Source organism: Cavia porcellus, unplaced genomic scaffold (genome assembly GCF_034190915.1).
Source record: "Cavia porcellus strain 051 isolate PalLab524CR breed Dunkin Hartley unplaced genomic scaffold, mCavPor4.1 scaffold_5, whole genome shotgun sequence".
Lineage (NCBI taxonomy): Eukaryota > Metazoa > Chordata > Mammalia > Rodentia > Caviidae > Cavia > Cavia porcellus.
The window spans coordinates 60021611-60598326 of record NW_026947488.1 but is presented as its reverse complement, the minus strand read 5'-3'; the positions used below and the strand labels follow the sequence as shown (position 1 = coordinate 60598326).

The window sequence follows — 576716 nt, the reverse complement described above, 5'->3', positions numbered from 1 at the left end:
CCTTGTATTAGTAAGACTTTTACCTAACCTGCGTGTGTGTGTATGATCATACTCTTTTAAACAACTGGTCATATAATTGCCATAGCCTTAGGCAAGGCCAGAACATGTGGAGCTTTGTGGGTCAAAGTAAGGAATCCGCATAGTCCAAGTGTGACTGGAAGTTATTGGTGGATTGTAAGACAGGATACGGCCAGGGTTGTAAGAATCATCCTGGATGCCTGCAGTTCTTAATTGGAGATGCAGGCAGGCCACTACAGATGCTCTTGCAGGGCCCTAGATTGGAATGACAAGCTGGCTGGAGATGTGGCATAGGAGTTGGTGAGAAGTGTCTGAATTTAAGATACAGCTTGAAGGTATTTCCATAGGGCTTTCTAAACAGTAAAAGAGCTCAAAAATGTCTCCATGGGACTATTTTGAATTTTAAATCAACTTTCTTCAATAAAATGTAAACATTATACATATTTAAGGGATACCATATGATGTTTTGACACATGTATACATTGTATAATGTTTAGATCAAGTGAAATATACCCATCTTCTCAAACATTTATCATTTAATTATGGAAAAAATCTTCAAAATTCTTTGTGCTGGTTTTTTGGAATATATATTACCTTATCAACATCTGTGGTTATCCTACAGGACAATAGCATGCCAGGACTTTTGCTCCTATCTATCCATAAGTCAGTACTCACTGTGCAATCTCTTGCCGTTCCTTTGTCATCTTACTCTCCCAGCCTCTGCAATCCTACTTTATACTTGTATGAGATCCCTCTTTTAGATTCCACATATGAATAAGATCATGTGGTACTTGTCTTTCTGCTGTTGGTTTACTTCATTCAACACAATGATTTTTTAGTTCCACATTGCCACAAATGGCAAGGTTCCATTCATTTTTATGGCTGATCAGTATTCCGCTGAGTTTATGCACCACGTTTTGTTTACCCATGCTGCACTCCCATGTTTACTGCATCATGATTCACAATAAAAATAAATGGAAACAACTCAGATATCCTGCCTGGTGTCCTGCCTAGTGACCACCACCTGTAGGGCTTTTGATTAGAGCAATGATGAGGATGCAGGTATCTGTTTTTGAGATTGGAAGCCTTCCAGGAAAGATTTGGTGGGGGAAATTATAGGCTTGCTTTTGGGTGTCTGACACTCATGATGTATCAGAGTCATCCTGGGAGGAGGGACCAAATAGGAAAATAGGCACAGTGAGCTGGAGTGCCAGGAGCAATATGTGCTGGAAGGAAATGGTTATGCATTACTTCAAAGTACAGAAAAGGTACTGTACTTGTAACCACAGAGTCAAAGGAATCATCCCAGTATGGAGTAACAGACAGGACCAAGCGTCAGGGCAGAGCCTCAGCAGGAGCCATGGTATGCCTCAGCTCCTAGACATCACAAGCCTCAAGAGGACACAGGAAAGAAACACAGAGAATGCATGTGAGTTTTCATTCTCTTATGTGAATTGTCTCTGGTGCGTGCTTTTTCCAACTATTTTCTTGCACCATCAGTAAATCATTTTAACTGCTAGAGTTTCATGATAGGTTTTAATATGAGGCAGAGTAAGCCTCTGCCACCAGTCCCCGTAATTTTCTTAGATAGTCTTCTGTGTTTATTTCCCCATATATATGTCTAGACAGTGGTGTTTGTGTTAAACCAATTTGATGGCTACATTTTAAGTCACTTATGATTTAATTGATACTTTTATAATATTAAGTCATACATTCTAAGGAAATATTTTTCACTATTTTTTAAAACATACTTTACATGCTTTTGTACAGTTTTAAGATGTTCTTTATAAAGATCTCATATAATTTTTTGTTACATTTATTACTACATATCTATTTTTTTCCATTGTAAATCGAATACTTTCTAGCCATTGCTTTTCTAGCTAATTATTGTTAGAATATAGAGAAGTTATTCATTTTTGTATGTCCAATTTTTATCCAGCCAACTTAGCTAATACTCCTATTCATAATGGAAGATCTTTAGTACATTGGAGCTCACCAGATGATCATCATGGTAATCATTCAAATAACAATACTAGATCTTATTTTCCAATATTTGTATCATTTATTTTCAGTGTACATAATTGACTGGGCTAAACACAGACCTCTTTTATCTTCTGTGAATTTCATGAAGAAACAGTCTTTTTTAAAAAAAATTATTTATTTTTGGTTGATTTTTTCTGAGTCAGGGTCTCACTATGTAATTCAGCCTGATCTTGAACTCATGGCAACCCTCCTGCCACAGCCTGCTGGGTGCTGAGTTTACAGGCATGATTTACCACACCAGGCAGGAAACAGACTCTTATGTCAGTGTTAACTATACTATTGCTGATAGATAATTTTGGTGAGATTAGTTGTTCTCAAACTTCAGTGTTCAAAAGAAGTAGTTGTAGTTTTTTTTAAATATAGAATCTGGAATTTTTTTTTCAGAGCCTAGAGATCTAAGATAAGGCTCATGATTGCACATTTTTGGCAAACAATTTAGTTCATTGCATGATATCTATCAGCTCTAAGGGTTACAAGCACTATATTAAAATAATGTGCTTCTATGACAATCAAATTTTATCAGAAAAACCCTCCATCAAATGTGAATGTTATCCATTAGTTAAATAGCACTGTAGTCTAATTTTGAAATAGATTCAATAAATTGTTAAAATAATCCTTTTAATTGGGCCTAAAATACTTCCTAACATCTATACAGAAAAGGAGGTTTGGTTTAGATTTTATTTTGGAGGTTACTTTTGTCAGAAGTTTTTTGTAAGCAGGCTTATTCTGGCTTCTTAAAATGAATCAGAAATCTTTTATCTTTCTAGCCATGATTTAATATACACTATATATTATTTATATGTATATTTGATGTATACACATGTACACACATGCACACACAGAACTTTGAAGTTTTGTGTCTCAAAGTTTGAAATTCTTTTGCCTATAAAACTCTCTGAACTTGATGTCATTGTTGTAGATAATCAACTGAACTTTATTGTGCCTCCTAGGTTATTTACCTCGCTAGGTTTTGAGTCAATTTTGATTTATATTTTCTAGAAAATTATTGTTTTATGCCAGCCCTTCCAAAACTTGAGTCTAGAATTTTACATAGGATTTTTTAACAATCCCATGCTGTTTGGCTATGCATATTTACTATTCTTAATTTTTTGTGTTCCCTGATTGCTTTATTTGCAAGGTGCATAAACAGTTTTTAGAGGTTCAATCAGTTCTACAGGTTTGTTTTATAACTTACTAACTTCTATTTAGCTTGAGAATTTATTTTTCTTATTAAAGATGTGCCTTTTTAATTCTTTAGCTAAAAGTAGGGGTTCAGTTATTTTCACTCATTTTTGTTTAAGGCTGAAAGCATTAAAAATTCATTAGATTTTCTTTGAGATTAGTTTTGTACTCATCCAATTCATATTAACCCAGAAACCTATTATTATTGTTTTCTAAGTCATATTCAAGTAAAAGTTTTATTTCTCCTTTGATCCAAGATTTATTTGAGTGAATTTTTAGTGGCTGGGAAATTTCAATATGTATTATGGAATTAATTTTTCATGTAAACACTGGCATACACAATTTTTTTATCCAGTTTGTTTTCTGAACTTGCACAAGGTGTGATAGAAAAAAAGGAGAATGATTAAACTTAAAAAATTATTACAGTAAAAAACACATTGCTATTAATCCCCATCAAAATACCCCCTCTCATTTTGAACACTCTTATCCCTTCATTCTCGCCACTCTCTGAAGTTGTGAGTGTCTTTAGTAGCTCTGTCATGGTTGCCTTGATGTCCTGGATTGATTCAAAACGTTTGTCTTTCAGGGCCAGTTTGACTTTAGGAACAAAACCAGAAGTCCAGTGGTGCCAGACCCGTGCAACAAGGCATATGAGGACGTCGCAATGGCTTTACAAGTCTGCTTCTCCTTTGGATATCACCTGGCAGCAGAATTCACTGCAGTATTTATCACACCTTGTAAAAATACTCACCAAAGAGGACTGAAGAGTGCTTCAGGAGGCAAGAATGATAAGTATGTTTGAAGCAAAGTGGAGTATTTTGAAGGGGATTGATAACAACATGCTTTTTACTGTAACAAATGTTTTTTAAAAAGAAGCAAAGGGAAAAAAGATAAAAGTAGATCTTTTGCAAATGAGAAGGGAAACAAGGTTTGGAAGGACGGGAGTAGGGGATGAAAAAAGAAGAAGAATTAAGATAGATGCATTATGCACATGTATCAATTCCCAACAACAAATGTCATTGTTTTGAACTGCAAATATGTGCTAATAAAGAAATATTTAAAAGTCCCTAAAAAACAAATAAAATACTAAGTAATTTAAAAAATGTTTTAATTTAAATATTCACTGTATATTTTGATAACTCCTTGTACACATATCAGAATTTTGTAAGTGTTGTATGAGTCACAGAAAAAATTGCATAATCTTTTCTTCTTAGAGAACAGAGTTCAAACTCTATGGATGCGTGCACATATGTATAGGTGCCTATGCATGACTATATGTACCATTAATGGTCCCTTATAATATGTTATTTACATCATAAACATTCTTTTCTTGTTATTTATTCGATGTACTCACTATGTATAAATGTGTTCAAATTACCCACTGGAATTGTATTTTTGTAAATTTATTCCATTAAAATTGCATTTTAGTAGGCTTTACTCGATGTATTTTAATTCAGCATTTTTCAGTACACAAAGCCCACTTACAATTCTTGAATTCTTAATTTGTTTTTTTTTTCTCATTTGTTAAAAGTACAGTTTTTCCAGTAAATCCTTCAGGGTATTTGCAGAACTATGATATCTTTTTTTAAATTTTTTCAGTGGAAAGATAAATTGACTATGCATACCATTATGGAATTAGAAATATTTTTCCATTAAATTTTAGATATTAATGACTTTTAAAATTTTTTCATGCCTCCAGAAAATGCCAGTTACAAGTGGGCTATTTCTTACCAGACTGGCTTCCTTCTATTGAAGCTGACTTTTCACTTGTGGAGATGATTTTACGTGAAAGTTACAAGTGCAGAGTTTGGAGTAAGTTTCCTGTGTTTAAATCCTGGTTAAGTCACTTGACATTTGAGCAACTGCAAGAAGCCACCTGTTTAATTTTGTGCCTCTGATTTTTTCCCTCCAAATGGGGATAACATGAACTTCTTTAATGGATTGATGTATGTGTGTACATGTGAATTTATACCCGTGCACCTGTGTACTGATGTATGTGTGTGGATCGTGTGATGTGCTGAATACGTTTATCCATGCTCAAGAGCACAGTTACACATTCACATGGATCGTGTATATGGATATACCTCTGTGGGGTGTGTGTGTGTGTGTGTGTGTGTGTGTGTGTGTGTGTGTGTGAGCAGGTTTTATGTTGCCAGGAATTGCTTGTTGGAAAGCAGGAGACCACATGAAGATAGTTGCTGAAAGGTCGCTAGAGAGATACATTTTTTGATACCAGTGAACAGTATGGACTGGACTGTTTAGCTAAAGCTTTCTCTTCCTTGTGTGTGCTTCTCTTTAGCGATTTTATTTGTCTGCTTTTTAAATTTTACTAATTGAAAAGGAAGTTATCTCCCCTGCCTCTACTATCTCTTCCCTCACTCTCTCTTGCCTCAATTAACACAAAGCCTTACTGACTTGCTGCTGGGCCTCTATGTGTGCTCAGCCCCAGGCAGACACAGGGCGTCTCTGCTCCAGACATTGCCCTGACTTTGCCTTCTGCAGCTCAGTGCTCCCCCTCCTCGGCAGGCATCACACGCCAGTTCCACCCTTGTGCGCCTTCTCTTGCTGTCCGTTCACACTCTGGAGACATATCTTGCTCCTCTCCAAAAATTCCAAGTTATCTTTTAAACTTTAAGTCTGACATCATCCCTCCAGAAGCGGGTGCAGTCCTCTCTTCCTATCTCCTCGTCTGTGCCCAGTGTGTTCCACTGACCTCACTGACCACCTCTGATTCCTCATTCTGGTCATCCCGCTCATCCTAGATGAAGTCTCCAAGTGATGAAATAGTGTTTTATTTAACTTAAACTTCCTTTTACCTACCACACTACTTGGCACATGGTTGGCACACAGTGAAGATGAATGGGTAATTTAAGGAAGGGATGTTGTTCATATGATTGAAGTCGGAATGGCCTCAAACCTTACCGTTTCTCATCTTCTTCATCTCCCAGCCTGCTATATGAGTTCCTCATTGCTCCAGACTGGGTTAAAAATTTGGTAATAAAACAGTGTATATGGTTTGCTAAATTCCACAATATGAGTAGATAGAAAAGGGCAAATACTTTGCACTTCTAATCTGGAGTCCAAGGACAGTTCATGAAAATGCTCAGCTCCACTCCTGAGCAGATTAGTGTTAAAAGCTCAGTTTGAGGCCCTGGTGCTCAGGTGCTGGTGGCAGTATCTGCTGCTTTCCCTCCCCATTCAGGAAAAGTTCTGCCAGGATCTGGCAGGGAGAGATACTCCTGAGCATTTTAAAGAGGAATTGGGTGGAGGTGATGGGAGTCTTTGCTTTAATGAGCAGAAGGTCGCTCTGGGGATGGTTAAAGGTTATTTCCCGGATGTTTCTACTGAAAATTTGAACTCACTCACTTAATTTGGAGTAGCTCGACTAGCAAAGTCAGACTAGAGCAATTACAGCCCATCAATGTCCCTTAGGAGAACTTTAACAGGGCAACTCAGTGAGGATTACTCCAGAAGCTCTTTAGCATGCCACCTCTGAATCCTGGCAGGGATGGGATTTGTGTTCTGGGCTCAAGAAATACTTTTCTCCCTCTATCTCTGAGCCAAAAACAATTCTTGACTCTTGATTAATAATAATAATGATAATGATGATGATGAATTGGAACACATTAACTTCATTAGAAATTGTATTTGACTCCAAGCCTGTGCTAAATTCAGATTCTCTTTAACAGTTACCTTTAAAATTCTAAAGATTTTCAAATGATTAGCTTTTGTCAGGGGTAGAAGGTAGTGACTTACGATATAGTGAGAAATCACATTTGAGGAGTACTTTTCTGTGATACATATTGTTTTCATTATCGGAACAGCACATGAAGTAGATTAGAACATTTAAGACACAGGACATAGTGGGATTGTCCTAAACATTGTCTCTGGATACTAGCTTAGATTTGAACTCCAGCTTTTCTCCATTTTATCTGTGATTTGTGATTATTCAACTACATAGAGCTGTGATTTCGTCTTCCATGAAATAAGAATGGTAACAAAGTTACAGCAGAAATTAGGCCATGCTTAATTTGTGATAAACATTCAGTGAACAAAAACAGATCAAGCATCTCTAAACTAAAATCTGAAATTTGAAATGCTCCCAAGTCTATGGCCATCCTACCCTGAACGCACCTGATCTCGTCTGAAATGCTCCCAAATCCCAAACTTTGCTTCATATTTTAGAGCATTTCAGGTTTTGAGTTTTCTGATTAGGGATAATCAAGTGATATAGTCTATGTAAATATTCCAAAATTCAAAACCCTACCATTTCTTGCAGCAATTATTTTGGGTAGGGACTACTCAACCTGTATTACTATCGGTGACATCTCCCTAGGTCACATAATAGTAAGTGGCGGAAATGGTATTTGACCTGGATTTTTTTTTTTTTTTTACTCACAGTTCATTATCTCACATACGTAAGACGAATCCTTTAGTGTCAGCATTTTAACTCATCCTCCTTTCCTAAATTTTCATTCATTCATCAAACATTTATTGATTATTTCTACATTGGGAAGGTACAATACCATTCTCAGAAAAGGTGTGTTGTCATCTCACAGGCTCTGTGACTGAGGCTTGCATGGGATACTTGGAGTGTGACATGACCACATCGATGAAATGTAGCTATATTGGTCCAGACAGAGAGTGAAACCAGAACTGGGTTTTGAAGTCTGAGTAAGTGTTCCAGTTGGAAGAGATGAGGGATAAGAATGGTAGGTAGGGTTTGCAGGAGTGGTGATACGGTGTTAAGTGTGTGGTTGACTGTGATATGGTACAGCTGTCTGCGTCGCAGGAAGAGGAGGAGCATGAAAAGCCAAGGGTAGAAGAATAGATGCTGACCAGGTGATGAAGGGTGTTCAGTGACAGGGCTTGCATTTTCCTCCATGGGGACTGGAGAGCCACCAAATGGATTTTAATAGAGCAGCTCTGTAGTCAAACTAATGTTTCAGCACATTTTAAAGGTAACAATGTGAATGTTAAATCAAAGGGTGGATATGTCAGCCTAGGGAAAGGGACAAGAGATCAGGTCCCACGTAAAGCATGTTGACCCACAGGGCTGGTACTGTCAGGCCCCAGTATGATATGCACCCTCACAGGGAAGGAGAATAAGGGAAGAAGAGGCTGGAGGCGACAGATGGTGAATGAAGGACAAGAAATTTAGGCATTCGTAAGTGGGAGAGTTCTTAGTCATCATAAAACCCAGATGGGTTCAGGAGTATCTTGTCGCTGGAGTGTGGGTAAATGATGTTGTATCCAATGAGGAGAAGAAGGGACTTTGAAATTAGAGTTTTCATTGACAGGGACACTGAAATCATCTAGCCAATGGTGAACTTGAAGTGAAAGTCAGGTGCCAATATTTAAGTAACTTAATGATGGTCAGGCTAGTACAAAGAGAGGGAAGTTTCCACTACCATCCCTGGATCCAAGGAGGGTTGGTAGGAGGATGACGAGCCCCTGACCTTGGGAAAACTTCTAGGACTGTATCCTTTGAAGGAGCTGGAGATATAAGCAAAGACTCAGATTTAGCTGAAGCAGAAAATGAGAGAATGACTATGAAGATTTTAAAGCATAGCATAGTTTTAATAATATGCTTGAGACTGCAGGAACCTACAGAAAAGCCAGCAGTTAGGCCAGGAAAGGGAGATGCCCCTATTTATTTTTTGCTGTGGCCTCTGCCCTACTTTACTGCTGTTGCATTTCATCGACTTTGCCTACCTTTCTGAAACTGTTCCCTCTTGTTTTCTCCCTCATGCTACTTTCTGGGTTTGTTGTCTGCTCTGAGGCTGAGTCTCATTTATTTTCTTTCAGTGGGAGCACCTCGTTCTCTATCACATAAAGTATTATTCTACTTAAAAATCTCATCCAACTTTGGATTCCTTTGGTTGGACTTTATTGGCATTTCTGCCAATAAAGACCTTTTGAGGTCTTTGCAGACTCAAAACTCCTGGAAGCACTTGGGAAGACGTTTCCATGACCAGATGAGCTGGAAAAATGAAATACCTTATCCCTGTCTTGAGGAATAGTTTACACTCTAGAGCATTAAAGGAGCCAACAATTCCTAAAGTGAAAACTTAAAATGCTTAGTTTTGTTTAATTCAGCATTTTGCCCCAATTTTTGAAAAAGAGAAGTTCTTTTTCTAGATCATTTCAACGAAGAGCCAAGAGAATTAACATTCTGTGAGAAATTATTTAAACGATGGAAAACAACATTGCTTTAAAGTGGGTCTTGCATTTATCAAAAATGCATAAGACGTTTTTAGAAATCACACTTTGGAAGAATAAAAGTCGTAAACATAAACCCAATTATCAAATATCATATGAAGATGAGGTTGGCAGTCTGCACGAGGCTATTGATGTTCAGTGACAGCTGGGAACGTAAGCTTCTAAGTTCTTCTAGTGATCTGTGACTGAGCGGTACAGCATGCTCCAAAGTTTCAAGAAATGTGATGAGAAGAATTTTGCCTTTTGAAAAAAAAATGCACCCATTAACTTGATCTCTTAAGAAGGAAGAAACAGAAGATCATTTTTTGATGTCAGTGGTAGATTTCTTGATCCTGCTGGAAAACAACAAATTCAGCAGATATTTCATTGAGAAAGCAAGTATGTACACTCAAATGCAGGCTGGCCCACACCCCTGATATTCCCTAAGCATTCACTGTGATCTTGCCCTTTGGTTGTCTCTATTTCAGAGGACTCAGATATGTGAGTCTGTTGCTATGAATCTGTGAATGGCTTCTGATGGCTCTTGCTGGCAGCTTTACTAACTCAGCAGGTCTGCATCTCTCCATCCCCTTGATGCTGTTATTCACCCAGTACTGAAAGTAAATGAAGCTCTCCTGTTAGATGCTAATGACTTGAGAGTTTCAGCATCTCAAGTGAGATCTTTCTGTGTTCCATGTTCCACGTAGTTGGCAGTTACACTGTGTATTCAATTTATGCTCAAATTAATATATTCTTTTCTGGCTATGGACAAAGTATTTTGGAAAGGGCTATTCCACACTTCTCAAATTGTAAAAGGCGTGCCAGTGGCTCCAAACCTGGTGGCTCTACATGCTTTGAGTCAGTGAGGTAAAGTTAAAGATCCACTGCTTATTTCTAAGTTTGAAGGTCGAATGATCAATCAAACGTTATCTAGTTAAAGAAGCACCATCTGGGTCTTTCGTCAAGACTACCACCAAGTTCACATTTTTATCTGATATCTCCAAAGCTGCAAATGATTAACAATTGTCATATTACAAAGAAAGAGAAAGGACAACAGGATCAAGTACAAGATAGACCTCCATGTGGACCACACATGAAACAAAAAGGAAGTGAAATGAGCAAAGCTAAAGAAAGGCATGTGCCTGCTCAAAGTAGGGAAATTCCGGTGCTGAAGCTAATGACAGATCTCACAGGTAGAGAGCACAGAACAGCTTCACCAGAGGCTGAGAAGCACAGGGGCAGGGGAGATAGAGGGCAGTTTGATAATAGGTACCATGTATACTTAGAAAAGAGGAATAAATCTAGTGTTCCATAGCACAGAAAGATGACTGTAGTTTATAACTATTTCATATATTCCAAAAAAGCAAGCAAGAATTTGAATACTCCCAACATAAATAAATGATAAGTATTTGAGGTGATAGCTGTGTCAGTTACCCTGATTTGATTATTACACATTGAGTACATGCATTAAAATATTATATTTGGTATCATAAATATGCAGAATAAATATATATCAATTAAAATAAATGGACAGCAAGTGAGTGCTTCTAGGAAAGTAAGTAGTCTGTTGGGCAATAAAGCTAAGGGTCCCCAGGTGAGAGGAGAGCCAGAAGAAAACCTAATCACTAGAAGATAGGGGCTGGGAAAGAAGATCCCAGTTCACAAAAAGTCCTGAAGAAAAATCGTTCAGAATTCACTGTCTGAAGTGATGCCTTCACTAGCATGTGATCCTGACCAGCAAGGGTTTATCTAGACTCAGGACTGTGTGACAAAATAGCCCATTCACTACCCTTTCATGGGACTCTGAGCTGTCAGTGTAAGACAAGTGTGGCTGACTTGCTTCTCCTCCTCCTGTGATGTCAGTCAGAAAACTTCAGGATAGGGTGAAAAGGCAGAGAAATGAGAGAGAAACAAAAGAAGCAAAACAACCGAAAGGTGCCCTCTTTATGCAAGCCTAAAACCCAAACTCCTGAGCCTCCTGAGGGAATCTGAAGCCAAAAAAGGCTACTAACAATATCTATCATAATAAAAATTTACTCAGTGAAATCCATTTCAGAGTATGAGAAAAAGATTTGTAAGGAGATCTAAAGTCTGAGATAATTAAATAAAGGACTGCCATTAAACATAAGACATAATGGATCAAAGCCAGTAAAATAAAACAAGAACAGACACCTGCAATAAAAATCAAGTACAAATATTAAAAATAAAGATTATATTTGTGTCACTAAACTCAACATTCTTTGGGTAAGATCTCTCTCTCTCTCTCTCTCTCTCTCTCTCTATATATATATATATATGGATTATTATTGTAAATTAGGAAATAGTACTGAGGAATGCATTCAGAATCCAAAACATGGGGTAAAGAAGGATATAAAAGCGAAAAGAGAAATTAAAAGACATGGAAGATGGTTTAGGTCCACCCAACAAACATCTCATAGAGATTCCAAGAGAAAACAGAAGTCATAGCAGAGAAACAATAAACAGAAAATTAAAGTTTCTTCAGAATCAGAGAAAGATACATTTTAAGAGCTAAACTATCTTTTGAATTATTAAAAATAAATAAATTGAATCCACTGAGATATATCACATTAAATTGTGGATTATACTGGGGTCCTGGTCCGGATCTCCAATCTCTCAAATAAGTGTATGGTGAAGGCTTAAATAAATGAGCCAACTGGTGTGATTTTTAGGGCTCCAGGAGGGTCAAAACCATCTGCAGAGTTCAAGATTCTCTGAACTAAGACAGAGAATGTCTTTGGGTGGCCCGCAATTATTTAGTATTCAAACAAGGAATGAGTTAGAGTAGAAAATGCAGGAAACTGAGCAGGACCTTGGGAGGGGTTCAAGGTCCCCTTCAAGCAACAGACTATGCTAATGGCAGCTATCCTAGGAAAAAGTCTCCAGGTGAATCCCACTACAGGAGTGAAATGCCTGCAGCCACAGTTTCCATCCTATTAATTGGGGTTGGAGCCAGGTGTCCTCAGCTGTGGCCTATCTTGCCCCTTGTTCTCCTTGTTCTCAGTTCAGCCATACCCCGGCAATGCCACAGCCCTGCATGTGTATTCAGCTTCAACAGCTCCAACAGGGTTAGTAACAGTGTTAAGTAAACTTAGAGTTATTAGAGAGGAAAGACAGAAATAAATAATCACTGGCCAAATATTTGTTCTCAGCAATAGTAATGGTAGAGTAAATTGATAGAAGGCATTTAAAGAGTTAAGTGACAAACTGTTGTCTCCTTAAGCAGAACTTCATGTTAAACAAAGATATTTTAAGAGGGGGACAGTTTCACTACCAGAGAGATATTGTTGTACTAATGAAAACCCAGCAAAGATGCACCACCAAACATTTGAAGAAAGGTCCTACATAGAAATAGACTGTGGACCAAGAACTGAAGCAAAGAACAGCAGAAACAAGGAAAGTACAGAATCACGTAAGCTGTTGAGATAAACTAGACCAATTAATTACAGAAAACAGAGGAAGCTAACTCTAAAAAGCTCTCCTTAAGGGAGAGTAGCCAGCCACAGTGGGAAACTTTAATTGGGTTATTTAGTTATAAATTATGAATACTAAAAAATTTTTATGTTTCCATTTTAATTTTGTTGGCCTAATAGGTTTTTTTTCTTTTAGTGGTTATTTCAAGGTTTAAGTATATAGCTGTAACTTACCAGAATCTATCTTCATATAAGGTTATCATCTCATGTACAAAATAAAACTTTTCCACAGTATTCCTCTATTCCCCTCTCGTGGTCTATCATTGTCATACATTGTACTTATACATATATTATAAACTCTACAGTTCATTGTTACTTCTTTTGCTTTAAAAAATCAATTACCCTTTAAAAATAAATGTTAAATTAAGAAAAAGTCTTTAGTCCTTGTTTATTGTTCTAACTTCAATAACAAATAACTACCCAGTTATTCTTTCACATACCTATAGGACATGTCTGAAGTCAAGACGTTAGCAGGCCACACTCTGTCTGGAGGCTCTGGGATGATCCACTCCCTGCCTCTTTCTTAGCTTCTGATACCTGCTGACACCCCTTGGCCCTGCTTCCTTGTTTGGAGAAACCACATCTAATCTCTGCCTTGGTCATTACGTACTTTTCTATGTGTCTATTTCACCGTATTACTTTGTGTAATGTATGTATATATTCATAACTTCACGTATATGTATTCTACATCATGGAATGCGATTCTTAATTTTTAAAATTTTCCTTTTGGTTTTGCATAATATTTTTTAAATTTAATTCTACTTAGTTGGTACCATGATAACAGTTCCTATTATTGCATGTAAATGTTTGTGAATTATTTGTCTATGCATTAATTGCTTATCCTTTTGTTAATCTCTGTGTTTCTGAGTATCTTTTCTGCAGAGTTTGATTTTACTCAGTGAGTCAGTTTGAAAAGAAAATAATTTTTAAACAGGTAAGTTAAATCCATTCACATTTGTTGATATGAATATTATATTTGATCTCAATTCAGTCATATTATTTTATATTAGAAAAACTTTGTATATCAGTCAGTGTTTTTACTAAAGAAACAAGTACAACACAAGACATACAAATGTATAAGAATTTACAGGATTGCCTTTCAGTGATCACCCACTGAGTGCGACAAGGAAGAGTGTAGAAGGTATCTGTACAATGAAGCTTGAAGGATTCAATCCAAGGTTTTAAACTCACTGCAGTGTCTTGTGCAGATTTGTATCAGGAGGTTAATGGGTCTGCGAGGGAAGGCTGAAGACTCTGTGATGTAAGCTGGAGCCTGTGATAGTAGCCAGGAGATGACATCCAAGACAAAGGCAAAGACTAGAGTGTCACCGAAGAAAGAGAAGGCCATCCATTCCCCATTTTCTCTTCTTACCAATGGGATAAATCACCCTATAGTGGGTCTTCTACACCCAAGGTTGTGAAATTGATGAGCCAATTGAGATAAGCTTCTATTAAGTAAACTTCTCAAGTTGACACAATAACTCAACCATCACACTATATCTACTTTTATTTTTATTTGCTACATTTACTATGTTCTTGTTTTCCTACATTTCTTTTTGGTAATTAGGAAGATTCATATTTTTCTCAGTAATTGTCTTTATGCTAATGATCTGTATGGTACCTTTAATCCTCCCTCTTTAATATAAATTTAACTGTCTAGAATATCAATTACAACAGTATTCTTTTTTCTCACTTATTAAATTTACAATGGTGTCTAAAACTCTACCATAGAAATAAACTTATTCAATAAGTAATACAGTTTTTTCTAACCATTTAAAAACGTATATTCTTTCCTCACTTAATGATCCAAATGCTAAAGCAAAATTCTTCCAACCTTAGATAAAAATTATAATTTTGTGACCTTGAGTTGAGAAGGCTAATTTTAAACTATTCATAAAAAGTGCAAGTAAATAGTATATTGTTAAACATTGCCGTGTTAAATTAATAATTAAGTTTATGTTAGTGAAAAGCAAATACAGAGAACATAAAGATGCTTCCAAATTTAGGAGACTAAAGCCAACTAATGGGTCAGATTCTTTCTCCAAATCATAGTAAAAAGTCAAGTTACAGACTGGTAAAACAATAAATATAACTGGGGAAGAAGCAGCATTGAAATCTTATAGAGTAAATAAAGTCAATAATAAAAAAGAAGAGAAAAAGAAACTTGGTAATTGTATTATTGGGCAAATTATAGAAAAGATACTCAACTATTCAACAGACAAAATGACAACTTCATTAAAAATCTTGAATATTCAGAATAAAATTCATTAAAATGTGACACCATTCATAATTTTTAGATGAATAATCTTAAATCTAACAGTCAATATTATGAAATATATATCTCTTAGTTCCTTTCTTATAACAGAGAACATACAGAAGAGTAATTCTAGCATCATTTTTATAATAGAGAAAAATGGAAACAAATTTCAAGTTAATCAACAGGAAAATGGAGAAATAATTTATGATGTTATTATAAATGACAAACTTTATAATAGTTGATTGATATAAATCTATTTATCTACATGAGTAAATCTCAAAAAATAATTCTGAGTGACAAGGTCAACTGACAATATAATGTATATGGTATAAAACCATTCATAGATATGTAAAAGGACTACAAAATGCAGCTTATTTGTATTTATGGTACACAAATATACTTGCAGTATGAGTCAAATTCCAAATTCTAAATTCATTTTGTTTGTCAGCTCTCAGTGAGAGCTGCACCCACAATTTAAAGGAGGGGAGATTTAATTTGTCTTGTGGTTTCAGAGGATTCAGTCCATTGTTGGATGGCTCCAAGGTAGAAACATCACAGCAGAAAGACCTAGATGAACAAAGATGTCTTTTTCACAGCAACTGGGAAAAAGGGACGGGGGACTGCTGAAAACAGGAAGACATCAGGAACCAAATGTAACACCTAAGGTCACACCCTCATGACCCATCCGGACACATTCAGAAATGTGCTAGGCATTTCTTAATCCAGTGAAGTGGACAGATTATTAACATTCATACTCATTCTGAGGTTAACTCTGGAAAAGTGAGAAAGTAGAATTGTGGAGGAGTCTAATTTAAGATGCTGTATTTCATTTAGAAGTGATCTGAAGCATATACTTTAAAATGCTAATATTTGATACAGTTGGTTGGTGGATAATAGGTATTCATCATGTTGTGATCTGTGCTTTACTTTATATATAAAATATTTTATAATTATAAGACACAAACCTTGTGGTTTGTGTCTGGGCTTAAAATCAAAGCAATTAACAAGAGGAAAGGCTCCAAGTTCCCATAGGCTAACTAGGAGGCCATTTAAAGTCATTGTTCTGGGGCTGGGGATTTAACTCAGCAGCATAAGCAGGCGGTCATGAGTTTGATCCCCCAGTACTGATTAAAAAAATAAATAAATAAAGTCATTGTTCCTGTTATGGTGACTTGGCCTGCACAATCATCTGTCTCTCAGCTATATGATAACCTTTCTCCCTCTTCCACCTACAGCAGCCCCAGGTCATACACTGTCTGTTATGGTTCCCCATCCCCTTCCCAGCTCCTCACAACCAGTCTTTGCAGCTCCCCCTCTGCAAATGTATGGTGTCCTGTAGGCACCTTGCTTGGCTCAGTTGGGTGTGTTTCCTTCTCACTTCAGGCACACTGCAGGACTTCAGTGTTAGCAGGACAGCACAGATAAACTTCTCCAACTCCTGAGGAGAAACAATCGTGAGAACAATTTGAATATACAGTGGTACCTTGTTTCATGAACTTATTCTTTCTACAGCTCTGGTTGTACACTGAGTTGGATGAGAACCAAATCAAATTCAATAATTAGGGCCAATGCTGACCTTATGGGGAAATTTGATTGAGTTCTCATCCTGTTCAGTTTGCGATCAGAATCATGGGGAGGATTGAGTATGTGAACTGGAATATGTATACTTCATTAATTTCCTTCTCTCATCAGAAAACATGTGTACAGAAGACAGATGTGTTCCAAAGTCAGGAAACAGAAGCCACGTGATAGGTCAAGACAGACCCTTTCTCTGGCACGCTTCCTGCTTTCTACCCATGTGCTATTTCTCTAACTTTCACCTTCAGTCCATCATACAGTATACAGTGCTGCAGAAATGCCCTGGGGCAGGCTATGGAGAGTTACAGGGATCTTTGGGCAGTAGCTTATAAAAATTGGTTAGTCTGGCTTATTTAAGGAGGTGTCTGACACCCAAACATTAGTACCTAGAGTAAAAACATCAGATGCATCAAATCATTGTTTCAGAACACTGAACTGGATGGATGAAGTGGGTGTAACGGTCTACAGTGGGGCAGGGAGGCCTTTCATCCTCCCTCAGCCTACCTTCCCATCTTGGCTGGCTTGGGAGGTGCTGGCAGTGTTCACAAGGGAGCTCAGCCCAAACAAGAGAGCTTCTGGAAGAGATCTGAAGCCCTTTAAAGATCCAGCATCTAAAGAAAGAGGATTTACACTAACAGGCAGGAGACATGTGCATGGCAGGCTTGGAGACAGACATCAGAGAAGAGGGCTGTTCCCTGTGTTGAGGGCATTCAAGGATGGAGCAAGGGGAAAGCAGGCCTGGCAGCACTGTGGCAGACTGTGTCACCCAGGTTCTGTAAGGTACCTGAGGAAACTGCCTGCTCAACACTTTGCCTCAAAGAAAGAAGTGGACATAGGCTGAGTTTCTATGTAGGATGTTTCCCTCTTGTTCTTAGACTCCCACTTTAGCATCCAGTCTTCCACAACTCTATATCTTTGATAACCCACAGTCAGGACAGAAAGCTGATGTCATCTTTCCTAGTGGGAAATTTCCTGCTCTTTTCCTTCAACCAAACTTCCTTACTCCAGACTCAGCTTGACCAGAGCCATGCTCTATTCCAGGGTCCTGTTGTTTTATCAGGGTCACTTTGCCTCTCAACATGATGCCGAGGCAGTGATTAGAGGCTGAAAGACACCTGAGAAAAGATACTGATGACCAGCTGTGCAACTATGCTGCTCCTAGATGCCTTATGACTTCTCTGACAGTCATATCTTCCACCAGCCTCTGGACAGGTCCTGTCCTCTGGGCCTGCTCAGCAGCTTTCAGTACAGGTAGAGACATTTTCTAGCCATGCACATCTGACAGCCCTCACAGCTGCTCACACAGACTTACTATTCACACATACAGTGACTTCTATTGCACTGAGGACAGAGCAGGTAGGGGAGGCTTACAAAGCCCTTCTGCACCCAGGACTGTTGGTCTCTTCTGCTTCCTCAAACTGAACACTCAGCTTGTTAGACTCCAAATAAACCTGGTCTCAATAATGCAAAAACTTTGCAACCTGTTTCCTGACTGTTCCCTATACCTGGGCTTCTCTTCCCTACACTTTGCCTTTCCTACGTCCTTACACTTCCCCTGGGTTCAGCTACAGCACAGCCAGGAGGTCATCTTATTTAAATTCTCACTCCAGAGATGAGAAAGCCAAGCTCCAAATTCCAGGTCATTTCTTTAGCATCAGGAGCAGGCTCTCAGAAGCTACTTCTCATCTGCAGGAAAATGCTTGCCGTCCATCTCTAGTCTGTCTTTTAGACCCTCACACTGACCATGAAAGTTTTGAGGCTGCTTGCACTGCCCTGAGGGGTGTTCTCTCCCTGTCCAGAGCACTTGGTGGGAAAGGTTGTCTATGCTTATCAGCAATTTTTTTCTTCTCAAAAAACTTTTCTTCTATCAATATTTGATGAGGGTAATTTCAAAGACTTGTTTAGTATGATCTGCACATAAGAAGCCCTTCTGAGTATTTATCACGCTCGGGGTATAATTACATTCAAATCCTGAGACACTGTTGCTAGGTTACTGCTGCTCGAGGTTCCTCTGACTTCCATGGTTGAGGTGCCCTGCCTCCCCGTTGTGGCATTAGGGGCAGGGGACCAGCAGGTTAAGGCTTACGATTCCTTTTATTAAAGGGGACACTCCAGAGTCTCCTGTGTTTTACAGTGTGCGAGAGCAGGGACATTTTTCACATCTCCCCGGGTGGGGCTGGAGCTGTGTCACATCACGTGGTTCCTGAAAGCAAGATTAAAGAGGTGGGGAGAGGATGAAAAGAGGGCAGTTGCTGCTGTGAGAGACTCCCCAGGAGGAATCATCTGGGAGCCCTCTTTTCCATTCTGCATTCTCACTGAGGATGGCACATGCATCGCACAGCCTCCAAGGGCCCCTACGAGGAGTTCTGTTCTTCTAGCAGGAGGACGCCCTTGTGCAAGGGCACAGGCAGTGTCTGAGGGGGAAGCAGCTGCCTTCTGGGCTGAACAGCACTGAGCCTCTAACCTAGGTGAAAAATTAGGATGAAGGGCTGAAGACCAGCCCACCCAGTGTGAGCCTCCCTCACAGTAAATACGGTAAAGTCATTTCTGTTAACAGGGATGTCTGAGGCTCTTACGTGTACCATTTCTACATGCTGAGCTGGATTGGAGATGGATTGGAGGTGAGCTGTTTATCCCAGTGCCTCTGGAGCGTAGAAGCAAGGACAGGAGGCCCTTCACTCAGCTTTCACATTCACCCAAAAGTCTCAAATGCAGACTCTTGATATTATTTCCAAATGAGGCTGAATGAACAGTCACTGTTTTTCTCTTCCGTCCCTCTCTTTCTTTCACCACTGTTATATAAATTGACTTTCCAAAGGTACAGTTTTAAAATATACCACATATTTATAATTCTGTTTCAGCATTAAGTTTTTTCTATTGCCTAGGACCTTTAAACGTAAGGACCCTGGGCCCCTTCTCTACCTCGAAAAGCCTGGTTTAATTTCTCCCTGCGTGAGCCTGCTGCTTTGCAGTAGATTGCTAATCCGTGGATGCTGCCTTTGTGGCTGCACATTGATTAATGGCTGGTCAGGGCTGAACCCCACACATTTGTATTTAATGCACTACTGAGTCAGCACCACTGGCCTTGGGGAAGAAAAAAAAAGGAAATAAAATCCAGGCAGATGAATTCAAGATGGAGTTTAGCATTGGATTTGCATTTTCTTACTCTGCAGCCCAATCTATTTCTCATTGGCCTTTAGAAACATGCTGGATTGAATTGTATTTCCTATTGCAAATTTTAAATAAGGTGGATGATACAGTAGGCATTACCATCCACAATTCCCTGAGCATCGCTACAAATATGTTTTCAAACCTTAGAGCAATTTTCCAAGTCATCACAGAGCAATAATTGCTATTAAAAAGAATATATACCCATGTGTACACACAAATGTTTGTAACTCATCTTTGGGAAATACTGATTGTTGTCAATTTTTAATGCAAAAAATAATTAAAGACTTAGCATCTGCTCAAAATATTTACCAAACAGCTTTACTATTCATGTTTATCACAGGCAAGATTTGGAGATAGTTTTTTGAGGTATCAGCTTGGTAAAACACATTTTGTTTCAGCACTGAAAGTTTGTAAGGTTTCATATTAGGAGAGTGGTGGAGAGTAGATTTTCTCAATTATCAAAAACATTAGCTAATCGGGGAACAGCTGATTCTGCACAAAGTGATAAATAATTCTTGGATTCTATTGGAAAGCAAGAAGGTGAGGTAACCTCAGTTTATTGTGGATGCCTTTGTTTTTTAAAAAAGAATTCACATTTGATCTTTATGCTCACCTATTAGCTTGTTACCAGAAAGGAAAAGAGCCACTTTTTATTGTGCTATTACTCAGTTCCTGCCAGATAGTATAATAGGAAAAGTTTGCTACTGCAGGAGAATAATTAGGGCAAGATTGTGAGAACTGACTTTAGATATTAATAGGAAAAACCAAGACTGGTCAGGAGGTAAATGGAGGTAAAACAGAGTGACAAGAGCCCAGAACTAGAGCTTCCTTGGAGGAGTGGAGCCTCCTGGGCACATTTGTGGCCAGGGATTGCTTTTCTTGGAGTAGAGAGAAGAAGAAACTCCCTAGATTCTTTTATCCTGCCTTTAGAGCTCTCATTCCTATTTCCCACTAGCTGACTTGACCAGCAGTCCATAGGTACAGTTCCTTGGTAAATGTAGTTTGCAGTTCCAGACCAGCGAGCTACAAAACAGAGGAGTAAGAGACCAGGAGTCGATCTGTTGTCAGTGTGACAGCTGGCAGGCATGTCAACTCAGGAGATGCATGTGGTGCCTGCTCAGAAGATGGGACAAAATCACTGAGGAAAGAATGGGTACTTTCCATGGGAGAAAGCAAGAACATTTTTATAGAGAAAGTACTACCTGAAATGGACCTGAAGGTGAGAAAGGCCCCCATAATAGGCAATGCTTAGGAGATGGAAAGACACTCACCTGTAGTTGAAGACAACAACCAGCATCTCAGGAGAGGTCACTTTGGGAAACAGTATCGGATGACATGGGGTCTGTCTTATTCTGAAGACAAGACAGGACAAAGGGCTGTGCTGGACCTAGTTTCTCAGGAAGTAGAGTCTCAGGTGGAAATTGGCATGCCTGCTGTCCATAAGCAAGTTTCTCAGGATCAGTGTACACAAGAAAAGCAAAAGAAATCTAGAGTGGGCAGAGGAGGAGTTAGATTATACCATTATCCTAGCAACAGTCTTGCCGGGTCCTGTACCTTTCCTGTCCAGGAGCTCTGTGGTTGGCTCTTCAGAATTTCTCTGAGTCGAGGGAAACGAACCATTATACCTTTGCACTGCTGTGTCACTGAATGCAGGCTGCTCCAGGAGGAGTCATGACTGGATGAAGCATCACTCAAGGACAATGCCCATGTGTAGGCCAAAGATGGCGAATGAGGTCCTTCAGTGCCATCTTGGGGACTGTTCCACTGTGTCTGTTGTTAAAGGGCCACGTTAGAGAAGGGATGTTACCAGAGTTCCCACTATGCCCCAGTCAGGCACTGCACTTTATATATATCCATCTACTTCCAGACAGCACCCTGCCAGGTACTGACTCATTTTATAGAGGAAGAAATTGAGGTTCAGAAAAAGTAAACACTTCGTGCTGTGCTCTCAGTTGTAAACAATGGAGTCAGGAGTTGAACCCATGTTTAACCATAAGCCCATCAGAGAAGTCTGTCTCCTCCCAGGGGGAAAATGTGAGCCTCCAGTCTGTGTAATAAAGTGCGGACATTATCCAGAATGAGGAGTCAAGGTAAGATGAAAGATGGTTTGTAGAAAGCTAAAAAAAAAAAAAAAAAAAAAAAGAATTAACAGATGTGCTGAATGTGATGCAATAAACAATTTGATTTCCAAGCAACAGAGAGGGTTCAAGTAAGGTTAAATTGTACAGATGTTTTCTGGCACATGCTGGACTTTTAAAACCCTTTTTGGCTCTTTTGTAAACTGAATCCTCCTACTTATATTGAAGACTTCCTATCCCATGAGTCCAAGTGGGAGATATAAGCGGTCTCTTCCAGCTGTTTTGCAACCTGGTGGGTTCATTACATGGGCTTCACTGCTCATTCACCCACTTCTTTTGATGCCACAGGCCCTATGGTAGCCACTCTGGTTGATACAGAGGTAGTGGCTTTGTTTAGCTCCCACCACTGGAGGGGGAAGGATGTTGGCAGCATGTAGGGTTTGTAGGTGGTACTGAGATCTTAGCATCTGCTTGATAGTACAGTTTCAAGCACATTTTGCTCATTGTTCTTAGCTGGACAGATCTAAGTGTACGTATTTAGCCCCTTCTGCAAATTTGGTGGGCTGTTTGATATTTTTTAAAATCATTCTCTTGAAACAATTTCATACTTCTAAAATGTTGCAATAAAGTACAAAAAATTATTATATACTCTTCTCCAATATTCTCAAAATGTTAACATTCCTAAGATGTTAAAGTGTTACCACTTTTTTTTAGCATTCTCTGTCTCTGTCTGTCAGTATGTCTGTCATTTATCTAGCTATCTACTAACCTACTACAGTAACACTGATTCAGCTTCATTCTTAGATGCTAAATCAGTTGCTGAAAGAATGGGAAAACAAGATACTTCCATAGTCTCAAAATATACACATTCAACTCTACAATGGAAAGAAGAGTTTTACAAGGAAGAGATTTGTCACTGGCAGACAGCCAGTGATCAAACTTAACATTCTGCCTAATGGTACAAACAAACACCAGGTACCTCTTGATGAGGTGTACCCACCATCACTTACTGCAATTCCTATAAAAACATTCATTGAGGAAACATCCGAGAAATGATGAACTTAATTCTACAAAATAACTGGCCTATCTTCCCTAACATAACTGTACTGTTTTTACTGTTGGAGACAGTAATCTATTTAAGAGTTTTGTAAGCCACATAACAAAAAAAAAATCATTGTTAAGTGCATTCTTGACATTTTGGCTATGGTGAGTCCTGTGCTGGTGGGAAAAATGCCTGAATGGGGCACCATTCCAGGAACTGGACTGTCATATTTTCAGAGATTGGCAGGAGCAGCAGGTTGTCCTGAGGGAACAGAGCAGATAAATAATGTTGGGAACGTGTGCACCAAATACAGCATTCAGCACTGAGCCGCAGTGGATACCTTTGGATCTTAGTTCTCCATACTCACTTTGGTTGTTTAGTGTAATTGTGTCAACTTGACTGACTTTGGAGTCACGAAGGCACACTTCTGGGTGTGTCTGGGTGGGTCATAAATATGTTAGATCCTACAGCTGGTGTCTTGCCCTTCTTCTCTGGTATTATTCTCCTGCTCTACTTCTTGGCCACCATGAACTAAGCATTTTTGTTCCATCGTGCCCTTGTACCATGATGCTTCTGCCTTGGAGCCAGCTAACTATGGACTGAACCTCTGAAATTGTGAGTCAAATTAAACTCCTCCTCCTTTAAGTGGTGGGTGTTGAGTATTTTACTCCAGATACTAGAAAGCTGATTAATACACTAACTTGAGTTCTTGCAGCTATAAAATTATGAAGTATTTGTTTTTATTGTTGTAAAGCAGTGCTGGTGATATATAATAATGACAAGACTTGGAGATAGCACTTGCTGTGTGTCCAGCACTGAGTGCTCAGATTTTTATGAACCATATGTTCTAATAGTTAAGTGTTCAGACTCTGGAATTAATTTTTGCATTTATAAAATTGGGATAATGATAATGCATAGTTCATAGGTAAAGTGTAAGGATAATGATAAAGTACAAGTGGTTTAGCACCATGAATGGCCCACCACGAATTTAAATATCTCCTGACCTTCAGTGTGCCTAGAAAGGCTTTGGTTAATTGAAACACTGGAGATCACCTTGGCCCTGAGAAACGCAACAGTGATCAAACCTATGCCATGTTTTATATACCAACTTTCTCCTCCAATGTAAAGCACAGAGAAGTGAGGAGTAGCAGAGGGTTTGGGGTTCATTTCACAAACAAGGAATTCAAGGGCTATGGAAGAGGGTTGGTGTCCCCCAGGTTAGTGCTGAACTCTGGTCTAACACTGATCCTCCTCCTTGCCAAATTTCTCTGTCACCTCCACTTCTGTTAATCTCGGCACCCTGGGGATGTGGGCAGGGAGCTCATAACTCAATAATTGCCTTGTGGATTTTATGTGGCCATATAACTGTGTGCTGTGCCCTTTTATGAGTATTTATTTTACAATGTCTATTGGAACCATTAACACTTTCATTAGCCAAATTCAAGGGCTGTGAGTCTTGGGTTTCCTTCTAAGATCAATTTTGTCTGTAGATTTTAAATAAAAGCTTATGGTGACATTTCATGTTCATCCCAAGGCAAGCAATTGTTCTCAGTGTCTTGAAAACCCAGATGGAACCAGGAATTCACAATCAACTATATCCTTTTCAATTCTGTGCAGGCTGGAAGAAAACAAGTGGGGATTACTAGACCAGTCAGCCTACAATATTTATTACTTCTCCTTGAAACCTGCTTTGCCTCAGAAAAGCTGATCTTCAAGTGACCTCATGGCTTCTGGGACTGCACTTGCATTTTTGATTCCATAATTCCAGGAAGGTGGGAGCTTAGGCATGGGTCCCCATAAAAGATAACAATGTAATTTCTAGTTCATTTGAAACGTGGCTGTACAGTATAGGTAATTATACTTGATACAATTAGGGTACTTCCTTTAATGTACTTCAAATGTATGGCAAAAGCTCAAACTTATTTATCAGACTTCTTGACAGCACTGTTGTGAGCTCAAATTGTTAAAAATAATTATTGTGCTTGATTGAAGTGAAGATTCACAAGAAATGATTAGGTAGAGAAACCAGGACCTTAGAGCTTGTCTCTGGCTGGGTAAGATGAGGACACGTCTGGTTCATTTTCTCAGTGATGAGGCAGGAGCTTGCCTGATTCAAATGAATGTACTGTTGGCACTTCTATTGATGTCCCAGTGATGTGCAAAGGAATGTCATAAACACTATGAAAAGAGATGCAAAACTGAATTGAATCTCACTTGTATAAGATATAAGTCATTTTATTTTTCTTAGTTCTTTGTGGATCTTGCTGTCGTGGATGGAATCTGTCCTCCTCCTCAACTCATGGCCCATTTATCATCATGAGCACATGCCAAACATTTCCCTTCTTTATTTATTTTTTTCCCTTTTATTCCTGCACCACTTTCTCATTCCCTCCTCCCTGTAGGCAACTGTATTATTGCATTTGATATCTATCTTTTCACTGATCTATGTTTTTACAAAATGTTTACTGTTTTGCCAAACATATTTTAATGTATGTAAATGGTATTATGTTATATAATTTCATCCCATTTCTTAGTCTCCTCACTAAACAATATGTTGTTAAAACTTACTTGTGTTACTATGTTTAAATCTGTTTCTCTTAATTGCTGCATAATGTTTCATTCAGATTTCATTTGTGTGAGACAGTAGGCTATTTTGAGGAAGAGTTCTATCTGAACTCCAGGAGTATAATTCTGTTGATTGTGAGGCAAACAGATTGGCATCAGTGTGGGAAGGAAGCACTAGGAGGCAATTTTAATAATGCAAATGAAAGGTAACTTGGGCATGGTACTGGGGATGGAAAATAGGGAATATGTGTTTCACTAAATTTAGAGAAAAATGGTACGTTTTGACTGCTACAGTATATGGTCTTGATCTTCTTAACAAGGCATGCAGAAACACCAAGAAGAGTCAAAGAATCAAAGGTAATGTTAAAACCTGAAGCCTGAGAGATGGGGGAAGTTTGAATTCCAATGACTGAGGAAAGTGCAGCAGGATGTGTGAGTTGGATGCTGGAGAAGAAGGGAAAGAAGATGCTGTCAAACTTAGACAGTCCTTATTTATCAACCAACATTTGCTTTAGGTAGTATTATCTACCTAAAATTGAACTAACCTGCCAGGGAAAAGGGTTGGGTGATGTTATGGTTGACACACTGTGTTAACTTAAGCAGTTTAGAAGTTTAACAGAGGCTCAGCAGGGATCCAGGATTCTTACTTTGTAAATATCCTCATCCTGTGCAAGAGGAGGGCAGAGATTTTGTGAGTGCTACACCCACCCTACAGGGGGATGGTGGTGGCCTGTATACAATATAAGGGAGAGGGGCTGGGCATTTAGCTCAGTGGCAAGATGACTGCCTGGCAAGTGCAGGGTTGTGAGTTCAATCCCTGGTTCAAACAAAACAACTAAAAAGCAAAACAATTATCTTCCTCCCTTGTTCTCTGGGTGCTGCTTTGAAGTGTTGCCCTAGTGCCATGTTACCCTGCTTTGGAGCAAGTGATTAAGGACTGAAAAGTCTAAAAATTTGTAAGCTAAATAAACTTTATTTTCTTCATTTTGAGTGTTGCGTGTTTTGTTCCAGCAATGACAGAAAAGTAACTGAGACAGAATTTGGTGCCAGTGAAGTGGGATTGTTGCTGTGACTGTACCTGAACATGTGGTTCAAGAGCCTCTTGTGGGATGGCTTGGGGAAAGAGTTTGGAAAGGTTTGGAGAGGTCTCCTGAATGTATACAGCTGGAACGCCTTAGGCTATTCCTCATGGAGATTCTGCTCAGAGCTCAGGAGACCAGAAGGCTGATAGGAAGCTGCCGGTAAAGACCAGGCTCAGGAGGTTTCTGCTGGGAAGGACTACATGGGTTGTTGGACTCTAGATAATGTATGTTATGGTTTAGCAGAAAGCTTGTCTGCAGGTTTGTTCATGTCCAGAGACTTTGCCTGAGACTAAGATTAAGTACAGTGGACTGATTAATCTGGCAGAAGAAATTTTAAGGCAGTCAAATGTTCAGGCTGTGGCATAGCTATTGTTGGGGACTTTCAGCCAGATTTATGTTGTGACTCAAGAGCAAAGAGCCCCAGCAGGATGATGTGAGTTTGGCCAGAAAGCTATGCACTGTAAAGATAGAGAGTAACTGAGATCTCAGTTGCTCAGAAGGAACAAAAAATTAAAAAGGATGGCATCATGGAAGAGGCAGCTGGTCCCCATAATTTGTAGCCTCAAAACTGCAAAAGTGAAAAACTTCACTTGGAGGAGAAAGCCTCAGAGCACCATGCTCCAGAATAGTGGAGGTGGCCACACCAGGTTCCAGAGTGAGGACAGCATAGAGAATCTGTTCCTCAGAATCAGGTTCAGAGTGCCCCGTGATCCAGGCACTCAACCCCTACAGTCAAGAGGAAAATCTGGCTACTGCTTCAACTTGCAGCAGAACTTGGCATCGTCCACATGGTGCTGGGTTTAGGTGCATACAGAATGCGATGAGATTAAAAAAGGCTTCCACCTAATTTCAGAAGGCCTGGAAGGCCAAGTAGTGTGCCTCTGAGAGAGCAGTGTGTGAAGGTGTGAATGTGAAGCCAAAGTCGCAGTGGAGACTCAGAAGTTTGGAAAAGCCAAAAATGTGAATCATCTAAGGAAACCTGCAATGAGGGGGCAAAGCCAGCCCAAGAGAAAAGCCATGGGATCAGTAAAAACCAGCAGTGCCATAGGACTGACGTCACACAAGCCCATTGGAGCTACAATTTCCCATATATTGCCTCAAACGGTACACATAGAACTACAGGACTTAATGTTTGCCCTGCTAGATTTTGGACTTGCTTCTGTCCCAACCCTTTGTATCCTCCTGTTTGCCACTTTTTGGAATGGGAATGTTTATCTTGTGCTTTTGCATATTGGAAGTATTTAACTTTGTTTTCATTTGTACAGGGGTGTGCAGCTAAGAGTTTGCTTTCCATCTTGGAGAAGACTTGGGAGTTGAACTTTTCAGCAATGCTGAAACTGTTAGGACTTTGACAACTTTTGCAGATGGACAAATGCCTTTTACATAAAGGGATGGGCATAAGTCTTTGGGGATCCAAGGACAAAATGTTATGTTTCTAATGTAATATAATGTTGATAGACTTAATGCTGGTTCTTAAGGATTGTTAAGCTGTGTTTTAATTTTTAAGTTGCAAAATTTAACAATGAGCATGCCTTTGTATCTGGAGGCTGACTTAAAGAAATGTATCTGGTTGCCAAGTTGACAAGGGGTGGAATGTTATGGATGACACATTGTGTCAGTTTGAGCAGTTTAGAAGTTTAACAGACAGACTCATCAGGGATCCAGGATTCTTAAATTGTAAATATTCTCAGTCTGTGCAAGAGGAGGGCAGAGATTTTGTGCGTGCTACACCTGCCCTGGAGGTGGGGGTGTGGCTTGTATACAGTATGAAGCAGGAAAAGAGGCTTGCTCTTCCTCCCTTTTGCTCTCACTGATGCCTTGAAGTGTTACCCTAGTACCATGCCACCCTGCCTTGGAGCCAGCTGATTATGGACTGAAACCTCTCAAAACTGTAAGCTAAATAAAATTTTCCTTCCTTCATTTTGGGTGTCAGGTGTTTTGTACCAGCAATGAGAGAAAAGTACCTGAGACAGGTGAAATGTTTAGATTTCTCTGTCTTTATTGAGTGAAGACAGGTGGTGATAAATGACTATGAAAGTCATCTTCAAAAATTATGATAAGGGCTCCAGGAAGATGAAAACTCAAGATTTAGGTGGAAATTCAGAAGCATGTTCTCTAGGACAGTGCACTGCAGGGCAACCTTGGATGAATAGGCAGGGAAATAATTCCACACACAGAAGCAGCATTGTTGAACTCAGCACATTAGAGATGCCCAGGCTGCAAAGATAGACCCTGCAGGGTCTTGTGGGTCACCTTTAGGCTTGGAACCTCATTTTTTGAGGAATAAGAAATGTTAGAAAGTGCTAATCAACGACCTGCCTTGCTCTACTGAGCAGTGCAAAGTTCTACTGTACAGAAGCAGCATAAAAGAAGGGAAAGATTGGAGAGTATACAAGGAAACATTTTGGATGAGTCATTTTTTTCTAGATGGGGTGGAAGGAGAGATGAGGCAAGGGAGACTGGAGAAATTTAAGTTTGCATTAACTGGACTTGATAGATTGGAGGGTTGCATGCAGGGAAATTTGTGTTGGGGTGGCAGCTCCAATTGCATATCAGGTGTGCAAATACAGGCATCCAAGATTACTCTTATGTGACATTACAACATATAGGAAGTGGTTTAGAGGCAGTAAGATCAATTTCAAAATCCTTGTGCTGTGCAGAAAGGGAGACTATGAAAACGGGTGAATCATTGTTATAAGCTAAAAAATCCAAAATGTGTTGTACTTATTATAACTTACTCTCTTCCTGTAAAACTTGTATAATTGCCAGTTAAGTTGCAACCTTGTAACATACCCACCATGTGACCCCCTCCCTGCCTCCCTGGTTCCTGTAACTGCTTGTTCCGCCTCTGTGGTTCCTTTTATGGGGACAAGCTGACCCTAAGCCCCTGACCCCTCCCCTTGCGGCTTACTTATTTATAACACCCTGCAGCCCCTGGCTCGTGCACACACTTTCCTGACTGCCGTTAGGAACAGTGCTGCCACTGAGCTCAGCTAATAAAGCGCTTTTTAAAATTTTTTGGAATCCATCATTTTTCTGCCCAAATCATTTGGGGCTTGTCCAGGATTCCACTTTTTACAGGCTTTACCCCCCGCCTCCCCAGGCTCCTACTCTTCAGATGACATCAGGATCTTTTTTAACGTGGCTTCCATCTATCAGCAAGTACTTATTACTTTCGTTTTGCTCTGCGATCTTTCTCCTTACTATGACTTGGGGAATCAAGTTTTCAGGCTTACTCTTATTTGAAGTGAGACGTTGCCAAAATTTTATCTTAACTCTCCTATACCTTCGTCTTCTTGTTCTGTCCCTGATTCATCCATTACTGAGAATCTTTGCAATTTAAGCCAGACTTAATATGTAAGCTGTTTTTTAGAGATTTTTTAAAAAATAACAGCTCAAGTTAACTCGAGTTTAATATTAACTCAAGTTAATTAAATTTGATGATTTTTTGTGGGGCTATTTGGGTTACTCAATTGAAAAGCATGCTCTTCCCTAGGCTAGACTGCAGCTAGCAAAAATTGGTTATTTTAAAATCCCTGGGACAGATCTGTGATCAACAAACTGGAGAGTGGCCACCTGGTAATTTTAACCAGTTCCTGATTGCAAAATTGAGGACCTGCTTCAGTCTCCATAGCCCTGTGGGTGATTCTTTGTCTGTGAGGGAGGCCTCTGCCACCTTGTCTTTGTCTGTGTGGCAGGCCTCCACCATCTTGTGAGGATGCAGGCACTGACCTTGGCCCTGCTGACTGCCAAGGATGCAAGCATGCCATGGGCTACAGGCCAGAGAAGGAGACTTTCCTTGAGGCTGTCTGGCTTCTGTTCCTAGAGCTGCTTGAGTTTTCCACATGCATCACATGCAGTTGGTTACTGCAATGGAAGACACTATCTAGGTCAAGAATTGACACATAGCATCTTCCTGGAAGTGTTCAGTGAGTGTTACTCCTAGGGCCTAGCAGCATTCAGGTGTCCTTCATGGCACAATCTTGAGGCCCAGAATGCCTCATCCAGGTTCCTCTAGTCATCCAAGTGATCTCTTCTTGCTCTCCTTCCCCATGCATGAAGCAGCACACTGCCCTCCTTGAGCTCAATCATGGCTGTGGAATCTGGCCCAGTGGCCTAGATAGACACCTCTCAGAAAGTCACTGTGCATACAGCACAGCAACTCTGTGCTGTTGTGGCCACTGTCACACAGGCTTGTCAGAGGAAACACTGTTCCTGAGCCGCTAGGGAATAGGGACACAGGAGCATTGCTGCTGTCAGGAAACCAGGTTGGCTTTTCCAAGTTTGTTGCTGTCTCCTTCCAGAGTACAGTGTGGAAGGGCCTGTGCAGGCCTTGCAGGCTCTCGACACAGCTCAGCTCCTGTGACCCACTTCTCTTGGCAAAGAAGTTACAATGCAGGGCATTGCAGGTGGTGAGCATCATTTGTCTCATGACTTACCCATTCAGGGTTTGGGCCTGTGAATTCTGCCACAGTCTAAAAGCTGTGAGCTAGAGGATTACTCTGTGCTGAGCACTCTGCATTGGCTTGGTTATCCAGGATACAACACTGTGGGCCGGCTTTGCACACATGTGCCCTGGTCTCCCTGGCGTTGCCTTCCTGGGGAGCACATCCTCTGCGACCTGCGCTTTCTGCTCTTTTCAGCTGTGGTCTGGATGGAGACTCATGGGTATTTCTGGCTCCTTAGGCTATTCTTATTTTAGAGTTATGGGTTCACCTTTGTGGAGCTTTGCTCCTTGCCACATTGAGTATGCTTGTCTCCAAATGCAGCCTCAGGGGCAAAGGATAGAGCTCAGTGTCCTACCTGGCAAGGGCAAGGTTCTGAGTTCAATTTTTGGTTTCCACTCCAAAAAAAAAAAAAAAAAAAATCCTCAATGTTCATTCAGTACTATTCTCTTACTTTTCCACTGCAGAGAGGAATGGTGGGCCTGGAACCCTGATTCCTTTCCCTTAGCCTAACTGGGGCGTGGTCTGTCAACTTTTCAGTTGGCCCTTATTGCAGGCCTGTCTGCTATGAGCACGCTAGTCTCTCAAATCATACTTCCTGCTGGATAGGGACTGAGGTCATCCTGTAAAGAGGGTGGTGTGAGCCACAAGGACTGGCATCTTTCCTGACTTCCTTTGATATGTGCTGTGCCTGCCCATATTTGGGAGCATCTTCTTTTGTCCTTCAGTCGCTGTTGTGCTGGCTTCTGGGTTTGGCTTCTTGTTGCTGGCGGGAGCCCTAAAGCCACGTGCTGGCCCTGCCCTCATCCCCTCCACTTCATTCCTTGAGACTGAGTGGGGTGCACTCTGCCTGTGAACAAGAGCTTTGTCCCGCACCTTTCCTGAAGTCAGGACACACACCCAGCAAAAGAGCTGTATTTCCATCATGAGCAGGTGTCCATGTTGCAAGGAAAGACACTATTTTCTGAGTGCCCCGCTTTCCATACTTCTCTGTCTGCTGAATACAACCCCTCCACGCTGCAACTGGAAAACCCCTTCTGATCCACCTGTTTGGGTCTATGAGAAAAAGCCAAGCATTTCAAAAACTAAAATTGACCCTTGCCTAAGCTTCAGCATTGGCTCTACCAGATGTGACCAAATCCTTTCTTCTGTTCATTGCAGAACAGCACAGGATAGCAAAGTGGGTACTGACTCAGATGTTGGGACTGTGGTGCTGCCCAGTTGCTTAACTCTCAAAAAGGCTGGACACAGTCTGTTTGAGCTGGCCAACTTGCCTTCAAGCCATCGCAGCTGCTGCCTTGATAATAAAAGAGGCAAATAAATTAACTTTTGGACAGAAACTCCAAGTTGTGGCTCACCATGCAATTGAAACCCTCCTCAGGGCCCCACCCAATACATGGCTCTCAAATGTGAGGATTGTACAATACCAGGCCCTCTTGCTTAACTCTGACCTTATTGAATTCAAGGAGACTACTGTCTTAAACCCAGAAATCCTGCTGCCAGATGATGACCCAAAGGTACCCATCTATGATCGATGGATTTGCTCTCTACCACTGCCAGTCTTCATCAAGACCTTACTGATCTTCCATTAGAGAATCCAGATGCTGAATATTTCACTGACAGTAGCAGCTTCCTCTTCTAAGGTAAACAGGTGGCAGGGGCAGCTATAACCCCTCAAACACAAGTAATTTGGGCCCAATCCCTGGATCAAGTCACCTCTGCTCAAAGGGCTGAGTGCTCATTGCCCTCATGGAGGCCCTAAAGTTGGCTAAGGATATAAGGGCAACTGTCCACACAGATAGCTCTTACGCTTTTGCTACCCTTGACGTACATGGGGCAATCTACCTCTTTACTGGTTCAAAGATTAAGAACGCTCCTTTTATCCTGGACTTGTTAGCCGATATCTGGCTCCCCAAATCTATGACAGTGGTGCATTACAGGGGCCACCAAAGGGGAAAAGCTCCAATCTCCATAGGAAACGCACTCACTGACAGGAGTGCTCAAGAGGCAGCTCTAAAGTCGTCTGTACAGCCTGTGGCCCATTGTTGCCAGTTCTGCCACCCCCTTGTTTGCCCCAATTGGTGTATTCCAAGTCAAATCAAGAGCCAGCTAGACACCTGAGAGCAAAACAAAAGTCTCCTGGAAACTGGTTTCAATTGCCAGATAGATGAATTTTAATACCAGCTGCCTTAGGAAGAGACTTGTTCCTTCAAATTCACCAGGCCTCACACAGAGAAGGCTTAAAACTGGCTGAATTGCTTTAGAACAGGTACTTCATTCCTAAGCTGACTCAGTTGGCAAAGGAAGTCAGTCAAAATGCCCACAACATCTGCAAGTAAATGCCAAAGTCACCACTATCTCAGAGGAAATTCGATACTGGGAAACTTTTCCAGGGGAACACTAAAATATTGACTTCACAAACCTGGGAAAACCAGGACTACATGGACACAAATATTTGCTGGTCTTGGTGAATACTTTCACTGATTGGACTGAAGGATATCCAACAAAGACCGAATTGGCCTCAATTATTGTCAAAAGCTTTTATATGAAATAATTCCTAGATTTGGCCTTGCCTTATCTATGGGTTGTGACAATGGCCCAGCCTTCATAGCTTCTATCACTAATAAAGTTGCTCAGTTATCACAGATTGATTGGAAATTTCACTGCCTAACATCCCCAAAGTTCGGATCAAGTTAAAAGGATAAACCAAACTCTAAAAGAGATGCTTAGCAGATTGATTTTAGAGTCTGGACAAAATGGTGAGTCTCCTTCCTTTTGCCCTCTTGTGCAAGCAGGTACTCCCTATATAAATGTAATAACCCCTTTTGAGTCAGTCTATGAGAGACCACCATCCCTTGTCCCCCACCTTGATAGTACTCATTTGGCAGAGACTGCTAACCACGGTTTAATTAAGTCCCTACAGGTTCTTCAACCTGTGCTGACCTCCATTCACCAACTCTTCTGAAACCACCAAGCCAAATATCTGCCCACACAGAAACTCTGCTTGTTGCTAATCTGGGAGATCAGGTGCTACCTAAGCATCATTCCTGCAACTCTTCTCTTGAACCTCGCTGGACCAGACCATATACCAGCATCCTCAGCACCCCTATGACTGTCAAAGTAGCAGGAAAATCTACCTGGGCACATCACTCACATATCAAGGTCCTCCCTCCAGATACCCAGGATACAGATAAGTGGACTGTTACTTGGACTGAGAACCCTCTTAAACCTAAATTGTCAAAATGCTCTCGATAATCTTCTTTGCTTGTCATACACAGCTTGCTTGTTAACTAGCCAGAATCCAACCCATCTTTACCTTAAAAAATATTCAGGGTAATAGAACTTGTGTCAGATCTGCTGCCCATAACCTCAACTCTAGCCCTTATGCAAACTTATGTTCTGATTCTATTGTAATAACTAATGTCACTTATGCACCAAGTCAACACCGGAAGCCCCTACCAAATCTTGGTTAGCTTGTACTTCATGTTTTAACTCCTTGTGTCATGCCTGATATATTTACTAGGCATACTAAACTATAGATTCTTACGCGTGTATTTCCCCAAGTTTACCAGTATTCTGGCACTAATGAAAAAAAAGACACTTAAATTTAGAATTTAAGCTCTTTAGGACAGCTTAAGCAGTCCCTATGTTAATACCAATTTTGATGTTAATACCAATTTTGATGGGACTAGATCTCTCTGGAGCCACAACATTGGGAGCCACAAGCTTAATAATTGGTGACCAAAACTATCAAGAACTAAGTGCCCTAATAGACAAAGATTTGGCAACACTAAAACATTGTGTATCCAAATTGGAAGAATCCTTAGGATCTCTGACAGAAATGGTTCTCCAAAGCCGTGGTTTGGAGAAAAAGATGGTTTATGTGTAGTCTTAGGAGAGGCTTGCTGTCTATGCCAATCACTCTGGAGTCATACGAGAAAACAGAAACAAGCTTAAAAAGGAGACTCCATGAGTGAGAGCAACAACGACAAATTAACCAGAATTGGTTTCAAAATCTGTTCTCACTCTCTGACTACCCTGCTCTCTGATCTAATAGGACCAATAGCTCTCTTTTTACTTGCCGTAACCATCACGCCATACATTTTAAAGTGCCTTCTAAACCACATCCAGGACCAACTTCAAGCTGTTAAAATGTTTATATTTAGGCAAAAAGGATAAAACCAGTTACCTACCTATATGATTATGCAACAGAGTCAAAGATTTGACTCAACGACCAAAAGCAGTGGGGAATGCTATAAGCTAAAAAACCTAAAATGTGCTGTACTTATTATAACTTGTTCTCTTCCTGTAAAACTTGTGTAATTGCCAGTTAAGTTGCAACCTTATAACATACCCACCATGCAACCCCTCCCCTACCTCTCTGGTTCCTGTAACTGCTTGTTCCACCTCCCTGGTTCCTTTTATGGGGACAAGCTGATCCTAAGCCCTGACCCCTGCCCTTGTGGCTTGCTACTTTATAACTCCCTGCACCCCTGGCTGGGGCGCACACTTCCCTGGCTGCTTTTCTGGGGCAGTGCTACCACTAAGCTCAGCTACTAAAGCGTTTTTTAAAAAAACTTTTAGAGTCTGTCATTTTTTGCCCATATCAATCATCAAGGAAGATTGTGTAGGGACATAAATTGGAAAATGTCTCTTTGGAAAGTAAATTTTTATTGGAGATTTTAAATGTTGTTATTCATATTGAGACTTTAGAAATACAGCAACAAGCAAAGAAAATATAACATAATTCTATATTCCCATCATCACAACTACATTGGTCATGTTTACTATGCTGAAAAAAAGAAATAAAATATTACAACACTATGCCCTCTCAACTGCCAACAGTCTCATGAATTCAGGATGGCAGGATACTTTCTCAATTCATTTTTTTCTGATACTTTGCAAATCTTTTTCTTTACTCTGTGTTTTCCTTCCCTGATCCAGGCAGTTACAGACCCCATGCTTACATGTTTCTGGAAACAGAACTCTGATCTTTATGAGGTCAAAGCTAGATAAAGATGTGCAGGGTGGGGATAAAAGGGGCTTTTCATTAGTGGAAGAGAATTGGTTCCCTTTGCAAGGTAGTGGCCCTGTGGTATGAAACAGTCCGATTCTCCCCATCCTGGAAGCACTCTGAGTACTGGAGGACCTCCAACTGAGCAGCCTATGGAACCCGTGCTTCCAAATTTGTAGAATTTCACCTTGGGGAAATTCTCAGAAGCTTGGAGAGGAAGGAGTAGGACCATTCAATTCCACAAGGCAAGAAGCAGTGGGATTCCCAGTGGTAATCCAGACTACATCAATGTCCTGTTAGCAGAATGAAGAGAGGTAGAGAAATCCCTGGGAATGGTTTGAGGTTGGATATCTCAGCAACCTAGCAGAATGGAAACTCACAGTTAAAGTTAAATTGATTAATAGAAAATTTAAAAATGAAATATTTCTTGAATACTTGAATCTATGGACAAAAAATTCAGACCCAGTAAAGCTCTATGTAATGAGAGGAAATCATGAGGAAGACTGAATTGAAGAAATTGAATATGAAAGACGAGAACCAGAACCTCCTAGGAAGAAATAGCTGAAATGGAGAGAGTAATCAGCTGGTAGGGACCACAAATTCACAATGGATAATTTTATATATGTCCCTAAGGGGTGAAGAGAAGCTTGGGGCTACTTCTATGTCCCTTTTGAAATTTCCCATTTTCTCATTAGGAGTGGGCCATCCTCTCCTATCTACTACGACTAAGACCACTAAGACTAAAATTAAGACTAATAAGACAAAAGATATTCCAGGGCAAGATTCTCTTTAGTTTAAAATCATCATCTGAGTCATCCAATGATACCGTCCTTAATGAATAAATGCCAAGGTTCTGTCTGCCTCCTGGCCTTTTGTTCCCTGTGCAAAACTGGTCATCCCAGGTCCCTGCTTCACTGCCATCTTGTCTCTTACTCTTTCTTTCTTGCCATACACTGGCACCTGGAAGGAGACTGGAGGCTCATTGCAGGGGTGCTAGTCAGTGGTGCTCTAGGTGGCATAAAGACTTGGGTTGAGGAAGGCAGTAGGCCCACAAGAATGGAAAATCGTTGAGAGGACAGAGAGTGATTAGTACGGGGCTGAGAAAAGAATGAGAAGTGAAACTGGTGTAGATGTCACCCTAACAGCTTAGTGAAGAGAAAATAACAAGGTTTTTAAAAATGTTTTGTTCAGGGCTAGGAGCAATTAGAGGACATGCCTGTCTTGAAGTAAAGGGAGAAGATGGAGAGCACGAATAAGAGACAGGATGGGTAATAGACAAAAGGATGCACCTGAGCTACTGTAGCCAGAATGCACTGAAGCCTTCTAAGGAAACAGAGGGCTCCTCTGCTCCCACAGGAGGGTCAGCTGCGTGGATGCTGACTAGAAGTACAGGGGAGGATATTAGGGAACTTTACAGTGGATAAGCCTTACGCGTCTTAGCAAGGCAAGTAGAAAGGTCTATGTCTGCCCTTAAAGGGCTTGAGAATAATACAAATATTTTAGAATCAGCAAAGAGAAGAATACAATAAGGAACCTTTAAATTGAATAAAATATAATAATAATGAAGTCACCATTATGATTGCATCCCATATGATAGATGTTATTCTCTACCTCCTATTTAATGTGTATAATTCATATAGTTCTCAGACATCAACATCACATTATTGATGAGGAATTTGAGGCTCTGAGAAGTTAAATAACATTACCTCATTAAAAGTACAGCTTTCATGGTCATATAACAAGTAAATAAGAGAGTCAAGTTTTTAACCAGTGACCGCTGAACATGAGAAAGTCAGTCCATTCCTACTAGACATTCCATGCTAGAGAAATGGTGCAGTGCAGGCTTCAAGCTGAGGAGCAGGGGCCATGTTATAGGAGTTGGGGTAAAATGGCTTTGGAATTTTCAGCTACGCTGATCTCAGTGCACCTGAATGAAGGTTTGAGTGTGATGGATGTGGGCTGTCTGATCAGTGTATTCATAGCGGACCCGTAGTATGTCTGAATAAGCAATGTGAAGATGTGAGAGAACTGGAAACCCAGGGAAAAGAGGCCATTGACAGTTCCTCTGTGTAGAGTTGGAACCTGAAGCCTTGAGGCTGATGAGCTTGCTGAGGGAGAAGAGAGTTAAGAGAGCGAGGTCAAAGTGAGTCAAGTTTGGAGAAAATCCACTGCTGAGTAGTCAATAAAAGGAAAAGAGACTTGCCAAGAATACAGAGAAGAGGGTTCTGGGAAAGCTAGGAGTGGAGCAGTCATATGCCACTCACACAAAAGGAGAGGTGAGAGTATCAGGAAGTAAGGTGTGGGCAACAGAGCCAGGGCAGGGGACCCAAGCAATGAGTAGGGCTGAAACGTGCCCACTGGACTTGGAATGTGTAAGGTTTTGGTGACCCAAGAAAGAACTATTTCAGGCGAGTGCTGGGGCCTAAAGGCAGCCTGTAGTGAGAAGAATGAGGAATTGTAAACAAAAGAAGGAAGAAACTTTTTCAGAGAATTTGGCTTAAAGGACAATAGCTGGAGGGTCTTCAAGTTTTAGTAAGGTGTATTTTTAAGTGGAAAAGACATGTACTTAAATTTCATTGGGAGAAATTCATTTGAGAAGAAACTAGATAATGGATAATAATTTCTGAGAAAAGGAGACGATGGTTCGTAAGCCATGAGGCAAGGCAGTCTTGGTTGGTGGGAGGCAGAAAAGGCCAGGGAACAGGAGGGAGGTGGGTGTGCTGGTGTACTTGGTGGTAGGAGGGCAAGAGAGTTCTGTGTAATGGACTCAGTGTTCCCTGTGAAGTAGGAGGCAGGGTTGCGAGCCAAGAGTGAGCAAAGAGGTGGGAGACTCAGAGGATTAAGGGAGGCAGATTATGACCAAAATGTGTCACGGAGTTGATGAGAGAAATGAGCATATTTACTGAGCAATGCTGACAGTCCATCTGAGAATTATGAACACATGGTGAAATCGATGTGCCCCATGGCTGCACAGTCTCAATAAAACTCCACGGCATGAGCCCGGCCTCAGAGCAAAAGGAAGGTTCAGTCCATTCAAAGTTGTCTTTTCCAGATGGATGTGATAACAGGACAGATTGACAGGAGTTTAAGGTTTGGAAGAAAATGGTATGGACTGATGAGCGTGAGATCTAGATTTGACAGGGAGTGACTGAAGAGAGGACATAGTTGGTGGATTAGTAGAGAACAAATGGAGTTAATTCGCTGGAGGCACCAATGAGGTTTGAAATCCATTTGTAGAGAAAATTGGAAAGGATGCGAGATCTATGCATAAAATGAATGATGATGACAAAATTTGGTGGATTTAGGATTAAATGACCAATGGAGACTGGAGAAAAACATCACAGGGAGGAGGGGGCCAGAGTTTGGAAAGGTTATCCATGTGAACTCCAGAGTTACATGATCGATGCCCAAGGTTGTCTGTGATTGAGAATGGGAGGAAGAGAGCCCCACTGTGGAGGGGAAGAGGCATACACCGGCCAGGGCTCTATGTCCAGCTGGCAAGAATCAAGGATATTCCTTGCTTGAAATGCCACAGCTCGAGATTCTTTTATCTCAAGATTTCGTCCCCTTTAAATTGTAAAGGTTCTGAGGAGGAGTAATACACCAAGCTCTGTGAATCATTTACTCCTTGGTATAAACGAGTTTCTCAGTCATTTACAGAGAAAAAAAAATTGGCTAGGAGAAGTAAAAAGGCATATGGAGTGAGAGGAAAAGGGTAAGCCTAGAAAATGTCATCACAGTCAATCCTAGGAACCAAGACAGGGCAGTTGGCTCAGTGAGCCCAGAAAGTTAAAATCAGGCAGGTGGAATCCCACTGGATCACAATAGGCCTTTGAGCAAGCAGAGAGCCCCAGGAAACTATCTTCAAGGATTTCCAGAACCTTGGGCTGGACTTGTGTGAAGAGATCTGGACAGACATCTGGGTCCAGGACAGCTCAAAGACTATAGTCTTCCCCCAGAAGACTGTTTCTCGGCTGCCGGCTACTGATCTCACATTTATAGACATTTTAGTTGGTAGGGTCTCTGTTCTAATAGGATTGCTCTCATGAGAAGCACATCACATCTGTATGTTTTGCAAAGCTGGTCATGTCATACTTTTCATGCCCACGTATCCATGTATCCAGCCAGCCAGCCAGTCAGTCATTGCCAGACACCAATTTCTATATGCAAGTTTTTTAAGAGTAAAAAGAGATGACTGTGTCATCATCCCATTTTTTATAGGGATTATCAAGTCAGTAAAGGAGGAAGAGATGAATTAAACAATAATTAAAATGCCCTTTGATAAGTTCCATAGTATAAGTCCTCAACTTATGAATGAGTTCCGTACAGGGAGAACATTCATAAGTTGCATTCGTTAGTATATTTGACAAAGTGAGTCTTATACAGTAATTGTTTGTACAAAATAGCTGAAGAACATAGCAGAGAAACTAAAAGTAACTAACGTTGCACATAATTTTTGTTCTAAATTAGAATATGGGAAAACAAAAGCATTGGTTATGAATATCCTAATGCAACCTATGACTAATAGAGTGGGAATGGGGTGTGGTATTTTTTTCTCAGAATTACAAAACTTTAAAAAGGTTTCAAAAGATCCTTGCATCTGAACCGTTGTCTTGATAAAGGTATGAAGAGGAGAGGTTCTGCTGTGGCCCTGAGATGAAGAATAGTCTAAACTAGTAGCCAACAAATTTTGTCAGTGGGAAAACCTATACAATGGAGAGGATCCCAGCAAAATAATGTAACTGAAACTTCTTTGCTACTTGGAATCTTGTCAAAGTATCAGGCTGATAGGTAAAGGATCCAAGAAATAACTGGTACTCTCTGTCTTTAGGATTTTGAACCTGAAATCTTAAGGAGGGCCTGGAGTGCTGGAAGTTTCTCTACCTGCAACATTTGTATTTTGTTTATAAGATTATAGTTTTCAACTTGATATGAGTCAAAGGACATGTGGTTTATACTTGTATAAAGTTCCATCCATTCCCTCCAACAATACTATCAGAGTTACTATTTCTAATACAATGCATCTCTCCATTGTTCATAAATAAATATTTTTCCAATGTTGGACATATTTATAATTTCGAAGCAAAATTCTACAAGGCTGGTCCTATGGTTTTATTTCAACACGTCTTCCCTACCATAAGCAATCAATACTGTTGAGTTGGCAACTGTCGCAGTGTTATGGTTAATACACTATGTCAACTTGAGAAGTTCAGAATTCAAACTGAGAGACTCAGCAGGGAGCCAGGGTTTCTTCTTTGTAAATAGCCTCATCCTGTGCAAAGAAGGGCAAGGAGATTTGGTGGGTGCTACACCAGTCCTGAAGGGTGGGATGTGGCCTGTGTACAACATAAAGGAGGAGAAGAAGCTTGTTTTCTCCTCTTTTTGCTCTGGTTGCTGCCTTGATATGTTGCCCCAGTCCCATGCCACCCCGCCTTGCAGCCAGCGATTATGGACTGAAACCTCCAAAAACTGTAAGCTAAATAAACCTTTCCTTCCTTCATTTTGGATGTCAGATAATTTTTTCTCAGCAAAGAGAGATAAGAAACCAAGACACAAAGATTACACAGGAGAGCTTCATTTGGAACCACATAGGTGCTGTGACGTCTCCTCTCCAGGTGTAAGTAGCTGATATCTCAGTGATATCATGACCCAGTCTATAAAAAGAAATCTTTTTAAAGAATAATGATATGCATTAATTAACTTTACCCCTTAGGAGTTGAACAAGGCAACTTTTCATAAGGCTTGGAAGGAAACAGAACAGGAAAGTCTGAGTTGCTACCTTTGAATGTAAGTCCCTATTAATTGCTGCTTGACCTCAGGTTTTCCTCTCACCTCCAAGAACCATTTAAAAAGTCCTTCTAGCTTCTGCTGTCCATGAACCCCTCTGGCCCATGTTCCTTCTAGCGCTGCTTTTGCTTGGGAACTTTGCTTCTTTGTCCTCCCCGAGCCCCTTGAAGAGCCCATTGACTTTTTGTTTCCTTTCTTTTTGTGGTCAGAGCACAAAGAAAATGAAAAGCTCCTGCAGCTCACAGTCTGGTTCCCTTCCAATCAGGTTGTGGTTACCTGAGGACTGAGTCCCTGACACAGAAAGTTTCAGCTCTCTGCCCCCTGCCCGGCTCCCTCCACCCTTCTGCCCTGTCTTTTCTGATGAATAGACCCTTTAGACACACTAAAGACTCAGCTTCAGAGCCTGTGGTGAGCAGTGTTGTACAGCCTTCTTCTCACAGCCTTTTTCTTAGAGAAGCCAAACTCGTTTGGCTTTTCCAAAATTTAAAATACAGCTCAAATATGCCAGAGCATGTGTTAAGTAGAGCTACATAGTAGTTTTCCTATATCCAAGTTACTAATTTTCTGGGTCCTGCCAACATTTCCATTTTAGGCTTGTAAGGTTAGAAAGAATAATTTGACAATATGTCAAAATTTTACATTTTCTACCCAGATCCATGGGTACAGGTTGCTGAGGAATGAATTTTGTAGTTCCCAAAGTATGTATTTTTCCCCTAGAGGTTGTAACCTTTTATTGTTTGCTACAGAGTAAAAAGTGGAGAAGACAAATGTCACAGCAATCTGTATTATTTTAGTAAAATGCTAAAGTGCGAGAGAACAGGAAATGCAAAGAATATGAAACTGTGTATAAAAATGAGATTTTACTTCTGGTTATAATTGCATGAAAACTGCTTTGATGGAGGACAAAAGATATTGAGGAAGAAGAGGCAGGCAATGCCTTTGTAGTAACATCCACAGAGGAGGATGTGGGCCCTCTGGAAAGGGTGCAACCCCATGCCTTGAGCTTAGTGTTCCCTCAGTCCCTGTGTTATCCATGCTTTTCCTGTAACACTCATGCGTACATGCTGCACATGCTCACACATTGTCACACACAGACCCACGTTCACTCCGTACGCACAGGTACAGATGCACAGATGCACACACATTTACACCCTCTCACTTCCACTCATAAACACGCACAGTTACATACACAGGTGCACACATACACAGTCTCTGTCTCATACACACACAAAACACACACACACACACACACACACACACACACACACACACACACACATTTCTTATACATACTGTCGTTGTATGCCTTTGAAATAAGACCCAAAGCTAGGGTATTTTTATTAGCAGAATAAGTCATTCAGTTCACTTGATTAGGAATAATAAGATTTTGTTAGCTGGATGACCTTCACACCACTGAGTTCTGAGGCTTCCTACATAGAAAGTTAGAGTTGTAGATTATATGATGCTTACATTTACTCCTAGTTCCAGGAGCAGGAAGGTACCCTCCCACCACTCCTGTACTGAGAGGTTCTTCAAATCCAGAGAAATGCCAAAGTGGTTAGAAAGGGAATACAAATATGAGACTGTTTCAGTCTAGTTTGATGGTTTTGTAACCTGCTGAGATGGTCTGGTTACCTTCACACCTATTATTCAGGATGGTGTTTGTGGTTCTTTTTCTGCCATCCTCTGGACATGGTACTCATCCTGCCTGCTTTGCTCCCTGATCAGCTGGAAGCCATCCTAGGGGTCAGGCTATATACTCAGGGCTGTCTGGTGATGTTGGTAAGGCTACTGCTTTGGCTGCTAACACAACAAAAGTGAGTCACCTTGGGGCGTGACCTTGAGGGGAGCATCACCAGTGATTGCTTCTCAGCCTTCTGAAAGACGAAGATGTACACAGTTTCTCCCCTTTTTTGCTGCACTTTGCCACAGGCAATGCACATTCATGCCTATTAATTACTTCATTTGGTTCTTACCAGAGCTCTGAAAGAAGGGAATTCAAATATTTTTATTACAATTTTTGATAAAAGGTTAAGTGTCTTGCCTTAGGGTTACAGCTAATGAGGAACAGAGGTGAGGCTGACTCGGATGTTTTGACTGACACATCAATCTTGCCAGGAGTTTTTCATTACCTCTTAAAGCTGTGGATGCCCAGGACTCACCCCTAGTGGGAAAGGGCTTCAGATTATGGATTGGGGATGAGAGGTGGGAATCTAGCTTGTTAGATGGATCTCTAAGGAATCTAGAACACAGGTAGGAAACTTAGGTAAGAAGAAATTTTGGTTTAATAATGCTGAAGCTGGATTGAATTGTATGTGATACTGGACTTACCCTCTAAAACTACCAATCTAAGGCTCTGTACTTGATGGTGAAGAAAACAAATATTTCCTGCTATAACCCTTCCTTTTATACACATACACACATGCACATATATGCATGCATATATATATATATATATATATATATATATATGCACACATATGCACGTGCATACACGCACTTGTACCAACACACATGCTTAAGAATTAGTGCAAGAAAGTAATGTTTTGGAAAATTTTTCATTATGTACACAAAGAATTGTATTTGTGTATATGTAAGAGTCAACCACTATTCCTTGCATTACATTAAATCTATGGGTGAGGAAACCTTTTCTGGGTTCTTCTGGGCAAAAATGAACTTTTCCCTATACCTTGAATGAAGTAGTAGCTTTCTCTGTGACGTGTGGTTCTCAATGGTCTAGAGAGCAGGAAGAAATAAGGCAGAGCCAGATTTCACACTTTGTCCAGCTATGACTTATATCCAGCTATGTCCGGCTATGACTTATATCACATCCACACTGAGACCTTCCCAAAGCAAATGTCACGGTCAAACTTAAAATCAGTGGGATGAGACAGGTTATACTTCATCTGGAGGGAAATGTGACCTGAATGGAGAGAGAAGTTAACTATTAGGACACAGTACGGTTTACTACAGGTGTTGTTACTCCATTCAGAGCTCATGAACTTCAACTCCAGAGGGTGAATCATCTCTCTGTTGGCTACTAAGGTGATTTGTTTTCTAGACAGAGTACTCTAATCACACCCTGATACTTTTGCAACTGTCTATGTCTGAGACAATTCCTCAGAGCTTTCCTTGCCTCTGTCTTCTGTCCCAGAAACACACATGTCTCACAAGAAAGAATCTGTTCTTCAGGAACCATGCAATATAAATGCAAACAAGGAGAGGTGGCCATAAATCTCAGTAGCCTTTGTGAGTGCTTGGCATGCCTATCATTCAGCATGGCCAGATGCCCTCAACAAGAAGGACACCTGCAAGGTAAGAAGCCAGAGATAGAAGAAAAGGGACCAGCTTTATAAACCCCTGTTGAGGAACTGAGTGTAGTTCAAGGAAGCTTAAAAGTCACAAGGATTTCAGTGAGAGAAAGAATATTGTCAGAATGAATAAACATGCACACTTTTTCAGGACTGTCGCCCCCAAGAAAGAGCAGGAGGACCCATGCTTTGACCTCCCAGAACCATGGTCACTCAAGGAGGCTTGAGCTGCCCCATATTGAGACCCCGGTGAGAGATCATGTGTACAGGCTCAGCATTCTGTAAACAGTCCTACCCTTGTGATCCTTCAGAGCCTCCATCATCACTGTGTATGCCAACATTGAACATCCATTTATCCCATACCTACACCATTCCATGAGCATCAGCTGCACCTGAGGACTGCACTCATTCTGAGGATACTCAGATGAACAAGCCCTAGACCCTGAGGTGTTCACAGTCTGCATCATAAAGTAGATGCATGATCCCCACCTAAATCCCAGTAGAGCTCCAAACAGAGGTGCATGTGCTTCATCGTGGAATATCATAGACAAGAACTTCTCTTCTCTTTTTGTCTTGTATCTGTTTCGATAATGATAACAACAGCTAGCTATCTGGATAACCTTAGTTTTTGTATTTTGTTTTCTCCTTACAAGCAACACTTACTTTAAGATACTGGGCAGAAGCACAGCAGAAGAGATAAACAGTTCTGGAATTTTAAACCTGACTCTTCCACTTATTAACCAGGTGACCTTCTGCGAGTTATTTAACTTCTCTGAACCTCATTTTATCAACTGTAAAATCAGAAGTGCAATGTCTTTTTTCAGGGCTCTTGTGAAAAGTAGAGCCAAAATGTATCATTTCCTAGCATAGTCTCTGGCAGTCTTTGAACAGCACTTACCTTCAAAATGCTGTATATCCTAAATTTGATCATGTCTCCCCAATCTCTCTGCATCATCCTTCTCTAGTTAGATGAATGCTAGTTGCTGCAAAACAATCGTTTCGATTACAGTGGCTTAGCACAATAAACACTTTGATTTCCCCTCACTCTGGAGTATAACAATATAGGTGTTCAGGATTGGCAAGAAGCTTTTCTCCATGGGGTCTTCAGGGACTCAGAACATTTCCATGCCTTAATTCTTTCAGTATTCACTCTTTGTAGCAGATGAGGAAAGAGAAGAAACAAAGACATGATCCTTCCAGTCCATTTTGTCCAGGAGGTGAAACTCGTCATTTTTTATCAGTATTTCCCTGGGGAGAAGTCAATGGCCATATCAGATGGTAACAGAGACTAGGGAATCTATCTTCTTGTGATGCAAGGAAGAATAAGATCTGGGCAATCTCTGCTACCTATCATTCTATCTTATATAGACGACTGCAAATTCCTCCCTGGACCCACACTCATCCCAGTACAGGCATCTTTACACAGTAGCCAGAGGATCTCTTAAAAGTATGGGTCATGTTCTATCATTTCCCTTTGATGAAATTTTAGATCTGGTCTTATCTACTCTTACTCTACCTTCACTCCGATACTCCAGATCTTCTTTCTGTTTCTGGAACATGATGAACTCATTAATAACTCGGGAGTCTTGCACTTGCTGTCCCCTGGCCCTTTGACAAGCTTTGTCCCTCTAATTTCTTCGGTGTTTTGCTGAAGAATTCCCTATCTGGAGAGACCTTGTTTGATCTCTTAATCAAACCTCATTTTTAGAAAGATTTGTATTAGGCATATTGACCACAGGAAAAACGTTATAAAAAGTAATCAAGTGATCATCTATACCATCGTCCAGCTCTAACAATGTTCAATAAAAGTTTATTAAAATGAAGATCTTTGACTATAGCCCCAAAGCAAAAAAGCGATATTCAAACAGCTCAGAGTCCAAAGCAAGGCGATTGTGTTGACTGGTTAGCCAACTCCAGTTCACGCTAGGGGCGAGGGATAGAAGTCTGAGGGGAGAATTTCTGTGGAGAGAATGACGGAGAGCTGGATGGGCCTCACCCAAGGAGGCTGCTATAGAAGTTCATGCTTCTGGCAACACTGAAATGGCCTTCTCAGTTAACTCACTTTACAGTCAACACATAGATGACTCAGAACATGGAACATGATTGTTTACTAGTCACAGATGAGGCTATTGTCTGTTACACATATCAAAAGGAAGAAAGCAGCCTAACATCTATCCACAGCTGGTCCTCACAGTCATCTCTGCAAGGTATTGAGTGAACGAGCCATCCTTGTACACACTTGTCTTTTTGTACAGGTGTTCCAAATCTGTGACCTAATGTATTAATATTTAGTATGTCATATCTACTTCTTTTTCCCACCTCCACTGCAACGTCACTGTCAATAAAGATACTGGGCCCACTGACTCTGGGCTTGGTCAGTAACTAACTTGGGCCAACAAAACGTGAGCAGACATTTCGGTAATAAGCAGAAGTCTTCAGAAGAATTGCCAACTGGTTTTCTTCCCTTTAGAATATCGTATTCTGACTAGGGAGGTGCTTCTTCAGCCTGGGTTCTGGAGTGAAAAATATTAGACTGCCATGCTTCGTGTCCACAGTGGCTAATGTGGAGGAACACATGATAGCTGTTGTAAGCCACTGAGATGATATGGTTGTGCTTCATAATTTTATTGTAGCAAAAGACGACTGATACCAGCCTACCTCAGGGGGCACTTGCTCATTCTCATGTCAGCCTTTTCAGCAGCCTGTGGTGACCAGAAGAAGGATGTGGGGAACTGGGTAACATAACCTATGGATCAGCACGAAGGGTCACATATTAGAAATGGATTTTTGGTGAAAATCTTTTATCAGACTAAAGAAGTTTCCTTGTTTCTGGAGTATGCAGAATCTTTATCATGAATAGGAAAATTAATAAATAAACATGGAGCCACACCTAAGCCTCGTTCTCTGAGTCAACACTTTCTTGGACTGCATGGGGAGAAAATCAGGCCTTGCAAGGAGGTGGTCCCCGCCTGGAAACTATATCATTTTCATTGTTTTCCTGGTTTGGGTTTTATTCTCTTTTGTTCTGTTTGATTATGTTAAATCTGATGCCATGAGCAGCTATTTAAAAGATAGCAAGGCCTATTATGGTAGCCATTTTGGATTTGCTACTAGTTTATTTTGAAGCCCTTTATTGCATTCATTGTTTTGTTTTTATTGTTTCTAGTCTATTTTGTTCTGTTCAGTTTGTACTATGTCTGAAAGTATCTGCAGCTATTTTGAAGACAACAAAATGCATTATGGTAACTATTGCTGATTTTTTAAGATTTTGAAGCCCTGTGTCACTTAATCTAGTGTAGTTTTATTGGTTTTATTCTGTTTTATTTTCCTTGGTATTATCCTCTTTAAAACGAATAAATAAACAAACAAACCATGGCATAAACAGTAGAATACTACTAAGCAGTAAAAATGTGAACTACAAGAACATATAAATACATGACGAATCCCAGAAACACTGAGGAAAAGACAACAAACACCAAAGACTACTTACAGTACAATATCACTTTAAAGTACAGATTAAGTATCACTTATCCAGAATGCCTGAGACTAAAAGTGTTTCAGATACTGGATTTTAAAAAAATTTTAGAATACGTGCATGTGCATCATGAGATATCTTAGTGAAGGGATCCACATATGCAAAGAAAATGCACTTATGTTTCATACATATATTGTATACATCTCTTGAAGATAATTTTATACAATTTTTTTAATGCATCAGCATTTTTGATTGTGACCTGTTGTGGGAAGTTAGGTATGGGGTTCTTTCCTTACTGGCACTCAAAAAGTTCCACATTTTATGGCACTGTTTATGTTAGATTTTGGAGTTAGGGATGCTTCATCTGTAGTTTAAGAATAGGCAAAACTAATCTAAAAGCACTAGCTATTGAACAATGGCTGCCTCTGGGAGGGAAATTAACTAACAAGGGGCTGGAAGGAATGGTAGAAGTGCCACCCATCTTTTTATAGGTGCTGGCCACATAAATGTATACATGTGTCAAACTTCATTAGGGCTGGAGGTTTAGCTCAGCGGCATAAGCGCCTGCCTTGCAAGCAGGCAGTCGTGAGTTCGATCCCCGGTACCGATAAAAAGGAAAAAGACGAAAAAAAAAAAAAAAACTTCATTAATAAATTATGATTTTCAGGCTTATTTGTGATTTTATTATTATGTACTTAGGTCTGGTTTTCTTTGTAGTTTATACTACTTATAATTCATAGAACTTCCTGTACCTGAAACTACATTTAAAAACTTTCTGCTATTATGCCCTTAAACAATTTATTTGGTCCAATTTTGTTTCTCTTCTACTTCCAAAACCACCAATTGTACACATTTTAGTGGAGGACAGCACAGGGTACTTCCTTAGGTTGAACTGTCAACTGTCTTGGAGTTCTCTTGGCCCAATTCCTCATGTGCTGTTGGAGAGCTTTCTACTTTCATGCTGCCTTCTTAACACTAAAGGACCCTGTTTCCAGAACAAAGAAATATTCCTCAAAATGTTTCTGGCTAAAGACTCAAATGTGATCATTCATCCTCCTTCTTGTCCTTGGGGAAGATGTTTATAAAAGAAGTCATTATGTCTTCAAGGTGTCATGGCTCAGGGAGATGCAAGGAACTATAGACTTTCAAGTACCCTTATCAGGCAGGGGAATCTCTAGGCAAGTACTCTGCCTTTTTCCTTTGAAACTGGTCTCATTTCAGTTAATAAAAATAGCATTTGAACATAATTTTATAATTCTAAAAGTATTTTTCCACATCATTGATATAATTCCATGGATAAACAGCATAAAATTAAGTATTTTTTTAACAGATGTACCAAGCAAAGTTCAGAGTGTCACCCTTGTCCTGGACAACTTGGAGATGCTACCTCCAGGCCACAAAGAGACTCGTGGGCCCTTCCCAACCTCTTCCCAGTTACTCAGAATGTGGAGGACAGTTGGGCTTTCTCTTGGTCTAACACAAAACCCATGGGTTTTTGCCCCATCACAGTCCTTTGAATCATAGGGTGGTAAGGAATTCTAAGCAAGACTTAGAGGAAAGTTTGTCTGACTTAAATATTCCTTCTCTCCCCCCACATTATTTGCCTTGTTTTTTATTTATTGAAAAAAAAATAACAATATAACAACGATGAAAAGAGAAAAGGGAAGAAAGAAAGAAAAAAGGCAAGGAGGAGAAAAAGACAGAAAAGTAAATTTTATGTATATCTAATTACCTGAGATTAACTGTATCAATTTTCCTTTTTTTTCCTAGTCCTCATCCACATGACTACATAATTTTATGTTATTTTGATCATATTTCAAGAATCACCCTAGATTTCTTCTCCTGATCTCATATCATAAGCAATTCCTTGTTCTGTTGTGAGGTCCTCCACGAACCATGCTTAGTTACTGGGGATAGTTCTGGTAGGAACCACAGGCTTCCCCTCCTCTCACTCATCTTGTTTAGCATCTGATAGCTGATGTCTTAGTTACTTTTCTCATTGCTGATACAAAATACTCAACATCCACAAGTTAAGGGAGGAAGTTTATTTAGCTCACAGTTTGTAGAGGTTTCAGTCCATAATCAGCTGACCTTCAAGGTAGGGTGGCATGGCACTCAGGCATTGCAGAGGAGAAACAGTTCATGGTGAGCAGAAGGTAGCAAAGCTAGCAAGGGATAAGAAAAGTTTCTTTCTGTCCTTTATCTTGTATATAGGCTACAAGGATTAGGGAAGCACCAAACCAGTAAGTGAGCTGATTTATTTAATTACCTACCCTTAACCTTAGCATTCTTAATCCTAGCATTGCACCATGAATCAGACACATGCTCTAGGTTCAACCATCTCTGAAAAAGTCCCACCTATGACTGCATGAGGCTTTGTGGGGGCATCTAGACACAAACCATAATAAGTGGACACCAGACTTCAAGATGAAGGCCTCTGTGTTCCCACATGTGTTTAGAAGGGAATGCACTGCTGATAAGTCTCTTTTCTTAAAATATCACATTTAAGCAAAAAACAGGAACAAATATACAAACTGTGAAGCAATGATTTTTGCAAAGTCTGCTCACCAACAGGTGAATCTATGCAAATATCTGCTTAAAACTGTGATATTGAAGTCCAGGAGGAAATGGAAGATAACGACTCTTTAATGCCTTCATTTGCCAAGACATTCACCAGGAATGGCAATTTCACTTAAGGGAAAATTTCAGCAGGAATCAATTTTTCTAAATCAAATTCAAGGGTCACTGATTGTTAAGGCAACCGTGGGTATGCTAATGAGGCTATTTATAGTTTGTTTAATACATATACATAATAAGAAAAAATTATTTACAGAGATGATGAATTTAATATTGGGAGTGAAGCAGATTTACAGCCTGGAAAATGTAATTGCTTTTTGATATCAATTAAAGGACTGTTACAAAAATCAATAAGAATTTTAAAGGATAGCGTGAGCCTGAATGAATGATAGTAAGTTGGAAGCAATTTTAAAATCCTAGAGTGAACAATTCTCTTGAGCCCCATGAAGGGGTTTATGGACCTTTGAGGAATAAGGTAAGATTTTTTAAAACTTTCATTGATTCAAAATGAAATCAAAGCTTGCACACACCACTGAACTGCCACTTGTGCTGCTACATAAAGCCATGTTGGACAAGGAGCTCTGGGAGTGATGAATCAGAGGAAACAAGAAACCTCAGGAGTGGATGCCTTGCAGGCCTGAGCAGATGATGAAACGCCTGCGGAGGCTGGTGTAGGGGGGTGATGTAGGGTGATGTAGGGTGGAAGGAGGGAAGTGAACACACCCTCATCCGGGTTCCAGAGCTGACCACTGGACAAAAGTGAATCCAAGAGATACTGAAGAATAAAAGCATAACGTTTAGTCATTGTAGCAACATTTATTGTGCATCTGTCAGGGGAAGGCACCTTGATAAGCTCTGCCGAGACAGAGATGAATAAGACAGTGTCTTATTGTTGGGGCGTTACAGACTGGAGAAAAGGACAGATGAGCAGACAGCAAATGTTCTCACAATATTATAGAATTTTAAAACTAAGGCCAAAAGAAATTTAACTAGCTTGTCCAAAGTCACCTAGCTACTAAATACAACGTTTGGATATCAAACCCAAGAATTCTGTTGTGATGAAAGAAAATAACAGTTTTCATCAGGATATAAATCATGAGCCATTGCTGTGTGGTACAGAGGAAACAAACCCAATAATGAGAGCCCAGTGTTGTAGGGCTGCCCAGTGAGGGAAGCTCACTTTTTCTGGGAGAGGTAGGAGAAGGCTCAGTTAACTGGACTTCCCAGATGCCGTGACATTTGGTCAACTCTTCCAGGTCTTGGCAAAGGGTATAGGGAAGTGTGTTTTAGAGAAGAATAGAATTACAGCACATGCGAAGAGGCAAATGACAGTCCCACTATCTGCATGTAAAGCTTCATATAGACCTTTTCCAACCACAGGTGCTGTTTTTAATGATTCCTTGTGGCATCTACTCATGGCAAAGTTCATTAGATAGTCTTTACTGTGCATTTGAAGGGTGCTTGATTCTCAAGGGGCACTAGCTCAGGAAGCTGAAGGCTAAAGTAGGCATTATGTCACTTCCTAGCTTTGTGACAATGGGCAAGTCACTCAATCTTGCTGAATCTTAGCTTCTTTGTTTGTAAAATAAAAATGCAGAACCTATTTCTAATTTTATATGAGGTTTAATATGTAATATGAATCTAAAGTGTCTGGAATGGAACTTGGTCCATAATAAACATAAATAATTTAAATATAAATAAATAAAAATAAATAAATAAATATATTTATACTTATGTTCATTTAAAAATTTATGTTAACCCTTATCCTGAATAAGCCTGTTTGCCATGACAAAATCACATGACATGTTGTTAACTGAAGCAGAGAACCAAAGAATCACACAGACTTGGAATAGGGGAACCCCTGAGTGCTGGGCTGGTTGGTACCTGGTTTTCAGTTGACTGTGCCTTTACCACTTCACTTTCCCATAGTAGTAACATACTTAATTCCAGTGAAAACTATTAAATAACTAGAAAAAGATAGACATTTGTCCTGGTAAATACCTGGGCATGAACTAAATCTGTCAAGGCTTGGATCTTGGGTCTGCTACCAGCCAACTCTGAAAGCATTTGCTACTCAGCTGTGTTCTTTGTTTCTTCAGTTTTAAAATGGAGAAATAATTGTACACACCTCATTAGATTGTTTGGAAGATTCAATGAAAAATGTATGTAACTTTTTAGGACTATACATGTTCCATAGTAAATATTTAAAAATGTCCATAAATATTGATATAAAAAAACACTAAGTTGCCCTGATTTATTCTTCCACTAGGTTGTGAATACAACCAGAATGGTCTTATCAGTACAGTGAAAAATTATGCAGGCAATAGTCTGGAATTTTCAGATAGAAGGCTTGATCTATATTTCATTTTCCTCATGGGTTTGCAGAACAGGACTTTCATTGATCCTAAACAAATTTAGATAAATTGTATTGCTTCACAAATTGATCTTATGTGAGTGCTGGCTTCTCACCCACTGTGATGTTTCCAAGAAGAAATCAACATCATTTTGAGTTGGGGGAGGAATGAAAGGATCAATCCTAAAATGGCTGTAAAGAAAACCAAAGAAGAAAGCTATACTGCAGGCAGACTCATTCGTCTGGGAGAGTTAACATTGCGAAGGGCTGTGCTACTACATTCTGGAGGCATTGTGAGCAAGTTACTTTACTTTGTGTGCTAATCTGTTTTTCCTTGCTGTGACCAAATATCTGAGAAAAAAAATTTAAAGAAAGAAAAGTTTACTTTGGGTTAGTGTTTCAGAGGTTTCAATCAATGGTCAGCTGGGTCTTCTGCTTTAGGTCCATAAGAGAAGTGGAAAATGAGGGCATAAGAAAGTGGTGGAGGAAATCTGCTTACTTCATGGCACCCAGGAAGCAGAGAGGGAGAGATGGAGAGAAGAAGAGAAGAAAGAGGATGGGAATAGAAATCCTCCATAAGTTCACACCTACATGTCCCACTCTCTTTAACTAAGCCTTATCTTGTATTTCCATTACCTCCCTATACTGCCATCAAATTATGATCTCACCAGAGGACTGATACACTGACGAAGTTAGAGTCCTCATGATCCAATCATTTCCCCAAAGCCCAGTAGCAACAAAGTCTTTGACACAATGGGCCCTTGGGGCAAAATTTTGGTTATTAACTGTAACACTTGTTTCTACCTCAAGTCCTTCATGCCTGAAATAAGGGTGCTAGTACTATCTCAATCACAAGTTCATTGCAAAGGTTAAATACAGGTACAAATAGAGTATTTTCTAATTAGTTAATGCTGAACACTCATAAGATATTAATAATATATAAGTCTGTTAATTTGCACAATTCTTATGTGTTAATAGCAATAATAATAAAATTTGAAATAAAAACAATTACATGGGTTAAGTGTTGTGAGCCTAAAAGGATTTTTCTAGTTGGGCGTGTGTAAGAAGAGCAAATTCTATTCTGAAAATAACACTAGTTATTTCAGTTCCTTGCAAAAAGTGTTTACTGAGAGTCAACTGCGGGCCTAGCAATATGCAAGATTCTTGTGGAGCTCCACAAGGAAAGCAAGAAATGTCAAGCATCATTTCCATCTGCAAAGAGATTTCTATTGCAAGTAGGAGAATCCTCAGCCATGTGCACTTACCTGGTGTAGACACTTGGTGTTGCACTAGCTCAGGCAAGGTGAAAGCAGATCCTGCATAGTACTTTGCTTTAAGCAAGGATCCATGGTAAGGTAAGGGCATTCCAGGTAAGGGAACATCAGAAGTGGAGTATGTATGTTGATGATCATGGGCAAACCAATCTGATTGGGAACAGTTCATCCCGAAAAAATACTGCAGATAACATTGTCAGCTGAGCAACAAGTTAGTACTATGCTACTTACTAAAGTACTGAAATCTGTCCCACATACTGAACCTAGGACACACCTTCATCCAAATTCCCAAAACCAAGAGCTGAAGATGAATGCTTAGCAATGCAGGAGGCCTCCTGGCCATCCTGCTCCAGCACTATAGCCCATTGTCCATTTGATTGGTCAGTGGAAGATCATCCACCTTTTCAATACAAAGGAGTTATAAAACCAGATCTTAAAGACAACTTTATTCTAGAGACCACAGAGATTTACTGGTGCTTTGCTGTCCTTAAACATTTCCTTTGTTGTGCAAAGACACAGCTGGGCAATGCCTCCTGCTCTAACTATATTTTCCTGTCCAACTTCAGTAATGAGCGTGTGCTCTTACTCAAAGGTCTTTCCATGGGCTTTTCAGTCCTGATCCGCTGTGCTAATGCTACTGATACCAGGCTCCAAACCAACAAAGAACAACAGAGCTGCTCAACTGTCCTCACTCTGACCCAATTTTGTCACTGTGGTGATTGAGAAATCGCTTTTCCATCTTTTAGGGAGGATATTGATGATTATTTTGTATCGGCCTCTGCTTCTTTTCTTTCCCTGTGCAAATAATTTTCTTGTCCTACTAATTATGTTATCACAACTTCACTTGTGAGTCTTGCCCCTCCCTGACCTCAGACCTGCTCTTCTACCTAGGTAGTCTACACAGAAGCTCTGGCTCAGTTAGCGCAGCCCTTGTGACTGAATCTGCCACTGTGGATCTGTCTCCTAACTCTCCTCTTGAGGCAAAGAGGGGAGAAGAGAGAGGCCAGTAGGATGAAAGTGCAGATGCTCATTAATTCTAAATTGACACACCTGTTGATTAGATAGACAGCCCCGAGGAAGTGCTGATGCATTAAAGAACGGTTTGGACCAATAAGGAAAGCTTCCTTGAGGACAAATTGGACATTGATTTCTGATACTTTTAAATTGAAAAAAGAAAACTGTCCCTGTTTTCTTTAAATAATTGCTAAGTCTGGGTAATTTTATCAAGGAGGTTGATTATATTGGAAATTTTGATTGATTCAGAAACATAATTATTTTAATTCAGAAATCTACAAAATTATTTTGATTAAAACAATCATTTTCTTATCTTACATTTAAACAGATTATAGGATTCATTGTTCTGTTCTCTATAAATTGTTATTTACCAAAATCTGGATCATTCAGCTGCTTGATTTACTTCCTTTTAAGACTCAAAGCACACAGACAAAATGGCACTATTTATTTTCTTTCCAGAACCTCCAGGCCAAAGAATTTGAAGTCCAAGTAATAATTCTCTGGCAAATCCTTTGGTGAACCATAGAAGCATAAGTGAAAACCATTTCCCACACATAGAGAGTACCCAAGATGAAATGGAGAACGGGCCATGAGATTATCTTTTTATTCATCAAGCCTGAAGTTTTATGACTTTATCATTTCTACCAGGGACCTGTGTCACTTCCCTGACCAAGAGCCCACCAATAGGGCTTATACTGAGCCTTTACCAGTGTGCACATTGACCCTCCCCGTGATGACTCCTAAATTTTATTATATGCTAATCATGTTGCCCCAAACCTGTAATTCCTTGAAGCCTTGAAAGTTCTATCTTACCAAGGATTTAAAGGAGTGCTCCACAGGTCCTTGATGACAACTTTGCTGAAACTTACAAGATTAGAGATGACCCATATTGAAAGAACCCAATACAAGGAGATTGGTGCTATAATACCATTGAATCACTGTGGCCAAAGAACCAGATGACTGCAATTCGTGTATAAGCAGATCACTGAGGATAATAATTCACATACTTAATCCCTCAGAAGGCCAGCTTTGGTAATCTGGAAAGATGCTGAGGAGACAGAACTAGGAACTCAAAGAAAATCTGATCAGGGCAAAAAACAAACAAAAAACAAAACGAGGAGAGTAGCACTCTAGTTACACATTCAAGTCCAAAGATCATTTGAATCTTGCATTCATATCCTGACTCTTCACTGCTATTCTGAACAAGATTGTTTTTAAATTTCCTTCATTTGGTAGGTGATCTAAAAATGGTGTGGAGAACAGATAAAATATATTACTAGGAGGTGCTTACAAGGGTATATGTGACCCAATCTGCTAGTATCTAGAATCTGGTTTTCTTCTTACTTTGTGAAAACACTTAAGATAACTTTAGTAAACCACATAAAGATCTGTTTCAATGCGTTTATGTGTCTTAAGGATTACCTTACACATGGATTTTAGCAGAAGCTCCCGTTAGAGGTATCACTGTGTGGGAAAGAGGCTGTAGGTGAGGACTCAGGACAGATCCATGTATCTTAGACCTGCCTCTAGAGCCCTTGGGTCTTCTAGTCCTTTGAGATCCAGCGGCCTTCATCAGCTAAGTCACCACAATAATTAAAACAATAAACTTCATATCACCCTAAAACAATAGCTTTTGCCCCTTTGTTATCTTCTTGTCTTTTCACCCTCATGCCCAAGCAAGCACTGACCTATTTTATGCCACTATAGGTTATTTTGCATTTTCTAGACTTTTGTATGTGTTATGTACTCCTTTGTCTGGCTTCTTTAACTCAGTATAATAATATTGAAATGTATTCATGTTGTCATGTGCACCAACAGTTTGTTAATTTTTACTCTTCAGTACCATTTCTTTGGGTGCAAATACCATATTTATCTAGCCATGCGTCTTTGGATAGACATTTGTGTTGTTTTCATGTTATCTTCTTTCTCCTCTTTCTCCTGGCTGCTTCTCCTCCTCCTCCTTCTTTCAAATACAGATGCTGTGAACACTTATATAAATATCTTTGTGTATTTTCACTTCTTCTGAATGTGTTTTACTTTGTAAGAAACTGCCACACACTTTGGTTTTCTACTAAGAGTGTTGAGAGTTCCCATTTCATTACACCTTCCCCAAAATGAGTTGGTTTGCCTTTAAATTTCAGACCTTGTATGTAGTGATACTTCACTGTAATTTTAATCCACATTTCCATGATGATTAATGATACTGAACATCTTTCCATGTGCTTATTGGCCATTTGGATATTTTATATTTTACTGAATTTTTATTCTTGCAATAAGAGAATTCTTTGTCTCATTTGGATTCAAATTTTTGTCTCATGTATATGTTGCAAATATTTTTTCTCAATATGTGGTTTGCCTTTTTGTTTTCCCAATGATATTTTTCAGAGAGCAGAATATTGTAACTTTGATTAAATCTGATTTTAACATTTTTTTCTTTCATGGCTTATGATTCTCAAGGTCATAAATATTTTCTATGGTTTCTTCAAGAAATTTCATGTATTTTGATTTCACATTTAGGTATATGATCCGTTTTAAGTTTTGTATGGTGTGAAGGGAAAGATCAATACTCACTGCCTTTTATCTAGCTGGACATCATTTTTGAAAAGACGTTCTTTTCCCAAGTGAATTGATTTAGTATCTTTGTCAAAAATCAAAGAACAAAATATGCAATGTATATTTTTGTATTTTTTGTTTCTTTGTTCTATATGTATTTTCAACAATGTCAAATTGTCTTGCCTACTAAATGGGAACAAGTCACGCCACTTTGTTCTCATTAGAAGTTTGCTCTGCTCTTTCTAGGTTTCTTTAATTTTCATATAAGATTCAGAATTGATATGAATTCATATATAGTACTTAGAATTTCCATATAAATCTTACCGTGTCAGTTTCTACAAAATTGGTTGAAATTACAATGAATATGGGGAGAACTATCATCTAATAATATTAAACCACCTAATACACAAGAATAAAATAATGTATTTTCCCATAATTAGACCTCTCCTAGTTTCTCTTAGCAATGTTTTGTCATGTCAAGGTCCAAAATCTACAGTGGCTATTGAGAAAATGAAACGGGAAGAAAGTGTTCAAAACGAAAGAACTGGAAAAAATAAAAAGGTCTTTGACATCTTTGTTCAATCTATTTCTGCATGTTATATATTTTTTATTGTTGCTTTAAATGGATTTTTAAAAATTTCACTTTCCACTTGGTTTCTGAGATAGACAAGAATAAACTTGATTTTTGCATATTAACTTTGTGACCTATCATGTTAACGAATTCATTCATTAATTCTAGGGATCATTTTTGTTGTTTCCTTGGGGCTTCTTATATAAGCAATTATCTGCAAATAAGAAGGGCTTTACATCCTTTGGTCTAGTCTTTTTAAAAATTCTTGCCTTAATACAATGGCTTAACCCTCCAGAAAAATGTAGAGTAGTTGTGATAAAAGTGGGCATTCGTGATATGCTCTCGCCCTTGAAGGGTAAAGCATTTAGTCTCTTACTATTAAATATGACGTTAGCTATGTTTGATTTTTCTCTCTTCTTAGACATTGATGTCCAAGTTGAAACGGTTGTCCCTACTATTAACATATCAAATGGGTATTCAGTATTGCTGAGTACTCTTACTATATGCATCAAGATAACTATATAATAATATACATTTGTTTTATTATTATGGTAAACTATGTTGATTGATTTTTCACATATTAAGCCAACTATGCATCATTATGATAAGCCCTATAGAATTATGTTTTATTATATATATCATATTATATATAATAAATGATATGCATTATATTATATATAATATATTATACATATACATAGGTAAACATATATATTATCCTTTTATATCTCTCAGAGGAATAATTGTTTAGATATACTGGCTACAATTTTGTTGAAGATTTGAATCTGTATTCATGAGGCATATGACCTCAAAAAAGTAACTTGTATTTTTTATGGTCTTACAGTTTTCTTATTTTTTCATGGCTTTGTTAGGTATGGTATGAAAAATATAAAATGAGTTCGGTGCTCATACTTCTCATAATATTGATATTATTTTACTTGTTTGATATAATTATTCAGGGAAATGATCTAGATTAATTTCTTATGATTGCTAAACCAATTCATCAAAAGTTAGTGGCTCAAAGCAACAGAATTTGTTATAATTCTTGAGGTCAGAATCCTGAAATATTCTCAGTGGGCAAAAAACAAGCCACCAGGATGGCTGTATTTCTTTTTGGAGAATGATTCTAAGGGAACCTCCACTGTCTGCCATTGCAAAGGCTTTTAGAGGCGTCCTCCATTCTTAGGCCAGTGACCCTTCCCATTTCCGAAGTCAGGATGCACAGTTGAGTCTTAGCATCGTTTCTCAGACATTAGGGGTGTACCAGGAATCCAACTCAGGCCCTTGCACTTGCCAGGCAGACACTTATGCCACTGAGCTGTAGCCCCAGCTCCCTGCTCCCATCTTTAACATTAAAGACCATTGCGATTGCACTGCACCCATCTGACTAATTCACAATACTATCTTTTTTAAAAAGCAAAACAATAAAAAGAATAGAAATAATACAGAATTTCAAAACAAAGTAGTAAAAAATCATAGTACTATCTTATAGTCAGCTGATTAGCAACATTAATTCCATTCCTTATGTTGATCTCTTTTACCATAACATATTCACACGTTCTAAGGATAAGTTTTCAGTCATCTATGAAAAGTTAACAGCCTACCACCCCATCTCAGCCTAAGGTTTTCTTTGTTGAACTGGTTCAGTTTTTGAAAAAAATAAAATTCCTCAACATATGTAGTACTATCCAGTTTTTCTGTATCTTCTTCTGTTATTTCTGATAGGTGGTATTTTTTAAATCTCCCATTTCACCTAAATTGTCAAATGTGTTAGCCTGTTATTCCTTCACAGTGCACAAAGGATTTGTGGTGATAAACCCTTTTCATTTCTAATATTGGTGGTATGTGGTCTTTCTCTTTTTTGCTTAATCTATTTAGCTAGTGTTGATCAATTTTGTTGAGCTAATTTGCTCCACTTTCTGTCTATATTTTATTTAATTTCTGCCTTGATCCTTATTATTCCTGCCTTTATACTTCTCTGATTTATTTTGCTGGTCTTTTTCTCAAGTGGAAACTCTAGGTAAATGATTTTAGGCTATTCTGGCCAAGTACTACCTTATCTGCACCTGACAAATTTTGATACATTATATTTGTTGATATTGTGTGTCTCCAGCTTCCTTGAGATAATTATTAAAAAGTAAATCTGAAAACATAAGTATTTTTCAGCACAAAGTGGTCTTGGAGTGGGACTATTCCTTTGACTTTAAAAAACTGATTCTCGACCTGATGCCGGTTATTTCCTGGCCCCTGGCACTTATCATCCTTATTTTTGAGAGAGAATTCTGTAATTTTTTCAAGTATGTTCCTGTTACTGGTTGTCCAAGCCTAAATTGACTGGGCACTCATGCTTTGAGTAGTTGTTACCATTCTTCTAGATAGTGAGCATGGTGAGCATTGTTTTATTAATGTCTCTTGCATGCATTCCTTTCCAGCTCAGTTGGGCCTGGCTGTTTTTTCCTGGTACCTATGTACTCTCTTGTTGGGATAAGTAGGATATATATGACCTCTTAGAGTAAGAACATGGTGGGAGAGAATGATGCAAAGAGCAGAGCTTCTAAGGGCAGAATGCTCTGCACAGATATGATATAAAGTAGGGGAAATACATGGAGCTAGGAGTTTAAGCACAGCTTTGTCACAATAAGGAGAGGTAAGAGCAAGTTCTGTCTTCCTTTCTAAGAGCATTGCCATGGGGTACTAAATGCAGTGTGTATGAGAAAATCCCTTACAAACTAAAATATGCTGATGTGGCTGTTATCTGGCATGACTCTACTTTAACCTTCACAACTTTGGTCCCCATTTTCCCATCACACTTTGGTTCCTTTTATCTGCAGGGCTGGCCTCAGGAGCATGTGACATATGCAACTGTACATGGATCCACACTCAGAAAGGCCTTCAGGTTGTTTAATGTTCTACTGTCACCATCTTGCAATTCTTGAAAACTATTAAGCAGGTAGCCTTATCTGTTACTTTCTCGGTGCTCTGACAAAATACCTGAGACTCACAAGTTAAAGAAGGAAAGGTTTATTTTGGCTCACAGTTTGTAGAGATTTCAGTCTATAGTCAGTTGACTCCAAGGTAAGGTGGCATGGCAGAGGAGAAAGTGGTCATGTAATGGGAGGGAGGATCAGGAAGCAATCAAAGGAAGAGGAGGGATATATATTGCTCCATCTCACACCCAGTGACTCTCCTCTTCCCACCAGATTTCACCTCCTAAAGTCACACCCAGCTATAAACTCATCAGTTGACTAATCTGGTCATGAGTATCACACACGTATGACCCAGTGGCCTCCCAGAAGCCACACCTACAAGCCCATGATGCTTTGAGGGGACATTTAGGTACTATAAACTGTAACAAGCCCCTGCGTTTTCATTGTGCACATTTCCTCACAATTTCTATAAAAACACCTCAGAGACAAGACAGTGCCTTGGCAAGTGACGGGGTGTAGCCTGGCTCTAGGGACAATACTCAGAGCAAACAAAGCCTCGGTAAGTGCAGTCTGGGACAACGTGTCATATTTCTGCACCTCATGAAAATTATTTCCAACAGCACCTTCCCCACCCTCATACCTCCCTGGCAGGGGAATTTTTGGAAGACTAAATTATATTTTCTCAGATATTCCTCACCATACACCTGCCCCAACAACTCCCCCAGTATTCATTCACATCCAACAACCCAATAATCAACAGTATCCATATGGTGCATCCTCTATAAATGAAAGCTCTTTTAATTAGTGATGGGACACCTCAAATAATTTCAGCAGATGCTTTCATTTCAGGAAAACATGCACAAGTCTTCGGAATTGGGCAATATTGTTCTAATTATATTATAGCCTGCAGCCTGACTGGGTATGTCTCTCAGGCAGCCTTTCTGAGGGAGGGTTCGTGGGTTGAGAGAGATCTATTTTTCTCACTCTCCCACGCACACACTAGATCTCTTTTCACCATTTACTGTTTGTTAACTATTTTTGTTTTGGGTATTTTTAAATTTTTTTTCCAAGTGCTTTCCACCATCAGGAAAGCAAGAATAGAAAGGATATAAGTGTTTAGCAGTGGAATGAATAAGAGAAGGTCTGGGATTTTCTTTCTTTTTATAATTTCCTTAAACAGAATGGAGCTACTTCAAGGAGGCTGCAGAGCAGACTGGGTGACACAGAGATTCCCTTCTCTTTGTCCAATATCCTGAGGTTCTGCAAGAGATGACAGGGCTGTTTGCTATAATTAAAGCTTCCTCGGGAGGATGAGGAGTGTGGTCTCTGAACAGACCGGTTTTATATCTGGAGGCATCAGCATGACTCTGAAAAACACTTGACATAAGTGTGAGACAAGCTTCTAGGCAGGCCATGCTTGGGATAGTGCCTTGCCTGGGTCCCTGAAATACTGGCTGTGGTTGTTGACTGAGTATCTCCAGCCCCTCCCCCACTTTCTTACCACATCACTGGCCCATGATTCCATGCTTCTTTGAGCTCCTATGAGTTTGTGATTTACTTTAATGCATTAAACATGAGCAGGCACAAACTGTGTCCTTTGTAGACAGCAGACTTTGAGAACCGGACACCTCTCCTTCCACCTGCTATGGTGTTTATGGCTGCCTATGTCATGAAGAAGCTTTTGTTACTAGGGTCCTTATGTCTAGTCTCAGAAGAAACTAATGGACTAAGACTTTTTTTGTATTATGCAGTTGCAGAAAACAGACCAAATACACGAAAAACAGCACCAAGAAAGTTTAGGAGGCAGTGTATTACACCAGTGGGCTCCTGATTAGGATTCTTCAAAAGAATCAGAGTCTTGCCGGGGGCTTCAAGGCTGTTAAAGGGAAAATAAGTAGGGAGGTCAAAGACAAATTCTGCATGTAGAATTAGTGAGTTGGGTGACATCGTTGGGGTGCTGAAGGAGTTTACACATCTCAAGTTGCACTACAAGACCGTAAGTTAAACAGGCAGAGTTACACAAAGGAAGAAGTGTCCTGGTACATTTGAAGTTACACTGTAAGGTCATCTGTTACAAAGGCAGCAATGACAGGGAGAAATGTTACACAAAGGGAGAATGTTCTGTTATCAGGCATGTCGGACATGTCTGTTTGATCTTGGCAAGCATTTGTATAGGATTTTATTTAAAAATTTGATTCCCTATCAATATCATAGAAATTTTGCATTTCTTGTTGATGCAGAAAAGTCTAGCCCATCTTGACTAATTCCCAGTGACTAGCACCTGCCTAGTTTTACTCTCCATGAGGTATGATGGGGCCACTCTGGGTTAGGGTAGAGAGAGATTCCTGAGGAGGAAGCTGAGGATGGATAAAGTTAAAAAAAACAGGAACTGTAATGTTCACACATCTTAGGAATCAGTCTCTCAATTCTGAAAGTAGGACTTGGTAGTCATGAGGGACTCAGGACAGTTAAGCGAGAACAATTGGACTAAGGGGCAGGGATTGCAAAGAACAGGGCTCATGGCAAGGTGAGGAACAGGTGGAAGAAAGGAAGCTGTGACGGGTGCAACATGGGAGCCTCCATAGTTTCCAGGTATCCCCAAGAGTCTTGTCATCCCTGGGGACCAAAGGCAGCTCTTGTTCTTTATAGTTTGGCACAGTACTCAGGCCAGGCTATGGAGAGGTGCCTGTGGACAGCCGGGGGATTCATTCACATGTCCCTGACTGGCAGAAGGTTATCAAGAATGTCCTTGCATTTCCTCCCACTTGGTTGTATAGCTCTATGGTGTCCTAGTGACTAGTCATCAATCTGATCAATTCACCCACTTATACTCATTTTTTTGTGATCTCTAAGGCCAAAGTCGAGTTCGTGCTCACCTTACTTTAGGTTGCTCTGGAAACCACTGCCAGCAAAGCCTCTACATAGAGCAAATATGATCCAGCCTCAACTAACCAATGAATCATCCTTCTGTCTATAAGACAGGGAGATTTTGAGGGCTTATAATATTTCTTAAGTGACTCAGTTTTTAAACAAGACAGGCAAAATGAGAGCAAATAAGATAGAAAGTGAATTTCTTATTTCAAACCTCTTCTAACACACACTTTACTTTGCTTTATTACTAAGCCAGTAAAAGTAATAGGGTTAAATTTAGATAAAAGCAAGGAGACATGGTAACTTTTATTTTAAGTGGCACACAACATATTTAAATTGGTTTTCATATGTAAACACCCTAAGTAAGTCTTGATACAGCTCAGAAAACCTCCCATTCTCCCACTGACCATGGCATGCTGAGCTGATGGGTCTTCAGCACACACTGTCCATAAGTGGACCACTTATGGACAGAAGGATGATTAGTTGGTCGTTTGAGGACAGGTCATATTTGCCCTAGGTAGAGCTTTGCTGGTGCTGGTTTCCATTCTGATTTGATGTCCTCCATATGCACCCTTAGCTATACTTGATATAAAAGGGAACCACAAGGTCGAAGGAGTTCTCCTTCAGTCTTGCTCAGGACAACAGGCTGTATGAGATGACCTCCAAATGAATTTTCCATCCTGAGTAAATAATGTGTTATGACCAAAACCAGAGAACTATGGGAATTTTAACTTCCATGAATTTCCTATCTAAAGTGGTACCAAGAAGGTAAGTTATGATAATACTCAAGTGATTAAAGTTATTTGGAATATGTACCATTCAAGCACATAAAAAATGCTTCTGGGGCTTCAAGACATCACCAGTAGTGCATTTATTTGGCACTTGGCCCTTGTCTTTGGAAGCTTGCTGTCTGGTAGAGGTGTGGATGAGTATATTCCAATACTATGGTTAAAGCTGTGTTCGGGATGTATAACTGTTTCTGAGAGTACTGGTGAGGAGAGGTGCCCTGACTCTTCCTTAGCTTCCAGTCCAGATTTGGAAAGGAATGGAAATTAAATGACAAGAGTATATGAAAGCATTACCCCTGGTACAGCAAGTGCTTGTGCTGGTGGGATAGGAATGAGAAAGTGATGTGGCTGAAGGAGAAAAGAGAATGGTCAGATCCAGAAACTGAGTCAATGGAGGAGTATAGATTTTGTCACTGAGGACAGATATAAACAAACATGATCAGATCAATGGTTTCTTTACAGTTTTGGATGAAAGATGGTTGGAGAACAGTGATACTAGGGAAGACAATACTTAGGAAGCTCCTGAACTAGACAGGAGAGAGATAAGCAGTTCAGAACAGAGCAGGATAAAAGGAACAGAATTTGGAGGACCCAGGGGTAGGGTTGGGGGAGGATGTGCACGTTCTTTCGCCTTTGCCCTTTCTTAGGGAAGAGGTGCACCTCAGTGGCAAGCCTTCTAATATCTGGCCCAGATGTGCTTTACTATAACAGATGTGTGTTTGTTAGAAATCAGCTCCAGTCTGCCTGGTCAGAGTGTCCCAGAGAAAGTAGCAAATGGGGTTACCAAATGATCAAGCAGTGACACTAGGAAACTGGATTCCCATTCTGGGCTGCCACAGCTCTCAGTTTCTCTTAACCTTGGTTTATATTTCTGTGAAATGGGGAGATTTGTTCAGTAATCTCTCCAAGTTCTTTTATTATAGCGGTTGTCAAACTAGCAGATGCATCAGGGTCTTTCTGGCCTCGTTAGAAGACAGATGGTTGGATCCCACCCACTGGTCCCAAATTCTAATTCAGTATGTGTGGGCCAGGGGCCGATAATTTATACTTCTGACAAGTTCCCTGGTGACGTGGATCAGTTTTTAGTTATGCAGTCTAAGTAACTTAGCCTTGAAAACAGAGAAACCTAAAGAACAGATATATTTCAGCTAGTGAAATCAGGGTCCAGGCTTCACATGGAGGCTAAGCAGTGTTCTCCGGACTCCTGGGCCTGACTCCTCTGAGCAGGAGTGAACACAGCTGGGATAGCGGGGGGTGGGGTGGGGGTGGGGGGGGGATCCTCATGATCAGGGCAGTCAGGAAACCTGAGTCTTGAGATTTCCTGAACTGACCTGCAGAGCTATAGGATCACTGATCACTTTGCTTTTGCATACTCCTCCATTCTCTATTTTTGTGTCCTCTCTCTGGGTATGAGGAAAAATCAATGTCTGCAAGGTATTAGAAAAGCCATTGAATTGCCCTTACCTGCCACCAGGTGACATCTGATATTGATTTAGCTTATGAAAGTGATTCACAGGTTTGCTGAAGCCTGGAAAAGATCAGATGTTATGAGCCTCATGATCCCGTCTTCCTTCTTTTCTCCCAGCTAACACCAGAGGAGGTAATTGGGAAATAATAGACTCAAGACACTTTTTTTGGTGTGCTCACCAGTAGAACAAAATATAGGAGAATCATTTCATTGGGAGAGAGGGATTTTAGTATCATTCATTTTTATTAAGGGCAATTTTCTGTTTAAGTGCAACATTCTCTAGACGTGACCATTATAGAACAACAATTTTAACACAACCAGTAACTCAAAGAAAAAATTACTGTAGAGGGAAGCTCTTTACAGATGTGCCAATGATTACATACCAGGCAGGCAGCTGAGAGGCGGGAAAGGAAGTGGCTGCCAGGAAGATCTTGCTGGAGTTTCCTGGCCCCTTGCAAGAAAACTCTCTCCTTTCTAAGCAGGGCAAGTACTGGAGTAAGACAAACATTTACTCACTCGTGACTTTGATCTATCTCAGCCTCCTCGGACCTTGCCTCATGACAATATATAATAAACTTACTTAGAACAGTAACTATGCAAATGGAGATTAGGAAAAGTGGCCAAGGTCTCACATGTAGCTAAACAAGAATTAGCTTGCTGTCATTGTGGTAATATAAACAATAGCATCGGAAACAGAAGCTATAGCGAGAGGAGAATTTCCATTTCTTGACTGTTTTGGCACCCCAGTGATATATGCCCTCCGCATTGCTTCAATTTCCTGAAGACACACGGAAACCACATCTCTCATGTTCCTTTGCGACTAGGTTGGAACTGTGGCAAGATTCTGGTGGGTAGGTGGAAGTGATGGATGTTATGAGCTGGTTCCAGGCTGGTACTTAGGAACAGTTTATAACATCCTCCGAAACTTTCTTTCCATAATTTCTGTATTGTATTTAAGAACCGCTACTTTTAGCATTTTGTGCAAGCACTCTTGGTTCATATAAATTATTTTGCCATATTTTGAAGAAATTAATAGTATGAAATTGTCATTCCTTTGTTTAAAATTGGATTACATGCTGTTCTCAGATAGGCTTTTACCAATTTCCTCTGTAAGACTGCATTTCCGATCATTGCATAATCCCAGATCTTGGTGCAACATTTTATATGTGAGTGTGTTCATCATTTATCATTGAAGTACCCTTACTGGTAGAATGTATGCTTCATACAAGCAAAATATCACTGAGCTAGAATGTAGTTCAATAATAGAAGCCTTGCATAGATCCAAGGTCCTGGATTGGATCACCAGCAGTGTGCAAAACTTTTAATATCTCTATTTTGTTTGTTTGTTTGTGGATGTAGTGCCATATCCAAACTGTGCCATGCACATAATAGACACTCAAAATACATGTGCTTATTGTCATTGGTAAGCCATTTTTATCTTTATGCCTTATTTTAATTGTGGCTGTTACTAATTTTACCGATTAAAAATTTCTTTTAATTAATTTATGTTAATCATGATTATTGATATACTTGGACGAATTACTACCATAATTTTGAGTGAAATAATTGTATATATATAAATATATATATATATATATATATAGTTTTTTATATATAGTTTTTTAAAGAAATAATATAAAGAGCTTTACGACCAAGTAACATTTTCCAAAACTATATGATGTGCTGTCACTGCCAAGATACTGATACTGATACAAACACCAACTTCACTCACATTCCTCTGGTTTTACTTGCACCAACATGTGTTTGTGTGAATGTGCACAAGCCTGAATTAAGCTTTGTACAGTGTTATCACCAGTGTAGGTTTGTGTCCATTATCACACTCACAATACTAACAATTCCAGTGCTATCTGGATTCCTTCTTGAAGATCTTTTATAACCACACCCATTCCCATCCCTTTAGAAAGCTGTCCCCTTTAGAAATGGACAGCTTCCATTACTAAAGTTTTATAATTTCAGAAATATTGTATAAATGGAATTATACATTCCATTTATCCACCTGTGAAATTCCATTTATACAACATTTACATTTGTGATTGTAAATTGTATAGATTGTACCACTATATCATTGATATCAATTTGAGTGTTTGGCTTTTTTAAAGTAGTTTTTACATAATATAAAGATGAGTATTTTAAAGCACACAATTATATGATCCAGTTTGCAACCATCACTTCTACTAGATCTAAAATACTTGCATCACTTAAAAGGAAAGCTATTCCTATTAAGCAGTCTTTCTCTCATTGCTCTTCCCCACAATCTCTGACAATCACTACTGTGCTGTTTGTCTCTGTGCAGGTACATTTTCTGGATAATTCATATAAATGGAATTATACAATATGTGACTTTTCACATCTGACTTCTATTATTTGCTATGTTTTTAAGATTTACCCATGTTGTAACATTTATCAGTACTTAATTTCTTTTTATTTTGGCTGAATGATATTTTTATTATAATACCACATTTCATGCATTCATTTTTAATTGATTAACATTTGAGTTGTTTCTACATTTTGGCTATTGTGATAGTGTTACTATGAACACTCACATGTAAGGTTTTACTTGACATATGTTTTTAATCTTTTTGGGTATAAATCTAGGAATGGAATATTTGGGTCATACAGTAATTTTCATGTTTTTTAGGGAAGTTTCAAACTGTTATCCACAACTGTTGCATCATTTTACATTTCTACCAGCAATTACAGCTATTACAAATTCTCTGTATTTTTTGCCAACACTTTTTACTTTCTATCTTTTGATTATGGCCATTTTGGGAGGTATGAACTGATATTTTATTGTGATTTTAACTTGCATTTCCTTAATAACAATGATATTTAAGAGTTTCATGTGCTCTTTGATCATTTGTCCATCATCATAGGAGAAATACCTATTCCTTTGCCCATTTTTAAGTTGAATTATTTATCTTTTCTTTGTGGTAAGAATTCTGTCTATATGCTGGGTACCAGACATTTATTAGATAAATGACTTGGAGATATTTTTTCCCATTCTGTAAGTTGTGATTTCATTTTCTTTTTAGTTTTTTAAAAACAAACTTTAAATTTTGGTGAACTCCAATTTGTGTATTTTTTTTTCTTTACTTATGTTTTTGGTGTCACATCTAAGATTCCATTGTCAAATCCAAACTTAGGAATGTTTCTCCTATGACATTTCATGTTTAATATTTTTACCTTTTAAATTTAGGTCTACATCCTATATTAACTTAGTTTTATAATAGTGAGGCTAAGGTTGCTATTTCATTTTATTGTTTTGCACGTGAATAGTCACTTGTTCTAGACTGTTGAAAAGACTATCACTCTTCCATTCAATAGCTTTGGCACAAATATTAAAAATGAACTGGTCATAGATGCCTGGTTTACTTCCAGACTTTCAGTTCGATTCTATTAATCTATATATTTACATTTATGCCAGCATCATTTTGTTTTGGTTACTGTTTGCTTCATAATAAATTTTTAAATTAGAAAATGCAAGTCCTCCAACTTTGTTCTTTTTTCAAGATTGTTTCTGTTCTTCAGATCATCAGGCAACTCTGTATGAATATTAGAATCAGCTATCCCATCTTTAAAAGTTATACTGTTTTGGATTTTGATACAGTTTACATGGAGTATGTAGATTGCATTGAGGATTTTTGTGATGCTAACATCATTTCGTCTCTTGTCCTGTGAACACAGATCTATCTTCACTTACTAGATCTGATTTTTTTCTTTCATCAGTGTTTTGTAGTTTTCAGAATTCAAATGTTGTTCTTTGGGTAAATTTATTCTGAAGTGTTTATTTTTGATGCTAGTATAAGTTCAGTTGTTTTCTTAATTTTTTTAGACCACACATTTCTAGTACACAGAAATGTAATTGATCTTTGTGTGTTCACCTTATGTCCTACAATTCTGCTGAATTTATGGCTTTTTTTTTTAATTCGTATATGAGATTATATTATCTCCAGTAGGGATAATTTTACTTCTTTCTTTCCTATTTGGATTTTTTTATTTCTTTTCCTTATTAATTGCCCTAGCTACACATTCCAGCACAGTATCAATAGGATTGATAAAGGTAAGTATTTTGCCTTGTTCTTCTTCCTACAGAGAAGTTCTCAGTCTTCCACTTTTAAGTACTATGTTAGCTGTGGGTTTTTCCATACGTGCCCTTTATCATGTTGAGGATATTCTCTCCTATTCCTCATTTGTTAATTGTTCTTATCATGAAAGGGTATTGAACTTTTGTCTTTCCTTGTATCAATTAAGATGATCAAGTGCTTTATTTCCTTAATTTTATTAATGCGGTGTATTACATTGACTTATTTGCCATGCTTTAGGTATGTCTTTGTATTGTCTTTTACTGGTTATTCTGGCATTACACTACTCACCTGTGACTTACAGGATTTACTATATATTAGTTTTCTATTGTTGCTGTAACAATTTACCACAAATTTGGCAGCTTAAATTCACATAAACTTACGTCTAAAACCAAGTTGTTATAGGGTTGCTTCTCTTACGGGGACTTCAGGGAAGAACCTTTTCCTTTGCCAGCTTCCAAAGTGTCCTATACTTTCTGGCTCATGAGACTCTTTCTCCATCTTACTATCCAGCAGAATGGCATCTTCTCTTTCATCTCTTTCACTTTCTCTGAGTTGGGCTCTCTACCTTTCCTCTTCCAATGACCATCATGATTGCACTGAGTACCTCAGGATAATTGCGGCTAGTCTTTCCAGGTCAAGATTCTAACCTAATCGCATTTAGCAAAGTCTGTTATATCATGTAATATAACACATGTTCTGGGCAAACGGACATAGCTTCTTTGGTGGTCACTCTTCTGGCTCCACAGTTGGTATTAATATTTTGTCATTTTCACAGAAGTGTGGAAATCTTACTTCCACTTACGTCTCTTTCCATCCTCTACTTTGAAGTATCATTGTCTTTATTACCATATAGTGTAACAATGTTTGTTTCAGTCATCAAATAGGGTTCATAAAACACGAGAAGAAAGGGGTAGTCCGTGAAAGGTACTCTTACATCTACTTTTTCTGCTGTTCTCTTTTTCCTTCCCAAACTGCAAGATTCCTTATTTTTCCACGGTCTTTTGTTTGAGGCACATTCTTTAGTCAATCTTTAAAAGTACATCTTCTAATGATGCATATTTTGGTTTTTTTGTCCCCGCGAATGTTTTTATTTTCTTTTTATTCCTGAAAGACCATGTCACAGAATATATAATTTGCTGTTTAAAATTCTTTTCTTTCATTACTTAAAAAACAGTGCCGCTTCTTTCTGACCTCCATAGCTTAAAATGAGAAAATTGGCATTTCTCAATGGATGCTTCCATGCATTTTTGGACTCTTTTCAAGATTTTTTTTTATCTCTAGTTTTGAGAAGTAATTATGATGTATCTTGACACTGATTTCCTTGGGCTTATTTTTGGGGGGTTCTTTTAGTTACTAGGGCCTGCAAATCAGTTCTTCTTTTCCCTTTTTTTGCATCAGCTTTGGGAAGTTTTGACAATTCTTTCTTCAAATATATTTTTAGTGCACTCTTTCTCTTCTGCATCTGGACCAGCAGTCACTTGGTCAGGGTTACCTTGCAAGACTCAGCCTGTGCTTGTGGGTTGTGATTCTGAAGGCAGATTAAGCAACTGTGGGTTTTTTGGTTGGTTTTCTTTTCACTAATTCTTGCCAGTGTTGCCTTGGGGAAGCAGTAAGGGTTCCCTCAGGTGCGGCTTCCAGCTGTGCCCTAGTGAAGAGGGAGTTAGAAAGATGCCCTGACAGTGCCCTCGCTGTCTCTTCACACGTGTTCTTGGGTGGGGAGTGAGATTCTAGAGCCAAGGGACACAACTGAGCTTCTGGAATAAGCTGTTAGCTATAGCTGCATCATGACCTCTTGATCCAGTGATTCCAGGCAGGAAGGGAAAGTCCTAAGCATTAACTGTGTTTGGTTTCTCAAAGACAAAGAAGCTTCCCGGGTCAGGCTGTCATCCCTCCTGCTGGCTCCATCTGCCTGCCTCTGTCTTTCTTGATGGGAAGGGAGCATTTCAAGTCCGGGATAGAGTATCTTTGTGTGTCCTGATTGGTTTACCTTGCCAATTGTACTGGGTTCACCCCATGTTACCGGAAGGAGTTCCACTAGATCCAGGAGAACCAGCCTACCTGGTTTGCCTTCTTTTGCCATGTTGGTAGCTGCAGATGCCAGCATGGGTAGCCTTCCTCTAACAGGAGTGGACATACAAGACACCTGCCTCTGTGTAACTGGGCTAGTCCTGAAACTCCAAACCAGCTCACCTTTCTCTCACCACCTCAGAGTTCTGTGGTTGCTTCTTGCTCTAATTTCAGGGCTTATATCTGTGCTTGCAGCAGTATGAAAAGAAAGTTTTTCTTATATCATCTTGTCTACTAGATGACGACTTTTTTTTTTTTTTTTTTTTTTTTTTTACCATTTCCTCATCTTCATTGACTTTGAAAAAGAGTTTGTATTCTGGACTCTGTTTTATTCCTCTTAAAATTTTTTGCTCTCTTATTTTTATTTCTTTTTTGCTTTTTGCTATTGAATATTCCCTTATATTTCTATTCACTACTTTAATTTTCACATTTATTCAGTTTTCTTGCCCTGATATTTATTATTTTAATTTCCAGATTTCAAATTTGAATCACTCCCACTCCCCAATTGTTCCTTTTTACTTTTTGTCCTCAAATGACTCTAAGATTCCAAATAAGACGTACAATTTTTAAATTGCTTTCTTTTCCTTACTTCCATTCTTTGATTTCCTTAACTTATCGTTGACATTGTTTCAATTGACTTTGTGCTTTCACTTTCGTGCTATTGATTTCCCGTAAAGGTCAGATGATCCTGACTGACTTTCCACATTTATAAATGAAGGGCAAGGCTTTTTGGTAGGGATGGTAGAAAAGTACTTTGCCATTGTGTGTGAGGGCTGGGGATGAGGTACGGTGGGGGTTGATACTGAGCACAAATAAGCAGATTCACAATTCTCATCGCTGCGGGGGAATGAACCTTTGTTACCATCACTTTATTTTACCTTTAGTTTTTGTCTGTGTTCTACCAGGAGGTTAGGAGATGCCTCTGTCTTCTCTTTTCAGTTTTCTTAACACCTGCACTGTGGGCCTCTGGTTCCAGCTCGATGTGGATATTTCAGCCACTTACTTTGGCTCATGAAATACATGATCAGAGGATAACACCCCCGGAGAAAGCCAGCGAAGGTGTGCTCCCTGAGGACAACACAAACTGCTCCAAAAGTATCTTGGAGCTTTTAGTTACATAAATTTCCTCTAAAATATGAGACATTGAGCCCAGCTAGCTTTAATATATGAATTGTCATACCTGAGATAATCATATGGGGTTTGTAATCCACTTGTTTGCTTATTTGCTTGTGATGAACCGCTGTTTATATTTTTTGGTTAAGGGGATTTATAGATAATACATTCCATTAAAAAATTCTAATCCTTACAAAATGGTTAAATGATTAAAAATTCTTGCATATAAAATGTAAATCAAAGATAATATAAAAATACAAATGCTGGTGAACAACTGAAGCATAGGAAAGCTAAAGCCTTTAACCTTTACTTGCCATATTATGTGATGCAAATAATGATGATTTCTTAAGACATGATGAAAACTTGCTGCTATAGTTCACAACTATCATGAGACAACTTGAAAGCTAAATGTTCTCTCACTATCATAATGATTAATCTCACTCAAATATAAATTGTATTGAAATATTTGCTAACAAGTACAGTATATTTATATGATTTATCAATAAATAAATGTATGCAAGTTGTAAATGTGATTTTTTTTTTATCGATTCCGGGGATAGAACTCATGACCGCCTGCTTGCAAGGCAGGTGCTTATGCCACTGAGCTAAATCCTCAGCCCCTGTAAATGTGATTTCTTTTAAAAGTGTTTTTTTTTTAACAACTAGAAACCACTGCTTTAGATATTCCAGTCCTTCAATAATTGTCCTCACTGTCACTTCTAGAAAAGCCCAAGCTGGGGGTGCTCTCGGGTTCTTTGGAAATGCTGCACTGAATGCTATGAGGCTCTTCTTTCTGGTCGGTTTTGAGTTGTGACAATCTACTCATAGCTGTATTCTGTTGTCCATACATTTTACATCATTTCTCTGTCTTCGATGACACTTTGTCTTATTTTTAAATGCTGCCATGGTTTATTCATTTTGCATAACATTACAAACACTTCTGTGAGAAAGGGTACAGTGTACATGTGTAGGGAAAAATTCCAAATCTGAAACCAAATCGTTGCCATTGAATGGGAAGCAGGAACATCTCTACTTAGATAACTTTGTAAGCAATGTTTTCTTTAAAAATTTCTGTTGGTATTTAGTAAAGCAAAACTATTAAAAGAAAACTGAATCAGAAATCAAGGATATAGCAGGGAAGCTTAGATTTAGTGAGACAGCAGAAAACTTTTAACACAAAGACTTGACTATGGCCTGTTGTCCAAGGGTATGGAAAGACTGGTGGAGGGAAGGAAAAGTCGTTATTATCACTGCGTGGTGGTATTTGAAAAAAATAGTCAGATACACCTGTTTTCACCTAGAAATGTCTCTCCTACCAATGTGTGGATAATTCGAGAGTCAGAATCAAGCATCCTCTACCCATACCAACCCTGACGCTAATAAGAATTATTAACCTTCCAAGTCCCCTTTCCTAATATGGTCCTTGAGGGCTCCTGTATTTGCTTTTAATGAGCAAAGCTGTTTCTTTGCAAGAAGGCCTTTCTACTTCCTATTGCTTGGCTTTATGATGCATACATTTTCTCTTAAATGTGACATGTAGCATATTCAGGGTGAAATGAATTTAAATTAATTGAGTTTGCAATTCCTTTTTGGAGAATTTCACGAGACCCTTTGAAATACCAGAAGTGTCACAAACATGGATTGGAATGCAAATGTCATGTACAAAGACTATACTAGAGGATGATACAGTTGTCAAAAAGGTGGTTTTTTTTCTCCTGCAGTGACAGGTGGCTCTGACAGCTCTGGTTTGTCAGCAGGCATTCATATAAAAATGAGGGGATCAGAAATAAAAGATGCCAGTAGAAATAATTCCTTCTGTGGCTGCGAAGTGATCATGACATTACTGTACCATAATGCAGCACTGAAGACAGGATCAAAATGAAATCTCTCAACCTGCAGAAGAAATCTCTACCTGATGATTTCTACCTAACAATAAGTTTGTGTTGGCCCTGCCTAAATTTGTTGGTGTTCCATGAAGGTGAAGAGGAAGCAGAGAGACCAAGAGATGATCTGCCCATGTTTGTGGATTTCTGGATGCCAAAGGCTGCTTCAGATAGGATGTGATTTTTGGGTTTTGTTCCTGAGACAATGGTCCCAGGAAGGCTGGAGCACTCAGGACAGGCATGAAAGATTTTAGTGTCCAGAGCTCAGTGCCAAGGGATAAAAGCCTTGGAAGGGAGTTTATTTCCTTAGGGAAAAAAGTCTTAGAGAAATACTTCCTCCTCAAGCCTTATGAAAATGGTTCCTAGTCTAATTACTTTTCCAAATGAATGGAAATTGTGAGTTCTAGCTGAATAAACAGAGCCTTTAACAAAGTTACTTGGGCATTGGAATGCTCCTTTCATCAGTCAGTCAGAATGATGAGGAAGTAACTGTGTGATGAGCATTAGTTGAGGCAATCTTGGCCAAGAGCTGGAGAGGGACCTTTGGAGGACCAAGCTTAGAATATTTCAGCAGACAAAGGACTGCACTGGAGAAAGATGGGCTCCTGGATGAGGTCCACATGTCTGTTCTCTTAAGTGACCAACTATGGCTCTGCTTTCCACGGTTTTCCTGAACCTTTGGGCAAACAATTTTTTGGTGGTTAAAACATGATTTTATCAACATAACTAGTTTTAGAACTGCTCAGGGGATTGGTGGCATGCCAGGGTTTGGTGGAGTACCCTTATGGGTGTGTCTGGGTAGGCAATGGATATATAACCTTGAGTACTGTGTATGATTCCTGGTCCCTGTTTCTCTGTCACTATTCCCCTGCTTTGTCTCCTGGTGACCATGAAATAAGCAGTATGATTCTGCCATGATGTTCCTGCACTGGAGCCAATCAATCATGGACTAGTGAGTCAAAATCAACCTTGCTGGCAGGCAGACAGCACCAGCAGGAGACCCAGCCAGATCCACCTCTCTTTGCTGGCCACCCCCATCAGAAGCACCCAGCATGGACAAGGAGATGCAGCCAGGTAAGCTTTGTGCACCCACAGGCCATCATTGGAGACCCTTGCTTCCTTTGGCCAGACATTGCCCACTGGGAGAATCACACAAAAATACTCCTGTGTGCCTGCCATCATTGTGGGTCCCGGTATAGACCTGCTGGCTGAGAAAGAAAGTAGCTCCACCACCACACACCTCTGGACACTGGGGATGCCCCAGTGTAACGGCAAGGTCTGGAGAAGCCCGGCTCATGCCCTAATACCTCCCTAAGCACCTGGGGTCTGAGAAACCCAAGTGCCTGTCCCATTCTCCTAAACCATGGAGGGGCAGCCAATGTAGGAAATGCCTGGGACCCCACAACTGGTTTGATGGGAGGAACCCAGGCGAATGTCAAGACAAAGGAGTAAAAAGCAGTTTCAGATCTCCAGCCCTCACAGAACAAGTCTGGGAGATATAGTCATGGAAAAAAATGCAATTTACAGACTTGAATCTCTGAGGGGATAGCAGCTGAATTAAAGACATAACTTCAAGAGATTGTAAAAAATAATCAGATCAGAAATAATGTCTCAAGTAAAAGAAGAAATCACAAACATAATGAAAGAATTGCTGATCATATCTAAAGAACACATATATTAAAAAGAGGAGCATAGGAAAATGAGGGAAACTTTGAATGAACAATATAGGAAGGAATTTTAATGCATGAAGCAGATTCAAAGAGATATCAAAGAAATTAAAAAGTTGATTAAAAGCTGCAAAAACACTTGAAAGAGACTGAAGGTAGACTTTCAGACCTTGAAGGATTGCAGGTAGTGATCATGAAAGGAAAGATCTCTTAAAAATAACAAGGAACCAGGAAATAACTCAATGGCTGTAATAAGATGCAAAGAAAAATGATTTAAGCATGATAGGTATCAGCAAGGAAGCAGGGTTCAACACAAAAGAAATGAAAAGACTATTTACAGAAGTAATAGCAGAAAACTTCCCAAACATGGGAGAAGGACCTGGCATACAGATAAGTGAAGCATATAGAACTTCAACTAGCAATAACCAAATCTACATTCAGACACATAATAATAAAGATCCTAGAAATTCAGCACAATAATGGAATATTAAAAACTAACAGAGAAAAGAAACAGATCATCTACAAAGGAAAACCAATCAGTATCACAGTAGACTTGTCAACACTAACATTAAATAAAGAAGAGTTTGGAGTGAAGTGTTTCAAATCTTGAAAGAAAACAACTTCCCACCCAGATTGATGTACCCTGCAAAAGTATCTTTCAAAATTGTTGGAAAAATAAGATACATTCATGGTAAAGAACAACTGAAGGAATTCATGACCACAAAACCAACCCTACAGAGAATGCTGAAGTATATTCTAGAGAGAGATAAAGATGACAGTAGTTCCAGGAACAACAGAAGAGGAGGATCGCCAAACAGGGCAGGCAATTGAATGAAGGGGAAAAATGGAGGGCCGACAACAGGAGGATAGCATGGCAGAGAAAACCAATGTATGCTGGTTGTAACTATTAACATAGATAGCCTCAATTCAGCAATGAAAAGAAATACAGGGAGAGAAGATCAAGTAACGAGATGCATCAACATACTAGAAATAATAAAAGAAATACATTTAACTTGCAAGGAAATTCATAGATTGAAAATCAAAGAAGAAAAACAACTGTTCCACATGACAGGAGACAGGAAAAGAAACAAAGATAACTTGTCCATCAATTGCAAAATGAATACATAAGACATGATAAGCTACTCAGTTTTAAAGGAGGATAATCTCAAGACTCTTATAGGTAAATGGATGCAACTGGAGATCATGTTCATGGGTGAAATGCTTTGAACTCATACAGGTAAACACTGGCATAAAAAACAAAAGGAGTTAGTGAGATCCGAAAAGAACAAAAGATATTATGGAAGTGATAAGGGAGGAAACACCTAGGAAGAAAAGGTGGCAATTAATTTCTTACTGTCTTGTCTTGAACTCTTGTATTGTTTTCATGATTCTGTTACATTTGGTTTTGTTCTGTTTTGTGTCATTACATTAATACTGTGTCTGGTGATATGGGCAGCTATTTTGAAGATAACAGGAGGTATTATAGCAACCATTTTTGCTTTCTTATTGTCTTGTTTTAAAGTTCTATGATGTTTTAATTCTTTTGTTTTGAGTTGTTTCAGTCTGGTTTTTTTGTTTGATTTTATTATGTGTGATGGTATAGACAGCTATTTTGAAGAAAATGAGACATTATGATAGTCATTGTTGATTTACCATCTATGTTTTGAAGTTCTGTAATGCTTTCATTTTTTATTTGGATTGGTTTTAGTCTGTTTTATATTGTTTGATTTTGTTGTGTGTGAAGGTGTGGGAAGTTATTTTAAAGAAACCAAGAGACATAATGGTAACTAATGTTGATTTTCTATTGTCTTGTTTTGAAGTCCTATAATGCTTTTGTTCTTTTGATTGATTGTATTCTATTTTATTTTGTTTGATTTTATTGTGTGTGAAGGTATAGACAACTGTTTTGAAGAAAACAAGAGACATTGTGATAGCCACTATTGATTTCTTGTTATCTTGTTTTGAAGTCTTGTGCTGCTTGCATTGTTCTGTTCTGATTTTTTGTTCTATTTCTTTGTTTTTTTTTTTGTTTTGTTTTAATCTCTTTAAAATTAAAATGATCAACTTCCCCTTCTTTAAGTAGTGGGTGTAGAGTACTGTGGAACAGCAAGGGAAAAGCTAACAAATACAAACTGTATTTCAAGCAATATCTGATATCCAGTTCTCATAACAATGAGTTTTTTAAAGTTTACTATCTACAGAAGCAGAAGAGTTTTCTTTTACATTTTCAAGCTTACGGCCTGTCTTCTTAGCCTATTTCTGCAGAGTCTGGAAAAACAGTTTTATATTAATCATAGCTCATATAGTTTTGCAAAACCTAGGTAGTCTTCAGGTTTGATTCTTATTGGTGATTTTAGGCTACTAGCTCTAGCATTAAATATCATAGACTATTTTGGGAACATCTTGAAGAGCTAAGCTCTAAATAATGGAAACCCCCACAATAGAGAACAGAAAAGGTGGAAACATGGTACTTATCAATAAAGAAATTAAGGAAATTTCCCTTGAATTGAAGGACATCTTTCCAGATTAAAATGACTGAGTGCTCTGAGGAAAAAATAGGGCCACATCATCGTCAAAATTTATTATCATCATTTAGTTTATTAACATCAGTATTAAACAATGCAACTCTTGGAAAAATAATAATAGAACCACAGTCCTTGAGAAAATAACCCATCATGGGATGCTCCCATGTTCACCTGAGTATCCATCTCAGGATACTTCCCCTACTGTGGCGCAGAAAATGAATTCTAGGTGGAGCATTTTCTCTATGAGCTGAGGAAGTAGATACAGAGTTTGAAGCTGCTGAATGTCTTGGAGGAATGGCTTTGTATGCATAAGAAAAGAACCTATGCTGTGCAGCAGAGCAGATGGTGCAAGATAAAAGCTGAACACACAGCAGAGGTCTCACAGGGCCCACAGTTTTGGGAGATGTTAAGGACATACTTGTCTTCAAATTCATTAAACACACCCTGTTTTTTAGAGGGAACGTGGGTAATAAAGACAAAATGTGATTAGTTCAAAAGATACAGAAAAGTTTTTGATAAAATTCAATAACTCATTTAAAAAACTTATCTGATACAAAGGAAAAATAAATACATGAAAAACTATTTAACACATTGGTCATTCAAAAGATGTAAATGGAAACAACACTGACATTCTAGGTCACCCTGGAAAGAATGGTTATCATCAAGAAATCAACCAATAACAAATGCTGGAAAGGCTGTGGGGAAAATGGAACACTTCTCCACTGCTGGTGGGAGTTTAGGATGCTGTAACAACTGTGGAAATTCCTCAAAAAGTTAAGATTAGAGGTCCCATTAGACCCAGATATTCCCCTTCTGGGTATCTTCCTGGAAGAATTAAAAACATCATACCACAAGTGATACATGTACACCTGTGTTTCTAGCAGTATGGTTTGTAATTGCTAAATCTTGGAAACAACCCAACTAATGAATGGATTTTAAAAGTTGTGTTTTTAAATACAATGGAATACTACTCAGTAATAAAGAAGGATAAACTTGAGACATTTATAGCTAAATAGATGCATGTTGAGACGCACCTTTACTTAAGAGATATTTTACTCTTAAGTAAAATAAGTTGGACATATATATGTAAATATCATAGTGTCCCTCCGATGTAAGAAACTGAAAATGTAAACAAGAACCAAAATACATGATAGATATTGTGAAATAAGAAGTATTTTTTTTTTGTCTTTTTCCTTTTTATCGGTACCGGGGATTGAACTCACGACTGCCTGCTTGCAAGGTAGGCACTTATGCCGCTGAGCTAAATCCCCAGCCCAAGGAAGTAAGTTTTTAAAAGAAAAAGGAAACAAGGGGATGGAAGGAAAAAGAAAAAATGAGAACAAATCTTGGGAACTAAGTAGAGGAAGAAGAGCTGAAGAGAGAGGAGGGGAATGGGAAAAAAGCGGAACTAAGATATACCACACACAGGTACAAATTCCCTATGATGAATGTGATCATTATGTATATATAAACTGCACCCACAAATATAATTGTTACATTTTTAAAAGCCTCTCTGAAACTAATAAGTGAAAATAGTTCCCATCCAATGAAAAGTACCTGCAAAAAATACATCATACAATTAACAGCACACTTGATGAGGAGGCACTGAATGGTCATCCTGGTATTAGGATAAGGATGTTCTTTCTTACCACCTCCACTTCACATTGCATTACATCATCTAGGCATTGTAATAAGGTAAGTTCAAGCAGTAAAGCCACACAGATTGCAAATAAAGAAATAAAGCTGTCATTATTCACAGATAGTGTAATTGTTTGCATAAGAAATCTTAAGAAATCCACACACCAAATAAACAAGCAGCAATAGAAACCCTTCCAGAATCAAACTTATGAACTAAGCAAAACACAGAATATAGGTTAATATACAAAATGTAAGTGAATACTGTCTATATCATGGCTATAAAAATTGGCAAATAAAACCACAACAAGTACACACAGTATAATCTAATCAAGATAGATATATATGCAGTAGATAATAATTAGATAAAATATGTTGTAAGATTTGGAAAGAACCACAAAAATGCAAATCAACTTTTTCCTTGTGAGTAGAACAGTATCTTTTTCATCCCGATAATAAATGACATCTGTCTACTAGTTACTCAATCCAGAAACCCCTGATCTCATTTCCTTTCTCAAGCATCTCATCCAAATCATCACCAAATTCTGTTAATCCTTCCTTCAAAGACAGCTCTGATCCACCAGCTTCTCTCCCTCAGAGTTGCAGTCCTTCCAGTCCATGCCATTACCATTTCTCACTGGGACTGACTCCTAAGAACTTTCCCTAAATCCAGTTCATTTTGCACAGAGCAATCACAGTGATCTTGTAAGACAATAAAATGGACAATGCCTCCTCATGCTTAAGCTTCTCTTCAAAAGCTTCCAATTACCTCAAAAGCCACTGGAGATACTGAGGTAAAAGGAAAGGAAAAGAATTGCTCCATTGTTTTCCTCCTCCATCTCCAAAACCCTAGAAATTCCTTATACTTCCTCACAACTGCAGAGACCAATGGACATGGGCCCAGGGGAAACAGCCTGCAACCATCAGCCTCCTGGCCCCTACGCTGCAAGATATAAAGTATCAGGGCAGGTAAGAAATGAGTATGAAGGTAAATGAGCCCAGGTATACCTCAGCTTCAGAAGTCAGTAAGTCCTTTCTTAGGGGGACACTTCAGATGGAGCCCTGAAGGATGAGAAAAAAGAAAGGTCTACAGGCAGTGGACAGTGAGGGCTGGAGGAGGAAGGAAAGAGGAGCAGAGGAAAGATCAATGTGTTTAGGGCTCAGTGAGTGAAGCCAGAGAGTTGGGCATGATCTGAAAAACACCTATTGAGAGAAGATTCTGGATGCTGCATGGAGAGTGGATTGGTTCCACGACAAGTAAAGAAATTGGGAGCCCCAGGGAAGCTGCAGGTATCCAGCCCTGAAGGTGCAGTGGAGTTGAGGAGAGCAGAGAAGAGCCCAAATATACTTGCTTCACCCCGGTGCCCAGTATTAGCTGGGAAGAGGACCTAACACTCCCACTGCATTCTCTTTGTTTAAGAAGAACCTCTGTCCTGAGCCTTGATCCTGATTGCAGCGGCCTCTTTTCTCTTTCTCCTGAGAGCTTCTGGGCTGGAGCTGGAGCAACTCCTGGCTCTAAAATCATCACTGAATCATTGCTCCTTGCTCTGAGTTTCCTGGTTTTCTGAGTCTCCTTTTCCAGGAATTGGAGAAAATACTCATCAAAGGTCAGAGACCACTTACACTGATTGCATATAAAGTCCATGGACTTAAAGAAGTAGGAAGAGCTCCCAAAGAAGATGAGGCCTTTCCCACACTGGCCCCTTGAGCCATTCATTTACTTGATTTTCCCCACAAACTGACATTTTTCAGTCCATTTTGCTTTGTCTCTGAGGAAGTGGGTAAAATTCACTTCAGGCTGACTCATATACCAAGGTCCAGGTCCTTGGTAACAATACCTCTGTGTCTGTGCCTGCACCATGATCCTGACTACTCTGCTTTGGGTCAGAAATTTTCATCCATGCAAACTCACATTCTTCTGAGGGCCACGAGCAACCTGCTTGCCAGGCCTCCACTTCATTTCTTGGGTGGATCCCATATCCCTCTGGTCTTGTCTCTGGTTCTGAAGAGCATCCTTGGGTTTTGAGGGCAGTGAGTTACAGAGTCAGGAACATATTGTAAGCTCATCATGGAGGATATTAGACAGAGCTTGTTTATTACAGCTGAGAAATAAAACAATTTGGAGCTCACAGATGGCTCACTGATAGCCATGCTGACTCAGTTGCATACTCTAGATATATACAGGCATTTTTTAAATCACATCCTTGTTCAAAGTACTACTGAAAATAGAACTTAACTTTAAAGAAGGTTTCCACTTTTTTCATACTTTAGGTAGGAGTACAAGCACTTTATCCTTTCAGTAAACAGCAGGATCTTTTCTACTTAGAAAGGCATCTGCTCTTTTCCCCAGTGAAATTGTACCTTGTGGCTCTCACAGTACTAAGAATCAGAGGCACCCAAGAAATTGCCAAGTATCTAAGACAGGTGTGTAGGGAGGCAAATTTTATCAGCCCTAAATTAGAAGCCTATCCTAATCTAATACAATTCTCCCATATGATTCACCCCACAGCATTCCCAAGAACTGGCCGACCATGGTCCTCATCTTTTTCTTCTGCAGCATGAGTTTTGCTTTCTGTTGTGGTTTTTCATTCTGTAGCTAGAAAGTTCTAGTCAGAATATTCCATCTTATACTGTCTGTGAATCTGCTTCACTGAATGTGATTGTCTTCTTTGCTGATTCAGAGAAAACCATGCCCTCTGTGGCATCAGTCCGCAAGGGGAGTTTTGAGCATGCTGTGTGTGTTTTGGGCTTAGTTATGTTTGTTTCTTCCCATTTTTCTTCCAACACTTGTTTTGCATCTCCTTATCACTCCAGGGCTTCTTTAGATATGTTCCCTGTGCTAGAATCACAGCCTAGAAGCAAACACAGCTACAGGTTGGGGACAAGTTCTCATCTCCATTCACTGAGGTCATCTGTCCTTTTTTACTCACCCTGTCTGTACTTCAGTCTCCCAATCATCGAAAGAGGATAAAAATAGTACCTACCTCTTATGATTTCTTGAGAGCTAAACAAACAATTATCTTCGAACATTAACACACTGACTAAATATGGTTAACCCAATTTCCTTCCTGGAAATTGAAACAATGACTTATAAGCAGGAAATATTATTTGGGAAAAAAAGACAGAAAATAAGAATGGGGTTTGAAGGCTCACATACTCTTTCTAGGATGAATTAAGCAGGAAGGAGAACAGCTCGATACATAGGATGTTCTTGAGTTGGTCACCACAGTTGCCAACTAGGGCTCAGTCCTGCTGGGATCCTCTGCAAAAAGTATATCTTGGAATTATCAAGGGATGTCAGAGTGGCCACCATTTATCATTGTCTTTTGTATTAATTTTCTCACACTTTCTGGTTGTATCTGCAAGTGCTTGCAGATTATCTCACACTGAGCAATCAAAGAATTCCTCAAAAGTAAGACAGACAAGGTACAGCTGAAGCAAGGTGCTATTAGGCTACACTTGCATAAAGATTTTCACCTCACTAAAAGCTCAGGAAAGGGTAGGCTACAAAGTTGTGAAACAGTACAAGAAGTGTCCAACACACAGTGTCCCTTTTCCTTTTATTATTATCGTTATCATCACCATCATGGAAGCAAGAGGCATTATGATAACCATTGTTGATAACCTTGTACTCTGTTTTTACATCATGTGCTATGTCTATACTTGGTTTTGACTGACAGCTTTGTTTTATCACAGTTGGTTTTATTCTCTTCCAAAAACAAGTAATAAGAACTATAGGGGTAATAAAACCCAAAATGTGTAAAGTTTGTGGTAAAAAAGAGAGGGAAAAAAGTGCTCTAAAGGATACAACTCCAAGTGTGTTTAGGTGTGTTAGGATAGATGACCGTATTACTGAGTTTTGGTTGGATCATTGAACACAACTGTTTGCAGTCTCACTGTTTGAATGTCCACTTTGTATGCTTTGATCCTGTGACTTGAGCAACTATTTCTAAGATGACAATGTGTAATCTATTTTTAAAAATCTATGTAAAACCAACATCTTTTCCAGTCACATCCTGGCCCTGGTCATTCTCTTGGCCTGGGGTCATATTGCTCCAATAACCTCAGAGCTGCACACAATCACCACACCTGTCTATCAGTACCAATCTCATATAAATGGCACACTCAGAAGCACGCTGATCCATGTCTCCTGTAGACTTTCTTTATGACACTAAGCGTCCTATGCCTCTTGATTGAATAAATTTCCTGACCTGTGACATGAGTTGCTGGGGTGGGAAAAGGGCGATATCATAGAACCTCTGTCTAAGTCAGAGGAAAACACTTTTCAAGGGCCCCTGCATGGAGGCTCTGAGGAGTCATCTGCCCCAGAGAAGACAGGGCACTCTCTACTTACTGATGCTCCCCAGATGACATAGAAGTGGCCTTCATTTTCTCTTTGGAGCTTGGAGAGATTGAATAACTACATAGGTGGACACCAAGGGAAAGGTGATGAACACACTGACCTCTACCAGACATACCCCAGAAGAAGGCCACCCTTCTCCTCAATGCTGGTCTGAAATATGGGGATAAGTGAGAAGACAGATCACACCTTCTCCTCTCCACTTTAGGCCTCCGTGGCCAAAGCTTTGTCCATAATGAGGAAGTGGAAATTTAAAGCTGCACTCTAGACCGGAAATGAACAGATAGGCCAACATTGCCCAAGATACACTTGAAAGATGGAAAGTTAAGAATGATTAAGCACAATTAAAGGCAGAAATTGGTTAAACCTCTTCATTCGTGTGCCCTGCAGGGTTCAGACAGTTTGACCATTTAGTTGCATTCATGAAGCAGTGGGCCATAAGGTCACCACTGCAAGGCCAGTTCACAGCATATCTATCTCAGGCTTGCTCTCCTACAAAGCAGTCCCTGGAGGGGCAGGCTCAGGACAGCCTTTCTCCCCAAATCAGAAGGCAATGTGCTTGCATCCTCATTCCTTGCATAAAAATGCCACTGAACAAGAGTCAGAATGAGCTACCATCTCCTACTTTTCTGTAATTTCACCCAGAAAGGCGCCTGGCCAGGGCAAGGTAATTACCCCTGGCCTTCCCATCTGTGCTGGAGCTGAAGTCTGGCTCTCAGCCACGGGCACTCTGATCTGTGCTGCAGGCAAAGAGCTCCTGACAAGCACACTGACAGTTCCATTGCTCTCATACCAGCAAGAAGCACAACTTTAATTAAATGGGGTTGCTTAAGACTATGGCAGAAGAGCTGGGGCTCAGACAGCCTCTTTTCCCCTTATGACATCATCCTGTTTTCTCCTTCCTCTTGGACTAATCTTACTTTGGCAGCTGCCTTTCTCCGACTTCAGACCACAGAGATTTCTTTAACTTCTGCCTTCAAAACCTTTTGCAAAAATAAATTCTGAGGCAAGAGCTGGTGGGGGTTGTAGGCAGAAAATAGTTTCCTCCCTGTGGGACACCTCTTTGGATTCCTTCTGCCCAACTCCTACACCTGGCTCTGCATTTGTGTTCAATGAGTAGAAAGTTGAACACACTATTAAGCACTGAACATTGCTGAGTGATATCCAATTTGACCTCATTCTATGGAGAGAGATATGATCTAGGGGGGAAATAAGACCTATCTCTCCACAACCACACTGCCAGGATGATCACAAGGGTCTGACTTCAGGATCTTAGGGACTTCAGTTACAGGTTGCATTCTTAGCATCCTACTAGGAGCTGAAAGGGTAGAGGAACTGGAGTAGAGGGCACAGTGACATTTCCACGTAGGGTTGGCCAAGTTCAGGGGGCTGACCTCTCCAGTATCATGACCAGGTATTTCTACAATGCTATTCACTGTCCACTGGAACCAAGGTCCAGGCTTTGCTTATTTCTGAATTTAGTTGTTTCATTTTGCATTGTTTTTGAGACAGAGGCTCAATATGTAGTCTAAGCTGGCCTTGAATGCAGTATGTAGCTCAGGGTGACCTTGCACTTGTGGCAAACCTCCTGCCTCTGCCTCCCAAGAACTGGGATAACAGGTGTGCACCACCACACCGAGTTGAATTTAATTCTTTTGAAAGAGTCTCTTTTTGCTTGGAAAGGAGGTGTCTGTTCCCTTTAAGTAGGATATTGTGATTCTGCTCTGGCTTCTTGAAGCTGAACTTTTGTAAGCCACCATGTTTAAAAGAAGGAGAAAGGAAAACTGGATAAATAACTTCACTGTGCTTAATAGCTAGGTGTCAGAGATGGATGGGAGAAGACAAGGGCCTATGCCCAGTGACTTATTCTTGGTATGAAATTTATTGGGCCAGGGAGAATGTTTAATCAGGGGAAGCGGTGGACTAAGGCAGGCTCATTATGTCCACCTTCTTCAGTGTATTCCTAAGGAAAAAAGAACATCGTGCCTTTCTCCTCCTGTTAATGGTTTTTAATTTTTAAATGCATTAAAACTCTTAAAATACGTGAAGAGTTCTGAAGATTTTTTAATAACTATGACTTGACTAAAAGTTAGATTGAGTGCATCTCGGGTTTTTTTTTTTTTTTTTCTGGAAATCTTCCCCAGCCTTTGAAGTACTCCCTACCATATTCTCCCTTCAGAGAGAAAATGGTTGTTTTGAAAGTTGCCTTTTAAGCAGCAGCGTTGTTTTTTCTCTGCTGAGAGCTGCTCTTGTGCACTTCAAAAGCAGAGCATGTCAGCCTTCTCCACCCTGTTTCTCCCCTTTGAAGTAAGTGTGGGGGCAGCTTCTGTCTCTTAATCACACTTGCTCACATTTCCATGGCACTTTGCAGTCTTCAAAGTTTTTTCACAGTCATTATCTTGTTTGACCCTCACAACAACCCCTGCTGTGGTCAGGGCAGGTTATCTTTCTCCCCATTTTACAGATTGGAAACCTTGGGCTCAGAGAGGTAGAGTTTGCCCCAACATGACAGGACCCTCAAACCAGGGAACACTTGAACAGTACTGAGCCTCCTGTGTCCACCTGAGGACTCTCCCTACTGAATTGCACCTCCTGGCTCCATTGGCAGAGTCTGAGAAGTTGGGGATAATTACATACTTAAGATTGTCTTTCTCTGGTGTGCAAGATGTGAGTGCCCTCGAAGCCACTCTGGATGTAGTTACGGAGTCTGAGCCAAGAATGGATCCACAAGATGACTGTATCCACTGGAGCAAATACATTCCAAACTAGAGCTAAGCATTGACAGATCGTGTCCTCTGTCGCCATGCTCCATAAATGCCAGCAGCTGTGCTCTTCCCTATCTCTAGACTCAACCAAAGTGGGGCTCTAAGAGTACAAAGGTAGGATGCTATCTTCTAGCGCCTGGATTAATACTTGCTGATACTATCTTTACATGACTGAACATTAGCCTATTTCAGTCTACACCAGTACATTATACTTTTTGTCCATGGTTCATTCCGAGTCTACAGCAGAATTTAATTCAGGATTCAAGCTGCTATAACAAACCATTGTCTTTTCTAGTTGCATATGCAGTGACTGGAACTTATGGAAATTTCTTTCAGTAAAAACACTTCATGCACAAGACACTTTGTTTATGCTCTTCATCATCTGATTCATCTTAGCTGCTTGGAGACCTTGGTAGAGAAAAGATTGAGTTTAATACAGGAAGAGAGGGACAGAAGTGCCAGCACAGGACTGGCTAGAAGCTGGGGTCACCTCAGTCCAGACCTAGGATTAAAGAGGCTTTCAAGGGAAGGAAAGGCATGATTTAGCTCCTGAGCTCTAGGTAGGTGCCAGCCAGGCAGAGATGGCATGAGAGGGCATAGACAAAAGGGACACACTTGGAGCAGCAGTGACAGATGGTGAAGGAAGACTCATCGTGGGGCTAAAAGTAGTTCAGTGTGACTAGAACATAGAGTTTGGGGAAGAAAAAGAGAGGGGTAATAGATCAGGCCAGAGTGTGAGGGCTTAGTCATAAAGGAATGAATTAAAAATCTTGGACTTCTTCCCAAAGGCAATGTGCAGACTTTAATGAGGGTTTTTAAGTAGGAGAATGTCATTCTCAAATTTGCATTTCAGAAATATCATCCTAGAGAAATAGGCAAAGACTTAGCCCTTCCTACAAGCCTCTCCAAGACATGGGCAATTCTGAGAAAAACAGTTGGAATGATGTGTTTATTCCACATTTTCGTGGATGCCCTCAGATCTGTCCTCTTATTTAGCAAAGTCAACAGAATCCAAAATGGTTGGCTTGATCTGTTTTAGTTCCCCACAGACATGCTATTGAAGAGCTAGGATTTAATGATATTTCATTTATATTAGGATCATTCATCTGGAAAAATGCTCTGTTTTTGTCAAATTGAAATTAAAGACATTGGCCATCAAGTAGCCAATATCTTTGATTTGAGATGCCTATCAGCATGGAGCTCTCTTTTATTCAGCATGAAGAAAAATAAATAAAGTGGGGAGTATGTGACTCTCTAAGCCATTGGGAAGGTTATTTATTACCACACATATGAGAATCCTTGTATTCTCTTGGGCACTAAATAAATATTTGTTCACTTCTTCTGACCTATTGCATAGTTTCTAATTACAAGAGTGCTGCAGTTTGGATGTTGAATGTCCTTCCAACTCCCATATGTTAAAGGCAGACCTGGTCTGAAGGCTGGCTCTGTCTGAAGATGGGGGGCGGCTCAGAGTAGTAGCTAAGCAGGAGTCTGTAGGTCATTGAAAATATGACCCCGGGATTGTCTATTGGGCTGCACTGGTCCTCTTTCTCTATTTCCAAGATCAGGATATAAGTAGTCTGTTCTGTATCATGTTCCTGCCATGAGGTGCCAGCTTCATCAGAGCCCCAAGCAATGGGGCTGCCTGATCTTTGACTGAAACTTCCAGAACTGTGAGCTAAAATAAGTTTCCTCATTTTATAGGCTAATTACCTGGGGTATTTTTTGTAAGAATGGGAATCTGGCTAATACAAGAAGGTAGTGAGCTTAGAATGAGGTAGATCTGACCTCAAATCCTAGCTGCACCAATTTTTGAGATCTAAGATTATGTAGAAGATACTTGAATTTTAATGAATTCTGCTTTCTGATCCCTAAAGTCTGAAAACTAGTACTTTCCTCACAAAGATACTCAGAGGAGTGAATGGAATAATACAGGGAACGTGCTTGCCACATAGTAGACACTAAATGGCTATTCATGTTTCTTCCTTCTGCAAACAAGCCTCTGGGCTCCTTTTCCTCAGAGCATGAGCACTATATAAATTTGTTTATTTCTCTTTCTACTTTTAAATTTTTTTGTGGCAATGGGGATTAAACCCAAGACCTTGTGTATGTCAGGCAAATAGTCCACCACTGAACCACATGCTCCACAATTTTTATTTTATTTTGAAGTAAGGTCTCATTAAATTGCCCAGTCTGGCCTCGAACTTACAGTCTTCATGTCTCAACCTCCCAAGTAGCCAGAAGGATTGCAGGGATGCACCACCACACCCTGCTACCCTACTCAGAGTTCAACTATAGCCTACTGTTAACATCTGTTCCTGTGCTTTTTTTTAAAAAAAAAAAATCTGTCTTTTGTGTCATTCATCTTCATATGTATTTATACTTTATGAGCAGCTTAAATAGTTTTTTGAAGCATATAAGTCCATAATAGGTTTACTAAGTAAGCTTATTTGGTTAGTAGTGTCATGTCAGTGAGATCTGCTTTCAGAATTTGAGCCTTTTTTGGAAAATTAATATTTGAACAGCTTGATCATAAACTTAAAACTCAGCCTTGGCTGTAAATGTCTTCATGGGGCTTGGAGAAATAGTGGAAATCTTAGCCATCCATTTCTTAACTTAACTAATCCTGTTGGTGATAGTTCTCTGAAGCAATGCATGGAGATACCAAAAGCAGTAATGCACACTAGCTCTGCAACAGAAGCATATGACTGGTAAAATGCAAATATTTTAAGATAAGATAGGTTCTAGCTTGACTTTATCTCATCATGTCCCCCGGACCTGGAAGCTGTCTTTGAGTTCTGTTCTTTGTTGTATTAACTTAATGCTTAGGCTCATGTTCCAGCAGTGTATTGGCTCAAGCTTAAAATTTTTCAGGACTAGCTGAACTTATTTTAGTCCTTTTCTCAGAAGTTATAGAAAATTTTTTGTGCATGTCATTCACTCTGACTGAATTTTATTGCACTGCCTCTTTTTTCCTTCCTCACTGTGACCAGTGGAGCATGATGTTCTGATTAGTCTAAGCCACCCTAAACCCACCTCTGGAGCCAGGGCTGGGTTATTTTGTCTCGATTTTATGTATTAAGGATAAAAAGTCATTGTGTTTACCAGAGAATACGGAGTATGCTATGGGCCAAAATAAATAAATGCAATAGCGCTTGGGGCATAATGGATAAGTTATCTATTTACTGTATCTCAGCTCTAAGAGCGTTCACTCTTCATACTTTGCTCTATGATGCTGGGGCTGAGACTTAGCAAACGCGGCTTTCCAGGCTCCTAGTGAGTTGACTTTCCGTTAAGTTCTACCAGTGAGATAGTATTGAGGAAGATTAGAAAAGAGAAAAGAAAAAGGGAAATTCTTTTGGTTTTCCAGTTTCTGTCATCTTCCTTTCAATAATGGCAGATATTTACCTCCAGCCTCTTCCTTTTGAGGTCTCCAGCACCATCTACAACTGCAGTCAGACTGCTCCCACACCAGAGGACAGAGCAGAGGCTGTTCTAAGGGGAAATAATAACTTAGATTCCAAAATAATGGCAAGACTTTGCAAATTTGTATAATCAGACACCTGGAAAATAGTCAAAGTGTGATTTCTAAGGTGATAGACCAAGGAAGGTTGTCTACAATAGTGGATCAGAATAAATTTATCAATACAGGTGCTTGGTTAGTTTGACTGAAACCTGAGAAAAGTGAAATTGATGTGTTCAGACTTCACTGGAATAGGAGAGAGAGAGAGAGAGAGAGAGAGAGAGAGAGAGAGAGAGAGAGAGAGGCATGAATAAAATTCTTTTTTTTTTTTACTTTTTTTTTGTCTTTTTCGTTTTTATCGGTACCAGGGATTGAACTCATGACTGCCTGCTTGCAAGGCAGGCGCTTATGCCGCTGAGCTAAACCCTCAGCCCATGAATAAAATTCTTAAATAAAAATGTTGAGGCAGATTTTCCTTATGCAACTTTCATATTCAGCCTCACTAAATATACTGAGGAGGTACTGAGACAAGGGCTGGTAAGGGGTCACCAGGAATCTCACATAGGTCTTACATGGCCATCTGAAGATTTGCTACTACTTAGAAGGCTTCTGATTGCACTAGAGTTGATAGAATTTTGAAGTAGTGTAATGCACGTGGCTGTATCAAACTGGTAGAGACAAGTAAGGCATAATTACTTTAATGAGAAAAAAGTATAAAGTGCTCACCAAAAGATTTCATCCTGCAGAAATCTTCGACAGTGGTTAGTTTGATCCCAGTGTTCCTAAGAATGAAACAGACAATTTATTAAAATATTACTTAATTAATGCAGGAGAAACTGGAGTCTTACAGTCAGAAACCTGGGAATAAGATGCTGAAATGGACACTACTGCTCTCCCGCCAATCAGAAGGTCAGTTCACAAGCTCACAACCCATGATCGAAAGGAAGACTGGGTTCTATGGAGACAAATTCCTCAGTGCTGCCTCCATGTATTCCTTTGCAACTTTTCCAAAGAGACTGAGGCTATTGATTAAAACAGTCACATACAGAGAATGAATAAAATCCAGAATGTTTAGGAATTACAAAATACTGGCTCTGATTTAACATCAATCTGTAAGGATCTAAAGGCCACAGTAATTCATTGGCAGAGTGCAGGCTTATGCAAGTCTGAAGATAAATTAAATCCTGTGCTATTTCATAATAATTCCAGTGGGTTTGTTGATACTCATTGTGCTTATTTTCCAGGTTCTTGAATACATAATTAGGATAGCCTAATATTCAGCCCAAACTGGAACACTGACATCTGCTCTTTGATCCAAGAATTTTTTTTTACACTAGAAAGTCTTACCAGTAGTATAAGTTTCTAGAAATTACCCTCCTTTTTAGGATAGTAAAACAAAAGCAAAATCCTAACTTAAAGAAAGCTGCAGAGCTGGAAGTTTTAGAAGATGCAAGAGTTGTGATTTTTCCCACATCCTATTTATTTTAGTCAAGTTGGTTTGTACAGAAGGAGGATTGGCATTGGAAAATGATGGTGCAATGTTATAAAATTAATCAGGTGGTAACACCAGTTACAGCTATTGCTCCAGATGTGAAATCTCTCCTAGAATCATTGACATAAACCCTGGAGAAGGCTGCACAGATATTTGTTTTATAAATGCCTTTAGTACTTATCAAGGACTAAAAGAAGCAGTTCTCCTTCACCTGGGGTAGGTCACACCATGCCTTCATTATTGCTCTTGGGCTCTGCCAACCTTCCTATCTTTGCAGGTTGATCAATCATGACCTTCCACAGAACATTGCACTGGTTACTGCTGATCCTGGAAGTAACAAGAGCCTTAGAAGCATTAATAAGGTACACTAGTACCAGAGGATTGTAAATAAACATAAAATTCAGAAGTTTATTACCTTAGTGACATGTTCAGGGTTGTGAGCTGATCATATGGCATATGAAATATGAGGCCACATGGAATATGCCTTCTCATGTGACACACAAGTTGCTTCACTTTGTGGCACCTACTGCTAAGAAGGTGAAAAATTTCTGGAGCTGCTATAAATTTGGGAAATAACTCATGAAGTGTGATACATAATACTGTAAATGTATAATTAAAAATTTTAAAATTATTCAGTAAAAGACACTTAACCACTAATATCCCTCAGGATACTGCCGGAGGATACTCCTGTCCCATCATTCTTACCACTTTCTGAAGCGGATTTGAAAGTTCTCTTTCATGAGTGTTTTTTCATGGCTGACTGGATGTCCTGAATCAGTTCAAACTGTTTATGGCAATTTCCGCTAAATAAAAACATGATGGCATACCATATCCATTTTATTTACTGGATCTGGCACCAAGTGAATTTTGGCTGTTCCCTCAAAGTCAAAGTGGCCATAAAAGGTAAACATTCTGAGTCAATTCAGGGCATTTAGACAGCCATGCCAGTGTAACTAAAGACATTCACGAGAGAATTTACAGAACTGCTTCAGAAAACAGAAAGTGCAAGAATGATGGGATGACTGTGTTCATATGAAGTAAGAATATTTTGAGGGGGATTAATGGCAATATGTCTTTTTCTGAAATAAAGCTTTAAAATTTAAATATTCTCCATAGCTTTTATCATAACTTGTATGACACAACTGAGTATGATGCTCAGATCCATTTATCAAGCAAAATATATATTTTGAGTGAATCTTAAAGAAAGAAATGGCTGTGTCAGAAATTCAGCTTACAGAGCAAGATTTCTTGACCCTTGATTCCTATGAGTGAGTCAGGTCTAACATCCACAAAGAATCTTTAGTTTTCTGTATCTTCTAGCAAGAATCAACGGAGAGCCTTAGAGTTGTGGAGAAGAACTCATTTCTCTTTCAGACGGCTATTCTCTTTTGAGAAGTAGGTTTTTACTTTGTATTTGTCCCTAGAAGTGCCTAAATATCTGACTACTGGACTCCAAGTGATACGCGATTTAAGCGGCTCACCAAAAATACCAAGAGTACTGTGGGACCCTCCAAGTTATAAGGAGAATTATCAATAGAAAACATAAAGGACATAAATGATTGAGCTCAAGCAAGTCCTGCAGGCTCTACAGGTTGCATTTTGGGTGATTCAGCTGCATTGCCTTCTATCCCTCCACCTATAGAGATGGCATTATGGGAAATTCCTTACAAATAACTGATCTCCTCATTTCTCAAGAAACAAAAACAACCCCAGGACCTGCTTATTCACAGTTTTGCAGGATGTGTTGGCAAATGCCAGAAGTAGATGACTACAGTTTTACTGCCCAGATAGTTTATACTACTGTTCTATCAAATATTCCAGGTCTTGTTGTCACCATAGTTCTTGCTGTTTGAGATCTTGCTTCTTTGGTTTTTGTCCATCCCTGTTCTCATCAGAAGATGCCTATTGCACTTTTATACATTATTCATAGTTAATGCAGGAAAAAATGATAAAGAAATGACAGGTGGCTTTTCCATCAATCAACAAAATAGTCTTTCTGCTTAAACCTTATTGGTCATAACTGGATAGTACGACCACCTATTGCTGTAACAGAGGATGAGAACATATTTAACTCCTCATCTTCTGTAAAGTGGCAAAAACAAAGGGTGTTAAAATAGCTATTGAGTCTATCAACTAGTAATGTCTGTAACAGGCATAGCTAATGGTTAGTTAACTGATCTTAGTGCCTGGAATTATGGGGCCTTTCCTAAGAATGCTATACCATTTTCAGATCATAATTTCTGGCCATTTTGGTTTTTGTTGCAGTCAACATATTCATTTTTGAATTATCTAAAGCTATATTGAGAGGCCTGTGGCACAGAGTTTTGTGTGTGTTGTTGATAATTTTGTGAAAAAAACAAACTAACATAGTCTAATTCGTGCACTTAAAGTCTTTGAAGGAAAGTTAAACAGGCTTGTATCAATAATGAGGTTGTACAACTTGGACCAGGTTTGATTTCTGTCTTTGGTATAAACAGTTGATGACAAGATCAATGCATCCTTTCACATTTTAGGTTATCTTTGCTTGCATTTCCAATTAGGAGAAATGGATCTCTTAAAATATAGACATTTTTTAGATTAAGGTGTCCAAGCCTGCATCTTATCTAAAGCAATGTTGGTATCAACTCTGAGGGCACATTCAATGAGCTGATTGATTGAAAATTCTTGGGAGACAGGGGATTACCATCTTCAAGTTCATGAGATAGAACTAGGGAACCAGACCTGCTCAATTATCTGAGATTAGTGTTTTGCAAGAGCCAGAGACTATAACCTGGAGCAGGTTTAAGGGAATCCTAGAGTTTGAATTCATTTCAAAGGCCTTCTTTAGCTTCAGGCAGTTAATTAGATATTGTTTCACCACTGGGAGAATTCTCATTCAATTTGGCAAAAAGTGTGTATTATATTACTAAATATCTAGACACCTCATAACACCTAACATCCTATTGAGCACTCTTTTAGAGGCCTTGCCATAAGAAAAGTTTCTCATATTTTAGACTTTAAAGATCAAAGTACAAAATACACATAACAGAGAAAAATTATGAATGTCTAGTTTGATGATTTTTGATGACTTGAAATATGCATGTAACCTACACCGAGATCAAAAACTAGCATGTCACAAGCAACTCAGAAGCCACCTTCTTTGTGCTCCCCTCTTCCTGTCAATAGTACTCCCTCCAAGGGTGACTGCTGTCTTGACTTTTGACAGTGTGGAGGTAATTCACTTGCTTTCAAAATGTGTATGAATGGAACCACAGAGCATGTAGTCCTTTGTGCCTGACTTCCTCCATTCAATAGTATGGTGATGGGATTCATCCATGTCACTGCATGTAGTCACAGTTCATTCATTATCATTGATATGCAGCGTTCCATTATATTAATACACCATTGTTACTTTAACCATTCTTCTGTTGATGGTCATTGGGCAGTGTCAAGAGTTAGGATCTCACGCACAATGTTGTAATGAATGTCCTTGTATTTGATATTCAGTGACCGATGCATGCATTTCTGTTGGATGAAATTTCTCTGTCATGGGGAATGCTTTAGTAAGCCACTGCTTGCCCAAAATCAAGTCAGTTAGCCCCGAGGGCTCCTGGGAGGCCTTCCCCTGAATGTATCTCTGGGTTTTGTGGGATTGATATAAAGTATAATGAAGTCATGGCAGATATTCACAGGCCTCTTTTAAGAAGTTACTGTTTTTCCTAGATTTTTTTGTTTTTAGTTGTTTCCTGGACATTCTAACTTAACTCTCTCCCTTCAATTATTTGAGATAGTCACATCTATGATGTGATAGGTAGGCACCACTAAGTCTTTAACTTATTTTACTCTTTTAAACCTCATGCAAGTGCCAGGAAACTTGCTTCTTTCACAGATGGAAAACCCATGGCCAGAAAGGTGAGTTTTGAAGCAAGGGCTGAGACCAGGAGACCGTCTGCTTATTCCTTTCCATCATCCAGTGCTGTTTCCAAATTTATTCTGATACCTGGTTTTGATAAATTATGAAGATACATTTCAGAAATGTTCTACCTGCTTGTTATTTTCTGCCACCAGAAACAGTGTAGAAGACCTGGTGAAACTGTTAGTAGAGAGTTAAAGCTTCATGACTATTTGAAAATTTACAAAGAGAAGTTAAAGAAATAAATAGGAGGAGGCTCTATAAACTTAGTGATATGGATAAATTTTTGCTGAAAAATTGAAATTGCATTTGTGCCAGGGCCTGGATCAAGGTGCTGTTCTGAGCATACAGATCATCTATTTGTTTAATGAGTGCTTTGAATGATTTTCATGTCAAGTTGATAGGCCCTCGGGATGCAGAGATGTGAACAACATAGCGTCTTCCCTGGAGAAGTTCATAGCATATCAGTGAAGGTAGGTGATTAAGCAAGTAATTGTACAAAAATATTAAGGTGCTTAATATAAATAAAGGACAGATGGAACACAACGGATAGGTAATTCTCTTAGGGAGAAAGACTGAGGATTGGTAAAACAGATCTAAAAGGAATGATTTTGAAAATAAACAGTGACTGGCACAGGATTCCTGTGTGAAGAGAAAATGAAACTAGTGAAGGACAAAGCCTAGGAATGGGGGAGTCACTGAGGATACCCATCAGATTCCTGGAAAAGGACCTCGCTGTTTCCAGTGAGTACTGTCTGTGGAAAGTACTGGTGTCCTGGTAAATGGCTTGGTTAGCTAAGGAGCAGCCTCTGCCTTGTATTAAGATGGACATTTGATCATCAGGAGGTGGAGCTGCCACCTGCATGGGAATCTCTGGAAATTTACAAGGCTGTTGGCCACAAACAGTTATCTGGGACAGCCCGGATGGCTTTTCTAAACCTCTTAAAGCTGATGTACACAATCTGATGCATGTTTGCCTTCCAAAGCATAGTGTTCCCTGGGGACCAGTTTTTCCTGAGCTGTGTCTGAAGGGATGTTTATTGTTAGTGAAGAGAGTATTCACACTTCCAGAGGAGAAATCCAATCCTATCAATAAACTCCGAGGGGTTCAGTCTTCTCAAGACAGGCTGTGGTAGGTTAAGTGTGGTAGGTTAAGAAACAGTTTTCTGAGTGAAGTCACCTTTTCTCCACATGTTCATCCAGAGATATGTTAATTCCATCCAGTGGGAATAGAGAAAGGTATCTTTCTTAAGATCCCTTGGCATGGAAGGAGAAGAGAATCTGAGGTACTTCTTTGCACCCAGGAACATCTGTTCTCTCTCGAGCTCCCACAATGCCCAAGAACCTGCTCTGTGAGACAGAAGAATCTAGGGGACAGATGAATACATCTCAGGGGACTTCTCTGAAGAGATCAGGACTCAGGAGTCCCTGTGTCCAGCATCACAGAGATGGAAACTATCCCTACAGATGAAGGACTTACTTGTTATCAGGCAGCTTGTGCCCCACTCTGCCTGTCACAGGCTTGGTGAGAAGAGGTGTGATCAGGTGAAAAGGGAACTGTGTGGACTTGGGCCAAATGAAATGATCCAAGGTTTCCTATGTAGATACTCCTCTTTTTCTCTTCTGCTGGTAAAAGACCCTGAATCCTCTCAGCACTGCATATTTGGTCCAAACTGGACCAATCACATATCCAGTCCTGGGAACTGTAAGATGTGTGGAAAGGAAGTGAAAAGGTTTGCCTGTCATTTGAGAAGATCTCATTGTTCTTGCTGTGACTGAGATACATAGAGCTCCAACACCACTTTCTCATCCTTCAATCCTATAGCTACTCAGAAGTCTTTTGATTAATTTCACTCAAGACACCTCCCAAAATCCTGGGTTTTATTTCTTCTCCTGCCAATAGTCAATCAGATATGATTTCTGTTGTTGCAGCAAAATCTTAGTCGATGTAGAAATTGGTTCCAGAAATTAGCTGTGGGAAGCAGGCCCTCACGGTATATGGGATTGGTCCTGGTCCAAATGAAATGTGTAAGTATAGAGAAGGAAGAGTGAATCCAGTTACCGACTGTGCTCACCTGAGATGGCACAAAATCAATGAGGGTATAGTGTTGGGAACCAGCAGCTGCCGCCATAGACCACAAAAGTCTATGTGGTGCACACAGAGATGGCAAATCCTTCCAAAAGCATCTTGTAGCCAGGTCATACAAGCAACGACAACAATATTTCCTGAAAGAAAACAGTTCCTTGTGACTAGTGGGGTGATATTATCTAAGGAATTTCAAGGACAGAGTCTCCCTGTTTCAGAAAGGTCAACACTAATAATATAGTACCTAACTAACCTAGGACATGCATGGTGAGACTTGTGACACTGGGATGGGAACATCTGTGTGTGCTGGCAGGTACCAGTATACTTTTCTCTCCAGTCCCTCTGAATCTTGGCCGCTGCCCCTCCATTGCCTACGGAGGTGATGCTGACTCTGCCCCATCTCATTGCTGCTCTCAAGTGAATAAATTGGACTCATTGTGGCCTGGAGGGTAAATGAATAGTTGGAGTGTGAAAGTGAAAGTTATGCTTGGAAACCAGGTCCATTGTCTGAGAGAACATGGGGAACATAAATTTGAAGTTGTTTACAAAATGAGGGTGGGCTATAACCTTAAGTGAACCAGAATCTACTGTCATGGGCAAATCCATCAGGCACTCTACCTGCTTGGACCCTCACTTGGATTCCAACAATGTAATATTTGCCATAATAAAAATTTTGCTGACAACTGGACCACATTGGGTGACACCAAAAGGCCAGAAAGCTTTTCAGAAATGTGGAGAATGGAATTTAAAGGCCCTTCCTCTAGCTATTTTTTTCTGAAAGGACCTAAAAGTCTCTTCTATCTCTCTTGCCTTGAGGAATAGATGCTAAGGGAAATGTCAAATCTTTAAAAAATGCTCTATACATAGTCTTTGCTGGAGCCAGAATATTATCACTGGGACTCAGTTGTCCTGGGGGACAAAAGAATCCTAAGACAACATGGTCCAAGGGATAGTTAAAAGCCAAGCAGCTTTGATTCTCCTAGTAGGCAGTTAGTTTTGCAAGTCTGTAGTCAGTACATGGTGAGTGCAAGGTCTTGATGTGATTAATCAATCATGTGTCACCCTGAGGCCTTGGCAACCTCAGCTTCTGTGTTGCCCAGGTTAGGTTATGCTGCAGTGTCAAACAGCTCCAGGAATCTCAGTAGCTTAAAATAACAAAGATTTACCCGGGGCATGGTGGTGCACCGCTGTAATCCCAGCACTCAGTAGGCTGAGGCTGGAGGTTTGTTGCAAGTTCAAGATCAACCTGGGCTATAAAGTGAGTTCAAGGCCAGCCTGAACTGCATAGTGAAATCTTGTCTCAAAGAAAAATAAGATTTAAATCTTATTCTCTCAACATTATATTTTACTGAGAGTTAACTGGGGATGGACTGACAGTAGGTTAAAGGATCAGCATATTTTCCTGGGGAGCCAGGCTGATGAAGCAACCACAATCTAAATAAAATGATGATAGTCACAGTTAAATGTCAGATAAGCCATATCAATATCAGATAGATCATAGTCAAGTGGAAGATACACCATAGAGAAAAGATATGTGTGTAGTGTCTCATGCACCGAAATATTCTGCCTCAAAGAAGAGACCCCTGTGATTTCTCTTGGTTACTTTTGTACAACCAATAGGAAGTCAGGAAAGGCAGTCCTATTCCATACTTACAGGGGAAAACTGAAAATATTTTTAGGAAACAAAAATGCAATGACTGCCACATTATTTTAGTGACCTATGACTCCACGAGGAAATTCCTCATGGCAATTTTTTTAAAAAGCAAAAATCGAGAGCTCTCAGGTGGTGCCAGCAGATGTTAGTACCACCAAGAAGGGAATAGTAGGAGTTAATCCTATTTAGGGATGTCTGAAATGCCACTGGGAAGGAAAATCCTTCCCGCAGGCCAACTGCTGCTGGAACGATAGATAAATTGAGGTGAAGATCTGCATAATTCCTGAGCAGTGACGGCTGGTTTGGGAGAGTGGTCAGAATCTTAGAAGGAACAGGACCATAATATTGAAGACATGAGGAGGAACACACTGTTAAAATGAGTGCAGAGCCTGAACATGCCCTCTCCCCAGGAAAATTCATCAGAAGCCCCTAAATTGTGCCCTCCACAACCCAGAAGCAGAATAGAGAGCAAGAATGGTTTGTTAAAGACTTCATTTTGATGCTAGCTGGAAGCAGATACTCTGAAAGAAGTGGGCACCATCCTGCAATATGCCATCCATATGTTATTGCTCTTAGAATCCAAATACATGCATCTAGGAATCAAAAAGATGGCACTGATTTATTCTCTTAGTTCGGCTTCTCATCTACACAATTCAAAGCATGTTTTCTTTCTCTCTGTCTCTGTCTCTTTCTCTCTGTCTCTCTGTCTCTGTCTCTCCCGTCTGTCCGTGTGTGTGTGTGTGTGTGTGTGTGTGTGTGTGTGTGTGTGTGTGTGCCTGCATGTCTATTGTCTCCTTATGTCTCTGTCTCTCAGCCTGTCTCTCCCCACATGTTTGTAGCCCCTCTTCAGGTGCACTAGTCTATGAGTTTTAACAAATGCATACTCATTTTTCCATTAGTATGGTCATGATATAAAATAACTCCATCATTTCAGATTTCTCTCATGATATCCCTCTTTTCTGGTAGATGTTTTATGTCCAAAGGATTATTGCTTTCCACTAGAGAACATGATAATGATCCCATGGGTGGCCTAGGTATCTCACAGAGATCCTCTTTGCCATCATGCTGTATGACTCTAAAAAAGCACTACAATGAACAAGTTTGCCATCCACCAAGAAACCAAGGACCTGTGAATGATGAATACAAATTATCTACAATTCTCTTCTGTTAGGAACTTGCGGGAAGGCTTGGGGAAAGAAAGAAATAGGAGAATGAGTGCCATGTATCTGTAGTAAGCATGGAGAAAGGACATGGGAACTGACCATGTCTCCAGAGCTGGCTAAGGGCAGAGCAAGCTGGAACTCAGAACCATTATTACCTTTCTTTGAGAGGTGGTCACAACCTTAGCAGGAATGGCAGCCTCCTGGTTACTGGGCCCAGGGTTCACTGTATGCACTATTCTGTGGTAAAGAGCCTGGCCTCATTCTCAGGCTGTTGAACCTACCCTGTAGGTTCCACCAGTTTTTGAAGGGCACAATTTTTCCAGGGCTAAACCTAGAAATGGAGCTACCGGAACCTATAGAGCATCCCTACACTCTGCCCTAAAAAGGCACCATCACCTGACACTGTCATAGTCCATTATGCTATCCGTGGTCTGCAAGTGTACAGGAACAAAAGTACCAATGTGAATGGTCTGAAGACGAACAATCAACCTCGTTTGCCAGTAACTGGCCACTAGTGGATCTGGCCCAAGTAATGAATGAAGGGCTTCATTTTAGTGATATCTGAAAATAGAGCAATGGCAGATGAAAGATGCTTAATATTTAGATGGATGGAACTAAACTTACTGTGGGCAGTTTGTTCTGTGTGTGTGTTGGGGTGGAGGTTTAGTGATGGGTTGGAGACAGGGAAAGGAGGAACAGGAGTTGAGATGAAGGTTCAGAAGCAGCAGGAATGGAGTTTCAGAGACAGATCTTGCTGGGTGGTTTTCAGAGATTAGGACATAAATATCTGATTAATGATTTGGTAATGATGGCTTATAGATATCTGCCTTTATGTCATCAGGAAACATCTATATTATACACAGTCTGAATAATGGCAGGAAAGAATAAAAATTGTTCTAGGCACAGTCCCTATGATAAAGGTAATTTGTTTCCTGTGCTTCTTCTATCCGTTACTCATTCATTTGTTCATTTCCCATATTCCAAGCCCCTCCACAGTGCCAGGTCCTCACCATGCTTATATATCCACTGACAGGCCTTGCCTTTCAGAACCAGTCTCCATTAAGCAATCTTGCAACAGCAAGATCCAGAGCTGGGGAAGGAACTGATGGAAACAGGAGCCTATGGCCAGACCAGGGCCCATGGGTCATGGGTATATAACATGGAGGGATTTCTTGGCTGGCTATGTTGGGACTAGATCAGGGCAGGAAGCTGGGAAAGGCAGCCTCAGGACCAGTTCTGGGGGTTCAGATCTCTGGTTTCCTGCCAAAGGGATAAAGAACCATTAAAGATCTTTGAGGAAGGGTCAGAGACATCCAGATCTGTGATTGGATCTCTGAGAAGTGAGTGCTGGAGTGTTCTCTGTCAATGGTGAGGTAAGTGTCCTTGAGCCTGGTGAGGACATCAGCATGCTTAGCAGGGATTCTCGTCTGAAGGTTTCCTTGGTGAGGCCCAAGAATACTGTGGGCAGCTACATCCACATCCTAAAGCTGCTCCAGCTGCAAGAAGAGCCCAGTAGCATGGAGCCCATTGAACAGGCTGCTGGAAGGCCATGATATTGTGCTATGGGCTGTCAGCCAGCTCCTGAGTTGCACCTGCTTAGGCCAAAAAGCAGAGATGGCTGGTCTGAGTCAATTGCAGATTGATTTACTTGACATGTCCGTGTTATATGTCTATTGGATTTCCATGGCTGATCTTCAGCTGATATCACACTAGGCAGAAAGAGAGTGATGAGCTGGGCTGTCTACTCAGATGCTGGTTTCTGCAGCCTTTCCCCAGAGCTGTGCTCTATAGCCCTCACAGACAAGCCCAGTCCATTAGCCTCAGGGACCATGTCCTGCTCCAGGGAGGAATCTGGGCTCTGTGACTTGTTAGCTCAGAGCTCATTGGTTGGTTGTGACTCTATCCTAAGTGTCCTGTATAGGAGAACAGAAACACTTCCCACTTCCCAGGATTAGTCATCTCATTCAACTTCATTTGGACTGGAGATGCCTTTTTCATCCTCAGTGTTAAAATATCATTTTGGATGCTACCTCCTAAACTGTGGAAGGTTCTGGTTGACTTCAAGTCCTGCCTCTGAATCTGTCTTTGTAGTCCTGACATTACTAAACTGATTTTATCTTGTTCTCAGTCTTTGTCCTCTCCCCCTATGTCGACCTCACCTACGGGTTCTGTCCCATCTTTGGCTCCAGCCACTGACATTTCTCAATGCTGTGCACATGTGTCAGAGGGCTTGCTGCTCCAGACATAAAACCCTGGGCTCAACCTCATGGTAAATATCTTCACAATCTGCATTTTAGGATGCTGTAAACACGTGCTTATTTTCCCTGCCTTGGCTTAAGATCTCCGCTGCTGGTGGCAGGATTTGATGCTACCTCTGTACTTCTTCTTGCTGTCTGCCCTTACAGAAGAAACTGCTGAGAACTCTTCTCATTTCCTGTTGTCTTCAATGCCCCATGATCTACTGGGCCAGGACTGTGTCTTGTTTCTGTGTTTTGAGCCTGTCTTGTCACCCGAAAACCAACTTCATAGAGGCCATCTGGGAAGGAACACCACTTACCTCTCGAGAGGTGTCAGAAGGGAATTTTATGTTCAGACATGTAAGCACATGCTTCTGGTTTTAAGAGAGTGCTTTGAAGCTGTCCAGAGGAAGGATGCAGACCAGTCAGTAGGAAAGACTGGAAGAAGGAGCTCTAGAAAGTTGACCTGAGTTTGTACTTGATCACCAGATGCCATGGTTATAGACATTTGCAGAGCACCTAATGTTAACAAGCAAAACAATCCTAATGTTAGGAAGGGGTGCGATGTTGTCCTGAGGATCAAGTACAATCTGTTCTAGGCTACAGCCTGGTTGTAAGCAAATAAACTGTGTTCAAGGATTCTGTTTGGGCTCAAATGTGAAAGAGGTCACTGGCTCATCTAAAGCAATGTAGTAGAGGTGGCAGGAAGATTAGTGACCCCCTAGGACAGTAGAGTTTTGGAGTGACAATCGCACTGAACCCATTCTATTATTCTTCACTGCTTGGAAATCCATCCTCCCCAGGAGGCTGGCAGTGGTGGAGTGCTTTACATGAGAGGGTTTTGTATGCAGACAGATGTGGATTACAGAATTTACTTTATCTTTCTATTTCTTAGTTTCCTCATTTGCAAAATGAAAGTTTTATACTTGCATCAGGGGATCCTTACAGAGATAATGTATGTGAAACACTTAGCACAGTACCTGAAACATGGTAAATTCTCAAATAACACTAGCCATTAAATTTAATATATTTCCAGACTTGAGTGACCGGATTTTGTTTTAATTCGGGAAGAAGGTTGGTTTATTTTATTTTTTTTTATTTTGTTGCTATTGTTGTTTATTACCCTTCATATCCATCTTCAGTTGTCAGATTCTTAGATCTGACTTCTTCCTAGGGCCATAAGATGGGTCAGTCTCATTAGCTAACCCATTGTTTGGCCATTCTCTTCATCAGTGCTACCCCCGCTTTGGAAGATGCCACAAACAAATTATGCATAGAGTGAGTGAATCCTTTTCTTTTATACTTTGTTCCTTGATGATACATTGATACAGGCCATGGCAGCAATGTGTACTAAAGGATTTTGTCAACTTTTTGTTAAGGAAAACAAAAAATACAAATGAGCATGCATGGTAGAGGGATGGAGAGACACAGAAAAACCCTGTCCCAGGAAGCAAATAGGCAGCTCTCACCCACTTCCCTCCCAGTCTCATCTGGAAGTGGACTTTGCACCTTCAGCTTCATTCTCTTTGTACCTCCGTGTCAGACCTATGCAACTCAGCACACTCAATGCTAATTAGACCTGCGTGTGAACTGTGATTTTCTTTTTCTTTTTTTTTTTTTTATAATTTTTATTTAAGGAGAAAAGAAAAGAAAGAAAAAAAAAACAGTGAAGGGGTACAAGTTATACAGATTTACAGAATAAAAAAAATGCGCAGTAGGAAATCACTAGTTAATGGATTACATATTGCCATCTTAGAAATAATTGTTCAAGTCACAAAATTAAAGCTTGTAGAGTGGACATTCCACCAATGATACTGCAAACAGTTCTGTTCAATGATCCAATAAAACTCTGTGATATCATTTTCTATCTTATACTTTTAAATATACATGCAGTTATATAGTTTAGAGCACTTTCTTTTCCTCTCTTTTGTACAGTGACTATTACACATTTTGGGTTTCATTGCTCCCACGGTTCTTGTTGCTTTTTTGGAAGAGAGTAAAACCAAATGTGACATAACAGAACAGAATCGGTCAAGTCAAAAGGGTGGACATAATAGATAATATAAAAACATAATACAAGGTGATCAACAATGGTTACCCTAATGCCTCCCGCTATTTCTAATAGAATTGCCTATATCATTAGTTGTAATACAATTGAACAAAACCGTAAAGAATAAAACCGACAAAACCAAAACATTGGAGACATTGTAGGTCTTCAAAAGTAGATAAAAGTCAACGAGAATGGGCGTTATAATGAATCTCATTATCTTCTCAGCTGATGCCTAAACTTTCGAACCTGATACTATCCAGCAAAACAGAATATAGGAACCTCAGTCAAAAACAAGATGGTGAGAGTAATACAGGGCTTCAAATCGAGATAATAGAAAGTCAAAGTGGGTTACTATATTATATCCTGCTATATTTTTCCCTGTAATTAAATGGGTAAAAATAAAAAAGTAAATAATGGAGTGGAGATTGAGAAAAAAAGAGGGCATAACAGCGAAACAGGGCAGATCAAAACATAACCATTTAAGCAGAATAGTGTTTCACCACCAGCTAATCATGACCCAAAAATAGTTACCATATTGACTCCCTCCCTGAAGTCCTTGAGTACAACTTCATATACTGTAGCATTAAGTATATCAAAACAATGTAAATCCATTTAAGAGAATAACAGCATTATAGAGTATTTAGAATCGACTAACAGAAAATGAACAATGGTCTCTGTATAATCTCCTTGTCTTTAAAAGGTTTTTTCTTATACTATCGTACATAGTAAAATCCAATAAGATACAACCTGTTTAGACCATTGGAGACAGAAGAACAAAAGCTAGATGAGACTTCAAAACAAGATGGTACTAAATCAGCATTACCTATTAAGATGTCATTTTCTCCAAAAAAAGCTGTTCCTATCATCCAATCTTCTCTGTCTCATTTCTGTTGAGCTCTTTTTCTGTCAGTAGCTGTCAGTTTGTCTTCTTCGTTTTGGTCTCTGCTCTATTCGTTGTGGCCTCCCCGCCCCTATTTCTGGGTTCTTTGTATTTTTCTTTTTTTAGAATATCCTGCAATACTTTCTGTAGGGTTGGATTGGTGGTTGCAAATTCCCCCAGTTCCTCTTTATCTTGGAAGTACCTCGTTTTTCCATCAATTTCCAGGGACAGTTGTGCAGGATATCTCAATCTTGGCTGTAGATTATTATCTTTCAAAGCTTGAATTATTTCTCCCCATGCTCTTCGTGATTTGATGGTTTGTGAAGAGAAATCTGCTGTAATTTTGATGGGTCTTCCCTTGTAAGTGATCTGTTTCTTGTCTCTTACAGCTTTTAATATTCTGTTCTTGTATTGAATTTCTGGAATTTTTATTATTATATGCCTGGGTGTTTCTCTGTTAGGGTTGTAGGTAGCTGGGGTCCTGTATGCCTCATACATTTGAGTATCTTTACCTTTTGCTAAATTAGGAAAATTCTCCTGGATTATTTCTGTGAGTAGCTTTTGTAGTTCACTTGTTTGTGTCCCTACTTCTTCTTTTATGTTCTTAATCCTTAAGTTATGGCTCCTCTTATCATCTTCTTGTCTTTGTATTATTGCTGTGTGTTTCTTTGTTATTTTTAAGAAGTTTTTCATTTCATTCTCCCATGTTTCAAGTCTGCCCTCCAATTCAGATAGTCTGTCCTTAGTTTCTTTCAAGCTGTTATGCCAGTCTTGGGTATACTTCTTGATTTCTTGATAGTCCCTTTGCACCTGCTTCACATACTCAATGCTTTCTCTGTTTTCTCCATCAAGCAATTCTCCCCTCTTTTTCTGTTCTTCCACTCCACCATCTGCTTTTTCCTGGGTGGTGCTTAGCATTTCTCTAACTATTCTGCATACTTCTAGCTTCAGGTCATTGATAACTTCATTCCTGAATTGGTCTATGAGGCTCTCTAAATGGCGCTTAATGTATATTGGTACAGTGTCCACTATTGCCTGATTCTCAGGATTGGGGGTCGAGGAGCCTTTTTTGTTGCTTCCCTTCCCCATATTTTCTGTTCCTTATAAAATGTAATCTTACACAGGAGGCCCGGCTTCCCTGCCTGTCAGCTACAGCTTGATCGAATTGCGCTGGCTAGTTGTTCCAGCTCACCGCTGCGCCCCAGGGAGTTGCGGAGGAGGCAGCCTACGCGGAAGTCGGTCGCTCCTCCGGGCCACCGTCAGGCTCTGGGATCTGGGCTAGGCCAGCCTAGGGAGTCCGCGAGCAGCGTCCCTCCGGCCAGGTACCTTTCACCAATCCCGTCCGAGAGGGAAATGCGCGGCTGCAGTTGCCACCGCGCCCTGCTCTTACAGGACTGCCCGCGCCCAGAAAATCCTCCGCTGGAGTCAGACTGCGGTAGGGAGTCAGTTCCTCGCTCACCTCGCCACCAGTCAGCCTTCCTTCCTGCCTGTCGCGTTTCCGAGACCGTTCCCAGACGCCCGTTCCCAGAGCTCGGGGGTCGCGTCTCTCCTTGCTGAGCCGCTGTGGAGGTAGCCGGCCGCCGCGCGGCGGGAAATCCAAGCCGCGGTTTCCAATGGCGCGGAGTCGAGCCTCCACACCGAGATTTTTCTGTTCCTATTTTAGCGCCAGGACTGTATTCCAAGTTGGATTCTCTCAGCCCAGTTCGTTCCTGAGTCAGCAGAGCATATCTCTACTGGTTCGTATCTCCTTAGTCCGCATCATTCCTGGCCTCTGAGCCGAGCCTTTAGAGAGCGTTCAGTAGTTGCTGTTGTCTGTCCGCCATGTTCTCCAGAGTCGTGAACTGTGATTTTCACACCCTCTCTTTTATCCAAATTAAGTATTTGTCTAATGAAAGTGTTTATTAGATAATCAAAGGAGGGGATCCATGCAAGGCCACAGAGGGCTGGAGAGGGGCTCAGCATCTAACTAGATGATACTTAGGCCAGGTGTCTTGATTCCAAATTCCATAAAACATTTCACTAATCTTTGTGATATCATCAAATCTACAGATCTTGTCTTTGTCCATTTCCTAGCACATAGCTCTTAAAATTCTTGGGACCTCTGGAGTAATAAGAATGTTTTTGCATGCTGAGATAACTGGTGGTTGGAAAGCCCTAGGTAGTTCCAAGATAGGTTTTGGCTAGAAGATTGGAAATTTCAGCCTCGACTCCATGACCTCAAGAGATCTGAGAGTTGTGGGAAGTTGACTTAATCACAGACAGCCAATAATTTAATCCATTATGCCTACATAGCGCAATCTCCTTTAATACACCTAAAAATGGAATTTGGTGTGCTTCCAGGTGGATAAACACATCCAGATATTGGGCGGGAGGGTAGTATGCCTGGAGAAAGCACAAAAGCTTTGCACCTTCTCCCATGACTTCCCTGTATATTGTTCCCCTTTGTTCCCAAGTTGTAGTACTTACAGTAAGTCATAATTGTAATAAAATCCATTCCTAAATTCTGTGAACTATTCTAAAATTTTGAAACTCATAATTTACAGCCAGAAGCACAGGTGGTAGTCTGGAACCAGCGACTGGCATCTGAAGTGGGGAAGTGGGAGCAGACATGTGGGACTGAGCCCTTACCCTGAGGGCCTGTGTTAACTCCAGGTAGCAGGTGTCAGAACCAGGTGAATTGCTGAATTCTCAGTCTGTGCCCTCTGAGCTGGAGAACTGAATGATGTGGGAATCTCTCCTCCACCATTTAGGATCAGGAAGCAGTAAGAACAGTTCAATCTTGTACTGTTTCTCACATATGAAAAAAGGACCAATAGAAGAAAAGGCTCTGCCTGGTAGGTTTTATGTTGGGTTGAGAAAGAAGGAGCTAAGTCTGGAATTGGACAGAGTGGTCCTGCTACAGGAAGTCAGTGGTAAGAAGTTCTCTCTTTTCATCCTCCTTATTCCAGTCCAGACACACTAAAGTTCTAAAGTGGCACGTCTCCTGCTGGGCCCTTGAGCCCTGCTTCACAGAGAGCCTATGCTGCCTTGGAATCTCACTGTGTATCCAAGGGGTGCTTTTGGTTTCCTTTGCCCTTCAGAAGCAGCCTAAGGACCCTGGTAGTACTCAGTTTCCAAGCAGAACTGGGACAGGGAATCTGGTCCTCTTCCTTTCCCACAGATCTACAGCTGTTCCTACTCAGTGGGTGGAGAGCCAGGCCCACCACTTGAGAAAAGGAGAGAACTTAGGTGCCGCTGATTTGTGCCAGCAGGAGGATGGGATGTCTACAACCCATTGAAGGACATGCCCAGATCCTTCCTGGACACATGGTGAGCAAAAATCTGTCACTGAAGTCTGCTGTCTTGGCAGTCGGGCTGCAAGTTCATAGAGAGACCAAGAGCCAAGAAACCCAAGTTAGAAAGCAGTGTGATTTCAGGCAGCCTGCAAATGTCTGGTGCTGCAAAGAACTTTCAGGCAGAATGGTCCAGCTACAAGATAGGATCTCATCATACACTCTCAGGACAGGAAAGCAAGTGCCCAACAAGACCCCAGTGGGGCATGGAGGATATTGTGGGAGCTCAGGCTCCTCTTGGACACCATTCAGAAGATTGTGTCTTGTTGATGTACTTTCTTTAAAAATTCCGTTCAAGCTGCCATTGTATGTTGGAGACATTTCACATTTCCTTGCTTTGCTGAAAGGTATTAGCCCTGCCACTATGATAACTACCCAAACCACTGTTGCCAGTTCATAAACTCAGAGCCATCGTGAAAAACAAGATCTGTAAGTAAGTTCTTTTCATCCACAGAAAGTCCACCTCCTAGCGTTTCTACCCATTAATCTAAATTCTGAAGTTTTTGAGAGAACCAGACTTTTCATTAACGTGGCAGTTTTCCAAATATTTGAAGGCATTTAAGAGATCCAACCTATCATTTTATCTGGGAAAATTACCAAATGTTTTTTTGTAACTGTAGCTAAACCCTCCTTAATCTTCCTGTTTTCACTGTCTAGTTTGTAACTGGTTTCTTAGCCTTGAGTGTGTGGCCTGTATTAGTATCACTGGGAACTTGTTAGAAATGCAGGCTCTTAGGCCCTCTCAAATTTGCTAAACTAGAATCTGTACTGTAAAAAGATTCATGGGTGATTTACAAACATATCAAAGCTTGAGACATACTGTTTGTAGCATCTTCGTAGCAATTATCTCCTCTGCTCTCCAACATTTATATGTAGCCTCTGCATCAAAAAATAGAATATTAATGAAATTATGACATGTCTAGGAAATATTATGCATAGAAATAAGAAACTACATAGATACCTGGGGAAGTGCTAATAATGGCTCAAATGTTAGCCAATGACTAACATTTACAGAGAGAACTAACTATAACCTGGACTCTATTCAGTGCATATTAGTGATTCCTTCCTTGAGTCATCTCAGTAATCCCATAAAACAAATGGTCTTGTCATTCCCATTACAAAAGTATTGAGTAAGATTCAAAGAGAGTGAATAACTTGCTTAAAATCACAGCTAGTGCATAGGCAGCTTAATTTCAAAACCTGTGCACCTAATTACTGCTTAAGTCAAATTATAAAACCATAGCTACAAAGTTGGGCATATGCTGTGACTGCAGCTATGAGGTGTATATTGAACATTCTCCTATGCTGTCATATTATGTTATTGTAATAAAAATAATAAAAAACAGCATGGCCCCAAATCATTACAGCTTTATCCAGCTCCCACTGTATTTCTATCACCTCCAATACATTTTCTTTCAACTTAAGCAATATATACAACACAACAGTAATATACACTCTTGGTAAAAAAAAATTCATATACATGAAAAGACATAAAATGTAAAGTAAACTATCCTCTAATATATTTCTTTCACATTAAGATAACCACTGTTAGCACTTTCTTATATTTTTAAAAAAATTTTTCTGTATTTAATTTAATTAACACACACATACACACACAGAGGTGCAGATAGAATATAATACATACACATTCCACTCAGCTTGGATACATCTGAGAAAGCAGCCCTGTGATTGGCTCCTGTTTTATTTATAATAAACTGAAGCATCCAGATTCTTCTCACATGAAGTGTTATTAAGTTTTCATCTCTCTATCGTACAGTTTTTTTTTCTCACCTAAATGTGGGACATTTTATGTCTTCTTATTGAGTTTCATGTAGCTGGTTTTGTTCTAGCACTGCAGAGAATTGAATCTTGCTTTTGCTTTTCATTCTAAAGCATAGATGCTTTTCCTCAAGTCTAATAATTTTCCAAATATTAATGCTATGATTTTCCATGTCTGAAGGGAATAACTGCAGGATGGGGGACAAGGTTCTTTTTGAGGGTCACTACAACAGTGAATAAAAGAATGTAGTAGAATATTAGCTCTGGATAATGGAAGAGTTTACTGCAATGTTTCGCTTTTATCTAATTACTGGATATTTTAAAAATAGCATGTTTTTATCATATAGGGAAAGAAACTAGAGTTAGCATGACCTGCCCCTGCATGCCCACCACTGCCATCTAAAGCATGGTTCCTGTGGGCAGTCAGCACAGGGAGGGAAATGCAGCCAGATATGCCAGGTCACCCGCAGGCTGCCATTGGAGAACCTTGTTTCCTTTGGATAGCCAGAGTTGACCAGGAGACTCAGACAAAAACACCCTTCTGTGTGAACCACCTTTGGGTGGGTCCTGGTATAGACCTGCAGGTTGAGAGAAGAAGAAGCCCCTCCACCATGCAAACCTGGTCATGGAGGATGCCTCAGAGTAGCTGCATGGGTCTGGAGGAGCCCCCCCTCCCATACACTTACTACCTTCCTAGGCATCTAGGATATGAAATGCAGGTGACTGCCCCATTCTCCTATATCATGGAGAGGCAGCCAATGTGGTAAGTGCCTGGGATCCCTACAAAATGTTTGTTGGGAGAAACCCACAGGAATGTCCAGTCACAGGAGTAAAAGACAATCTTAGACCTCCAGACCCTACAGAACAAGTATGAGAGATACAGTCATGGAAGAAAATGGAAGTCACAGTCCTAAAATCTCTGAGAAGAAAGTAAAGAAACAATGCCATGAGACTGTAAAACTAATCAGATCAGAAATAATGTCTCAAGTAAGAGAAGAAATCAGAAACATAATGAAAGAATTGCTGATCATATCTAAGAACACATAGATTAAAAAGAGGAGCATAGGAAAATGAGTGAAACTGAATTAACAAAATAGGAAGGAATTTCAATGCATGAAACAGATTCAAAGAGATGCAGGAAATTAAAAAGTTGATCAAAAGCTGGCAAAACCACTTGAAAGAAACTGAAGGTAGACTTTCAGACCTTGAAGACAGGATTACAGCTAGCAATTATGAAAGGAATGATCTCTTAAATTAACAAGGAATAAGGAAATGACAATTCAATGGCTGTAATAAGATGCAAAGAAAAATGATTTAAGCATGGCGGTATCAGCAAAGAAACAGAGGTCAACACAAATGAAATAAAAAGACTATGTACAGAAGCAATAGCAGAAAACTTCCCAAACATGGGAAAAGGACCTAGCATACAGACAAGTGAAGCATGCAGAGTGCCAACTACCAATAACCAAAGTAAATCTATATCCAGACATATAATAATCAAAATCCCAAAAATTCAGCACAAGAACAGAATATTAAAAACTGGTAAGAAACAATCACCTATAAAGAAAAACCAATCAGAATCACAGCAGACTTGTCAACACAAACCATCAAGTCAAGAAGAGTTTGGAGTGAAGTGTTTCAAATCCTGAAAGAAAACAACTTTCAGCCCAGATTGATGTACCCCACAAATCTCTTTCAAAATTGATGAATAAATAAGATACTTTCATGGTAAAGAACAGTTAAAGGCATTCATGACCACCAAACCACCCTACGGAGAATGCTAAAGTATATTCTGAGAGAGAGAAAGATGACCATGGTTCCAGGAACAACAGCAGAGGAGGATCGCCAAACAGGATAGGCAATCAAATCAAGGAAATAAGAGGAGGGCCAAAAGCAGAAGGATAGCATTGCAGAGACAACAAATGTATGTCAATTCTAACCGTTAATGTAAATGGCCTCAATTCACCAATAAAAAGAAACCCAGGGAGAGTAGATCAAAAAACAAGATCCATCAATATACTGTATATAAGATACACATTTAACTCAAAATGAAGTTCATAGACTGAAAATCAAAGAAGAGAAGAGTTGTTCCACATGACAGCAGACCAGAAAAAAGCAAGGATAACTTGTCCATTAATTTCAAAATGGACACAAAAGACAATGGAGAGCTACCCAGCTTATAGGAGGATAATCTTAAGCCTCTTCTAGGTAAACGGGTACAACTGGAGATCATGTTCATGAATGAAATGGTTTGAACTCTACAAGTGAACACTAGCATAAAAAAACAGAAGGAGTTAGTTGGATCTGAAAAGCACAATAGATATTATAAAAGTGATAGGGGAGGAAATACCTATGAAGGAAAGGTGGTAACCACTGTCAGTTTCTTATTGGCTTGTCTTGAACTCTTGTATTGTTTTCATAATTTTGTTAGGTTTTGTTTTGTTCTGTCTTGTTTCATTAGATTATACTGTGTCTGATGGTATAGGCGGCTATTTTGAAAATAATGGATACATTATGCAAATCATTGTTGATTTCCTATTATCTTGTTTTGAAGTCCTATAACACTTTTATTCTTTTGTTTTGAGTTGTTTTATTCTGTTTTGTTTTGCTTGATTTTATTATGTGTGATGGTATAGACAGCTATTTTGAGGAAAATGAAATTGTGGTAACCATTGTTGATTTCCTGTCATCTTGTTTTGAAGTTCTGTAATGTTTTCATTCTTTTCTTTTGATTGGTTTTATTCTGTTTTGTTTTGATTTTATTAGGTATTATAGCATGGATAGCTATTTTGAAGAAAACAAGAGACATTATAGTAGCCATTGTTCATTTCTTACCATCTTGTTTTAAGTCCTGCAGTGCTTTCATTCTTTTGTTTTGATTGGTTTTAGTCTGTTTTGTATTGTTTGATTTTATTGTGTCTGAAGGTATGGACAGCTGTTTTGAAGAAAAGGAGAGACATGGTAGCCATCATTGATATCCTGTTGTCTTGGTTTGAAGTCTTGTGTCACTTGCACTGTTTTGTTCTAATTTGCTTTATTCTATTTTATTTTGTTTTATTATCTTTAAAAGAAAAAAATAAAAAAGAAACCAAGGATGGAGCTTTATAGATCAGAGATGGTTTCCACTCCTTATTTAACTTCCCTTTGCTTCAGTACTATGGCACCTGACATCCTAGGACGCTAGGCTTAGACCAGGGCACCTTCTCTGGCCACTGAAGTATCAGCCCATGTGAAATAAGCAGAGCAGAAGCATCAACTTGGTGGTATAATTTGTCCTGGCCTCTTGTCCTTCTGTTGCTCACTGTCCACCAAAGGAAAGGCAGCTCACTGTTGCTCACTGTCTACCACTGGAAGGGCATGCCTTAGGCAGCTGCTGGTTCCTACCTAAGACACACTCTTTTCCATCAACCTACAGAACCCTAAATGAGAAAATAAATGTAACTTGGAAAGTTTTTTTTAATATAGCGCTATTAAGAGTAAAAACTGACAAGAAGGGAGGATCAGCACTCCCACATTACTGGTATGTCCTGTCAGCTTTTACATCTTAGCAGTTCAAAATCTCTCTTTGTTTTGGGTCTCCATCACTACCATCTCCATCTCCAGCTATGCATACCTATTTCTATCCATAAGTCACCCACTTCCTACCATTACCTACATGATATGTCACAAGTGGGTGCCATGTTTCCTGGCTGATCTTAACATTCTTTTCCCCAGCGGTTCTTGTGCTGGGATTAGGAAGAATTCTGGCCTTAGTCTACTTTTGAATTGTTATGTATTGAACTGTGATTTCCTTCAAATTCATATACTGAAATACTCCCAGGACTTTATCTGGAAGCAAGGTCATTGCAGATGTAGCTAGTTAAGAGGAAGTCATAGTGGAGTAGGGTAGACCTCTAACCCAATATGACGGATACCATTATACAAAGGGATAGGTTTCAGTATAGATACAGATATTATGGGGGAAAGCCATAGGAATATGAAAGATAATGCTTCTGCAAGTTGGGGAGCGCCAGAAACCACCAGAGTCCAGGAGAGAGGCTTGAATTATATTTCCTCATAGCCTCTGAGGGAAGCAAACCTGCAACACCTTGATCTCTGGGTTCAAGCCTCTTAAGCTCTGAGAGACTAAATTTCTGGTGCTTAATTCACCCAGTGTATGATGCATTGTTATAGCAACCCTAGACAGTAAGACACAAGACAACAGATTGGCAGGGGTGAGCCTCTCTTCTCCCCACAGTGCCCTGTAGGTGCAATTCTATAGTGTTGCTTCTTTCCACCAGAGACGAGGCCTTGTTTCTCTTGAAGGATAAGTAAACACTTCTGCTTTTCTTCTCCTTGACTCAATGTCCTTTCACCAGACAAAATGCTGTACCCACCCCATTCCATACCTGTCGTACTTGGAACTCAATCCTGAGGCTTGTGGTCTATGTCACAAACACCTTCTTTGTGCTGTAGTTAACTGAGTCTGAAATACAATCCTAAAGGCCTGAAGTCAGTACTAAAAAAGCTGGGTCCTCCACTGCCTTCCACGTTGCCCTAAGCCTGTGACCCTACCTGAGCCATGTCTTACCCTATGGATTATCATGAAAGGCTAATCATGTGTAGATACCTGATAGTATAAAAGCATAGGTAGTTGCAGGGTACCTTTACTCTGTCAGGAAGAACTTTATCAAAACATGAAATAAATGAAATTGAAATTAGAATATTAGAAAGTTAGAGCCAAAGACCTAGACTGTCTAGTACAAATCTCCATCTTACTGATGAGGACCCTGAAGCTCAAGACAGGAAATGACTTGGTCAAAGTGAGTTCTTGGCCAAGCCAAGACTAGAATGCATATTTTCCACTTCAGTTTTTATAAAATCATATTGACAAGAATGGGGGCAGGGAACCTTCTATGGTGGCGCTAATTTATCACAAGTTCATTTTCTAATTTTCCCTGATCATTTTTTGTAACATATTTAGCTTTATTAGAAAAGCAAACAAGCACAATGCTGGCAGTTTCACATCTTACAACAGAGTCCGCTAAGGAAAGTGCTACCCGAGTTACCCTGTCATGGTTTATGTCTGTGTCCCCCAGGCCTCATGAGTTTGCATTGTGTATTTGTGACTGGTTCATTGTCTAGTGCTTGGAATTATGCTGTCAGTTCTACACCCACCTAGGGGTGGAGCCAGGATGTGATGTAATGGCAGGAAGAAGGTGTGTCTTGCTCTTTGCTGGTTCCTGCTTGCTGTCGGCGGCTGCCATGAACTGCAGCCCAGCCATGCCCACCTGCCTTGGAGCCAACTGAGTGTGGACTGAAACCTCCAAAAACTGTAAGAAATAAACCTTTCCTTTCCCAACTTTGGGCTTCAGGTATTTTGTCTCAGCGATGAGTAAAAAGTGACTAAGACACCCTCCTTCACCTCAAACATAGACATTCCTCAGGCTAAGCATGCATAACCTCTCCTGTGTTTAGAATTTCCAGCAGGCATCAAAATGTAACACATTTATTACCCTCCTTAATGTCACAATATCTCACAGCATTAATTTTAGTTTGTAAAATTATCTTTTGTTTTGATACAATCAAACTTCTGGGGATTTTTAGTTTTCAACTATGCTATGAAGAATTAAACATTCATTTCCCTTCTCCATCTTATGTAGTCAAAGTTTGTAACATTTATCTTTATTCTGTAATTGTAATTTAGTTGTTAGTAATCACCCATAGATTAGTTCTAAAAAGAATGAATAGCATGAAAATCATTGGGAATATGTAAACATTATTCATTGCAGATCTCAGTACTGTGCTTTTTGCTTCAAAAACATCTTCTCCTTTGTCACTGAGAAAGATAGCTCAGAAAGTAGAAGCCAAATGCTTTACCTTTCCTTAAACACCTTCTAGCCCTTCTCTTGCAGTTCCTAACTATGCCTCATTTCCAATCTGCTTTTGATGACAGGATCATATTTTTCTTGGGCAACTTCCCACTTTTCCTAAATACGCTAAATTCCTTTTCACATATGACTAATAGAAGATAGCTCTGTGTCCCACTTGTGCTGTTGATGGAATGAATTCCTCCTTTTCTTATCAAAGTCTTTTTCTTAGAGATGCCCCATGCTCCTGTTTTTGTGTGAATTTGCTCTGGGACAATTATCTCATTTTAAGAGTCAGGGTTTTCTTCTTTATTCTGTTTCTTTTTGGAGTACATGGAATATAATCTTGCATATTTCTGTTCCAGAATATATTTGTGAATGAAATACACATGTTCTCAGTCCTCTTTATTTTGCCCTCTCACTTCACTGACCATTTAACCTGCACACAATTTCCATTTTAAACTGTCTCTCAGAGTTATGAAAGCCTTTCTCCCTTGCCTTCTAGAACCTGCTGTTACCTATAAGAATTGTGGGTCCATTTGACTTTTCTTCTTTTCAGGTAATCTCTTTTCTTCTGTTTAGGAAGTTGTAGGAATTTTACTTATTCTTTAGAGTTTAGAAATTTCACATAGATTTTGCTCAGCAAAAGTTTTTATACATTAACTCTTGAGGGCATTTTGAGGAGGCTTTCAGTCAGGAGAATTTCTTCTTTCTTTAGATATAGCACATTTTCTTCTAATATTTTATCAATAATTTGCTGTTATTCTTTTTTCAGTTTTTTCTTTAAATTTCTTCTGTATGGATGTTGGACCTACTGTATCTCTTCAGCTCAACTTTCAATTTGTTTTCACTTTTCTCTAAATTATGAGCTATAAACATAATTTCATGAGTCTTCAAGCTTAGTTTTCAAATGGGCCCTTATTATTCAGAATAGAATTTAATTTTGTAGTTTTGCAATCACGTTTGATTACTATGAACACTTTTTGTTTTCTGATTATGCATTTTAAGTTATCAAGGTTTTCTAGGGTTATAATTTTCCATTAATTTGTTGTTGTATATACTGAAAAGAATTATTATTAGGCACACAGTATTCTGAACCTGCTCTTTTTGCCTGACATTATTTCTTGGCAATTGTTAGTTTTTTCTAATAGCTATATTGTATTTTATTTTCTATTTTACATACATGTAATTTTTAAACAAGCCCTCTAAAAATGGATGAATACCTTTTTCAAATATACTATACAAATGATCCTGCTGTGATTCTCTTCATATAAACATTTTTATACATACAAATTATCATTTCATCAAAATATACTTATAGATGTAAAAAATGCTGATGCAAGTATATATATACTGCTCATTTGAATATGTATTTTCAAGATGCCATCCACTGAATTTGTATCTATTTATGTTTCCAAGAGTGAAAAGAATTCTGTATCTTTCCTGCTTTCCAACAAAATATCCTATCAATTTCACGCACCTCATCTGTGGAAAATGGTTTCTCAGAAGAGTCTAATTTGCATTTTTCTTATTGTGAATAATTGGTTGGATTTTATGCATTTAAAATTCTTTGCAATTTTATTCTCTTAACTGGTTAAATCTAGTCTATTTTTATTAGGTTATTGATATTACAAGATTTTACAAAAATTCTTTATGTGTTAAAGAATTATTCTTTACTATTATGTCTAGAAAATGTATTTATTTTGATATATTTACAGAGTTTCTGCTATCCTAAATTTCTGAAACTCTTTTACAGTTTAGAATTATTTCAAATTTTAAGAAAAAATACAGATAGTACAGAATTCCTATATATCCCATACCAGTGTCCCTTAATATTAACTTCTTACTAATGTGTCTCAGTTGTAACAATTCATGAACCAGTTTTGATACATTAGTATTAACTAAAACTCACACTTTATTCAGGTACTCTTAGTGTTTGCCTACTCAATTTCTCTGCTCCAATCTATCTCATTAATTTTAGTCATTATTTCTCTACAAGCTAGCTGTGACTTTCCTTGTTTCCTTCTCGAACTTTCCTTGTTTTCAATCATGTTGACACTACGAAGAATAGTCGTCAGATTTACTCTATGATGTCTTTCAGTGGGATGTTCTGATGTCTTTCTCATGATCAGACTGGGCAGAAGATCACAGAGATTAAGTGACATTTCCATCCCATATAGGGTGTGAAATGAACACCCTATAACATGCCTTGTCACTGCTGATGTTTACCCTGATTACTTGTCAGAAGTAATTGGGTTGTTACTTTCTTTTTCCATTTTTTCACACTTTCTCTTTGTAAGGAGGTACTTTGCACATTCCGCCCATAGGAGTGGGGACTTCAGCTCCACTATTTCGGAGCAGTCTTCAAATTGGTTCCTTCCCTGGACAAATTTGCCTTACCTTTCTCCAACTTATGTATTTGTTTGTTTATGTCAGTGTGGACTCTGAAATATGTATTTCATATTTTCTTTATAATGTAATATTATTTTATTTCTTTTGCTGCTCTACTGAGCAAAACTCGCCATTAGACTTGGATTTTAGCATGTAGATATATATTGGACCACTGACAACTCTTTCAGTCGGTGTCTATGTCTGTTTGGAAGATTCCTGTCATAAGGGTGTGTTAGTCAGCTTTCCATCACTGTGGAAAATATACTTGAGAAAAATATTTATAAGAGAAAATGTTTGCTTTGACCCATGGTTTAATCCACTGTTGGCCAGCTCTATTAGTTTAGGCTGATAGACAGGCAGAGACATCACAACAGAAGAGTACAGCAGAGGAACACTGCTCACCTCACAGCAGCTGGGAAACAGAGAGGAAGTGAGAGCCAGGGAGGAAGGGGCTGGGGATCAGATATAGGCCCCAAAACACACCTCCTTGATCCACTTCCTTCAACTTGACTCCACCCCATGTTTCCACCATCTCCCAATTGTGTCGTCAAATTGTATTTCATCAATGGACACCTCTGCTTGAAGACATTAGAGACCTCATGAGCCAGTCACCTTGCAACATCCCATCATCTGACCTGTGAGCTTTAAGGAGGCAATCTAAGATGACTTCATTTAAGCACTTTATTTTCTGGACCAGACAATGCTCTAGGATCACCTTGTATATATTTTGACCTAGTCCCCAAATCAAAAAATTTCTTCAAGGATTCTTATTCTTTTCATTGGAGAATGGTATCAAAGTTCAGGTGTGATTTGCCGGTATGCTCATTGCTATGGGAGCATGATTGCTCCTAGATCTCAGCTTAAAGAACTAAATGTATGTGTGCATGCTAACCCATGCATATATGAGTACCTACAAGTATGTTTGCATGTAATCATCTGAGTTTATATTAACTGAAAGCTGAGTTTGTGCTGTTTTTATTCATGAACCTCATAGAATATTTTATCGGCCTGCCTTGCTTATTAAAAACCACACTTTCGATGTGAGAAACCTGATTCCCAGCACCTGCTGTCATTTGCTTGTTTGCTTATAGTATAACCATGCAATATTTTCACAGTTGTTGACTGTACCACCTATGGGAAATAATTTTACTAACTAAGGTACAATACAGTTACGTCATTTTGCTCATGGGTTTACTCATTTTATTCTTTTCCAGAGTTATTTAGGTCAGCACCATTTACCCCTCTCCTTTGGTGAGGTTCTTCCATGCATCAGTAGTACAATTAGATTCTTTCATCATATTCTAATTTTTATCCTAGCCTCTCTGAATCCTTAAGTGATTTTTAAAAATTTGGTATGTCAAGGTTTACTCTTTAGGTTGTAAAGTATTGTGGGCTTTCGGAAATGTATGGTTACCATGTGGTTACCATCACAGTAGCATACAAAATAGTTTTCTCATCCTAAAAATCACTACTTTATCCATTTAACCCTCTCTTCTTGACTCAAACCCTCACTAGTAACTGACATTTTTACCATCTTTCTGTTTATTGTAGGATGTAATATAAATAAAATAACAGTCTATAACCTTTCAGACTGGCTCCTTTTGCCTAGCAATATGCATGTAAGATTCCTGTATGCCTTTGTGTGCCTTGATATCTCATTTCTTTTAATCATTGAATAATATGCCACTCTATGGATATACCACAATTTTTCTATTCACTTATCAAAGGAAATTTTGACCATCTCCAGCTTGAGGTAAATGTGAATGAAACCAATCTAAGCAGTCATGTGTAGATTTCTAGGTACCCATTAGTAAGTTTTCAAATCACATGAGCAAAGACAGAGGTGTTTGATTGTTGGATCCTATAATAAGAATACATCTGGCTTTATAAGAAGTTGGCCAATTGACTTCCAAAGTGTTTGTGTCATTTTATATTGCCATTAGCAATAGATAAAGGTTCCTGTTGGTCTACATCCTTACTAGGAATGGGTAATGTCTGTTCTTTTAGATTTCAGTCATTCTAATGGGTATTTTACCATAGCCTATTTATTTAATTTGAATTTCTCTAATGATACATGATATTAGACATTTTCTCAATTAATATTTTTGCCTTGTATGTATTTTTGGTAAAGAATTTATACTAATATTTGACCTATTTTTAAATTTGGATGGATAGTTTCCTATTGTTGAATTTTAAGGGTTTTCATATATTTTGGATAGCTTTCCTTCATCAAATATCTTTTTATAAATATTTGTCTGGATATGTGACTTTTTTCATCATCTTAATAGTGTATTTAACAGAGATATTTTCAATTTTTTTTTTTTTTTGTCTTTTTCCTTTGTATCGGTACCGGGGATCGAACTCACGACTGCCTGCTTGCAAAGTAGGCGCTTATGCCGTTGAGCTAAATCCCCAGCCCCGATGTTTTCAATTTTAATGAAGTCCAATATATTCATAATTTCTTTTTGGATCATGTTTTTGATGTTAAATTTAAAAACTTATTATAAAAATCTTTTTAATGTAGAATTTTACTATATTTTCTTTTTATAATGATACACATTTTCAATTCACATTTAACTCTATGGCCCATTTTGAGTAAATTTTTCTTAACATTGTAAGATTTGTGTCTATTTTCTTTTTTGTATAAAAGTCGAATTCATCCAGCTCCAGTTTGTGGCGAATGCTACTTTTTCCCATTAAATGCCTTTCTACCATTGTCAAACATTAGTTGACTATATGTACATCTTATAGTTTTGTGTTTTCAGAAGTATAAATTCTTTTCTAAAAATTTTATTTTAAAGAGAATAAAATGAATAAAACCAAACAAAATAAAACAATAAAGTCAATCAAAACAAAACAGTGAAAGTAGTTCAGGACTTAAAAAACAGGATCATAAGAAATCAGCAATGGCTACCATAATGCCTCTTGTTATCTTCAAAATTGCAGCCCATACCATGAGACATAATAAAATCAAGCAAAACAGAACAAAGTAAAAAACAATCAAAACAGATCACTGAATAAACAAAACAATGAAATAGAACAAAACAGTGAGAATAATATTGAATTTCAAAAACAAGACAGAAGGAAATCCCCCATAGTTACTATATTGCATATTGTTATCCTCCAAACAGATGCTCATAGTACTGGCTTCAGGCCTGCAAAGTCAATCAAACGATATGTTGCTATCAAGTCAGCCTATGTTCCTCCAAATGTTTAAAATTTGTGCTTTTGTGCTCTCTACAAAAGTCTTAACTTTTAAGATTATTTAAAAGTTACCATCATATATTTGCTTGAAATGCTTAAGTCTTTGTTTAGTATTTTTAAAATTTATTTATTTTTACTGGTCCATATTTCAGTATATAATGATTACATTCCTTGAAGGGAGCTGGTAGACTTATATAGCACATCTATATTCTTTTTCTACACCCTTTCTCTCCCCTCTTTTTCCATATGATCAAAAAAGATCTACTTCCCTCTTTTCTATTATCTATTTTTATTTTGCTTTTTATTTATATTTTGAGGTTCTCATAGTATTATATGTTTAATGCTTGATCTAAATATTATTTATTTAAATACAAAATGTGGAAAAAAGACTCAAGTGAATATTTTTCTGAGCATTTCATCATACTTGGAACACTAGGTATTAAAAACTTCCTCCTTTCTTTAATGTATTAAAATGCATCTCTTCTCATATATTAAATTCTGAGTGATCACTGGGGCTATGTCTCCATTTGCTTTTTGGCTTTACTTGATAAGTTTTCCACTCATGTCAGTAGTATGTTATTTACTTACTGAATTGATTGTTGTTCCCTTAGTGGGACAAAATATCTGACACCAGTTTAAGGGAAAGGTTTGTTTTGACTTGGATGTTTCAGCCCATCGTTGACTGGCTCTATAGCAGAGACTTCACAGGAGAAGAGGATGGCAAAGGTGAATTACTCATCTTATGCCATCCAAGAAGCAAAGAACAGGGGAAGATTCCAAAAAGAATGAGCCAGTAACCAGATATAGTCCTCAAATATCTCCAGCTAGATCTTACCTCCTAATAGCCCACTCAGCTTGAGCTCATTAATAGGTTAACCTGTTATTAAATGACATTGTTATAAAAATAAATTAGGAAATAGACAGTAAAGAAGACAATGAATTAACTCTTAGATGAGGTCAATGCCCTCACAAGTCAATAAGCTTTCAAAGAATCTCTTATTCCACTCAATAATCAACATCAGCCAGCACAATTACTATAAATTTATGATATGTTCTAATATTCTCTCAATATTGATTTTTTCAATTTCCTTTCATATTCTTACATGGTTATTTTTCCATATCAGTTGAAATGGGCACATCCAGAATATATGACCACAAACTACTATTGCATATCAACATACCTATTTGAGCAAATATTTAAAAATGAGAAAAATCTATTTTATCTACTTAAAGAAATTATTGAATTTAGATATCCAATTAGCAAAAATTGCCTTGCTTATGTTACTGATTTTTCCCCTCCAATAATACATTGGCCTATTATTTTTTGTTTCCTGACAGTATTTTGAAGGTAGTTTTATAGCATTATTATTTAATAGACTAAATGCAAATTACCTAACTGTTATATAACTATCACAAAAATAATTCAATCAAAGCTAAGGCTTGACTACTTGCTGAAATGCCCTTTGAATATAAGGAGACACATAAAATAAAAATAAAAGGATATAACAAGGAATGATGGTGTCTGCCTGTACTCCCAGCACTCCAGCAGCCTGGGGCAAGAGAACTGAAAGTTTGAGTTGCCTGAACAACTTGGTAACTTAGTGAGATTCTGCCTCAAAATCGAAAACAAAAAAGAGCTAGAAATGTAGCTCATTGTGAATGCTCTAGGTTCATTTCTTAGTATTACCAAACACACAAAAAATAGACATAAAGATAATAAATAAATAAATAATAAAAGAATGACCTGGTGTGATGGCTCAAGCCTGTAATCCCAGCACTCAAGAGGTAGAGGCAGGAAGCTTGTCATGCGTTCAAGGCAACCTGGGCTACGCAATGAGTTCAAGTTCTGTCTGAATCCAGAGTGAGACCCCCATCTCAAAATTAAAAGAAATAAAAATAAAAAATAAAAAATAAAAAGATGGAACATGGTACCACACACTAATATGAATCAAAGCAAATAATATTACCTAAAGTAAAGGTCATTTTTAAAGGTATTAACACATCAAGAAAACAAAACAATCCAAAATGTTTATGACTCAAATAACACCTTCCCAATGGCCAAACAAAAAATGACAGAAATGGAAAAAGATAGAGATAAATCAATGAGTAGCATTGAAATGTTCAACATTCTCCTCTTAATAATTGTCAGAACAAACAGAAAATTGACTTGAACAACATTGTAAGTCAACTTGGTCTATGTAACACTTACAGAATACTCATTCAATAGCAGAATAATAGTTTCTCAAGAGTACATGTGATAGTTACGAAGATATATAATGAACCATAAAACAAGCATGAATAAATCTTGAATTATGGAAATCAACAAATTTTTTTATTTGACCAAAATGGAATTATATAGCAAATCATTAAAAAGAATATCTAGAATATCTCAGCGTATATGAAAAGTAAATAACAATTTCTTTATATTTTATTAGAAGTTCCACCCAAAATATTAAAAAAAAAAATGAAAGACACACAGGGAGAGAATAGAGAGATAGAGAGACAGCATTCAGATTGAAAAATAATAAAACTGTTTTAATTACATATAACATGAGTGTTTATGTAGAAAATTCCAAAAGAAGTTCAGATAGGCTACTAGAATTAATAACTGGATTTAGTAAGGTTAACATAAAAATTATATTTCTGTATACAATATACTAACACTAGGAAATATAAACTAAAAAATTTCCACTTATAATAACACTGTAAACATGGCATATTAACAAAACATGACCCAAAATTTGTATGCTGGAACTGTAAAACTGATTCAGCAACTGCAGATTGTGCAAAGAAAATTAATCTAGGATTGATTGGATTGAACAAAAGGTCAGAACACAACAAAAATGACAAAAATGATCACAAAAATAATGGTATAAAACTTCTCCAAAATAAGGAAAGGAGTAAATGTAGAGGTAAGGAAGGCATATAAAACCCCAAATAGTCATGACCAAAAGAGATATTCTCTGTGTCACATCATACTCAAAGCATAAAAAAAATCTATCAAAGGGGTAACTGAGAGAAGAAGGCATGTCTTTCTCTTGCTGGTTTGCACCTTGCTATTCCTGGCATCCATGAAGGGAGCCCCACTATGCCACCTTGCCACTTGGAGCCAACTGAGCATGGACTGAAACCTCCAAAATTGCAGCTGGGGATCTTGGCCAAGTCCCTGACGCACATGCTCTCAGCTTCCTTGGCTCTACATCTGCCTCCCCGTCCCGGCTGCACTTGAAGAGCTGCTGAGCTTCCGACAGGTGGGCGGGCCCACACTATCCCTGGAGCCCAGCCTGTTTCGCTGCCATGCCTAGCCATCAGTGTGCAGAGGAGGGGCTGGGTGGATCTGGGGTGCCTGCATCAGCCTCTCCGTGTGTCTGGAGGACTGTGGATATATATGCAAGCAGGGAGGGATTGCAGGTTCCTCAGGCACCACAGCCTGTGGTGAGTACCCTAACCCGGCTGCGATTGGAAAGCTGTGGAGCTTCCAAGGGGCAGGTGGGCGCACAGTGTCCCTGAGGCCCAGCTTGTCTGGAACTGCGGAGTTCTGAGCAGGCAGAGGAGGGCCATTGGTTCTGCAGGACCAGTGGCTTGGGGTAGCGTGGTGCCAGAGTCTCAGTAGCTGCAAACATAGAAGGGGATTTTCAACAGATCCTGAGGAAGCTTTCAAATAACACTTGAAACACAGAAATATAGGAAAATGACAAAACGAAAGACCAAATTACAACCTCAAACCTCCAGCCCATCTCAAGAAACCCTAGGAGCAATGTATATAGAAGAAAATATATGCCATCCACCTCAAATATCGGACACAATAGCTACCGAAATTGATAAGCAACTCCAGGAAGCTTTAAAGAAATTCAAACTCGAAATAATTTCCCAGGTAAAAGAAGAAATGATAAAAGAAATGAAAGAGATTCTGAATATATCTAAAGAAAACACAGATAAAAAATTGGAGGAACTAAACAAAAAGATAGAATCCCTAGACGAGCAATATAAGAAACAAACAGAATACATAATGCAGATGCACAGAGATATACAGGAAATAAAAAACTCCACTGAAAGTTGTAAAAACCGCCTTAATGAAAGTGAAGATAGAATTTCAGACCTTGAAGACAGGATTGCAGCTAGTGAACAGGAAAGGAAAGATCTTTTAAAAATAACAAGGAATCAGGAAACAACAATTCAACAACTGCAAGACGATGCAAAGAAGAATGACATAAGAATGATAGGGATTAATGAAAAAGAAGGAGACAATATAAAGGATGTCAAGAGGATATTTAGAGAAGTAATAGCTGAAAATTTCCTAAGCATGAGATCAGAAACTGACATCAGGATCAGTGAAGCATATAGAACTCCAAATAGTCATAACCAAAATAAAACTACACCCAGACATATAATAATCACCATCCCAGAAATCCAACACAAGAATAGATTATTAAAAGCTGTCAGAGAGAAAAGTCAGATCACTTATAAAGGAAAACCAACCAGAATCACAGCAGACTTCTCAGCACAAACAATAAAGTCAAGAAGAGCATGGAGTGAAGTATTCCAGATCCTAAAGCAAAATGATTTCCAACCAAGACTGATATATCCTGCAAAACTATCATTCAAAATTGATGGTGAAATACGATACTTCCACGACAAAGAACAGCTGAAGAACTTCATGAACACCAAACCAACCCTGCAAAAAATATTGAAAGACAGTTTAGATACACAAAGGAAAAAACCACTAAGCAAAGCAAATAATTAAACAGAACAGAAAGATAAAGATACAATAGCAGAGAGATAACATTCCTACAATAAACCAGCATTTAACAGTAATAACCATTAATGTAAATGGTCTCAATGCACCAATCAAAAGAAACAGACTAGCAGAATGGATCAAGAAACAAAATCCAACCATATGCTGTTTACAGGAAACCCATCTAACCCAGAAGGATACTCACAGACTGAAAGTCAAAGGACGGAAAACAATTCTTCATGCAGCAGGAATCCAAAAAAAGGCAGGAGTAGCCATTCTGTTTGCAGACAATGTGAACTTTAAACCAACAATGACCATAAAGGACAAAGAAGGTCATTACATACTCGTAAGGGGAAAACTCCAAGAGGAAGAGATAACTATCTTAAATATCTTAACTATCTTAAGATAAATATCTTAAATATATACGCACCAAACTCCAGAGCACACAGTTATATAAAACAATTATTAACAGAAATGAAAACTCAAATTATCAGTAACACAATTGTAACAGGAGACCTTAATACGCCATTGACACCAAGGGACAGATCAACCAGACAGAAAATGAGCAAAGAAATAACAGAACTGAATCACACCTGTGAACAAATGGGTTTGATAGACATATACAGGATGTTCCACCCAACAACATCAGAATACACATTCTTCTCAGCAGTACATGGATAATTCTCTAAAATAGACCATATATTAGCTCACAGAACATATTTAAACAAATGCAAATGAGTTGAAATCATCCCTTGCATGTTATCGGATCATAGCGCTCTGAAATTAGAAATTAATGATAAAAGATACTACAAAAATCCCGCAAACACATGGAAACTGAATAACACACTCTTGAGTAATCAGTGGGTCACAGAAGAAATTAAACAATACCTAAAAGAAAATGAAAATGCAGCTACAACTTACCGGAATCTGTGGGATGCAATGAAAGCTGTCCTGAGAGGAAAATTTATTGCACTGAGTTCCCACATCAGGAAAACAGAACGAATACAAATAAATAACTTGATGCTACACCTCAAACAGCTAGAAAAAGAAGAGCAAGTCAAGCCCAAAGCCAAAAGAAGAGAGGAAATTATAAAAATCAGAGCAGAAATCAATGCAATAGAGACTAAGAAAACAATCCAAAGAATCAATGAATCAAAGAGTTGGTTCTTTGAAAGAATAAATAAAATCGATAAGCCCCTAGCCAACCTTATTAAAAAAAAAGGGAAGAAAAAGCTCAAATTCATGCAATAAGAAATGAAAAAGGAGAAATCACCACAGACCCAATAGAAATACAGAAGATCATCAACACCTATTTCGAAAACCTCTACTCTCAAAAGTTTGATAACACAGAAGAAATAGACAGATTCTTAGAAACATATGAAGTACCAAAGCTAGATCAAGAGGATGTAAAACTGTTGAATAACCCAATCTCTGTTAATGAAATTGAAAATGTAATTAAGTCCTTACCCACCAAGAAGAGCCCAGGCCCAGATGGATTCACTGCAGAATTCTACAAGAAATACAAAGAAGACCTAAGGCCGACACTCCTCAAACTATTCAATGAAATTGAAAGGGAAGCAATCCTTCCTAAGTCATTCCTGGAAGCAAATATTACTCTAGTACCAAAACCTGAGAAAGACCCAACTAAAAAAGAGAACTATAGACCGATCTCCCTAATGAACACAGATGCAAAAATCGTCAATAAAATATTGGCAAATAGGATGCAGCAAATCATCAAGAAGATTATTCACCGTGACCAAGTGGGATTCATCCCAGGAATGCAAGGATGGTTCAACATATGCAAATCAATAAATGTAATCCACCATATCAATAAAGCCAAAAATAAGAATCACATGATCATTTCTATAGATGCAGAAAAAGCCTTCGATAAGATCCAACATTTATTCATGATAAGAACTTTACAGAAAATTGGAATAGATGGTCTTTACTTCAATATAATAAAGTCCATTTATGACAAACCAACAGCCAGCATCATACTAAATGGCTAAAAACTGAAAACCTTTACTTTAAAATCAGGCACAAGACAAGGATGTCCTTTATCACCACTCCTATTTAACTCCTATTTAATATAGTACTGGAAGTACTAGCCAGAGAAATTAGGCAAGAAAGAGAAATAAAAGGGGTAAAGATAGGAAAAGAAGTAGTTAAATTATCATTGTTTGCAGATGACATGATACTCTACATAGAAGACCCCCTAAACTCCATTGAAACTCCTAAACTCCATTGAAACCCTAAACTCCATTGAAAGACTCTTAGATACAATAAATAAATTCAGTAATGTGGCTGGATACAAAATTAATACTCAGAAATCAATAGCATTCCTATACACGAACAACAAAATCACAGAGAGGGAAATAAGAGAAACTGGACTGTTCACATTAGCAAGCAAAAAAAATGAAATATTTAGGAATTACTCTTATGAAAGAAGTGAAAGACTTATACAGTGAAAATTATAATACACTGAAAAAGGAAATTGAGGATGATCTCAGTAAATGGAGAGACATCCCTTGCTCATGGATAGGAAGAACAAACATTGTGAAGATGGCCATTCTCCAAAACTGTTATACAGATTCAATGCAATCCCAATAGAAATACCATCAACATACCTTATAGATCTAGAGAAATCACTCCTAAATTTCATCTGGAACCAGAAGAGACCTAGAATTGCAAAGGCAATTCTAAGCAGGAAAGACAAAGCAGGAGGCATCACAATCCCTGACTTGAAGTTATACTACAAAGCAACAGTAGTAAAATCAACATGGTATTGGAATCAAAACAGAGCCGAAGATCAATGGAATAAATTAGAAGATACAACCACAACTACAAACACACTCAACCACCTTATCTTTGATAAAGGAGCCAAGCAGGTTCATTGGAAGAACGACAGTCTCTTTAATAAATGGTGCTGGAAAAACTGGCTCTCCATTTGCCGAAAACTAAAGCTAGACCCATGTCTATCACCATGTACTAAATTAAAATCTAAATGGGTCAAAGATCTGAATATTAAAACAGAAACACTAAATCTATTGGAAGACAAATTGGGTAGAAACCTTGGAGACATAGGAGTAGGTAGAGAATTCATGAACAGGACTCAAACCGCACAGGAAATACTTCCCAGAATCAATAACTGGGACCACTTCTTATTAAAAAGTTTCTGCATGTCAAAAGAAATCTCCAGCGTAGTGAAAAGAAAACCCACAAACTGGGAAAAGATTTTAGTGAACTCTCTCTCAGACAAGGGACTCTTGTCTAAAACATATAAAGAATTAAAAAAAAACTCAGACCTCCAAAATTCAAAGATCCAATCCAAAAATGGGCATCTGAGATGAATACGCAATTCTCAGATGAAGAAATGCAAATGGCAAATAAATACATGAAAAAATGCTCATCATCATTGGTCATTAGAGAAATGCAAATTAAAACCACACTGAGATACCATCTCACTCCTGAAAGAATGTCCAGGATCAAGAAAACCAACAACAAATGCTGGAGAGGCTGTGGGGAAAAAGGAACTCTCCTGCACTGTTGGTGGGAATGTAGACTGGTACAGCCTTTGTGGAGGTCTGTCTGGAGATTTCTCAAAAAGTTGGGATTGGAAGTCCCATTTATTCCAGCTATTCCACTTCTAGGCATATTCCCAGAAGAACTGAAAGCATCATACCACAGTGATATATGTGCACCTATGTTTATAGCAGCACAATTTGTAATCACCAGATCTTGGAAACAACCCAAGTGTCCATCAACTGAGGAATGGATAAAAAAGTTGTGGTATTTCTATACAATGGAGTATTATTCAGCTATAAAGAAGGATCACATTGAGATATTTATCAACAAATGGGCGCAGCTTGAGACCATACTCATAAGTGAAATAAATCAATCTCGCATGTGTGAATACCAAATAGTTTCCCTAATGTAAGTAATGATTCAAATATATAAAAATATGTGGTAATCATGATTCCCCATTATGTGGCCTTGAAGCCTTATAAAGTTTTCACTTATTAATTGGAAAGGCTTTATTCTGGGCTTCTTGATATGGAAATATTTGAAGCTATAGTATATGAAGTTTTATCCAAATATTTCAAGGAAAAAGACAGACACTATGGTAACTACTATTAAGTTGGGTTATTTGGTGGTGAAGCACTAGGTTGCTGAAACAGTCATGCTTTGACCTGTATTGTTATATTGTTATGTCCTGTTTTATCTCAATCTCTCCCTTATTCTTTAAAAAAATTATTTAGTTATTTCTTATGTTTGTTTTAGTTAAGGGGAAAAATTTAAAAATTTAGCAGGATATATAATAGTAACTCTTTTTGATTTCCTATTAACTTGTTTTGAAGTCCTGTAATACTCCCATGATCTTGTTTTGACTGATTAGACTCTGTTCCATTCTGTATGATAGTATCAAGTTTGAGGGTATATGCAACTACTTTGAAGGCAATAAGATTCACTAAGATGCCCATTCTGGTTTGACTATTGTCTCCTTTGGAAGTCCTGTAATGTTTACAATGCCTAAGTTTTATTGGTCTTGTTCTCTACTGTTTTGTTCAACTTTATAATATCTAATGAGATAGACAATTCCTTTTAAGGAAACAAGAGACATCGTTGATAACCATTGTTGATAACCTTGTACTCTGTTTTATTGTGACCTTCCACAATAGCATCAAGAAAAATGAAATACTTAAGAATTAACTTAACCAAGGAAGTGAAAGAACTTTACATTGAAAACTACATTTATTCTGAAAAAGAAGAGTGAAGAGGGTATCAGAAAATGCAAAGATGCACTCCTCTCCTGTACCTGAAAGATCTCAGCAGCCAAGGGGAGCCTTGGTCATCCCTCCCCCACACTCAAAAGATGTGAGCAGCCAAAGGGAGCCTTGGCCACCCACACACACACCAGAAAGAACTTAGCAGCTGACAAGAACATAGGCTGCTACTCCATCATACTCAAAAGAAATTGGCACCCCATGGGAGCATCAGCAATCCCTTCCAATACCTACAGTACTTTGATGGGCATGTGGAAGCCTTAGCAACCATTTCTCCCCATCCAGAGGACCGCAGCAAGGTTGTGAGAGCACAGCAAGTCCTCCCCCAAGCAAATGACCTCAGTGGGTAAACAGGAGCCTCAGCAAGTTTTCCCTCTACCAAGAGGATCTTGGTAGGCTGGCAAAAGTGCAGGCAAGCCCTTCTTCCATACAGAGAACCCTAGGTGGGTTGGCAAGGAATCTGGCTGGGCCAGCGAGGTCCCCAGTGACACAGTAGGGTCCTGACTGGGGATAGGTGGGCCTGGAAACCTGGAACAGTCTGAAGCTGTGCTAACCGTATGAGCTAAAGGTTGGTTCGCATCAATACCTCTAGGCTAGTCAGCCAAGGAATAATATACAAGTCACCCAATTGACCCCACAAGAGGAATTTAGGTGATTGGCTTCTCCCCTACACTGCAGGATCCAGCAACTGGGAGAATGTGAGCCACAGTAGAACCCTAAGACACACACCTGATGGGCATTTGAGATTAGCAGGAACTAAATATTAATCAAGAGGTGAAAATGACAAAACCAAAAAGCAAAATGCAATCACAAACCCCAACCCATCTGGAAAAAGTATAAGAAATATCAAAATGGAGGACACTGGAAGTCACACACCTGGAATTTCTGAAAGGATAGCAAGTGAAGAAAAGAAACAAATTTATGAGGCTATTGAGGAAATGAGATAAGAAGCAATCTATCAAGTTAAAGAAAAGAAATGCCCACATAAATGAAGGAGTTGTTCAGCATAGGTAGAGAAGACATAGATTTTAAAAAGTCCAGAAGAATGGAAAATGATGGAAACCTAGAATGAACAGCATAGAAAAGAAATAATATGCATGAAACACATTCAAAGAGATATGCAGGAATTTAAAAATTGCATTGAAAACTATGCTTCAGCGAAACTGAATATAGACTTTCAAACCTTGAAGATAAGATTGCAGCTCAGGATCACAAAAGGAAAGATTCTTAAAAGTAACAAAGGACCATGAAATAAGAATTCAACAGTTCTAAGACAATGCATAGAAAACAATGTAAGACTGATAGGTGTCAATGAAATTGCAGAAGTCAAAGCAAATGACATTAAAAAAAACTATCTTCAGAAGTAATATTAGAAAATTTTGCATGCATGGGAGAAGAATCTGATACACAGAAGTGAGTCATACAGAACTCCAAATAGCCATAACCAAAATAAATGTACACTCATACATATAATAATCAAGATCCCAGAAACTGAAAACTAAAAACAGAATACTAAAATTTATTAAAGAAAAGAAACAGATTACCTGGCAATGAAACCCACTGAATCAGGGCCAACTACTCAACGCAAGCCTACAAGACAATCTTGGAGTGAAGTATTTCAAGCCCTGAAAGAAAACACCTTTCATCCCAGATTGATGTAACCTGCAAGACTATCTCTTAAAATTAATGTAGAAATAAGACACTTCCATGACAAAGAACAATTGAAGAAATTCATACCCACCAAACCAACCTTAGAAAGAATACTGAAAGATATTGTAGATAGAGACAAAAATGACCACAATTCCCACAACAAGAACAGAAAAAAACCACCAGACAGGGCAAGAAATTAAACAAAGGGGAAAAGTAGGGAACCAAGAAAAAGAAAACAATATGACAAAGATAAGCTAACATATATTAGGTAGAACTATCAATGTAAATGGCCTAAATTCACCAATTAAAAGAAATAGATTGGTAGATTGCATCAAGAAATAAGATCCAACAATATGCTGTATAGAAGAAACACATCCAATTCAAAAAGAAACTCATAGACTAAAAGTCAAAGGATGGAATAACAATGTTTCATGTAGCAGGAACTCAGAAAATAAAAACGAGGTAACTATTCTCTTTGCAGACAACCTGAATTTCAACCAAAAATGATCAAAAGAGATAAAGAATGTCACTACCTACTCATTAGAGGAAAAATTCAAGAGGAAGAGATAACAATCACAAATTTATATGTATTAATATGGGAGTACTCAACTTTATAAGAGAAATACTAATAGACATGAAAATCAAATATGCAATAACACAATTTTAACAGGAGACTTTAATACCCCATTGTTACAAAGAGATAGGTCAACTAGACAAAAAGTCAGGAAAGAAATAGTAGAACTGAATCAAACCTTTGAACAAATGGACTTACTAGATGTTTACAGAGTGCTCCACACAAATACATCAGAATACACATTCTTCAGAGCCACACATGGGATGTTCTCTAAAATAGACCATATATTAGCCCATAGAACATGCTTAAGTAAATGCAAAGGAATTGAAATTATCTCCTGCATGTTGTCTGACCATAGTGCACTGAAATTGGAAAATAATGGCAAAAGAAACTGCAAAATCTACATAAAAACATGGAAATTAAGTAACAGCCTCCTAAACAAACATAGGTTACAGATGAAATTAAAGAAGAAATTGAATAGTATCTACAATTAAGTGAACATGCAAATACAACATTTGGGAACCTGTTGGAGGCAATGAAAGTGTTCCTAAAAGGGAAATATATAGCACTTAATTGTCATATCAGGAAAACAGAATGATCACAGATAAAAAATCTTGTATTTCACCTCAAACTTTTAGAAAAACAGGAGCAAGTCAAGACCAAAGCACACAGAATGGAGGAAATTATAAAGATCACAGCAGAAATTAATGTAAGACTAATAAAGTAACATTATTGGAGAGTTGATTCTTTGAAAGAATAAATAAAATTGATAAAGACCTAGGCAACCTTATCAGGAAAAGGAAAAAAAAACCTCAAATTCATGCAACAAGGAATGAAAAGGATGAAATTACTACAGATCCTATAGGAATTCAGAAGATCATCAGTATCTACTTCAAAAATCTTCACCCAAATAGACTGGAAAACACAGAAAAAATGGACAGACTCCTAGAAACATATGAGTTACAAAAGTTGAATGAAGGAGATATAAATATTTTGAATAACCCAATATCAGGTACTGAAATTGAAAATGTAATTAAAATCTTATCTATGAAGAAAAGCTCAGGTCTTGATGGATTCACAGTTGAATTTTACAAAACACTTAGGGAAGATTTAACACCAATACTTCTCAAACTCTTTAAAGAAATTAAAAGGAAAACAATTCTCCCTAACTCATTCTTGTTGGCAAGTATTACTCTGATATCAAAACCAGCAAAAGACACAACCAAAAAAGAACAACAGATTGATCTCCTTAATGAATGTAGATTCAAAAATTCCTAATAAAATATTAGCAAACAGACTTCAGCAAATTTTCAAGAAGATTATATATCGTGACCAAGTGGGGATCAATCCAGGAATGCAGGGATAACTCAATTTATGCAAATCAGTAAATTCACCAAATCAACAGAGCCCAAAATCACATGATCATCACAATAGATGCAGAAGAAAAGCTTTTGATAAGGTTCAACATTCATTCATGACTAAACATCTTATCTTAAAAGTACAGGACATCTTTACCTCCATCTGATAAAAGCAATATACAATAAACTAACAGCCAACATTTTATTGAAAGGACAAAATCCAAAAGCCTTCACTCTAAATTCAGGAACAAGACAAGGATGTCCATTATCACCACTCCTATTCAATGTAGTTCTGGAAACATTAGCCAGAGGAATTAGACAAGTGAGAGTAAAAATAAATAAAGATAAGAAAGAAAGAAGTTAAACTATCACTATTTGCAGATGACATGATACTCTACATAAAAGACTCCAAAAACTCCATCCAAAGACTACTACAGTTAATAAACAAATTCAGCTGCAAAGATAGATCCACCATGCCACAGCAATATGTGTGTACCCATGTTTATCACAGCACAATTTGTAATAGCTAAATCTTGGAAACAAGTCAAATGGCCATTACCTGTGGAATGGATATAAAAGATGTGGTATTCTTACACAATTGAACATTACTCAGGTGTAAAGAAAGATAAACTTGGAGGTATAAGGCAAAAGGATGTAACGAGAGACCATACTCATAAGTTAAATAAATCAGACTCATGTGGAAGTATTGTATTTTCTCCCTAGTGTAAATTTAAAAAAGAGTAATATCCAAATGTACATTAGATACCATGAAATCAAAAGGGAAACAGAGTGCTCAAAAGGAAAGAAGAACTGGAATGTGGAAAGGAAAACAGAAAGATGGGAAAAGATTGCATATATATACATATGAGTGTATGCTTGTGTGTTTGTGTATCTGCATATATATGTGTGTACATAAATCTATACAAGATAGGTGACTATATTGCTAATCTCTGTTAGTTTATCAAAAAGAATAGCTTGTGTTATCATTGTCTGATTGTTTGATCATTTTTTCATGCCTAAATCTTGTAAACTGAGCAACTACTTTCAAGGTAAGAATATTCAGTATATTAACTAGAGTTATTTCAATTTTTAAAAATTCTGTATTGTTTTTATCCTTTTTGTTTTGTTTTTGAAATAAAATAAAATGGAAAGATATCCTTTGTTCCTTGGTAGAAGAATAAATTGGGTCAAAATATTTATAGTTCTAAAATTGTTTTACAGATTTAATGCAATACCAATCATAGCACCAGTACTATTCCTCACAGAACTAGAGAAAGTAATCTTAAAATTCATATGAAACTAGAAAAGAGCTAAAATAGCAAAAGACATTCCGGGCAACAAAGTCAAGGCAGTCAGTGGTCAATCCTGTACTTCAACTTATACTACAAAGCTGCAGTGATACATACAGCATGGTATTGGTAAAAAAACAAACAAACAACAACAACAGTATAAATATAAACAAAAGCAACAAAGAGACTCATAGGTCAATGAAACAGAACAGAGGATGCAAAAGCAATTCTAGGACACTCAACTACCTTACCTTTGACAAAGGGTCCAAATCCTTTTGGTGAAGGAAAGATAAGCTCTTTTAACAAATAGCGTTGAGAAAACTGGTTATACACATGATAAAGATTAAACTCATATCTCTTACTCAACTAAAGTAAGAGTTTAGTACTCAACTAAAGTCCAAAGAAATCAAAGACCTAAACATTAAGACAGAAACAAATAATTGGTTGGAAGAGAAAATAAATAATATACTTGAAGACATCGTTGAAAGCAAATAGTTTCAGAACAAAAACCTGGGTGCACAAGAAATAATGCTAAGAATCAATAGATAGAAGAACATTAAATTAAAGTACTTCTTAATAGCAAATAAATCACTAACAGGATAAACAGACTACCTACAGAACGAGAAAAATATTTTTTTTCAGCTACAGTACATCGAAGGATTAATATCTAGGTAAGGATTAATATGAAGAACTCAAAAAATTGGATACTCAAATTTAAATGCCCAATCAAAAATTGGCATCTGAAACAAATGTACACTTCCCAGGTGAGGAAATTCAATTGACCTATAAATACATGAAAAATGTCTAACATCACTGATCAGTAAATACATCCAAATTAGAAAAAACTGTGATTTTTATCTCACTCCAGAAAGAATGACTATCTTCAAGAAATCAATGAATAAAAACATGCTGGTAAGACAGAGGGGAAAAGGGAACACTTGTTCACTATTGGTGGGAGCATTTAGTGGTATAAAACCTATGGAAATCAGTATGGTGATTCCTCAAGTACTAAAAAATAGAAATCACACCTGACTCAGTTTTCCTTTCTTAGGTATTTTCCCAAAAGAGTTAAAAACATAATACCACAGTGGCATACACATACCAATGTTTATAGCAGCACAATTCATAATAGCTAAATCTTGGAAACACCATATCCAAATCCATCATCAGATGAGTGGATAAAGAAAATGTAGTATTTATACACAAAGGAGCAGTACTCTACTACGAAGAAGGATAAACTTAAATCATTTGTAGGAAAATGGATGCACCTTGAAATCATATTATTAAGTGAAGTAAATTAGACACGCAAACTTAAATATCATGTGGTTTCAGTTGTTTGAGAAATTCATGTACAAATAAAGTCTGAAATAATGAGAGAAAAATAATGCACTTTGATTTAGTATAAATGTCATGTGTTTTATATGTGTTTTAGCCTATTAATCTGATAATTGACTTTATAAGCATTTATGACATAAATAAATGAATCTGATGCTGGCAAAAAGGGGTTGGAGAAAAGAAGAAAAAGAACTAGCATATGCTATATATATGTACTAATTCCCTACTATGAATTTAATCATTATGTACTGAAAATATGTAGTAATAAGCATTAAAAATTTTTTAAAATAAATAAAAATATATGGAAATTTTAAAAATTATCACAGCCAAAATAATTCTTAAAGGTGCATAAAAGACTAGTACTTTCTCATGTTAACACTTACTAAAGCAATATTAATTAAGACTGTAATGTTTGTTAAAATTTAGACATACTGATGATAAACAGTGTAGAGGAAATTTTAAAACCTATAACCTGACAGTATATAAAGAGCAGGAAAGGCAGGCTCAGCCCATTTACACTCAGCTAGCCTTGAGATTCCAATGCCAGCTGCAGCATGTAAGGTAAGTATTACTTAGCCAGTATTACTTAGTATCTTGTGCTAACTTGCTTCAAGGAAAGTTTGACTCAGTTAAAAACAATGATTATTTTTCCTACTCACCCAAGCATTCGACCTTAAGAAACCCCCAACCACTTGCACAAAATAAATCTGCCTAATAGCATATGACCCAGCCTACTTAACCAATTATAAAATAACCTGCTATCAGCCATTTGTACTTCCTGCTCAAAACATATAAGGGTCTCTTTAAGCCCAGTATGGTGCTGATGATTTGGAACTGTCTCCCCCAGCCTGCTAGCATAATAAAGATCTGCCTTCTAACTCCTCAGTGACTCTGTTTCTTCTATACAATTTGGCCCTGATTTTTTCACAACAATATGACGAAATAGAGACAGCAGAAATAGAACCAAATATTTATGTACAACTGTTTTCAGTGAAGTCCTAGTGTAATTCAAATGATAAAGGAGAGTCTTTGCAGCACATGCTGATGAAACAGCTATCTCCATTCAAAAATATGTAATTAACATTAACTAATAAAGCAGCACAAAATGAATGATAAGGTTAAGTATAACATATAAAACTGTAAAACTTGTTAAAGAAAAATTTTTTAAAAAATTTACCTTTAGTTAAGTGGAAATTTATTAGATAAAAAACGCAAATGACTTTAATAAAAAATAAATTTGATTTAACCAAAATTTAAACTTTTATGAAAAAATACAAAAGCTTTTATAACAAAATAATTAGAGAATAATAATCATTAATACAGTGTGTGTCATAATCATGAGTGTCCATAGAAGAGCAAGCTTTAATATTCCCTTTGTTAATTTCTGCTTGTATTATATTAAAATAAAAATCAAGAAAATTTAAGAAGTTTTGCTCTTTGAATGTTAAGGAAGACACACAGAGAGAGAGAGAGAGAGAGAGAGAGAGAGAGAGAGAGAGAGAGAGAAAACCTATCAACTGGATAAAATGTCGGCAAAAAAGTTGATAAAAGACATCTATTCAGAATGTATATAGAACTCTCTTTGCTGTCAGAATCTTGTTGGTTCTAACAAGTCCCACATATTTATTTTTGCATATACTGCCTATGCTTTCAGTGAGATATATAAAAATTCTTGCCAGTGCCAACATCAAAGATCTTTTCCAATGTGTTTTCTTTAAGGAGTTTTATAATTTAAGGTCTTATATCTCAGTCTTGAATACATTTCAATTTGATGTTTGTATAGTTTTATTCTTTTGAATGTTGATATTTGATTTTGCAAGCATTATTTATTGAAACGAATACCTTTTCTCTACTGAGTCTTCATGGTGTGCTTCTCAAAAATCAATTGACTGTGTATATTTAGGTTTATTTCTGGACTATCTATTCTGTTTTATTGTCTGGTTTTATGTTAGTATCGTACTGTCTTAATTAGTACTTCTTCATAATTTGAATTATAATTAAATTATATTAATTTAAAGTATAATTTGAAGTTATGGAGCACTTGCATTGAGGTTCATTTATCCATCTTAAGATAATTTTGGTTAATGAGGTTCTTTTTTGGTTTCATACAAAATTCAGAATTGTTTTCACATTTCTGTAAAAAAATCAGAATTTTGATAGGGATTGTGTTAAATTTTTATGTTGCTTTATGTTGTGTAGATATTTTAACAATATTAGTTTTTTCAACTCATAAACATGTGATATTTTTTTCCATTTATTTGAATTTTCCACAATGTTTCTTATCTGTGTTTTATGACTTCACTGTTTAACGCTTTCACTTGACTAAACTTATTCCTATTGATTTTACTTTTTTTGATACTGTTGTAACTGAATTATTTTTTATTTCTTTCAGATATATTACTAACTGCATAAAATGACTGATATTTACATGTTGAGATTCATATCCTTAAAACTTTGCTGAATCTGCTTATTAGATTTTTGCTGGGGACTGACCAGACTCCTGGATAGTTACTGTGGGAACAGCAGGGGAATAAAGAAAGACAAAAGACAAAAGATAATATTCAAAGTGTAAGAAGATAAGGAGGAAATTGACTCTCGTGGATAGGCACAATAATCTCTGAAGTTGACCCATATTAGCAAGCAGGAAGCACAGGAGAAGGCGTGGTGTACTTTTCCTGAAAAAGCAACTCAAATTGTAACAAATGGGGGACAATTTAATGCAGAACAAATTCTCCATATCCATATCCCTCCATTTTTTTTTTTTTTTTTTGTCTTTTTCGTTTTTATCGGTACCAGGGATCAAACTCACGACTGCCTGCTTGCAAGGCAGGCACTTATGCCACTGAGCTAAATCCCCAGCCCCAATCCCTCCATTCTTTAGATTGTCCTCAGTAGTTATTACCTTACCTTAGGAGCACGGTGGTTGCAAACTTTCTCTGGATATCCAAGAAGCACGACAGCCTTCCCTATATACCTCTGCTCCTAAACCAGATCACACTGGCCTTGAGACCACAGGACTCCAGTCCCATAGCCTCCAGTCCCAGCATAAATACTATTTCATATCCCCTGGTCCCCAGCAAATATTCAGTAAAAGATTTAGGGTTTTCTCCAGATAGGATCATGTCATCTTCAAGTCAGTATGATTTCATGTCTTTGATATAAACTCCGGTGTTTCTTAATTTCTTTTTCTTGTCTGATTGTTCTTACTACCACTTCCAATACTAAGTTAAAACAGAAATGGTAAGAGTGAACATCCCTGCCTTGTAGTGGATCCTAAGAAAAAGCTCTCAGTATTTCCAGATAAAGGATTGATAAACACAAGGAACTCACATAACAGTAGTAAATAAATAATCCAATATAATCTGATCAAAAATTGGGCAAAAGCTTGAACACACATTTCTTCAAAGAAGAACTAAAGATAGCCAATTGGTAAATGAAAAGGTGGCCAACAACTCTCATCACAATACAGTGTCACCTCATACCGATCACAAAAGCTACTGTAGGAAAGAAAAGAGCTAAAAATTACTGGTGAAGATGTGGAAGAGAGGAAACAGCATATTAATTTTGGGAATGTAGATTGATGTATCCACTATGAAAAAAGTTGTTTTTTCTTTTAAAAAGTTAAAAATAGAGCTACCCTGTGACTTAGCAATCTCTCTTGTGAGTATATACTGAAAGGAAAGGAAATAATCTTTTCCTAAAGATATTTGTACTCCCACGTTCATTGCTGCACTATTCTCAATAGCTAACATAGGAACAACCCAAGTTTCTGTTGATATATGATAAATATGGAAATTGAGGCTGTATACACACACGCACTTCCACACCTACAGCCCTTGAAGAAAAGATCTTGTCCTTTTCTGCAAAAATTTTGGTGAATTTAGAGAATGTCGTATTAAAGAAAATAAGTCAGACCCAGCATGATCTCACTTACATGCTGAATTTAAAACAAAAATACATTGAAAAAGAGGATAAAAATGGATACCAGGGGCAAGAAAGGGGAGGAAGTGAGATGAAGACAAAGGGTAAAAAGTTTCAGTAACAAAAGATGAATACTTGTAAATTTAACAATCTAATGTAAAGGGTATGTATAATAAATCATATTGTATTTTGGAAATCTAAGAGAGTAGATTTTATCTATTTTTACCTACAATAACAAAACAAACAGAACTAGATTAGATGATGGATATGGTAATTCGCCTAGGTAACTATCATTTCACTATGTATGTTTATATCAAAGCATAATGTTCTGTACTTTAACTGTGTACAAAAAGAGGGCAAGAGGCTGACCAGTTTCAGGAGGCTATTGACCTAGACCTGCATCATTTCTTTGTCATAATCACAAAACATACAGGATTTTCCAAGCTAAAAGGAAAAATTCTCAAAAATTCAATAATAAGAAAAAAATTAACTCTCAAAAATAGAAGACTTGAACAGATGTTTACAAAAAGATGTGCAACATGATAAACACTAAAAAAGATGCATGGCATTATTAATCATTATAGAAATGCAAAATTAAAGGACAATGGGATAAAATTGCATACCTATTAGGATGACTGAAGTTTAGCAGAAAAAAAATTAATATTAAGTGCAGGGATGTGAGGTAATATAAATGTTTACATAATGCTTCCAGGAAAGGAAAATGGCATAACCATTTATGAAAAGAGTTTGATATTTTAAAAAAATGTTACCAATTTGTAAACTGTAGTATTGAATATGTATTAAATAAAATACACCAGGTGTTAAAAAATAATAAAAACTTAAACAGGAACTTGCCTAACAATATATTCCAAACTAATTACTCATAAGAAACAAAAACTTATACTGTATTCATACAAAGACCTATTTACATTTAATTATCAGAGTAAAACCCTGGAAAAGATCCAAATATCCATTAACTGGAAAATGGATAAAGAAATTTTTCTGTGTGCCTACAGCAGACTTCCACTCAGGAATAAAAGGAAATGAATTACTGATATATGCAGTGAGATGGATTATTCTCAAAAGCATTCTGAGGTGAAGAAGCATGCAAATTATCACTCCATCTATATGGCACTCTGGAAAGGACAAAACTCTAGAGGACATAGTCTGATTAACTGTTACCATGGGCTTAGAGAGAAGGAAAAAAATAGACAAAAAATGAGCATCCAAGAACTTTTAGAGGTAACAAATATTATTCTTTGTGGACTATGATAATGGTTATATGACCATGAATGAACTTACATAAATTACACATGTTGAAAGACAATTCTTTGTAGATTTCTTGTTTCTGCTTGACTTGTAGGCCAGGCAACGATTTCCCTTCATTTTGTAATGTTTTTTTAAGAATGTTTACATAGTGCCGCCTTGGTAAAGATAGTGTCAACTTCTGGAGCAACGTCCAGGATTGCCTAATAAAGTTAATACCTCTTTCTGGAGAAGAGTCCAAGCTGACAGTTGGGAATTTGAAGCGTTCTCCTCCTGTAATGCACCATGCTGTATACTCCAGTGTCGTCCTGCCTTTATCATGTCACTTTGTGGGAACTGGAGCTTACAAAACTGGTCTCAAAATGACAATACTCTGATTACTGTTATTGCTGTGATTAATAAACAGTCCTTCATCCCTAACCAGGAGTCTGGTGTCACCACCAGCATCCACAAAACAGTGGCAGGTGACTTGTTAGCTTTGAAGTACAGAAATACATCTAACCCTCCTCATGTTGACACCTTTAGCATGAAGACAGATGCTATAGAAGTGATTTTCTAGAAGAGAATGATGAGAACCTGGTGAACTGATTAATGGAATTTAAGGAAAGCAAGCACATGACCAAAGTGTATGTTCAATCAGGCAATAAATTGTCCTCCACTTTGTTGCTCATTAACAAGAAGAAACTGGGGAAGTGTTTGCAGGCCAGGCACTAGGAAATAGGTTCTATGACAGCTGGCTAGTTCTGGACATTGGGTGTTCCAAAGATCTTCTAGTGTGGAAAATTCTTCATCAGCCAGGTGGACAGCTTCAAGTTCATCTGATTGTGATAAATAATATTAAGACTTTTCCCAGACTTTCCCCTGAAAGATCTATCCTCATCAAATAACTAGTAACAAAAATTCACACTCACACCTAGAATGAGAGGAGGAAAGTTTGTGAAAATTTGTGATACTAAGCTGGGAGGATTGATAGACCTTTAAGTGACTTGTGAGATTCAAGGGAACTGGGATATATGATACTTATTAAAGAGGAACTGGAATGGTTGGGTCATCTAATGGCTCAGTCCCTCCTGCAATCTATCACGCTACTACAAATCAGTGGAGAAGATAGTAATAGCTTGGTTTCTTTGCAGTGGATACTGGCTGCTAATAGAAATGTTTCCCTAACACAGAAAAATTTCCTTAGAAAACTGTAAATAAGTCACTGACTAGTAGTCAGGCTCTAGACTGGATTTACAATGATGAAAGTAGCCCACAGAAATCTCAAACATTTGCTGTCAATCATACCACAATGGAAAATTCCTTTGGTCTGTATGTGGAAATTGAATGAGAAATTAGGTGGTATTATCTTAGCAATAGGTGATGAATCTTTACATTAATGTGGACACCTTAGGGTTACTACTGTGCGAGCCAAGCCCAAGTCATCCAGGGCCCACAATTGCCATAGTCTTTGCAGGAAATCAGTGAAATTGTGGCTGCTGGTGCCTCCAGCATGTCATGACCTAGGATGAAATAGCTGGTGCCAGGCATGAGAATGTTGCCATTCAATGAAATATTGAGTTGGTTGAAAACAATGCAAGTTCATTTGATTGAGTCTAGAATAGTCGCCGCACTGCTCCCAATGGGAAATAAATGTGTCTCTTTACTTTATGGAACAGCTCACTTGTCAGTATCCTTGATTCCTCTACTCCCTCTTGTCCTGAACTCAGCTTCTTTAATAAGAAAAACAACAGGGAGGGGCCTATGGTCTGCTTGTATCCCTAAGAAATACTGAAGGCAGTGCGTACCTGTCAGTACGCTCGGGAACGTGGAGGGAGAAAGGAATTAAATTTGATAGCTGGGTTGAACACAGATGCCCAACTCAGCATCAACTCAGTAACTAGATATAACTAATGAGGAATAGACAGGGTTCAGTGTGTGGTAAGGGAGCTAGCACATTCTTGTAGATGGACATTTTTAGTTAATTAAATGTGCTTTTGTGGCTTTCACTGATGAATGAATGTTGATAGAGAAGTCCTCCCTTATATGCAGGAGATATTTTCCAAATGCCTGAAAGTACAAATAATATTGAAGCCTATATGTAAAGGTATATATTTTCTATAGGCACATATTGGTGATAAAGTTTAAATTATAAATTAGGCACAAGAGACTAATAAAAAGCTGATAATAGATCATAATATGCTGCAATAAAATGACATGAATGCAGTCTCTGCATGTCTCTTAAAGTATCTTTTTATACTACACTCCCCTCTTTTGTGTGATGATGTGAAGAGATAGTTACAGGAAACCCTCAAAGGCTTCTCTTTGATGAATCTGAATAAGCAGCATAGAGCAGGAGGGAGTGAAAATCCATCCTGATACTCCAAACAGTGCACAATTTAAAACTCATAAATTGCTTATTTCTGAAATGTTCCAGTTAATATTTTCAGACTGTAGAAGACAAAATTCAGACAAGGAGGAGTACTCTACTGATGCTTTGTATGCAGATACTGTGAATGCTTTTAAAATGCAGAGATTCTTCTGGTCAGAAGACCTACCAGAAGAGAAGTGCTTGATGAACAGTTAGTACACTCCCAGGGTTACCTAAACCCCTCTGTGATTTGCCATTAGTGAATGAGTGAAGTTTTGGGGTGTATGACACCTTTTAAAATTATAATCTTAATTTGACATATTTATGGGGCACAGTGTGATAACTCAGCACATGTATAAGATATATTAGTAAGCAAATCATCAAAGTTAGCATTTTCTTCTTTTTATCATTATTTTAAAGTCTTTGAGCTCCTCTCTTCTAGTTATTTACAAAATACATCATAGGTTATTATGAACTTCCAGAATGGCGACAGAGGCCATGTGAGGTTCCAGAATGGCGACAGAGGCCACATGAGTTTCCAGAATGGCAGCAACACAGAGAAGCTTTTCATCACAATCAAGAAAACAGAGCCCTGCAATCCAGGCAACTGACCCCTACAGTCAAGAGAGAGAAAAGCTTGGCTACTGCTTCAGCTAGCAGCAAACCTTGGCGGCATCCACAAGGTGCTGATTTTAGGTGCAAGGAAAATGCGCAAATTCTGAGGGCAAGACGGCTTCCACCTCGATTGCAAAGGGCCTGGCTGGTCAAGCAGTGTGCCCCCGAGAGGGCAATTTGTGAAGATGTAAGGGTGAAGCCGAAGGTGCAGTGGAGACCCCAGAAGTTTGGAAAAGCCAGGAATGGATGATCCAAGGGAAGCTGCAAAAAGCAAGCAGAGAAGATTTAAAAGAAAAGCTGCAAGAGTTGAAATCACTGGAAGTGCCGTGGGGGTGGAATCACCCAAGCCTTTTGGAGCTTGCAACCAGATTGCTTCAGATGCTGAGCATGGAACTCTAGGACCTAATGTTCATCCTGCTGGATGTTGGACTTGCTTTGTTTCCAATGCTTTATATTCCCCTATTTGTAACTTTTGGAATGGTGCTGTTTATCTTGTGCCTTTGCATTTCAGAAATGTTTTACCTTGTTTTGTTTGTACAGGGGCTTACAGTTAAGAGTTTGCCATAGATCTTGGAGGAGACTTGGGACTTGGACTGTTCAGCAATGCTGAAACTTAGGACTTTGGCAACTCTTGGAGGTGAACTAAATGTCTTTTGTATAAAGGATGAACATGAGTCCTGGGGGCCAGGGGTGGAATGTCATGGTTTATGTCTGTGCTCCCCAGGCCTCATGAGTTTGCATTGTTCATTTGTGATGGTTCATTGTATAGTGCTTGGATTGATGGTGTCAGTGCTCCACCCACATAGGGGTGGAGCCAGGATGTGATGTAATGGCAGGAAGAAGATGTGTCTTGCTCTTTGCTGGTTCCTGTTTGTTGCTGGCATCCGCCATGAAGTGCGACCCAGCCATGCCCACCTGCCTTGGAGCCAACTGAGTGTGGACTGAAACCTCCAAAAACTGTAAGAAATAAACCTTTCCTTTCCCAGCTTTGGGCTTCAGGTATTTTGTCTCAGCGACGAGTAAAAAATAACTAAGACAGACACTAAAATCAATTCCTTGATCTAACTGTAATTTGGTACCTTTTCTTCTGTATAGACTCCTCTCCACCTGTCCTAGTCTCTAGTAATCACCATTTTATGTTCAAATTAATGTTTTCTTAACATCTGCATGTGAAAGAATATGCATTAATTTGTCTTTCTGTGTCTTAATTCACTTAACATGTTTAGTTTCATCTGTTTTGCTTCAAGAAATTTAATTATTTTTGTGATTGAGTTGTATTTTATTCTATGTAGAAATATCACATTTTCTTCATTCATCCTTTGATGAATACTAGATTGTTTCTATATCTTAGCTCTTGTGAATAATGTTGCTATGAACATGGAAGTGCAGGTATCTTTTTGATATGCTGACTTCATTTCATTTGGGTTTACACCCAGAAATAGGACAGCTGGACATGGTAGATCTAGTTTCAGCTTTTTGAGGAATCTCTATACTATTCTTCATAATGACTTTACTAACTTACATTCCCAATAATGTATAAGTTTCCATTTTTCTATTATCACCAGTATATGTTGTTTTGATAATAACCATTTGAGCTAATGTGAGATGATATATCAATGTGGTGTTGATTTGTATTTCCCCGATGGTGCATGATATTGAACATTTTTCTTATATTTTTTTTTGCCATTTGAATTTCTTTTTTTGAGAAATATCTATTCATATCATTTCCTCATTTTAATTGTGTTATTTGGTTTTTGTTGTTGAGTTTTTGAATTCTTTACATGTTCTGAATAGTAATCGTTTTTCAGGTGAAAATTTTGTAATTATGTTCTTCCATCTTGTGAGTTATATCTATTATTATCTTTGCTGTGCAGAACTTATTAATTTAATATAACCTGATTTGCCTATTTTTGCTTTTAGAGTTTTATCCAAAAATCACTTCCTATATCAATGTGTTTCAGTATATTGTCAATTTTTTAAAAACAGTACTTTCATAGTTTTAGACCCTGCATTTAAATCTTTCATCAATTTTGAGTTGAATTTGTACAGGAGTCAAGTTTCAATCTTCTGCATAAGAATATCCAGTTTTCTCCACACCATTTACTGAAAAATCTTTTCTTAATGTATGTTTTTAGTACCTTTGGCAAGAATCAGTTGAAGTAAGTATGCAGATTTATTACAGAGGTCTCTATTTCATCCTCTAGGCTTAGGTGTTGATTTTTTTTTTTTTTTTTTTTTTTTTTTTTTTTTTTTGCTACTACTGGTCTGTTTGGTTACTACAGCCCTGAAGTATATCTTGGAGCTGTCAAGTTTTAGCAAAGTGACTCTATTCCTTAATGTCCAAAATCTTATATAAAAGATGATACCCTGCTGTTTGGCAAGCCAGAAGCCTGGGTGTTAATGACTCAGACAGTAGTGTAATTATACCTGTCATTAAGGATAGTTAATAAACCCTGACAAAATTTATATCCTGCCCTCTAACTAAGGTTTGGAAATATGTGACTTGATTCATAGTGCTTGGAAATATCCCCTCTAAAAAGCATGTGTTAGCTTTTACTTATTGAAAGTGAGTGTCTGATCCATGAATTTCTTGTTACATTCTGGGCTGATAAAGTTTTCTTTCATGGTGAGTCAACTCAGACTCAATGGTTAACAGGTTAGGATGTGTTCAAAAATTCTCACTTGTCAAATGGGAATAGTGTATTTGAGGTTTGAGGCAGGTTGGCCCTCACAGTATCTTGTATTTAGATGTAAGCCTCACAGTTGTCTCTTTGAGAGAAATTTTATCTCCTATTATGTTGCTTTAGAAAATTATTTGAAAGATAATTATTTGAAAGCAGTACATTCATCTGTCTTATGATCTGTTTCATTTACAGGTGTGTACTAATAAAAATTCATAATGTGTATACCACAAGATATATGTACCAAAAGATATATGTGACAATATTCATATCTCAATTATTCACAGTAATGAAAATAAACAAAAATCTAGAGGTAGCACAAATGTATACCCAATAATGAAAATAAACATGTTGTGGTATAAGTGCATAAAAATATTGTCATCAAAATGACAAATTACAATTATAAGAACATAGTTTCAAGAATATGATATGAATAAAATGAATCAAGGACTGGATAATACTGCATTTTTCCATTTATATGAAGTTCAATGGAATGCAAAATAATCTGGTGCATAATGAATATGACAGAGCTTGATGCCAGTGGTTTCCTCCTTTCCTGGCCTTCTGTGGTAATTACCTGAATGAGTTAGTTTTGTGAAAATTCAAGCTGTTGATGCATAATTTGGACAAGTTTTCTTCTATTATGCTTAAATTAAAATTACTACTAAAACAATCAACAGTATGATACCAGCAAGGTATACACATTGCAACTTCCCTACACATAAAAAGAGAATGAAGGGGGAGAGGGCGTAAGGGGGGTAATAGAGGGTAAAAATGAGAAAGTATGCCATGTTCACATACAAATCTTCCCAAATTAAACTCATTAATAAAAACAAATCAGGGTCATTCATAAGTAAATGCTGAAAAACCTAGCATACACAAATGAGAAAACTACATACAAATTGTAGTTCCTAGTATAGAGGCAAGAATTGTATGTAAATCTGTAATATCCAATCCACCAGATAATGAAAAGGAAAACACAGCACTAAGACTAAGTGCTTATTTCAGGAGTTTAAATTTGTTTATATTATGCTCTCTATAAATGTTAAAATGCATTTGAAAAATAAATTATCCCTATATCTCTGACTTATTTCACTTAACAGTATGTTCTCAAATTTGTTACCTTCAAATGTCTTGTTTATTTTGCTTTATTATAGTGTAGTACTCCACTGTGTATAAAGCATATATGTACTGATGAGCATATATGCTGTTTCTAAGACCTAGCTGTTATAAATTGTGTTCTATAAATATGCTGTATTCCTATAATATGATGATTTTAATTTTTTATGGGAAGATATCTGAGAAAGGATAAAAGAGTCAAATGAGATTTTTATTTTTATTTTTTTTGAGGAACCTCCACAGATTTCAGTAGTGGTTGTACCAGTTTACATTCCCACCAACAATACAGAAATGTTCCTCTTGCCTTATGTTTTCATTAGCATTTGTTATTACTAATTTTGCTTAGCTCACTGAAGGTTTTGTACTATTATCTGTTTTTTACTCTTTGTAGATTGTCTCTGAGTAGCTACTTTTTTAGATTATGGTACATAATGTGTTAACTATTACTTTATTTTATTTTGTTATGCGATTTTGTTTTATACACTCATAAAAAAGAAAAAAGCATCAATTCTAAATAATTCTTAAACAAGGACAGAAATTCATTTACTTAAATATACAACAGCAGACAATAATCACATTTCACTGTGAAACACTTAAAGCACTTTTATATGAATGAAAAAGTATGCCAATATTATCATTGAATTTCTTTTAGACTTTAGAGACAATGCAATAGAGTAGGACAATTAAATAGAAAACATTGACAAATTGGAAATAGCATTCTATTAATATTTTAATATTCTTTTAAGCTATATTATCATGTACCTAAAGAAAACATTTAATAAAAGGACTATTTAATAATAATAATAATACTCCTGAATATGATGGACAACTACAAAAGACATTTAAAAGTACAACAATTTTTAGCAAGAAAATTGGACAATTTTTCTTCCATTATACTTTAATTAAAAGTACAGAATTTTTCTGAACACTGTAACAGACTATTTAATAAAATAAAAGAGAAATGCTATACTTGTAGATTACAAGATGTATGTGGTATAGATATCTATCCATTCTCTCTCGTATTTAATATATTTAATAGTTATAGCTATATCAATAAGCATACTAAAGTTGGGGGAATTTCAATTATTTCATAATTCAGCTGGAAAAATATACCAGGTGAAAATAGATAAGAAAATTACACAAGTGAATAAAGATGAATGTTTTGTATTATTTCATATTAAAATGTGCAACAAAGTTGCAATAATTAAGATAGTTCTGTTTTAGAATAAGAGTTGGCAGACTAATGAAGCATCTCAAGATATTCACAAATATATATGTATATATATGTTTGTCACGCACAATGCACGTGTTGTATTTATATATATGGTTTGTCACGCACAATGCACGTGTTGTGCATTCTCATAGTAGGGAGTTGGGGCTAAAATTCAACTAATTATTACATTCATTGCTTTCTAGAGCACATCTTATCTCTAAGAGTACAAAGGTCAGTGTGGGGATGCTGATCACAAATGGGATGAAGAGTCCAGACTTGAACACAAGGGAGGCATCAAATCCAGTAGGCACAGACCACACAGTAAGGCTTGTGCCACTTACTGTGGCTATATATATATATATTTTTTTTTTAAAGCAGCAAATGAAGTGGTAAATGGGTAGATTATCCCTATCCTTCCTAACCATAGGTTATCTTCACAATACCATTTTATTTTGTTCAAAGCAACTACTTTGATTATATACATTCTTGTAAAAATGTCATTGTCATATTATGTGCTCATCCATTTCTTGCTTTGTTCACTGAACCCTCTCATCTTAAAATCCATGCAGGTTGTTTAATAAAATCTAATAGTACATTATCTGGAACATGCAGCACTCCATGGTGTGTATCCATCAAATTTTGGATATCAACTTCCCCAGAAATAGGAACCCAGATTGGCTCAATTCCTTGCCATCATATAACTTATGATATAATCTTGTAACATCTTTACTTGGGCCAGGAGTTTTTAAATTACTTACAATGACTGCCTTTTCCCTGGTTCTTCTATTTAGGACTTGCATCTTCTTTTTGCCATGAGTTTTACACTCATCGATGTGAATTCCTCCCGTTTGGGGGAGCAGTGCCTTCCAACCTGGGGGGGCAAGCCATAGTAAGTGACACAAGCCTTACTGTGTGGTCTGTGCCTACTGGATTTGATGCCTCCCTTGTGTTCAAGTCTGGATTCTTCATCCCATTTGTGATCAGCATCCCCACACTGACCTTTGTACTCTTAGAGGTAAGATGGGCCCTAGAAAGCAATGAATGTTTTATAATTATTTGAATTTTAGCCCCAACTCCCTACTATGAGAATGCACAACACGTGCATTGTGCGTGACAAACCAGACATACATTTTTCTTAAACCTCAGTTTTTATACTTATGAAACAGTAATAGTGATACTAAGTGCATCAGGGCATGGTATGGCTTAAATGAAAGGATGAATAGAAAGTCTACTTCCATTCTTTGAATACACCAGACTGTCTTTAGAATATGCTAACTCACAGTTAGAGTATATTTTGCCTGAGAGATTCTTCCATCATGGCTCACTCCACTGTCCTCTTTGAACACTTGTTGAAATAATACCTTTTTAATGAGTTACGTCCTCATCACTTTAAATAAAATCCCAAGCTTGTTATGGTTTGTGCCTAGAAGTTCCCTCCAAAGCCTCATGCTACCTTATGCTGTTTTTGGAGGTGAGTGAATCTGGAGTTTGTGATTGATTCATAGTCCAATGCTGAGATTAAGTGTGTGAGTGCCACACCTGCCCTATGGTGGGTATCCTGCATACGATATAAGATACAGGAAGAGTTTTGCTTTCCCTCTCCTTCCTCTCTGCCATGCCACCATGCCTGCCTTGGAGCCAGCTGATGATGGACTGAAACCTCCACAAACTGTGAGCTAAATAAATATTTCTTCCCTTAACTTGGGGTGTCAGGGATTTTATCTCAGCAATGGGAGGAAAGTAACTAAGACAAAAGCCATCTTCTTCCTACTTACAACTTTCTCCCCACAGCATTTTCTTTTACCTTCAAGGACACTAGGTAATGTATGCTTTATATTTATTGTTAGTTTTCTGTCTCCTCTTGATGGATCCTGTTGAGGACACAGATCACTGGTGTGTTTAATGATGTGCATTTCCTATTGTACTGTGTTGTAGTTTTTGCCTGGATTTCCCCCCAAAGCTTCATGTGGTCATGGGGCACAGACTTTTTGGAGGTGGCTGAATCTAGAGTTTGTGATTGGTTCATTGTCTAGTGCTGAAATTGGGAGTGTGAGTCCTACACACATCCTAGGTAGATAGCCTACATACAAATAAGGGAGGAAAAGAGGTTTGATCCTCTCCTTTTTGCTCTTGTTGCGTTTGCTGTCTCCGGCTGCCATAAAGTTGTCTCTTTCTCTCTCTCTCTCTCTCTCTCTCTCTCTCTCTCTCTCTCTCTCAGTCACCCTAATCTGGCTTGAAGCCAACTGATTATGGGCTGAAACTTCCACAAACTGTGAGCTAAATAAACCTTTTCTTCTTTAATTTTGGGCGTAGTATCAGGTATTTTGTTTCAGCAATGAGTGAAAAGTAACTAAAACATGATGGCTCATAGTTTTTCTTAGTAAATATTTGTTGGATGAATGAATGCTATACTTAAGAGTATATATCTTGAGAAACAACAATAGTCTTAAAAGTCAACCTAAGAGGCTTCCATGCTGCCATTTGAGAAAGTCAGAGTATTTGGACAAGGCCACTTTGAGGTCTGAATGGCACTGGTGTCTCCCAGCAGACTATCCCCAGTCTTTAACTGAAAGGTGGCAGTCAGGCCAGAGTTAACTCTTCCTGGAGTAGACACTTCTAATGGTCTTTTGTCTAGATGTAGTTAAAGATGGCTTGCGTGACTTTGAACACAGGAAGAATAATGCTCTAGATACCAAATAATCTCCATGATCATATGGAAAATACATTTGTTTTTCATCACTTGGCCTAAAAGCTTGGGAAAATCCCAGTTTATCTAAAATTTGGACTGGGAGTTACTTTCTAGTAATGGAAAGTAAAAGCGGAGTTCACTTTGAACACGACTACCCAGGAGTCCATGTGAACAAAAGCAGAGCACATACACTAGTCTTCAGACTAGAGAAATGTTATGATCATCTCTGCTGTTAGAAGAAGCATCGATGGCTGAGGGTCACTGGGGACTTAGGGTTAGATGTTCTCTGAGACCTGTGGGTAAAAGACAGAATCCAGATGATGGGACTGGGCACTGCTGTCGGTGATGTCTGTGGAAGAGATGCCTGAGGACTGATCACTTGAAAACAGCATGATGCATGTTTGGCGGGACAGGAGTGTACCACACAGACTCACTTCCATGTCTCTCTTCTCTCTTGTGCTCTTACTACTCCTTTGCTATTGTCTCTTCCTTTTCCTTCTCACTATCTTCATTGCTCTCCCCCTTCCTTTCCCTTAGTTCCTCTGTTCTATGATATCAGTGGCTCCCACACTTCTGTTAGCATCAGAATCACCAGGAAGGCTTGTTAGAACACAATCAAGTTTCTCTCCCCACCCAGAGTTCCCTATCTGTAGGATCTGGGCTAGGGTCTCATCCCTAACAAGTCCCCAGGTAGTGCAGATGCTGCAGGCCTGGGGCCCAGAAGTGCCGCTCTTTTGCTGATTCTTCTTCCTTGCCCAACTCTTCCTATGTCTCTATATGTCCTTGTCACTCTCTGTCCCCTCTGTATCCTACCATCTCTCTTTGTACTGTTCTAGGGTCACTGATTTCTCTTTTTATAACTGGGAATCAAGAGCAGGCTTCCAAGAAGAAAACCCCACATTCCATTGCCTGGCACTCGGTATTCCAGGCATAAATTCTCTCTCTGATGCTCTTCTGAAGTTTTTTGTGTTGTCTTCCTGCCAGTGATTGTGATGACTTTACAGACAAGGTGGGAACTAGAGCCCCATATCCCTCCACATGACAGGCCTGAGCCTCTGCTCCTCCCTCCCACAGAGAATGCCTGTGAGTCTTCAAAGACCACAGTGATGGGGAAGAGATGATAGAAAGTGAATCCATTAGGAGATGTAAAAGCTGACAGTTTCAAAAATAATGATCTGGGTTTCCTCTTACTTAAAACTATCCAGCTGCCCTGCTGCTTTCATAGTTTCTGCAACTGACACTCAGCTACAGTTGGAATTAAAAATACATAAGTGTTTTTTTAAAAAGCTGCTAATTTGAAGGTCATTAGCAGCCAAAGACATTTTTTCTTTTATTTATAGAAAGGGCATCTAATAAAGCTATTAGTAAATACCCTCCTCCCTAAGCTTTTGTGTACTTACTCCCTCCGGGGTAAAGCTGCCTGCCTCACCTTGGTCCAAGCAATGTGCCCTCCTTTTGGCCTTCATTTCTCTACACTTGCCCTTTCCCTGACACCTGCCTGGCAGTCTGCAGTACTTAGTGGAGCCTCTGACTTGCAGTGGGCTGGGATGATGTAAATGGCCATTAGAGTTGGCAAAATGGCCCTGTCTTCCAGGGAAAAGATGCATCCGGCAGTTAAGTGCTGATGGGTTCAGAGGCACTTGCCTCGATAATGAGAATATTTGGGATAATTTCCCCGTGGGCTGCAGCTTGTGTCCTTGATCCCTTAGGTACTTGTCAGAGCAGCCTGGCACACACACTTTCCCCCGGGGATTGAATGCCCCTTGCTTCTACCTGCTATGTCACTGTGATGGCCTCCAATCAGTTCTCCACTGGGCTCTCTGTTCAGGCTGAGGAAGCTTTCTACATCCCCCTCAGCCCTGCAGGCCCAGGAGCATTTGACTGCAGGGCTACCAACCACACTACCCCAGGACCCTTTCTCCAGGTGTGTACCACATTGCTCCTTCTTGGGTCTCTGTCCCCTGATGGCTTCCCTCAGCTAGCCCCTCTTCACAGACACAAAATAACTTTGTATTCTCAAGCATTTGTTTTACAAGGGACATTACTAGAAGCCCAGCTTGTCAGCAGCTTCTTTGTAAATTTCTTCTTGCAAAAGGAACATGGGCCGGGGGTGGAGCGATAAGTAAGGGGAGAGAAGGAAATGAGGCTGGGGTTTGTGGTTGCCATAGAAATCTAGAAAGAGAACTGACAGCTGAAAGCATTTCATGGAGTAAAGGAGGAGGGGGATGAGAGGGGCATGAGTTGAATAGCTCTCCATAAGAAGCAGCTGACCAATGGGCAGTCACATACATTAGTTTAGAGGAAGGGCTGTGAAGAGATAGGGTCCAGGGCCAGAGTTTTAGATTCTGCCAGTGATCAAGCCTGAGAAAAGAATGCACTCATAAGGCCTGAAATTAAAGAAGTAGCAGCATCTACAGACATGCAGTAATGCACAGGGGAATTCTCTAAATCCCTTTATCACATCTCCAAAAATGGGATCACCAACCACTCTGGGCAAAGTAGAACCCTGAGTTGTGAGGTAACCCTGGGATCCCTTACGAAACCAGGATGTGCAATAAAGATGCATTCTGTCTTCAGTTAGCTTCTTCTCTCTGAGATTTATTCCTTCATTATAAAAAAAGTCATTTGGGCTTGCTTAACCAATTTTCTCTCACTGTTCTTATTTCTTCTAATTACATGTGTATGGCAGCTGATTGTGCTTGCTTCTCTTTGCACGCTGGAAAGGGGGTGACTTCCTTATTATATGTATAATACAACAAATCTACGCTAGCACCTGAGAAAACTCTAGGAGTTCTGATGCTATGGAGCTGTTGATGGCCCTGAGGGCCAATGTGAAAAGTAAGCATGGCCTGGGTCTCCGAGGCATTTCCATCAAGGCCAACAGAGACATCCTGTGAGCAAGGGCTGTTAGTAGCTGAAGCCTTGCCCCCAGCGCACCTGATACCCCCTGCAAGTTGTGGGAGCTATAGGATGTCTCCAAATAGCTATCTTGCCTTCTGCTCTCTCCCTAGTCCAGAAGGCCCAACTGTGATAAACTGGCCACCTGGTCACCTTTAGGATGCTGCTTTTAGTGTAGCCCTTCTTGTATCATTTTAATTTACTCTATTAAGACTATGAGCCCCATTAGAGAAAAGTCTGAACCTGGCACTCACAGGTACCAAATACAGATTTGTGAGCAAGTGAATGAGCAAAGGAGCAAGTATATAAATATTTTGACTGTTGGAAACTGCTCAAGTCTTTCACAGCTGGCAGCAGCCTCTCCTCAACTTTTTCAACTCCCCTTGGTCTTCCAGAGAAAACGTCTCCATTTCCTAGGAAGACAGATTCCGTGATGTCTCACTGCTCCCCTTCCTGGTTCTTTAGTGCAGAGATACCATCATCTTAACACTGGCCATGGGCTGTTTAACTTTCTGCACTCACAGTTATATTTTGGAAGACTTGCTTTGTGTCTATGTTTCTGTGGTAATAACAGCATTATAATAAGATTCTCCTGAACCAACTTTTAAGAATTACTATAATCACTGGTAAGGCTTGCCTGACAAAGCTAATTAGACAACCCCGGGATCTGTATTTTGTTGGTGAGTCTTTTACAAATATTTGTATTGCTGACCTTTGTTACAACTTCCCTGACTTCAGGCATTTCCACTAAAGCAGGTTATTTCCAACTTGACCTTAGTCCAAAGAAAGAGCTCTTATCACCAATTTAGACCAAGATTCAAAAAACTACAGAATAAGTAGCCATCTTCCTGTTTTTTTTAAATAAAGTTTTATTGGAACAGAACCATGTCCATTTATTGAACTATTATTTATGACTGTTTTCATGCTATAATAGCAAGGGTTGAATAGTTTGTAAGACAAATCATATGATCCAAAAGTTTAATATATTTGTTACCTTGTTTTCTACAGAAGAAATAATTGCCATGTCCTGGCTTAGATGTGTTCACTAGAGTCTGGAAAAAATGATCTGTTTTCACGCTTGGTTTCTTGCTGGCCATGGTATTCAGAATGGCAACAGTTAACTAAATCTGAGCACCATAGGACAGTTTGCAAATAAGACCAAAGAAATGATGTTCACTCAAATGAAATCAGCCATACAGTAATGTCCCCTGAGCCAGACAAGTTAATGCTTGGCAAAATGCCCTTTCTATGAAACATCCCAGCAGGAATGGAGCCCCATGGTGAGAAAAACAATAAAAATATTGTTAATTGTTAATTTGGATGTCAGAGAAAATATCTTTCAAAGTTGTTGTAGGCACTTTGCATTTTGAAAATATCAGACTGTGAGTAAGGCTGAAGGTCATCAACAGGCGAAGGAGATCTCTTTTTACTGTGCAAAATGGATAAAAGTTCATGCCAGCTGCACCATGCTCCAGAAAGACCCACTGCCAGGTGCCTTATTCAGCTGCGGCATTTCTGTGTAGTGAGGGCACAGGTGAGTCACATGAGCAAAGGGTGTCCAGGTCCTAAAGGATTGTAGGAAACATGTCTCAGCCCTGAGTTTGGGGTAAAGTAATGATCTGGAAGAATCAGTGGACTTAAGGAGTATGCTTAAGCTTTGGATTTTAGATTTCAGGCGACTCATGACAAAGATATCAGGTCTTAAGGTGATGAATTATAGTTTATTTATTCAAGAGACTTATGTGATGACTACCTCAGTCCTTCAGATTCATGGCTTAGGGAAGCTCTCAAGGGAAACAGGCATGAACTGACCATTAGAAAACAGGGAGCTGAACATCATGATGGTGAGAAGTACAGGGAGCTGAGGACCACAAAAGAGAATATCTGATCCAAGTAGGGAGACTCTGGGATGTCTTCAAGTAGAGCTGCTGACATTCCCCAGACTGCTAGGGTGCAGCCAGGGGAGAGGAGGCAGGAAAGGGTAAGGGTGGAGGAAAGGGTATCAGACAGTGTGCACATTGTGTATGCCAGAGGCGTGCTATTGGGAAATGGGAAGGAAAATAAGGACGGTCCATAGGTTTCCAAATTTCTATTTTTCAGTTCCCTCTGAAATATTTTTTGCCATATTCACATATTCCTTGTACTGTCACTGAGTTACTATTTTCCCCCTAAAACCAAGACAGAATTTTACTTGTATAAACACTTTAAAAGAAAACGTCACAATTTCTATTGAATAATGTGTACATTTTGTGCTAGATATATTTATTTTTGGTGTATTTTAAAATAAATTTAAAATTACTATAATTTTAGAGAATTTGGACAAATCAATGGTATACACTTGCCAATCAATGGTATACTCACTTATTTTTAGAAACCCAGCAGGTCCACCCCTGAGAATGGTCTTGTCATAAAAAAAAATTACTGAAGAAACAGGCTGAGGAAAGCTTTTCATATTGACAAAAAGGCCTAGCAACTGGGCTTTGATGGAAAGCAGAGATTTGATTAAGTACCAGGAAGGAAAGGTGTTTGGCTTTTTCAAATGAGCAAGCAGTGTGTCTATGCAACACACTGAAGAAAACTTTCCAGAATCCAACCATTGGTCCAGTATGACAAGCAGCCTGGGAATTCACACAGGAGCAAGGCAGAGCTGCAGTCCAATCTCTGCAAACATGCAAGGTGAAGGGCAAAAATGATTAAGATGACAGATACATGCAACTGTGAAGTTCACAAAATCCCTAATCCACAGAGGTTAAGGATTGACCTTTATCAGAAGCCAAGAAGACTTTTTTTTTTACAATAAATCCGACGCACTGATTCATTCTCTATTTTTAGGTCATGTTCTCAGGTCCTTTAAAGTGAAATAATCAAACTGATATTAGCCATCATTTACTGAGCCCTTCCCAAGAAGGAGGAAGTAGATTATGTGATTTCTATGTTACGTGGTTCACGTGTGGCTCCTTGTCTCATCCTAGCAAAAATATGTGGGGTAGAAAATATCGCTCTCATTTTACAGACACAGCTTCAGAGTGTAGCAAAGCTGTATTCACTGTTCATTAGAATAGGTGTGGAGAGTAGGAATTCCCATCAGCTCAGTACCATTGTTTGGTGACTCAGGGAGCACATACTATAGACTGGTAACCTGGGTTCAGATCCTGGCTCTTTAGCATGTTCTAAACAAGCTACTTGAAAGTCTCTGAGCCTTGTTAATTCATTTTCAAAATGGGTATAACAATATCAGCTATGTAAGTCCTTGATTTGCAGGTCTTGTAGTAAACACTAAAAAAATTAACAATTGCTGTGATTACTTATAGGGATTCGTGATTATTATTCTTGAGAACTTCTCAAATGTTCGCTCCCAGCCCAGGAGCACCTCCTTTAATTAGCTGACAGAGAGACTTGGTTAAGTTCCCAATGTAGAATGCTTCCAGCTGTCCCCCTTATACTCAAGCCTGGTATGGGAGCCCTAATCAGCTTATCCTCCTCTGCACATCTATTGGCTGTGGTCAGAGATCCATGAGATGTCTGTGATCACACAGGAAAGCCATTGGCATGTCAAACAGCTGGCCTTTGCAGTCTGGTACTTGCTTACTCAGCCTCCTACATTCAGGTCTTTCTTAGTGCATATGTGAAAGCAAGGCAATTTCTCCAGCATGGGCTAAGGGTTCCTCAGAGAGTCAACATAGTCATTCAGGTTTGGAAGCGTCTGTTCCATCGGCACAACTGAGACATGGGACACTGTCTGAGGCCTTCACTTCCTAGCAAAACACCTAATGTGGGGGAGTACGATCCTAAGCACATATCTGCTGATCTGCAAGTTCAACAGATTCCATAGTATCTGAACAGGGACAGGTTGCTTTGCACACTGAGTAATAAAGATCCTTATGAGACCAGCCCTGCCTTCCCATCCCATCCAGTTCAGTTCTTTCCCTATTGTATGAGGATGGGGATGCAAGGTTGAAGGACGTAACCTGTCCTCCCACATGCTACTAGTGCCTGGAAAAGCCGTGTTTTCCTTTATCTGTCTGACTTGTCTTCAGGTTCACCTGTTATTGGTCTGCCCTGCCATTTACCTTGTCTCTGGGGTTTACCATAGTCAGAGACCTGCTCTGTCTTATCCGTGTCTCCTGGTAGCTGAAGCTTTGGCCCCTTAATTGGGATTAGATTACCCTGCCATGCTGGGACTTCACTGGGAGGCTAATGCTGTGTTAAGGTCATGACTTTGTAGCATATACCCAACACCCTGCAAAGCCCCCAGCACCCAGAAACAGCTTCATATGTGTTTGACCAATGAATGAGTGGGGACTTGTTCTGCCATGGCTGACTTCCCCCCCATCCCTAACCTAGTTCTTGGGATGCTTGTATTTTTCCTCTGAGCTTTGCTCTATGGTCAAGACTCTATCCTAACAAATAGATCAACCAATGCCATGGGCTTCCTAAATGGTACTGTTTTTAGGCCCTTCCACTCATTTGGCTGTCCTAATGAACTTCCTCTTGACTGCCTATTGCTGGTCACTATATACTCTTAACTTTGCTGCAGCCATGAATACAACTTTTACTGATATACTAGATATAAATATATACTACTGTATATATTTATATACTACTGTATATATTTATATCTCTCTGATCCAGTCCCAAGAAATTATCTGATTTTTGACTCTAAATTTCCTAGACTGTTCTTTCTTCTAGGCTTAGTCCCTCTTGACCTGGCTCAGTCATCTGTCCCATAGATATTTGTAATGTGTGGGTCGTGTGCCAGGTGCGGGAGACACAAAAGTGATATGGTTCACTTCTTGCCCTCCAGGAACCCACTGACTGGAAGGTAAAGTGAGCAGATTGAATGTGATGGAAATAAGGACCATTGTGTAGGAGGTGACTTACCGCAAATGGGGTCCTCTTCAAAAGACACAAGGCACCTGATTTGGTCTTCTTGGACTCAGGGGATGAGAAGTGGAGGATTCTTAGTAGACAGTGTTGAAGGCAGGCAAACAGGTGAGAAGTGGGTGGGCAGGCAGCAGTATTTCCTGGTGGGAAGCTGGGCTAGAGAGGTGGGCTTTGACCTCAATCCCCAACCAGAAATTGGATGTGATTCCAGTGGTGGCAGGCAGCCCCTGAAGGATTCTGAGCAGGAGAAGAGCCTGGGATGTTTTCTTCCTCCTTCTTTCCTAGCTCCTCTCACTTCCACTCACCCAATTCATCAGAAACCAGCATGTCTACCTCGTCACTACAGCAGTGCTGTGCAAGGCCCATCACTTCTAAACAAGCAGCCTTGGACCCTAAGTGATTTCATAGACTGTGAGCAAGTTAGAACGTGAGCTGAAGATCTGATAGAATTGCAAGTCATTCCTTGTTTCATTCTTCTTACAAACCAAATTTGAATCGCTGTACTTGGAGTTGCATTGGCCCTCTATCTGCTCTCCCTGCCTCTGTGGGGCCTGATCCTCTTAATTACCCTTCTTCTCTTCTCTCTCTACACAGAGCCTCATTAGCTTTTAAACATACTGTCTTTCCTTTTAAGAAGTAATTAAAAAGCAATGACCAAATGATTCTCCTCCAGATGCATTTTAGTTTTTTTCTCTCCTTCAAAGAGTGTTCTTAGAAAGCTATCGTGTTCTCTTCTGCCATCATCTCTCTGCTGAAACTATCTTTTGCCCATTCATTCCTGTGGCTAAACTCACGGTCAATCGCCAATCTTCACCTCACCTTAACCTTCTTTACTAGCACTGGGCCTTGTGACTACTGCTCTGTTCCTGAAATGTTTTCCTTTGGCTGCATGGATGCTAAATGCTCCTGATTTTTTTCCTCACCACTGTGATGGCTCCATTCAGCCTCCTCTACAAGACTTCCTTTGCCTGGACAACCATTGAGTTCAGCTGAGCCTCAAGGTTCCACACAAACTCATTTCTCTCTCCTCACTCACATTACCATGCAGTAAGCTCTTCTACTCCAATGACTTTACTTAGCACTGGTTGAAAACAGGTGGTTCCAAAATCTCTATCATCAGTCCAAATCCTGATGAATTAGAGACCACTGTCCCCAGTGGCTGTGAGCAATTCAGGTTTGTATTGTATAACCCCTCCCATCCACATGCACACTCTGGTTTTCCCTCTACTTATATACCTTATTGAATGGTGTCAAAATAGAAACTTGGTGTATCATTCTTGACCCATTTTCTGGTTACCACTGATAATCAATCTGCCTCCCTCTTCTGCTGATCTTGTCTCCTTTGTATTTCTTAGATTTATCTTTTCTCCAGCCCGACTGATCTTCTATACCTTGACTAAGACCATCATTCGTCATCTTTTGCATAGATTATTGCACCTCAGGCTTCTGACTAGTCTGAGTTCAGTCTAGTTTTTGCCATTCCATTTTTCATTTTGTGATCAGAAGGATTAGTATAAAGTAATTTTGTGATCAGAATGATTAGTATAAAATAATGATTAACACTATTCTTTTATTCAGAATCATACCAAGATTCCTCATTATATCACGTAATATCCTTCATGATCTGGTGCCTGTCTACTCCCCTAGCCCCCAAATCCAGCACTGTGTTCCCAGCCTTGATGAGCAGCCAGTGTCATCTTCTCTTTGGCTTTTGAACCAACATTCTCTCCACAACCAACACCCCCCATCTTGATGACTTCTTCCAATCCCTGGGTTTTAGTTCAGCAGACTCCCTTGGGAATGACTTTTTCAACCTCTTGGGACAATAGCATTTCCCTTTCAGTGCTTCGGTAGCCAGGTTCATTCTCATGGTGAAATTACTCACAATTTTGAATTCCACTGTACAGATCTTAACTAGAACTTACTTGTCATTGTATTTTGTGTCAGAGACCCATTTTTAGAGCTAAAGCGGTTGCTCATATACATGAATATGAATTTAGGTAAGATCAGAAGAGAAAATAGAAGTCATCTTGGGGTGAAGAGAGAGCAGAACAGCATGCGTTTAGTAGCTTAGAAAAAAAGTCTTGTCTATAATGTTTTCTTATTTCAAATTTTCTCTCTTCTGGTAAGTGGCAGGGTACTATTAAATGGTGATTTCTTACTGTTTTTTTTTTTTTTTGTAGTTCTGTATTATTTGTACCTTTAAACTGTTTTGTTTTGTTCTGTTTTTTCTCTTTTTCCTTTTAAATAAAATTTTTAAAAAAGTGGCAGGGTACAGGGATTTTTAGAATAATGGCAGCTTTAGGAAGACTGGGAAAGTCTTGGAAGAAAGTCTAGAGAGAGGGGTTTTAAAGACACTAGTGAAACTTTCCTGGCCACAGTGGGCCTGCTCTCAGGATGAGCCATCCTCTGCTCTGCTCCTCTGTGCCTCTCAGACTTGACCGGGAATGGTATTAAATTAAGTTTTGTCTCTGGGGTATATGTGCAGTGACTGACACTCAGTGGGAGGCTGCTGTACCCCAGGCAGGAGCTCTGGAAAAGATTGAGACACCGAGTTAAAGACTCAGACAAAGCTGAAAGGGAGTGTTTTAAACTTCACAAAACTAAAATTAGGGTAAGCTACGATTGATAGCAGTTAAAAGTAATTGAGAAAGATTCCAACTTAATACCTAGAGACTAATTTATTTTAAAGCATGCTGTCTAAGGTCATGGACTTCTGTAGGTGAAATAATGACTTGTTAAACTTTCCTAATTCAAACTTATTTCAACCACCAAAGATTTCCTGAGCACTTTCCAGGTTAGGCAGTGGGCTGAGTGGAGTGAGCAGAGAGAACTATGTTTCTCCTGCTGGTTCTCCTTGAGGAATGGCCAGGAGGTGCTCATTAGGTTGCTGTGTGCCAAGTCATGACTCTCACCAGCAAAGAAGCATTCCCGTGTGTCACTGGAAGAGATCAAGGGCCTGTGACAAGGCCAGTGCGGAAAGGATGCAGGGTATGAGAGTTCTCCTTGCTTCTACAGTGTGATGGTGCTAAGAATTTGTCTACATCACCGCTTTATTTGGGCTACAGAACACATTGCCCGGTCCACCAGGACCTATGTTTTTCCAGGAGTAAGAGTGAGTTTCCAGGTTTCTGCACCCATTCCCATTTGGAAATTGCTTATTTGTTGAAATTCCCTGGGTGTGAGTCACATTTTGACGTTAGCCAGCTTAAATGACCTTCCAGGGGTCTAGATACTTCCCCCTGTTTATGATGTTCTTTCTGTAACCTCAGGGACTCACCTCTGTCACCACCCTTGCCCTTACCCTCATGTCTTAGACAATACAGAACCTTGTATGGCTTTTGAAACTGACCATATAATTTCACGTTCTCATTGTAAGGTACAATGAGAGAACAACTCACCTTGGCGTTAGTCCCCAAGCTTCTTTTGGTACTGCCTGCTCTTTAAAAATGCTAGTCAGAGTCTATTTGCTGCTGATCTCCAGTCACGAGTGTGCCTTCTCATCATTTCACTTAAAAGGGGCTTATTTGTGGCCTTGGCCACTGCTTCTAGAGCCATTATTATTTTCTAAAATCCTGAAGAATTCTTGAATTAACCACATAGGCTTCTCAGAACAAACCAGAGCCATCAGGCTCTTGCATTTTTAACCAGTTTTTTGCCTTTGATCTCTATCATCCTGCCCCCAACATCTCTGGAGTCCTATTCCTCTACTCCCATTGGTTTCTCTTCAAGCTTTTCCTAAGTCCCTATTTCTTTCTTTGAGCGTTACAGGGGCAAGAAGAGGTATCAGAGAGGTGGCTTAAACCTCAAGATTTCCTCACAAACATCACTGCTATTCTTCTAACATCTGACACATTAGCCAAGTATCCTCTACCTGCCCTTTTTGTGGTCCCTGTCCTTTGATTTTTGGAGGTCCCCTCTCTATAAGCTACACCTTGGCTATACAGCTCAGCTGAAGAATCACTGACTACCATGCAAAATATGTTTTAAATAAATGTCTTCATTAGATTTAACCTTCTGCTGGATAAGAGGGCAGAATGTGTAATAGATGTTTAGGGATCACTGGTGAGTATTCTTCCTATGCCTCTCTAGTGAAAGTGTAAGGGAGTCCAGAGGTATCTGTGGGCACAGACATCTCACATAGGGCCCATCATTCTTTCTCAATCCTTCCTGTCAAAGTGCATTAGGGTTCATTCCCTTCCTTCTGAGTATCTTAAAACCTCAATGACTATCATATCCTAGGTCAGGGGCTTTATGCCTAGTATCACGAATTTTTGGAAAGGTAGGTTAGTGCAGTGCAGTGTTGTCAAAAGTGTTGTCCCCGGACCTGAAGCACTAGCTTTGACCCTTGCTGAGAAGATCAGATTATCAGGTTCTACTGCAGATCAAACAAATCAGAAGTCAGAAGGTAGCCAAATGACCTGCACTGGAACAATCTCCCTTGGATGATGCCCACTCAGTGATGCCTCCATTGTGAAACCCACTTAGGCAGTGGCTAAGAGCAGAGTCACGTCTGAATCAAAATCCTTGCTCCATCATTATATGGTCTAGAAAGGGCCTTTGTCTCTCACTTTGGTCCTCTGAAAATTATGTGCAGTAATGTATCTGCTGCCACTTAATCCAGTCATGGAGGAAGAGAATTCCAACACGTAAAACACTTAAAAATATTGAAGGTAAGTGTTGCAATCTTATTACATCCAGGAGGAAACTGAGGCCAAGAAAGGTTATTGAGAGGTAACATGTGAAGTCTCACTTGCTAGTGATATACCTCCTTCCCTTCCTTGCTTCTCAGTCTATATTCATTCATGGATAGGGGACAGGCAGTTCAGAACCTGACTCTAAGTAGGGTATTGGTGTGGTGCTGAGAGTTCAGTCATGCTCATCCCACTGAGATCTATGCCCAGACACTGGCTTTGACTCTATCATTCACTTGTGCTTTACTCTGTGTACTTGAGGACTCTCTTTCTACTTTGCGAGATCTTATAATGACACCAAACCGAATGGCTTCGCTTTCCCTTGAGCCTGTTTTGTTCACAGCTTAGAGAGTGGGTAGCCATTGGTGGAACTATGGTGATGATTTAGGGTTAAAATTGCTGCTTGAAGAATTTGGTAACAATTTAAAACTTATTCATGTGGAAAACTGAGAGTAGGTTAGTCAAAGTGCCTGGACTTTTAAGACTTGTAAGGGGTCCTTGGGGGTAATTAGTAAATTGAACATGGAAATGGCAAGCAATTAATAAAGGGGGGCCTTGTCTTCTACCCAGCTGGCTAGACTGGAGCATTTTACAAAAACCTGCCTCGGAGCTATGGCCATCTCCTGTCCCTAAAGGGTCAGGTGTAAAGCAGTACTTTAAGATGAGCTGACCTAGGTCAGAGCTGCACCCTTGTCTGTGAGCCTCTCTGAAGGAGCATACTGCTAAGGTGAATTTGCGTAGGTGATTTCAGAAGTTAAGAACTTTTCATCTCACAGTTGCCTAGGACTAGAGGAAAAGATTGATACTGCCTTAAGTAAGACAGTTATAAGGTATTAATAAACCTATGTGAGGACCAGAGTTCTTGTTACTACCTCCAATCTCGCCAGCTACACCTTCACAGACACACAGTGAACAAGCAGTGTAAAATGCCTTTTACAAAACCAATCTGTACGTGCAATTCTCAGATGCAGTGTGCAAACAGAAACCAGAGGGGTCTTGTGTTATGAGTGATGTTGCTGCTTGCCTGCAATGACTTCTTATTTGAGGTTTTCATATTTCTTTGAGTTTTCTCTTGGGTCACATCAGTGCCAGTGAGTATACTGTATTCTACTTTTGGGGATCCATGGGGTCAGGGTCTTCTACATCACAGAGGTCTGTCTTCTACATCACAGAGAAGAAGCATGGCTGTGGAGAATACTCCTTTAATTCAGGGACGACCCAATGGGATGCATCCAGGGACACACACTCGGACACCATTCTACGTAAACCCAGACATGCTTCTGCTGCTTTTAATTAGACAGATAAAATTAGCAAGGAGATTAAGGTAAAAGGAGAAATTAAAAATATTTAAGTGTTAGGTGGAATTTACAAAAGTGAATCGAACAATGAGGTACAAGAAGGAATGTAAAGAGAAACACAGACACATTGAAACATTCCTCGGATGCCACGTGGCTTACGCTAGTCCACAGGTAAGGCAAGGATTTGTCCTTGCCTCCTCTTAAACTGCAGATTCCAGGGATATGGAAGAACATTCTCCAGCAACATTTTCTTTCTCCTTTTCTTCAGATGTTATCAAGAATAACTAATCAGTCAGTATCACTCTAGAATAGCCCACACTGCATCCAATTCAAACCACTCACCTGTTTCCTGTCTGAATTTGCAAACTCTTAAGAGTTTTTTTTTCCCTTTCATGTTTATTTTTTTTCCCATCTCCTCAATTCCCATTAAGCCAAGAGGCCCCTGGGACAACCAGAAAGCCAAACTGACAACATATTCTGGCCCCATTGGACTTCCCAGGTGCACAGATTTCCCAGTTCTTTTTTTCTTATTTGCATCTGGTATGAACAAGCATAGTCATTTTATAACGAAGACATACATATGCGTGCCCTTGCACACGGAAACAGGTTTTTCTATTTTTTTTTTTCCAATTTGTGGTATCTTTTTCCTTTTTGCAGAAAATGCAAACAAAAGAAAAACAAGGTTTTCAATTGAAGGTACATCTCTTCTTCAATATGAAGACATTAATTGAATTGGTTGGATCCCCATGCAGTGGTCAGCAAAGTCCTTTGGCAACTGACAGAACAACATCTGGAGACTCAGGAGCTGGGTTTTGTTTGAAGAAACTTCCCTACCGGAGTCATGAGCAAAGGGAAATGGATGTGGGAGAGCAAGGGGCTCTTGGGGAGGAGCATGAAAGGAGAAAAGAAAAGAACATCATTGGTGAAGAAAATGGAACACAGCTTCTGTTCCTTCCTTCCACCTCCTTTCCTTCTTCCTGTAGATAGCAGTTCCAGCCCAGTGAGGGTGGAAGCCGAGTTCTGTCTTGTTCCCCCGATACACATTGTTTTGTCTCCGCTACTGTTAAGATCACCTTCTGTATCTTAATTGTTACGTTTTTGGTTTCCCACGGTGTCACAGACATGCCTCTGCCACTGAGAGATGAAGGTTGCCTGCAAACAACAGGTCCACTTCATCATCGATGGAAACAGATTTCAAGCTGAAAAGTGGGTCTCTCCAGCACATTCCACTGTGGTCAACCGCTAGGTCCCCCTGGAGCCTGCTCCTCTTCCTTTCTCTCCTCCCCCAAGTAGGCAAGAGTCTCATGCCATGGCCGTTGGTGACTGACTCATCTGGACTCTCATAGAGTGGATGCTGTTCAGGATCTTCTTCTGATGGCCTGCCAGGGTGACCCCTATTCTCAGGAGGTCTCTAGAAGGGAAACAGACACAGAGGAAGTCATGCTGGTGTTAGGGCAACATTTCCCAGGTCCAAATTCATCACCAAAGGCATAGCATGTAAATATGTTTAAAACCCAACTAGTCTAAGTTCACTCACATTTTTGGCACATTTCTAATTAGATATTTTCTTTCTCAATCTTACATTCTCCACACAGTGGTCCTTGTCTCTAATATCTCCCCCAGTTTGAACAGTCTAGGAAGACTTGCCCTTATTCCTCACCTATGGGTTCTGCCACAGACCCTTTGTGTCCATAACCCTTAAATGGACTGGAATTTTCCTCTGCTATGTCTTTGAACACTTCCAAGGCATACTCTATGGGGCTTCAGTTATTCTGTGGAAATTTCTGCCTAAATTAGTGGACACCCACTGAGACTGAAAAGATATGGAGCTGCCTGGTCTTTAGATGTTTTCTCTTGAATTTCAGATTTCTGCTTCTATTTGAATTTTCATTTCATGCATTTTTAAGAAGGGTGATCTCAAAATAACTAAAAATATCTGCTCGAGCAGGAACCTAAAGAATATTTCCAGGGTGGGGTTTGTATTGGATTCATCTTTGATCTGTATTAACATGAACAAGTTCAAGGCTTAAATTTGGTCTTGGATAGGCCCATGCATCTTCTCTTAATTGATAATAACAATATATAACACTGTTTGAGTGTGCCTTATGTACCATATACTATCTCATCTAAACTTATAAGGGTGCATTCATAAAAATTGATAAAGCACTACAAAATCATAAATAATAGCACTTTATTAGCAATCATTTCTTGCATTTGTTCTATGGGCAGGTAATTGGCTTTGTGCTTCTAAATGCTGTTCTTTCTGTCTCCTACCACAGTGAGATGGACACTATTATTGCATGCATGTTTAGAGGTAAATAGTGTTAAGAGAAGTTAAGTAATGTGCTCCAAAGAAAGAGTGGATTCACATACGGGACAGCCAGGTTCTCGGTGCCCATGCAGGGTTTCTCTCAGGACTGTTAAAGTCCTGACTGTGTTTCCCTAAAGCCCTCCCGACACCAGCATGGCAGATCTCTTGGCATAGTGCATACCCTGATGGACACTGGGCTCGATCTCTGTCCACAATTCCTTCCCAGCCTCCTTTCAGCTGAAGTCAGTCAGTCAGGTTGAGATAGTCAAATTGCCTGTGGCTTTTTAGCAAACTCTTTTGGGAAGCGTGCTTGAATTCTGAATTCACAAATTGCCCCACAATCTATTTTATCGAGTCCTTCATTTTCTTTTTTCATCTTTTATCCTTCAAGAAATAAACTGAATTGCTCCAATAGTGTACGGACATGGTGTACTTTGAAGTAAATCCCTTCATTTTCAGTTTGACTTTCCTTTCAGTCTTCTCCTTGTTCATATCTTTGAGGCTGTCCCCGATGGAGGGAACTGCTTCCCTTGGTCCCTTTACATGGTGGGGGAAACAGGACAGCAGCCTCTGCCTACCTCCATGTAGATTGCAGTGGGAAAGCAGGAGTCACCCAGCTTCTTGAATTCCATGTCTCTGCCTGAACTCAGGCCACTATATCTAGGGACATCCGTGTTACCTCAAAGAATGGGGAGGCTGATTTTCTCCTGCTGAGGTATTTTTTAAAATTTTATTTTCTGCTGTTTACTTGGCAATCATTCAAAATGCCAGGAACTGTCCTTTTTTAAGCATTAGGAAATGAATCTTCTGTAAAAATAGATTCTGATGGTTAGTGCATTCAAGGCTGGATATATATTCAAACTATCTCCCTGAAAAAAGTGGAGGCTCCATCATTTCTGACAGGAACAAACCTCAGGGAGGTGGAGCTTGACTCCAGGAAGACTGACACCAAGAAGGTATAGCATTAGGAAGCTGTGTTTCTGGGGCTCAAGTGTGTACCTTTCCATCTCCCTGTCTGGGATTCAGTGGCTGCCCTGACCAGGAGAAAATCTCAGAACTTAGCCCTGTGCCTGATACATAATAGAAGATCAATTAGTGTTTGGCAAATGACTAACTGGTATATCATCTCCCATGAGAAATGTATATTACAGGCCACCAGATCCCACCCTGGAGCTTTCAGTATAAATTTCAGACCAGGAAGCCTATGAAATTTCTTGATGGATGTGTATGTGCATTTTGGAGAAGGAGGCGGTTTCCTGGTTAGCATTATTTGAACTTCTGCAAGTGCAGAAGCAAGAATTGATCCTTGCTAACTTAAATCCAATGGTTCACCTACTCTGCTGCAGAGTGGAATCACTTGAGTGGAATCACTTTGAAAATCCTGATGCCTAGGTCTCGGCGGACACCAACTAGTCACAAGCTGGGAGTGGGAACCAGGTATCAGTGATTTTTAAATATCTCCAGGTGACTCCTGAGTCTGGCACAGTAGGAGAACCACTGCAGCCTTGTGGTTTGGGGAGAATGGTTTTCTGGTATAACAGCAGAAAAGGAGGTTTAAGTCCTGGCTTGGCCATGTGTGAGCACTGATGTACATCATTTCAGAATATGCTGAGTAGGAAGAGTAGAACTAGGCAAATATTTCCTAAACTGCAGTTTCATAAAAACCTGCCCCTCAAAAATATGGTTCCATGGTATTTAATAATTTTAAATAGGTTTCTTTATTTCAGAATTTCTCATGGCCTTTATAATGCTAATATGAGCAGTGAATCTCCAAGAGAGTGATAAAGTGCCCCATATTTCCCAAATTTATTTGACCATGGGACCTTTTTTTCCAAGGAGAACTTATTAACATTTCCCACAAGTGGTGCTGCTCAGAACATTCTTGGGAAATGATGGACTGCATGGATCTTTAAGACCCTTTCTGGCTCTTGTCTTATTTGAATAAGTTTACTTTATGTGTTTCTCCAAATTCCTGTGGGAGCAGCAGACTGGTAAATAATTTGTGGGGGATGGAAATGTGTGCTGATTCACAAGCACTATCGGAGCCTGAGGACAGGCTTCCTGCATGGCCCCTTGTTGCTGAATCAGTGCGACGCCTTTGTGGCTCCGTTGTTTAAAGTGCTGGCTGGCTATGTTCTTTCCATCTGGATGCTCCCTTTGATGGCTTGAGTTTATAAACTTAAATGGAGGAGAGACTCTTGGTGATTAGGAAAATGACATATGGTTATGTCTTTGAAGATCTCTCGTTTGGGACCCAGAATAGATCGCCTCCTTCCTCTCCAGCTTCTGACCGCCTCCCCCTCCATCTTCCAAGGCATACCCCCCCACATGCCTGGTTCAGTGCAGACAAGAGGTAGCCAAGATGGGACTAGAAATAGGACTCGTATCATCAGCAGTAGCAGGGTGGAAGCTACCTGTGTGCTGGACAAAAGGGTCTCACATTACTTACTCTGATGTCATCTGGGTGACCAGCTGTAGTGAGGTGAAGCCAGCAGTGAGGAAGCTGTCTCTGTACTGAACCATTTTGATGGCACCGAGCCATTCATCCACGGTAGTAAATGCTGTGAAATCTGGGATGGAGCGGTCGAGCAGGGGCTGGGAAGGCCTGGGGAGAGAGAAGAGCAGGTGATCCTACAGCAGAAGAGTTGTATGCACAGAAGCGTGGTGCAGATTGCAGGCTGATGGCAGGCCATGTAGGTAGACCAGCAGACCCCATGAGGTGGAGCCTGGGCTGACCCATCCTGCCTTACAGAACCTACATCAGTGCCACTAAGGGTTTAGTCTCCCTGATTCTGTGTACTGTCACAGGTCAGTCAACACAGAAAGGCAGATTGGCACAGCATTCAGTTGAAGGGAAGGAAATCCCTTAACTTCTTTTTCCACTGAAATCTAGGAGCCTTACTGTCTAAAGATACAATCCTTTAAAAGATATGTCCAGTATACCACAACCACTCTAAATTTACTGGTAATATTTTTTCTTCCAGTGTCATCATTGGTTACTTGAAAAAATTGGAACACAGAAATGGAACACCATGACTTTATCTGGAATATTTTTAAGATAGCCATTCAGGTATCCAAGCAAGAAACTAGAGTGTCATCTTGACATTTCTTCAACCTCCAGCCCCAAAGATTTTTACTTCTCCAATCTCTTGAAATTATCTACTGCTTTGCAAAGCCAGTACTGTGACTGAAGGCACTATCTCTCTATCATGACTCTTGAAGTGTTCTCCTTCACAAGATTCACATTGCAGTCAGATGCTTTTTACAAAATACAGACAAGATCGAGCTAAAAACTCTCAGATGCCATGAAGCACATCAAAACCTTTAATAGGTGCTCACTGCTCTGACAATCATGCTACAATCATTCTACCAGGGCCTAAAGTCTCTGAGAAGTCTCTGGCCACCCTCAGCCTCACCTATTCCTCCCACTTGCACTCAGCACCTGGCCTGGGCTTGCTCACCCTGGAACCTTTGCACATTCCTCCCCCTGTCCTATTCCTGTCATCTTATCCACTTAATGCATTGTGCCCTTCAGCCCTGAGCTGAGATGACACTCATCAGGAAAACCTCTTTACAAGCAGATAAAGGTACAAGCTTTCTGTGCCCCATGTACCATTCCTGCCCCAGCAGCTATTAAGGTTTTAATTTTGCATTTCTTTTCATGATCACCTGATTAATGTTTGTTGTCTTTAAATTATTTTAACCTTCTCGAGGGTAAGGAATATCTCTGCATTACTCATTCTATAGTACTAGTATCAGACAGAGTGCTTGGACTATAACCACATAATAAATTTTGGTTGAAAAGATGAATTACTAAGTGAGCAAGCAATGCAAATGCAGCTTTGTAGCACAGAGCTGGAAAAAGCTGATAGTGGTTCTGTGCACTTACAACAATCCCAAACTGTTTTGTATTTCTGTGTTACACAACAATCACAACCTTTCCCTGCCAATATATTGTTTACTAAAGTTCTAAGATGTAGCTCTACCTGCCTGGATGACTTGTGTGGTCAGTCAAAAGATGGCTTCTGGAAAAAGATCTTTCAGAAATAAGGAATCATAATGATCAAATCAGACAGCTCAGTTACTCTGTTATACAGCCTAGCGCTAAGTCCATGAGAAGGCTGCAGCAGGGAATATTTTAAAGATGAAAGGAAGAATCTTGGGACTCTCTGCATTAGTGGATAAGCTCTGCCTCCCCATCTCAACATGTCTCCACCAAGAAGACCATCACGTGTAGGAGTCACCTGGTCCCACTAGACTCACACGGCGGTGATGGTTGCCACAGTCTTGAGACTTGCCGGGTTCCGGATCATCTTGTCCAGGGTGTTGACTATCTCTGCAAAGCGGGGCCGGCTATTCCGGTCCTTCTGCCAACAGTCCAGCATGAGCTGGTGGAGAGCAGCTGGGCAGTCCATGGGAGGGGGCAGCCGGTAGTCCTGCTCAATGGCATTGATGACCTGTAGAGGTGACAGGGTACAGGTGTGACTGGAGGATAAGCCACCAGCTAGCCATTTACAAATTAGCCTCTGTGTCTAAAACCTCCCTGACCAGGTTAGCTCAAGCATGTTGGTCTGTGACCACATGTCTCCTATCATAACAGACTTTCTGTATCTCCCTCACTCCAGGCTGTGGGTTTCTAGAAAGCAAGGACCACATCTGATCGTCCCTTGGTGTCCTGTCCCTACTAACCAGTGCAGATCTGACACACATGAGGTCTTTGTAAATTCCCACTGAAGAATGTTGAGGAACTTCCCTTTGTCTCCTCCCCTTTAGAAGATATAGGGTCCATTTCTGCTTTACTGGTACTGAGGTGAAGAAAGTACAACACATGGGGGACCTGGTGAACCCATCAGTTACACAGGACATCCCCAAACCCTGAAGTGATTTTATGCTCTCTTTCCTGAGGGAGGAGAAAGGCAGGAGAGGGACCAGAACTGATGGGGGCCTGCTCTGTGCCAGGGACCCTCCAGGTCCTTCTACGGATTGTTTGCCTTCATTTTCATGAGGCAGCAACCTGAATGAGGGAAAAGATCATTAGGTTAAACATTGGGTTAAAAAATAGGAAAACAATCAAAATTTTAAGGTGGTCCAACTAATGAATATCTCCAATCAAGTTTTGGTAATTTTCAAGAACTCCTGGGGATAATTTTGTAAGAATTTTGAGATCTTTCAATAGCTTAGTTTTCAGATGTTGGTATTTTTCATTCTGCTTAATTCCTAATTCATTTAAATCAATTGTGCCTGTTCTGTGCTTTTTGTACTAGGAAAAAAAAATAACTTTAAGTGGCCCAAGTGCTAAACATAATAAATTATGGCACACAAGACTTGGGAAAACAAGCTTGGAGTGTAACATAGGCTTTAAAGTGATGTTACAAAAATATATCTATTGAAATGGAAATAAGCTCACATTGTAATATGAGGCAAAAGAACAGGCTGTATGAATGCAGGTATAGTATAATCTTGATTTATAAAGGACAGAAATCAAAACAAAACAAAATCCAACAATTATACACATGCATAGAAAAGACCTTGGAAACTCCATCCACCATGGCATTAATGATGATTGCCTCTGGGCAGGTGGAAATACGAATGCTCTTTAGGTTTTTCTTTTCACTTCAGTGTTATGGCCTTCTTTTCACTGTATTTTTTATTGTCTAATAATTATACATTGATTTTATATTAAAGTACCTTACTCGACAAAGAAACTGATTTGGAGTTCAAAGATTTTCTGGTGTTTTTATAATTTTAAAAAATTAAATGTATTAGAACTGATTATCATTTTAACATGAAAAGTTGCTCAAAATGTATTTCTAATCAGTTTATATTTTTATAATTTCTAAGCTCAGCATATATGACATGAGATGGGGCATGAGATAATACAACCTGACGTTATTCGAGATAATCAAGGTGTATTATTTTTTCATTCAATATGGTAAAAAGAAAAAAAAAAAAAGCATGAAACCATACCAATACTGTCACTGTCGAAAAAGACCAGTAACTGGGGACATACACTTTGGAACAATGAGTCGCACTAACACATTTTTACCTCCTTCAACTGCTGTCAATCAAATTCCCTGCTGCCCTCTTAGGAGAACATTTTAACTCCATGTCCCCCATGAGAAAAACGAAGGCATAAGCAGTGAGACAGTTTGCCCAGAGGTAGACAGCTGGCAAGTGATAGGGCTGAGAATAAAGCACAGGTACCTGGTTTTAATTTTTTTTTCAGGTTTGAATACCCAGAAAGCCACTGTTCCTAGGTTTTGGGGTGATACCTAGAGCCTAGGAAATCAGCCCCTGGAGCTGTCTGATGTCTCAAGGGCATGATGTGAAGCTAAACTAATCCGTGGGAATGAGCAGCTGGCATTATTCCAATCAGCCTGGCTCATTAGTCCGCCCCTTTTCCATCTCCCCTTAGGCAACCAGGTGAGGGGAGCCCATGCTCTCCCCTCATTGTGGAAACAAATGGGATTACCCATCAGAGCCCAGAAGCTCTTTCTGGGTTACTAAGTGCAAACCCACATGGCCATATTGCTGCAAGAACAGCGGGGTGATTAGAGGCATAGGTCCTCACAGTCTAGGTTCAAATCCTAGCTCCATTTCTTATTAGCTACAAAATGTTGGGAGAATTACTTGACTTCCTAAAACTGCACAGATGGGTCATTAAAAAGATCAAATGGCACAATGAAGTGATGCAAGCTGAGCGCTGCACAAATGCATATCAGAAAGAATCCTCATCCCACGGAGGGTGATATTACCGCTGTATGTCCTACAGCAGACGTTTTCTTGGCAAAGAGCAGGCTACTACTAGTTGTTTTGGAGGTCTAGGAAGCAGTGTTCAAAATCACCAAGCATTAGTATATGCGGCAGGATAGAGGGTAGCTGCAGGAACTCCTTCCCATGTTTGTGTTTCTAAAGTGGGGGTTCACTCCATTTGTCATTTCTTCTAAATAGTGCTCATCAGTACCTGAGCTGCTTGTCTGTGAGCAATGATGCCTTTGCACATAGAAAAATCTTTACCCATAATCCAAAGAAAAAAATACCTAAAACATTAATTCATATACAGATAGCACTTATCTACTTATCTTTGAAGTGCTAGGGCCTTGAAAACTTTGAATCTGAATGTTTTGTATGTTTCTTTTTTCCCAATACTGGGTATTGATCTAAGGACCCTGTGCTTGCCAGGCAGGTGTTGTGCTGCTGAGCTATATCTCCGGACTTGTACTTTTTTTCAGTGTCTGTCACTTACAGTCAAATTAAATCATCCCCCTATAAAACATAATTTTGGGGCTCTAGTAAGACTTGGGGATCACTCTTGGTCACACTTCCCTTGCTTGCAGAACAGGGAAAAGATGTGCAGAAACACCTTCAGATGGCCTCCTCATATCCTCGACCCCAGGGGCCATGTTTGAAGTGAAAGAAAGATAAAAGCCTAGGCTTGGGGGCACAGGATGTCTTGCCTAGCACAGGTGGAAACCTGAGTGACAGTTAGGCCCCTTCATTGGTCACTAGGAGGATGGGAGGAGTGGAGATTAGAGAGTGATCAGGTAGCATTCCCAGAGAGAAGAAAGAGCGAAGGTGTATGTGAATAGGATGGGACTATTTTAAGCACCCTCCTGTCTCCCGAGGGTAATCTACAGTAACTCTTTTGGCCACCCTGAAACACTGTAAATAAGCAAACAACCCAGGGCTCACAGATGAGCTAGAGATGGCGAGGTACAGAAAGGAAATGTACCTTTGTCCACCTGGACCCAGAGAGAGAGAGGGTGTCGGGACGGGTTAGGGACCAGAGGCAGGTGACTTATATGCCTCTGGGAAATGAGCAGAGCCCTCCCTTGACCATCATGTCCTCAGGGCCTCCTGGCCACCCCTGAACCTGCGTTTTCCATTAGTGAGTTGGGCAGCAGCTGATGCCAACTCGACCTTGCACTGGAGAGAGTGAAGTGAGGAGCTCAGAGCGGTGGAGGAACCAGGGCAGAGTGGGTTAAGTTGAGCTCTGATGTTTCAATAATACCGCAGCTTCTCTCCACAGACACTGCCACTCTCATTATCTCTGTCAATCAGATCCAAGCAGCAGAACTTCCAAGTTGCTCTCTCTGGCTGACAGACTCTCTGTACATGTTCAAAGACCTTCCTGGGCTCCGGAAACCCAATTACCAGCACTCCGACTTGCCTCTGCAATTCTCTTCCTTAAAGCTTTTCAATTGTCATCTGTAAAATCCTTTACAGCCACTACCTCCATGGTTTCTGATGAGGGAGGCCCCAGCCCAGCACCTGGGAGCCCCCAGGCTCTCTCCCAGGCCATGTTGTAGAAACTTTGAATGGGTACAAAGTAACCTCCTGTCCACCATCAGGAGCAGAGCACCACTTGGAACAGTGTTGTAAGGGCTTTGTTTCAGAGAAATACAAGCAAATTAGAATAAACTGAAACTTTTCAGATATTCTTACCCATTCTAAGACCCAGCTCAAACGTCAAATATCCAGGAAGCTTTCCCCACCCACAGAAGCCCTATAAATTTGCCACAAGACCCTGAACTTCTCAAAAACAAAACCAGCAGGCACAATGTTTGGTCACAATTAGGATGCAGTGACTGTGTGTAGAATGATTTGGAATTCTGAAAATTTAATACCAAAACTCTATTTGTTTTCAGCATAGGTGAACACATTTACTTAGTATATGGTGAATATCAAATCTTGCCTGTCAGTTCTGTAATCCAGTCTATGTGGGTTGAATTATTCTCAAAGGATTAAGGTCTCAGGGAGGGATAAGATGGGCCTGCTTTGTCTGGTAACATTCCTTACTCATCTAACAGGGAGTGTGCAGCTGATTTCATTAAAGCAGGCTCAGCGTCAACTCTGCCACTTATTCATTGGACATGCTGTAGGAGCAAAGGAGAGGTGTGGATAATCACAGATAATAGAGGACCTAGGTGTCACCCATGGGTGACATCACCATGGTTACGGGTACAGTCATTTTACCCACTGGAGGCAGAGCCCATGCCAGCAGAGACCACTGTTCCAAGGACACCCGCTCCTTTCCACACAGTCTCACTGGGAAATTGCTGCCTTTCTCAATCTTCTTTATGGCTTTAACCCCCTTAGTGGACAGGGGGCTGGCTGAGGACAGTTTCCACAAGCTTGTGAGTACCTTAAGCCCATACAGATGTGAAGGTGTTTAAAGTAACAGAAACCAGATCCAGACTGAAAAGAGTCCTACTGCTTCCAGTCTATGAGCTGGGAACTGTCTCCCATGGGGTAGAGCAAGTGGAGAACACAGACTCAAGTTTAATCATCTCCTTTCCAAAGGTAGGGTATATATTTAAAACACAAAAGAGGACTGGGCCTTGAGGAACTGCCTGGGTCAAAGGTAGTGTTTTGAAATCTAGGTAGGACTTTTGATCAGAGCCTGGTCAAGGCAGGCAACGCTAAATATGCTTCTTTGCTCTTTAGTAACTATGGAGCAAAGTTTCCCATTTAGAATACCCCCAAAATGCCTCCTGTTACAGCATCTCTGATGTCCCTTCTCTTTCCTCTCCTTCCCTTGTCCCTTGCAGGTAGCCTGGAGGAACACTGATGACCTTCCACAGACAGGATCCTGTTCTGGGATCCCATCTAAATCTGCCCTTTTTGGAATGTGTTCTTGGCTCCCCCTTCATTGACAGTGATATGGGCTTACAGGAGGACGGCTTCCCCACAGAAGAAAGTCCTTTACAGGTCCTCTCCATAAAGCTGAAGATGCAAGTTCCAGGTACCCAGCCAGTCCAAAGCAGTAGAATTGTCACAGAGGAGTAAGACAGGAACCCAGGCCCTGGGCCTCCGATCACTGTTCATTCATCTCTATCCATCATGCATGTGGAAGGAAACACAGATCCTGGGCTGTGTGACACAGGGTAGAATCTCCTGCTTAGTTTGGGCTTGATCTTTTCATGGTCTATGGCCATGTGAAACCAACCCATGGTCTCTCTAGCTGAGTCTGTACCTGCATATTTATAGACTTTATGGTCACTGGTTAGTCCAAACATTTAAGCCAAGGATAACCCCTTACCCCTGCTCTCACCACTTCAACCTCAGGTTTATGAGAAGACAGCTTATGTCCACTGTGTGTGGGATCGCTTTGAGAGGTGTTTGTGGAGATCAAGTCCTCTGACACTTACATCTTGGTTGGACATATCCCAGTAGGGTCTCTCTCCAAATGACATGACTTCCCACATGACAATCCCGTAGCTCCAGACATCGCTGGCTGATGTGAACTTGCGGTAGGCGATGGCTTCTGGTGCTGTCCATCTCACAGGAATCTTCCCTCCCTGGAAGAAGAAGATCAGTTTAGCCACCGCTCTCCAGCTGATGGAACAGATGTACATGGGACATCTTCCCACTCCCCCGCTCCCATATCTTGTTAATTAAATTGGTCAGGAGAATCCTTGCCCCACAATTTGGCAACACTGCTGTGCCTACTTAGAGGAGTTCAAAAGGATCACTGTGGCCTGTGCTGGTTTCATGACATATGCAGGCACACCAATAGCAGGTGGGTGACAGGTACCAAATCTTCATGACCACCCTGATTCTCAGCAGACTGATTCTAATATTTTGTCAGGGAGTGTACAATTGTCTTAAACACACTAGGACTACCTGAGATTGGCTACCCGAGTAAAATTGTGACTCTTTGAAATGGCAATGTAAAAGTTACAGTATTCAAGCCAGGAGGAAACTTGAAAGCAAAGAGAGAATGGAAGAGGCACTTCGCTTGCAGATCCCTCCCACTGCGAGATCACACTGGGCTTCCCTTGGCCCTATTTCCACTGTTGCATTCCTGGGAGAAAGGTTTTCTAACTGTGCAACCTGCAGACAGCTCCTAGGCTGAAGGGGCCTTGGATGGACTTGGGGTTGTAGCCTGTCCATATGCTAGTTGTCTCCCTTGCCCTTCTATGGAGGTCGGGGAGACTGCAGATCTGTGCTCTTAACGAGTTATCTTTGGGTTTGTTTCTCCTCCTTCTTACCCTGTAGCCCCACACCAGAGTTCCTAACCTGTCTCTCTGTGACTTTAGTTTGACTGCCAGACCTTGGAGCAGCCAAGTGTTGTTTACCTAAGGAGCTGATGTACAGCTTTCATTCATCCACCCCATCAACAAGTAAGCAATAAGCACTGTTTTGGGTGAGGAGGAGCTGGAGCTCCAGGGATGAGCCACCATATTCCCTGCCCTCATGCTACATAGGACATTGGGGACACAGACTACAAAAAGAAACTTAAAATGTAGTTACAATAATTTCAAAGAGGAAAGATGAGGATGTGGCTGAGCCCAGGGGGTCTGGAACTGGGATAGACTCCCTAACATAGGCAGAGTCAGAGGAGATGTGTCCTGTAGTGGGCAAATGTTCCCAGAGCCTTAGGCTGGGTTGGGACACCAGTATGTCCCCTCCTGTGTGACCAGGTCAAGTTACCTAACCTGTCCTGTGCCTGTTTCTTACCAGGATCTGGACAGGCAGTGATCCTGAGGATAAGTGGTTATATCCATGTGGAACAGGGCATAGTAAGGGCTGTGTTCACTATTACTGGCTCAGTCCTACAGGACAAGCAGAAGTTCACCAGGCAAAGTGAGAAGTGGAAAGAATTTCAGGAAGTGCAATGGCTAGATGAAGAAAAATGAGAGGCATCATGAACCACCCAGGCTGGCTGGATGGGCAATGGCCAAGGGGCAAGGAAAAGGAGGTGAAGATACAGCTCAAATGAGGGTGCTGTGAGGTATGTCCCACCTCAGTGCTGCTTCTAGCTGTAGAGTGGCCCCTCGCCAAGGTCACCTCTATGATCACCACTCTCAACAAACATGCTCCACATTTTCAGTTCTTCACACCAAACACTAGGACTTCACCACTACAGCACTTTTTCTAGGCTGAACCCTGTACCAATTCATAATCCAAGAACCTAGTGATGGCTGCACTGAGCAGGGACAGCAGCTCCTACCTTCCTCTCTTCCCTGGCCTCATGCCTCAGCTGCAGGAAGCTATTTTTGCATTGACCATTCTTACAATCTGTTCAAATCACTAAATATACACAGTGGACTTTAGCAAAACCACCTTAAAATGTATAAAGAGTTAATGTAAAAAAAAAAAAGAAGAAGAAAAAGGGCAAACCCCAAAGTGTATTTTTATCTGGGTTTCTATCCAGGGTCTGGGAGAAATAAAGGCAACCTGGCCCAAACCTCCCCAGGCACATATCCAACTTTCTGCAGAGAAGACAGCCCTGATTTCCCCTGAGGATGCTGGCAAGCTTTCGTGGTGGAGGAGACCTCAGCTTAAATGCCAGCAACATGACAAATGCCTGCAGGGCCAGCTTGTGCTGCTCAGCCACAATGCTCCATCCTCATCAACTCCCGGGAACATGAGCATATTCACTGGCTTTGCTGACATGGTAGCTATGGCCAGGAAGAGAGGTGGACATGTCACCCAGTGACCCAGGAGTCCTCTAACACTTTAAGGTCACTGTCTGATGATAGCTCAGGGATCTTTGTTGAATGTGAATGTGGCTAATAGAGGAAAGGTGCACCTCGAGATGGCCTGGGCTCCCCCACATCAGGAGAGGGATTTTTGCTTTCTCAAAATACCTGGCTCAAGTGAGGTAGGAGAGAGAAGGAATTCAATTCGTTTTCTGTCTCTGTCTCTGTCTCTCCACCTCTCCGCCCTGTCCTAGCACGCATATGAAAGAGAATGAAATTTTGTGCAACAACAAATCAGAGTGTGTGTGTGTGTGTGCGTGTATGTGCAAGACAGAGACAGAGATAAAACTTGGCAGCCTAGGACTGTGAGTAACACTGAGTTAGGGCTTGCTCATGTTTTGTGTGTGTTTGTGTGTGAGAAGGGGATAGGAGATGAAAGTCTAGCTCTGAATTTCAAAGAGGCGATTTGGGAGTCTGGAAATGTCCTCCTCTGCCAAGTCTGGAGCAGACCCCAGGGGCTGTCAGTGACAGCTGTTGAGCTGCTCCCTCTTGCATGTAAAGTGGCAGTGCCAGGCCCACTGGCGAGGAGCTGCGAGCCCTCCTGCCACCTTGCACTGTTGGGCCTCACTGAACACAGAGCCTGGCCTGTCTCCACCACTCCCTCCATCCCTGCAGGTGGGCAGGCCTCTGAGAACCACCGAGGACAGGCAGGTGACAGCTTATCATGAGCAGCTCTCCTACTCAGCTGAGGAGTAGGGGACACTGATCCCTGAGGCAGAAGAAAGGGTGACACAATGGCAGGGGACCATGATGGTAGGTACTTTTCTTTCTGGGGATTTTAAATATTTCTTCTACCTTTTCAAACATCCTGTCAGTAGAACTACCTTCTGAAGCTTAGAACTACCTTCTGAAGATGATGAGTATGATTACTTAACTTGTCTTCAGTTATGTGATAGGAAATCTATTCATTTAGAGGGTGACGACCAGCCCTCTGGAGGAGGGGATGGAGTAAAGAGGTGGAATAATGCTCCAGCAGGCAGTTAGCCAGGAAGTCCTTCAAGAAATCTGGACCAGAAGCTAAGGACGGTGTGTCCACATGTCCGTGAAGTGGTCAAAGTAGGCATGAGGAAGGGCCACAGGAGGAGGAGTGGCACATCCTTGGGTTAATAATTCTTTGTGGTTCTCATGAGAGCAGAATTCTAGGGTAGTGAAGAAGAGGTGGGGCTAGCAGGAAAGGGCCTGCATCCAAGTGGTTACAAAGGGCTGAAGAGAGGCTGATCCTGGCATGGATTTGCCAAAGCACCTAATGGCTCACTTCCCCCAAGGAAGGCTGAGGCACAAGTCTGATTTTTGCAGGGAACAAGTTTTCCTAGAGTCACCAAAAGGGTTACTATTAAGACCTCAGGGATAGAGAAAATGAGAGAGAAGACACTGTCAGCAGGACTCAGTTCCCTGTAGGACTTCATATACTGACCCTCTACATACGGCTTTGGGTTGAATGGTTGAACTGCCAAGAAAAGTCTTCAAATTCATGAAAATACACCACTTCAAAACCATATCTTTATTGAGACTTAAGGCAAATTTAAGAGAAGGAAGAATTTTATGAACTGAAGCAGACACCTGACAGGAGGTTACTCCTAACCCAGCCATCTTCAGGTTTGATCCCAGTAGGAGACACAAGGCCAATAGGTAGAGGGTGTCAGTGCAGAGGTACCTTATTCCCTTAGTCTCAGTCAACATGCGACAAACACCCCATGTCAGCAGTCTGCTAGTGCCATAGTACTGTTGAGACTCAGCTCTATCATCACTAATGCCACATGGCCAGTTCACCGTCCTGCCACAGGAAGATTAGAATGGTACAACACATAACTTTGGTTTTAGAGTTCACTCAACTGTGAAGGTTTTTGGCCAAGGTCCTAGCACAGGATTGATTTCTCTTTCTCATTACTTATCTTGGAGAAGCCCACTGAGTAGAACTTCTGTGTGTCTGGCCATTGCTACAGGACTTCTTTTATTCAGCATTTGTGTAAAACAGAGTCATGGTGGGATTATGGTAGAAGTCTAGGCACTCACTGTATTGTGTATGGTGATCATACAGTCATTCATCAAATATTAGAATTGTGGTGCGTAAGTTGCTTGAAGCTAGGAAGTGACAAACTTATGACCTAAAAACATTATGTGAGGGCTCTGAATTTCAAGCCCACTATTCCAAATTGTTTGTAATGTGTGAAACATATTGGGATTGTGACAATCCAACAGGATACACAAAACACACAATATACTGTTATTACCATTAGGCACAAAAATTTTGAATATTTTGGGTCGAATTACTCCCACTCAAAAATCTGTTGAAGTCCTAACCCATGATAGTGGTGAATACGGCCTTATTTGGAAATAGGGCCTTCGCTGATGTGATCAAGTTACGCTAAGGTCACACTGGATTAACACAGTCCCTAAGGGTAATGCTGGTTTCCTGATGAAAAGGCTATAGGAAGACACAGAGACTTGAAGGGAGGGTACCACATAAAGATGAGGGCAGATTTGGAGTGATGTAACTACAAAGTAAATATGTCAAGGACTGATCACATCTAGTCCTAAACAGATGCTCTCCTAGAGCTGTCAGAGGAGAAAGGTTCTGCCAACACCTTGATCTCAGGCTTCTCCAACCTCCAAACTGTGAGGTAATACCTTTCTATTATCTAAAGTCACCCAGGTCATGCTACTTTGTTACAGTAACTGTAGGAAACTCATGCATTAAAAATATACATGGTTTCTTTGGGCACTAGCATAAAAGTACTGTTTTTTTTTTTTTTTTTTTTTTTTTTAAAGCCAAACTCTCATGGATTACTACCAGAGAGCAGTAGGTTTGGGAGAAAAGGATACCTTCAACCTTTTATGTTAAAGCCTCTGAGTAGCCACAGGGCCCCTATATGACTTCTAACACTTTTTCAGCGCTATTGCTCAGACATCTGCCACATTTCACACCTTGGAGGACTACCTTTTGCCAGCATGCCTAGCAGGAGAATTCCTTTCTCCCTCTACCAGCAGCGTGCCCAGCCTGGGCAGTTCCTCCAGCCTAGGTGGCTGCATCAGAGGAGTGCAACAGTGACTGAAGGCAAGGCCAAGGCAACTCACTGCACAGACAGAAATCCTAACCCAATGGTTTCCAAGCTTGCTCGCCTATCAGAATCACTTGAGGAGTATTCTTTCTTTCCTTTCTTTCTTTAATTTTATATAATTTTATTTTATTTTGAAAGGCCATGGGTTTTCTAACTCATTTAGAATTTCTTGGCATTGTGCTCAAATATTGGTAGGTTTTTACACAAATCACGGCATCTTATTAGAGTCATGGGTTGGTGATTCTAATGTGCAGCCATTCATCACACCCAGTGGCTGGAGCACTGATTTTAGATTAGCCTGTGCACCAGCATCTTCTGGAGGGCCTACAAAACTGGCTCAGACTCACACCTCCAAGTTTCCTAATTCTTAAAACAGGATTGAGAATTTGCATTTCTAACAGATTCCCAGTAGGATGGCCATACTTTGAGAACTACTGACGTAGATCAACAAGCATAAATCATAAAATGTATTACATTTAATTCGATCAGGCTTCACTCAATCACTGTTAGTCCATGAGCTGAGAAGGAGTCTGAGGCTTCACCTGATCAGAGCTCGGGGTATTACTAATAGATACACATTAGAATCACCTAAAACTTGTTGAAATATACTATGTGCTTGGCTACCACTTAGAGAGGTCCTATTTATAAAATTAATGTTGTGAATATTTTACTTAGAGACCTCTCTAAGTAAAATATTCACAACATTAATTTAAAAAAAAACATAGGTGATTCCAATGGGCAGCCAACTTGAGAATCTCTTGGGTAGGCCTTCTGAGTATGCAGGGAAGAAGGGTATTAATCCTGGTAAGCAATGTCTCTGGATGAGAGCACGGTAAGATACTGATCCTCAAAAGATCTTAAAATGATACAAAAACAAGCAAAGGGCAAGCTGAAATGAAGTTCAAATTGTATATTAAAAGTTACTCTGGAGTTGGCAGATTGATCACTTCCCCTGGGGGCAGTGACCAGCCTGGCTGTGCAGTTGACCAGCCTGGGTGAAGCACTGGCCTGTGAGAAGCTCCTGAGAGCCCTTTGTTGGCTAGTTGGGACACAGATGGCCTTGCCTGCGGGGGTGCATCCATGTGACATCCACATGTACCCCAGACACTGTCCCCTGACTAGACCAAGAGGTCTACAGTGGATCCCAAGTGCTAAATGCAAATGGTGTTTCAGTATGAATGTCTCAACTGAGAAACATCCTGCAAGCGCACTAACCCACTTTCCTTAACTTAATCAGTAAAGTCATTTTTCTTTAAAACCTGGTAAAATCTATATCAGCCAAGAAGGAAAAGCAGCTTCTATCTGAAAGGTTATCCATCTCTGGATGTTACCGGCTTCTAACAGCCAGTGGAAATGGCTTCTGGCTGTTGAATAGCAACTGAGTCTTTATAATAAAGAGGCTGTACCTGTTCCCCAGAATGCCAGAAATTTGCATGAAAACAGTCTCTCCATTTTCTCAATGAGTTCATCTGGCCCCACTGCTTACACCTTTCCAGAAGCCACAATCTTGATGGTGACACCCTAATTTATTACCATCATAAGGATTATGATGCAACAGACAGAGAACAAGGGCTCTGGGTGGGAGGCAGACTGCAGGGACAGGTGAGCTTCCGGGAGAGGGTGGTCTCATTTGTCATGCAAATGGCACACAAAAAAGGGCTGGGAGAAAAGACAACCCCAAAAAGACACCCAGCAGACAAAATTGTTTCTAAACAGAATGTTTTTCAAAGCTTTTCTTGAAGCATTAGCTGCTCCTTCAAAATGAATGACACAATGTATTTCATACTAGTAATAAAATATGTGATTTGAATAACTACAAATGGGAAGATTTACAGTTGGTGGGCTCCTGGCTGCCTCTCCCCTGAGCGTTGTGCATGCTGAAACCCTTCTGTGAGATGCTGTGAAAGGTAATTGCAGCCCAAACATCATTTTCCAGCAGCTCGAAAAAGACCTATTTGGACATAAATTAACTAAAAATATGCGGATGATAGTGTGTATTTCACGTGTGAAGAACGGAAAGGCCACTTGGTGACGTTTTCCAACTGGGAAAAAAAAATTCTGTTCTTCAACCAAATAGAAGTCATTTCACTGTATTATACAGGCAGGGCTAACAGCTCCCTTTTTACTACGGGACCCAAGACAGCCCCTGATGGCTGGGATGTATGCATTTTGATTTTTTTCTTTTGCCTCATACAGCACTGCATGAGTTCATAATTAAAAAGAAAAGGTGGAAAGACGAATGCTGAATAATTCACTAGCTGCCTTGGTTCATTTGACAAGCAGGCAGGTGGCACCCTCTCTGGGCAAGCCAGGGTCAGTAGAGGGGAAGAGGAAAACGTGGCTTCTGCCCTGAGAAGGGTGCTGTCCAGCGAATCCTAGAGTGAGATCAGTTCAATAATGGCACAGGCTGGTTCTCTCCTGTCCCCAAAGCCTGGGGGCTGCTACCAGTGCTCCTCCAGGCCTGCCCCTGGAAAGTGTGGTTGGATTCACTGGCCCAATTGGTTTTAGATTCTCAGATTTTTGCTTTTTCAATGGTGGACTGTTTACTGATAACTCAGGGAGGGAGCTGGCAGTCCATCAGGGGTCTAGAGAGCTGAAACAAAGATGCTTTCCTCTAAGGGCAGCAGGGCTGGGAACAGTAATCCTCCAGGCCCTTTGGATTACAGAATGGCATGAAAGACCAAGAGGCAGAAGACAGGACAGACTGAGGAAGAGGCTTGAAGGTCACCCTGCTGTCAGCCCTCTCTTCCTAAGCTGTGTCCAGAATAGCATCGCTGCATTACTGAGCATGGCAGGAACTGTGCTTTCTCTTTAGTCCCACAAACCCCATGGTTCACAATTGTCCACCTCAGCCCCAGGGCCATCCTGAGGGATCATGGTTCTTTTCTCCTTTTTCGGCTGGTTGCTGTGCTGGTGACCCCTGGGCTTGTGCATATCTCTGGATAGTTCCTGCCTCTGTCAGTAGGGCCTAATTGAAAGGTTTGGCCCAGACAGGACACTGTAGCCAGGAAAGCCACAACTGGAAGCAGGAAGCCCCATCTTGCCCTGCCCCTAGGAAGTTACCTGTGACGCCATCTTCCCGCCCCTGGGAATTTACATATGGCGCCAAACCTAGAACCAATGGGCTACCTGTGTATCCCTAATGCCCGCCTTAGGTTCCACCCCAAACCGAGGCTATTTACAGGCCCCCACGCCGCGTGTCCGCCGGAGAGATCGCCGGACGCCAGCGGTGGGGTTGCCGGTCATCTCTCTCCGTGTTCTCAGAATAAAGGCCGCTTTTTATTTTATATTTCTCATCTTTTGTTAATATTTTTCATCTTTTGGAAATAACTCTATCATTTGTTGCCGTGACTCGATCGGCAGGCAACTAACTCTTGGGCCGCATACCCAGAGTTTCCTTGCCGATAACCAGATAACATCCTGGATTAATCCTGAACTTTTTCCTCTCCCGAGACGTTCCTGTCGCCAGCCGCCTGCACTCCGCATCGGCCAGACTGATTTCAGGTGAGCACTCCCCGGGGAACTTTTCGCACTGGGCAGCCCCAGTGGAATCTTCTCCCCGTCTGCGTGGGTCTGTGCATTTTCACGTCCTTAGGACCGCCCAGGGCAGGGTTCTTTCTGGGCAAACCTGCGCCCACAAAATCTCTCACGTTCTTTGGGTTCGGATAGCCCAAAGCAGAGATTTTTGGGACCGCCCACACTGAAAGAATGCCTCACTTCCCTTAAAGCCTTGCGCTTTCACGGGCAAAACTGTTACTGACCCCACGTAGACTCCATTCGTAAATCTCTCAGTGACGACTGGAGTTTACGGTTTGGAACCGTAGCCGCCGCGTGGTACCACAAATAAGTGACGACTTTTTTCTGGACCTCCGGTTTTTTTTTCTTGCCTGAATCAGTCATGGGGAACGTATTTTCTAACTCCCAAAAGACGCCTTTACAATGCCTACTTTCCAATTTACGTACTCTAAAAATTAAAGGTACCATAAAAACTAAACAACTAACTTTTTACTGCCAGGAGGTCTGGCCAACCTACCCGCTTATCGGCAAGCCTTGGCCCAAACAAGGAACATTTGACCCCTGCATTCTCAGGAACTTGTACGATTTTTGTCAAGCTGGCAACAAGTTATTAGAACTCCCTTATGTCCAAGCCTTTCTTATTCTGAGAACATGCCCATCTCTCATTAAGTCTTGTGCTCCAGCTGAGATACTTTTAGCTAACTCTACTGCGCCACAAACTTTTCCGTCCTGCCCTCCGTTTTCCCAGCCACCGCCTGCCTACCACCAAATTCGTTCCCTGCCGTTACCTCCCGCCGGACCGCGCTCTCCTTCCCCTATGCCTGATTCTCTCAGCAGCTCTAATCCCTCTCCATTGCAGATACCTCCCACTGTACGATCGTCTCCCTCTCCGCCTTCCAGGACCCATAACTCTCCCAGCAGCTCTAATCCCTCTGTGTCGCAGTTATCTCCCGATGTTCAATCCTCTCCCCCTCAGTCTCCAGGGACCCATAACTCTCCCAGCAGCTTTAATCCCTCTGTTAGCGCTTCCTCGCAGTCTCTGACTTCCTCTCCTGAGAATTCTATATCCCCTGCAGCATTCTCACTGCCCGCCCACCATACTAGGTCTCGCTCGCTATGTCCTTCCAGCAGGTCGAGTGATTGTTCCAGCTTGCGTGGGGAACAGTCGCCATGTTGCAACCCTCTGCCACATGGCATGGCGCCGCCATGTTCCGGAGGGCCACATGGTGACAGGGCGCCGCCATGTTCCCAGGCGCCGCCATGTTTTGGGTCACGTGACAGGGCGCCGCCATGTTTCCAGGACCCTTACTGTCAACAGGCGTCTCCTTGTGGCTCCTCTTGTGAACCACAACAGCCGCCCTGTTGCAGTGCACATGATGCTTCATTGTGCTGCCGACAGCAGTCCTCTCACTGCAAGGCACACAGTGAGACGCCATCTGCTCCTGTTTCCCAGGGTGACCGGCAGCAGCTCTGTAGCTGCTCTACAGATGATTGCTCACATGCGCCTACCGGAAGGATAGCTGCTCAAAAGCCCTCTGCTCCGGAATCTCCTCAGGCTCTGCTACCGCTTCGGGAGCAAGCGGGCCCCGAGAGACTTGTTAACATCCATGTGCCTTTTTCCCTTTCTGATCTATCCCAGATTGTCCATAAATTAGGTAGCTTTTCTGTTGACCCACAGAACGATATCAGGCAATTTAAATTTATTACTAATTGTTATGATTTACATTTTAAGGATGTTTATAATGACTCTGGGCCTATAGCTGTGCCAGAGCAGGACAAGCATACTAACTATAACAAACTTTTAAAACAGGTCCAAGAAGCTAATCAAAACCCAGCTGTGTTCCTAAATTGGCTTTCTAATCCTTGTGCCCTGCAAGCAGTTCCAGCTTTGCGCGCTGTGTCGGGCCGCCTCCCAGCCCCTCCCCCATGTGCTGTCCCAGCCCCTCCCTCCCCTGTGTGTCGCCGTCGCCGCTGCCACCTTACACGTTTCCGGGGGCAGTCTGAGCCCACCCCTGCGTGCTACATCCCAGCGCTTGCCCCACCCACAGGGCGTGCTCTGCCGGAGCGCCGCGAAACAGCAGCTCAGCGGCACTGCTCAGCTATGTTTTTTTTTACAATTTGGCTCCGCTCAAAAGATGCTTTTTTATTACAATTCTCAAACCATTTAATCAAGGTTATTGGCCACCTGATAATTTTACCAGCCTTGTTTATCAATCAAAGCCTTCACCAATCTCCTGTTTAACAACTAAGGTTATAAATTCCTTTTTGCTGGGAACCACTAGCTCTATTTCAAGACAAGGGTTTTCTTCTAAGTTTTAATTTTATTTGTCTTGGTTCATACTACTGCAAATAACAACTTTAAAAGTAAATGTGTTCAGAATTTGACAGTATTAGATCAGTTTTGATAGATTTATTCATAAGATTGCTAAACCTTTACTGAAAAATGTTTCCATGAAAGCCTGCCCTCTAATCCAAAATGCCAATATTAAATTTCTACATACTCACTTAATTCTACTGTAGTCCAAATCCCAAACAAAAAGGCAAAACTTGACCTTCAAACCTTAGAGAGATCTTAATATGGTTTTTTATATTTTTAACACTTGTGACACTTGGAGTTCTGAGACAGGTAAACCTACACAAAGTGGAGCTGCCTGACCCCTCCATGGACCACGCTCAAATGCAGCAGAAGATACTGGCCACAAAATGCCCCATCCTGGCATTCTTTGAGACCTTACTCCAGGGCTACTGGACTGTCCTAGCCACCAGAGAGTGGGTAAGTCATCCTAGCCCTCACAGGAAATGTCGACACTGCGATTCGTCACCGACAGAAAATTGCTGCTCAAGACTGAGGAAGTTCAGGGCAACAACAGCCCCCTTTAAGGTGTCCGTCTCAGATTCCAAGTCGCACTAAAGTCTCAGGTAAGACATTCTCTATATTTGTGGACATAGAGGCCATATATACAGAGGTCTTCCTGAGTATTCAGGCTGCTATATTAAGTCCTCAATCTCTGGGGGTATTGATGGTCAACCTATGCCATTTACAAACAGGGCCTATTTTGTGCAGGTCCCAGTCTTCTCACTTGGTTTATACTTTTTCAGGATACATAAAAGCCTTTCTCATACTTGCTAAAGTTCTGTTACAGCAAATCATTCCAAGGACTACAACCAGGTTACAGTGACCCATGCCTAAATCAAAGTTGCTAGACTGCCATCCTGGTTTCACATCACTCAGGCTAAGAGATGCCCTCCCAGCCCTAAATCTGATCATTCTGAGTGGTCATCTCATCTTCTGTCGCCTACCCGTCTCTGTCTCACAAAGGCCTAGCAGCCACAGTTAACAGGCTAAGTCATGTTTTGTTATCCACTTTGGTTCCTAATTTCTTACATTCTATTAATGATCATTTTTACAGCAGGACTCTTTAACAGTATTGCCTACAGACTCCAACATCATGCATACCAGAGACAAGCCTTACCAACCTACCGTCTTAACTTTTATGCTTTCAGAAGGGGGAGTAAGCACCTCTCATAACTCCACTCCTCCTAACCCCATGTTTAATTTTTAGAATTCTGCCTCACCGTGGAAATGTTTCTACCTCAACATGGTCCTGATAGAATGATATGTCTAAATCAAAGGCACCTTTCCTTCTACCTCACCTGGGTCCTTAAATATGACAGTGCCATGTCTCCTCATAACATCTTGTCTCTTTGTTTTTCCAGTCTGACATACGTGCATTCACCAGTGAAGCTGTCCTGGCCAAAACACCTGGTACCAGCGTCTACCTGGGCATCAACCTTCATCCCGTCGACTCCCCTAGGCTCCAGTACAGAGCCCTTTGCCAGCAGGAAGTAGTTAAAGAGAGAAATCTTCGCCCCTTTTCATAATAACCATAAGACGGGATATGAAAGGTTTGGCCCAGACAGGACACTGTAGCCAGGAAAGCCACAACTGGAAGCAGGAAGCCCCATCTTGCCCTGCCCCTAGGAAGTTACCTGTGACGCCATCTTCCCGCCCCTGGGAATTTACATATGGCGCCAAACCTAGGACCAATGGGCTACCTGTGTATCCCTAATGCCCGCCTTAGGTTCCACCCCAAACCGAGGCTATTTACAGGCCCCCACGCCGCGTGTCCGCCGGAGAGATCGCCGGACGCCAGCGGTGGGGTGCCGGTCATCTCTCTCCGTGTTCTCAGAATAAAGGCCGCTTTTTATTTTATATTTCTCATCTTTTGTTAATATTTTTCATCTTTTGGAAATAACTCTATCACTAATGACCTCCATCTTTGTCCTCATGTCTCCTCTATGAGCCTTGGTCACTCTTGTCCCATTGCATACCTATCCCTATGGATGGAGGACCCTTGGGCTTCTTACAGCCTTGAGATAGTACTGCACCTGGCATGCAGATGGCAGGGACTCCTGACAACAAACAGCAAAGGGTCAGGCTGTCCAGTAAGGGGGCTTCTCTATCTCTGAACCCTGGTGGGGGGCTCTCGATGGAGGCTCAGCCATCTCACAGACCTGCTCAACTCTGTGGGAAGACCGTGGAGTTTATTCTATTGTCTTCACTTGAGTTTACCAAATCCTTCAGTATTGATCCCTCCTTTTCCTGTGCTGTGAGTCTCTGATAGACTGACCCTAGTGACAGATTTTAATCCATAATCTATGTCTATTCATTTTTTTGCACTGTAATTTTTGATGCCTTACTAATGGTCGCTAGGCACTCCTCCAGTCTTCCTTCATGTGCCCAACCACCCTCCAACAGCTATTTTAAAAGCCAGTCAGTCATATTTAACAGTTTAAACTCTTCTGGTCGCCTAAACTGCACTCTCTTCTTGGCATGGCTTCTCCTTCAAACAATCCCAGCAGTTATAACCAAGTAACGTAACCAGTCTGTCTTACTGTCTCCTCCACCTGCCAATAGGGATAATAATGCTTAATTATCTCAGAGGAGTGTGTGAGGAGCTGTTAGCTAATGCTAGAGGAGTGTGTAAGTGTGCTGGGGAGGCTGATCCACCCGTCTCCCACCATGAGCTCTGTTCTCTGGGCCACGTGTCCTCCTCTAGTGGCAGTGGGCAATCAATGGCCAGGCAGAGGCAGAGCCATCCCAAGGACTTGACTAGTCAGGGAGGCCAGCTCCTGCCTGAGTATCTTCCACACTGGTGATGTGAATTAGGTAGTCAGAGCCTCGCTATACAGACACTGAGGAAAAGTGGGGTAAGCACTGAAACTGGGTCCTCCCATTCCACATCCTGTGCTGCCTTTTTGTTTTCACTAGAAAATAGGAAAGCAAAAGAGGAGATAAATGGACAAACATTTCCTAAGTATGGAGAGCAAATGGTATCTCTTCTCTTCCAAAGGAAAAAATGCCATTGGCTTCTGTTCTAGTTGCACAGGTCTTAGAGCCCATAACTCTCTCCAAAAACATTTGTTTCTTTGTCTTTTAAATAAAACACTAACAAGTACAAGGTACAGACTGAGAGTAAACTAAGAGGACTGACCATATTGCATGTGAAGAAAAGGATGTAGAAATGGAAAAATCCTATCAACTATGGCAAAAGTGTAAATTGGAAGATTTTAGAAGGTAAATGTTTACCAAAATTTTAAAATACGCAAATTTGTAGCATCCCTATAAGGTGCACCAGGACATCATATGCTGCCAGGTGTGAGAAGAATACACTGTCATTTAGGATGTTTTAAGGCATTGTTTTAATAAATAAAGCCAAAATAACATTTAAAAAATATAGCATTCTGGGTATTTACTTCTTTGGGTTTCTTTCTTTAGATGGGCTAATCTTCCAAATGGGACTAGTAAGCCTCCTTTTTCTACTCTGGCTGAGTCCTTCCTTGGATGTTAGGAAAAGAGTCTAATATTTTGCTGGCCCAAAGCCTGGTGAATGAGACCATTAACAGTCACAGAGAGAGGATGAAGTTCAGTGTTCGAAGAATAAAAGTCAAGGGGTCTCTTCCTCTCAGTATGAGGAACACAGCTGCTTTGGGATAGCCATACAGTGTTAGGAGTTCAAGGGCTCTGCTACATTCTATACTGACCATTCTAATAGGCCTCAGATCTTCAGGCACATGTTTGCCACCCCGATGTTTCATAGCGCATTGTGCAAACATTTGCTAAGCAGCATCTGAAAGCTCAGGATCACTGTGGTGGAGGAGGGAACCAGGCTGGCTGCAGGGAGAAAAATGGAGTGACCAGGAAAGTACGCAGGAGAATGAAAAAGGTTTTGAAGAGCTCTGAGCTGAACAGAGAAGGGAACTGATGTGGTTAAAAGTACAGGCTGTAAGTGGAGCAGTGCTGAGGCCACAGTGAAGCTGAACTCTAGGCCGAGCTGTACAGCACTATGCTGCTCTTTCCAGGCCTGCACCATAGAACCCTCTCTTGGGAGTGTGTTGGAGCGTTCCAGCTCTACACAGGCTTTAGTCAGCACTCTTTGTATCCTGTCCTTGCCCTACTGATTATTCTTTCATTTTCTGATCTGCCTTAGGCAGTGGTGGCGAACCTATGGCACGTGTGCCGCAGCAGGCACTGAGAGCCCTCTCTGTCTGCACTCAAATCAGGTCACCCCACCCAAGGTTTGAAAAATCATCAGCATGCATACAACTGCAAAGATCATATCAACTGTGCAAAAGCATGCCGATTGCAAACTTTTACCTTTCAATAAAAAGCTGTCTGTATCAGTAAGCTCTCTATGCTTGTGTTTTTTACTTTTAAGACTAAAGATGTTAATGAGTTGAGTTTTTCAAAACTAAAACCTCACTATTCATGTTTCATTTTAGTGTTGGTACTTTGTGAGAAATAATTGGGGTTTGGATTACAGTTTGGGCACTTGGTTTCTAAAAGATTTGCTATCATTGGTCTTAGGATTCACTTTCTATTTCTCATTTCTTAGAAAAATAACCCTGAGATTGCTCCCATCTGCCAAGACCTAACTTTTGCCAAACTTGTGAGATCCATGTCTTCTGTGAGCCACAGAAGCCCAGGAGTGGCTTTAATATATGACCTCCTGAAGGCAACTGGGATCTTTGCAGTGAGAGGAAGAGATGCTTTGGCTCTTGCTCTCCCAACACTAGATGTGTGGCTATTGGTGGCTCACCAGCTTTGGGACTTGTCTAATCCTGCTGCAGTATAAAAGCTCTGCCTAGACACACAGAGTTTAAGACCTAAAAATCATGGCATCTCCCTCTGCTGAAGCTAAAGGCAGTGGGTTTCAGAGCTCACTATGTCTGAAGCTGGTGAACTGTGAGCCCACAAAACAATTTCCATCTCCTCCTACCCAGGATCTCCTAAGGCCTGAGGACCCATTTTGACTCCATTTTAGGGACCCAAACAAGTCAGAAAACATTCCTTAACCACAAGTTTTCTTAACCTAGAGAAGTTTCCAAATTTTTCAACCTTTGCACACAGTAAGCAGAAATCTTCCCATGTGACTTCATTGACTCCTGAGGTTCTTTTATCCCACAGAAACATTTCAGAATTTTCAATGCACAAAGAACTTTCATCTTTCTGAGTTCTTGAGGGATATATTTTACTGCCTGTAGCAAAGAGTAGGTGAGATAAGGACAGATGGGTGGCAGGGATGCAGGACTTCCCAGCTCTGGAGCAGAGTAATCATGAAGATAGAGAAACAGGAATGAAAGAGTCAGCATATATGTGGGGCAGAGAGGAACTTCTCTGCTCACCATCTCATCCTCAACACCCAAATAAATCACAGTGACAGACCGCTTACATGAAAGATACACAGAGTGGAGAGTGATGAAATAAGATCAGATCTGAAAGGTCATAGCCTAGAAAAAGCATCAGAAACCTGAGAAATCACGAGAAACTTGACATTGTTGGTCAAAGATTAGCTCAAGACTGCTCAAACAAAAATAATCAAAAAGAATATGAACTTCAGAAAGTTATTAGGTACAGTTTACAAGGGGAGGAAAAGGTAAATTTAATTGATTTATGGAACGTTCTCCAACTATACCCTTTTCAATGATAAATACTATTATGTGACATCCAGAATATCAAACATAATCATTTTGCAGCCATGATAAATAAAGACTAGTTTAGACAAAACTCATCAATAGATGCTAAAATCTGAGAAGTTATGATGAGGAACCAACATTTTGATGACCTACTAGTACCTTCCTACAGGGAAAAAAATATGCAATGCAAACTTTGTGAAACTAACTATACACTGGAGAAATGGGACAAAAACCTTGACCCAGTGATCAAAATTGACACCAATGAAGGGAACGTGGACATCACATCCTTGAAGAAGCTTAACAAGGACACAACATCATCTACATAGAATCAAGGCCAAAAATCTATGAACTGAACCTAATTACGAGAAATGCCAGAAAAGCCCAAAAGAAAGAATTTTTTATTGATGAAAAAACAAGATGACCAAATGCTTTTAAAAATATCTACATCATAAAACACAAAGAAAAGTGGTAGAAATATTCTAGATTAAAGGACATTAAAGACATGAAAATTAAACTCAATGTTTGCCAGGCAGTAGATACCAGAGGGTATTTATTTCTAGTTTAGCTTAAGCAAAACTAAAAATCTGATGCACAGTGTGAACTTTTCCAACAGTTCGTTTTTTGAAATTTGATCCAAATGAAAAATATTTTAAAATCTCCTGTCAACTGCTCAGATAACTTAAGGGTTCTCTTATCAAATAATGCCATTTCTTTTCAAAGTTGTTTTTATAGAGAAGCCCATGAAGACAGCTCTGAGATAATTTTATCACGGCTTCAAATGTAGGCATTAAATAAAATATGATGTGAATGCCCTTCTAGCTTTGGAGTTCCTAAAATGCAAAGAAATATTCCTGGAGTCTTAGTTATATAGGAATATTAGGTGTGTACTGTAGAACATTCTCGAAGGCAAGAAAAGTGTGAGTGAGGACAGAAGTGTTGACTTCATAAAATGCCTCATTATCATGTCTGATGGCCTGTCCTTTTCAAATACTGACCACATAGTGGCAAAATCCTTATCTGAAAGGAAACCTTGGTGACAGAGCAATGTGCAGGATAGGTAATGGAGGGTCCTGCCGTGGTTAAAGCAGAGCTTAGAAAACTCAGGCTCATGAAATAATAGTAGAGCCAGCATTTAAATTTCAGCCTCATTGACATCTAACTTCATGTTATTTATATCTGTTAGAGTCCATATTAGGATCCCCACTCCTTATGTTACTAACTCACTCATTGCGAATTTGGTATGTTATGTATTGTTGGAACTTTTTCATCAAATCAGGTAAAAGTACTTTACTGAGCTTTAAAATAATTTCTTAATGGTCTTATTTCATCAGCTCATATAGTAACATTCTTTTTACATTTTATAAGGCTTTAGGGACAGATTAAAGCATTTAATAAATACTCCTTTGATTTTCACAATAGTCACATAATATAGACCAGGCATAATATATCACTCCCATTTGGCAGGTAATGGAATAGAACCGCAGAGAGGTGGAGTAATTTACCCCAAACTAACAATTGACAGAGCCAGAGATCAAAATATATTTTTTGACTCAACATTCAGCCATACCCCTAGACCAGTTAAACACTCTCCCTCCCCACATTCACAGTTCTTTACTGCTAAATCTTGTGCTCAAAACTATCTGTTATTAGAGGCATTGAGACTTGCAATGTTACACGATTTGAAATGTGATAAAAACATTGAAAACCTCAAGGAAGAATGAGTTTAGTATGCTAATTATTGAAAGTAATGACTAGCAATAGGGTAATGGGTATCAAAATTCTATACAAATAAACAATACCAGCAAAAACTGAAGTCAGTTTTAAAAGACAGAACCGTATTTACTTACAATGATACTATCTCTAATCTGAGAATTATTATTTTAGAATAATAAAATTGGTGCATGTGGAACAAAAAAAAGTAATTTAGCAAGAACATAGTCTGTCTTAAAGTGATACCAACAGATTCTCTCTCCCTACCCTTTTCTTGATGAAATTGAGCTCTTCTACTCTCTCAGAGTAGAATACCCTACTACCAAGCCATTTTATTAAAGATGTCAATTTAAAATCGGGTGGACTCAAATTGCCTAGCAACTAGGTTTCCTGCCATCTTCTATGATCCTTGGAGTGGGCCAAATTTCTTCCTAAAGGAGAAGTACTCAAAAATGGTGAGATCTAAAGTATGAGCAGCAGGACCCTCCAGGCTAAGGTATGATCAAGCCCTGGAGCTTGTGCCCAAAACATAGATCTTTAATACACAGAAAGTAAGAAAAATTATGAGGACAAAGGCACAAATTCTCATCCCCACCATTATGGAGTACCAAGATGTGGATCTGCTGGGGTCAGCTGCAGGCACATGTGAGTTACGGTGTCGCATTTTAATAGAAAATTCTCAGGCAGATAATGAATAGGAGATCAACCTTACACTTGTCACCTGGGCCCCCTTCTTCCCACCGTTTGGTTAATTGACCAGAATGGAATAAGGTGACCTGACAGATCACTTTGAAAAGACAGTTGTTGCTTACCGAGGGAAAAAGAGAGAGGAAAAAAGCCTGCATCTAGCAAAGGAAAGAGCTAGAGAGGCGAGCAGCTTGCATACACAGGCAGAATCCATGGCTTTGAACTTGTCTTTATGCCTTTTTCCTTTCTATCAAACGCCCAGATGGCGTGTATTCTCTAAGTGAGCAGCATTAGTAGAAGTCTACATGGATCTTTCCACTGAGAACCTTCTTTCCTGTTTCTTATGCTCTCACTTTCTTACAGGAAAGGGTTTACTCCAAAGCTTTTGTGGGAGGATTAAAATGAAATCTTCACCTCTAAAATCCTCCCCACATATTCCCCCTGCAGCTAGAGCATCTGCAGTGAGCTCACAGAGCAGCCTTTGATCAGCTGTCCTGTTCTTTCCTTTCCTAGCCTTGCTCTTTCTCCCTCTAGTTCACACTCTGACTCACTCTACCTTTTACCTTCACATCTGTAAACTGCTGGATGAGCGTATCCTGGCTGCTTTCAGACTTTTGATTTGGTTTTCCCGGAGGAAGAGTAATATGCTGAGCCTTGATAGTGCTGGTTTTGAACAAGAATGGTCTTAGAAAATCCTTGTTTCTATGATGTCAGAGCACTGAATCAAAGGATCTGAGCACCTTTTCCTAGATATACACTCTGCCTTATGAAGATTTGCTAGACCCAGAGTCCTTTCTTGGTGAGCAGACTCTGCTCTGTGAAGGATCCATAGGCCAAGCCGTGTCAGGTGCTGGAAGTCCTCTCAGGCCATGTGCTCTGGACCAGAATCTCTATCTTCTGCATTAGCATCTCTAACAAAGCACAGGATCTCTGCAGATTTGCAAAGACCCCAATCTCCAGACCGAATAGTCCCTGGTATTTAATATGTTGTACTTGGTTACTGCTCCCTGAAGCAATGCTCCCAATATCCTGTTAACTGAAGAATTATGGGTTATAAAGTGTGTTTCTTACTTTTATCTTAAATCTCAAGCTGTGAAGGGAGCTCAGTGGTTCCCTGGACTGCTGGGGAAATTTCATATGTGCATCTAAAGCCCTCTGTGCTGTTTTCTGTCTTTTCATCCTTTATTGTCTGATTGCACAACTGGGGTGGGGAGCCTTATAAAGTTGGTCTCCTGGGATCTGTATTAGTTTAATAAGGTTGCTCTAATGCAGTTCTACAAATTGTGTGACTTAAAACAACAGAAATGCATTGTCTCACAGTTCTGGAGGCTAGAAGTCTGAAATCAAGGTGTTAGCCGAGCCCTGCTAACCCTGAAACCTGCAGGGAAGAATCCTTCCTCACCTCTTCTGCTTCCTGGTGTTTTTGCCAACCTTTGAAGTTCCTGGGCATACAGATGCATCAGTCCGTCTCTACTTCCATCATTACATGGGCATCTTCTCCTTAAATGTCCCCAGCTAAATTTCTTCCTTTTTTAAAGGACAACAGTGGTAGCATTTAGGGCTCACCCTAATCCATTATGACTCACCTTAGCTGATTATAACTGCAAAGACCATATTTCTAAACAAATTCACATCCAGAAGTATGCTGGGCGGTTAGGAGTCAGAGGGTGCACTTCAAAGCATCCATTTAGGAGGGACACAATTCACTGTTAACAAAGTCCCTCGAGGGCTGACCCACTCTTGCCTGCTCTCCCCAGTGCCACCAAACTGGAGCTTCCACATATCTGTGTCTACATGAGCCTCTGATGTTCTGACCGTACTCAGCCTGCTCTCTAAAACCCTCGGCCTCAAGATCCCTCGGGAATTTTGTCCATATGACCATCAATTTATCCATTCATTTCTAAATAGTTACTGAGTGATTTCATGTGTTCAGTTCTATCCTGAGCTCCTCTGGGACTCTACTGTATACTCTCAGCTCAGTGTGATAGCTCTTTAAGTTTATGGCTCCCAACATTTGTTAAGCACCCAATTGGAAAAACAAGCGTATACCTTAATGTATGATATACCCATCAACATACTGCATATGAAGTTTAATTTCCTTCTCTAGAAAGGTCCTTATGTTTGCAATAAATCAGTGACCTTTGATTGATTGTTTCATTGACTTATTGCTTCTGTCTCTGTTTCTCTGTCTCTCTGGGACCTCAGGCAAGAAAGTAAAATTGGGGTCTTTGGATCATACCCTGTTCAAGGAGTGCTAGTGCTCATGGAAGCTACCCCAAAGCCAGATGCAACCCCTTTTGCTCAATAAAAATAGAATGTGGACCAGAAAGGGCTGTTGGAGAACTTTGTCCAAGCACACTGTGAGAAATGGACTCAGAGGTGAGGCAGCACCGAGATGCGGGCTGTGTGTGAGCAGCCCAAAGTGGGCTACATGGATCTGCTCCAACCTGCAGACTCTGGAGTTATGGAAAGGATGAAGGACTGGACGTATGACCCTAAAGGCAAGTCTTTAAGGACTAGGTTGCGGAGATCTGGGAAGTGGAGGATAAGCCATGTAGCACCCTTCTCGAACAGCACTTTCTGATCCACATTCTGTTCTCACTGAGCAAAAGGACTCGCATGAAGCACTTGCACATTCACCACTTAGTTAGCTCCTTTCTCTACTTGGGTCTCAGCCGAAATGCTCCTCTCTCAGGTTCAAAGGTATATTCTTAATATGTACTTCTCCACTATCACATCAGCATTGTAAGTATGTGACCAATTGCATCATTAGTAGTTTATGTTCTATCTTTTCTTCATTTGGAAGGAGACTAATGGTTTTGTTCACTGCTGTACATGTCACATAGTTAATAAATGTGTAGCTGGTTTGTATCTAGAAGTCCCCGCTAATCCTCGTGTGCTTATAGGTAGAGGTTTTGGGAGTTACTGGATTATGGCTGTGTGGTCCTAGAGTAGCCCACTGGTTGGCTCAGCATGGTTCTTGGTGTGGATGGTAGATTTAGTGAAGAGGGAATGGCCGCCTTGGGTGTAGGCGGCACCATCCATTAGGCTTGTAGCCTAGATGAAATAAAAGAGGAAAAAGAAGGAGGCTCGCTGTCTCTGGTTTGCCATGCCATGAACTGTTCCTGCTCTGCCATACCCCTCTGTCATGTTCCCCTGTCTTGGAACAAGCCAACTAGGGACTTAAACTTCTATAAAATAGGAGGTAAACTAATATCCTTCAACTTGTGGGTTTTGGGTATTTTGCCCTAGCAACGAGAAAGTAACCAAGACACGTGGACTACACCCAGGCACTGCCCCTGCCCACAAGGGGACAAGCATAAGAAAGCAGGGTCTTGTCCACCTGACTGCACTCATGACACACTTGATAGTAGCCTTGACTGAGAAATCTGACCTGTTCCCTATCCCAGCCCCTGGGTACAGGCTGGCTCAGGCACTGAAATTCCACACCTACTGAATACAAGCTAATAATACACAGGCCTTCCTAAGAATAATTACGCTGAATCATTCTCAAAAGAGCACTGCGGTCAGGCCTTGGAATCCCTAACTGAGCATCTGCTGAAAAAGTGACCCAGAGAGAGGTCAGAGGAGCGAGGGAGCAGAACCAGCCAGAGAAGAATTGAGTGTCGGGAGTTGAGCACGGGTTAGGCTGACATTTGAGTTATTCTTCCCTCAACCTAATTAACATCAGGAAAATAGATTTTTTTCTAATGGTGATTAAAGGGTCTCTCCATCTCTTCCTTCCCTGTTGTCATTCCTCTCCATTTTCCCACCTACCAGAGAGACTGAACTACCTCCCTAGCCCAGTGATTGAAAGAGCTAGAAATCATGCTTTGAAATGGCCTCATGAGGGAGGCCACAGATGAGAAGGGGAGGAGATGTATGATTTAAAAGTTCAAAGCCTAGAACTGAGGGGAGAAGGAAAACTGGACCCAGGATTGTAGGACAGAGAGCCAGCAAACCTTGCCATTTCTGACAGTCTCAGCTGAGATTTGCAAGCAAAAGGACCACCCCTCCCCTGCAGTAACTTCTTATAGAGATGTTTCAAGCTTAGACTGAGCGGGCTTTTTCCTGAAAAGCCTGCAGGAAGGATTATCTTTGAGATAATTTTCTGCTTTCTTTGTACCTTTTAAGTATTAAGTACATTGTAAGAAAAAAATGTAAAATAGTACGGTGGCAGTCAATCTCACTTCTCAGTGGTAATGAAAGGAAAAGGCCTAGTTATTACCAAGTGCTTACCTGGCATGCTTGTGCGTGTGTATGGATGCTTCTGGGTAGCCTCTGGTACTTGTGTCTATTTCTTTGTTTATTCCTTTGCACTTGTAGCTCTCTGACTATGCTTTGTGGATCTACATGTGCAAACTTGTGCTCTGTCTTTCTCTGTCTCGTGTATGTGTGCATGTGTGTATGCATGTGTGTGTGTGTGTGTGTGTGTGTGTGTGTGTGATACTGGTAGGGAGCCACTTGCTTTCCTTTTCCACGAATTGATAGTTGGGGGTAGAGGTTGAGATTATGGGGACTCCTAAAGATACTTAAGAGTTGAAGAGTCACAGGTGCCCATGGACACAAAACTTAGTCAGATTATCAGCTAGCCCTGAATTCTCTTCAAAATTCTCCTATGGAGAGTCCATACAAGAATAGGATAAGAAGTTCTAAAAAAGATCTTTTTTCTCTTCCCAACCAACACCAATGAACACAAAGCTCAAAGGGCAATACAATATCACACAACGAAGGCCAGATTTATTTGCTTTTTTTTTTTTTTGGTGCGGAAGGAAAGGCTCTGCAGATTTCAGCATGGAATCAATTCTAGTCAAAGTGGATACTGTCCTGGAGACACCATAAGGCTGGAAGCAGCAGCTGGAACCACAATTCAGGGGAATGGCAGTGAATGGGGCAGGGGGAAAGGATGGTGCTGGGATGAGGATGCTGCCCACACTGTGATGTGGGATGACTGAAATTCACCATGGGATAGGAAGGGCCTCTGCAGAACACAGGAGATGTAAGTATGGTACCAGGTGGTCAGAAAGACCACCCTCAGAGACAGTGTGACTCTCGTCCCAAGGACAGTATGGACTCATCATGCCCCATGCTCCAGAGCAGTGCTAGAAGTGGGTATGGTGCAGAGGGAGTGGATTCTAGAGGAAGTGAACAATTGAACTGTCCCCAAGGGGGTCCAGACAATCAGTGCAGGAAATGAGGGGGAGGGATAGGCAGGGCAGCATGTGAGGAAGTGCCGGAGGAAGGACACGGATCAAGGAAGGACAGCAGGAGCTGTCAAGAAGCCTGAGAATACAATGGTTTCTGTCTCCCACCAGAAAGGGCAGGCTCAGAGGAGCAGCTCTGTTTAAGGTTCATAGAAGGGACAGCAGCAGTGCAGAGAACATCAGCCTGCATGGGAAGAAAGAAGGCAAGGAGGAGGAGCAGGAGCAGGAGGAATTGGCAGGCTCAGAGGGAAGTGAGTCTCCTAAATGAGATGAGTTGGAGCTTGAGACAAGAGGAAGGAGCAGCAAGGGGAGGCAAAGGGGAAGGTGCTGAAGGAGATCAGAGGCACCTAACACAATTAATAACAAACACAGAGGCCTGTAAGGAGCAACACTGGAGATGGAGACATCTCTGAGAGACAGCCTGGGGGCTGTGCAAGCCAGCAAGTTGGTACTGTTTTGCAGAAGGAATCTGGCTGAATACTAAGAAGGAAGACTGATCACGATGGGACAGGGTGGGACTTTTCCTACCAATTAGAAATGAAAGCCATGTTGGATGACACAGAACTTTCTATTTAACTAGCATAAAACTGCTATCTAGAAATGAACAGGTTCTTTTTGGAGTTCCACCAATGAATGTCAGCCGATGATGAGTGGTAATCTGGTTTGCAAATGGTATGTGAGTGTTGGGAGCCGCCGACACCGGTCGCCTTACTTGGCGGACGTAGGGCCTGTGGGTGGGAGCGGAGCCTGAGCTAGATTGCCCCTCCCATCGAGTGAGTCAAGTTGGCGCCTGCTTCCTGCCCCCTGATTGCGCTGGCGACTTAAACAACCCGCTCTGTAAGATAGTCTGCCTAGCAACAACTGATGTTAGCCAATCAGCCCGCATCGCGCGCTTTGAACTGATTGGCCACTGTTACCCTATAAAAGTAAATGCCTCTCCCGCCACAAGAGAGAAGCACAGAGGAAGCACAGAGAGAGATAGAGAAAGTCCACCGGCGAGAAAGGGCTGGTGGCAGAGTGGAGGCCTCGCGGGGCCCACGCGGAGATAAATAAAGGCAAGATTGCACACCGCCAGACTTTGTCGTGTGTCTTTCCTGCCGGCCGGGAGCGACCCCGACATGTGAGCCCAAAATGTAAAGAGTTAATCAAAGATGTAGCACATTTCCTGGTATGTATATGCCCTTTTCCCTCTTGGTAACACTAGGCAGGACTTGTATTTATGAGAATATAACCTGAGAGTGTCAAACATGGGGAGGTGATCTGTAACAGAAACATGAGAATATTTACCTGAACACACACAGCAGTACTCAGAAATACATCTGCCAAAAAGGAAGTTGTATAAATCACACTAGGAATTCAGAGCCCAGTCTGTCTCATTTTTCTTTTGCTCTTGGAGGGCGGGAACATTAGCAGCAGTTTAGAACTCTTCCCTAGTTTAGTGGGTTTATTGCAATCATACGAAAGCACAAAGGAGCAAATTTTATCTGTTCATTATTGCAGGAGCCTGTTGGAAGGAAAAGCTCCTAGGGCCAGAAATAGCAATTTCAAACAGAGAAGGAACACCTGGGGGAAAAGCAGGGTGGAGAATTATGTCAGAGGGAGCAATGAAGGATGAGGGCCTAGCAGGAAAAAGTGGAAAACTTTAATAGTTATTAATGAGGTCTTCACTTATAAAGTAGAACCAGATGCACTAGAAGATGATGCTGTTAAAAGGTATTGAAAAAACTGCACAAAGTGAGAGAATTAAGGTGGAGAAGAAAAGACTTTAGGTCTGTCTTAGAGAAGTGCAATTAAAGGTACATCGCTGCATGTTCCACTTTTAGTCTGAAGGAGTATAATTTTGAGAGACTGTCCAGAAAATAGCAAATACAGGGGACAAGAAAGGCAAATGAAGAGTAAAATGAAGAGAAAATGGTAAAGAAAAGAAACTGGAGTTTCTGGACACTGAATAGCATACAGCTTTACCTTTTGCAGTTTTGCTACTGGGTAGTCACAATCTTGCAGTTTTCTCAGTGCTAAAACTCGGAGAAAAACCTATCCTCTCTCTGGCTGAGACAATCAAGGGGGGGAGTCTACAACAACGGCCATCAGGGCTGTGGGGGAAGTAAGGAGTCCAGTTTTCTTGCTGACCCCTGAACCATGCTTATATGAGACAGATCAAGAGCTACAGGCTCTGAGATCTGAGTGTTGCTCACTGCAGACATGACAATTTGCAGGTTGAGTCTAAATCAAGTTAATTTCCTGCTAAGTAAAATGAATCAATACTCTTTGGATCAGTGAAACAAAATCTACAGCTTCCAACATTATAACATTAACGGTATATATAACCCAAAACTACTAGTTGTACAAAGAGCCAGCAAAAAAATTTTTATAAGAAAAGACAATCAAAAATTCCAATTTGAAGACAATTTAGACACTATAACAATCATTCAAGAATCTTAAAGTAGCTATTATAGCTGTGCTCAATGAGGTAAAGAAAAATATGCTTAGGATGAATAAAAAGATAAAGACACCTCAACTGAGAATTACAAAGTATAAAAAAAGATTAATTAGAAACTGTAGAACTAAAAAATATAATATCACAAAAAAGTCCCTGAAGAGGTACAATAGCAGATTGGAGGTGCCAATGAAAGAATCAATGACCTTGAAGAAAAAGTCTGAGGAAGAGAAGAAAAAAGTCAGAGAAAATAATGAACAGAGCTTCAGAAACCCGTGAGCAATTCCAGAAGTACTGCCTCCATGTAATTGTAATCCTAGGAGAAGAGAAAAAGGGACAGAAAACAGTAGTTGAATAAATATGGCTGAAAACTCCCCAAATATAGAAAAAGATATAAATTTACAAATCTAAAAAGCTTAGAAAACCTAATACAGGATAAATTTGGGAGGAAAAGAAAAAGGTGCCCAGACACACCATAGTTAAGCTAAAGAAACCAAAGATAATGAAATATCTGATGAAGCCAGAGAAATATGACTATACAGATATGTGTACACACACACACACACACACACACACACACACACACACACACACATCGTGATTCAAATAATTGTGAGACCTAGTCTGTAACCACTGTCACCAAATACAGTGTGCTGGGAAGGTAATTTTAGGAATGAATGTAAAATATGAATATTTCTCCCTCCCCCATCAGAAAAACTGGGCAAACTTATTGCCAGCCACTTGGGCTTTAAGAAATATTAAAAGCAGTTTTTTGACTGAAAGATAATAATACCAGAGAGTAACTTGAATCTCCAGGGATGAAGGAAGAGCAAAAGAAATGGTAATTATTTTGAGTTTCCATAAAATTTCTACCTCTTAATTTCTCTAAAATGCAAATGGCAGTTTAAAGCAAAAATTCTATCACTGTCATTGGGAATTTTAATGTACGCAGATGTAACACATGAGGTCAGGGTCATAGCAGACCCATATAATTTGATTTACATGATTTAAAAAATTTTAAAGTGGCATGATGAGACTATAACAAGTCTTCATAAGTGTGTATGTATGAATGTGTGTGTCTACTTAATGTGCCTGTTGTATAGTAATTCTATAGTAAACATGAAAAAAAAATGCAAAGAAATGGAGTTGAAAATAAAATTTAACTAAGGTTAATGGCCTGCCCACTTCTTCATGTGGATAGAGAGAGAGGGATGTAATGCAGTCTGACTACTGTAGATCTCATCCAGAGGCCAGCAAAGCCAATTAGCAAAGAAGGTATCTGACTTGGACAACCCTCTTCTTGGCTTTTAGGAAGCTAAGGGGGAAAAAAATCTAAACAGATCAAAGGCAAGATATTTGAAAATGGCCAAAGCATAAATAAAAACAAGAATGAAGATGTGTGTTTTTTTTTTTAATACAGTAGAGTACTACTCACTCACAAAGGATAAATTTGAGACTTTTCTAAGTAAATGGATGCATCTTGAGACAATACGCTTAGGTAAAATAAATCAAGCACACGTGTAATACTACATTCTTTCTCTGGTGTGAGAAGCAGAAAGTCTAAGGACTAAAATGTATATTAGATATTATCAAATAGAAAGAAAATGCTAAAATGGGACGGGAAACTGGAAAAAAGGAGAGAAGGAAACGAAAAGAAAAAATAGAAAAGAAAGAACAATGGAAACAAAACATTCGTAAATAAGGAGGAGAAAGGGGTTGAAGGGAGAGAAGGGGAATGGGAAAAAAAGAAGAATTAAGATATATCACGTACAGTTACAAATTCCCTATGATGAATGTGATCATTACGTATATCTAAAATAGTACCAATAAATTAACTAACAAAAAAGAAGGATAATTTGTTCTGTCCAAACAGTAAGACTGTCACTAAAATTATTATAAATAGAATAACAGACAAAAATTTTTGCTAATTGTTATTATAATGAGAACAATATAAGTAGTCATAGGATAAATAGGTAAATGGAGTAGAATCAAGACTATCATAGTTTCTATACAGATTTTATAAACACGTGACTCAATAAAGAAGAATAGTACCTATAATAAGTGGCATTAGCAAAGCTGATGCCACTTATTACACCTGAACAAAGCAGGGTAGGAATATGCTTTTTCAATATATATTCAACAATAAATTGCAGGCTATCCCTGGTCTCTGTCAACAAGAGAATGGATAAACAATAAGTCAGCAATCAGTAGGAATAAATTTCTGCTGTCCACAATGACACAGGTAATTCAAATATAATGTTAATTAAAAGCAAGCAGACACAGAAAAACATAACCTGTATGATCCACTCATCTGAGGTTCTACAATATAAAGTTTGAAACAAATCTATGGTCAAAAAATTAGGATAGCGTTTACCTTTTGTTGTGTGTGGGGTGAGCTCTAGCTGGGACAGGATGTGAGGGAGTTCCTGGGATGAGGGACATGTATCCTGCCTTGTTGGGAGTGTGACTTAGGAAGCTGTATTCAACTGTGGAAACTCTCACTCTGCCTTTAAGGTTTGTGCATTCTATTGTGTGCCAAACATTCTCAACTAAAAAGTAACCATATCTATTTAACTCTAGTCAAGCGCATGTACTCTTTGCATGCTTAAAAAGCTTTAAAAATAAAATATTAGGAAAAATAAATTTTAGGTGCACCAAACATTTAAAGATCAAACAGCCTCCCCCAAGAAGAAGTACAGAAAACATTAAAAAACATTGTATCACCTTTCAGTAAAGGGAACTTTTATAACAAACCAGGAATCCTAAAAGGAGGTAAAGGAAAATATAGAGGACATGAAAACTACCTTGTAAGCCAAAGGGTAGCATAAACAGTCAAGAAAACAACACACTGGGAGGCTAATTATATGCTATGACATACAAAGGGTTAATATCCCTAGTGAAGATCAATAAACAGACATATAGAAAAATAAGTATAGGGGCTGGGGTTTAGGTCAGCAGCATAAAGCACCTGCCTTCCAAGCAGGTGGTCGTGAGTTCGATCCCTGGTACTGATAAAAAAAAAAAAAATACACACACACACACACACACACACACACACATATAGACATGTATAGACAGAAAACATGAATTTCAGTAATTATGTATGAAGACATCAATATATCCAGCTGTAGTTAAAAATACAAATTAAAACAAAATGAGGCTTCCATTTTTCATCATTTGATTAGCAAATTTTAAAGATGGATCACTTTTAGCACTAGTAAGGATGCTGGAAGATAGGTAAATTCCTGAGAAAGACTGAGTATTTATAAAGTTTTGGAGAATTAATTTGGCAGCAAAAATGCAAGATATATACCAGAATGAAGAGACATGGACACAGTGTGATGCCAGTTTTATAGCAAAAATTGTTTTCGTGTTTTTAACAAAGAGAAAAATATGACAGGAAACATCACTTTTGAAACTGATGCTTTTAACTGTTGAAAATGAGGTTTACCAGGGGTTGATAGATTTTGGGCCAAGCATCAAATCTGGTGATCACATTTTTACAGAGCATGAGCTCAGAATGATGTTTAGGATTTTCTAAAGGCTCACATGGCAGATGGTTATATAATTATCTGAATTATATTTTTTATTTTGCCTTTTGGCCAGGGAAGCCTAAAATATTTACCACACAGTTCTTTAAGAAAAAGTTTATTGACTCTACCACAGGAGGAGTGGTAATTTATTAGTTTTTATTTTGCTTTTATTTTCCTGTATTTAAAAAAATTTTTCACAACACATTTTTGAAGTTTAAAGAAGACAGATTAGCGGGCAGGGAGACAGGTTGACTAACTGCTTTGAATGCCATTGGAAATGGACACAGGCAAACAAGAAGAAACCAGAGATACGAGGTAAGAAGTCTCTGCGACAATCCAGGCCAAAAGAGAAGGTGCCTTGGAACAAATAGTGGAAGAGAGAGGAGGAAGTAGGATAAGTTGTATAGGAACCTATAGGGATTGTGAAGAATTAGTCATGAATGATGGGGTCCAGAGATAAACTCAAGGATGATTCCGTGGTTTCAGGCAGCTCATTGGTGCTAACTGCTGATATGGGAGGCTGGGAAGGGGATGATGGAGAATAAACCGAGTGCTCTCTTGCAGACTTGGTAAGATTCCAAGTGGAATTGGTGAAAGAAGTGATTGAATATAGATGATTAGAACTGCTCAGAATGTGGAGGAGGAGGCTGAAAAGAAAATGCAGATTTAAGGATACTTATGTATGTGGTACTTAAAGCTATCTGGAAGCAATACAAAGGGAAAAGGGAAAGAAATCTGAGTCTATCTCTTGACATGATGCCCCACCAACTGGGGACTAAAAATCTGAAACATGTCTTGAGCCTGCTTCTTGATGACAAATGTCTCTTCTTGCCACCGTCTACCTATTTGGATTATCCAAAATCATTTGTTCTAAAATTCTTGCCTTTTCTCACTGGTCAAGATACACTATGACTTCAGAGTACCCACTGACACTTCCACATAGCTTACGCCCAAATGCTTTTCTAGACAACCAGCTACTATTGTTTTTTCTGAGTGGATGATCTCCTCCCAGTGGGGACATCAGTTCAGGTCCTGGTCCTGTGCGTTATGCTCTACCACAGGTTCCCAGTTATAGGCACCAACCCTTCACTCATGCCATAGTTCCCCTGACAATACCAGTAAAGACTCACCAAGGAGCTGGTGTAGGTGGGGTCTGAGGTATCATCCTGGAGGTAGCGGGACAGGCCAAAGTCAGACACCTTGCACACCAGGTTACTGTTGACCAGAATGTTCCTCGCGGCCAGGTCCCGGTGCACATAATTCATCTCGGACAGATACTTCATGCCAGCAGCGATGCCCCTGAGCATTCCCACCAGCTGGATTACTGTGAATTGCCCGTCATTTTGCTGTGATAAGACATAAAGGGAATCGGGATCAAGACAGGCTCCAGTGGTCCCCCAGAGGCCAAGATGCCAAGACCTGCCACTTGTTAGCCTCGGGTCAGTGCCAGGCATGCAGCTCACTGCAGCCCCTTTCTCCCCTCCCCTGCCCTCACCTTCCCTTGAATGGTCCACCCTCTTCTTGCCAAGCCCTGTCAATTTCCTCTCCAAATTACATCTCAAACCCAACCACTCCTCTCCTTTCCACTGCCATCATTCCAACCAAGTCAACGTCATTCATCACCTGTAATAGCCTCTGGCGCCTGCCCCTCTACAATCCATTCTCTCCACGGCAACCAGAGCCATCTTTTTAAGATATAAATCAGGCCATGTCACTTTGTGGCTTAAATTCTCTAATAGCCTCCCACTGCATTAAGAAAAGCCTCTGAACTGGATAGGAGGCCGAGGGGACCCATGGGACAAGCTGCCATCTCACCTGGCCACTGGACCTCTCACTCCTGTGCTAAATGAAGCCACAGTGACTGACAACCTTTCAGTTTTTCCCATGCCAGGCTCTTCCTGCCATAGGACCCTTATACACTCCACTTATTCCCTGTGTTTTCTCCACTAAAGTCCACACCTACTTGCCCTTCAGATTCCTCTTAAATGTCTCTTCCTCCGAGAGGACATCCTTGTAACTACACCCTCTGGCAAATGTAATATAGCACTCCCTCCTTGCATGCTTTTACTATTCCTTCCGTGCATGCTTTTACTATTCTTAGCACATATGACAAGTTTTATTCTCTGTGTGTCTATGTGTGTGCCTGTCTTTTCTACTTAACTCTAACCTCTCTAAAGACAAGAACTCCATCTCTGTGGTCCTTTAAATACTACCAGTGCCGAAAGTTTAACAAAGAAGAGTAAAAAACCTCAATAATATAACTTCAGTGAATGATTGTTACATCTCTTCTTGTTTCTAAAATTAAAGATTAATGAAAAGGGCAAAAGCCTCAGTAAAATAACTTGAATATCTTAACAACTTGCATAAATGTTTCCAAAAGTAAATGTTGAAGGCATCTTCCTTGGGTGGTTTCAGAGCTGTCACCCTTTCCATCAGGATAACCACACCTACCTCAGGGGGACCAGAGCCGTGGAAACTCACAAGGAAGTCTGGTGCATGGGACTCTGCTAGTGAATGGGAGCTGCTGCTGCTCCTCCTCACATCAGCCTGTGATGCTGCCCACTGTCCAGTCATGGATAGAGTCACAGCTTCTTGTGTGGATACCCTACCCTTGGTTGAACAGACTCTTCAACAAATAAATCCATGCCTTCCTCTTGTCCCCACAAACCTCTTGAGTCCTGGCTCTGCACAAAATATTTAAATGTGCAGCCCCTGGGTCATACTGTCAAGAACATATTTTCCCATCTAGTCCAACTCAGGCTGCTCCCCAAAGTTGCAGCCATGAGTAGTGCTCCATAAGTAGAGCACAGCCCAGATGTTGGAATACACAGACCGAAGGAGGCAGGACTCTGAATTACTGCTGAATGCAGGCACTGGGCAAACCAGCTACACTCTCTGTTGCAGCATCCTCCGACAGGCAGGAAATGTAACAGTGGGAGGCCCTCCCATCCATAGAGCACCTATTGGTATGAGATGTTACACAATACATTCCTATGTGTTATCTCAATATAAATAAGTACAGACATGCCAATTATACATGTGGTTCTGGAAATACGTTTCTATGCAAAAGCTAATGAGGAGTCATAAAAGATCCGCTATAAACATGTCTTATTTATTAGCACAAATACTAACAACCAAGAAGCCTGTTGACTCTGTTCCTCGTTGCAAGATTGCAATCTGGATCCCTCACCTGGAGGAGGTGGTGGTGGGGGGGTTGTCCTGGATCAACTGAAAGAGTGAAGGAAACGAGTACTCCCTCGCCTTCTGGGGTTCCTCCCAGAAAGAGAGCCCTTAAACATGTTAGATTTGACCCACTCCACACCCCAGACTGCTTCTCCCTCAAATCTTAACCACCTCCCAGCCTGCCCAGAATGCTTCTTCTGTAACCAGCTCCCAAAGCAAGTGCAGAACTGTTTTTGGAGACTTTGCCTGGTTTTCAGCATATGTTGTTCATCTGTGAAAGCTGGGTGTGCAGTGAGTGATGTGAATTCTCTTTCTCACTAATGAACTTCAATCAACACCTTCTCAAGAAGTTATCCAGCCTCTTGCTAACACCCTGTGTTTCTCCAAGTCAGTCTCTGGGGATTTGCCCCCTCCGAAAGTTGTCACGGAACTTCTGTAGATTGCAAAAATATATCGCAGCTGCAAGTCTCACGCGTTGTTTTTTCAATTCAGTTTGTTATTTCCTCCTCACAAGCTTCTGTGACAGTGTGGTTAAAAATGAATGCCTATCCTAAAGAAGCTGATATTTTGGGCAGGGCATTGGTGGTGGCTGTAAACAAATTTGTAAGGAGCAATGCTGAAGGCACATGGGGTAATGTTTGTATACTTTTCCACAGTCTTCCTAGACTTGTTTTATTATTTTATTTGTTTTAAAATTCAGTTTCAAGGGCCAACAGAGCTAAGAAGTAGTAAAAAGTCAGGGCCCTGGAGTCAGACAGGCCTAGTTGCAGTCAGGTTTTGCCAGACACTAACTTCTTGAGCTTGGGTGGGTTAGGTAACCTCCAGAGCACAGATTTCCACATCTGTAACATAGAATCTCATGTCCACTCTTTATTGGGTTTTGACCAGATCAACTGGGATAACATGTGAAAAGCTCCACCTCGTGCCCGTGGATAATAAAATGACAATGACTGCTCTATTATCAGCAAGGCCACAGTGTCCTCAAGGCAGCTTTTCCCTGTACCTCAAATGTACATGGTGAGAGGTGCTGAGAATACCTGGCACCAGAGCTCGTGGTTCCAGACCAGAGCTCGTGGTTCTTCAAGGCTTCCATGGTGTGATGGGAAACATCCTAGGGCCATTACCCTTGGAGAATCTAGTTTCCAGTGCATCATGAGCTCAACAGGTAATGTGCAGACATCTATAACAGCCCTCACCCGCTGCCCAACTATAGTAGTGGGTAATGGAGACTTAATGATACAAGCCTAAGTTCGGGTCAGTTGATTAAGAAACACAGATTTCATCCATTACTTGATGTCTGAGTGGCAAGTCATGTTTGATAGAATATATTTTGAGCCTTAAAACTGGTTCTCTGCAGTAGACAAGGCAGGGTATATTATCTATTTCATGACAAGGTCATGGAGACCCAGAAAGTTTAAATGGTTGAAAAAAAAAAGTTTAAATGGTTGATTTGAAATCACTCTGTGTGATTTTGAGTTACAGCATGAATATTAATCCAGAATGGCAAATGGCTCCTTCATCTTGGAACAACTGATAATGGCTGCATCAGATGCTATGTGGACAAGAAGGCTATGTATAAATATGGCTGGAAAAAAGTGCATGACCAACTAGTGATGCTCTTCTTATCTGGTCTTTTAGTTCCCACCCAGTAGCTTGTTCAATGGAAAACATAAACTTTGCCTTGGGACTGTCTGGCATGTTTTCCTTAGGATCTTCAGGGAACCTGTAAATCACCACGGACAGGACCCTGTCTGTTGAAGTCATAATCTTGGTGAAGCATAATGAGAGAAACATTGAGATTTTCTGACATATTCAGCTGCTTTTTATGTTGAGCTCATCAGTATAACTCTTCAAGAAGAACTGCTACAGATACGAACATCCACATACAAAGTAAGGAGGAAAACAGAAAAATACCAACAACAAAGATTCCTCAGTAACTCTGAGAAGAAGCTGACTGCATGCTGAGCACTTGGGAACAACGGCATAGAGGAGAAACATAGGCCTGGGTGAAGTGATTTAAACTTTCTTCCCTTCATGAAGTGCTTTTTGCTGAAATTGCTTTTCTGCAAATGCATTGAAGCCACTTGCTGACCCTTGTATTAGACAGGAAGGATTTAGGTATTTCAACTTTCATTGACAAATCCACTTCAGGAAATGAAACCTTTATTTGATTTGTTTGAAGAGAATGAATCATAGATTTTTTTTTAACTGAAAGAGAACTTTCAAGCTCATCTAGCTCAATGCCTTTAGTTTACAGATTGGAAAATTGAGTGAGAAGACTTGCTTCAGGCCACAGGCAGAAGTCAAGGCAGCACCTTGGTCTTAGGAGTTCTACTCTGGTATTCTCTGCCTGTTGCTATCTTCTAACTTCACCCTATGGGTGAGCTTCCCATCTGACATCATCTGACATCACTCAGTGACTTCAAAGATTCTTCCAGTTATGACCATCTATGAATGAACCAGAAACACCTGGAGGTGTTTCTCCTCCATGAGAAGGCCTCATGGAACACGTTAGCCATTTTAGCTAAGGCACAAGGCATTCATCAGAACCTTGGAAATTGTTCCCAAGATTAGGCAAAATCTACATTGAACCCCTTGGATTTGAGTGACAAGAAGAAAATATTTAATTATGCATATGTATGGTATACACCCATGGCTCCATCATGGAAAATACGTATTTTTGAAAAAGATACCTATGAAATGCCTACTAAATGAATGTTTAAAGATCAACAATATTTTCAATCCTTCTGGAATATGAGGAATTTTACGTCCTACAATGAATAAGGAATCATGAGAATCTACATCTGATGTGCTGACAGTATTTATTCCTGGTACCCTGATGCGGCTAGAGTTGTGGCAAGTCTCCAAAACTCCTCTGTCCAGCAGGAGCTGGAGAAGAGGAAACACATGCACAGATTGAGAACTAACCAGTTTCCTTCTCTTCTGAATGGTGATCCTAAAATTATCCTCCTTCCCAGAAGATGGACCCTGTAGAACTGAACTGATGACCTATTTTTTCAATTTTATCAAGCAGCAGATACATCAATTAATGTTGCTATGCTCCAGGGTTCGGTGGTAAGGCTGAAATTAGATTTATAGATTACCTGCCTCCATGCGGTGTGAGCAGTCAGAAACGCTTCATTTCCCCTCTGCTCCTGGCACTGCCTGCTCTTGCGGGCCCCTTGTTGTTATATCCTCTTCCCTGTTTTCCATGGGTCCTCTCAAGCCCCTCACTTTCCTCCTGCTGCACACCAGACTTCATCACAATGAAAAACACTGCTGCCCCATATGCCTCTGCGTCCTGGGCCATGCGTGGCCCTGGGAAGAGCTACAATATGTGATTCTGACTCCTTGCAGGCTCCAGAGATTGAATCTTCCTGTCCCCTGCATGTCCCAAGGTAGGAGCCTAATCACAATTCCCAAGTCATGCAGTGACTTTCTATAAAGTACAGTCATGTGACAGGCATGAAATAAATAAATCTGGAAAGAGTGTTAAGGCAGGTCCAGAAAGTACAGTTTCTTCTAACATCGCCTTCTATTCGCATTTATTTGATTGTCTTTGTGAGATCTTTGATCTCAAACGGAGGCTCCCAGGAAAGCAAAGATCATGCCTTACTGTGACGTGACTATAAGACTGAGCTATCACGTACACACACAGGAGGACCACTAGATCTCCCCTGTCACTCCCTAATAGTTCGTTTCAGGAATAATTGTGCATGATTTTCACGCTACTAACACTTACCAGGAGCTCATTATGCTAGGTACTCAGCTTTCTAAATAAATGTCTTAGTTAATACTCTCAAGCAGGTTTCACCAGGCACAGTACATGCATTCTCTAATCTGCATCAGTTGTTCCTCATCCCTCTTCCCCCAAACAAAAGCCATTACTGCCTAAATGACCCAGACTCAACAGCAAACATGAGCTTCCGTAATTGCAAATGCAGCTTCTAGCTAAGTTCCCCAGACTTCCTGCCACGCTGCAGCCCCTCAGCTTTGCTTCTGTGCCCTGGAGTCTGCTCGTAGCTGCTGGTAGATTCCCAAATAGGCTGTGCTTTGGTTGCCATACACACTATTCCATGATTCCATCAGTCTGCCTGCTCCCCCACCTGTCTGGAAAATTCCTCATCCTCCAACATCAGAGAAACTTTATCTCTCTTGTTTGACACTTTTCTTGGCTTCCACAGGAAGATTTAAATCCTTCTTTCTGATAGTTCCGTACTCTGCTTATGGAAATAAAAGGCATAACATAGACAGAGGATAGCTAGATGCTTTGGGCACCCAGGTTCTCAGGGCAAGTGCAAGTCCATGGCATGTTATAATCCATGAAAGGAACATATCAAGAACTTCCATCTCTTAAGTACAAGAAGATACAGGGTTGCTGCCTTCCTGTCAAGACATGGAAAGATTTCTTCCCTTGACTTTGGGCATGCTTGTTCCTGTGGTGGGAATTATGCTATGTGACCTCTAAGGTTAGGCCATAAAGGCAAATCAGCTCCTACCTTATCCTCTTGTGATGCTTGTTCTTGTGACCCAGCTTACTCTAAGGAAGCCACAGAACACATGAAATGTGCTACCTAATATCACATTAAATGTCCTATAGATAATTTTGGGCCCCTGCACTTAAGCTCCTCCAGCTAACACTCCACAAAGGACAGAAATGCAATCCTCCTGCTCAAATCCCTGCCTCAGTTGCAGGTTCATGGAAAAGATTAATTGTTGTTGTGTTAAACCACTAAAGTCTTGGAGTGATTATGGTAATGTTTCAGCTTCTAGAGTGGGTTTGCCAAAGCAGTCACCCTATTCATATTTGAGTGACTGAAAAAGAGCGGCCCTCTGATGAGCAGCCACAGTTATTGCTTGGTAGCTTTAGTGATGTGAGGAGCCTGCACCTAGGTATCATCCCTAAATCTGGTCTCAGAAGGTTCCACCATTTCTTGGCACCAGGGCTGCCACCCTTGGACCCTCTGTTGTCAGGCTCCCAGGTAGCCCCTCTGAGCTCCTTGGTCTAAGGCTCATCCTGCAAAGGCTCAGCTTCCACTCCCCAGACAGCAGCACCTTGGCCATTCTCCGTCACTCTTCTGTGTGACTCTGAGGTATCTTAGAGAAATGAGCAGGGGTCCATCATGAGCCTGGCCCCCACGGGAACATGTTCTGATGAGGACTTTGCACAAGTCTTCCAACCAAAAGGCATTTAATTACCTTCCAGCTCTGCTGCAGCTTGGATGAGAGCCAAATGCAGGGGAAAACTTCTGAGAACAGTCTTCCTTTGCTTTGCCCAGAAATGCCTCCTTGGAGCAAAAGTGGCCCAAGATAAAGAAAAGGGCAACTTATTTTATCACTGAACTGCCAATGAAGAGAGCTGGCTGCACAGGCAGCTGTGCTGGAGGAAGCAGAGGCGGGCACTGGCATCTGCATGAATCACACAGAGCTGTGAAGCCATCCAGACTCTCTTCAATCTCTGTGATTCATGCAGATGCCAATGGCCATTGTTTGTCCTGCTCATTTTATTCACCCAACAGCCTTCACTGAGCCTCTTCTATGCCATCCTCTTTGGGAGTTTATAAGTTTGTCTTTGTTTTCTTTTTATACCAACAAATCTCTGCTCCTATTGTTAATGTCTCCAAGTTCCACTCACGTTTGACCGGTGGATTCTTGAATGGCAGGTTACCCTTGCAGGTTACTTCTCCCCATTCACTGATGTTCTGTATCCAACAGTGCCAAGTGTATTATATATGCCCTACAGTTACTCTTACCCTGAGGAAAGAATCCAAAGCACCATTCTCCATGAACTCTGTGATGATCATGACTGGCCGACTTTTGGTGACGACGCCCTCCAGGCGAATAATGTTGGGATGGTCGAACTGGCCCATGATGCTTGCCTCACTCAGAAAGTCCCGACGCTGCTTCTCTGAATACCCGGCCTTCAGGGTTTTAATGGCCACATAGATTTCCCTCTTGCCCGGCAGTTTCAAACGCCCCTTGTATACCTCTCCAAACTCTCCTGCAACCGCAAAGAAATGCAATTAGTATCTTCTTCCTTCTCAATCTGTGGGACCATAAGGGGAAGCATCTTATCAGGAACAATGGTACTTAAGGTGGAATTGTGATTAAACTGACAGAAATTGAAATGGTGTTCTGTTATGGTAACTAGAATTTCTTGACTTAATCAGTTCATGCAAAACACAAAAGGAATACTAAAATACGTTCCTTGCAGCAGTTCTACAAAATAGTTTAGTAACAAAAGAATTTCAGAATACTTACCAGTTTGTTTTCCCCCATACTTAATTTTTCACATGTCCAAGTTGAATAATTGCAATAAAATGGTCAGTTACACTTTAACATAATTCATTTTATCAGAGCCTGGTGGAAGAATTTCCAGGGATGGGCTGTATGTTTAGGTACTTTAGCCCTCTAAACAAGATGTATCCTGTTAATGGTCCTACATTCCTATAAAAGCTTTGTGTTTCAGGTTCTCCAGAGATACAAATAAGAAAAAAGAGGATTATCTGGGAGCTGTGAAAGGAGAAGGATGCAGAGAAAGTCTCCCATCACAATGAAGATGTAGTCCATACAGACTTGGAAGTCTCAGCCAACCTGACTGGGATCTCCAGAGCTCCTGTTCCAGAAGTAACCAGGCCCTGACACCACTGCCAGGTGCTAACATTGCCATAAGGCCCAGCACCTGGCCAGGGGCTGCCTGAAAGAGCTGGAACTCTGTAGCAAAGCTGAAGTAGACCCCATTGGTGCTGAAGCTGGAGACCATTGCTAAGTGCACTGCTGAACAGAAAGTTATTTCTCCAAGAGGATGCAACACGTGTACCTCAGTGGATGATATGGCATTTAAACACTTTTGCATTAAATCACCAAGAGGAAAAAAACCTCTGATGACACTATTTCAGAGCTGCTTTTTTAAAAAAGTCTGTTGCCTCCTGCTTAATGTGCTTTCAAAAGTTATTTCATGACTTCACTTGGTTTTGTAATTTCTAGTTCTTTCATGTGGAGCAGTTAAATAAATATCTATTGTAAATGCCCTGCTGAAATGTGTGTCAAAGGCCTGTCAGGTAGAAGCAGATTTTCTGCGGGGAAAACTTTCTTTTTCACTTTAGGCTTCTGGAAGCAAATGATAGACCAAACTGTGAGCAATCAGAAACATCACTGGTCACATGAGAAAGGCAAGTGAACACTGTCTATGTCAATTAGTTGGGAGTTCCTTTTGTTTTCTGCTGCAGAAAAGACTGGAAGAAAACTGCACAAAAGAATTTTATGCAAAATTGCCTCAGAGTCTACTGAACTTGACGGAACATGGAGTTGGAGGAGAGGTTGGCGTAAGCACCATTAGGAAGATTTCAGAGTAGACCTAATACTAAGATAGATACCATTTTCAGCATTGGTTTTGACACTGAATCATATGCTGGCTTGGCGAATTGCCTGAGGCCAGATAGAAACTTTTACATTCGTAGCTTGCATATCCACCAGAGCACCTGCTATGTGGCAGGTATGCCAAAGAAAGATGGTGCATTTTATGCATTATTATGTACTTGGCTTTTGCCTTGTCCATTCTTGGGTTATAAACCACTGAGGCTTTGTCACTGCTTTATCCAAAAAAAGTTGAATACAGTATTTAAAAGAATACCCAAGGCAGCAGCATCTATTAGAGACAGATACTGAATGACTGTACTAAGGAATGGCTGGAAAAAGAACATCCACTTCTGGAATCCTATGGGCTACTGATGCTAATAGATGGCTGAAAAGTATTGACTCAAATACACGCACATTCTATTTAGAAGTGAAGGAAAGAAGGAAGTTAGAGAATGTAATATGCAGGTTGTGCCCATATGGAATGTGTGTGTGTGTGTGCAAAAGACAAATGATGAAAACTCCAAATTGGATTCATTTTTAACTTCATATTATTTTTAAAAGTAGTCACATTAGAAATATGGAAATGGGAGTGAGAAGTAGAGATTAGTAAACTTAATTTAGTTACTCTTATTTTGTTAAAAAAAAGCATTACTTTGGTGATTAAAAATGCATAGCATTTAAGGAAAAGTAGAGCAAGAGTGACTGATCATATATAGGTATGTACATGTATGTGTATATGTATACATGCATGTATGTATGTATAAATGTGTATGTGTACATATGAGTGCATGTAAATGCACAAATGTATGTGTTCTGTGTGTGTGTGTGTGTGTGTGTGTGTGTGTGTGTCTGCATGGTATATTTACCTAATAGATTTTTGATAACTTTGACTGAGTGAATATAAATTATTTGATAATTATAATTAATATTAGTATCTCTTCCTTGTTGCCATAATGACTTCTATTTTCCTTTAGAAAAAAAATATACTGAAGTTGAGAGATGAGGAAAAGGTACACTAATATTTCTTCTTGGGAGAGTTGATACACAAATATTTACTTACCACCTATTATGTGCTAGGCATTTTGCATGCTTTATCTCATTCAATCCACATGATACTCCTACAACTTCAGTATTATTATACTTATTTTACCAACAAGGACATTAATAAAGAAGCACAAAGAAAATATTCTTCAGACTGGAACAACCAGACTCTAGCTTCTCCTTGTGAGTCAGCACCAATCATGGACAAGGGGCAGAGAAAACAAAGAACACATCAGTGAGCAGACCCAGCCTGGGAACCGGAGTTGTGTGTGGACCCCTCCAGACTGGAACAGCCAGACCCCAGCCCCTTTAGGCACAGGCTGGCAAACAAGAAGTACCATTCCACAGCCACCCTCCCCTCCCCTGCAAATCCGCCCCAAGCAACTGGCTTATCCAGAGAAACACAGGCTGTGATGATAGCTATGGAGGTGGAATTCAGTTGGATGCCTGTGGTGCTTCAGTGTTTCACCAACATTGCAGGTCTAGGGCCAGTGGTCTAATCATGGATTCAGAGAATAGTGGCACGCAGTGTGACATCCAGGGGGAGGGTCTCCTTCTGAGGGTTGCAGCCATTGTTGACTCCCTATGGTCTTGTTCTGGAAGTCCTATATTGTTTCCATTGTTTTGTTGGGTTTGGCTTTATTCTGTTTTGTTTTGTTTGATTATGTCAAATCTGATGATAGGACAGGTCTATGGCCAAAGTTATCTGCAGCTATTTGAAGACATCAAAAGGCATTATGATAACTGTTTTTGATTTTTGTAATGCTTTTAGGCCTGTAACTCTTACACTGGTTTGTTTTGACTGGTTTTATTCTGTCTTATCCTCTTTAAAATTTTAAAAAATTAAAATAAAAAGAAACTATTCACCAAAACACCCATCTAAGAGCCAAATCTGTGGCCCATGCCCATCTTTTTTCCTGTTGTTCTACTCTGGATAGGAAGTTTCAATCCAGAAACTGTCAGGCCCTAATTCTATAGGTCCATGTCATTCCTACATAGTGGCTGTCACAGCAGCTCAAGGGCAAGCAAAGTAGAAGTAAGATAAATGTCACTCATCTGACATAAGTGTCTAAAAGTCAGGAACAATTAGAATATTTAGGCATCAGAATTATTTGTACACAGTAGTGTATATAGAGTTTAGAAAACAATCCAGATGAATCTTTTGTCCCCCACAACATACATACAAACACCCCGGTTGAGAAATGCTGTTCTCTGGCAGTGATTCTCACAGCTGACAGCCCTCTGCTGTCACTGGAGGAATCTTACAGGGTACAGCAGCCTGGGTCTCACCTGGAGATTCCGATGAACTGGCTTGGGTGCCACCTGGGTATTGACATATTCAAAAACTGCCTGTAGAATTGGCTGTATAATATCTAGTGCCTGGTGCAAAACAAAACTGCAGAACACCTTGTTCAGAAATTATGAGGAGCTTCAGTACTGTAATAGCAGAGCATTAAACTAAGCATCTGTCTTTCTGAACATAGGGCCTTACAGTCACAGTGGTCATAGGCTCATGAAGCCAAGACTGGCTGCCTCAGTAATTCTGAGGTACAGTAAGGCTGAGAACTTTACTGTCTATTTCAGCATATTTCAAAAGGATATTTCAAGTGTTTTATACCTACCCCCCTAAGTTTGCAAGTTTCTCTCAATATCTTTGAAAGCAGAGCTTGCACACACACAATACAGGGTCTGGAACAGCATGGGCCCCATCAATATGAGGGGAGAGAAAGAAGAAAACAAAGAGGAAAAAATGAAGAAGTGGTTGCAAAAAGTGGTGTCTAATTGGCAAATGTTATTTCATCATTTGATCTTTGTGGCAGACTGGTTTTCAAATGTCGTTCTTCTAGTACCTTAGCTTTACATATTCTCTGCAGGATATATAAATTATGATCTTTAAAACTTACGCAATAAAAGTATGCTCTCCACGGCTAAAGTGAGATGGCTTTGTAGTTAGTGACTTCAGTGGTTGTGGTGTCACTGCTCTCAGAAATCTGCTCTGCACTGACAGTGCCATAGAGAATGGTGAATGTGTAAAATTAGCTCCTTTCTTGTCCAGCAAAGAAAAGACCCCATGTCCTCCCAGCCAAGAGGCTTTCAAAGTACAAACTGCAAAGGAAGTCACTTAATGCCTATATCTCCTTGGGAGACTGTGTTCACTGGTGTAGTTAGGATCCCCTCAGTGCAGTTGGGAGGGAAACTCAAGAAGCAAATAGAAGGGGAGGCTCTCTGTCTGCCCCAAGCCACATCTCAGTCAGTTGACTTTAGTTGCTCTCTTTATTTCTCCAGGACTCTACTTTCTCATCACTGCACGCACGCACACACACACACACACACACACACACACAGACACACACACACACAGTACGAAGTGAAAATTCTTTTGTCTTCCTAACTGGGTGTTGAGAGAAGTATCTGAGATGATATTGTGTAAATGACAAGCAGACCCAAGACATACATGAGTGATGATTTTAAAAATACAAAACAGAGAGAGAGAGAGAGAGTGAATGTGGAATATGTGCAGTGGAAGAAATAAGAGAAGGAAAGTAGGTATCTGCAGCCTTGAGACACTTAAAAGTGCCTGATCCAAGATACGCCAGAACCTTTTGCCCAGAGCAGTGTGGATGGAAGTTCCTCCAGGTAAATCCAGGATGCTACAGCCTGGGGTCTCTGACACTTACTCCTCCATTACCTCACGGGGAGGTGGGAGTCAATGGACATACTGTCATTACTGATAACAAACAGAACCAACAACTGCTTTTACCCACAATTTTTGACTTTAGTTTCATGTACTATTTTTAGAAAACTATGTCTTCTTTTATGGAAATTTTACTGTTAGAGCCAGAATTTGAGATTTATGGTTCCTTGATTTACTGGGATTTGACCTTTTAAAAATTTTCCTTTTATATGAGTACCATATTGTGGCCATATATTCTTTAATGATTTAAATATAAAGGCATAATATCTAAAAATAATTTCAACAAATCAAGTACTAATGTTATCTTGAAAACAGATGCGTATAAGAAATGACTTTGCTGGTTTTCAGTTGTTGATTGTGTTCATGGGGATTCCTACCAACAGTAAATGCAGCCAGCCTAATTTTGGTCTAGTTGGAGTTTGGTACACAGTTGCACACAGTTGAAACTGATTCTGAGTTCTCTCCCATAGCCCAAAAGCATTTGGTTATGAGCAGCTTCAGTGCCATGTCAAACCAGTGGGGCCAATGACACCCACCAATGGTTCTCAAAGTATGGTTCCTGCCTATTAGCACCAGCTAGGAACTTCTAAGAAAATGTGGGTACCCAAACCCCACTAGACCTGCTGGATCAGAAGCTTAATAAGTAGGTAGAGCCCTGTGATCTGGGTTTTAACACAGTACTTCCAGGTGATTCTGAAGCCTCACTCAAGTTTGAGAACCACTGTCCTCAAATCTGTTGGCTCAGGATAGTGTATGAATGTCCTCCCACACAATTGCAGAATTGTTTCCTACAAGTTTCAGTTCCTTACCAGTACAATACCTCTTTCCCACCTTCCTTAAAAATGAGGTAGAGACTGGTTGAGCAGTGTTAAACGCCTCAACTGTTATATATAAAATCAGAAGGAAGGAATTTTCAATTTTTGAAAATGAAACATCCAACCTGCCAGCAGGTACTTCAGGCAGTAGCTATTGGCTGTGTGCAGCATGACTCTACACATATAATTATGCTCTTTTTTTTTTAAAGCAGCATTTTGAAGTCACAAACTGCTTTGGGGGGGGGGGGAAGGAAAGCACAGCTTCTAGTTACTAATTCCAGCTTCATCAGATATGAAACTTTTAAAGGATAAATTTAAACTAGCTTTTAAAGAATGATTTCAAGCAAGTTTTAACACTCTAGTCTATAAAAGATAAGTAGGTTACGGTTAAGCTAGGGATCTTGCAGGACCATGACACACATTCCACCACATCCTCACCCTGCAGATCATAGGCATTACTAATGGATCATGGCCATCTTCAGCCTTGAAGCTGAATTCTTCAGATGATTATCACCAACTGAAGCCACTGAAGCAGGTACATGAGTTGGAATCTGTTTGATACGCATGGTGCCCACAACACCTAATATCCAGATGGTGAGGACAAAATTAATTTCTCTTTTCTTGTAGCTCTTTGTGGTTGTCAAACAACTGCACACCTATGTATTACAGATGTGAATATATATATATATATATATATATATATATATATATATATTATATTCATAGCATATATTTAAAATGCAACATATTTGGGTTCAGATTGTCCTTCTTTAAGTAAATAATCAGTCACATTTAGGAGAACCAGAAGATAGGATTTGTGTTCTAGATGAATGCGCTCCCTCTAAGGAGTGCTGGATGGTCTTTATAGCACTACCATCTGGGATTATTGAGTTCTAAGACTGTATCATAACTCCCAGAAAAGAGGCTTGGGTATTCCAGACCACTAGGTAAAGTTTACCATCAGAAGGAATGACTGTTTCATTGTTCCTTTCCATAGCATCCAAAGCAGTGAGTGTAGAAGTTACATTCACAAGGTCCAGATCAGCTGCATCCAGATTTAAATTCTAGCTGTGTTATTATCTCAGCTGGTAGCACAGCCTTCAGCAAGCTACCCTATGAAAGTTAAGTTTCTCATCAGGTAAACATGCAAGCATGTGCACACTAACATGCATATGCACATGTGTGTGCACACACATGGAAACAATAGCTCTAACTTGTAGGACTTAGGGAGAATTAAATGAGACAATGCTTGGATAGGATGGTGGGTGGTGCCAGACACAGTGAGTGTCAGTATATGCTAGTCCCTTTAATTATAATTTCTAGAAACCTTCACATGGCTTGTTCTTCTGAACCCTTTCCTACTACCCTCATACTGCCTATGTACACTCTAGGAATTCAGGCCAGCAGACAACCTTTCTGCCAAATCATCCCCAAAGAAACATTCTCTATTCCAAAGAGCATTCTGGGCCTTTGCTAGCCTCATGTGGTGACCCTATTCTCATCTGTACATTGTGCACATTCCTGAATTCCACCTGTATTCACCCAGCTCTGTCTCTTCTCCCTCATGACCAGCCATGGTAGAAATGCTGAGCTGACAGCTGCCAGAATCAGAGGAGAAACATATTCTTATTTAAGCTACTCGGCTGGCATTTCATCTCCTGGGTAGTGCCTTCCTGTGACATCTCTACCTTTCAACATTTTCATGTCCTGGAAAGTCATGCTCATGCTGCACCATACAAGTTATACAGGCTGCGCATTGCACAACGTGAGTACCATTTGTAGTGTAGACACCAAGCACACATAGCTGCCCCAGGCTACTCTCTGGGTAATTCTACTGACCCAGTTGATCAAAACTAAGCAATGCATTGGAACTGACCTCTGAGGTGACTTCTATTAGACCTATGGTAACAACAACTGATAATCTCTGAAGATACAAAGTCATCTATTTCTCTTTCTACAGAGGCCTCAATAGACTCTATTATCTGGAAGACAATGAGGAAAAGTGACCTTCTCTTCACTCTACTGTGCAACTTTCAGTACATCAAATGATTCATGATCTCTCTCCACCTCCTTAGTCTCTGCTCCTTTTTCAAATTTTACCAAGTTCTCCAAATTTTTATCTCTGCTGTATTTTTTCCTAAAGACCTACTTTTATCACATATGCAACAAATATTTAATTGAGCAATTAAGTGCCACACATTAGGCCAGGTCTCAGACTAACAAAACCGTGTGCTCTCTCATTCCCATGGATCTGTACACATCATGAGGAAAGATGGACATTAAATAATTAATAAAGATTAATTATTTAGTTTTCTTGGGTGGTATCATAGTTGGCTCGTAATTACTATATTTCTATTCACTCGCTCAACATCTTCAACAACTTTAAGAGACATTCTGGCAATTAATGCAATTCTCTTATATCAGAGTTTTCTGAGTTTACTTCATTAGCTTTTACACATGCAACTGTCATTCCCCACATTCTGGATGCCAGGATGCCTTTCGTCTGATGTCCTCATTTCTGTTCATAACCTCCATGCCTTCTCTCCCCGCCACCAATCTCCAAGCCCACTACTTTATTCACCACTCAGTTGGGACATGAAGTTACTTCAGTGTCGCCTGCCCTTGCACCCTTAATCCCTCCCAGCATCAGCTATCTCAAAGTCTTTCCTTATATCCAAGGGAAGCCCCGTAACTGTTTTCTAGCTCTCAAGTACATGCCTACCTTCTGTCCTCAACCTCTACCAGCTGCATTCAAACATAGAATTTATCAGATTTGGCTCCCTCCATGCATCCTACTTAGAAATCTATTTTCCATAGGATGAAGTCCATATCAAGCATCTTGCTCTCCAGACTCACCCACAGGAAGGCCTCCCCAGCAACCTTCTCTTCTGCTCATCCCCAGCACATCCAAGATGGCATGTCCCCATGGATCACTCAGCTCCTTCTGCTCACATCCTTCATTGCTGTCAAGCCTCTCCCTCTACTTTCAGGGCTGCATGCCCCCTGTCTTTCTTAACTGCCAATCTCTTTCCTCTGCTCACTGAGTGGCACTGTGTGTCTGTACTGGACCATAATCCCTACACCTAACTTTCCAAAAACAAAAAAGGAAGGAAGGAAAGAAGGAAACAAGAAAAGAAGGAAGGAAAGAAAAAAAGAGAAAGAAAGAAAGAAAGACCAGTGATTTGTAGCATTTGCTAATTCCAATGATGTAAATACTCCTGTCACATTGACAACAAATTACCAACATGTTGCTGAACATGGGCTGGAGAGAGATGCACATATTTGGTGCTTGTGAGCTACCCTATTGTTGGGAGCCGCAGCCCCGAGCCCGGTCGCCTCACTTGGCGGACGTGAGGCCTGTAGTAAAGAGTAAAGCCTGAGGTAGATTACCCCTCCCATCGAGCACGTTAGTTTCCTGCTTACCGCGTAAGCAACCCGCTCAACAATATAGTCTGCCTGGCAACTGATGATGTTAGCCAATCAGCTTGCCTTGCTTACTTTAACATGATTGGACACTGTATCCGTATATATACTGGTGCCACCCCTGGGGGGGAAGAAGAAGCCCGGAAGTAGAAGCCCAGAAGGAGCCGCGGGGAGCGGACCAAAGGAGGCTTCGGCTGGGAGCGATCCCAGGGCAGGCTGTACGGAGAAGGAAAATAAAAGAAAAGGTTGTCCACTGCCAGACTTTGTCGTGTGTCCTTCCTGCCGGCCAGGAGCGACATCGACATTTGGTGGCCCGCACGGGGACTGATCACCCCCGAGACGTGACAGCGGACAACGCTCCAGTACAGAGCTGCGAGACAGGTGAGTTGGGGATAAGCCTGGGCTCTGGGTGGCGCGCACCTACAGGGCTTTTAGACTCCCCTCAGGCTCACGCGTAAGTGGCGGATTCCTTGGGCCTCACGCGGTGAGTAACATATTAAAAGATGGGAAACATGCTAGGTAGCAACACTAAGAGCGAGGGTGGTTGTGGAGAAAGCTCTCAAGAGCTTACAAAAGTACGCAGGGTATTTGAGCAGGCCCAGTCGGGGAGCTCCGGAGAGGGGCCCGTCAAGGGGAACAAAGATGCTAAGGAGAAGGACGGGGCTCTAGCCTCGGAGTCATCTGACTCCGAGGACGAGGGAAAGTTGAATGGCAAGGAGGCCAAAGAGACCAGCTGTCAGGAGCCTAAGTCGCTCGATAAGGAGTCGCAGGGTTCTTTCCCAGCGTTGCGCCGTGAATTGCGCTCCGCTCAACTTGGTCTGCGGAGGAGTAGAGAGCTCCTGAGTGCTCCCCGGCGCGAGAGGGAGGCGAAGCCTTCCGCCCCACCTTGGGGGCTGTTCCCGGAGGCGATCCCTCGCCGCGAGGCGGCCGCCCGGGAGCTCCCTTCCCCTTCGCCAGAACAGGAAGTGATGCACGGGCCCCCATTTTCCGCCCAATCATGGCCGCCGTCTTATGCTCCGCCGCCGGCGGGTCGGTATTTTTACAGGCGGCTTTGGCAGGGGGGACGTTTGTCTCATGAGGTACATCCACCACCTGGGATAGATAGTGGCCCCTACGGGATATTTCCTGTACAAGTAGCTATGGGCCAGGGACGTAATGCATGGGAGCCTTTTGAGATAAAGCAGATTAGAGAACTTAAAAATGCAGTTACAACCTTTGGGCCGACTGCGCCTTACACCATTGCCATGCTGGAGAACCTGTCTTCTGGGCCCCTCACCCCCGCGGACTGGATTCAGCTGGCAAAGGCGTGTCTGCCCTCGGGTAGTTACCTGGATTGGCGAGCCTGGTACGCAGAGTTCTCTGCGGAGCAGGCTGAGAGAAACGCCAGTCGGGGAAACCGGGGGTGGAACAAGGAAATGCTTATGGGAGAAGGTCGGCACGCTGATGATCAGACTCAGTTCCCCGGCGCTGTCTATGAACAAATCAACGCCATAGGACTCCGCGCCTGGAAGCAGGTAAGTGGTGCCGGAACAGCCTCCTTGTGTCTTTCAAAAATAATTCAGGGTACCACAGAGCCATTTGTTGACTTTGTGGCCCGAATGCAAGATGCTGCCGATAAGATATTTTCTGATCCGGGAGTGGCTCGACCGCTGGTAAGGCAGCTGATTTTTGAGCAATGTACAAAGGAGTGCAAGGCAGCGATAGCTCCTCATAAGAACAAGGACCTCAACGCCTGGATTAGGATATGTAGAGAGATAGGGGGGCCGCTCTCCAACTCGGGAGTGGCTGCTCTCCTGGCTGCGGCTGTACAGCAGAGGGGACCTCGCGGGTTAGAAGGGGAATGTAAGGCTAAAGGGTGTTTTGCCTGCGGGGAGCCAGGACACATTAAACGTCATTGCCCAAACAATACAGATGCTAGGCCTCGCCCTAGGAATAAAGAACCATATGTTTGTGGGCGATGCAAGAGGGGATCACACAAAGCTGAGGAGTGTAGGTCGGTCTTTGATGCTCAGGGCAACCGTATTTGTGGACGAGATGCTAGAGGGCCAAAAAACGGCCAGAGGGGGCCCCCTTCACAGGCGGGCCCCCGCTCCAGAGACAGGACAGCTCAGGATGGCAGCCTTCAACAAGGGCCACCCCTGGGTCAGCAGGTGTGGACCTCAGTGTCGCCTCCAGACTTATATTAGTGCCTGATATGGGTGTTCGAGTGGTTGAAACCACCTTTAAGGGACCGTTACCCGAAAATTCCGTGGGTCTGGTGATCGGGAGATCCTCCACGGCCCTTCGGGGTCTCATAGTAGTCCCGGGGGTCATAGACTCAGACTACACAGGACACATTAAAATTATGGTTCAATCTCTTGTGGGTACTATGGTAATCAATAAAGGAGACAAGATAGCGCAGCTCTTGCTGCTCCCCAGTCTCCACAAGAGATTCCCCTCAAAGCAGAAAATTAGAGAAAGTCAAGGTTTCGGTTCCTCAGGGGAAGTCTTCGAGGGACTCCATATAATACTTGATAAAAGGCCCATGCTCTCACTTAAGGTCAATGGCAAGAATATAACAGGGCTCCTAGACACAGGAGCTGACCGTTCCATTATCTCTAGAAAGGATTGGTCCTCCAACTGGCCCACCAACACTGCAGATAACACGCTGCAGGGCCTGGGGATGGTGTCAGCTCCTCAGGTTAGTGCTTCAACCCTGTTCTGGTGCGATGAGGAGGGTCATCAGGGCCATTTCCAACCATTTGTGTTGCAGTTGCCAGTGTCTCTATGGGGAAGGGACATCCTCACTCAGATGGATGTCACGCTTACGTCAAACTGCTCCCCCCAGGCTAAGGATATACTCAGGAACCAGGGATATACCCCCGGCAAAGGCTTGGGCAATGCCCTACAGGGTTGGACATCCCCAATACCAGTAGAGAACAAAAAAGGTAGGCAAGGGCTGGGTTTTTCTTAGGGGCCGCTGAAGAAGCTCTCCTACCCACTTCGATCAAAATCACCTGGAGGTCAAATGATCCGGTTTGGGTACCTCAGTGGCCCCTGCCTAAGGAGAAGCTATTAGCCTTGTCAGAAATAGTCAGTACACAACTTAGATTAGGACACATTAAGCCGTCAACCTCCCCATGGAACACCCCCATTTTTATAATTAAGAAAAAGTCTGGCAAATGGAGGCTGCTCCATGATCTAAGGGCGGTCAACGCGCAGATGCAGTCCCTGGGGGCGGTCCAGAGGGGGCTGCCAGCTCTCTCAGCCATCCCTCAGTCCTGGCCAGTTTATGTTATAGATCTTAGAGACTGTTTCTTCTCAATCCCCCTGCATCCAGAGGACACTCATAGGTTCGCCTTTACTTTACCCACCATTAACCAAGAAAGCCCTGATCTCAGATACGAGTGGATAACGCTGCCCCAAGGTATGGCCAACAGTCCCACTATGTGTCAGATTTACCTTGATTCCCTACTGGCCCCCCTATGGAAATCCTTTCCCAAGATAAGATGTGTGCATTACATGGACGACCTTTTGCTCAGCGGCAGGGACCCAGACATGCTAAATAATATGCTCGGCCAGTTGGTCGAGGCCCTGAGACAAGCTAATCTGCATGTTGCCCCCGACAAGATTCAGGGAGGAGAAATGGTGACCTACTTAGGCGCGAAAATCTCCCCTATGCTAGTCTCTCCACAGAAGGTCACCATTAGGACGGATGGCGTTAGGACCCTAAATGACATGCAAAAGCTATTGGGAGACATTAATTGGATTAGGCCATATTTACATATACCAAATTCAGATCTCAAACCCCTGTTCGACCTTCTAAAGGGAGACCCAGATATAGCCTCCCACAGGAGGCTCACTCCTGAGGCAAGAGCTGCCTTACAGAGAGTGGAAAAAGCCTTAGGTGGGGCTACCTTACACAGAATTGAACCAGGGCGACCCTTTGATGTCTGTTTGCTACAGACTAGTCTACAGCCCACAGCGGTGATTTGGCAGAAAGGACCATTACTGTGGATACACCCTAAGGTCTCACCTGCAAAAGTCATAGAGCATTACCCGGAGGCAGTCGCTTCATTGGCCCTTGAGGCGCATGATAGAGCTGTCCAACATTTTGGCTCAGGACCACAAGCCATCCGAGTACCCTATACCGCCAGCCAGATCAAGACCCTGGCTGCCTGCATAGATACATGGGCCATTCTGAGATGTGTTTTCCATGGGGATATAAACAATCAATACCCTAAAGACCCTATCTTGTCATTTGTCACTCAGCACCCTATAATTTTTCCAAAGGTTACTGCCTCTGAGCCATTAGTCCCAGCAACTACAATATACACAGATGGCTCCAAGACGGGGATAGGCGCCTATGTGATCCTAGGCAAGCCCCCAGTTACCATACAATTTGAACCTGATCAGCCTCAGGTGGTGGAACTGCAGATCGTTAAAATGATTCTTGAACGGTTCTCAGAAGCCATTAATATTGTCTCCGATTCTAGGTATGTGGTCAATGCTATGCAAGTGCTTGAGACTGCCGGTTTAATTAGATCCACTTCCACAGTGGCTGGGCTGTTCCTGTCTATCCAGACATTGCTTCAGAACAGACACCATAAGGTCTTCACCACCCACATAAGAGCACATACATCCCTGCCGGGGCCCATGGCACAGGGGAATGCGGCTGCTGATACTGCCACTCGTCCGTTATGGATTTTTACCTTACTAACACCAATCGAGCGAGCCCGTGCCTTCCATGATAAGTTTCATGTCAATGCCAGGACACTAGCAAACCATTTCCATGTTTCCAGAGCAGATGCACGAGATATCGTACGACTATGTGACTCCTGTGCCACATACAAACCTGCCATACCGATGGGAGTAAACCCTCGAGGTTTGATCCCTGGTGATGTTTGGCAGATGGACATCACACATATACAGGAGTTTGGGACTCTTAAATATGTTCATGTTTCCACAGACACCTGTTCTCACGTCATATTCGCAACAGCAGAAACAGGTGAAAAAGTGTCTAATGTGATCAATCATTGCCTGGCAGCTTGGGCCGCATGGGGCAAACCAAAAATATTAAAAACTGATAATGGACCAGCCTATATAGGCAAAGCCTTCAATGAGTTCTGCAAAATGATGGAGGTTCAATTAAAACATGGTATCCCATACAATCCCCAAGGTCAAGGAATCATTGAGAGGGCTCATAGAAGCCTCAAAGAAATTTTACAAAAACAAAAAGGGGGAGTAGGCCAAGGCCTGGCCCCAAAGGCACGATTATCCATGGCACTATTCACACACAATTTTTTAAATTTAAATAATGATAATTGCTCCCCAGCCGTGGAGCACTGCAACCCTTCCCCCAACCATAAAGGGTGGGTGAAGTGGAAAGATGTCCTGACAGGACAATGGATGGGCCCGGATCCAGTGGTCAGCTGGAACCGAGGCGCGGTTTGTGTTTTCCCACAGGAATCGGGACGAGAACCACTGTGGGTACCGGAGAGACTGACACGGGCGACAAAGCCCTCGACTGAAGATCAGACCTGCCCTACCGGAGATCCATCACAGACCAACCAACAAGATGAATAGAAATAGCGGTAGCCCGAAATGGACAAGAAGATCCTCAGGCATATGCATGGCTCGCTCGCCTAGCCTACGACCGAGTCTAGGGGTGGTGAGCTTCCCACACTCCTCCTCTAAAAAATTATGACATAGCTGGGTAGGAGAGTCAATGACGGGTAAGAGCGTACTCCCCCGGTGCAACTCAACCTAAGCCAGGCCCTACCCCATCCTGCACGTAAGCCGCTGGACTGCTAGATGCTGCCCAGGTCTAAATTTCTCTCCGAGGGGATTTCTTTACGGAGAGGAAATGAGTGCAAGCTTGTGTGCATCCAGGTTCCGTCCAGTTTGTGCCTGGCCCTAGAAAAAGGACGAGGGCCTCAGGGCCTTGGCAGACCATGGGACGGCCGACCAGGGTCTAAGCCAAGGACCTACGGTGGGCCTACGCATAGGGCATAAGCCTCTGCACCCAGTCCAGGAGGGGCTACGATGCGCACATTTATAAAAAAAATAAAAAAGGGGGAGATGTTGGGAGCCGCAGCCCCGAGCCCGGTCGCCTCACTTGGCGGACGTGAGGCCTGTAGTAAAGAGTAAAGCCTGAGGTAGATTACCCCTCCCATCAAGCACGTTAGTTTCCTGCTTACCGCGTAAGCAACCCGCTCAACAATATAGTCTGCCTGGCAACTGATGATGTTAGCCAATCAGCTTGCCTTGCTTACTTTAACATGATTGGACACTGTATCCGTATATATACTGGTGCCACCCCTGGGGGGGAAGAAGAAGCCCGGAAGTAGAAGCCCAGAAGGAGCCGCGGGGAGCGGACCAAAGGAGGCTTCGGCTGGGAGCGATCCCAGGGCAGGCTGTACGGAGAAGAAAAATAAAAGAAAAGGTTGTCCACTGCCAGACTTTGTCGTGTGTCCTTCCTGCCGGCCAGGAGCGACATCGACACCCTATCATAGACTGGCTCCTCCATGCTATGCAGGAAGGTTATGATCATTTTCCTCCTTAATTTATTTATTTTTCTTCTTCCATCAATATGTCCTTCTTTCCAATGTTCATAGAAACTTCCTTTTTTACTAGTTTTCATCCTTGAAAGTTCAGGCCAAAGGTCATCTTTGCAGAGACCTCCTGATCCTCCAGCCTTGGGCAGAACAAGAAGATGAACGCTATGCTGGCCCTGCTCTTTGCATATCTATTTGGTAATTGTGATTCGTTTTTACTGGCCCACCATTTCCTACTAAGACTGTCAGACCTTTAGACAAAGAAAGCCCCACATCAGTATGTGGGAAGGACTCAGCAAAAGCTTGTTGAGGAAACAAAGGAGTGAAAGATTGAAGGAGGAGAGGAAGAAAGGAAGGAAACAAAGAAAAATAACTTCTGATGCTTGTTTTCATTCTTTTTTAACCATAATGCAACTAAGTTTTTGCTCCTTGCTCCAAATCTTCCTTCTCCAAATCTTCTAAGTGGTTAAAAAAGAAATGCTGGCAACCATTTTGCATAAATCTTACCTTGGAAAAAATATTTTTATTTGACCTTCACATGAGCTCTTTCAACACAGTGTGGAGTCAGGGTGAGGGGGCAGGGAGAGTGAGGGTAGAGAGAAAATGAATTGGAAAAGGATTAACTCCAGCTAGGAATGTCCTATGCTACATTTGCATCTGATTATGGGCAGGGAGTTAGAATCCACATGGATTAGTCATGGATGGTTCTGGATCACAAGGAGATGAGATTCTGGTAGAGGGTGTTTGGCAATAACTGGGCAGAGATCTTTACACCATGCTGCTGGGCACCACATAAATTGCTAAGTGCATTTCTCCTCATGACTGCATGAGCCACAGAGGGGACAGCTCCTCCTCCCATCAGAACACACAAATATGGCAGTGCTGACAAATGCTGTATGCAAATGGAAGGTGAAGATGGAGCAGGACCATTAATTGTCCCTTTATGGCCATCCAGCTGTTGGTGAGCTCACCCCAAATTGTAACTGCCTGGTAGGGTCATAAAGTGAGAAGGCTCTTTACTCCTCCCCTGATAAAGGCAGTAGGCGGAATGATGTGTGCTTTCTGGGATGAAATACAGTCCAGAACACATCACTGTAAGCACACAACATAAATAACAACATTAAAATCACGAACACCATTACCACAAGCCATAACAACAATTAATAATGCGGGCAAACAGAGTGCAGGGCTGAAAGCATGCCTTCCCAACACTCCTTTAAGTTTACTGGAGAAACCTGAGCCCCTAAGAGTAATCCAATTTATCTGATACCCAGCCTTCCAAGGCACGGCCCTTAAATATGTCGGCATCTAGGGAGGAGTAGCAAATTATCTACCAGAAGTGGAAGTCATGGTTCTGTAACATATTTAATGACAGTCGGGGAAGTATACATAGGCTCTTGTGGAGAAGAGTCTGGTTGGCTGGCTGGAACTTCTGAGTGGCTGGTGTTGGCAGTGGTGTGTTGTGACAGGGACAGTCCCAGAGCCCACCCCAGTGATGCCAAAAGAGGACAAAGCTCTTTTAGAGGGAATCAGAGTATGAAAATGGTGGGCTTAAGAGGAAAGCTTTCAAATGCAGCTGCCAATTTCACAGATGGCTTTTTGACCCCTCAGTGCATTAAGAGAGGCACTGAGTGGAAGGATGGTGACATTCCCTCTAAAGATAATATATGAAGTGGCTTTCTATAAGTCTTAACTAAACATATTTTATTGAGTTAAAATATTGTGAGATGCCACTCCGTGATTCTCCAAATAGTGACATAAATAAAGTGCTTTAGACCTAGAAGTGAAGAAGAAGATGCCGTCTTTCCAGCATATTGGTGAAGAGACCTTGGACAGAGACTAATAAGAAATGAGGAGAAGGACAAGGCATGTAGAAAACAGACATAGCATTGTAGAAAACAGACATAGCCTATAAAAAGATTCATAAAAGGCAGAAAAGTGAGTGAAAGTAATAATATTGGGCCATATTTTATTTAATTTACAATAATAAGGCTTGAGTCCATTACTAAAATCACTCAAACACCAGTCCAGTAAAGAAAGATGACAGTTCTGGATGAGACTTTAGGTGTCATTTTCTGGGAACATCTCAGCAGCTAGGTTTTGCTGGGCTAAATTTCTGTTCAGTCTCGATTCAAATGCACATACTTAGAAAGAGGAGAACTGAAAATGACAAGAAATCTTGATCCAAAGTCATTGAAGTATCACCATCAGGGAGTGGGATATGAGATCCAGCTTCTATGGTTTGTTTTTTTCAAAATCATCTTGACCAGGAGCCCCATATCTCTCTCTGTATCTTCATTTTATGGCTCCTTTTCAGAGCTACTCCTGAAACTCTGAAAACTACAGCTGACACTTCTGTAACACTAGTCAAGCGTAACAATTATAATCAAGACTAAAGACCCTGATGTCCTCACTCTACTACACATGGATTGTAAATGGTTTAGATTCATCTTCTGAGGAGACAAAAGGTAGAAGCTTTCTTCCCAATGGAGTGATTTTTGATACTGAAAGAGAACACTTAGAAGAATGAAAAGACTTTTGGACCCCAAGAAGACAGACAAGGGGAGAGGAGAGCCTTACCTGCTCCAATGACCTCTTCAATTTTCACAAAAGATACATCAATCTCCTTGGCAAACTCCCGGACAGCTTCGTTGGGATCCTCATAAGTGAAGGGGTCAATGTATATCTTCATCCCTGGGGAGCCTTATTGGAGGAGATAAGCAGGGTTAACATCCCACAGAGAACAGAGGTGCCATTAAGTACTGCTGGCGTCCCTGCACTGGCTGTGTTCCCAGGAGGGACCATCTCACACATCAGGCTGCAGCCATCCTCTGCCCTGCCTCATCTTGCTGAGCACCCCTACTCCCCTTTCCTCTGAGTCACTCCAATCTGATTCTCTGCCCTCTACTTCTCCTCCATATTTTCTTCTCTGTCTGAGTACTTGATGAAATGTAGAGGAGATTACTTATACATGACAGATCGGGACCAATTCCCACATGGGGTGCTCACAGAAGCAAAGAAGCTAATTGATGCCAACCAAATACATTAGCAGAAAAGTGTTGGTGAAATGGAAGGGTAAATATCAATATTTATCAATTTGATCACTTTCCTGAGTGGAGGCCACTGTTAAGATTATACCAACGGCTGTGATCCAGGACCACAAAGGGGATGAGAACAGAGTTTTAGAAAGAAATTGTTGCTAGAAAACTGTCAAAACTGACGTGGCAAGACAGCACCCCAAAAGAGAAAATATGAAGAGAAAAGCTTTAAAAATACTAACAATATTAAAAAAGAAAAAAGAGCAAAGTCTACACTGAAAAAAATGAGGTGAAATGAAAGAAAAATGGTAATTGAACCCCATGCCTTCAGACACACTGAAGTATGAAAAACAAATAAAATGGTAGATGAGGGATACGTGGGAATATGTACCTTGTCAGTGATATACACAGTGGCAAGATAGATAGGTGTGCTTGGGGACAAAATAGAGAATCATCATTACAGAAAAAATGCATTCGGAATGTAGAGGAGAGGGGACAAAAAGGTAAATGGAACCCAAGGAACAAATGGATTCATTCACAATATAATTTTTCAACTCATGTGTTGTGTCATTATGTGAACTGTCAACATTGTTTCCATGGCAGTAGGGGTGGGAGAAAAGTGGGGACTCTGAAAGCAAAGGCTAGTGTCACACCCTTGTGAAGGGCAGATTTCTCGACCAGCTGCTGCTGTGTCACCTATAAAGAAGTCAAGTCAGTAGGGGCAAGAGGGTCAGAAAAAGCCACCCTGCTCCATGCACAGTGGCTGAGAGCCCAGGCTAAGGCTGGACTTCAGGTGCCATCTCAGTGCCACACTCACCCCTGCTCCGTCCTGCAGCTTCTGCTCTGCTGCTCCCCACCCTCCACACATGCTCTTGTTCTGACATTTTTTCACCCCCAAATTTCTGGTGCTCTCCTAAACTGATGTTGCCTCAGTCATCCTGTCAGGCAAGAACTGGAAATGCTGGACTAGAGTATAATTCAGAGGAGAAAGGAAGATACAGCAAAGAATTCAGCGGAGACTGTTCCTTTTAAGCTAGCAAACCAAGTAGCCTACTCAAAAACATGGCTTTCTCTGGAAGACGAGTTACCGAGTTATCCCCAGTAATTAATGAAATCACTCCTGGCATGTTGAGTGTTGGTTTTACAATGGTTAACATCATTTTAGAATGCTCCTGGGAAACTTTTAGATGACATTGACTACAGAATGAAATAATTAAAATTTGATTTGGACACAGCAAATAGAAATATCCTTAACTTTAACTAGAATGTTCCATTAAGAAGTGGACATGGGGAGACATTGGGGAAGAGAGACACACAGAAAGACAGAGACAAGAGAGCCAGAGAGGGAGTCACTGGACAAAGGCCAAAACAGACAGGCATCATTTATTTCTTACTTGTTATGCAGAACAAGCAAAGAGCAAGAAAGAGTGGAGCCAGACTGATAGTGTGTCAGAAACCCAGATGTCATTTCCAGGCTTCCCTGGGCTCACTTTGGGTTCCTAGAGACAACCCATGAAATAGGGCTTCAAAAGCAAGTGGTTTATCTGGGGGGCAATCCTACGAAGTGAATTAAGATAGGGAAAGGAAGGTAGCATGCATGAAGTATGTTCTTAAACCACTGGCCATGGTGGGTCACTGAAACAGGCTGAGAAAGGGAGCCCGTGCAGGTGTCTGCAAGCTTCAGAGCTAGCCCATCGTAGGGTAAAGGAGCTGAGGCATTCCCACACCTGTTCTCATCTGTCATTGTTTAGGGGCTGCTCCACCTGCAGTGCAAGTGGGCTGAAAGCTCTGAGGCCGGAGAAACACTCAGGCAGAGACACACAGATGCTGTAGGTGGAAGCCAGCCAATATGCACTGGAGAAGTGCTGGAGGTGCACGCAGTAACAGACATGCAAAGTGAGGGGGGATAGTGAGTCAGTGTCAATAAGCCATGACCTCTGCAAATTCTGTGCGGCATGAGAGGAGGCGAAGGCCCAGATGTTGGGGCCTACAGGTGAAGTCAGAAGGCCAAAGCTGTCTACTGTCCTGCAAAACTGTCCTCTTAGCAGTTTTTTCCACTGTCAGCAGAGGAAAAAACACCTCCCTCCTATGGTGGCTGTAAAAATAAAGACCCTACTGCAAGTGGCAGGTGCAGCACAGAGCCTGTTGAAGGGGGCAAACTCCTCGACTAATAGACTCATTACCATTATCAGTAAACTGTGCGAGGAAGTGTTTGGGGAGGCAGGAAGGGGAAGCGAGGCTGGGTGGGCAGTGGGGATGTAAGCTGCTTAGGGTTATATTAGTTACTTTAAAAATAACTACCTTGTTATTTTAGATCAAGGGCTTTTAAAGATGTATGCTAAGCTGTCCTACAGGAGCTCTTCCATGGAAACTAATTAAACAATCTAGAATGTGCTATAATGAATGGTTTGCAAGTAAAGACATATACAAGGATGAATGGGAAAGGATTCTGAGTTAATGAGCTTTACAGATATTGGCCCCAGCCAGTTTGGGGAAAGAGTTATTCCCATAAGGGAGAGGCCTCACCTATTGATACCTTTATTCTTTAGGACTATAGCGTGTGACTAAGCGCACCCACATGGGATAAAGTTTGTATTAGAATGACAGAGGCAGTTTACTCCCAAAGAGAGGTCTGCTGCCTTGCTGGCTTGTAGAATTAAGGGGTGCATGCATGTGTGTGTGCATGTGTATGTATATGTGTACACACATATTTGTGTATATGTACACACATATGTGTGCGTGCATGTGTGCACATTTGTGTGTCTGTGTCTATGTGTCTGTGTGATTTCAGTCATGGCTGCTGTTTTCAGGCCATTGGCCATGTTTATCACTAAGAATTCACCAGAATCCAAGGAGGCAGGCTAGAGCTCAGGAGTGGTGATGCAGTAGAGTGTCTGTTTAGACTGAGCATCCTAATTACTGCATCTCTGCAACAGTGGGGGTCAGTGCTTATTTTCTTTGAGCTGAAAAAAGCACTGTCATGTTGAGGAAGGAAAACTGAAAAGTGAAATCAAGGTCTAACATAATTCAACCTATTTCCTCTTACTAAGGTCCGATAGGGTCAGTGGAAGAGATGGCCCTGGCCCAGTTGCTCTGGCTGACAGCAGCAGTGTATGTGTTCTAAATAGAGAGAGCAATTTGGCTGAGCACATGCACATAACAGTTCTCCCTTCACCCACCTCACCTCGGAGTGGCACATCTCCCCAGACTGCTCTCCTGCAGTGCAGCGAGGCTCTCAAGTCCCAGAAGATGATGAGTGGAAAAAAATGCCCGTAGCTAGGCAGAACAGGTCATTTGTCTTTTGGTTCATTTTGTGTTTCTGCATAAATCCTGCATCAGCCTGTTCCTGCTCCCACTTGCCAGTGAGCAGTTTTTAATTATCAGGAAAATGGTATTTAGTGCAATGAATCACCAGACAGTGAACAAGGAATTCGAGTCAGCTGCCGAGTGTAGCACAGCAAAACACTAGGAAATGGAGCTCAGAAGACATTCTCAGATTATGAGTGTGGGGGAAATATTATTAGTGGCAGTAATAACATCAGATACAATATATCCCTATAATGGAAGGCATTTTATATAATAATGTATAGCATGGTTCACACTATTAATATTATTATTAATATTGTTAACATATTTGTAATATTTCAGAGTTTCATTTTTATCATAGATTACATATCTTCCATAAAGAAATGTTACAGTATATATCAAATTAAATGGACTGTTAGTGTCCTGAGAAAGAAAAATGTATTCAATTGTATGATCTAGTTTACTTATATCTGTTAAAGATCTAATTCTTGGACACATTTCTTTTGTGAGCTCAAAACTCACTTATGCTACGGCTGGGTCATAGCCTGAATTGCCTAAACCCTTAAAAGACGAGAGTTCTTGGGGAATTGATAAATCTTAAGCATTAACCAAGGCTTTCAATATTCAGATCTATAGGGAAATGATGTAACCACTATCTACAGCCTTCCTGTATCACATAGAGCAGTTCTGGAAGCAGAAAAATCTCATGGCCATTGTCTCAGGACCTCTGTCAGTAGATCAAGTTGCTCTTAAGCAGAGAAGTGGCTGGGATGAGCTCTGGGATTCCCAAAATTATACATGGAGGATTTCAAAAGTCAGTGATGAGATCATTTACAAGTGCCAGATTCCAGGAAGAGCAGAAGGGCTGAGAAAGGGAGAGTTCTAAACAGTTGGTAATATCTGGGGACTAAAGCTGAAGGGAAAACATTGGTTGCTCCCCTGCAGGCCTCCTATACATTCAGAAAGTAGAAAATCAGTAACATGGATATGTGTGGTCAGTGGAGGTTTCACCCATGAAGGTGTTTAGGGTTTCCAGAAAGAGGTAGGCAGCTTCCAGATGGCAGAAAATTTCTAGAATCCCCCAGTCTGGCTTCAGAGAAGGATTGCCTTATATTAGGTTAAATCATTATATCTTTGTACCCCAGCAGGTTTGGACAGTCATGGGAAAGCAAGGGAAAGTGTACTTCCTTATGCTTCATTCTGGATCCGAGGCAGACTGTCATCTTTGTGACTCAACTATTTTGTTCCAGATAACTAAGCACAAGAAGGTACTGTTTAGGGATCTGAGCACAAAACCCAGTCTTCCCCCAATCCTCTGCCTCAGTGTGTTGAGCAACCTTCCTTCTTCTCATTTCTGACTCGGTGCCTGACCTACACTGTGCTACAAAAAACAAAACTCTTGAAGTTCTTTGGGTGGACAAGATGTGAAATAACCAGAGAATAGTGCTAGATGACCTTGTCAGACACCCACCCAGGGAAGTGGTTGCAAATGCAATGGACACTAGAGAAGGAAGAAGGTTGTGGATTTCAGTCTGCAAGATCAGAATCCTAGGAGCACCAGGATTTGGGTTGAAACTGGAAGTAAGATGCACATGAACTTGCAGGAGGAATACGATTGGAGCATTCTGAGGCCCAAGTCAGAGGTTTGGCATCACATGGACGGGGAGAGTGAGAGCAGAGGCATGGGGTGAAATAATGTCTTCACACTAGTATTCAAGAGCCTGTTTACCAATTACGATTGATGCAAATGAACACACAGAACTGGTAGCTGGTTCATCAATAGGGGAGAACAGAGAATAGGACATTGGGGACCTCATTTTGCTGCAGATTGCAGTATTCACATGTAAGGAATTTCGTAGGGAAGGGATTCTGGAATGGAAAATGGCTATGAGATTGTTGTGTTAGTTAAGTGAGGGTATATGCCAACAGCTTGTAAGAATGCAGCAATGAGAACAGCAGAAGAAGTAGGACAAAATAACCTTCCGCCATGCTGTTTCTAACCAATCAATCATGGAGTAAAAATCTCTAAAACTGGGAGCCAAATGATTTATTTCATTCTTTAAGTTGTGGATATCAAGAATTTGGTCCCAGCAATGGAAAAACTGACTAACACAAATCATGTGTTACTATTAACCAGGTAATAAACTTTAGGAAGGAAACTCTACTGCCAGAGCAATTGACTCTTCCTATTTCTGATGGCCACAAACAGGACAAAAGGGTGGCTCTCTCTTTCCATGAAAGAACTGAGATCAGGTGTGCTCAGACCCTGAGTATAAAAAATAATCCACGATGGGACCACAGTATAGAATACAAGGCAGAGTGCAAAATCAATAAATCTGAGGAAAGATCTCCCTAGCTCTTTCTGATTAGGGGTTTTACCATATTTTTGAGATTTGCCCCTAAAACCACCATTGTATCTGTTTACTAGGAAAGGACAGTAGACTACAAGGGGTCTCGTGTTGAGGAAAGTATTTCAGGAAAAGATGTTTCACATTTCTCTGCTTTGTGAAATTCAATGTCCAGGACAGCAGATCCTTCTGGGCAAAGCTCCTTGGTTCTGGATCACTGAAACCCTGCTAGGAACCCAAAGGCAACAGCTAATGATCTTAGGCCTCAAAAGGGTTAACACTGTTTCTAGACATTCTGGCTCACAGCCAGCAGCAGACACACAGGTGAATCTAGGTCATTAAATTTATTTGACATTTAACAAGCACCCACTATAAACTCATCCACCTTTATGTACCAAGGAGCTTTCCTCATGTGCCCAAAGGTCCTCACTGACTTAAAATCATTTATGAATGCTCCTATTACCTTCCAGAAGAGGCAGCCAAATGGTCACAGTAATCTCCTTCCTCCAAGCAGTACACCCTGCCTTACAAGTTAGGGTCCCTGCACACAGCATGCTGCATTCTCCTAAGTTCTTAAATGTACCCAGAATATAGTAGCTGGGTAAGTAATCTTGGCACTGCCTACAAAGAACACTCTCTGTTGGACAGCTCCAAGCAAGGGCACAGTGTTTTGACAAGGAGTCAAACACAACCCAGGAAGCATAACACCTCTTTCCTTTACCCCAGGGGTCTTTTGCTTGATGATGACATCCATGTGCCTGCTTGGGCATCCTCAGCACCAGACACTGGACTTCCCAGGTCTCTGCAGTAATAGGCCAGGACTTGTCACTTCTCAGACTTTGTAGATTCTCTCCTTCTTGAAATGGTGACTCCAGAACCAAGACCATCACTCTCACCAGCATAGGATGCATTCTTGGCAGCATAGGATATATCTTGTCTGTGTGTCATCTCTTCTGAGTGCAAACTTAATCAGGATCCCAGAGTCAGACAGACCTCCATCCCCAGAACCTTTCCTATCTCCAAGTCTACCTTCCCATTTCCTATCATCTTTTTATTTTGCTCTTTAAATTTATCTATATTTTAGATTTCTAATATCACTGAAACTGTAATGGCACTGATACTAGGCATGTAGTGAACTAAATATTCAAATCTTTCCCCCCACGTAAATAAATAGCAAGTCAGGTTTCTTCCTATTTGTATTGCTGCATGTTTGTTTTAACCTAAACACTAGGTTCCAGATTTATCCTGCTAACATTTTGTCTTGCAGATTTCAAATTAGCATTCAAAGCTGTTGAATAAGTTTTGAATTTTGATTCTGTCTTTTATGGTGTTAGTTATGTTCTCCAACTGTTACCTACAAATTCGATCAGCATCCCTGTGCTTGCATCTGACTCATGAAGTTAAAAAACAAACAAATAAGAGATTGGATAGGACAAGTACCAGAATAACACCAGGGAATTTCTGGCTGATACAGTAACCAACTCACTTTTCTTTGGGTTTGAAGACAAGTTCAGTATTTGATTAACAATATTTTCTCTTAAGAGATCATAAAATATTTTAGACAAAATAAAGATTCATTACATCTTCAGTTTCTCTTGAATTTACTACGTGTGTAACCTTAGTAGATAGGAACAGGTACTTACAATTTTTTTCTTAATGAATCTTCATTGGTTCCCAGTAATCACTGAATTCAAGTTTAAATGCCCAGACCTATCTCCTTCATAGTCTTCAACTGTTGGATTGGAGCTGAGTTCACATTTTTGTATTCTCTGTGCCCTGTCCTCTTGCATTAAGTAAAACAGAGTTTGCCTGTTTCAATCCCTGGGCACATACCCCATTTATTTGTGATTTTCTCCAAGTTTAACCAAACTAGTTGGCCTGTGATTTTATCAACAGTTACCTGTATGGAGGTGATTTCATTAGAGCTTCTTTATGAAAGCCCTTGACCCCTTAATAAGCCCATCCCTCCCTCTCTCCACACCCCTACTCACTCCTCCCAAGTTAGTAGTAGTCAGGGAGTTGTCAGCCATTATTCAACAAGTGGTACCTAAGCTCTCTCAGTACCAGCTTGGATTTCCTAAATGTAACATCAGCCATCTCTTTTCTAGATTCTCAGATCTACTGTAACCTACTCAGATTATTCTGTCCTGGTAATTTTTAGTCAGCTAGCACTTTCTGGAACTGGAGAACACAAAGTCTCCTAACCTCTTCCTAGACTTGGGAAGCCTATACTTCCTCCCACTCACTCTTAAACAAGCGTTCACCTGCTAACAGTTTCTTAATCAGAATATCCAGCATCACATTAGCATGCTCTCTTCCCAGGCCACCTTCTTGCTAGTCTGTTTCTATCCAAATCCAAGAGGCCCTTTACATTCCTGCTCCCCAAGCTCCAAGTTCTAAACAGTGCTTGTGGAGTCCACAGGGTGTTCTCAAATTTTCTAGATCTGCTACACTTTGACTGATGAGGAAAGGGAAACTGCACACATTTTCATTTTGTCTCCCTCAGTCTTTGCATCTATTTGATAGAAGCTTCTGGGAAGATACGGGCCATCAGTTCCTCTGAAGTGCCCTGTGCTCTGCCTGTGGGAGACAGAGATGGGCCTTTCTTGAGGACTGGTGAGTAGAGCTGAGAAGCTGCTATAGATTTTCTGCTACTCTTGGGTCAAGTGATCCTCAGGGTTTCAGGTTTTTGTCCACACACCAAAGAGGTGTGTAAATGTGTTGGTGCAGGTAAAGTTAGATGCACAGATTCAAGATCAGGCATTATTGAGCTTTCTGGGTTTAGGTACAGGATTCAAAGAGCAGACTCACAGACCACCATGCTGTGTATCTGGGATTGGTCTTGGAGCTGCTCCTCAAGACCAAGTGCCTTCAGTCTCTGCAATGTGAAGGGAACATGAGTTTTGCAGTCAGACCAGAAGGTTCTCAGTTTATCTCTTCTATTAGGGAGCTGAGTGGCCTGGGGAAGTAATTTAACCTTCCTCAATTTGCGCCTGTCTCCTAGAGTGGCTGTGAGGGTCAGATGTATTTAAATGAACTATCAGAATAAAGTCTTCAAAGCAGGGTACAGAGGAGGCCTTCTGTAACCCATCACTCATGCTTCTACTTCCTCTTTGGCCAGGCCTTTCTGCCATCAGAGAGTTACTTTTCTCCTTGATTGTTTGTGTGCTGAGCCTTCCCTCAGCTCCATAGTCCCTTGATAGTGATTTTGCAACAGTACTGTAAAAGCTTTCATCAAGAAGACAGATGTTCACAAGCGAAAAATGCATGAATACAATTCAACGCATGAGACTATGTGCTTACGGAACCCAGGCATAAGAAAGAGCCAGGTGTCAGCGATTGGAAAAAACAGAACAGTGATGAGTAGAGGAAAAGGATATTTATACAGCATGCAGACTTTCAAGGTAGTCAAAGAAATGGACTCAGACCTCTGCAGAACTCTGGGTCCATTTGAGACCTAGGAATAGTGACTAAATCATGACCAGGAAACCCTCTTTCTGTTGGGTTTAAAAATAATGTGGCACCCCCAAGGTGGCTGTATTTAGAATCAGCTTTTTACATGTGGTTGCCATGTGGTAGCCCAGCAGAGCTACTCCTCAAGATCAGAAGAGCCAGGATGCAGGTTGCAGTAGCTAAAGGTGTACCATATTCTATCTTGCTGATGCTTGGAGATCTCTGTGACCACCTGAAGGGATGGTATTTGAGCTTAGCTTGAATGTCTTTTGAAAGAGACCTCTTGTCCTACTCACCCTAGGGTACATTTGAGTATCTGTAGACTTCCATGTGAGATTCCTTCTTTGAACCCAATTCTCTATTCCCATAGACTCTTCTTCCAGGTTGACATGACCATTTCTAAATGTTTTGTCCACACAGTTCAGAGGATCCCAGATCTAAAAATGACCTTATAGTGCCTTATACTGGCAAGAAGGAGGCCGAGAGTGGATGGAGAGTCAATGTCAGAAGCTTAAGATAGAGGCAGGGAAGCCAGGAGAAACAGAAACCCCTTGGGATGATTCTGAGGCAGTGCTGCATATCACTGGGAATCAGGTACACAAAGCCCTTGCCTTCCAGCTAGCGAAGCTGAGGACCTGACTAGAAACAGTGAGCATGGATTAACCTGAATGAAGGCACATGCAACTTCTGTAGCAAGGTAGAGTCCAGACCAGCATGTAAGAAATGAGAGGACACAGTAGGGGTCCTCCCGCAGAAATGAGTAGCAAAGGATGCCCAGAGTCTGAGAGAGTAGTAGAGGGACAAACAGGATTCAGTGTACCAAGAGGTACACATGCAGTCTCAGAGGAGGTCCCCTTTGAGCTGCTGAATTACCATGGGCAGGAGCTGCAGCACCCCACAGCTCCTCTCAGTGGTCATTGGTCTCAAAACAGCCCAGTTACCAGGGGCTTGGTCCTCTACGAACGCTTGGCAGTCTTGATCTTGGGCTGAAAGCCACATCTACAGAGTACAGTCAAAACTAGCACTGGAAGCACCACGACACAAGCTCCTCACGGCATAGCTGCTGCTATGAACATCCCAGTGTCACTTTCCAACCCCAGGTGACCTTGGCAAAGGGCAGCAGTGTGGTCTGTCAGAGCTCTGGCCTTAGAGTCCACTTTCCTGTCCTGAAGAATCCCCCAGTGAGGTTATGTTTCATGTGTGCATCTTGAGGTCTGTCTGCAGAGTTCACTGCTAAGTGATCAGAGAGAAAAGTGTTTCCACTGAGGTTGGAGGGTTGGGGGGAGATGCAGTTTGCAGAGGAAGCCTGTGACAGAGCAGAGTGCAAAGTACTGGGGCAGAGTTCAGAGGGCATCTGCAGAATCCTAAAAGAGTTATCTAGAAACAGATTCGAGCTGCAGTAAGGACTTAGGTGTGCTGCTTCTGGAAGCAGGCAGGTGGCCCAGCTGACCTGGTGGGATATATTTTAGATCCTGCAATGTTATAATCACTCAGTGGAAGGAAAAGTTCTGGTAGTGGACTTTATGATGCACATTGGCACAGAGAAATTTTACTTATGAAAATACTTTTTATACATTGACTTAAAAAAGCGAGACGGGAGGACAATGAATAAGAAAAACTTTCAAAGGCACTGTTTAAAAAGAAGACACTCAGGAGATATCCCAGCATTTTGGCCTCTTGGGCTCTGCTATCTTTTTAATTCCCTGCATTCATGTTCTATGGCTTATCTGTGAATTTGGTTAACACATTCCCCAGCCGCTCCATTGGATAAGATAAGGCAGAAGATGTTAATAGAGAACCCTCCGTCTTTTCCCACTGAGTCTGATTTCGGGATTCATTGACTTGCTACACCCAATCTTTTCCTGGTGTCCTATATGAGCTTATCACGGCAAAAGGTAATCTATCCATCAGGCTTCCGTGAGTCCCCCCAAAGAGCAGTTGGAAGATGAATCAGGTAGCCTGTGGTCCCTGAGGACCTGCAAAACGCAGCAACTGCCTGGGTACTGAGTTTGGTAGGTGACTTTCCATTGGATCATCCATTGTGGGCTGAAGGCGCTCTGTCCACACTAGGCTGCTTGATTCAATGGCTTTCCAAGTGTCAGGGGGTGGATGTGTGCTTTCTACTCACCTCGGCCTGTGCTGTAATGCTGAAGTTTGTCACTGTACACAGCCTCTTTGCTATAAGCTCGTTTCCTGTGGATACAGAACAGAGGTTTCCTCTTAGCAGGGATGTACCCAGGCTTCATGTCCAGGTGGGTTTACCCTGGGAACTGGGTAACCCTCAATTTAAGGGTTTGCTCTTTCCCTGCCCAGCATTCTGGTTGACAGCTACTCACCAATGTGGGCAGTTGCATCTGCCTTCAAGTCATAGTCTTACAAAAGTCTGGTCCACTGTGGGCCCAGTAAGAGGACACAGGTAAGGAGGGTTCCTTTCAATGCTCAGGTCACACTACAGAGCTACTTGGCAGCAAGTAAACTACAGGGCTTTGCAAAAAGTACATATCTGGGCTAACCACTCAAGGCTACAGCAAACAGTATTAAAAATTCATAAGGCCTTCAGGGCCAGTTCTTGTGTAGAGCTTGGAGTTCCTCTTTCCTCCTTCTCACCCTTTCTCCTGCCTGCCTGCCTTTTACTTGCCACAGAGGGCCTGAGCTCTCTAACCAGAGGATGTACTGTATGCTGACAGTGATGCTCCAGTGGGTCAAATGCAATTTTGTGACTGTCACTCTGAAAAGCTGCTGAGTGTGAGGGGGGCTAAAAGTCTTGGCTAAAATGAAGTTGCAGGATGGATAATGTTTACTCATAGCCTTTCCCAGCTCCCATAGAGGATTTTATCCCAGGCACAGAGAAAATAAATAATCTGGAGATTTCTAGGTGGTCCATGCATTGTGATGGAGTGAAGATTGTGTTTGTGAGTGGTCAGGTCCTGTCTGTTCTGCATATTCTGGGAGAGGCTTGCATTGGGGACAGGGAAGGGCATATGGAGAAGGGTTTATTGGGCCCAAGGGGACGAGATGAGAGTGGAGGGCCTACCTGCTGCAGACGATGGAGATGGCCACCAAGGACACGACAAACACGACCCCTGCTGCTGCTGAGCCAGCAATCAGGGGCAACTGCTCCCTCAGCTCCGACTTGTAATCATCTAGGTGAGAAAGTGACATTAGAATCCTCTCAAAGGCCCTTTGCATGCAGTTAGCACCCAGTGCATGATACTGAAGAATATATATGCTACAGCTTCCATGATTCAGAGTAATCTTTAAGTCACCAATAAACAAAAACAACCAAAATCAAAGGAGAAAGATAATAATAAAAGCAAAACAACAGTGACAGGGAGAATCTGGGAACTTGGAGCTGACACTTGTCTCTGGAGCAGAGATGACCCCCAATTTCTGTTGTCCCATTCAAAGTTCCCTCAAAGGACAGTCAGCCATGCTAAGGAGAAGTCCAATGGAGAAATGATATAAACTGCTGCTGAGGGATCTCTGAAAACATGAGGCTCTTGAAATGCAGCACTGTCCACAGTCACTGAGCAGATATTTGAAGCTGTCTGTAGTCAACCAGCACCACGCCAGGTGCTGTGGAGGATGAAGAACCAGCCCATCCCCTGACCACCTAGCGAATGTTAAAACAATGCTGCATTTTACAAAGAAGGGGAAGCCCAGGGATCACATAGGCAGACAAAGTTTGTCCAAACCCTGGCATTTCCAAGTGTAATCTTTGGGAGCTTGGGCCAGTTATTTAGCTTCTCTGACCCTCAGACCTCTTCTCTGTTGAAAAGATACAGATCAAATGGTGCGAACATTTTGGTGTCTGACTTATCATGGATGCCCACAATACTAATTTTCTTTTTAATACACATAAACTACTTGGCCCTGCAGGCCATCACTACTATTGTGGTTTTCCATTCACTAGTGTTAGGGAATCATTATCTAATGTTTGACCCCAGGCAATAGGAGACTGAGCTGTTTAAATTCTTTTATAATTAGGGGGTCAGATAATAGCAAATAAAAGTAAAAGGCTATCAGTTCCATTTGAGTTTCAGTCAAACAATGAATGTTATTTAATTATAAATATGCCCCAAATATTGGATGGGAAATATTCATACTAAAGCACTATTTGTTGTTTAGTTTAAATTAAAATTGAACTTGTCATCTTATACATTATCTGGCAATCTTTAGGACAATTCTTATTAAAGTGGGATTCCCCATGACAGGCACCAGGATTCCACGAGCGCAATTGCTTGGCAATTGTTATTTCTGGCCCCTCTTGAGACCTACTGGATTAGAGTCTCTGGTAAATAGCAGGGTATCTGCATGGTTCACCAGCGCTCTCGTAGTTCTATGCTCTGCCATGTTTACAGGTCATCCTCAACTATGTGGTTGGAGAAAGAGACTTATAAAAGCAAAGCTATTGGCTTGTGAAGCTCCTCACTCAATAGAAATCAATTAGAAAGACTGAAAGTAAACGTTCAGTGGCCCTTAATTGAGAGCTTTCTGTAAGATGTGTGTTATAGCTTGCACCTAGAAAGCTTGCATCCCTCCAAAGCTTCATGTGGTCATCAGTGGGGCTTTTTAGAAGTGGCTGGCTTTCCGGTGTGTGAATGTAGATTAAGGGTATGATACTAGGATTAAAAGGGTGGATAATGGACGCTCCACCCAGGGTGTGGGTGGCACCAAATGATAGGCTTGCCTGGATAGAATATAAAGGAACGGAAAGAAGGCAGGCTTACTGCCATTGCTTGCTGTGTCACTTTCTCCTGCCTGCTTTGCCATGGACTGTTTTTTCTCTGTGATGTCACTCTGCCATGCCAACCTGCCTTGGAGCCTGCTGCCTACGGGCTGAAATCTCTACAGACTGTGAGCTGAAATAAACTTTTCCTGCTTTAACTTTGGGTGTTAGGTACTCTGTCTCATAAGAAAAGTAACGATGAGCTATGAGAAAAATAACTAAGACAATGTGTATTTAAAAATAAAAAAATCAGGCCAAAAATAAAGGGCAGGGGATCACCGTGAAGAGTTCTTAACAAAGGCTTATAAATTAAAAACTTCATAAAGTAATATGAAATCTGAATGGTTAAAAAACGTCAGTTTACTATATCAAAGGTCAGCATACTGTAGCCAAGGGCAGCCTGGGCCCCGGAGGCTATGCCCCACGTAGTGGTCACTCACACAAAGTGTGGCCAGTGACTTGGATAGGAACCCCACACGCCCCTACTGGTCGGTCAACCTTCAGACTCACCTTTGCACTGCAGATGGACCTGCAGTCTCAGGGATCATAATCACTACCAATGTGTGAACCTCCATCATTAAGATGAATACTCCTAAATTTGGCCACTTACCAGAACTCTCTTATATCTCGCCCCTCTTGGGTCTACAAAACTTAACTGCCAAATGTAAAAGGAATAGCCTTCTTGGGAGAAATTTGTTACTTTTTGATTTGTCTAGCAGAATTGCCAAGAGACCAGTGCTCAGAGCATTTTGAGTTTTGGGCTTTTAATCTTGTGTACCTTCTGACGCCAAAGTGCCTATAAATCTAGATGGTAAGTGAGGTGCAAAGAGGGGACGAGTCCTTCAGGGAAAAGCAGACAGCCTGCATTCTTTCCATCCCAGCAGCATTATTAATCTCAATGAACTGGCTCACCTTTCTACCCCATCTCTCCATCCTCAAAACATAAGAGAAAATTCACCTAAAATAAACTCAAAACAGGTTGGAAACTTCAATTCCACGGGGGCCAGCCAGTTTACAGTAAAGCATCCAGGTGTGGAACACTGGGAAGCAGGGGGCATCATGTGGGGACCCCAGTTGGGGCAGCTGCTGCTCTCCTTATGGCACAGTCCTCACACCAGAACACTCAGCGGCAGTTTTAAAAATCATTAAAAAGTATAATGTGAACTGATATCAACCTCAAGTCCTACTGACCACTCAGTCTAAGTGTGTGGGCCTTAAAATTAAATGCTATTTAAAAAGAAGACTTTCTTTTTATGTAAGCTAACTAACAAAGGAAAAACAAAAGGCTTTCAATTTGGGGAGTCAGGAATAGCAGACATTTGGAAAATCATCTGGAAGCAGCTCATAAATAAAGTAAACCAGTAGGTAGGCAGATAGATGAATGAATGAACTATGGTAAGCGCAGGTGGCTCTGAAAACAGTGCCAGACAGACCCATGCACAATGCTTAGACTAGACAGAATCAAAGTTTTAGAACTAATGAAGGAAGCAGTCTCAAAGAGCTGGGGAAATGATTATAACGGGGAACTCAAAAGCTCCAAAATAGAAGTTTCCAGAAGACTTCCTGGTCTTCCAAAGACTTAGCCACTGTCTCTGAACAGGACCTACTGCAGGTCATATAGGAAGTTGCCCCAGGTGTGCTAAGATCCTAGCGTTTGAATACTGCCATATCGCAAATGTTGTCTCTGCTTCCTTTTCGGAGATCCAGGCTTATGCATTTAGGCTGGGAGCTCAGCTCCAGACCCCCAAGCACAAAAGCGTAAGAAGGGAATAAAAATAAAACAGCACAGGTGCCTTGGTCTCCCCAGAGAAGCGAAAGAAAGGGCACCATGAGACATGATTGGGTCTCACTATAGTGCTAAGGCAAACCAAAAATGCGTGGCACAGAGCCTATGAAAGGAAGACCCAATCAGAGGTCAGGAGAGAGATGAGCCAGACTGCAGACAACATACAGGCATCAAGCAAGTCTGTGTCACTCTGCTGGGAGGCAAACCCTTCAGGCAGCTTGCATTTGGACTGTGACTGCAGCTGCATCAGGGCTGGTCCCCGCTCCCACTGCCTGCCCTCTGCCCACATCACTATCTCCACCCATCCTCACCCCACCCTGACTTACCATCTGTCAGAGTCTGGAAACACATTTTGCCACTGAACTTGCCATAGCCAGCCACCGTGCGGGCGCGCACCTGAACCACATACACCATACCAGGCCTGAGCCCATCAATTCGGGCCGTGTTGGTCTGGCTCCTGGCCATGGAGGAGTTGAACTCATTGTTCTCCTGCAGAAGAACAAGGGAAAGGGGTCACAAGCCTGCTATGAGCACTGTATCCCAAGTCTGCTCTGCTCTGGAGCACTCAGGTCCCATCAGTTCTCAGTCTTACACATCTGAGAGAAGTTGCCTCCTCCAGAATGAGGACAGTCTGGCCTGGGCCAAGGGTGTGTAAAATGAGACCATGTGAGGGCTGAAAGGACTGAGCTCTCAGGGCCTGGCAAGGAGGCTCATGGTCCTCTCCTACCCATACCATCCTGCTTTGCACAGCCTTGTCAAACTCTGACCTCGGCAGAGGCAGATCTGGCAGCATCCATCTGCTGCTTGCTCGCTTGTTTCTGTCCTGTTTCTGCTGAGCTGCAGGCTCTTCTCTCCCTTCTCAAGATCCCTGTTCATTCTTTAAGTCTCTTCAAGTGCTGAGGCAAATGGCTTTACTGTTTCTCGGCTAAAGTAGTTGAGGTTATTCTGCACTGCCTCTCTCTCTTCCTCTGTCTTCTCCTCGGCCTGTGTCTGGGTACTCAGTCCTTAGCGCTCTGCCACCAGCATCTAAACAGAGCAAGTCTCTTCTCTCTGTGTCCTTACGCCTGCCCTGCTCATGTGGTTAGCCACACCTTGCTGTCTCTTTCTCCTACACTTTCTGCCCTTTTATGATCCTTATTTGCACGTGTGTATCTTCTGCTGCTCACAGACTTGCTTGTATTTTTTTATTCTGCTTCTTTGACCTATCACAGGTGCTTTTAAAGGGGTGCTTTCCGTCTTTGCTGGTGATCTTATATAACATAGGATTGGTGCCTGGACTTTTGTGGCTTCCCATCTTTTCTAATGTTCCCCTCTCACCTTACTTCATCCAATGCCAACTTGTTTTTCTTAAAGATTCCCTTGACTTTCCTTAAAAGTCTCAAGTAAATGAGAAACTGCTAAGTCTAGGTTTACAAGCCCTTCATAAAGAGAAGTCAATTCTACTCTCTCAGTTCCCTTAATTCTGTAGCCTTGATGTCTCCCCAGAGCCCACACCCTGCCCACCAGGCCTTCTTTTAGTTAAAGTTTCTCAAGGCCTCCTTTCTAGGATGGCCTCTGTCCCTATCCTAACCCATTCACTGCTGTATTTCCAGTTTAGATCTCACTCACAGCCTGGTCTCTAATTGTTTTCATCTGAACACATTTTTTCTCTGCAAAGTTGCTGGGCTGTCTCTAAGTGTGAGGAAACAAGAGCCTAGTGTTAGCATCCGTGCCTTCCCTTGTCTACATAATGAGTCCTGGAATGAAATGATGACCTCAGTGAAAATGAAGAGCTTGAGTCACTACAGGGAGACCCCATAGTTCCCCTGTGCAGATCTGCAGTAGTGTTGTAAGTTCTGGTCACAGTGATTCAAAAAGCAAGGCGACAAATGAGAAGCAAGCTGCATGACCAGAGGTCTGTAAATCACATCCTCAGTCAAATAACAGAAAAAACTCAGCTAATTGAACCAAGACAAAACAATAAAGTAAATAAATAAGAAATTCCCACTGTCTTAAAATATGAAAACATCTGTTTTGCGAAAGCAGAGATGACCTGATGTATATTCAGTTATCCATCCAGCCAGACAGCTACATGTATGGCACATTCGCGTATCTCAGTGCATGTGAGAGCTGTGAGTGCAAAGGTGTGGTTACTGCCTTCTGAGGACACAGTGTCTTGTTGGGTAGATTAGAAAATAAACAGAAGATGACAGCAGTATTGACTGACACTCAGGGGGCTGTGGGAGACATCAAGGGCATAAACAAGCTCAGATATCTGAAGAGAACCATTCCAAGGGAGTGAAAGGGTGACATGAGTCCAGTCATGGAAAGATGCAAAAATGACCCACATGGATAACTGTGGAAAGGGAGAACAGAATAAAACATGCAAAAGCAAAGGGTTCAGAGCCTGCAAGTAATTAGCATACCTAGAGTGTGGGTATCATAAAACAGGTAGCTGGACCATGGTTGTGATTCAGAAGCAGTCTCAGGGGGCCACCGATTCCAGGCTAGCTCCAGCTGATGTTCAATGTTACTAAAGGCCTTTCCTCATCTTCACAGAGGGTGCTCCACCAGCTTTGGGAGAGACTGCCTGGAGAGCCACTGCCCATCCATCATTTGGTCTATGCACAGCAGGGGAATCACTCACCAATCAGGGATTCAGCAGTAAAGGGGCTGTTTAACCATAGAAGGGACTTTGGTCATTTCTGTTTTAACATCTGAGACTTGAGGTCTGAAATTATGAAAGCCTCATCACTATGCACATAAGATTAAAATCCCATTGCTATAAAATTCAAACATCTCTGGGAATCCTCTGGAATCAGATAGAGTCTTTTACTTTTTGAAATAAGTGAAACATTGGCTGGATAACTTTTACTGAAAAAAATTTTAATACATTAACCCATAATCACTTTATAGTTAACACATTCTTGAAGAAGTTCAGTGATTAGGATGAGTATCGGTTCTTGTTCCCGACAATATCATTAATCAATTCCAGGCGAATGAGTGAGCCCAATGAGCAAGGTTGCTTATGACTGATTTATGTGTATGCAGAGACAGAGGCTGCAGCTGATGATGGCAGTGGTTACATCGCTCTTCTCCTTTTCTCCCCAGTGCCCCAACATGCAGCACAGTGCTTGCACTGCCTGGGCTCTCAATAACTCTCTGGTAAGGATGTGAATAAGCAGAGGACCATGGCCGAGTTATTTGAACCAACTGATTGAGCAGGAGGTATTACCAAGATCTGAAAGAGTTTCTATGAGAAAATGATCTTACAATTTAAAGGGTAGAAACTTCCCACACTTCAACCACCCTGTCCTAGCCTTGACAGTTATTATTCAGTGCCAGTACGACAGAAGCACTTAATCATTAAGACAGTTGAGAGCAGATGTAGATGCTCCTCCCATGGTTTGCCTACAAGCGCTGATGCTGGGAGTGAAAAGTGCTACAAGACAGTAAACAAGAGAGAATGATGAATGGAAATGCTTTAATATGGGGAAGGAGATGAACATGGGTGAGATGCTGGGAATATCATCAGCTTGATGGCATCTGAGCTCTCTATTAATAAGCTGTTGAAGGAGGCCAAAGCCTCATTGATTCTACTTACAGAGCTGAAATTGAAAAGTGTCCCTCATACAAACTGGAGGATAATGTTGGGCAGGAGGCCTAGGCAGGATATTCAGAAGTTGCAAAACTACAACCATGGTCCTGCTATCTGTTTTATAAGTAAAGCTACACAAGAATACCCATCTATTGATATGCATTGTCTATGGCTACTGTTCTCCTACAATGACTCCTGGGTGAGATAAAGGGGCTGGGACTTCTGTCAGGGAGAGGAAGTGATACATGATGGAGGAATGGTGAGTGTTGCTTATTTGGACAAAATTCAGGACACTACTGGGCTGGATTCTATTTGTATTTGCATCTTCCAAAGACCAGAATTCCATGGCTACATGGAACAGGTAAACAGATGGTTCTGGTTTCAAGTGTTTGCATTTAATACTAAGATATAATTTTCAGGGGCTGAGGTTTAGCTCAGCGGCATAAGCACCTGCCTTGGAAGTAGGCAGTTGTGAGTTCGATTCCTGGTACCGATAAAAAGGAAAAAGACAAAAAAAAAAAAAAAAAAAAGATACAATTCTCTTATTTCCAAGACCACATCAATTTAGAGATGCTCCACATAAGCCGTGACTGTATCCACTCCTATACTGAGTTCCGAAGTTTCTATCACTGAACTATAATCAAAATGTCAGTAGTTCTGTTTCTGTGACTCCCTTTCTGTGACCTATGTGGTCATGGCTAAGTCATTTAACCTTTTTGTGACTTAGTTCCAACATCAATCAATTGCATAAATCTAGTTTCAAATCTCTCTATCTTTTTCTTTTCAGAATCAGATTGAATATATCTATATCTGTCTGGAACATAATAGATACTCAATAAATGATGAATTATTGTGGTTATTATTTCAAGATATCTTCACAGGCTAATGTCTTTTTCTTTCATCATATTGGAAATGGTCAAGGCAACATAATGGATTTCACAATAGAGTACCCTATAAGTAAAGGGGAGGTCTATAGTAATATACTGAATGGGAACTGCTGCTTTGGTAAAGAATCTGTATTCCTAAAGAAAGCATCCTATCCTCTGGAGTAAAGACAATAATATGTGTCTCTAAATGTACAAGCTGCCTCAGGCATTGAGCTGCTATGTCTGTGTGTTTTAATAACCAGAATAAATTAATGAGAAGCAAGGAAGTGGCCCAAAACAGGAAAATAAGCTTTATCATAGTATAAGAAGTTGAGGTTAATTATAGTCTTTCCAAGGCAGAAATCTAAATGTAAAGAAAAAGGGTTAGGCTGCATTGGTGAGCAGGAAGCCAAAACACAAGGGAATGATTCTCAGGGCTTTGGTCCTAGTCATGTCCTTAAATAAGCCTTTTACCCCAGCCCAGTCACTAGTGTGGGTGCCCTGGGCAGAGAAGCTGAGGAGGAGCAGATGGCTTCCAATACATTCTGCCCCTTCTCAACACTGCCACCTGCTGCATGACAAAGACTTTGGCCTCACTTCCTGGCTGCCTAACCGCAGGCAAGTGTTTTTTATTTCATTTTGTTTTTAATTTCTTTATGCATTGATTTCTTTATCCATAGAACTGATACTAATACTTCTTGCATAAGGGTGTAAGAGAAAAAGAAATGTTTATAAAGTTCCTAGTACCAAACTGGTCCCCACAAAGGAGATATTATTAATTTTCTGAGATGAGTTGCTGTTTTAAATAAATTCATGGGCTGGAAATTCATGTGTATGGTGAGAAGACTGGATAAACTCTTGCCAATCACTGTGGCATCACATTGTTTACTGTACTCTATGGAACGCTTAAAGCCAACTTTGGTACCTGATGAGACCAAGTGATCAATTGGTCCAGTTTAGTCCAAAACAGGTTGGAAAGTCAATATTTACTTTATTAACTGCCAAAAATGTCAAACAAATAAGGGATCTGAATTTGATGTGGATTAGATCTAATGGGTCCTTATGAATCCAGATGGTTTAAATTGCCCCCAATTCACTAAATTAGCTTAATCAGCTGTTTATAAATTCCTGCAATCTCTACATAGAATAGAATGCTGGCCAGTCCTCCACTTTGCTGGCAAGTTTGGCTTAGGGCACACCTCTTCTCAGGCTGGATTGATGACCCACTTGGGCCTCACTTTCAGGCTACCATTTTGCAAATGTGAAAACTGTGACCTAGAATGATTAAGTAATTTGACCAGGGCTGCATGCCTGGTGAGCTGCAGAGAGTGCCAGAAACTAGAACTTCAGTTTGCTAATGCAGTCATGTCCCACTGTTCAACATGGTCCCATGATGCAGGGCTGGACGTCCTTGATCCTCTTATCTCCATGACCCACTGGAGGTTCAGGGCTCTTGTATTGTCTACATTCTGGCAGTTTCCAGATTTTCAATCTGATCCCCTCTCCAGAACCCCAGATACACACATCTAGCTACCTAGTTCTCATCTCTATGTGGCTATTACTTGTGAATCTAGACACAGAGATGAAATTCTGTCCTTTCCCTCACCCCAAATATGTTTCCCTTTTCACAGTGATTCCCTTGTCAGTCAATGGTGGCTACATTGTTCTAACGGCTCAGCCCAGACCCTCTACAACTGAGTGTTTGTAGTCTGTTTGGAAACTACCGCACTTCAGCAGCCCCTACCTTCTACTCCAATTGAAATCCTCATTATCCTTCTTGAGTATGGTTAAGTCCCCAACTTACAAACAAGTTTTGTTTTGGGAGAACGTTCATAATTCAGATGCATTCAGAAGTCAAGCAAAGTGAGTCTTGCACACCTTGGACACAAATACAGTACTGACCGCCCTGCTCCTGTCCCTCCTGTGGCACCGGTTTCCTGCCCAGTCACTTAGCATCATGTTGCCTAAGGGTTTGCACAGGTTGTTTCTTCCTCTCTCTGATTACCACCTCACAACAGCCTGGCTTTCTTCAGGCCTTGGCTGAAATGTTACCTTCTCCAGACATTACCTTCATCATTTTGGTTTTTTTTTAAACCACCCCTCTGACAAACCTGACTCTCTTGATTTCACTTACTCTGCTGAGCTTTTTTTTCTTTCATACTATTCACTTTTTACCATCCTGTGTAATATCCTTGTTTAGTTCATTGTTCACTATCCACCTCCTGCTATTGGAAAGTAAGCCCCCTAAAGGCACACAGTTTTATCTACTTGACTGCTAATAAATCACAGATAGTACCTAGGACAGTACTTGTCAAATAGGTGCACAGTAAATATCTGTTGAAAAAAATAGATGAAAGCATCTGGTATTTTTATAAGTGGTGCATTGGGCTAGTATAGAAAACACTGTATTTTCCTGGAATTTCTGCAATTGTGGCTTTTAGCATGGTAGGAGAGAGGCCTTCTTCCTCTGTTGATAGGTCAGGGACCAACTCTTCAGGGCACCATTCCCCTTTTCTTGGCAGCATATGCCCTGCTGTAGCCCCCAGCAGCAGCTGCTAAACGGCAGTAGAGGGAAGTAAGACATAAATTCCTATTTCTACTAATTTTCACCTCATTCTTGTATTTTTCCATTTATAAGTTTTTAACCTCCACAGATACATAATTGAAATTATATATGAAGATAATTTATAAGTAAACAAACTTATGCTGGAGGCAAGTGATCAAAAACTTTGTCTACAAAACACTGAAATCCCTGGAGAGTTCAGGAGCTCTGTTAGTTTTGCAGCAGCAATCTGTATTACTACAGCAAATACATGGCTAAAGAAGACCCTGGGCCTGCCCACTCCAACAGAGTGGACTGTGCAGGCAGGGGGCCCATTTTCTTCTGACTTACTGCAAGAGTGCCTGACTTACGGGGCCTGGGGATTTAGCTCAGCGGCATAAGCGCCTGCCTTGCAAGCAGGCAGTCGTGAGTTCAATCCCCAGTACAGAGGGGACTGAAAAAGGAAAAAGACCAAAAAAAAAAAAAAAAAAAGAGTGCCTGACTTTCAGAGGATTTTGCCAGGGAAGCCCCCACCAACTCTTCAGGGAGCTTCTGGTGTCCATCACCAATCTCTTTCCCCAGCACCTCTACCAGCTTGTCTCCTTCTGCCCTCCGCTGGCCAGGGAACATAGCTGGTCCTGGATCTCACAAGACTACAGCAGAGCTGGCTCACCTTCTCATAGTATCGGATCTCATAGTCCAGGATGATGCCATTGGGCTGCTCCGGCTGTGGCCATGACAAAGTGATGCTCCTCATGGTAGCACTGACCTGGTGCATGATAGGAACAGTGGAAGGAGCTGTGGAGAGAGGAAGAGACAAGGTAGCTGAGTAGATGCCCGACAGTAGAAGTGCCATCTTTCAGAGATAAGTTGGCAGTGAAATGCCCCTGGGTTTGATCCTTCCCCTTTCTCTTTCAACAGCTGAGTTGGATCTGCAGAACTTCCTGTGGGCTTTGCAGAATGAATGGAGTAACAGAGGAGAGAAAAGATGATCATTTAGCAAGAGGAAAGCATGTATGCACAGGAGCAAGAATGGATGTGATACATTCATGGCAGAGAAGAGAAAGGCTTGTTCAAAACAAAAGAGGACTGGATAAAAGGAAAAGATAGAAGGAAAAAAAACAACAGAATATTTTGGAGCAGAAAGTGTTAAAGAAAGAAGGGATCTTGGGGCAAGATATACTGAGTAAATAAAACTGGTCACTGCAAAATTACTATACAACAGAAAGGAACATTCCAGAAAATATTTCTTTCTAGTACTGCATGAAAGATTTTACGTTAGAAGGAAAACAGGTGGTATCCTTTAAGACGAAATGAATGTAGACCAATAACAGAGGTACTGTCAGAATTTTCCAAATGAAGACATTTTCAATAAATATAATATGAATATAAATAAGGAAATGATACACAAGCCAAACATTTGGAAACAGGGTAATAATTCCAAGAATTTTGAAGTTGACTAGGAGATCGCTGTTTGGGAATAATATTTATTTCTTGATATAACATTTTTCACACAATGTAAGTAGAATCAAAACAGTCTGGAAATAATAAATGAGGGCTATCTTTCTAAGGGAAGAGGTGGGTAATGGGATGAGGCTCAGTCTATGCTCTGCTTAGAAGCAGCTCTGCTTAATCCTGGCACTTCTGCAATGACGGAGGTTGTTTTCTCTCTCAAGCTCCACTTTCCAAGGCTTTCTCTGGGGATGCTGCCCGAGTAGTATTTATTATCCTCAATTTAAATTAGCAGGTTTCCTCCAGTATCTGGAATTGCACAGCATAGCTAGCAGGTCACCTGGAGTGGAGATTACCTTCTCCACCACTTGTTGCATGAGCAGTGAGCACCTTTGCTGGGGCAGGGCATGCGGATCAGGTGTCTTAAAGATGCTCCTAGTCATGAGAGCCATACTGAAATGAGTGAGAGGTGTCATCATGATGCCTTGGAATCAGAGTGAACTCTGAGACTTTGAAGGTCAAATTGCAGTTTTTCATTAGAACACCTGTGTTGGCTGTGAAAATGTACCTCTCAGTGTTCCTATTTCTGGGAGTGTTATTCACTAGAGGCCTCTGATGTTGCACTTGGGTTCCCACATACAGCTCTCAGTCAGTGAGTGAGAGTAGCAGACTCACCTCAACTTGACGTGGGCTCTTCTGATGGGTAATTTTGGTTCAAAGGCTCCCTGTTGGCCTTCCCAATGCTCCTTTATAAGAGCACAGCAGTAGAATGTCCTTCTCCTCCAATCCTCCTTCACATCTGCTCTCCTTTGCAGAGATCAGACCTTCATTGTGGTCTGATGGCTCTCCACATACTCCTGGTTCCTGTCTTGTTTCTGAAATGTATCTTTTGGATATAGAACCCCATCTCGGTGTCTGATTTATAGAGGGATTGCATCAATGAAGTCTTCAGTTTCCCTGAAAATTATATCTGTCAAATATGTGCTCCTAATCTCCTGCTGTGCCCCCAGGGATGCAAGATTCACTGCCTTTAGGAACTTACGCTCTACACTTCTGTCCCTCTTGCCAATTTAACAATCTTGTTCCTTATCTGAAATTTGTCTTTTCACATTGGTCTCAGTTCTATCAATCCAGGTAACACAGGATATTCATTCTTCCACAGAATAACTTATCACACATCTGAAGAATCTAGTTAAACCATTTCTAGTTTTTTCCACTGAAAAGAATAGCAGATACTACAAATATTTCTCCCATGAAAATGACTCACTGATATACAAAGTGGCTCTTTTCCAAAAGGGGACCATGTTTTTGAAATCCCATTTTAGCCAAGAGGCCCAGAGACAAACTCAATTCTTTCCCCATTGTTTGGAATACAAAAAAAAAAAAAAAAAAAAAAAAAAAAAAAAAAAAAAAAAAGTAAAACTAGTTATCATAATCTGTGCACTATACATGCATTAATATGACAATTACTTTCAGATCAAAAACATGTCCTTGCTATTCTGAAATCAGAGCCATGTATGACCTTTAGTTTCCCCATAGAATGTTTTCATCCTTTGTCTGTAGATTTGGTTTTCATCTATAGGGATTTACATCTATCTCATTACCTTTATGGTATTAAATTTGGCCTATTAATCCAAATCAAAATCATTTTTGATCCTGATTTAGCCATCAAGTGTGTTTTTTCCTCCCAATTTAGTATTATGGCATGGGTTAATTACTTAATTAACAGATGATTATTGACCAATTGCTGTGTGCCAGTCACCATTCCAGGTTCTAGAGATAACACTGTGAAGAAAAAGAAATTTTTTTGTCCTCCTAGGGCTAACTTTCTGGTGCAGTTCAGAGACTAGACAAAATAATAAGTCATGGTGTGTTTAACGACAGTAAGTATAATGGAAAAAGTGGATCATAGGGAAGAGAGATGGAAGGCCACCATAGGGGAAGGAGGTGACTGGGAGAGACCTTGCTAAGAAGCAGATGCATGCCTATAGGGTTGAGGAAGTGGGGAGAAAGCTATGAACATATCTGGTGCTATGATTTAGATCTAGAATATTACTTAGCTGTTCAGAGATTGGACCTTGAGAAGATGACTGGCTCATGGGGCATTGTACTCATTAGAGCACTGATCTGCTAGTGAATGCATTGCTGAATGTGCTGTTAGGAGATGGACCTAGAAGAAGAGCTAGGTCACTTTGAAGGCATGTTCTGGAAAGGTCTGACTCCCTCCCTGGCTCCTCCATTCTCTCTGTTTCTTGAATGTCATAGGATGAGCAACTGTCTTCTGCCCAGGCCCTTCTGCCATGACATTTGTGCCTCGTCTGCCTACCATGGACTTTAAAACATGAGCAATAAACTTGTCCTCCTTTAAATTATGAGTGTTGAGTATTTTGTCCTAGCAATGAGACACTAAGACACCTGGGGAAAAGTGTTTGACAGAGCATGGCCAGAGCAAAGGATCTGATCTGAGAGCACCAAAGAACTAGAATGACTGGAGCAGAGAAGAGGTCTCAGTGGGCAAGGACTTTGGGAGAATTTTCAACAGGACTGTGACATAATCTGATTTAAACGCCATTGATATCACCTTAGTTTGTGTTGCAGGGAGAATGTGGGGGCCTTATAAACCAAGAAGGATCTTTTATATGGTGGTTGGGAGATGATGGTTATTTGGACCAGGCTCTAGGCAGTGGAGACAGTTTCTGGGTATGCAGATGGTTCCTGACTTATGATGGCTTAACTTGGATTTTTCAACTTCATCATAGCATGAAAGTGATACACATGCAGTAGAAATTGTGCTTCTAATTTTGAATTTTGATATTTTCCCAGGCTAGTGATATGCTACATGAGGCTCTCTCTGAATGCTGGGCAACAGCAGTGAGCCACAGCTTCCAGAAAGTTCTTCAAATATGAGAATAAATAACCCATACCATGTACTGCATTGTTAATGGTTCCTGAACACAGCTGTTCCATACATTATATGAGATATTATACTTTATTATGAAATAGGCTTTGTGTTACTTGATTTTGCCCAACTGTGGGCTAATGTGACTATTCTGTACACATTTAAGAAAGGAGAGGCAACGCTACGATGTTAAGTAGGTTAGATGTATCAAACAGATTTTCAGCTCACGATACTTTCAACTTATGATGGTTCTTTGGGAAGTACCCCATTGTAAATGGAGGAGCCATCTTTATTTAGAGTATCTCCATAGATGTGGGATATGGAAGACACAGAAGAGTCAATATGACTGCAAGGCTTCCGTCCTCTACAAATGGAAGAGTGAGGCTGCCATCAACTGAGATCAGGGAAGACATCCAAAAAGCAACTTGGGAGGAAAGACCAGGTTCTACACTTTGGACTGGTTAAGTGGGAGCTGTCCAGTGTGTCCTCAAGTGAATGCTGGGTAGGCAGATTATAGATATAAATTTGAAGGCATCACCACTTCAAATCTACAAAGAGCAGGAGAACTGACAGATCACCAAGAGAACAAGTAGAACATGTTCAAAAATGAAGGAGATAAGATGAAAACAGAAGGAAATCTGGGAGAGTACAGGTGCCTTGAAACTAAGTGAGAAAGAATAATTCTCAGAAAGACAGAATAGGTCAGGTAAAATGAAACTAGAAACTGAGCCCATGATTTTGCAACAACTTAAATGGTGAACAATATGGGTGGTGTGCAACCATCTTTCCCAAGACTTTGTGTCGAACAGAGCTGTGGGACAGGATGTTCAGGGAATAGGACGCAGTGTTCTGGAGTTGGCCCATACTACTTAGGGATCCCAGAGATACACTGATACAGGGGTGAATGAAGGGCACCTAGTGACACTGCTTCCTCCCCTACATATTGTCACTCAGGCTGCCACTGAAGGTTTATGTTCACATGTTTTTGATTGTGGCAACGTCATTCAGGTTTAGAGATCCCATAAAATTTGTGACTGTTAATTCTGATAGGCTGAGGACTTTCCTAAACATAGTTCTTCTTGCATCTATTTCTCATAAAGCCATCATTCAATGCTCAACATCTTTGCCAAATAACACTTCAGGCTTTCTATAGTTACTGGGGTTAGAAGGAAAAGTAGGAGAGTCATGCCTTGCTCTCTAGGTTCTTGGGTCCAGTGGAGGGCAGACTGTAAAGAGAAAGTCACAGTGGAGGGTGATTCGGAGGCAACTGATAGTCAAAAGTCATTCAGTGGAATGTCTATTACTATAGATGCCATGGGTTGCTCTGGAGGTGATGGTAATCCCTTTCTGCATTTCTGAGATTTACAATGACCTGATTTATGATGACCTTTTGAAACACTTTGCATTATCATACAGGTAACTATCAATGTCTTACATTTTAATTGTGATGGAATTTAGCACATGGAAAAAGTAAGAAAGCATTTTTTTCCTCCCTGAAAATCAGGGGAAACTTACATCCTGTATCAACAATCACCTGCAGTGATGAATTTGGCTTTCCTTTCCCCAAGGGCAATAGTTACCTTTACATATTTTATGTGCTTTGCAACTAGAAAATAATAAAAATGAGCTCAGATATTTATCTAAACACTAACTTTCCCTAGAAAAACTAAAGCATATTAAAGAGGGATGGGAGACTAATTCAAAGAACCAACCTCAGTGACCCCTAGATATTCTGACTTCTATCATCTGTTCTGTCCTGTCCTCTGACTTCTACTATCTGTCCTGCCCTGGAGTCATCTGTATTCTGTAATCCTCAGATGAAGGAATAGTTTCACTGAATATCAAGGAATATATTTTACAAGCACACACAAAGCTTCAGACTAAATTAAACATTCTACTATGAGAAGGAAATGAAAATGGAGAGTTCACAAGATTATTCAAATTTAGCAAGGAAACAAATAACTCTTCTTTAGAAAAGGTAAGAAGAAAGAATTAATTGAGTGGTTATTTGGGAAGAAGGTGTTGAAAGCTCAATAAAGATATTTGACTTTAAAAGGTGGTTCTCAATAAAACCAAATGGAATCAAAATTGCCCTGTGGCCTCTTGCAGAAAAATAGACTCATCTAATAAGAAGTTAGGACCAAAAGAAGAGAGCAGGAAGCAAAGTAGAGTATCTTCTTGGGCCCCAAGGCAAAATCAGCCAGGGTTCAATCAGAATCAGAGCCAGAAGTGTGAACTAAGAGAGTCTACCACCAATAGCAAGAGTCTACCACCAATACCAAGACACAGATGTGACAGAGGCAGAAAGGAATTTAACACATAAGTGGACAAGGAGTTCAGTGATGGATGAAAACCACAGATGGGTGAAGGGAGTGTGTCTTTGCCAAGAAAGACTTTGGGGGAGATCTTACTCCCAAACTGCTTCACATGCAGGCATATCTAACAGAGAACATCACATACAGGAGAGAAAGGTCACAGGGTGTTCTTGCCTGAACTGACAAATGAGACGTGGATACACTGCAGGAAGAGGATGGTCCCAGCTGCAATTTGGGAAAGAGCTCAAGGATGACATGGAGCAAATGTAGCCCGGACTGCTCACTGGCTTCTGGTCACCGACTGCCTCAGTGATGGAACCTGGTAGATAACCAACCAGCACGCCACTGGTAAGAAGGCTCAGTGGGGGTTGTGCAGCCTGAAATCCTGTGAAACTCAGGCTGGGTCTAAGAAAGTAGCACAAATCTCTGATCACTCTTAAGTCTGGATCTCAGAATCCTAATGTGTGGAAGCCTCTTTATTATATCAGATCATCACCTGGAGCACAAATACCTGGGTTCTTTAATTTAGTTACAGACTCAGTGATTAAAATTTTCTTCTTACTAATTTTGTTTTCCTTATTTTATTCAACAGGGGTATTTTTCCCCCAAAATTGAGCATATCAGATCCCAAAATGTGAGAATGAGTTAATGTTTCTTTTCCAGGGCAATTAATGAGTTCTAATGTATTATCTTTGCTTATTAGAAATTGCTTCATAATCTCTTAATTGATTTTGGTTCAAAATAATTCCTTTAGCAGTTTTAACCATAATTCCTTTTATGATCTAATAAATTGTATTACAGTTTACTATGTTAAAACTTTTTACTTAAGACATCAAAAGTACTTACAAGTAGTTTTAAAGAAAAATAATGGCAAAATGCAAATATATCCAAAATTCAGTTGCTCTGGTGAAATAAAAGGGAAGACAATATTTCTTTCTGCAGGTGGGAATCATGCCAGGGGTGACCCTGTTCTAAGGCCATTTCTTAGAATTTGGAGAGGGTACACATCACAGCTGAGTTTCTTCTAATTTAGCTCTGGAAAAAAACTAGCAAGTCTCCTGCAAAGTAAATGGCTTTTCCAGTTTGAGGGACTTTTCTATCTAAAAATTCCAAGGGAATCTACAGAAGGATGAGCCCATCTACTGTGTGCAGTAGCTTTCTCTGACTGTCCAATGTGGGAGGATCTTTACAGAGACCCTCCAGAGTGATGTTACTGCCACAGCCTGAACAGAGCATCTGAGGCTTAGGGTCCACTTTTGAACATCTTGGGTGTTGCTTTTTCTAGGACAAATATATATGAGCTGGTAGGTATTTGGGATGTTTCTACATCTTGGTTATTAAGAATCATACTTCTGAGAGCATTCATGCACAAATATCTGTGTGGACATATGTTTGCATTTCTCTTGGGCGTATACCTAGGGCTGAAATTGCTGGATCACATGAGAACACTAACCTCTCTTCCCTTCTGTCTAGAACAGCATTTCACAGCCAAATCATTCCTTGATTAACCACTTGAAATCTAAACCATAGACCAAATTGGAGGAAAGCAGGTACAATAAAGAATAGTAAGGTGCCTAGGGCCTGCACCGAAGGCAGAAAGAATTAGAAATGAAAGGGGCTGTATTCAGGCCCAGTAAACAGTGCAGAGATGTGGGCTCCTATGCTGACTGTGCCCTTAGCTGGAGTCAGACATGCCTGACTTGCTTCCTACGTGATCTTGAAGTGAGGTTAAACCAAAGTCTTAGCTGCTTTGGGCCTTACACTGTAACTATAAAATGGGAATACTAACACTTTCATTATGAATTTCCCATAACCCCTGAAGCTACGACCTATGTGCTCTATTGCTCCTTCACGCTTGATTCCACCTGCCAGGCTAGGCACTTGGCAACCACTCCAAACTCTCCTTCTGGGTCCACCAGTAGCATATGCAAATCAGACCCTGGGTTTAGTTCTCTGAGGTAAATGTGAGAAGCACAATCTAGCCACAACTTTGTGTATTTATCTGATGAATACCTTTGAGGGGAGAAATCAGCATCTTGATCAAGTCAAGTTGAAGGCAATGGGTAAGAACAGGCTCGGAAGAAGGAAAAGCTTACAAAGAATTGGGTCCTCAGAGACTGGAGTGACACAAGCCTTATAACAAGATTGGCTTCCTTGTGACATCTACAGATTACTGGCTTTCCTGGGAAGGAATCTAGGAAGCAAGTGGTTCAAATTTTGATCCTAAGGATAAGGAGAACTGGCGACTTGATGGAAGGGATGAGTCACAGCCTGCCCATATGATGGTGTCATCTAGGCTCAGGAGTTCCAGGATCCTGAGGCTCTGCCACGGCTGTTCCACAGTTTTTCTTACCTGTGTCCCCTGGACATCTCCCCTTACTGTACCAGCTCTCTTGTCTACTTCTGAATCTTTTTACTTCAAACTACACTGTAGTCTGATTAGTCTTTCTAAATCTCAATCTTACCTGTCTTACTGTGATGCTCAAAAGCCTGTAATTGCTCCCTGTTGGAAAAAGTCCTGTTTTACTACCTCTCAGAAAAGAGGTTTTTCTTGGTTTTTTTGCATTCTCTACTTACAGGGCTTGTCTAATGATGCTACTGGCCTTCAAAGATTTCCATTGGAGATTGAGAATGTAGCTCAGTGGTAGAGCACTCACCTAGCATACACAAGGCCCTAGATTCATTCCCCAGCACCTTCCCCTGAAAAGGGGGCAGGAATGGAGCCCCACATTTCCTTGACTTACCCTTGCTCAGCCTTTTCTGCCTTCCAACTCAAAGCCTTTATTGTTTATAACTCTCACTAAAAAGTAATCACCAGCTTGGGCTGCAGTGCGCTGTGATCTAACCTTCCAGGTTCTCGGCACTGCTCTCAGTCATGAATAAATTTCTAAGGGCAAGAACAGTAATGTTAGCTTCTTCCCACATTGGTGCATATTAAGTGTTCAACAAGTTTTCTCTTACTGGGATGCTTGTGGGCTCTTCTCTAAGGACCTCAGAAGGAAGATGAGTCAGATAGTGGCTTAGTTCTACCAAACATGGACATTCACTTTCAAAGGAGAAGGGATTGGAAAAGGGGAAGCAGGGCTGTGATTCTCAGGAAGAATGAGGAATAACTGTGAAAACATGGTGCCAAGGGCTTGCTTCAGCAGCTCATATTCTAAAATTGGGTGCCAAGGGAATGGAGATAGGAAAACTACCCTGTGTATCCAAACACACTGGTGGCTGGGTCCTTTCTTCATCAACTCAGATTTCAGTAGAATTGTTGCCCTAACATCAATGGTTTTCTACTATTTTTTTTTCTTTAAACCATGTAATCCTTCCTCCAAATAGAAGCTCCTCTAAAATGTAAGTGTGAGCAAAATAATTCAGAGCTTCTTGGGTGAATCAGAGGTGGGCCCTGGGGCTCCCTATCTTCTAATACACTGAAGAATTTGCAGACAGATCCAAACACTGCTGGATTTGAGGCCTCAGGTCAAGTTATGTGACTTCCCTGAAGGGTGAGTGATGGGATTGGGGGTGAGGGGTTGGGAGTGATGGACCATCTTTTTTCTTCCTATTAAAACTATCCATGGGATAAAACCAAAAGCTTTGATCGAATGTTAACTAATGACTGTAAGCCCAGTAGTATTGATGACAAAGAACAATTCGCACACAGATGAGTTGTATTTCCTCTGACATTTCTATTCTAGGGAATAACTTTGTTAAGAAGATCCAGCCTGGGAAACAGATTCTTTCTCTATTGATGAAAACTCATTTCATTGCACAAGTATGCTTGAATTTTACAATAAGAAACCTGACTCATTAAATATTTTGGTGCAGTAACACTTCCAGTCAAAGTAAATTAAACAAATAAGCAATTAGTTTGGAGACTGGGTATGAATACAGAAGCAGAATTAATTATTTTTCTCATTGTTTTTCCCTGTTGTGGACATTGGCTTCTTGTTTGTTTTTCCACTGTGTTTTGTCATGAGATGACCTTCCCTACTCTGGAGTCACCTGGGGATAGAGGACTTCCTGGGCAACAAGTCCCACGCTGTCCTAGAACAATTGGGTAAGTGGCAGGGGGTGGGGCCCAGTGAGATGTTAATTGGAGGAAAAAGTGCGGGGTTCAGGTTTCAGTCTCAGCTTTACATCTCCAGGCAAGATGCTGAAGCCTCCTTCTTCACCAGTCCATCTACTAACAGTTTGGTTACAAGCCAAGATGTGTGTGCATGCATGAGCATGCATGCACGCATGTGTGAGCCTGTGCATGCATGTGTGTGTGTTAGACAGGGAGCAAGAGGACTATGCTAAGGAAGTGGGGTGATGGTAGAGACTCATCTTTTGTATTACCTCTGAGGTGTGAGTGTGTGGGTGGACTTGTTTACTGGGACTATCCCTAATCCTACTAGTTTTTCAAAATGTGATCCCAGATCAGCATCACCAGGGAACTAGTGAAAAATGCAGAACTGTGAGACCCACTCTAGATGTACTGAATCAGTACTAGGGATGGGCTGATAACTTGTTTAACCAACCCTTCATATGGGTCTGAGGCACTTTCAGGTTGGGGAACTGTGAATCTAGAAATCAGAAATGTTAAGCTTTGAGAGGGTAGCTGAGGTCATTCAGCTTTCTGTGTCTCACAATTTACAGATTAGATTGCTGAGGGAAAGAGAGGAAAAGCAACATCTCCAAGTCCCCAGCAGATTAATGTGGAGCCAGAAATAGCCCAACCTCCTTTCCAAGACCAACTTGGGCCCTCTCCCTCCCCCTACTCTCCGGTACTCAGCAATTCTTAAACCCCTAGAGAATACTTTGCATGGGGACAGAGGACAGGTAGGGTGACACACTGTAGTCAAGCACTGTCTTCAGGATTCCTTGTAGGCTCAGGGAGATCAAAGTCTCCATCAACCACTCCCACCCAATGGGACAGTGAGCAGAACCCTGTGTCAGGAGGATTAAAGAAGATCCCTGATCCCACTAGGCACTCTGCCTGCTGGGTGCCATTAGGCAGGCATTTTCCCACAGCTGTTCTTCCCTGCTGGGAACCAGAAAGTGCCACAGGAAATAGGCACTATGGAATTGACAGAGAACCCGAGCTCCATAAGCCTAAGGCCATAGGGTGCTGCCCAGGTATGTGTTGGTTAATGGTATGGAGATGCCTGTCCTGGGCAGGTGGGCCTGGGTGCTGTGATAGAAACTAAAGATAAGGTCATCAGGATAAAAATATCAGTTGGGCACACAGCCCCGCCGTCTTTCTCATCACGGGATAAGAATGCTGGCATTTATGGTCTGTTCAATATTTGATCATGAAAAGCAGTGGAAACATCAATTTGGGGAACTCATGGGAGAGAGAAAAAAGACACTCCACAGGCAGCTGTGTCCCTGGTTTGCCTTTAACTGTCACTCATGAACATCCAGCAGAGCTCCATTACAGCTGGGAGACCCACCATCACCACCCTGAAACTGATATCACTGTGCCTGCAGTCACTGTGACCATTCTTCTCCAGGCCACAGGTCTGAGTCTTCTGGCCTGAAGGCCCAGGGCTCCTCTTCCTCACAGCAGCCCACTCAGAGCTTCCACCCAAGAATGCCTGTCTTGCTCTGCTAGCATCACGCCTGCTAAGTTCAGATCTCTTCTTCTTGACCTTAACTTTTCCCTTCTTACCACTAAGCACACCCTTGCCCTGCACTCTCTAAAACAAATGCTCACAAATCTGGAAACTCTTCAGTGTAACCTGCCTAATTCTCACTCAAAGCATTTCTTCCACAACTGTGTTAAGGACAAACAGCTGTCCCTTGGAACGCTTCTACCCTGAGACTCTGTCAATTGGCAGCAATTTGTGATTTTATGTTCAGCACACATCAGGGTCAGGAAGTGGGCTGAGTCCTCCTTATCTCCCCTCCCTTCCCCTCCCTCTGTCCCCTCCCTTCTCCTCCCTCTGTCCCCTCCCTTCATCTCCTCTGTCCTCTTCTCTGTCTCTTCTCTTCTCTTCTCTTCTCTTCTCTTCTCTTCTCTTCTCTTCTCTTCTCTTCTCTTCTCTTCTCTTCTCTTCTCTTCTCTTCTCTTCCTTCCCTTCCCTTCCCTTCCCTTCCCTTCCCTTCCCTTCCCTTCCCTTCCCCTCCCCTTCCCTTCTCTCCCTTCCCTTCCCTTCCCTTCCCTTCCGTTCCCTCCCCGCCCCTCCCCTCTTCTCTTCTCTTCTCTTCTCTTCTCTTCTCTTCTCTTCTCTTCTCTTCTCTTCTCTTCTCTTCTCTCTCTCTCTTCTCTTCTCTTCTCTTCTCTTCTCTTCTCTTCTCTTCTCTTCTCTTCTCTTCTCTTCTCTTCTCTTCCTTCCCTTCCCTTCCCTTCCCCTCCCCTTCCCTTCTCTCCCTTCCCTTCCTTTCCCTTCCCTTCCCTCCCCTCCCCGCACCTCCCCTCCCCTCCCCTCTTCTCTTCTCTTCTCTTTTCTTTTCTCTTCTCTTCTCTTCTCTTCTCTTCTCTTCTCTTCTCTTCTCTTCTCTTCTCTCTTCTCTTCTCTTCTCTTCTCTTCTCTTCTCTTCTCTTCTCTTCTCTTCTCTTCCCTTCCCTTCCCTTCCCTTCCCTTCCCCTCCCCTTCCCTTCTCTCCCTTCCCTTCCCTTCCCTTCCCTTCCCTTCCGTTCCCTCCCCGCCCCTCCCCTCTTCTCTTCTCTTCTCTTCTCTTCTCTTCTCTTCTCTTCTCTTCTCTTCTCTTCTCTTCTTTCTCTTCTCTTCCACACTGTTACTCACTATGTCTTGCACCTTCTGTATGTAGAGCCTTTGGCTGAGCCACCCCTTTCTAAGTCTTGGTACCATCATGTACTCCCTCCCACTGCGACTCCTTCATTCACTGAAGACTTGGGCTTCTGTCTGGCTTCCTCTCTACCCTGCCCATCTTGGCTTCCTGAGGTTGATTTCAGGTCCATTTGAATAAACTGCAGTGATTCAGCTTTATAGTGTCAACTTGATTGGCTTGGGAATCACTTAGGGGATTAGTAAGCTACCCTTCTGGATGTGCCTGGGTGGGATAGAGATATGACCTTGGATACTATATCTGGTCCCTAGCGTCTTCCTCCCTAGCCCCTTTCTCCTGCTTGGCCATATCCTCTGTCATGGTATTTCTGCTTTGGAGCCAGTGGACTGCCAGCCAGGGACTGACTCCTCTGAAACCATGTGCTAAATTAATCCTCTTCTCCTTGAAGTTGTGGGTGTCCTGTATTGTATCTTAAGGGTGAGAAAGCTAACTACTACAAATGCCCTCTCTATTCCTTCAAATACTCAACTCTCTCATGCCCATTCTCATGGTGTACTTGAACTTTGAAATTTCTCCATTTCTAAAACCACAAATGTGAATATTCTGTTTCTTCATAGCAACCTCAGATGATCCCTCTTTAATATTTCTTAGCTTCACGTGGCCCTGGTGGGCTTCACTTCCATCCAGTGCATCAGCCCCCTTCTCATTCATATTCCTCCTTATCCAGGTTAGGTTCTGTCTTTTCCATTACATAATTCACAGTACTCCTTGTACTCAAAGTCATGGGTTGCCTTTATCTTTCTGTACTATATAGCTGTCAAAACCCAACCAACAATACATTCACAGTCCATTCTCCATGGTTCTGATCCTCAGAACCCATGCATGAAAGCCTCTGAGAGGGCAAAGGGGTGGCTTTTGTAAACATGTGATCAACTTCAAATGAGCTCTCCATACTCCTAGGAACCCTGATTTCCTCTGAGTAATTCCACCACCCAGCCTCTCAGTGGTACTGTCAAACTTTTTAAATTCCCCTCCAATTTTCGACCTTAATAGTTTTCTCCTCACTCTTAGCAACCAAATTTCACAAAGAAAACAGAAACCCAAATATCTAACTGCACAAATAGATTATATGCTCAAAATCTCCATCAGTTGCCACATTCAGAACCAACCCCATCTTCTCTAGATGTTGTCTCTGAAGACTTCCTGGAGCCTCACAGGCAGTTTCTAGGGATTTGCAAACCATTTTGTTTCTCTGTAGTTGTTTTCCTTGTTGTCCATATCAGCTCCATGTAAGATCCCTCAAGAAAAGCTGCTCTATAGGCCAGACTGTCAGTCCCCTCCGAGATGACCTGAATCCCTGCAAATACACTTTCCAGTGCTTTCTCTGGCAGTGCCAGTCCTAACACAGTCCCTGAGAGTTCTGTGCCTTTGCTCAGCTGTGGCAGTTTGTCGCAGTGCTTTAAGGCTGCCCATCTGTACTTCAAACTTTGCAACACTCCTAAAACAGAGTTACCTTTCCCACCTCTCCATCCTTTGTCCGAGGGCACTCACTCTCATCCAGATGGGAAAACAGACACAAATGCTGGACCCTTGTCTCCCCTCAGCCCCCTTCACATTTACCGCCTCAGAAGTTTCCCTGCTGACATTGAAACCCCTTCCTGCAAATAAATGACAGCTCATTGGTTTATAAAACAGTTCTAGCCTGTGGAAATGATCTAAGGCCCCTGACCAGCCAGGATGCAATAGCAGAGGACACAGTGGTGTGGTTCCAAGGTTCCTAAGAGGAATGAAATGGAAAGGAAGGGAGGGAAGAAAAGAAATGCTCAAAGATCCCAGGATTTAATTAGCTAAACTCCTAGTTTGGCATTTAAAAGGAAACTGATCCCAAGACCTGGGGAACTGACAGACTCTCCCTTGTACTAGAAAATATTTGTGGTCCAGTGTTGCCTTTATTTACCCAGAACATTTAATGTGCCTTTTTTCTCTCATCTTTCATATCCGCTCAGAGAAGATGTCAATTTTCTGAAATTAAACACTTAGCTTGATTACTGTTTTGTTAATTGCTGCATTCAAAAACCCCTGGTGCTCCTGCCTGTTTAACATGGATAGTGCTGTGAAAATGATAGGCATGGAGCTCGTGTGCAGGTGGACAGACAGCAGCGCTGAAATGCCATTCCCTCTACCCTCAGCCGCACTTGTTCTAGCAGCTGGGATCCTGCCAGTGGGAAGGCAGAGCAGGCCATAGCAGAGGGACCCCCAAAGGGCTGTTTCAGAGGCAACAGTGCACTCAGGAAGCCCCAGGTTGCACCACTACTTGGGAGAATACAGGAATTTAATTTTAATCTGACACCATACTAAAAAATGTCTGCTCAAGAAACCACTGAGAGCTGAAGCTGCCCTTTTGCTGAGATTAATATCAGAATGACTGAGGTATTCGTTCAAGCATTTTTTTTAACAGTTTATTCATTCATGAACAACTTGTTGAATGATTTCTACATCTCAGGAATTTAGCTGACACTAGGGTACAATGGCTAATAAGATTGATAGAGGATTTGCTCTTCTGGATATTATAAATGGCTCATACAGCTAACTTACCATGGGATTGTGGCATGGACAGACATCAGGATCTCCTCTCCTACCCTTCTGCCAAAGCTTCAAGCAAATGACAACGATGTCATAATCCAGCTAGTGTTTCCACTGTAACTGAAGGCATAGCAATTTAATGTGGACTTTGAAGAAAGTAAGGGACTTCTTACATTGCCAGTGGCCCCACTATTATCTCACAAGTCACACATTTCAGAGTGCCTAGAGAGATGGGACAAAATGGGCAAATAAGTTCCCAGGTCCTGGATGCACTCTAGTCATCCCAGCAGCAATGCAAGGTGGAGCTGTTTGTTCCTGTTCTCAAGCTGTTAGCAACACCAGCGAGTGCTGAGGACCTGAAAGGGAGAATTCTCATGTCCAGTAACTGCATGGCCCAGCAGGAGACAGTCACAATGATCAGTTAGTGAATGTAATGAACAATAAACTATCCCCCCCAACACTGTCACTGTGATCACCAAAAGCTGAAAGACTCTATAGCAATTGCACGTGGTTACCTTCTAAATTCAGGAATATGGAAGTTGGCTGCATACGCAAGGAACAGCATCAAAAGCCCAGCCTGGATTTCTTTAGCTACTTCACAGCATAGTCCCTCATTCATTTTGTGACTGCTCTGAGCCTCTGATCCTAGTCTCAGTGGGTGCTATAACCTAGAATGTGAGCTCCGCAAAGGCATAGATTTCTATCTATTTTGCTTGATGCTATGTCCCTGGTATCTGTACCCAAACCCAGGTCTCAGAAGACCCAAAAGGTCTCAGTAAACACAGTTCATGCTTGTTGAGAAATTGAATGCATTGGACCCTAAGAAGCAGGAACCACTGAGTCAGCACTTAGGAAGCGGTCACAAAGATTTCATTGAGTGAATGAATGAATACATTTCTAGACTTGCAGTGTGCAAACACAGAAACTAACTTCCTTTGAGTATGGTTAATGTAGTTTATGTTCCTCTGAGCTCAGGGCTTGAGGCAGCATGCCAAGTATCTTTCCCTTCATGTTCCTTCTAGGAGCCACGTGATCTAAACATGTTACCTGTGGGCCACCATACACACTCCAATCATCACAGTCCAGCCAATCAATTGTATAAAGAGTGTTTTCCTATGGACTAAAGACATGTGAAAATACAGTACAAGGCTTTTTTTGAGCCTAACACTGTGCCACTCCTTTGCCTGAAGCTGGTGGCAGGAGAAGAGGTGGGGTTCCCCACAGAGTTCACAGTGTGGTGGAAAGCACCAAGCGTGCCAAGAGCGGAAACCTGAGTCATGGCAGGGCCACCTGTTGATGCTCTTGACTCCATCCATAGACCACACACCATTGTGGGTTTTTTTGTAAATAGTCAGGATCTTTCTGAAGTCATATAGAATTTCCATCCCAAAACCAGGGCTTAGAAAACAATAACACAACCTTCCTAGAGAGACGAAAGCAATGAAAAGAAATTGAATTAAGAATGGTGAAAATTTCATTTACTTAAGTTTTTAAATTTTTCTTTATTTCAATTTAATGAAAGTTTTCTTTAAACTCATGCCAGTCTATTTCAAGTTCTGACTCAATCTTTCTTTCCTCTGAAGCAAATCTGCATGCTAATTTCCAATGAGACCAGCCTTTAAAAATGAACTGGTTCCAGCATATGGGATCTTCATACTCTACATTTTTACAGGCAGCATGTAATATTGTTTTAATATTTAATTTTGAGATTTACATAATATCTTTCCACCAAAGAACTCAATATATTGCAATATCATAAATTCCTTTTCATATTCAAAGATTATTCTTTATGCATGCAAATACTATATTTAACCAAGGAATAATGCAAATTAGGTGATGAATTCAGAGAAATTGATGATCTAGGTAATTCTTTGTAGGAAAAGTAGTGTTTCTGAGTGACTCTTTAATTGTTACGAACTTCAAAAATGCCTTAAAAATGGATCAACTGTAGGGTCTTGAGATTGTTAACAGAAAAGTGTAGAATTTTTAAACACTATTAAGTAATTGATTGTGTCTGTGTTGTGGGCATGATGTATATAGTATTTTACATGCACAGCAGACCACACATGATCTGTGTGTAATGTAAAATCTGATGTAAATCATGCTGATGGAATCATATGAGTTAAAGGAAAAATGCTATTTCTCCATACATGCAATGAAAAAAGACAGAAGGGCTCCTCTGAGGCACTGGATCATCCTGTTCCAGGTATGCTGGTCCTGGGCTCCACCCCCACCCTTGTCCTTAGCTCATTGGGATGCAGACTGTGCCACTCTCCTCTCCTGCTCCTGCTCCTCTCAGCAGAGAGTGGATAAATGAATATCTGCTACATATCTGATATGGATAACATCAGTCCCAAACAAAGACTGAGAAGCCATGGAAGGAAAGAGCTTAGGGAAAAACAGTCCAGAAAATTGCTCTCCAGATCAGGACACACTCTCAGAAACAATGCTAATCTCCCAGTTCATAGCTTGGTGATTTTCACAGCTGTCTCATTTGCCTGTGACTCCTGTACTAGAAAGCATGTATCATGCTTCTCATTTTACAGGCAAGAAATGGGAGGCTCTTGGCAGATGAATGAATGTGCAGGAGTCATATAAGGACAGAGGGATACCAAGCCCAGGATACTCCCCCCTTCAACTGCATGTCTGCCACCATAAACCTACAGGTAAAGAAAACACGCTAGGGTAGAAGCAGATTGAAGCAACAGCCTGCTCACTGTTAAGGCTTGAGCCAATCAGTTTAATCCTCAGAATCAGAGGTTGTACGCCACAGCCAACAGGTTAAACCGAGAATTGGATTTGTTTGGCTCCCAAATGGTTTTAAATTTTCTAATCAGATACAAACATTTTAAATCTGGATTTTCAGCACATAAAATCAGGCAGATTTTACTGACGGGCACAGCAGTACTTGTTGAAGCTGAGTAACGACTGCACCTGTGTTCTTTAGTTCTCTGCAGTCCCTATGCATCCCTACTGCCTGGCCTTAGCTTGTTCCTCTTCATTACCGACCTGGCCTTAAGGGGCCTTTGAGTTTATTCTCTTTGGTTCAAATAGTCCAAAGTCACACATGTGCTGATCTGTTTCACCTTCACCCCTGAACACATGCCAAGATTTTCTTTGAGGTCTTCTTCCCCAACTTTGATATCCTGAGTGTCACTGGCAGGAGAGAAAAGTGAAGTTTGCCACCACTTAATTGTCCCTGATACCCAGATGATCCAAGCCCGGGTCCAAATCTGGAGACTGGTGTCAGAGAGTGACTGCTGGAGCTAGTGGCGATAACAATGTCTCTGCAGATAACTTGGCCAACTGGAATAGAGAATGCTCCGCCTGATTTGGTCTATTTTAAACTCACAGCATCTGTATTCAGAGCAAGTGTGTATCCCTGAAGACCTCAAGTAAATTTGAGCTTGCATAATTCATGACCAATCCTGACCAAAAATGATGGACATTTTTTTGACAGTTAAAGTGGTCCAGTTATGTGGCAATAGCTTAGAGACAGCTTATAACTTACACAGCCCACTATAATATGGTTTTTGATCAGTCTGAGTATAAAATGGCTACAAAACTCTGAATTGAAGCCCAAAAACATCTTTGCTGACTATAAGATGTTTGAAAAATTCTGTAAGCTCTCTAACCCCAGTTTCCTCATCTGACCCACCACATCACTGTATAGGATTAGGTAGGGTTTAGTAGGTTAAAGACTCAGAAATGCAAACTCTCTACCACTCCCTGTAGACTCAGTGAGGATCCAATTCTGATAACTCTCTAAGTGATGTAATGTCCTTGAGTGTCATGAACATATAAAAGATTGGGGCTGTGGCAGACGATAGAACCTTTCTGAATCTCAAGATTCAACAGACTGTTTTGTGTTCTCCAGTAAAGTTCATCTCTGAATGAAGAACTATGTTTGGGTGTCCAGTGAACCATCAGATGATTACAGAATCTCAAAGAATGCTTCTTAGCTCAAAACTCTTGGAGTTCAGAAAAGCCTATTTTTGGGGATTATGAAATGTAGAACTCAGAGGGACTGTCCACTTTTAGGACAGGATATAGGAAGGAAGAATCAAGAGAGGTAGTATCTGAGCCAGGCATGGTGGCACATGCATGTAATCCCAGTACTCAAGGAGTCTGAGGTGCTAAGATTGCTGAGAGTTCAAAGCCAGCCAGGACTACATAGTGAGTTGGCCAGCCTGAGCTAAGCAAGACCTTGCCTCAAAACACAAAAACAAGCACAGACAGGTAATATCCTGCTAATGCACTTCTAATTTCTTTTTTCTTTTTTTTTTTTTTTTTGTCTTTTTCCTTTTTATCTGTACCAGGGATCGAACTCATGACTGCCTGCTTGCAAGGCAGGCGCTTATGCCGCTGAGCTAAATCCCCAGCCCCACTTCTAATTTCTGGTTCTCCAAACTCCCTTGTTGTAGATTTTCTAAATCTCTTCAAGTTTTTGCTTCCTTATCTCAAAAATGGAGAACAATAATGCTCATTACTGGGTAATTATGAGGATTAAAATGAATTCACATATCACAAAATTTTTTGTAAACACGAAAGAAACATACATGAGGCGCTAACCATAATTATTGCTTATTTGTTCTTCAACTAGGGCCTACCCAATGCTTCCTACTACCTTACCATGAGGCCAGGGGAGGGAGACCTACTTGGACCTCATCCAGAGTGGACAAACTCAGGGGCCCGTCAAAGGCATTACACAAGACATGGCCCGTTGGTGACTATGTGTAGGTCACTTATATCTTAATGAATGTGAGTCATCAGATTTTCATGATTCCTAATATTTATCTCTTCCCTTATTAATAAAATGCATAACTTGTGTTTCTAGATTGTTACTACAGCAGCACAGGCCCAAATGTTTATTTTGGTTTCCACCTTTAAAAAAACTGTCCATTGACTAAAGACAATTTGTATTTATGAATTTGTGTTCACTAACCCCATGCAATAACACCATATTAGCACAATGATTAAGAACTACTAGTCAGGTTGCTATTTGTTTTGTAGTAACTATGTACCACCAAGAAACAACTGCATCCTTCCCTCACTGATTGTAAGTATTCTGACACCAAAATTCCAGAATTACCAAAGAGGAGTCATAGGTAGGAAAATGATAATGGAGGCTGTGACTACAAAATCAGGGGAGATTAATAATAAAGGGCTTATTAGAGGGAGAACAAAGGGCAAGAAGAAAGTGTTTGTGGAGGAGCAATCGGATGAGGATAAAAATAAATATTTTGAATGTTGATAATGTAGATCCCTTTGCAAGAGACCTGGTCCCTCATCTCTATTGCAGCCTGGGAAGGTGCAGATGGGAAGACAAGCAGATGGGCAGGTTCGGGAATAGCAGGGTAAGAGAAAGGAGGGGAAGAAATAAAAGCAAACTGATATAAGTGGCAGGTTTATTCGCACATGCTTAGAGAGAGAGAGAAAAGACAGCCAAGCCCAGCATAACATGACAGGCTGGCAGGACTGTTATTCCCAGAAGCTGGGACACTAAAATATTTCAGCCAGTTTTCTGCCTTAAATTCTCTATGGGAAATACTGCTAACAAAGGCACCCATGTTACATGGTCAACATAATGCAGAAATCACCATTCCCTTTTTCTTTGAGTACCACAGGCTGTCACCTTTGTCTCCTTGGCACTGGGGCGATATTCACCAGCTGGGGGCTTCTACACTTCCATCCTTATTTTCTCACTATATGTGTATGCATGTAAACACGTGACCATGCACACACATACAAACATACCACATGAAAACACACACACACACACACACACACACACACACACACACACACACAGAGTAATAACTAAGCCATCTGGACAGCCACACTCTCCTACAACACCTTTTTTTCTCTTCTCAGTTCTGACAGCTTAAACCCAAGAATCATCTGCCCTGAAAGATGCCTGGAATTAAAAGAGGCAGAACATTCCCAAGATAAGGAGGTAAAGTGAATGAAAGGATGGAGTAAAGAAAGAAGAGGTCAAGACAGGGGAGACATACAGAGGGACTGAGATGGTGGGCTTCACTAATAAGCTATCCTTCTAGAATTTACTGATTAGTAAAAATCTATAATTCCAAATAAGATCATGGTCCATTTGCCTATTGCTCCCATTGCCCATAGATGTGACATTCACTTCCTTCTTCAGGCCTACATGATCACACGGGGGAGATGGCTCTTTTCTAACTCCCCTGGTACTTGCTGCAAGTTTGTACAATGCTTAGAATTACAACCTTGCAGGCCTGTGCTGTGTGTTCCTCAAAGGAGGAGTGTCCTCCTCAAAGGAGGAACTCTATGAAAGGGATTCAAGTCCCACCATATCACTCACAGTATCTAAGCGACAGCATGGCATACAGTGGATGCTAAATAACTATCTCTTAATAATGAATGGGAAAATAAATGAGAGCGTTAGTGCATGAATGGACTGGCTAAATGGATATAAAAAGGAATGAATTGTTATAAGAGGCATGAAAATCAATAAATAGAAAAGATCAGGAAAGTAAAAAATATAGAAATAAAGGGAAGGAAGAATATTCTAAGCTATGCATGGCACAGGGATATACTGGCTATCAGGTGTGATCTCCTGGCACCTGTCAGAGACCTCTACAACACTATAGCAATCATCTGAGCAAGATAGAAAGCAGACTGCACACCTGAATAAAGATTTAATTGAAAAATACCCTATGAATGCAATGTTAACATTGATCATGTGATTTCTGGAAAGTTTTTCACAAAAGCATCACTGGCATTTCTGTTCGCGAGGTCTTCCAATGCTTCCACTCACTTCATCTGTCTCTCTGTCTACCCATGCGCCTATCTACCCATCTGTCCATCTTTCTATCCACACACACATCCATCCATTTACCAAACTACTTTTTCATCTGTCCATTTCGCTATCCATCTTTCCAATAGCATTTAGTGAGTCCTACCTAATGTAGTTAGAGTTCTACTCTAACTTACGGATATCTTTGCATTTATTCTGGCAACTGAGTGTCCCCTAAACTCCAGTTCACGCTATTCCAAGTGTGGTGACAGATGCCTGTGATTTCAGCACTTAGGAGGCTGAGGCAAGAGGATAACAAGTTTGAGGCTAACCTGCACTACATAGCAAATTCAAGGCCAACCTGGATTATCTAGTGAGACTGTGTGTTGAACAAACAAACAAACAAAAATTAAAGATGGAACACTGTAGTCACTTCATCCATGACCACAAATGTCCATGAGGTGATGGTAGGAGGCCTGAAGGCAGCCTGGCAGAACTGGCCTGGTTGCAACTCTGACTCTGCAGAGAGAAGGAGGTAAGAAGCAGTCATGAAGACAGAGAAAGAGCACAGAAGCCTCTCAACTTACCAGCTTGGTTTGTGGTGATGTTGACAGAGACATGCTGTGGTGGGAAAGGGCTCTTGCTAGAGACTCCATTGATGGCCTGGATGTCAAAGATGTAGGGAGTGTGAGCCCATAGGCTGCTAATGGAAACACGGCACTCAGTCAGGCCCAGCTGTCTGGGCACAAACTCCACATTGTCGTCACAGCGGGAGCAGCTCCGGCGGTCTGCCCGGCACTTTTTGCAGATGATGTTGTAAGTCACATCATCCCGCCCACCATTTTCCCTTGGTGGATGCCACTCCAGAATGATGGACGTCTCATTCACAATGGAGATGACATTGCGGGGACCTGATGGGACACCTGCAGGGAAACAAAGAAGTGTACCATGAGGCTGGGCTGAAGCTTTCTCACCTAGCACCTTCTGGTCTGCCACTGTACCACCCCATCCCACACACTCACCCCTCTTCTTTCCCAACCCCAGGTCTCCAGGTTCCAGTCATTTCTGTGAAAATAAAGTGGTAGACAGAGATGGCAACCTGTCCCCAAGTCCAGCTGAAGTTTTTTTTTTTTTTTTTTTTTCCTTTAGATCATATGTGCTGAGAGAGAGAGGGGCTCAAGGATGTGGGTGCAAATCTCACTCTCAGTACCAAGCCACATCCTCCAGCTAGAGTAAAGGCTAAAAAAATGTGCATATACTGAACACTTATTGAGTGCCTGTCTTTTCTTAGCTGGAGTAGAACTCAAAGATAGAGGGATTTGAGCGGCTCCTCCAGAAGCCCCAATAGATCTTGAAATGTGTGTGGTATATGCATGGTGGCAAAAGGTTTTTCTCTAGAACAGGCATCTGGGGCACCTTGTAGATAAACAATCACAATGCATCAGTTTTGGTGCATAAAAACAAGACACATTTTTGGGTAGGAGATGGTTACACAGCCACTATTTTTGACTCTATGATATAAGAAGAGGATAGGAGTATGTTCAGGACACACTGCTGGTGCTTTACATGTCTTACCTCATTTATTCTTCCAAGAAGCTATCAGAAAGACACAAAAGTTTTCTCAGTTAAGTAGGGAAACTAAATCTTATGGAGCAGACTGGATATAGAACCTATAAAACCTAATGCCAGAATAGAAGCTCATGTCTGCCTGATTCAAAGCACATTATCTCAACCCAGCTCTGAACAGACTCTATCTCCTATAAACCAGGTAGGCTCTCTGGACTCCAGGTTCTGCTTTCAGAACCATTCATCCATGCCTGTTTCCAGTCTAGCAGAAGTGGAACTGCCTGGATGCAAACCTCTAAGAAGCCTGATACTTTATATGAGTACAAAATGCTACAATTCAGTAGCCACAGTGCTGAGCATTTTAAGATTAAATTGGAGAACCTTCTGCCCAAGAACTGAAGAGATCATAGCCTCAGGCTTTCAAACCTGAGCCCTACATACCCTCAATGTCTAGGATGGAAATGAATCCTGCCCAGAAGTCCCCTTCTGAATGGTGGATTCACTGAAGCAGCCGCTTGGCTACTAATGCATTCAGAATTCACACACGTGACTGTTGCCAGCTGAAGGAAGACATGTGTAAAGTGTTTCACGCTGGAGACAGGAATCAAATGCCAACACACAAAATGAGGGAATAACAACAAGGTCGGGGGGCACCAGGGAAAGATTCTGTGTTGAATCAGTCAACAGCAAGCGGCTAGAGCAGAAAGCAATATTAAATCAGATTCTATTAAAATATGAAAGAAAATCAGTACTGTACTTTATAAAGCCTATTAGGTCCAAGCAAAGGCATTGTTGCTTGCTTGTGACAAGGCAGAATTTATGATGCATTTTTACTGAAGTCTTGCAAACTCAAGAATTCCCTACCCATTTGCCCACGGATGAACATCCATCTCTCTTTGATTCAGCCCACAGCTGTCCCAGGTGGGTTCTTCCTGGACCAGGTCAGACTTGCCTCACAGAATTTATTGGTGTTCATATAGGTCAATGCCTGTCTTGGATACATCTGCTTGCTTCAGACTGAAAACACTCCTAGCAGAAATTTGCAAGGCTAACACCACTGTTGCTTGCTATTACACTTTTAGGGAAAATAGTCTAGCCACACCCACAGAGCATTGTTTCTCACCCTCAAATAAATACCCTCCCTGAGTGCTTGCTCTATGCATGTTCATTAAAAAACATTATCCTATTGCATCCTCAGCCCATCCTGAGGCTGTCTTTAAGAAAGCAGCATCAGGTTAGCAGGGCAGAGACAGTTACCAACCATCCCTCCCTGCCACCCTTTGGAGATTTTCCTCTTTTGATGATCTCCTCTCTCCTTTGAAGGTGACTTCAGCTTCTCAATTTGAACTTACATAAATTTAGCACTTTCAAACTGAAAGGTATTATGTTGTATATCTTTTCTTCTTTACTCTTTCCAAAGAAGAGTCTATACTTACTGTCTCCTCTCAGTCAGCCGCAGCTCAGTTACATCCCTGCTCTTCCACCAAGACAGTTTCCCTTCTGACTTCTACCCCAATTCAGCCCTCACTTTCCTGACACACCAGGTAGTCACCAATCAGTCACCTCGGCATCCCCTGACTCAGAAATCAGCACTATGATCCGTCTGCTCCATCTCCTTTTCTTCAGCTATTTCCTTTCCTCTAGATTACCTCAGCCTCAGAACTCCAGGCCTCATCAATGCTTCTGCCCAACTGCCACAGCTTCTTAATTAGTCTCCTGTACCTTATCTGCATTTCTTTGATCTATTCGCTTCTGCCAAAAGGAGAGCACGGAAACACACATTGATTCACAGAATTCCTCTGCTTGAAGTCCTTTACCTTCCAATTACCTGAAATGCTCATTCTCTTTTCCGTGTCCGGAAAGTCCCCTGTGATCTGGCTGCTGTTGATCTCATCTTGGGCATCTGCTTTTTTCCCCCCATAGCGTGGCTAACAGGAAAGTTTCTGAAACTTCCTGTATGTATTAAACTCTCTTCCTACTCCAAACCTCTGCACAATATCCTCTCTGTCAGTAATTCTTTTCCCTCCTTTTTTACTTAACAAGCTCCTGCTCATGCTTAGAGATACAGTACCTATTGCACTAGCTGCCTTCCCTGATGTCAACCAGACACGCACTCCCCTTTATTTCCAAGTGCCTAGCTAATTCCATCACTGCATTATGACAGTCTCTCCATCTCTGTCCTCCTGACTGGCAGGAGCAGATGTCTAGTTTTTCTCTGTAATTCTAAGCCCATGTAGTAGTTCACTGTAACAGGTTCTTTCAACCCAGTTTTCCACTTTTTCTCAGTGTGTGTCACTAAAGGCTCCTTGTGTATAATCTCCAGCATTGGACAAGGTGCCCTGCGAGGGGCACATGGAGGGGTCTCAGAAAGGCCTCAAAGGAGCAGCAGCAGGGAGAACCCACTGCTTGTGACCTTGAGTGGCAAAAGCTCCATGATACAGCAAATGAAGAGCTGGTTTGGAGTGTGCTACCCTGCCCCTCACCTGTAGCAGCTGGGTGGACCCACCACAGTCAGTGCCACTCCATGTCTATTTTTCACTCCCAGATGCTCAGGAAGAAAAGCAACAGATTTCCAGGAAAATGTTTACCCAGGTTTATTTAGAAACAGTTTCTATATGATGCAGTCACTGGGCCTTTCTCATTCCTGTGTGCTTTTCAGAGTGAATGTGTGTGGGACATAAAGCGATATTGGAGGGGATGGTTGTTGAGTCCAGAGGGGAATAAATCTGATCCTCTCCCTCCAAGAAACAGGAAAAAACACTAAGATCCTTTCCCAGAGAGTGGATTCAGAGAGTCAGGAGAGGCCAACATGAGTGTCCTCCCTTGCTTCCTCACAGGCAGAGCTGTGCCTTGTTTATCTCACAGAGTTTATGGAGGTGGCTTGAGTTCTGGGCTACAGCAATAACTACAACCTCCTCTGTTATTTATGCACTCATTCATTGCTTTAACAAACGCACCTTGCACTCTGAGAGGCAAGGAAAATCAAGACAGGCAAGCTTTTGTTCTCATGAAGTCTGCTTCTCTCTGGTGAGGGGACACAGAGAGGATAGAAGGAAAGGTAGAGATAAGTGGGATGGTTTCAGATAAGAACACGTGCTATGAAATAAAACAGACCCAGGGATTGAGTGGCCTCCTAAGAATGCCAAGACTTGTTCCTTATTCCCACAAGGCCTGCCATGCCTGGCTGGTTAAGGACTCATTTCTAGGTGGTTAAAACAATGCCAATGTTGGTGGTCTGTGCTGTAGAATCCAAATGAGATGGGCACTCTCCTGAAGGCAGGTTGCCCAGCCACTAAATCGGAATGAAGAGCTCAACCAGAGCAAGATTCACTCATTTGTAAACCCCCTAGAGGAAAGTAAGAGTGCTACTTTCTCCTCATCTAAGCATGGACTACTGAGTTTAGGCTACACACTGCAGGGAATATTTACCTAGAATATGTGCCCTCTTGCAACATCTCCAAGAAGCAGAGAGAGAAGACAAAAGGTAGCAAGAAAAGCTGTTACCTCTATCAGAAAAAGCTCTCAGTGACTGCCACAGCAGGGCTCAGCACCACAGCCTCCCTATCTGAGCTCCTTGCTCTCATGTCTGCTTCTTCATTTTTCTCAATTACACACAGACAGGCTTTTTGAAACTTCTCTGATCTGTTGCCACGGTTACTACTGATGAACACATTCTGTTAAAGGCTAGTGAAATTCTGTCCTTTTAGAGGATGGGCAAAGTGTTGAGCTGTGATTCTCTTTTTGGATGAAGAAGGGGAATGGTGGTTCTGAGTCAAGGAGATGAACCTCTAGTGTCTTCCAGGATGTTACAGAGAGCTTGGTTCAGCCTATGTGGAGTCTGCTTATCACTGGGACCTCAAATAATCTAAAAAGGATCTTTCGAGAGCCACAGGACTAGATCCAGTGTTGTCATCTTCCTGCTCTTTAATGTGGTTTGGGCCACATAAAACTTTTGAAGAATGAAGACAGAGGGTGAGTGACTGAGAAAGGGTGAGTTTATTTGTAGGCATTAAGTTGGAAATAAGAGCACTCTTGAGTAATCAAAGGGAAAATCTGCTGAAGACAGGTAAGACGCAAAAGCCAATTCCTTTATCAGGAATCTTAATAAGGCTGAATTCCTGTTCTCAGAATTTCAAAATAAATTCTAGGCTGGTGCAGATGCCAAGTAGGCAGGGTTCTGCTAACCGAATTGCCTTAGAACCTCCCAGTGGGAGCTGGCGAGGATGACAGCTGTGGAGAGGCTGGAATTGTGCTCCTCTGCAGCAGGCCAGTGACAGGGTCTTCCCTAATCTGTGCATGACCCCTGGGAGAATCTGGTATGAGCCTTGAAACTTTTTCCAGAAAACTGAACTTGTACTTAAAGACATGCATGATTTTTAATACTGTAGTTCACTGTCCACTGAAATCAAGGCAATCTCTTGATTTTCACAGCAACCAAGTTGACCAACCTTGAAAAAATACACTTTATAGACTCAAATTCCTGATCCAAAAATGATAGTGCTGAAAATTTAATGAGATAATAGGCCTAAAGCTATGGTTGGTATACAAAAGAATGAAGTAACATCACCTGATATTATTATTAGCATTGTTATTATTGAATCATCTGGAGCTCTGGTTCATTCATTTAATTAAGAATGATCTAATCCAGCTACACTCTCCATGAGCATAGACCTTGCATCTAAAATTATGCTGAGTACAGTAAAAGCCATGAAGATATGACAGTTATGTTGGAACACAAGAATCCATTCATATGGAGTATTGGGAATTGTGAACACATACAATTAAGATCAAAGTAGATGATACGGACACAAAATGTCAAAAATGTGTGGAGTAAGGCAAAACCAATGCATGCTGATATACAATGATGATGTGTGGGAGACTTGACCTCAGTATTGGAGCAGCACTTGAGGGAAAACACTGTCTTAGTTTGTACTCTCCAGGCTGCTTAGTCCCAGAAAGCACACCCCAGGAAAGGTTAATCCTTACTTGTAATAAGGTTGTTCATTCAGGGTGAGCCCAGCACTTACTGCCTCCTAGGCTTGCAACCCCTTGTGTACCTGTGCCTCTGCTTCACGGCCTCCTAAGGTGTGATTTGTGGCATACTACTTAATCTTCACTGTCTTCTCTGACTTGTAGGCAAGGAAATCTCTTAATAACTTGTACAGAAAATTGTGCCCCTACACTGTCTCCCTTTGAGAAAGGGTTGAGATGGTGTCTGAGAATGAATCAGAAAGGATATTTAATATTTAAGACTCCTGAATATTGTCAGCAAAAAATGCAAAATATGCAATGTTCTCCTGACTGAGAAAAGTCAATGTCTTAGTCATTTTCCTGTCATAAGGACATCAATACCCAGCATCCATGACTTAAAGGAAGAGAGGATCAGTTTTGGCTCACAGTGTCAGTCTGTGGTCAGCTATTTCCAAAGCAGAAACAGGATACAAATGAGCATGGTTGAGACATGGGTGCTAAATTCATGTGCTGCCTTGAGAGGAAAGAAGCTGGGGACAGAAATATACCCTCCAGAGTCACATCCACAGTGACAGAATTCTTCCAACCAGCTCCCAACAACACATTAGCCAGGTACTCATCAACAGGTCAATGTACTGATTAATATAGCTATTCCCATTACCCAATCGCCTTCCCAAAGTTCCTCCTCTGTTACATGCAAATTTGAAGGGGACATTCTAGCTCTAAGCTCTAACAGTCAAGATTGTAATTTGGAAAAATAACTGGCTGCAGTCTTCAACATTGACTGAAAGTTAGAGGATGATAAAGAGGAAGACTGGAAAAATAATATTAGAGATAATGAGAGAGTGTGGTGTGAGTGCTGGGTGTGCAGGTGATGTGGTACAGTATTAGCTCTCTAAAACGAAGCTTCTTCTAGCATAGCTCATTCCCCATTGCTCAATGTGACATGGCTACTTCAAAGAGCCCTATCTGAGCAACTGGAACACTTCCTAAATAAGTTGGAAGAGTCTTCAATTTTATAGAAAGGCAAGAAGGCTTCAAGGAGCATAGACACAGGAATGGGAGGTGTGGAGGTCTGAAGAGGTATTCTGTAGGTGCAAAGAATGTGGAAGACCAGATCAGGCTGGTTGTTAAGTCTGTTCCCTAAATATAAACATATAGGGGTGAAAGCAGAGTGGTGTAGAAGTTACATAAGTTGCAATGGGATAACTTTGCCACTGTTGTAGAGGCAGTCAAGTTATCAAGGAAGCATGGATTTAGCCTTAAGTTTGGCTGTATTTTCTTCTTCAGTAAGTGGTTGCTTTAAAACAAAACAAAGCCCTTCTTTATTCTTTCTAGTTATGATAGTTCCCAGCCTAAGTTCAGCTTTCTTATGACCCTTTCTTTCTCCAAATTTGATGCCAATTCCTCTTCCATAATTATTTCACCAAATGCACATTTCCAGGGACCAATAATAGGAGTCAATGGCAGAAAGGGAAGGGGGACACTTGAGGCCATATTGGGAAACTGGGAACAAGTTGTCAGGGATCTGGTAAGAGTACTAACATCAAAATGAACAGATAGATGAACCATTTAGACAATACCAAAGCATCCTCGTCTCAACAGTGGAAACTTGGATGGACACAGGGCCTTTGGAAAAAAAGAAACAGACTAAAGATTGTCTGTAATTCGTGCTTGATGAACACATGAGAATTATTGTTGCCCAATGTGAAGTAGGCAGTGTCTAAACTTTGAGGGTATCTCCTTCAAAGAAAGTTGTTTTGAAAACTCAGGTAACCTGTGAGGTTCCTCTCCTTGAAGCATAGTATATTCTCCTGGGACAATGAGAAGAAGGCATTAAAATCAGAGAAAAAAATCGCATTGGCTCACTCTTCCTAACAATCATATGGACACAATCATTCTAGGGACAATTTTATGCCACCATTGGAGTCTATTTAAACTGATCATTAGAAATTGGAGGATACTGTACATCTTCTAACTTACATGGAAATGAGTCAAATAATCCCAGACTTCAGCGTTACCTCTCTAAGCCTCAGCAAACTCAGTGATAAATTAGAGTGAAAATGAGCCCTGCACATTCTATCATTGTAAAAAAACCCCACAAAACTACCAATGAATAGTGTAAGTAAAGAGTTAGGACAATGCCCACTAGGGTGGCTTCTTTGTAATGGCTATGTATTTTATTTCGCATATCACAATTCCAAAAAAAAAATCATAATTCATTCAAATACAATGACACAGGCAAGACCCCTAATCTCACAGAGCTTATATTTTAGGAGAGGAGTCAGACAATGTTTTAGCGAGTAGATATTCATATAATATAAGCAATGATAGGGCTTCGAGGACAAATACAACAGGAGCAGAAACAGTGTGCCCAGGTGGTAAATGGGGCTCTTTTGAAGAAGAGGCCATGGGGACAGAGACCCAAGTGTGGTGAGTCAGAAACCAGACCAACATCCAGAGTGAATGTCCATCAGGACATAGGGCCAGGAAATGGAAAGGCCTGACATGGGGCAGTAATTGGATCATTCAAGGAAAATCAAGGGGACAGTAAGGCTGTGAGACAATGAGAGGAGGGGCCAGATGGAAGAGAAGGAAGAAGAGGAAGAGGAAGAGGGAGGGAGGTGGGAAAGGAGAAGGGAGAGGGGGAAAACAATAGATTAGGAAGATAGTGGGGGAGACAGGTTATGTAGGTCCTGGAACAGCCTGCAGGGATTTTATTCTCATTGAGATTTTATTCTAAGGAAGACTCTGAACAGAGAAATGACATGCTCAGACTTTTCAGTACCACTCTAGCTGCCTTGTGGGGACAGGATGCATGAGGATAAACGTGGAAGCAGGTAGACCAATTAGGAGGCACAGCAGTTATGCAGAAAAGAGACAATGGTAGCTTGGCTCAGGGTAGCAGCTGTGGAGGAGATAAGAACAGTCAGATTCTGAATACTTTTTTAACATCCCTGAACATAGCAGACTTTGCTGATATTATGTCTCTAGTTTCTCTCCACAGGCTTGAGCTCCTGATTTTAAATACTGATAAAACTTAGCACCCAACAGGCCAAATGGCTCCTCTGTGACCACAGAGGAGTCATTAGGCAGATGGGCGTGACACCTGGCACCAGCACCACTGCTTCTTAGTGGACTAAACCTTGCTGTTGACTAGAAGGGTTCTGACCCAGTGGCTTCCCATGCATATGGCTCTGACTAGGTGGAACTCATTTATGCCACCACATAAATGACCAACATTGAGTCTTCTCCCTGGAATAGATTTCCACAAGGAACATATGAAAGAACAAAGTGATGGTTTGTTTCCATTTCAGTGGAGTTCTAGATGGAATTTTGAATTTTCTATTAATAATAACCTATATGAAAAGTACTATCTTAACCAGTTTTGTGCATTATCTAATGAAGTAGATTTCCCAGCATCTTGAGAGGTAAGAAGAACTATCCTCAGTTTACATGTAACGAAACAAATAATTTTAGGGCAAGCCATGGGGCTGGTGATTGAACCAAGATACGAGTGCTTCCCAGGCTCCTAAGGGAGGAACAAACAGTCATGAGACTGAAGCTGCCAGGTGCCGGGGCAGGTGGCTCACAGACAGGTGGAAAACTCCTGCTCTGGGCCATCTCTGCACCTTCCCTGAGAAGCCCCTGTGGCTCCAGGACGACAGGGCTGAGCAAGTCTGCACGTGTTGCTCATTAGGGTCTTAGACACACTGGGCCCTACTCAGGCAATTCTAATCAAAACAGTTAATAATAAGAAGAAATGATTAGTTGAAACAAGGAGGGACCCTGCTGAGAAGGATTTGGGAAGCCTTGGGTTATACATTTCACCAAATACCAATGTTTATAGAAAGTATGCCTTGTATCTCCCTCAGTGGAGCTAATTGGGAGAAGGGGAGTGGATTTCCTGTTCCGGGAAAAGACACAGCCTCTCTCTGTGCTGAGCTGAAGACTTTGGAGGGTGGATGAGATTTGTCACCAATAGACAGCACATGTCAGCAGGAATGTACCACCCCTGACTCAAGCCACTGCCTGTGTGTGGCAGGGCAGACAGTTGAAGTTCCTACTTGTGGAACAAATGAGTCCAAAGAGAAGAAAGCTTTTAATATCATCCCTGCCCTGGACCCTGCCCCCACACTCCCTGGGGATCCCCCAAGTCAAGGAGAACTCCAAGAACGTGAATTTAAGGATCTGGCCTGTAAAATGGAAATGAGGTCTCAGAAGCTTCTTGGAGTAATAAGAATGTCTTAGACTCAAAAAGAGGGCTGAGTTTCAGCTTTGCCACCGTGTGGCCCTAACCAGGTCACTCTACACTAATCCCTCACTGATTCTTCCTGCTTTTGGAGGACCCCACCAACAGTCCCTTGTGCTACTCTCTCTGAGTGTGAAGTCTACTTCTGTTTCCCTGAGGAGCCCAAGTCTGCAGCTGAAGTGAGCATCTGCACAATGGCCACACAGACCACCAACAGTCAAGGCTGATGGAAGTCCAGCCCTGAACCCAGCAAGGGTCAGGCATTGTGTTACAGGAACTCTGAGGGGACACTGTCCTCATTATACTCAGGGGGATCAAGCAATTTACTATACCTTGAGGCACTCCATTTTCCCTAATAACACATGGAGGACACTTCCATATTCTGTTGGATGCCATTCTAAGGAGACACGAGCTATCTTTGCAGGTACACAGAAAATGTCCAGGTTCTAATGACAATTCAAAGTCCAGGGGACAAAAAAGAAACTGAGAAAAGTAGACTTCACAGGAAGTGTAGAACACCCAGTATCAAGTCCTGATTCTGACCCTTCCATAGGCACATGAATTTTTAGAATACAAAGTGTGTTCCAGGGGCCGCTGGGCAGTCACGTCCATTGGTTGGTCAGCCTCTGCTATATTCCTGCACTGGAAGGAGACTCACTACTGCAATCATTAAAATCACCTGTTAGTAATCAAAAACTGTTTGAAAAAATAACAAAAGAGAACAATCTATTCACAATAGCCACAAATCCCATAAAACACCTAGGTTCAAATCTCACAAGTTCTGTGTAATACCTGTAAGAAGACAACTATAAAGCCATACTGAAGGCTATAAAACAAGACTTGAATACCATCTGCTTGAATGAAAATTCTCAACATTTTAAAGCAAACAGTCAACTCCAAAGGAATCCATATATTCAATGAAATCCCATTCCCAGTTAAATAGAGTTGTTTAGTAAAACATTCCCAACTATGTCAAGGGTGATCTTGAACAAAAAATAGACCCAACAATTTTGAGAATGAATAATAGACAGAGGCTTGGTCATTGAGGTGTACAATAAAGCTACCATCTGCAGAAGTCTTAGTACAATGGAAGAATTGATCAAACAGCCAATGAGAAAGAACAAAGACAGATATGCACAGGTGTTATTTTACAATAAAAGAAGCAGCTCACTAAAATGTGAGCAGTTCAGACAGAGCTGATGGCATGCTATTTTTAATGTTAAATAAGAATATCAATGTCACATCTTATTCAAAAATTAATTTTAGGTAGAGAAAGGAATTAAACATAACAATTATATAGATAATTATACAAAAATATGAGAGTAGTTTTACATCTTAGAGTGGAATGAACATACATAAAATCCAGGCAAAAAAGTCAAGAAACAAATCCTCAAAACCAGAACAAAATATTCTGATTTGCGTTCAAAAATTAAAAACCTTGATATGACAAAACCAAATCCAAAACTAAGTGAAGGACTGGAGGGCAGAATGCCACTTATTATTAATGGAAATTTGGAAGCCAGCTTTAAAACAGAAAAAGGGCAGGGGTTTTACATGGGCAATTCCCAGAGGGCAAAATAAATTGGTCAATAAACATAAAAAATATATACTCAGAATCAGGGAAATATTAATCAAAATGACGAGGAGGTCAATTAAATTAGCAAAGATTAAAAGTCTTGATAACATTCAATAGGGCCAGTGTATGGAGAAGCAAAATACGGTGTATACTGCCAAGAAGAGTAAATTGGTCAAGCCCTTTGGGAAAGTGCTTTCGTAACATTGGCTGACTTCCAACTGTTTGCACCCAGTAACTCAGCAGCTCTCTTTTTAGGTAAGCATCTATGCTACCAGGTATGTCTGAGCACTTTTTATTACTGTTTATATTAATGAGATACTGGAATCAGGCTGAGAACCCATCCACAGGTGACTGTGGAACTCTACTGAGTCCCTGGTATTTCTCTTGTCTAAGTCCCCTCTCTTCCCAAGATTTAGGGAAAACACCTTTCTCAGCCACTTTGCATAAAGAGCACGTAACTGGTTCTTACCAGTGAAAGTCAATCCATCATCTAAGCTGGTGGCTGGTGTTGGGTCACCTGAGAGGTTACAGTGCTACTTCCAAAGGAAAGAAACTAGTACTGAGGATAATGAGCTAGATCTCTGAGCCTGTTCAGGCCTAGGAGGGAATGAAGGCTCTGCCACTCCTGAATGTGTTGGCTCAGACAAGTCACTTAGCCCTCCTGGACCTTGGCTCCCTCATCTGTAAACTAGGAATAGCAGTAGTGCTTGTCTTATGTTCTATGAGATTAATTGAAAAAAATCCATGTCAGGGGTTTAGCACAGTGCCTAAAATGTGTAACACCTTAACATCAGCTGCTGTTGTCAGGAATATGCACTTATTTTCCTGATCCAATCAGCTGTTGCTTCAAGGTACAGCCCCAGGGCATGCAGCACACTGATGGTGTCCTCAGAAGAGGCCTCTGTCCTGGAAGCATTGGTGCTTCCCAGCCTGACCTGGGCAGAGGGGTACAGGCAAGGGCACCGCTGACCTTTCAGAGATGCACACAGTTCCTTTCTGGGCAGACACAAAGCTTCTCTTTCACTCACAAGGTAAAGGAATTTTCATACAGTCTTCAGTCCTCTATTTTGCAGACAGCATCTTCTTTATAGCAACTGAGTGACTCTTTTTCATTGCTTACTGAGTGCTAGCAGGGTTTGGTGGTGACCATGGCTTCCTACTGACCACTGACTGCAAGACCCCTGTGCCACTGTTTTCTGTGCAAATCTGGCATTCAGAACTAACTTGCCTCAAGTTTCACTGCAGGAACAGCTGCCATGCAGGCTCACTCCAGACCCTACCATTGGGCATCCATTGTGGGAGCTGTTCTAAAGGTCGCCCTGGCCATTTTCTGTAAGTGTAAGTCCACAGCTATAGAAGGGATAGCGTGTCATTATTACCATTACAAGGATTCAATGCTCTTCACACTGGGGAAGAAGGGAAGAGTGACTTTTGTGTTCCAGTGTCCTCAGGGTCTCTATCCTTTAGTCCCTGTGAAGCAAGCCTCACTTTCTGATGTGACTTCTGCACTGGAGCACTGTTGATTAAGTGCAGTGGGGGTGGTCTCTAGCATGGTCTGGAGGGAATCCTGGGCCTTCTGCAGGTTGACCTCAAGCTATAGTCTGTTATTTCTCATCCAAGTCACTAATACATTGGTAAATCCAGCCTGTAAATCCATATCTAATCCCATATCGTAACAGTTCTTGGGTGTCTGATTTAGACTAGCAATTTCCAGCGAATTGCATGGAAAGTTGCACAGAAGACCAGACATGCAGTTTCAAAATACATCACTACAAAATGATGGATGCTTTTTCATTAACCCACAGATAATCAAGAAAACATGAATATACCCCAATTCACTGTGAGACCCATTTCTGTTCACATCATCCACTTCCCACATGATTCAGAAATCCTCTTTGCAGTACCACCAGCATCTTTCGTACATTTCCAATTACAGGCAGATCACTTATTACTCAGACAGGCTTTGTTCTCTTCACATGACATTCAAAATCTACCTTGGAATAAGTTAAAAGTTGCTTCCCCTAAGTCTCTGATGAGATGCAAACATATTAGGATTCTTGGTTTGTGAATCTGTGGCTTTAGATTTCATGAAGCATCTATATGTGTGATCAAACCATGGATCTGGATAATTCCAGTCCTGGTTTTGGAAAATACTGACTGGTACTAAATTTCCAGTATGGCAGCTGGGATGTCAAGGAATGGAAGAGGATGAAGAGTCCTCTAGGGAAAGGCAACAAGTATATTGGTGCCAGGACATCATAATGCTGTAAATGCAGACAGCACCACAGACTTTGAGAAAAACACTGACGAAAGCCATACGTGGGCCAGGGACTCTACACAGTGTAATGGAGTTAAAGGTAGAGTCTGAACCTGGCTCCTGGAAAGGGTCAGTGATCAACAAAGAGGGTATAATGGGTCAGTATGAGTTCTGGATCTGATTGACTGGCAATGGTAACCTTGATAATTATCACCAAGACCAGACTGGCCTAAAGTCTAGGGATGAGCAGTAGCCCATTGAAACCTGGACTTAGTATCTGGCTGAACTGGATCAGGATCTGGAGCTGAGCCATTATGAATGGGAAAGAGGCGATGAAGAGAACCAAGGGGCCATGTGCAGACTGACTGTGAGAACCTACCTACGGATCACGATGGTACAGAGATTTTGCACAAGGATTTATCACAAGAGACGCAGATGGGAGACTTGGTGTCAAAATTTAGCCAAACTAAATGGTGCTCCAGGACCATCTTGTCTAAAATGCCCTGTTCCCACTAAGGAAATAATTTTTCTAGTAGTTAGCATATATTCAACAGTGAATTAGGTAGTTTATATGCATTTCACAATGGGCATAAAAATAAACAATATCTTCAGATTTGGGGAAAGGAGATAGAAATTTGGAGAGGTGGGTAATCTACCCAAGGCCACTCTGAGAGGGGGAGATGAAGCTGAGAGGCAACCTGGTCTACCTCATACTGCAGGCCTCTTACTACTTAACTGATGAGGGCACTTACTATGTAAAGTCATATAGGGGTCAAAAAAAATCAGATCAGCACATTGAAGCCTTAGAGCCCTGTGGACAAGTAAAAGCCCTATGCCTGAAGGATGCTAACCAACAGAATATTCAGGTGTGCAGTGCAAAGTGTTCTTCTCCTGGGGAGGGTGTGAGAGTCTGGCTGACGATAGAAGATGCAGGACTACTTGTTCTCATCATCGGCAGAGAGCTGGAGCCAGGAAGATTCAAGAGCTTTGAAGAGCAGCTCCCATGAAGCTACAGCCTTCGTTCTCAATTGGTCCTGCCTGAGACCAATGCCTGTAAATTTGACATTAGCATTCATATCAAGAAAGGACCCTAAAAGCATGTGTGGACAGCTTTATTCTGATTTTTACAATAGAAAAGAGAATAGAATGAACGCATACATTTTACCTAAATCCCTTCCTACCCTTGCAACTTTGTGATTAAGTAGAGCTTTGTGAGCCTGAATAAAGAATGACAAGGAACAGTATGTGTTCTCTAAGTTTAAATCAGCTCAGTAGACATTATTTATTTTTCTGAAAGATTATTGGCCTGCAGAGAAAATGTATAATTTCTGCAAAGATATCTAAAAAAAATATTCACAAATATTTGTATATCAAGGGAAATAATGTAAATTAAATGATCTTGGGCCACAGCTATTTTGAAAATAACATAAAAGTGAATAAACAACTGTGATAATAGTAGGAAAATAAAATAATTACCTTTATTAAATACTTCATTTGTCAAACACTATTCCAAATAGGATTGCTATATTTAATTCTCATGAAAATGAAATGACACAGACTCCTGTATTATCCCATTTTGTGGATAAAGAAATGGAGGCTTGGAGCAGCCTTGTCATTTATCCCACAGAGTTGACAAGTGGCAGAGCAGGCCTTTACCTGGACACAGGCTGCAGAGCCCACGCTTCTAACAATTACACATTTTTCATTTGAGATTGTAAAAAATCAGTACTTGGAATTATATATACCTGAGAGGGCACTGTATCCACTATATCCACCAGGGAGAATTTCTAAAATCGTAATTATAAGTAAGCAATAGGGGAGACCCAGATGGGCAGCGTTCCTGATGGGACAAACACAAACAGTGGCTGTTTAGTAGCCAGAAAGTCTGAGGTGAGCCCATGGTATCAGGGGCTGTGACCAAAGTAAACAGTCAGCAGTGTTCCAATCACAGGAGAAAAATCCATCGCTTCCCCACTGAACTGTGCTGTCAAGCCAAGAGCACAAGATTCATTTCTGCCTGTCATGTTTTGAGAGCTTTGATGATGAAAATGAGAAATCCAGAAAGGCTATCTGGAATGGTGGAGGTGGAGTAGGAATTCCGGAAATCATGTGCTTTGGGGAGAGATAAATGAACAGATGTTTAGTCTGAAGGAGATGATTAAGAAAGGATGAGAAAGTTGTGCTTAAACCCTGAAACCACCAACCAGTATTCACATTAGTCCTCAAAGGCAAACCAATGACAAAGAGTAGGAGAAACTGTCTCCATGCAAATAAAGACCAGAAGATCCCTTCTGAAACGCTACATGATGGCTTCTGGCAATTGGAATAGAGCCAACCTGCAAAATGTATGAGATATCTGTCATCAGAAATACTCAGAAAACTAAAAGTGGCGTAATTATCTCTCAGGGCTATTGGAAAGAGAAGGCTGGCATGAGGGTTAAGGTTGACATGTGGCAGAACCTGTGAGGTGCTCTGAATGTTAACAATCTGTGATTCCCAATGCTTTTCTGGTAAGTCTCTGAAGCAGAAAGTCAGTTTGTGTGCCTAGCTGTTATCTTAAAACTTAGAGCTGTATGATTCCTTACAAGGTTTATACCCACTTGGGTCAAATAACTGTGGAAAGAAATTGTAGGCTATAGAAGTGTAAAAGGACATTTACACAGGCAGTGCTGACCCTCGCTGAAACAGCAACGACAGTAATAAATAGCTTTCAGTTTGCAGTCACACTCTTTCCACTCTGTCCAGGTGTACAAAGCCTCTACCTGGTCTGCTCAGGGCATGAGCCTGCATCATTGCACTATATGAAACCAGTTAGCCTGACTCCTGTTGATCTATGAACCTTGTCTGGATTTGCCTCAAAACAAAACAAAACAAAACAGACAAACAAAACCCCCACAGACTATCTGCCCCTTGAGACCACAAATAGCCTATTTTATATGCAGCCTGGATCACATGTCAGGGTAAAATCAAGCAGGTCCATTGCATATAGATAGCAGTAGCCAGTGAAGCTTTTACTAAAGCCATGTTCAGAAAAAGGTAAAGCAAACCTTGAATGAAACAGCCTGCTTTTAACATTATAAGCCTCAGTTTAACAGAGATAAACACTTGTGCGAAGGTCTCCTTTTGAAAAGTATTCAAAGTCATTGTCAAAGTGTAGCATAAGTGAAATAAATCAGACTTGCATGTGTAAATGCTGTATTATCTCCCTAGTGTAAGAAACTAAAAGAGTAAATAAGATCTTATAAGGTAAGGTAGATATCATACAAAGGAAAGAAACTGCTCAAAAGGAAAGAACAACTTGGATGGGGGAAAGAAGACAAGAAGAAAGGGAAATGTTATATGTGTGTGTGTGTGTGTGTGTGTGTGTGTGTGCGCTAAGATATTGTACTACTCATTCTATTAGTTCATAGAAAGGAATACTTAGTGCTTATATTGTTTGATCAATTTTGCATGTTTGTATCTGGTAGTCTGAGGAGCTATTTTGAAGACAGCAATATGCAGTATAGTAACCATTGCTAATTTCCTATCATCTTGTTTTGAAATTATGTATTTTTTAAAATTCTATTTAAGATAAAAAGAAAAGGAAAAAAGTATAGCATGTGGACAAGCAAGCAGGATCCAATTTATAATGCTGAAGTTCCTGCTGCAGCTGGGGTGCCTGTGACCATAGGGACCTTCCTGCCCTATTGAGCCAAGGAGACCCTCTTTGCAATGGGGCCCCAAAGGCTTTGCCTTGGCTGGATTTCCCGCGAGGTGGGATGACCGCCCTGCTAAGTGCAAGGCCCACTGCCTGACAATATCTCCTTTTCACCGGGCTCTCCATCACAGCTCAGATAAATGGTGCCCACTAGTTACTTTGCTTCTGCCTCTATTTCTCCCTCAATCCGCCTTGAGCAGGCCATGCCAGCAGGCTATGCTCACTGGATTCCATTTCCATTCTCTTCTCTTCCCCAGTTCATGCAGCACATTGTATGTGCCATGCTGCTCTGACTACCTGTATGAGAATGAAATAGAAATGGAGCCAGAGCAGGTAGAGTTATTTTGAGAACTAGTGAAGCCCTCCTCTAAGCCACTCAGACTCAGCCATGATCATACATGCACACTCACATCCCACTGTACCCTGCCTCTTTCACACACACACACACACACACACACACACACACTCACATACTGCCCCTTCCAGGTCTTCTAGCTTGGCACATCTGGTATATGGTATATTAAGGTGAAGGAGCAGGCCTCCAGTTTCAGTCTACCAAAATTCACTTATCCTTTCACCGTAAGAATCATAAAGCAGAAGACAGAGAAACATGACCTAATGTTAAAGCAAGGTCTTCAAATTTTAGCAGCCTTCTAATAGCTGGGCTCCACCCCAGAGTTTCTCATTCAGCAGTGTGAGAGGCTGAGAATTTGTATGTCTAGCAAGTTTGCAGGTGACATCAAGGCTGCTTGTCCGGGGACTGCATTTGAAAACCACTGCTGTAAAGGAAGTCATCACTGGCTATTTTGTCAGGCATGGCCCAGCATGGTCTGCTCCCAAGACCGGTTGGGAAGCCTTATGAGCAGGTGTCCTTGCAGACCTCATATGATTGTGATGAAGATCAGGTCAGTGGCAGAGAACCCTTGCAAATGTCTTCCTCCTGTCCCTGTCACCTCAGAGCTTTTCCCACGCCCTCTTCCCTGGTTTCCCTTTCTCCATCCCACTTAGCTTTCCTGGAAAGCCCAGAGCTGAGGCACAGGGGATCCCACACCCCTGACAGTTCCACTAAGCAGTGTGACCCATGTGCCCAAGGGGCCACCCAGGTGCCCAGTGGTGATAGGGATGAATGAGGAAGAACATCTGCTGGCTTCTTAGAGATAAAATGTCAACTCCAAAGAGACAATCCATGGGATTCAGAGATGAGAGAGGGAAACAAAGATGTCTTCCCTCTTCTATGGGAGATAGATTTAAGACACAATAACAGCAAATCACAAGGAATATCCACAGAGTTCTAAAATCTCACACATTTTAACTTTCATTGAGGTTGTGGTGCCGAAGTCAGATAACCTTGAGTCTTATTCTGGAGCTTCACGACTTTTGGTCACTTAGTTCTCACGGTCTCCTAATTTGAGTTCCATCAAATTCATACTCATTTTGCTAATGAGAAAGCGTGTGCTCAGAAAGGCGAAGTAACTTGCCCTAAATCACATCATCAAGAGTCAAACTCAGAGTCCCTGCCCTTGCTATTTAGCTTCCCTGCCTCTGTGTGAATCAGTATGGAGGTCAAGATGGCTTAAAGGGGACCCCAGAGGGCTGGTCAGGTCTGTGCTTCCTATTCTGAGGGAACACCATGGGGGCTCAGTGACACAGTGACACTGACCTAGGAGTCCTTGCTTCACTCTTTTTCTATGATTAAAGCAGCAAAGGGACACCCACAGCATCTGAAAAAGAAATAAAAGAAGCAAGGCAAGCACTAGCTTGTGTCTGCCATCCATCACCATTTCTCCCATGTGGGTGACAGAAAAAGGGTTTTTGTGGTCAGAAATGTAACAAGGTAATTATTTTCACACCAGTCCTTCAGCTCAGTTTTTCACAGGCAGCAATTTTATAAGGCATAATTATCTATTTTCACCTGCTTCATAAATTCCTCCTTTCCATCTCTTTCCCCAGTAAACTAGAAATTATTTAAAACTGAAGCCATGCATCACAGTGCCTGGTTTCACATTGCTAGCACTTTCTCGTGCATCCTTTGCTGTTCCTCTGGCTGGCTGACCCTTTGCCATCTGATCCTCCTGTGAGAAAAGGCCAAATGTCTCTCTCAGAGGAGCCAATGAAATGTGGATCCCGGAGAACTCAAGACCATTCTTGTCGGTCATCACTCCACCATACCTAGACACATAGCCCATCTTCTAATTTGTTTTCACCAGGACCTTCTGGCCAAGATGACGGTATGGCTTGAGATCACACAATGTGTCCTGCTGCTGTGCTGAAGCATAGGTCAATTCCCACCCCACTCTGGCCTCCTTCACTTCTATTTTCAGGTCCCTAATGTTCTCTCCTGCTGGAAGCTCCCATGTCTGCTGTCATCTTTACACTTTCCAGGGATATAACCAAAGCAAGTTCTAGCATCGATTGAGAGTTTACTATGAACCAGGCTCTGTGCCAAACACACTATAATGCAATTTTGCTAAATCCTCATAACAACTCAGAAAAGCATACATTACTGCAAGATTGTGAGGATAAAATGATAGAATATAGGAAAGTTAAGAAATTAGATCAAGGTCATAGAAAAGAAAAGAGATAGAATCAAGATTCAAGTGTTTATCTCTAAAATGCCCATCTTCCAACCACTGCATGTAATTGATTATCTAAGCTTTTCCCAGGACCTTCTCAGCATCAGAGCAGTATAAGGAATCCAGAATGTCCCTGGATATCAGGACTTCTGGGCAGTGCCTGAGGGAGGTGGCAGGAGGACACTGTGATATTGTCATATACGGAGTGATACTTTGGTTCTGGGGCACTTGTTTGTGAACAATTTGGCTCACAAACAGAAGCATTTGGAAAACTTTTTGTTTGCAAGCTCTGCATCATGATGCACACAACCATGGCCATCTTTTTTGCATGAACATGAATGTGGCCATCTTTTCCAGAATCGTGGAATAAATTAAATTCATGAACCAAGGCACCTCTGTATATCCATATATGTTCCTGTACATCATTTCCTGCATACAATTTCTAAACTCCTTGGAATCCTCAAAGTGATATCTCTTGAAATGCTATTGGCTAGCAGCCCCATAGATAGTTTTAGGTAGGTGAGTAGTCAACAAGGTGGGATAGGATGGTTGGGACTTTCAGTCCCATCCCACAGACTCCAGGGACAATAGAGGAGCTGAAGACTGAGCTGATCATCAATGGTTAAAGCTGCAAACAACCACACATATTTACTCAAGTCTTCATGAAAATCCCCAAGCATGAGTTCAGATAACTTGGGGACACCTGAACACACAGAGATTCCCAGGAGTGCTATGCACGAGAGGGAAATCTCTGAGACTGTCCCTTGCCTTGCCCTATGTATGTTTCATTTATTCTGTATCTTTTGTAAGGTCCTTTAGAATAAACTGATAAAAAGTGTTTCCCTGATCTCTGTGAGCTGTTCAAACACATTAGGTAAATGTAAGGAGGGGGAGGTGAGGATCCTGATTGATAGCCAATTGGTCAGAAGCATGGGTCTAGGATACGGTAGACATTTGCTGTCCTGTACATTTAGAACGATTGAGCTGTCCTTCACCCAAGTGGTCCTAGTGCCCAGTCAGCCTATAACTATATCACAGTGGGACAGATGGAAGATTTGATTTGTAAAGCAAAGGAGCTCTACCAGCCCCAGGCCCCAAGAAGCCACTGTCAGGGTGAGCTGGGCCCCTGCACAGCTGCCCTGCCCAATTCACTGGGCCAGCTGGGAGCCCCAAGGCCACAGTGTGAGCCTATGCTTGCCTCAATAGTTCCAGAGATGCTCCTTGTATCCGAAAAATTATTTACTGTGGTGATGTGTGATGCCTTTTTAAAAGAACAGATGGTACCTCCAATTAGAATGCTTTAAAAGGAAACCCTAATGAGAATATAAAAGCCAACAAATTGACTTTTTCATACAGTACTTCCCTGGCACACAATAAATCAGATATATAATGAGGCTCAATAAAATAATAGCTTTACTTACACTTGTTTTGTCTAGCATTGTGTTGAAGCCCAGCCCTGCCCTCTGGGTCCCCTCACCAAACACTGGCTCTTGTAGATAGAGGTGGGAAGCTGGACAATGCATTCAAGAGCTGTTGTCAAGTTTGACCACCAAAGCCATATGTGGCTTTGATTTAGCAATGCCTAGTGTGAAGCTAGTGCTGCATGTCTAGAAAGAAAAGGCACAGGGCTCTGTAAAGGTATGGCAGCCTGGTGACACACACACAGACAAGGCAGCCCCACCCCACTCTGGGTAAAATAGGTGAGATATGAGAGAACCAAACGAGGCATAAGAGGAATATCCAACTCCAGAGCTGGTTGAAGCAGACAGGAGGGGAAAGCCTGTGGGGTATGATTTAAAGAAGACACACTCGGGCTACAGGTAGGCAGTGAAGCAAAGGTCTCTGACGTGTTAATTTTTGCAGAAACTATTTCCATTGGTTCAGGCACATCTGGACAGCTCCCCATCCACATTGGGAGTATTTGGTCATGAGCGTGCCTTCCTTCCAGTGGCATCTTCTGACTGAGTCTGTAAGTCATGGCTGCTGCAGTTGGGGGAACCTCAGGTTCTATTTGCATGAGTCAATTTGGAGAGGGAAACAGACTGGTGAAAGTGGTTCATGAACAGAGGTGGAAGGGAACGTTTTGGTGAGAGAAGCTATGAGGTCCTGGGTATGTGTGCTGTTCTTCAAAGAGACTGGTCCTTGATCTGAACACCCAGGCAGCAGTGATTTAGCATCTTTTTTTTTTTCTGGTACTGGGGATCAAACTCATGACCACCTGCTTGCAAGGCAGATGCTTATGCCGCTGAGCTGAATCCCCAGCCCCTGATTTAAGTGGCTTCTAACATTGTTAAACAACACTTCTCAGGCTCAAAGATGTGTCCTTCAGTGGGGACAGCAGTTAGAAAACAGTGGGGGAGACGCTACCACAAAAAGACAGGAACTCTGTTAAGCATAAATGGAATCATAAATCAGTTTACAAGAGGATGAGTTTTTCCTCAGTTCAAATCTATAAGCATTGATCGAGCTCAGGGCCTTGATCTAGAAGGTGCTTTCATTCTTGCCCTGTACCCAGGAAAGGTTACATATGCTACAAGGCCAGAATTAAGAAATTCTCCCACCCAAAATCCAGTTATTTTTTCTGTCTATCAGACCGCAAGTGCAGGTGAAATGTCTCCCTGTGGTCTAGTGCACTGAGAATGGGAAGGAGCAATGATGTAAGGAAAGATCTCAGATCTCATGGAGCCAGGCTGGAGAATTCAATGAAAAAGAAAGTTCCAGTGTAATTAGAGACTAACCTGGAGTATTGATCCCAGAGCACAATGGAAATACTGAAAAGAGAAATCAGCCCTTCTTCAGGATGAAACTCTTAGTGAGGGAGGAAAACGCTCTCTCCCCAGTTCCTACCTGGAAATTAGAACTGTACCCCCACTTTTGGCATGACGACAGTCCTTCTCTCTGCAGCAAATAATGGGAGAATGGATGAAGCTGATGCAACTAGAATTCATGCCTCAGAGATGCTTTCTGTAGTCAGGCTCTACTACAACATGTTGACCACTGGAAGAGACCCTGGGAGCTGAATGTCCTGGCACACAAGGACATTCATTTAATAACTAAGATAATCATAGAATATCTAGACAATTAATAAAAGTATGAAAATTCCATGGGAAACCTAATGACAGACATATAGGAAGCCCAGTGAAGGGAGAATGCCAGCTGTACAGACCAGGAGGGGATTTTAAGAGGAGAGTTACTAGGAGTTGTTCTAATATTGCCCTGAAAGAAATTCCCAGGCTGGTATTTTTATTGACACCTACAGAAATTGTCCTCATGAGGTTAAAAAAAAGGACTGTCTCATTTGGAAGGAAGTGGGGAAAAGAAGGTAATCTTGACCTGGTGCTACTGAGCAGAGAGGGGGCTCCATAGCGAGCTGTACAGGAGCTGTCCATTTCAGCACCATGACAGCCTTCCTCACTCTGCGCCAGGGGCCAGGGTCACAACTTGCACTGTCAGAGACACCCCTCCCCCATCCGAGAGCCTCAACTGGACACTTACTAGTGCATGCCACATCCGGGGGGTCAAAATCCGCTCGGTAATAGCCAGTCCGGCAGGTGCAGATGGGAGATGCCTCTGAAGGAGAGCGGCTGTTGGAGGGGCAGTGGGAGCAGCCCTCAGCTTCCTGGCTGGCCTTGAATGTCCCTGCGGGGCAAGCTGGAACATAAAGAGATTATGTGAGAATTAATGGAAGGGCGGCGGCCAGAGGTCCTTCCCTGGAACTGGAAAAATGAAACTGCCCTCCTAAAACAGATATCGAGCTGGTCCCTTGCACAAACATGAACATTTTGGATTGAAAACCTCTGTTTGATACTTCTAGTTCCTCAACTTTTTTAGTGAAATATACCTTTTTGGTAACAATAGCCTTCTCTCTTGAACAATATGAAAAATGATTCTTCCCTCTCAGGAGTGTCAAAAAATTTAATTGAGAAAATGAGCTTAATATGAAGCTCAGGACCTTGGATAAAAATGCTCTGTAAATGGGTGTCCCCCTACCTTTGTGTCTGGTTAACAGCCAGGTCCTTATCCCCAGCCATTCACTAAAGGATCTAGCCTTATAGCCTCAGCTGAAAAAGGTCCCAGTTGACAATGGATAAGATCCATGGTTCTTAATGTGATGTTGTAACACACAAGAGAGACACTGAGAGATATGCTAAGAAGTACTCGTTATGAATGATGAAATTCATAAGTGATGCTTTTAAAGGAAATTAAGGTGATTTCAAGGTTAGTGCCTTTAGAACATCATTTTTCCTTAATTGCATTTTGATGTGCATTCAGGAGTAGAGCAAAAAAAAAAAAAAAAAAAAAAAAAAAAAAAGAATGGCTTTGAGGCAGTGCACTGGGGCATGTGTCATGTACTTGTTATCTTCTGTCACACACAAGGCTTTGGGGGAAGGTTGGGAATATATAGCCCAGCTTGATGCCATTGGAGGTGCTTTCATACATAAAGTCTTTCTTCTTGATTCCTTGTGGAATCAGTCTGAAGAGTCACACCACGCCACATCTGCCCCCAAACTATTCTCTATGGTCGATTTGACCATGTCTCCTCTACCAAGACACTCAAGCCCAGACATCTGGTCTCCTTCCTGCTATGCCCTCAAAAGGGTGATTCTGCTTGCCCCACTTCCCTAATGCTCTTCTTCGCCATGTGAAGACTCTGACTCTTCTTGTCCCCATGAAAACTGCTCTGGCTCATTATCCTTTGAGAATGGGAAAAACTCATCGCCTGGACAACTTACTTGGTTTTCCTACACATTTCCCTAATTTGTTCAGCAAACATTTACTGTGTGCATACTGAGAACCTGAGCCAAGGAACATAGTCTGCCTTCAAGGAGCTCTCCTGATCCAAGATAGTCATATGGTTATGATACGATGTGATAACTGCCTTCACAGAAGTATCATCATAATGGTTTATACTTGCACAGCTTCTCTTCCCAAATATATTGTTCCCTCCTGGAAAGTGCAGAGTGTTCTTTAATAATAGCAGTAGCCACCATCTGCTAACTTGTCTCATTAAATGCTTTGCATGCATTACTCTATGGGGTGGCTATTATTACTTCCATTTGCTAATGAGGAAATTGGGACACTGAGAGGTTAAAAAGTTATTCAGGATCACACAGTGGGAGAAATCATAGTGATGACATACACATAAGCTGTTGGAAAAGCATTCACCAGTTTTCTGCCAAGAGAGGAAGGAAGAACAGCTTCCTATGCTACGGAAGTTTTCTCATTCCACTGCTCACTTAAAGTAAGGAAGTGAGTTCAGTTACTCTGGATGTCTATGATATTGCAAGGCAACCTCAGAGAAAAGGAATGTTGCAGAATAGCATAACCCAACGATTTTCCATGGGACACAAGTTCTTTGAGGACTCAACACAAAAGAGTTCTTTGCTCAAATGTTTTGAAAATGTGGACATTCAGGTTATTTTCATTATTTTAATTGGGTAATCTTTTAGTGCTTGAAAAATGTTGGTAGAATACTAGATTTACTACAGAGAAGCCCTAATTTGAAGAGTATTTCCTGGGGTTCACATTCCATGCAACACTGTTGTAAATACTGTTTCTGTTGAGAAGCAACAATTTCTGTTGTAACCCATGTAAAAATAAGCCACTTGATGACCCATCTAAGCACATTCAAAAGAAAATTCTATGTGGACAAAATGATTTGAAATGTTTACTTAAGAATCAATAAATAAGAACACTAAATTGGGAAACAATGAATGATATACATAAAGTATCCTACAATTTGGTTTACTAACCCATCTCTTCAAGCTCATTTGGTGGTTTCTCCATCTCTCTTCCCCTCTTTTCCTTTCCACCATCCACAGCTCTTCCCTATCTCCTGTAGAAGCATAGGACCCCTGACATCATTAGGTCCCCGTGTTTCTAGAACCACTGGGTTCTGGGGTAGGAGACACAGAGAAACTGGGTCTGGGCTGTCTAGACACAGCAGGGAGAGGAGATGTGACAACTACTCAGGAATACATATTTGGTCTCTGCCACACTGTAATTTTCTTAATGTATCAGATCAAGAGCAAAGTGTTTTCAATTCTTTCCAACACTTCAAAGCCTCCTCAGTTTATATTTAATGAGTTAACAGCATAAACAATGGTCCTGATACCCACAAGTGGCAGAGATTTGGAAAGTGGCTTTAGAGATTCCTATGGAGAGAGGCAGCTCTGAATTCCAAGGATGCACAGCTCTGAATTCCTAGGAGGATAAATGCTCAGAGAAAGATAGTGGAGAGGTCTCAGGAGGGAGTCTCAGTCCATCCCCCCCTGAGAAATAAGCAGCAGGCAGTAGTAGTCACACAGTGTTGGGCTGGCTTCCTGCCTCTGTTCATTCTTACTTAGGATGAACGTTATGCAATCCTCAGAGCTTCAGTTCAATCACCTGCATGAAAGATCTATACTTCTCAAGCCTCCTACAGGTCATTAGAGTTAAATGAACTCAAGTATGAAACACAGCTGGCAGTAATGTGTGCTATATAATCTCTCTCCATCCTAATCTGCCCACTCCCTTTTGAAAATCAAGCTTTCTTTGCACAGAGTTTTAGAAGTCAGGGTCAAAATATAAGTTTAGAGTCTCAGAGTAAGCAAATAAACCATAGGACAAAATGGAAAACTACGTTTATACATATTATTTCTGTTTTAGATAATGGGTGAATCATATTTGTAAAATATATTTTATCTGTAGTTACAAAATGAATGGATCTCATTAATGTTGAGATTTCCCCTGCTAATATCTTAATAATAAGATCTGTATCTAGACATTTCCTACTTTATAAAGAAGCAGTCTTCCTAAATTCATTCATTAAACTTTTAGAATGTAACTCATAATGACACTTACACTGTATTTACACACAGAATTCATTCTTTTACTAAAAGTTAAAATGTCAAGCTAAGCCACAAAGCCTTTCCAAGTCATTTGGAGTCAGATGCCAGTAATAGAAGTTAATGATGTTGTTATTTTAGTAAGAAAAATGAGAAAACTATGCAACACTTTGAGAAAAGTAGCTTTAATTAGAGGAGCGTATAAGTGGAGTGTTTGGGTCAATTTTGGCATAGACTACATAGACAAAGAGAGTAAATACCATGGCCTTCGCGACCAGGTAAGCCAAGTGAGCATGTAAGGGAACTGGAACATAGCAAGAAAAGATGGGGACTCTGATGACCTGGGGACTCACATCTGAAAGACTAGGGTTTCCAAAAATAATAATTAAATATTGCGATTGCTTAACAAATCTCAGCCTTTTGAGCAATAGTAGCACTTTGCTTTAATATTGCTAAGGGGCTGCCTTTTTCTTGATCCAAATTATGGTGGCCACTGTTCCTAAAGTTTTGAGTTCCTTATTCAACAGACGAGTATTGAAGATCTATCAAAAGCAGGCACACGCTAGAGGACTGGAGCGAGGTGCAGATGGGAAGTCTTTCTTGTGGAGAAGGCAGAGAAATTGCTGCTGATTCTGCCTGTGTGTGCACAGAAGCCCACCCAGCCAGAAGCACATCATTTGGAGATCTTTCTACAACAAGGATCATAAGAAACATCTTTTGGTAGCGAGCAGATGAGATTCAGAAGAAAAGAGAAAGACAAAGCAAGAAAGAGAGATGGAAGAACTGGAAAAACAGGAAGGAAAGTTAGAACAGACAGGTCTCAGCCTGGGCTTCACCTTGGCGAGTTTCATTGCTACTGAGGTGAAAGGAGAAGGAGTTACACACTCTTTGCTGCATATTCAGGCGGAGATCTCTGCAACAGGACATTTGTAAGGAAGGGCTATGGCTCCCAACTTCAGCAGAGGAAAGAGACAAGCATAAACATGCTTTCCATCTGCCATGCAAAAAACACATTTTCCTCTCCCTTTTAGCAACAAGAGACCAGTATACAACACGTCTAGCTGGTATCCAGAAGGTCACCTTGCAACACCCACCTAACTTCTCGGAGTCTCAAAGATGTAACAAATTACCTGCTTACAATGCTCTTGAGGATGCCCCTCCCCTCCCATCGCTGCATGAAGACTTCCAGTGACACTGAATCCATCATCTACAGTACTATTACTTTATAAAGAAACAGATTAAGTGTCTCATAAACAGTGCAGTGATTGAGATAATGGAAAGCGCCTCTCGTCCCCATCTGCAGCATCAGGTTATGAAGCATTTCCAAGCAGCCAGGAAGAGGAAATTAATAGAAGCAAGAGGGAATAACCACTTTTATGCAATTTCCTCAGGAGATAGTGGACCATCTAATCTTTATTGGAGCCCTTTAACCTGTCACTCAGCACTCACCAGAGCCTCTTTAGCGCTCATGATTTTTCTTGATATCTAAGGAAGATAAGGCAAAAACCTCAAAACATTATTTTATAATTCTTGAAGGTGGAGGGCGCACATTGTTTCCACCCCTCCTCCCTCAGTGGAAGCCTCCACAGACATTTTTATGTAGCAGAAATGTGGGAGAGCTTAACTATTCCTGGTGCATGGACCAGGGGGTCACAGTTACTCTGCAGGAAGAAAATCTCTCCTTGCATTTTAAATGTGATCCTTCCCTCCACCACTGCCTTCTGTCCTTGCTCTTTCTTTTTAATAATCTGATTACTTCTCCTGATCTAATTTTTTTTTCCCCAAATGAGTTTGCAAAGGTTCATGCCAATGAATATTCATCCCCTGCTTAAGAGTCGGGCGCTTTTGCTCAAGGCAGGTGCAATTGGGCAGCTGGCTCAGGTCTACCTGCCTCGTGGGTGTGACAGCGAAGGGGCAAGACAGACACTTCTGCCAAGGAGGAGAGAGCTTCACTGCCTGGAGCTCACTGTTCCTAAAATCTCCCCTTCATCTCCTCACTGTGCATCCACACCTTAAGAGAAGTAGAAATGCCTCTCTCAGCAGCTGCTAAGAACTGCAGAATGGGGAAGATGGGGGAAGGTCAAGAGATTCCTGCAAGCCATGCTTATAACTCTGCACAGCTCCTCCCTGGGTGTTGTGGCCACACACTGGTCCTGGTATTTAGACCTGGTATTTAGAGCTGGTATTTAGATTCACTGCTGTGGTCAGATGTCTTCACTGCCTTCACACTGCTGGTAGCTAATGCCACATGATCCTGACTCTAAAACTCCAGGCAAGAGGCTCCTGAGCAGGAGGTAGCACTGAGGTCCCTGTGATGGGATTCACCTATCTACACCCAAAAGTAGTCTTTATTTTTCACACAATTGGTCTTCCTCAACAACCCCAGGACATTCCACTGGGACCTGCGGTTTTCTGAGCATTCCCAATTCTCTTCTATTCATGGTGCTGTTGAGAAAAACTGGTACCAGAGAAGTGGTTCCCAAGCAGCCATTTATCCATCTAGCATGATGCTACTTTGAAAGCTCTCTGACAGCTGACATGTTCTCTTGCCCTTTTTGTTTTTCCTTTGCCTAGTGGTTAACACAAGGCTGACACACAGATCTGCACATAGACGGGTGAACTGAATACTCACTGAAGACCTGCAGTGAGAAGACACAAAAATAAAAGGAACTGTGGTAATAAAAATGACAAAACACATATGATCTTGATGTAGAGTGTGAGATGATAGATACTGCTGTGTAAATGTGGATTCTTACAAATTCAGGAGGGTTATTTGATGATATGTATTAATAATATCAGAATGTTCAGGGCTTCAATTCAATAGTGCTTTCTACTTCTAAAGACTTACTATAAAGAGAAAGAAGGCAGATGTAAAAATACTTTGTACATAGATGGACATCCTAGTGGTATTTATGGAGAGAAAGAAGAAAGGAAAGAAACTGAGAAGTCCAATATGGGGTATTGACTAAATGAATTATGGAACATGCAAAAATAGAATACAACATGACCACTGAAATTGGATATTTTAAAAGTGTGAACTTCACTTTATATACACAAGTATAGAAAGTATGAACTTCACTGTATATATACACAAGCTACATTCACTAAAAAGGAAAAGAGAGTGATGGCATTACTGGTGATTATTACTTTTTAAGTGCCTTCCCCATGTTTTGCATTGCATATATGTGACTTCAGTATTCAAGGAAATTAGCGTTCAGTACATTTCCAAATTTTGCAGAGGGACACAAAAATGTAGATGGCATGAATGGCATGCATATATCCCAAGGAGCACAGCTGGGTAGACGAGAAATGGTGGACTGTCACTGATGAAAGTTCTACAGAAGAGATTCTACCATGTGCCAGAGACCTTCAGAAGAAGGGGAAAATGGAGGGGTACTTTGAAGGCTACCCAGAGGAGTTGGTGCATACACAGGCCCTTTGAGGATAAGTAAAAGCTGATCCTAAAATGGCAAGGTGAAGCAACTGTGCACCAAGACTCAGACAGACCAGGATCCCCAGCAGGTCTGGGGAACTCCTGAGTAGTCATGGAGGTTAGCAGAACCACAGGTCATTTATGGGGGCCACTGTGGGAGGCAGGCTGGGACATTTTTATTTCTACATCAAACTGAGCATGTGAAACCAAATGGATCTCCAGTTCTTGTCTCCTTGGGCCTAATGCCAGCTGTAATGGCCTGTGCAGTTGGGACACTTAGCTGTGTCATACACTTGTATCACTCATGGTGACACTTGCTGAAATTGATGAATACTGCAAGCATCATGACACAGATGAGGCTGTAAGTTACAGGGCTATTAAGCTGTTCAGACAGGAGCAGCAGCAGCAAGCCTAGAATGCATTGGCAGGGAGGTGGTGAAGAAGTGTGTTCAGGATGGTGAGCCTAGTCTGGATGGAGTGGGGAAATCATGGGTTAGAACCCAAAGATACAGGCAGAAGAGCGATGTCTCAAAGGAAAGGGGCAAGGCCTTAGGCTCTCATCACTGATGGCACTTTGTCCCCAAAGTAGCCATTCATATCAGAGTAGTCAGGTGAAGGGGGCTGGAATGGCCATCAGAGCCACTCAGAATTGAGTCCATAGCTGGATCCTGTAATCCTGGCTTAAGGACAGTGTTTGGGTAGTTGTAAAGGAAGCTCAAGTATTTTCTGGTGATTTAGGTCAGTGGTTCTCAATCTGTGGTTTCCAGACCAACTTTGTTATAGACTGAATGTTTGTGTCCCCCTAAAATTGTATATTGGCATTTAGAGAGAGCCTTTGGGAAAGAATTAGATTTAGGGTGAAGCTCTCCTAAATGGGACGAGAGCTCTTGAAGAAGACCTTGGAGGCAGCTCATTTCTCTCTGCTCTGCGCCATAGAAGATAGCCTATACAAACCAGGAATTGGGCTCTTGTCAGACATTGGATCTGCTAGTACCTTGATCTTGGACATCCAGCATCCAAAATGTCAGAAATAATTGTCATTTAAGATTCCCAGTTTATAGTAAATGTGTTAGAGCCACTTGAACTGAAACTAGTGGCATCAGCATCATCAGGACACTTACAGAAACACAAATCCAGGGCTCCTAAATAAGAAAATCTGAGGATGGGGGTCCAGCAGTCCAAGTTTCATCAAGCCTACTAGGCAATTCTGATTTAGTACAAGTTTGAGAACCACTCATGAAGAGTAGAGCCATCGGCCCTGGATCTAAAATAAATGCCACTTACTAGAATGTAAACTTGAGCAAGTTATTTAATTCTTTAAACCTTAGTCCTTTCATTTGTAAAAAAGGGTGCCATGGGAATCACTTTCTTACAGCTATGGTAAAGATCAATGTGACGGGATTTGCAGCAGTAAAATGTGTTCTGCAAGGAGTCAGGTCCAAAGCTTTCATCCACTGTCCTTTTGAAAGTATTTGTTGATCATCTACTATGTATTTGGGGTTGTGCCAGTGGATGAAACACGAAGTTTTCATCATGGAGCTGACATTGCAGTGAAGGAAGACAGACTTCCAACTGGCAATTACCACAGATGTGATCAGCATGGTACGGGAGGCCACAGTAGGAACCTAACCCAGACTGAGAGAGACTCAAAAAAGTGACATCTAAGTTAAGAAGTGAAGAATAAGAGCCATACAACATGGCAGTGATGAGATGTGGGCAAACCCTCCATCTAAGTGTACAAAGCAGCATGAGCAAAGGCCCCTAGAGAACAAATATGACATAGTCAAGGACTTGAGAACAGAAGTTCCATGGCCAAGTCCAGTGTGTGCTCCATGCTCAGGCAGAGAGAAATGGGGTGTGGACAGGCGGGAGACTGTCTGCAGAGGCGACCTGAACTCACATCATTCAGACCGTAGGCTTCAACTGGACATCCTGAAAGCCACTGATGAACTTACAACAAGGAAGCAACAAAATCTGATTTTATTTCTGAAAGGTCACACTGATTGCTGCTGGGAAGAGGTTGGACTGAAGGATTGGGGACTAGCAGGGGAATTTCAGTAGCCCATGTGACAATGGGCCAGGGTAAGTGGAACAAAGCTTTTAGAAGAACAGGAGATGATGACTGACTGGGGATGGCTCCCTCATCAAGAAGTGCTATCCCTGGGATGATGTAAGATGCTTGGAGTCAGAGATTATGCCCCAGCATCTGGCTCACACCCCTGGCTTCCCATTGATGGCAGAAAGCATGCCTTCCACGTTTTACCCTCTTGCATTAAGCATTTTCCTCTTCCTAGTGTTGTTTCTAAGAAATCCAGTTCTCTGACATCAGGTTCACTATCGCTATGACTTTAAGGATGTTGGAGGTAGGAAAGGCCCTGAGCAGAGAAGCGGGATGGAGACTCACTCTGGAATCAGGACTGGATTGGTGTTTCTTGTAGTTGGCCATGTTTGCTCCTCAGATCTTCTTCCTAGCTGCCAGCCTGCAAATAGCTGGAAGGGAGATGCAGTGAGAAAGGCTGTGCCAACTTTTGGGCTCATACGTTCTCAGAGTGGCTAAAAGAGCTTCAGGACTGAAATGTAACAGAATAGAAGCCATCACTTCTCCACTGCAGACCAACTCCTGCATAGCCAAGAGTGGCTGGAGCCCCATGGGGCCGGTTCTCTGGCTATCGTTTAATAGGAACTGGGAGAAGAAGGGTGAAGGGAGTTCCTGAAACTCCTAGAAAGACAAAGAGTGGGAAAGAGAAGGAGCAGGGTGAAGAGACCTAAGCTGAGTGACTAAACAGCGTTTGACAGGGGAAACTGAGGCCTTTCTCAGGAAAGCCAGCAAGTGAAGACTCTACTTATTCTTTGATCCAGCCTGCTTCAGAATAGAAGGGAAAGGGAAGAATATGGCAGGAATTGTTGAGAGGCAACTTGCTGGATCTTGCTATTGCCAGGACAGTTGTTGAGGAACAGCATAAACATCTTTCAACATGCAGGGCCCTTTAGACTGCACCATGGAGTCTTCATGTGGGACGCAGGGACCCTGAGGGAGGATAGGAAGCAATGACAGCTCACAGCAGTGAGGAAGGGGTACAACTGTCTCTACATTCTCCCAGAATCCTGCAACCAAAGGGGACAGAATAGGATCCCAGAAGGATGCCAGCCAGGTGTGACTTGGCCTGCCCACTTTCATGGGCCATGCAGGGTCAGAGTGGTGGAGAAGTAGGATCCAGAAAGTTGAATGAGCCGAGGAGTGTGTCTGAGTGCCTCTTTCTATAGAATTAATTCTAAAGGAAGAATAACAGGCAATTCAAACACAACTATGAGGGTATCCATGGCAGTGTTTTCTATAGCTAGAAAAAAATTAGTAACAATCTAAAAGCTGCATATGATTGCACAATAACTTATTTAACTCTCTTCTATGGTGTAAAAATATGTAAAAATATTGTTTATATACTGGTAAGTAAAGAAATACACCCATAAATAATGGGGAAAAAAGGTGTATTACATTTTTATAGTGGTGAGACTGGCTTTCTTATTTTTTAATGAACAAAATTTCCCAGTTTTTGTGCAGCAAACTTAAATTGCTTTTTAAACTAGAATATTTTTTTCAAATAGCAGAAGGTCAGCGGACAGAGCTAGGCAGGAGCCCTGCTGGCATAACAAGGTAGAGAGGGAAGCAGAGTGCGAGGGGGCCTACAGGTTGTATGGGAAAGTCTCACTCAGCTCGGTCTTCCTGTGCATCCCTGGAGCTCTGCATCTCCAGCTCCACCTCTACACCCACTGTCAGTGTCCCCGAGAGAACCTATTTTGGAAAGATGAGCCCATTTCTTTTTACATGTATTGTCTCACTCATTCAAGATACAACCGAGGAGCGTTGTCTATGTGCCCTGAGTTAGGTATGACACAGTTGCTATCTTGGTACTGGGTGCTGAGCTTGTGTGCAGGCAATAAGGCATGCGGGGGACCTGGAGGAGCCCCCAGCTCTGCAGTAAAAGTTCTGAAGCCTGAGGCACCAGATAGACTGAGGGTTCTTTGAGAAGGCAGAAAAACAGGATGCAGAAGAAAGAAAAACAGTGTCAGTGCTCTAAAGCAGGAGCACAAGATGATGGGTGGGAGCGAGTCCATGCTGGGGGGCAAGTACTGAACCTTAGAAGGGAGCAGAAGGCCCTGCCAGCAGCCAGAACTCACTCTTCTAAGGGGTGGTGATATGTTTTCCCACTTCTCTCTCAATCAGGCACCCAGACTTTTTTTAACTGGTGGGAGGGTTCCTTCTCCATTTCCATCTCAACCGCTGACACTCTTTCCAGGGTTCCTGGGGGATAACAAAGAGGAAGGTGAGGGCCATGTCTCTTTGGCCATCTTAGGAGCCTCAGGGGAACTATCTTCCCAGGATCCACTGGCCCACCTGAGGAAGGGAGGTTGGCCTCCATCTGCAATAGCAAGGGCAGGGGAATTCCCAGCTGTCCAGCTGTCCAGCTGCCCCTCCCCAAGCCCTGTCTGCACCCCATTGAAGTCCAGATGCCAGTGTTCTAAAAACACCATCAGTCTGGCAGCTCTGGGCAGCGGGCAGGCAGGACATATGTTGGCAGTCAGTCCACTCCTTACCAGGTGCTCAAAATGCAATGTTTGCTCTGAGAGAAAAGTCTTATTTTTAAGCACTATCATTGACAGAGACCTTGATGGATTCTGTTACAAAATAATTTGTAATAAAGAGCGCCTTCAGATAAATGAAGGTGACTTTGCCCTGTGTTCCTAAAGGCCAGACAGGGGTGAGAAGATAGCTGGACCTCTGGCTTCTCCTCATTCTCCTTACCCTACCAAGGAAGAGGCTGGACTTTGGGCACACACCGGTCAGCCAGGTCCTCACATCTAGAAGACAGGCCATCTAGAACGGTCCTGACTTGCTCTGCTTTTTCTGCTTTTCACAGAGCCAGAGTGAAAACCAAACCAAAGCAAATGAGAAACCATGCTTGGATATGCCACATAGATCTCAAATCTTCTCTAAAACTCTGACAAGGCAAACAGAACTCCTCCTAGGAAAGTGGTTATTTTCTTCCATTCAAGCTTTCTTGCCTTGGAGCTTTGATGATTCCACAAATCACAAATAGACAGAGCTCGAAAGGACTTTAAAGATACACTGGACCAGGTTAGCCAATACTAAACACAGGGACCATCACCACGTCCGCATTCAGCCAGAGCAGACATCATTAATCAATCATTCCCACCTAGCCCAGTACAGTTCTCGGAATCCTTAGTGTAATGCTCAAGGCAGTAATTACACCTTCTCAGGAAGGGCCATAGCTTAGCCAGGCATGTGCAATGGCAAGACACCCAGACCACGGCATGGTGCCATGTCTGCTCCACCTGCCCACGTAGCCTTGTCATCAGGACGGGCCTGCTGCATTCTGAGAGCTTCATGCCATCTGCCCCACCCCCATTACCTCAGCTCTGTCTCCTCATCTGAGGTCAGTTCCAAAGCTCAACCTCCTCTCCAGCTGTGATGCCGGGGCACCTCATTATTCTCTCTGTGTGCATCGGGAAGAGCTGTATTATGTTTAAGTAAGTGTAGCTAAGAGGTGCCGCATCTCGAGAGAAGGTCAAGTGCTGCATATGTATAATATAAGATTAAGATTTTCCCCTTCTGTGGTGTACTTGATAAAATAATTTTGCTGTGACCTTTACAGAAACCCAGGAGTAAAAATGGGCACAGTGGAATTTCTGGCCTCTCCCCAGGTCACAAAGTCAGAAACGCATAAATCTGTAATGATATTACACAGTATTCAAGGGGAGACAAGTGAGCAAAAGAAATGATTTTTACTTTTTTTGGTAATGACAGAGCAAAAGCCTCGAGGATGAAATTGTCCAGCTGAATTACTAGAGTTGTCCGAACAGGTAAGAGACAGGCATCCTTCTGCAGTATCTATTCTGGCCTTGGCTACATGGCATTGCAGACACGGGCCATGGCCCTCCACAGAGGAAGGTCATGCTGAAAACAAAGTAGAGGCAAGCTGACCATACCTTTGCCAGGGAAGTGTGGGGCCAGCAGTGGTCTGGCCGGATCTCAGCTCCTGAACTGCCGTGATAGTGGGCATAGCATTTGCAAGTCAATTTGGAGAGTGTAAAATGATCATAGTCATAACCAATACTGAAATAATAAGGTTATACTCATCCCCAAAGAGTCTCTGGGTAGGAGTGAAAATAACACACAAGACATTTACAGGAGGTTTAATTAAAAGGCGAGAGGCAGACAGACTTGGCAGAATCCATTTTGCATGACCCATGATTTTTACCCAAGACTTCACCAGCCCTAAAGCAGCCTCTGAGCCTAGAAGAGAGGGTGCAGGTTTTGGACAGCAGCAAGCAGGGCCAACCCTAGACACCAGTCACTGGAGGCCGTGTGAATGGCCAGTGGGTGTTGCAAATCAGAACAGCTCTGGGAGGACTCCCAGGGGGACAGGCTGCAGAAAGGGCTGGGTAGCTGGGCTCATGGATTGACCATTTATTCCCAGGTGCTGAAAGGTAATTTCCAGAGTGCTTCGGGTCCTCCCTATGTTCAGCCTTGTGGATGAACATTAGCATTGCCCACTGCTTTCAGGTTTGTCAGTTAAGCATGATTAAGGGAGAAGCCTTCAGCAAAGAGCAGAGGTGTTAAGGATGCACTTAGCACTTAGATCTCAGTATACACTGAGGAGAAACAAAATCCATTCAACTAGAGGCACCTGTAAGGGAGGCCTGGGAAACAAACAGTGGGTGCAGACAGGAGGGAAGGCCCAGAGCGGGAGGAGATGAATCGGGGAGCAGGCCCTGCTGAGCAGCTGGAGAAGTGACTTTCCCAAAGAAAACAGCAGAGCAGGCATTCAGGCTGGAGAGTGACGGGAGCTCAGCTGCACTGCCGCCCTGTCTGAACTCTCTAGTGCTAAGGAAGGAGCCTTGGTCCCCTGCCCGCTCTCACACACAGGCCCTTGGAGACAGGACAGCACAGGCCTCTTGCTCAGTGACAGACTGGAAAGTCCTGTGATGCAGAAGATGGGGGCACAGAGGACACTGACACACTTCCCCAGCAAAGTGTGTGTCCCAAGCTGATCACCCTCTGTTAAAATTGGCTGTGAAATTGTTAATATTAATAACAAAGTTTATTAATAATAACAATGACTGCATTTAAATTAGCATTTACCATGGGCCAGTACCTTGCTCATAATGACTTTGTCATTCTCACAACAACCCTGACAGACGTGTGCTATAATTATCCCCACTTCACGCATTAAGACCCTGAGGCACAGAGGAGCTCTGTGGCTTGTCTCAGGTCCCTAAGGGTGCCTTAGCCAGGAACTGAACACAGGCAGCCAGACTCCAGAGCTTGGGTAGATCACTGGTTGGAATATTTTTAAATTGAGTGGGTTTACTTAGAACCCATAAAAACTCATGTGAATCCTGTTAGACATAAACTGTGCCAACTTGACCTCATGGGTAAACGAACACCACCTTCAGCGTAGATTCTACTGCTCCGGAGCCATAGGAAGCAAGTTCTGTCCCTTCCAAGCTTCAGTTTCCTCATCTGTCAAAATGGAATGAACACAGTCCCTGCCCTAGACTTTGTTTGGATGATTACATGTGACAACATGAAAACGCTGGTGCAGTGACTGTCATGCAATTACTGCTCAATTAAAAGTAGCTGCTAAATTTTATATTATAAAACACTGTTCACCATAGGTGCAATATTATCACTTTGCTAGTATTTTCTAATTTTTAAAGTCAACATGTGTCCCAGCATGTAGGACACTGCCATCAAGGTTTGGTAGTGGAAACACATTTGATTTTAATAGCTAAGATCTAAGGATATAAGCAGAAAGTAGTGTCCTATGCAAGTCCTGGGAAGTGAACTTCAAGAGAGAATTCTAGTTCTTCTGCCCCTCCTCGTTCTTGCTGGCTAGAAAATAGACATGATGGCTGGAACTCAAGCAGTTATTTTGGGTTGTGAGGTAGAAAATGTGTACTAAAAATATTATACCAACATTAACAGAGGATATAATGCACCTGAATCTCTGATGTCCCCTGCGGAGCTCCATACTGGTTTGCTGCTGAGGCTATTTCATATGAGAGGGGAAAACTATCTAAAATTCATTCTCTCTCTCTCTCTCTCTCTCTCTCTCTCTCTCTCTCTCTCTTTCTCTCTCTCTCTCTCTCTCTCCTCTCTCCCTCTCCCTCTCCCTCTCTCCCTCCCTACTTCTCTCTCTTTTCCTCTCTTCTTTCTCTCCCCTCAATGAACTTTACATTTTTCTGTTTCTTGTGGACAAATATAATAATAAATACCATTTATTTTTATTTTCAATTAAGCTACATAAGAAAGAAAACATTCCTGCGTCACTGATGATGTCACTGAAGCTCAGAAAGACAAAGTGACCAGCCCAATATTTTTCCAGGTAGTCTCTGACAGAGGCAGAATTCAAAAGCAGATCTGCCTGGTTGAGGCTGACACTTTTCCAGTTATTTACATGGTAAGTTACTGATGAAGGTCATGGGCATTCCGTATTTATGTGTGCCAACACTTGAAAGCTTCCATGTTCAGATGTACTCATGTGTTAGGAAAGAGCCGCGATGTATTTCTATTTTCTAATTTGCTTTCTGGGGGCATCTTGCCTCCAAGAGAAGGAAAAGCAAAACAAAAAAAACTAGAGTCTATGTCACTTGCTGGCTCTGAGCCCCTTGCAGTCCCTGCCTGCTTGAATTCCTGACCAGTTGTAAAAAGCATGATGGATGGCTGTGGTCGCTGGGTATTCTGCAGAGTCCTGCTCTGAAAGGCAAATTCATCTTTCCAGTGGATTCCAGGGAACACAGAGAAATGAAGCGAATGTGAATGCTGGTAGGACCAGCTGCATTTTCCAGAGGATGCTTGGGCAGCTCCACAGTAACGTGTGAGAGAATGCTCACAGACACCAACAGCTCCTGCCTTTAGTGGGTGTCAGCCTCCTAGAACAGATGACCTGTAATTAAGAGTTTTACTGACAACCCAGGCCAGATATAGCATAGGAGCCTACCTCATGTATGCCAGATAACTTCCAGGGTAACTTGAGCCTGGGCTGTGAGTGCAGAGGTAGCGAGCCTGCTGCCCATCAGCAAGAGGGCACAGAGCAGAGCATGCCAGGCCAACACACGCCTTTAAGCTTGAATTCCACCGTCATCAGGCCAATCAACATTAAAGTCCTGTGAAACTTCATTACTGAATTCCCCCTTTACCATTTCTAGACATGGTGCTCGTTTGTTAATAACCAAGATAAAGGTCCATAAAACAATATTGCTCCCATGTAACATGTCTTTCCTCATTCTCAATAAGAAACCAGCACTGCATCCGAGGAATGTAAGCGATTCACCAAGATGTGTCAATTATTTCAAGATGACAGGTATTCGATTCCCAAATTCATCAGTGGGGGCTGAAAATGTAGTGGTTCATCAAGCAAAGCACATTTCTGGAAGCGCTCTCACCATTTGGGAATCAAGAAATAATTGCAATACCAACACCTTGACTTTCTAATGGAATTTTTCAAGGAGCTAAAGGGTTTTGATTCATCCCCCCACCAACCTGCTCTCAAATTTATCTGCTCTGTAGGCTTCTGAAATAATGAAGACACCAATTTTTATTTTTGCCATTTTTCAGAAGAAGAAACTGAAATTCTCAACTTAGAAGTTGAGGGACTTACAAAACAAGGCATGCCGGAGGCAAGGATAATAATGTGCCAGCTCTTTCACTTTGGGACACTAACCACTCAACACACAGCCTTAGAGAGATTAGTCCTTACAGCCAAGTTCTGAGCCAGTTACTCAGGCTCTACGGAGAAGAGTAAGATAGAATCCCCTTTCTCAGGGAAAGAAAGCCTAGTAGAGGAAACAAATATCCACAATAATTTTAAGATTGCATATAAATGTAAAGGAGATGCATGCATATGGGCGTGTAGACACTAGGTAATCTGCATCTATAGTCGTTTGGGAAAATGGAAGGCCTCCTCAAGAAAGTGACAGCTGATGTGGGTTTCAAAGCATGAGTAAGAGTTTACTCATAGGTAAAATGAAAGAGGGCATTCTATGCAGAGGAAATGTCATGAGTACAGATATGGCAATAAAATGCTCAGAGACATGCAGGAGCTGGCTAGGGTTCATTTTGCCCTCCCATCATCAACCTAATAAAATAGAAGAGTTTGTCTTTATAGGGAGAGACAGCATAGGGTTATTCAAACAGGCTGTAAAATCCTAAAGGGGGAAAGAACATTGAACTGAGTCTTGAGGTAGATAAAATCATGGATATACTTCACTCAATATCCACCCCACCTAGTACCGAGTCAGGTAAAACCTCTCTCCTGGGGAATCTTTCCTGCCCTGCAACTCTCAATCTCCCAGAGGTCACTGAAGACCTTGTGGTACTGTTTGATTCTGGGTAGCTCACCTGGACAGGTCTGTCCAGGTTTCCTAACCTCAAGACACACACTCTCCTACTGACCCCCAACATGTCTGCCTGCGTTCTCTGGTGCACCCTTACCTGATGGTAGAATGTGAGATGGAGAGGGGCTTTCTGCAGAAATGATGTTGGCTACTGGCCAGAAGCTTCTCTCCACGGCCCTGGCCTTTCCTCTCTGGGTGTTTGCTGGTCCCTTTCTCCGGGGGAGGCTTCCTCTTTGCTCTTAATCAGGGCTGCACTTCAGACCTTCGCAGGGCCCACTGTGGATTTATGATTTAATTTGTGTGTATGGCACTAAGAAATGATTTCAGGGCTGGTCACTTAAGAAATGATTAAAGACCATCATTTCCAACCCGCATCACTCCCTGGGGGAAGGGAAGTGGTTTGAGAGAGAAGGAGGTGTTAATAATGTGCTGAGATGGACGGTGGCAGGGGATGCCAGTCACAGGGGACAGAAGGAGGGAGGGCAATCCTTGCTATAGGCTGTGTGTGTGTGTGTGTGCGTGTGTGTGTGTGTGCTGGGAAGCATCTGACACTGCTGAGACACCCTAGTCTGCAGAGCAAGAGGAGCCGACCACATCAGAAACTTGAGATGCTATCTTGGAATTGCCAGACAGATTTCATGTACCGCAGGCAGAAGAAAAACCCAGGCCCAGACTCCACTTGTTGGATCGTCAACAACTTTAGGGGAGTATGGAAGTGGGTGATTTCAGTGTGGCAAAAGAAACCAACAATTCATAAAGACTCAGCCTTCCGGAAGCTTTCCGTGTGTTGACACAAACTGGAAATTCACACACAGGAGTTCTAAATCACTTTTGACAGCTCTTCTCAGCAACAGTCAAATGTCACACTACCAATTTACGAGGTGTGGTTATAAAGTTCTGAGACTTCATAGTGAGCTTCCAAAGACATACTCCGCTCCCCTCTAGGAATTCCACAAAGCCAGGGCTGTTCTCAGTACCTTGTAGTGCTAAATCAACTAATGCTACCACACATCACAGCTGAGCCTTGGACGCAGCTTCCGGTAGTGCAGGTGTGGCTCACCCTGCAAAAGCCAGGAAGCAGCAGTGAAATGGTAAACCCACCCTCAATGACAACCCCAAAGATCTGGGCTCCAGGACCAGTTTGCAAGCCTTTTCTGCCTGTGAGCTTATAAACAAGTCTTGCTGCAGCCTTTCTGAGCCTCAGTGGACCTATCTGTGAAATGGGTACAGGAGGAGAACAAACAGCTCCCTCACTTTTGCTTTTAGTGAACACACACAAGGCTTGATTTTGGTATTAATTATGGTTCACACAGCTGCTCATATGGCCCTTGACAAAGGCCATCATGCTAAAGGATAAACTTTTTTAAGCTTTTATTTTGCATAGCCAAGATTACTATATTTACACACTCTAATTTATGTGTCTAGAACAACTCTCAGTAGAAGACAAGAAGTAACCAGCTGGTTGGGATCACAGAGAGGATCCTGGAAATGACAGCACTGAACCTCAGGCATCCTTTGCAGCTAATGGGTGTGATTCCCCTCTCTGGACTGCCCATCTTCTATGGCGAAATGAGTGGCTACACTAGATCCATGGAACTTTCATCCTCTGAACACAGGCTCACCCTTTATCCCTCATCCACCAGGAAGCGAACCGGCATACACCTTTGTTAAGGGTCCTGTAGGACACCAAGAGCAAATACAGTCTGTGCTACAACAAGTTCCTGCTCTGGTCTTGCAAAACTTTCTTCAGCTCCATGAGACTAACCTAAGCACGAGCACCAGCCTTGCCAGGCTGCCCAGTTAGGTAAACTGGAGCACCCAAGAAGTGAAGGCTACGTGGAGCCAGCATGCGAAGGCAAGGTGGAGACTGGGCTCATCTGGCTTCAGGCTTCCTGGGGAGATTTTCCCATTAGCCTGCAGGGTTTCTCCATCAATAATGATACTAACCATAATGAAGATAAATATTTTGCAATGAACTGTCGCTTTCTCGTGTAGGGAAAAGCTATTCAAATTAAAGGCACTTTGGTCTCTCTCGCCTTTACATTTATTTCATTTTCTTGGCATATCTCTGAGCTATAAAAAATCTATTCCTGAAAAAGCAGGCAGAGGGAGAAATATATTCAGCAAAGACTCTACCCACTGCCTAAATAGCTGCCACCACAAACACCCATGGAGCTGCTGCTGTCGCCAGCTCATGAGAAATGAGAGAGGGGGACCAGCGGCTTCGCGGAGTCCCGGGGACCCAGGCTGCCCTGGGGTTCCCTGAACACCAAGGAAAGGAGGAAGAGGGACACAGCATGTGATGGACTCATTTGGCCTTACTGTTATTGTTTTTAATGTGTAGGCTTTAATTAGCTTGACACATGTGGTACTAACTCCTGTGTACTACACACATAATTAAATCTCTAGTTAGCAACAGTGGCAGAACAGCAGGTGGGAGCATCGCAGCAGCCTCCCACCTGCCCCTGCCGGCTTCGGAAGAAGGTGCTCTCAAGATGAAGATTAATCACCCCACAGTACCCACCTCCTCTCCCTCCCAGCCCAACTGCATGCCACTCCCGGTGGCCTCAGATCAGCTCCCTACAGCTGCAGCCTCCCCTGTGTTTTCCCCTCTGTCTATACGATGTCTCCTGTGGACGGTCTCAGCATTCGTTCCTCAGCTGTGCTTCCTTAACCCCCGCCCTTCCTCATGTCCACTGTCACCACATCTGGTCATCCCCATGTCCTAACTGTGGTCTAATCTCCTTTTTGCCTCTGACTCGGTCAGCTAGGTACTTGACCTTGTTGCTAGATCTCTAGTTTTTCCATCAGTTGCCCCCTTCTCTACCCCTGCAGGAGGATTCTTGTAATTCAGATCTGACGGTGCCTTTTCCTGGTTTTATTTTTGTTTTGCATGTTGCAGTACTGGGGACTGAACCCACAGAGTGCTGAGCTATGATCTCCAGCTCTTAAACTCTGAGACAGGCTAAGTTGCCCATTCTGGACTCACTTACAGACCTCCTGCTTCCATCTGCTGAGCAGCTGCAGTTACAGGTGTGCACTATGGCATCTGGCTGCCCCTCCCATGGTCTTCACAGTGATGCTCAGGGCCCATGCCTGGGTTTTTTCATGGCCTCTGTTGATGGGATAATTGGGTCCAGTAAACCTTTCCAGCTTTGCCCTGCCCCTGTGCTGACCACAGTTCCAAGCAAAGAGAAGACCGGGCCCTGTGAACACGCCAGCTCTTGATTGGCTTCCTCTGCTCACCTGTCTCAGCTGCTCCAGGAGCTTCCCCCTACTCATGGCTCCTTCTCCTTGAAACATGTCTTGCTCTGTGCCAGCTGGAGACCCCTAGGTGCCTCAACTGCAGACTGTCTCACACCAGAGAAGACCACCTGCTTCCCTGCCAGCCTCCCCACCAACCTGCTGCCTGTACCCTGCGTGTCTCCACTTGCCAGTGCCTAAATAGCATTTGCAGACTTGTGCAAAAAAAATTGAGAGACACAAAACATTTTAAGGGCTCTGAGCTTTAATTTTCCCTCTTATATGCCCATGACATGGTTCAAAGGTTTTTTTGTTTGTTTGTTTGTTTGTTTGTTTTTTTGTAGATTCCACTACCTGGGTGCCCTTCTCTCCCAACTCTATACCTAACATGTGCCCTTATTCCTTATGGTTTAGCTCATGTTTTACTCCATTCATGAGCAAATCTCTCATCTCCTCATTGGCAGGAACGTCTCTTTCAGGACGCCTGCTAAGCACCTAATAGCATGTGGAATCAGGGAGTCTAGGTACTGAATGTTTTACCAACTGTGTGGTGACCACGGGAAAGTCACTAACCTTCCACAGCCTCAGGCTCCCATACATAAATTAGGAACAAGAGTAGTGGCCAACTCATGAAGCTGTCAAGACTTATATGTGACAATCCATATACAGTGATTTGTATAAAAGCACTTGAAAGAATTAGCTCACTACCACCAGCATCTGGTGTGTCTTACCAAGCCAAAAACACAGGCTCTATCCAGGTCAGCTGTACACAAGGTCTCACCCAAAACAAGTCGCTGTTGAACTGTGTTCATTGCAAGACTATCTTTATATCCATAAAGGCTCTTTGGTCCTCTTGTCTGACCACAGAGATTCCTCAGTCTTCTCACTGAACCCATGGCTTCCCCACCAAGCTCCTCCCTTCTCTTAAGGAGCCTTTGGGGACAACAAAGACTTTCTGTAAGCCTCCAAGTCCTGCCTACAATGCCAACCACTCATGCTGAGGAAAGCCTGTATTTCATGCCTCCGAGCCTGGGCCTTCTGCTCAGATCTCCCCACTCCTGCTGCTGCTCCTTCTGCCTCACAGAGAGACATGCACAGGACTCCTCTACTTCTTCTCCCAGGAGCTGTGCATCTCTGAGTTTTCTGCACACAGCAAAAGGGCTAGTCTTCTGTGTTCTCTTACGCTTCTGATGTCAACCCTACCTCTACATGTATGGCTATTGCCTTCTGGGACAACCTGGATGGAATTAAATGTTGTGAAAAACCAGCCCCCATCACCATTATGAACTTTTCAAGCTCACAGGCATTGGAACCATAAGAACTATGCTTCCCAGGATTTCAGGCTGAGAAATGTGGACTAGAAGGGACACCTCCCTGATATGGACAGGAAAGAAAAGCCATAGCTTTGGTGCTGAACTCTGGGGAGTGAGGTGAGCAGCCTATGGGTTCTGGTGGATGTTGACTTTTATAGGGACCACTGAGTGTTTGCTACTCATCACCTCCAGTGCTAGAGGTGGCTGGGAACATCATTGGTAGCATCTTCCCACTAATGGTCCCTGAAAGGGGCCAGTCTGAGAGTGCTGAGCATCCTAGTCTGACCTTTACCTTACCATCATTCCCAAGGGCTTTGCAAGCATCTAAATCCTTATGTTAAATCTCATTCTGCTTGAAACAACCTGAAAGATGTCTATATCTTCAACCTTTTATACCCTTCCTCAGATTTAACAACTGTATTTTTCTTTTTCTAAAGTATTTAAAATTCTCCCCCAAAGACTTATGCCACACATTCTGAGACTCTAAAAGAGCCATTCAAACTTACCAGGACAATGAAGTTCCTCGTAGCTCTGGTGATGATAAAGGAGTGGGGATCATGGAATCCTATTCTCCCCTGCTCTTTCTCCTCCTCTCTCTTTCCTTACCTAACTTTACTCACCTCGCTAGATGAAGATATCATAGAGTTTTGGACTGAAAGACAACTATATGAATTGGAAAAGGCTGCACATAAAAGTCAACACTGAATACCCAGATGTTTTAGGCACTGTGACACACATTGAACAGAAATCAAAACATTTAATTTTGAGAACAATACAATAACCATCACAATAATAATAGAAAATGACCATCATGGGCAAGGATTCATTCTGGTTGAGGTGTTTTTCTAAGGGCTTAGTCATACTGTCAAGTTTGATTCTCCAATCAGCCTATGACATGGGTGCTGTCATTAGACCACTTAAGAGATGCAGAGATCAAGCACAGGCAGGTTAAGTAGCTAGACTGAGCTTGACTGAAGTTTAGAGAAGACAATTCTGAAAGTCCTGACCAGGACCTCTAGTCATTTTCACTTGTTTTCAAATCCTACAGGTCCTACCACCACAGGCACCCCATTTTCCGCACCCTCTCACACTGCTGCCTCCTCCCCTTGCCCAGGGCCACACTCTTCAGTCTGTCCAGATATGTACTCCTGGGGTATGCTTTTTCAAACAAATCTGAAATCTTGTAGTTAGGTGCAGGAATTCTAGTTTTCATCAGGAAGCATCTTGTTTTTCTCCTACTCCTGTACTTTCACTTCCTGGGCTCAACCTCCCCTTCTAAAATCTGGCTTAGGGCCTCTCCACTTCCTGTGAACCTCTATCTGATGTCAAAGTTCACCTTGCCCACAGCATCACACCTGGACCAAGCTTTGCAGTGATGGTGCTCCCTACCAGGAAACTCCTCTCTTCCCATCTTTGCAAGTAACTCCCTGGCTAGGGAACGAGTGAGACCTAGGGAAGGGAAGTGTCACCGTGACAATACCAAGGGGTACTGTTGGAGCTCAGCCCATCCTTCGTTATCTCCAGGAGCCCCTAGAGCCACTCCAAATAAGCAGGATGGATCGTTGTTACACCAGTGCACTTGTTTGAGAGATGATGTCAATCCTCTTCTTCCAGCCAAGGTAACCCCTAAACTGCTTTTGTGCCCTAGGCTCCTATGGATGTATGTATATAAACCAGGGTTGCCACTTTTACGCAAACACTTCAGGCCACTCCTATACGTTGGAGAAGGGAAAGAGTTGGGGTGACAGGTGATGGGACAAAAAGCAGAAGAGGGAAAGGAGGCAAAGCTGCAATGAACAATGAGCTGAGACTCTGGACTTCACCATGGTGCCCCAAGAGGGGGTACTCGGGAACAGTAATTAGCCTACACACAGCCACACAAGCACAAATTGCAGAACCATTATTTTGTAATTTCCATAACGAAGCCTTTGAAATAATAATCAAGCTGAAAGGAAAAGGAAGGAAAATGGCCCCGAGGGAGCTCAGGATTGTGCCACAAGGCCCCCTGCCCAGCTTGTCACCATCACATTGAAAAGAATGGCTGGGATCCAGGAGGCAGAACACTGATTGAGACTTCTTCCCACCTGGGGTTTCTGAGCACAGCATTTCAGAGCATTTGCCCTAATGGGGTGAGGGACTCTGTGGCAGTAGCAGCATGGAAAAGGCTGCACACAGCACCAGCTAGAGGAAAACACAGGTCCATTTAGAGAGACATGAGTCTTCCTTTGGATGGAGACATGGCTCCTCTTTGGAATGAGATGTACATTCCCTTCAGATGGAGATCTGGGCCTCCCTCTTGGTTGAAGGCATAGATATCATTTAGGTGTAAACATGAGCTACTCTTTGGATGGAATCATGGGTCCTCTTTCAAATAGAGGCATAAATCTCATTTAGATGGACGCATGAGTCCCATTTGGAGGGAACCATAAGTCTCATTTGGATGGAGGGGCTGATCTAGAATCAGGTTACCATCATTTTGCAGGCTTAGAGCTCTATGATTCTTTTATTCTAGCCTTCTGAGTCATCCCTGCCCAAGATCAATAACTCACCATTGTTTTTGTTTTTAACTTATATCCATGATTCCATATCTGCTCCTAACCCAAAAAATATTGTTGAAATGGATGCTAGAGAAGTTTAGTGTCTGCTCACAAAAATCTGTTTCCCAAGGACCTTCTCTGAGGGTTGAAGGAATTACAGAGAGAAAAGCAAATACAGAGACGGGACTGAATCTGCCAAAATCTATGATCTAGCAGTGGCCAGAGCAGGTGCAAGATTTGCAGTTCCCAGGACAGAGATTGAAAAAGGTAGGCAGGGCTGAAGGCAGGGCTAACATCCAATACTACAAGTATCCAATACTTGTAGTATTGGATGTTACAGACACAGGAGGTAGGTGTGTGGCTGGTCGTTTCTGCCACCAGGGCCAGGGAGTCATGCTTGGTGTTTGTTATGCCCATTCCAGGTCCCTTCCCTCCAGAAGACAGGAAGCCCTGGGACCCTTGTGTTCTCAGAATGCCTCTGTCAAAGAGTGTGTCAGCTTCTTCTATTCACTTTCCTCCCCAGCCTTGCCACAGTGGCCACAGTGATTTGTCTTAAAGTTCTCTGGCTTCCTCATCCTGGTTGTTAAAGAATTTGGTCTCCTACTCCAGCAGGTACACTTAGGTGGGAACTTGGGGAATGCAGAAATTGGACACCAAGTGTTGGCACTACAATCTAGGCTCTGCTCATAATTGCTTTTCAAACCTAGGATAACTGACTTTACCCTCTGGACCTCAGTCCCATCATCTGCAAAATGGAGTGATAATAATAGCACATTCTTCAAAGAGTTTTGTGAGGATAAAAGGAATTGATGCTATTACATGCTTCCTTAGAGTCTACCACATAATAAGGTCTCCAAAATTGAACTCAATATCTGAGGAGCTGGTTTATACTCAGAGGTAAATGACCAAACTGACAGTAAGGATCAATCTTCAAGAGAAATACAGAGAGTATCTTGATTCAGAAAATCCAGCAGATTCAACTACAAAACACATTCACTGCCCCCGAGCTTCTTATTTTATTTGCTGGGTTGTGGCTCCTGCTCTGGTCCCTCCTGCAGGCATCAAGGACATGCCATGCATCTAAGTCTTCACATTTCCCTCTTCCCATGTTCCACGCCTTGTTCCTTCAGCTCCTCTCTTCCTGTCGTGGAGCTCCTACCACTTTTTCTCCCTCAGTAGGTTCGAGGCCACTTCCAAAAAACATTAAGTGCAGTATTCCTGAGCCTCAGTGTTGTACATTGGAAAGCAGGGCATGCTTGTCAGAGGAAATGGGTTCCAAGAAGTGGAGAAGGCAAGGCTGCCGTGATGGTGAAGTGGAAGGGAGGCAGCTGAGAGGCACCGAGAGCAGGAGTGGGCCTCTGTGGTGTGGGTAAGGAAGGCTGCCCTGAGCTGTGACCAAAGAGGTAAGCTTGAGGGCTCCCACACTGCAGGGAGAGGCAGGCCCGCAGATTCAGTCCACTTGAGGTACCAGGAGGACCCTGCTGCCTTCCCTGGAGGCGAAGACTTGTCTCAAGAGGCACCTTGAGATAGGAACTTGTCCTAGGGGATTCTTTTGGCAAAGCACAATCTGAAATTTCTCTCCCTTCTTTCTTAGACAGTTTTATAGCGCTATAATGAACATACCATAAAATTTATTGTAAATGTGTAGTTCAATTACTTTCAGTAAATTTATAGAGTTGCAGAACCATCACCACAATATCATCTTAGAACACTTTCATGATGCCCAAAGCGTGCCTCATGTCCACGTGCAGTCAGTTCCTACTCCAGCCTCCCCACCCAGGCCCTCACTCACTGACCTACTGTTTCTGTGGACTTGCCTTTGCTTAGTATGTCTTAGGTTTGTTCAATGTCTCATCTGGATCCTCTTACTTAACATGATGTTTCTGAGGCTCGTCTGTATTACAGCACGTATCAAAACTTCATTCTTTTACATTAACGAATAATGGTCATTGCATGGCTACGTATGGATATACCACGTTTTGCTTATTCGTTCACCATTTGGTGAGAAATTGTGATATTTCTATTTTTGGTTATTATGAATAGTGCCACTGTGAACATCTGTATGCAAGTCATTCCATGGGCATATGTTTTCATTCTCTTGAGTAAAAATGAGGAGTTGAATTGTCGAATCATATGGTAAATTAATGTTTAATTTAAGGGCCTGCCAAACTGTTTTCCAAAGTGGGTGTACAGTTTTACACTCACACTAGTGTTGTACAAGGCTTACATTTTTTGAATTTAAAATAACTAACATTCTAGTTGAGCATGATGTAGTATATCATTGTGCTTTTGATTTGCATTTCTCTACTGACTAATGATGTCGAGCATGTTTTCATATGTGCATTAATCATTTGTATATCTTTTTCGCAGAGACATCTATTCAAAAACTGCCCATTTTTAAATTGAATTGTTTGACTTACTAGTGAATTTTAGGAGTCTTCATATATTTCAATTGTAAGGCCCTTATCAGTGATATGAAATGTAAATATTTTCTCCTATGCCTGTTATATCTTTTCACTTTCTTAATGGTATCTTCTGAAGGACAGAAATTCTAATTTTGATGGGCTCAATCAATCAGTTGTTCTTTCTGGATTGTAATTTTGGAGTCAAACCTAAGAAATATTTGCCCTCAGATCACAAAATTTTTTCCTATTTTAGTTTTTCCACTCTGACTTATGATTCCTTTTGACTTAGTATTTGAATATAAGATCAGGGTTTAAGTTTCTTTTTTTTCTTTTTGCATAGTTCTGTCTAATTGACCAGTACATTCCCTTTGTTCTAAATAGATGCCAAGAGTTTGACTCTCGGAATGGTTTTCAGTCACTAACAGGGACTCCATTTATCGATTCCAAACTGTCACAATTGGAAAGGAGGTCTATACCACCCATGGATGGTAGGAAGGCCTACATCTCCTAAAGATGGGAAAGAGTCCTAACACTACCTACAGGTGCCACACGGTCTGGGACACCCTAATCCTGTGGAAGCCCCTTGCAGGTAATCAGTATACCTTTGTTATGGTTTGTGTATAGATGTACCCCCAATACCTCATACAGCATACAGTCATAGGGTTTTTTTGGAGGCAGCTGAATCTAGAACATGACTGATTCATAGTACAATATTGAAATTAAAGGTGCTGAGATTAAGGGTGTGTGATTGTTATATCAGTCCACTGAATGGACTGGCACTGAATATAATACAACATGAGGAACAGAAAGAGCTTGCTCTCTCTCTCTCTCTCTCTCTCTCTCTCTCTCTCTCTCTCATTGCTTTTGCTATCTGCTACCATGAACTGTTCTGTTGCCCCTCTGCCATGTGTCACTTGCCTTGGATCCAGTGATTATGGACTTTACCTCTGCGAACTGCGAGCTAAATAAACCTTTCCCCCTTTAACTTTGGGTGTTGAGCATTTTGCCTCAGCAACAAGAAAAGTAACTAAGACATCCTTCCTTTTAGAAAAGTCTACGAACTGTTCATACCCAGAATTAGCCAACGACAGTGATGAAGCAGGCCTGGAGGGTTGATGGGATAGCGGCAGGATAGCAGAGAGCTGTCTCTTGCTTCCTACCATCCAGAGGTTGAGAGGAACTGTGGACGACACCCTATAAACCACAACTGCTCATTTTTAGCTAAGCTCTTAGTCCAGAAGACACACAAAGCTCCATCAGCTATTGGAAGCAAATGTCAAAAGGCGTAAGAAGAATCCCTGGTCAAGTTCATGTGAGCATTAGATAAACAAAATCTTCCCTGGGGGCTTGAGTTACTCATGGACAGAGATGGGGAAATAGGGTTATGTGACTGGAAGGCAGAACACAGAGGACAGCTCAGCAGCATGCTCACTCATTATACAACTCACAGCATGCTGGCTCTCAACTCTCAGGCAATCTAGCCCTATGGTAGAAAGAAGAAAAAGACCAGAGAAATCTGGCACTTTGGGTCTCTGAATTCAGCTGGAAAGCTGCCCTGGCTTTGAGGGAGAGGGGATGTGGCAAGTGGAAAATGATCAAAGGTGTCCCAGTCCTTACAGGAAGTACAGGGACTGAAGAGGATGGTGCAGGCATCAGGTTACCTAGAAAACGCAGCTTTCTGCATCCAGAACCTAAACTTTCCACCTTTGGAGACCACTAAACACTCCCAGAAGTCTTTTCAAACCTGAGGGACACTTGTTGTTTACATCAAACTGTAAACAGCTACCAAAGAGAACGGCAGCAGTAATCCAGCTGTGGCTCTTTTTGAGCAACTGTTTGGATCATGTGACGTGGCTCTCAGCCTAGCCCACAGGTCCCCACCCTGCTCGCCCCATCTGACATTGATCACATCGCTTTTACCTAGAGATTGTATGCAGCATGGAGAAGCAAACCTTCCAAAATGTAAGCATTGGAAATAGATGTGGCAATGACTTGCAATCAGCCTGATGTGGCCACATAGGAACCTGGCCCAAGACTAGGTCAGCACCAATGCCTCTGAACCAGTGACCAGTGCCTGCCTCAGTGGGAAACATATCAACTGGTTTCAGAAATAAAATGATTTGAGATCTAATTGAAACTTTTTGTTTGATAGCAGATGGGTAAAAGTATTCCTAACAGCAGGGTCTATGTTGTATTTATTCAATAAAACCACAGAGTACTAAGAAAATATTTAAGGAAGAAAATTAACCCTAGAACAAAATCAGGCAGTTTTACATATAAAATCTGGAACTGTAAAGTCAGTAAATAAAAAACCAGAAGTCTATAGGAAGTTCTAAGTTGCGTCTGTTGGCTTATCCATTCATTCAACAAACATCTATTGATTGAAATGCATCAAGTATGTTTCAGTCTATGAGTTTATGATGATACTTAAAACATCCTCATTGAGCAACTGGAGGATATAGAGACTGACTCATTTTCAAAACTGATCGATCATTCTCTGCTTTTCCTATACACACTCTCCTTCAGTGAGAATAAGTTTCTTCTTAAAAAACTATGTCATTTAATATATGCAGAAGGAGTGATAGAATTGGAATATTTATATTTTGCAGTCATTGATGAAACACCAGATCAGAGTAATGAGAATTGATATTCCTCACATTCCAGAGTCAATCAGACATAGTGACCCTCATGGTGAGGCTGAATTACTCTTTCCAAAGAACCAGCCTTGATCTTGCCTAGCTTCTTACTGCCCATTTACAGGAAATGCAGAGGAGGCAGGAACATGCTAAACAACGTCTCTGGAATGCTATTAGTAAACCAGACTATGAGATAGTATCCAAAACAGCCTGGTTTCTTCAACAGATTTCAAGAAAAATAAGTAGATCAAAGAGAGAATTATATGTTAAAAGAAGTTTAAAAACATGATAAACAAATATCAATTTAAGGATCTTTTTTAAAGGAATTTTATATCAACGAACAAGCCATAAAAATGAAACTTTGGGGGAAATTTTAAAGACTCCCTGCATATCTGATGGTAGTCAGGGATTACTGTAAATTTGCTTCAATGTGATAATGGCATTGCAGTTATTTTCTCTGAAGAGCCCTTATCTTTTAAAGATACACTCTGAAATATTTACTGATGAAATGATATGATATATTGGTTTGTTTGCAAAGAGGGCTATAAAAATGGATTGGCCTTGGGTTAATAATTGTTGAAGCTAAATGATGAGTAAAAGTGGGTATGTGATGCTACTCTCTACTTTTGTGTTTGCTTGCAAAATTCCATTACACATTTATTTAAAAACATTTTGAGCTCCTATTAGATGGAAGGTGCTGGGGATGCCATAGCAAACCAGAGGGATAAAGAAACTAGGGCTCATGTGGGTTGCACAAGAGGGTTAAAGGGAAAGGAGGAAGTGGAGATCGTCAATACATAAACAAATGTACAAGAAAATTTATAGATGTACTTAAATTTATTGAAAGTAAAAGAGGGTAAAATGCAGTAGCAAGGATGGGTAAGGAAAGGTTCATTAGGTTGCAAGGTCAGGGAAAGTCAAAGCCAGCCATATCAATACCCACCTTGAGGTAAACGCAGAAGCAGTGACAAGTGCACAGGACCCCAGCCAGGAAGGCTGTGCTAAAGACCTCATACAAGAATGGCTATGAGGTGTTTAGGGACAACAGAAAGGCAGATGTGATTGCTGCTCAGTGGTCTGGACAGAGTGGAAGGAGTGAAGTCAGACTTCAGAGGTCTAGTAAGGACTTCGGTTTTATTTTGAGTAAAAAAAAAAATCCCTGGAAGGTTTTTAAGAGGGGAGTAGTTGATCTAACTGATTTACTTTGCAAAAGCTACCAGTCTGATTGCAGTGAGGCATGGACTGTACCAGAGGCGAGTGGTGGTGTACAGTGTACAGTGGTGAGCAAAGGAGAAACTGATATTTATTCTAGAGATGGAGCCACACAACTTGCTAGGAAATTGTCGTTGAGGACAGGAATCAAGAATGACCTACCTTTTCTCCAGCCAACAACTGGATCTGCAGTGCTGCCATTTATTGAGACGATGAAAAGTAGAGAGCAATCAATATGAAGGAGAAAATCAAGAGTTTCATGTCTAATGCACTGAGTTTGAAATGCCTATTAGCCATCCAGGGGGAGATGTCAAGTCAGCGTGTGAATATATGACTCCTGAGCTCTGGTCTGGGCTAGAGATGTAAATTCTGGAGTCATTAGCATATAGATGGTATTTAGAGCTATGAGTTTTTCCACTCATTACCAAACTACAGAACTAAGGGGAAGTCCCCCAGAACCTCAAAGGGAGTGGTATTGGAACAGAAATAAGTGTCAAACTGCTTTAAAATTTCTAACTCCAGAGCCCAGAGTGTAGGACTCCGTACACTGGGATCAGGATATTACCTTACCACATAACTGCAGCTTCTCTTCATGAACTTGCAAGAAGTTACATAAATCTTTCCCCCACTTAGCATATTCAAGTCTTAACTTTTTAAAGGATACTTTTAAAAGCTGTTTTGAAGACTTCTTATCTCTCACACTAACTGGAATGATCTTTCTCTGCTCTGAGCACCTGAGTCCTATCTTACTTTTTATAACATCTTAGAACTCTCAGCATAATACTGTGATATTCTGTGCTGTCACCTCCAGCAAGACTGATTTACACAGACGAGTCTGAGCAGCCCCTTCTTTGCATCACAGCACAAAGGAATGAATGTTTGGAACTCTGATCTCTCAGCATTTCTACCAGTACACTATACTGTGTGTGGCAGAGTCTAATCAGATTGGACTAGAATAAGGCCAGCCCTTAAGAAGGATAGTATTCAAGGACTTTGCTCACCCTGCAAAGCTTTCAGATTGGGAAGGAGGAGTACGGAATAGACAGACCACCCATCTGACTCATTTTAGCCAAAGTGATATATACTTGACTGAGTGCATCATTTTTCCTGGTTTCAGAATAAAAACTTATAATCTGATGTCCCTGTTCATCTACCTCTCACGGATAAAGAGCTCTCTCTCCCATGCCCCATATTCCCCTCTAATCTTAGCATCCATCATGCAACTCTCCACTTATATTTTAGGAATACAAAATAACAGGAACATTTATCCAAGAATGATGGGGGTGGGGGATTTAGCTCAGCAGCATAAGTGCCTGCCTGGCAAGCATGAGGTTGTGAGTTCGATCCCCAGAACCAAAAAAAAAAAAAAAAAGCTGCCAAGAATGAAAAGCTAGGGAATGGAATGTAAAAAGAACATTAAAAATAGTACTCTCTTAGTTTCTTTTGTGCTGCTATAACAGAACACCTGGTGCTGGCTAATTTATAAAGAAATAAGGTTCATTTCGCTCACAATTCTCATGGCTAAGAAATCCAAGCAACACAGCAGTAGTGGGTCCCTTGCTGCACTACAACATGACAGTAATAAATAGTGCCAGGTTTATTTACAACAACCTACCCTCACAAATAGTGGTCTAGTCCCCAATGAGGGCTAGAATTCAAGCACAGCACTATTCTCTTATGAACCCCATGAACCAGTCACCACCACTTGGCCCTGCCTTTTAATGGCACCACAGCCTCTCTTGGGGATCAAGCTCCTGGCACATGGATCTTTGAGGGACTAAGAATGTCCAAACAATAGCAGATATGATAGAAAGTTATTAACAAATAATATACACATCAATTCAACTATTATTGCACATATTTTTCCCATGTTCCTATTGCCATCCCAAACTCCTCACAGTAATAGGCTAATGTCTTAGAAAAGAGGAAGGATACTTTGCACAGTGGCTCTGCCAGACCCTCTTTGGTTTCCTTGGCTCTGGAACTCTGCCCCACATGCACTAGGGCTTAGTCTAGCCGTGAGTAGCCTGACCAGTTCCACTGCAGAAAGCCCAGACACCTTGGCTTTCACCAAGGTGAAATGATGAGAATCTCATTGGTCTGGGAGAAGGTCAAGTGGATCCAGGATTTGAGGGTAGATTGGTCTTTCATTGCTGCTAAGCAGAGGAATGCAGGCATCCTTCACTGTCAGACTTTCTGCATCATTGTGCCTAGTTAACAGGCTTTTTCTCAGGCAGCATCAGAATATTCATGGCTCCTGACGCTCACAATATTACACACAAACAGAAATTCACCACCATGATGGTCACTTCATTCAATTTAAAACTGACAATAGTCACTCTTAACAATAACTCTTCAGTGGTTAAACACATTTAGGAAATGACACCCAGCACATTTCTCTCTTATGAATTCAGGCTATAGTCCCCAGGGTGACTCTGGGAAGTCTTCAAAGTGTTATAAAGAAATCTGGCTGTGTTTGATTTAGTGATTCTAAAAAGTGCATACAATTGTATAGTACATATTGGTGAAGACACTATTTAATACCTCCACAACTTAACCATTCTAACATTTTTTAAAGTGTAATAAATCAGCAGGACTCAAGCAATCATGTAAAAGCCTTAATACATGGTCACTGACATGATTTAGAGCATGAATCAGCATCTCAAAGTGGTTCCCTGAGTTCACACAGTTGATAACAGTAGAAATAGCAAAGGGAACCTGATCTTCGAGCACTATTACAGCACTTGAGTTCTTGGAGGACAACTATAATCATGCCACAGAACCTGGGTTTAGTTGCAGTCTATGATGGCAAGGCCTTATCCTGAAGGGTAGCTTGGAATCTGCCCAGAAGCACATCCATGTGCATCTGGCTTCCTCATCAAGGACCAGCACTTTTCCCTGCCCTAGGATATATCTGAATGGCTTCTCTAGTGCTGCTGGAAGTCTCTTTCCAACTGTCTTTCCTGGGTCCGAGGGACTCCCCATTCACTCACAAGAGGCCAGCAGCCTGACAAGAGAAGCAGAAAGCCATGGAAAAGCACAACTCAGAACTTGCAAAACAACCATAGGTTTGCATTAGCCTAATTCAGAATTTCTGTTCTGTTTTTATAAACTGATTGTCTGAAGAGAGTACTCTACAAAAATCACCTCAAAATGGATGAAAAAAGCTAAAACTGTAAAATTCTTTAAAAGAAACATTGGCATAAATTTTATGTCCTTGGGTTAAGTAACAACATCAAAGTACAAGCCAAAAAAAAGATATAATAGGTAAACTGGATTTCTTCAACATCAAAAATTTGGGGCAGCATTGAAACTTCTGCACTTAGAAAGACATTACCAAGGAACTCCAGACAATTCACAGATTCACAGAACAGTAGAAAATATGTGCAAATCATATATCTGACAAGAGTACATAGAAAGAACTTTTGCAGTTCAACAGTAAAAAGACAACTAGTTTCATTTAAAAATAGCCAAAGGTGTAGAATAAACATTTCTGCGAAGTTCCCAATGACCCAATAAACACACAGAAAACCACTCAACATCACTAGGGAAATGCACATTTAAATCATAATGAGATACCTTTACCACTCATCTGGATGAGGATCACAAGAAAGACTGACAATAATAAGTACTGCTGAGGATGTGAGGGTGGGATCTTTATGCATTACTGATGGGGATGTAAACTGCACAGCCAATTTGAAACAGGATTTAAAATTTCTTCAAGTAACTAAACAGTGTTAGCATATCACTCAGAAATTACTGTACTAACTAATATGCCCAAGCAAACTGAAAATATATGTCTACACAAAAGAGCTGCACACAAATATTTATAGCAGTATTACTGGAAGTAGCTGATAAGGAGAAAAATTTCAGTCCACTGATTCAAAGATAAACCAACTGCAGTAGTATATCCATGGGATATTATTCACTTATAGAAAAGAACGAAGTTCTGACACATGCTAAAAGATAAATAACTTTAAAAATATTATGCTAATATAGAACTTTTGTAAAAGGAAAGACTAAGATGGAGTGGGAGGGAAAAATGGGTGGGAAAGAAGATTGAAAAAGAATTGAGATGTGTTATGTGCATGTAGTGACTCCTCACAACGAAAATAATCTTTATGTACTGTGAACACATATTAATAAAAATATTATGCTAAGTGATCAAAGCCAGCTACAAAGGAACACTTATGCATTATTTCATTTACATAAAATATCCAGAGTAGGCGAATCCATAGCGAGAAAATGGATTAATGATTACCAGGGACTGGGGCAGGTTTTGGAGGATGCTAAGAATGGTGTGACTGTCAGAGCGTACAGGTACTTTTTGCGGATGATGAAATGATTTGGATAAAGATAGTAGTGATGGCTGCAAAATGTTGTGCATGTATGAAAATCGTTTTACAGAATAAATTTTACTACATGGGCATGGCATTGCAATATTGAAGAAGAGAGAAAAGGGTAGAGTGAGCGTGCTGGTGCTCTCACCCTGACTGATGTACGGAGCTAGCAGGGCTCCTGCAGGCTCTGCATCTGAGAATCAGTGGCCCACACAGGAGATGCTGGCAGTGACAAATTCAGAGCCAGAGCCCACAATTCTACACCTCAGAGTATGTAAGGGCCTATTCAGAGTCTCTAGGAATTTAAGAGCATGGGATGCTATTTGGAGTAAAATATGTCTGCTGTTTATGTCTATCTTCTCTGCACTCTTGTCAGATCTCATCACTAATCACAAGGTCATCATACCTTAAACACTCAGAGCCTGCTCTCTTCACATCCAAGACACTCTGACAGCAAAGCTTAGAGGACCAACAATCATACCCAAAGCCCTGGCCGGGCTCAAAGTGCTGCCTGCTTTATTTTCTTCTCTCCTTTCAATGTCTTTCTTGCCTTCCCTTTCCCTCTTTAGTTTCTTCTCTCCCAGCTTTTGAGTTGTTTCAAGCAGACCAGAGTTCACTCCTAAAGTAATGGCAAATTAATGACCTCCCTGTAATGGGGTGAGCTCCAGGGACCAGCCCTGCAGGGGAAAAGTGACCCATGTCATAACATCTCAGAGAACGTGCTGCTGAGCCCTGTCAGTGACACCTGAATTCTAAATGTCAGCTTAGTAGCTGTAAAGGAGTAATGATTGTGTTTCACACAGACGGGATTCCTTCTATAATGAAATTTTTTTCTAGTGCAGAAGGAGACCTTGTGGAGAAGTGGGAATCTAGTTTTTATTTCTTTCTTTTTTAAGTTACAGGATGGAACTGGGAGAGAAGACCCTGCTATTCATTATGTGCTCTACTGCATGGAGAAGGTGCATGAGAAATACTTTTGGATGCTATTTGTTTAATAATATCCATAGATTGAATTTTCATGAAGGAAGAGGATAGTTTTAAAATAAGTTCCTGTCCTGAATGTTTTCCCCATATGGTGTTCTATGAGGTATCACCGAGTATTTTGAGGGGAAAGGCTTCCTGTAGTCAAACAAGCCTGGGAGAAAAGTTCCTGCTAAACCGTTCTATTGGAGCTGTAAAAGTGAAACTGGTCTGTGACCTGATCTGAGAAGTCCTGCAGGGAAGATCCCTACCCACGTGCTCTGCATCAATCTGAACATGGACCCTTTTCTGCTGAACCCTTGCCCACTAGGAATGGTAGCTCTCAGACCACGGGGTGCTACAGTGGGTCCCAGGTGCACTGCAGGGAAGCCAGTGCTGAAGAAGCCTGGTCCCCATGCTGGGGACCAGCCAGCAGCAGCAGAACATGAAGTGTTTCTGGAGACAGTAGACATGCCTGAGATGGCGGGATGAACGTATTGGACAGAAGGATCTTCAGGGTTATAGACTGGTGCTTGTACTTGAGAGGTTAACATGGACAGCAACCAAGAGCTACTACTGAGATACCATTTGTACCCAGCTGGATAGCAATGCCCAGGAGATCCAACGAGAGCCAGAATGAAGACAGCAGCTCAGTAGCACCTGGCCCTCCTCCACCCAGAGCATGAAAAAGCCCACTAGAAATAGAGAGAGAGCGAGGAGAGCAGGGCCAAGGTCAGTAGCTACTGAACAGACCGCCGTTTCCATTCACACCATGGCCAGGATCAGACAGGTCAGACATCAGGGCTGTAAAAAGGGTACTTCACTCAGCTTCTGCTACATTCATCAAGGGAGATCAAGAGCAGAGGAATGCACAACACAGCGAGACAGAGAGAATGCACCAGCCCACACCCAGAAGCTTCAGCGACCAGCACTGTCTGGTGCTTACAGTCTCATTCCTCTCCCGCCCATCTGTGTCTGTGTCTACCTGACAAACTGTCCCTTGCCCGTGTGCGCCTCCCCATGGGTCTGGTCTTACTCCAGAGAAACACCAGCTTTGGAGGAGCCGCCTCCTTGGCGAAATCCATTGTTTCGGTATGTGATTGCTCTCAACAGCTGATGAAATGTGATTTTCCACTTGAAAGAGAAAAATAAACTCACTAAAAGAAAGGAGCTAAAATGAAGGTAACCTAAAAGACAAATGTTCCATACAATGACCTGAGCAGATGGGAACTCAATACTGTACCCTAAGTTTTCTGGGACTTTCTGAGAGAACAACAAAGGAACAACAAAGGACATGCTTCTGTATATCCATAGAGAAAACTATGCATATGTATGGAGCATATGTGCGGCCATGTGCATGCCTATGACACATGTGCATATAGATCAAGGAATCTAATTTTGAAACCAGACACTGTGCTCACCATACTTAGAGAACTTATTAGAACCAAAGGCCTGGTTAGGTGAGTGGGCAGAAGCCCTCTGAATGGCTGGGCGGAAGGGAAGGGTCAGCTTCAGACTTCCCAACAGGCTGGACAAGAAGGCATCAGTGAGCAGCACAGCAGAGACCACAGTTCTTCCATGGGTGTGTGAGGATCTCCAGAGTACGTAGAGCTCAAGACCAAGGGGATTGCGGTCTGCAAACTTTGTAATGCCAACCCATTGGTGGGGCCCATAGGACTTCCCCAGTGGAGAAAGGAATGCTACAGAAGGAAGAAGGAGGGAAAGGGGGAAAAAACAGGGACAAGTAGTACTGGCCAGAGACTGGGATGGGACATGAACCAGGCTGACCTCAGTGCCCGAGGCTGAGAGTTCACAGTTACTTCCCTGTGGAGGTTCTTCTCCACCCCTGTCATCTGGCCTTTCACTTCTTGACCCCCTTTCTTTGTGCTTTTCTTAAAAATCTTCCTCACCCAGGGCCTGGGAAACATTCTCTAAGATGTCCTAGGCAGCACCTGGCCTCTGGAGATCAGCTTTAGGGCTCTGACACCCCCCAGCCTCCTATTCTTCAGGCCCTGGGACCAGAGATGGTAGGATAAACATGGTTAGAAGGTGCATGAGGTCTGACCCAGATAGTACTTTACTGGGGGCTCTGAGCAAGTCCTGTCACTCCACACAGATTTTTCTTTCAGCCTGCATGAGTGAGTATTGAGAAGAGCTGGGGAAGACCAGGAAACCTTGAGTAACAGCACTTCACTAGACACCTTCTTCCAGAGCGGCAGCCCTTGGGGCTCACATCCTCAGTACCCTCCTGTAGATCCCAGGTCCCCTGCTAGCAATTATTCCTGTAGCCCAGTCTGCTACCCTTAGCCACTCCTCCTCCCCAGCCTGGTCTCATCTGTGAGGGCTCTGAGAATCTCCAAGCATCTTTGTGTGGCGAATGCATTAGGAAGCATGAATTCTATTGGAAGTCTAATGAGACCAGAGTAGAATAGAAAGACAAATTTAATTTCTTTCTCCTAGTCCTGGATTTGGTGTGCCCACATTTGCCTGTCCATGAGCCTTCCGTGGCTAAGTTGTTCCCCAGGGAAAGGCCAGCAGACCTGACTTAGTTTCCATGCTGGCTCTGGCTCTTCTAGGAAAATCTGTTGTTTCAGGTAAAACAGAGAGCACCACATCAACTCTGCCTCTGGAGAGTCCAAGCTCTTGCTGAGGAAGATGTGTTCTGGGAAGGCCTAGTGGGGCTGTGCCCTGCAGAGAAGGGGTGTGTCAGGAATGGAACACAGAGGAGACAAGAAAAGTGAACAGGTCCTCTTCCACAGCCGGCTGCTCTGTGCACAGTGTGTGTGGCGGTGTCCTGGTAGAGGGCGGTGGGACCTTTGGAAGCAGAAGGCTCTGAACCTGCCCCATAGTGATGTGTGAGCTTACTGCAACCACACTCCCTTGGCAACTGATGGACCGGACTCAGAGGCAGACAGCTTCTCCCCCTGCACAAGTGGGCTAAGATAGGTGAGCAGTCTGGGCTTAGATGAGGCAGCCAGGGGACAGTCACAGGCCAAGCCAGAAAAGGATATGAGGGGAACCCCAGGTGGAAAGGACCTCGGGAGACACTATGGTGTTCCTTGCTTCCCTACCCTCTGAGCCACAGGACCTGAAGGCACATAAACAGAAAGAATAAGAAAGAGCCTCATAAAGTCAGAGAGCAACACAGTCACCTCCTCTGCCCTGTACAGTGAGCCTTCACCATACAAATGACAGCATCCAGTTTCTGTGGATCCTACTAAATGCTATGTGTGTGCTGGCTTTGGTATGCAAGATCCTGTCCATCCAGTGGCCCTGGGGTCATACAAGGACCCTACGTTAGGCTCACTCAGCACAGGGTTTGAGTCATTATCAGGACTATTTTCACAAAGCCATATGACCATCTGTATGGGAGGCCTTGGAAAACACCCAGGATTCAACCAACACAGTGCCTAAATATGTTGGAAGCAGACAGCCTGGGCTCCAGGTGAGCTCTGCTATTCGTTAGCTGAGTGGCCATCGTGGATAAGCATGCGTTACCTAATCTGTACCTTGGTATTCTCCTCTGAAACCATAGGGGTTCCTGGGACCAATTCCAAAAGCCAATGGTCAGAAACAACCCGACAATGCAGGCAAAGCTCTTAGCACAGGCCCTGGCCCATGGGCGTGCTTGATAGATGTGAGCCAGTATTATGATTGAGTGTCTTTCCTAAATACGCAACCCAAAAGGCAGGCAGAGATTGAGGGACAATATGTTCTTTGAAGTGTTATGCATAATCATTTTTTGAAAAACAGATACAAACCAAATGTCCAACATTACGGAAATTATTCAGCAAATGGTTTTATACCCAAAGGTAGACTGCCAAATGGGCAGCCATTAAAAATAAGGCTCTGTGTTTTTTTTTTTTTTTTTTTTTCCCATATCAAATGCTTAGAGTAGACTGCCAGGTACAAAATGATAATAAACCAGATAAAGAAGCTACAAGTTAAAATAAATAGACCAAAATGTTAGCAGAATGATAGGTACATTTTGCCTACATTTTTATTATGCTTAACTTTTACACATTTTCGACAGTAGGCATCTGTTAATTGCATACTAAAATTTTTAAATTTATTTGAACAAACATGAAAACAGGAGGTAAAGAAGAAAGAGAAGCATAAAGACGAATTTAGTCCTTTGAATGAAACACCCCCCCCAATATCAGGAAAATAATGGAAATGAAAGAATAAAACCTATGCAGAGAAAAAACAAAATGAGTTCCACAATAAATTTGAGTTTATATGGAATGAATATGCAGTGTTTGTGGAAATTGTGTTGTATCTGGAAAAAAGAACCATAAATATGTGTAGAGTGTAAATCTTTTATACTAAATCTGTGATGATCTGAGCTAACATCCATGCTCACTAATGCCGGATGAGGTCTGAGGCACCCTGTGGAGGATCGGGTTCTGATACAGGGAGAGGGCAGCCGCCTGGGCTCTGAGGCAGCGGTCCCCCTTCACCTGAGTGTGGTACCACCCGAAGTCTTCAAAGGCACGGACATGCCAGCACTTCTGCCTGCACCACCCCTCCTAGCATCCATGTGGAGTTTTCTGAACTGTCTTCTCTGTGCCTGGCTTCCCAAGCCACTGAGGAAGCTGTCTCTCATCTCTGTTCCACTCTTAGTCTGCTCCAGTTTCAAGTCCAGCCCCGACAACTCTGGAACTAACCCAGAATTAAGAGCCAGAATTAGGGTTGGAATAGAACAGAAAGGGTCTTTTCACAGGAACATATTTTTATGCTGTTCAGGGAACTGGAGACCAAACAGTGAATGAAACCCAAGGTCCACCTGTCAAGTGACATGTGCTATGTTAGGGTCACACCTTGTGCCCTGAATGACTGGATACCTCTACAATTACTACATCAAACTCAGGGTTCCCCAGAGAAATAGAAGGAACGATCTTAAATAATTGGCTCACATACTTGTCATTATTAGCAAGGCCATATACACTAGAGACCTAGGGAAGAGCTGAACTTCAAGATCAAAAGCAGCCTTGAAAGAGATCAGTCTTGGTTGTTTTTGTTAAGATTTTGAACTGATTAGGTGAGGCCCACCCACATTATGGAGGGTGATCTGCTTTACTCGAAGTATACTGATTTAAATATTAATCTTATTTTTAAAATACCTTCATAAAAACACCTAAAATAATATTAATAATGTTAGGTGTACCTGCCTAATGTGGCCTAGCCAAACTAACACATTAACTATCATTCCAGCTTTGTATTTTTACCAGGTTTCTTTATGAGCAAGAAAGGCATCTGATCTTCAGAGATACCATGACTCAGCCCCAGGGCCGACAGAGCCTAAACTCAAATTTAAACCCTAGGACTAAACAGCTTCTCTTTTCCCTCTTTAACTCTTAAGTCAGAAGCAAAGATTGTATTCTTTTTCTAACCAGCATTTTCCTCCACCCCAGGGGACCGATTTCCAGAGCTTAAATTCAGAAGCAGTCTTAAAGGAGAAGCAATCATTCTGACCAGCTCTCCAGAATTTCTCCAAATATTCAATTGACACACACCAGCTAGGCATACATTTTTCATCAGGTTAGTCCAAGGGCCCACTTCAGGTTGCCATCTTTTCATATAACCCCAGTTTGATGTCCTCTGGGACCTATTCTGAACAATGCCCTGTTCTTCCTGCAAGGGTCTAGAATCTTCCCCAAGATAAGCCCAATTCCTGCTTTCCTGAGACAGATCAACATTAGGAGGTTGGCCCACATGAAATTGCCAGTGTTTCACCTACAAAAGCAGCATTTCCCACACAGTTGAAGGAAAAATTAGTTCACTTCTCATTTGTTAGCTATCACCTTCCCTGGTGCTGTGTTCTCTGGAGAGAGACTCCCCATTTCCTTGGTGGACAGGAGTGAAAGATGCTGTTATTAAAAACATTCTAAAGTGATTTGAGAAGTGACAGCATCTCATAGAGCAATGAGGTCTTACATCCAGCATGTTTTCTCTGCCATTTAACTTCCTGACAGGAGGAAGGGAATGTGAAAAAAATTGATTGTCCTGTACAAAGTCAAGTAAATAAATAGCGATGCTTAATGCAATCATTTTCCATATTGCCTAATCAAAACCCACGCAGTCAAAGCCATTTATGAAATTCTGTAGGTTCCTACTGTTGTCATCTTTTCAGCGTGTTGCTCTCAAAGATGCCTCCAGGTAGGGAGAAGTAAGAGTAGGTACTAATCAGTCTTGAAGCTCTGATCAGAAATGATGTAGAAAGATGACAGCTGGCTTGAACCAACCTTTCCTGAGCTTCAGAGGAGAAACCACCAAGGGACAAAGTCATTAACACAGTGACAGCCACTTCTGGAGAGACAAGGTGCTAAGGAGTTTATTTCCTCATACCAACACCCTTCTGGTCTGTGTGGGTCTCACCCCTTCGAGGAATTCACGCTTAGTAAGAAAGCCCACAGAGGAGGCAATCAGGCCCGAACTGACTGGTAGCTGGGCACATGAGCTATGCTACTGAGCATCTCCTGAGACAGACAATCAGATGAGAGGCACAAGACTGGAAGGAGTAGAAGCTGCAGTAGCCCATTACAATGTGCCTGCTGCATCCCAAACACAACTGGATGCCAGCAAGTGGGAGTATACAGCATCTGGTGTGGTGACAAACTGGCTACTCTGTCTCTTTGTGCTCCAAGATACCTTCAAGTCTAAGCTCAGGGAATTTGGCAAGAGGAGAACATTTTCCAAGACTTGAAGGAAACTTGAAGAGAGACTGAAGGAGGCTTTCCCTCCTTTCCTCTGTTATACACTGGCCCTTGCTCTGATGACGCTAAGAGAGATAACATTCCTTTCTCCATGCTTCCTCTTCCAGTCGTCTCCTATACTCTGTCTAGCCCTTCACCACCCATCCTGCCAATGTAGGCCAGTGGCTCCTGTTTCCACTGCCCATTCAGATGCCCTGTACCCTTCAATCCAGCAGAGTGTCTCACTCACCTTGGTGCTCCTGTCATTTCATTGCAGGAGGATGTTCACTGCACTGTGGGATGTTGAAGATCTCTGCCTACCCACTGTTTCCCAGTACATCCTCAGTTTTGGCAATCAAAATGTCTATAGATATCAAATGTCTAAAGGGGGAAGGCAAAAAATTGCCCCTGTTTAAAAACTACTGGTCTAGAATTAAAATAGTTCGCCACATGGTGTGGATAAGTGTTAAGAGAACAAAGAAATGAATGAACGAATGCATAAGTGAATGAATGAATGGAGTGGGTGAATGAGTAAATCTATGCACTGGAGAAGAGGTGGGCTACCTAGGGAGAAGTCTGTGAGTTGTGAGCAGAGAAGCAGTTAATGTGCCAGCCAGTCCTACAGAGCTCCTGCATCGTCAATGGTTTTTGCTAGTTGTGCCGTTTAATGCTTTTTTCAATTAGCAAGAAGGTGCACAGATGCCAAGAGACCTTTCATAGGGTCACAAGCCTGGGTCCCCTGATAAGCCAGGCTGGAGAGTGTGACACCAAGAAGCTTGGGTACCTGTCTGCCAAGGCGCTGATTCCTTCCTTCTCTTTGTCAAAGCTGCAATTTGGAATGACAGCTTCTCGCCTTCTGCTTCCCCAGCTGCCATCTGCAAAGGTTACTTGCTGTTTGCCCAGCATTTCTCCCCCTCAGCTTCTCCTCTCCATTGTCACTTCTCTCCCTCTTTCTATGCCCATCAAGGTTGTTTCTGGAGTTCACTGGGCTGTTGCCTGTTGGCCCTCAGTAGAGGAGGAGTGGCAGACCCGCTGGGCTAAGGTGGGCAGAGCTTCATGAAGGACAGGAGAAGAAAAGAGAAGCTCTGGGCCTAACTCCACACACGTCCCTTCCCCAGCTTCTTGGCCCTTGCTGCCTCTCCCTCTAAGTCAGCCATGCTGGTTACCCTGAGCTCAAGGTTGCAGAATAAGTGCAAGGGCTGTGGTTCTGGGCAAGAAGTAGTTCAGTAAGATATAAAATAGTCTAAGTGTCTTGCTTTTTAAAATAAAAGTGAGTACTGCTTCCTAAGCGTTCAGGCATCACCGCCAAGCATTTTACAGTGCTAGCATATGTGATTTGTCAGCAGCTCCACAGAGTAAGAGTGATCTTCATTTTAGAGCAGAATAAAAAATGGCTCGAAGTTCTCAAACTTTAGGACACATAAGATCACTTGAGTGGAAAAAAAAAAAAAATGCCCTGAGCCATGAACCACTACTTAGCCTGTTAGGAACCCGGCTGCACAGAAGGAGGTAAGCAGCAGGCCAGAGAGTGAAGCTTCACCTGTACTGACAGGTGCTCCCCTTGGCTGCTTTTACCTGAGCTCTGCCTCCTGCCAGATCATTAGATCCTCATGAGAGTGTGCCCCTACTGGGAATTGCACAGGCCAGGGGCCCAGGTTGCATGCTCCATTGAATCATCTCAGAACTGTGTCATCTCTCACTTCTACTCCCATCCCGTCAGTAGAAAAACTGTCTTTCAGGGAATTAGTCCTGGTGTCAAAAATGTTGGGGGCTGTTGACCTGGAGGGCCAGTTAAGACAAAGATTGCTGATCCCCCTACTCAGAATTTCTAACTCAGTGCGTGTGGCCTGCGGCTGGGGAATTTGCATTTCTTAAATGGAGGATTAATACCCTATATTAGAAATTGAGTAACTTTCCCCAGTACACTGATACAATCGGGGCAGATACAGACAGATGCTGTCTCTCGGGTGGTAATCTGTGGGGCCAAAGCCTAATACCTCACATGATCTTATAGGTGAATAGGTCCCCTTTCTATGGATGGAGAGACACCCGCATGCATTATTGCATTCACTAAATACCCACATGTACCACCTGTACTACCAAATTCTTATCAATGGGCACACAAACAAAAAACTCAAAGCTACCTTCAAGGAGCTCTCAAGTCTAGTTTGGGAAAAAGAGCCACGCAATACTGTACTATTGTAATTACAATAAAACCTATGGAAAGAATAAAACACTGGTGATAGCAGCAGTCCTCAAGCTCTTTTTGTTCAATGGTCCCTTTTTTACTCTTGAAAATTATTGAGCACTCCAATAATAAACTCATTATTATATGCTAAAACAAAAACCTTATCTTTATTAAAAATAACTACATTTTCAGAAACATTGAGAAGCCTAGCATTGTCCTGCAGTTTTTCAAATCTCTTTATGTCTGAATCAACAAAGTACCATAGGATTCTCACTTCTGCATTCGACCTGATATAATACATTATTTTTATTGAATTATATGAAGAAAATCCATCTCACAGATACATATTTTGAAAATGAAAAGGCACTGTAATTGCCTTTTCAGATAATTGAAGATATTCTTCTTTGATAATACACCAAAACTTGGTAAGTTAAGCTGCAATGTGGAATCTTAAAACTAGCCAATGAAAATTTTGCACTGATGTTGCATTAAAACTATTCTGAACTTTCAATTGAATTTTTACTCATTTTTTATTTGGCCACATGTATCAGCCACTTGACAAGTATCAAGACACTGAATTACACAAATCTTCTGAATGCTGACATATTGCATAATACAGATCAAAAACTATTCATAATTCATATTCATTAATATAATCTCTTAAATAATAGGAAATTATTAAGTTTCTGGAAACTCTAATTATACATGAAATTTTCAAATTTAATCATTAGCACCAAATATTTTTAGTTGTTTTCCTTGTAGAATTGGCTCACATTCTTTTATTTTTACAAATATCCAAGTTCAAAAAAACCATAATTTGAATTGTTCTTTCAAGTGAAAATAATGTTCCATAAGAAGATGTGGCTAGTTCAACTTGCGACTCAGTCATGCGAGTGTTTTGCTTGCGACCCCAAGATAGTTCAGTAGGCAGCTGGAGCATTTTATTTAAACTTACCATTTCATCACAGAGTGTCATAAGGCCTCCAAGATCAGGATTTAGTGAAATTATTTTTACTGGTTCATCAAAGATGTTCTTAAGTGACACTGGCTTTTCTTTGCGTGGCTGGTGGCACAGCTCACAATGACTGTTAATACACTCTGGTGTCACGTCAGTACCAGATAGTAACTAGACAGAATAATATTTTACTCACAAGTGATTTTACACTATCTACACAAATATCAACACAGTGAAATAAGCAAATGGCATCACTAAGTGTTGTTATGAAGACAGCTGTGACCTTTTAGACCTGCTGAAAGACCCCTCCCATGACCTAGCAGGTGGACTTTGACAATCACCATTTCACGGTACCATTAAATTTCTTGCTATTTCTCAGACATCTCTGGAACAACTACCTGTCTTGTTCATACTCAGCCTTAATTCTGCAATGCCTCAGGAGATTAAAAACACAAAAGGTCAAAGTGTGGGAAAAATAACATTTAGAAAAACAAATTTCTGTACTGTAATGCATGAGCTAAGAGTATAATCAAATTAAGCAGGCAGCTTAATTTAGCTTAAAAGATATCATGTTAAAAACAACCAAATGTGTTAAGACATTACAGACCTACTTAATATGTTTTCTAATAATAATCATGACCATTCATCAATTATTTACTAAAGGAAAGGGATTGTGCTGAAAGCTTTGTCTTCATTATCTTGGTTGATCTATGCAACAACTTCATGAAACAAACATAGTTACCTCCATTTACAGACCAGGAAACTAAAACTCAAAGAAATGAAGAAGTTTGCCTCAGATAAAGCACTATTACGAGAAAGCAGAACTGGAATTCTAAGCTTAGTTTTGGCTGACCATGAAGCTGGTGTTCCTACTCTATCCTCAGGGATGGTCTATCTCCACAGAATTTGCAGTCATTTCATTTGTTACAGTGACAGTGTTAGCAACCAGACTCTTCACAAAGGATTCTCCTGCTGTGTGGTAACATACACAGAAATTCAGTCTTGGAAGCTGCAATAAATACAGACAGATTTCCTTTTTCTTTTAATTGGTCATCTGAAAGTGAGCTAAATTTTGTTTTAATTAGAATCGATTTCTTAAACAGTTTGCTACTTGGATATTCATTATACAAACACTACCTGCCAATCAATGACTTATTTACTCTGAGTCCAGCCTTGACAGTCCAGAGCTGGAAAGAGTGCTGTCTCCGCAGGACCCTGGACAGGACTGGTGTGGGAGTCTGTGGGAAGCCAACATGGCCTGTTCCCGGTGCCTCCAATCCACTATAATGCTATACCTGGTCATCCACACATTAAAAGATTAAAGGATCAACGTATGCTTAGGGGCCTCAGTATACTGTATGGTGCTAAAAACCCAAGGTGAAGACTTGAAAATCTAATTCAATAGTCTAGCATTTCCTGTTTGGGGTGGAGAGCTGTTTAAATAATTAAAAAAGGGATATTACAAGATGAGTCATGAGGCCTCCCTCTGTCATTTGGAAAATGCACTTGCTGTTTGGACAGAGCAGATAACACAACAGCACCTTACTTACCTGCGGCCACGCATCTTGGTGCAAATGAATTTCTCAAAAGCAAACAATCAACCCAGGAAAGGCTGCCTCTCAAACTTAGCAAACTCAGCTTAGCCAGCAAGACTGACCACTGGTAATTCAGAAAGAGCAGGTTTGCTGGATTTAGCCAATAAAAATACAAACCACTCAGTTGAATGAGTATGTCAGACAAACAAAAAATAACCTTTTTGTAAATATATGCTCCAAATGTGGCGTAGATCAAATACTATAAAATTTCTCTATTTGAGAAATCCATTTGGAATTATCACAATTTGAAAATGTTCTCCCTAAAAGGCATGTGCTGGGAATTTAGTTTTCAGACAGTGTTGGGAGGTGGTACCTATTGGAGGTGATTAAGTCTTGAGGCTCTACTCTCATGAACAGAACAGATACCTTAAAAACTCCCCACTTATGACTGCATGAGGATTTTGGAGGACATCTAGATACAAGTCATAACAAAAATATTCACCATTTATCTGAATTTAAAATTTAACCACGAATACTGTATTTTATCAGGAAACTTTTTTTAGGGTCAAATCTGGGTTTCCAAGCTTCAGCTTCTGGTCCATGGTACTTTCCCCTTCCTTTTCAGGAGAGAGGTCTTCTCAGGGCTGTCAGGGTAGGGAAAGACCATAAAGGTCTTTACAGAAGACTAGCTGGAACCCTATTTAAGGAAAGAGTTTTCTAGAAAGGCCATGAAGCCCAGCATTAGAGCCCACATCTCCACTGTCACAGAAACCTCTCTGAGCTTACCACCAGTCTGCACCAGACAAGCGAATTTCCAGGGTAACACCTTATGGCTGGGACAATTGTGAGGTGGAGAGCACTAGGAGCTGTTCTGAGCAGGGCAGAAAGGAGGAAAGAGAAAACTGGAATTACAACCTAACAGCACTTCAGGTAACACACCCAAAACTACACTGAATAGTGGACACATCTGACCATCGACCAGGTTTACAGGAGCCCAGGGAAGGGGCCTCAGGCAGTGGAATACCTATCTTACCGACAAAGAATCATTTTGGTCACAGATGAAAATCCACTCTGACGGCATTCATTAAGTAAAGTCTCAGCTGAGCCCTTTCTAAGGGGCATTCTGCAGCTGGACACCACTAATCCCCATAAAATTCCCATGCAGTAGGAAGAAGAAGGAATTATAGATGTAAAACTGTTATCAGGAGGATGCAGGTGGATTTCTCCTCATCCACTTCCTCTATCTCCTCCTCGTCCTTGCCATGCTACTAAGAATAATGTCTCTCGAACATAGAGTAGTTTACAGTTTAAAAGGAGCTTTCTTTTACATTATCTTTGAGGCTGGGCAGAGCAATGACCTGTCAGAGCTATGACATTATTTCTAGAGCCCTTCAAGCTCCTGACTCTGGACTCTTCACTCCCATGTGTTGGCCTGACCATCCTCAATGGCAGTCCCTTCTTCCGTTTGACACATGTATACACCTGTTCATGGGCACATGGACATTCACTTAGATGTTTACCCCTTTAAACCCAATGTCAGTTCTAACCTCCTGCACCAAATGCACCCCAATGGCAGGGCTCAGTCTGTCTTTCCCCTCAGGATCACAGGTCCACAAGAAGACTACCAGGTATCTCTTGAGACATCACACTGCATAAAAAGGAGTTATTCCCCTGCTCAAGGGAAGGCTGGTTATATGGAAAAAGTGCAAAAGAGAGTATGGAATTACTGCACACCTACTGTATTCCAGGCCCTTTTTTACATACTAGGCTTCACAGTTCTCCTAAATTGCAACTGTTATCTCTATTATGGATGCTGGAACTAAGACTGAGAGATGATCAGGATGTATTTGAGGTCTCACAGCAAGGGAGTGGCAGAGCTGGGAGTCGAATCCAGGAAGTCTGACTCTAAACATATTTTAGCATCTATAAAGATTTTGTGGGTCAGGAATTCAGGTGGAGGTTAACAGATGGTGGAGCCAGGCACCCTTGGTGGTGTTCAGTTAGTAGTGGGTAGCTTGAAGGGGCCTAAATGGCCTCATTCAGCTTCCTGGCATCTCAGCAGAGCTGGCTGGCAGGCCAGAGCTGTGTCTTTCATCCCACTTTCTCTGTGTCATCTCTCCAGCTTAGAGATTTGGATTTACATGGCTGTTCCAGTAAAGAACCCTGCAGGAAACAGCACATGCTTTTAAAGAAAACACTCAGAAGTAGCAAATGCTATTCCACTGGTCACAGTAGTCAAAGTCCAGTCTGGATTCAAGGGGCGGGGGAATTCTCCCCATTTCTCTAATGGATGAGTGCCGAAGAGTTTGCTATCACTCCTAGTCCTCCATGACTGATAAATAAATCACAGAGGTTATATAAGTCAGGACTTGTCTATGCTGCCTGACTGGAATGTGGACTATTCACTGCAGCCATAAATGGCTGATCTGCCTCTGATACCCGATTCTGGTGAGGGTAATGGGACAGCCATGCCTTCAAGAGGGGACACATCAGAGCTCTGATAGGACAAGCTGTTTCTGTGGCTCTTAACTTGGAGAATCTGGCAATAACCCTGACTTAAAAAAAAAAAAAAAAAAAGATGGGGTAGGGTGTGATAAGGAACACACTGGAGAGGTAGTCTAGCACTAATAGGAGAATATTTGTGCATGAATCATCCAGTTAGCCAGTAGTTGAGGCAGAGAAAGTGTAGCTTGTTGAAATTCATTCACAGAACCATTCATAGAACATGGAATAATTAGTACTCACTCTATTCAAGCAACCTGGAGTCTCTAGAAAATAAAAAAATCTGCATTTCAATCTTGTGACTCTTGGATTGCTTAGTAAGATGTCTGTTACCAAAAGTGGGCTGTATGCAAAATTTAGCAGGTTCACTCATTCTTTTTCTACTAATGCTTGCAGAACACCCTGAATGGACAGCATCGTTGATAGCAGGAGGAGGCGCTGTCTCTGGCTATAGGCTAAACTGCCTGGACATCATTTTCCACCTTCTATAAAGTAGATTGGGTCTACATGATTTCTGAATCTCTTCCAACATTTTTTATGTTTGAACTAACAACAATGGCCTTTAAAAACCACATCCACATAAAACCAATTATTTTCTCCCTTACATTCCTAACCACTACACTTCTGCACAAGACATTTGTCCTCCAGGGACAGCTCCCTGAGGGCTTGAGCTTTTACCAGTTTTCAAGTCCAAGACCATGGAGAATTCTAACAACCCTTCCCAGAGGCCAGAGACTGATACTGATACTCCTCCTGTCTCATGGAGATTTGGACCATACGGCAGACTTTTCATTTTCAGTGTGCATCTGGAGCAAGAAGATTGAGTTTCCCAGTGATTCACTGCACTGAAAAGCCTCCTTTTTGCTTCCAGGCCTAAGCAGTTTTCTATTCCTCAGTGCATGGCAATTCTCTCATTACTGAGTCTGGTGTGAGGGTGGCAAAATCCCAGGTCAGAATGCTCTGTGTCTTGAGAATGCCTCATTACAAATAACAATCCATCCATCTCCTCTGCAGTCGGTTACCATCCCATCACTCCAGTCCTGGCCACTTGGCCTGGCATTCAGCTGCCTGCATCAATCAAATCTGGAGAGCAGAAGGATGTCCTAATGGTCACAGAGTGAATACTTGTCAAGCCTTATTGCCCACTGTGGCAAACTCCTGCTGTCCTGGCCCCTAGCCACTTCAGTCCTTGAACATATCCTTCCAGAGGTCCCAAGAGTGGTTTCCATATTTGGGGCTTCCCAACATGGCTGCTTATGGTCAGCACAGCTAGATATTCTAGAAATGCCCTAAAGAGTCAGAAAATCCCAGTAATAAGTGAGTTTAAGGAACTCATCTCAAGTTCAGATATTAATTGGGAAGGTAAGTACAAGAATACCCACTAGGTATACATAGGAAGACCCTCCACAGGTCTGAAGGAGCACCTCATGTAGAAGATAGTCACCCCTGAGCTGTGGAAGCCTGTTGGCAATCACCTTTCTCAATCTCAGGTACAGTAATATGTACATTGTGAAGTATCCCTGTGGTGCAGAAAGATAAAGCAGCAGAGTCCAGATGATCCCACAGACCGTGTAGACCTTCTCCCTCCAACCGTTAGAATTGTATCAGTTCTGCCGTGTCCTTGATCAACTCTCTCTGTGCAAGTCAGATAACTTCTAGCAGCTTGGTCAGATTGGTCCCTGTGCTCCCTGACATCACTCTCACCCTGCTAGCCTCCACCTGGGTCTGAAGTCTTAGTTCTCAGGAAGACTCACTATGCCACCTGTGCCAGTAGCCTCATCTGCCCTACCTGTCAGCCATGGACTCTCGTGGGTCAGGAGAGCCTTCGCACAACTCTGTACCCAGTATTTAGCCCAGAGCTGGGCAGATACTGGAAAGTGTGTATGGAATCACTAAATGGTTGGATATATGGACAGATGGAAGGAAGGCTGCACAGAGGGATGAATAAATGAATGGAAGTTCCTAAAGGTGGTTCTATGTACGTATGCCTCTCATTTTCTCAAACCTGTAGACCTGGCCAGACCAGATACTTTGGCAAGTCCTAAGGCAATCTCCCTTCAGAACAAATTTCATTTCTTTATGGTAGACAGAAGGCTACCATGTATGGACAGGGCTTGCATGGGCTAGTCCTCTGATACATGTGGGTGCAGATGCGTTGGAATGGTTTATGACATATGCATCATGCAAGGATATCTGTGGTGGTGGGATATGTTAAAATAGCAACTCAGGCCAAGGGACAGACAGCAGGTCCCCATTCTGACCTGTTTCTTCCACCAACAGAAGGCAGACCCTGGTGAACAAGCCCTACATGTGTTATGCTGTTGCAGGGGAGGTTCTCCATGAGATCCCATGCCCAAACACAGAGCATAATAGATCTCTGCCTCTTTCTCTAGTTACCTCAGGATGTGCCTCATAGGATGTACTTTAAGAATAAAAGACCCCCTGATCAAAGATAATTCACTTTTCCCAATTCCATTTAACATTGTATGTAAGTATTTTGCAAATACTGGCTTAAAGGAAGACAGTTTTCTCCCCACCCCCACCCCCGTAGAAGTTTAGCTTCCCCTCCTGGGAAAATAAGCATTGAAATCTGAACTCTGTGAGTAAACAGCCAGTCCCGCTCAGTGGACAGAGGAAGCAGACAAAGCTTCAAGGACAGAAGAAACCACAGCACCATAAGCAAGGATGAAGGCAGGTTTCTGTGCAGCCTCCCCAAAGAGAGATAGGTACTTCAAGTGAAACAACCTATTCCCAGCCACATGGGTAGCAGAACCACACAGCTCAGGCCATGTGGCTACAAATCCCAGTGGGCTTAGGAGAATGAATTCAGAATATAGTCACTGAGGAAGTGAGTCCAGAGCAGTTCCTGTATGGAGCATCAGCAAGGGGGTGCACCCTGAGGGGGTAAAATAGCCAGTGACCACAGAGCCTCCTTCTCAGCCTGAAACATTCCAGGGACTGTGTGTGTCCTCCATCTCTGTTCAGCAGCTCCTCTTCAATTGCTCTCCTTCCTTCTGGCCTTAAGGGGCCATCAGGGGCCATAAGAGGCCATCAGGGGCCATCCTATAGGGCCTCGTCTGGGAGAGGGTCTAAAGGGTTCCCAGTAATGACATGTTGCACTTGCAAGTCAGCTACAGGGCTGGGGCCCCCATCTGCTCACATATTCACAAGGCCCCTCCTTGGGACTTTGGAAAGCACCTGTCAACAGAAGCCATGACAGCTGCTTTGGCAGAGTCCACTCAGCTGGTTGAGGCCACATGGCAAGATCTTTCCAGGGTCCCAGTGGCCATGACTTGGGACCGATTCTTGTTCAGGCACTAAATTGCAGGAAGACTTACTTCAATTCACCATGGCTACTTGCCCAGATGTCTGCATGGGGTTTCAGCCTCTAATTCTCCCCCAGCCTGCTAGCACAGTCCTCTTGCAGCATTCAAAAACTGATTACAGATGCAGAATCCATATCCTACAGCCCTTATGTTGAAGTTCCAGACCCAGCCTTCTGTGCTGCATGGGCGCCTCCCCTCTGAGAGCCTTCTCGTAGACCTGGCTGCACTCCTGAGTCCGCCTGGCCCTTGCCCTCCATGGATGGGAGGTGCATATTTTATCTCCAGTGGACCATGAAGGTCTGATAGAGGCAGGCTGATTTATCAGAAACATAACCATACAGTTGAAATTGTGTCAATATATCTTTGCATTGTAGATTCTGAAGGATGCCCCCTATTTCTCTGGTAAATCATATACATTTAAAGTCCTCAAATGCCTAAATATATATTTATCTAGTAAATCAGCTCAGCTTTGAAGTGGCTCATTTCTTTCCTGCAGAAATACAGAAATACGAGACACAGTTGCTAACCTTGTTTTTCTTTCTCTCAGTTAAAAAAAAGGGACAAGAGAAATGAAATTCTGAATAATGAATGTTTAAATATTGACGAAGGTTTGACACTAATGGTGTGAGGGAAAGCATGCAGCACAATAGCTTGTCTGCAGCAGGCTATTCGAGGGGAGGCATTTTGCTGGAACCTGTGGGGGCCCTTCTGGCAACAGCACTCTCTGAATCCCAGACATATTACTTACTGACTGTTCGGGGGCCAGGGCAGGAGCCCAGTGCGCTTGGATGGAGCCTTCTTGATGCAACAAGAAATAGCTGATTTACTGTTCTTCATTTCTTGATTCCCTCTCTCAAGCTATTTGAAAACAATTTATTCCAAAAAAACAGCAGTTCCTCATTTTTAAAGGATACTACTGTGGATATCCTTTAGGGTAGCTCACTGTCTCCCACCTTCCCAGGAGGACAATAAAACCCACCATGAGGAAGGAAGGGTGCTGTGCCGCGTGCCCAGTGGGTTCTCAGTCAAGGATGGTTTCTTTCCTAGAGTTTCCCAAAGCATGTGTATGTTATGTTTCCCATACCCACACACCCTAAGAGGCTGAAAATATTCTTCACACTTAGAACCAAGAGGACGGTTCTTGAGGCAGCACATGGGTGGAGGAAAAGCTGTCTATATCATTCCTGCCAGGCTAGGTTGACCAGTGATCCTGGGGCTTAGGAGATGTAAACAAGGAAAATATGGGGTCCTAAGGAAAGCAGACCTGTTACACAGGCATATGTAAACCTGTCTTCATGATGAGCTTGGCCTGAGTCTACCCTTCTGCCCATAAGCTAAACCTATGATAAATGACCCCAGAATCGATCCCGTAGCCACCTTGGCATGAAAAGTATCTCCCTACCTCCTACCAGAACACAATCATGCATTGGAGTCTGCCCACTCTTACTATTTCTTGGTGTTTGCTGCAAATTGCTCTTCCCTGTCCCTTGTGCTCATCACAGTTCATCTTGAGGGAGGTGAACTTTGGTTACCAGTGTCATCTGTATTAAAATTCCCAATTCAAACAAACACATGTTTCTCTTTGCTACTTCCTGGAACCCCTAAAATAAAAATAAACAATTGAGAAGGTGTGAATGTCTCAGGGAAAAAGAGCACTGGAAAGAAGATTTGGTACACAAGAGGTGCACAGGGAATGGACTTGAACTCGAGGAATGGCCAGGAAGGCTGTGCCTCTAGAGGATGTGAGCTGCTTCCTCGCTGCAACTTCTTAAAATGCGTTTCCGGAGGGAGATGGTGGGAGTGTAAACAGGAGTTGTTTCCATATAAAATACCAGGGGACTGGAGAAGCTGTCTGAGAAGTTAGAGAGGACTGAGGGCATTGGCCCATACACCAGGGCATCCAAACTTTCACGCATCCATCCACCCAGGCATCAATAGGGCTCTGCCACTCAGAGGCTTCTGGGCACCTTTCAGTGCTTTCTGCTGCAATCAATGGCCTGGATCCACATAAATGCTTTTTTAAACCTGTCATATGAGATAATAAAACCTACCAACAGGAAGAGGACCTAGGGAAACAAAGAAACAAAGCAGGTAATTGAAGGGAAAAAATTTTTAAATTAAAACGAATATCCTCAGTGAGATGAGAAGGCATTATACTCATGGAAAAAGCAAGATGTTATGAAAGAAATGTCTTAGAAGATAAAAACAAAAGTCAACAGAGAAACCAATACTGATCCTATGATAAAACTGAAGCAATCAGCTACAAAGAGCAAAAAATAGAAAAATTTGAGGTAGAAAATAGTAAAGATAAGCCAGGTATAGTGGCACTCACTTGCAATCCTTGCTACTGGTGAGGCTGAGGCAGGAGGCTGGCTTGAGGGAGCTCATATCACAAAAAGAAACAAAGAAGTTCAAGCCTACCAGACTGTTAGAAAGACTGTGTCTCAAAATAAAACTAAGCCATAAGGTTGGGGAGGTAACTCAGTGTAAAGGCCTGCTGGATTCAATCCCCAGTAACAAAAAGTACAAAAAAAAAAAAATCTCAAAATATTTACAGGTTTCCTGGAAAACATAAATTACCAAAGTGTGACATAGGAGAAAAATAAAAACCTTAAGAGATAAACTATGAGGGTGGAAGTTTTAAAAATATCAAAGTTTATATTTAAGAAGAGTCCAAGGTTGAGATAGTTTACAAACTTTTAAAAAACAATCCCATTCTATATTGTCTCATGCACTAAAGAATATACAATGTTAGCTCCTTTTATAAAGTTAGTAAAAATCTTACACAATGTCTTAATACAATCACAAAGAAAGAGAAAATTTATGTATGAATGTAGATGTTAGCATATAAATAAAAACAACAGAAAAGTGAAGACTGATTCTAAAATTGAAATTATATTTTGTATATATATAATTTTTTTCCTAGTTTTCTATTTTAAACCTGTAACATTCTTAATGATTCACAAACTAATGGCCTATCAGCAAAATTAGGGAGAAAATGAGTTGATTTCTTCTCACGAATGTTTCATATGTTCTGCAAGATCAGGCCAAAACATTAAGAAATGAAACAGAAATTAGAAATGAAACTATCAGAAAGGAAGAAAGAAATAATCATTGCTTTGGACAGTATGATTACGGGCATAGAAACTGCAAAGGAAATAACTGGAAAATATAATTAGAAAATAGAGTTCAAAAAGTAGACCATTACAAAAGGTAGAGGAGCTTACTTTAACACCAAAAATACTCAGTTCTAAAAATCCCCTCATAACAGAAGTAAAAGAATCAAAAGCAATCAAGGACATGAGTGGCCCTAAGTTATGGCAAAGAAATGAAGAAAATTAAAATGCATAATAAAACACGTAATGTAAGACTTGACAAAAAGACTCATGTTGAAAGGAAAAATGAATATGATCGATTTAAAAATCAATATGCAATTTTAACCTACGTTGGTGAATTCATCAGAGGGTATTTGTATTAGGGAAAGGGTACTGTTAAAACAAAGAGAGGGAATCCTGACAAAATAATCTTAAGGTTAGCTTGGAGTGGTGGCCCAGGCCTGTAAGCCCAGCACACAGAAGCCCAAGGCAAGGGGTCTGCAAGGTCCAGGCCAGCCAGGACCACGTAGTGAATTCAGAGTCAGCCGGGCCTACTTGACAATGTCTCATCTCAAACTCCCCTTCCCCTAGAAAATCCTAATCTTCTGGAAAATGAGTGGGAAAGGGAGGAGACAAGTCTGATAATTTTGTCTAACCAGACTGTGGCCTATTTTACAGCTGTTACAATTAGAAAGCACCACCATGGTGCATTTGCTGGAGAACAAACACTGTAACAGAAGGATCTTGAAACAGACCCAACTACACTTAAGAACTTAAAAAATTACAATGCGAAATAACAAGTAAATGTGCTATGACTACTGGTTATTGGGCAAAAAAGTAAATTAACGTCTTGCACTAAAATACATGTCAGGTGGATGGAACGGTTAATATAAAAACTAAAACTATTTAAAATGAGACTGTATCCACGCATTACTCTGAGACATAATTACTCTAATATTTTCACAAAGCAACTAGGAAAACTAGCAGAAAATATATCCGTAAATGTAACTGAAGGACATTCTAAACACAAAATCCTTGAGCAGAGGAGGGTAGGTCACAGAAGGAAAGCTCAAAACAGCCAGCATGCAAAATCCAAAGTCTTCTTCAGTTAACAATCGTAAGTCCTGTAAATGGCAAATGGAAGTAGGGACTCGAGCTGTGACCTTGAAAACGCTATGTTAAGTGAAAGAAACCAGCTATGAGAGACTACATGGGGCCTGACTCCATTTACCTGCAAAGTCCAGCATAGGCAGACGCGCAGACACAGAAGGTAGGTAGATGGCTGCTGAGGACAACAGGAGGAACAGGAGGGGTGGGGAGGAATGAGCACCGACTGCTATTGGGCACAGATTTCTTTTGGGAAGGTGACACTGTTCTGTAGCTGATGGTTGCACCATCCTAGGAATATAGCAAAAGCGAATTGTGCTCTTTCGTGGGTGAATTGTATGATGTGTGAGTAGTATCACAATAAAGCTATTAGGAACTTTTAATGCAAGTAATCAACTGGTAGAAATATTTGTAAGCATATTTGACTAGGAAAATACCAACAACCTTAACAGACACAGAGCACTTAAGAATAATAAGTGAAAACACTGGCATGTCCTTAAACAACTAGGCAATCAGTGAACACACAATAAAAGGCTAATAAACTCACTGTACATTCCACCAAGTTAGCAGCGGCTTAAGCAATAGTCATGCTCAGTGCAGACGCAAGTGTTGGCACAAGGACATTCTCATCTGCTTTGTCAACAAAGCCTTCATTGGAGGCCCTGAAAAGAAATTTGGCAGTAGCTATCCAGATCTGTCACCAAATAAACTCTCCCTATGATTCATTTCCAGGAAATCTGTCCCAAAAGAAGTCAGCATAAAAGTATCCCTGAGTCTATGTAGCAGGATGCTCATAACATCATTATTTGTGGACATTTGTAAAATCTACAAATTAGAACTTACATGATCAGAAGGTTGAATTTACATGGTCAAAAGGATGAATTAATAAATTATGAATCCGCCACAAGACTGAATAATATGCAGCCATTAAAAATGATATTCTCAAACAAATTTAATGGCAAGGGAAATGATGAGGATGTAATAGTCAGTGGATGAGGGGTGTAACATTACTGACAATAAGGACCCACGAATACCAAAGGGTGGGAGAAATTATTTAGATGATGGCATTATGGATATTTTTCATTTTTTAAGTATTTCTCATATTTTGCATGTTTCCTACAATAGGTTTGTTTTATTTCTATGACTAGAAAGAAAAGTGATATTTTTCTCAAATATTCACCCACAGACAAGTGCTTGACCAGAAGAGATAAGTATCTGCAATGTGGCTCCTTGTGCATACAGACCTCTCCCCTCTCTGAGGTGAGGACATTCATGATGCCCTCTCTACTCCCCAACACTGAACAGCCTGGCTAAAGACCTCCATCCATGTGCTCCAGCTCATGTAGGGCTTCTTATTTCCAGGGTTTGGGTCTCTCAGAAACTAATAAAGCAAACACAATATAGCTGAAGGGCTTTTTGTCCAAAATGGAAATTATGCTAGCAGGGGATGGATGCCTTAAAGACCAGAGAGCCATTAGAAACCAGGGAAAAGAATGCCTCCAGATGGGCTTTCAGGCTTCTGGAAGAGGCAGGCTTGTAGACTAAGCAAGAAGCCCACAAGACTGCTGCTGGGATGGCTGCCTCCTCCAGATGGCCTGTGCTCGGGGAAGGGGCCTCTAGATACCACATAACACCATATACAGAGCCCAACTTGGTGGCTGTGGGATGGAAGCTGCTACTGGAAAAGACCACTATGAACACATCATGCTCTCAAGTGGACCGCTCTATATCATCTCCGTCCCCCCATCTCTCTACCTCTGGCCTCTCCTCTCTCCAGTTTAGAATTTCTGTCCTTCCATTCTAAACGCACTTCTGTCCAGCAGTAAGGAGTAATACACTATACAAGGTCGCTTACCCAACTGCACTGTTTGCTCAAAGAATATTAGCAACAGCCTGCAGAGGAAAGGAGCTCTTGGTCCATGCAGCAGTTACAGTGCCAGGCTATCTGTCCCTAAGAAGGTTAAGGTTCACAGACAGATCAGTCATAGAAAAAGGCAGGTCAGTAATCACCACAGCTCAGGACGAATTGTGGTCACTGGTGCAAACAGACCTGTCAAGAATTTGCTAAATACGTTCAAAGCGGGAAGGGGTGGCAGTGAAGCTAGGAGAATCTGGGAAGATTTCATGGAAGGAAGTCAGTAGGTCCTCTAAGAAGGAATGGGATCGTAGCAGGCCAAGAAGGGAGGAAGGTGACACTGGAACTGGTCCTTGAAGAAGGGGAGAGTAGAGCTGGGGAAGAAAGCCAAACAGAATTAAGTCACAGGGTCTGCAAGGAGCAGGAGGAAAACCTAACGGGCTGAGCAGACCCTGAACTCCTGGAAATGGCCCTGGAGGTCAGTCCTTGCCCAGCTGCACCCCATCACAGAGGTCAAGTCATGGGGGGACTCATCTCATTTTTTCACAAAGTACGGTGGTCTAGATTGGGCAGGTGGGGTGCTTTCCAGGCTTGCTTGGAGTCTCAGAACCCCTTGTTGTAAGAGCTTAACAAAAACCTTCTGAAGAAGAGGATTCTTCTTCTCCTTCATCCTGAAATCTATCCACCTGCCAAAGTCCAAATTAAGCAGCACCTCCTACCTCATCACTTCTCATACTCCCCCCACTCTCTGTAAGGCTCTGGAGACAACCCATGCGAAGGCCCAGCCACAGTGTCTGCCTCTATCTATTCAGCCCTAACTTCAGTTATAACTGGAAGATCACTGTAAAAGGATCTTAATGAGAGTCCCTCCTGAATCTATCCACCCATCCACTTAGCCATCCTTTTTTGCATGCATCCATCTTTCACTCAATCTATCCTTCCCTTCCCTTCATTCGACCAACTTGGACTGAGTGACCACAGTAGGCCAGTGCTTGTGGCAGAACTGTAAAATGACACAATGAAAAGACACAGTCACTGATCCCCAACATATTAGCATCTAGTTAAGGCAGAAAAAAGAAATCCAGTGTTACAGGATACTCGGGCAACAGGAGCATGGAAGGTTCCCGGATATTCAAAAAGACCAGTGTCCTGTAGGAAAAAGAGAATAGAAGGCTGCACAGAAAATGAGAGGACTCTGATGCTGCCGTCACGGCAGGGGAGGGCGTCCTTTGGTGCCCCCACCCCTAGCCTCCAGCTGAGGAGACCTCAGAAGCAGGTGCTCGGGATGCCAGAGCCAGGAGCTGCAGTCACACAAATCCCACGCTTGGTTTCCCCCGCATCCTCCACTCACAGGCACCTGAATTTAAGATTCATCTGAGGGCTCTAAGCTGCCTAGGAAATAATGATTTATTCGCTCTTTTACTCAACACACACATACTATTTGCAATCCTTTGTTCTTGCTTTCCTACACATTTAATTACCATAGGGTAAATCTGATTTGCTCTCTTGGAGAATCTCTCTTTTGTTTTCTTTTAATTTCCCTTTCTTTCACATTACATTTGACAAAGTTGGGAGAGACAACCAAGACAGATGAGCAGAGAGGGGAGGGACGCAGAGAAGCCAGCCCAGCCACGCAGGCAGGCACCACTGATGACGCAAGTCCTCTGCCCTGCACACTGTGCTATAAATTAGTCGGAGTGCCCTGTACTTATATTTAATTCAATAACAAATACTTGCTCACATAAAAATAACTTATTTTCATTCTGGGAGGCTAAGGGCTAAATTTAAACAGCCTGCCTAAGGAAGAAGCCTGCCAATTCTGCCTCTGTCTCACCCTCAAGCTCCAGCTGATGCTTGGAGACAGAGAAGGGGAGATTTGGGGGGCAAGTTGAAGTGGAAGCCAGCAGACAGATGATGTGGAGATCCTTGAAGGGAGAAAATCCTCCTGGCTAGAGTCCTAAGGAATGAGCCTGCCAGGCTCCCATAAGGAAAGGACCTCCACTGATGTGCAAGTTCATATTTTGATCTTGAAAGCAGGGACAGAAGTATTGATTTTCTTAGGCAGAGGAACGACCCAGAGCCCAGAATTCAGTGGTTCCCGGCAGGGCAAAACGTTCGGCTTAGTCTTGCTTCTCACTGATGTCCTGGGTGACCAGAGGAGAAGCAATGGCCTTGCTCAGCCTGACCCCTCATGCCCCCCGCTTTGTGCTGACTGCCCTGTGGCCTGGTGTCTTCTCACACTGGCCAGGACAGTGGTGGCTGTGATTATTAAACACCATTATTTCACCTGAATCATCTTCCTCCCCTGAGTAAACTTCAGCCGAAGCTTGTTTCTCTAGCAAAGCCTTCTGATTGGCAAATGGTGAAACAGGAGAAAATCTGAGCCAATCAAAATCACTGACTCATCCCAAGAGAGTAAGCCACACCTATTCATCTCATTTCATGGACCATTATTTGCATATTGGTTTTTCGTTGGGAAATACAGGCTGTTGGTTGAAGTATTTTGAAGTGACCAAATCTCCTGTTTTTAGTGCACATTCAAGCCATGATATCATAAATGATGTACCCCTTGCTCTCCTGAAAATGACATTTAATCTCCAAAACCATCTCCACCTCTACAGTTTACGATTGTACCAAAGATAGAGTCATCTCTTGTCACAAAGGAAAATTATGAGCAGCTTGGAAGCTGTGTACCACCCAGCCTTGCCAGCTTCTTGGTTGCTTCCTCACTATTATCCCTTTCTCTGTGTTTCCATCTAGTCCTCGGTCCTGCCAAGATCTTCCTACCTCAGGGCCTTTGTACTTGCTGGGTCCTCTGCCTGGGATTCTTTTCATGTGATGTTGGTTCTTTGGATTTGCATGGCTTTAGTTCAGCTGTGGCCTGTTCAGGGAGTCCTTCTCAAATGACCATTTATAGAAGCCTCAGCCCCAGGCAGGCACTCTGCCATCTTTGTTTCAGAGTTCCCAGGCGATTCTCAAGTTCATCCAGGCTAAAAATTCTGTACTTGAGGTCTGTGTGCCACCTTTACATGACTGGGAGATGTCTGTCTGCTTATGGGGTATGAAAGGTCATTAGGTTGGGGATAGGGAATCTGAGGCTCCTGGTGACCAAGGAGCCATGCCCCATGATGTTAAAGATGACAAAGCAAGCCCCAGGCTGTACCAAGAGTCACACAGAAACTAGAATGTGAAGGCTGCTATCCTGCTCACAGGAGTGTTTCTGGGCTTCGTGAGCAAAATGTAGGAGGTGGTCGCTTAGATGGCTGCACATAAGACAAACAATGACAGAATTGGAGGTTTCAAATACCCCTACATTCACACATCCACACACATACCTGTACTCCAGGGTCCCTCTGTCCCTAAGGATGAGGTATAAACCAGTGATAAATGGTGACCAGCAATTCTCTTGTTTTTGAGGTCTTTTAAATAAGGAAAATAACACCAGGAAGCAACAATTAGAAGAAATAGCTCTAACAACTCACTAAGCATGGGTGACTTATGCCCATGTCAAGGGCAGGCTCTATGTGGGCTGTCATTCAGGGCCTTGTTCTGACACTCTGCAAAGGTCTGCCAGGCATGTGAATGCCACATGCTCCCACAGGCAAGCCAACTTCAAAACGGGGTCCACCTAAAAAGATGATCTAGAAGCTGAATAGCCATGTCCCCCGACTAGTCTGTAACTTCCGTGAGGACACCTCCTCTGTTTGTGCTTAGTACAGTGCCTACTACTGGCACTCACTCAAGTAGCCAAATTAGCTAAATTATGAGTCAATATTTCTCAGTCCACTCAGAATGTATGGGCTTCTTGCTGAAAGCAACCTTTCCCTAAGAAACACAAGGCTGACCACCCTCATTTCAGTTTAAGATTCCTAGCTGTAAGCAACACAAATTCATTGTGGTTCAATGAAAGACACAGAAAAGGAAGACTGCCTCTTGGAAAGTTACACTTTCAGTTTTCTGAATCAAGTCAGGTCAGGCTGCAGAGCCTGGGCCCATCCTAGAGATACTGCAGACCTGGCTAGGTTTCTTGCCAACCATGCTGCAACTGCTCACCCTCCAAAACCTCCATGCAGATTCATCTGCTGGCACCCACTGATGACACAAATGGCCCAGATACTCCTTTATCTTCTAGGTCCTTGCTCAAATGTGAAAGTTGTCAGCCAGGAGAATCTAGACAGCTGGGCTGAGGTCAGGTATACATGCTTAGCTCCTCAACATGGAGAAGAAGGACTTGTGGGCTATCCTGATACTCTCCTAGAGTGGACCTCCTCCTCTTATTCCCCACCTGCCCCTCTGTTCCCGAGTCCCATCCCTCCTGCCCCTGCCTCCCACAGGAAAGAATACTGAGGTTCAGGGAAGCACTCCTTCTCCCGCCACTCCACGCACTGACACTACAACACAGAATCTCATCTTCAGCATCCACAATGACTTAATTCCACCAGGCCTTTAGAAAATAGCTGAACTTAAGCAGGAATAAGCTCTCTTACTTGACATGCAATTGAGTCAGTTTTACATCACAGTGTTTACACTGTGCTAAATCCACAATGAAGAGGAAAGACTGCTGCAGTTATAAGCCTTAACCTGTGGTTGCCAAAGAAGGCTGGAGACAATTTCTTGGAAGAGATTGGGAAAGACAAGCACATTCACAGAGCTAGGTGGCTGTGAGCTGTGACCAGGTGTGAGGGAGGGGTGTTGATCTTGGCTGAAGCTAGAGATGCAGCTTGGCCCCAGGATTCTCGACCCACCTGATGGCTGGCACCTCCTGCTTATTGCCCTCCTCATTCTCATTCTAAGTGTCTGTCTAAATCACCCGCTAGTCCTCCCAGATGTGTCCTCTAACATATGGACTCCTCGGCATGCCGTGGTGCTACAGCAGCCAGGCAGCCACCCCCAGTGTCTGCAATCTGCTCATCTCCCCTTCCCCTGATTGGCAGGAGCTGATTCCACAGCTGTCCCTTAGCGCAGCCTGAGTATCATGGCAGGGTGGGTGCTGCTGGGGCAGACCATGCAGTCTTGGTGCCAAGAGGCATAGTTTTAAGCTGTGCACAATCTCTTGATAGAGGTTACTACTTAGAGTTTAAACACAGCAGATAAATGGCTGCACTCTCGTGCTGTTTTGATTTCTGACAAATGGGAGTGACTAGTTTGAACCAACTGTGGGGTAAAGGTGAGGATGATCTTGGGGGTGGGAAGGCATTTATTCTTCTGCAAAGCTATTATGATATTACGTCTTAAAAATGCACTTGAAAATAGGGGTTACCTTGAAATTCTCCCAACAAATGGTCCCTGTTTTCAATAAAACAAACTTTATGTAAATAACAACACATGAAACAATGGTGGACATGGTTTCAGGATCTCACCATGAGTCAGTGAATTTGATGGGCTCAGACTTTCTTCTTGGTCACTGTTTGCTCAGCAAAAAGCTTTGCTGGAGAAACAAGCTGAGGAGTTTTTGCTAATGTTTACTTCTCTCTGAGGGAGTTGGCTGGGGGAATCTCACAGTAGGGACATGTGACAGCAGCTGGCCAGGGCCATGGAGGCACATAACCAGGCACCTGTTGGCAAGTGCCCCTGTATTAGCCATGTTAATTGAGAAAATGGGAGAAGAAATAATGCTAATTAAATGCAACAAACGGAGCCACATTCTGGCCTTGGCTACTTGAGATAGAGGAAAATGAAGTCTTTCTAAAATTCTCTGTCTCTTCCCATAAATTTCTGTTACATGTGCAAAGGAAAGGTAGTTTTTTCTATCTTAGGAAGCTACATATATTCATCAACATTTCAGAGCAAGGTGATGGGTGACGGATTTCCTAAGGATGTACTCACCAGACAGTCTGTAGTGAGAGGACACTTCAAGGAATGCTGCTCAGCACTGCATCTGTGGGGTCAGTCTTGAGGACCATGGTGTTGCTTCCTGAGCACAGGAGCACATTCTGGTGGCAGCTACTACCCAACAAAAGCACTGGCACCAAAGTTTGCCCTTGTGATGTCTCCAAGCAAAAGGAGCTTTGTGGGCAGAGCCAAGGACTATTTCCTATCACTCAGTCCTTGTTTAGCAGCACTGAGTTTGCATGTTGTGTTTTTTAAAGATCATTGATTCCTATAGACAAGGTTGAAATTGCCACTAGATAGAGGTTACTTGTTAAGTATGTGGAAGACCCTAGTGGACTCTCCCTAGTAGAAAATAACTAAGAGACAGGAAGGTGGAAATCAAGTTCGGTGAGTGTTGCTTTATCCACTTTAAACATACTGGGAATGCAATTGCCTGGATATAGTTTTCTCTTTTATGCTGTTCTTTTGAAACTATCAAAACAGAAGGGGAGAAAAAAGGGAAGAAAAATCAATCTTCACTAAAGTAAGGAAATGCTTGTTGCTATAAACCATGTGGCAGGAAATGTAGGGGAATTTGGAAGAACACTGAAAGCTGGCATCAACCTCCAAGACTCTAGACAAAATTGGATTTTTCTAAAGATGAATGCTGCCCCTGAAATGCCCTCCCTTGACTTGAGGTCTATAAGGGGCAGAAGAAAATGTCAGCTCTAGAACTGATCAGAGGTTATTCTTAGCTTTGTCTCTCACCCTCCCTCATCTCCTCTGCCTCCTAGCTAACACAGAATTCCTGAAAAGAGAAAAAAGAGGCAGAGAATCAGCCTTATTAAGTTGTAACCCACAAGCACGAGGCACACTCCTCAGCAGCACATACATGTGCTCCATTGTGTTATGGAGGACTGGCTGCCAGAAAGTACCAAAAAACTGTGCAGAGAACCCCCGGGAAAAAGTACTCAGGATTACAGGCTTGAAACTTCCACCTTAATGCCAGTGGGTGGATCTTAGACACATCCCAGTGAAATTATTAAATATTAAAATTTTTAAAAAAGGAATCTTTTGGGCATCCAGGTGGTAAAACACAAATCCTCTAACAGGAAAAAAGTGAGGTTCACCTCGAACTGACCACAACAACATTCAATGTACACATTCAGTATCTCACATGAACCATAAAGTCATGTCCATGAATTCTGAACAAAGGTACCTTTTTTGTAGTACTGGTGATTGAATCCAAGTCTTTGCATTGATACATTTCCAGTCTCTCTTTTCTTTTTTATTTTGAGAAACGATCTAAGTCAGTAAATTGCCCACACTGAGTTTTAACCACAGAACTGTTAAAGATTTCTTCTAGATGGTAGAATTTGGAATAATTTTTCCTTTATCTCTTCTTACTTTTATCTATTACTTGATTTGTAAAACGAATAACAGCATGTATTATATTCATGTAAAAATTCTTTAAAAGCATAATCAGAAAGATCCTTCTTTAAGTAACAGAGTCAAAAAAGTTATTTATATTTTATAAATTTTAAGGAAAAATAATTCAAATGAAGATTTTTTTAAAAAAGGCAAATAGAGAGAAAGAATGTTTTCTATGAAAAGGTTAAAAAAAACCTAGCAGGATCCCAACCAACCAGGGAACATCAGGGCACAACATGGGAACTGGGAAGGAACTGTACAGCAAATTACACATAGCCAGTGAGTCTCCGTATGCCATGTGGGTCCAGAGAAAGGCCTGCTCAGCTACACCAATCAGCTGGGGAGTATCAGTGCACCAGGCAGGGGCAAGGCAAGTCCTGACTATTAACCCTAACCAGCCAGGGAGCATTACAGGGCCCATGAAAAACCCACTCAGCAACTCTAACCATTTGGGGAGCTTACGGGTACACCATTGTGCCAAGGAAAGGTCTATCCAGCCACTCCAACCAGCTGGGGAGAGGTATTGCACTGAGTAGGCCATGCAAAGGCCCACCAAGCAACCTTCCTCCAGCCAGGGAGATTCCTTCCTGCACATGCTGCTAATACCAACTCAGGAAGCAGCTGGGAATATGCATTTGGCCACTCCAGAGGAATACAGGAAAATGGCAAAATGAAGGAGCAAAACACAATCTCAAGAAACCAGACCATCCCAAACAAGTCCAGGAGACATGGCCATAGAAGAAAGTGTAACTCACACACCTGACATTTCTGAAATCATAGCAACGGAAGTCAAAGAACAACTCCATGAAGCTGTAAAGGAAATCGGATCAGAAATAATCTCCCAGGTAAAACAAGAAATGATAAACATTATGAAACAAATGCTAAGCATATCCAAAGAAGACACAGTTAAAAGAATAGAGGAACATTAGAATATGATCAAAACCTTGAATGAACAATATAGGAAAGAACTAGAATGCATTGAAAAGATTCAAGGAGATATCCACAAAATCAAAAATTCCATTCAAATCTGGTAAAGCCACTTGAATGACTGTGAAGATAGATTCTCAGACTTTGAAGCCAAGATTGCAGCTACCAATCAGGAAGGGAAAGATATTTTAAAAATAACAAGGAACCAGGAAATAACAATTCAACAGTTGTAAGATAATGCAAAGAAAAACAATATATGTTGATAGGTGTAAACAAAAAAGGAGTCAACACAAATGAAATTAAAAGATTATTTACAAAAGTAATAGCAGAAAATTTCCCAAGCCTGAGAAAAGAAACTGACGTATAGAAAAGTGAAACATACAGAACTCCAGTTAGCCAAAATAAAATAAATCTACACCCAGACATATAATAATCAAGATCTCAGAAATCTAGAATAAGAACAGAATATTAAAAGCTGTTGGAGAAAAAAAAAACAATTACCTTTAAAGGAAAACCCATCAGAATCACAGCACATTTTTCAACACAAATAATCAAGTCAAGAAGAGCATGGAGTGAAGTATTTCAAATCCTAAAAGAAAACAATTTCCAACCCAGAATGATGCATCGTGAAAAATTATCTTTCAAAATTCATGGAGAAATAAAATACTTTCACAGCAAAGAACAACTGAAGAACTTCATGACTACCCAACTAACCCTACAAAGGGTACTAAAAGATACTCTACATGGAGACAAAAATAACTACAATTTCACAAACACCACAGAAAGAAACCACCAAGCAGGGAAAACAATTAAACAGAGGGAAAGAGTAAAGAACCAACAGCAAAAAAATAGCATGACAGAAACAAGCCAATATATATCACTTATGACCATTAATGTAAATGGCCTCAATTCACAGTGAAAAGAAACAGACTAGGAGAATGAATCAAGAAACAAAATCCAACCATATGTTGTGTATAAGAAATCCATCTAACTCAAAAGGAAATTCATAGACTGAAAGTCAAAGAATGGAAAATAACACTTTATGCAACAGGAATTCCAAAAAAGCAAGGGTTGCTGTTCTGTTTGCAGACAATGAGAACTTCAGGCCAAGAATGATCAAAAGAGATAAAAAAGATCACTACATACTGGTTAGTGGAAAACTTCAGGAGGGAGAGATAACAATCTTAAGTATATATGCACCAAATTTGGAAGCATCCAGCTATATAAGATAAATATTAATAGACAAGAAAAATCAAACAAGCAATAATACAATTATGAGAGACCCTAATACTCTATTATTGCAAAGAGATAGATCAGCTAGACAAAATATCAGCAAAAAAAATAACAGAACTAAATAAAACTTGTGAAGTAGATGTGTACCGAACAACACATCTACTAAGATGTGTACCCAGCAGCATCAGAATACACATTCTTCTCAGCTGTACATGGGACATTCTTTAAAATAGACCATATACTAGCTAATAGAACATGCTTAAGTAAAAGCAAAAGAATCACAATTATCTCATGCATATCATCTGTTCATAGTGTCATGGAAATTAATGATAAAGGAAACTGCAAAAACTACATTAAAAATGGAAATTAAGTAATACCCTCCTGAATAACCAATGGGGCACATGAAAATTAAAGAAGAAATTAAACAGTATCTAAAAGCAAACTAAAAGGCAAATGCAACTTATTGGAAGCCATGGGATGCAATGAAAGCAGTCCTCAGAGGGAAATTTATTGCAGTGATTCCCACATCAGGAAAAAAGATCAAGCACAAATAAACAACCTGTTGCTATACCACAAACTTCGAGAAAAAGAAAAGCAGCCCAAGCCCAAAGCCCAAAGAAGGGAAGAAATTATAAACATCAGAGCAAAAATTAACACAGTTGAAACTAAGAAAACAATACAAAGAATTAAGGAATTGAAGAGTTGGTTCTTTGAAAGAATAAATAAAATTGATAACATCTTAGCAAAACTTGTCAAAAGAAGGAATAAAAATTTCAGATTCATGCAATAAGGGATGAAAATGGTGAAATCACTATAGATTCTGCAGATATACCAAAGATCATCAATATCTACTTTGAAAATCTTAGCTCTCATAGGTTCAGTGACATAAAAGAAATGGACAGATTCCTAGAAATATACAAATTACCAAACTGGATCAAGAAGATACAAACTTTTGGACAACCCAATTTCAATTAATGAAATTGAACCTGTAATTAGAAACTTACTAACAAAGAAAAGTTCAGATCCTGTTGGCTTCATAGCTGAATTTTACAAGAAACTTAAAGGCTTAATGCCTACATTCTTTAAACTCTTCATTGAAACTGAAAGGGAAACAATTCTTCCTAACTCATTCATGGACGCAAGTATTAACCTAACACCAAAACCAGAGAAAGATCAACCAAAAAGAGTACTACAGGCCAATCTCCTTAATGAACACAGATGCAAAAATCCTCCATAAAATATTGGCAGACGAAATGCAATGAATCATCAAGAAGATTACATACCATGAACAAGTGACTCATACCAGGGATGGTTCAACATATGTGAATCAATAAATACACCATATCAACAGAGCCAAAGACAAGAATCATATAATCATCTCAATAGATGAAAAAGCTATTGATAAAGTCCAACACTCATTCGTGATAAAAGAAAAACCCTATGAAAAATCAGAATGGATGGTCTTTATCTCAATCTGATAAAAGCCATGTAAAATAAATCAACAGACAAAATCTTGCTAAATGGGCGAAATTGAAAGCTTTCAACTTAAAATCAGGAACAAGACAAGAATGTCCATTATCACCTCTCCTATTCAATATACTTCTGGAAACTATAGCCAGAGCAATTAGACAAGAGAGAGAAATAAAAAGAATAAGGATAGGTAAGGAAGAAGTTAAACTATCATTATTTGCAAATGACATTATACTCTACATAGAAGACCCCCCAAAACTCCTCTGAAATACTTCTAGATCTAATAACCAAATTAAGTAATGTACCTGGACACAAAGTCAACACTCAAAACTCAATATCATTACTGTACACAAAAAACAAACTCACTGAGAAATAAGAGAAACTATACCTTTCACAGTAGTACTCTAAAAATAAAATAATTAGAAACCAATATAACAAAGGAAGTAAAAGATCTAACATTGAAAATTTATAATACTCTGAAAAAAGAAATTGAAGCATATTTCAGAAAATGGAAAGACATTCCTTGTTCATGGTTAGGAAGCACAAGGTTTGTAAAAATGCCCACGCTCCCAAAATTGTTATGTAGATATAATGCAATTCCAATCAAAATAACATTAGCATACCAAATCATTCCTAAAATTCATCTGGAACCAGAAGAGGCCTAGAATAGCAAAGATAATCCTGGTGAACAGAAGCAAGGTGGGAGACATCACAGTCCTTGACATGAAATTATACTACAAAGCTACTGTGATAAAATAAGCATGGTACTGACAAGCAAAACAAAACAAAAAAAACCAGACCTGAAGATCAATGGAACAGATTAGAAGATACAGCCACAAATACAAACACCTTATCTTTGACAAAGGGACCCAACATGCTCACTGGAAAAAAGACAGTCTCTTTAACAAATGGTGATGGAAAAACTGGCTTTCTCTATGCCAAAAACTAAAAGTAGACAAATCTATCACCACACACTAAGCAAATGTCAAAATGGATCAAAAATGTAAATATTAAATCAGAAACTCTAAATCTGCTAGAAGACAAAGTTGATAAACATTTTGAAGTCATAGGGGTAGGCAGAGAATTTGTGAACAGAAACCAAACTGCATGGGAAATAACATCACAGAATCAACAACTGGGATTTCATCATATTAAAAACTTTTTGCATGTCAAAAGACATTACCAACAGAATGAAAACAAAACCCATTAGTTAGGAAAAAATCTTAACCAACTGTCGCATAGACAAAGAACTCCCATCTAGAATATACAAAGAATTTTAAAAATTCAGGTCCCCCAAATTCAAAGATCTAGTCCAAAAATGGGCATCTGAGTTGAATACACACTTCTTAGATGAAAAAATACAAATGTCAAATAACTATATGAAAAAATGTTCAACGTCACTGGTCATTAGACAAATGTAAATTAAAACAACACTAAGATTACACCTTACTCCATAAAGAATGGCTATCATCAAGAAATCAACCAATAACAAATGTTAGTGGGACTATTGGAAAAAAGGAATCAATCTCCATTGTTGGTAGGAGTGTAGAGTGGTACAACCACTGTGGAAATTAGTCTGGAGATTTCTCAAAAAACCAGGATTAGAAGTTCCATTCAACTCTGCTGTTCCTTTCCCAGAAGAACCGAAAACATCACACCCATGTTTATAGCAGCACAATTTGTAACAGCCAGATTTTGGAAACAACCCAAATGTCCATCAATTGAGGAATGGATAAAAAAGATGTGGTATTTTTACACAATGGAATAGTACTCAGCCATAAAGAATGATAAACTTGAGGCTGGTGTTGCTCTCATTTTGCACTTTCTTTTTTTCATAGTTTGTTTGCTTCTTGATTTTTCTTGAGTTTTATTTCTTCTTTTAAAAAAATCTAGCAATGTTAAGAAGCTTCTTGGAAATTGGGAGCATTCAAAACCTCTCCTTGGCCAGTTCAAGGCCTCCTGATCAGTGAGACTTGCCTCTCTCCCATCTCGGATGACCTCCACACCCCAAACAGATAGCAGAGAGAAGCCCCCAGGTTCTAGCTCTTTAACAGCATGGCTAAAAAAATGGCCTTTGGAACATGGTTCTAGACTGCCAGTTCTCAAACTTTTGATGGCTACAAGAATCACCGCATGAAAATCAGTGAAACTGTTGGAGCCCAGGTCCTATCCTCCTTCAGTGTTCTGAGTCTTGTGTTTTTCAGCAGTCCGTAGGTGGTGCAGAGGGGACTGAATCAGTCTCTGGAGATAAGCCAGGTACAGAGGGCCTGAAACCTTCCCAAGTGACTCTGACTGCAGGCAGGGCTGTAAACTCCTATCCTCACCCACTCAGAGGTTTATATTCTACCAAGGCAAGCAAGGATGTGGTGTGTGCTGCTTTTCTTCCCTTAGGCAACCCATGCCCTACGACTCTGCAGCAGAGTAAGAGTTGAAAGTCCAGATCCGTGACCATGCCTGACCAGTGAAAGGCCTGTTAATGCTGGATGCACTTGGCTGACATCCACATACGTGAGTTAGGTATTTCAAGACATCCTAAACTTTTGCTTCAAAATAACTGTACTTAGGTTGTCTTTTAGGCCAGTCCTATATTATCAAAGGTGATGCCACTGAGGATGAAGGTGCCAGGGGATGGCCTGGACTTCCCTAGATGATTCAAGTCTTCCCTCTGGAAGGAGTGGAATGGCCCAGCACCATTCCACTTTACTACAAAACCTCTCCCACACACTGGAAGCATGATGAGACAGCTTTTGGGAGAGACTCCTTAGCATCTGCTCAGAGCAGTAACTTTAACCTTCTCCACTTTACTGACAGGTAATTTCACCAGGGATTGCTGGAGCTAGAGGGATTGTCTCAAGGCTTAGAATCCCTGGATTTCACCCACTTCACTTTCAAAGGGTGTGCCAGCTGGCCATAGCAATGCATTGTTGGAAATTCACTAAGTGATATGATGGAGTCTGAGCATCCCAAGACCATAGAGTAAAGACCATAGAGCTCACACTGTGGAGTCAGCCTACTTGGATTTAAACCTTAGAAGCATGGCTCAGAAAAGATTGTTTCTCTTTTCTCTATGCTTCTTCATTTGAGGACAATAATTATATTCTCCTCATGGCTGTGTGAGAAATAATTAGGCTCATATTGTATGTGCATAGGACACCAGATAATAGTTTCTGGCACAGAACAAGCTCTGTGTTATGGTTTGTGTCTATATGTCCCCATCAAAGCTCATATAGTTTGGGCTTTCCAGACACGGCTGGATGTGTGTGATATAGGATTAAGCATATATTACTGGAACCAAAGATATGTGACTACTAAATTAGTCCACTGATTGATTTGGTATAGTTCTATGAGTGGAAAATGGGAAGGCTTTCCCTGGGTGTGAGTTCTACAGCCTGTACAGACTACAAGGGATAGAAAGATGGTCACTCGTTCCTTGTCACTTGCTACTTCTTCACAACTTTGTTGCCTCATGCCTTCTGCTCACCATGAACTATTTCTCCTCTGCAATGTCCCGTTGCCATGCCACCCTGCCCTGGAGCCAGTCAACCATGAGCTGAAACCTCTACAAACTGTGAGCCAATTAAGCTTTTCTTCCCTGAGTGTCAGGTATTTTGTGTCAGCAATGAGAAAAGTAACTAAGACAACTGTGTACATTTGTTATTATTTTCAAATTGCATTGATCTGTCTGAACAGAACCAGGCTGACTAGAACTAGCCTTCTTTTATATTTTACATCTCAAGCCAATGATTTCTCACACACACCCTGCTTCTACATCATCTAGTTTTTCCTTGGCGATTAGTGCTCAGGTACTGACAACAGCATTACTAGCCTCCTCCCATTTTCAACAGTCCTAACCATCCTGATTTCAGTAGAGCATCTGAGACCCCTCCTCCATGATATTGTGGATATGAGGGCAGGCTAAAGCCCCAGATATCCCATTAGTAATAATTCTGTGAGATTATTACTGCAGCCTTGAGAAATGGGATGCCATCACCTGACACTGCCCTTGGTCTTGACCCGATCAACATTTTAATCCATAAACTGGAGGGAAAACATTTAATGGGATGTATATCAAATCAGGAAGTGACAGAAAGCTGGAAGAAATGACAAAAATACTGTTGAGTAAGTTCAGATTCAGCCTGATCACAGGGGACTGGATTCTGGATGGAAGCCAGGAGAAGTTGCTCTTTATACAGGAGAGATGTAAATTATAAATTGGGGCACCTTGGTGGTGCAGCACACTGTGAGCAGAGAGAGGTATGAAGGTGACTGCAGTCTTTCTGTGCTGACCCAACTCAGGCTGCATCCTGGAGGACCCATCCACTGTCCACCAGATTGAAGAAGTCCTTCCAGAGAGTTCTGTACTGTTGTGGAAGCCACAGGATAATAATAACGTCAGTGACAGGAATTTGCAGATCACTTATTTGTTCATTGTGTCTTTCGCCACCACTTACTGCAAGCCTCATCTTGCCAAGTTACTGGCCCAAGAGCTACTGAAAGATGGACCATATTTGTTATGGTTCTTCCAAAGATCTGAGAGAAGGGCTGGAAATGACCAGGAGTGACATTTGACGATGCATTGCCTTTCTAACAATCAGAGGGGAATGGGTTCTTGTCATTAGCTGTGTATAGATCTCTCATGGCTCAGAAGGGAGCATATCAGAGATTCATGCTTAATCAGGCAGTCCCATGGTCCTCTTCTAGATTTTTGTTCCATGCCTCTACGACTCACATAATGAAGCGGGGACAGCAGACAGAGAAGTAAGCTGGACAGGAAGTAAACTGAGCAGAAATCCTTCTCGCTTACTCCAGCCAGCTTTTTTTTTTTTTTTTTTTTTTTTTTTTTTGCTTCTAGGATATTTCTGACTTGTTTCTGTCTAGATTTGGGACCAAAGTGACTCCTGGTCTTTGAGGTCTCACCCACCAAGCACATGGCATCAGCCCATAAGTGAAATGCAAATTAAATCTACAAGGACAACATGGCTTTTTTATGGCAAAGATCAAAATATCTGAAATAAGATGTTGGTTAGCCTCATACTTTGTGGGTTGGAGCACTGCCTAACGCAATCCTTTGAAAGAAAATGTGGCATCATGTATCAAAATTTATATGCACATTCTCTCTCTGTAACTCTATTTCTACGAATGCCTCTACGGATAACTTGCATTCCTGCAGAGAGTTTCACTGAACAAGGACATGCAATGCACCATTCTTCTTTCTTTAGGTTTCAGCAGGATATTTTTATCTTTTATTGTCACTTTATAGTGGCAAAATATGCATGACATAATATTTATCATTTTATTCATGTAAAAGTGTATAATTCAGTGGCATTAAATCCACTCACTACATTGCGCGGCTATCAACACTATACACCTAAAACATTTTCATTATCTTTAATATGAAATGCTGTACCCGCTAAACAATAACTCCTCATTTTTCTCCCCTTTGCTCTTGGTAACTATATTCTACTTTCTGTCTCCATTTATTCTAAGTACCTAATGTAAGTGGAATAATATAATATTTTCTTTCATGACTGGAGTTTTTTATTTAGTATAATGTTTCTGAGGTCCATCCATGTTGTAGCATATATATTAATATTTCACTTCATTTAAAAGTTGAATAATATTCCAAAGAATTTACATACCATATGTTGTCTGTCTGCTCCTCAGCTGGTGGACAATTGGCTTGTTTCTTTTGGCAACTGTGAATAATGCTGCTATGAGCACTGGTGCACAGATATCTGTTTGAGTCTCTACTTTGAATACTTTTGTGCAGCATTCTCTTTGGTGACAAAGACTGGAAGCAATCACAGTAAGTATCAATAGGGAACTTGTTAGATAAGTTATTGCGCATTCTTAAATTAGAATACTATGCAATCCTTTAGGGAGAAGCTGATTTGAAAGTCTTGCTAGAGAGTCATGTACAAAAGATACAGCAGAAGGAAAAAGAGGAAGAGCAGCAGGAGGCAGCAGCAGAGGGAGGAGCTGAGAGCATGTTGATGCAGAGCCTGTCCCTGCACAGCTCCAGCACAGCCAGTAGAGTGGTCCCCTCAGAGGCCCTTGGGTCTGGGGTCAACAGTGATGGAAGACATTGCTACACACCCTTTGCACCACTGGAAATATTGTAATGAACTGCAGGTTTTACTTTCTCGAAATGAATCAATACTTTGTTTAATTGGCATGCAATCTCTTGAGATGCTGAATGTGGTGCAGGTCCAGCAGCAGGTAAAGATGTGTGACAGACAGACGGCAGGGCGGCTGCAGAACAGCCCTGGGAAATGGAAGCAAAGGTCTGTCTGACATTTATCACCGCAAGCCCTAGAAACGTCACTGTTGCTGTCCCTGTCTTCAAACGCTGTGTTCACTGTTAACAGGCTCCTTGATGCTTCCTACTTTTTCATTTCCAATTCACCTCCTTCTTCGCTTCTTTCTCCCCTCCTTAAGAAAGCAATTTGGAGAGCTGGGAGATAAAGGCTGTGAGCTCCTCCTTTGTGGCTGTTCATGCCTCAGCCTGCCAGAAAGGTGACCATCAAGTGAGTCTTCAAAGTTGCTGGAATGCCCTGCCCTGACGAAGGTCAGAGGCCATCAAGAGAGGCTCTGTTGTCCTCCTCCAGACTGAGTATGTCAGAAAGGTGTCTATACTGAGCCAGCTAAAAAGGCCTCACAGGATGATAATCAAATCATATTTGAAAATGAGATGAGGAAGAGAGTTATAATAAAAGCCAGTGAAAAGAAAAACAGGATGGAAGTTGCAGAAATTGTTGCTCTGTATTCTAAGGCCTTCCTGGCTCCTAGCAGGGTTTGAGATTAGTGTTGATAATAGCCTCACCATAGGATCACAAAAAAAAAAAAAAATCAATGGAACTGGGACCAAGGCAGGATCCATTTATCTTCTCGGGGTGAAATAGAAGGTGTGATTTTAAAAAGACAAATTATACTGAATGCGTGTAATTGATGTGCATACACAGAAGCATGCGAGGAAGGCCAACTGCACACAGTCACACAATATCAGGCATTATTCTCATCAAGAGTTTCTTGTAACAATGCCAACCTCAGGGCACAGTTCAAGTACTTTGGAGAGTAGTACTAAGAATTGAGTTCTAGAATATGCTGCATTATTTTTGCACAGTTAATTATTTGTTTGAAAGGGCAGTGAAGAATACTGAAAGGAAAAGCTGATTGGTAGGTCCTGCTTGATAATGAATCTACTTGCTTGGGACAGGGCTCCAGAGGTCACTTAATATATCCCTCTGTCCCTCATTTAAATGGATTGTTTATCCTTTGAATGAGTTTCTGTCTCTTACAGATCTTTATTTATTTGAGCTCCCTTCATTGAGCTCTGTGTGATCTTCTGATGGACACAGATGATCACTGTCACCTCTGTGGTGTCAATATCTGACACCCCGAAGGCTCTCAAAGGATATTTTATTGATTAATTGATGGATTATTAATTAAGCAAGATCTTATCTTCCAAAATTAGAAGGCTATCATAAGTAGAAATTCAGAGCTGGGTCCTTTGCATTCAACTGGCAGTGCTCAGCCAGTTTACTTGAGGGGTTCAAGTAACTCCTTGGTGAACTAAATTACCAGTGAAGAGACAGGCATGGATGCAGATGACAACACAATATTGTAAGAAATTTGGGGCCCAGAGTAGAGATAGGAGGCCTAAGATGTGAATAATTTTTTAGCAAAAACTTTTATGATGTCAAAGAAATGTCAAAATCTCACAATCACCTCTCTTCAAACTAATACTGGCAAGTGCCCCAGTGTGGAGATGAGATTGGGAGTTACTGCAGCTGAGATGAATTGAGGAAACCTACCCAGGTTTCAGAGGACTCTGTAGCCAATCTACCTCCAGGAGAGGAAATGTTGATACAGCTACCTCGCTTCCTAAATGTTCTATTCTTCTGGGGTCCTTTAACAATCCATCTTTTTTGTATTCTAATTATTAAGGAAGAAGAGACCCCCATGTCTGTCAGAAAAATGGTTTATAGCTCAGAAAGAACACATATATTCTGGGTCCAGCAGGTCAAAGACAAGGGGCGCCAAGAATAGCCAGGACACAAAATCACACACTTTCCAGGGAACTCTCCCCTGCAAAGGGTGGGAATTCCCTGTCTATTGTCTCACTGTACCTCTCTTCCTCATAACAAAACCCTTTGTACATCTGAGGGTGAGAAGATAGAAATTAGAGGTGACATTGAGGGTCCCTGCATCCTTTGGAGCTAGTTTTGAATAAATCTGGGTTTCTTTCCACCAAAATTCTGACTCCTGAGTTTGTGAGGAGTGGCTGACAGCACAGACCTTAATCTAATCTCTGCCAAGAGGTCTAGAACTGCCTGAAGCAGAGATTGCTTGGCAAAAGACAGAGAAAGGTAATAAGGCTCCACCCTCTGTCCTGCCCCAGAGGCCCAGGGCTACCTTGAAATAACTGAACTTTACTGTGAGTCAAGAAAGTTTCCAGCTCACCTTTCCTCTTCCCTACCAGAAGACGACTAGACAGAGCATAGCTACGCAAAGGCTGGAAGCATGTAATGTATTTTAAGAGTTAACATGCTTAGCACTGGGGGAACTGCGTTTTGTGGGAAGGAGTAAAGAATAATATTGCAGAAATGGTGCATGTGGTAAACTGTATTTTTCCCATACTGCATCAGGAGAGATGAACCAAAGAATCTGACACTGTAGGTCAAAGGAATATGTGACCTGAACAGAGCAGAGCTAAATCAGGGAAAAACCTTCTTCAGATATGGGAAATTGAATGGGGAGCTGCACACATCCATCTCCACAGATGGTATAAAGGCAGCCTGGGAATGAAATCAGGCTGAAAGTGGGCAGAAATTGTGCTAGCCTACACTATCTGCCCTGACTGTCGAACCTTAGCGAATTTCAGCAGAGCCCATCTTAATTTCAAAGGAATGGAAAAAAACCACTACCTATAGCATAAATAGTGTCAAAAGCATCTTTGTAAAAATGAGATACTGCAGAATTGAGAAGGAAAATTCAGGAAACTTTATTTTTTTCAAGAATGTACCAAAAAATTGGGGTCTCTGACTTAGAAAAATCTTCAGCTCAAAAAGTTACAAGAAAGGAACATCAACAGCATGGGATAAAAAGGAAGGTGCATAACCACAAAATGACAATATACTAACAGGAACAAAGCCCTTTGCTGGCAGGAAAGAGTAGCACTGAAGCCTCAGAATATCAAGTCAATAATATAGAAAGCGAATATGAGAGAAATTAAAATAATTGGCCAGAAGGAAAGAGACGGATTTAGAAAACAGAGAATGAAGATCTACATGTAGATAATGATTCCTAAAATAGAACCCAACGCAAATGAAGTAGAAGACAAATTAAAGACAGGATGTAGTAAACTGTTACTGAGCTGAAGATGGAGACTCCTGCAAGGACAGATGGGCTCACCAAGGGAAAACCAGCAGAAGGAGACCCTGGTGGCACATGGGAAAATCACAATGTCAGAGGGAGAAAGCAGGCTACTTGCTGGTCAAGTAAGATAGCCTCAGACACTTGAAGACACCGAGCAGACCTGAGGACTGCAGGGACATGGATGATGGCACAAAGGGAGAACTACTCGGGGAATGAGGCTAAGACACTAGTTAGCTACTGAAAAACAAGTTAAATCCTTACTTTATCACAAATCCCCAAACGAATCCCTGCTAGATTAAATACCTAAATGGAAAATTGAGCCACAAAAGTCAATGATAAAGCTTAGATGAATATTTATGTACTGTGAGAGTGAGGAAGAATTTTAAAAGGAGGAAAACATACATAAGGAAAAGGACCAGTGAACTCAACTACATGGAAATTTTGAATTTTGCTCCAAGTTTTTCAAACTGTGAAACATAAAAACATGAAATATACATGACAATAGTGTGCAGCAACTGAATCAGCAGAAAAAGAGATATAGAATAGAAATAGACACTAACAATAGAAGAAATACATACGTCTTGAGTTTAAATAGCAATCAAATTAAAATTTTTGTCAATAACAAAATTTGGCATTTTTCAGCTATCAGAGAAACAAAGAACCCAAAGAATTATAACAAACACTCCTGAAAACATTAGGAGAAAACAGTCTGTCTCATGGGTATCTGGGATATGGAGGGTACATCAATACAGCATTTCTGAATGACAGTTTGAGTTTTTTAAAAAAAAAACTATAAAAGTGGGAAAATATTTTTATATAACAAAATCTCACTTCATGGAATTTATTTTGAAAATATTATCCAATAAATTATCAAAATTGTGTGAACAAAGACATCACTGGGTACTGTTTGTCATGCCAGAAATAAAAATGAAAATAACCTAGATTTGTAAGTTTAGTGAAATGTCACTGAATTTAATAAAAGTCAGTTGTTAACATGATAATGTCAGCATCGATTGACATAAGGTGGAAAATGGTATGTTGTTAAAAAAACCACGAATGAGTATAGCACCATTTTTTATAAAGAATCTCACCAGTATGCGTATCATACACCAAAACATTAGCAGGAGCTATGTTTGTAAAATAGAATTATGAGATTCTTTATGTTTATCTGTATTTCTCTACCACAAATATGAATTATGTATGAATTTTTTAAAGTTGTTTTTAAATATGATTAAAATGCTCACTAGTATAACTTCTAGGTCATATTATAAACAAATATTTAGATTTGCATGAAACTAATACTCCTTTCCAGGGTAACTACTCCACCATTGCACCAGCAATGAGTAGGAGATCCAATTTCCCTGTGATCTCATCAGTGCTTGTTATTACTCTATTTTATTTTAGCTATTCTGATTGCTGAGTGGCAATGTATGACTATGGTCTGCATTTGCATTTTCCTAATGACTAATGATGTCACACATTTTTATGTGCTTATGGTTATTTGCAGAAAAGCAAACACTGTGTTCACATAAAACCTGTATATGAATGACCACAGCAGCTTTATTCATAATTGTCAAAAGCCATAAACAACCCAAATGTCCCTCAAAGGGTAAGTAAAAACAGAATGTAGTGTAATCATACCATGAACTATTACACAGCAATACAAAGCAATGAACTATGAGTGCATATCCACATCCCCATTCCTTTGGTGGGTCTGGAGAAAATCACATGGGTTTTAAAATTTTTCTTACAATACACTATGATTGTGTTTACATAGCACCTTGACATAACAAAATTCTAGAGATGGAGAACAGACTGGAGGGGAAGAGGAAGAAGAGAAGGAAGAAGGGGAGAGAGAGAGTCAGCCATGGCTGTAAAATGTTTGAGGAAAATGCTTGAGGCAGGACTGTCCTGCATTTGGGCTGTGCTGCCGGACAAAGAGCTGTACAAGGATGAAAAAACCGAATAGAGCTGAGCGTGCATGTGACAACACGACAAGCTCTTCAGATCTAACTCTGTCCCCTCCACTGTACCAGTGCTGATTGACTGGTGTGAGACTGGAGCATATGGGACTCTGTACCATTTCTTACAACTTCCTAAAAATCTGCAATTATCTCAAAATTTAAAACTTTAACACAATGAAACATAAAAAAATTGCAAAAATACATCAAAACAAGTGCTAAGGCACAGCTAGGGGAAAGCCTGGGATTGGGGGTGGCACCCCAGGCATTTGTCTTTCAAAGGCTTCAGGAGGCCTTCCTGGTGGAGGCTCCGCCCCAAGCATTTGCAGGCCCTGAGGAGATCAGGAAATGCATTCTGATCTGTGAGGACAGGAGATGGAGTTGCACCCTGAGATCCTGTGGTAACCGCACCTCTTGAGCCTCAGGTGCCCCTGAGCATGTGCAGAAGAAGCAGTGCAGACAGGGAGAGGTGAAGCTCTAGGCCATCCGCCACCCTCACTATGTCATGTTATTTCATTACTTATCACATCTTTCTCTAATTTACTCATCCATTCATTTTCACCAAATATTCTCTGTGTGCCAGATGCTGGACCATGTGATAAGTGAAAGACTAAACTTCTTACCCCACCCCAGCCAAGGTCTTGATGAGGCGACAGAAAGGTAAGCAGCAAAATGAAAACACATTATTGTGTGACAAATCCCATGACAGTATAGGCACAGAATGCTTATGGAAGGGTTGTCTGAATCTTGAGGGCTTCCTGGAAGAGGTAGCATCTGCCTAAAAATCAGAAGGAACGGTAAAAGAAATTCAAAGGAGTAGAAAGGGCGGAGAAGGAATGTCCTTCAAGACAAAAGGAACCACAGCTTGTACAAGGCCCCGGAGGTGAGAATATGTGTCATGGTTAGGGAAACCCAAGGTTTAAATGTGGCTGGGAAACAAAATTTGGAACCTGGTGAAACACGAGTGAGGCTAAAAAAATTATCTAGTGAGGGTCACAGTAGGCCCTCAACGTCACACTGAGGAGCCTGGATGGCTCTTTTGGGTGATACGGGAGACAATGAAGTCATTTCCACATGGGAGGCCTATGATCAGAATTGAACTGTAGGAAAATCATCTCAAGGGAAGTAAGAGAAGAGAACCATGGAAATACCAAGGAGGCAGACTACTATCTGTGCTCCAGACCAAACCTATGCACCCCTTTCCTCAGCTTCCTGGGATCCCTGTGCTGTGGATGGTGCAGGGCCCATCAGGGAGCACTGCACTCTCACAGTTTATGCAGTTGGGAGCTCCTGAGCCAGGCTCTCTCCCATCCCAGATCAATTGCTCCCTGTCACAAGCTGATCTTGTTCCACTTCTTTACTTTCTGGATCATAAAGTTGTCCTCTGCATGACTTAGGAGGCTCTCTGGTTCTGGGCATTTATAACTCAGAGATTCCTGTGCAGCCAGGAGCCCACATTAGTGTGCCACTTGACAATTTAACTGTCCACTCCAAGGCCAGGAGGAAATCTATCTGTTTCCCCAGATCTTGCTAACCTGGCATCAAGATGAGGCTGGATGGCTTCCCAAGTTGTGTTACTGTGACTTAAAAAGGGAAAAGAATTGCAGAGTATAAACCTGCAAAAGGCAGGTGGGGGTACAGGACGCCTTCTACAAGGAGGGTATCATTTGGGATTTCAAAACGCTCATGGGGAACAAGTACAGTCTATGGAGAAGTCTTCATAAAAGACATAAGCAAGTAACCCAGGAGGACCAGCCAAGGGCTGATGGAGCTAGGAGCAGGGAGTCCACCAGTCAGCTGAAAACACTGGGATGGAAATCCATAGACAAGGCTAGAAGCACTCTCTTTATTAAGGGTGTCTAGTAAGGGTGTCTGGGGCCCATAGCAGAGGACGAGTATGGCCAAGACAAGATTTAAGTGCTCCAGCAAAGAGGTCTCAGAATAAAAGTCTGAGATCTATTGCATCTTATACTTCCCTCCAGTGGTTTCATGAGACAGACATGTCTTCCCTTGAGGAGCACACAGAACAGAGCAAGTGACACTAGGAAATGCTGGACAAGGTTGCTCCTTCCCTAGAGCTTCACATTCTATACACTATCTCCTTCGGGAAGCAACTACTAAGGCTGTGGCTCAAGGGAAACAGAGGGAAAAGCACTGTGAAAGGTCCCTGCACTGCACAGGGTTTGTTTTGGGCTGGTGCCCAAATGTTCAGGACAGAGCCTGGCTCACTGTGGATGCTCAGTCAATATCCATGGGATATTTGTCTTATTTGAAGTTTTTTTCACATGGAGCAAGAGCACAAACAAGTTTGTTTCCAGCACACTGGCCAAAAGCTTGGGTAACACTGTCCTGGGACCAGAAAAAAGTTTGTGGCAAATGTCCATTGCCCTAAAAGGCAAAATCAATATCCTATGACTTTACAGACTGAATGTAAGATTCCTGTTAGGGCAGATTTCAGGTCCTCCTCTTCTTCAGAGTAGGCCAGGCCTCCCTGGACCACACTTGGTACAGTGTCCAGGCACCATAAATCATGCACTTCTATAGGTCTGGTGCTGTCTCTTAGGTTACAACATTCATCTCACTTAGTGTACGACTTCTTTTTAAAAATGAAAAAGAAAGGTAGTTTTTTGTTGTTGTTCTCATAGGTAAAGCTTCTAAAGTACAACTAGAAAAAAATGAGGGCTGAGCCTCCTCAGGTTGTAGAGAGAAGGATGACTGAGAGAAACGGTCCCAGAAATGGGTTGTGTCTGGACATTCCCATCAGTGCAACAGTCCTGAGAAGTCTAACCGTGCAGCACAGCCTGGAGAGAAGAGATCTCAGCACAGGTAGCAGAGGGCTGTGCAGGCATAGGACAGAGTCATCCTCCCTGAGGATGTAACACTTGGGCTTAGGGAAAAAGGGCAGGAGGAGGGATGATCCAGACGGAGGGATCAATACTAGAAAGGCTTCAAGGTGAAAGAAAATGTGGAACAGGCAAGGAGCACAAAATAGAGTGCACAGCAGGATGCCCGGAAGAGGGAAGAAAAGTCTGCATAGGATGAGAGGAAAAAGGCAGATCTAGGGGCCACCAGCAGGACTGGTGAGTCAGGGTTCTGAGAATTCCCTTCCAGACCCATCTGGAGCAACAGAAAGCAACAGGCTGGGAGGGTATTTTTAAAAATCATTTTCTTTTCATTGCCAACACCCTTTAGTAATAGAAACTCCAGGACTCAGTTCCAAAACAGGAAAACAACTCAAATATCAAGGCTTTATCCCCACTGTAACCCTGTCACACCAGCCTGGCTGGAAGCTTTCAGCAAAGACCAGGACAGAGACAATGAAAGAGCAGAAGCTGTAGTGCCTCCATCAAAGGCTGGGCATAGACAGAGCTCACCAGCTTTCCTCCCTCAAATGCAGAAAGGTTCATGGGAGGAGCTAGGCAATTAACCATAGCACAGGTGTGAAGACAAATGGGCCTCAGGGAAAGAGTTAAGGGGAAGTGACCTGCTCCGCATCAGAGCAAAAAGCTGCTCTTGCTCAGACTGAGCGGGATGCAAAGAAATAGCAGGGCAACTTGGCCAACTCATTACTCACTGCATAAACTAAGAAAGAAATATGGAAGCACAGCATGAAAGAAACAGAAAAACATCTCTGTCTGGAAGAAGATGTAGCCCGAGAAACAGAAAATTATTTCTAAGAATTCAATGACACAAAAGCTCCTATTTAAATGGGACATTGCAGAGTTATAAAAACAAGTTATGGATACAAATGACAGTATTATAAAACTAATAAAGTAGAAGTGGTTAAAGAGCAGGTAAAGTTTAGAATCGGACTGATGACACAGAGAAAATAATCATGGCAAGTCATTAGTAAAGGAAAGGCTCACTACAGTATATAAAGGACAACTGACATTCCCTGAATGAGAGGCTCCAACCAAGACAAATAAGACAAACGAATCGGCGTTCAGAGAACTATTAGTAAAAGTTTCCTTAAAGTGAAGGAAGCATCAGAGTCAAAAGCAAAATCAGATGAAAGTGTTGAACTTCAAAGATAAAGAATTATTCACCCCACACACAGAACAAATGGTCACTTCTAGGGGAAGCACAGCCTAATCTCAGACTTCTTTACTGTTACCAAAGTAGCAGATAGTCCTAGGTAGAAACTTATTTGGTAATGAAGTTCAATCAACCAAAAGATAAATCAAATTAATGAATTCCGTAGAGAGAAATTGTGGTACAGTGCCCAGGAGTTGTTACATTCTTTTAAATAGAAGAGTAAAATTAAAACACAATGAAGTTGTGACAAACCATAAATGAAAAACAAAAGTTTAAAAAATTAGCAAAATTGGGAGATAGGGAAATGTGAAGAAATAGTTTTTTGATATCAAGGAATTAACCGGTACTATTTGAAACAAAAAGTTGAAAACAATGATTCTAATATCATTGTCTTTATAATATTCTTTCTTAATCTTACAAGAATCTTGGAAGAAAGTTTTGTCAAACACTTATCAAATGTAGTACTGTCCTCCACTTTATATTAATTTATTTTCTATGTTTACATTTAAAAAATCAAAGTTTTAAAACTTTCGCTATCAGATTTTTCTGAAGTTATTCTGATTTTCCATCTGTCTTTCTAGCAGTGATGAGGTAGATTATAGATACATATCTAAAATGACATTGACTTAAAGTTAACAATGATAGTTTCTGGATTACTTTGTGTCATATTTTTCATCCCCCTCCCACACATGTGTATAAATGTATCCATACATTTGCATGTGTGAAATGTTAACAGAAATTTATAACTTTAATAAAAAGTCATTTTTCTAAAATAAAAATGTCACGCGTGAAAAATAATATCAGTGGCATTTTCCATAAGTTAAATTTATAATTATGAATTTCCACATCAGTAATTTCCACTTGTAAGCTTCCATTTGCTAAAATGCTTTCAGATTACCCCTCTTCACAATTTCAATAAGGCATTTGTAATTTTTCTTTTCTGGTGTAGCCCGTGCACACATTAATTCACCTCCCATCACCTCCTCCAATCAAATCTTCAGAGCCTTCTGACTTATGTTACTTGCTACTTCAACCCTTCATCACTGCTGTCACTGTGGTGCCAGAGACCCACCACTGTCGGGAAATTCAACGTACTGCAGGAAAATGAAACTCACTTAGAAGAGCCCTCAGCCCCTTTATAAATGTGGCAGACGATGCAGCCAGCACTCCTCAGCCCCAGCCCAGATCTCTGCTCATTCCCAGGCTGGACACCTCTCTATCCCCGTCCTAAAAGGGACACAGACACAAGAAGGCATTTTCAGACCTTCCTCCAAGACAACATGGTGAAACATCTGTTACCCTTTCTACTCACTCTTCTTTCTCCTACCACCCACTACTTTCTCTATTTCTAAATTATCCCCCACAGCAGTGTGACTCAGAAGCTGAGTGTCTTGAAACAAGAATTCTCTAAGTATACAGAAATAAATCCAAGGATACCAGAATTTCATAAAAAGAGAATCTGTGGTTGGGGAGGGATTACTGTAATACACGGGGAGAAGATACACTGATAAGGATACCTGAAGACTTATGTCATGTACCTGTCATGGTCACCCCAGCTATAATAAATAGGGGAGCAAGAGAAGCAGGCATCTTCTGGTATTGATGGTCCTGTTTTCAGTCTAATGGCCCATTCGTTTATTGTGGATGCTCTTATTAGGACAGTTAGCACTTTAAGACACAATTTATAGAATCTGACAGTGATTAGTTCTGCTCATGTTTACTCATTTGATTAGGCTAAGTGTTCTTCTTGGAAAAGAATATAGTATAGTTAGGCCATTCTAAGACTATGATTGCAAAATGAAGTTGAAGAAAAAGTGATGTCAATGCAAGTACTATTCATTAATTTGTTCAGCAGATCCATTAGTATCGCCTGAGCTCCCTTCTGCTCTACACCCAGCTCTGAGTCAAGGACTTTATATTCTCTTTCAACCAGAACAGGAGCTTGTCTGCACAGTAGTTCAGAGGGATGCAGTTACTGCCTGGACAGAAGAGCAAAGACTTGGGTCTCCTTCCAATCTCAGAGGAAGGCAGTATGCCTGCATGGGTACCAGCTGAGAGTCTGAAACAAGACCATGCACTGGACACTGGTCACAACTCTGGGATTCAGGGTTTTCCATGAAAAATGGAGTTGGTAAAAATAGATACTTTATTGGATTATTGTATTTATCTGTTCAGAATGCCCAAACAAAATATCACTGAAAGGCTTGCTTAAATAACAGATCAGTTTCTCATAGTTTTGGAGACTGGAAGTCTTAGATCAAGGTATCAGGGGGTTGACTTCTAGTAAAACTTCTTTCCATGGCTTGTAAATGGCACCTTCTTGGTGTGTTCTCTGTGTATATGTAGATAAAACTCTTGTGCCTCTTCTTAAAAAAATATCAATGCCATTGAATGAGCATCCTACTCTATTGATCTCATTTAACTTTAATAATCTCCTTAAAAGCCCTAACTCCAGCACCATAACATTGGGGATTAGAATTTTCACACAAGACTTTTGGGGGACATAATTCAATCCATGATGATTACATTGATTAGACAAGTTAATGCATGGAATGAACTTAGGATAGTGCATATATATATATATATATATATATATATATATATATATAACATACTTAATGAATGTTTACAATTATTATCATTATTGCTACTGTTGTTGCTCCTAATGAGTCATGACAAGCCAACATTAAAGAACAGTGAGTGCCCAGTATTTCACAGTTGAAGTTTCCCCTAGATAAATATCTTAACAGGTTTGTACGATAAGGAAGGAAAAGTTACTCATCTTCAGGCCATGCTAGTCCAGCTATCCCACACTTGGATACACCAGCAGTGAGAAGACCATATGAACGCAGGAGACAAAATGTAATGCAGTGAGATTTTCACACAAATCAAACTCACAGAAATGTTCATGAAAACCAAATTCTTAAATTCTTATCTTCTGAGACTATATATAGTCTCAGAATACCATATAACACCATTTTTGGTATTAAAGTGATCTTTCTTTAAGAAATGATGCTCCACTGGTGGAAAGTAGCCTTCTTGTTTTTTGTTTGGGGTATGTGTGAGTGTGAGTGTGTGTGTGTGTGTGTGTGTGTGTGTGTGTGTGCATGTATGCATGGGTGCATATGTGTGCTTTAATATCCTTAAATGGAAAATTATTACACTAACAGTATATTTGGGGGAACATTTTGGTCCAAAATCCTGGAGCCCATAGCTATATCAAAGTCTGATATGAACTGAAAAATTAGTTCTCTATCCCAAGACCTCCATTTCCCAGGTGATAGGATGGATCGTGAATATGTTTTCAACTGTGCTGGGTGATACTGAACTGTAGTCAGCTCCTTAAGCTAATACCCAGAATTCTTCTCATTTCATGTTAGCTAGGATACTCAATATCACACACAGAGACAATATATGTTAATATTTATGCTTATTTGTGAGAATCGGCTATTAAGAATGTCTCATTTAGCTTGCATTGTATTTGACAGGAATGGCTTAAAAGATACAGCACTCTTGAGTTGGGCCACCCTTGATAAATTCACTGGACACTGTTCTCCGTTTTACACAAATGAAAAAGATTGCTTCACGGAGTAATCATGAAAGATCCTCCCAGTATTCACATTCTTTAATGGTATTGCAAAGTGTTCTTCTCTGTGATTACGGAATAAAGCTGAGAAGTTGGCATATCAGTTATCACAGCCTGACCTGATGCATTAAGTCTAAATTTATGATCTAAGGCAGTGGGTGAAACGCGGACTTTTTTATTTGTGTCTCATTCCCAGCGGTTGGGAGTGAAATACACATTGATGGCCATTATCTGGGCAAACATGCTTTCTGCTTGGCTGGAATTGTGTGTGACTCCTGACCAGTGGCTTCCCAGCAGGCCCCAAAATCATTTGCACTTAGAAATAGTCCAATGATTCAGGCCTGAACTGCACTGATCTCAGCAATGTGGAGTCCTGGCATCCAAAGTCAACGGGCAACGCTACCCTCTCCTCGACTTGACCTAGGTAGGAAGCAGGAGTTCTTGGGAGAAACCCAGGTTAAAAAAAAAAGTAAGAACAAGATCAACTTGGGTAATAAATATTTAGTAAGAGTTTGGTCTGTCCCAGCTAATATGCTGAGTGTTTTATTCATTTAATTCTTACTGTAACCCTCAAAAATAGGTGTTTTATCCCAACTTACACATAAGGAATCTAACACACAAATATGTAACAGAGTAGACATACATAGGAAAATTCCCCTTCCAGTTTCCAAGATGAGTAAGATATGAAGAGCCAACTCACCTCTGCACCAACATAGAGCCACCTTTAATTGTTCTGGTACATTTTATGAACCACATTAAGAGGCAGGCCAAGAGAACAAGCTGAGTCTTGTAGGGTAGTCTACAAAAAGAGGCCCAAAGTAGGAATCCAAGAGTCAGAACCAGAAGCCTAATTCAATTATGTAATAAAAGAACTTAACAGAAAATATTGTATCAGGATGGTGGTCCCCTCCGGTCCAGCTTCTGCCAATTCACAGCTTCCATTGAAGGCCACCAGGCTCCCTAGCTCTAGCCAAAAGGTGAAATGTGGCCTGTTTTACTGATGCTACCTCATGTCTCCCTGTGATGGTTAAGCCTAATTGTCAACTTGACTGGCTAAGAAGCTCATAGACAGGACTGGGTCACGGGGTGCGATATTCATCCACTGATTATCATTGATGTTATAGCTGAGTGTGTTGTTGGGAGATAGGTCTCAGTTGGTGCTAGGCCAATGAGAAATGCCTTGGAGGATGTATCTCTCATTGGCACTGGTTCCTTCTGCTTTCCAGCTTCGCTCCACCACACCCTTCTGCTCTGATGTTTCTGTCTTGAAGCCAGCAGGTCATTGACTAAAACCTCTAACTCCATGAACCAAATTAAACTTGTCATCCTTTAAGTTTTGGGGATTGGGTATTTTGCCCTAGTGATGAAAAACCTGACCAAGAGTCTTCCTTTGTCTCAGTCCCACCTTCACACTTCTTAATTTCTTGTAACTTCTCCTTTTGCCCCATCCCCTCAGTACACGAGGCTGAGGCTGTTTTCTCTTTTGAGATTTATTCTCTATGATTCCTCCACTTCTATCCCAGAACACTACCTTGGTTCTGTAGTAAGATCTTTCATGATCAAAGATGGCTCCATATGAGCTCTTGGACTGGGAACCTTGAGCTCCCTGGACTGGAAGGGAGGCCAGTTTTCCCTTTAGGATTTGAAGTAGCTGATCCTCAGTCCTTCTGGAAAGTTTCCTGGAGACCCTCATATTTGCTTGGTTGCCTCCTCTCCCTATTTTCTGTGCCCCCAAAGTATGTGCTGGCTTTTACTTTTCCCATGGATCCTGCCATCCTCTAGCAGTGTAGCTCAACAGGAGGGGAAAAGAGCTCAGCTGTAGTGGTGCTTACAGCTGGGGGCTCACCAGGAGGACAGATCTCCACCCAGAAACAGGTTGCCTAGGCTGTCCTCATGCCTACTTCATCCTGGCAATGAGAAAAGGCTTTGGGAATAAAGGTAGGACTTCCACTCTTGGGTTTACCTCTCTGCCCCTTTGAGCCCTTTGACCATGCTGATTGCTACCACAGAAGTATTACAAGTGAGAAATTCCCTACAGGGACCCAAGAGTCATCTTGCTCCCTTGCATACACAGTATTTGATCATTGTTGCAAAGAAAATCCACAACTGAATCACATCCGCATCATCAGGGCACTCTGGGGACCCACCAGGAAGGTGGGAGAGGCTAGCACCCCCATTTTACAGATGAATTGCTGAGGCCAAAAGTAAAGCTGCCATGCAGTATAGGCAGGGAGATCAGTAATGCAGAGGGAACCCATGCTTTCTGAACGCTTACCCAGCCCTCCATCAGTACCTCTGCCTATGATGCTTCAGTCACTGCCTGAGCAAAGGATCCTAGGAAAGGCATCCATGGTCGGCAGAACTTTCAGAACTCAAATGCTCCTCCAGGGGGCTTCACCTGAAGAGCTGCCAGCCTTGATAGGAGATTACATAATCCCAGTACCAGTTCATCTTTTGCCTTGCATGAACAGCCTGTCACCAGTTAAATTCTGTCTCCTCAAACAATCCCTCTAAAACTCTGCCCAGCTCCTCTGCCATTTCCATTTCCCTTATTGTGGAAAAAAAAAAAAACACTCCTGTCTCCCAACATGACCTGAGAAGACACACTGGCCAGAGGACAAGGCTGAACCCAGATGGCAAGGGAGAATTAGCACTGGGCCCCACTGAGGCATGAAGGGAACTGAAGAGGTGAATTTTTACACCTGCAATTAGTCACACATGCAGACTTGTACTCACAACTCGGTGCACCTGCAAGTGGTTAATTGCTAAATAGCAAATGCAATTAGGCATTTACACATTATCTCCAGCCTGAGAGGTGCCAACACAGTGACAGCCTCACATACTTATACATGTATGTAGGGGCGCGCGCACGCGCACATACACACACACACACACATACACACACACACACACACACACACACACACACACACACACACACACTGCCTGATTAAAGAGGGAGCACAGAACAAAGCAATGTGACCCTCAAGGCTGGAGACTGAAAAACACTAAGCAGGGGTCCTCTTTATTGAAATTCCGAGAAGCTGCATCAGAAGAGTAAAGGTTATCCCAGCCCAATATCAATATATAGGACACAGTCTAAGGCGCCAGTACCAGATAAGAACCGCGTGGGATTGAAGATTGCTCTTTTGATAAAGACTGAGCGATCGTGAAAAACAAATTGGTCCACTCCATGCAAGACTAGGCTGCAGTAAAAGCTGACGCTTTCAGGTCCTGCTGCCTTGTGTTGATCCCTCATGTAAGCCATTATTTAACTGCATAGGACAGAGGCTAGCCATAATTGTTATAGTCACAGTTTATTTTTTCTAATCTCAAAATATCACTTTGGAAAGTAACACACAAAATCAGAGAGTGACCTTTAAAAATTCTGTTCAATGCCTCCTTTGTAGCCCTTTCCTCCTTCCTCCAGTTTCTTCGAGCTGTGATACTGAGTTGTCATATTTTTCAAAAATATTTCCTTTTCAGCACCCGAGTGAGGAGGAATACATCTGTGTATTTAATTGTAGTCAGTTTAGACGTGGTAGACTGAAGAACCTCTTCAGCGGTAATGAGACGTGCGGAGACACAGAACCAGGAGACAGGGACGCGGCAGAGGAGCGGGTTAGAAGAGCTGTGCCAACCCTTTACAGATTTTCTGCAGGTTGTGAGCATTTGCCTGCCTGTGTGCACACAGCCACACCACCTCGCTGTCAAAGCTCTCGCGCTGTGTTAGGAGAATCCACTCCTCTACGCCTCCCTCCGCCTCACTCATTTCTTCTCTTTCTTCCTTTGCTTCCCTTTATCTTTTCTTCCTTCTCTCCCTCCCTCTCTGCTCCCTTCCTTCACTCATCAGAAGGAAATGGAATGATCAGAAATCACTTGAAATGAATCCTGGCTTCCAAGTGCTCACGGTACAACTACAGAGGATAATCTGGTCTGTTTGATGAGTCCAGGTCTGTGGGCCAAGGAAAACACTGAATGGACATTAAAGCTAAGTGTAACATGACTTATTATCCAAGAAGGATCTGCTAATATCGACTTCATGGAGAGGCTAGCTGCAGCCTGAAAAACCTGAATGCTGAACAACACTAATAACACTATGGCCTTCTCCAGAGAACTTTTTCATCTCCATATGATTTGCATGTGCTCAGCACTTAAGAGCCATACCTGAGGCCCAAGACAGCACCAAACATATGATGAGATGGGGGTGGACAGTGAATGTTGGCTAGCTTCCCTATTACTGTTACAAAGTAACTGACACCGTGTTTTCAAGGAGGAGAGGTTGATTTTGGCTCCTGGTTTCCAGGGTTTAGTCCATGCATGGCTGCCCTCAAGGTAGGGACATCATAGTGGAAGGCTATGGTGGAGCAAAGTCACTGATCTCATGGAGACAAGGAAGCAGAGAAGACAGCAGTGCTATAGAGGAAAGGGCCAGGACCCAGATACAGTACAAGGTCATGCCTCTATGGCCTCCCTAGATGTATGCAGAAGTATGTTTTACTAATCTCCTGAGTGACTCTCAAGTTGACAGCTCAGCTTAATTGCTATGGGAGGAAGTTCGTACACATAGATAATTGCAGGCATAGATGCATGAAATTGTGGAGAAATGAGAAGGATATTCTAAAGTCAGGGCAAAAATACTGATTTACTGAGAACATCAAGGTAGTCACATGGTACTCAGTCTAATTTGCTATTTTTCCTAGCTGCGTTCTAGGTACATGATGGAACAATACTTTCTGGCTATCTTATGATTGAATTAGACAATAAGCTTAATCCTGGCTAAGAGATACTATTGTGATTTTGATCTTAAATGTCCCCCAAAGTCACATGCACTACAGGCTTAGCTGCCTCCTTCTGGTGCTATGAGGAAGGGTGGCAGAACATTTAAAGGGTAGAGCTTAATTGAAGAAAGATCACTGGGGCTTGGTCTTACAGGATACATTGCAATCCCAGTATGGCCCCTGCCTCTCTCTCTGTTTCCCAGTTACCACATGATAGGCAGATTTCCTTCACCATGACCTTTGGCTGTGATGTTTCTGCATCAGGAAGGCCCCAAAGCAATGGAGCCAACTGACTATGAAGTAAAACTACCAAACCACGAGCCAAACTAAATCTGAGTGTTTTGGTCGTAGCAACAGAAAGCTGAATACAAATCCTAATAGAAGTGATATGTGTCACTTCTGAACTGCCACTGGTTAGTTCAAGACCCTCCAGAGCTCTTTCTCTTTCTGCTGTATGACTATAAATGACACGGGACAGGTTCCCTGCCAACACTCAAGATGATGGGCAAAGAAGATAAACCTATGTTACTTTAGGTACCAAAATTTTGACAAATGTTTTTTATCATGAGACACTCCACCCCATGCTGACTTATATGGGTACAGGTTTGAGAGACCTAATGGGATGCTAATGAGAGGAGCAATGTATGGGGAATCAAGTAAGAAAGGTCAGCTGGGACCCCCTTTGAATATCAAAAAGCAAACAGCTGGTCAACATATGTTTAAGGAGACACCAAAAAATCAGTAATAGTTTGGCACAACAAGGATGACCTGAAAGGTCTGACACTGTGCCTGTTCCATGTCATCTCCTTGATCAAGCCCTAAAGGACAAAGACCATTTGAGCTCAAGAATAAAGTGTTTTGAACTCCCAGGAATCTGTCTTTTTGGCTTCTTCCTTCTCGGAAAGCTTCTCAATATTTTATTTGAAGGACTGTGCCAGGAGAAATAGCATTCCTCTGAGACAATGCAGTGTTATGGCTCATAAGCAGCAGGCAAGGAATCCTTAAACCATATAACAGTCTCTAGTCTGGTGCCCTTATTCTAGCCCAGTACCAAATAATCTACCTTACCTGAAAATGCATATATACTGAGTCTTAAACTCCAGTGAAGGATAGCAAAGGCCACCTCTTCTCTGACCTTGTACTACAGAGGGGGCTAAGTAGAACCATCTGGAAGGCTTTTCTTCTCATCAAGGTTGAAAAATGTAGAGTACTATCAGGTTCTGTGGCTAGCAAACCTTCCTAAGGATTATCTCATTCTTCCCTTCTCTATAGTACTGAACTCAGGGCTGTCTATTTAGATGAGAAAAAGTCTGTATTGGATTTTTTTTAAATGACTGTAAATTCTTGACAATCCTCCCATTAATAGGTGAGAATGTGTCCTTTTCCTCTGAATCTGGATAGGCTTACAACTTCTGTGACCAACGAGATGTGGCATAAATAATCACACATGAATTCAGAGACTAAATCATGAAATCTTGTAGCTTCTGCCTTCTTCTCTGGAACATTCTCTTTTGGAAGCCTGAAGCACCACATAAAAAGTCCTGTTGCCCGGAGGTCACTATGCTGTGGAAGACATGCAGGCCAATTGAAGAGGGCGTCCCTAAGTGTCCGAGCCAATGAACTCTGCTGAGTTCTGCCTTCTCATCATCCCAGCCCAGGGGCCACACCTGTGAGACTCCCCCAAAGGATTCCATCTCCTAGTCATTCAAACTTCACAGCTGAGAGCTTAGACAAAATGGAACAGTCATCCATCCTGTTGTATCCTATCCAATGACCCAGAGAATCTGGGAGCCTAATAAAAGTGGTCCTTGCTTTTTACTCAACCACTGAGGTGGTTGTTACACAATAATCAGTAACCAAAACACAATCCCAGGGGTTAAGATCTCCAGCTGTTCAATGAGGGGAGAGGCAATGGTCTTTACATTTGGGCATTAAGGTGAAAGTGAAAAAAGAGAGGACTGCATTGAGCCCACAGGCAGGCACTGACAGGTAGTCACTCAATTACTAGATTCCACTTTCTTTCTTTCTATACAACAGGGACAGTCATCATCACAGAACCTTACAAAATTATTTTTTTAAAAATATGGGAGAGTAAAGCTTGCTAAGCCCTGTGAAAACCCGATTGTTGCTGTAAATAGAGTAGAAAGCAGCCTTTCTATAATGCTTTCTTAAAGTGAAGAATATAACCTTAAGATATTTATGGAGAATAGTGCATTACACACACGTGTGCACACACACACACGTTTGGTTGCACCACTCTGAAGACAATGGATTCCTCTGGAACAAAAATCGAAAGTTAGATTTAAATCTGAAGACTGAAACATATCACCAATCTTGTGGCCCCCTCCCCCACTTTAAACATACTCCTTCACTACAGTTTTAAAATTACACACAATAGCTTCCAAAGATCTAATCACTAGATTTCTTCTCCCTAAGATTCCAGGTTAAAAATAGCTTAAATACACTTCTGTCAGTCAAATCACAAGGTAGAAGATACCATACAGTTCTAAATGTAAATTAAGAATATTTCTCTGCCCTAAGAAAAATTCTTCAATACCTTGATTTTCTTTCCTTGGGAACTCTGATAGGCCATATCACGAGCTAGAAATTCTGAGTATCTGCTTGTCTTCCCAACGCCAAGCCCCTGGAACACCGTGGACGAGGAAACCAAGAAACCTGGTTCTGAAGTCTCTGAAGCCAATGCCAACAGTGCCACCACCTTTGTCACTACTCCCTCACCGCTCTCTCCTTTACCATCCGTAATGAGTCACCCACAGTACTACAACTGCCCAGCCCTGGGCCACCCTGAGGGTGTCCTACTGTTGATCACAGACCCTTGGATGAACACTTGCTGCAGGGTGACAGATGCCACTGAAGTCAGAGCCTCACAAAGCTCTGTGAATGCAGTAGCAAGAGCTACTAACATGCTGCTGGGGATGAAAGACAGGGAAAGCTTGGGGAGGAGGAGCCACATGGGCAGATCTGGAGAAAGAAGGTGAATCCAAGAGGAGGAAAGAATGTGTACATGACATGGACCCATGAAAGACCAGACTCTGTTCTGGGAACCCCTGACACTGTGTGGCCAGCAGGCAGCAATTTCAGAGCTGGTCATGGGAGTGACAGGTGAATCTAAACAAGACATTCGCACATGCAGACAGGACAGGCTTTGCCTTTCGGATAGTTCCTGGGGCAGTTGCATGGGAAACGGTTTGAGGATCCAGGACAGGAATCAGGGAGGTAAGAGAAGCCTCACCTGAAATGGGTTAGGGGAGGATTTTGGGAAAGAAGGGCAATGTTCAAAAACTGTTCCAAGGTAGAATGGGCAGAACACGGTTACTTTGTGGCTGGGGAGGTGGGGAACTCAAAGGGGAGGAAGCGTCTATGCTTGAGGCGCCACAAGCAGTTGCCTGTCTCCAGAATGAACTGATTTAGCCAAAGACTGATTAGTGAGTGTGGCAAAGGTGACAGACTCCTCCAATGTCAACCTCACTCTCTGGGGACACTCTACATGGGACTGGATGGTGTGGGGACAAAAACAAGATAAAAGAACGCTCCATTTCTATCCCTTACAAAGGCCTCAAAGTACTTTGCAGCATCCGGTGGGGTCAGACTTCTGCTTTTATGTCTCTAAGGAACAATCTGGGGGTCTCAAGAAGCATTTTATTATGGGAAGAGAAAAAAAAAGCCCATCCTTCCAGAGTGAGAGTGGGAGGAGGAAGTCAGAGGGAAAGGGAAGACACACAAGATGAGACAGAGAGCGAACCTGCTGAGTGATACACCCAGCACTTTCAACACCAAAACCAGGGCATTTCACCACCAGGATCAAAGTGGGGGTCCAGGTGGACCCTGGCCATGGAAAAGACTGAATGTGGTCAAAATGATAGAGAGAAACTGAGATAAAAGAGGTGGAGGGGAAGAGACAAAAGACTGGAAGAAAACCCACTAGCAATCTTCTGGCCCTTGCTGTGGTTCTAGAAAGGAAAGCATAAAAATGGAGGAACTGGTACAGTGTCTGAGAGAAGTCTGCCATGGCGTAGGATCAGGATAAAGGTTTGCAGGCTGCAGAGTTCAAGCAAAGGGGAGGCTGCTTCCTGCAGGCTTCCAACCCTCTCCGGAGCATGCTTCTGGTGAAAGGAGCAGGCCAGAGGTGGGAGATTTTCTGTAGCATTCTCCTTTGCCTCCCAGCCCACTGACTGCTTCGGAACAGCTACAATGTCTTGCCAAGTGCGGAGCGTGAGCTGAAGGTCTAGCCAAGCACCTCTTCAGTGTAAACTGTGACTGACTTAGCAGCTTCATGTGCTTTGCTTCTCCACTCTGATGAACTCTAAAAGTGGGAATGCAGATGAAGAAGCTACAAAAACAGGTCTACTGGTGCGAAAACATACAAGGAGGCTTCAGATTCCCCACCACCCAGGCTTTTACTGAGGTACACTACACAAATACAAATGGTCAGATCGTTAATTTTGACAAAGCATTTCTCCACAAGAGGCAAATGCCCCCCAAGGACTACCTTTCAAAGAAGTAGGCACAGAGAGCCCCAGGATTGAAAAATACAAAGCCTCCACCTACTGGGAGGCAGAACGCAAGTGCTCCAAGAGATTTATCAGGGCTGCTGTTTTTATTAGGATTATTGTTTCTCTTAGGGCTTTAGTTACGTAATCACGCAAGTGTTGAATGACAAGCTCTAACTCTTCTCTGCTCCCCAGCACTGTTATTTTAGACTATAATTTTACAAACAAGATTGTTTATAGAAGTATGTAGGACGTTCTAGAAGAAATGTCTGGGCCATGGTTAGTGTTATAGGCACATAAAGACTTCTGGCAAAGGGATTCCTAAGATGAGGGCCAACAGATGAAAAGCTAGCTAGATGAAAAGGGAAATAAGAATGTATGAGCCAAACAAGATAAATTACGCTGTAACAAAAAGAGATTTATGTTTGATGATATTAGGAAGTCAGCAAGGAAGCCAAAGTCCCATGTCATCTTGGGATGGTTTCACTGTCCTTCAAGTGTCTGACGACTGATGAATTGGCCTTGCTCAGTGGTGCCTGTTTTGCATGGTCAGGAGATGCCAGGCTGCAGTGCCCAGAGGAGCTACTGTATCCACCCAGTTGTCTCCTAGGCCCCCTCCTCTCTGCGCTTTCCCAGGACCAAAAGTCAGAGAAGCTCTAGGACTGCTCTCTCCTGCATCTCTAGATCTTTAAACTCACATATGTGAGAGATGTTCCCATTCATGGCTGCGAAACCCATGGATAATGGGGCTGGGAGTGTAAGTCAGACTTGGCAACATCTAAACAAACTACCCAGAAGGCCCACTTCTGACCATGAGTACCAGGACGTTCAGCCATTTATCATCTTATTCCTGTGCTTTTATTTTCCCTTTGTCCAATATCCTCATCATGTTTTTCTGTTGTTTTATTTATATATATCCAGCCTCATGCAACCTACATGCATGTACAGATATTCTCTCTCTCTCTCTCTCTCTCTCTCTCTCTCTCTCTCTCTCTCTCTCTCTCTCTCTGGTAAGCAAGATGCTGCCTTTCTCTTTTTGTTCTCTCTGCACTTGCTAGTATTCTGTCTCTATAAATATACTTTTTTATTAAAAAAAAAAAAAAAAAAAAAACAATGTGCTTTCCTAACTTTAATCTGTCCCATACAGCAAGGTGTAAGTAATGTGACATAACTACTGAGGTTATTGGAAATATTAAATGAGATCATAGAGGCAAAATTGTCAGCACAGGACCAGGCACACAAAATAGGTTTTGGACCAATATGTGCTGCATGGTCAGCTGGAGCTGTGGTCTCACCAGCAAATCTTCACCAGTTCTTTCCAAACCAGCCCTCTACTCCTGTCTACCTGCATGATTCCTGTCTTTGCCCACTCTCTGCACATTCCTTCAGCCTTAGCCTCAAATCTAGGCTGGCTGTGCAGGGCTGTCTGCCACCAGACTCAGGCCTGCAAAAGGGAGAGCAGACCTAACCCCAGGTCATTAGAGGTGGCATCTGAGGTCCCTGAACTCTCTGAAGTCACTGGAAAAGTTTCCAACATCAACTTCCTACCTCGGTAGAACAAAGTCAACAGCTTTTGAAACAGCTTTCTTCCTACATTTAAAAATAAGATCGTGAAAAATCGCCCAGAAAAATCAATGCTAGCTTTTTTAAAACTCCAAATCAATATGATGTGTGAAAATTCTCATTAAGAGAGAGGTGGGGGAGGTCACAGAAACAAGGAGAATCAAAAAAGAAGAGGTAGAGAGAGGGATAGAAAAAAAAACAAAAGGAGCACAGTAGTGGCCTGGGAAGAGGGTTGAAAGAAGGAGAAAGTTAGCAAGGTGCAAACACAGGGCTGCTCAGCCAGGACCCAAACACTGAGGGTGGTCCCCACAAGAAAAGGGGAAAACTGCCTGGGGTCCAGAAATGACGCAGAAGTCCTAGTGCTGCTCCCTGCTTCAGAAGCTGTCCAGCTGGCTTGCTCACGGAGCTGGGAGCTGGGAGAGGAAGAAGGGCAAAGAAGATGCAGGAGACAACAGGCGGCATGCTGTGAGGCAAGCTCAAAGAAAGTTGGTTATTATGTCCAGCTGGTATTGGAAAAGAAAATTTTTTAAAAAGTATTTTTAAAAAGATAGGCATTTAGGCAGGCCCTGGGGGTTTGAGATTTAAAATTTGGACTTTTAGAGATGGGGGTGGGGGGGCAGCCTGCTGCGCATAAGTTGGGAATTATGACCAAACACATACCACGTGCATTTCGAAGGCCAGAAGCGCTTAGGGTACATTATAAGCACTGATTCATTCAATTCTAAGAACCTTCTTGTTATGCCCATTTTATAGCTGAGGAAACCAAGGTACAGTGGAGTAATTTACCCAAAGTCATATAGCTAGTAGGTGGTGCATACAGTCTGGCCCCAGATTTTATACTGCTAACCAAGCTGTGCTTAGGGCCTGTGGGGTGTGTGTGTGTGTGTGTGTGTGTGTGTGTGTGTGTGTGTGTACTAGCACACACTCTTGAATGCTTGTCTAAAAACATGTACTCTTAATCCCAGAAGCAGTGGAGAGCTACTAGAGTTTTTGAGTCTAAGGGAGACTGGCTCAGCTGGGATTTTGGACGATGAATCTGGAGACAGGGAATAAGCTAGGGTTTGGTTAGAAGCCACTACACTTGGAAAAAGGATAAAAGCAGAGATGAGACATCTCTCCCCCCGCAAGACCTTTACAACTCTAAATATCGCCACCTCTCACTCGTAAGACTATTGCTCCAACTGCGTCTCCAACCCACAGGCCTTCAGGGCACCCCTCCTGCAGACGTGTTCCTCTTGTTTCTCTGAATCAAACAACACTTTTTGCTGTCTCCCAAAAGGGGTAAGGAGCGCTTTCTAGCTTGAGCCAAGAAGCCTGGAGCTGCAGTTTTTTCCTCTGGGATTGAGCAGTCTCCAAATGTTTCTCTCCAGGTTCTATGACAACCTCCTTCCCCTGCATCTCACCCTGGTCAAACCTATCCCTAACACCCCTGGACATTTTAATTATGCTCAGATATTTCTTTTTTAGTGACCAGAATACAGACAAGAGAAGCTTCTGCTCAGCTCCCTGGCCAGTGCCAGACACACAGTTGGCTCCTCCATAACACAGAAGCAGAAGCTTTTTATTTTGGTGCTGAGTTTCAGGTCCTTGCAAATGGTAGGTAATTGTTCCACCTCTGAGTTACAGCCCCGCTCAGCAGGGCATCTTTCTTCCAGGCTGAGTCAGGAGCTCACTTTAGACCCTGTCAACCTTGTTCTTCACCAACAGGATCCACCTGCTGTGTCCCTTTCCCAAAGAAGGTAAGGGAGCCAGCGAACACAGCCAAAGAAAACAGGTCCTGCGCTGTGTACCTGCTTTTAAAATGAGCTGCAGTCCTGGGTGTGTGGGTACCCAGATGCTCACCAGTGCCCTGAGACCAAGCAGCGCACAAGTGGAGCCCTATACAATGACATACTCTCCAGTCCAGGGAAGGAAAGCAACTGCCCAGCACCCTCTGCCCAATGAGACATCAGATTCATCAGCTCTCTGCATCAGATTCCAGTGTTTCTGCCAATGGGCTTGGGGTGTGCAGGTATAAAAGAGGCCACGCATTGGTCAGAGAGGCCACCTACCCAGACTCAAGGGTCAATCAAGGCTGTCTGTCACAGGCAAGGGAAAGAAGGCTATTTGGTCCCCTTCCACTCAAAAAAAAAAAGCTTCAAATTCATACTCAATGAAACATACATATAGGGCTGAAATAAGAAGTCAGCCACAATTTAATCCCATTATCCAACCACATTGCTTCTAATGTATCACACATGAATATATTTTAGAAATCCTCCCCGTTTCCCCACAAAACTAATATACAGCATTGCAATTTTTGTTACAAAGCATCTATTTGTTGAATGCAAACATTCAAATCATATATAATTTCTGTAACTCTCTTTTGACATTACTTCATCTATCTATCTATCTATCTATCTATCTATCTATCTATCCTTATTGTATCTACGCTTCTTGTATCTATCACCTATCATCTATCTATCTGCCTAATAAGAGAACAACCCAAAGATCCAGCTCTCTGTACTGCTAAATAGACTTGCACACAGCCCTGGCTTCTAGCAAGGATACTCTGAGGTGGAAGGGAAAAGAAGGAAGGGGTCAGGGCAGACCTTATCCCTAGAGGGACATGGGACAGCCATGCCCATGAAGAGCAGTCCACACAATGTAAGCAATTCTGACTTGACTGGTTTCTGTTTCTGATCTGTAATTAAGATTTCTGTTTAAGCTGGTAACACTTTCTCAAAAAAAAAAAAAAAAAAAAAAAAAAAAAAAAAAAGACAAAGGAAGACATTTCAACCAGTTCCACTTGCATTTCTTTTCTGTAAATTATTACAAGTGTTAATGGGAGTCTTGGTTAAAGTACGATTTAAGAAATATTACAAGATGAATTTCCCGCATCCTAATAGGTCTGTTAACTTCAAAGCCAGCACCTCCTCCCACTGAACTGAAACACACTGATCAAAAGAGAAAACTGGGTGAGTTTGTCTGTCCAGTAGTGAAAACAAGGTGGAAATATGGGACAGAAATTTGCATTTCTAGGAGAAAGAAACATAGTCCATGAGCCAATTCCAAAAGGGGCGGGAGCCACAGCTATTTAGAAATGACAGGAGAACAGTGCTCTTTGCTAGAACGCACTGGACTTGTAGGGCACTACTTTGGCACAACAGTGTGCATGGTATGGGTGTGGATAGCTCCCCTGCACCAAGGAAGGAGAAAAATCAGCAACTTTTGCACAAGCTTTCCACTGGCCTGCATCAGCTGGGAGAGCCTGCCCATCCTGCTCCACCTGTGCCCCTGGGCTCCAAATGAACCTTCACCCTGAAAGCAGCGCAGTCACCATGCACCTGAAGTCTTCAAGTGCCAACACCATTCCCACCCATTCAACCATACTGTGGCCACCAAGCCCCTACTAGTTAGAGATTCCAGAGCAGACCCCAGGGAGACCATGCATCCACTTCATCTGCTACTGGAGATGTGAAGCCAGAGGGACACCACCAATGAGGAAAGGAAGTTGGAGCTTAGGGTCTGTTCAGAATGAAAACAAGGGGCTCCACTTGCAGGGAATAGGAAACCACTAAACTCTCCCACCTCGACTTATTCCTTCCGCCATTTTTTTTCTGTTGGCGGCTCCATATCTTTGCACCATGTGAGTCTCACATTCCCTGAGCCTTGCTTTCGGTAAGTTAAGCCTTATTCCTGGCACTGAAGCACTGTTAACCAGTTGAAAGCTTCCATTCAAGCCGATGTTGCCTCCTACACAGTTTTCCCCTTGTCCCTCTGCTGCCCTGCTCACTACCTCATCCTCTGAGTCAATTCTAACATCCAGAATGGAGGGCTGCTTAGAATTCAAGATACTTTTCCCAGGGTATTAGAGCCCCTTCTTTCTTTCAAGAGGTATAAAAGTGAGAAAAGGATAAAGCTTAAATTTCAAGGAACAAATACTTTAGGACTGAGAGGGAAAATGGTTTAGCTGCTTAATTTCTTATTTGCCTCAAACAATATGGTGGGGGGACTGGCCAAAGTAGAGCTTTAACTTTGACAAACCTGTTTTGCCTGATGGGCACAAGAGGCAGAGAGTCAAGTTCACATCCTGGAGCTGCTGCTTGCCTTGGCGCTCCACCAAGCTGATCCTGCACCTTCTCCCTCTGCGGCACATGGCACTCTCTTTATTCCTCAAACACAGGATGGTTCAGCAAACACCAGAAAAAAACCGGGTCCCTCCCTCCAAACACCAATGCAAATGTCCCTCATTTTATATAGCCTACATTTCAATGAAGAGAGACAGATACGCATCATAAATGAGTAACATGTACAATGTGTCAGAGACAGTGCACTGCAGAAAATACTGAGGCGGTGATAAGAGAGATGGGAACTGTTGAGGGTGGTGGCTGGTCAGCAAGGGGACACTAAAAAGGTAACACTGAAGCCAACACCTGGAGGAGACCTCCAGTCTCCAACGTCAGAACAACTGGGTATCAGGACAAGATGATGAGGAAATGAACCTTGAACATACTTTAAACAAAGTTAATTCAAAATGAACTAGAGGCCTAAGTGTAAAACTTTAAACTATAAAACTTTTAGAAGATAACAGAGGGAAATGTAAGGTTATGTAAGGAAATGTAAGTATCCTAGATATACTAAGAAAAGTTAATAAGGCCAGAATAAATGGACTAATTAGACTTCATCAAAACCAAAAAATGTTCTCTTTGTGAAAGACATTGAGAGAATAAATGTTACAGATTAGAAAAAAACTTTTCTAATCACATATTCAAAAATGGACTTATTAAAAAAACTCAAAACTCAGCAGTGAGGAAGAAAATTATAAAATTAAAACAAAAATCTTTCAAATCTCACTAAAGAGGATAATATAAGGCAAAGAAACATAGGGAAGACAGTCAACATCATGATTCACTATAGAAATACCAATTAAAAATACTATGAGACCACCATGTACCTAGTAGAATGGCTAGGATAAAAATTACTGATAATATCAAGTGTTAACAAGAATGTAGAAGAGCTGAAATTCTTATAGGTTGCTGATAGTAATGCAAAATAGTAAAGCCACTCTGAAAACTAATCTGTCAGCTAAACATACTATTCCCATGTACTGAGTAAACTCTCTATGGGTATTTGCCGCAGAATTAAGTAAGAATATCTACATAAAAAACCTACATGTGAGTACTTACAGCAAATCTATTTATAGTCACCAAAATTTGGAAACAATCCAAAAGATCTTTAACAAGTGACTGAATACAAACTGTGGTACATCCATACAGTGAAATACTACTCAGCAGTAAAAAGGCACAAACTGTAAGCATATATAACAACCTCAACGACTCTCACTAGCATTCTGCTGAGTGAAAAAAATCTCGAAGGGCTTGACATACCCTATCATTCCATTTAAGAAGGCAACACATAATGATGATAAACACATCAGGGAGTCAGGGTGGGAAGAGGAGCTGACTAGACAGAAACAATAGAATACTTCTCCATCTTTTTTTTTTTAATTTATTTTTGTCTTTTTCTTTTTTTATCGGGGATCGAACTCGCGACTACCTGCTTGCAAGGCAGGCGCTTATGCCGCTGAGCTAAATCCCCAGCCCCATACTTCTCCATCTTAATTATCATGATGGTTACACAGTTTTATACCTGTCTTAAAATTCATGTAACTGTCCACAAAAACAAGTCAAATTTTCCTGACATCCCCCCAAAAATTTAAGAGTAAAAAAAATTGGTTTTTTGATACTGGGGATTGAATTCACAACTTTGCATTTGCCAAGCAGGCACTTATGCCGTTGAGCTAAATATCCAGCCCAAGATTTTAAAAAATTAATATTAAAAAGAAATTTAATCTCGCAAAGCACACTGGACAAAACATACCCTACTATGACTTGATGGGAGGCCCCTGAAATCTCAAGATTCTCCTTTTCAACACTGTTGCAATACTGTATGTTCCTATGCTCTAGGCCTACATCATATTTTGTAGGCTTTCTTAATATTTACTGAGCCTCTGTAAATTTACCACATTATTTCAGTCCTAATATGCTATAACAGAAAAATCACCAAACGAAGATAGAAAATTATCATTGGCTTGTTAATAATAAAAACATTAACATCAATTTCCAGTTTTGAGGCCTTGCAACATGCTAACATCTCAGATGAGCTCTTTGCACCAAGATTGTAATAAATTCTTCCCAGCAAATGTGAGCTTGGGGTGATTCTTTTCCATTCAACACAGAGCAAACCTAGAGGCAGAGAAGTCATTCTGCTGTAAACACTCATCCAGGATTAAACCATCCAAGCCCTCCAGATGCCTGCTCTGAACACTGTGCAGGTACCACTGTTCTGTCAGCAACTTTTTCCCCCAACATGGACTGATGCCCCAGTATCCAGGGCTAGGAGAGGCTGTACCACACCAAGCTCCCAGGGAGCTACGGACCTGCCCACTGTTCACCACGAGGCTCATCTCTGAAGTAACAGATTTCCAAACAGATTCCAACACCTCAGTCTCTTTTGTTACATGTAGCCACTACCTTAAACAGCCCCAAAGGAAGAGAATGAACTAATTATGATCCTCTCTTTCCTGTTCTGTCTCCCTTTCCTTTCTTCCTTCTTGTCTAGCTAGTATGCAATCTGTATCATGATGAGGCAACACTCAAGAAACCAGAAAGCTATCACATGTTTTCAATGCACAGGGCACTTACTTCAAAATTTTTGTATATTTTCATATCAGTCCATTCACAGAGCTTCAATAAAGTGTATACCAAGAGATCTGAGTCCCCAGGAATCCTGGCTCGCCTATGATAGCTCTCCAAATTGATCTCCTGGGCCCCTCCAAGCCCCCAGAGGAATCAAGCTGAAGGGAATACAGCAGAACTGTCACACAGGTCCCCAACCCTGGTGACTGTGGTATCCAGATCCTTCTGTAGTTGCAAAGCGAGTTGGAGTCAGCTCCTGTGATAATCCTGGCTGCATCTTCCCCAGTTGCGTACCAACAAGCACTCCAACACTGCATCAAAAGGGGATCTGGGTAACCCCACGACACAGGTTAAAAAAGGGGAACCTGTGGTGAGCCAAGAATGCAGGGGAGGGAAGCCCTGAAAGAAATGCTTGACTTGACAGGGTCGTTTCCCAACCTGAGCCTTACTTGTGGCTCAGTTGTTCTGCAGAGGAGAGTCATTCCTGCCTGGGAAGATAATAAGTCCCAGACTGTCCGCTCTCCGACAGCCAGAATAAAAACAGTCAATAAAAGGATACACTTAAATGTCCCCAAAATAGAGACTTTTGTTAACTGAGTGATTGTGGGAGTGAAAAAGACAAGAGGAACTAGGGTAGATAGAGGCCACAGTGGGAATTCACAAGAAACTCTCTGTCACTTCTTTTCCCCCCTGTCTTTATGATAGCAGGTTAAGACAAAACCCGTCTTTGCCATTCTGAAGAAGCTTTGTTGCTTATTTTGTCAAAATATTCCTCCCTGGCCCCTTCAGAGACCCCTCTCTGCCCCTTTCCTCGCTGGCTTTAAAGATTTGCACGGGGGGCTTGGCCTCTCTGCTCTGTTCCCCTACTTGGCTCATTCTCTTGCTCTAATTAGCAACTGCTTTAAAAAATTTTTGTATTCGTGTTCAAAGGCAGAGTGAGGAGAAAATGAAAGCGAGAAAGCAAAGGTCTATGTGAAAGGAGAGAGCAGACAGTCTTTCCCTCACCCCTCTGTGTGCCAGGGCGCCTGTGTTGGCAAACAGCACACAATGTCTGTCCTTTGTGGCCCAGAAGGTGGGGCCAGCACATATCAACAGGCACAAAAGGAGACTGTGGGGGAAAGAATGAAGTGCCTGGACACTGGGCAAGTTGAGGTGCCAACCTACGGGATGGCCAGGGACAGCCTCCTCCAGCTACCTCTCCCAGGTGAGAAAGAAGCAGGTGTACAGATGTCCAAGTTAGTGTTCTTGGATTTGGCACTGATGCTGTTAGCTCTCAGGATTGCAAATCATCACCTCCAGGGTAGGAAGTAGGGTGCACTGCACTGCTTGGGCTCTGTCAATTCACATCAAGGCAAGAAGGGGGAGTCAGCATGCTTTGATGAGGGCCAAAGGAAAAACAGGAAGATCAATCCCTCCAAATAAAATGCTCTTAGGTAACTGTTTATATCACCAGCAATGCTTGGATAAGTTAGCAGGGTAGGTGGCAGAGATACCCACAAGGAAGAATGGGGAGGAACTAAGAACACCAAGGACAGGTCAATCACCCTAATTAGAATGTTAAATCCAATAACAAACAGCTTTGGTTCCTGGTTCTTAGCTAGTAGCTGGAATAGGAGATTTAAAGTAACTTAGAAGAAAAGGGAGATTGAAAGAATTCTTTTGCATAAGCCAAGAAAAATCAAGGATAGAATAGAAGAAACTGAAAGAAATAGTGTGCGCCAGAAAAATAAATGAGAATAAAGGAGACAACCTACAAAGATGCACAAAATGAAGAATGCTATTGCACTTTTTAATTAAAAACTTATTATCAAAAATTTGTGGTAGTATATTAAGAATTTCAATGACAAAAATTATTCCTGTAATATCTGCAATTGATTTCAATGGATAGACATTGATTTCCTATGTTTCACTATAGGAAGAATTGATTTTTTTAACATTGAAATTCACATCTAGATAATTTCCTAGAGAGAAAACACAAACAATGAATAGAAATAGATCTGTTTATTAAAATTCTACCAGTGAAATGCATTTCTCTTTTCTCTCTTTTTGAATCAATCCAGAGAGAAGGCAGACAAGAGAATAGAATAAATGGAGGAAATGAAAAGAAAACAAGAGAGACAAATTTGGCCAAAATACAGAGGGAAAAGACAAACAGAGACAGTAAGAAAAGAAAAGCTCCAAGTCACAAGGGCCTCCACGTCCAGATCGCTGTGGCATGTGTGACAGCCTCAGAAACCAAATGGAAGCCCTGAAATCGCCTAATTCCCAGAACAAGCAAAATTTTGCCAAGTTCATGATTTGGCAGAGTTCTTGCATATTCCATACAATTTCAGTGTGAAGCTCTATCCATCTTGTGCAAAGAGCAGATTGTCATTTTCCACTTGAAATACACACGTTGAACTGACCTTATGTCCTCTGTCAAACTGAGACATTATCACCAACTTTTAGTGAGTTTCCTAATGTATGGGCTTGTGATCATTCTGTTGTTTCTGCGCTGTGTGTTTGTGCACAATGTGTCACTGTATTGGACAACAGACAGACAAGGCCCCTGCCATCACTGGTAACTGCCTCCATCTGGTTCTGCCATCTTCGCCTCCACAGTGCGTGCCTTGTGCCCAATCCCTGCCTGGTTTCTTCAGAGCTCTCTCTCTCCTCAATGGTGCTAGGCTGTTTTCTGATGCGTTTTCCTAATGCAAAGTCTTTTTCCCTCCTCGGCTTATAATCTCCTTCCACAAATTTTGTTTTCAGTATGCTCTGCTTTGTTTTCATTTGCCAGATGGCACAGAGCAAGCAGAAGGGATGCAGAGATGCACCGGTTGTGGCTCGTGTGGATAAGAAGCTCAGGAGAACAGTGACAGTGTGATTTGGGTATAATGATGTGGTGGCATGTGCTGTGACAGTGACTACAGCTCACTCTCAGGGGGAAACAAGCCCCTTGTTCATCCTCAGCCAACGGGAAACTAACATTACCATGAACCCTGGCCATGGGTCACACTGTCATTGCTTTCCTTTGAGCAACCTAGTGAAGGCTCGTATCTCAGTCCAAAGAAGACGCAGACATCACTTCCCATCACAAAGCACAAATCTACCCCTCAGTGAGCTTGGCTTTTTCTGGGAGAATTAGAACAGTGGATCCTGAGTTTGTACAACCTTGGGAAAAATCACCCAGATTCTCTATGCTTCAATAACTTCAATTTGAAAAATGAGGATGAAAATCACGGGAGCCTCAATGAGCTACTGTAAGGATTGGAGCGGTAACACAGCAAAAGGGTCTGGTAGAGTGGCTGGCACATGCTATGTGCCCTACAAGTGATAGCCATGCTGTGTTAGCGTTTTAGCACAAAATAAAAGCCAATCCAGAAAAGTTTCCTTCACATGCAAGGCATAACCATCACCAGGATCTGGCAGTGAAGAGCAGAATACACTAAAGTGTGTATGAGCTGCCTTTTTAGCCCAGATATGTGAGGCAAGTCCACAATTTTTCTTAAACTTTAACTATTTTCATATTATCCGTATCACATATTATCCATATCACCTCTAAAAGTGAGGTTTTAAATTTATTGTTTTGCTTTATATTGTGTCATTTTTTAACCTGAATATTTTTACTTTAAAAAAAAATCTGAAGATAGGAGGGAGGAAAGGAGAGAAGGAAGAGGGAGGAATGGGAGAGGGAGACTGAGGCAAGTAAGAGGCAAGGAGTCCATAAATGTCTGCATAGAGAAGGAGCCGCCTCGCAGCTGGAAGACAAAAGCAGAAGGAAATGCTCACAGTAGTGGCAAGCAGCACTTGCCACTAGTATAGACAGAATCAAGTGACAGACATAGGCCTGGAGCTTCAATGGAGTGGGAAGGCCTGTGCCCAGCCTACACACGGGGAGTCAACTGGTCTGAGATGAGACTGAGTCTGACTTGGGGCTGCTAGGAAAGGGGTAAAGCATATGGTGAGGGTGGGCTGGTATGAGAGAAACAAAAGGAGGCTGGAGGAGTTAAGGAGTGAAGGCTGGTGATTTGGGAAAGCCTGCTGGAGGCACATCACCAGGGCAAGCTGAGCTGTAAGCCCCAGAGATAAGCTGGAGAGTTAAAGCAAATGATGTAAAGTAGAGGGACAGGGCCAAAGGGTGAGACCTGAGAGATACACAGAACAAAGCAGGTAATCCTACAAGGAATGCACAGGCAGGAGGAGAAAGATGGGGAAAAATGAAGCGCGTTTCTCACCAGATTGGGTGTTGTTTGCTTTCTTGAAACTGGACCACAAGAATGGATGTTTCTAAAATCAGGCCACTCCATGTACCCAGTCCCCTCTGCAGACATTTTACCTAACAGTCTGGGAAACACCAAACTAGTTATAAGGTGATGCTAGAGATGGAAAAAGAGCACATACAGGGTACAATGCAGGGCAGAAGAAAGGAGACAGGGTAAAGGAGACTGTGGCAGGAAGGAGCCACCAAACACACAAACATACTCAGCTTCATATAGCATTCTAGCAGAAAGCTGGAGTCTCAGCTCCTGAGCAGGGCAATTCTTGCAACTTTACAATACTGAACATCCCTCGCAGCAAGACAAATGTAGACTGGAACTAGGGTAGATGGCGTTTTTCACCTATCAGATCAGCACAGATAAAAATGATTGATATTTTATCATTTTGGCAAAGTAGTAGAAACAAGAACTTTCATACACTGCAGTGGGAGCAAAATTTGGTAGAAAATGCCTTTTAGGGGAAGGATAATTTGGGAATATCTATCAAAATTAAAAATTTATATACTGATTCAGCAATTTTACTTCAAAGAATTTGCTGCATTTTTAACTCCTAGAAAAGTGCTTGGTACATAGAAAGTTCTCAATAAATATTCATTGGGAACATTAATTAATGAATTTGTCTCACAGATACACTCGCAAACATCCAAAGATGAATGCACAAGGATATTTGCAGCAACACTGTTCAGAAATAGCAAAAGATAGAAATCAACCTAACGTATATAAATGAAAGACCAGGTGAAGTATTAAATAAAAACATAAGGAAATAATAAAAGTCATGGGAAAGAATGAGGCAGATCTACCCACACTATAATCAAACAACTGTTAATCTTCATTGTTAAGTGGGAAAGAGGCTGTTGAGAATAAGCACACACCCCTCCGTGCAGGAAGGACAAGGTTATGTCTATGTCCTGAATCACTAAAAGCACAGGCATTCTCTGGAAGGGAATACTAGAAAGTATAAGAAACAGTGGAGAGAAATTTACTCGTCTTACACATAACGTGTACAAAACATTTATAAACAATAGTTGTAAACTGGAGATGTAGAGATGTGCATAAAAATTCTACCCCAAGGAAGAAAGACTCAGAGCTGAACCAGGCTGCTCTGAGAAATGCAAGTATCCCACCAAGCAATGGAAATGTCGTCAAGGGAATCACCACCGCTCAACTGTCTTTGGAGCCCTTATCAGCTGTGAGGTCCTATGCATTATCTGGGTCTTTACCAACAGAGTCACACGTGTCCCCAGCATCCTCTGGGCATTACAAGTTTGTTCTAAGAGTGAAAAATGCTGCAAATTGTTGTAAGTAAACTTTCTGGATTTTAGAATGTAAGTACTAAGGACCTCCATCTAGAGCTGCCCACTAAGTCCCTGAAGAATGAATGACAATGAGGACCACCTGACCCACTTCATCTTAAGTGTGGAGCCCCGCTGGAAGGAGGAATGGGAAGGTCAGTACTGCTGAGACCTGCAAGGAGTTGACTGAAGCACGTTTCGAGGGCCAGACTCTAGAGGTTCCACTGTGACTAGGAATGTGCTGCTGCAGGAAGTCTTGTGGTCACCAGGCTACTGCAGACATAGGGGAGGCCCTCCCCCATCCCTTTTAATAAACGAAAAACCTTCCTTGTGCTGAGTTTCTATCCTGATCCCAAAAGTCTTCCCAAGACTCCCGGCACTACCTCATTCTCGCCAGCCTCTCTAGGAGCCTGCAGTGGCCCACCTGGTTTCCTTCTCAGCTCACTGATACTCTGCATAGGGGTGGAAGGCCAGCATGCATACAGCTGCATAGATCATCCCATAGCAGACTGGTGATCCCCAGTTAAGTGAGATGCTCTGTCATCGGGATCATTCCTGAAGCCCAAAGCAGACCCTGCCATACTCTGCTGTGCTGTATCTCCTCTTCCAAAGAACTGTCTGCTCTGCATCATTAACTGGCCCGTGAAACAAAAGAGAGGAGTACAAATGCTTGATCATGTAACGGATACTTAGCTCAGCCCACAAGAGTGCAGACAGGACACCTGCAGACAGAGAGCTGACCCTGGAGAAAAGGCCAAGATTGCTCCTCTCTGTGTCGCTGTTGAAGTCCCTGCTAGCAAAGAAAGACTTCTTGAGTGGTTATCCAGGATCTGAGTCACATTCCTTGTCCATTTACAATAGCCATGGAATGGCTCTTGAGTCTTTCTCAGCCCAGTACTGCTCTGTGACCCCAAAGCAGTAAAGTTCTACTAATACAGTTAGTAAAAGTGACCAAGTAGAGAGAAAACTGAACTGATACTAGCAGAGTTCCCAAAGCCCCAGGGCTGCGGACCTTACTGTAGCCTGGATTCAGTATGATTTTTTCATCTTCATACTTCAAATTTAAGAGCAATCCATCTCCATGGTCAAGGAAGTTACTCTCAGACTCTGCAGAATGGGTCTGCTCAGCTCGAGAAAGAGATGAGGATGGAAAGCAAAGGGTAAGTGCTATGGTTTGAATGTGGCCCCTACAAAGTTCAGTGTTACCAATGTGACTGTATGGAGAGGCGGGACGTTGAAGAGCTGATGAAGCCCTGAGGGCTCCTACCTGGTGAATGGCCCTTATAGAGACTTCAGAGTGTTACAGAGAACTCGCTCTTCTGCTCTTGTGCTTTTAGGCCATGTGAGGACACAGTGTTCCTCAATCCATACAACTGAACCTGCCCAAGTCTTGAGCTTGAACTTCCAGTCTCCAGAACTACAATACGTAAATTTTTTGCTTGTAAGCTACTCAGTCTATGGTATTCTCTTACAGCAGCACATGGGAATAAGATAGTAAGTATGGCTACAGACCTGACAAACTGGAATGAACTGGAATCCCCTAGGGTCCATGCAGAAGTAATACAGATTAGACAGCACACCCAGATTAGATAGCAAACACAGCCCCAGACCTGAGAATTGGGGGGTTCCTAGAAGGGGTTGTTCATCACCTGACCTACAAACAGTTAACATTCAGAGGTCTCTGGAGAGAGAATGGAATCCTCAGAAAGGCTAAGAAGATACCACTGCTAATGCAGAGTCCCCAGCAGACACATGATATATAGAAATGTGTAAGTGCCAGGAGCACAGGGGACCCCAAGACAAACAAAGGTCAACACAGACACTGGAGAGTATCTGTGAGAAGATCACTGAGAGAGGCTTGACATTTTGTATTTCAAAGACAGTTCATTTCAACAAAAATCAGTCTCAGAAACAGGTGCAGACTCTCTGTACTTGAGTTCTAATCCCAGCTCTGACATTAACTATCTGTGGTTCTCCACACAGGTACACAGAAATGTCTCCTGGTCAGGCCCCTCTACGGACAAATGTCAGAAAAGAGGATCAACCACACCACTCTCTCGGGCAGTTTCAGACCCCATAACGTAAGTGGCAGTGCTGGAAGTAATCCCTGACCCAATGACTTTCCACTACCCACATCATAACGCGTATTTATTAAGTCACGCACAACTAAGCTTGAGGCAAAGTACGGACTCCACCAAGGTCAGCTCTTGTGCATGGAGCAGTAGCCTGTCATTCTCAGTAGCTCTGGCACTGATGAGGGAAAGTCAAGATTGTTTGTTCAGTACCAGTGGGGTGTTTGAAAGGCAGAAGGGGTAGCCAAGATCAGATGGGGGTTTGGAACCTAGCAGCAACCCATACCTGTCATGCTCTGCCACCTTTGGACCCCTGCTGGAGTCCATGGGCATCCTTCCAGCTCCATTTGCTGTTGCTCATGCCAGTGTCACAGCCCATTACATCCAGTCAATTATGTCTGATTCCTCTCTGGAGGACACTGGGCAGAGCCACCATGGGAGTAGAAGAGGCCCAAGATGTTTCTGAATGAAGAAGCCTGTTGGGAAATCCTATTACAAAGCTCATCTGGCAGGGCGGTGGTGTTAATGACCTTGGCCTCCCTGCCCCTGTGTAGAACTGGTCTCCCTGGGGATTGAGGAAGGGCTGTATGGGCTGCAGACTTGCTCTCACTAGGTGACTGTGATGGGCCAGAGGGAGCAGCAGGGCTTCTTGGTGCTCTGCAGTGTGGCTGCCAGCACAGTGGCCTAGCTCAGGCACAGGCCCACACATGCTCCCTCACACTGTGTCTTTCAGCACCTCAAAATAAGGACAGATAGGAAGCCCCAGAGCTGGGATCAGGAACCCTGAGGAAGATGGAAATAAGCCTCGCACACCTCCTTTTCCTAGAGGACCAAAATTGGACACATTTTTCTCCACCATGGAATCCTGCAGATTTTTCATCTCAGCTTCCCCTAGACTTACAAAGTGGCGCATCTCAGCTGCTTAAGTTGACAAAGGCACTGAAACTGTTGAAAGGTTCGAAATGTCCCTTGGGTTTCCAGGCATGAAGGAATTTACATGTAGGCAGAAAATTACTAAGGAAAAAAATTTCCACTCGGGGAGAAGGAGAAGTAAAGACACAGCTGTAGAAGAAAAAGAGGCCTCTGGGAAGAAGGCAGGGAAGTGTCTGGCCTGAGGAGAGACACTTCCTTAAAGCTGTGTCAGAGACTGACAGCCCGAACTCAGCTTCAGCAGACAGGCAGGAGTGCAAGAGTGCTGATCAGGGAGAAAGGAATTGTCAGGACCTGCTCTGTCCTTCTGTAGAGGTGTGAAGGCCCTGCCAGCACCCAGGGTGGGGATGGTTGTAACCAACCTGAGAGCCCCCGAGACAGTCATAGCCTAGGCTCTATAGGAACATTCATGGGTAGAGCACATCCAAAACCCATGGACACATTGCTCCAGCTAGGATCTGCTCCCTAGAGCAGTTATGGACATCCACATGGGCTGCTGTGCTCCTAAGCTTCCAGCAGAGAGCAGAGGGTCCAGCCCTCGAGCACTCCCCATGAGAACTGTCAGTCCTACCCTCACCACCCTCCCTGCAGCACAGCCTCAGCTGGTGAATAGTCAGGGTTCTGCAGCACAGGGAAAGCAGGCTGAGCGCTGACTCAGCCTGCCTGGGAAGGGAGAAGTAGGCTGCATGGGATCCACACAGAGAAAAAAGACTTTGTCACTGACCTTGGCAGGAAAGGGATATAAGGGGTAAAGTAGAAAAAAGTCATGCTCTCTCATTCACCTATCATGAACTTGATGTTCAGGTAGATGAGCCATTGTCCTCATAATTAATAATTTCATAGAGACAAATACATAATGTCAAGATCACTGATGGGGCCAGTAGGTCTATGTGATTCTGCTTGATGAGTCCAGCCTGGGTGTGCAGAAAATCTGAGTCAGAAACAGGCTGTAGGCCACAGAGCCCTCCAGAAAGCGTGAAGAGCACATTAGCACACAGCCCACAGCCTCTCTGCTGCCCAGCCTTCTATCAGCCTTCTATCCCCCTTCTCACACCCTCCTTCCCGCTACAAGAACAGCTCGAGGCCAGCATCACTCTTTACTAGCTGGGCTGCCTAACTGGTGTCCAGTTAGGCAGACAGCCTGGCAACTGGTCATGATGAGTTCAACAGATTCATGGATTTAGCAGATGGAAAGTGAAAGCAAGAGAATATGGTTCCTGCTTCACCATGATAGTCAGAATTTTCAGAAAAATAATGTAAACAGAAACAGAAAAGACCTGTTTCTGTCTCCCTTCAAGTTCAATACACGCAAAGTCCTGAATGCAAATACCCAGAGGAGAAAGTGTATCAGGTTTACATAACTGCACAGAACCACTAGAGTTCACCCCTCAAGGTACAAGGAACACTGGTTCTCAGGCTCTACTGGTCTCACCTGTGATTCTTTGGCATCCACCTTCCTCTTTGCGCCTGGCCTCCTAAGGATCAGATGTACTTGGTGGCCAACCCAGATTACTGTGGAGGGCCCAGTGCCCACTAGACAACAGATGAGTGCACAAAATGGGTGCAGAGCCTTCCCTCAAAGACACATCACAAGAGTCAGCCACAAATCCCTCAATATGTACTGTCCACCCCCCACCAAAGTGTGCAGCACTGTCTCCCAAGATCTCTGTCTACAAATCAGACTTCTTCTTCCCCCTGCAGAAGCCCTGAGTCCTGAGCAGGGAGGTCTGGTTCAGCTTTCAGAGTCCAGGTATCAGTAGGCTCTAGGACACAGAATTTGGGAGATGCAACTTAAAGTGCCTGCCCAGGGTGATAAGCTCAGTCAGGCTGCAAAGCAAAAGGACACACAATGTCATCTGACTTGCCGTTCTCTACTCTAAGAAATACCACCCAAATATGACTGTCCATGCCTCTGAAATACCAAAGTGATGGGTGTCCTGGCCTCCCGATTCTCTCTGATATGTTTACAATAAGTAGCTTATAAAGTCAAGCAGGTTTATAATAGCTGCAGGGCAGAAAAGTCCACCAAAACCTGGGAGGCACTTGGGGCTGGGTAGGGAGAATACAAAGAAACAACTTAGATTTACATATTTGTCCCCACAGGCCCTCCCAGGACAACCACAGGCAGTAGCTGACAAACAGCATGGACAGCAGAACCCCACCAAAAGAGAAAAGTTCCAATTAGCCCAAAGAAATGAAAGCCTATTCCCAGAGTCCCAATTAAATCACAACCAATCAATGCCTGCTCCAGTTCCTGCCATTCTGCTCAGGAAATAATGAGAAAAATGTGAGGACCCTAGCCAACAAGTGTGGTATGGCAGGCCTTTGAAGCTCAGAAAAATTACCCGTGCCAGGCAGCTGCTGCACCTGTGCCTTTAAGAACTCTGACTGGTGCCTGGGTCCCCATTCAGAGCCTGAGGAATGCCAGAGTGGGCACCCTGCCCTAACCCCAACCAAGCAGACAAAGAGGAGCCACTGTGGGACCAGGCTAGACTAGATGTGAAACTATCTATGGCGATTCATCACTGGATCTGGCACTGTCTCCCCTCTGTTTCCAGGACATCCATCATGGGTACCAGAACCAAGGAATCCAATAAAGACACAAAGGCAAGATCCTGTGCTCCAGCAGGCTTCATTCAGAAAGGCTGAGTGAGGGCCTCAGCCCCCACAATTAGCAGAGCCCATAGGATTGCAGAAGTGATGGTCATTAGCAATCCTGGGGTGACTACTTCATTGGCAGGTGTCTGAGGAGTAAGATAAGGGGGTGTGAACAGGCACAGCCCAATCAGGATCCCAGGCAAGGGAGGAAACGACAGCAAGTAAGACACCTGATAGGAGGTTTAGGATGGAGGAGAGATTAACACAGCCTCTGATCGCCAATGGATTGGTGGCAAATTTAGTGATGTGTCAAGGTCAAGGAGCTGCTTTTGAGAAGAATCAGAACCTCTGATAATTACAAGCAAAATTTAATAATAGAAAGCAGTCTTCTCTTCCCTAAGCCTGAGTTCCCCTATGCTTATCTTCTATGATTTAGGCACAACCCTTCCATTCATTCCCAGAACAGACTAAATCTGGAGATAGTTCAGCATATTCATCGTTATGTGTTGATTCTCTAGGTCAGAGGAGAACCAAAGTGGTCCATGATATTCTGACACTCCCAAACTTAATAGTTACTTTGTCATTCAGAGGCAAAAGTTAAGGCAGCACAGGATACACTCCCCATCTGATTTCAGTAGCTTCATCTCCTTCCAGGGCCTGGCACTGAGCCCCTGGAGAAAGACAGCCAAATCAGAGGGCTATCGTTAATGAGCTACATGGGTTCAGGACCAAGTTCAGTGCTGTGGGAGCTGGACTGAAATGAACTAAAATATTTTTAAAATTCAGTCACTTCTCAATAACCCTTGAGTGAATTGTCCATGACAACCCAAATATTCCATTTCCCAGAGCTGGTAGTTGGATGATGCAGGATACAGAAATGTGTGTGTGTGTGTGTGTGTGTGTGTGTGTGTGTGTGTGTGTGATAAAGACAGACAATGCCTGTATGTTCCCAAACTAAATATAAACGAATGGCTATTAAATTATTTTTCATTGTTCAGAATTTCTCCATCTCTTGCTTATCAGACAAATACAGATAATTTGGTTGAACACAACTCAACAATCATCAGTCCTAACATTGGAGATGGAGGTTCTTCAGAGTGTTTTATGATAAGCCAATGGGCTCCTTGTATTCTTGGATGACCCAGAGCTGCAGGTAGAGAAATCTTACAAATATGGCCCTCCCTACATCGGCAGAAGACAGAGGCCTCAGTGGGCCGAGCTTACCCTTGCAGGCCACGCTGTTCTCAGGCTCATAGCCAGGCTTGCAGGTGCAGCGCCCAATGGGCACCATCCACTCCCCATCCCCGTTGCAGTAGAGTTTGATGGGCACATCGACTTCCTCTGCATTGGGGATGCATGTGCCCCGAGCAATCACCAGGGATGTGCTCTCCGCCCCTGTCATGGTTTCTGGGAACACTGCAAAGTTTTGCACAATGCTGGGACACTTTTTGAAGAAGACACGGACGGAAAGGAGAGACATACAGGCTCCATAATCCTGGAAGGCTAGGTAAAACCCATTTCGAGTAAGAGGCCCAAAGCTCCTGACTTCTGTGTTGACCTTCATCAACCTTCCCCCAAAATCCACCTGGGAGAAGCTCTCATCTGCAGCAATGGTGTCTACTTTGAGGTAGGGGGCTTCAGACCAGAAGGCTGACTTCTTGGTGGCAATGACAGAGTCAGTCTCATAGTAGTACAAATTGAAGGTCTCCTTGCATGAGCCTGGAACATTGGGGAGGCTGCTGCAGTCTCTCACAGTGAAGCGCATCTCTGTGTAGATGCGATGGGCCCCCCGCCGGTTGATGAAGGTGGTGAGCAGCCAGTTGTTCTGGTTGGGCTCGAAGACATTGCACACCTGGTAGGTGCGGATAGTATTCAGGTTTTCATCATAGCCACTGACTTCTTCCCACTGGACCAAGCAGGCCACAGCACACACATGTAAAAACAAAAAACAGAGAGTGAGAAAACAAAGAGAAGCAGAACAGAGAAGCATTCTGGGGTAGGAAGGAGCCTTAAGAGCTTACCAGTCCTACTGCTTGACTTGAGAAAAGAACACATCTAATCCCAGGTTCATCCCCTTGTAAAGATGGGGATGTAAAGATCCCCTTGTAAACAGATATGATAGTTCTTTACAGCCATCTCCAAATGCAATAGGCTTAAATCTAGAAAGAATTGCCTCATCCATCCCACAGTTTTCATGCTATGACCTTGGCTTACTACATCCATGGGGTCAGTCCTTCCTCACTGCCAAAGTCTCTACTCTAAAAAGATGCTCTAGGAATTAGAGGTACAATTACATGACACCTCCACATTGGAAATTCTTGTCCCTGAATCTAATTTCTTTACACACCATCCTTGTTTAACATCTGCGTTCCTGTGCCTAGGTCATTAGATTAACTGGTAGTAGAAGAGGAATTGTATATAGTATGTACTTTACAACATTCAAATAAACAAATGGTCAAAGGAAGCTCCAACTTGATGACTTTGCTTTTATTTGCATAACTCTTGCATGCAGTACTTTAATGTATTAACAGAACATAAAACCAGTACCATACTGTACAGTACAATCAACAAATGCTACAATATTATACAGTAGAAGAAGCCACCATAAAGGCTGCACTGTCCCACACAATCCTGCACTGTAAGGCTGAATGAGAGGCCTAAGTCCAAACAGTATAACTCAGTCGTAAGTCCAAACAGTTGTTAAAAAGTAGGTCATTAAAGAGGAGTATCTGTATGTTGGTGAAACTCCTTTCTGTCTCTGAAAAACACACACATACACAACTTCTCAGGGGTTCTCAACAAACTTCACTCTCATAAACTATTGTTTTATAATCAGTCTCCTCAAGAGCTACTGTGTTAGAGAGGCCCTTAATAAAGCCAATTAAACTCCACTGTGGATAAATTACCAGCAAAGACAGGATGAAGAAGAATGTTAGGGTGTTACTTAGAGAGAAAGGAATATTTCTTAATAAGAAGGATACAATCATGTTTCACCCTGGAAAAAAGAGCCCATATTGTTAGCATCCCTGTAGATTTGGAAGAAGAAAGCAGCATATTAGATAATGCCTCTCAATATTCTCAACAACCAGGTACTATTATCCCAATTTACAAATGAAAAGACATTGTGCATACAAGAGAAGAGCTAGAAATACGCCCTTGTAACAGTCTAAGAACTTCTAGAAGATTCTTCCAGCAATAGGCGATGGGAGAGGGCTGGTAAAAGCAGGAGTCAAAGGAGAGTGCAGGGTGACTTTCGCCTTGTGCTGCAAGAAAAGAGGCTAAGGAAAGACCTGCTCATATCTGAGAGCTCAGAACCCAATCTCAAGAATGGAGAATACTCCCAGGAATAGGTTAAAGTTATCTTCTACTTGCCTACAAGAAATTAAACTTACTAAAGTGAAAAGAGAAAAGTGGGAAGATCCCTGACTATTGGCAGTTGGGATGAAAGTAATCAAGTCACACCCGTTCCTTTACATTTTGTGCTAATTGCCTATTATCCATGGTATGAAATTGAAATGTATAAACTAGAATCTTCATTCATAGAGTTAAAAGATAATTTTATGTGCACAAGATGTGTACTTCAATTACATCTTGCAAGAGGTAAAGCTCCTTGTGAAGGTTAGAGGACAAATTCAAGGCTGTTCTTTGAACTTGCACCATGGCATTGGAAAAACATGGCACAGTGGGAAGGGCAAAAAATGGGCATATGGAAAGTTGACCTCACCCAGCCTATGCAATGACCTCATTTATTGCCACACTGAGACACTTGGCTGCAGACTGTCCAGGACCTGCTGTCTCCAGGCCCCTCTCAACCCTTTTAGAATACAAGTTCCCTCCCCAGACCAAAGTTCTTGGTCAGGTCCTTCCAATATCCTTGCATCAGTTTGAGGACAAAGAGTCCATCCTAAGTCTCTGCCCTGGATAAAGTTTTAAGTTGTCCATCAAGTTTACTTAGCACCCCATCTGTCACTTAATTTCCAACCACCATTTATGGTCCCCCAGAACCTCTCCCTGCATCATCTTTACTTCCTTTAATGTCAAAAACTTAAATGTTCCCAAACCCATAACTCAAAGTTTCCCACTCCAAGCAAGTTCCATACTATACCTTCTACCTAGGATACCTTTTGGGGTGTTTGTTTGTTTGTTTGTTTTTGCCAGAGTTATGCCAGCCGTGGAAAAGCTCTCACAGCCCAGCAGCTCACGTTCCCCAGGCTGGCCTGGAAACACCACTTTAACAGGTGCTCTGGGCTTCTCTGTAACCCACACAGACTGTGCATTAGAACAATAGGGTACTTCCCCCACCCATGAGGGCTGTGGCACATCACCAGGGCTAAGTGTCCCGTAACACCATCTGAGTGAGATGAAAGTGTGTACATGGATATGCCTGTTCCCAGACTCATGACAGGGCCACCAGCTGAGAGAGCGCTCAAGTCCATAACTCATGCAGAGTATAATTTACACTGTCAACCCTCTCACCTGGACTTTGCTTAATTTCTTATTGATTCACTTAATGTGGAGTTACCACCTTTTCTTCTTTCTTGAAAACCATGTTATGTTCTATTTAAATGTGTTTGTTGAAGTTACGTTCTGTATGCCTGGTTTTTGGAACCAGGAAACAAATATATTAGGGGGTAGGAGATTCTGACAGTGTTTCAGATCAAGTTTTCAGAACTTCTTCCCTCCCAGGGCTGTTTTGAAACATTTTCCCAGGTGACCTTTAAGAGGAAGATGGTTTTCTTTTACTGTTTTGCATTGTTTAAACATAGCAGATCTCACAATCTGTGATTCCAGTTGGGTCTCAACACAAATGTGGGTCTCTTCATGAATGCACAAGGGAAGCCTGTGGTCCCATTTAAGGTAGGGGTCTGGTCCTGGGCCTGAGTTTTTGTACCACCCAAGACTAATGCAGCTGTGCAATGGGAGTAAAACACGAAGCCCATCTGCCAGGTTCACCTTAGTGCTGAGACCATTGCCACTGGAAGGTCTTTAAATAAACAGAATGAGGATTTCCACTCATGTGAAGCTGAGATATTGAGAACATTCATCTTACAAAATGACACTGATTAGTATTACAAGACCCATCAGAGGTAATTGTTTCAAACATTAACCTCTCTGAGCCTCAGTTTTCTCATCTGTAAAATGAGGAATCATACTGGGTGACCTCAAGTTATAAAATTCTACAGATCTAATTGATTCCCTGACAGCTCCTAAGGGAGTGATCAAAGCAAATTAGCAGGAATGAAGCTGTATATTCAAAGGGAAAGAGTAGAGAGAAATTGAGAAAATGGAAAATAGCTCCCTATTGTTTGGGAAAAGGCCACTATGAAGTCTTACATTAATTTCTTCGTTTCTTTCATTCTTCTCCTGTCAGTTGGGCCACAAGGGTTGGAGAAATTAAGTGACCAGAGTGGGTTAGAGGAAGGATAAATGATTTCCATTCTAAGTAGCAATTAGAATAAAGCAGGAGGTCTCCAAGAAAAGGAAAATTTGGGTTAATGGAGATGAGGGTGGGGTGGCATTCCTAGCAGAGAGGGATAAATATTATTATTTGTTTATGATACTTACAATCAGCCTCTTTGCTTTATAGTTGTATCTCACTCATTCTTTAATGATTAAATATTTACCAAATGCCAGGTTTATACCAAGTGCTTCATTAGCCAGTGGGGATACAGAGGTATAAAGCTTGCAATCTAGTGAAAGCAACAGAATTTAGAAAATGATTACTAAAACGACTAAATAATGGCATTGTGTGAAGTGCTGTAAGGGAAAATTACCAGGTGCCAAGAGAGGGTGTGATACTCAGAAGGGTACCAGGCTGAGATGGGTAGACAGAAGCAAGACTGGGAAAGTGTGTCTGCTGGGTACAGAGCATCTATGCCCAGGACAGACCATGGTGGGCAAACAGAAATTTATACTCTCAGAGTATGTGACAGAAGAATCATAAAAAGCTGGAGGTAGTAGGAATAATCCTGAGGGGAAGGTGGATCTAGTTCAGGATTTTGAATTTCTTTATTCTTTTCTGTTAGTACATGTTTGCAGTACATGTGATTATATTAGTCTTGGAGAGCTGGTTCATATACATATCTCAGTCCTTTTTTTTTTTGATACCAGGGATTGAACTCAGGACCTCGCATTTGCCAAGTAGGCACTTACGCCACTGAGCCTAAATCCCCAGACCTTCATTTTTTTTTTTTTTTAGACCTTCATTTTTTTAACTCCTTTTTCTTCCTTTCCTACTCTATCACTTGGTGCCTTTCCCTTTTGCAAAAAATCCTATCTCTCTGTTTCCTATTTTCTATCCTTTAGTGTGCTCTTTAATTTACTTCTACTTTGGGTTTCTGAGAATTTTGAATTTGAACAGAAGTGTAGAAGTCACTAATAAGTTTTAGGGAGAAAAAAACATAGGAGGTGAGAACTGAGCTTTAAAAAAAATGTGTGGTGAAATATAGAGAACGGACTTGGAAGCTTGAGTTTGTGGATGGTATAACAGAGGTCAGCACAGCCAAGCAGGCCAGAGGTGATAGTGGTGACAGTTTGGACCAAACTCATGGAAAAAGAAAAAAAATTGGAGAGAATCTCTAGACTCTCACTGAGTTTAGGGGGGAGACACAGGCCCAAGGGGAACCATGTCCCTGAGCATCCTTTTTAGCGTCAGTTCTGCAGGATCCCTTTCCAGATCATTGGGAGAGCTGGTTCCACACTTCTCCTCTTCTTCCTTCAACAAGGGGAACTTTGCACTTTTGGATAGTCTACCCATGGCTATCCAATTTCTTCTTTGGAACCAAATTTGTTTTACTCCAGTCTGTGCTGGCCTCAGTGTCTTCTCACTGCCCAGCCCAAAGCCATTTTCCTAAAGGTCTCTGTTCAGTGATCTCTTCTCAGTTTCCACATCTGAGCACTTGATACATTCCCTCTTCTAGTCCTTCCTGAAATTACCTCCTCCCATTAAAGCAACAGAAAAACATCATGGTTTGCTTACAGACTGGCAATAAATTAAAAAGACAAAATGCCAAATCTTAGAAAGCAGCAAAAAAGTAACTGCTGCCCAAGCTTCTAGCAAAAGCATAAACTCATGTTTTTTTTAGTAGTAATGCAAAAGCCTCTCTCAGCTTTTAAAATGTTGGCCTAAACTCAAATCAGTGAGGAAAAGGTGAATCATTTAAAATTTGCTGTGGTAGTGGGTAACCATCTGGAAAAGTATAACTCATCCATCCCTCACACCTTACTCCAGATAAATTCCCAGTGAATCAAAAACTTAAAAACAAAACCATAAAAATGAAACCATGAAAATACAGAAACTGAAGAGACAATTTCTGTATCCTAATTCTGACATAAAACTCAGAAGCCATAAATTGAAAAATTCAGCTTCATCAATTTTCTGTGTTTTTTTTTTTTTAATGTGCAAGCATGAACAATATAAACAGAATCAAGAGAAAACAGCTGGAAATAGTGACCCAAAAGCTGAGGCATCCTAAGACTACTTCATTTTCAGCCTGGAGCTCAGTCATGTAGTCACAAGGCCAGAAATGTCTTCTGGGTCCAGCACACCAATTCCACCACAGGTAATCATGTCTTTCAGAGCAATATTCCTCCTGTCTGGCCTCTCTCTTATACTCTCATGGCCACTATACTAGGACTAGCATTATCATATCTCATAAATGGATTAACATTCAGACTTGTTTTTCAGTCAGAATATAGTAACAACAGCGAAAGCAAGAGATGTCAAAGGTCAGCACCATCTCCTCTCACAGTCGGCACCAAGACCATGCCCTTTCCGCAACTTGATGGCCCTGATGCAGTGACATGGCTGGAAATCACACCCTGTTGTCTACAAATGGGCAGACTGAGGCCCAGCAACATTCGGTAGCTGGCCTGAAGTGAGATGGGTAATTCCTGGCAAGGCCAAGTTCTCTTTTCTGCTTTCTCCTCCAAAACAATGGGTCTTACTTCTTCCATGAGAGTCCATGACAACTTCCCAGCTTATACTCAGTTCTTATTTTTCTCAGTGCTTCAAACATGATCTAGTTTATTCCACACAATTTAGCATTTTGATAATACACTGTTTTGAACTATTCCCTCACTGCTTCAGATACACAACTCTGCTTTCTGCTACAAGGTTGTGAACTCCATAAGGATAGGAAATTAGGTTTTGACTAATTTATTAATTCATTTCACCAATAAAATCATTCACGCATTTAGCTTCATAGCAATTGTCCTGTGCAACAGCATTTTATCCAGCAATGTCTGAGACCAGGGTAATCCACAGGTTTCTCAGAGATCTCTCCATTTTTATCCCATTTTCTGACCTGGATGATCTTATCTCCACACAAGGCTTCAACCACTATGGAAAACACCACCAAACCGGTCCCTTCCCAGTGCCCAGACTTCTATCACCTGAGGTCCGCTGGACTATTCTGACAAACACCTGGAAGTACCACCTTGCTTCCTGTCTGAAGATGGTACCTCAGCTACCCAACTCTCCATGCTAGATGCCTAGGAAACCTTGTGGATTCTGTTTTCTCCTTTCCTTACCTCTTTGCTTCCCATTTTCTGTCTCCTCCATGACTTCTATCCAGCCCTCCCTTCCCCACACATTTTTCCTTTGACTGTTCTCTTCTCTTCCAGGTCTTGTCATTAACTCACCTGCTCCTAAGACCTTTCTAAACTAGGAAGCCATCCGGCAACTCGTGGATCTGCTTCTAAAGGCGCTGGGATAGTGTTGTATACCTCTCCTAGTCCCAGTGCTTAACCCTCAAAAAAAAACATGGAAGATTGAAGTAATCTCCCTGCTCTTTTCTTTCTCTGCCTCCTCAACCTCCTCAGCCACTGGTCCTTCCCTGAGGACTTCATGCAGTTGACACCAGGTAATCCCGTTCCTGGGAAAAGAAGAAACAAATCAACCTTACCCAACTTCACAGGGTATTGATAGCCTTTAAAAGGTCCCTATTACTGATGTAAGCAGATCACCAGGGATCCCTGACATAAGCATATTAAAAATAAATGATATTCATTAGGTAAAACTCATTTAGGCTTTCAGACCAGGACTCCAATATATAAGAAAGACACCTCTGGTCCTTTGAAGTTCTAGGTTTGTTAGACTTGCTTATTAGAAGTCAGAGGTTACAAATCCTATGCTCTAGAATAGGTCAGGGTACCTGCTGATATTTGGACAGTGAAGCTGATTATGTAGTGCTCAGTGTGTGTGTGTGTGTGTGTGTGTGTGTGTGTGTGTGTGTGTGTGTGTAAAGCAGGCCACCAAAACTCATTTGTCTGTATGAAGTGTCCTCCCTTCAAAGCTATTGTCATCAGTTCTATCTAACAGTCCCTCTAAACTGCCTTTTAGAACAACCTCAAAAAACTCAAGGATGGATTTGAATCACAAATACTTATCTGTAGGAAAATGGATGCACCTTGAGATCATAATGATAAGTGAAATAAATCAGACACCCAAGTGTTCATATCACATGGTTTCTCTTATATGAGAAACACAAAGTGTACATAAATTGAAGAGCAAAATAAAAGATAGATATTAGGAAACAGGGAGACAGATCTTTTGCACATAGGAAGGGGATCAAGATGCAGAGGCGGAGGGGAAATGGGAAGGTAAGGGAATGTAAAAAGAATTGTTTTATGTACATGTAGCAACTCCCCACAATGAATGTAAACATTATGTTCTGCAAAAACGTGAAGAAACAAAAGAAACAGGCAAAGACCATTTTGGTGCCAATTTTGATGAATAAGATGGATGAGTAAACTAAGAAATAATATTGGCCAAAAACAAAGAGCTCATATAGCATGAATCGAGTTGAGGCTGATTTTCCTGTACCTTTGAGACAGTTCCAAGCACAAGCCCAGAGTTCCGGAAAGATTTTCAAAGGCTTGCCCCACCCTGGACAGCTGCGATGCCCCACCTGTCCCAGGATGCCCAGTGACCAGGAGGAGGGTGCCCCACAATAACCTCCACAGCCAACTTGTCTGAAAGGTCTATCTGAGAAGGTCCACCTTCTCTGCCCACCTATTTAAAATGAAGACAGAGACTGAAACAGGCTTTTCAGCCTGTGAGTCTAGGAAGATTCCAGCTTCTCTAATGTTTGAGAATGAGCTCACTTATTTTTTCAGTAAGGAGTTGACAATATCTGCTACACTCCCAAGCAGTGTTCTAGGTGCTGGTTATAAGGCAGTAAGAATCAAAGTCTCTGCCTTACAGGCTTTATAAGCTAATGGGGTGAACCCAAGGGTGAATAAACAAATAAATGGATAATGTGAAATCACATAGCATTAAATACTCTCAGGGATCAGGTAACAAGACAGAGAGTAGCAGCTGGTAGTGGACTGTTTGGGGAAGGCTTTCCTCTAAACAGAGATCAGAATGGCATACTAGCCAGCCTGGAAAAAAGAGGCACATTCCAGACAGAGAACAAGAACTAACTCCCCAGAGCAAGAGCGTTCCCCTCATGTTGCCAAGAAAGCCAGAAAAGTACTGTGTCTACAAGAGCAAAAAAAAAATGAGAAAGGGTAGAAGGAGATGAGGCTGGAGAGGTAACTGGGGACAGGGGCATCTCATCACTGCCAGCTAAACATCTGTGGCCGTGGATGACTTTCTGAGCTTCAGTTTCCTCATCTATAAAGTACTGTTTACCTTGCTGGGTGTGGTGGGTCTGAAAGATCCTGGAAGTAACTCATTAGCCCTGGGCTTGAAGCTAAGTAGCATTCACTGAATACCAATTACTACCATTACTATTATGGTTACCTCATTATTATTGCCTTAACTTGGGATCCATCTCCAGCTGAGTCATCAGGGTGTGCAAGTCATCCTCATCCTTGATAAATAATACTTCCCTGTGGTCAGCAGAATAAAAGCACTAAAAGGCCAAACTTCTCCTTCTCCTGGAAGGAGGGCCAACAGCCCTCTTCCCTGTTCCTCTGGAGATCTCTCTGACTTCCTCTGGGCTTACATCAGCATAAATACTCTTCTAGGCAATTCCTGGACCACTGTCAGCCACTAGCTCAGACCACAGGAGCCAAAACTGGTCACAGCTTACAGGATTTGGACCCATTCTGCAGTTTGTATTTAGGCATAAACTGCTCTTGGGGAAAGCTGCTATTTCACAGATGTTGCCACTATGCCCCGTGGGACATTAAGGAAACTTTACTGGCTCTGTCCAGTAAGAGGAGATGGCTGCCCTTGTGAACAAGAAGCCTCTTGGAGCCTGGGCAGCACTCATCTTTAGAGGCCACAGGAGAACAAAAATACTATAGGGCTGGTATCAGTTGAAGCCACCACCAGCAAGCTTTCCTAGCCAATCAGCCTGGGCTCTGAGGACAAAGTTCCAATGTAGACAGTATACTAAGCCTAAAAGAGCTCTCGGATATTAGACAAGCTAGAGGGCTAATTAAAATGTAAAATGCAGCCCATGGGGCATAAACTCCTACAAGCCCAGAGGGATCTATCATTTAGTACACCAACCAACCAAGGCAGAATTTACTCAATGGCTCCCCTGAGGGCTTGAGCACCAGCTCACCTCCCAATATGCTTTATTTTGCCTCCCAGATGTGCTAGGCTGGGAGACACCAATGGACCTCCACTGGTTTCCATCATCATGTGGTATGCTAAAAAGAAGGGTGGCTGACATGAAGTGGGGCACTGTGTCTGCAAACCCAGCACCTAGAAAGGGCTTCTATGTTTCACTGGCCCAAAACTATGAATTCCCTGAACTACAGACCAGCAACAAGGACACATTCCTTAGAAACGGAATAGGGTAAATATATGTACAATGATTCCCTGAGCAGTCTCTAAGACCATAAAGCCCCACCAAAACCCACTGGAAATTTTGATAGTGGGGAACTTGAGGAAATTTGCATGGAAGTGGAGGAGAGGACCTCATGTAAGCACACCTAATCTTGAAAGGACTCATCTGTTCTTTCAAATAAGGCTTGAGGATGAGAAACACTGCTGTAGCGCTGCCTGATCTAGAGACCAGATCATGCAAGACTGGTCCATGGGTTGAGTTAATGGCTCTGGACTCAGCCAGGTCCGACCATATGACCAGGGGTAAGCTTTTAAACCTCACAGTGCCTCAGGTTCTTTGCTACAACACAGGGAAACTAACAATACCCACTTCATGAGGTGGTAGTGAGGACTAAACTTGATTTAAGCCTGTGAGGTACTTAAATCCAAGTCAGAGTCCCTAGGGAGTCAATGAGCATGGATCCCCCAGCCCTAGGGAGACAGCTGCTTAGACTCTCTCAAAGCATAGGTCAGTCACTTTTCCTGGAAGGTCTAGGCTTTCTTTCCATGATCTGTGTGATCCATAACACTGCTGCCTGTCTGGTTGTCTGCCCCTGTGCTTCTGTCCTTGTGCATGCGTGAGTCACCTTTGTGTTCATGAGTGTGCATGGGCACATGTGTGTAACTGGAGTGCTGGCCACAGCCTTCCCTCCAGCATACCCACCCTGTGAATGCCATGTAAATACAGGTCAGTTCTGCCCATTGTGGGCCAGAGGGAGTTCCCCTCAGTGCTCAGAGACCCCACAACTCTGAGAGCCATGCTACTAGAAGGCGAGCTGGTCTGCGATCCAGATGGCATCTCCTTGAAGACTGATACATCTCACACCAACAGCTCTGCCAGCACACCAGGGAAAACACTGCAGGCTTGTGCCTTGGGAGTGGAGCATCTGGTCCCTACCACCCAGGCCACTGTAACCTCCACCAGGAAGCAGCATTGAGTACCAGGCCCTGCCTGGAGTGGGGTCCTCAGCCATTATGACAGCTGCTGCTGCTGTTGACACTGCAACAGTGACAAATTCATCCTTCTGACAAGATCCCTTTAAATAATTCACAGGGAGCTGGGGATTAAGACACTGTTTCCCTCAGTCTCTGTTGAGATTTAAAATACCTCCAGCTGGGGTATTTAAAGAGACTATAATGGGCTGGTCCTCTTGGGTCCTCCTCCCCCCTTTCCTCCTCTTTCCCATTTCCCAAACCCATCCCCCACCCCATCAGCCATCCCTATAATAAGGAGGTCCAGAAAACAAGAAAGAAAAAAAAAGAGGGAATCAGTGCTTGGCTGGTCACTATGGCAACGATGGCAGGGTATTCAGTTGCCATTATCCCAGTGCCTCACACATGTGATTATCTTAAGCTGTCGATTGAATGTGGTTCTCACTGCTGCCCAACACGGCCTTGTTGAACAAGGGGTGGGAGCTGCAGGCCCCAAGCCCCAGCTGCCTCACACTGCTAGGCTCAGACTTGGCCTTTCCTGATAGAAGAGCAGAGAGTTACTCCCAGAGAGAACGGTGGCATTTCCTTTCCCTTGGAGGGATTTCTGCTCCGAACACATTGCAGAGACCATCCTGAAGTGGAGCCAACACAGAGGGTCATAGGCCTGGAGGATGGGCTTCTTGTTCCATGATCTCACAGCACATGGGCCACACTGGCTGGCTGGAGTTGTCCTAGTGATATGAGTAACAGCCAGGCAAAAGGAGGGGCTGGGACTTCTGGGAGGAGCTCTTGGCTTCAGTTCCATTCTCAGGGTAGAAGAAATTCTGTCTTCACTGTGCAAGAAAGCTAAATCTGGGAAAAGGAAGCTCTTCTGTTCTGTCCAGCCTAATTGGAGACAACGTGTCCTCCATATAAAACCTACTTTATGGGACTGTTTTTCCTGAGACTGCAGCTGCTAGAACTTGGTCCTAAGAGACTGTGCAGGACTCTGGCCTTCACTGAGAATTATCTCATTTTTTGCATAAACTTGAACCTTAGCCAGGCATGGCCTGGGCTAAGGTTCTCAAATCTACAAATACTTCTTGAATGACAAAAATCACTCATCAACGCCCCCTAACTAGACATATTTCAATTTTTCCAATGTCTTTTTTGAAATTCATCTCCCAAATGAGATCCATGATTTCAAATATGTTCAGGCCAGCACAACAGTGGTCCACTATCTTCGCTTGTGGTGTGCACCCAGACTGTTCTAAGGACCTTAAGGTCAATCTGGCTTTTCCCTGTACCTATGCCCTGTGCATCACCCCTGACTTCTGTTGGACAGTCAATTATCTGTACCTAAATGCAAACAGAAACCACTGTCATAGCCATACTGGCTGGAAAGCTGAGCTCTCCATGAGCAAAATAAGTCTGAATCTTAATTCCAACATCTTTCATGTTGGCTGTCCTTTGTGACACTGAAACATCAGTTGAACATGCCTGTCTTCACTAGTAATAATGCTTGCCAACAAATGGCTTGCCAACTTACCATTTCCCTTTGTGCAATACTGGGAAACCTTTGTGTCTCCTTGTTATCCACCTTTCTCCTGGTTGCTCAACAATCTACAACCCTGAGATACCTTTAGTGACAAGAGTAAGTGTTTTCGTCAGATAACTCTGGGATTTGTTTTAGTGAGACCCCCACCCCCACCCAACCAGTCCTCTAACTTTGGAGATTAACAGCACTGAGGTTCAGCAAGCACTCTGAAAAATGGGAAAAATGCCACATAACTTCAGGGTGCTGATGAAAAGTCAATAAGCTAATACAAATAATGCTTGAGTCTGGTACACAGTCAGTACTTAACTAATGGTTGCCACTGCTAGTAGTTATTATTAATAATAACATTGCTGTTAATAACCAGGTGCGCCTGCTGATATTCATGCAGGAACCATAACCTAACAGAAATGCTGGGGTGTTGATCTCGTATCTCTAGGGCCCTCCTTCAATTAGTTCCCAATCTCACCCCATGCAAGTTAAGTCTCTCAAACAAGGCCAGTTATACTGCTGGTATCAGGGCAAATGGCATTGTGCCGAGCTTTATAGTTTACAAAAAGATAAACACAGTTGAAACCTCTTAGTCACTCTATACATAAGCACTTGTACTGCCCATGTTATTGAGGCAGAATGTGAGGTCAGAGAGATTAAAGAAAGTAGCCAAAAAAAATGGAAATAAAGCCTAACATCAGATTTAAAATCCTGGGCTTGCTTCTTTATGAACATACAGTGGGACTTAGGGCAAATTATTCTAACACTTCTAGCTGTAAGTGGAAGTAAAGCCAAAAGCATCATCAGAGAGCTTCCCCATTTCCAGAGAGACTGCACTCACCCTTCCTAGGGCCAGACTTATGTTTTCATGTTTCTTACAATGACACTGACCTTCTCTTCCCTTGTGTCTGTGTGTCTTCTCTAGACCCCAAAACCCTCCTCACCTTCCTTCTAAAGCCTTGTCTCAGCTGAGCCATATTCATTCCTTCACCTGGGTCACCAATGTGAGGAGCCAGGAGCTCTAGCTCGAAGGGCTGAGCAGGCTCTGCTCCATTTGGGTGCCAGTCAGGAGCCCTGCTCCATTCTGCTGCCCTGGGGGCTACTAGCCTTTCAGCTAGAGAAAAGCTGTTATCAGCAGTTGGTCCTTAGTCTCCAATTCTAGTTGCAGGATGTTTCCAAGGTAGGGACAAGGCCATGTTGAGGGACTGCCTTCCCAGAGAAGGTTTTCGAGAAGAAGAAAGGCACTTGTCTGTCCAAGCAAACAAGGGCTAACACAGACAGGGTACAGGTAAAGGAATTCTGGCCTAGGAAGAGAATGTCATCCCTTCAACCTGTCTGCCCCCATCTTGGGTGGGAATGTGGCTGCTGTGAGTGACCTACTTCAGGACCTGCTTTCAAGGAGAGACAGGTGGGGTTGGGTGGCATCTGAAGTTTGTAGATAGAAGTGTCTCCTGCTCAGCTGATGAATGAGGCTCTCAGTTATTTGTGAAAATGAAAATAAACAAGGCCAACATTAATGTTCTAGTGAACCACCACCGTTCCCCACTCCTTAAGTTCTGAGTCCTCCAAACTAGGAAAAATACCTCTCTTAGCCTCTCTCCTATCCATAAGGGACACACACACACACAGAGTGCATTTCTGCCATCCGGGTAATAATCAATATCCTCCATGGCAATGGTCATCTTTGTCATTCTCTCTGCCTCCCCATTAAACACATGCATAGCCCAAATCATCTAAAAGCTTTGGAGGGAGCAATTACAAAGGAGAAAGTGGGCCTTGCTACTCATCAGAACCAACTCTCCTCCTTTTCTGGGGACCCTTCCATTGCTCACTGCCCTGCCCCATGACGGCCATGCCTCTTCCTAGAAAGCAGGTTTGAATTTCATGGGCCACTTTGCCTTCATCCTGAATGAAGGTCCCGCCTCGGGCTCTGGTCCCAGCTCCCATACCTTTGTCTATCACTGTCTCTGTCAGAGAAGTGATTTTAAACTTTCATTCCTAAAAGACACATATTACATAAAAAATGTTTTAAGTGCCTCAGGGTGTTTTGCTCCTCATTGCTTCATAAAAGTGACATTAATAGCCAGGGAAGAGCTCTGCTGAGTGCAATTACAGAGGATGTTTCAGGTATGAAAGCTGTTTTGAGCCTGCTAATGTTTCCTAATTACAGGCCTTTTGGTAGAGAGAGAAAAAGATAAAGAGTGGGTGGGAAGCTGAGGGTGGGGAGTGCTGACTTATCTCAGTGGTTTACCTGGAGAGGAAAGGGGAGGAGAAGGGACAGGCGGTCAGAGGCCACCAGCAGAGAGGTGGGCCTCTCTGAGCTAACAAAGTGGTACTAATTCCTGGATAGCAGCTCAGGGAAAGGATACATTCACTCCTGGCAAGTACTGCGAGGGAAAATAAAAAAGAAACCTTTTATAAACTAAGCCTGAATTCTAGGATTCCGCAACAAAGCCTGGGAGTTCCTTCTAGAATCTGCCTCTCAAGACACTGCAGTAGGCAGCATGCCACTGGCAATGACAGTGGGGCACAGTCATCTCAGAAGGCCAGCCTGCAGGTCACTTTTGAGCCATGTGATCTTGGCCCATTGACCAGCTGCTTCCTGCCTTAGTTTCCTCCTTTGTAATATGGGCTTAATGAGGAGTAATGTATACCTGGCTATAAATCACTTTGGTACATCCTTTGGTGTTAGACACACCCCCACTGCCTCCTCTGTCTTTCTGGTAGCTGTGTCATTTTCTTTGGGGAATTATGATCTCTTCATCTTCAGTCCTTAGGCTTCCAATGGGCTATGCATGGCACAGAGTGGACATGGACCTCAGTGTGGACGGTAAGCATTGTGTACTTTCTGCCTACAGAGTTTGGTTCAAAGTGGACACAGAATTCCAACCAGGCCATTCAGGCCCATTCAGAGCTAACCCCAGGCTTCTGACTGAAGAGCAAGAAGGAGGTATTTGTTCTTCCTCTGAAAAGGAAGAAAGGGGCAAAGGGATGGAGCTGCTGCAGTCATCTTATCACTAAGAGGAGCACCAGCAAGGAACCAGCACTGTGAGAGAAGAGAGATGATAGAGGGAAAAGAACAGAGAAGGGAAAGGTGAGGTGGGGAGACAGACTGATCCTAAGACTTGGGACTAGCAAAGCATGAAATCACATCAGCCCCTGGACCATCCAGTTGCGTGAGCCAAGATATTTCTTCAAAGCATTGTGCTTTGCTGTCACTGGCCATAGAGAGCCCTAATAGGATAAGAATGGCTTTCAGCCACCAAGCTCCCAGGCAAGTGGCACCAGACTGACTGAGTACAACCAACCCCACCCCTCTCTGCCCTCTTGCCCTTAACATGCCCCAAAATTTATTGAGAAATTTCATTCATAAACACCATTTTACCCACAGCTAAATTACTTTTGGATCTCCCTAATGTAGCCTAGACTCCTCTGTCCTAATTGGCATGATTGAAACAACCAATGAGAAAAGAGAAAATCTAGCCCTCCAGAGGATTAGTACTACTCTAGCATTTCCTCAGTAAGTATCAAGGAAAACTTTCTACTGACATTGTCTCACAAGTGACCCAGTCACTCCACTAAGCAGAGGAGGAAGCCAGGACAGAACACATCTAAATAGCAGGCCCCAGATCACCAGGTAGGAGCAGCCAAGGTGGAATATAAGTCAGGTGGACTTGATGCCAAGGCCTGGGGCCTTAACTGGTGCTCCCTAAAGTTCTCACCCTTCTGCCCAAACAAATTTTAATTGGCCTTCAGTCAACAAGGCATTATGACAATAGATTTCACCCTGAGTGCCCTTAGCTAATTCACATGAGGTGGGCAGCTGGTAAGGGAGCCTGGAGGATCTGATGGGAATTAGAAGGCAGCCAACGCCCACCAAGTAGCCCCAATAGTCCCAGGTAGACCAGTAGGTAATGCTGCATCTGAGAATAGGCATGCACACACTAGCTGGTGTGCATCCCTTGACGGAGGTAGTACCAAACATGGATCCACAAATAAGCACTGCTCGCTTTACAGTAGCCCACTATATAAGCTCAGTCCACAAATCCCCCAGCCCTGAAAATATGTCCAATACTCTGGGATCTGCTTAGAGAGGCATCAGGAAGGAGTGAGCATTTCACTTCACCTATCCATCTAGTATCATCTCCCACATATACACCTATAAACACAGACACACACATATGTGGGCACAGAACTACACACATTTGCCTATACACTTAAATACAGAAAAATATAAAAATATATATGCGTACATATAGACTTACATACATATGTATACATACAGATATATGCATATACAGACATGTATACACAAACATGAATATATATACACAAACATATACACACAAATACATATGCACATAAGCTTATATATATATATATATATATATATATATATGCACATATACAGATATTGCATACACATGTGCACAGAGTGAACACATAAACCCAACCCATTCATCCTGAAGGCATATGGAACTTAGAACCGTATTCTTTTCCACAGAGGAAATTCTATCAAGTTCCCCTTCCCTTAGGGAAGATAGACCAGGGTTAAAGTAATCAACTGCATGTATCACAGGCTGTGAAGGTGGCTTCCAGGGGCAGCACAGACAGGGGCAGAGTCTGCAAGCCTGTGGAGCCCTCTTTGAAGATGAGAACTCCTGTGGACAATCACACTCAGGCCACACATTTCATAGGCACAGCAACTGACACACAAGGAGGCTATTCGTGCTTGGATGCATAGAGCAGATGACCTCAAACCCAGCTCTTGAAAATAAAAGAACAAAAGAACTCTAGAATTTCCAATAAGCAAACCAAAAAACCTTGGTTATCAGAGGGAACTGGACTGGCTTTTTCTAGCCAGCTCCATTTGCATCGCTAATTATGCTCTTTACTGACAACCAACTGGGTGTTGAGTTTTATTGAGTTACAATAAACCTAATCTGAGCATCTCCTAAATTCAGGGGCCTGGTCTAAAGAGACACAGAAGTATCAAGAATAATCTGGTCCTAATTCATTTATTCAAGTAACAGACACTGGAACCTGGGCTGGGCACCAGGGACCAGAGACAAAGCTTAGTCATCCTCTGGCCAGTGCAACAGATTATATCTGCTTTACAGAGTGGCGGGATGTCTGTGAGAAGACACTGCGGGGTGCTTTGGGCTTGAGGTAAAGGGCACCTACCCCAGCATGGTGAGGAGAATAGTGGGGTCCCAGAGGGGATGAAAACAGAACTAACACCTGTGGACAATGTTATGGAGAAGGGCAGGAATAGAGCAGGCCAGGCAGCATATAAAAACTGGGGCAGACTGGAAAGAGCCAAGAACCCATAAAAGTTGTCATTTACAGAGGGCTGCTGTGATTCTCCACAGTGCTCCGCTCTCCACTGCCTGGGGGTCACAAAGGGCAGGGCAGTCTGAGAAGGGGTCACTAGGAGCCTCAGTAAAGGTCCTCAAATAACCTTTAATGGGAGCCCAGCCCCTGGCTGGCAATTGTTACTACGTATGTATTTGGTACATACTGCGTATGTATTCTCCCTCTGCTCGCCACAGAGCCTTTGATTTAAATTACACCTAAATACCTTAAATTGAATGGAGGGTAGTTAATTATAAAGTAGCAGTTTGCATTTACGCATCAATATGTTCAGATTTTGACATGTGACATAATGGTTAGTTTTCCAGTAATAAAACTAAGAGTGATCTGTGGAATACGTGTGGGTGGGTAACCCAGCCCCTTCCCTTGCTGTAGCAGGTGGTCTTCAAGTACAAGAATGAAGGTACCCAATGGGCCCCATAAAAGGGAAACTCCTTTCCTTTGGCCTCTCTCTGTGGAGCCCATGACATGGACTGAGCACTGTGGATAGGGCCCATTGCAATGGCAACTGGGTTCCAGGTTCCAGGTGGTACAGTGATATCTTCTCTGAGCAGGGCAAATCGCACTCCCCAGGCTGCAATCTGACTTGTCCATCTAAAGTATAAGATGGCATCCTGACTGCACAATCAGACCTTGGGGTCCATTAACACATTGGCCCACAGGAAGACATGAGCACCTCGAGACTGCTCTATCTTTATGCCACAGCTCTGGCCAGGTTTATGAACAGTGGAAGAATGAACCAAGAATGCATCTCTAAGGTGAGCTCCAGGTGAAAGAGAGCTCAGCCCTTTTGAACCCCACTTTTCCCCTCATGCACTCACCCACTTCACAGCACTGCAGATCTCTGATCTGCTCTGGGGCTACCAGCCTGAGTTTCCTGACTCCTTTCCAGCCATAATCCAAGTGGCCTAGGGGCAGGCAGCTTTCTGGAAGTACTGTGTCCGGAGATGTCCTATAGCTCCACACCTGAGAAGAGCACAGCTCTGGACTCCTGGTGCTGCCTCTCTGTGGACAGGCAAAGGGCTCCCTGCTCTGCTACTGCTCTGGGGGGTGGGGCTCACAGTGGGGCTGAAGGATGATGGTCTAACACTCACCCCGGAGGCAGGGTTGGCTGTCCAGCCCAGCTCTGCAGTAGCCGTCCTGGTGTCCATTAATGTTTCTGCAAGTCAAAAAGAAAAGAACTCATGAGTCAGAAGGATTTCTAGACAATGACCCTTGTGTTCATGAAGCTACTGGAAGCCTTGGGTATCTGCTAATCTCACCACAGACCGCAAGTCTCCCACAGTAAGTCCAGTGCTTTCTCCCCAGTCCTCCAACCTGTCTACGCAGAATGGAAGCATCTGTCCCCCACCACTTTATCCCTGAGAGCCAACTCTTCCTGATTCATCCACCCATGGGTTCAGTCCCAGCCATCCAGACCAGTAGCCACATTTAACACCTTCTTTGCCAGCTGCCCCCAGCCCCTGCCTCCTCTCTGACATTCACGTTGACACCCCTGGATAGCTTCCCATCTACTCCCTGACTATTCCCCCAAACTCAGTTTTCCCACAGGCTCCTTTTCCCCTACACCCTTCCTCAAGGCTGTGCAAAGGATTCCAAAGCCTGGCCAAGGCTTTGCCCCAAAACCAAATGCAGGCCCCAAACCACAGCAGCTTGTGCCTCCCAGAACTGAAAGTGAGCATGGCTGCAGCTTGCTCACACTTCTTGTGTCCCTACATTAACATGTACACATCAGGTGGGTCATCTCTCTACTGTACTATGCAGGCTTCACAGTACGAGAGTTCCTCCTGAGGGTGTGACTCAGCTGGTTTTGTAGGCTCTGATGGACTTGGTTCCAGTTACTGGTCCATGCCATGGTGTGGTCACCATCTAACTTTTCCAGCTACGATCCCAGTCCTCCATGTCTTACGGGGACCCATCTTTGTCTTCTAAGTTTCTATGCACCCCTTCTGCCATTCCCTGTCCTTTCAGTCTTTGTGGAAGAGGCAAGTGCAGGGCACCTTTATTTAGCTGTCTAGGAATTTCCCACAAGTTTTTTCATAGATTCTGGATACAAATTCCTTTCCAGATATACACCTTGCAAATAATGTTTTTTCCCACCCTGGGGCATGTCTTTTCATCTTCTTAACTAGCTCTTTCAAAAAGCATAAGTTTTAAATTTTGACCAAATCATATTTATTAATTTTTTTGTTTTCATGGCTTATTGCCATAGCTGAGAATCCTGCCTAACCCAAGTTTGCAATAACATTTTTCATAATATTTTATAGTTCACTTTGAGTTAATTTTTTGTATAAAGTAAAAGGTAGGGATCACCCTACTTTCTTTTTTAATGTGACTATTCAGTTGTTCAGACGAAAGGCATCTTTTGTTTTGTTTTGTTTTGTTTACCTAAAAGGTGACATATTATGTTGCCCAGGCTGGCCTTGAAATCTTAGGTGATTTCTCATCTCAGCCTCCAAAGTAACTGGGACTACGGCACATGAAACTGCCAGCAAAGGGGCATCTTTGAAAATACCCAGGGTGGTGCTACAAATGCTGGAGGAGGGACCTTACCTGAATTCACCAAGGTACCTACCTACAAAGGAAAAGCACGCAGCATTCTAGCTGCGTAGGTGCCGAACAAACAGAGAAGGGTAAAATGTAAATGATGTGCTGTTTTGATATTTTTCCTGCATCCCCCTGATTCAGGAAGACATGTGAAAACAGAAAGCAGAGTTGCAAAATCTTGGGTGCATTAGGAAACAGAAGGACTCGTGGCACAAAGCAAAGATTTAGTTGAAGCCACCTTGGGGCGAGGCTGAGAGAATAAAAGCAGAAAGGGCCATGAGGAGCGATGCTGAGGAAAGAGGCTCCCTGTGCTCTCACTGCCAAGCGCTCAGCCTTGGGGAGCTGCCTGCCCTGGAGGAGAACAGGGAGCCTACCAGGATCCAGAGCCTTGCACACCAGCCCCCAGCGTGATGAGGGAACAGTGCGCGCGCCACCAGCTGATGGAGCACAGGGAGACTGGGACCAAAGCAGGACGTATGCAAGGGACCCACAACCACCCAGCAGGACGTGCACGGACTATAAGCAAGGGTCAGGGCGGGTACGGATGTCTCCATGGACACCTGGGGGGATGGAAGCCAAGGAGGCCAACCCAAGGAGGCCACATGTGCCCCCGCAACCTGACAGTCTGCGTCCTGCCAGTAACTCAGACACTGCTGGTGTTTCCACCCCTCTGGGGAAATGGGGCCTCAAACTGAAAGTTACTATAGATACAGAAAGCTGCATTTTCTTAATAGGTTCAAACTGGCCCAAGAGTCATCCCTGGATATGTGAAGGGACACAGCACTGGCTCAGGCTCCTGGAGTTTGCTTTCCCTCCCTCGGATCTGACAGCTGGGGAGGCTGGTCCCTGCATGGAGCAACCCGCCCTTTCCCCTCAGCTCCCCTTCGCAGCACTAATAATGATCATAATGACACACTGCATTTACATAATTCACTTCTCAGAAGACACTCTATGAGGCTCTGTAGGAACTCATCTCCATGATTATTAAAATGTCTCTGCCAGGTGGATTTGAAGTAGGGGCAGACACATTTATGTAGCAGAGTTGGGAACTGAGGCAGAGAGAGGTGCAGAGCTTTCTTTAATGTCACACAGCTTCCCACCCTGATGTTAGCAGCCTCAGATCTCAGTGTAAGGTCCACCTGCACATCTGGACACCCAAATGATTCTGCTACAACTCTGGGGTGAGGGAAGGTATGAGAACTTCTTACTCATGCAGTCAAGTCACAATGCCTCCGGAATAAGGCATCTTCCACCCAGCCATAGGATCTTGTTGAAGGAACAGTGAGCAGACCAGGGATGCTGCTAGCAAGGGTAACAGACTCCAGAATCAAAAACAAAAACCAAGTCCCAAACCTTCCAAGGACTCATTTGTTCTGTTAACTTCAGAAATACAATCTCAGGCTTCATAATAGTCATCATTGCCTACTCTATGCCTGCAATAGAATCTGTTTATAAATAAGGTTTTTCATGCAGTCTATTGGGCAGAAGTTGCAGCAGAATTCATTTCTTTCCATCCTGCCCACCATGGAGATAGAAAACCACAAAACTGTAAACCATCCACTCGATATGATTAAGGGTGGCTTCTTTTCTGGCACTGAAAGCTCCTGATGATAGCATTACACTCTAGTGGGGGCTGAATAAAAGTGATTTGAGGAGGTTTACATGTCCCTGGAGAGGAAGAGAGCACTCATTTGCATTTATAAAGCATATTGAGAGTTCTGGCAGAAAGTTATGGTGGAAGCACAATTAAATATTTACCATCACTTCTGCTCTCAGACAGTGGCATGGGGACCAGACCAGCTGGAAGGGCATGTGTTGCTTTCAGATCCAAAGATGCCAGCAGGGGACATAGCTCTGGGACCCATGCCCACTGCCTGGGCTCTGCCCTGTGGGACCACTTGCAGCCCAAGGAGGGAAAGCTGGAGTATATACAGAGTCAGTGTGGGTGTGGACACACGTGTCCAGGTTCCATGTACACCACTTTGTGAAGATGTGACCTTATTCATGCCCTGCAACCTCCTCCCATGTCTCTGTCTCTGCCTCCTCATCTGCAGAACAGGGCTGACTAGCTAGTATGCAGAATTACAGGACAAGGGAGGCATAAAGAGATAAACCACTGAAATACATGTTGTATTACTACTATCGCATATAATGATTCAATCAATGTAAGATTTAGTTTCTTTATCCACGTGTTATGGTTTGTGTCTAGATGTCCCCACAAAGCCTCATGCAGTCATAGGTGAGGCTTTTCAGAGGTGGCTGGATCAAAGGTGTGTTATGCTGGGATTTAGGCTGTGTGATTACTAAATTAGTACACTGATTGGTATAACACAGTTCTGAGTGTGCATAACAAGAAGACCCCCCACCCTGGGTGTGGGTGGCACCACCCAGAAGGGCAAGTACCCTTGATGAAATATAAAGGTAGACTTGCTTGCCGCTGCTTTGCTACTAAATTACTTTACTGCCTTCTGCCTGTCGTGAGCTGTTTCTCTTCTATGATGCCCCTCTGCTATGCCACCCAACCTTGGAGCCAGCTGACTATGGACTGAAATCTCTATGAACTGTGAGCCAAAATAAATCTTCCCTCCTTAAACTTTGGGTTTCAAGTATCTTTTCTCAGCAATGAGAAAGGTAACTAACACACCATGAAAAGAATCTGACAGCATGGTATCATTAAGAATCTAACTCACACCTGTAATTCTAGCGCTCTGGGAGGTGGAGGCAGGAGAATTACATAGTTTGAGGCCAGCCTGCCAGTGACTTAGCAAGACCTTGTCTCAAAAAAAAAAGTTGAAAAATTCTGGGTAGACAGCTCAACGCAAAGACCCTGTGTTCAACCTCCAGTACAAAACAAAATGAAATACACAATTCTAATGATATTAGATATCTAATCTGCCTTCTTCCTCACACTGCCAATAGATGAAGGGAGTAACACCTGGAGAAGCTTTAGCAATGAATAAAAATTAGTGTCTACCTTAGAGGAATCCATGCTTCATAGAAAGAGGCACAAGAGGCAGAGTTACACCTGGCATTTCATTCTGGTCAAGTCTATGATAAGATGACTGGAACCTCAAGGGACTGGACAAAGTTCCTCTGTATGGGGGGAATAAATTGGGCTGTCTCTGTAAGGCAGAAATGTGGTCCTCTGAGTAGAGGTGGGCAGCAATGGAAAAGAAAGAATGGAATATCTCACTTGTCACTCAGGAAAGTGAAGGGAGATTTCCAGGGCAACGAGGAGAGTTGCAGAGGCAAACTAAAGGGAATAAGCTTTTCCAAACAGAAAGGAAGATGAGAAAGATAGTGAGCAAGAGGGGAGACAGAAGGGATGTCTGGTAAGAGTTAGTTTGACTGGCAAGAACTCCACAAGGACATGACACACAAGGAATGTGGCAGTACGTTCTGCAGGGACTCCAACAGGGAAAGTCTCTTAGTGCTCCCCGCTACCAGTGGGACCTACTAGAAGGCCAGGTGCTGGGACCAGGTCTGCACTCACTGGGAGGAAGGAGAGGCAGCTGCTGCCTGGCTCCACAGGCATATTTTTCTTTGCTTTGGAAAACCAGAGTCCCATCATAGCATGAGAGAGATAAATAAACTCTCTTCACACATCTTGGCCATTATTTCTCATTCTTTTTAGAGAGATGTTAATTAGGCATTCAGTTGACTTACAATGACCTTCTATGGTAGTAGCAATAAACAAAAGCACAGCATGGACAGACAGATGGAAAAGTGGCCCTAGGCATCTCTTGAGCAGCACCTCCTGTGTATTTGACAAAGGAAGTCCACAGTCCTTCCAATCAGGAAAGAACACTTACGCCGTGCAATCATCTCCCTGGGTTGTCCTCATGGCCTGAAGGACTCCTGAAACCCAGGAACCATACCACCGAGTAATCAAGAGCTAGGCTCCCACTGAGTACATGCAAGCAGCAGAGAGTTAGACCCATTACAGACATCACAGGGACAGTCGTTAACACCAAGTAAATGGTAGGTAGGTGTATAGAGCCTGGCAGTAGGCAGCTGGCACTTCCTCCTTCCTTCCCCCTGACTTAAGCTGTTGAAAGCATAGGGACTGCCACCACCATACACACACACCCTACCCTAACGCTGAGCCCATACTGGCAGGAATAGGGTGAACCCTTACTTCAGTCCCCAATCCAAAGTATTATGGGACCCAAAAGCAAGCAAAGCTAAGCCCTCTGCCTTTTGCCAGAGTCTCTGTACTGTCCAGGCCTTGGCATGTCAGGGCTGTTGGCACAGAACTGCCAGATGTGCCCGTCTAGCTCTCAGGCAGACTGCTAGCCCCTCAATCCTCAGTCCCAAAAAAAGGGCCCAAGTACCAAAGGTATCTAAGCTCCAACTTCATGAAATGCCCAGCTCTCTTGCTGCCAGCACAGGCTGGCTTCCCTGAGACTCATCCCTGCCCCTCTGACTTGGCCTCAAGGAGCCTGCCTGGACCCAGAAGAGGAGAGACTTTATCAGCACTCAGTTTCAAGATGGGGCTGTTTCATTAAGATCTGTGAAGTAGGGGCTGGGGATTTAGCTCAGCGGCATAAGCGCCTGCCTTGCAAGCAGGCAGTCGTGAGTTCGATCCCTGGTACCGATAAAAAATGAAAAAGACAAAAAAAAAAAAAAAAAAAAAAAAAAAAAAGATCTGTGAAGTACGTGAACTAGGTCGAGGGACCATGTTTTGACATGATCAGGGCCTAGGTCTAGCATAGCTAAAAAAAGGCTGAAACCTGTCCAATCTTGTCTCTCATGTGTCCACACTGTCAAAATCCTCTCCCAAATCAGTTCCCTTCTCTTTTTCCTGTTCCTCCTCCTCCTTTTTTCTTCTCTTCCTTTTCACATTGGCCTCCCTGCAAACTCTCCTTCACTCTTCCTAGATGCCTGGTGCAACACCTCAGAGACATTTAGTTTTGATTTCTTTCTGCCCTTTGTCTTTTATCAAGTCATTCACCAAATGCTCCCTTTTTGCAGTATCTTTCCAGCTCTGTGCTCCTCTCCATATCCAGCAACCTATCTGAGTGCAGCCCTTCCTCCATGTGTGTTGGGATCACAGTGACAACCTCTTCACTGGTGTCCCACCCAGAAGCTCCATTTGAGCCATTTTCTATGCAGCTGCCAACCTTATCTGCTGCTGTCGATGTAAACAGTTCAGTGCTTGGGGAAGTAAGGGGCACATTAAGAAAACCTTTATGGTAGCTTAGGTCCTCTGACCAGCCAGTAATTTCACTTTCAATTTGTCCAAAGGAAATAGTAACAAAAAGGAAAAATAAAAAATCCCTATGTCATGAAGACATTTATTACATCATTACCTAGCTTATCCACTGGGGAAGGAAGAGGTGCAGGATTGCTCATGCATGCAAGTGGGGTGTTAGGGTGATGGGCACATGGAAAGTGAACCCTAAAACATAAAACAGGAGATGGAGCTATGTGTGCCTCAGAGAGGCAAGGTGAGAAGGGGTTTAAATTCAGTAACACAGTAAAACAAGGATAGAGACCAGAATGGAAGACACAGTCTCTGTTGGGAAGCTACATTCCCATTTACAGGTGAGGTTCCTTGTTCTTATTACATTGTTTTACAAGGCTTGAATTTAGAAATAAAAATGTAACCTATATTCTAAATGTCACTTCCCTACTTTGGGATGCTTGAAGTCACTCCAGTAACTTGAGAATATACCACAAACAGCTGGCCTTCAAGAGCCTTCTGCTCCAGATGCCTCTTCCTCATGGAGCTTCAGCTGCCCAGAAGAAACCATTCCTCCCAGCTCTACATTTTTCTCACATTGTTCCTCCTGCTGAAATTTCTTCCACCTTTCTATCTCCTAAAATCTTGGATTTCAAAACTCGTACTTAGCCCTACTTCTGTACAGGTCTTCCTTCCTTCCTTCTCAAGTGGTTGCTATTAGTTATGGGTTTTGTATAATCAAAGTGCCTCACGAGGGCAGAGCTGTGACTTCAGTCCCATAGAGCTTGGTCAGATGCCTCCTGCAACATAAATGGTCGAAAATCCTGGAGTGCTGGGTCCAACTCCCTGCTCCACAACAGATGAACATTCAAGACCTGCTGGAGTGTTAGAGCCTTCATCTGGAAGGAGGCAGAGAGGCTTTCCCTCCCACATCTGCATCAGCCAGCAGGGCCATGCTCAGAAAGATGCTGTATGTTTTCTTAAGAACTCTCATCTGACTAACACTTATTTACTATTTCTGCCAAGTGTAAAGTACTAGGATGGAATGGAAGCTATTATTATATACATCTCCACCGATGGATGGGTGGTGATGGCCAGTGAGGAAGGGAAACCAGGCTAAGTAAACTGAATGAGTCAACCCATCCCATCTGCTGAATGCCTGACTGAATGAGTCTGAACAGGCATTTCAATTATAAATACAAACTGTGAAATTTGCTCTTTTAAAGGACATACAGATCAGCACAGTCCTCCCACCACGCCCTTCTCCTTCTGTTTCTTTTATGTTCCAAGGTGCAATTAATTATGGTAAATAGAAGGGAGCGTCAATGGGTCACGGCACAGAAGTGTGCCTCAAGGGGTTGGCACAGACTCCAGATTTGGCCTTGGTTTACACATGAGGCACAGTTCATGAACAAAGGGGAGGCCCAGGAGCCCAGTTCCTATTTCCTTCTCTCCCAAGGGAGTAGGTTGAGCAAGGACATGGGAGAGATCTGCTCAGTGTGGAGAGCTGGGAGAGACTGGGAATAAGCCTGGAAAGGGCTGTGTTCTCTGCCTTGCCCAGCCACCAGTGTAGCATGTGGCTTAGAAGGGTCTCTTCTGACACCCAGATCCTAGTGTGGTATCTGAACAACAGCAAGACACTAAAGAGGGTCTTTGCTTCTTGAAACCCATGGTGACTCAACAGTCTGTACACTTGTGTCTTGTACTCTGCACAAACTTTTCACTAATTAAATATGGATCTGATGGTATGAGGTATAGCAGTTTCCTAAACATGCTGTAACCAAGTATCACAGTCTGGTTGGCCTAAGATGACAGAAGTATATTGTCTCACCTACTAAAAGATAAAAGTCCAAAATTAAGGTGTTGCTCTGAAAGTTGTAAGGGAGACTGTATTTTTATTTTGTTTTTCCGACCTTCTGGTGGTTTGCCAATGATCTTTCGGTACTTCTTGGTTTGCAGCTGCAGAACTCAACTCTGCTTTCATCATTCAGCTTGTGACAAGAGTTAGAACATTCAGAAACATGGCTGTTGGCTTTCTTCTAATGAATACTTGGGGCCTGTACTGTAAAGATTCAGACACAAACATGGTGAGGTGCATATATTCCCAACACAGTCAGCCACCTTTCCTTCTGTGCGTTTAGAATGGAGGTCGCCTTCAAAGCCACCCTTCTAGAAAGACAGAGCAGTTTCCACTTGTCCCTGCAGACCTACTCACTACCTCTGTCCACTCTGCTCTGTCCTGGAAGGTAGATCTGCAGTGTAGTCTGCATCCACTGAGTACTGTGGGTGACTGGCAGAGTGCACTCCATCAGCTCTTTTTTCTAAGCTCCAGAGACAGGTGGCCTCTTCAACAGTTGCAGCCCTAGCTTGCTTCTGGTAATGTGCCTCCTTTCCCTTGTCCTTCAAGCTGAAGGATGGTAAAAGTTTGGCATTGGTGCTAGTCCCCAGATGCCTCGTCATCTTTGATACCATTCTTTAAGTGACACAAGTCTTTGTCAACAGTCCCTTAATTAATCTTTTCCCTCAGTTTTGACTGTGCTGTCTGTTTCTGAGGAGCCCCTGAAAATAGCTGGGGTTTAAACAAGCAGCACCCTTACCTCTGGTAGCCCTCCTTCCCTGAGTCCTGCAGCACTCCACACAAGGGGGCAGCCACATGCCAGTTTGGCCGCGTTCAGACCATGCTGGACTTGGAAAACACAGAGCTCAAAGAGTCTCAGCTCTACCACTGTCTAGTCGTATCACCTTGAACAAATTACTCAGACCCTGAAGGCTCATGTCCAGCCATCCATTAAATGAGGATAATAATATCCACTTCACAAGGTACCGGAAGAGAATTGGTGAGTTTTTCACCAAGGATTCCTTGCAGCCTCTGAAAAGTGGTCATTGATCTGCAAAGGGCAGTCATTGTGATGTTTCCACTGTTGTGCTTCAGATTCTCCAGTGGGGTGTAGATTCCCACGGCATCCTAGGAGACTGAGCTGAGTCACCAACATACATGCTCTCCACCAAGCCTGGCTCCAAACCAACTCTCCTCAGTTGACTAAGAAACTGTGCTCAGCCCTCCAGTCACCCCACCCAACTACAGACATACCTGGGTGTTCTGTGCAGTCTTCGTCTCCCCCATACACTCTATCTGCAGGGAGTCTTGGATGGGGCCACTGCCTCAGCAAGACCTTTTCTTTCTGGCTGCTTACAGATTTGGGTGCATTGGGGCTGGGCAGTAGGTTCCTCTCCTGTCTGCTGTCTAATGTATCAGTAGAAAATGTTTCCTCTGGTTGGGGGACATGGGGACAAGAACTTAAGAATCTTTCCTTACACTCTTGAGAAGGGGATAAGAAAGAATCTCCATCCCTCTGAATTTTCCCCAGGGGTGAAAGTGAGGAATGGTGCTTCAGAACAAAGTATCCAGCATGTGTCTTACTGTTCTCCCGGATAACACACTTTCAATGTTCCTGATGTACTGGGCTCTGCAATATCATTCTTTATAGGGGAAAAATCTCAATACAGTGTTTTCATTTATATGGGACAGCTTGGGGGTGGGCTCAGCAAAGACCACACCACCAGGGGGCTATTTTCACAAAAGGCAGGCAGCCAGGCCTTGCACATCCCTTACTCCACCTCTCATGCCCCAGCACTGCCTCACCTCATTCTTTGAGCTCCCCACCACTGAGAGTGGCCTGGGTCTCCCTACCTGGACCTGCCAACCTTTGGTACAGCTTCCCATCTCTGTGTGGTTCATTGACGGAGGAGAGGTCCAGTATTTGCAAAGACTGACAATTCTTCTACAACAAAGAAGAAACCTTAGCAAGCAAGGCTGGACACAGGAACAAGACAAAACATGCCAAAACAAAGCCTTCCATGTGGGGCACAAATAGCCAAAAAATATGCTTCAGTCAAAGAACCTAGGGAGAAAACAAAACAAAGCTGGGTCTCATCACTGTAGCTAAGGACATCTAGACCTCTCTAGCATCAAACATCTGCAGGCAAAAGCCAAATTGGCCATGGCATGTCATGGCACAGGTGAGGTAGGCTATGGAGGCTACACTCTGAACCCTCTGGCTCAGGCAGGGTTGTTGGACAGCTCCACACTACCAAGCAGCAGGAGGCATCAAACCAGACCTTAGTCAAGCTCCTGACAAGCTCTCTTCTTGTGCTGACCCAATTCCTTCCTCTATCTCTGCCCAGTTCAGCAGCAAAAGTAGGGAGGAGGCATTTAAGGAAGGGAGGGAAAAAACAACCATAAAGGGCCCAGGAGAATCACTTAGATTAATACTCAGTATGTTAATGGTGCAGACCACAAAAGCCATTGCTACTCAGGACTTCACTTACATGTATTTTTTTTTTTTTTTTTGGATGAGAGTGGAGAGAGTCAAAAATCTATTAAAATATAGGGGTCTGGCATTTTCCAGTCTTCCAGCATCATGAGTTCTAAGGGAGATTAAATCTGTTTGCCCCAGCCACTCTGACAGACCAATGAGTTTACACTGATAGCCCACAGGTAAGAACCAAGCATAATCCACCTGCTGCTCCTGCTTCTTGTGGGTGCTATGAGAGAAGGGCTCTCACTTCATGGGGATGCAGGCACCCAAAGGGCATCAATCACAATGGAGAAGAGCAGGGAGGAGAGCCCACACACCCATGCAAAATGACTCTCTGCAGCCCTAATGAAGGTCGGCGATTGATGGTGGCCCAGAGTCGTTAATCAGAAGGAACACACTGCTGCTACCTGCCTCTCCCTGCCAAGCCCTCCTGGGCCTTGGTCTTGATTGATCTGTGGTATAGTAGCTCTCATATGGCACTGCCTCTGGGCCATTTTCTAGAGCCCCTGCATGTATTGGCAGTCCCACCAGAGAGCCAGGGGACCTGGGTGGAGAAATGGGGAGGTCCTAGGCCAGGGGCAAGCTACTCAGAGGGCGGAAGGAGTAGGAGCTGGCTGAGCAAGGTGACTTAAGGTGCTCCCACTATGTGACTGGCACTGGCTGCTGATACCTTCTTCCAGCATCTGCCATTCTCAGTGCTGCAGTGCTTCTGTCATGACTCACTGTCCTCCTGTGCTTCAATCTCTCAGCCATCAGGTATATCCTGCACCGTCCCCCACTCTGATTCCCACCCAGCACCTCCAGACAGAACAGACAGAAACTGTCCTCCCCATACCCTGACTTTACCCCATCCAACCCTTGTAGCCCTCTAAGGCCTGCCCGTTGCCCCTCCAGCCCTTCCAGGAGGGCTGACTCTTCTCCATCTTGTATGGCACCCTCCCTCACGGCTCTGCATGGGGGCTCCGTTCTGTCACCTTCTCTGTGGTTTTGACATCACCACCCAAACATCCCAGGCATTAGGACAGTACTCTTAGCTACATATAGTTGTTTTATGGACTTTCTTAACAAGAAGCTGAAGTGAAATCTGAAGGAGTAAGGCCCTCTGCACTTTGGTTTGTCTAAGGAAATAGCCTAGGAGCTGTGTGACCAAGCTGTGTGAGTAAGATTTCTGTCTCTGTCCAGTACCGCTGATGGGGCACAAGGACTGGGCTATTCTTCCGGACTGAGCATGAAGGCTTGTGCTCAGGTGGAGACCAAAATGCAGCTCCTGGTCTCCCAACAGGGAGAGCAATCTAGACAGCATCTCTTCTTGGCCTTTTCCATACTGGAAGCTCAAGGGGAGGCATTCGGCTACTAGTTCTGCATTTTTCTGGGATGAAGTTTTCCTTGAAAGGTTGAAAACTCAAAACTTCCATCGTTTTCCTGAAATCAACAAGATGGGCTTCCATAGGAACAACGCTTTTGATTTAACTTCTGCATTGAGAAAAACCGATTAGGCTCAGTAGCTGCAGGATCTCATTCCCATCCATGTCTTTCAGCTTGGACATAATGGGATGATCAGAATTCTTCTATCTGCTCATTTATGCTCCTTTCTGCCTACTAAAATGTGGCAGGGTATTGGTCCCCAAATCCAGGCCTCAGCTGTCAGTCTAAAACCTCTTCAGGTAAAAAACAAAACACCAAACACTTGGTCCACTTCTTCATTACTGGTCTGAGCCCCTAGCTGGCACCTGCTTTCTGTTTGCATTTAGGTGCTCACTGTGCCAGACAAATGGTGTCCTTGTTGGTCTCAGCTGTTAAAAGGCTGGGCTTCTTATGATTTCCCTTGTTTGGCCCTTGTTGCATACTTTAAAGGTACCCTTCAGAATTAACTGTTCCCCCTTCTTCCTGGCAGCCTCTGGATTAGGAGGGGCATTTTCTTGGTGTTTTCTTCATTCTAGTCACCACATGCCTGGTCCCATTAGCACTTCCTCCAGCCCCTGCCATCCTGTCTTCTCAGGGACAGCTCCTACTACTGAGCTCACTGAGTTCTGCACAGTCCCAGCCACTGTAGAAGGGGGCTGTCACCTCACTGGTGGGTACACCCCAGTTCTGTTGATGGATTCCAGGACTTGTGGTTGCCTGGGGAGCCCCATGGGACAAACAAGCTCTTTTCATCTGCCTGTCAGTGTCACTATGATTCTACCAAGTGTCAACTGTTTCTCCAAGAGAAACGTGGCTTCTTAGAACCCATCCATGGGGACCGAAAAGTCTTCATATCAGATTTTTCTTGCTGTGGGTGCCCTTCCTCCACCTCCCTGCCTTCCTCACCCTTCTTTTCTCCCTTCTCAACCCCTTCCTTCCTGATTTCCAACTCTCTTGTCTGCCCTCCCTCTTTGTCTTGCTGCAGCTTAACGGGTGCTTCTGGGATGAATAGTGTTTTCAGCTCTGGCCAGGAATGCATCCGCTTTTCCCAGCCCCACCCCTGTCCTTACCGTACTGGGGTGTTCTGTAGAGAGAGCTGGGCCAGACAATGAGCCAGTGGGTTCACTTGAGAACTCACAAAAGCCCCGTTGCCCTCTGTACAGCACAGAGTGACAGGCGCAAGGAACAAATCCTCTGCCCGGCAGGCTGCCTGTGTGGGATATCACGGGAATTTGGGGCTTCTGGGCAACAATGTTCAGGCCTGGGCTCCAGGCCCAAGACAGCCAGTGGAAAGGGACAACCCTTCTTTCAGTCAGAGCTCTCAGGGCCAGAGTCATAGAGCTTTGGCAATCCCTGTCCTATACGTTTATTGGAAATAGAAATCTCTGTGGTTGACACACTGAAACCTCTAAATACATTTGTAGCAGTCCCAGCCCATGTAGCTGAGGCAAGAGGACTTGCAGAGATCAAGGTGGAACACCCAGCTCATATACTGTAGGTTCCCTAAAGGCAGGAGTTGTTCCCACGCAGGAGTCAGCCCACACGTCTGCTGGAGAATGGTCAAAAGACACAGAGGCTGCACCGCCAAAAGAGCAGAGAAAAAGATCCTTGGTTGGCCACCAGCTCAGGGTGGCAGCACCTCACAGGAGGAAGCCTATCTAGAAAGTTTCTGGCCTCTCACCTTGTACTAAGGGACCTTAGACTTAAGGGACGTAAGGGTTGGAGACCCGGGAGGGGAGATTACAATGTAGTCGGGTAGAGGGGATATTGATGAGCAAGAACAAGCCTACCCAATGGTTCCTCACTTCCCAAGGGTGACTGACTGGTGATATACTTCACGGACACATCCTGTGACTGATAAATTTTTAATTGGCTAACACAATTAAATTCTACTTTTTCTTATTAGATGTCTATTCTCTGTATATTATCTTACTTTATATCACCAGAACTGACTGGTGTTCTTGGGAAGGGAAGGCTATTCCCCTCACTTCTTGCAAGTTACTCTAATGTACATAGTACAGTATAAAGATGATAGGCAGATAACAGCAAAGCAATCATGTCCTCCCTCTCAGGTGTCTCGGTGCCTGCAGGTCACCAAACTGACCTGGAGCTTCACTCTACAACACTCAGCTCTCAATGTTAAATCTTAGAATTGCTAGAGACAACTGAGCTGTGTTTTCTTTTATGCTTCACCAAACACCATGTGCCCATTGCCTTCCCTTTAGAAAAATGAAGCAAAGATTTATGCACCAGCAGAAGAAAGGCTTCATCTGCCTCCTTTAGAGAATCCCCTGTCTTGCCAGCCAAGGTACACTAAGGCAGCACTGGAGCTGGAAGCTAAAGACACCAGTTGTCATTTCAGCTGTGTTGACAACTGCACTGTGATCCCGGACAACTCACAACCTCTCTGAGACCCAGGTTTTTCAGCAGAAACACAGGTATAATATGCTTACTTCCCAAGGTAAGATGAAAATTAAATAAAATGGCTTTTGATAGACATATTTAACATTGTCCTTGGCCTATAATCACCTATCAATGGGAGCTATTATCTCTAAACAGTTGGATTAAAAATTAAGATATATGCTTTTATAAATAGCTTTTGTCTAGCACTGAGGTCCCAAAATGTTTTCAGAGGCATTATCACATATTGAGGGAACCATTAGGAGATAGGTACCAGCCCTCCAGTTTGAAGTCTCATTACACAAACTGGACAGAATGCCATCATTTGAATGGGGCCTTGGCTTGCATTCTCTAAACCCCTAAAGGTGACGAAGGGTAACAGTGCCACCTTGGTTGGGAAACAGCACATATCTAGAGGAAATCCCCCAACCCAGCACAAAAGCATACCTGCCCAGGAGGATTTAGTTTATGATAGCCCCACTGGATGCCATGGTAAGTGCTGTGATGTTCTACACAGACAGACAAAACTCTTTATATTGCAGGTGTTGTGGGTCTATCACAACTTTTCTAATCTGCCTTTCTATTGAAGTATGCACAAAGGACAGTCCAAGGCTCTTACCTAGACAAGTGTACTGAAAGAATCTACTTGATAATATTTAAATTTTTTTCTGGTAATTTTTGATCAATGAATTCATTATTTTAATGTATAATAATAAAATAACCATACAGCTATTAGGACACCTATGAACTTCCACTGAAGTTCCTTTCCAGTGTTCCGCCAGAACATTGGAAAGCTATCAGCTGGACCCCTAGGGATACTCTGAACCAAAACAAAATTAAGCAACTTTCAGATGCACAGCCATCTCAGCAAAGTGGGTCCATGAAAGATCACTGGCCTAATTTTGGTCTATAATGTTATCTCACTGGGCTAACTGGTTTCAACCTGTTTCAAAGAGGATTTGAGTACTTTGTAAATGGTATAACGCAAAACAAGAGAAACCCGGCAAACATAAGCTTCATTTGCCACTAATGAATTTGCAGAGGAACATGTGTAATTAGTGTGTTCATGTCAGCTGGGGATCTGCAGACTTGGCACATCAATGGACATGCATCACCATGTGAACACTCAGAAGGGGCATGGGCTCTTGGCTCAGACAAGAGTCCTCTCCAATCTGACAGGATTGCCAATCCAAGGCACGATAAAGGAGACCAGACGAGAGCAAAGGCAATAACCACAAAACCAGGTGGCAGAGTAGTGAAGCAGACAGATGGGCAAAGGGGGCTTGAGAAAGGAGGCCAACCACAAAATGCTCAATCAGAACAGGCCAAGGACTGCCCAGGAATCACAGGAAAATGGCAAGGCTTTGATTGGCTTGCATACCCTAGAAAGCAGCTGAGGGGAAATGGTCTCAGCAAAATGTTTGGTTGCCCGCAAGGGGAGCCAAGGGGGCACTCCCAAACTCCTGTCATGGACACTAGCAAGCCCACTGAGGCCAGAAAACAACCCAAAAGATACAAGATCCAAGTGTGACTCTTCAGCATGCCTGGTGCATTCTCTTGTCACAGCCAAGAGTGTAAGAGTCACAAGGAGTGATGACAGGAACACCAAGGTGAAGAAGGCTGGAACTCCAACCACACTTCCAATGAAGGGGAGCAGGGGCTGAAAACATGTTGAGTTTTGTCCCCCCACAAAAAATATGTCCACGTGCTACTTCTCTATTCTTATGAATATGGCTTTATTTGGAAATAGGGCCTTTGTGGATACAAATAAGGATCTTGAGATGAGACTGTCCTAGGTCTAAGGCAGGTCAGTGACTGGTATCCTGTTCCTTATAACAGAAAGAAGAGAAAGACATGATGCACAGAGAGAAAGGCCATGTGAAGACAAAGACAGGGACTGAGATTAGACATTTTAAAATCAAGGAATCCCAATTGGCAACAACCAGTAGAATCCAGGAGGGAGCATGGGGTAGATTCTCCCTCAGAGCCTCCAGAAAGACCCAACCCTGGAAAATCCCTCACTGTGGCCCTAGGACTGGGCACTCAGTTGAGTGCAAAGTCTTTGCACTCAAAGGCCCCTGGTTAAAGCAGAGAAAAGAAAGGGGTAGGCAGAGGTAAGCCCTACAAGCACATTTTTGTCAAAAAGAAAATCTTTCACTAGCTAAGCTTGAGAAATAGTATAAACATTACATTTAGATGTCTTGAATGATTTTAAAATTTGGTGTTTTCTAAATCACCATCAGATGCTTTCCCTGATTCTGTGATCAGCCACAGAATTTACTTCTTCACTCCTATACTTAGGATCCACAAGAGACTAGTATCTGTACACATGCCAAAATCTCACTGCTACATGGCCAGAGAGGAGGTGTTTCTCCAAGAAATGAACCTTTCCCCATGCAGAGAGCTGACCCTTTCCTAGCTCAGTGAGTATAAAGGCTCTTTTCCTAGTGAGCTTCTGGAAACACACACACAACTGGTGGTGTGGGGAGGGGGGACTCACCTGCCACAGCACTCACTTCTCACTGGTGACAGCAGTGCTGGCCCTGGCTGCCCCCGCCCACTGGATCCCCCTCTGCCACCTTGGCAGCTGCTTTCTTTCACACACTGCCTCAGTGAGATGAAAGGGACTGTGTCCCTTAAACAGAAAGGAATATTTTGAACAGAGAATTAACAGCAAATTAAACTGGTTTCATTGTACTCATTCATGCACAAAATGAGTGTGGGAGTTAAACCGAGGGAAACCAAACAGGCGATGTGTTTTGTGATAATCAGAGGGCAGCATCCAGCCCCAGAAGGAAGGAGTCCCTCAGGGGGAGGAAAGCACAGCACAGGATGAGCTTCTAATTGGTCAGTGGTGCTGCCTCCCTGCCCCCACCCCAGGGCTTGCCAAGCATCCAAGGGTACAAGGTGGTCCCTTCAACTCCTCTAGCCCAGCAGCAGACTGGCCCCCTCACGGGCAGCACACTTCCTGGAACATGCCCAGGTGCCTCTTCTCCCCAAAGAGCTGTGCGGGGACAGGAGCAGCAGCCTGCACTGCCTCTGCATGCTTAATCAAAACCCTTAAAGCAACAACCAATTAGGTCCCTAATGTGCCAGGCCTTTTCCTTCCTGGGGAATATGTGGCTACAGTGGGCTGCTCAGCACTGAATAACAACAGCGCCCACCAGTCTCCTGGGGATTCACCTGGACCTGGGATAAGTAACAGCAGAACTATAGCCAGCTTTAAAACACTAAGCAATTTTAAAGGACCCCACAGGATTGCTGCTTTCCTTCCAGCTCCACCTGGCTTATCTATTATCTGATTCCGAGCTCTGCAGGGAACCAGGACCCATCCTCTGTGGTGGCTCCACTCCCCACAGTCCCAGAATGAAACCTGCCACAGTGTGCAGGACACAACCGAGGCTGGGGGAAGGTGGGTGGCTGGGAGTGGGCAAGGAGAGAACCCTGGACTCTTGACCCAAGATCTTCTGAGAAGGTAGCTCTTGGAAAGGACAGTGGTGATGTGTGTGTGTGTGTGTGTGTGTGTGTGTGTGTGTGTGTGTGTGTTTACCACACTAAGTCTTAGAGCAGTCTTCAGACGCCAAGTAAAGAGCGCTCATAGGTTATTATCCGGTTTAGGCCAAATTAACTCTTATAAAAATGGAGGAAACTATTTTCGAACGTCCCCAAAAAGATGAATGTGTTGTGCCATTCAAATGCCACAAACAAAGCCCATGACCTTGAGGCTGCTGATATTCACCCTGCCGTTGGTGATAGCTCTTTGCCACCCACATGAAGAAGCAAAAGTTATGATGTTCTAATCTGGTCTGAGGGGAAATTGACAAAAAAAATAAAATAAAACCATCAAGAAGACTATCTGAAATGTCGATTCACTATCTTTAATGAGAGTCACTCCCTGAGTGAATATTTTGCCTTGCTCACCAGCTAATGAGATTAAGAAGCCATTTTAATCACAGCAAGATATTTTAAAATATTGTTTATTTCATCTTTATCTGATTTTTTACTAATTTGGTTTTACTGCATATATTGAAATCTACAGAATATATTAGAACAGTAGCACACAAAGACATTCACTAAATAGCTAAATACACGCATGGGGGCACATGCAGGGTGCGATCATGGAGGTTTGGAAACTGTCACCCCCCATCTCAGTGGGCAGAACAATCCTCCTGGCACACTCAGGCCAAAACTTATATACCTCCTGGGTCCCCTCTCATTCTATCGCCTCTTCTCTGTCTCCTTTCTGAATATTCCCAGTAAGGCCATTCATCTACAGGGTCACTGTATGACCCCATCATTCAGACCCAGCCTCCTCTCTCCTGAACATCCACTGCAGCCCCTAACCGTTACCTCTCCATCCTCTTTTCCATTCCCCATCTCTCAGACAGGCCTGGGTTTCTTAAAGGAAAATTTGACCAGATCTGTCTTTTACACAAAGGCTTCCTAGGGGTCTCATAAAGTCCTCCTCCTCCACATCGTCATCGCCATCAGCATCAACAGTAACATCTAGCGCTCTGTTTCTTTTGGCCAAACACAATGCTAAATGTTTCAGACTCACTATTTTCCCCCAGTGCCACAATTCCTTTAAGACGGAGATTACAAGTATTGTGTCCACTTCCTGGATAAGGCCTAAAGAGGTAAGGACACCTGTCTGAGTTCGCACAGTCCGGCTCTGCCTCTGCTTCCTTCCCAGGCCTTCCTCTCCACAGAACTGCCCATTGAGGCCTCAGACAGCTGCCAATCCAGACAGCATTAAGCCCCTGGGGAAACTGCGCCTCAAGCCTGTGGGGCCTCTGGGTCTAACTCAGTTGACAGAGGACAGAGGAACACCGCAGGTGATTTCCACAGCAGTCTACATGGGGTATGCTCTATTATCATGTGTCTATAGAGAAGGAAACTGAGGCTTAGGAAGACGAAGCCTCAGAACGTTCTCCAGCCAACCTCAGAACCTAATGCCAACCAATCAAGGTCTTGTCTTGCCCCAAAGTCCATTCTCCTAAGGAAGTTTTATCAGCTTTGATATCAGCAACCTTCACGACCTGCCCAGTCTACATCCACTCACTCCTGGCCTGGAACAAACTCTCTTTCATACCACTTTACAGACTCACCAGGTACATGCAAGACTTTAGGTTGCCTCTTGTACCTGACCTTGGAAAGCCCATCTCCTTGAGAAGCTCCAAGTCTAAGAATGTTTTTGGATGCTTGTAATCAAATTGGTGATAAATATTGTCCTCAGAAAGATACTACGCTGCCTTGTGGGAAGGAAAGAGGAGATAGGACAGCTTGCCTGCAGCTTAGCACACCACCAGGAGTGTGCTAACCAAAGAAGCATGGAAAAGCATTCGAGGCAGAGGGAACAGTAAGGGCAAAAGCACCGAAGAATGCAAGAGTTACACATTTAGGGGGTCAGTGAGTTGCCAATGAAGGCTCCTGGCAGCACTGATGAGAGGGCAGTAATAGTGCAGGCTACTTTCAGGGACCAGTGTCACTCTCAGCCAACAATCATTCCACAGGCCTGGTCCCTGTGGCCAGTGGTGATGATAAAGATGGAATTCATGGCTCCAAGGTGTCATTTCTACTCTTGAAGTGAGCTGTGTGCCCCTCAGATACTGTGAAGACCTCCTGATCCCTCCTCTCTTCCTCTGCTGCACAGATCAGCACACTGAGAAATCAAGAAAGCAGAATGTTGTAAGGAGCGATGCCTTCCTTATTTGTAGGGAGACAATCCAGAATGGAAACACAGTGTCCTCCTGACCACGGTGTCCCACGCGGCAGCCTTCACCCCACTCCCTCTCCACCATGATGGAGGTATTCGGTACCTCTGTGACTGTCCAGAAACTATCCCTGGCTAGGCTCATGCTCCAGGATAAAAAAGCACAGCTGGCAATACACAACTCCACTCCAACAAGGAAGGGAAATACTAAAATGTTCTCAGGCCTGGGAAACAGAGTGCCTTTACAGGCTCGTTCCACATGCTGAGAAGCCTTTGGACTCCACTTTCTGGAAGTGAAATGGCACCCAGGAGAGGGCAGACATCTCTACTCCTGAGCAGCAATCATTCCTCAATTAGCAAACAGACCCTGTGCAGACTCGCTCTCCTTGCACAGACGGGTGCCTAGAAAACACAAGATCGATCGCTTCCAAACTACAGATTGTGCCGAGGCCAAATCACCTGCTAGTTTGCAAACTCTACTATCACTTGCCTGGAATCCCCAGGGAATCAGGAGCTTTGGGTTTATCCTGCCACGAAGTACAGGAGAAGTTGAAGCTGGATCATTAGGTGAGGCTTGGATATTAGACTGGCAGAGTTAGCAGGAAGTAGAATCAGCGGAGATTGGATTGGAAACTGCTCACTCAGCTCCTTCAACCAGCCCTACCATTAGATCTTGGTGCCATCCTGACAGTTAATCCTTCCTATCTAACCCTCCACGACCTAGAGACCTGAGGATGCATGTGAGAGTATAGACGATAGGAGGCTGTACGTGAACTTGATGTACTAAGATGACAAAACTCAGCCATGTACAGTATTCTGCTTCCCTTCATAATGGGAGCAGGGCTTCTCTTGCTCCCATTATGAGTCACACAGCCCATCCCATGATAACACTAATTTGCCTTCTCAGCATTAACCAGAAAGCTCCAAGCCATGAACACCCGTGGAATGCAACAGGGTGCCACAGCCTTGGCCATAATTCACATGCAACTTCGGCTCCCAACTGGAAGAGAAGCTGCCAATGGAAGGGGCTTTGAAATTCCTCCCTTGGTCATGGCCCCGAGAGCTCCATCTGCCAGAGAACAGTTGTTTCTCCCAACGGAGGGATGGCAGACCCAGCCCCCTTCAGTAGCCTTGATCTTCCTTTTGCAGACAACTCCAGGATTTCCAAGCCATTATGAAGGAGAGTCTATGAAGAGGAATAAAGAACCCAAAGAGAGAGGTGGCCATTCATCCACTATCCATTCAGTGCATCCATCAGTGGAGGAAAGGAATGAAGGGTGGCCATTTTAGAGAGGGTTGTCATGGAAGGCCAAGCAGAGGAAGTGTCACTCTGAGCCCTACATGTGCAGCCTAAGAAAACCTGAAGAAAAAGAATCTTGGGTGGAGGAAAGGATGATGCCCAAGATCAAATCCTCCTGTGTCGTGAGAAGCACCTAGGGTCTGCATAAGACCGACCATCTTTCTGCTTTGCTGGCTTGCACTGCCATCTGTGGCCACTGTCCCTGCAGGCCTGCTCCTCCCTCAGAGCTTCCTCTTTGCTCACATACAGTGGGCTCCTCTCCCCTCACCCAGGACAGACACTGCCTGTGCTTCTCCCTCACAGATGCTACAGTCTCTCCAGGCTCCTTGGGCCAAACTGAATCTCAGGATGCTGAGCTAAGCAGACAAAAACTACACTTCAGCAGTAAGGATGGTGGTGAGCTAGGGTGTGCCCCAGGTCTCCTGATTTTAAGTGCCTTTGCCTCTTGAAAGAAGGACTCGCCCTCTTCCCTTAAGTCCTTGCTCTCTCACAGCTCAGCTGACAAAAAGCAAGTACTGTACCCACATAAGAAATATGTAAGGCAGTGTGACACTCCTGACGGGGAACTTCCCAGTGGGCTTCTCTTGCTCCCATTATGAGGCTGAGTACCTGGAGCTGGCCCTTGCCCATCCTCAGCATCCCAGTCCAGAAGAGCAGTATTCAATATTCAGAATGCCATTTCTGTCACCACCAAGCCTGCCCTCTCCCAGGAAGAATCCCTGAGAAGGTAAGTCTTATGGAACAGTGTCACTCCAATAACACTTGCAATACAGATCAGTAAGCTCTCTGGAGCCCTGGTGAAAGAGCTGGTCTTTGACAGAGAAGAAATCACTAAGTCATTCAGCAAGAAAAAAGGTCATCAGGGACACTCCAGTGAGGACGGAAATAATGACTGTCATAATAACAGCAATATCCATAACAACAAAATCCACTGTTATTGGGTACTTATGGCACATGACCCTGATCACAACCCTCAGCGCTTCTGCTAATCCTCAGTGACCCTATGAGGGAGAGCGTGTAGCAATCCCCTTGCACTGATGCGGCACTTAGCATTCTGTGGGCCAGGTAAAGGGAGGGAGGAAGCAGAGACTGAAGACAGATTGCTGGAGAAGAATCTGGGCCTCCAGGAAATCTATGTCAAACACCAATTCCACATTTCTGAGATGACTTCTGTAGGGGGTTAGGAGAGGACCCACGGGCCTGCAAGTAGCATGCCGGTTGGAGACTCTCAGAGTTCAGACTCGTGGCCTTGATACACTACAGTAAATAACCTGGTGCACCACTGAAATGCTTCCATTTTCTCATCTCTGCGTGACCCTGCCACTACTTCCAGATATCAGATACACAGAAGAAAGTTGTAGAAGTAATCAAAGAGAATATTCTAGTTCCTTGCTCTTCTCTGACTTCTGCCTCACCTGCAAGCCTTCTTTGCCAGCTGCAGAGATGATTGGCAAAGGCTGCAAAAATTGGGCCACTTTCTTATCACTAAATGAGAAAAATAGAAAGTGCCCTTAATTTTTTAAATCTGGATTTGAATTGTACTGCCTCGTGCGCTGCTGCTCACCCCTTTCAAACTTCAGAGATTAACTTGGCACACTTCGCTATGTTCAGCCCACATTCTCTGGTAGTTTAAACTTCAGTAGAGACTTAAAAGGCGCTTCTTAACATCTGAGTGGCTTTTCCTCTTAAAGAATATGAATGGCAGTTTCACCCTTGTTTACATGAGCACTAGAAAGATATTTGAGCATGTTTAACCAGAAAAGTACACGTTTTCGGATCCTGTATCTGCACACAAAAGGTCCTAGAATCACGTTTTACCTTTCAGCCCCATCCAATCCTGGAAAATTTCTACATCAAAGCTGGAACTTTCTTATTTTCTTTGTGGAACAAATGCATTGGTAACAGTTAGCGATTATTCTTCCTAAGAGCATCTCTCTGTGTATAGTGTCAGAGGGACAGACACTTGTTCTCTGACACTCTCTTGCTATGCTGGGCATCAAGACCACTCCTGTGTCCATCTGGACGCTCTTCACTGTGCCTGGGCAAGATGTCACATTCACAGGGCATCCAGTGAACCAGCAAATGGATGGTGAGAAGATCAAATAGAGACGGCACTGATCTCTGGGATGGTCAACTCACAGAGAGCTGGGCTGGAAAAAGCATGCATCGCCCTGGGCTGGAGGCAGGAAAGGAGAAAGCAGCACACAGGAGGGCTTTCCCAAGGCAAGCTGCTATTTTTGCATTAACTTTCTTCTAAAACACAACTCTTTTAAGCCATAGCTCTTCAGAAAAGAAGGCACTGGCTCCTGAAGCAGAAGACCTGGCTGTGCAAGAGAGAGGGAAAGAAGTCTGTTTCCATGCAGAAGCTGCAGGCTGGAGGCCGTCACTGCCTTCAGATGCTGAGACCTCCCGAACTCAAACAATAAAACGTCCTGGCATCACAGTCACTGTTTTTCCTTCCCAGGAAGAAAAAAAAAAAATAAGAAACTAGAAAATAAAGCGCCAGGTAGGGGAATAGAACCATCAAAAGAAGGTGATTTCCAGGAACAAAGCACTCAGTTCTTCACTGTCCCTCTCCAGATCAAAGGGGACCCCACAGAGGACACAGTGGAAATCCTGCCTTTTATGACTGACGTATTCACGAAACGCTGAACTAAAGAGTGAGGATTAAAAAGCCCACAGAGAGAGTTTGGGGAAAGACACTGGTTGGCCTTCCTCATCAGACTCCTTGCTCCAAATCAAACTCCTTATTATTCTCCCAGAATCTTCTTTCATTGGCCAGAAACCAAGGAAAGAGCCAAAATGACAACACAGGCTTTGCACGTAGCGATTAGGCAGGGAGAAGGACAGTACTGAGAGCACAGGCATCCTGAGAAGAAATGTATAGAACAGGTGCTGTCTTTCCTAGAGACTAGGGTCAATCAATGCAAATGGTCTCCTGGGAGGGCTCTCGGCTGAGGAGCTTCAGTCTTTGAATGTGTGTTTTGGAAACTTCAAATTACTCTGCAGAGAGGCCTTCAGATGAAGAAACTGAGGCTGAAGAGAACAGTAGTAATGTCAAGATACCAAGGCCTTGCTGCTGGCTAAAGTCCTCCTTTCACAAGCCACACTTGTTCATAGGTGCTGAACCCCGAAGGAGCGGCAACAGGAGAGCCTAGGCAGGCGTCTCCACATCCCAAGGAACCTCAGCACAGAGCCACCCACTCAGTTCTCATCTTCCCAGGTGAAGCAAGCACAGCCCTGTCCTCCAAATTTTCTGTTCTGGTGGACAGAAAGCAGCAGGCCTAACTAACCTGTGTGGCAGGGAGAAGGAACAAGGTACACACAGCAATAAAGGAGGCATGGGGTGAGAATGGAAATCAGTGGAAACAAATTAAAATGAGCACTTGACGCCCTACTGAAGAAAGACACTGCTGCTCTTTGCAAATGTTTTGGTTATTTTCTGTTGCTAAGACAAAAACCTCACATGGCACAACTTAAAAGGAAGGATTTATTTTGGCTCCTGGCTTCAGAAGTTCTGCTCCTGGCTCTCTGGCTCCACTGCTTTTGGGTATATGGCAAGGCAGGAATATTATGGTGGTAGAACGTGGTGGAAGAGAGCTGCTCACCTCATGGAGAAGCACAGAGAGGGGGAAAGAGGCAAGGAAAGAGAGCAAGGGGCTCAGGACATAACTTTCAAAGCCCCAGTGACTTGTTTCATCCTTATTAGGCCCTCCCTGCAGATAATCCCACTCAGCTATAAACTCCTCAATGAATTAATTTGTTCACTAGGTCAGCACCTTCACTTCTCTGGACCTCAGCTCTGAACATGGCTGCATGAGTCCTTGGGAGACATTTCATACTGAAACTTAACAGCATACGTTCTTTCTTCCCTTCATCTGGCTTGGCTCCTAGGCACCTGCTCCATGGGGACTGTGCTCAGGCCGTGCATTGAGTCCAGATCATAACAGGCAGAAGCCCATCCTTCAGGCAGTTTAGACAGATATCCTGCAAGGCACCATCCATGCATTAGGATTCAAGCGGAAGACAAAGGAAACAGTAAACAGAGCTGTGGTCCACATAGGGAATAAGATAGTTCAGAGCATAAGTAGTTCTGGGGCGCAGATTGGAGGGGCCTGAAGAAGGAAAGGGAGGCAGGGCTGCATAGGATTTGTTAGGCAGAAGCAGTAGCAAAGCCCTTGATGGGCTGTGTGGGGGAGGGGGTGGAGGTAATGTACTTGCACTCTAGAGAAGGGTGGAAGACCAGGCAGGTGGGCACATTAAGGTTGTTCTTTATTTGCATTTATGATTTATTGTTTTATTTTTCCACTTTATTTCTCAATGCAAAGAGAAACCACCAAAGTGTTTGAGGCAAATCAGCACATGAATGAAAAGATTTGTTCAACTCCTTATTTCACTTAACAAAGCTTAGGTTTATACCTTCTATGACTGTTCTGGATGCAAACAATAAAGAGGTTACAAGACATTCATTTGCTAATTACACAACTAATTAAGCCTGTAATCAGGATAGTCTCAATACTCCTGAGACAGTCACCACCCAGGATGTGTGATGGCGAGGTGGATCATCCTGGAACCGTCTCTTCCTATATCCTTGTAACCGAATTGATTCTCAGATGGATGGCTTGAGATTTTTCATTATATTGGGCTAGGGAAAGATGCAGAGGGCTGATACTGTGAGTGAGAGCGTGTCCTCTGCACCGCCTGTTCACATCCTCTGTTTGCAAGGGGCTTGACCCCGTCTGATCAAATGGTGCTGGACTAGCTAGGGCTCAGCAAGCCAATCCATTTATTATAATTCCGCTGAGAAGAAGTTCAGTAAATCAAAGAGACAACCTGACTGCAAACAAATTACACCAAGAGACAGGACGGAAGGAAAAAAAGGGAGGGCTGAGCAGTGGCCAATTGGGAAAAATAGGAATATAAATGAAGAGATAGAGAATACCAGAGAACAGAGACCTACAGAGATGCCTGGAGTCTGAAAGAAATAAAAATGGAGCCTAATTTGTCTATCAGGAAGAAAAAGAAAAGCCTCCTACCAAGAGAGATCACATTTATCGGAAATCTCTTTAACTTACAAACCTTTGACTTAAAAAAACCAACTGCCCTTTGTTCTCCAGAGGGGTCACCTAGGGAGTGATTGATGGACAGTTATTTTCTCCTGAGTGAATGTTCACAGTTTTCTTTTCTCATGCAAATACAATTGGGTTCCTCTTCTAACAGAGTAAACCTATTCCTGGTACCTCCTGGCAAGCATGCCTTCCAGCCTAAGAATCCTCTAGAAACAAGCACCCTTTTACTGGGCCAAAGACAGGAAACATGGGTTTCTGGAAAGAAACTCAGCATAGAACTGAGTCTAGGTTCTATTGCCAAGAACTATGACAACAGGTAGATAGCTTGGTTAGGGCTGCCACATCCATACTCCTGGAAGGGACATTAAGCAGTAAGTTTCAAAGTAATGATGAAGAAAGTTCAACTACCATTTTCTGGAAATATACTTTGTCTGCAAAATAGACTCTCAGATCCAAATATATCCCCCCAAAATATTCAACTCTGGGAAAAAACCTGCTTGGGAAACTGGAATTACTTCTCTAGAAGCAGAAAAACAGTAGGGAGAGAAATGGTAGAACATCACCTTGGACAACAAGAGTCATCTCACAACGCTCCAAACACACATATACTTACAAAAGCCTGATTAAAGAAAGAATAGAGTGAGCTACAATAGGTGCTTGTGCTTCATGGTCATTCTCCAGGGGCTAAATAGACTGGGATGGTGTATGATTTCACAACATGATTATAGAGAAGGGAACTGCTTCTTAGTGTAAATGATGAAGATTCTAACCATTTGATCTTGCCAAAGTGGTTTATATTTATTCACCAACTCTCAAGTCTTTGGACAAACTTGCTGATGTCTCATGGGCATCAATATGGAAGTCCTCAATAAATTACTGGCAGGAAATTCAGTAACACGTTGACAAAGTGGGACATATTATAAGGCAAGGATGGTTCATTATTAGAGACTAGATAATTAAAGCAACTGTATTAGGTAAGCATCTTAATGGACACTGAAAAGACAGTTAACACTATTCAATATGTTTGTATTTCTTAAAAGAAAAGTCATAGTAAGAACTGATGGGTACATGCTATCTTGGTAAAATGTTTCTCTCAATCCAAAATGTTTAATGGAAAAATTCCAGAATATTTTCCATAAAAATTATGAACAAGATAAAAATGTCAAATCTACCACCATAACATAGTATTGTTATGGGGCAGCAGGCAAAGCAATTAGCCTAGGAAATTAGATGTATAAATTGGAAAAGAGAAAGCAAACATGGTCACCATTAGTAGATAGTATAATCATGCACCTGGCAAACCCAAGACAATCAACTGACAATCTGCTCTAAACAATAAAAGGACAGTTTATTAAAGTAATATATAGAAAGTAATGGGTTTTTATAGCTACAAAAACAACCAATTGGAAAATAAAATGGAAGCAGAAGATTCCATTTATATAGCAACAAAAAGACAAAATACTTTGATATATGCTTAATAATAGAAATAGAAAGACGATGTTCCTGGTTAAGAATTCTGAGTGTCATAAAGATGGTGATTCTCCATACATTCACCTATAAATTTAACCTAAAAAACATGTTATATATTCTTTATGAAACAATTAAGCCAGTGCTCACATTGAAACAGAAAAGCAAACAGGTACACCCACTCCAAAGAACAGTTTGTTCTACCTAGGAGAGCTGTACAAGTGTCCAGAGAGAGAGAGAGAGAAAGAAAGAGAGAGAGAGAGAGAGAGAGAGCAACATATTCCTAGGAAGATTCAAGAAAGCAATGAGAAATTGTTTTTTTTTAATTTTTTTATTAGTACACATTTGTGACACACATCAAATATACACTCTATGGGGAGTTGGTATATATATATATATATATATATATATATATATATATCATGCTTTAAACCTTTTTACCTTCCTTCTTCACCTCCCCTTTCCCTATATTTTTAGATCTCCTTCCCATCTCTGAATTGTCTATTTTTCTATTTTCTATTATCCATTTTTTCACTTTGTCCTTTAAATTATTTATATTTTGGATTTCTCACATAAGAGAAACTATGCATGTCTGATTTATTTCATTTCATATTATGGTCTCAAGATAACATTGATTTTCAACAACTGACATATTTTATCCTCTTTTAGGACAGAATAGTACTCCATTGTATATAAATACCACATATCTCCTTTATCCATTCGTCTGCTGATGGACATATAGACCATTACAAAATTTGGCCATTAACAATTGTGCTGCTATAAACACGGATTTGCATGCATCACTGAATACAAATATGATGCCGTTAACTCTTTTGGGAAGATATCAAGAAGGGGAATGGCTGGGTGGAATGGAATTTCTGTTATTTCTTTGAGGAATCTCCATACTGATTTCCACAGTGGTTGTACATTCCTCCCAACAATGCAGAAGGGAACCTTTCTCCCTGTAACCTTGCCAGCATTTGTTAGTATTTGATTGATCGGTTGATTAGAGCTGTCCTTTCAGAAGTAAAATGGAATTTTTGTGTTTTAAATTGCATTTCTGTCATGATCAATGAGGTTGAACAGTTTTTTCATGCATTTATTGGCCATTTGTACTTCTGATAGGAAGTGTCTTCATTTCTATAGCCTGTTTTTGATTATTGAGTCTTTCATTTTAGGGGTTTAATTTTTTGAGTTCTTTATAAACTCTGGGTACTAATCCTCTGAGGAATAGCTGGCAAAATTTTTTCTCATTCTGTATGTTGTCTCTTCATTCTATTAGTTGCTTCCTTTGCTGTGCAAAAGCTTTTCAATTTAATGTAAACCTACTTGTTTATTTTTGATACTTCTTGTGCAACTCGGGTTCTGTTCAGAAAGTCATTACCTACGCCTACTTCAAAGATTTAATCTACTTTATCACTCAATAGATTAAGCATTTCTATTTCAAAATCTAGGTGTTTGATTCATTTTGATTTTATTTTAGTACAGGGAGATAAATATGTGCTAGGCTCATTGGTCTGCATATAGATCACCAGTTTTTTTAGCACCATTTGTTAAAGAGGCCATCTTTTCTCCAGCATATGGTTTTGGCCCTTTTCTTCAATATCAGCAGGCCTGCCTTTGTTCCTGCACTAGAGCCATGAAAAATTCTTAGGGATGTCCAAACTGAATACATGCAAGAATGTTATTGAAAATACTTTTTTCAGTACTGGGGATTGAACCGAGGCCTTTTGCACTGACCTACTTTACCAGCCCCCTTATTTACTTTTATTTTTTCATTTTGAGACAGAGTCTCAGTAAATCACTAAATTACCTGGGCTGGATTCAAACTGTCAGTACTCCTGCCTCAGCCTCCCAGATACTGGGATAATAAGTATATGCCACTATGAGGAAAACCTTTATTATACTGAAAAACTGTATAAAAGCTAAATGCTGAGAAGCAGGAAAATAAAAAATTGTGATCCCATACAGCTGTGGCAGTAATGGACTAGAGTAATATAGACAAACATAAATGAATCTCTCCAAATAGCATGAAATAGGAGGAAATGAATCAGAAGAACACACAAAACATGATACTATTTATATAAAACTTAGGAACATCTATGTTACTGTTTTGTTTGGGTCCACATACACAATATTCAACCTGAATAAATGTATAGAAATACAAACACCAAATTCAGTGTGGCACCCTGGGAGGAGGACAGGCAAGGCTGGGAAGAGAGGACGGGAGCTACCCCTGCATTTGTAGAGGATGCTAGGAATATTCCAGAAGTTGGACAATCTGTAGGTGAGTGTTTACATCATATTCCAAATCTTTTTTGAGTGTTGTATTATTATTGATGTGTTTTTATAGGCTTGAAACATAGGTCAGTCATATTAGTGTAAATTGAAATATGCAGGAATAACCCGAAAAAAAAAAAAGCAACAGGCACAGAGTCCTACCAGAGATTTAAAACGTATTATCATACCTCAGCCAGGAAAAACTGGGTGGTACTGGCACAAAAAGGAGCTGGTTAATGGAATAAAATACGAAGTTGAGAAATAGCCCCATTCTTTTTTTTTCCACAGGGAACCTGTTTGTCCCAACACAATGGTTTCTGTATGGTGGGGTTTTCTGGAGTTTTCACCCCTGATTGCTCATGATAAAGTGGTGGGTGACCCATACTCTTAGATGGATAATGGGGATAAAACTTCTTTGAAAACCCAAGCTTTATTGTTGAGATGAATGCAGAATTTACAGTCTATTTAAAAATGTTTTCTTGTTCAAAATCACCCAGCCCAGGCGCAGCTTCAGAGTCCTAGCCCTGCACCTGCCTCTCTCTAATGCCTCCCCCCACAGTTTCCCTTCTTGCTTCCCGCTCAACAGCTAGCAGGACCTTTTAACATGTACATCACATCTGCTAGCCCTCCTGTCTAAAACACTGCAACAGCACCCCAACGTTCTCAGCAGAAAATCTGCATCTTACCAGGATTCACCTAGGAATGGCTGAGCCCACCTCTGAGCCCTCAAGCCCTGTGGCCTGGCCCTGCCAACTTACTGTCTGGCTGCTCCTGGAATCTTGCAAACTCATTTCCTCACAGAATCCTTAAACAGCTATCTTACGTTTTAGACCACTCTTGAAGCTCCAGGAGTGCAGAGGTTTTATCTGCCTTGTTCATTGCTGTGACCCCATCCCTAGCATGATTCCTGAGGCATAGTGTTACTCAGATATTCAGTGAATAAGCAACTAACGTATAAGTAAGACTGACACTCCAGGAAGAGATGCTTTATTTATTTCCAGAACAAAAGAGGTATGTTCCTCTGGTACCGTTATAGACCATATCATACCACAAAGTGGTTATTGCAGCAGGTCCTTAGGTGCTCTGGGAGTCCCTGCTGCTTTGGTATCGAGCCCCCTGAGGAGACGTTCCAAGTGAGTCATGGAACTGTGACCCACTCTAGCTGCAGTAGAGTCAACTGTGCATTACATTAGGCCAAGTCCTTCCCAGACAAGGAAGCCACTGTGCTCTGCGTGGCTGTCCCTAAGACGAAAGGTGATGCTTGTCAGGGTGACATTCCTCTCCACCTCTAGAATGGATGTCCCTGCTGAGCTTGCCACACTGCCATAAGCAATGGTCCTCCATGGCAAGGAGAGGCCATGCTAATCTAGAACCTTCCATGCATACCCAGCTCCTAAGCTCCCTGGAAGAAAAAGGTAAGCCCTTGCCTTACACAAAAGTCCTCACTTCTCTGCTTGCCGAAGAAGTGGGCAAAATCAATCAACACAAATTCATACTGGGAGTTCCCTGAAAATCAGAAGATAAATCTTCCAGGTGGAAAATATTACCTGTCTTCTCTTAAATGTCATTTGGATAGCTGTTTGATGATTACTGTAATATTGATATAGTTCACTCCTTACAAGGAGCTCTAAATACTTCATGGATATGGTCTCATTAATCTTCAACTTTTTATTAACTTACAGAATGGATCACCCTGCGGAGTTACAAACAACAAAAGCTTTGGTTTCCTTTATCATCACTCCACAAACAGCTCCTTTTCATTATTCACAGTAATAATGAGTTATTTTGGTATCCTTTGAGCTAACATCAAAAGATATAAATGAAAATAAATAGTTTCTGTTCTCTCCTATGCAAATGTCATCTTTTCCAGCTGTCCTTCATCCCAAACCCAATGCAGTGCGTGGTTACAATAATGGCCCCTGATGCATCTTAGTATTAATGTGACTTTGCTGATTCTTCCTTCAATAGATGGTTTTCATTCAACTGCCCTCTTGAAGCTTTCATGTCTTTGTGACCAGTTTACATGAATGACAGTACATGTGAATGTGGGAACTTAAGAGGCCTGACAGCTTCTTCTTGTCATTTTATGTGCTGAGTCTACCAAGCCATGAAGAACATCAGTCAAGTCAGAAGACGAGGAACTAAATGGAGGGGGACCCTGGGCAGCAGGGGACAGCCAGCACCAACTGCCAGATAGGAATGAGACCATATCACAGCCTCCAAACTTCCAGCTAAATGCAACCATGCGAGTGGCCAGCTGGACCCAGAGGAGCTAATCCACAGAATTACCAAAACCAGTAAACTCTGTTGTTGGGTTAAGCCATCAACTTTAGGAATGATTTGCTATGCAGTAACACAACTACTGCCTTGCAATTCTGTGTCTGTAATTTTTTGTCTCCTAAATTCCCTATTCCCTTCCAGGTAAACTCACTGTTTGGAAAGGAGAACTATTCTGATATTCAATCACTTTGTAACAATCTCTGCCTATTATGATGCTTTCTCTGATTCCATCACTCACTAACTGACTCACTGACTTTGCTTACAAAGTTTGAACTCGCTCTTCCTGAATCTCCTCACCTGTAAAGAAGAGATAATTCGAGTGCCAATCCAAGGTAGTAATGAGTTTAAGATAAAATCAGCAAAAGGTTTGCACACTTGCTCACACATAGTAAGTGCTCAAGAAGTATTAGCTAGTACAGCTGTAAAATATTTATTCAAGAAACAGCTTGAGTGCTTCATTTTAAAAAAGGGGAAAGGTCTTAATATTTATGGATCACTTTCACTATGCCATGGTTCCATTATTTTTTAAAATCTTTATAAGGTTCTACACAGGCATGGCAGAAAACAGTGCCTAAGTTGAATTCTTAGCTTTGCCACTCACAAGCTGTGTGACCTTGAGTAAACAACAATCTCTCTGCACCTGTTTTCTTAAGTGAAAAATCTAAGGATAAATTTAACCTCTGAGAGTGTTTGGGGAAGTAGATCAATTATTTCCTGTTAAGCATATAGAACTACAGTTAAATATCAGATAAACAATAGTTCCACTCTGCAGTCTCCTTCAATCAGATGAGGGTCGTGGTGCTCAGCAGGAGGATTAATAAGTAGAAGAAATCTTGACTGCCTTCTACTCTGGATTGTGAATGTGAACCCCTAGAGCCTCCTGCCTCAGCCAAGTTCCAGGTATGGAGCTCGCCTTCTCAAGCTTTTATTCTCTAACTGCTACACCTGTGCTAACTCAGCAGCTTCTCCTGGGGAACTTTTCTAATTAACAGATTAAAGTTCCTCTGCTCCAAGAGCCACATAGAGTGAACCTAGCCCCCAAGTGCAGTCCCTTTGGCTCAATGCCTGTTTAGCTGTCCTGGCCACGCACTGTCTCCCACACTGATCAACCTTCAGCTGACACACAGCCTTCTAGGATTAAACTACGTTTCTGATCAGGCTGCCACCTCTGGCATCTCCCAGAGGCCCTCTGTGGTAACAGTGCCTGGACACACCCTTCCTTTGGAGGGTAACTGCATATGTTCTCCATTACCAGAGTTCAAAGCTCTGCATCTTGGCTTTGTGTCCCCAGGGTTTCCCAAACTTTCTGAATCTTGAAACCCTTCTTTCTTACAATATAATGGAGGTCCATAAAGTCTCTTGGAGGCCACATGAGGAACCTTCATTAAGGAGTCTTGGGTCACAGGACTGTAGTAATGATCTACCTGTTGCATGCTAGGTAGATGTCCTCAAGCTAGGATTGCCTTTCAAACAGGTGAATATGGGTGTATTTAGTTTCCTGAAAGAACCACAAAAAACCATTTCCAATGGCAACCGTTGGAGCAAGAAACATGGACACAGACTGGGGACAGAGGTCACATTTTACTTATACTGTTCTGGTTTTTTTTTAAATGTATACAATAATCCAGACACGGTGGCACATGCCTGTAATCCCAGTGCTTGGGAGGCTGAGACAGGAGGATCGCTGCAAGTTCGAGGCAAGCCTGGGCTACAAAGTTGAGTCTAAGGTCAGCCTGAACCATACATGAAACCCTGTCTCAAAGTTAATTAATTAATTAATTAAAATGTATACAATTCCCTGGTGCTCTCTCTATCATACTTGCATCATTTTTCTTTCTCTGTTTCAGTTCAGATTGGTTCTTTTGCTGTGTCTTCAAGCTCACTCATCTTTTTCTCTGCAATGCCTCATCCTTTAGTAGATCCCACCTAGATAGTTCTCATCTCAGATGTCCTCTCTAGATGTTCTACGTGTGTCATTTGTCATGTATTTGCTGTGTCTCCTGTCAGCAGGTTTGGGCTTTCCTTTAAATTCTAGAAAAACAGAGATAACACTCTACAGCATCAGAATGTGAAACTTTTTACTCTAATTACCTGGAGATTCCAAACAAAGTTACCCTATAAGACCCGCAGTTTATGAGACCTAAGACTATGGGAGTCATGGTATCCACTCCATGCTCCCTCTTTAGGGCAGATGTCAATTCTAGTGTGTCTCTGTTTACACAGTAGGTCCACAAGTACTTGCTGGTTGATGGATTGTGGCTGCTAAGACCAGGTCTACACAAGTAGTGTGCTCTGTTTTGGTTGCTGGGAAGGGTGCTTCTCATGCATGTATGTATCAGGAATTAGTTCAGTACAGCTCAATGCACATGGTGGCATAAACCTAGAAGCTTCTGTACTGTTTTCCATTGTGACCCATACCTTAGCCTCTGAAAATGCAAAATTTCACGTTAGCCAAAAGGAATATGGTCTGGGTCATTAAGGTCTTTTGGAAAGAAAATGGTATTATTAAATTGTATCCTGTTGTTTGTTTATGATGAGTTTTGATAGTTTAACTAACAGAACTATCTTATGCTTACTCAAGCTTTGAACCTCAACTAATTAGAATCTACCATACTCTCCAGCAAGAGCAGACCACCTTCTGATCAAGTGAACTTCTCAGTCACCAAAAACAGCACTGGAGCTGCTTTAGTTTCGAGCAGATGTTTTCAAAGAGTTAAAAGAAAGCTTATGTTCCTTCATCTATGATAAGCATATGCATACAAAAAGGCTTCTCTGGAGCCTGGTGAGATAATGGAATTGTCATCCTTCATGGGCTCAGAATTGTTCAAGCTGTTCACTGCCCAATGAGAATCATGCAAACCTAGGCCTCTCAGCACCACCACTGCTTTCTGCAGGTGGCACAGCTTCTTCAAAGCTTGATGTGTTATCATTTGGGCTGGAACACTGCTCCAACACTTTGGTACCTCCAGTCTTCACAGCCAGGCTGAAGGATGATGAAGACCAGAATGAGAGGGACACAGGGTATGCACCAGCTCTAGAATGGGGATGGACCTACACTCAAACACCACTCCCACCTATCAAATACTGTCATGTACAGGTCATTAGAATTTAAGGTGGTTACACCCTGCATCCTTAAACTGAGGGAAACTGTGACTCATACAGCTGTCAGGAGGTGAGAAGCATTTAGTACAGTGTCCAGCACCAGGAAATACCTAAGGGCATGCTCCTTGACCTCTTGCTTCTAAGGCAGGATGAATCTTTCTCTCCAAGTCTCTCAGCTTGCTAGGGAGATGCCTCAGAGACTCCACATAACCACACATTGTTCAGGAAGGTTCAGTTTCAGAACAGGAAATGCTCCCCTTCTCTAGCCTCTACCCAAATTACTCCTTCTGTGAAAGACAGCATACTTTATTTTCTTCTGACTAAACTATGGTTCAGACCATGAGGACCAGCTGTTAAAAACTAGCACAGACCCTCTTCCAGGAAATCTTAAAAATATCACCTATCTTTGCTGAGAAGGTTTTAATTTGGTCAGCTTGCAATCCTAAAATTAGGAACCAAAAGAATTAAGCTGGACCATCAAATCCACTACTTGAATCCTCCTCAACACTTCTGCCAAGAGTCATGCAGCCTCCATTTAGGAAGAGGAGCTCACTCTCCCCAGTATGGACCGGACATTTCCTTTTTGGACAGCCTGACTCCAAATCAGACTCAATCTGAGTTGCATCCAGAAGCCTCCCTTCTTATGATGAGTCATGCTTGCCTTTGAGATCTCTGATCTCCAGTCTTTCTCCCACTCCTCTTCCTGAGTGGGAGTTTCCGCTCCTCTGAAAAAGTGGACTGCCAATACACTGGGATGATCAAGGCAAGGAACCGCGAATATCCCCTCCCATTACTAAAAATTCCTCTTTGAAGGAGGGAAGAAATATCTTTACATAGTATCTTTCCCCAGTCTCCCATCTCCATCATTTCAGAGTAGAGGCCACCGCTCCAAGGCTGACTCTTCATGGTGAATCTGTGTTACAGCCATCTGAACTCTTAATGCTTTGTAATTAGGACTTTTCTATGCTTTTAATGATTTCCTCTATGTTCCTCTCTCTCTCTCTCTCTCTCTCTCTCTCTCTCTCTCTCTCTCTCTCTTCCTCTCTCTCTCTCTCTATCATCATTCTGCTCCTGAGAGATAAAAAACATTTTTTAAAGTTATGGCTGCAATTTCAATATAAGAAGAAGATTGGGCTTTGAGGAATATAAGCATTTGTTATATTCTGAGTCTATTTTTCATCCCTACAGGTTAATGAAGATGCTATTTCTCTCTCCTATATTTCAGTTAATTTCTGACAAGTGATTTTTTTGTTTGGTTGGTTTTTTGTTTTGTTTTAGTTATGTCTGGTTACGTGCCTCTCACTTCATCTCTCTTTTATAGACTTCATGAAATATTCAATCCTTAGTAGCAGAATGAGGTTTGATTCACCCCTGACTGTGATTAATTGTATCAGTATTTGGGGACCTAATTTGTGTTTATATTATTCCTCTAGTGTTTCCATTTTCTTTCCTAATTATCCATTTTCCCCCATCTTTTTTCCTGAAATGAATACAGAATTAGCTTGCCTCTGATTACAGTCCTGGATGCATCCCAAAGAATATTGTTGGACAGCTCCCATTATAATTTCATTCCACGAATTCTTTGTTTGGTTTTTGCAATAAAGCTTTATTAACCCTCCATGAAGCCTTATTTTCATTTGCTCAGTCATCATCGGTTGGAAACTGTGCCAAAAGCCACAGTCAGATGCCACAGCCATAACTCACATCTCCTTCTACTGCTCACCAAGTAAAGCTCTTTTCAAAGTCAGAATTCCAGTGATTAAAATAAAGTCTACGTCTGCATGAAGGCACTGGTTTGTCTATGAGGGTCTTCCTTTATTTTGATTATTTCAATTATTTAGGACCCTGGTGAGGACATTTGTTGAACCAGGACTAGGGAGCTCTGCTGAAGGATGTTGCCAATCAGCATCCCTTTGCTAGGATTCCTTCCTACAGAGACATTGTCTTTTCATAAAGAAAGGTTCCCTCAGAACAGCATTCTGTCTGTCCCAGCTCACTGACAGTCACTCAACTATTGCAGTTTGTGAAGCCTGTGCTCTGCCCTGAGCTGCCTGTGTCTAGCACTGAGCACCTTGCATGAAAGACTTTATGCAAGCTTACTTAGTCTCCTCTTCTATAAAATGAGTGTGGAGGGTGAGTTTGTGCAGGGTTTCCTGGGTACAGGGAGCAGGGGCAGACTCCCTTGGTTAGCCAGATACCACGACAGGCCATACTGAATGACAAGGGAGAAATACATGCTCCCTCTAACCCCCTTTTGATCTTCTATTACTTTAAGGTAGAAAGTCTTGGCTTGAATATGGCATTTCTTAAAAACTTCCCAAACACATGACCCTAAAAACCAGACTATGAATTTCAACTACAGCTTAATATTGATGAGAAATGGTCTGATTCTTCCCTTCTCCTGCCTCTGCTGTAAGGGAGTATGGCTCAGCCTACCATTGTCATAACCCTACCCCCTTAATTCTTTTTCCTTCCCCTGAGGGTAACAGAAATTGAGTAAAATAACAGAACTGAATTTGGACCAATCCGCAGGCTTAAATTACAACTAACCAGGAGGCCCAATTTGGAACCAATCAGCAGATGTGAATCTGGACCAATCATAAGCCTGCTAACCATACATAAACAGCACCCCTCTTAGCTTCTCAAGGGGGTAGGAGATGTCCCTCTGGGATGCTCACTACTCTGTGCTGCAGTATCAACGTTGTCTAAATAAAGCCTTGCTTCTGCTGGTCTTAAAAATCACTGCTGATTTATTTTGGGGATAGTATGGGTCCAAAAGGTCTTTTTTTCCCAAGTATGGTGGCCAGAGTGGCCTCTTTAAGAGAGAAAAAAAAAAGTTATAAGGAGTTATTAGTCCTAAAGATCCAGAGACTGATAGCAGAGGCCACCAGTGTCTGACAGCAACAGTTAACAGGTGGTGTCAACCAGTGGTGACTGTTGGCAACTAACATCATCTGGCAGTGACAGTAATGTCAATGTCAAAAGGCAGGGATCTCTAGCTGGGTGTGGCAGTGCATACCTGTTATCTCAGCACTTGGGAGGCTGAGGTAGGAGGGTCTCTGGAAGTTCAAGGCCAGCCAATACTACATAGTGAGACCCCATCTTGCAAAAGTGGGGGAGGTCAAGGAGCTGTGTCAACTCAGAGCAATGTCTGGCAGTGGCACAGAACAGAAGAGACCAGCACTGTCAGGCAGCATCTAGAAACATCAAGCAAGGATAACTGGCAGCCATCAGTGGCACTTGATGGGGTCTGGCGGAGATCAGCTGATGTTGCTAAAAAGTCTTGGCTGCTAAGGAGCCAACAGGGTTGGGTTAGAGCCCCAGAGCTGCACACGAAGGACTGGGAGCTCTAGCACCCAGAGTCCCAAAGCTGCAGCTCCGAGGGCTTGAGAGCCCCTGGAGCCAGTTTTCCAAATACAGTACTATAATGATTAAAATGCTTACAAATGAATACACTTCAATTTTTTTAAAATGAGTTTAATTATGGTAGGATAATAAACCCACATGGCAAAAATTTGTCAAGATGGTTAGTGTGTGAACCCCAGAAGTTCAGAAAACACTGGTAGTATGTGACACTGAAGATTCCTTTAGTTCCAGGCTTCTGCATTCCTGGATTTCTGAGAAAATTGTTTATCCCTGAAATCACAGCTTTCATGAAGAGACAAATCTTCCCACCCACCAGTTACCTGGAAGCCAGAGAAAGTCACAGCAGAGATCTGTCCCTACCCAGGAGCTTAGTCCTCAGCCTCTTAGAGCTGCTTTGACATTCAGCACAGAGCTCCTGTCAGCAGGGGATGACCCATGTCGGCCTCTCTGGCCAGTTCTCTCCATCAACACAGCTGGCAGAGGACACTTTCACAGCCTCTCTGTGCTCTTTAGTAACATCAGTATGAGTTGCCTCTTACCTCTGCCCCACATCTGCCTAATTTTCCATTAAAGGTAGTGCAAATTTAAACTTAAGAAGGAAATGAATTATTCAGAATAGCTTTCACTTGAGTCATTTTCTTAAGAAATTGCTTGAAGAAGTCTGAAACCTGTTCTTAATTCATGATGTATAAATATCCCTTGGGAAAACTCAATAGAGACAGGGTCCAGTAGATTCTCCTGCACCCAAAGCCATCCTCAGCCTGCCTGGGAGGCACACAGAGGCACTGGCCCCTCCTGAGGGCTGATGGAAGGTCATCTCCATACAGAGGGAGCCCAGGGTGGCAGGCAGAATGAGAGCAGCCTCCCTCCCTTGGGCACTCTGCTGGAATTGTGCAAGATTCACTCAAGGTCACCTGGAAACCTGCCAGGAAGACCTGGGCACTGGGTCTCAGTTGGGTTGGCCTCCTGCCCGTCATGGGTCCAGAGCAGTGGGACTTGCCTGACTCTCTGCCTTGGACGTGACACTGACACGTCTAGCATAGCCCTCCCAGTGTCCCCAGAGAAGGGGACTGTACAGTGGGATGAGATTGTAGGTAACAGTCTTCAGTTCACTATAATGGAGCCACCTTCTTCTCTCCCAGGAAAAAAGCACATGCACATGAGCGATGGTAAAATGGTTACAGGGTGTAACCTTGAAGCCAATCATTTGTAAAAGCTGTGAATTATTCACAAACTTAGGTTCTTTGTTATCAGTAACAATTTCCTTGTGGCCTCTCTCCTGAATGATTGGTGACTATTTCCAGTTAGTGCCTTTGGGGAGGCTGGCGTGATAGACTACTCAGAACATTGCCAAGCTAGGGCCAAGTTGAAAGTAGACGCCTGAGGGTCAGAGAAGGACAAGGGCAGGTGTTTAAAATCAGCTCCATAGAGCTGAACAGACTCTTCGGGCTATGGAGCTGGCTACTGGGTTGATTTCTCCCCAACGGAAGGGACAGCCCCTACAAGGTCGGACAATTCACACTATCCTTCCTGGGCTGTGTTATTCTTCAAGACTCAGATGTTCAGATGTCCTTTAATGACATGACCTTCTCATCCCACAAAAGAAAAAGCCTCACACTATGTTGTACCAGATTCCAGGACCCACAGGGTCTGTGCTGGTGTGCCCAGCAAGGAACCAAGCCTATTGCCAAGATAACAATCCCCAGGTCTGCCAGGTAGCTCCAGTCTCCGTTCACCATGCTCATTTGCCCAGGAACCTGAGGTGGGGCATGCATTTTTGAAGCTGACAGGTGCAGAGCTCCATAAGGTGCAAGCTCAGGGTCAGGTGGTAAGGATTTATAGCTGTGTATGATACAGGCACATGAACAAAACTTCCACTGTGGTAAAGGAAACAAGGCATGTGGAAAGCATGCAATTCCCTGGCATGTGGAAACAGGTAGGAAGGCGTATTGGAACCCGCAGTGCTTATGATGCTTCTCTCCAGTAAGAGCTTCTTGATGCGGCATCAGTTCACATGGCCCCTTTAGGCTTATATCCTGCCCAACATGCTCCAAATACTTGCTCTGTACAACCTCCAGTCACAACAATTGCCCACATCACTCAAACTGGGGCTCTGCTCCTTGTCTTTTGCTGGCCCTACTGTGTGTTGTCCACCTTTTAAACTGAATACCTGTGTAGCTACCTTTGGCACCACCTTGAGTGTCTGCCTAGGAATGAAGCTTACAGAGGAGAGAGCAGAGCCAAGACAAGGAAGAGACCAAGTCCTGGCATTGCTGGAACACCTACATCCAGCAGTGTCAGAAAGCAATCACTTTTCAGTTTTGTGAATCAGTAAGTTCCCCTTTCACATGCTGTTTTGAATTAGCTTTCCATCACTTGCATTCCCACAAAAGCTGAGTCATAAAGGCTGGTCCAGAAACCAGCAGATGAAGGCTGTTGGGGGAAGAAAAGAAGAAAAGAAAACATCTGGAGCTGTGCAAGTCAAGAGGAATGTGACCTGAGCACAGTGCCAGCTAATCAGTGCTGGATATGTACAAGGAAGGGGCGCCAGAGGAAGACCAGGCTGGGGACAGCCCGGGAGACCCTGCAGGAGCCGAGGGGCCTTAGCCCACAAACTCAGACTGTACTGTGTGCCATCATCTCCTCAAATATCTATCTAGCCCAGACCAACGTGAAAGCTGAATTAGAAATCAAGAGGGTGGCAAAGGTGTACAGTTCAGATCACGCCCTCTGGAGGCTGTATGGAGGACGGCTGGAGGCACAGGGTGCGGCCAGGCACTGGGAGGGAGCTGAGAGGGCAGAGGAATAGACTCCCACATAGCAAGAGATGACAAGGGCTCAAAAGAGGCCCAGTGGCCACTTGCCTGGCCTCTTCCATTTGGTCTATCTTTAAAAAATTTACATTGGAGACCTGGAAGGAAAATAAGTGCTTGAAAAGTGGAATAAAAATAGGTAAACATAATAATCATCTTACTTAGCTGCAGCGATCTATGGTATTTCAAGTCCGCTTACCAACAGTAGCTCATCACTACCCTGAGAGGTAGTTATTATCCACATTTTATGAATGTGGAAGCTAAAGCTCCCAGGCACTAAGTAACTCACCCGTGATGCTAATACCATAATGCAGAGGCACCGGGCAGAACGGAGTTGTAGCGCCACACTGTTCCTGTCTCCCTGAGAGCCCCCAAGCCCATCAACTCCTCCTTCCTCCCTGACGTGCCTCTGCCTTCTGCAGGGGACCCTGGCAGAATTCTCTTCATGCTGCACACAGGCGCCTGTCTCCATCACCAACGGTGCCTCCATCTGCCCAAACTCTCCCTCCCAGTGGCCTTCTGCTCCCCCTCTGCCCGCCAACACAAAGCCTGGTGAGACACCAGGCTGGCAGGTCAGCTGCTCCTGGATGACACAAATGGAAAGAGATCAGAACAACACTCTGCCTCTTCCCAGGAGCCAGCAGAGGCTCATGTCCAGGAGTCTGAGTTGCTCAGTTTTAATGCCTTACAAAATCAAGCAGAGGCCTTCACTCCCTGGAGGTTCTGTCTGGGTATAAGCAAGTTCCACAAGATGCTGACACCTCAGGAAATCAATTCCTAAGGATACCAGGAGCCCAGCTGTGGGTAGCACACACCTCTGAAGTGACACAAAGCTTTGGCTTGCCCACTGGCTACCTGATTCAGACAACTGTGAGGAAGGGGAAACAGTAGTCTCTCCCTTCATTAGGACGATGGATGCTGAGCTTGGAAGGATTCAGGCCCTGAAGAAAGCTCAGCCTGCTCCAAAGACAGACAAGAAGAGGGGCTGAGCAAAGACAGCAGAGTGAGAGCCCCACACTCTACAATCAGGCCATCACACAGCTGCTATCATGAATACGGCCTGCATGTTGGGATTGCTCCTTTCGGAATTCCCAGGCAAGAAGAAAATAGAGCACAGAATGATTCTCATGCCTTCTTCCCTGAGCTTCAGAGTAGAGAATCACCAGATAAACATGCAGCAATCAACACAAGATCCTTGTTAGGCCAGCCAGACTGGTCCAGTGCTTCCAGGAGCCAAGTGACCCATGACTCCAAAGCCACCCACAATATTGCTGATGGACACTTCATGATGTTTTAAAGTCTGTTGTTAGCATTGAGAAAAGTGAAGATTTATATAAAAACCCAAACTTCCAGATTACATTGGCAAACATCCACAGACCTGGCCCTGTTGCTCCTATATAATTCTCCAGAAGCCATGGACCCACCCAGATTCCCTCGTGGGCACAGCCTTCCCAGCCTTGCTGGTGTTTAAGATTCCAGCACAGAACCCACCCAAGAACACAGCTGCACTTTTGCTCTCCTCAAAGTTCTGGTGTGGGGAGGATTCTCCATTCTCCTCTCTAAGTCTCTCCTCACTAATCAGATTGGCAAAGTATTACCCTACACTCTTCTTATAGAAATTGCTCTGCCCAAGGTGGGTACCACATCCTGGTCTGGGTTGATTTCTGAGACCACCGCACTGCCCTTATGCCACACTGACTCCATCCTCAGAGTTGTTACATGATACCTACCTGCTGGCCCAGAACACATGACAAGAGTTATTCAATCAGCAGCTCCACTGTTCAAGTCCAGCCTTTTCGGAAGGGCAGCAAGTAGGCTCTTGGGTTAAATCAAATTAAGGGAAAGACCATCTCCATGGGCCATGATAGGCAACTCAGAGCAGAACCTTATGAATAGACCATAGTGTATATGGGTCGCCACGGCTGTATTTCTCAGTAAATGTACACACTGTGACGGCTGAGAAGCAGACTAGGCAAAAAGGCCAGGACTATTACGGGATCTTGGAATCCAGATAAATTTAATATGAACCCTCAGATTACCTGAGTGGTTCAAATGTGTCCAATACACTCTAGAAGAAAGATGATTCTCAGCTGGAGAAAAGGCTAAGGTGAATTCAGTTCTGCTGTCAGACTAAATTACAAATCCTAAATTGTCCTCAGAAGAATCTGTGCTGAGATAGAAAATTTCAAGGTTTATTCAGAAATGTCCCTGTGTAGACAGTGGTTAAAGCATGAGCCATGTTAGGGCCCTAACACATCCCAAGTCCAACCCTGTTCCTGACCATAATATCTTGAATTCATACCTCAGTCACTCATCAAAGCTCTGCTGGGTTCTGTTGGGATGCCAGACTAGACAAGGGATGCCCTGCCTCGTGGCATATCCAGTCTGGTGCAGCAGGCACATTGGAATGTCCTCTTGCTATGCTTTGTGAAAAGTAAATGGCCTAGTTGCAGAATACTAAAATATTCACTCTTTAGTACAATTTATGGAAAGTCATTGAAGGAGCTTACGCAGCAAGTGACATGATCACTCATCTAACTGAGTAAATTAGATGCCAAGAAAGTATGGTTCTGTCCATGATATTGTTAGTTGGATTGTCCTACAACTGGCAGCTCCCATTCTAACTTTGCTTAATTTATTGGAAATCTGTGGTGTGTAATGTGATAGGTTGGCCATAAAAATGTCTGATCACTACATGTGAAATAGCCATGTCTTTCAGCTTGCATGAAAATGACAAATTCTGTTTAATGTTCCCAGACTCCTTTACACTCTGATTAACTGTACTAGGTCCAACTTATGAGACATAGAAGAGGCAATGGAAATGAACTAAGAGCCTGTTAGCAAAAGGCCTGCCCCTCAAATGGGAATTCTCTCCCAGAGTTGCCCATGAGAGCCCACCTTAATATACCACATCAAGGTTACTCTATGAGGTGTCCCAGAGACTCCTGATAGGTGGGGGCATCCGTCTTGTCCTAGAGAGGGAAAGCTGTGACCCTGAATCCCACCATCCTTTGTCAATTTGCTATGAGAGGTCTTTCCTTTTTCTCATGCATCAGATAAAGCTCACTACAAACAGAATATAACAGAAACAAAGCAGACAAATGGGATAGGACCAGGAAGCCAGAGATTTTACAACACAGAGTCCTCCTTCCAAGAGCAGATGTGGATTATAAGAGTACAAGAACAGGCAAGCTGGCCACTCTAGTGCCACCATGTGACAACGCAGCATCCAATGCTTGCTAACAAGTAGCTATTTATATGGTTCCCTTCTAGTGCCTTTGGACTTTTCTGTTCCCAGATATTGCCCTTGGTTGCATTAGTAGCTTGGGCAGTTCATTCAATAAATGCTTATTAGGAGCTTATAGTGTCTCGGGCCTGGTACTTTGACCCTATTCAGAGCCAAATCCAGTAGAATCTACATTTCATAGCATGCAGACTATGGATTACTAAATAAACCAGATAATGACAAGTGTTCTCTACATGAAAAAGAAAGATGCTAGAGCAAGATGCTAAAGGGGTCTTACCTAAGAGAGGCTGGGGAGGCCTCTGTGTGAGGCTGATGTTAGTGGCATCTGACCGGTACAAAGAATCACTTTTCTCCACCACCTTCCCTCCATGGAGGAAGCCATTCCAGGAAGAGGAATAGCAATAGTCAAGGCCTTGGAAAGGGGTCAAGTACATCTCGTCAAAGGCCAGAAAGAAGTCAGTGCAGCCTGGAGAGCTCTGAAAGCTAAGGACAGGAGTAGAGGAGGTCACATAGGCAGGCAAGGGTCACAGAACATGGAGATCTAAACTTGTTCTGGGGAACAAGTTTAGGTTTTATTCTTTGTGTACCAGGAGACACACACTGGGATATCATGAATTGGAGAGGGAGGTGACTTAGACATGGAGCTGATGGATGAGAAGGAGCATGGGAGCAGAGATGTCTGTTAATTTTTCCTCTTGGCAAAAGATGATGAGGGCAGGGACCAGGTTGTAGATGTGGAGAGAAGTGGACAGATGCAGGTGACACCTGGAGCCAACAGTGTCTGCAGGAACTGCAGATGAGGGCTTTGAAGAAAGAGAGGGAATAAAGATTCCCTCTGCTTGAGAGCTTGATTAACTGGTAGGTCATAATATCTGTTGCAGTAGTACAAGACTGAGGGAGGAGCAGTACCATTTTGGATATGCTAGGGCTTAGGACGATGACTAAAAAGACATCCAGTGGAATTTCAGGGATGAGGGGGAATTATGTGTTTGCAGTGAGTGGACAGACTGGTCTGAAAATAAATTGAAGACTCAACACTGTCTTGATAGTATGTAAAGTCCTAAGATTGGTTAACATCATCTGAGGAGCCATGGGCAATGAAGCGCAGAGACCTTAATAAATAAAAGCCACAGTAATGACTGTAAATAATAAACCAAGAATAATGGCAAGGTGGCAAACCAGAAACCCCACATTTGCTTGATGTATCCCTGGAAACTGGATCCACTTTGAACACAGGACAGCACTGCTAACCTTTCCCCTTCACTCCAGTGTCAGAGTTCGAGGATTACATTTGCCAAACTCCTCAATCCCTCATGCCAGCTGCTACCCCAGCCTAGAGCACCAGCAAACTGACTCTTTTACTTCTCAGATTATGAAAGGCACCCACCTGGTCTAGACATGAGGGCAGGTGTGCAATAAAATCAGGAAAGCAGCAATGTTATAAATAAGTGATGGCCTTCTCGTTAGGCCCCGAGCTGCAGTCATTACCCAGCCAGTGCCATTCAGGTTCCCCAAGCTGCAGCTGGTTTAAAAGGTCATTATCTGATATTGTTTCAGTAACTAGGTATTTCTATGGCCTCCCTCTAGCCTATGCTTTTCTGATCTCTGCTACATTATTAAGCCGATCTCTGCTACATTACTATGGCCTTTCTCTCCATGCAGTAACCCATAGTGAAGGGCTCACAGTCTGCCCATCCCAGGGGTGCTCAAGCTATCAGAGAAACCCGAAGCTAACCAATGAAATGTACTGTATTGGAACTTGGAAGAAAAGGGCAAGACTCAGGACTCTGCTCTGCCATTCTTGTGTCACATAAACAAGTGGTGTTGACTCCAGAAAGCCTGTTTCTACACATAGCAGGAAAATGGGGAGACTCAGATAACAGGGAGCTAAAGCTAAGTACTGACTTTGCACTGGGAACCTAGTCATTCACATCGAATGTCTTCCTCACCACTGTGTATGTGGTGTACAGTTTTGTTCCAGTTTTACTGATGGGATTTCTGAGTCCTGCTCAGCCTATGAGTGGGGTTTTGTGAGGCTGCATTGTGCTAGCACATCACAGCTGATATTTACTACTGCCCAGGCCATTAGAAGATATTAATTTCTGTCCAAGGTATAGGGAGACCCAGAACTTCTTATAGATTCTCGGGTACCTGGGCAAAAAAGTCAGTATCCTCCTGGGCTTTCTGGGTGATAGTCTGTTAAAAATCACTCAGTGGGCCCCACAAGAGCCCCCACTGGTCAGTTACAGTTCATTCTGCTGTCTCCCAGAATCATGGGGTGCTGCTCTCTCCTCTTGCCCAGGTCCTAATTAAATATACTGGCAGTAAGCACCTGGGTGATACATTTCCCTAACAGCCCCACTCTGACCCCATGAACTTTGCTCGGTATCTTCCCTGCTCGGATCGGGTAACCGCAGACTCACGCCATTTGACCTGGAAGTGGACTAAAGTCATTATGTCTCTCTCTGGACCATTGGTTCTCTTCAAAGAACTAGAACTCACCTGTGCCCCTGCCTGTCTCATAAGGGACCAGCTCATTCTCCCAACATATACTACAAGTGACCCATCTATGCCAGCCATCTGAGAGACAACCCAGGCAATGGAAATTCCCTTAAATGAACTTACCTTACTAGCCTGCTTTGGCTGTTCTTTCTATGCAATCTATAAAACATACAAAATTCTATCTGATGCCCACAGCCCTGCAATGACTGCAGGGTACCCTTGCATTTGTGCCCCCTGAGTTAAGTAGAATGCTTACCCAGAGCACACTGTATTTATCCCCATGCCTGTTGCCACCCTTTCCTTTTGTATGTTAGTTCAGATGCATATTTGTTATTATAAATGCTTAATTAAATATTAATAAACCAGTGGAGTATGAATGTGAAAAGAAAGGGCCATTACATCTATAAAACTCAGTTGGATGTTCTGGAAAGACACAAAATATGCAAGTTGCTAAAAATTGCTATTTGGATAAGTGACAATAAAGTTAAAAGAGCAGAAACAAAATGTCATTAAAAATCTAGCAGATTTTACACTGAAACTGCTTCAGCCTGACAGTTCTTGCTCTACTGGAAGAAGCCAGTGGTAGCAATTGTAAAGGGTGCATTTTTGGTGACAATGGTAAAATGGCTCCACACACACATCTGGGCTCAACAACTGGTTCCGGGTTGGGCATAAGCATTGTCTTCCAAGGGTTCTTCCTGAGAGTGCAGAAGCATAGACTTGCTTTCATTCCCCACTGAGTTACGCCGGGAGTCTGTAGCTCCAGGAGCTGCAAAACAACATTCAGGTGACACTGTACAGAAAGCTGCATATTATGTCAACAACTCAGACAGGGGACTCAGGTGCATGGCACTGTTTGACTCTCCTGGTCCACTGTCAATAGATCACCTGGGATGGGTGTTCTGTCACCTCCCGGCTTTTTCTCCTCCACGAATTTCCTTTTGGACCAGCTTTCTATATGATATTTTTCTGCACCTTCCCCTGCCTCCTCGTCCGTCACTGCATCACCAACATCACCACCAAAGCTAACACTGTGTGACATTTAATGCTTTTGGTGACACTGAGGTAAGTACCACCATGAGGAAACTGAGGCAGCTTGCTCAAGGCAACCCCAATTTCAAGAGGCAGAGGGAAGATTTGAAACAACTTATCGTCTCCTTTGGTAAGAGCACCCCAAACCCTGCAGACCCAAAGCCCCAATGCCCTGAGTGGCTACTCATGGTATGAGATAGCTACATGCACACCAAGATAGCAAGATTCACGTCACAAATTCACTGTCTTCCCATCAGGAGGTTCCTTCTGTGCCTTGTACAAACATCTATTATTGCATAAACCACAAGTATATCACATCCAAGTATTTACCAGTATGTATTTTTTTTTTTTACTATTTAGCAAATAGTTTGAAGCCAAGAATGTGTCTTATTCCCATCTGTATCCCCAGAACCTGACACATACTGAAGTGTTGATAAAGTCTACTGTGCTGAACTGAGCCAATCAGGCCTGTGCTCAGCATCCTACCTCTCCAGCTCTCCAGGAGCTCTCTTCAAAGACCAGTTTCCTTATGGGCTCTCTCTGCAGTGTCTACAGAGTAAGCTGACACCACTCCCAACAGAGGCACAGTATGTCCCTGCCCCTGTCTCACCTTTTACAGTCCTGTCCCTTCTGCCTTCCTTGAAACTCTCCTTCCTCAGTACAGCTGCAGGCCCAAGGGGGCAGTCCGTTTCCCCAAACTTCTCAGCCAGGAAAGAGGGCAAATTACTACCCTTTGGGCAGTAGTAGCTAAACCTATAGCTTTAGGTTCCCAACAGCTGAGCTTCTGGTAGCTATGATTAACTGATTAAAAATGGTAAAAATCTCTTTTAGTTATATGCTTTAAGGTAAAATATAACTCTGTTAAAGTAGCCAAGCCAGAGATTCTAAGTAGCATTAATCATGCCCACATTTAAAAATCTGACACATAATTTAAGAACAAAAGGCAAAGAAAGATAAGCACTTAGGTACAAAATAGTACCTTTTCATTAAGCCTTAACTCATCCATTGATGACTCATCTAACACTAGTCTTCCCTGACTGCAGTGGAATCCCTCCTTCAACTCTCCTTGAACCTCAGAAATGAGGTCTTTATTTACTGTCCTAAGCGTGCACCCTCTCCTGCCTCCAGTGCTATCTTGAGGCCCTCAGTTCTATTTCCACAACAGACAGAAGACATTGTGGAGGAGCCGGAGCCTTCGTGGAGGCAGGTCCCACATCAATGCCCACAGCATTTCTCTCTGAAGCCCAGGGGTACCTGTGGTCTCCCCTCCCTTTTCAAAACTGAACACAGGATCCAATGACAAGAGATATGGTGATGCACTGCCCAGATGAGTGTCCCCAGAGCCTGCCCTTCAGTTCTCTACCTTGTCCTTCTTTCCTCTAACATGGCCCCATATATTCATTGCTTCATATGAGCACATACATCACCACCGTCCACTTCTATAACATTCAAGCCAAAATCTTGATGTCAACCTCAAGTATGAGTTTAACTGCCAGAGGCAGAGAATAGAAAAGACAGAGACTGGGAATCTCCATCTCCACCAAATCGTTAAGTTTAAATGATCAATTGTGAACTTCTTGTTTTCCCTGGTTCCTCCAGCCTCACAGGTGAAGCTGGAGCGCCAGTGGTTTCCTTCCTCCCAGGGCCACCTCTACCTCTTACTCTTTCCTTCATCTGCTGTTTCCACCCACCCAGGCCCCAGGAGCTCCAGCAGCAGTTCCTACTGGCCCCTCCTTGATCCTGCTCTCTCCACTCCACCCACCCGGCACAGAGCCCCACTGAGATCCCACCAATCTCTTTACTGACGGTGGTCCAAATGCGGTTTCAGTGATCTGTGTGGTGGTGTGCTAGATAAAACAGAAAACCAGAGAAAGAATACCATCCCCTCTGCCTAAAGAAATATATGACTTGGAAAGGTATCAACACATGGTGTTTTGAGAAGGAGAATTAGGATTCACTTAGATCAAGTATAACTGAAGTATATATATAAGGCTAAGAAAGTGCTGTGTCCCACAGAGGGACTGGCCCTTTCCTGGAGGATACAGGACAATGAAGCCTCTCAGCAGCTAAGAGACCAGGGCCTTGCCATCAATTCTAACCCACTCCCACATATCTTCACACTCATTTCCATTTCTTGTGAAAGGGAGTCAGTCTGGATATCCAGTGATGCACTGGTGATCAACCATAGGATGACCTGGAGCTTGCATTCTGCTTGCCATGGGTCTCTGATGCTGCCCTGCCCCCACGGAGCTGCCTGAGAAGGGAGGACCTGGGTGTCTGCTGCTCTTAGTAGTTCTGCTCTCAGAGAGGAATGGATGAAGCTGAGTCCATCTGTGAGTTTCTGCTCTGGAGGGATAGATCAGGCCTCTGCATGCTGCTGAAAACAAGTTTCCAGGGCTAAGCCATGGAATTGCTGCCTGTGAGAACCTGCTGAAAACCACTGGCACTGGAAACCTGGAAAAGTAAGCATGCACCGTGGATAGACCAGGCTCCTTATATATCCCCAATTCACTCCCCACCCCTACCTCACTACAGGAAACCCAAAATACAGGTTCCTGGATGACCTAAGATCTGAAGAAACCTCACACAGCTTGACCATCAGGCATGGACAGAAGGCAGCAGGTGCTGGACAGGACAGAAGTAGGTGCTGTCTGTGGTCAGCTTTCCTGAGTCCTTGGGCCTCTTCAGACCAGGCCTGAGAAGTAAGGAGACCCACTGAGTGCTGCCTACAGCTCTCAGCACTCCTTGAGTGTTTCTTTCTTTGCTATAAGCAATCACACTCAAAATGTAAAATTCTGAAAAAGTTAAACTTCTGATCATTCTCACCACAGCATTCACACACATCTAGAAAGAGGAAAGCATAAAGGGGGCAGACTAAGGTTGACTCTAGCTGTTGGCCCACCCTGCCTGGCCTGATCTCCCTGCCTAGGACTGATCTTTCCTGTGATTTGGACATGAAGACAGGGCAGGTGGCTTCTGTCACCCTTCATGCTCAGGGTTGTCAGTGGCTGTACCTTAGCTCAGAGTGACCCTCATTTCTTTCTCACAGGCCACCTGCTCAGAGACTCTTTGCTGTTAAGATTCCAGGAAGAAGTCTCCTCCCATCCTTTTCAAGGCAGCTTGGTTTCTAACGTCTCCTTTCTTCATGCATACATTATAGTTCACCATTCCGAATTGCTGGTGACCAACCACTTTGACCTTTATGAAGAGCAACTTCATGTGGTTGAATTTAAAACAAGCAAATATGACTTCACATACCAACTACCCCTTTTTTCATCTAAATGGTAACTAACATATTTAATAATGTGCTTTGCATCTTGCTTGTTTAACTTAATATATCTTGGCCATCTTTCCAAGTCAGGTCATCCAGAGCTTCCTTTGTTTCTTTCTTTCCTCTTTTTTTTTCTCAAGCAGCTACAGAGTATTCTTCCATTGTGTAAATGTTCCACTAGTTATATAACAGTTCTATAATGATAGACATTTGGGTTGTTTCCAATATTTTGCCATTATAAACAGCACTGCAAAGATTTGCCTTGAACATCATTTTGCATAAATATAAGAATATCTGTAAAATAAATTTCTAGAAATAGAACATCAGGGTCAATGGGCATATGTTTTTGTGAATTTGGCAGATTCTGCCAAAAGGCCCTTATTAAGAATTGTGCTAATTTGTACTCCCACTAGTGATGGATGAGAATTCCTAGACCACTAGAGATTCTTAACATATTCCTTTAGATCAGTGTTTTCCAAAGCACAGGTTGTGACTCATTGCCAGATCATGAAATCAATTTTGGGAGAATGCAATTAGTATTCTTTAATTGGGCAGCATAGTTTATAACAGAATGAAAGTAGAATAAAATAGAAAATGTCACAGTGAGTTTCATGCACCAAGGGTAAGCAGTATTGTTTGGAAAAATTTTGTTTTAGGCATGTTGATATCCTGAAATACCAGTCTTTCATCTCTCTCTCTCTCTGTCTCTCTGTCTCTCTGTCTCTCTGTCTCTCTCTCTGTGTCTCTCTCTCTCTCTCTCTCTCTCTCTCTCTCTCTCTCACACACACACACACACACACACACACACACAAACACATCCACAAACAGAACTAAGATATGTGTTAACAGCCCCCAAATTATTGTAGTTCAACTCAAATTTTTTCATTTTCTAGTGGTGTGAAAGCATATCCATAAACCATTTTAGTTTTCATTTTCAACCCTCTATTCAATAAGTTACATGAGATATCAACACTTTATTATAAAATAGGCTTTGTGCAAGACAATTTTGCCCAGGTGTAGATGTTTTCAACATTTAAAGCAGGCTAGGCTAAGCTCTTAAGTTCAGTGTGTTAAATGTACTCAGTGTATTTTTGACTTACAATGTTTTCAGCCTAACAAGAGGTTTATTGGGGTTACAGCCCCATCATGAATCAAGGAGCATTTGTATGTTTTATTACAGGTCATGGTCAAAGATTTCAAATCTTACATCTTGCACTTCTTCAAGAGTCTGAGGAAAACTGTACAAACTTTTCATAGAAAGCTCAGTGCCATACATAACACCTCAGCTCTCTGACTCCTATGGGGCCACCAGACACCCAGGTCTAGAGTGTGCCCTGGGCGGTGGTGCACCCACCAAGCACAAGCCTGTGGGCTGTCTTCACCGCCCCTAGACCAGCACACTGGCAGAAGTGGGTATTCAAAGACATCTGCTGCGGTGAAGAAAGGAGCACATCACGCTTCCTCCTGACACATCACCGCCCTCTTTCCCACAGCCCGAGGAGACCATCCTCCGCCGGCTGTGAATACTTGGGTTCTGCAAGTAAAAGAGCAAGGAAAGGTTTCAGAGACTTAGAAAATACTTCAGATCCCTTCTTCAACTAAACTGCTTTCTTTTTTCTGTAAGTCTGCAGTTTAGTGGAGAAAAAAACTACAAAACCTGGGAAGCTGGGTAGGGGCGGGGGGAGAGAAAGAGAAAGGGGTGGATGGATGGAGAGAGGGAAGGAGGGAGGGGAAGACAAGGAGAGCGGAAGACTAAAGCAGGTGAAAAGAACTGCACACAAAAGCAAGGGGCTATAGCAGTAAAGAGAGGGGTAGAGGCACAGAAAAAGGCCACAAGTTCAGTGCTGGGAGCTACCATCTCCAGTACTCTTAGCTAAAGGAGCTCAGCATGGATGGCTGTTTTCAAAGCCGTTCTCCAAGGAGACAATCTGCACCTTGACCCCAGCGAGGACACTGGGGTCCCAACCCTGGACACTGTCCCTGAGCCCCGCTTTCCCACACAGTCTCCCTGATGAAAGCTACGGTGCAGCTGTGAACCAAATTCCCACTTTCATGGGCTGCTTTAACTCCCCAGGGAGGGCAGACAGACACCTGTGGCACAGGACATTGGAGACAGGACGCAGCTGGACACTAACACCAGTGGCCTGGCTTTCGATACGAGAGTACAGACAAAGCTGCAAGCCAGGGAGAAAGAAGGAGTCTTGCTGTGCACTGGTACCATAGCTTCCCTCCTCTTCCCAGACTCCTTGGTGAAAAAGCAAATTGAAAATGCTGAGTGTCTTTCCAAAGGTCTGCTCCAGGTGTTCTGCGATAACAGCCACAATTCTCTGATTCCCCAGAGCCAGGAATAGTAAAAGACTGTGAGGTCTCTAAAAACTCAGCACCAATATTGACTCTTTTACCTAATTTCTTTCTCCTTTTGTTCCTGGTGGCACTGGCTGTCACTTAAGAGCACTAGGTTTAAAAGACAAATGCACACGATGTGATCGATTTCCCCCTAAGAACTCACTTGCTCATAAAGTAAGCTGGTACCAGGTAGGTGGGAGCACAAAGCCTGACCTCCTGGTCCAGAGCAGAGGGGCTCTTTCACACACTAACCCTTCTTTCCTGCAAAAACAGAGCTCTCTCCTAAAGAGTGAATTAGATATTTCTAAAGGTGTTAAGAGTAAGAGCAGATGACTAATTATAAAAATGTTTCCAGGTAGATGTTAAAAACAAGCAAAAGTCAGTCCTTGCATGTTTTAAAATACCTGAAATTTACCAGAAAAAGAATGATACAAATTAATCTTGTTTATTAACTTAAATTCTAACATCTACAAGGAAGTTGAGATGGCTGTGTAGGTACATAAGCAGTTGGAGTGTAATGTAAATAGACCACTTAGCCCAGCAGACAGGCTCAGAGGAGACAGAAGATGGGCCCTACAGGCCCTCGGGCAGGGAGGTGAGTAGGGGCACCTTGGAAGAAATGTCTTTATTACTTCCAATAATTTTCCAGGTAGCACAGAGACCTGCAGGATAGAACAAAGGTGTTACATATGCACAGGCATGCCAAGAGATGACAAAAGACAAGCAAGGGGCCAGGTGCCATGAGGCCACAAACACCAGGTCAGACAGGGGAGCTGTTGTTTTGGTTTCCTGGAGCAAACCCACATACAGAGAGGTTCTCAGAGAAACCACATCACCAAGGACAGCCCCAGGTCCCAGCAAGCCAAGGGGAGGGAGACTAGTACCCACCAGTGCCCATGGGGCTTTGGGTCAGCTGTCACACAGGAAGCCCCTTGCATGATCTGTAACCGTTATAGACCTGGGCCCCACAAAGACAGCCCCTGTTGGTCCATGTGCACCTGGAACCTGCTATGGCCCCCGCTGATTCCAAGACAGTCTAAACTGTAACAGAGCCAGAGGCCAAAGCCAGTCCTGGGGTTCTGAGCCCCAAATTCCAGAGGCCATGGCAGCCCGTCCACCTGGCCATTCCCTCCACCCTGTGACCAAAGCTGGTACCTCCAGACCCTAGGCTGTATTGGCTGCTGCTTGTCAGAAGCACTTTAATTAGTGCTTTATTTTAATTGATGATTTATTTTAATTGGTATTTCGATCTAATTAAAGCTTTATTCTAATTGAATGAGGGTTTTTTTTTTCTTTTGCCCACAAGGCTTGAACAAAATAAAGAATTATAGGCTGTCCAAAAAAACACAAATCCATGACCAAACAGGCCTGTATCACTAGGGGTGAAGGAAAGAATCACAGATGGAACAGGTGTGAAGACGGTTATAGGGCCCCAGGGAGAAAGACTGAAGCCATCCACACAGCACATACCCCTGCCTTCTTCTTGCCCATCTCAGACTGACACCCCAACCCCACTGTGGCTCATTCCTTAGCTCCAGTCCCAGTGGTACTAAATCCCCAGAGAGGTTGCCGACGGGCCTCTGCATCCTCTGTACTGGACCATGTGTTCCTGATCATCAGGGAAGGCCAAGACCAGGCCTGTGACTTCCTGTCTTCCACAGCATCCCTCCTCCTCTGTGATTCTTGGAGGATCAGAAGACCTGAGGGCTGACTGGGTACAGGGGCACAGTGGGGCCAAGAGACTCCCAGCAGAGCAGGACTCCAGCCCAGTTTCCTAAGCTCGTGTTTTTGAAGGCTCCCTTTCACCCCCCAGAATCAATACCCACGTTAGTCTTGGGCAAAAGCCATATGGACTGTTCTTTTAGACAAACACTGCTAAACTGTCTTGCCCCAACTCTGCTTCATCTATCCTCTCTTCCCATTTCCGTCCGCCCCAACCCCTTCCATTCCCTCATTCTTCACCTGCTTTTTCTCACTGGAAAGCTTCTTTCCCTGAAAGGTAGCATTGTTCTCATTCTGAAGTCCATTTAACTCCTCCAGCTAGAACTGCAATTTCTCTAATTCCAGTTGCTGAAAGTCTCAGGTGAATGATCTGTACCTGGAGGCCCAGTCTCCCTACCCATCCCCTCCTCCTTCCCCATAATGAAGATTTCATCCCACTCTGCCAAGAAACAAGCTTGCCGAAGCTGTCTCTGAGCCGCCTCTCTGTTCTTCCCTGTTCCCTGGTAGTACTGGCCACATTTAATGTGTGTGACTTTCTCTTTTTAAATACCACATCCCTGGACAAGTCTAATGGAATTTCCATCTTTCTCCTTGACCACCTCTGCATTCTTTTCTGACTCTGAGGTTGCCTTCTCTTTCCCTAAAAGCCTAATGTGATTCTGCACCCATGAGCTTCCCTCTGCTCCGTGTCTCTGTGCGCACTGAGGTTAGTCCTATGACTCCAGCATCACAGACTAAACTCTGCCTTCTCACTGGCATTTCAGGGCAACAGATGTCCTCCAAGCAGCCCCATTCCTCCATTCACTCTTCCACTCACTGAGTCTCCCATCTCATGTAATTACTGCTTCTGGGGAAGCACAAGCTGTAAAACAAAACATGCAACAAACACAAGCAAACTAAACAAAAGCCTGGAAATACTGTTTTTCACCTATTTAATCTGGGGTAAGCTGAGGTATATGGCAGAAGCAATGACAAGTACGAGGCTCCCTTGTCACTCACAGTGACAGTGTCAGGCAGCCTTCTCGGACATGTGAAGTGGAGTGGCCTCATACACCAGAATTAAATTTGAAGGTACATGCAGTCAAAACTGCCCTTGAAAATCCCTCAGGAAGGCACCGTGCTGAAGACCAACATGTCATCTTTTCACGTGTCCAACCAGCCCAGAAACAGATGGCTCTTTTCTTTGGCTAGGTACCAGATGAAGCAGCTGGTGTACACTTAGGTGCCAGAGAACACAAAACCATGCATCTTTAACCCCCGTCACATCAACATGGGGTGTAGGGAGGGATTTCCAGGATGGGGGTTGTGGGAGGGGGACAAGCTGAGCCTCGGCAGATTCCTGGGGCCGTTTCCTGGTGTGTGTGTCTGTTTGTGCTTGAAAGCGCCTGTGTTTATTAGAGTTAAATTCTGGTGCCCTAAATGTGCCTATGGTGCAACTCTGTACTTTCAACAGCTATGAAAAAAATGTTTTAAGCCACTGTTTAGAGTTTATCAAAAGAAAAAAAGAAGTATGGGGAAAAAAGCTAACTGGATGATATACTTATTTTCAGTTTCACAAACTAGGAGAGTAATTAAATATTACACAATCACTTGACAAACTATTAAAACCATCAAAAAATGAAAATTATAGAGATTGTATAAACAAAGGGAAAGATTAACAGTGAAATGAAAAAAGATGCCAAATTACGACAGCAGCTCTATGTACAGAGAAAATTTACACAATTTATGGAAATGACACCGCAGAAATGAGTTTAGTGATTTTATAACCAAGAATCCTCATTTTTTAAGGATAAAAGTTAAAAATGCTTGTTAATTGAACAGATCATTGTTCTTTGGAGAAATCCAAATTCCTAACAGTGCAGCTGGCAGGCTCCAAGGGGACAGCTGGTCAGGTCTCAGGGATCCAAGGGAAACTGCCATGTAGCCCTGTGACTGGTCACTGCAGGTGCCCGCAGAAGGCTCTCTGGGTCTCAGCCAGAGAGACAAGAGCACACCTTCACAGAGCTGTACGCTAGCACAGAACCTCCAGAGATACCCAGTCTGGAATCACTAGACCCAGATCAAGGCCTTGCAACACTTTGATCAGAATAGCCTAGAACAGGCTGGAAAAATTATATCACTACTGTTCACATCTAGCAGGAGGGCAGAATATGAGGGCTACTGCCCAAGATGAGTTTCCCTGAAGCTTCCTGGTTACCACCAGTTCAAGGCTAGATTTGGAAGGAACTTTTCTTTACAATTTGCAGGCTAATGCACAGGGAGACATGAGAGGAACAATTAGACAGACAGGAGGAGGGAAGCTATTACACACATCCCCAGTGGGCTCTAACCAGCTAACCAACGTTATCGACCACTGATGAGGAGTACGAGAACCTAGGGATAAGGGCAGTATGCTTTTCCACTCCTCTAAAGAAAGCAGGAAGAAGAAAAGGCCCTTCAGATAGAGAAGTCTCCCTACTTCCTCTGCCCTCTGAACCCCAACTCAGCTGTGGTAGGCTCTCCTGTGGGTGGGAAGACCCTAGTACAAACCCTTTCATCCTCCGTGACTATGTGGCAGCATGACTGGAGCCCTGCTCCAGGGGTCCCCATCCACCGAGGAGAAAGGACCCAGTATTTTCAATAATTGCTGCCAAGGGAGCCACCAAAGCAGGCTGGACTTTCTGATCCCACTAGAGAGCTGTCTCCAGTGAGAGAGTTTGGCCAGCTGGTCCTGGCTCCGGTTCTGTAGCTTACTCCCTCAATGGTCACCTCCCTTCCCTACACTGCCTCAGTTTCCTCAGCAGTGGGGCCGAGTGGGTTGGGGCAGCTCAGGGGTCCTTTCTCTACCACACTCTGCCATGGCCTTCTCCTGCTGGTATTCATACCAGCCTTTCCAGAACAGACAGGCTTTGCCTGTGCACTTTTCTGAAAATAATTTTTGGGTCAGATTACATATGCTTCACATGCCTTAATTTATGTCAGGGCTGCTCAGTGGGCTGCTGATGGGACAGGTTTTAAATCATCCCTTTCCACCTTGAACGCAAACACACCATCACTTCTGTGCCCAACAAGACCAACCATCAATAAAACCCCATAGTTAACAGATGTTCATCAGTAATTAACTGGACATCAAATACCTTCTCCCAGTTTAATTAACCAGTGACGGCAACCTCACGTGCCCTCCCGCATGCCAACTCAAGTACTCACCTGTCTCACATATAACACTGCCATCCATCAACTCTCACCATACAGGGGACCAAAGACACACTGAGAACACCACAGGAGAGGATTCTGGGGCATCCTGGAGATGACAATGCTGAAGGGAACCACGAAGCTTGCTACTGAGAGTACCGGAGAGAGCTATGCAGTCATCAAAGTGAGGTGGGAGATGTCACAACCCAAAGTTCCCTGCTAGCTTCCAGAAAGATTGCCAAGGTGAAGGGCTTCCTAAAACTACCTCAAACAGGTCCCAACTTGTGGCAGCAAAAGGCTGACTCAACTTAAAAATAATCACAAAGTGTTATAAAAACTATGATACTAATATATTGCTTTCAAATGAACTAGCATGTATGTGAGACTAGTCTAAGGTGGTCTCTCCATCACATTCTCCATGCCTGCAGACCAGCAGCACACAGACCCACAGTATCCAACAGGTATAGGGAATGCATGGTAGAGTTTCAATATTCTGTGATATCAGGCTCCAGGTGTTTGTAGGTTTACCCTCACCTTGGGGATGGACCAGGTTCCACTCCTCACAGGCATTTGGAGTGGGCATTGTGCTAAGGTGGACACCACAAACCTTTGCTTCTATTCCCACAGCTAATCACCCTGCCCCTAATTAGTCCTGTTTTAAATGCATTTCATGCTATAGAATTCCACACCATCAGTGAGATTTACAAAATGCACAGCCTTCCTTATTTTTTATAACCTTCTTTCTTGCTTAAAATCATGTTGCCCAACAGAAATAAAAGTCACATGAGTCATTTTAAACTTTTAGTCATTCCATTATAAAAGTTAAATATGGTAAAATTAATTTTAATGATTTATTTTACTTATTCTGATATATCTGAAGTCTTAAAACATGCAACCAATATAAAATTGTTGATATATTTTATTCTGTGTTCATGGTAAGTCTTCAGCCAGGGTGCTTTTCACAGTGACAGCAAGCACCTCTTAGCACTGGCCACATTTGAAGAGCTTAGCAGCCATGCAGGCCTAGTAGCTGTGGTATTGAACAAGTCAGTCTAAAACTTGAACTCTAGCTCACCAGCCTCTGGCTCTATTAAAAGTTAAAGTAAATTTAATTTCTCCAAGGTTAGAGGAATTTCCCTTCAGATGTACTCAGGCTCATTTGCTCTCATCTCCTAGGCAGATATGAAATATAAATGTCTGCTCCAGGTCCATCAGGCCCACAGGCTGTGGCAGAGCTGGGGTCTGCATCAACACGCTCAGCCCTAAAGCAAGGTATCCACCATGGATCTGGCCCCTCCTGCTTGTGCTGTTTGTCTACACCTCTAATCCTGCCCACGTGTCTTAACGCCTGTGAAGCTCCACACTATCCCCACCCCAAAGTAGGATGCTAGGGCACTGGCTCTGTCTCACCATTCCTTCCTCTCTTGTTTTCTGTTCCCCTCCAGGAACCAGACAGACAACCTCATTTGAATTCCTGTGTGTGCCAGGGCTTTGTGCATTAAGGGTAACCCTAGGCAGGCTGGTGACTTGGGATCCTGACTCTATCCATTAGTGACAACATAGCCTTCAACATATTTAGCTCCCCTTTTTTCTTCATTTTGCCATCTTGTAGGGTTGCTTTGTGGATTAAATGATGAGCTCACATGAAACATTCAGAAGAGTGCCTGACGCCAGGACAGAGATCAGTACCAGAAGCTATTCCTGTGAAGCAGAATCTTCTCTGGGTTCTCCCTTGCTTTTCCCTTTATGGACCATCCACTCATCTTTTCCCACTGTTCTCTGTTTTATAGGGAAACAAGTCAGCCATAGATACAAAAATGGACACCCCAGGGTATTTCCAAAATATTATCCCACTACAGTTAGTATCTCACTGAGGCTTTGGACCTGTCACCAGGAGCCATCTGATGGCTTTGAGGTGACTTCCAATACCTCTGCTCAGATGACCGGTGTGAATTCAGGAGGTACATATCCGTGCAATAACCTCATAGTTTCTCCAGTGTTCTGTCTACAGGCTCTTCTAGTTTGTGCTATCCAATAGACACCTCTGAACTTCTTCCAGGTTGTCTGGAATCCTCCCAAAGACCTGAAGCAATCCACCAAGCATCTTTCCACCATCTTATTCCAGCACCTCAACCTCTAGGGAGCCCTGCAGTCTTTCTCTAGATTTTGCTGCAGGCTTTGACGTGATCTGCATTCTAAATCTTTCCAGGAAACATGCATCTTAAATTTTATACTTTATTTATAAACCATCCACTTTAGAAGATTTAAGATGGTTTATGAGGATTATGTAAAATACTTTAAGATATATTAAGTAAACTAGTAAAAAAGTATATTTTATGTTGTTAAATTTGAAAAAACAAGTTACCAAACACTGTATAATGTGGTCAAATTTTTGGCTGATTTTTGTGCATTGGTGTGTGTGTGAACACACACGTGTGTTGTATACCAGTGCATGAGTAGGAGAGGCAGGAAAGCTGAACACAAAATGTGACAGATTGTCACAAGGAGCAGGTGAGGGTTATAATTGACTTGTTTTCTTCCTTGTACTTTTCTATATTTTCTTAACTTTTTATAGTAAATCTATATTTGTTTTATAACAGGAAAAAAATGATAAAATTATCTCTAAAGAAAAATAGTTAAGAAACAAACAGCCCCAACCATAAGCGAAGGCATAAACTGGAGCCCATGGTAAGGCTGAAACAATTCATTTGCTATGGCCAAGCCACATGTTTGGAGCTCGATTTTCTAGTGGTCAATGGATGAGGAAAATCTGATCAGTTACATAGGTCACGGGGTCCACAGGACAGAATGATTGCTCAGAAAAGCTTAGTTGTTCCTGATATCGAAATCTAAAGTAAATTCCTCCCATGGGGTGTGTAACACAATAAACACTGCCAACAACACTCTCACAGTAAACACCACTGACAGTTTCTTGGGCTGGTCTCCTAAAGCCCCTCAGTGCTGGAAGATGGCATGTCGCCCAAGTGTGTTAGCAAAGGCAATTCCTCAGGGAATGGAACCCTTCATGGTGGATCAGACATAATCCATAGAAAGACTAGACTAGTGCATCTGGGTGAGAATACAGCTCACCTTCCAGGGAGCCTCCTTCTCCCATCAGATTCTCCTAGGCTCAGCTCAGCACAGCCGGTACCCTCAGTTATCAGGCAAATCCCATGGCTATATCACCTACTCATCCAGACCTCACTCCTCTCATACACACTCAGGGGCACGTGCTACACCAGGCACTGTGCTCACCTATCTACAGCACCTGTCACACACGTAGAGTCCCAAGCTGCCTCCACTCAACATCATGTCAGGGCTGGAAGCAAAACCAGTGACATGCTTATTGATGGCAGCCACAGTTAATCTCCAGGATAAGACACATGCACTGTCATACACCAACAGAGCTCAGAGCTGGTAGGAGCCAAGTGGGTCCAAGGAGTCGAGGGCTGAGCATGGATTTCTGGGAAAGACCCCAGAAGAGATGGGCTCTAAGCTCTGGCTGAGGGGAAAGTGCTGCCACAGATGTACAGAACATGTGTCTTTTGTTTCCATACCTGCTTTACCTTTAAGTAGAGGGGAACAAGTCTTCTTTTCCTCCCAAAATGTTCCCTTCTATCTTCCCCTATGGGGTAGATCCAAGAATGCTGCCAGGCCACAGGGCATCTGATGACAGGTACCTATGGCTGTCAATTTTCCATCCCAATTACACATTTCGCCATGCCCCAGTCCCACATATCAAGTTTCCTTCTCAGCATTCACTTGGAAGCCTCACAGGCATCTCAAAGTCAGCATGATCATGTCTCAAATACGGTAATCTAATCTTTTCCCATTTCAACAAGTGGCACCATCCATCTCCCTTTCCCGGACTTCCCACGGCCAACCTATTACCAGGATGTTGATTTTATCACTAAGACACGTCTGCCACTTCTCTCCACCTCCAGCTTCACAATGAGAAGCAGCGCTGGCGGCCCCACACGAACTGGGCAGTCTTCAGGGCACTGCCTCTGGCTTTCTCGGTGGCTACCCAGAGACAGCTGAGCACCACACGTCACACAGGAGGACCAGCGCTCCGCTTCTCAAGAACCCTCATGAGTGTTCTCCTCCTCCGTGTTCTGTGACACCAGCCTCCCCCAAATGACTAGGCCTTTCTCTTTCTCTCCTCATTTTTCATCTTTCTTCCTTCACTTCTCCTTTCACCTTCCATTCTGCTATCCCTTTACTTCTCTTTGGCCTTATCTAGTTCTTCTTTCTCCCTTGTCTCTGTCCCCATTGTCCACACCTGGCTCCACTTTCTTTCTCTTTTTCAGAAGTGATCACCACAGAAACTGATTGGGGGGAGATACTGAGATTCAGAGTGCTACAGTGGCCCATCTACACTCACACAGTTGGGCACTCTCCTCCACTCTCACTTCACTATTTCCCTGGATTTCCCTGTCCCCTGTCTCTTATTCCACAACCACGGCCCTGTGGTAGCTAAGGAGAGGGCTGGGCGCACTTTCTATAATACCAGGATTTTGCAAGGATCAGGGTGGCGGGATACACATCTGTCTGTCTGACTTTTTCTCTCTATCTATGTCTGTCTGTGTGTCTCTTACACACAGGCATCCAAACATCTGCTCTCAAAAGCTCAGAAGAACGTGGCTTCCCCTTGTAGCCTCTAGGGTCTTTCATTCTCCTCCTGGTGTGGCAAAGGCAGTCTGGTATAGCTTCACAAATCTACAAAAATCTTCTTCAAAACCTCCTCATTCACCACAAAGGATTTACTGGAATGCCATGAAGAAGGTGCCTGAGGACACGGGGTGGGCAGGGGGAAGTGCGTGACCTTCTGCCCTTCTCTCTGGTAGACCCAGATGGTCTTGGCACAAGACGGCTGCAGAAATCAAATAACATCTTCAGAACCCATCCAGATTTAACAGCTCCATCTGTGAAAATGTGGCTCGCTGGGTGGGAGTGGTGGGGGTGCACTGTTGCTCCAGACTGAGGGTCCAGGCAGCAAGCCAACAGGGTGGGGCACCCACAAGGGAGGGATCATGGAGGCAAACAGTGGTGAGAGGTGGGGGTAGGCCACGGCACCAGCTGGTGGTGTACCTTCCTGGGGTGCCCACCTAAGTATACAGAAACGCAACCTTGAGGTGGATAGCACACACAGACAACTACTGGAAGGGAGGTGGGGCACATAATCTGAATTTGGACAGCCCTTGAGTTCCACAGAAAATCTGCCTTTGGGCAGAGCTTCAAGACAGACATGGAACAGAGGAGGATGCATAAAGATCCCAGGTTCGTCCTAAAATCTATAGAGATGCACCGGGCCTCCAGGACTTGATTAAAAAAGAGAGACAGACAATACTGTAGATCCAAGCATGAATAGAGCTATAATAAGACAAAAAGAATACATTTTTTTCCTATACTATCCAAATTTTGCACCATTTTATGATTTCTAGCTAACATAATTCATTAAGTTTGTAACAAAGGGGAGTTGATATTTATGCTTTTATAAGACTTAACACACCTAAAAAAAAAAAAAAACACAAAAACTCTTCTCAGGCAGTGAGAAGTGGCCACTGAGTACACGGAACAGGGCACCCTGAGCCCAATGAGCTCTCTTCTGCCCCATGAGAAAGTAACAATAACCAAGGTCCAAGGCTGCAGAAGCCAAATACTCTGTGTGACCCTCTCACACGTGCAAACACAGAGCTCACAGAGTGCCAAGGCGACTATAGAAGGCAGAGGCAGTGAGGGAGGATGCAAGACAGGAAAGGAAGGCCAGGGAGGGCAGGGCCCATGGCAAATGGGCAGCCAGCAGAAGCAGCAGAGACAAAAATGAGAGGGCAGATAGGGACCGGAAGGAGAGGTACAGGGGACCTGGGAAGAAAGGATTGTGAAGCTCTGACAGTGAAAGAGACCCACAAAATAAGTCTGTCCGGAGACCTGACCGCCTTGGCACACCTGTCCCTGAAAGACTAGTGTCACAGGAAGGAAGACAGGAGCATCCTATTTTCCATGTCTTCCTGCAGCCTGGGTCTAGGAGGACCTCCAGACTAGGACTTCAGGCCCTGGGAAACCCAGCCCTCCGTTATCTCTTTACCTATCCCAGTCAGACACTGGAGATACCCAGACTCAGCACCATTCTTCCCCCACACACTGAGACCTTCAGCCTTGGAGGAAACAGGGCAGTAGTCCAACAGGGAAGAGGGAAGAAGGCTGCCCCTGGTCCAGGCTTGCAGCCAAAGCCCACCTTTCCATTGTGATGTAATTTCCCTTCCAGCTGCTTTGCAGTGCTCTGTCCCCACAGGGAAGTGGATAAACACCTTCCTGGCTTTTTGACAACAACCTAGAGGATCTGCTCCAGCCGACACTGCTCCACATAGAGGCACACAGACTGTCTGCACCTCCCTCTGGGTAGCTGCCACTGCCCCAGGGACTGGAGAGTGGAGTGGGTTACGATAGAGAGTCAAGAATCACAGCCTGCCTGCAAAGAGACAAGGCAGTTGCTGCTCCTTACTCAGGCACCTGCCTCCAAAACCCTCTGGGTTTGGCGCAAGCCAAACATCAAGTCATCCCCAGGTCACATAAGACCCCTCTCACCACATGCCTAGGACACAGGGTTCTGCCTACTCCACACTCCCTCTCCTTACCCTGGAATTAATCAGTGAGGGCAACCCCACCTCTCAAGGGCTGTCCAACTTCAGCAAGTCTCCGCATGTCCCAGGGTGGAGGACACTCCTCTAAGAGAAGGTTTCAGAGGGTTGGGCATGGAGCAGTACCCACAGCTGGCTCAGCCCCGGCACAGGCAAGATGTGAGGTGCCTAGATTCGCAGAATCTCCCTCTCGGGAACTCCTAGCTGCTTTGATGTGGAACAGAGATGACAATGGCAGTAACTGGTGGGGAAGGAGTTTTAACACTGATGTTTTAAATGACAGCCATTGTTCCCTGACAATTTTATGATCAAAGAAAAGAAAGAGGCCTTTTAAGGAACCATATAGCATATTTAAGAAGCCCCTGAGGATCGGGGAAGGGGCTCCAAAGAGGGGAAATGAAGAATAAAGAGTGAAGCAACTCCAAAGGGGAGGCAACTCAGGGCTGGTGTCTGCAACCCTGTCCTCTCCTCAAAGTACAGTCCATCAAAAACAGCATCTCACACAGCTAAGAAAGTCCTCGTAGTTGCACTCAAACTCCAGGCCATCTGCCACTATGTGACACCCAAGGCTGGACCCAATGTGACAGGCAGCCAAGTTAGATAGAAATATTATAGGCAGTCAGACAGGGCTAGGCCCTCTAAAGAGCCACTGCAGAAGATGAGATACCTTGCAACTGTGGGAGAGACAGACAGACACCTCTGCTGCAGGCCTGACCTCAAGACAAAAGATAAAACTAATACACCCACATACCTCCAAAATATAAACATCAGGGATTGATATTTTAAACAGGTCTCTATCACCCTGAGGAAGCAAGTAGTCGCTAACTCAACCCTCTTCTGGAAGAGCCCCTGCTCTATATGCAAGCCACTTGCTATGTGACTGGCTTCCCAATTTGTCCCCAATTTAATCAATTTTACCTAAACAATTAATCTTATTGGTTGGCCCTACCCTACCCCACATCATGCCCACCTTGCAAGTTTCCATTTTTCCCCACCTTGGACCTGCCTTATCTTGGGGTTTTGCTATATAAAGTCCCTAGAAAAGACAGGGTCCTCAGCAACCCACTAGGGACCCCTTCTGTCTCTCTCAGACAGAAGCTTTCTTTCTCTCAATAAATATATTCTTCTCTTAACCTCCATTGTTCCTAAAATTCATTCCTCAATTCTAGAGAGCACGGACATGTAGCAAATTAAGAGATTTTCCCTATATCACCAACAGACCTAACAAGGAGTGGGAGGGGTAGTCTACTTCCCCACAGCAGAGAGCCATTCAGAGCAGACTGAAGGAGACATACTTTTCCCTCCCTCACTCCCTACCCCTCCCCTCCCCAGCAAAAGCAGCGATGCTGGCAAAAGCAATTAGCCCCAAGAGTGAGGATGTGGCAATGGACCTGAGCCACAGGTATTCATGGCATGCTCCAGGCTGGGGTGCACCTCAGGAGGAAGCCACAGAGGCTAAGCCCCACACTGTCTTGCTGGTAGGAAGAATTTATGATCCCTGATCTTGCTCTGCCCTTGCGTTCCTATATTCTTGTGGTATCAGAGAAAGCACTCCTTGTATACCACCTCTCTCTGGAGACACAGAAAGAGATCCCCAACTCCAACTTCCAGGCGCCATCTCTACATCACCTGGAAATGCTGCTTCTAGGCCAATCCTTCATAGTTAGCTGTCCTCTTAGCTTTCCATTTCCTACTCTGGCCCCTCCACCTTCCAAGGGCCTCACGATGCTCTGCAGAGGGCTTCCTGATCCTGGAAAGGCCTCTCCTCTATGAAGTCTTCCTGCCTTGTTCTTAACAGTCTTTCTTCAGGCTAAACCAGTAGTTTACAAAATATGCTCTCTGGTCCAGCAACATTAGCTAGCATCACCTGGAAACTTGTGAAAAATGCAATTCTTTGACATCTACCCAAAAGCAGTTCAGTGACAAACTTCAGAAAGGGGAGCAATGGTGTTGTGTTATCAAGCCCTCCTGATGATGCTCAGGCTGAAGTTGTGAGCACTGCTGGCTCTCAACTCTAATGGGTGCTGATTCTGCATATCGAGGCACCAAACTATTAGAACCATTGCCCCAAACTTGTGGTGTACTTCTATCCTCATTGCTCATTGGAGACTCACACATTTTGCCTTGTGAGTAGCTGTGATTTCCACGAAGCACAGCTGAGTCCTGCCTGTAGCATCAACACCCTGCAGGTGGTCAACATACAGCCCTTGTATTGGCTCCAAAACAAAAATCCATGACATATGGGCAAAGTTCCATCATTAAAGAGACAACCTCCAGTCACCAAAGGCCTTTTGCACTGTTAGTGATGACTACATGTGATTCATGGACTGTGGGCCATTCAGTAGCCTCTTGGCCACTAAGATCTGCTTCTGAGCACTGAGTGCTTCTGAACTGGGTTGCAGAGTACAAGCCAATTGCAGCCTGGAGGGAACACGATGCCCTCACACTCTCTAGCACCATTACTGTACCAGCACCATAATGGTAAGGAAACGTTATTTCTATTTTAAGTTGTCAATATTAATCTAGCACTTGCAATGAATGGAGAGGTGATGACAAATGAGGTGTTTAATAAGATGAAGGCTCCACAGCCTAAGGGAAAAAATCCCTTTGACTTAAAGTTACCGTCTTGATTAAAATTTCCATTTTATTATCCTAATCAGCAATCTTTGTTCAATGTGCTGCAGTTTCTATTTACTTTGCTTAGATAGATAATTAACAACACTATAAACATATTAAAAGTAAAATGTTTATTAAAACTGTTCTGTTCTCTACATTTAACTTATTTGCAGTAAGAGTTCATCAGAATATACCCATGGCTCTGGAAAGACTTCCCAGAATGAGCCAGCCTCTCTCTTCTAGGAGCCTCACCCTGCTTCCAAGGCCCCCCGGGAACAGACAAGCCACCCCATCCCGGCATTCCCTCCTTCACTCATCAGCCCTGTCAATTTCATCCAGCTGCATTTTACTTTGTTCAATCAGACATCTCAGAGCACAAAACTCACTCTTCCCCTTGTGGCTGGGATGGATGTGAATCACAGATGGGAAACTGAGGCATGGTAGAACACAAAAATGTTCCCAAATAAGCCACCTCTCTTGGATGTGAAACATTTGCTTAATTACAGGTGCTTAATGAGTAAGTCGCTATTAAGGGCACAGCATGTGGGAGGAAACCACAGCACCACAGAATTTTGGAACTGACTCCAGGCAGAGGACACCATGTCTTGAGCCATGCTGTGAAGATCAAGTCTAATTATTTTTGTAACACAACATTAATCCTTACTCAGACATGGAGTCTGACTTTCCTGAGATGTCTGTCCCTAGAAACATGGAGGACTGGAGCCAAGTGGAACCCCCTCCAGTTACCCCAGGACACACCTAGCCAGGTCTTCCATCTCCTGGCTTCTCCTTTACCTCCTCACCCTGGAGCAGGCCAGCATTGCCACCTTGCTCTGTCCTCTAAACAGAGCTGCCTGGATACCATGAGTCATCCTCCTGGTAGGCACCAAGAGTCCAGAGCATTTATGTGGCCACCACTCCTGCAGAGGACTTTGGATTAAAGCATCTTCCCCAAGACTGAGTGACTTAGGCAGAATTTTATTTTACATTTTACAGATAAGAAAACTGAGGCTCAGTAAGGTTAAGTACCTCGTGCCAGCTTAACAGGTGATAAGCTAGTGGCAGTCCTTGTCCCAGATGGCAAAGGAGGGGGGAAGCCCCTGCTCTAGATCATATCTTAGGCCACAAGATGAAGCCCACATCTGAAGCAGGAGGTATGGCCACACCTCGCCTTGTTGCTGTTGGAAGTCCCCACGGATAGCCTCTCTGTGTGGGGCGTTCTTTCCATGATGTGCTTCTTAACCCGAAGCACCTTTGGGTATCCTGGAGCCTTCTACGGGCATCAAACAGCTCGTGCCCTGTGACCCTACAAAAGGAACACACACCGGAGTTGACAGCACTGCACACAGGCCCATGGGTAAGGGCTATTCATCTCCCGACACCAAAGGAAATGAAATCATTATGTCTGCAGCTATAGAATCCGAAAGGACAAATTTCCTGCCAGGATAACAAATGGATTCTTTTGTTTTTGCCCAGACTCCCATCACATGACCCTCCCAGTCATTCCTCATGCAGGTGACTTTTTTGGGTAAATACCCAGAGGTTTCGATTTCAGCCTTGAGAATGAATTGGGGGAAGGGGTGACTTCCAAAGCCCTGGTCTGTCTGCCCAGCCCTGCCCTGTCCTGCCCCTTCCTCTTTCCTTCCCCAAGCACTTCCTATGAAGGGAAACAGTGCTCCCCTTCCTTCTCACCCTCTCTGCAAAGCCTTTCACGAAAAGGACCCATTCCCCACACTCAGCCAGGAGTAGTTTTTGAAGTAAGCCCGTGGAGAAGAGAGAGGAAAGCCATTTTACTACTGAACAGGCATCACACAAGATGTACTTTGGAAACAATAATGAATAGTAAATATGGGCTATAAAGTTCCCAGGCCTGGCAGAGGAGCACCAGGGCAATGGTCTCGTTGATGTGTGTGGAGGGACCCATGTAGGGGTTGAGAGGTATGGTGAAGACAGCATTATGGGCAACCTGGGTTCCACTGGGCTGCACTAACATTCCCCCAAATGGGGCCTTGGAGCCCTGCCCTGGCAGATCGCAATGTGCAAGCAATGAACCACTTCATAATGGGCTTCTGTTCGGCCACAACACTGAGCACTCGACTTCTGAAATGGGTTTGTATTTGCAAAGAGAAATTGCTCTTGGCTTAACACACAGCAGGAGGCCTGGTGCCTGATGAACAGACCCAGGAAAAATCTGACAGCTGCCTTGCTCTCTCTCCCCAAGCCTCTAAGAAGAGGCCGTGCCCAAAGGGTGCCACACCATCCTGATGGGAGCACAAAGCCAAGTTCACAGCAACAGTCAGAGCGATGACTAAGGGACCTATTTTCTCTGACCTGAGCACAGTCTTCCATATCACATGAGAGACTCTGAGTGTGTGTGTGTGTGTGTGTGTGTGTGTGTGTAAGTGAGGCACAGATACAGCAGGTACCTCTAGTTACTTAACAGAGGCCAGGGGCTTCCTCTGTGAATAGAAGAATGAGTTTGCTACATGCTCCCAGTAAAAAACAGTGACATGTGAGTGCTTTTGGGGAAAACAGTGAATAAAGAGTGATCAGAATCTTGACAGGAAAAATGAAAGTATGCCTCCTAAAGAGGCAGCGTGAGCACATACATGACTTCCATTGCCTGGGGTTTGCTGAGCTGTCTCTCCAGACAAGGGGTCCTGTCTGCAAGAGGCAGAAAGTGGCCCTTTGGGCTTGTCTCTTCCTGTCTGTGACACCTGGTCCCTGACCAGACAGGCTTGAAACCACAGCAGATGGTCATGTATACCACATCTTCACCCCAAATGTCACCCTTCTAGCCTCTACTTGCACTTTTTCACTGTGCCTGTCATAGCTCTTGCCCACAGCTTTGTAAATTACTATTTATAGATCTGTCTTCACTAAAATTGCTTCTCTCGGGCACACATCCTGTCTTATTTATCTCTGCATCTGTAGCAAAATGGATGTGTAGTGGGTGGATAGATGGATGGACAAATGGATGGACAGATGAGTGGATGGCGAGATGGATGGATGAGTAGATGGCTGTGTGGATACATCTGTCAGATTACTCAAGGCATATTATATTCATCAACCCCACATCTCAGGGGAAGAAATGAAATCAACAGTTACTAACCATTATTCTGTACTGGATACTATTCCAGATGAACTCTATACCTTATTTAACTCATACAATGAGTCTCATTTTTGATATTTTATGCATGAAAACTAACGAAAACCACTGAACTTGGAACCCAAAGCCAATCTGTGGAATACTCCGCATCCAGCATTCAAGTGGATCACACTATCTGTCATCCATCTTTCAGATCATGAGAACAGCAAACATTTGTTGAGCACCTGCTGGGCACTAGGCATGGTGCCACACATTGAAGATTCAGAGACAAATCTGAAGTGGATTTGGATAGAGTTTTGGGGTAATTAGAGAAAAACCCAAGTCCTCTAATGACTCTACAGCCAGGGAAAAGCTGATCACATTAAAACATAGGCGACCTGGTGGAAACTCATGGCTTCAGCAGAAGGAGGAGGCAGGCAAATCCTCTTTTCAAAAAGCAGCAATAAATCTGGACATAAGTGACCAAAAAAAGAAACTTAGCACCCTGGAAACTGACCCAAAACATTCATCAATCTGAGAAGCTTGTATGTTTCAAAGACTGAACTTTGCATAAGAACCATGGGAATGGTGCCATTCTTGCTTGAAGCTGCACCCTCCTCCCCTCCCACTCTCGGCTCTGCCTACAGAAGGTTCTTCCAGGAAAGGAAGCAACACAAAGACCACCAGAGTTGTGGAGTCAAAGGTGCCTCACTCAGGCTGAGATAACTGATGATGTCCATGTCCAGCTGCATTGTCAGTCAGTGGAAGTGGCAAACTCAGCAGTGGGAGTTGTGGCAAGGTCAGATAAGCATATTCCCAGCTGAGGTCCGATGCATAAGCAGTGGAGCCCAAGAAGCATCCAGGATATCTATGTAATTCTGGCCAGCCTTAAGGCTATCCTTGCTCAAAGTCCAAGTTCTCACTGGAAAATCAAAGTCAAAACTTTGGTGATGTAAATTGGAATGTCCTTCCCCTTTGTACACTGCCTCATCAGCAGATAACAGAAGGCTCAAAGGTTTGAACCCAACCTCTTCCTCACCATTGGCTGATCTCTAACTGACACAGAGACAGGCTACATCTAGAAAGCAAGATTGAATGTCCAAAGGCCCATGTGTTAGGATCCAGCTTGGAGCTACTAGGAAATGGTGGAAATTTTAAGAGGTGAAGCCTAGGGGAAGATCTTCTAGTTACCAGGGGTGGACCCACCAACATCCTTTCTTTTGCTCCCCAGTCTTGAGGGGAGCAGTTTTGTTACTCCATGCACTGCAACCAGGATGCACTGCCCACAACACAGACCTAAAACCAAGGCAGCCACCTGGTCATGGGCTAAAACCTGAAACTATCAACCCAAATAAGTCTTTTCTCTTTATAAGTTGACTTATCACAGGTATTTGTTACAGTAACAAGAATCTAACACAAAGATTTAAATATAGAAGCAACAATTAAATCTATATGAAAGCTAAGCCAACAAATCAGTGACTGGACGACATCAGTGACTAGACACATATCACAGATTAGCCCAGATCAGTTATTAAATAATCAAAATAGTAATGTGCAGTGTCTGGGAGGGGGGGTAGAGAGTGGCGAATGAAGGACTCAAAGCTGCTACAGTATGTTATCTAAAGCATCCCATTTTCAACAAAAAGTTTTGACACATCCAAAATATTGAAAAATGTGCCCCTAATAGAAACAGCTAACAGAGAGAGTCTCTGAGTCTCCAGATGTTGGACTCGGCAAAGATTTCAAAATAGTGACCATAAATATGTTCAAAGTCTTAAAGAAAACATGGTTAAGTAATAAAGGGAAAATGACAACAATGAGCAGACAAATGGATGACTTCTCTAAGGAGATAGAAATTACTTTTTTTAAAATTTGAAAAAGAAATTCTGGAGTTGAAGTTAAAAATAACCAAAATGAAAAACTCGCTAAAGGAGTTCAACAGAAGATGCATGGTGGGAAAAAAAAAATTAGTGAACTTGATGATCATTTGTGATTTTTGTATCTGAAGACCAGAGAAAAAAGATTAATGTAAAATACAGCAGAATCTTAGAAATCCACTTATTAACATCAAACATAGAAGTATAAATGTGGTTAAAAAAAAAATTACAGGACAGACAGAAGAAAAGGAACAGAAAATGTCTGAAAAATGGTTCAAAAGTTGTCAAATTTGATGAAAAACAACAATGTACACATATCCAACAAGCCAAATGAACCCTAAATGAGCTAAATACAAGAGCTCCACTAAATATATCATCTTCAAACTGTTCAAGAGGCAATTAGAACAATTTGAATGCAGCAAGAGAAACATAATCATTGCATATAAAGAACCATCACAATAGCTAACATCTAATTCCTCTTCTGAAACAACAGAGGTCCAAAGCCAGCAGAAGTAGGTTCAGAGTTCTAAAGAAAAAACAATCAACTGAGACTTCTATGCCCAGCAAAAGTCTCCTATAAAAATTGGAGGTAAAATAAATAAAACTGAGAGAATCTGTCACTAGCAAATCTGCCTAAAATACTACAGAATGCCTCACAGGATAGAAATCAATGATACCAAAATTTAACTTGGAAACACCGAAAGAGAGCCAGGTTTTGTGCAAATCCATAATCCCAGTTCTGGGGAGGCTGAAGCAGGAGGGTTGATGTGAATTCTATGCCGACCTGGGCTACACAGTGACTTCAAGGTCAGCCTGAATTGCATAGAGAGATTTTGTTCCAAACAACAAAAACAAAAACAAAAAAAAGAAAAGAAAAATGAGAGAGAGAGAAAGGAAAGAAAAAGAAACCACAAGAAGAAATGGAAAGCATGAGAAGTGATAAATCTTCAGGTTAATATAAAAGTCTCTATGTCTTCTCTTAAAAGACATAAGATTATTCAAAGTGACAATTATGACACTTTATTGCCACGCTTATAACATACACATGAGAGGAAGGGTCAGGGCACATTTCCCAGCAGAGGAATCCTTCAACCAGGCCATATAAGGTGTGAGGGGCATTCAGACGGAAGACACCAGACAGAAATGAAGCTGTACAGGTATGGAGATAGGAAAGATGTATTTGAGGAAAAGTGAGCTGTGTGACTCCAGGGCCTGGAGGAAACCTCTGGAAATGTCGGCTGTAGGTGACTGAGGAGGCCATGGGAAGCCATGCTAAAGAAACAGGACCATGTTTTTGCCAAAAGTGAAGCCAGAGGGCTTTTTGCAATTTGCTTTTTAATTAAAAGAATTAATCTTGCTAAGTGTTGACTCAGGACAAGTCTCCTGGCTGCAAGCACTGAACAGCACAGGCCTGAAGACAGAGGAGGCGCCAGAGGGACAGGGCCACTGAAGGGAGGCCTAGCAGAGTGAGCTGGCCTGAGGAGGCCCTCTTGGGAACCCCCATCTTAGCCGCTCAGGGTGGTAGAGCAAAACGCCACGGACTGAGACACTTCTAAACAAAATGTTTTCTCACAGTTCTGGAGGCTGCAGGTAGAAGATGAAGGTGAAGGTGCCAGCGTATTTGGAGACTGGTAAACTGTTTCCAGTTGCCACACTAATGTCCTCATTTGGTGGAAGGGACAGAGGGGCTCTCTGGAGTCTTGTTTATAAGGCAGTAGCTACATTCATGAAGGTTCTGTCTTTACAACTTCATCACCAAACAAAGGCCCCACATCCTAATGGCATCTTCTTTTCAGGTCAGGATTCTAACATTTGAATATTGGGGAATGAGAGTGAGGCCACAGCACCACTGTAATGACAGCTGGTGATGTCTACAAAGCCCACTTGCTTTTATTTTCTCTCCAGCCAAAACCTCTCATATATAAATAAATTAGAGAATTTAAATCAACCCATGCAGTGACAGATACTCTACTATGCTCCTCAAAGGCCCTCAGTGAAGCTTGAGAGGGAGGTCGTATTAAATCTGTCTTACCAAGGAAGAAACTGAAGGCACTTATGCCTAAGGCCACACAAAGAGTACACTAGAGCAGAATTCCAAAGTTTCTAGGTCTGACCCAGCAGCCACACACATCCACAATTTCAGGTGACAGAATGCCCACTTTGGAGAGTTATATTAATCCAACAAATCAGCAAAACAAGCAGAGGAAGGCTTTAAAACTGCAGTCACCCTTGTATCCTTTCAGAAATCCCTATTCTTCTGTCCCATCCCTGGGAAGATTCCCTGGAGAGCAAACTACCTGGATTCAGTGCTGCTTACTGGTGAGCAAATTCAGCGCTTATCATCTGTCCCACTCGCCAAATGCCACACCCATGTGCCTCTAGGGGACAAAGAGAAGAAAAGCAGCTGGAACAGCAGGTGAAACAAAGCTCCTGTGCAGAAAGCCCTGCTGTCCAAGGAAGGACAGGCACATCAGCTAACAAGGCTTTTGGAAGTGTTCTAGCTACTGCCTGGCCCAAGGCTGTTCCTGCAAACCGTGAGAAGCCCCACAGAGGAGAGGGGTGGGAGTCACCAGTCATACAGCACGATTCCTGGTCTCTCCTGGCAGAGTGCAGGGAGATGCAGCTGGAGAGGGGGATTCTAAGTGGGAGAAGGGGTCCGTGCATAATAAGGAGCCCCAACATGGAATAGAACCTCCCAGCACAATACCCACCCTTCTTAATAACACCTGCACCCAGGTGTCACTGGCTGATGATTCTCACTACAGTGATAAGCCCATGTAGAGGTTAGCAAGAGGGTGATTCCCAGGCCAGGCTTCTAAATCTCACTCTGTGCTGCAAGCTTCACAGAGGACTCTTAAAAGGAAGAACTGTCACATCGTCACCGGAAGAGATGCCTAGGAGCAGTTAGGGACCTCTCATTTATGATGCATACATTTCTGTGCACTGTGAAACAGCACCCAGATTGCAACATCTTCACCAACTTCATAAAATACATTTTATTGGTATTGTTATGGTTCTGACTCAATTTCATAAAATTTCCCTTCTTATGAAGTAGATGCTCTTCTATACTCCATATAAACACAGAAGCTTAATTACCAACAAGGGCTACTTAATTAGGAATAAACACTGAGAAAGTATTTGTAAAGATTAAGGCATACATAAGCTAACTGCGGTAATTCAATTTTGACTTTCTGATGTATCTAAGAGGCAACTTAATTTTATTTGGTCAGTGCAGAGATGTAAAGGGAAAACTGATTGTTTATTTATCAACATTTTAAAATTAAGGATTTTTACCCAGTGAAAATCTGAAGATTAGGCAATGCCCATGTAACCAGATGAGTTGGTGGCCCTGCTTCTGATCAGACATTAATACCGACATCATCTACTACAGGCAATGCCCTGCATTGGGCATCATGAGGAAACCAGTAAGTCAGGCCTGGCTCCTGTGCCTCAGTGGTTTATGTTGCCCGGGGAGCCAGCAACAATTCAAAGAGGCAATTCAAACAAGCAATTTGAAGAGGACTGTGACTGACACAAAAGGAGGTGCCAAGTGAAGGGGAGTGTGGGAGAAACAGATTTCTTATTGAGAAGCAAGGGAATGATGTGGTTCCAAGACACAATACCAGCTTCCAGCTACGGCTCCAGAACGTAAGGGCGGAATGCTCCAGGGTCCCTGAGAGGATTTCAGTCCTAGTCATTCCTAAGCTCATCTTCAACAAGTTATATCCAGCCTTTCACTAGCTTTTATTATTACACACAGGCTATCCCTGAGACATAAAGTAGAATCACCATAAAGTAGAAGAGGTTTCCACTCCTTCCACAAATAGATCTTAATCACCTGTGGAGCTGGGCTCCCTCTCTAGGGAATGCCTGGTCACCGACATGGAAAACATTCCCCTGGTAGCTCCGAGGTCCTTCCCTCATTTCCCACCAATACTACCCTGTACCAGGTTTCATCCCATGCCAATACTTTGTTCCCATCCTACTCAGGGGGAGTCTGGCAAGAGGTCAAGCTCCTGTGTGGGGCCCAGGATGGGTGACTCTGAGCTGGTGGCCAGGTTATGGTACAGCAGGGGCTCCTGAGTCCCCAAGATCAGAAGCGATCTCTCGGTCTCTATCTTCTAACCTAAGACTGCTTAGCTCCTGATGGTGCCTTTTCCCAGACTGCCCCTCCCCACCCACCTCATGGCAGAGGCTGAACACCTACACAATCTGAACCACTAATGCCAACAGAGCAGTCTAGAAGACCAGGTGATGCTCAGGTTAATCGGTGTCTCAGCTTTGTGGGAGAGGCACAGGCACAAGCACCCCAATGAAAACCATGATAAGGACAAGGATGTGTCTACCAAGCACTGCTATGAAGAGAATCAGGAGGCAGAGATACAAGAAAAGACAAGTGTAGTCTCGAACCTAAACAATCATTGTCACTGCCTGACCACGTGGATTTGCCTGTTAATCTCCCTATATCAGTAAAAAAGGAATGCAGTTGAGAATCAAATGAGATAACAGATTCAAAGTACTTAACACAATGCCTGGCACATAGTAAGCACTCTACATTTTAGTTTTCTTCTACCTGAATGTTCATTGATGAATTTTAATTGCTTCCTATATAGTAGAAAAGAAGTCATTTACTTAGACATGTCCCAGACTATTACTAATTATAGTATTTTATTCTTACTGTTTTTATTAGAATCTACCCAGGAGTAGAATGAATATCTACCTTTATTTTCAAGCTTCAAGACTGAATGCTGGAAACTTGTCAGCTTTCTGAATATTCTCACATAATTGGGGTACACTGCCTCCAGATGGCAATCCTTTTGGCTCACCCTCAAACTGGAAGACATGATTTGTCTTTGATCCAGTCACAACCATGAATTTTCAAAATATTAATTTTCAAAGAGTGAGAAAGGCTACTAGTGATTGATTATAGGATTTTACTATGTGAAGGGTTTTTTTTTAAAGGAGAATGCTAAGCAATTACTCTCCATGACTTCTGAACAGATCGTGAGGGAATATGGTTTTAAATTTGTGCATAATAGATGACAGATACTAGAAAGAACTGATTGACCACCAAGGGGGTAAATCTTTAGTATAAACTGCTATGAGAATCTGTGGAGAAAACAGAGGGAGGTGTCCATGAGAGTCAAAATAAGCCCAAGAAACCATACAGGAATAGGCAGATAGGACAGGAAATTAGGAAGCCAGGATCCTTCTTGGTTCTGCTTCTAATTCATTAGGAGACTACAGACAGATGAGCAGGTTTTCTATGGCCCATCTGTAAAAGGAGAAGGGAATAAAGTACCTCTTGTAGCATCTATTACCTTGGCCAATATAAGTCTACCACCCTTTTCTGTTGCATCCCCTGCTCCTAGTTTTAATCTTCTATGACAACTCTTCCTCCTTTGAAGGCAGTACCCAGGCCAGCATGTCTGGGGGCCTGTGACATCTGTGCCATGCATAGACTAAGCAGCATGAGGGAATGTGAGGATGAGAATGGTGTAGGGGGATGACAGTGGTGTGGAAGCACAGTCCAAAACACTGATCCTCTAAAGTTTCCCAAGGGATTCTAATGCTAAATCCACCCCTTTTGTAGCAATCCCTACACTCCTGCCCTCACTCTTCCCCTGTCCTTAGGGTCCATGCTAGCAGCATTTCTTTCTTTTTTTCTTTTTTAATCTTCTTGTGTAACAGCTAGTACTTCTTCTGCAATCAAGAATAGCTACATGACTGCTTGTCTAGCATCTTCAGGAGAGGTTGCATGAGTGAGGCTATTCACATTTCTGATCTTGTTTTGAAACTTTTCTTGCATGAAAACTATTAAAACTTCACCAAACAACCTGATCACCCAGATCATACTAGTTTTTCTCATTCTGGATGGGAGCCAGAGTAAAACTTTTGCTGGGGACTCTGTTCCTTTGTCAAACTATGCTTTTACCAACACGAACAAGCCAGGGAAACCCAAGCTAAGAACACCTCTCTGCTTCCGACTGGAAGGCATCCTGCTGCACCAGGCCCACCCTTCCCTGCTCTCACAAGGTGGGATTGCTCCCTCCTCTCCATCTCCCAAGACATCAAGGGCATGCAACAAATCATCCTGCCCCCTCTGGGGACCATGGTGGTCATCCTGTTATGTAAGCAACACCTGCTTCCATGTGAATCAAAGGAGATGACAACCAGGAAGTTTTCAGAGGCAAATCAGATCTTAAACCGCTGGTTTTTTACGTTAACCTCATTTTTAAAATATCAATTCGATTTTTGTTATTTTCTTATATCTTTCTTTACATCTATTAGAATTTCTGTTTTTAGTTCTTTTATAATGTCATGAAGATAATTCTTTATGTCCTAGATGCTGCTTTTTCAGACACTGCAGGTGTGCAACCCTGGTCTCTTCTGTGTTTACCTCTCCTGGGCCAGTGGTGTTTGTGTTGGGGGCTGGAGACTTCCTTTTGTTTCTTCCTTTTGTCAAGTTTCTGGTTTTTTCCAGACAAGTGAATAATGGGTGTCCCTGGCACTTCCCTGTATTGGCTACGATTATTCTGAAGCATGCTGGTTAGGAATTGCTGCCCTCCCCAGTCTGCTGGTGACCACTGAAGGACAAGCAGGGGCAAAGAAGGCTGGCCTCTCCTTCTGAGCTGGTCAAGCTCTGGGAGTCTTCACCACATTAGTGTGTGTCCGTGGACAGGGCCAGTTAGGGATAGTTTGAAGAAGACCTCGTCCTTTGCTATTGGACGGCGTACAGAGGCGGAGCTCGGTCCAAGCAATTTTCACCAATCTGCTCTGCGCTAGGAGAGGCTGCAGTTCTGGTTTTGAGGTTTATCCGGCCCGACTCCAAAATGTTGCCTGGCCTATCACCCACTGCCACAGGAGGAGTAAGTTCCTCCCACTCACTGTGAGCTGGTATAGATCTCGAGTCAACTGTTGCTCTCTGGGCCATGTTGGAGCTTAGGACTCTGGGAAGCCAAGCCAGCATCTCCCCTCCCTGGTAAGCGGCAGTAGTTTAGCCCACTGCAACCCTTCCAGGGGGAGAACTAGCAGTGTCTCCTGAGATCCACGCCATGTTGGAACTTAGGACTCTGGGAATCCAAGCCAGCATCTTCCCTCCCTGGTAAGCAGCAATAGTTTAGCCCACTGCGGCCCTTCCAGGGAGAGAACTTGCAGTGTCTCCTGAGATCCACGCCATGTTGGAGCTTAGGACTCTGGGAAGCCAAGCCAGCACCTCCCCTCCCTGGTAAGCGGTGGTAGTGTGGCCCACTGCAGCCCTTCCAGGAGGAGAACTAGCAGTGTTCCCTGAGATCCACACCGTGTTGGAGCTTAGGACTCTGGGAAGCCTAGTCAACATCTCCCCTCCCTGTAAGCGGAGGCAGGGTGGCAGCCTGCAGCCCTTCCAGGGGGAGAACTAGCAGTGTCTCCTGAGATCCATGCCATGTTGGCGCTTAGGACTCCAGGAATCCAAGCCAGCATCTCCCCTCCCTGGTAAGCGGCGGTAGTGTGGCCCACTGCAGCCCTTCCAGGGGAAGAACTAGCAGTGTCTCCTGAGATCCACGCCATGTTGGAGCTTAGGACTCTGGGAAGCCAAGCCAGCATCTCCCCTCCCTGGTAAGCGGCGGTAGTGTGGCCCACTGCAGCCCTTCCAGGGGGAGAACTAGCAGTGTCTCCTGAGATCCATGCCATGCTGGAGCTTAGGACTCCTGGAAGCCAAGCCAGCACCTCCCCTCCCTGGTAATTGGCGATAGTGTGGCCCACTGCAGCCCTTCCAGGGGGAGAACTAGCAGTGTCTCCTGAGATCCATGCCATGCTGGAGTTTAGGACTCCTGGAAGCCAAGCCAGCATCTCCCCTCCCTGTAAGCGGAGGCAGGGTGGCAGACTGCAGCCCTTCCAGGGGGAGAACTAGCAGTGTCTCCTGAGATCCACGCCATGTTGGAACTTAGGACTCTGGGAAGCCAAGCCAATACCTCCGAAAAAAAAAAAAAAAAATCCATGTAAATTATATGTAAGTTGCAGTACACCAAAATGTAATCCACTATTCTGTGCAATTTACATGAACTTATAAAATCATTTTCAGATTCTATAAAATAAAAAAAAAGTAATATGATTGATAGTATCAAGTTTGGGATTATAGGCAACTACACTGAAGAAGACAAGACCCTACGATATACATTCTGGTTTGATAACTGCCAGTTTTTGAAGTTCTATACTATATACAAAGTTGTGTTTTTATTAATACTGTTATATACTGATATATTCAGTTATACTATGTCTGATGATATAGCCAGTTCTATTGAAAATAACAAGAGACAACACAGGAACTATGGTAGAAGTCCTTGCACAATGGTCTTATATGTCTTTTTCGTTTCATGTGTTTATAGGAATATGTTTTGTTCTGTCTTGCTTTGTTTCGTTCCTACCTCTAATATAGAAAGAACAGAAATACATGTTAAGACTCATGCATGTGTAGAATCTATAAACAGTTTATGAGAGCTGATCTTATGACACATGATGAAATGAACAGATACTTTGAGGAAAAAGAGTCACTAAAGAACCCAGTGCTGATTCTGGTGTGTCATAATGTGAAACCCAGCAATAGTATTATTCTCTGTTCAGAGTGATATTAGCCTGCTTGGGTTTTTTCTATCTCAACACAATGGAAGATATGGATAACTGCATGTTTGTTTAAGTGTATAGGATTGATAACCATATTTCTATGTTTTTATTGGACAGTTGAAGAGAACTGTTTGCAGTCTCGCTGTTTGAATTCTCACTTTACATGTTCCATTTTTGTATCTTGAATAACTATTTGTAAAATGACAATATGTAAACATCAACCAGTGATTTCTTACTGTTTATTTTTTCTCTGAATGCATGTATTATTTCTACCTATTTTCTGTTTTGTTTAGTCTTTCTTTAAATAAAATTTAAAAAAAAAAAGTGTTGCTCTCTGCTACGCTGTCCCCCTCTGTGACTGCTTCCTCTCACCAATCCCCAAGTTCACCATGACAGTATGTCTTCAGTTTCCAGCAGCGTTTCATACGCAATGCGACCGGCTCCAGTGAGAGCAAGTCTGGCTACAGCCTTCTGTCCATGATTTTATTTTCTTTATTTTAATCTTTTTCCCTTTAGTTTTTTCTTGGGTCAAAACGATCTATCTCCTTCCATATGGTCTTCTCCAGGATGTTTTATTCCTGCATCTCAGCTGTTTCTTTCAGAGAGGCTCTTTATTGTGCTCCTTATTGATCCACCATCTTCTCAGCCTCAATTTGATTTTTGTAACCAAAAATATACGCTATACTTTGAAAATAAAATCATAGAATAAAAAATATACCTTTCTGTTATTTGATATCTGAGAGAATGGATTACTTTAATCTGTTGCAGAAAAAATTTCCAAATAAGTACCCATAGGCTCTTGACATAATAGTTGCTTGCATTCCATAGCTGGTCCACAGTCAGGCTTTAACTGCAGGGGACATCTTGGTAACCTTGTGAACAAGTAACTACCATCCTTCCTGCACATCAATTCTACATGCTAAAGCTAAGAGTAAACATATTAGAGATGGATATTTGCTAACACATAACTTTAAAATATCATCCAAGATAATAACACTTATCCAAACTTATCACAATGGTAAAATGATAAATCAAGCTCTTAATAACAGCAGGCTTTTCTACAGATGAAGAAATAATGTGTTTTTTCTATAGACAAATTTATTCCAGATTAACTACCCCGGATTGGAAAAGCAAGAGAATTCCAATTTCTTTTCTGGTCAATGAATCAACAGAGCGGAAAAGTAAACGTCAAAGTGGTTGCATAATGAAAGACCTTATGTTTCTTATCTTGATTAAAGTTAAGCTGATTTATACTTGTAATTTTGATAGAGTACACATTTCCTATTTATAGCTAAAATATTAATAGAGTCATACATAGGTTTTCCTAAAAATGTGCTTATGCTTAATGTAAATATTCATAATACATAAATACATAGTTTAAACAAAACAAGTGAATGTCTTATTTCTGTTATACTTTACCTAATAAAGTACAGTTTTTAAAACTTCACCAAATTACATACCATGTATCTGTTAGATTAGAGGTGATTTACTTCTTAATTACAAATAATTGAATTAACTAGTGCTAATAAATTAAATTCCTAAAGGATAGTTATATTTTGGACACAAGATTTTAGATATTTAGACAAATATATTCAGATACAAAATTGAAACTAAACAAATGAAATAATTCCTTAAATGCACCTTTTTTAAAAAAGTTTAGTTCAGCAGTGTAAGTGCCTGCCTGGCAAACTCCAGGTCGCAAGTTCAATCCCCAGTACCAAATAAATAAAACAAAAACTACATCTGATTTCTGAAACACAGGGTGATTAAATCCATTATTAAAATTTACTTTTTAATTCAGAAATCTGAGTATAAGAAGTCTCTAAATCATGACTTGCATTGACTGCTGCTGTCAAAGCAACCTGAGAGTAAATGGAGTCGGATTATACTAGAGAAGGATGCTCATGGGACCCTCAGGGGACAGCTGCGCTCAGCTGGAACCCAATGGACAGCTCTCCATGAATAGGCTCAGGCCCTCCCTGCATCCAGACACTTTTTGCATTGCCCTCTGTCTTTAAGTGAAATGTCCATAAGCATGCAAACTGCTGGCGGTGACAGCCTTTCCCTGAATCCTCATATGAAGAAGTTTGCACCAACTTGGGTGTTTGAACCAAAACAGTTCCCATGCCTGCAGCTTCCAATTTGTACCCTTACAGGGCCAGGAGGCAGTGCCTTGGAGTTCTGAGGAAGGTCATGATAGCATCGGGCCAAGAATGAACAGAGCTCTGGGGAACCTAGTAAACCTGGACAACCCCTTTCCTCCTCCCCTGCCCATTTCTCCTCATTTCTTATTTCTCCCTCCATAGAGCCACCTTCAAGGCTCAGGATTCTGTCCTCTCACCTCCGATGCAAGAGTCTATTCCACTTGGCTTGATGCATCAGAGCTAGAACGAGAAGAGCACAAGCTTTGGTGCCAGATGATTCTGGGACATTCAGAAATCACCCGTCCTCCTGGGCCTCCAAACCCTTATTTGAAAAAGAAGGAGCAAACATGGTTGTTGTCCAGGTTCAAGTCAAAGCAAGTAAAGGCACTAACACAGTGGCTGGCTGTCTTAGTTACTTTTTACTGGTCACTGAGACAAAATACCTGATGCCCAAAATTGGGAAAGGAAAGATTTATTTCTTACAGTTTTTGGAAGTTTCAGTCCATACTCAGTTGGCTGCAAGCAGGGTGGCATGGCGGGGCCACAGTTCATGGCGGCTGCAAACAGCATGGCAGAAACCAGCAAAAGAGAGAGACACACCTTCTTCCTGCCATTACGTTGTATGCTGGCTCCACACCTATGTGGGTGTAGCAGTGACACCACCAATCCACACTCTAGACAATGAACCAATCACAAATGCATAATGCAAATGCATGAGGGCTTGGAGCCACTGACATAAACTATGACACTGGCCATCCCATTAGCATCAATGAGCATCATGTTCACACATGTATTATGTGCTCCTTATCATCAGTCCCTATGCAAGGTTGAAAGTGGCACCACATGGCTTAAATCTAAAGATTCAAATCTGTCCAGTTCAGAGAAGGGAAGATATTTCTCATGTTCTAACCTCAGTCCCATTAAGATGGTTCATTTCTCTGAAGTCTCTGCTCCTCCATCTCCACCACCAATGCTCATCTCAGGCAACAGTCAGCTGAGGCACTTCCATCAGGAGTGATACACCTGCTGAGATGTTAACACAGCTTCTCCCAGAGCTGCCTGGCCTCTGACAGAATTGGAAACCAGAACCCCAGGCACCTTGCAGAGATCGAGAAAGTAAGGCTGCCAACACTTTGTGCCGCAGGTCCAGTCAAGCATGAGATCACGCCTCTAAATTACCCCCTGTTCACTTGACTAAGGAAGTAGCATTTGTTTTTATTTTCCAGGACAGACAGTCAATCACATATATGTGACAGAAATAAAGATAAATACCACCCGTTGAACTTTAAATCAAAATGCTAATCCCAGGCTGACTTCTCTGTCAAGGTCTGACACTGAAATAATTCAGCAAGCTTGATTATGCCCAAAATTAATGCTCTGGTGGAGATTATGTCTATTAATCACAGATTTTGATAGGATAGTTCCTCATGTTCCTCCACTGAGTAACATCTAATGTGGTTCTGATGGCCAAAAGACCTTTGCCTGGGTGTCCTGGACTCACAGATTACAAGCCGATCTCCAACTAGGAGTATCTGAAATGCCCGCCTGATGATTCTGAGCAAAACATTCACAGACTCATCTCTAAGAAGTAGCCAGAAGATGTTACATCCTGACCATGAACAGAGGGCGAAGTACCATTCTGGCTTTCCTAAGGGCCAAACAAGAGTAATTTAGGCTGGTGAACATAAAACCATAATAAAAGACCTGATATTGGACCCCAAAGATGATGTTCCAACTGCAGCATCATAAGCAGTGGTCTTGCTCCAAAAGTCTACCTAGGAGTCAGGGGTTTATTTTGTGTGAGATAGACACAGAGAGCAGGGAAGGGCAGGAGGAAGGAGAGAGAGAGAGAGAGAGAGAGAGAGAGAGAGAGAGAGAGAGAGACAGAGACAGAGACAGAGACAGAGACAGAGTGAGAGAGTAACTGTTTGTCTAGCTCTGGAGAGCTACTAAAGTGGCCAATTAGAAACTCATTTTGAAAAATCACAAAGGCAGTCCATCTTCACAGGGTCTCCTCATTCTCCTCAGTCTGCCCTTTTATGAAACAAAAGATTTATCTATCACTATTTATCAGACTTTATTCTAGGCATTTGGGATATTTGGGAAAGAAAAAGAAAATGGATCAAGATGCTTATTGTGCCGAGGTCTGCAATGTAAAGACATCAGCAATCTCTCTCCCATCCAGGCCCTTGATTCTCACCCTAGATGACTCAGTAGCTCTCTAGCACATCATATTCTTCACCCTCCGCCTGTCTTAATGGTTGGTACAGCTTGGATATAGTTTGCTCCCACAAAATCTCCTATTTAAATTTAATTCCCAATGTAAAGGTGCCAAGATGTGGTAAAAACTTTTGGAGATAATTACATGTTCAGAGTTCTACCCTCATGAAAGAATTAACGTAGCTCCCACAGCATGAATTAACTATTTCAAGAGTGGGTTATTATAAAAGAGCCAAATCCTTTGTCCTCTCCCTCCCTTACACATGCCCACTGCTTTTGTAGTATGAAATCCTCAACCAGAAACCACGTTCTTGGATGTCCAGAACTGTGAGCTAAATAAACTCCATTTTAAAAAATTTCTTCACCTCAGGTATTCAGACATAGCAACTAAAAATATACTTAGAGAAAGCAGCCGTGTAGTCATAACACATAAAAAAGCCAGGACAGCTTTCTTAAATGCAAGCTTGATCCAAACCCATCAGTGCACCTCTGGCCAAGGTTGTAAGCCCATACTTCTCAACATGCTCTGGAATGTTAAAGTGGCCTCCGTGGACACCTCTGCTTCACTCTGCAGGCTCAACTGTCCCTTTAGAGCACATAATGCCTTTGAAAAATAGGGCAAACTTAGAACCTCAGCACACGATTCTGATCAAATTTCTGCTTCTCTGTCAGCTACCAACTCCTCCGGGCACACTCCTTCTCCCTCCTCTTCCCCTGGTCTGTCCTTCTCACCTCCTAGACTCAGTTCCACAGGCATCACATATAGAGAGCTTGACAGGGCTCCTTGGCCAGACCTCACAGCACTCTGCCCCATTCAGTCCTAGCTCTCTTTATAATGAGAGACTAATGGCTGACCATTTACCCTCTACCCATCTCTCCTACAAGACTAAATTCTACTTAGCCTGAAACAGTGCTTCATCCGTTTTGCAGTCCAAGCACAGTTCTTGAACATATTAGGTGCCCGATGAAAGTTTACTGTCCTGAACCAATCGCGTCATAAAACCTAACCACCCTTTAGTACATTGTTTCCATAGAAAAATTGTGTTCCAGTGTCTGCCTGGCCTGTTGGGGACATGGCTCAACCACTTGCAGTTGTGCTGACAAGAATATCACCTCATCCAACACAATCTCTTCTGTCCAGTGTTTTTCATCAAACTAGACAGCCTAAAGAGTCACAGGGTCAGTATAGGGCACCAGCAGTTCAACAATGGAAAGCCAGGTAGGTTCCCCTCTATGGTCTCACTCCTGGTAGATGAGGGGTTGAGAAATCTAAGTGACACCAAGATGGCGTGTGTCTGATGAGCTTGTGGCACCTTGGACATGATCCTTGAGGCTGAGCCGCAGGACTGTGGGTCAGTTACCATGGGCAAGCACTACAAAATCTCAACTTCCTGCTCACTAATGATCTGACCTCTTCTCCACTCAAAAAAGTATTCATAAATAAAGAACTTTTAAAAATCAGCATTACTGGCCATTGCTAAGCCACAACCAATGTCAGACCTCTGAAAAGTGAGAATCATTAGAAACACATGAATGCAAGGACACTGTATGTAATGCTGAACTATGTCCCCTTTTCAATCCTTCAGTCCCTCTGATTATAACAAAAAAGTCTCAGTGACTAAGGCGTCATTGGTACCTCTCTACCACTTGCTAATTTCACTTTTTAAGTAATCAAGAATAGATTTAGATGCAGAGTCAAAAGCTAGATAGAGTTCAGTAACATTTTTCTTGTCTTTACATTTACAGGCACTTTGTTTGTGGCATATAAGACTAGTTTTCCATGAGTAATGGTAAAATCAAGTTTCCTTTCTAAAAATATTTATTCAGGTCTTTAAGGGAAAAAATGATATATAGTAGCAGAGTTGGTATGTGGATATGGAAGAAATCATAGCAATGACACTCAGATGGCTAAAGCTAGAACATGGACCAGGGTCCAGACTAGGAGGTCTCAGGCAGATGCAATGGCTTGGTCACCTCCCTCAAAGAACCAGAGGTTTAGTTGTTTCACAGCCTGGCTCAGATCTCTTCTCAGTTCTCTTGTCACTGCTTTGCTTGAAGCCTGGCTCAGGCCCCATTTTGTGAGAGTGCTTTTATAATTAAACTTATTTACCTCCCAGGGAGGTCCTCCTCAGCCTGCCGGCTCTGCTTTACATATTACTGTCAGGGGTCAGATTTAGCAAATCAACAAACAACAGGACATCCTTATACATTTGAGGTCTTCATAAACAATAAACAGCATCTTTAGTATATGTCTCAAATAGCACGTTCAGTATGTCAGTGACTGCTCCATGCAATATTATGTACACACCTACTCTCAAAACATACTTACCATCTAGAGTTTGACTTTAAGGGGGGCCAGGGATTTAGCTCAGTAGCATAAGCACCTGCCTGGCAAGCATGAGGTCAGGAGTTCGATCCCCAGTACCAAAAAAAGACCTGAAGACTGAAATCACTTTATTTCCTCTGTAGAATTTGACTCTGAGTAAGCATCCTACATTTCATCTGACAACCCCAACCTGCCACGATTCTGACCTACGCTGCTCTCCCAAGATACTGACATACTTAGTCTACTTCTAAAAGCAGCAGTTGATAATTTTCTCATTCAGAGAAATAGCGTGAAATTCTCTCAAGCACATCACAGAGACATTTGAACAAGGAAACTGCCCCTCAGTCGGGTGAACCAAGGAAAGATTTAGAATCTCTTTTTTGAGAAATCAGAAAATCTCAGAAGCATGTATTGCTTTGGCTAGCCAGGAAAAATGGCAAAAAATATAAAATGGGAAAAAAGCACCAGGCCTCAGAGGTCTGACAGAAGAGAAAGCAGATGTTTTCCATTTATGTAGAGGCAACATTAAAGATCAAATGTCAACAATAAGGTAAGGAATGTTTTTGAAAGGTGGAAGCAACTGATGCAAACTGCCATCAGATGTTTCAAGGGCAGGAGGATGGGATGGGTAGAAAAACCTTCTCGCACTTGTTTTGAGTAAGATGTGGGCAGAAGAGAGGACATAAGCATGTTTGTGAGTTCAGGAAGCTGGAGCAGATGAGAATGGAAAGGTTGCATCCCTGAACGTCTGTTGGGCCCAACATCCACCAGCTATAAGATCAACACTTGCTCTAGAATGGTGGGACTCTAGGTCCACAGGGCAGAGCTCCCCTGGCTATAATCTGGAATCTGGAGCACCTGCTCCTGATCTCCACCCTCTCTACCTTCAAGAAATATTTGGAGGCCCCATTGCATGTTCTCAGAGCTCCAGAGAACCATGGACTGTGCAAGACAGTGGATCCAAGTTGCACCACCGAGAAGCCCTCTGGGCATCTATCTCCTGACCAGATATTACTGTGGAATTTCTTTACTAGAGGGTGGAGGCGCAGTACTCTGGTTGATGAGAGATGATACACATTACATATTTATGACAGTGAATTGTGAGTAGGATATTATTGTCGATTTCAAGAATGGAGGGGTGGGGCTGGTGGAAGTCATCCAGAGACCTCTCAGACTTCCTCACCCGGCACAGACATGTCTTCACTCAGCAAGGGCTTCTATCCTTTCTTCACCAACTCAGTAGCATTCTTCCTAACTGGGACAAGACGCAGAAGGGAGTCCACCAGGAGTGCTCAATGTCTCTTAGGCATCTCGGTGTCCTCAGAGGATAGCACTGTGTCTTGGGCCCAAAGCCACACAGGGCCCAGGCTGGAAAGAGTCCCCTAAACACAAGCTTTCCTGCAAATAGCTCCCAGAATCCTCTTTTATGCTTATTTTCTCTTTTGGAAGGGACTATCAGCTCCCAGCCCAGATTCTGGTACTTTGGCCAGGCTGCCTTTACCCCAGTTCTTCTTCCCTTACTGAAATTCCCTTCCACTCTACACAGGCCAACCTCCCCACCCCCAAATCCCCATAAGACTGTCTCTCTGCTCACAGGACAATACATATATTTGTTGATTTAAAAATTTTTATTTTAAAACATAAAAGAGAAAAGGAAAAATTCCCTTTTCTTTTACAATGAGGATAATAGTAAGAAAATTAACAAAATGTGAAGTACTGCAGATTGAAAATAGCACTGTAACAGAACTTGTGTCTATATGTCTGGAAGCAGAAGTCCAAAATCATAGTTTCTGGTGGTTTTCTGGCAAGCTTTGGTGTTTTTTTGGCTTAAAAATGCGTGACCCAGATCTCTGCCTTCGTGCTAACATTTTGTTCTCCTCAAGTGAATACCTGTGTCCAAATTTTCCTTTTTACCAGGATGCTACTCATTAGATTAAGATCTTGCCTTATTCTGGAGTGACCACCTCTGAATTTATCTAATTACATTTGCAAGAATCTTATTTCCAAATAAGGTCACACTGTGTGGTTCTCAGGTTAAGACTCGAACATAGCTTTCTTAGAGGACAGAATTCAATCCATAACAAGAGTACATTGGAGTTCCCAGCAATTTACCATAGATCTAAAGTTATTCCAACAACCCCCACCTTTAGGTCTCCCCTTAGAGAGAAGATGTTTATGATTCTTCTAGGTTGAAAATGAATCTATTTCTCTAAAACAAACTTGTAGCAGGCCGTACTTGCCCAGCATCTCAATAGATGCTCGTGGTGGTTAATTAGAAGAATGTTGCTAAACAAAGACAGCTAAATAATTGCGTGTTTCACAGAATTTTATTCCTTAACTAGTATCACTTAAAAATAGCACACTCCATATGAGAGCTTTCCTTTTATTCAAATTCTGTCTGAGAAACAGTGCATTTCTACAGCAATACTTCATCAGTGCAGAGGAAGAGGGGCCCCCAAAGTTAGTAGGTATTCCCCAGACAGAGTACACAGAGCACCCAGACCCTACTTGCTTTGTGCAGCTTGGATCTCAGCCAAATAGATTCTTACTTTAATGTCCCCCGGGAAAAAAACTTGCAGATAATGGAAAATATGAGATGGCATCTTCCTAGCTAGAAAGCTCCTGTACACCAGAAGCATCAGAAAGCCAGTCCAAGTGTCCATGCCCTGTTCAGTGCGTACCCAGGCTGGGGCTATACGGACCAATCTCCAGGAAGCATCATTAGACCTTTACCACAGCCCCCAGCATCATTCTGCCTGGAGATGACCTGCAATGCCCAAGCATCCCTCCTGGGGTCATGCTCCATCCTTGCCTAGCAGGGCCCTCCTAGACAACCACAGAGAGGGAATAGTACTGCAGGTAGAATCTCCACTTCCAGCTGTGCCCTTAACTGATGCATGATCCCAGGATTCTCTAATTCCTGGGCTGTAATGTCAGTCAGACGCTAACAATTAACACATATTTTTCAATGTAATGGCCCAAATAGGGACTGGACTTCAGAAAAGTTCTAACAGATAAGAAACAGAATCAGCCTAAAATGCCCCATTTGTTTTAATGTTCCTTGGGAGACTGGAGGGACCACACCAGATTCTCATTATGTCTCTATATTAATAGTCACAGTTATTATAAGTCTATTTAGACCTTATGATCTAGTTTGTGATATACAGTTGGTTTTTCTAACTTGCTACACTGCTTTTCACTGGCCCTTCTATAAAAGCCCCAAATGCCACTATAATGTGAATTTTGAAGATTTCTTCCAATTCAAACATAAGCTCTTTACTTGGAAATTGTCCAACGTGCCAAGCAGATGTCTTCCCTCAATGGGGAACCACAGAAGGAGGAAAAAAAATGAATTCATACAACAGGATTTCCAAGGAGGAAGTCTCCTGCAGGGCCTGGTAGGCAGGAAGGCCTCCTCAGTCCAGAAAGGTTTAAAGTAGGTCAAGGGAACCGGAGGGTTCAGATGCAAAAGGCCAACAGAATAAGCACAGGGCAGAAAAATAAACAGAGTTGCTGGTGGGACAGAGACTGTCCATCTGACGAGTGGCCCAGTGGGAGGAAAAGGATGACACAAGGGTGGGAATGGAGGATTTTGCAGATGGTTACTTCCTACTAGCACTCACTTACCCTGCTTTTTATAAAGGTCCCTGCTCTCGGGCTTTAGCTCAGTGGCACAAGCATTTGCTTAGCAAGCGCAAGGTCATGAGTTCAATCCCTGGCACAAAAAAAAAAAAAAAAGTTCCTGCTCTCTTCCTTTGATATTTCATTCCTTCTCGTTCTTACGTCTGCATTTAGAGTCCCCATCCACCCCAGCCCCCAGAGGAAAGACAATCTAGGCCAATCAGTGAATTCCAGCTTTTAAACAGTATGAACAGCCCAAGGATAAACAGGATTTCGGCTGTTCGGGACCAATCGGAATTAGTCCTGTGGCTTGTGCAGGAACTACCAACAGGTGAATCTCTGTGTTTCTATTGCAGTCAGACAAATGCACCTGCTGACAGTGATGGACGAGCAAGAAGCTAACCCGAAGGAAGTAGTGCTAAAAGACACTGGCAGTGAGTCTCACTAGCATCTTGAATCCAGCCATGCATGAGCCCACAGCACAGTGTACTTCCAATTACACGTGCCCATAAGGCATGCGAGTGTGTGCATGTGTTGTGCATGTGTACTGATTTTGCTTACTGTCACTCAAAACCAAAATGGCAGCTCAGGTTCTACAGAAGAGAACACACTAGCCTACACTATTAGATAAACCCACCCTTAGATCCCAACTATCATACAGCTGTGTGAGTCTCAAGAAATCACAAAGATCCTATAACCTCATCATCCCTCTCTACAAAATGGGCATAATAACTTGTCATATGTGAAGTTCAGGTTCCTTGAATCTTGGTGGAATTGGTAGCATTCATATCTCATGCAGTGGGAAACACTGCAGCCCTCTGAGCAGAAAATCCACACTAAGGAAAACGTGCTTCAGTTCCCTTAGCCTGGGCACTATACCATCTCAATAGGGCAAATAAGTCCTGCCTAGGGACCTACCACAGGTATCAGCTTCTCCGAGTTAAGAAGAAGTAGCACACCCGGGCCCAGCATCATAGGGTAGTAGTAGAGAGCTGAACTATCTTTCATGCTAGAAATGGCATGTGCTCACTAAGAGGTGTGGAAAAAAGAGGTCATTGAGACCCGTGGCCCTTCTCCCTACAAAATAAACACATGGTTCCACCCTCTTCTTATGGGAACAGGATAAGAATTAACCATCAACTCTACAAGCAACTTTGTACTCCCCCTGGAAGAGCTGCTATATAGCTATAAGGGGGTGATTAATTTTATCTCTCTAAATGTCTCAGTATCATTTGCCAAAATGATGATTTATTATTTAAACAACCTTTATATTTCCAAGGGGCTTTAAAATCATTTATAGTGAGAATGAAATAAAAGTGATTAAGGCCCTGAAAAGCAGCCATGGTGAAGAAATGCACAAGGAACTGGGGGTTATTTATCCATAACCAGAAAAGGCAAATGAAGGACACCCAAGAGCTGTCAATTACATACAAGGCATAAAGAAGTGAGGCCCACACCTTCCCTGTACATTTAAAGGAAAATAAAATGGGAAGGAAACCAATGCATCTGCATAGATACAGGCTAGCAAGAGGATAACAGGAAGAACTTCCTAAACATACTGTGTCTTAACATCTAAAAAAATGTTTCCAATTGCCTTTTAAGCAATGATATTCTCTGAGATAAAATGCAGTATAGAAAGTGGAGCTGTCAAAGAAAGACATCTTCAAGGAATGACAGATGACAAGCACAGTAGAAAACTGGAAGGTGGAAATGTAGTGATTCAGGAAGAACAATGTAGTGAGCTAGTAAACTCTCCTCATGAGCCATGGTGGAAGGGGCACACTGGAGTATATTAATACATAGAAATAACAACACGGGAGCTCCTGGAAGCGCCATGGACTGAATAAGAACAAGCCTTATCAAGCATTCTCTTTGCTTCTTGCAAATTTCCCTAGGTACCAGATCATGGTGTATCAGGAAAGCATCTGATGAAATGGCAGACCAGATAAAGCACTGTGAGCCAGGAAAAATACAAATTGATGGATTCACGGTTGGCAAAGTAGCAATACACAAAGAAGGTCCAGCAGAAGCAGCATCCCAGGTGGGATATCAAAGGATCCGTCCTCTTTGGCGTCTTTTTTAAGACTTGGATGAAATCATGCAAGGGATGCTCATCCAATCTCAACTGCTGAGATGCCTGGCCAAAACCAACCAGATGAAATGAATACTTCTACACACTTTGGTTCAGAACCATCCTATCAGACCTACAATAGATTTGGCCTGATTGACATTTATGTCACCAAACTGCAAATCAACAGCCAAGCTTCTGGAGCTGACTAAAAGATGATCCCAACATTCCCATCCCACCCTCGTTAGAACAGGATTCACTGAGAGGCAGGTCTGGCCTGGAAATCTCTTTCTGGCTACAAGGTCTTCAGTCACATGCCAGCACAGTGACATTGAGCCTGCACCTGTCTAGATTTGTCATGATAAAACAACGTGATTATATGAGCTCCTGTTACTTATTGAGTGTAACAAATCATCCCCCAAAATTTAGTGGCTAACACCAATAGTATTTTATTATCTCTTACAGTTTCACAGGTTGGCTTGGCTTAGCTGGGCAGTCCTCACTTGGAGTCATTCAGGCAGTTGCAGTCAGATGTTGGCAGCACTGGCTGCAGCCATCTGAAGCCTTTACTATGCTCCATGCCAAAGTGGCGTCACATGGCTGGCGGAAGTCAGGCTATCTGCTGGGTGCCGGTGGAGGCTGTTAACTGCAACACCTACACCTGTCTTCTCTATGTGGCTTGAGGATCTTACAGCATGGTGACTGAGTTCCCTGAGTAAGCACTGGAGCAGCAAGAGTCTCCAGAGGTCCAGGCAGAGACTGTGGCTCAGAATGATCTAGCTTTAGAAGGCCCAGAACATCATTTTTCCACATTTTACTAGTCAAGCAAGACACCAGCACAGTTCAGATTCAAGGAGCAGGGAATTCATAGACTTGATGTTGGCACAGTGCCATTGCCAAAGAGCACGTGAGATGGGAGAGACTGCTATAGCCATCTTTGAGAAACATAATGAGCCACAGCTTTCATAGGGAGTACTGTGATGAAAAGGATTCCAACTGGTAAGAACACTGTCATCAATTAGAGATGTCCTGCTGGGTGTCATATCACAGGAATCCAGCCCTGGACTTTTAAGTCCAGTGTGTACCAGGTGGCACTATACTATGTCCAGCATATAGTTTCTGCCTCCCAATCTCCAACCAGAGACCTATATGCCTCTCAGTACTGGACTTCCAACTGGCTCTCTCTCCTTCTCATCTTCACCATGAAAGCCATGCCAAAAGGAACTAACAGTCATTCTATGCTGGACACACAAAGAACCACCCACCATGTACTTTTTTGCAAAAGCTAGCATTAATACAAGAGTAGTATTGTCTTTTTTGTAAATACCTAAAGGAAATACTTAGAGAAATCATGATTTTTTGTGTGTGAGTTTGAAAACTAAAGCATTCAGTGATTCATAAAGTCCAGGTATTTGCTCCAAATGTCACTGTGTTTCCCTTTTGGCAGTAGCAGATGTGGGGCGGGGGAAGGGCTGACAGAAGGCCTTCAGGATCTGTGCCAATAGATCACATCTTACATTCTCTCACCTTGGCTCCCCATTTTTTTCTTGTCACTCTACAGTTGCTGACATCATAGCCTACTGTCATGGAAATTGATGCTATCACAGACTTCTGACTGCTAGCAATAACGTTTCTTTGTATTGTCAATTTCCTGAAGACACCAGTGTCTGAGCACCCAGAAAATGTTGGGAATAAGAAAGCTAGGTGTTCCTGGCAGGGGTGGGAACAACTTCTCCTTCTTGCCCAGATCTGAAGCAAAGGCTCAGATCCTGTTGGGAAGTTAGCCAATTCTGATCTCTGTGTGGACTGTCTGGGTTCACTGACATCAAGCTGAAGCTACAATTCGCTACTCCAACTCCCAAGAACCACATGAGCATTTCTGAGAAGGACACAAATCTCCTCCAAGATGACTGAAAAAAATTTCTTAACAGCAAAACTATGCTCTTTAAAAATGGAAGAGTCTGTGATGTAATTTGGACCTATCATCTTTGCAAAATGAGGCAAAAGGAAAACAGAAAGTACTTGGTGCAGGATGATACATGGAGCAAGGCTCTCCAGGGAAAGGTTGGAGTGGTCCTGCTCACAAAAGGTACAGGATTGCATTTCGCAACTTTAAATGCCACATTAAATAAAATCACAGGCATTTCTGAAAAGTGCTAGGGTAACTTCCTGGCTTTTGTGAGAATATTCTCTTGCAAAAGGAATGAAAAAGTAATAAATACCAGTTGGTTGGTGCCACACACACATACACACAATCACATATGCCACATCATCTATAATGTCTCAGCTCACTGGGAGCCAAGGTCTGAGTGAAGGGCATTGGCCACCCAAACTGTAGGTAGCCAAGGGTCCAGGTAGCCTGGGCAAGGAGGTGTGTGGAATTTTCAAGCCTGGACAGCAGCTACTGTGTTTAGTCTCTCACTCCTCAGATGGAGCAATGCTATTATGGTTTAAATCTAAAATGTTTCCCAAATGTCTCATATATTTAGAGACAGGGTTTCTGGAAGGTATTTGGATCACTCATCAGTGGATTAATCCTTGATGAGTTCATAGCTGAACATGCTATAAGGAGCTAGGATCTAGTGGGAGGAGGAATCACTACTGGAGGGTGACACACAAGGATGTGCTCGGCTAGTGTTCTCTCTCTCTCTCTCTCTCTCTCTCTCTCTCTCTCTCTCTCCCTCTCTCCTCCTTCTCCCTCTCTCTGTGTCTCTATCTCTCTCTGTCTCTCGGTCCCTCTCCCTCCCCTCTCTATCTCCCTCTCCCCTTCTTCTCTCCCCTCTCTTTTCCTTCTCTCCCTCCCTTTCCCTCTCCTTTCTTCCCCACACACTTCCTGGCCACCAGGGGGTAAACAAATTTCCTCCACTGTGCCCTTCTACCATGTTTTTGTGTCTTGAAGCCAGTCAATGTGGAATGAACCCTCTGCAATTGTGAAACAAAATGAACTTCTCCATCTTTAAACTGTAGGCATTTTGCACCAGTGACAAGATATTGAAACTAATGCAAACCCAAAGAATGGCCCTATAGTGTGGACATGATCAGTGGGGACCTAGAAGTTGTGGAGACTAGAGGCTGGTTTCCATGTAGGGGACAATCAATGAGACATGTTTGTGAACTGAAGTGCTTTTTTATACCCAGGACACGTTAAACTGAGAGTGAAGCAAGAAACTTCCTTTCTCTTTTATTAATCTAGAGCAGTGTGTGGTGTATGGTGATTCCTCTCCTTCCTCCCCTACATCCTGCATTTCAACATTATCTTTTGCTTTCCATTTAACTAATATTATCCTCAATACAATTTTCCAGGAAGAGCCTCCTCTGTACTTAGCTCACTTAGCATGTCACTCCAAACTCTGATCTTCCCATTTCCTTGCCCACCACCAGAAGTACCTGTCTTAGTTACTTTTCTCTTGCTGCTAAGACAAGATACTCAATGTCCAAAACGAAAGGAGGAAAGATTTACTTAGTTTACAGTTTATAGAGGCTTCAGTCCATAATCTTCTGGTTCTGAAGCAGAGTGGAATCTGGCACAGGGGCAACCATTCATGGGAGTGGAAGACAACAAAAAATAAGGAAGAAAAGATAGCCTCTTTCTGTCCTTGTGTGATCTTGCAGGCTACCTGCCCAAGGGTGAGTGTAGCAGTCACACTCTTAGCCCCAGCACTGGACTATGAGTCAGTCACACACTCCAGATTCAGCCGCCTCTGAAAAACCTGTCCCTCTATGATTGCATGAGGCTACAGAGGGACACCTAGATACAAACCATGACAGTACCAAACCCAGGAAGGTGACAAAGATTGAGAAAAGCTGGCTCTTAGGAAGGTGACAACAGTGCAAAAGCTGTTCCAGCCTCCCAGTGTCACCATCTCCAAACATGCTTCTGATTGCATTAGAACTGTTCATACTCAAGAATCCATGGAAAGAGACATTGGGGTCCTCCTAGCACATCAGAGTCGGGCTTCTATTCCTCACCGCCTGCCCTTCAACAATGTTTTCTTCTCAATATTGTCTTCTGGGTTACTCAGTCTAGCCTTAAAGTATTTTAGGTTTTAGGATTTTCCATTTTCCATATAGGTTTACTCTTTGCTCACTATTATTTTTCTCCTTTATTTTTTAACTTTATCCTAACCTTTTTCACTTTATTGATTAAATCTTTTAAGTAATTAATTTTTGGATTTTTCCATTTTGTTATATTTTTATTTCTGTATATTCTTCATTCAAATATTTTTTCCTTTTAAATCCTTTTAAATCCTGGAGTGGTTAATGTTATTGTCAACATGACTTGGTCATGGATGCCTACATATTTGGTTAAACACTGTTCTGAATCTTTCTGTAAAGGTATACTTTTTTAAAATTCATTTTAGATATACATAATGATAACATTCATGACAGGGAATTTGTATCTGTATATATCTTGATCTTTTTTCCCATTTCCCTCCCTTCTCATCCCTTTACTTGTTTACTAAACCTTTTTTCCTTCTATTCTTTTTTCTTTTCCACTCCTTCTCTCCCCTCCCTTATTCCCCTTCCCATTTGAACAGTCTATAACCATTTCCCAATATCTATTACACATTTTGGTTCTTGTTTTTGAATGAGACTAACACTTAAATCTATACATTCAGTAAAAAGGTTAGCCCTCTTTCCTTACACGACTTGGTCTCATTCAGGGAATTGAAGGCTTAAAGGGCTAATCACTCACTACATAAGAGAGAATCTGCCATGCCTGATGGCCTTAGAACTAGAACCACAGACTTTTTCCCTGCCTTTGGACCTGAACTGGACCATAAGCTCTTCCTGGGTCTTGTGTCTGCTTCCCCTTGGATAGAATCGCACCATCAGCCATCCCTGCTCCCATTTGGCCAATGTGCTTTGCAGCTTTTAGGCCTTGCCTGCCAGCTCCTCATAATTAATAAATAATCCCACTGGTTCTGTTCCTCTGAAATACTCTGCCTAGTAAATCCCTTCTTCTTTGTTTCTTTTAGCCAGAGTGGAACAGCAGGTGCAAACATTCTAAAGCAGGAAGAAGCACGGAGAATTCCAGGAAAAGAGAAGGCAGCTGATGACTGGTGAGGACAGACTGCAGGTGTCCCCGATGAACGAAAATAAATAAATAAACAGCCATCGAGAACTTACTGGTAAGGCATCACTAAGGCCCTAGTTATTTTTCTTGCTTGTCTCTCAGTCTGGTTAATCCTCTGCTGTGATTAGAGGGTTCAGCCTTCATGCACTGAAAAATTACCCTCCAAGTAACTCTTTCTACATTTTCTTCATGAAGGCAGCCAGTTTCTGATCCAAGGGGATAGTCTGTAAATGCAGGAAAAAAGACAAGGGAAGGAAAGAAAAGGGGAGAGGAGGAAAGGGCAGGGGAGAAGAGGGGAGGGGAGGATTAAAGGATTGGCACAGGCAAGAGGACAGGGCAGGGCCTGGCAAAGGGAGAGGAAGGAAAGAATTTCCTGAGCCCTCTGATGCCAAGGCCTCTGCTGCAGGCAGTAACACGTTTGCCCCCTTCCTGGGCCTCCAGAGAGGCTGTGGTGATGCAGAGGGGACACTGCTAACTGCCCTGTAAACCTGTGCCCTCCTCCCAGACACAGTGGTTTGCTCCTTTCCTCAGCTAGTCTTTCTCCTTTGCCAGTGGAGTAGGTGAGAAGTGATGTGTCACCCCCAGGCAGACACAGGTAAGCACAAGTTTGTCTCAGTCACCATCTGTCATCAAGTCCATCAGCATGTGCCCCTCAATGACTAGGGAAGGTGGGACACAGGGAGGATCACAGTCTCATCCCTGGCCTCACTGGAGGATGATATAAATGAGAAACAAACTTTTATTTGGTGAGTTAAAAAATTGGGCATCAGTTGTTAAAGTAATTAGCCAAATCAGAAACAGGCATCAGGGGTGTCCATCTGAGTTGGGTCCGCTGCAGCAAGGCAGCAGAGCCAGAGGCAGGGAGGGGACCTCTGTAGGCTAGCCCAGCGAGAGAGGGCTCAGTGCAAAGCCCCAGCTAGGCAAAGGCGGAGAAAACACCGGCTATGGGACCACACATTTACAAAAATCCACCTTTCCCATAGAGCTGCTTCAAGGGTAGGACCCAAGCAGTACTGAGAGGATGTGCAGTGTGGAGACCCAGTTTCTCCAACAAAGTTGCCATAAAGGAAAAGGAGAAGAGAAATGGGCAGCATATGCTGTTACAGTGATGGCGAACCTTTTAAAGATCGCATGCCCAAACTGTACCCAAAACCCACTTACTTATTTCAAAACACAAACAGTGCCATTATATGTGCTGTTATCTAATGCTGTACTGCTGGGACGATGCTGGGGTGTCTAGGCTCACCCCCCAGAAGAGATGGTTCTGCATGCCCACTGTAGCACACATGCCGTAGGTTCTGGGGTACTACACACCAAGCATGATCTCCAGGCACTCAGTGGATGCTATCTTCATTCTTCTAACAAGCAGTGTGATTTATTTCCAATTTGCAGAGGAGTTACCTTCAGAGTGGCCAAGTTAACACAGGAGACCACTAAACAGCACCACTCTACCTCTCTCATGGGAAAGGGGAGTCATCAGGAGCTGCCATGCACAGCCTGAGGGCCCAGTGAAAAACATCAAGGCAAATATAGGAGGCCCCTGAGAAAGAGAGAGACAGACACCAAACAGGAGGCTGCAGATGACTACAGAACTGATGAAAGAGATGTATTCATGCCCACCTAACTTCCATCTCTCTGAGCTCAGTGAGAAGTTCACCTGGGGCATGAAGCCAAAATTCCATCTGGCAAAGAACCATCCTATTTGATAATTCACATTTACACCATTTTCTATTCCCCTCAGATGTCCCTTTTCCTCAAAATCTGGCCACTAAGCTTCCCTATGTTACAGGAACATTAAGTCTTCTCCCAACTCCCCTCTGGTTTCCAGACAGACTGCAGGTTCTCTTCTGCTCTCCAGCATCCAGACTTCTGAGACGAGAGAGAGAGAGAGAGAGAGAGAGAGAGAGAGAGAGAGAGAGAGAGATATGTGCCCATCCACATTTTAAACAAGGTGCCAAGGACCTTCAGCTTCTTTATCCATGAGCCAGCTATATAGGTTTTACATTCCACTGAGCAAAAGGTTAAAGGAAGGTGGAAAAGAGACAGCAAATTCTGTAGCCATCGCCTTGTAGTCACCTTGTGCAAGATAGTCATTTAGGGGACATATCCTGGTACCTAGAGATGCTTTCCCTTTCTGTCTTTCCTCTGTAAATGGCTCTCAGAAAATTCAGGTGAATAGAAAATCCCATAAGCCTTAGATAGACCAAGTATAGGGTAGAGGAGACCCAGTTGGGAGCCATCTGCTTGAGAAGTACATGAGTAGAGGCACACCCAGGAGACGTGATCAGGCACCTAGAACTTGGCTACATGTGGAGGATATATAGTGGTTTTCTCTGTCTGGGATGCACAAGGGACCTGCTCTCTCCCTATGGGGATGGCATTCAGCCAGGACTGGTCCAGGAGCTGACACTGCCCACCTGAATCACCCAAATCATGTCCACCATTATAAGAACAGTTTGCATGTCTAGTTACGTGTCCATTGGGCATGCATTTCTTATGCAACAATTTCAATTTCTACTTCTAGCTAAAGAGCCCAGAAGAGAAGAGACTGAGCCCCACAATCCACACTGGGAAAGAGATAAAACTGTGCAGTGAGCTGAGATGACTTCCCAAGATCATCCAGCTGCTAAATGCAAGCCACCTCCCTGACACCAGCTTCTTACATACATTTATACCTTCAATTCTGGATCAAAATGAATCAAACACCAGGGAAACCAAACATACTTCTCCACCAGGACATGGAAATAAACACAACCCACCTCGAACCTCCAGGGCTCCTCCAGCCTTGCCACACTGGCCAGTGCTTGGAGCCAGATGCTAGGATTAGCAGGGCATTCAGCCCTTTAAGTGCTAAAAAGCTGTTCTGACTCTAGACCCAATGCCCCTACAGATGCTGTGATATTGAGAATGGCAAATTCCTTGGGCCACAAAAAGAGGAGCGGGTAGACTGAGGCTTTTCAACTGTATTTATGAACTTTTTTATTTATCAAACAAGAATCTGGCCTACAAGCCGTATTATTGATTCTTTCTTAAATAAGAATATGATTTAGTTAATCATTATTTGGTGCCCCCTCAAATTTGCCCCAGGTAAGTGTTGCACCCTCCTACTGTTGCCCACCCACTCTTGTGCTGGCCTGTGTTTCTCCTCTGCCACATAGTACAGTCCTGGAAAGTCAGCAGAGTAGAGGGCATAGTTCTTCCTTGGCCATGCCAGGGCTGGGGCCACCCAGACCTGGTCACCCAAAATGGGGCCTGACTCTGAGCCCCCAAGGACTCCTGATTATGATAGAGCAGGTCAAGGTCCTGAGAACTGCACCCCAGCACACATGCCCAGGTATGGTTCTCTCAGAAACTCTAGGATCACTGTTTCTCTAAGCCTATAGAAGTGGACAGGCAGATCTCCATACCAGCAATACATGGCCCGAGCAAGTATTAGCCACAGAGCAAAGATCTGGGGAAGCTCCAGGAGGCTGTTTAAAATGAAAAGAGAAATACAAAAGAAATGGCGATCAAGATGGTTACTGCAGCTTCAGATATGTTAACATCACTCCCAACCAGCCCAAGAAGCTCATCCACCATTCCGATCATCAGATGAATACACAGAGGCAGTCACTGACAAGTTAAGTAGTTTGTCCAGGGCTAGGAGCAGAATTCAGATCTAACTCCAACATTCTTGTAAACTGATTCAGAAGAAAAAAATCTCATTCCATCTATTCAGAAAGCAATTTAGGAAAATCTCAGAGACAAGAAAAGGAGAAAGTGCCCAGGACAGGGAGTGTGGCACCCTCACTTACGTGTGGCAGTTACTTAGTCTGTGTCTCCATTTCCGACCCCCCACGCGTGCTGATAAATAAATATGACACAGCAACAATTGTTGAATCAGAGTGGAGGGTTGTGGGTGCTCAATGCACTATGCTATTGACTTTTTGCACTTTGGAAATATTCATAATAAATTGGAAAACAACAAAATGTCCTCGGGTCAAAACTGATATATGACCCCATCAAGAAAAAAAAAGTTCCTGGCATCAAAACAGCTGAATAAAAATAGCTCCATCAAACAGCTGTACCAACCTCATGGCATTGTGGGAATATAAATTGGTTTAGCCTTTTTGGAGGGCAGCATGTAACATCCATCAAACTTTTAAACAAGACTTTTTTTCTTAAAATTTCTACTTTAAATAATGCCGATCACACAGGAAAGTTTCATGAATGGAAACAAGAATTTCCATATACCTTCTACCCTGATTGGTCAATTTTCAATACTTCACCATATTTGTCTCTCCATTCTCTCTCCCCCAATATATTTGACAATGTAATAGGGTATAAAACATATTCTATTACATACATTTTTGCATTCTACATAACTTATTATGCTCTATACACATACTTTCTTACCTGTTTGTTTTCTTCCCTGAATCCTTGAAGAGGAGGTTGAATATATGATGGCCTTTTGCTGATTAATTCTTCAATATTTATAACCCCAGAACAAGGATATCTCTTACATGATCACAGAGCAGTCAGTAAATTTAGGAAATTAAACATTTTCTTATAATCCTTTCATCTAATGAGACCCCCTCCTTTAATTTTAGGAGTGCATACTCCAATTTTGTTAGCCGTCCAAATGTGTAGGCCAATCTTTTCCCTAGTAAAAGATGAAGTGTTAGAATTAACTGTCACGCTTCTATAGTCTTCTTTAATCTAGAACAGCTGAAAGCAGAGGAGAAAGAAGTTGGAGGAAGAGAAGGAGAAATAGCAGGAGCAGGAGCAGGGAGAAGAGGAGGAGCTCAAAATGGGTCTGTGAATTTTTTTCAAGCCATCAGTTTCCTGACTCAAGTCTGGAGTCTGGGACCCCTGCCCCAGCTAGCTCCAAGTTTGGTGGTTATGAGGTGGACCCTGTGTCTGTTTCTTGTGAGTTCCCGTGAGAAATCTACATCCTGACTTGCTGGCATACCTGGTAGAGGGACCAAAGAAGAAATCTGTGAAAAGCCAGTCCAGGGGCCTCTGGTTGTCTGGTAAAGCCTTGTTGAATTTAGGATGTCACAAGAAGGTAGAGCCCTCCTTCACAGGGGCACTTCCTGGGCTTTCTGCAGCCAGGAAGAAGACCCCATGTTGCTGAAGCAGGCTGCTCTGCTCTTTCCCCACCCCAGATGAGTTCAACCAGGGAAGCCTCTCTTCCCAAGAGAATTCCTATACCCTGCCTCTCTTATTGGCTCAAACCCACAATTTTCTTCAAGAGGTATCTACTCCTGCAGGATGCCATCATGTTTACCGTGGTCCTTTCTAATTTCTCTTTTCTGGCATGTGATAGAACCAAGAGCTCGGCTGTACCACTGAGCACTCACTTGAATGTATTCACTCTTCCAGGCACTTTCCCATCTCCATACCTCTGCTTCTGCTCAAGCTCATGCATCTCCAAGGCCCAGCTAGCCAACAGCCTTTCCCTATCAAAAGGTCCCTTCAATGGCAGGCTCCTTTCCTGCAGCATCCTCAGGCCACTCCCCTCCAGTACCGTGCACATCAGTCTTGTCTCCATATGTTGATCTTTAGGCTTTCGTGCTGTTACTGCTTTTGTTGGACATGAACTGCTATGGTGGCAGCAGGGTCACTCCCTCCCCTACTGAGTGATTCCAGCAGTATGGCAGGGACTCAGTTCATCCATCCATCCTTTACCAAACGTCCACCCTGGCCAGGACTGAGGGACTCTCAAGAACTCTCTGACAGGGAGCCCACCCTTCCCAGGGCCAGGTAATGCTGTCTCAGCCCAGCTGCATCTGTATTTCTGAGTCAAGAAGTGTGTGTAAGAAATGACACAGGGTCCAACTGAGCACCCCAGCTCCTGACAATGCCACAGCAGATCTGCACATTCCTGTCATGTGTCACCCATCCCTGTGATTGCTGTGATCACTTTTCATCATCAAGCAAATAACAGCAAGCATGGGTGAAGCACCTACTTCATCCCTGGTGTGAGAAAGCCTGGGCAAGCCTGCCCAGGCTCTGGACAGCATCCTCCACAGCTTGGATGCAGCACAAATCCTAGAGGCAGGAACCGTAGTTAGCATTCAGGAAAAAGGAGATGCACATCCTAAGGCAACCAGTGTCCTCTCAGATGGACCCAGTCCTGAGTATAGAGGATGAGCCTGACTATACTTCTTCCTGTGTGGTTTCAGCCCACCTTCCATGGGCATCCAGTGAAAGCAATCACACCTTTTTCACCACAAGAAAACCCCAAATCAAAGAAATCTTGAAAGAAGAAATCCTTGGGGGTTTCTAGCTGCTGACAGCTGATACCCTGGTGGAGGTAGAGGTCTACCTGCAACACCCCTCCTTCATACGCAGCAGAAAGGGGGAGATAAGTGAAGATGGACACATGGGAATAGCAAACTAATACTAGCCAGGTAATATGAAGTATGGCTATGACATGCACCTAGTGTCCAAGGCCCTGTCCCCTCTCTGGGTTGAGCATCTTCCCTAAAAAGGGACAACCATCTTTGTTGAGAAGTTCATGGCTCTTCCCAAATTCACTCCCAAGAACGAGACCCAGCAGATACCAATTCATGGTTTGCTGAGCCCAACATGGTAACAGATTGTCAGGCAGTAGAGGGGCAGAATCTTTCTGATATCTCCAACAATCACTCTTGTCAAAAATCAACCTGTAACAGGCAACTGAAAAACAACAGCAGCAATAACAATGCTAAGAAAACATTTGGGCAAAATATCTGAACTATATTTCATCAAAGAACATATCTAGCTAGCTAGCTGATAAGCAGATGACAAATATACCATTAGTCATAAGGGAAATACAAATGAAAACCAACAATAAGATGCCGCCTCACACCCACCATAATGACAAATTTAAAAAGACTGACAATACCAATCATGGAAGAGGACATGAGACAACTGGGAGTCTCCTTCTGCTTATGAAAATGCAAAATGGCACAGTCTTCACGTCTGAAAACAGACTGGCAGTCTCATACAAAGCTAAATGTGCCTCTGACACATTAGCCAGCATTTCTACTTTTAGATATTTATCCAAGAGAATTAAATTACTATTTTTCATTTTTAAAAGAAGCCAAAAATTAAAAAAAAAAAATAGGAACCAGAAGCAAATGTCTGCCCACTGTTTAACTAATAAATCAATGTGTATATCCATGCAGTGGAATACTACTGGGCAATAAAAACAAAGTAAGTATCGATATACACAAAGATGAATCTCAGATATATTATGCTGATTGCAAAAATCAAAACAAAAAAGACTACATACTATTTGATTCTACTGATATGAATTTCTAGAAAAGGCACAATAATATAGTGAGAGATCAGATCAGTGGTGGGCAGGACCAGGGTGAAGAATGGAGGAAGGGAGGGAGGAGTGGGGGTGCTCAGAGTGTGGTCCATACAGTATCACAGTGAATGGCACCTACCCTGCTGCCTTTGCCAAGTCTCATGGACTATAACATTGGAAAATTTTCAAAGCAGACCTCACAAGAGTTTGTATTTTCAAAACATAGCCCCAAACCTAAGAAACTATACTCATATCATTTGAAGTCAGGACTAGCATTCAGTAAGGATGGGCCAGTAGGCCCATATTTGTTAAGATACTGAAATACTTATATCCCTGGTGGCAAATCACCACTGCCTGTGGCCCTTGCAGTGAGCCCTGAGCCCCAGCCCTTGCCTGGGCCCCAGAAGGCTCTAGAAGTTCCTAGGCCAATTCAGGTGGACATCATCTCCAAGTCATACTGGGTAAAAAGTGCATGGAGAAACAGATACTGTGAAACCGTGCTCCGACTCAGCCGAGGGCTGGCTAAGCAGCAGAAGGCTGGCTTCATCCAGAGCGTGCAGTCTCCACAAGGGCGCTATCTGACTCTCAGCAGGGAAGCAGAACAAAAATGTCCCATACTGTGTAGTGGTTTGAAGTCTGCAAGATCCTGAGGATATAGCAGTTGTCCAGAGTATCTGTAGAAAAGAACTATCTAAAAGTCTCCTTAGGATGGCAACAACAAGTGTAAGATGAAGAAATGACACTTTATACCCAAGGACCTAGGTGTTATGGTTTAGATATAAAATGTTCCCAGAAGTCTCATATATAAAAAGTGGGGTCTGGTTGGAGAGGGCGGCTCACTGGGGGTGTCACCCAGAAAGTCTCCTCTTGTCCTCAGCTCCTCTCTTTTCTTCTGCTTCATGGAAGCCATGGGTTGAGCAGGTTTATCCACCATACCCTTCTGCCACGCTGTTTCTACTTTGGAGTCAGCCAATCATGGACTAAACCCACTATAAACTAAGCCAACTAGACCTCTACTCCTTTAAGGTGTGGGTGCTGGCCCTTTTGTCCCAGTAACAGGAAAGTGATGATTAGACTATGACCGAGAATCATGGTAACACAGCCCAGTCCCTAAGGCCAAGGACCAACTTCCCACCTGGACCTTTGCCTACGCGCAGTCGGTCAGTGTTGTTGACACCATCATGTGGGAAGTGGGAGACCAGCTGGGGATGTGTGAAGGAGCAAGCAGTTGCTCGTTGCCTTCATGGTCCTTCTTCACAGGACATCACTTCCCAGGAAAGCCTCTCACCCTCCCTCAGCTCAGCAGACAGACAGGAGGACCCTGGGCCCCGGTGCCCTGTGAAGCCTGGATTGTACATGTGTAAAGGTAGTTACAACTGGAACCGCACACTCCAGCCTGCAGTGAGATGAGCAAAAATCCCAGGATTTCATTCATTTTGCTTCCCTATACTTTATCTGGCTCATCTTTTTTTGTGATTATAACTATTTAATAAAAGGGAAATATTTTTAATTACATTGGTTACTTTATGTTTCTTCTTCTTCTCCTTCTCCTCCTTCTTTTTATTTTAAAAAGCAAAACAGAAAAAAAAGCTCCAAATGCTATCTGGTGCCCACAGTGGCAGAGCTGCACCTAGCACACTGTTTCCAGCAGTGTTAAGCAATGAAACAACTTCTAAATGAGAAGAAATTCAGCACTGTAGCTGGGTCCCGTGCTTTGTCAAACTGGCCGAGCCACAGCTTCCTTGGGAACATTCTCTGCGCACGCTGATACATTATGACAATCCTATAATTGTTCTTTTGTCTCTTCCAGATATTCAATAACAACATGAAGTGGCAGTCGCAAAGGTCAGCCCTACAGTAGGATGAGCATTGTTCTGAACGTCCTTTTCTGAATAACATCTTCCCTTTGCCAGGCTGCTCTATGCCTGTGAGCTCCAGCAGGAGAGGTCCAGGGCTGCCATCAAAGCCACACCCCCTACTCAGAGCAGAATATTCTAACTTGCTAAACGGTCCGGTGCCACTGTCTTGCCTACATCATCTCTATAACTACATGCACGCAGTGCGCATGCGCACATGTAATTTCCCATGCCTTCGAGCTCATGAATGAAAAGAACAGCAACCACCAAGACTGAAGAAATTAAGTAACACACATCTAGCATTTTCACTGGGACAATGAATCTTGTATTAGGTGAGAAGCAAGATCTCTCTAGGACTTCAGATAAAAGTCACAAATCTGTGCTAAAAACAATTTTTACATTTATTCTGAAAGTTCATGATAACTGGCAAATGGAAGTCACTCTCAACAGTATACAGCATAAGACCGTGGAACGAGAAGACGCAGTGCCCAGAGCCTTCTTTTCTCCTTGGAATGTTCCAGTGGCCCATCTGACCTTGGAAAAGTCAGTTCGCCCTTGAGCCTCAACTACCAGACTTCATTCACTGCCTAATCTAAGGCAGCACTCTCCTCCATTGCTGAAAACTGTGATCCTCTTTCCAAAGACACACATTACAGGACAGATTTCCTGAATCAGTGGATTTGGGGGCCATTTCAATGCACGGGTTCCTTTAGAAGTCTGCATGCTCAGATAAGGCAGGCGCAATGGCAATGTATTCACAGCCTATGTGATGCTCTGAATAAATGTGCTTCATGTCTGGATGGGACTTGCTTTGGTGACTCAGGCACCCTAGAAGAGTGATGTAGCCCTGGCAGTCTGTGTCAGAGAGCAGCTTTGCACACCTAATCCTGAGGGTATGATAGTTGCTAAGGAACCATTGAGATGCAAATGAATTGGCAAACACTTAGCAGCCAGATATCAGAAAAGGGTAAGGAGGGGATGCTCTGAACAAGTTAGTCAGGTGAGTGAAAGGAAAATTACTTTCTCCTGATTAGGAAAAGAAAACCACAGGTTTTCATGCAGAACAGCAGCATTGTTGCTACTATGTTGAGAAAAAAGAAAAGGGAAAAAAAAAAACTTGCTCTTTCTCTGCTTGGCTGAAAATAGAGGAAAGTTGGAGCCAAGAGCAGGGAACTTGGAAGAACAAAGAGTCTTCCTGCGATGAACTTTAAGTAGATTATAGATGTCTCCCTCAAATGAGAAAGAGACACCTAAGGTATGAAGGAAGTAGTCTGCAGAGGATTTTGAAGATCTGCTACTTTTATACACATACACGGAACAAAAGTACAACTATGAAAAAATACTCTGGGCAGTGAAAATTCTGGGCAAGACAAGGCCACAGCTGATAACACAGAAAAGGGGGTAACTGAGTCATCTCACTGTAGCGGTGAGCTTCATTTCCTTCCTTCTTGCTCTGTCCTGAGGATTCGGTTCACACTCTAGGTAAAGTTTGCTCTTTCTTTTTTTTTTTTTTTTTTTTTTTTTAACTTTTTATCAGTACCAGGGATCGAACTCATGACCGCCTGTTTGCAAGGCAGGCGCTTATGCCGCTGAGCTAAACCCCCAGCCCCTCACCCTAGGTAAAGTTAAATTGCGCTGGTGTCTATGTTGGAAGCCAGAGGGTGCAGCAAGAATGATGGCTCTCATCTACTGTTATTTTCATCTTGCCGCACAGTAGGGATCCTATTCCTTCAGAGTCTAGATGACATACCCTGGTCTTAAAGTTGCTTTGTCTGTAGCCAAACACCTCTGTTGACTACCTAGCCATCACTTTGTGTTTGGTTGAAATCCTCAGAAATGTAGAGAATATCTTCATCAAGAAAGGAGTTACTCAAAGAGCTATCTCTGTGTTTATTTTTCCATCACCATCTGTCTTCAACCAAGATCATCGCTGCCCTAGCTGCTACCTTCAGAGTCCATGTCCTCTCTTTTTCTGCACTATTATTCCCTTGCTATGTCCTCCAATTCAATTATTCCAAGAACTTAGAATACGAGTGGTGAACAGTGGCCAGTCCAGCACTCATTTCTGCTGCTGCTGGTGACAACACCATGACATTTTTTAAGGAACCAGCCCTCTACCACCTCAGCCCAGGCAACTCTGGCTCCTTTTCCCATCCAGTTGTAAGGATGAGTGGCCACATGATCCGAGCTTGGCCAGCAAATGCACTCTATTATCCTGTTGACAGAGTCTGACTCGTGGATAGGGTCAGGGCCCAAGGGACACCAAGAGAACAAAACTTGCAGGGCTTCCGATATAACCACTGAGAATAAGAATTTGTGTTTCTGCTGAAGTCTCAAGAGAATGAGAGTCTGAAGCCTCCAGCCACCACATGACCATCCTAGGGGAAGTCTGCTTAAGGAGGAAGTCAACATAAATGACCCTGGTGATGATTTTTCTCCGTCTGTTGCTAGATCCATCCTCAGTCCTCATTTCCCCTATGCTGTGTCTCACAAGACTGACGTCTATGACTATATCAACCAGACCGCAAAGCTTCCAGACTTGCTGAGTTCATCCAATGTGAAGTACTGGCAGAGCAGGTGGGGGAGGCAGTGCAAGGGATTCAGTCCTCCTTCTCACCCACGCACATTCTCGGCAGCAGCTGCGTGGCACCTCTATGGTCAAGGAGCCCCTCTCCTGGCTGCCTCGCTTGCTGCATCCTGACAGCCCTGGGGAGCAATGGCTTCCCACTATTGTGAGACCTTCGAGAGATCCCCACCCTAGCTGATTCCTTAACCCTGTTCACACCTTCAGAAAGGTGAGCTCTCCTCTGTGAACTCTCTGAGAACACTGTCTGTTTTCTGCTAGGGCCTGAACTGGTACAGACACAGAGGTAAGGAATAAAAACAGACTGAGTCTGGAGAGAGCACTGCTGTCCCTGGGTAGAGCCATCATCTAGGGGTAACAGTGTCAGAAGTCATCCCCAACTCTGGTTTCCTTCCACTGGAGTTGAACTTCTGTCACTCCAACCAAAGGATCCAACCAACAGGTCAAGCCTTCCTGGAGAGGCCTGGAAGGCCCCCTCATGGGAAAGGAAGAGCAGGGAGCTTAGAGCTGGTCTTCGAGTCCCACTCCTACCCACGCCATCTCTCTGTCCTTCCTCCTCCAGGGACCCTCACCCACCCCTCACATACACTTGTGTATGCACTTGCCTGTCTCTCTCTTTCTCTCTCACCCACATTCCATGTTTATCTCTGTCTCACACACATGCACTCTCTCTGCCTGTCCTTCTCTCTCACACACACAAACACACACTATCTGTCTCTCACACACGCACACACATGCTATCCGTCTGTCTCTCTCTCTTTCCACACACAGACAGACACACACCCTGTATATGTCCTGTCTCTAACACAGTCTTTCTCATACATATACATTCTCTATTTTGCTCTATCTGTCTCTGTCTCTTGTCTGTCTGTCTGTTCCTCTCTCAAATACACGGTCTGCCAGTCTTTGTTCCTCTCTCACACATACATGTTTCTCTCTCATCCACTATGATACACACACACCCCCATTCCTCGAATTCTCCCTGCTAGAGCCTGACCCTCTCGTTTGGCTTCTCCTGGCAGCCAGTGCTTAACCACTACCCCACATCCCCCAGTGTCCCTCACATGTCCTGTTGCAGCTTGTTGTTTGTGAGCCTCGGTCTCCCCCACCAGTCTGCTAATCAGTGAGCTCCTTGAAGGAAAGGTTGTCTGCTTTATCGTCACATTTTCACTTTCAAGCACAATGGTTCTCATGCAGATGCTCAATAAATGTTTTTGAGTATTCATGAACCTAGTAGCTCCTGGGAAAGTGTACAGCTTTGCTCCTCCTCCCAATTTGTTGCCTGTGGAATGTGGGCTCTCCAGTCTCAGAGTGGCTCAGTCCGCTCCTCACACCCCAAAGGTAGGGCCCTGTCAACTCTTGAGGCAGCCTCCTCCACCTTGAGTTAGCTTGGCAGGACAGAATTCCATAACCCAACCCAAACCCATCTCCATGCACAATAAGCGTAAGGTAGTTTACGCTTCCCTCAAGCATTCCTACAAAGGGAGTCATAATCTTTCCTACCCTACTTTAAATTGACCGAGCTTGCATCCAGGATTCTCTATCACATCATTTGGCTGGCTTCTTTGTATCTCTGTCCTGAAATTATATTATGCATTGTCCATCTTCTTCATGACCATGTATCCCCTAATAGGAAGTACACTCCCCAAAGCTGGAGCATCTCTGTCTTGTGCACACTGGTTAGCACACAATAAATGACATATCCTATCTCCTCTCCTTTCCTTTCCTTTCCCCACATCTCCTCCTCGTTTTCTCTAAGCTACTTTCCTTTGAATATTTCAGTTACCATTAATATACAGCAGGCCAATCCAAAACCTAGTGGTTTTAACCAATTGCAACATTTTTTGTTCATGCATCTGCAATCTGGACAGGCTTCATGTGGAAAGCTTGCCTCTCCTCACTCACAGAAAGCAGGAGTGGCTTGGAGAACAGGGTGCGACCTCCTGAAAAGCTACTCACTCATGAACAGTATTTGATGCTGGCTTGGGGCTGGGAGTTGAACTGAGGCTATTCCTAGAACACCTATGTGGCCTCTCCATATCACCTGCGTTTCCATATCACATGGTGGCTGAGTCACAATGACAAGCTTCCCAGGAGAAAGAATGCACAATGCAGAAGCTTCATTGTATTTTATGACCTTGCTTCCAAAGTTATGCAGCATAGTTTCTGCCATGTTTTGTTCATGATCATCTCAGTGAGTCACAAGCTGATCCATATTCAAACAGAGAGGAATTAGACTCCACGTTTTGATGAGAAGAGTATCAAAAAACTTGCAGATATGTTTTAAACCACGTAGGACATGATTCAATTCATAAGTATTCTGTTGGTCTTTTCTTGGTTTTTATTCATTAGATCAACACACTGACACTTCCTATATGTGTGAGGATGTCACAACAACTGAGAGAGCTCCACATGCAAGGGCTCACAGAGCTGTGGGTAACCAGCAAGATAAACCCTCACCTACAACCACTGTGGAATGTGCTCCAGAAGAGGCGTTCCAGTGGGGTCCATAGAGCCCCAACTCCACCAGCTTAGGGTGAGGGAGGAAGTCTTCCGGGCAGAAAAGACCACTGAGGTAAAGTATAAAGAACAATTCAGGGTTATCCCAGAAAAGATCAGAGGGAACACATGCAACACAGCAGAGCAAGCAGGAGAGCCCAGAGCCTCCGGCATCAGGGGACCTCTGTGTGGATGGAGAAAGTGATGCCCAGGGCGTGTGCAGCTGTGTAGCCCCATGCCCACAGATGTGAATGTGTACACATGCTCCTGCATGCAGCTAGGGAAGGCTGCACCGCTGGAACAATGGAGGGAAACAGGAGTCAGACAGTGAAGAGTCCTACATTGATCCTGAAGGGAGCTAGCAAGGATGTACACGGGGGTGGCCAGGTAAAACCAAGCTGCGGTCTGATACCCAAAGTGTGTTCTGAGCAGCATCCTCCCAGCCCCTGGCACTCCTCCAAAATTCAGCAGATGATCTGATGATAATGACATCCCATTCCTTGCCCCCAAATCATACAGATTATGCCCCATCACCCAAGACCACTTGCACACATTGCCAAGGGATCAAGACCACCCATGGATCAGCTTCCCGGTCCTGTGGCTATGGTCTCTGGGACAGCCAACCTAGGAAGAGCCAGCGCAGAATTCAGGAGTAAGAGCCCCTGCAAAAACTACCTGGAAGGAGCCCCTTTTCCTCTCCTCCCAGCTCACCTCCCAGCTGCAGTCTTAGTGCCAGTAAGAAAGACAAGGGGAGAGGTCCTGTGTTGATGTGCTAGAAAAACAGCAAGAGAAAACAACAGAATAATTAACTGCAGGGCCCAGCTGCCTCACACAGATAAGCCATTCTCCCTGCTGCTACCATCGATGAAGCCACTTGCAATTATTCCTGTCTGCCTGCTCAGCCCTCTCCACAGTCAGATCCTGAGGTTGGCCACTGTCCACCAAGGCTAGGATGCTGAAGGATCTCTCTCCCCTCACAGACTCTCCCAGACTCAGAGCCAAGGCTTAGTTCTGGTGTCTTCTCTGAAGTCTCCACCTGTCTGAAAAGACAGATGCAGCCAGCACTCAGGAAACATCAGGGCCTCTGCTGAGAGAGGAGAGGCAAGGTTTGCAGAGAAGAAGCTGTAGGGGCACCCAGAGATGACCACTTCTCACTGTCCCGTCCTCTGGAACAAAGGCCTGTGGTAACAGTCCCAGAAAACTGCATAGTGTTCTGACCACGAGGTCCAAGAACTGCTGTCACACTGCAACCATGTAAGCCCCACAGGTCACCAAAGCCAAAGGACACATTAAAAAAGAAACTGTGATTCCTACCATACAGGGGTCCATAGGACAGGCAATGTGCACACAGAGAAATGCACACAGAGAAAGACAAAGGTTCCCCTCCAGCTGCAGAGCAGGTGGGGAGTTTCTGCAGGGAAAGAAGGCCTGGGCTTAGAGACTCAAGGTGGACTCCTAGGAAGGGGACTGGCTGGTACCCTGGATGGCATCTAGCAGGCAAGGAGCAAACAGTTCATGGTTAATAAATGCTCCATGATTTAACTCACATATAAGCAATAGTAAATGGAAAAACTCTGAACCCAGAGGACAGGCCTCTGGAATTTCACACTTTGGTCTGAATCTCAGCTCTGAGCTAGTTAACCTCTGCAAGCCTCAGCTGTCTCACTTCTAAAATGGGAGAAAAAAATGCGTGGTCCTGAAGGGCTGGGGGTCAGTGCAGGTCGCAAATGCTTGGTGAATGGATGCGAGCACAGGCTGATTCTGGTGCTAGTGCTGCCAGGCCATGGAGTTTCTGGGAAGTCTCTGTGCTTCCCTAAACACCATCACCAGTTCTGCCCCAGACATGGGAACACATGGAGACCACAGACAAGCCTGAGCCTTGCTGGCTCCCCAGAAGCTTAAAGGGCCCCAGAGTAGGTCCCAGAGACCGCTAATACCAGGCTACAGCCTCTCTCTCTCTCTCTCTCTTTCTCTCTCTCTCTCTCTCTCTCTCTCTCTCTCTCTCTCTCTCTCTCATTCTCTCTGCCCCTCCTGTCCTGGCCACCTGCCTCCACCCATTTCTCTGCTCATTATCACCTCCACTGGGGGATGGAGAAGCAGAGCAAGGAGGAGGTTAAATTCAAATCGGTCACTTTATCACTTGCTGCCAGAAAGCAGGAGGGGAGAGAGGAGAGATGTAGGGCCTCAGGTGCAGTTTGTAGACTGAAATGAGTCCTGGTAATTCTCGGGAAATCGCCTATGTTTTTCCAGGTTGGCTCAGTTCTGCCACAGGGAACTCTAAAGGAACCTTCCATAAGCCACCTCCTTAAGCAGCTGCTAATGGTGTTGTCTGCAGGTGCTGGGATTTCACCTGACCTGCAGACACATCTGTACTTGCAATAGAGGGGAAAACAGGGCCTTCTCCTTCACCATCTTTTGTTCCTTTTAGCAAGTACATCATCCTGATACTCTCATCACCAGCAGGGTCATTTTAGGGTATGATAGGGACTCAGATCTTCAGTTCAGGGCATCCTGGCACAGCTAACAATCTGGAAAACAATGAGCAGGTGAATAAGATGCTTGTCCTGCCCTAGAACACCATGACGTAATGAATGAATCTATTTGCTAGGTTGTGGAAATGAATCCTTCTCATTCACAAAGTTAGAGACAAGCTTACCCACCTGTACTGAGAGGCACCTGGCTGTTAATTCCACATGAGACCAGTGGGAGATTCCCAGAGCAGGGCCTTCCTGATGGAGGGCACTAGGCCAGGGTTCCAAACTGCTGGCCATACAGAACCTACCCCACCTCTTCAATTCACGGCAGGCACCTTGCCCCAGGTGGAACTAATCTACTATTGTGGCTGCTGCTACCCTGGGCCTGGGTGTGTCCCCACTCCAAGATCTTGCTGTATCTGTACTAACCATCCCCAACCTGACTCAAAGCAAAAACAGTCACAGAGAACACAGGGGTGGGGGCAGGGAAGCTAAACAGACATCTGACTGCTTCGTGAGTCTTAGGTCAGATGGAAAGCAGTTTCCATCAGCAAAAAGAGAATTCACCCCCTTCCTCTAGGCCCTCTGGAAAGTGTGTTTCCACCTTCCTCTACCCAGAGCAGGATCAACAAGGTGGTTCCACAAAGCAATGGGGATCAAAGGGTCCTGAGCTAGCCATCCACTGCCCCATCCTTTAAGCACAATCAATTTGATCCAAAGGTCCTGCCTATAGCTGCAACTGAAATGAAATCCACAGAAGGCGCTAAGAAATTTCTCATGCAAAATTTTTCTTTTAAATATAAAATCTTTCCCAAGGTATTACTTTATTATTATAGTAATTTCTTCAGAAGGGCAGACATCCAGGGCTGCTTCTCCACTACCATCGGAGACATGAAAATCTAATGGAAATATTCAGGTTGCTTAAACAGCTAGTACAGAAGAGGGAAAAATAAAAAGTGCTCTTCCAGGAAACACGGATGTCCATACTCCAGGTGTAGGGATGTTCTCTAGACAAGTGGCGATAGGTAGGGGTCCTGCGTGCCCCCTCCACTGCTCTCAGAGTGTAGGGAGTCTCAGGACTCCCCAGATGGGAGTCCTCATCTCAGGATGTACGGAGTCTCTGGGGACTCTTGTATGCTGACTATTTCTTTGTGAGAACTGGTTGGTCGGTGCAGACAGAAGTTCAGAGATGCCAATCCTTATAGTAGATTCCTTATGAAAAGTCAGGGTGCAGGGCAGAACCCCAGTCCCACGTCTGTGCATACATAGAGTGGTAACTGGGGTGGGAAACAGAAGAAAGAGCCAAGAAGGGAGCCATCACTACTTGATCTTTAAGTGGTAGGACATTTTCCTCATTAGGATGACCATGGAAACCTGAGTCCACTAGTCAATCAAGTATCCTATGGCAGGTGGCTGAGTCACATCAGAACTCTTCCCACCTGTGACTTCAGACTGATATAAAATCCCCTTTGTGGAAAGCCTACAGATAAGATGAAGTGTGGTGGTGTGATTAGGGAGATAGACTCTAGAACCTGACTGCCTGGGTTCAAATTCAGGCTCAGTCACTTACTCCCATGTGACTTCATCTTCTCATCTGAAAAAATGGGAACACACCTGATAACAACCTACCTTACAGGGCTGTTATAGGATTAAGTAAATTACTTCCCATAAAACTTCTTGAACACCATCAGCAATGGTTTCCAAATCCATAGGTGCCAGCTTCTCTGCATCTTAATCGTTAGGGTCCTTTGGTAAAATGCAGATGCCCAGGCCATTCAGAGTGAGATGAGACCCACCAGGATTGCTGACTAAAGTCTGTTTGATGCTACACTCTCCTAGGCAGTGTTTCCAGGAAGCACCTACAATGGCGTTTCCTAGTGCCAATCACTAAAACTGCACAACTGCCGGGTCCCTCCAGACCCACTAAACTTTTGGGGTCAAACACATGAGTCTGTAGCAAGCTACCAGGAGACACGTAGGCTTCCTGAAGAGAACCATGGCCTGCGATGGTGTTCCCCTTTCAAACTTCAAAATTGCCTCTACTCAGGCATGCTGGGAGAAAACACTATGCTCCTTACTCTCAGAGCTACTAATGGCTCCTAGAAATTAACTAGAAATGATTTTTAATTACAGATGCATAAATCTTTAATTTTAATAGCACCTCTTTTCTTGTTACTTGTGCATGCCTAAGGTTAGCACAGGTGGACAGAGCAAGACACTACAGCAGGTGGACAGGGTGACTTTCCCTGAGTGACTGAGCTGGCAGACAAGAAGCCAGGTAGAGTATGTGGCTTTATGATCTCGTGACCTGCCTCTTAAGTAATGTCAGTAACAGATCCATCCTTAACCAGACCCCATTCCTGATTCAGCAGCTTTTTCTATGGCCCCATGGAACTTTATTCAAGCATCTAGAGAAGGTAATTTTTGGTAAACAGGATGTCCCTAAGCTAGATCCAGAGGAAGAGGCCATATGGTTCCTGCATTTCCTGGCACCACTCTTCTTCTTTGGTTCAATTTATGCTATCAAAATTACTTGCTGATGGGCAGAATTAAATAAGGGGCCATATCATACCTCTGCCAAGGTTTTCCCCACGCCACACCTTGGTAACTAGGATCCACCCTTCTGAAGGGTCAGAACAAGGGCTCTCAGTTCTGGGTCTGGATTTGCAGACTGTCAACAGGCAGAAGGATCTGGGACAGAATTCTGCAGAACCTGGCAGGCCCTCGCCATGCCTGAGGCATCACCAGCTACTGGCAGTTCTGTTTCACCAACCCGGAAGGTCCAGTCTGGGGCTGGGGCTTGCTGGAGCTCTACACTGCCGGGAACTTTTTTCCTACCTCATCAGCTTTACAGTCACGGCTTGAGGGGGGGTCCCTCTACAAACACTGAGTAACAGTGACCTTTCCAATGTGTGCAGAAAATAAAATCAACTGATAGAATTTTCTCAACTGTATTGTTCTTGCCCAAATTTGGGGGTGGGGGGGCAGAGAGTAACCCTTGAGCCTTGAGCCTTGAGCCTTGAGCCTTGAGTTACTCCACCACTGGGTCACACCCCAACTTCCTTTCCCAGATATTTTAAAAATCTTCAGTACCTGCTACTGCTTATAGACTTGAGCATGACTAAGGACACAGAAAACAGATGTACACAAACAAATTTTCACAAAAAATACAGAAACAACAAATCACTGCCTAGCCTGATAGCCTGTTATAACATGTGAGCTGAGCTTGAGTTTTTCCACCTCTACCTGCCATGAAGACTTAGTGTCCAAAATGGGTACAGTGAAATTCATTGCTCGAGCATTTCAAGGTGAGGCCACCATGGGCCACAGTAACTCTATCTTGTACACCTGCATCACACTGAGGTCCCGGATGTGCAACCACGGTTTGTCAAGCATCAAGACATCTACTACAAGCACTTATGAACACTCAAAGGTGCCCAGCCTTGCAGGACTTCACTCTAGGCCACATCAGAGAGTAGGCCTCCTGAGGATGGTCTGATCAGTCAGGGCCCCACAGCCAGGCTCTCTGCAGGTGCATGGTCATCTTGTGGCTACCCCTAAGCCATGGAGGGAGACTGGGAGGATGCTATGAGCAGTTAGCAATTGCTGCCCCCCAGAGCCAACATGCTTGGTCCCAGGATGACCCACTCTGTGGGTGGGTGTCTGCTGCAAACCCAACACTTACAACCTCAAGTCACCAGATCCTATCCTAAGGTACAAACAAGAAAGAGGTAGCATAAAGAATAAAGCAAGTGCCTTAGCATCACAAATGTCTGCATCCCTTTCTCAGGACCTGCTCAGACCTGGTGTAAAAAGACACTGGCTTAAAGAAGCAGTTGTTTGTCAGAAGGCAGAGGAAAGAGGCTTGGCTTTGGGTCCAGAAAACCAGAGGAAGTTGTGTCCCTGCCTCTACAGCCTTGCCCTCTCTGAAAGTAACTCCAGTGGCCCCTCCCTAAAGTCGCTCCCCTGCAGTGCCACCTCTCTCCTCACAAAGCAGAAGAGCTAGAAATGGAGGAGGGTGGGGGGAAAAGAAGGAAGGGGAGCTCTCTTTCAGCCCAGGCTGCCCTCAACCACCTGGGGCCAATCAGCTTCCAGCCGGATGCCTTGCAAATTACAACCCCTGCATCCCCACCTCTCTGGCGCCTACCAGCCCTGCCCTCTCTCCTTCCCTAGGCTTAGGATGGTGTGGAGCTCAAGACCCACCCTTCCCCTCCTTTCCCCCCCTTTCTATTTCCCTCCCTAGCTTTTTTCCCTCCTTTCCTTCCCTTTCCTTCCCTTCCTTCCTTTCATCCCTCCTTCCTCGGGCATAGGTCACATAAGGCCTTGTCTTCTTCTAGCCACAGCTCCCCACCAGGCTCCTGACTACCACCGGTCCTTTGTCCCTGCTCTGGCTAGAGCTGACATCCGCCAGGGCTCAGAGCTGCTTGCCTTAGGTGATGAGATCCCGAGATCCCCAAGAGAGTCCTGGGAATTGGCTGAAAGCATCCAAGAGAGACACCCACAGCACAGTTAGGGAGGGCCCTGATATCTATGCAGGCAGCTCATTGATTCACTTTTCTGATAATTATTCCTCACTCATCACAAACCAAATGACGCTGGCCTCAGCCCAGCTGGAGTGGGGGGAGGCTCCGTGTGTGGAGAGTAGAAAATGAACCTGCCTGTGTTCATTGGAGGAAAGGAGGGAGTGAATGGTGTACACTCTCCCTGAGCACCGAGCAGGGACAGAGGGGCTGCTTTAATATTCTGCTGAATGTTGTATTTCTTTTAACCCTTGCTGGAAAGATTTTCAACTCACAGACTAGAGCTCCTTCTCGGCATGCAGTTTCCCTAGTGCACGAGGCAAAGAGCCACAGCTCCAAGGTGGGCAGCACCAACAGGCCCAGGGTGACACAGCCCATACACCAGGCTGGGCACTGGCACAATAGTATCCACAAGCGGCTTCCGCCATACAGACACACTGGCCAAAAAGTGGGGTCTGGCGGGGAAACTGGGTGCTATGCTCAGTGTATTCCCAGGCTTCTACGTATGTCTCTTGCATGTGAGCCTGGTTTAAGCACTGAGTCTCAGTGGATAAGGAGGGAGCATGTATGAGTGCATCTGCTCTCCCAGCCCCAGTCCCTGACTTCTGGGCTCTCAAAGGCCGGCAGGCCCACCCGGCCTCGACCTGAGGGCCTCCGCCCCAACGGCTCCGAAGTGCAGTGTGCCATCCTCACCGGCTGCAAGCCAGCTCACAGGCTTTGTTGCCGGTTGAGGGCACACAGCTCCTCCTCGCTTTCTTTTCTGTTTTAACTGCTTCCGCACGTGTTACTCTGTGAGCCAAACCCGAGCTCACCTTCCACAGGCCGCTGACCATACTCTCTGTATCTCCAGTGCGCTTCATGTTCCAAAAAGCAGCCCCCTCCCCGCAGAGACCAGCATTCTGACTTGACAGCGTCGGGGGACAAAAACCCACCTTCAGAAAGCAAGTGAGAGCTTTCTAGGCATGGGTCCCCGCATGCCCTAACCGCCACCAGAACAAGCGAAGGAGCAGTGGTCTCTGTCAAAGGCCAGGGCATCTTAGCTGCACCTCTAGGCCCTAATTTCGCTTTAGGAAGGGCAGTGCTTTCCTAGGAGGTGGGGGCACTGAACCATAGTAGAGAGAGTTTCCAATGGGCAACCAGTCACAGTTTTCTAGGGAAAGGGCATCCCAGTGAAGCTAGTTCTCAAATGAGAACACAGCGCGGAGAAAACCAGAGCTGCGTCCCTTCCGCGCGGGGTCTCCCGCGGAGTCAGTCCCCTGCCGGAGGTCCAGAAGCCGGCACGCGAGGCCGGCTGCTGCGGCGCATCGCCCCCAGAGAGGCCGCCTTCTCCCGCAACTCAAACTCCTCTCCCGCGGAGCTGCGGCCACCACTCAGCCGCGAGAACAGGGGAGGGGCAGGAGGGAAGGCGGGGAGCTGGGCAGGGAATTCCCACCGGGATTCGCGGGCGCAGCGAGCGCCCAGGCTCCCTGGAGCGCCAGGCGGGTGTCCGCGGAGCGCGTCTTTCTAACCACCAGCTGAAGGCAAAGCCCATGTCGAGCTAGCAGACACTGTCGCTGCCCATGGCTCCCAGCCGCCCAGTCCTCTCTCCAGGACGGTGGGTAGGTCGGGCGAGTTTAAACAGGACCAGCGCTCACACCAGTCCATCCTTGACCCAGTGCGGAACAAGCTGTCCCTCTCACCCCGACTGACCCCGGAAAGATGCATCCTCAGAGGATGCCAGACCACCAGCCTACTGCCCCGCGGCGCAACCATAAACTACTCGGCCTCTCTGCTTCGGCGGCCACTCGCGAGGTGGCCCGGCAGAGCCTCTCCGTCGCGCGGCGCTTGCCTGCCGAGCCTAGCGTCCAGGAGCCCTGAACAGTGAGCTGGGGAAAAGAAGGTGGCGCGCGGCCGCTCTGAAGCGCATCGGTGCCCGGGGTAGGAAAGCGGAGAAGGGGTGACCGTACTCCAGAAGCCTGCTGGCCCGAGGCACTCCTCCTTCCCCAAAGCCCAGCTCCGCCCGGAGCTACGGAGCGTGCACCGCAATGCAGCGGGACCCGCGTTCTGAGAGTCAGAGCGGGGCACGCGGGCTGTCAAGGCGAGCCGAGGCGCGGACGCCGGGGACTCGCGGAGCCAGTTGCGGGCGCCGAGGGCTGGCTGCGGACGCGCCAGAGGGTGCCGCCCCAGCCTCGAGCTCGACCCCTGCCGAGACTCGGGACAGCCTTATCCGCAGGTTTCCGAGCTACTGCCAGAGCAAAGCAGCAAGAGAAGCCCCGCGAGCCGCGGAGCGCGACGACCCCGAGGCAGCAGCCCTCAGCCGCTAACTTGCTCCGCGAAGGGTACGTTACCTTCCATCGCGGCCACCGCGGATGCCAGGAGGAGCAGCAGCAGGCAATCCAGGGCCATCGCCGGCCGGCGGCCCCCAGGCCGAGCCCGAGCCGAGGCGGCCGGGCAGGGAGGGCGCCGCGTCCCGGGGCGCCGCTGCGCTACCCGCGGGTGGCTTCTCCGTATCCTTTCGCGCTCTCGCTGGGACTGGACTTCCCGGAGCGCGGCGTGGGCGTGGGCGGGAGTGTGCGTGCGTGGGGCGGTGCGGGCGCGCGGGGATGTGGGTGTGCATGTGTGTGTGTATGTTTATGGGAGAGGTGGGTGTGTGCGTGCGTATGTGAGAGAGAGGGCGAGGGAGAGCGAGCCTGGAAGAGCGCGCGAGAGCGTGTGCGTCCTGGTGTCACACTGCAAGCTACCGCGGAGCCTACGAGAGGATGGAGCCGGCCAGACTGACGGAGGATGGAGCGGGATCCCCCACCATAGCTCTCTCCCCACCCCTAACACCTCCTGTCCAATCAAGGAATCAAACCTGCAAAATTCTGCCGTCCAATCAGGCGCGAGCACCTCCTTACACTGGCATTGTTAGTTTAAGAAAAACTTTTGCCTGCTAGGCTGTGTAGAAAGACTGCGACCGCGCTAGGAGGGTTCGGGGCTCCCTCTCGTGGTGCGCTCGGAGAACCGCAGCGGCCCGTCCCATCTCTCCAGGCTGTGGTTGAGGGGCCCAACCAAGGAGTGAGTGGAGGGCCTTTCAGCCCTCTCAAGACCGAATGAGTTTCAGTCATACTTGCCTTCTGTCTTGTCAGAGACGAGGGTGTCCTGAGTCCCCTATTTAGTGTCGCTCCTTCCCACAGCACTTCACTTTATGCTCGGGGTGGTACTTAATAGTTTTATTTGTAGTGGTTTCTTCTTATTAAAACAGGGTCTCTGCTCTTGTCCGTTTTGTAGCTCAGGAATGCTCCCTGCCCTGGACGTTTTCTGGCCCTTGGAAGGTGACTGTGTGTGTTTGCTGAATGAACGAATGCGCTTTATAGAATGTGCTGGCCCCTGCTCCAGCGTTTACAGGGCGCGGAACATGCTTCCTATCCAATTCCATAATATTCTACTCTGTTTCCAGAAGACTCCAACTGCCTTTAATGCTCATTTCCCTGAGCAATCTGAGAGCATCCTCACAGGGCTCTGCCCCTAGGGTACAGCCGCTTGCCGGGAAGGAGGAGTCACACAGCCAACTATAAAAAAAAAAAAATTAAAAAAAAAATACAGCAGAAAGAGCCCGGGGCAATGCCAGGAGAGGAGTACAGAGGCCAGGCCAGGCCTGGAGGTGGATAGAAAACACTTGTCTGGGAAGCAGGAATGATGTGGGGTGTCAGAAGTAGGAGCCAGTCCCCAAGCCTCAGCTGCATCAGCTTTGCTTTCATTTGCTTTCTGTGCAGTTTATGAGTGCTCTAGGACATACCCACCTTGACACTCACTCCTAATACATTGTGCCTCCTACCCAAAGTCTAGACCTTGAACAGCTGGTCTGTCCTGAGCCCTTTGAGTTGTCAGTGGGTTAACAGTGAGGCAGACCCATGGCTCCCTTTTCAATGGTCCCCTTTACTAAACCAGCCACCCTTTCCAAGTGTTTAGTTTCTCCTTTGCTGCCCCTCCATCCCCAGGTTCTGACAGTCCTTCATCTCCCAGACTCTGAATTGGGCTGGCTCCCCTCTTCCTCTTCCCCTACCCTCCAGCTCACCAGCTGGAAAGAAGATGCCACTGATCTCCCTTTCCTCATCCTCTTCAATGCCTACTGCCCTCTGCCTCTCCACAACACCAGCTGTGACCTGAAGTGTCACACTGGGCCACAGCCTTTGTCCTGCCAAACCTTTGACATCCTCCAACACTGGTGACTGGTAGTTCTAATAGGGCTCTGGCCCCTCTTTCCACCGTCCCTTCCTGTTCTCTTGCTTTTTACTTTTCCTTCTGTTGTGTCTTCAGCTCTCAAAAGAGATGTCCCACAAGTTCTGTCCTTGAAGTGTCTCCTCCTTGAGTCCAAGGCTAGCAGACTGACAGCTGTTCCATTTGTTCTTCCATCTTCAGCCATCCCTTGTGTTTGGCTGCCTGGACAGATGGGTGGATGGACAGATGGATGGATATGGATGGATGAGCTTCAGAATTTTTCCTCCCTTCACCACACCAGAGTCTCTTGGGAGCCTTACCCAGCAAAGTGCCCTCTTCCACATCCTCCTCCTGGTGTCTGGGTTCCAAGTCCATAAATCTGCCCCATTTCTAGCCCACACTGTCTTCCTCTGGACAACTGGAGAATCCCTGAATGGCCACCCAGTTTTTATCCCTTTCTAATGCCTTTGAATTCTATTGCCAATTTAATCTTTTTCAAGCCTGATCTTATCTTTTCCCAGAACAGACACATATTTACTCCTCACTCTCTACTGAAGAAAACCAGCCACTCTATCATGATGTTCAGATTTCTTTTCAAGATCTCTGGAATCTGCCTTGTCTGCCCAGCCGCTCCAGTCTCCCTCTGAGCCTCAGGTATTCAGCCAGCTTGGCCGCCTACGGTTCCCACACTCAAGCTGATCGTGTGTTCACCCACCGATTCAGCAAATATTTATTCGGTGTCCACTGCTCACAAGACAGCTCCTAGTGTAGGTGGTGGGGACACAATAAACCCATGGAGTTTACCATATGGTGGAGGGGTGACAATGAACAACTAGGCAATGCCATGTCTAATGGTGAGGACTGAAGAGTAATAAAGCAGGGGAATAGCAAAGGGTGATAGAGGTTATACATGATGAAAACAACTTCTGTTGGGGCTGGGGATTTAGCTCAGCGGCATAAGCGCCTGCCTTGCAAGCAGGCAGTCGTGAGTTCGATCCCTGGTACCGATAAAAAGGAAAAAGGCAAATAATAATAATAATAATAACTTCTATTTACTGAGCAACATCTGCATGCAACATTGGATTGGATGTTTAATGGCAAAACCAAAATGAACTGAATTATATTTGCTGTCCTCTGTCTCCACCTAAATCCCAGCTCTCCAAGAAAACATGCTCTGCTGCCCCTCTGCTTGCCCCTCTCATCAGCATCCTTATATTACATCTCTGTGTTGGTATTGAGAAGCTCTTCCAGATATAGCTGTAGGTAGAACTGGAGCCCACCAAGTGCAGGGATCCAAGGAAAACCCAACCTGAGTCTTTCAATCTCTGCTGGGATAGACACAGAAGAATCACCAACTCAGGTCTCTATGACACCAGTCTCTACGCCTTGCCCTAAAGACTTTAAATCAATGGAAGTTGTAGAAGACCTTCAAATGTGATTCTATCTATGGTACCTTCTTCTCTGTTGATTCTGCTGCCTGGGGAGACTCAGAATACTCTTTTCTTGGCCCAAGAGTTTAAAATTTCTGTGAGGCCTCTTTGGGGGATGCCCAGAAAGAGAAGCACCAGACAGCTGAAGCAGCTTCAGACCTCACCTCTGTTCCAGCAGCTGTGTGTGTGTGTGTGTGTGTGTGTGTGTGTGTGTGTGTGTGATTTTTTTTACTGAGTGTTCGCATCAAGTCTTGTTTGAATGAAGTGTTCTACAGCAAGAGTAAGGAAAGGATAGGCAAGAAGATTACAGGACAACAGAGAACCTGGATGCAGGTGGGGAGTGGAAGTATCAACTGGGAAAGATGTGAGGGGAAAAAGCGTCACTGACTTCTAGAATATGCTGATGGCTCTAGTAAGAACAGTGTAGGTCTAGACCATTTGTTAATTACCTTAACAATTTAAGAGGGTGACTTCCTGAGCGTGATAAATAGTAATTTTGCTCTGGAGCAGTGAATGTTTTCTTGCAGTGGGTTGTGATTAGTAAATACCCCCGAAAGCGCTTGGTGCTGATTCTGCCCCCACAGCATCTCCTGTTATTTTTTCCCTCTGTGATGTCAACTGCTCACTTGTTTTCTTGATTAATCACTGAGCTATTTGATATCACTAAATCATTTCTTCAAGCGACAGATGCTTGCTACCAAAGGCAGCAGCAGCTGAGAGCTCTCAGGCACCCAAGAGTGTCTGAACTCTTGCTAAGACTTGGAGGCATTCCCGACTAGAAAGTTTGGGGGCAGCCAACCGGTTTGCTCCCTATTGCTGAACAGCTTTGTGTCTAAACGGTTGAAAAGCATTTCTGGTGGAAGCAGTTGCACAGCTCCTTTTGGTAACTCTGTCCTCATAAAGCCACCCTATTGGAGAATTTAGAAGCCTATGCGCCCTTCTACCTCCATCTTGTTATATTTTAAACCATTTTTCATTCTACTTGTCAGAGAAAACGGACAAATAGTACCTGTC

General features: G+C 42.6%; 1 protein-coding gene across 2 annotated transcripts; it reads right to left on the bottom strand.

Moving 5' to 3' along the window:
- Window positions 1-170059: 170059 nt before the first annotated feature.
- Ephb1 (EPH receptor B1) lies at window positions 170060-572885 on the bottom strand. 2 transcript variants are annotated; one of them, XM_063249037.1, is made up of 16 exons: window positions 572421-572628; window positions 449158-449222; window positions 429669-430350; window positions 310842-310997; window positions 287042-287377; window positions 264375-264499; window positions 257043-257205; window positions 253236-253344; window positions 252330-252394; window positions 240637-240759; window positions 221941-222188; window positions 214135-214350; window positions 182545-182694; window positions 176657-176850; window positions 174843-174998; window positions 170060-171493 (listed from the first exon to the last, which is right to left on the bottom strand). In XM_063249037.1, the coding sequence occupies exons 1-16, from the start codon at window positions 572476-572478 to the stop codon at window positions 171385-171387; spliced, it is 2955 nt and encodes a 984-aa protein (XP_063105107.1). In that variant the 5' UTR covers window positions 572479-572628; the 3' UTR covers window positions 170060-171384. The 2 variants fall into 2 exon arrangements, with proteins under 2 accessions (XP_063105107.1, XP_063105108.1); XM_063249038.1 differs by lacking the exon at window positions 429669-430350 and having other exon boundaries at window positions 572421-572885.
- Between the last annotated feature and the right edge of the window lie 3831 nt (window positions 572886-576716).

Bases quoted from the DNA above. Each gene is read 5' to 3' on its own strand.
- Ephb1 (XM_063249037.1), bottom strand. From the start codon at position 572,478: ATGGCCCTGGATTGCCTGCTGCTGCTCCTCCTGGCATCCGCGGTGGCC. The intron at 449,223-572,420 runs GTAACGTACCCT...TTTGACTTGCAG, and splicing joins CGCGGTGGCCGCGATGGAAG to AAACATTAATGGACACCAGG. The intron at 264,500-287,041 runs GTAAGTTGAGAG...CTCTCTCCACAG, and splicing joins CATCACCACAAACCAAGCTG to CTCCTTCCACTGTTCCTATC.